General features: G+C 43.9%; 16 protein-coding genes, 2 long non-coding RNA genes, 1 other non-coding gene and 2 pseudogenes across 30 annotated transcripts in view; 18 read left to right on the top strand and 3 right to left on the bottom strand.

The window, feature by feature from the left end:
- The first annotated feature begins 6663 nt into the window (after positions 1-6663).
- LOC106592500 (zinc finger protein 501-like) lies at positions 6664-26760 on the top strand. Of its 2 annotated transcripts, none has more exons than XM_045711145.1 (2): positions 6664-7288; positions 25484-26760. In XM_045711145.1, exons 1-2 carry the CDS (start codon positions 6889-6891, stop codon positions 26305-26307), a joined length of 1224 nt encoding a protein of 407 aa, XP_045567101.1. In that variant the 5' UTR covers positions 6664-6888; the 3' UTR covers positions 26308-26760. The 2 variants fall into 2 exon arrangements, with proteins under 2 accessions (XP_045567101.1, XP_045567096.1); XM_045711140.1 differs by lacking the exon at positions 25484-26760 and adding an exon at positions 17360-18678.
- Positions 26761-45106: 18346 nt separating this feature from the next.
- LOC106594023 (zinc finger protein 883-like) lies at positions 45107-59332 on the top strand. Its single transcript, XM_014185398.2, has 2 exons — positions 45107-45762; positions 55793-59332. The coding sequence occupies exons 1-2, from the start codon at positions 45408-45410 to the stop codon at positions 57136-57138; spliced, it is 1701 nt and encodes a 566-aa protein (XP_014040873.1). The 5' UTR covers positions 45107-45407; the 3' UTR covers positions 57139-59332.
- A 15722-nt stretch (positions 59333-75054) lies between these two features.
- Positions 75055-83225, top strand: LOC106592788 (zinc finger protein 239-like). Its single transcript, XM_014184122.2, has 2 exons — positions 75055-75792; positions 82379-83225. The coding sequence occupies exons 1-2, from the start codon at positions 75474-75476 to the stop codon at positions 83143-83145; spliced, it is 1086 nt and encodes a 361-aa protein (XP_014039597.1). The 5' UTR covers positions 75055-75473; the 3' UTR covers positions 83146-83225.
- A 4709-nt stretch (positions 83226-87934) lies between these two features.
- LOC106592793 (zinc finger protein 670-like) lies at positions 87935-95329 on the top strand. The gene is made up of 2 exons (XM_014184130.2): positions 87935-88463; positions 93928-95329. The coding sequence occupies exons 1-2, from the start codon at positions 88271-88273 to the stop codon at positions 94428-94430; spliced, it is 696 nt and encodes a 231-aa protein (XP_014039605.1). The 5' UTR covers positions 87935-88270; the 3' UTR covers positions 94431-95329.
- A 6794-nt stretch (positions 95330-102123) lies between these two features.
- Positions 102124-107022, top strand: LOC106592797 (piggyBac transposable element-derived protein 4-like). The gene is made up of 4 exons (XM_014184131.2): positions 102124-102769; positions 103489-103527; positions 104175-104289; positions 105014-107022. The coding sequence occupies exons 1-4, from the start codon at positions 102337-102339 to the stop codon at positions 106809-106811; spliced, it is 2385 nt and encodes a 794-aa protein (XP_014039606.1). The 5' UTR covers positions 102124-102336; the 3' UTR covers positions 106812-107022.
- Positions 107023-121676: 14654 nt separating this feature from the next.
- Positions 121677-124804, top strand: LOC106593405 (gastrula zinc finger protein XlCGF17.1-like). The gene is made up of 2 exons (XM_014184739.2): positions 121677-121681; positions 122197-124804. Exons 1-2 carry the CDS (start codon positions 121677-121679, stop codon positions 123359-123361), a joined length of 1170 nt encoding a protein of 389 aa, XP_014040214.2. The 3' UTR covers positions 123362-124804.
- Positions 124805-197805: 73001 nt separating this feature from the next.
- On the top strand, positions 197806-209540 carry LOC106594553 (gastrula zinc finger protein XlCGF17.1-like). Its single transcript, XM_014185922.2, has 2 exons — positions 197806-198378; positions 205775-209540. Exons 1-2 carry the CDS (start codon positions 198000-198002, stop codon positions 206494-206496), a joined length of 1101 nt encoding a protein of 366 aa, XP_014041397.2. The 5' UTR covers positions 197806-197999; the 3' UTR covers positions 206497-209540.
- A 99-nt stretch (positions 209541-209639) lies between these two features.
- Positions 209640-217648, top strand: LOC106594562 (gastrula zinc finger protein XlCGF26.1). Its single transcript, XM_014185930.2, has 2 exons — positions 209640-210167; positions 216191-217648. Exons 1-2 carry the CDS (start codon positions 209894-209896, stop codon positions 217453-217455), a joined length of 1539 nt encoding a protein of 512 aa, XP_014041405.1. The 5' UTR covers positions 209640-209893; the 3' UTR covers positions 217456-217648.
- A 7934-nt stretch (positions 217649-225582) lies between these two features.
- On the top strand, positions 225583-247784 carry LOC106594639 (gastrula zinc finger protein XlCGF26.1-like; annotated as a pseudogene).
- Positions 247785-254251: 6467 nt separating this feature from the next.
- On the top strand, positions 254252-259743 carry gpank1 (G patch domain and ankyrin repeats 1). Of its 3 annotated transcripts, XR_006762841.1 has the most exons (6): positions 254252-254552; positions 254936-255253; positions 255623-255757; positions 257764-258038; positions 259121-259667; positions 259713-259743. XR_006762841.1 is itself a non-coding variant. In XM_014185258.2 (5 exons), the coding sequence occupies exons 2-5, from the start codon at positions 255026-255028 to the stop codon at positions 259614-259616; spliced, it is 1134 nt and encodes a 377-aa protein (XP_014040733.1). In that variant the 5' UTR covers positions 254252-254552; positions 254936-255025; the 3' UTR covers positions 259617-259743. The 3 variants fall into 3 exon arrangements, 2 of the variants coding, with proteins under 2 accessions (XP_014040733.1, XP_014040739.1); XM_014185258.2 differs by having other exon boundaries at positions 259121-259743; XM_014185264.2 differs by lacking the exon at positions 254252-254552 and having other exon boundaries at positions 254562-255253; positions 259121-259743.
- Positions 259744-287828: 28085 nt separating this feature from the next.
- On the top strand, positions 287829-288899 carry LOC123731871 (uncharacterized). The gene is made up of 2 exons (XR_006762894.1): positions 287829-288081; positions 288370-288899. It is a non-coding gene; the product is annotated as an uncharacterized lncRNA (long non-coding RNA).
- Positions 288900-291468: 2569 nt separating this feature from the next.
- On the bottom strand, positions 291469-315236 carry LOC106594163 (cytochrome P450 3A27-like; annotated as a pseudogene).
- A 13269-nt stretch (positions 315237-328505) lies between these two features.
- On the top strand, positions 328506-343274 carry LOC106594168 (cytochrome P450 3A27). Of its 2 annotated transcripts, none has more exons than XM_045711250.1 (13): positions 328506-328813; positions 328981-329074; positions 329384-329436; positions 331841-331940; positions 332165-332278; positions 333596-333684; positions 335820-335968; positions 338122-338249; positions 338596-338674; positions 338834-338994; positions 339683-339909; positions 340316-340478; positions 341825-343274. In XM_045711250.1, exons 1-13 carry the CDS (start codon positions 328740-328742, stop codon positions 341933-341935), a joined length of 1542 nt encoding a protein of 513 aa, XP_045567206.1. In that variant the 5' UTR covers positions 328506-328739; the 3' UTR covers positions 341936-343274. The 2 variants fall into 2 exon arrangements, with proteins under 2 accessions (XP_045567206.1, XP_045567207.1); XM_045711251.1 differs by lacking the exon at positions 341825-343274 and adding an exon at positions 341717-341785.
- Positions 329443-331235, top strand: LOC123731869 (uncharacterized). The gene is made up of 3 exons (XR_006762892.1): positions 329443-330314; positions 330401-330486; positions 330614-331235. It is a non-coding gene; the product is annotated as an uncharacterized lncRNA (long non-coding RNA).
- Positions 343275-345758: 2484 nt separating the features above from the next.
- Positions 345759-368635, top strand: LOC106591782 (cytochrome P450 3A27). The gene is made up of 13 exons (XM_045711245.1): positions 345759-346064; positions 346232-346325; positions 346741-346793; positions 348952-349051; positions 354381-354494; positions 356525-356613; positions 362478-362626; positions 362738-362865; positions 363498-363576; positions 366046-366206; positions 366694-366920; positions 367451-367613; positions 368330-368635. The coding sequence occupies exons 1-13, from the start codon at positions 345991-345993 to the stop codon at positions 368453-368455; spliced, it is 1557 nt and encodes a 518-aa protein (XP_045567201.1). The 5' UTR covers positions 345759-345990; the 3' UTR covers positions 368456-368635.
- Positions 368636-371860: 3225 nt separating this feature from the next.
- On the top strand, positions 371861-403302 carry LOC106593876 (cytochrome P450 3A27). The gene is made up of 13 exons (XM_045711211.1): positions 371861-372163; positions 378404-378497; positions 378906-378958; positions 381182-381281; positions 381566-381682; positions 387359-387447; positions 390479-390627; positions 390843-390970; positions 397221-397299; positions 399881-400041; positions 401223-401449; positions 401621-401783; positions 402213-403302. Exons 1-13 carry the CDS (start codon positions 372090-372092, stop codon positions 402387-402389), a joined length of 1611 nt encoding a protein of 536 aa, XP_045567167.1. The 5' UTR covers positions 371861-372089; the 3' UTR covers positions 402390-403302.
- A 187-nt stretch (positions 403303-403489) lies between these two features.
- On the top strand, positions 403490-437675 carry LOC106593341 (cytochrome P450 3A27). 4 transcript variants are annotated; one of them, XM_045711224.1, is made up of 14 exons: positions 403490-404588; positions 405958-406051; positions 406518-406570; positions 408652-408751; positions 408945-409061; positions 416614-416702; positions 423792-423940; positions 424188-424315; positions 424937-425015; positions 433821-433957; positions 434194-434217; positions 434794-435020; positions 435237-435399; positions 436434-436586. In XM_045711224.1, the coding sequence occupies exons 1-14, from the start codon at positions 404515-404517 to the stop codon at positions 436569-436571; spliced, it is 1572 nt and encodes a 523-aa protein (XP_045567180.1). In that variant the 5' UTR covers positions 403490-404514; the 3' UTR covers positions 436572-436586. The 4 variants fall into 4 exon arrangements, with proteins under 4 accessions (XP_045567180.1, XP_045567174.1, XP_045567191.1 ...); XM_045711218.1 differs by lacking the exon at positions 434194-434217 and having other exon boundaries at positions 403491-404588; positions 433821-433981; XM_045711235.1 differs by lacking the exons at positions 434194-434217; positions 436434-436586 and adding an exon at positions 436331-436399 and having other exon boundaries at positions 403493-404588; positions 433821-433981.
- Positions 412065-412139, bottom strand: trnaa-ugc (transfer RNA alanine (anticodon UGC)). Its single transcript has one exon. It is a non-coding gene; the product is annotated as a tRNA-Ala (tRNA).
- A 1783-nt stretch (positions 437676-439458) lies between the features above and the next one.
- On the top strand, positions 439459-466316 carry LOC106593942 (cytochrome P450 3A27). 2 transcript variants are annotated; one of them, XM_045711247.1, is made up of 14 exons: positions 439460-439757; positions 441256-441349; positions 442080-442132; positions 443783-443818; positions 444852-444915; positions 445171-445284; positions 447890-447978; positions 454379-454527; positions 454930-455057; positions 455360-455438; positions 460710-460870; positions 461830-462056; positions 462691-462853; positions 465259-466316. In XM_045711247.1, the coding sequence occupies exons 1-14, from the start codon at positions 439687-439689 to the stop codon at positions 465382-465384; spliced, it is 1554 nt and encodes a 517-aa protein (XP_045567203.1). In that variant the 5' UTR covers positions 439460-439686; the 3' UTR covers positions 465385-466316. The 2 variants fall into 2 exon arrangements, with proteins under 2 accessions (XP_045567202.1, XP_045567203.1); XM_045711246.1 differs by lacking the exon at positions 443783-443818 and having other exon boundaries at positions 439459-439757; positions 444816-444915.
- A 52422-nt stretch (positions 466317-518738) lies between these two features.
- Positions 518739-545449, top strand: LOC106593434 (forkhead box protein K1). Its single transcript, XM_045711275.1, has 9 exons — positions 518739-519550; positions 522037-522249; positions 537255-537432; positions 537567-537713; positions 538493-538686; positions 539103-539281; positions 539740-540024; positions 541778-541957; positions 542114-545449. Exons 1-9 carry the CDS (start codon positions 519120-519122, stop codon positions 542335-542337), a joined length of 2031 nt encoding a protein of 676 aa, XP_045567231.1. The 5' UTR covers positions 518739-519119; the 3' UTR covers positions 542338-545449.
- A 2631-nt stretch (positions 545450-548080) lies between these two features.
- The window catches only part of radil (Ras association and DIL domains), a 73061-nt gene continuing 44425 nt past the window's right edge, over positions 548081-576716 (bottom strand). The window contains exons 14-20 of one of the 4 annotated variants that reach the window (XM_045711282.1): positions 565179-565351; positions 562959-563109; positions 561806-562173; positions 559724-560003; positions 555603-555733; positions 550334-550473; positions 548081-549823 (exon numbers count right to left, since the gene is read on the bottom strand). In XM_045711282.1, the coding sequence (XP_045567238.1) occupies positions 549724-549823; positions 550334-550473; positions 555603-555733; positions 559724-560003; positions 561806-562173; positions 562959-563109; positions 565179-565351 (1343 nt within the window). In that variant the 3' untranslated portion in view covers positions 548081-549723. The remainder of the gene's footprint in view (positions 549824-550333; positions 550474-555602; positions 555734-559723; positions 560004-561805; positions 562174-562958; positions 563110-565178; positions 565352-576716) is intronic. The other 3 variants (XM_045711285.1, XM_045711289.1, XM_045711294.1) reach the window with 3 other exon arrangements.

Consider the following 576716-nt stretch of genomic DNA (forward strand, 5'->3'; position numbering starts at 1 on the left):
ACAGCTAATTTCTAGAATAAACTGGATTTTTTTCTTCCTGTCACGTATTGGGGGGCGCATTTTCCATTCATAAGCCATGTCGCTTGCTGTTCTAAAACTACTTGCGGGCTGTTAACCATTTTCTTTTACATGTTGTTTAGTCATGTTTGTTACCTCATTATCTAGCTTACCTCATTATCTAGCTTACCTCATTATCTAGCTATTAGTACATTCAAACATTTGGGGGCACAGAAATATTGGAAACGGGATAACTTCTTTGGGAGATCATAGCAGTGAATGACATCTCTTGCATGTGGTCGTCACAAACGTTCTTAAAGAGACCGTGTACAATGTCCCATGCATCTCAATAGGAAAATAGTGCTTTACATCATGTAAAAACCTAATATTACACAAATTACTTATTTGTCTCAATATTTTTTTGTATTTCTAATAAAGTAGTTTCTAGGGCACAGCATGTGCTTCAGAAGTAGCTAGACTTCATATAAGCTATATCTCAATCGATAAAAAAATTCAATAAAATTCTGTAAAACATGCAGTTACATTGGCGTTATTAGTCCTGGACCCTATACTATGAATTAGGTTTGAGGAGTTAGCGAGGTAACTTAGTGGTTAACTCTGAGTTCAACTCGAGATAACAAGCCACACGAATGTGGCTCACCTTTAAACCAGGTAGATTTCTATTGTAAGGAATCCTTCAGAACTAACCTGGTCTGGGGCAGGCTACCTCAGGACTAACTCCAGTTATGCTGAATCAAGTGTCTGAGCTGCGAGTTGAGGACCAATGAAAATCGGATTTCCTCCCTCTCGCAAAGATTGCGTCCTTGTCCCATTTAATTTGAGGAAGACTGATTTAAATATTTTATAGATCAAATTGCTTATTTTTTAAATATTAAAATACTGATCACATTACATGTTTTCACACACAGTAAAACTTTAGTATGAATAAATAACTATTTCATCGATAGGAGTGGTGAAAAAGGTGCTTGTGCATTGATAAGCACACCAAAGATCACATTAATGGCAAGTAACAATGTAATAAAATAAAGATGCCTACTTCACAGCAGCCTGCTGAGTTTGCAAGATAACTTTTCCTTCATTTGGATTGCAGCACAAATTAATATGTGGTACTGCCCTGACAAACAAAGGTTGCAGTTTGGAAACTGCAGTAGTTGGCAGTCCACTGTGTTATTTTGGATGCATTATTTGCTGCATACTGCAGTTATAATGCACTCTTACTGCAATATTTTTTCATAAGGGTGACTCCTCCATGGATTGATGGTTCGGCATTGTCTGTCGGTGTTCCACTAGCCATGTGCGACATAAACACTTACAAGCCTAGCTAGAACAGGCTTGAATAAGCAGCGGGTGCACTATCACTTATAAGCTACAACAGGCTTTATCAGGAATCAAGGTAAGACCCAGATGCAGACTGTCAACGTAACAATGTTTATTGTAACAACAGGGGCAGGCAAAGACAGGTCAAGGCAGGCAGGGGTCGATAATCCAGGGTAAGGTGAAGGTACAGGACGGCAGGCAGACTCAGGGTCAGGGACAGGCAGAGTTCAGTAATCCAGAGGTGGAGCAAAGGTACAGGACGGCAGGCAGGCTCAGGGTCTGGCAGAGAGGTCAGGCAGAGAGGTCAGGCAGAGAGGTCTGGCAGAGAGGTCTGGCAGAGAGGTCTGGCAGAGATGTCTGGCAGAGAGGTCTGGCAGAGAGGTCTGGCAGAGAGGTCAGGCAGAGAGGTCTGGCAGAGAGGTCAGGCAGAGAGGTCAGGCAGAGAGGTCTGGCAGAGAGGTCAGGCAGAGAGGTCAGGCGGGCGGGTACAGGATCAAAAACCAGGAGGATGAGGAAAGGCACAGAGGACAGGAAAACCGCTGGTAAGCTTGAACGAACAAGACAAACTGGCAACAACCAGACAGAGAACACAGGTATAAATACACAGGGGATAACTGGGAAGATGGGCGACACCTGGAGGGGGTGGAGACAAGCACACGTACAGGTGAAACAGATCAGGGCGTGACAGGCTTGAGTAAGCAGCGAGTGCACTATCACTTACAAGCTACAACAGGCTTGAGTAAGAGGCTGGTGCACTATCAATATCCACCTTCATAATACGGATATAGCCTGAGTTAGAATGTGAAGCTAATTGAAGCTAGCTAGTTTTATACAGTAAGCCTGAGTAGATCTAGCTTGCTTCATAGTATACCCCTCAGATCCTGACAAAGGCTTAAGATGGCTTTTGGGGGTATTTAAACTCTGAAGATCCATTCCCCAAGTTCATAAGTAGTTATCTTGAACCTGTTCGTAAAAAAGAAAAAACATATCGGGAAATACAGAAATATTTCCTTCTACCTCGCTAGGATCAGCTTGTCCAAAATGTACGAATACAAACTTGAAAACACTGATTATCATGACAATTTTGTCCACGGAGTTAAACTATCAAACAGTAGGAAGCCTTCATTCCATATTGTCCATTTTACTTTGACCTGTCCTGTTTTTGGTATGTAGTGTCATACATCAAAGCACATATTTATTTGATAGGGCGCTATTTAGGCCAATGGATCGGAGACATGTTATATACATACATATACTAGCCGGCAACCACCTGGTTACTCAACCCTGCACCTTAGAGGCTGCTGCCCTATCTATATACATAGACATGGAATCACTGGTCACATTAATAATGTTAAATACAGGGCCTTCGGAAAGTATTCAGACCCTTTGACTTTTTCCACATTTTGTTAGGTTACAGCCTTATTCAAAAATGTATTAATCCCCCCCCCCCATCAATCTACACTCCATACCATAATGACATAGCAAAAACAGGTTTTTGGAAATGTTTGCTAATTTATTACATTTACATAAGTATTCAGACTCTTTACTCAGTACTTTCAAATCAAATCAAATGTAATTGGTCACATACACATGTTTAGCAGATGTTATTGCGGGTGTAGCGCAGTCTGAGGTCCTGCGCGCTCTGGAGCAGGTTTTCATGAAGGATCTCTCTGTACTTTGCGCCGTTCATCTTTGCCTCGATCTTGACTAGTCTCCCAGTCCCTGCTGCTGAAAACACCCCACAGCATGATGCTGCCACCACCATGCTTCCCCGTAGGGATGGTGCCAGGGTTTCCTCCAGATGTGATGCTTGACCTAGGTAATATTATCTGACATGTTACAGCTACACTGGACTAAACGTTTATAAAGGTAGACCTAGGTAATATTTTACGACATGTTACAGGTACACTGGACTAAACATTTATAAAGGTAGACCTAGGTAATATGATATGTTACAGGTACACTGGACTAAACATTTATAAAGGTAGACCTAGGTAATATGATATGTTACAGGTACACTGGACTAAACATTTATAAAGGTAGACCTAGGTAATATTATACGACATACTGTATGTTGCAGATACATTCATAAATGTACACTGGACCAAACGTGTATGCCTTGCCATCACTCAGCTTTGAATTGAATTTAAATTAATTTATTTTGGTGAAAACCTATACAACAATATGTATTCCTAGAGGATGGCACTTCAAAGTATTAATTAAAGTGTGTAAAGGAAACTGCTTGTGATTTGAAGAAAAGAGAGTACCAGTTCATCACAGATAGTAGTTGATAGTGCCCAACCAGAGCGTCTAACTACATCGTTTTAGATGCCTTCTGGCATGTTTGGAAAGCATATCTGCTTATTTTAAATGGGTCGAATCTACAGCTGAAGTCGGAAGTTTACATACACTTAGGTTGGAGTCATTAAAACTCGTTTTTCAACCACTCCACAAATTTCTTGTTAACAAACTATAGTTTTGTCAAGTTGGTTAGGACATCTACTTTGTGCATGACACAAGTAATTTTTCCAACAATTGTTTACAGACAGATTATTTCACTTATAATTCACTGTATCACAATTCCAGTGGGTCAGAAGTTTACATACACTAAGTTGACTGTGCATTTAAACAGCTTGGAAAATTCCAGAAAATGATGTCATGGCTTTAGAAGCTTCTGATAGGCTAACTGACATAATTTGAGTCAATTGGAGGTGTACCTGTCGATGTATTTGAGGCCTACCTTCAAACTCAGTGCCTCTTTGCTTGACATCATGGGAAAATCTAAAGAAATCACCCAAGACCTCAGAAAAAAATTGTAGACCTCCACAAGTCTGGTTCATTCTTGGGAGCAATTTCCAAACACCTGAAGGTACCACATTCATCTGTACAAACCATAGTACGCAAGTATAAACACCATGGGACCACGCAGCCGTCATACCTCTCAGGAAGGAGACGCGTTTTGTCTCCTAGAGATGAATGTACTTTTGTGTGAAAAGTGCAAATCAACCCCAGAACAACAGCAAAGGACCTTGTGAAGATGCTGGAGGAAACAGGTACAAAAGTATCTATATCCACAGTAAAACGAGTCCTATATTGAGTCCTATATAGACATTTTACTCTGTTCTTCGGCTTGCAAGCCAAAGAACACCATCCCAACCATGAAGCACGGGGGTGGCAGTATCATGTTGTGGGGGTGCCTTGCTGCAGGAGGGACTGGTGCACTTCACAAAATAGACGGCAACATGAGGATGTAAAATTATGTGGATATATTGAAGCAACATCTCAAGACATCAGTAAGGAAGTTAAAGCTTGATTGCAAATGGGTCTTCCACAAATGGACAATGACCCCAAGCATACTTCCAAAGTTGGGGCAAAATGGCTTTAGGACAACAAAGTCAAGGTACTGGAGTGGCCATCACAATGTCCTGACCTCAATCCCATAGAAAATGTGTTGGCAGAACTGAAAAAGCGTGTGCTAGCAAGGAGGCCTACAAACCTGACTCAGTTACACCAGCTCTGTCAGGAGGAATGGGCCAAAATTCACCCAACTTATTGTGGGAAGCTTGTGGAAGGCAACCCGAAATGTTTGAACCAAATTAAACAATTTAAAGGCAATGCTACCAAATGTATGAGTGTATGTAAACTTCTGACCTACTGGGAATGTGATGAAAGAAATACAAGCTGAAATAAATAATTCTCTCTACTATTATTCTGACATTTTACATTCTTAAAATAAAGTGGTGATCCTAACTGACCTAAGACGGAATTTTACTCGGATTAAATGTCAGGAATTGTGAAAAACTGAGTTTAAATGTATTTGGCTAAGGTGTATGTAAACTTCCGACTTCAACTGTATTCCTTAAAGAGGTGGGGTTTCAGGTGTCTCCGGAAGGTGGTGATTGACTCCGCTGTCCTGGCGTCTACATGATGTATTGTTACACCATGTAGGAGCAGTATAGACCTAGTCTGTTCATTATATACACCTACATGATGTATTGTTACACCATGTAGGAGCAGTATAGACCTAGTCTGTTCATTATATACATCTACATGATGTATTGTTACACCATGTAGGAGCAGTATAGAGCTAGTCTGTTCATTATATACACCTACATGATGTACTGTTACACCGTGTAGGAGCAGTTTGGGCATCTTTCTTTTGGTGTTTTCAGAGTCCGTAGAAAGGCCTCTTTAGTGTCCTAAGTTTTCATAACTGTGACCTTAATTGCCTTCCGTCTGTAAGCTGTTAGTGTCTTAACGACCGTTCCACAGGTGCATGTTCATTAATTGTTTATGGTTCATTGAACAAGCATGGGAAACAGTGTTTAAACCCTTTACAATGAAGATCTGTGAAGTTATTTGGATTTTTATGAATTATCTTTGAAAGACAGGGTCCTGAAAAAGGGACATTTCTTTTTTTGCTGAGTTTACATGATGTATTACACCATGTAGGAGCAGTTTGGACCTACTCAGTACTGTTACACCGTGTAGGAGCAGTTTGGACCTACTCAGCACTGTTACACCGTGTAGGAGCAGTTTGGACCTACTGAGTACTGTTACACCGTGTAGGAACAGTTTGGACCTACTCAGTACTGTTACACCGTGTAGGAGCAGTTTGGACCTACTCAGTACTGTTACACCGTGTAGGAGCAGTTTGGACCTACTCAGTACTGTTACACCGTGTAGGAGCAGTTTGGACCTACGCAGTACTGCTACACCGTGTAGGAGCAGTTTGAACCTACTCAGTACTGTTACACCGTGTAGGAGCAGTTTGGACCTACTCAGTACTGTTACACCTTGTAGGAGCAGTTTGGACCCACTCAGTACTGTCACACCGTGTAGGAGCAGTTTGGACCCACTCAGTACTGTTACACCGTGTAGGAGCAGTTTGGACCCACTCAGTACTGTTACACCGTGTAGGAGCAGTTTGGACCCACTCAGTACTGTTACACCGTGTAGGAGCAGTTTGGACCCACTCAGTACTGTTACACCGTGTAGGAGCAGTTTGGACCTACTCAGTACTGTTATACCATTTGGACCTAGCTACCTTATTGGGATATTATCTGTTTGTTTGATTGATTTCCTAAATGCAGATGTACAGTAGTATGGTAGGGTGTTTTACATTCTCACTCATTAAAGATATTCACTAATCAACACATGCTTCTCTTTGTACGTAACAATATAATAATATTATATCATGAAATAAATGAAAACCTGCTTTTTGTCTAAAAATAAAATAAACATTTCCCTTGACTGTTACCCTCCCACCCAGCAGATGGCGATGTGCCTGTTTCAGGCAATGCTGCCAGTGTGACGTATAATCTAATGGACGGGACGCTTCTTCAACAACAACGGCGAGTTATCCACCTCTGTAGCTTTTAGCCAACATAGCCGAAAACATTCAAGCTCTTTATAAGCTTTCGGTGTATATTAGCCACTGTGTTTTAAACACACTTGTCGTATCTACTAGTTAGTTACCCAATTTAATATTTACGTTGTTGTTAGTCAGCTAGCTGGCTGAGTATATTAGCAGTAGTGCTAGTCTAGTCACTAATGCTAACTAGTTATCTAGCTAACATCCCAACCATGAGCTCACTAAACGACGCCACCACTTCCAAAGAGGGGATCTGCTGGTTGGAGAAAGAAACTCTGGGGCTGAACATTGTCGTGAAAGAGGAGAAGGAAGAAGAGGATGTCACAGTAAAACAAGAAGCAGAGGGTGAGGCTGTTACAGTGAAAGAAGAAGAGAAAGAAGTTAAATTGACAGAAGGTGAAGAAGTGTTCAAAGTGAAAGAGGAGGATGTTACAGTAAAAGAAGAGGAGGAAGAGAAAGAGGAGGTGACTGTCACAATGAAAGAAGAGGAAGACATTTTTGGAATGAAGGAAGTGGGGGAGATTACTGTCACATTGGAAGAAGAAGAAGAAGAGGAGACAGGAGATCTGATTAACAACCGTGAGTAATATCTTAAAAACAGGGGTACAAACTCTGCAGTTGTTGAACCGATGTGTGGTTTTAAAGGGGCATTCTACTGAAGTTCTACACTTTAATAGTTCTGTGCAGTAGGAATTGTGAAAGCTACAAAGAGTGGGGGGCGGCCAACAAAACGTTTGTGGATCAAATGCTTCCCGTTATATTTTTCACAACATTTGTTAACATCTGTATATCTCTTTGTTTTGCTCAGTGTCTAAAAAGCGAAAATCTTCTCATGTGTGATTTCAAATGATGAAATGATGAAGAGGACAGAATCAAGACAATGAAGGATCATTTTGATCTGGATGAAAGGTATAAAAAAAATAATTACCACAGGTTATTTAAAATCCTTAATAGTATTTTGATGCACCTGTGCATCAATCTAAGTAACATAATAAAAATAATCCCCATCAGAATCCGTTAGTTTAAACTAGAGATATTGGGACGCAACATGGGCTGAGTCTTAATCCAGCACGTCTGCCTATGTTGGCCTTCCGCAACTGCGATGGAAGATGGCCGAGCTACAAATCACATTTTATTGGTCACATGCGCCGAATACAACAGGTGTAGTAGACCTTACAGTGAAATGCTTACTGACAAGCCCTTAACCAACAATGCAGTTTTAAGAAAAATCCAAGTTAAGAAAAATATTGACTAAATAAACTAAAGTTTAAAAAAAGTAACACAATAAAATAACAATAATGAGGCTATATACAGGGGTACTGGTACTGAGTCAATGTGTGGGGGTACAGGTTAGTAATGAGGCTATATACAGGGGGTACCGGTACCGAGTCAATGTGTGGGGGTACAGGTTAGTCTAGGTAATTGAGGTAATATGGACATTTAGGTAGGGGTAAAATGACTATGCATAGATAATAAACAGTGAGTAGCAGCAATGTAAAAAAAATGGTGTTTGTTAGACTATGAGACATCCTGAAAATCAATATTCTCACGAAAACGTCTGTAGCGTCCGAACTGTTTGGCCTTCAAAACTATAATGACCATTCTATGGAAAAGGTAGACTCTTTTCTTCCGTTTTGCTCTACGACCCATTCATCTGAAGGTAACCCATACAAATGAATGGAAGTATGGAGATATATATAGATATTAAACATTCATCTGAAGGTAACCCATACAAATGAATGGACGTATGGAGATATATATAGATATTAAACATTCATCTGAAGGTAACCCATACAAATGAATGGAAGTATGGAGATATATATAGATATTAAACATTCATCTGAAGGTAACCCATACAAATGAATGGAAGTATGGAGATATATATAGATATTAAACATTCATCTGAAGGTAACCCATACAAATGAATGGAAGTATGGAGATATATATAGATATTAAACATTCATCTGAAGGTAACCCATACAAATGAATGGAAGTATGGAGATATATATAGATATTAAACATTCATCTGAAGGTAACCCATACAAATGAATGGAAGTATGGAGATATATATAGATATTAAACATTCATCTGAAGGTAACCCATACAAATGAATGGAAGTATGGAGATATATATAGATATTAAACCTTCATCTGAAGGTAACCCATACAAATGAATGGACGTATGGAGATATATATATAGATATTAAACATTCATCTGAAGGTAACCCATACAAATGAATGGACGTATGGAGATATATATAGATATTAAACATTCATCTGAAGGTAACCCATACAAATGAATGGACGTATGGAGATATATATAGATATTAAACATTCATCTGAAGGTAACCCATACAAATGAATGGACGTATGGAGATATATATAGATATTAAACATTCATCTGAAGGTAACCCATACAAATGAATGGAAGTATGGAGATATATATAGATATTAAACCTTCATCTGAAGGTAACCCATACAAATGAATGGAAGTATGGAGATATATATATAGATATTAAACATTCATCTGAAGGTAACCCATACAAATGAATGGAAGTATGGAGATATATATAGATATTAAACATTCATCTGAAGGTAACCCATACAAATGAATGGACGTATGGAGATATATATAGATATTAAACATTCATCTGAAGGTAACACATACAAATGAATGGAAGTATGGAGGTAGTTTTGTGCCAACAAAAATAAGTGGTTAAATGTGTGTCCAAAAAAAACGAAATATTTCCTGATCTTGTTTATATCTGCTAGATCAAGGACAGACACTTCAAAACCTTATTCCTTATTAATAAACATTTTGACCGTCTCTTTTTTTGCCATTTATGAATGTGTTATTCAATGCGTTTCTATGGGCTATAGTAATAAAGGCCAAATTCAATATTTAATCAAATAATGTTTAAATATTTTGGGGGGGATACCTAAAGGGGCCCTATAATTATAAATCAAATTGCTAAATGATCCATGGCATAACCATCTTAAAACAAGTCCATATGTTAGCTCAGTCAATTCTTAATCTAATAGCTAAATGATCAACAGCATAACCATCTTAAAACAAGTCCATATGTTAGCTCAGTCAATTCTTAATCTAATAGCTAAATGATCAACAGCATAACCATCTTAAAACAAGTCCATATGTTAGCTCAGTCAATTCTTAATCTAATAGCTAAATGATCAACAGCATAACCATCTTAAAACAAGTCCATATGTTAGCTCAGTCAATTCTTAATCTAATAGCTAAATGATCAACAGCATAACCATCTTAAAACAATTCCATATGTTAGCTCAGTCTAAAAGCACCAACATTCCTAATGTTGGAAATTATGGAGAAATGACCATTTCTGTCTAACAGTTACACTGTTTCTTTTCTTAACCTTTTGTAACACAAGTTGATGTTTTAAATTCCCTTTTTCTGCGAAATTGTATGTTTACAAATATGATTTTGTATGTTTTTCATCTTTTGAAAGTTATTTTGATACATTTCATCCATTCCATGTTATTCATTCAACGTTTTGAGTTTCTGTGATACTCAGACTGAGAAATGGGCCATTTTTGCTCTCAAAATCACCCTTTTTTAAAAATTAAATAAAATTTTATGTTTTAAGTCCACAACGATGCTTACACCACATCAGGAGATCAATTTTGAGGTCTGGGAAAATGTTTTAAATAACATTTTGGGCTGTAGTTACCCTTTAATTAATGCACCTGGCAAGAGGCTATTTATTTAGCTGTGTTTTTGTAGCTCACATGTGATGGTAGAGTTAGTGAAACATATACCCACTGGATTGATGACAATAATCATGATACCATTCTGCCGCGTAAGCAGAGGCTACTTTTGGAGTAAACATTTAATTAAGAAGGTTTTTGGGAAAGCCTTTCCATCTACCAGAAGACGTCAGCATCATCGCAAACGGTTATACAAAGTGGTAGACGTGCGGACCACACACACGTTGCCTCTTTAGAAAGTTACAGGAAATACGAATCACAGATGCATTCTGTTCATGTCTTGTGATCAACTTGGGCAAATGAATACATTTTATATACATTTAGTTGATTCCCTACTGGATTTCAAATCATCATTACCACTTCTATGACATGGGACGTTGAAGCTCTCTCCCTCCTCTGTCTACAGAGCACACAGATTGTACCGGGAGGGGGTACAGACTACGATTCCCTGTCAACATTCACTCTGTGAGGTGCCTCTCCTCTCAATAGATGGCTAGAATATGCATATTGTTCATTCTAGCAGGAGAGGGCTCGACAGACTAGCCAGTTAAAACTGTTAGATGAAAAGTATACCTAGTAATATGAAGTGGGTAAAATAGTGGGCTGAAAATGAGTGTAACTGGCTGATTAGCCGACGGCCAGCGCTGATGGAAAACAGAGTTTAATACAATTGAGCTCAGTACAGTACAATAACGCACATTATAGTGTGTTCAACTCTAGTGTGTAATGAACTCTACTATACTCTACTATACTGAGCGATACTCCACTCTAGTGTGTAATGAACTCTACTATACTCTACTATACTGAGCTATACTCAACTCTAGTGTGTAATGAACTCTACTATACTCTACTATACTGAGCTATACTCAACTCTAGTGTGTAATGAACTCTACTATACTCTACTATACTGAGCTATACTCAACTCTAGTGTGTAATGAACTCTACTATACTCTACTATACTGAGCTATACTCAACTCTAGTGTGTAATGAACTCTACTATACTCTAGTGTACTGAGCTATACTCAACTCTACTATACTGAGCTATACTCAACTCTAGTGTGTAATGAACTCTACTATACTCTACTATACTGAGCTATACTCAACTCTAGTGTACTGAGCTATACTCAACTCTACTATACTGAGCTATACTCAACTCTAGTGTGTAATGAACTCTACTATACTCTACTATACTCTACTATACTGAGCTATACTCAACTCTAGTGTACTGAGCTATACTCAACTCTACTATACTGAGCTATACTCCACTTTTCTGTACTCTACTCTACTGTACTCTGCTCTACTGTACTGTACTGTACTCTACTCTACTGTACTCTACTGTACACTTCTGTACTGTACTCTACTGTACTGTACTGTACTCCACTGTACTGTACTCTCCTCTACTCTACTGTCCAAACTTGTGAACCCAACTGTGGTTTATGAATACTATGATTTCCCATTGTAGGCAATTCAATTGCAGAAATTCCGTTACTGATTTTTCAGAAATGTTGATTTGTATATCTTATCAAAGACTAAACAAAATATAAATGCAACATGTAAAGTGTTGGTCCCATGTTTCATGAGCTAAAATAAAAGATCCCAGAAATGTAATTTCTCTATAATGTGGTGCACAAATTTGTTTACATCCCTGTTAGTGAGCATTTTTCCTTTCCCAAGATAATCCATCCACCTGACAAGTGTGTCTTTGGTTAAACAGCCTGATCATTACACAGGCGCACCTTGTGCTGGGGAAAATAAAAGGCCACTCTAAAGTGTGCAGTTTTGTCACACAACACTCAAGTTTTGAGTTTTGAGTGAGCGTGCAATTGGCTTGTTGACTGCAGGAATATCCACCAGAGCTGTTGCCAGAAAATTGAATGTTCATTTCTCTACCATAAGCCGCCTCCAACTTTGCTTTAGAGAATATGGCAGTACGTCCAACCGGCCTCACACCCGCGGACTACGTGTAACCACGCCAGCCCAGGACCTCCACATCCAGCTTCTTCACCTGTGGGATCGTATGAGACCAGCCACCCGGAAAGCTGATGAAACTGTGGGAAACTGTGCACAACCAAAGAATTTCTGCACAAACTGTCAGAAACCGTCTCAGGGAAGCTCATCTGCATGCTCATCATCCTCACCAGAGTCTTGACCTGACTGCGGTTCGGCATCGTAACCGACTCCAGTGGAATAATGCTCACCTTCATTGGCGACTGGCACGCTGGAGAAGTGTGCTCTTCACTGATAAATTCCAGTTTCAACTGTATCGGGCAGACAGTGTAGCGTTTATGGCGTCGTTTGTGGGCGAGCGGTTTGCTGATGTCAAGGAATTGCATTTTATCGATAGCAATTTGAATGCACAGAGATACCATGACAAGACCTTGAGGCCCATTGTCTTAGGCCCTCCATCGTTAAGACGGTGGATGAATCAAATGACCCTCCATCGTTAAGGTGGTGGATGAATCAAATGACCCTCCATCGTTAAGGTGGTGGATGAATCAAATGACCCTCCATCGTTAAGACGGTGGATGAATCAAATGACCCTCCATCATTAAGAAGGTGGTGGTTGAATCAAATGACCCTCCATCGTTAAGACGGTGGATGAATCAAATGACCCTCCATCGTTAAGACGGTGGATGAATCAAATGACCCTCCATCGTTAAAACGGTGGATGAATCATCGTTAAGATGGTGGATGAATCAAATGACCCTCCATCGTTAAGGTGGTGGATGAATCAAATGACCCTCCATCGTTAAGGTGGTGGATGAATCAAATGACCCTCCATCGTTAAGACGGTGGATGAATCAAATGACCCTCCATCGTTAAGATGGTGGATGAATCAAATGACCCTCCATCGTTAAGACGGTGGATGAATCAAATGACTCTCCATCGTTAAGACGGTGGATGAATCAAATGACTCTCCATTGTTAAGACGGTTGGATGAATCAAATGACCCTCCATCGTTAAGACGGTGGATGAATCAAATGACCCTCCATCATTAAGAAGGTGGTGGTTGAATCAAATGACCCTCCATCGTTAAGACGGTGGATGAATCAAATGACCCTCCATCGTTAAGATGGTGGATGAATCAAATGACCCTCCATCGTTAAGATGGTGGATGAATCAAATGACCCTCCATCGTTAAGACGGTGGATGAATCAAATGACTCTCCATCGTTAAGACGGTGGATGAATCAAATGACTCTCCATTGTTAAGACGGTTGGATGAATCAAATGACCCTCCATCGTTAAGACGGTGGATGAATCAAATGACCCTCCATCGTTAAGACATCGTCATATATACACTACCAGTCAAAGTTTTAGAACACCTACTCATTCAAGGGTTTTTCTTTATTTTTACTATTTTCTACATTGTAGAATAATAGTGAAAACATAAAAACTATGAAATAACATATATGGAATCATGTAGTAACCATGCATTCCAGGTGACTACCTCATGAAGCTGGTTGAGAGAATGCCAAGAGTGTGCAAAGCTGTCAAGGCAAAGGGTGGCTATTTGAAGAATCTCAAATATAAAATCTATTTTGATTTAACAATTTTTTGGGGGTTACTACATGAGGATGATTGAAATGAATAATTATTTATTAACAGCAAGCTGGAGAGGTCACAGTCAAACTGAAATGAATCATTGTTTATTAACAGTAAGCTGGAGAGGTCACAGTCAAACTGAAATGAATCATTGTTTATTAACAGCAAGCTGGAGAGGTCACAGTCAAACTAAAATGAATCATTGTTTATTAACAGCAAGCTGGAGAGGTCACAGTCAACCTGAAATGAATCATTATTTATTAACAGCAAGCTGGAGAGGTCACAGTCAACCTGAAATGAATCATTATTTATTAACAGCAAGCTGGAGAGGTCACAGTCAAACTGAAATGCATAAAGTACCGGTCTGCAGGGAGCTCCTCCGGGGCAGTCCTGTTAGATCTCTTATATACTGCTAACACAGACAAGTTATAGTTGCATGATTTAGCTTATTCGTCATTCACAGTTGATTCATCATTAACCTGTTAGGGCTAGGGGGCAGTATTTGCACGGCTGGATAAAAAAATTTACCCGATTTAATCTGGTTACTAATCCTACCCAGTAACTAGAATATGCATATACTTATTATATATGGATAGAAAACACTCTAAAGTTTCTAAAACTGTTTGAATGGTGTCTGTGAGTATAACAGAACTCATTTGGCAGGCAAAACCCTGAGACATTTTCTGACAGGAAGTGGATACCTGATGTGTTGTATTACCTTTAAACCTATGCCATTGAAAAACACAGGGGCTGAGGAATATTTTGGCACTTCCTATTGCTTCCACTAGATGTCACCAGCCTTTACAAAGTGTTTTGAGTCTTCTGGAGGGAGATCTGACCGAACAAGAGCCATGGAACGATGATGGCCCATTAGACACCTGGCGCGCGAGTTCATGTTGGGTACCCTCGTTCCAATACGTTATAAAAGAGAATGCATTCGTCCACCTTGAATATTATTCATGTTCTGGTTAAAAAAGGCCCTAATGATTTATGCTATACAACGTTTGACATGTTTGAACGAACGGAAATATATTTTTTCCCCTCGTTCATGACGAGAAGTCCGGCTGGCTTAGATCATGTGCTAACAAGACGGAGATTTTTGGACATAAATGATGAGCTTTTTTGAACAAAACTACATTCGTTATGGACCTGTGATACCTGGAAGTGACATCTGATGAAGAGAATCAAAGGTAATGGATTATTTACATAGTATTTTCGATTTTAGATCTCCCCAACATGACGTCTAGTCTGTATCGCAACGCGTATTTTTCTGGGCGCAGTGCTCAGATTATTGCAAAGTGTGATTTCCCAGTAAGGTTATTTTTAAATCTGGCAAGTTGATTGCGTTCAAGAGATGTAAATCTATAATTCTTTAAATGACAATATAATATTTTACCAATGTTTTCTAATTTTAATTATTTAATTTGTGGTGTTGACTTGACTGCCGGTTATTGGAGGGAAACGATTTCCTCAACATCAATGCCATAGTAAAACGCTGTTTTTGGATATAAATATGAACTTGATAGAACTAAAAATGCATGCATTGTCTAACATAATGTCCTAGGAGTGTCATCTGATGGAGATTGTAAAAGGTTAGTGCATCATTTTAGCTGGTTTTATGGTTTTGGTGACCCTGTCTTTGAATTGACAAAACATTACACACAACTCTTGTAAATGTACTGTCCTAACATACTCTAAATTTATGCTTTCGCCGTAAAACCTTTTTGAAATCGTAAAACGTGGTTAGATTAAGGAGATGTTTATCTTTCAAAGGGTGTAAAATAGTTGTATGTTTGAAAAATTTGAATTTTGACATTTATTTGGATTCAAATTTGCCGCTCTTGAAATGCACCTGCTGTTGATGGAGTGCACCACGGGTGGGACGCTTGCGTCCCACCTAGCCCATAGAGGTTAACGTTTGGTTCATGCATGTGACAGACCAATACCTCACGAGGCTTCTTCTCCAAGCTGAGACCTTGAAACTGAGATATCCCTTTCATTCTCAAAACAAGGGTCTGGGCGTATTGCCAAATTGCAGATACTTATAGTGAGGGTTCGTTCAATCAGTCACTTACATGAACACAGACATTGGTTATTAGAAAAGCACAAACATAACATTTTCCATCACAATAGCATCAGAGAGGAAGAAGTGAAGCGAGAGGTTTCACTCTCGTCAAAATATGCCTAATGCATTTCTATCGGCTTATTTTGGACCAGAACTTGTCGCCTGCCTTCACGCCATTGGGACAACTCCCATTGTTAGGGCGGAGACTTGAGAATTTTGTCATAATATACAGATCTCTGATAGTATTTTCTTGTTGTCACATCCTTTTACTGTTTGGGGAAAAAAATGTAACAGTTTGTTGACTGCTTAATAAGGGTGGGTTAGTCGACATCAAAATTAATCGAAATTTGTATCCCTAGACAAAATATCTTTCTGAAACAGAAATGGCTGTAATAATCTTGTTTACATGGACACATCTGAACTCAGTTTACCTGATGGCACTGATAAATGCAGAAATATCGCCTTTTCAAAATATATCTTCTGCCACAGCTATTATGTTATTTTTGTGAAGCATATTTGATTCTGAGTTCAGACATATACTGTATAACGTTATGTGAAAACGACTTCTGAGACGCAAACCTTTAGTTGTTTCCGGACTCACTTCACTCGCGCTAAAGGCTCGCAAACATTTAGTTGTTTCCAGACTCACTTCACTCGTGCTAAAGGCTGGCTCGGGTGGTGCTAGCACATGCACAGCTGGAACGCAGAATAAGGTGTTTACATGATAATTAACTTAACCCCTTATGTACCATTCTAGCCCCATCTTAACTTAACCCCTTATGTACCATTCTAGTAACAACCTAACAATTGGCCACTATCTGTCATTATAGCAAGTAACGGGAGAATACATTTGCATAAATACATATTTTCAAACATTTCTATTGAATAATAAATCACCACAATAAGTTCTATACATATTTTCTGTACAAACAAAATGCAGAGGTCAGAGAGGCGGATAGCAAAGGGTTTGAACAAGTCCCTTCTGTTACAAACCAAATATTTGACTAGAAGCATGGGGTAATAATGTCTAGATGCTTTTTTTCCAGTGGAGATTAGTTGATGAATTTCCTGGCAGGGCTGTGGGACAGTGGATGTGTAGGAATAATTCAAATGGAACTGTTAACAGCCATTACCCGGGCAGTATTGTGAATAACTAACGGCTATTAACCAATCGGCATCAAGGATCCAAATGTACGGTTTATAATGAGTCTAGATTAAACCTCATAGGAAGAGAGTTTTATCATGTGGAGGTTTCATTCAGGTCTCTCTGTTTAACTAAATACTCTGTCTTTGGCAGGAGAGAGACCAGACTCTCACTCTGACAGCAGTAAGAGGGCTTCAGGGGAACCAGACCCAGAGACTCCCAAACCAGTGAGACGACTCAACTGCTCCCAGTGTAATAAGAGTTTTAAGTTGTCACGGTACCTAAAAATACATCAGAGGACACACACAAGGGAGAAACCTTTTCTCTGCTCCCAGTGTGGAAAGAGTTTTACCCAGTTATGGAGCCTGAACAAACATAATAGAATACACACAGGAGAAAAGCCTTACCGCTGTTCCCATTGTGGAAATAATTTTAGGTCGTTAGATAAGCTGAAGGAGCATGAGAGGACACACACAGGGGAGAAACCATACCATTGCTCCTTGTGTGGAAAGAGTTTTACCCAGTTAGGAAGCCTGAAAGAGCATGAAAGGAAACACTCAGGAGAAAAGTCTTTCCAATGTCCCCAGTGTGGAAAGAGATTTTCACGATCACAGCAACTAAAATCACATGAGAGGACACACACAGGGGAGAAACCATACCACTGCTCCCAATGTGAAAAGAGTTTTACCCAGTTAGGGAGCCTGAACAAACATAATAGAATACACACAGGAGAAAAGCCTTATCCCTGTGCCTATTGTCCAAAGAGATTTTCAGGATCACAGGATCTAAAATCACACGAGAGGACACACACAGGGGAGAAACCATACCACTGCTCCCAGTGTGAAAAGAGTTTTGCGCAGTCAGGGAGCCTGAACAAACATAATAGAATACACACAGGAGAAAAGCCTTACCCCTGTGCCCATTGTGGAAAGAGATTCTCACGGTCACAGGACCTAAAATCACATGAGAGGACACACACAGGAGAAAAGCCTTACCCCTGTGCCCATTGTAGAAAGAGATTTTCACGGTCACATGACCTAAAATCACATGAGAGAACACACACAGGAGAGATACCTTACCATTGCTCCCTGTGTGGAAAAGATTTTTTCCATTTAGGAAGTCTGCGCAAACATAAGAAGAGAAAACACTCTGGAGATGTGTGTACCCATGTTCCCATTGTGTAATGAATATCAGGTTGTTAAATAAAAAATACATTTTCCCAGACAGAAGACCTGAAATCACATCATAGCATAGACAGGCAGTGTTCTGACTTGTTAGACTGTTGTTTTATGCCACATTAAATCATATTGTTTATATGAAATCATTCTCTAGAATAGGCCTGTTTTTAGTTTTTGAGACAATTTTGAAATGTATTTTATTTTGATTCTACACTGATATATTGGATACATGTAAGAAACCTTACATGTTCATGATATGATTTGGATATTATAAAATGTAAATTATAAAATGGATGAATATTGTGTGTATTTCTTGATTCTAACCTTAAAACCTCAGGACATTTAGTTGTTTGGTTTACAGCGTGTCAGTCAGAACTTCAGGAGAGGTCTTCTGAGTGGGTGAGTGGATGGCTGGAAGGTAGACAACACAACATGTCAGTCAGAACATCACTAGAGGTCTTCTGAGTGGGTGAATGGATGGCTGGAAGGTAGATAACACAACATGTCAGTCAGAACATCACTAGAGGTCTCTTCTGAGTGGGTGAATGGATGGCTGGAAGGTAGACAACACAACATGTCAGTCAGAACATCACTAGAGGTCTCTTCTGAGTGGGTGAATGGATGGCTGGAAGGTAGATAACACAACATGTCAGTCAGAACATCACTAGAGGTCTCTTCTGAGTGGGTGAATGGATGGCTGGAAGGTAGACAACACAACATGTCAGTCAGAACATCACTAGAGGTCTTCTGAGTGGGTGAATGGATGGCTGGAAGGTAGACAACACAACATATCAGTCAGAACATCACTAGAGGTCTCTTCTGAGTGGGTGAGTGGATGGCTGGAAGGTAGACAACACAACATGTCAGTCAGAACATCACTAGAGGTCTCTTCTGAGTGGGTGAATGGATGGCTGGAAGGTAGACAACACAACATGTCAGTCAGAACATCACTAGAGGTCTCTTCTGAGTGGGTGAGTGGATGGCTGGAAGGTAGACAACACAACATGTCAGTCAGAATACCAATCACTTAGATCAGGGTTTCCCAAACTCGGTCCTGTGCCCCCCCCCCAACTTCGATCAATTAGCTCTTTAAAAAAAGGTATTGAACAGACTTTGAGGAATTGTTGGTTTGCTCCGGTTGGTGGGTGTGGCTTGAAGCAATGAGTGACGCATTAAGGGCAGCAGTACATTTTGAACCCAATGATTTTTCAACTAGTTGCTCAGTACAGCACCTATTTCTGTTAATTGATCGTTCCACTGCTTTTGTTTGTACTGAACGCAGCTCAGTACTGTTACACCGTGTAGGAGCAGTTTGGACCTACTCAGTACTGTTACACCGTGTAGGAGCAGTTTGGACCTACTCAGTACTGTTACACCGTGTAGGAGCAGTTTGGACCTACTCAGTACTGTTACACCGTGTAGGAGCAGTTTGGACCTACTCAGTACTGTTACACCGTGTAGGAGCAGTTTGGACCTACTCAGTACTGTTACACCGTGTAGGAGCAGTTTGGACCTACTCAGTACTGTTACACCGTGTAGGAGCAGTTTGGACCTACTCAGTACTGTTACACCGTGTAGGAGCAGTTTGGACCTACTCAGTACTGTTACACCGTGTAGGAGCAGTTTGGACCTACTCAGTACTGTTACACCGTGTAGGAGCAGTTTGGACCTACTCAGTACTGTTACACCGTGTAGGAGCAGTTTGGACCTACTCAGTACTGTTACACCGTGTAGGAGCAGTTTGGACCTACTCAGTACTGTTACACCATGTAGGAGCAGTTTGGACCTACCCAGTACTGTTACACCGTGTAAGAGCAGTTTGGACCTAGCTGCTTATTGTGATATTATCTGTTTGTTTGACTGATTTCCTAAATGCAGATGTGCAGTAAGTTTTTTTGCATTCTCAATCATTAAACATTTTTGATTTTATTTAACTAGGCAAGTTAGTTAAGAACAAATTCTTATTTACAATGGCGGCCTACCCCTTGCCAAACCCGGACGACACTGGGCCAATTGTGCGCCGCCCTATGGGACTCCCAATCACGGCCGGATGTGATACAGCCTGGATTCGAACCAGGGACTGTAGTGGTGCCTCTTGCACTGAGATGCAGTGCCTTAGACCCGCTGCGCCACTCGGGAGCCCAAATATCTGCACTGATTAACATATGCGTGTCTTTCTACGTTTCCATATAATATGATCATTTATTGATATGAATAAAAACATAACTTTTTGTCATCAATGTCCGTGTCCAAAGGATCCTCCGCTGTCTTCCTCTTCTTGCCATTGGAGGAGCTGGGTCGGGGAGATGTGGTGGAGGTTGATGGAGTTGCAGAGGGCACGGGGGCACCTGGACGTGGGTTGGGTGTTGGTGAGAAGGGACGTTGGGGAGAGGGGCCGGAGAGGTGATGAATCAAGGGGCGATGAACCACCTGTGGATGGGCCCTCAAAACCCCACCCTCCAGCACCTACAAGCATAATCCTATGATAACACAGGCACTGAATATTTCCCGCTCACAATTTCTCCCATCCAGAAAAGAGCTGATTTCACGTGCTGAACGAAAATAAATGCAACACACAACAATTTCAAAGATTTTACTGAGTTACATTTCATATAAGGAAATCAGTCAATTGAAATAAATTCGTTAGGCCCTAATGTATGGATTTCACATGACTGGGAATAGAGATATGCATCTGTTGGTCACAGATACCTTAAATAAAAGGTAGGGGTGTGGGTCAGAAAACCAGTCAGTATCTGGTGTGACCACCATTTGCCTCATGCAGCGCGACACATCTCCTTCACATAGAGTTGATCAGGCTGTTGATTGTGGAATGTTGTCCCACTCCTCTTCATTGCCTGTGTGAAGTTGCTGGATATTGGTGGGAACTAGAACACATACACATCGATCCAGAGCATCCCAAACATGCTCAATGGGTGACATGTCTGGTGAGTATGCAGGCCATGGCGGAACTGGGACATTTTCAGCTTTCAGGAGTTACCGATCTTTGCGACATGGGGCCGTGCATTATCATACTGAAACATGAGGTGATGGCGGCAGATGAATGGCACGACAATGGGCCTCAGGATCTCGTCACGGTATCTCTGTGCATTCAAATTGCCATCGAAAAAAATGCAATTGTTGTCCGTAACTTATGCCTGCCCATACGTACTGCCAAATTCTCTAAAACGATGTTGAAGGTAGCTTATGGTAGAGAAATGGACATTCAATTATCTGGCAAAAGCTCTGGTGGACATTCCTGCAGTTAGCATGCCAATTGCACCCTCCCCCCAGAAATTTGACGTCTGTAGCATTGTGTTGAGTGGCCTTTTATTGTTCCCAGAACAAGGTGCACCTGTGTAATGATCATGCTGTTTAATCAGCTTCTTGATATGCCACACCTGTCAGGTGGATGGATGATCTTGGCAAAGGAAAAGTGCTCACTAACAACATTCTTCAATAGAACATCACAACATTCTTCAATAGAACGTCGCAATATTCTTCAATAGAACGTCACAATATTCTTCAATAGAACATCACAACATTCTTCAATAGAACATCACAACATTCTTCAATAGAACAACACAACATTCTTCAATAGAACATTACGTGTTGTGTTTATATTTTAGTGTCGTGTAGGTTAGCTAAACATCAGATCACAGTGACTGTACAAAAATACCCGGCTGCATGATGATTACTTACCGTATCTGGCATATTGGTGTCTGTCTGACGATGTTTCACGTGAACACGAAGCCTGACAGTCAGTCTCCTTTACCCTTTTCGGATTGCAAACATCACCTTTCTCCATGTTTCTTTGATATCAGTATGGGTGTTCAAATGTCATATCTCCCTCCAGCTGTTGTCTTTTGCTTGTCTGAATACGACCGCATCAAAGGGTTGTAAAGGTTCTCGTATTGTCTCACCAGCGCACACAGACACTCCTCCAAACGGGACGTAATTGCGCTTAGCAAATCACAAAATAAAATGCACAAAAAAGGAAGCTTGCAAGTAGCAGTGGTGTAAAGTACTTAAGTAAAAATACTTTTAAGTACTACTTAAGTCGTTTTTTTGGCTACCTGTACCTTACTTTACTATTGATGTTTTGACAACTTTTACTCCACAACATTCCTAAAGAAAACGATGTACTTTTTACTGCATACATTTTCCCTGGCACCCAAAATAATGTACTTTTTACTGCATACATTTTCCCCAAAAGTACTCGTTACATGACGAATGCTTAGCAGCAGGAACATTTTCCTATTCAAGCACATGAAGAGAACATCCCTGTGATCCCTACTGCCTCTTATCTGGCAGACTCACTAAACACAAATGCTTCGTTTGTAATTTTACCCCTGGCTATCCGTAAATAAAAAAAATACAAAATGAAAATCGTGTTGTCTGGTTTGCTAAATGTTAGGAATGTGAAATGATTTATACTTTTATTTTTGAAATTACATTTACTTTTGATACTTAAGTATATTTAAAACAATTATTTTACTCAAGTAGTATTTTACTGGGCGACGTTCACTTTTTCTTTAGTAAGTTTGACAATTGGGTACTTTTCCCACCACTGGCACGTAGTAGAAGCAAAGTCGCAGAACGTCCATCTGTGTTTATACCAGAAGGGATACCGGAAAAAAATGTGACGTAGACACTGGCGGATCTTCCGTTGCAAAACTCTCTCAATACTGCCCCTCAATCTTCGCAGTGGAACGGTACGTTGGGTATCAATTTCCAGGTAGAAAAAAAACTGCTTTGAATGACAGAGCGTATTACAAGGAGCCGCCCCTTTTGTAACGAAAAACGACATTGCCACACTGCGCTAAGCTCCGTCGGCCCTCTGCGTATTGTCTGCAAACCCTTTTAGTTTACGAACTGAAACCAGAATGATACAACGATGAACCACCAAATGCACATCCCATTTCTGTTAGAAAATTGAGAAAGAGGCGGAGTTGGACAGTTTTTTTGTGTGCCCAAAGCCAACCTTTAAAGCTACACGAGTGGGCGGGCACCAAAAAAAACGTTACTGGATGAAATACTTCCCATTATATTGTTCTGTCGTGCTTTGTTTAGTCTCTATACTCAACATCTCATGAGAGCTAAATGTGATTGTGAATCTCTGTAATTTGTTTTTAAAATTAAAATGGTGTCTTTACGTCCGTCATATTTTAGCTATAAGGTAAGACAGACTCATCTGATTGAAATCTGTATGGTATTGTTAGCTCCTTCATATTTTAGCTATAAGGTAAGACAGACTGATCTGATTGAAATATCTATGGTGTTGTTAGCTCCTTCATATTTTAGCTATAAGGTAAGACAGACTGATCTGATTGAAATCTGTATGGTATTGTTAGCTCCTTCATATTTTAGCTATAAGGTAAGACAGACTGATCTGATTGAAATATCTATGGTGTTGTTAGCTCCTTCATATTTTAGCTATAAGGTAAGACAGACTGATCTGATTTAAAATATCTATGATACCACATCATATAACCTGTTATTACCACCAACTCATGTCTGATTTCGACATGAAGACATGAAGACATGGAAGGATCATTTGGATTAAGTGTTCTATAGACACAGGCCCCACAGGTTATTACAGGTTATATAGACACCGGCCCCACAGGTTATTACAGGTTATATAGACACCGGCCCCACAGGTTATTACAGGTTATATAGACACCGGCCCCACAGGTTATTACAGGTTATATAGACACCGACCCCACAGGTTATTACAGGTTATATAGACACCGACCCCACAGGTTATTACAGGTTATATAGACACCGGCCCCACAGGTTATTACAGGTTATATAGACACCGGCCCCACAGGTTATTACAGGTTATATAGACACCGGCCCCACAGGTTATTACAGGTTATATAGACACCGGCCCCACAGGTTATTACAGGTTATATAGACACCGGCCCCACAGGTTATTACAGGTTATATAGACACCGGCCCCACAGGTTATTACAGGTTATATAGACACCGGCCCCACAGGTTATTGAATCAACAAGGCACGAGAACCTGCGGATTATCCTGAAGTGAAAACACAACTAAGTGCTGCAAGCATTTCGCTACACTCGCATTGACATCTGCTAACCATGTGTATGTGACCAATTAAAATTTGATTTGATTTGTTCTTAGGCATGATACAAAGTGGGGGGAAACAATGGTGTGTTATTCATAATAACTTGGGTTTGACTTCCTTATTGCTTTCATAAAATAATGATTATTATATTATAAAGTTGCAGGAGGTCGGAGAGGCAGATAGCAAGGATTATACAACTCCCCTCTGTTCCAAACCAAATGTTAGGCTAGTGGCCATGGGTTAATGATGTCCCTCTGTTCCAAACCAAATGTTAGGCTTGTACCCTTGGGTTAATGATGTCTCTCTGTTCCAAACCAAATGTTAGGCTAGTAGCCATGGGTTAATGATGTCCCTCTGTTCCAAACCAAATGTTAGGCTAGTAGCCATGGGTTAATGATGTCCCTCTGTTCCAAACCAAATGTTAGGCTAGTAGCCATGGGTTAATGATGTCCCTCTGTTCCAAACCAAATGTTAGGCTAGTAGCCATGGGTTAATGATGTCCCTCTGTTCCAAACCAAATGTTAGGCTAGTAGCCATGGGTTAATGATGTCCCTCTGTTCCAAACCAAATGTTAGGCTAGGAGCCATGGGTTAATGATGTCCCTCTGTTCCAAACCAAATGTTAGGCTAGTAGCCATGGGTTAATGATGTCCGTATGCTGCTATGCTTTTCTTCCAGTGGAGATTGGTTTATAAATGGCCTGGCAGGGCTGTGGGACAGTGGAGATTAGTTTATAAATGGCCTGGCAGGGCTGTGGAGATTAGTTTATAAATGGCCTGGCTGGGCTGTGGGACAGCGGATGTTTAGGGATAATTCAAATGGAACTTAACAGGTATTACCAGTGGATTATCGTGAATACCTAACAGCTACCAACCAATCAGCATCCATGATCCAAACTACCCATTTTATAATAAGGGATCTAGACTGGATTAAAGCTCATAGGGAGACAGATTAAAAATGTGCAGGTTTTATTCAGGTCTCTCTGTTTAACCAAATACTCTGTCTTTGACAGGAGAGAGACCAGACTCTCACTCTGACAGCGAGAAGAGTCCTTCAGGGGAACCAGACCCAGAGACGCCCAAACCAGCAAAACAACATCACTGTTCTCAGTGTGGAAAGAGATTTATCCAGTCATCGCATCTGAAAGATCATAAGAGAATACACACAGGAGAAAAACCTTTCCAATGCTCTCAGTGTGGAAAGAGTTTTACCCATTTAGGGTATCTGAAATCACATGAGAGGAGGCACCCAGGAAAAAAGCCTTTCCACTGCTCCCAGTGTGGAAAGAAGTTCTCCATGTCAAGTAACCTAAAAAAACATGAGGGAATACACTCAGTAGAGAAGCCTTTCCACTGTTCCCAGTGTGAAAAGAGTTTTACACAGTTTGGGCAACTGGAAAAACATAAAAGAATACACACTGGAGAGAAGCCCTACCTCTGCTCCCACTGTGGTAAGAGTTTTACCCAATCAGGTACCTTGAAATCACATGAGAGAACACACTCTGTAGAGAAGCCTTTCCAATGCTCTCAGTGTGGAAAGACGTTTTCCCAATCAGGTACCCTGAAATCACATGAGAGAACACACTCTGTAGAAAAGCCTTTCCAATGCGCTCAGTGTGGAAAGGGTTTTACCCAGATGGGGAGCCTGAAAAAGCATGATAGAACACACACAGGGGAGAAGCCTTTCCAATGCTCTCAGTGTGGAAAAGGTTTTACCCAGATAGGGAGCTTGAAAGGTCATGAAAGAACACAGCACATACAGGGAAGAAGCCTTATCACTGCCCCCAGTGTGAAAATTATTCTAATTTATCTGGTTAGGGGACCTGAAAGAACATAATATAACACACACGGGAGAAGCCTTTCCAATGCTCCCAGTGTGGGAAGGGTTTTACCCAGAGAGGCTTGCTGAAAAGCCATGAAAGAACACATACATGGGAGTAGTGACGGGGAAGCGAAGCGTTTAGGTTTTCCAGCCAATCGTGTCAAAAATAGGTACATTACTCAACGCTTTGATCAACACAGTGTACACTATTGGCACCTGCTGGTCAAAATAATTTAGAGCAGGCATATTATTGTAGAGGACGTCCCACGCCCCATAGCGTGCGCAGTGTTTTTTGTCTTCTACCAAACCAATCAGGTGGAAGCTAAGCTTCCGACTGTTTTTGTTTGTCACATGAAATCAAATAAGTACAATGCAGGACTGAAATATAAATGTTTTATTTCAAAACATGAGCTGAATATGGAGTCAGTTTCAATGTATACACACTGTTATTAAATTGTCATTTTCTAACTCTGGCTCTGTGTTTCCTGTGTGTGTGTCATTCCTCAAAGACTACACAATATTGAGTGCCGTTTCAACATGATGCATTTGCTCCAATCGCTGGTCCTCTGATGATTTATATCTTACAGAGTGGCTTTAAGGCAATAGTCTGGTCACATCTAACAGAGTGGCTTTAATAGTCTGGTCACATCTAACAGAGTGGCTTTAATAGTCTGGTCACATCTAACAGAGTGGCTTTAATAGTCTGGTCACATCTCACAGAGTGGTTTAAGGGAATAGTCTGGTCACATCTGGTTAATGTTGAACATGGATAAGTAGTCATCTAGGCTATATCTAATCTGTATGATATTTTACATGGATAAGAAGTCGTCTAGGCTAAATCTAATCTGTATGATATTTTTCTGGTCTAAATCTAATCTGTATGATATTTTTCTGGTCTAAATCTAATCTGTATCATATTTTACATGGATAAGAAGTTGTTTAGGCTAGATCTAATCTGTAGGATATTTAAAAAAATATGTATTCGTCCTGGCTGAGTTATTGTCTGAGTTAATTTAGTTTTTTCCCCTAAATGAAAATATACTATACCTACAACCTAGGGATTCATATTTTCTCGAAAATCTACCAAGAATCCATTGACATAGCACAAAAATCTACCAAGATTCCCAAGAGTCCAGGGACATACCACAAAAATCACAAGTGCCTGTTTAAAGTGTTTACAACTTTGTGGTGTTGAAAACACAAACCATGTTGAAGCGCCTGAAGTCGGTATCCTTTGCTTATTGGTTGTAAGGTAAATTGGCACAGTAACCTGTTGCTGGAATATTCATTGAAAATATTTTATATAGTTATAAGGAATAGTATGTTCACATCTTACGTAAGTATAAATGTGAAATGTATTCCTATTCAGCATCTACATGGAGATAATTATTATCTGTAAGCAGTGAGGAAAACCCATACTTTGAAATGAATTGTTATGACATTGAATTGTTATACGATTGAAGCCCCTAAGACCATCAAAAACTTTTACAGATGCACCATTGAGAGCATTCCGTTGTGCTGTATCACCACCTGGTATGGCAACTGCACCACCTGCAACCACAGGGCTCTCCAGAGGGTGGTGCACACAGCCCATCACATCACCGGGGGCACACTGCCTACCCCTCAAGACATCTACAGCACCCGGTCACAGGAAGGCCAAGAAGATCATCAAGGACTTCAGCCACCCCGAACCATGGCCTGTTCACCACGACACCATTTAGAAGGCGGAGAATGTACAAGTGCATCAAAGCTGGGGCCGAGAGACTGAAAAGCAGCTTCTATCTCCAGGCCATCAGTCTGTTAAATAGTCACCACTAGCCAGCCTCTACCCAATACCCTGCCCTTAAAACCTCTTAGTTATCCCTTCATGCGGCAATCCCTTTAGCGGGATCGATTTGACAACATCCGGTGAAATTGCAGAGCGCCAAATTCAAACTAGAGAAATATCAATATTCAGCATTCACGAAAATATAAGTGTAATATATCAAAATAAAGCTTCACTTCTTGTTAATTCAGCCGCTGTGTCAGATTTCAAAAAGGCTTTACGGCGAAAGCACACCATGTGATTATCTGAGGACAACGCCCCGCATACAAACACATGAAAATAATTTTTCAACCCAGGCAGGTGTGACCCAAAAGTCAGAAATAACGATATAATAAATGCCTTACCTTTGAAGATCTTCTTCTTTTTGCAATCCCAAATATCTCCGTGACACAATGAATGGTCGTTTTGTTCGATAAATGCCTTCTTTATATCCCCAAAATGTCAATTTATTTGGCGCGTTTGATTCAGAAATACACCGGTTCCAACTCGCCCAACATGACTACAAAGTATCTAATAAGTTACCTGTAAACTTGGTCCAAACATTTCAAACAACGTTCCTAATCCAACCTCAGGTATCCTAAAATGTAAATAATCGATAAAATTTAACACGGGATAATCTGTTTCCAATACTGAAGAAAAATAACACGGAGCGTGCTCCTGTTCACGCGTAACAAAAGATGGGGGACGTTCAGAGTGACACGTACAAAGAACAGCACTACTTCTTCATTTCTCAAAAGAAAAACATCGACTAATTTCTAAGACTGTTGACATCTAGTGGAAGCCATAGGAACTGCAACCAGGTTCCTAATAATTAGGGTATCCCATAGAAAACCATTGGAAAATCCTATGACCTCAATTTTTTTCCCCCTGGATGGTTTGTCCTCATGCTTTCGCCTGCCAAATCAGTTCTGTTATATTCACAGACATTATTTTAACAGTTTTAAAAACTTTAGAGTGTTTTTCTATTCAAATCCTAGCTTCTGGGCCTGAGTAACAGGCAGTTTACTTTGGGCCCGCTTTTCATCCGGACATCAAAATACTGACCCCTAGCCTTAAGAAGTTTTTAAACCTTAGTCACTGTTCTAACCAGCTATCAGCATTACTGTTGGAGCTAGGAACATCAGCATTACTGTTGGAGCTAGAAACATCAGCATTACTGTTGGAGCTAGAAACATCAGCATTACTGTTGGAGCTAGGAACATCAGCATTGCTGTTGGAGCTAGAAACATCAGCATTACTGTTGGAGCTAGAAACATCAGCATTACTGTTGGAGCTAGGAACATCAGCATTACTGTTGGAGCTAGAAACATCAGCATTACTGTTGGAGCTAGAAACATCAGCATTACTGTTGGAGCTAGAAACATCAGCATTACTGTTGGAGCTAGGAACATCAGCATTACTGTTGGAGCTAGAAACATCAGCATTACTGTTGGAGCTAGGAACATCAGCATTACTGTTGGAGCTAGAAACATCAGCATTACTGTTGGAGCTAGGAACATCAGCATTACTGTTGGAGCTAGAAACATCAGCATTACTGTTGAAGCGAGGAACATCAGCATTACTGTTGGAGCGAGGAACATCAGCATTACTGTTGGAGCTAGGAACATCAGCATTACTGTTAGAGTGAGGAACATCAGCATTACTGTTGAAGCGAGGAACATCAGCATTACTGTTGAAGCGAGGAACATCAGCATTACTGTTGGAGCGAGGAACATCAGCATTACTGTTGGAGCTAGGAACATCAGCATTACTGTTAGAGTGAGGAACATCAGCATTACTGTTGGAGCTAGAAACATCAGCATTACTGTTGAAGCGAGGAACATCAGCATTACTGTTGGAGCGAGGAACATCAGCATTACTGTTGGAGCTAGGAACATCAGCATTACTGTTAGAGTGAGGAACATCAGCATTACTGTTGAAGCGAGGAACATCAGCATTACTGTTGAAGCGAGGAACATCAGCATTACTGTTGGAGCGAGGAACATCAGCATTACTGTTGGAGCTAGGAACATCAGCATTACTTTTGGAGCGAGAAACATCAGCATTACTGTTGGAGCGAGGAACATCAGCATTACTGTTGGAGCTAGGAACATCAGCATTACTGTTGGAGCGAGGAACATCAGCATTACTGTTGGAGCGAGGAACATCAGCATTACTGTTGGAGCTAGGAACATCAGCATTACTGTTGGAGCTAGGAACATCAGCATTACTGTTGGAGCTAGAAACATCAGCATTACTGTTGGAGCTAGAAACATCAGCATTACTGTTGGAGCTAGAAACATCAGCATTACTGTTGGAGCTAGAAACATCAGCATTACTGTTGGAGCTAGGAACATCAGCATTACTGTTGGAGCGAGGAACATCAGCATTACTGTTGGAGCTAGAAACATCAGCATTACTGTTGGAGCTAGGAACATCAGCATTACTGTTGGAGCGAGGAACATCAGCATTACTGTTGGAGCTAGAAACATCAGCATTACTGTTGAAGCGAGGAACATCAGCCTTACTGTTGGAGCGAGGAACATCAGGATTACTGTTGGAGCTAGGAACATCAGCATTACTGTTAGAGCGAGGAACATCAGCATTACTGTTGAAGCGAGGAACATCAGCATTACTGTTGAAGCGAGGAACATCAGCATTACTGTTGGAGCGAGGAACATCAGCATTACTGTTGGAGCTAGGAACATCAGCATTACTTTTGGAGCGAGAAACATCAGCATTACTGTTGGAGCGAGGAACATCAGCATTACTGTTGGAGCTAGGAACTTCAGCATTACTGTTGGAGCGAGGAACTTCAGCATTACTGTTGGAGCGAGGAACATCAGCATTACTGTTGGAGCGAGGAACATCAGCATTACTGTTGGAGCTAGGAACATCAGCATTACTGTTGGAGCGAGGAACATCAGCATTACTGTTGGAGCGAGGAACATTAGCATTACTGTTGGAGCTAGAAACATCAGCATTACTGTTGGAGCTAGAAACATCAGCATTACTGTTGGAGTGAGGAACATCAGCATTTACTGCTCTGTTGTGCTAGGAACATCAGCATTTCACTGTGTTGGGTATTACTGTTGGAGCTAGGAACATCAGCATTTCACTGTGTTGGGTATTACTGTTGGAGCTAGGAACATCAGCATTTCACTGTGTTAGGTATTACTGTTGGAGCTAGGAACATCAGCATTTCACTGTGTTAGGTATTACTGTTGGAGCTAGGAACATCAGCATTTCACTGTGTTAGGTATTACTGCTCTGTTGGAACTAGGACCATCATAATTTACTGCACCTGTCAGCATTACTGTTGGAGCTAGGAACATCATCATTTACTGCACCTGTGTTAGGTATTACTGTGGGAGCGAGGAACATCAGCATTACTGTTGGAGCGAGGAACATCAGCATTACTGTTGGAGCTAGGAACATCAGCATTACTGTTGGAGCGAGGAACATCAGCATTACTGTTGGAGCTAGGAACATCAGCATTACTGTTGGAGCTAGGAACATCAGCATTACTTTTGGAGCGAGGAACATCAGCATTACTGTTGGAGCGAGGAACATCAGCATTTACTGCTCTGTTGTGCTAGGAACATCAGCATTTCACTGTGTTGGGTATTACTGTTGGAGCTAGGAACATCAGCATTTCACTGTGTTAGGTATTACTGTTGGAGCTAGAAACATCAGCATTTCATGTGTTGGGTATTACTGTTGGAGCTAGGAACATCAGCATTTCACTGTGTTAGGTATTACTGTTGGAGCTAGAAACATCAGCATTTCACTGTGTTGGGTATTACTGTTGGAGCTAGAAACATCAGCATTTCACTGTGTTGGGTATTACTGTTGGAGCTAGGAACATCAGCATTTCACTGTGTTGGGTATTACTGTTGGAGCTTGGAACATCAGCATTTACTGCTGTGTTGGAGCTAGGAACATCATAATTTACTGCACCTGTGTTAGGTATTACTGTTGGAGCTAGAAACATCAGCATTTCATGTGTTGGGTATTACTGTTGGAGCTAGGAACATCAGCATTTCACTGTGTTAGGTATTACTGTTGGAGCTAGAAACATCAGCATTTCACTGTGTTGGGTATTACTGTTGGAGCTAGAAACATCAGCATTTCACTGTGTTGGGTATTACTGTTGGAGCTAGGAACATCAGCATTTCACTGTGTTGGGTATTACTGTTGGAGCTTGGAACATCAGCATTTACTGCTGTGTTGGAGCTAGGAACATCATAATTTACTGCACCTGTGTTAGGTATTACTGTTGGAGCTAGAAACATCAGCATTTCACTATGTTAGGTATTTGAATGGTGCCAGAGGGGATGGCTGCCGTTTTATGGGCTCCTAACCAATTGTGCTATTTAGTGTTTTTTTTTGCATTGTTTGTAACTTATTTTGTACATAATGTTGATGCTACCGTCTCTTATGAGAGCGATTACTAACCTCAAACTGGACAAAGATTTTTTTCTTTAATGAGTCTGACATGTAGGATATAATGTTGCTCTCAGACAAGGCCCAAATCCCTGCCATTCCCATGAAGAAAATAAGGAAATACAGGGGCGCAGATCAAGGTGCCTTGTGAGAATTAGTCGTAAGTGGGTAACCCACCTCTACGATACGTTCTATTGGCCAACGTGCAATCACTGGAGAATAAACTGGATGAGCTCCGTTCGAGACTATCCTACCAACAGGACATTAGTATAGTATCTTATGTTTTCACCGAGTCGTGGCTGAACAACGACACAGATAATATACAGTTGTCTGGGTTTTCCGTGCATTGGCAGCACAGAACAGCTACATCCGGTAAGATGAAGGGTTGAGGGGTGTTTGTCTATTTGTCAATAACAGCTGGTGCGCGATTTCTAATATTAGCGTAGTCTTGAGGTTTTGCTCGCCTGAGGTAGAGTACCTCATGATAAGCTTGTAGACCACACTATCGACCAAGAGAGTTTATCTATATTCTGTATTAGTCAATACAGGACTAAGATTGAATCCTACTAAACCGGCTCTGACGCTCACCTGATGTGGCAGGCCTTAAAATATTATGGACTACAAACGGAAACACAGCCATGACGAGCTAAATTACTTCTATGCTCGCTTCGAGGCAAGCAACACTGGAGCATGCATGAGACCACCAGCTGTTCAGGACGACTGTGTGATCATGCTCTCTGTAGGCGATGTGAGCAAGACCTTTAAACAGGTCAAAATTCAAAAGGCCGCGGGGCCAGACGGATTACCAGGACTTGTGCGCGCAGACCAACTGGCTTCACTGACATTTTCAACCTCTCCCTGACCAAGTCTGTAATACCTACATGTTTCAAGCAGACCACCATAGTCCCTGTGCCCAAGAAAGTGAAGGTAACCTGCCTAAATGACTACCGCCCCGTAGCACTCACGTCGGTAGCCATGAAGTGCTTTGAAAGGTTGGTCATGGCTCACATCAACACCATCATCCCAGAAACACTAGACCCACTCCAATTCGCATACCGCCCCAATAGATCCACAGATGACGCAATCTCAATCACACTCCACACTGCCCTTTCCCAACTAGACAAAAGGAACACCTATGTGAGAATGCAGACAGGGGCAATATTTCTGGGAATTAATGGGCAGATATTGTTTTAGGTTTGGCCTTTTTAAGACAATAGTGGCTAACCAGGGGTGGGATAATGTCAACGTTGCGTTGATTGCGGTGTCTGATACTTGTGAGATTGCATGTACTTTCAGAATTGTTTGGAGAACTACTCATAGGTGGGCTGCGAGCTACTGGTAGATAACGATCGACCTGTTGGAGGCCCCTGTTGTAGTGACTCCACAGTAATGACCTAAATGACAGAGTGAAAAGAAGAATACAAATATACAGAATGCAAATATTCGAAAACATCCATCTTGTATGCAACAAGGCACTAAAGTAATACTGCAAAAAAAGAGAAAAGGATTACACTTTTTGGGCTAAATGCAAAGCCTTACACAACATCACTGAATAACTGCCTCCTTATTTTCAAGCATGGTGGTGGCTGCGTCATGGTATGGGTATGCTTGACAGCGGCAAATATTGGGGAGTTTTTCAGGATGAAAAGAAATGGGATGGAGCTGAGCACAGACAGAATCCTAGAGAAAAATCTGCTTCAGTCTGCTTTACACCAGACACTGGGAGAGGAATTCACCTTTCAGCAGGACAATTTTTATTTTTTTATTTATTTAACCTTTATTTAACCAGGAAGGGCTCATTGAGATTTAAAATCTTTTTTTCAAGAGCGTCCTGGCCAAGATAGGAAGTATCAAGTCATTACAAAAATGACAGACAAACAACATGAAAAACTACAAGTAATCTAGTAAAAACCATAGAATTCACAAGAGTATAACAAAATCAAAAACAGTAAATTAAAAACATTGACAGGTCAGGTCTCAAGATCATTCATCAGTGATTTAAAAATACCAATCGGGACAAGTTCTTCCAGTATAAAAGTATTTTGTAAGACGTTCCAAGACGATGGCGCAGAGTACATAAAAGCCCTTTTACCAAATTCAGTTCGAACATTTGGAACAGTTAGCAGGATAAAGTCCAGCGAACGAAGAGAGTACCCACCACATTTCTGAACAATAAAAATGCCCAAATAAAAAGGTAGTAAACCCGAAATGGCTTTGTAAATAAAAGTATACCAGTGACTGAGCCTACGTGTGACTAGAGAAGGCCAGCCAATCCTGGTATACAAGGTGCAGTGGTGCGTAAGGGTTTTGCAGTTTAAAATAAATCTCAAAGTGCCATGGTAATGAGTGTCAATTGATCTCAAACACTGAGCGGAAGCATTCATGTATAAAATATCCCTATTGTCTAGTAAAGGCATAAATGTAGCTGATACTAGCCTCCTTCTGGCTTCAAAAGAAAAACAGGCCTTATTCCTAAAATAAAATCCCAATTTCAGCTTCAATTGTTTTGTAAGTTGTTGAATATGCAATTTAAAAGAGAGGCCGTCATCAATTAAAATTACAAGATATTTATATGAGGTTGCAACCTCAATCTCCTTGCCCTGACAGGTAGTAATAGGTGAAAGGTTCAGAGGTCTATTTCTTACTTTAGAAAACACCATTAGTTTAGTTTTGTCAGTATTGAGGAAAAGCTTCAATTGACACAAGGTATCTTGAACAGTATAAAAAGCAGTTTGCAAGTTTTGGAAAGCTTTTGGAAGAGACGAGGCACAACAGTAAATAACAGTATCATCAGCATAAAAATTAAGTTGCGCATTTTGGACATTTTTTTCTAAACCATTTATATAAATAGTGAATAAGAGAGGACCAAGTACAGAGCCTTGGGGCACACCATTAAATACAGACAATTTAACAGACATAAGCCCATCAAATTGAGTGCACTGCGTTCTATCAGACAGATAGCAAACCATGCAACTGCATGCTTTGACCTACACTCGACAATCTCTGCCTTAGTATAGCATGATCAACTGTATCAAAAGCTTTAGAGAGATCAATAAAAAGTGAGACACAGTGCTGTTTTTTGTCAAGGGCTTCAGTGATATCATTTAAAACCTTCATGGCTCCTGTAATTGTGCTATGCTTCTTGCTGAAGCCCGATTGGTACATTGATAAAATAGAGTTAGTAAAGAAAAACTCTTTTAGCTGTTCACTCACAAGGGTTTCAAGTATTTTCACCAGGGGTGACAGCTTTGAGATTGGCCTCTAATTATTTAAAAGAGTTGGATCTCCCCCTTTTAAAAGTGGTAGGACAAATGCTGATTTCCAGATCTTTGGAATTTCATTACATTCCAGGGTTAGATTGAACAGATATGTAAGAGGTCCAGCTATGAAATCAGCTGCCAGATTTAAAAAGCAGGGATCCAAAAGATCGGGACCTGCAGGCTTTCTCTGATCTAAGGATTTCAGGGATTTATGTACCACCTGCACTGAGAATGGCAAAAAGCTAAAAGTTTGACCAGCTCTCACTGGTTCATCCACACAGGGTTGTACAAAGACATAGGACACTGAATCAAACAGCCTACCAGATGATACAAAGTGCTCATTGAAACAATTCAGCATTTCAGTTTTGTCATATACAGCAACAGTAATAACATACAACACAAGGCAAGGCCAAATCTTCACTGGAGTTGCTTACCAAGAAGCCAGTGAATGTTCCTGAGTAGTCGAGTTACAGTTTTGACTTAAAGGAATACCTGGGGATTTTGACAATGAGGCCCTTTATGTACTTCCCCAGAGTCAGATGAACTTGTGGATACCATTTTTTTGTCCAGTATGAAGGAAGTTAAAGGTAGATTCTCAAGCCAATGCTAACTACCATTAGCGGAATGACTGGAAGTCTATTGGTATCTACTAGCATGCTATCGAGAAGATTGAAATACTGCCCGTTTTAAATTATACTGCCTTTTCTGTCAGCATTCTAGGCTATCTAATGCTAAAGCAGCACATTGTATTCCATGAAAATGTGATGCCTAGCATTGGGGTAGCTTACCGGAAATGTTGTGGAATCCAATGTGTTGCTTTAGCATTAGCAAGCCTAGCATGCTAATGAAAAAGCAATGGCTAGTCTAGCATGCTGACGGAAAAAGGGATCTGATTCTGATTAAACCTCATAAAAAGACAGTTTTATCATGTGGATGCTTGATAACTAAATACTCTTTGTCTTTGTCAGGAGAGAGACCAGACTTAGAAACCACAGCCAGAGACGTCCAAACCAGTGAGACCAGAACAGCGTTCCCACTGTGGAATGAGTTTGTCGGTTATATGACCTGAAAATACACGAGAGAACGCACATTGGAGAGACCCCTTACCACTTCTACCAGTGTGGGAAGACTTTTACCCCATTTAGGAAACCAGAAAAAGCACGAGAATACACACAGAAAGGAGGAAGATCTTCCACTGCTCTCAGAGTGGAAAGACATTTACTATGTTATGGTCCCTGAAAATGCATGAGAGAATAAACACAGGAGAGAAGCCTTACCACTGTTCTCGTTGTGACATGAGTTTAATGTGGTTAGGGAGCCTGAAAAAGCATGAGAGGACACACAGACGACAAAAGCCCTACCAATGCTCCCTGTGTGAAAATAGTTTTACACAGTTGGGAAACCTTAACCAGCATGAGAGGACACTAAATGGGTTAGGGTTAAGGGAAGGGTTTAGCTAACCCTTCCCCTAACCCCTTTAGCTAACCCTTCCCCTAACCCCTTTAGCTAACCCTTCCCCTAACCCCTTTAGCTAACCCTTCCCTTAACCCTAAGCCCTTTAGCTAACCCTTCCCCTAACCCCTTTAGCTAACCCTTCCCTTAACCCTAACCCCTTTAGCTAACCCTTCCCCTAACCCCTTTAGCTAACCCTTCCCTATACCCTAACCCCTTTAGCTAACCCTTCCCCTAACCCCTTTAGCTAACCCTTCCCCTAACCCCTTTAGCTAACCCTTCCCCTAACCCCTTTAGCTAACCCTTCCCCTAACCCCTTTAGCTAACCCTTCCCCTAACCCCTTTAGCTAACCCTTCCCTTAACCCCTTTAGCTAACCCTTCCCTTAACCCTAACTGTGTATTTGTATTTATTACGGATCCCCATTAGCTGCTGCCAAAGCTACTCTTCCTGGGGTCCAGCAAAATTAATTAAGGCAGATTAATAAAAAAATGTAAACATTACAATACATTCACAGATTTCGCAACACATTGTGTGCCCTCAGGCCCCTACTCCACCACTACCACATATCCACAGTACTAAATCCATGTGTATATATAGTGTGTATGTTATCGTGTGTGTGTGTGTGTGTGTGTGTGTGTGTGTGTGTGTGTGTGTGTGTGTGTGTGTGTGTGTGTGTGTGTGTGTGTGTGTGTGTGTGTGTGTGTGTGTGTGTGTATGCATGTGTCTGTGCCAATGTTTGTGTTGCTTCACAGTCCCCGCTGTTCCATAAGGTGTTTTTTTAATCTGTTTTTAAAATCAAATTTTACTGCTTGCATCAGTTACTTGATGTGGAATAGAGTTCCATGTAGTCATGGCTCTATGTAGTACTGTGCACCTCCCATAGTCTGTTCTGGACTTGGGGACTGTGAAGAGACCTCTGGTGGCATGTCTTGGGGGGTATGGGTGGGTGTCCGAGCTGTGTGCCACTAGTTTAGACAGACAACTCGGTGCATTCAACAAGTCAATACCTTTCATAAATAAAAGTAGTGATGAAGTCACTCTCCTCCACTTTGAGCCAGGAGAGATTGACATGCATATTATTAATATTAGCTCTCTGTGTACATCCAAGGGCCAGCCGTGCTGCCCTGTTCTGAGCCAATTGCAATTTTCCTAAGTCCCTCTTTGTGCCACCTGACCACACGACTGAACAGTAGTTCAGGTGCTACAAAACTAGGACCTGTAGGACCTGCCTTGTTGAAGCTAACCCTTCCCTTAACCCCTTTAGCTAACCCTTCCCTTAACCCCTTTAGCTAACCCTTCCCTTAACCCCTTTTGCTAACCCTTCCCTTAACCCCTTTTGCTAACCCTTCTCTAAACCCCTTTTGCTAACCCTTCCCTTAACCCCTTTAGCTAACCCTTCCCTTAACCCCTTTAGCTAACCCTTCCCTTAACCCCTTTAGCTAACCCTTCCCTTAACCCCTTTAGCTAACCCTTCCCTTAACCCCTTTAGCTAACCCTTCCCTTAACCCCTTTAGCTAACCCTTCCCTTAACCCCTTTTGCTAACCCTTCCCTTAATAACCCCTTTTGCTAACCCTTCCCCGTTTAGCTAACATGCTAAGTAGTTGCAAAGTAGCTAATTAGCTAAAATGCTAAAGTTGTGCGTGATGAGATTTGAACTCACAACCTCTGGGTTGCTAGACATTCGTGTTATAGGGAAATAAACATGGACAGGTTCTTTGTGAGTATCGACTCTACCAAAAAGGGACATTTTGGCTTGAAATACAGCTTTGCTAAACATCGGTTTCAGACCGAGGTAAAATTTGTTTTATATTGGATATTCGTTTTTCTCTTATCAGTGGCTATTGAACCAAACATGTCATGTATATTCTGAATCAGGGGGTGGATGGAGAAAAATTCCCCACTTTTTCAAAGTTTTTATAATAACATTTCATATTTAAATCTTCAATAGCTCTTAAACAATGCGTGCCATGACTATGAAAATGATATATTCTGAATGGGGGGGGAGGATGGACATTTTTGTTGTTGTTGGGAAATGTTTATTTTTGAGATGCTTTCAATCTTAAAATAGCTCTTACACAAAGCTGACCATACAAAGACATCCAGGTTTATTACAAGTGATGTGATACAGGATTTTATACAGTACAGCATTAAGAATGAAGTACATTACAGTATAAAATGAAACAACAGCATATGAGAAGTACATTACAGTATAAAAGGCAAACTTATATGTCTGTTTACAACAGTTCTTCTGCAGTGACGACCCTTTGGCCTGAGGATAATGAGGGCAGATGGTTGTTGACCTGAGGTGGACCTCTCAGTGACTCCCCAGTAGGGACTGTTGACCTGAGGTGGACCTCTCAGTGACTCCTCGGTAGGGACTGTTGACCTGAGGTGGACTTCTCAGTGACTTCCCGGTAGGGACTGTTGACCTAAGGTGGACCTCTTAGTGACTCCCCAGTAGGAGAAATAATAAATAAGCTTAATAAATCATTTATTAATAAATAATAATTAAACAAGCTTAGTACTGTAAATCCTCAACACCGAAGGCCATGGGGCACCAAACTAATAGCATCTAATGTCTACCCAGACTAATAGCATCTAATGTCTACCCAGACTAATAGCATCTAATGTCTACCCAGACTAATAGCATCTAATGTCTACCCAGACTAATAGCATCTAATGTCTACCCAGACTAATAGCATCTAATGTCTACCCAGACTAATAGCATCTAATGTCTACCCAGACTAATAGCATCTAATGTCTACCCAGACTAATAGCATTGACACCCAATATTTGTTTAGTTTTTTTTACACCGACTCTCTTGCACACTTACTGGACTCTACCCACACATAGTACAACGACACTCCAACACACACACACACACACACACACACACACACACACACACACACACACACACACACACACACACACACACACACACACACACACACACACACACACACACACACACACACACACACACACACACACTCTCTCTTCACAAATGCTGCTGCTACTCTGTTTATTATCTATCCCGATTGCCTAGTCACTTTTACCCCTAACTACATGTACATATTACCTCAATTACCTCAACTACCTTGTACTCCTGCACATTGACTTGGTACCAGTAGTCCCTTGTACCACAGGAGGTTGGTGGCACCTTAATAATAGTGGAATGGTATCAAATACATCAAACTCATGGCATCTATTCACTTCATTGGGGTTATGAAGTGTTTCCTCAGCAACTTCCTGTGACAAAATAACATTTGATTAGAGATAGAGGAAAACAAACCTAACTGTGCATGCCCCAGGCCCAGGCCCATCGTCAGACCACAGACAAAGAGGTGCACTGAAAACTGCACACAAGTTATAATATAACCATCTCATTGCAAATGGGGAGGGAACACCAGAATTATATTTCTGTTTTAAAGAAATTAGTTAAACCCTTCAGATAACTCCTCCTTTACCCACTCCATTGAGCAATGTATGCTTTCTTAACATTGTCCAATCCAAAAATCAAGAGTGTTTACCTCACTGTACAATCTACCCCTTGATTCAGACCTGTCCCTCTGCTTCATACTGAGCCTCCCAGCTGCAGTTTCGCCACATTCTTATTGACAACCCCAACATCTGTCTCTGAAATGGTCAATTATATGAGGTCAACTACCTGCCCCTTGGACCCTGTTCCCACAGTACTCATACAACCCAGCCTCACTCTTCTCAGTCCAACTATAACCACAATCATAAATAACTCTTAATTCAGGCACTGTGCCTTATTCCCTGAAGACTGCCTCCATTAAACCAACCTTGAAAACACCTGGACTAGACCACAACACCCTAAACAACCAATAAAACACCTGGACTAGACCCCAACACCCTAAACAACCAATAAAAAACACCCGGACTGGACCCCAACACAATTACAAACCAACTTACAACCTGCCCTTTATTTTATTTAAGTTGTATTTTCCCAGGCAGGTCAATGACAGCCTGGAACTCCTGTTCTTTATTTATTTATTTATTTTTAATTTAACCTTTACTTAACTAGGCAAGTCAGTTAAGAACAAATTCTTATTTAGGATGACGGCCTACCGGGCAACAGTGGGTTGACTGTCTTGTTCATGGGCAGAGAGAGATTTTAGGTTACTGGCCCAACTCTCTAACCACTAGGCTAACTGCCACGGGGCCCTGTTCCAAGGTCTGCCACAGAGCTCTGTTCTAGGTCCACTCCTGTTCTGTATAATATACATGCTGCCACAGAGCTCTGTTCCAGGTCCACTCCTGTTCTTTATAATAAACATGCTGCCACTTGGTATGCTAATACAACTTTATGCTGATGATGCACAAATGTATGTAAGGACAAAAGGAACAGCACAAACTGTAACAACACAAACTGTAACATCCAAACGGACAGACTGTCTAGATGGGGACACAACCAAACGGACACACTGTCTAGATGGGGACACAGACTAACATCCAAACGGACAGACTGTCTAGATGGGGACACAGACTAACAACCAAACGGACAGACTGTCTAGATGGGGACACAGACTAACAACCAAACGGACAGACTGTCTAGATGGGGACACAGACTAACAACCAAACGGACAGACTGTGAGCAAAATCCAAGCCATGAGGTCGAAGGATTTGTCTGTAAAGCTCCGAGACAGGATTGTGTCGAGGCACAAATCTGGGGAAGGGTACCAAAACATGAAGTCACCCTTTTTTTCCCTTTTTTTTCTCCTACAAATGACGTCACACAGAAATGTGTGTCTTTTCACACGAATTAAGCCACACAAAAACGCATGAAATCTGCCGAAATAAATTTTGTCAACGTTTACACAAATTAATGTGAGATTGTTTTGGTTGGAGTGATGCCGGCTGTGTGAACACATTGCAAATAGGCTCAGAATAACTCCTGATAAAGTTGGGTAGCTGATATTCAGAGCTTAAATAGCGAAACGGATTAGTCACCGGAATCAGGACTAATAAAGCCAATGCAACAGCTTGCTTTACAAACGTTGGACCTAATATGGATGGGCATTCATACAATTCCACTGCAGGCCGACAAGGTAGGCTACACCCCAGTAAGCACACACAGTCCGACACCGACGTCTTTTGGAAGTCTTTTTTTTGTTGTTGTCCTGACCAGCACTCTTTATTTGGTGCAGTCCAGACAGACCTTGATTTCCACATTCCACAGAGGTTGGTTTTTGGTCTGGTTTGGGCCGGGCCTTGATTTTGGTCCAAACATAGACATCTATAGATGACGTCTTTTCAAATTTCATTCAGAACCGAAAATGAACCTGATTTCAACGTCCTGAAAATACTTATTTTCACCTTTCATTTAGAAGTTAAATTGAACCTAACTTCAACATCTGGAAAATATGTAACTTAGATGTCTTTTCAACGTAATTTTGATAATGTGGACTATTCTAGTTTTGCAAGGGAAGCAATATTTTTGTCTCAGAATGTCCAGGACCAGTCCTGAATGCAGGAGTAGCACTACTTTTGTGAGAGAAAAATGTTTTCCTGCACTGCAGACGGCTATATCAGTCCACTAATACAGGTGTCGTAAAGGCCCAGTGCACTAATACAGGTGTCGTAAAGGCCCAGTGCACTAATACAGGTGTCGTAAAGGCCCAGTGCGCTAATACAGGTGCCGTAAAGGCCCAGTGCACTAATACAGGTGTCGTAAAGGCCCAGTGCACTAATACAGGTGTCGTAAAGGCCCAGTGCACTAATACAGGTGTCGTAAAGGCCCAGTGCGCTAATACAGGTGCCGTAAAGGCCCAGTGCGCTAATACAGGTGTCGTAAAGGCCCAGTACACTAATACAGGTGTCGTAAAGGCCCAGTGCACTAATACAGGTGTCGTAAAGGCCCAGTGCACTAATACAGGTGTCGTAAAGGCCCAGTGCACTAATACAGGTGTCGTAAAGGCCCAGTGCACTAATACAGGTGTCGTAAAGGCCCAGTGCGCTAATACAGGTGTCGTAAAGGCCCAGTGCGCTAATACAGGTGTCGTAAAGGCCCAGTGCACTAATACAGGTGTCGTAAAGGCCCAGTGCACTAATACAGGTGTCGTAAAGGCCCAGTGCACTAATACAGGTGTCGTAAAGGCCCAGTGCACTACTTTTGTGATTATGTTTATTTAAATGTTTTCTTAATATTTTTTTATTTTTCAGGTGATGCTGCAACACCCTCAGCACCCAAACTTCCCACGGCTATGAGAGGGAACTCAGATTTCTCTGCAATGTAGGTAAACTAATGACAACACCATCTATATTGCTCCGTTACACTAATATCTCCCAGTGCCTCAAACCGAGGAGAAAATAAAAGTTGATCAACTCAAACAAACCGGCCATAATGTCAACCTGTGCATGAGATGAAGCCAAGCCTGCCAAGTAGCCTACACTAACGTTTCTGCATAATGAAGGCTCTTTCTCATAATAAAGTGCAACTGGATGGGCCTCCTGAGTGGCGCAGCGGTCTAAGGCACTGATCAGTGCTAGAGGCATCACGGGTTTGATCCCGGGCTGTGTCGCAGCCGCCGATACCGGGAGACCCATGAGGTGGTGCACAATTGGCCCAGCATCGTCAGGGTTAGGGGAAGATTTGGCCCGGCTGGGATGTCCTTGTCCCATCACGCTCTAGCGACTCCTTGTGGCGGCCGGGCGTATGCACGCTGGCTTCATTTGCCAGCTGTACTGCGTTTCCTCCGACACATTGGTGTGGTTGGCTTCCAAGTTAAATGATTAGTGTGTCAAGAAGCAGTGCGGCTTGGCGGGTCGTGTTTTGGAGGACGCATGGCTTTCGACCTTCGCTTCTCTCTCTGCACAGGAGTTGCAGCGATGGGACAAGACTGTAACTACCATTTCGAAATAAAAAATAAAAAAGGATAATAAAAAAAAACTGGAACTGAATTATTTTTTGTTATAAGATGATCTTTCTCGTAATAACAACATTTACATTTACATTTACATTTAAGTCATTTAGCAGACGCTCTTATCCAGAGCGACTACAAATTGGTGGATTCACCTTATGATATCCAGTGGAACAACCACTTTACAATAGTGCATCTAAATATTTTAGATTACTTTATCCTATCCTAGGTATTCCTTAAAGAGGTGGGGTTTCAGGTGTCTACGGAAGGTGGTGATTGACTCCGCTGTCCTGGTGTCGTGAAGGAGCTCGTTCCACCATTGGGGTGCCAGAGCAGCGAACAGTTTTGACTGGGCTGAGCGGGAACTGTGCTTCCTCAGAGGTAGGGAGGCGAGCAGGCCAGAGGTGGATGAATGCAGTGCCCTTGTTTGGGTGTAGGGCCTGATCAGAGCCTGAAAGTACGGAGGTGCCGTTCCCCTCACAGCTCCGTAGGCAAGCACCATGGTCTTGTAGCGGATGCGAGCTTCAACTGGAAGCCAGTGGAGTGTGCGGAGGAGCGGGGTGACGTGAGAGAACTTGGGAAGGTTGAACACCAGACGGGCTGCGGCGTTCTGGATGAGTTGTAGGGGTTTAATGGCACAGGCAGGGAGCCTGTGATCTTTCTCGTAATAATGACATATTTCTTGTTATAACATGATCTTTCTCGTAATAACGACATATTTCTTGTTGTAACATGATCTTTCTCATAATAACGAGATCATGGATTATTTCATTATAACAAGTTATTGAACTATTTCCTAATAATGTGATCTTATCTCGTCATTATATATTTTTTTATTGTAGTGGCGGCATACGCCAACGTACTTCTCTTTGTATGTTGCAATATAATAATACTATTTAATAAAAATAAACATTTGTAATTCTCTGAACTGCTTTATCCACTCCAGTCAGCAGATGGCGTTGTGTGTATTTCAGGTGAAGCTACCAGCATGACGTCTAATCTAGTGGACGGGACGATTCTTCAACAACAACAACAGCTGGTCATCCACCTCCGTAGCTTGTTAGCTAACAGCCGAAACACTACAATTATTTAGCCACTGTCGGTGTATATTAGCCAATGTGTTTGAAACACAAGTCTGTCGAATAGCTGGTTGCCGCATTTAATTTTATTTTACGTTGCTAGTAGTTAGCTAGCTGACTGGTTAAATCAGAAGTAGCACTCGGCTAATCATTAATGCTAACCAGCTAACTAACATCCCCGACCATGAGTTCACTAAACTACTCCCTCCCTGCTAAAGAAGAGGAGGTCTGCTGGACAGAGAAAGAATCTCTCGCGAAAGAAGAGAAGGAAGAAGAAGCTGTCACAGTTAAACAAGAAGTAGAGGATGAGGCTGTTACAGTGAAAGAAGAAGAGAAAGACGTTACAGTGAAAGAAGAAGAATCGTTCAGGTTGAAGGAGGAGAAAGAGCAGGATGCAGTGTTTGGAGTGAAAGAGGAGGAGGGGGAGTTGACGGTCACAGTGGAAGAAGTGTTTGGAGTGAAGGAAGAAGGGGAGATTACTGTCACATTGGATGAGGAAGAGGGAGAATTAGAGAAGACTAGAAATCTGATTAACACCAGTGAGTACCATCTTAAAAACAGGGCCACAAATTCTGCAGTTGTTGAACTAATGTCTGGTTTTTAAAAGAGCATTCGACACTTGACTATGTTGTTCTGTATTGTAGGAACTGTTTAAAGGTACAAAGAATGGTGGTCAACCAACCAAACGTTAATGGATTAAAAGGCTTCCCATTATATTACCTATTCATACACAATTCATTAAATCCATATCAACAATCCTTCCCCATTCCTGTAAAAAATGTGTCTAGACAGGACAACCCCATAGATCTAGTCAAGTATATGGTTTCCAATAGAGGGCATTTGTATAAACCTTGCTACAGTGACTAATGAAAGTCTGCATTTTGCTGCCCTAAAATTAAAACGAAAAAAGAGATTACATTTGATATTTGTCCCTACTTACCTACACAATCGGCTCCACATTTTCAAAGTGAAAGAAACATTATATATATAACATTTAATTACAAATTCACCCCAGAGTGAATACTTACAGCTGTGGAATCATTATGAAGACAATTCTACCAACTTTCATAACTCTTAGGTTAATAAACTGTTACAGTGCATTCAGGAAGTACTCTTAGGTTAATAAACTGTTACAGTGCATTCAGGAAGTACTCTTAGGTCAATATACTGTTACAGTGCATTCGGGAAGTACTCTTAGGTCAATATACTGTTACAGTGCATTCGGGAAGTATTCTTAGGTCAATATACTGTTACAGTGCATTCGGGAAGTATTCAGACCCCTTGACTATTTGTACATTTTGTTACATTACAGCCATATTCTAAAATGAATTAAATAAATACAGATTGTCATCAATCTACACGCAATACCCCATAATGACTAAACGAAAACAGGTTTTTAGAAATGTTTGCAAATGTATTAAAAATAAAAAAACACATACCTTATTTATATAAGTATTCAGACCCTTTGCTGTGAGACTCAATTGAGCTCAGGTGCATCCTGTTTCCATTGATCATCCTTGAGATGTTTCTACAACTTGATTGGAGTCCACCTGTGGTAAATTCAATTGAATGGACATGATTTGGAAAGGAACACACCTGTCTACATAAGGTCCCATAGTTGACAGTGCATGTCAGAGTAAAAAAACCAAGCCATGAGGTCGAAGGAATTGTCCATAGAGCTCAGAGACAGGATTGTGTCGAGGCACAGATCTGGAAAAGGGTACCAAAAAATGTCTGCACCCCAAGAACACAGTGGTCTCCATCATTCTTAAATGGAAGAAGTTTGGAACCACCAAGACTCTTCCTAGAGCTGGCTTCCCGGCCAAACTGTGAATCAGGGGAGAAGGGCCTTGGTCAGGGAGGTGACCAAGAACCCGACGTTCACTCTGACAGAGACCCAGAGTTCCTCTTTGGAGATGGGAGAACCTTCCAGAAGGACAATCATCTCTGCAACACTCCACCAATAAGGCCTTTATGGTAGAGTGGCCAGACGGAAGCCACTCTTTAGTTAAAGTGGCACATGACAGCCCGCTTGGAGTTTGCCAAAAGGCACTGAATGATTCTCAGACCATGAGAATCAAGATTCTCTGGTCTGATGAAACCAAGATTGAACTCTTTGGCCTGAATGCCAAGTGTCACGTCTGGAGGAAACCTGGCACCATCCCTACGGTGAAGCGTCATGCAGTGACGCTCCCCATCCAACCTGACAGAGCTTGAGAGGATCTGCAGAGAAGAATGGGAGAAACACCCCAAATACATGTGTGCCAAGCTTGTAGGGTCATTTCCAAGAAGACCAGAGGCTGTAATCGCTGCCAAAGGTGCTTCAACAAAGTACTGTAAAGGGTCTGAATACTCATGTAAATGTGATATTTCAGTTTCTTTGTGCAAAAATGTCTAAAAACCTGTTTTTGCTTTGTCATTATTGGGTATTGTGATGTCATTATGGGATATTGTGATGTCATTATGGGATATTGTGATGTCATTACGGGGTATTGTGTGTAGATTGATGAGGGGAAAAAAACAACAATTTAATCAATTTTAGAATAAAGCTGTAACGTAACAAAAAAGTGAAGGGGTCTGAATACTTTCCGAATGCATTGTGTGTCCGCACTATATCCTCTGCTGGAAAGATGAAATAAAACTAATTTAGGGGAGACCGGGGGCAATTATAAAACTTTGAATTTCTCCAAACAGAAACAAGACAGACTGATGAAACTCATCCAGTACATGTCCATTTAGATTCACTCCCTGCTTGAAAGTTTTAAAATGTTTGTTTTTTAGAGGTGAAAGTCATTTTTCCCCCCGCCGGCTTTATTTTCCTTATACAGTCCTGAACATTAATGTCCAAGAATTCAAACTAGCATGATTGACATGTTCCGCTATTGTTGTCTCTTGCTAGGCACACGAGGTGTTGTCATGACAGCCGGGTTGGTTAACACCTTGTTACAATTGCCCCCAACGCAGTGTTAACATTGCCCTAAGCCAAGCAGCCAAATGATGAAAACAACTAGTGATTTAACTTTAGGATAGTATAAATTATACATGAATGATCATATACTCACTTTAACCAGCCTTGGGGTCCTGAAGAAGCCAAACAAGTTCTAAAGAGATATGGGCACCATGATGGCCATCAGACAGATGTTTTGAGAGGAACTGAATGGCAATGCAAAAACAGGGCTGTTACTGCAAATATTGGTTACGTACATAAAAATACTTATATTTCTAGCAAAATCATTACATACGTCTATGATCATTCATAAACATGAATTGTTTTGAAGTTAAGTAAATTTATTTAGTACAATTTTTCGGTGTTACATTTGACCCCCAGCGACTGTTACAATTGGCCCTGGCACGGGGGGCAAATGTAAAGTCCAGACTTCTCGGATTAAAGTCAATATTGTGATCTGACCATTTTATGCACAGACCTATAAATGGTATGAATGATTATGAGACAGATGTGCGTTTGTTATATAAAACAATGAATTTGCCTAGTTCAAGTGTTTCTGAGAAATTGAGTAAAACACCCCAAAAAAGTACAATTGCCCGTGATCTCCCCTACTCATTAAAATGTTTTTAATGAAAACATGTAGTTAATCTTTTTAAAATGTTTTCTAAATGCAATAAGGCACTCAAACCTGTTGTCACGATTGTCAAAATGAGTAGACCAAGGCGCAGCGTGCGTAGAGTTCCACAACAGTTTTAATAAATGAAACTCTCCAAAACAAATACAGAAGCAAACGAAACGTGAAGTAATGTTGTGCTCACAGGCACAACACAAAAACAAGACCCCACAACTAAAGGTGGAAAAAAAGGGCTGCCTAAGTATGATTCCTAATCAGAGACAACGATAGACAGCTGCCTCTGATTAGGAACCATACTCGGCTCAACACAAAGAAATATAAACCATAGAATGCCCACCCCACACCCTGACCTCTCAACCTAGAGAAATAAACCTTCTCTCTCAGGTCAGGGCGTGACAGTACCCCCCCCCTCCCCCCCTCCAAGGTGCGTACTCCCGGCCGCAAACCTGAACCTATAGGGGAGGGTCCGGGTGGGCATCTATACTTGGCGGCGGCTCTGGTTCCGGGCGTAGCCCCCACACCGCCCGCTGATCCCCCCGCTTCTGTGTCGCCGGAGGAACTAGACTGTGGATCATCGCCAGAGGCTCTGAACTGCCGACCGCCGCTGAAGACTCCGGGCTGCGGGCCGCCTCTGAAGACTCCGGGCTGCGGGCCGCCGCTGAAGACTCCGGGCTGCGGGCCGCCGCTGAAGACTCCGGGCCGTCTCAGGAGGCTCCGGACCGGGGAGCGTCGCTGGAGGCTCCGGACCGGGGAGCGTCGCTGGAGGCTCCGGACCGGGGAGCGTCGCTGGAGGCTCCGGACCGGGGAGCGTCGCTGGAGGCTCCGGACCGGGGAGCGTCGCTGGAGGCTCCGGACCGGGGAGCGTCGCTGAAGGCTCCGGACCATGGATCGTCGCTACAGGTTCTGCGCCATGGATCATCGCTGGAGGCTTTGTGCCATGGATCATCGCTGGAGGCTCCGGGCCATGGATTATCACTGAAGGCTTCGTGCCATGGATTATCCCTACAGGCTCAAGCCATGGATAATCACTGGATGCTTCATGCCATGGATCATCCCTACAGGCTCCGGGCCATGGATCATCACTGGAGGCTTCGTGCCATGGATCATCACTGGAGGCTTCGGACCACAGATCATCACTGGAGGCTTCCTACGTGGAGCTGGAACCGGTCTCACCGGACTGGGGAGACGCACAGGAGACTGGGTGGGCAAAGCAGGCACAGGGTAAACTGGGCCGTGGAGGCGCATTGGAGGTCTGGAGCTTAGGGCTGGCAAACCCCGTCCTGGCTGGATGGTTATTTTAGCCCAGCAAGGGTGGAGCGCTGGCACTGGACGAACTGGGCTGTGCTGGTAAACGGGGGGTACCGTGCGTAGAGCTGGCGCAGGATAACCTGGGCCGAAGAGACGCACTGGAGACCAGGAATGCTGAGCCGGCACACCTCTTCCTGGCTGACGGCCAACTCTAGCACGGCAACGGTGAGGAGCTTGCACCGAGCGCACCGGACTGTGAGTGCACACCGGCGACACAGTGCGCATCACCGCATAACACGGTGCTTGCTCGGTCACTCGCTCCCCACGGCAAGCACGGGGAGCTGGCTCAGGTCTCAACCCCGACTTAGCCAATCTCCCCGTGTGCCCCCCAAAAATGTTTTTGGGGCGCTGCCTCTCGGGCTTCCGTTGTTGGGCTAGCTCCTCATAGCATCGCCGTTCCGCTTGCGCCGTCTCCACCTGCTTCCATGGCAGGGTCTTGTCCCCTGCCATTACCTCCTCCCAGGTCCAGGACGTCCTCCACTCTCTCTTCTCCCTAGCCCAGGATCCCTGCTCCTCCTGGGCACGCTGCTTGGTCCTTTGGTGGTGGGATCTTCTGTCACGATCGTCAAAATGAGTAGACCAAGGCGCAGCGTGCGTAGAGTTCCACGTTTTAATAAATGAAACTCTCCAAAACAAATACAGAAGCAAACGAAACGTGAAGTAATGGTGTGCTCACAGGCACAACACAAAAACAAGACCCCACAACTAAAGGTGGAAAAAAAGGGCTGCCTAAGTATGATTCCTAATCAGAGACAACGATAGACAGCTGCCTCTGATTAGGAACCATACTCGGCTCAACACAAAGAAATATAAACCATAGAATGCCCACCCCACACTAACAGCCCTTGTGTTATTCAGGATAATTCACAAATTCACCTGCCTTATTGTGTAAATTAAATAACCTGAGGCATAGATAGATGACACAACGCCACAGATGTCATAGATAGATGACACAACACAACGCCACAGATGATGTCATAGATAGATGACACAACGCCACAGATGATGTCATAGATAGATGACACAACACAACGCCACAGATGATTTTTTATATATAAAGATATACACTGCTCAAAAAAATAAAGGGAACACTAAAATAACACATCCTAGATCTGAATGAATGAAATAATCTTATTAAATACTTGTATATTTACATAGTTGAATGTGTTGACAACAAAATTACACAAAAATAATCAATGGAAATCCAATTTATCAACCCATGGAGGTCTGGATTTGGAGTTACACTCAAAATGAAAGTGGAAAACCACACTACAGGCTGATCCAACTTTGATGTAATGTCCTTAAAACAAGTCAAAATGAGGCTCAGTATTGTGTGTGGCCTCCACATGCCTGTATGACCTCCCTTCAATGTCTGGGCATGCTCCTGATGAGGTGGCGGATGGTCTCCTGAGGGATCTCCTCCCAGACCTGGACTAAAGCATCCGCCAACTCCTGGACAGTCTGTGGTGCAACGTGGCGTTGGTGGATGGAGCGAGACATGATGTCCCAGATGTGCTCAATTGGATTCAGGTCTGGGGAACGGGCGGGCCAGTCCATAGCATCAATGCCTTCCTCTTGCAGGAACTGCTGACACACTCCAGCCACATGAGGTCTAGCATTGTCTTGCATTAGGAGGAACCCAGGGCCAACCGCACCAGCATATGGTCTCACAAAGGGTCTGAGGATCTCATCTCGGTACCTAATGGCAGTCAGGCTACCTCTGGCGAGCACATGGAGGGCTGTGCGGCCCCCCAAAGAAATGCCACCTCACACCATGACTGACCCACCGCCAAACCGGTCATGCTGGAGGATGTTGCAGGCAGCAGAACGTTCTCCACGGCGTCTCCAGACTGTCACGTCTGTCACATGTGCTCAGTGTGAACCTGCTTTCATCTGTGAAGAGCACAGGGCGGCAGTGGCGAATTTGCCAATCTTGGTGTTCTCTGGCAAATGCCAAACATCCTGCACGGTGTTGGGCTGTAAGCACAGCCCCCACCTGTGGACGTCGGGCCCTCATACCACCCTCATGGAGTCTGTTTCTGACCGTTTGAGCACACATGCACATTTGTGGCCTGGAGGAGGTCATTTTGCAGGGCTCTGGCAGTACTCCTCCTTGCACAAAGGCGGAGGTAGCGGTCCTGCTGCTGGGTTGTTGCCCTCCTACGGCCTCCTCCACGTCTCCTGATGTACTGGCCTGTCTCCTGGTAGCGCCTCCATGTTCTGGACACTACGCTGACAGACACAGCAAACCTTCTTGCCACAGCTCGCATTGATGTGCCATCCTGGATGAGCTGCACTACCTGAGCCACTTGTGTGGGTTGTAGACTCCGTCTCATGCTACCACTAAAGTGAAAGCACCGCCAGCATTCAAAAGTGACCAAAACATCAGCCAGGAAGCATTGGAACTGAGAAGTGGTCTGTGGTTACCACCTGCAGAACCACTCCTTTATTGGGGGTGTCTTGCTAATTGCCTATAATTTCCACCTGTTGTCTATTCCATTTGCACAACAGCATGTGAAATTTATTGTCAATCAGTGTTGCTTCCTAAGTGGACAGTTTGATTTCACAGAAGTGTGATTGACTTGGAGTTACATTGTGTTGTTTAAGTGTTCCCTTTATTTTTTTGAGCAGTATATATATATATATATTTTTTTTTACATTTAATCCAGATCAAAATTATTCTTCCTTGTCTTGGTTCTGTCCTCTTTATAACCTAAACATCTAAGGACTTAAAGACACCATTGAGATTTTAAAAACAAATGATGTAGAGCTTCAAATCACATTTAAAAAATCTATATTTATTTTGCTCTCTAGTGGGATGTTGAGTATAGACTCATTGAGGGGTTGATGATTAGTTGACAAGTAGAATCAGGTGTCCCGGGCCACAACAAAATGTGTGCTGTTGGGGGTACTGGAGGACTGGAGTTGGGAACCACTGTCATAGAGGATGATGTCATGTTCCTGAGAAGGATGATTAGCAGTCCAATCAGCAGTCTACTTGCATGAATATTTTTTATGACCATTATACGCCCACACCATTCCAACACAGAAAAGCTGCTTTTTTTAACAACAATTTTGTTGGAAGGAAAACTATTTAACTCCTATTGTACTTATACAGTGAGCACCATAATTCATTGGACAGTGACCATTTATTTGTTATTTTGGTTCTGTACTCTAGCACTTTGAGTTTGAAAGGATACAATGACAATGAGGGTGAAGTGCAGACTGTCAGCTTTAATTTGAGGGTGTTTTCATACATATCGGATGAACCGTTTAGAAATTATAGAAGCTTTTGTACATAGCCCCCCCCATTTTCGGGCATCAAAAAACATTGAACAGTTTAACATAATGTAGAATGAAGTAATCATTGTTAATATTTGGTCGCATATCCTTTGCATGCAATGACTGCTTGAAGTCTGCGATGCATCGACATCACCAGACGCTGGGTATCTTCCCTGGTGATGCTCTGCCAGGCCTGTACTGCAGCCATCTTCAGTTCCTGCTTGTTTCGGGGACTTATTGCCTTCAGTCTCCTCTTCAGCATGTTAAATGCATGTTCAATTGGATTCAGATCCGGTGATTTGACTCGGCCAGTCAAGGATTTTCCACTTTTTGGCCATCAAAAACCCCTTCGTTGCTCTAGCAGTATGTTTAGGGTCATTGTCTTGTTGCATAATGAAGTTCCGTCCAATGAGTTTGGAGGCATTTGGTTTTATCTGAGCAGATAAAATATTTCTCTAGACTTCAGAATTCATTGTTCTACTTCCGTCTGCAATCACATCATCGATGAAGACAAGTGAGCCTGTTCCACTGTCAGCCATACAGGCCCAAGCCATAACACCCCCTCCACCATGTTTCACGGATGACGTGGTATGCTTTGGATCATGGGCATGTCTTTTTTTTTCTCCACGCTTTCCTCTTTCCATCACTCTTGTACATGTTAATCTTTGTCTCATCTGTCCACAATACTTTTTTCCCCAGAACTCTTGGGGCTCTTTTAGGTGCTTTTTAGCAAACTGTAATCTCGCCTTTCTGTTCTTCAGGCTTATCAGTGGTTTGCATCTTGTAGTGTACCCTCTGTAGTCCTGCTGGTGTAGTCTTCTACGTATGGTAGACTTTGACACATCTACACCTGCATCCAGGAGAGTGTTTTTGATCTGTTGGGCTGTTGTCAGGGATTTTCTTCACCATAGAGAGTATTCTCCGGTCATCCACTACAGTGGTCTTCCTCAGTCTACCGGGTCTTTTGACATAATTGAGTTCACCGGTTGTTTTTTGTCTTGTTAATGATGAACCAAACTGTTGACTTGGGCGTGCCCAGTGTTTTTGCAATGTTCCTGATTGATTGATTGATTGATTTTCATTTCTGAGCCTTATGACGGCCAGCTTCATTTGCATCGACACTGCTGTCTTCCTCATGTTGTCACACCCCAACAACAACCTCCAAAGGCAATAGCAAAGTCTAGAATCAATACTATTCATCAACACCTCTCCTGCATTCACTAACGACACAAATGAATACACCTGCCTAACGACACACATCTGTGAAGCAAATTCAACAAATACTTGTAGTACCTTAAAATGGGGGGAACATGTACAAAAGGTGCTGTCATTTCTAAACGGTTCATCCGATATGTATGAAAACACCCTCAAATTAAAGCTGACAGTCTGCACTTCACCCTTGTTGTCATTGTATCCTTTCAAACTCAAAGTGCTAGAGTACAGAACCAAAATAACAAAAAAATGGTCACTGTCCAATGAATTATTGTGCTCACTGTATATAGGTCATATTTTGTAGAAATCTGGAAACAGTGGACAGTTACTTTAAATAAGATAAGCTAACATTGCTAATAATAAAGTTACCTATCTTATCAAGCTAGCTAAAATCATATTAGTTGAAGAATTGGTCCGACTTAAAAAGCACTTGAACCAGTTTCCCACTTCCAAGGAGTACATGAATGCCCCGTAGTTCCACCATGTCATAGAAACAAACACAGGTGCTGATTGTAAAAATATTTGATAAATGCAACGTATTTTTGTGTGAATATAATTAAAATGTGGAACGGCACTAGTTCATGTTCATTATATACATCTACATGATGTATTGTTACACCATGTAGGAGCAGTATAGACCTAGTCTGTTCATTATATACATCTACATGATGTATTGTTACACCATGTAGGAGCAGTATAGACCTAGTCTGTTCATTATATACACCTACATGATGTATTGTTACATCATGTAGGAGCAGTATAGACCTAGTCTGTTCATTATATACACCTACATGATGTATTGTTACACCATGTAGGAGCAGTATAGACCTAGTCTGTTCATTATATACATCTACATGATGTATTGTTACACCATGTAGGAGCAGTATAGACCTAGTCTGTTCATTATATACATCTACATGATGTATTGTTACACCGTGTAGGAGCAGTATAGACCTAGTCCGTTTTATTTTTTCTGTAGTGAGGCAGCTTGATGTACAGTACACCCCCTAGACAGGACACTAGCTTTTCTCCTGTTTCTGTAGTGAGGCAGCTTGATGTACCAGTACACCCCCTAAACAGGACACTAGTCCAGGGCCTTATTTCCAATCTATCTCCTAAATGCTGAGTGCCAAACACAGATACATTAGTGTTAAACTAAATAGTCTTCTATTTTTGTCTTTGGCAGGAGAGAGACCAGACTCTCACTCTGACAGCAGCAAGACTCCTTCAGGCAAACCAGAGCCAGAGCTGTCCAAACCAGCGAGACAACACCACTGCTCTCAGTGTGGAAAGAAATATACCAGGTTATGGAACCTGAAAAGGCATGAGAGAACACACACAGGAGAAAATCCTTTCCAATGCTGCCAGTGTGGAATGTGTTTTACCCGGTTAGGGTACCTTAAAGACCATAAGAGAACACACACAGGAGAGAAGCCTTACCACTGCTCTCAGTGTGGGAAGAGTTGCTCCCAGTTAGGGAATTTGAGAACGCATGAGAGAATACACATAGGAGAGAAGCTTAACCAATGCACTAAATGTAGAAAGAGATTTTCCTCTTCCGAATACCTGAAAATACATAAGAGAATACACTCAGGCGAGACACCTTATCACTGTTCTCAGTGTGCAAAGAGTTTTACCCGATTAGGGTCCCTGAAACGACATGAGAGAACACACACAGGGAAAAAGTCTTTCCACTGCTCCATGTGTGGAAAGTGTTTTACTGAGTTAGGCAACCTGAAAAAACATGAGAGGACACACTCAGGAGAAATGTCTAGTTTTTCCTCATTGGATTATCTGAAAAAACATAAAATAATTCACTCTGGAGTACCACCTTACCAGTGCTCAGACTGTGGGAAGAGATTTAGCCGATTAAACCACCTGAGACGGCATGAGAGAACACACTCAGGAGAGAAGCCCTACCAATGCTCCCAGTGTGGAAAGAGTTTTACCCAAGCTGCACACTTAAAATACCATAAAAGAACACACACAGGAGAAAAACCTTACCATTGCTCCCAGTGTGGAAAGAATTTCACCATGTCATGTAACCTGAAAAAACATGAGAGAATACACTCAGGAGACAAGCCCTATCAATGCGCCCAGTGTGGAAAAATGTTTACCCAGCTAGGGGACATGAAAAAACATAAGAGAATACACACGGGAGAAAAACCCTACCACTGCTCCCACTGTGGGAAAAGATTTACCTCATCAGGGGACCTGAAAAAGCATAAGAGGACACACACAGGAGAAAAACCTTATCATTGCTCCCAGTGTGGAAAGAGTTTCTCAGAGTCAAGTAACATGAAACAACACGAGAGAATACACTCAGGAGAGAAGCCCTACCACTGTTCCCACTGTGAAAAGAGTTTTACCTCATCAGGGACCCTGAAATATCATGAGCTAACACACTCTGTAATTAAGCGTTTCCAGGGTTCCCATAGTGAAAGGAGTTTTAAGAAGTTAGGGAAACTGAAGCAGCATGAGAAAATACACACTAGGGAGAAGCCTTTTGGAACTGCTCCCACTGTGGAATGATATGTGCCTGGTTAAGGCAACTGAAATTGCATGAAAGAATCCACACCAGAGAGAAACCTTACCAATGCTTTCAGTGTGGAAAGATATTTACCCAGTTAGGGAAAGACCATGAGGTAACACACAAGGGACATTTCTTACCACTGCTCATATTGTGTAAACAAATTCTTCACATCACATGGACTCAAAGTGCATCAGGGAGCACACATACGGCTCCCACACTCTGCTCACAACATTGACACAGATACAATGGCACTGCCTGTACACTGACAGACGCCATAATGAGACTGATACAATGTTGCGATCTCTATGCGACAACGAGACAGAGAATGAGGAAGTGGATAGAATCTCCTTATGATTATCAGTAAAATGAACAACTTCTAAAATATTGATGACTATAAAAGACCACCAAGCTTTACAGTAGTTAGAAGGGAGACATTTTGGGTCTTAGAAGAACTCTCTGCTTCTAAGAGGAGCTGGCTACTGTACCGGAAGACATTTTTTATATTTTTGGCAGAGACATAAAAATGCTTACCGTGAGTTTATGTGACTCTAGGTAAGTAGAAAAATAACAAATCTCAATCTCGCAGTATCCCTTTTTAAGCCATGTCAGTGACTGGAATAATATTCACCATTCTTTCTGCCATGAGTCATTTATAAGCAGTGGTGTACAGTACTTAAGTAAAAATACTTGAAGTACTACTTAAGTTGTATTTGGGGGGGATCTGTACTTTTACTTCACTACATTCCTAAAGAAAATAATGTACTTTTTACTCCATACATGTTCCCTGACACCCGAAAGTACTCGTAACATTTTGAATGCTTAGCAGGACAGGAAAATATTGTAATTCACACACTTATCAAGAGAACATCCCTGGTCATCTCTACCACCTCTGATCTGGTGGACTCACTAAACACATGCTTCGTTTGTAAATGCTGTCTGAGTGTAAATTTAAGAAACAATAAAACCGTGCCGTCTGGTTTGCTTAATATAAGGAATTTGAAATGATTTATACTTTAACTTTTGATACTTAAGAATATTTTAGCAATTACATTTACTGTTGACACTTAAGTATATTTTAAAACCAAATACTTTTACTCAAGTAGAATTTTACTGGGTGACTTTTGCTTGAGTCATTTTCTATTAAAGTATCTTTACTTTTACTCTAGTATAACAATTGGGTACTTTTTCCACCACTGTTTCATAATTCATATTATTTTTATAAACAATATCATGATACCAGCACACAGTTAAATACTAATTTGCCATCGATGAACAAACAAAAACCTACTCAATTTTTCAGGATCCAATCTGTCTTTTATTCTCTCCCTATTTTCTTCTCCATGTTTAGCTTTGAAACCTATAATTGTTCAAAATGAAATAAGTTCAATGTGTCAAATAATTCTCCAAAGTCATAATGACACAGCCAGATATTTAAATGTGAGTTGTGTCTGAAGATGACTCGGGCTTAGCTGTACAACGCTACAAATAATACATACATATACATACTGTACCACAGCCATCGACAAACAGAACGGACATTCCCATCTGAAACAGTACTGTACCACAGCCATCAACAAACAGAACGGACATTTCCATCTGTAACAGGACTCTACCACAGCCATCGACAAACAGAACGGACATTCCCATCTGAAACAGTACTGTACCACAGCCATCAACAAACAGAACGGACATTTCCATCTGTAACAGGACTCTACCACAGCCATCGGAAAAACAGAACGGACATTCCCATCTGTAACAGTACTGTACCACAGCCATCGGAAAAACAGAACGGACATTCCCATCTGAAACAGTACTGTACCACAGCCATCGACAAACAGAACGGACATTCCCATCTGAAACAGTACTGTACCACAGCCATCGGAAAAACAGAACGGACATTCCCATCTGAAACAGCCATCGACAAACAGAACGGACATTCCCATCTGAAAGTGTTGTTTTGGGTGAACAGCAACTAGCCTCTTTTCACAGGCGATGTACATTGCCTTCAGAAAGTATTCACACCACTTGACTTTTTCCACATTTTGTTGTGTTACAGCCTGAATTTAAAATGGTTTAAATGTACTTTTTTTGTGTGTGTCTCTGGCACACAATATCACATAATGTCAAAGTGGAATAATGTTGTTTTTTTTTTTTTTTACAAATTGATTTAAAAATTAAAAGTTAAAGTCTTGACTCAAGTATTCAATCCCTTTATTATGGCAAGCCTAAATAAGTTCAGGAGTAGAAATGTGCCACAGCCATTGACAAGTCACATAAGTTGCATGGACTCTGTGTGCAATAATAGTGTTTATCATGATTTTTGAATGACTGCCTCATCTCTGTACCCCACACATACAATTATCTGTAAGGTCCCTCAGTCGAACAGTGAATTTCAAACAGATTCAACCACAAAGATCTGGGAGGTTTTCCAATGCATCGCAAAGAAGGGTAGATGGGTAAAAATAAAAAAGCAGACATTTAATATCCCTTTGAGCATAGTGAAGTTAATTACACTTTGGATGGTGTATCAATACACCCAGTCACTACAAAAATACAGGTATGCTTCCTAATTCGGTTGCCGGGGAGGAAGGAAACCACTCAGGGATTTCACCATGAGGCCAATTTTATTTTATGTATTTTATTTCACCTTTATTTAAACAGGTAGGCCAGTTGAAAACAAGCTCTCATTTACATGATGGGTTGCCAATGCAGTGGCAACCCATCATTCAGGGCAGGTGGGGCTTGCCTTTAAATAACAAAAAAGTTGGGGGGGCATGCCTGTTTTGCATGTTATTTTTGCATTAATACGTGTCACATATCAGTTTGCAAACAATGTAAAAAAAATAAAAATAATAATAAATTAAATAAATAAAAAAAAAATTAAAAAAAAAAAAATATATATATATATATACAGTTGTCATGACGTTGGCCTGTGGGTAAGGTTTATGACCCCCCCCCATAAATACCTTTCTCCCTTCCCCTCTCTGACCCTACTGAAGGACTTGAATAGCCTGTGTTAAATATAGAGAGTCTGGGAACATCAAACAAATGGGGAAAGGAACCATATTTTGGTAATAAAACCAGTTGGAAATATGCTTGGGAACGTAATGAGTATGTATGTAAGGTTCGGTTGTCATCTGAGACATTATGATGGATGACAGGACGACATAAACTGTACCTGAGAAAGTATACACCCTCTAGTTATCAGAGTAACATGGAGAGATTTGGGTTTTCATAAGGAAAGTGCCCTGCTTGATCAGTGGCCCACCCCTGTGAAGAGGAGGGGTTATAAACGATGAAACACATCCTTCCCCCCCTCTCCACTATATAAGCCTTTGACGAAAAGATAACCACGTTGTTCCAGTACGGGAGGTCTGCAGCCTCTACGTTAGAAGGACACACATGTCAAGTACAGAACTAAGCCAACCTCGGCGTGAGCTTTGGTGGCGAATGGTATGAACTTTGAGCTTATTCACTGCAGAAGTGATACTTCCTAGCCACTGTAGACGTGGGCTAGGAAAGGACGGACGACGGATCCAGTCTAACAGACGGACGAAGATACCACCACGTATCCAATTTACCACCAGAGACATTCTTCCGAGTTTACAGGAAGATCTGTTGGCCAACCCGGCCAGCATCTACGACCAATCTACCGAAGCGCAGCTCAGAGTAAATATTTATTGCATTTTCCTTTTCCAAATGGGCGGTAATTTAGAATGCATAAGATAATGTATTTACGATAGCATAGCTGCTGTTTCTTCGTTCCTAAGTCTTCCCGCTCTTTCATTCAAGCCCAACCCCCTTTCCTTTGTGTAACCAGCCATGATACAGCTTCCGTCCACCAGGACGTTTTCTGTATGACATCATATGTATTCGGTGTATTTGTAATTCTGTGTGATTGTTTAGGTATTTAGTAAATAAATAATTAAACCCAATTTTGTATTGCTGATTCAACTTGTTAGCCAGGGTTCGTGAAGATAGCCAAGAATTTACAACTTTCATTATGAGACTGAAAATAAGATAAGGGTTAATATTGACTGCTATCGATGTAAAATATTACTAAGTATTTTAAGAGTTTATTCGGAAGATAACGGCTCTATAAACGTTCTTCCGTGGTGCCCCGACTTTCTAGTTAATTACATTTACATGATTAGCTTAAATCAGGTAATATTAATTACAGAGAAATCATTTTATAAGTTAGCATGTCATATCACTTAATCCGGCATAGCCAAAGACACGACACAGTCGTGGCCAAAAGTTTTGAGAATGACACATTAATTTCCACAAAGTTTGCTGCTTCAGTGCCTTTAGATATTTTTGTCAGATGTTACTATGGAATACTGAAGTATAATTACAAGCATTTCATAAGTGTCAAAGGCTTTTATTGACAATGACATGAAGTTGATGCAAAGAGTCAATATTTGCAGTGTTGACCCTTCTTTTTCAAGACCTCTGCAATCCACCCTGGCATGCTGTCAATTAACTTCTGGGCCACATCCTGACTGATGACAGCCCATTCTTGCATAATCAGTGCTTGGAGTTTGTCAGAATTTGTGGGTTTTTGTTTGTCCACCCGCCTCTTGAGGATTGACCACAAGTTCTCAATGGGATTAAGGTCTGGGGAGTTTCCTGGCTATGGACCCAAAATATCGATGTTTTGTTCCCCGAGCCACTTAGTTATCACTTTTGCCTTATGGCAAGGTGCTCCATCATGCTGGAAAAGGCATTGTTCGTCACCAAACTGTTCCTGGATGGTTGGGAGAAGTTGCTCTAGGAGGATGTGTTGGTACCATTCTTTATTCATGGCTGTGTTCTTAGGCAAAATCGTGAGTGAGCCCACTCCCTTGGCTGAGAAGCAACCCCACACATGAATGGTCTCAGGATGCTTTACTGTTGGCATGACACAGGACTGACGGTAGCGCTCACCTTGTCTTCTCCGGACAAGCTTTTTTCCGGATGCCCCAAACAATCGGAAAGGGGATTCATCAGAGAAAATGACTTTACCCCAGTCCTCAGCAGTCCAATCCCTGTACCTTTTGCAGAATATTAGTCTGTCCCTGATGTTTTTCCTGGAGAGAAGTGGCTTCTTTGCTGCCCTTCTTGACACCAGGCCATCCTCCAAAAGTCTTCGCCTCACTGTGCGTGCAGATGTACTCACACCTGCCTGCTGCCATTCCTGAGCAAGCTCTGTACTGGTGGTGCCCCGATCCCGCAGCTGAATCAACTTTAGGAGACAGTCCTGGCGCTTGCTGGACTTTCTTGGGCGCCCTGAAGCCTTCTTCACAACAATTGAACCGCTCTCCTTGAAGTTCTTGATGATCCGATAAATGGTTGATTTAGGTGCAATCTTACTGGCAGCAATATCCTTGTACGTGTTTCCTTGCAGGTAACCATGTTTGACAGAGGAAGAACAATGATTCCAAGCACCACCCTCCTTTTGAAGCTTCCAGTCTGTTATTCAAACTCAATCAGCATGACAGGGTGATCTCCAGCCTTGTCCTCGTCAACACTCACACCTGTGTTAACGAAATAATCACTGATATGATGTCAGCTGGTCCTTTTGTGGCAGGGCTGAAATGCAGTGGAAATGTTTTTGGGGGATTCAGTTCATTTGCATGGCAAAGAGGGACGTTGCAATTAATTGCAATTCATTTGATCACTCTTCATAACATTCTGGGGTATATGCAAATTGACATCATACAAACTGAGGCAGCAAACTTTGTGAAAATTAATATTTGTGTCATTCTCAAAACTTTTGGCCACGACTGTGTGTGTGTATATCTCATTGAGTTAATATGATCTCATTTTTTGTTTTCTTGAGTAAGTTAACTCTAAATTGCAGGTGTTTCAACCTAGCTCAGTGCTTTCTGTGGTGGTGGGGCAAGCCAGCAGAAAATATGTAGCGTTGTGCCGTGATTGGCTCAGTTTTCTGTCACTCATGGGGACACTACGTCACCGCCAAGTCTAAGGATAGACATGGAAAATTCAAGCCCCTTGGTTGCTGCCATAGAGTTACATTAGACGTGCCCATCCAAGAAGGCTCATGGTCATTGGCCACAGATAAAATGACATCAAATTACGTTATATCTACAGTATATTCACATCATACCTTCAAAATCTTAGCGAGCAGTCATCATCATGAATCATGTCGACAATCTACTGGCAAATTCTTTTTAATCCTTGTCATATGAAGAGAAATAATGAAGAGAAATTATAGATTAAATGTATTGGTGGCCATTGGACATAAACATTACACAACAATTCGCAAATTCAACAATGAGTGGTGAGTCCAAAAATGTATTGTATGCTGCTGCATAAATGATTTAGTATGCCTGGGAGATATGGATACTGTAGCTAAGAAAGTAATACTAAGTTTATGTTGTGTAGTAAGCTGTTAGTAGCCCATGTGCCTCACCCTAATAATTTGGTCTATTTTCCCCTCTTAATTTCACCTACTATTCTGACTTGGTGGTGCACATGTAGCCTATAGCCTGTTTTAGAGAAATGTAATCATTGAATATTGTAAGAGCTTTCATTGTCTGCTCATATGCCCCCTTATCATACAGTTCTGACTTGGTCTACAGGGAGAATACTGTAAGAATGGCCCATGTTCTGAATTCTGTCACTGTACATTTCAAAAGTGCTGAACAAATAGTTATATTGACAAAGTCTGTCCTAGCTCGCTCATGAATGTCTTAATCGAAATTACAGATTGCCTCTTATCCGCTTGTAGTCTCCTTATGCCATAGTTTGTACATCTCACTTGTCAGTAGAAACCACATTTGTTTAAGCAAGTCAGCCATATCAGCTATGTTTTTTTAAAGGCAGTAAATGAGGCTGAATTAACTGTTTTGCTTAGTGTTGTGTAGTGGCTTTGCTACCATGCATCCCACATTTTCTTTATATTTGCCCCACCAAGATTTACATGCTAAAATCGCCACTGGGCCACTGGAGACTTTAAAACAGTTAGAGTTTAATGGCTGGGATAGGCGTAAACTGATGACGGATCAACATTGTAGTTACTCTGCAATACTAACCTAATTGACAGAGTGAAAATGTGACCGAAAGGCTCGATTCGGTCTTATGTAGCAAAATTTGAAATTGTTTTTTTTTTTTTTACATTGGATAAAAGTAGAGACTCAGAGCTAGAAAATGGTATATAATACACTGCATTTGAGGAACAATGGGAAAGTAATTCTGCTTTGAAAGTTGATAAACTTGTAACCTCACCTTTGAGAAAATGGCCCTTGAATGTTTTGGTACACCTACTGGAGAGCTCTTCTTGGTCTGCACCCATTCAGCATCGTTCACACCCTCTTAAGCCTTAGCCCCACCCATCTCTTTAAGGATTCACATGTGAGGCTATGTACTAAACAACAAAAGATTTCAAGACTAAAGGCTGGCTTATACTACGGGTGTGTTCGTAAATTTAATATGGAGTGCCAGATCTGAGATACGAATAATATTACTACACAGATCATACACGTAACATTAGCTAGCTAGCTAGCCAGCCAGCTAGCGTTAGCTTGCTAGCTAACAGTACACTTTAACTTGAAAACGACTGACAAAATTAGAAACATGTAATATCTGAAAATGTAGCTAGCTAGACTCTCTTACCTGTATACAAGTATGGACGCTTCTCCCTCTCTGTCATGGATGCCATGGTTGCCCTTAGTTTGAAGATGTAATCCGGAAACAGGTGTTTTATACAACAGCCTTCTGTGTGTTCTCTTTTCGACTCCATCTGCATATTTGCAACAAAAGCCAGAATTTTCTCCATCTCCTTAGCTATCATACTCTAATTTCACTGATTTCAAAACTCGGTCCTCCAGAAAGTGGAGAGCAACACTTATGCAGTTCTACTACAACCATGCCACTCATTATCTCAGCCAATCATGGCTAGCAGGAAGGTTTGCTTGTCTTTTTCTGTGGCTAAACCAACTAGGTTCACAATTTAACAATTTTATTTGTATTTACAGATGGCATACAAGTTTGTTATTAAGGCACATGAAAGTTCACATGTACCAGATGGCATTTATGCCACAAAAAAAAACACATTTTGATATTTTGTTTTTAAGTTTACGTTCAAATGGCTCTCCTCTGAAGTATTGATGCTTGACATACGCCTAGTTTCCAGAAACGAGACACAAATAAGGAAGACTGTACAGAATATTCCAAAACATGCATCCTGTTTGCAACAAGGAACAAAAGTAATATTGCAAAAAATGTGGCAAAGCAATTTACATTTTTTTCTGAATACAAAGTATTATGTTTGGGGCAAATCCAATGCAGCACATTACTGAGTACCACTCTCCATATTTTCAAGCATAGTGGTGGCTGCAGCAGGTTATGGGTATGCTTGTAATCGTTATGGACTGGGGAGTTTTCCAGGATAAAAAATAAACGGAATAGAGCTAAGCACAGGCAAAATCCTAAAGGAAAACCTGGTTCAGTCTGCTTTCCACCAGATACTGGGAGATGAATTCACCTTTCAGCAGGATAATAACCTAAAACACAAGGCCAAATATATGTTGGAGTTGCTTACCAAGAAGACAGTGAATGTTCCTGAGAGGCCGAGTTACAGTTTTGACTTAAACCTGCTTGAAAATCTATGGCAAGACCTGAAAATAGTTGTCATGAAATGATCAATAACCAATTTGACAGAGCTTGAAGATTTCTTTAAAAGAATAATGGGCACATGTTGTACAATCCAGTTGTGAGACTCACCCAGAAAGACTCACAGCTGTAATCGCTTTTTCTTTTTCTAATATTCTATTTTTTACAAATTCACTTTAATCCCACTTTTTAACAACAAACTGTAGTAGCAGTATAGACCTAGTCTGTTCATTATATACATCTAACAATGATGTATTGTTAGACTGTGTAGGAGCGGTATCGACCTAGTCTGTTCATTACTGACGCAACATGTAAAATGTTGGTCCCAAGTTTCATGAGCTGAAATATAAGATCCCTGAAATTTTCCATATGCAAAAAGAGCTTATTTCTCTCAAATGTCTCAATGTTTGAGAGAAAATATTTGGCATGGGTCCTCAGATCCTCAAAAGGTTTTACAGCTGCACCATCGAGAGCATCCTGACGGGTTGCATCACTGCCTGGTATGGCAACTGCTCGGCCTCCGACCGCAGGGCACTGCAGAGGGTAGTGTGCACGGCCCAGTACATCACCAGGGTCAAGCTTCCTGCCATCCAAGACCTCTATACCAGGCGGTGTCAGAGGAAGGCCCTAAAAAAGACTCCAGCCACCCTAGTCAAAGACTGTCCTCTCTGCTACCGCACAGCAAGTGGTACCGGAGCACCAAGTCTAGGAACAATAGACTTCCAAACAGCTTTTACCCCCAATCCATAAGACTCCTGAACATCTAATCGAATGGCTACCCAGACTATTTGCATTGCCCCCCTCTTCTACGCTGCTGCTACTCTGTTATTATCTATGCATATGTAGTAGAGTGATGTTGTTCCCCTAGATTATGCACCAAGTTGCACGCAAGGACAGTTCAAGTAGGCCAGGTCAAGAGGGGATGTTAATAAGTTAATAACAATAATAATAATTCAATGTGTTTTCTTTATTTAATTACAGCAGCATAGTTAATGTTATTTTTCGGTGTACAAACATTTTTTGATATCTATATTGTAAATACACCTAATTGTAAAAGTTTGTATATTTTGGTTTGGTCCATCGCGGGTTATCCGTACTTACGGACCCTTTTATCGTTCTCTTTTTGCCGGACCTTCAGCTAGCAAGGTATGTTGTCCTTGGCACCGTAATTTGGCAATATAAAACTGTGGTAAAGTTACATAAAGTGCTGTTACGCAATTATATGTTTTGTTACAATGTGAACAATTATAAAGATTTATGTTAACTTTCACCAAGCTCGCTAATTAGGGTACCTATTGTAACTCGGGAGTATTTGGGACCGTGTTTGAGTGAGTTGCTATGTGCTCACGCAGGTGCCCGAGAGCTGTGACTGCACCGAGGGCTAACATATTGTGTGTTGTCTCTTCGTGTGCAGGTATGTCTTTTATTTTGTTCCGAATATGTTGTATATAATTTTAATTGTATTGTATAGTGTGCTGTTGGGCACTGAATGTATGTATGCAGTTCCCGCTCTTTTGGCCGGACCTTCAGCTAGCAAGGTGCCCGAGAGCTGTGACTGCACCGAGGGCTAACATATTGTGTGTTGTCTCTTCGTGTGCAGGACCAATAAACATGATTCAACCATCATAATTCCAGTTGTGGCAGTGTCCTGATTAAAAGTACACAACGCAGAACGAACCACGCTACAAACTGGTGCCGTGACCTGCCGACTGGTCAGCTCAAGCCCACCCCCGGGAGCTGTGCATGTGGCTGAGGCGCACGACCTGCGCATGCGCATTTGTTGATGGTTTGCTGTAAGCTAATATATACTGTGAACAGTGAATGTGAGTGTAGCATACTCATTAGATACAGGTATTCGTGCTTATTTGTATGTTTTTGATGAATTTGTTTATTGCAATTTTTTTTGTATTTGAATGCAGTAAATTACATTGTATTTTAGTGCTCTGTTGAGCCATGGAAGACTCTCAAGTCCACAAATTTAGTTATGCTGGGGATTTTAGTGTGGGTAGAGGGAGGGGTGTCCTTGCATTTACACCACTTGTACAGTCAGCTCCTGGGAGTAGAGCGTTTGCTAGTCCTGAGTTTGCAAGCGCTGGGAGGGGTGGGCTGTTTGTTCCACCTGACCAGGGTATCCCACCTCTGTCTTTTGATGTACCGTCATCCACAGTCCTCAGTGATAATGGGACGCCTCCGAGTCAGCTTAGTGACATTATTAAGCAGATTGGTTCAGAGATAGGTGAATCTATCAGAGCGAGTTTACTGCAGTCTGGGGTTTCAAGTCTTGCTCCTGCCTGTCCCCCTCACCAACCCCAGCAGTTTCCCCTGCCTGAGCAGTGTGGGTCAACCTTTATTGATGCGTCCAAGCTGAATCTGGTTGTGAAGTCCGATGTTAGTCCTCCACCTTTCTTTAGGGGTGATGGCTCAGATAAGTACTCTGTCCTGGAGTGGGAGGAGTTAATGGGAGTCTACTTAGAGAAGAGGGGTTACACTGGGTCTGAGAATGTTGGGGAGGTGATGTCTAGGCTCATGGGGAGGGCACGGGATGTGACCAAAGTCTGGATGCGTAACAACCCTGTTGTCACAGATGTTAAGACGGTGTTCAGTGTACACTTTGGGGATACTGTCTGCTCAGGTATGCCATTAGCTGATTTCTATTCAATCAAACCATATGCTAATGAGGGTCCAATAGATTTCTGGATTAGGCTTAACAAAGCTGCAGAGGCAGCCAAACAGTACCTTGTGAGTGAGGGCAGGACCCTACCCAATGAGTGCTCAGAGTTGGCAGTCATGTTTGTACGCAACTGTCCTGATAAAGAGTTGGCCCAAGTGTTCAAGAGCAAACCCCTTCGTGACTGGACAGCCAGTGAGGTACAGAATCAGTTGGATGAACTGTTAAGGGAACGTAAAGCATGTAGAACACAACTTTCACAGCAGGTGGCTGCCGTCTTTGACTCCCCCCAGGAGGGAGTGGGTCCTGTGAACAGACCTAAGGTGTCATCCTTTTCTCAATGTGGCCGTGAACCAGACCAGGCACCATCTATATCTGAGGGTGAGACATTAGAGAAGGTTTTGACTTTGTTAGAGAAGGCTCTGGTCAGCAATACTCAGTCTGTGAACAGAGGGCCCCGTAAACAGTTCCACAAACGTCAGCGTGAGTGCGCCGTCTGTGGAAGCACTAATCACTGGACCAAAGCTCACTGTCAGATGCACCAGCTGTGCTTCAAGTGCTTCTCTCCGGGCCACATTAGCTTTGACTGTAGTGAGGCTGGGCAGCGACAGAGCCCTGGATGTGGACAGACTGGCAGGTCTCAGGAAAACTAGAATGCCTCCATTCTGAGGAGGGCAATGTGGGGCAGTCTTATTTTTCCTCCACTGATGATGATATCCAATCTGTTTATTCTTACTTTTGTGAGTCAGTACCCAAGAACAACAGTCATTTTTCAGAACACAATGAGAATTACGCAGAATGACAGTTTGTTTTACACCTCCGTGCTAGTACAGGATAAAGTTGAGCTGAAGGGGATGTTAGATAGTGGGTCCATGGCTACTACTCTGCGCGCAGATATTGTACCTCGGTTGAGGGAGGCAGGAGTGGTAGAGGGGAACTTTCTTGCTCCTTCAGACATCATCCTGGTGGGTTGTGGTGGGAAGCAAACTAGCCCAGTGGGCATGTGTGATTTAAAAATTCAGCTTTATGGTTTCAGCTATGTAGTCCCAGTGCTTATTGTAGATGGGCAGGTTGATGAACTCATTGTGGGCACTAATGTGTTGAAGTCTTTGATTAGACAGTTCAAATCAAATGACAGCTACTGGCGGGTGGTGGGTACACCAGGTTCCTCTAGCCAGTGCGATGACAGCCACTTCCTGCGTCTTCTGTCAAATCTAGAGAGATGGAGAGGAGACTCTATCCCAGATAAAGTAGGCACCATTAAGTTGAAGAGAGCAGTAACGCTCCAACCCATGAGTGAGCATCTGGTGTGGGGCCGCCTACCCCCAAAGACAAAACTTTCTGTGGGCAGTACTGTTGTTGTCGAGCCCAGCACGTCTCGTTGTGTGAATCGACACATACTAGTGGGGAGAGTAGTTACGCCTCTGTGGGGGGATGGATGGCTACCTGTGAAGATAGTGAATCCAACAACATCACCAGTTACCCTGAGACGAAATGCTAAAGTGGCGGATGTGTATCCTTGCATTGCATTAGAGGATTTTGATGATGTCAAGCAGCAAGCAGCTTACCAGAACGTGGCTAAAGTTCAATGTGACAGCTCACACGGCAGTCTGACAGCTAAGAGTTCAGTTGGTGGCAGTGTAGTTCATGGCAACAGTACACTGAGCAATCTTGGACTTCAAGGTCTGTCTGTTGAGGAGTGTCCAGTTTCACAGTTCTGGAAGGATAAACTTGTCAATTTAATTGGGAAGTATGACACAGTGTTCTCTAGACATAGCCTAGATTGTGGTGAGGCAAAGGGGTTCTGCCATCGCATACGGCTGACTGATGACCGCCCATTTCGATTACCTTATCGTAGGCTTTCTCCAGCTCATTACCAAAAACTCAGGGAAACACTGGATGATATGGAGGAAAAGGAAATCGTCAGAAAATCCAGCAGTGAGTATGCCTCACCTTTGGTGCTGGTATGGAAAAAGAATGGGGACTTGCGCCTATGTACTGACTTTAGGTGGTTAAATGCACGCACTGTAAAGGACGCTCATCCCCTGCCTCATCAGGCTGATGTACTGGCCGCGCTGGGAGGTAATGCCTTCTTCAGCACAATGGACTTGACGTCAGGGTATTATAACGTGCCACTGCATGAAGAGGATAAGAAATACACTGCCTTTTCCTCTCCTTTAGGTCTACACGAGTACAATCGGTTGCCTCAGGGCCTATGCAACAGCCCGGCTACGTTTATGAGAATGATGCTGACCATCTTTGGTGACCAAAACTTTCTGTCTCCTTTGTTATTTGGATGATCTGATGGTTTTTGCTAAGACTGAGGAAGAGAGTCTGCAGAGACTTGAGATGGTTTTTCAGCGGTTGCAGGAGCACAATCTTAAACTGTCTCCGTCTAAGTGCAAGTTTTTGAGGAGGTCTGTTAAGTTTTTGGGTCACATCATTTCTCAGGAGGGTGTAGCCACTGACCCTGCTAAAGTTCAAACTATTTTGAACGTGACTGAGAGCGAGATGATGGAAGCTGATGGTGTCACTCCGTCTCCTAGCAAAATCCGTTCTTTTCTTGGTATGGTAGAAAACTATCAACACTACATTGAGAATTGTTCCATGGTTGCTAGGCCGTTGTTTCAGCTAACTACAGGTCAGAAGAAGCCTAGGAGAGGCAAGGGTAGGAGGAGGCCTGGTCCCTCTCGCAGGCTCACTGCTGCAGACTGGACTGCCGAATGTCAACTCGCTTTTGAAGCTTTGAAATCAGCACTAGTTGACCAGGCACTGCTGGCTCATCCAGATTTTTCTCAGCCATTTTTACTTTCTGTGGATGCATCTACTAGTGGTTTGGGAGCTGTACTATCCCAAGTGCAAGATGGGATGGTAATAGCCAGGCCAATAGCTTTTGCTAGTAAATCTCTTAATCATGCACAATCCAAGTATCCTGCTCACCGGCTGGAATTTCTAGCCATGAAATGGGCCATTCATGATAAATTCAGCCATTGGCTGCGAGGGCATAAGTTTACTGTGTGGACCGACAACAATCCACTCAAATATATTCTTACAAAGCCGAGACTTGATGCATGCGAGCAGAGATGGGTCGCAAAGCTGGCACCCTTTGACTTTGATATCCAGTACATACCAGGTCCCAAGAATGTCATTGCTGATGCCTTGAGCAGAGAGCCATTTGTTCGCTCCACAGTTTTGCACCGACTGACAAGAATCCCATATGATGTCCTGCTGGAGGAAGCCAGAGGTCTTCGAGTGGGTGATGTTCAAGACATGTTCCGCCTCTTCTGTGAACAGCCCGAGGCTGGCTGTGGAACGTCTATGGCTCCTGGGAGTGAGTTAAGTAGAGCTGGAGACGATGTCAGTGGGTTGGTTTCCTGTGAAGAGGTGTCTGCTGTCCTCCATGCTCACCGCCGATGGGATGATGGTGCCACGGTGAGGGCCATTTCACATGCGCAGCACCTTGAGAAGTTGATGTCCATGGGTCAGAGCCCTTTACCTGTCTTTACACACAAGGAGCTGTATGATAACCAGTCACTGGATCCTGTCATCAGCAGAGTCATGTTCTTTGTAGATAGAGGCCGGCGCCCATCTAGGAGAGAGCGAGTCCTTGAAGCTAATGAAACAGTTTATACTCTAAGACAGTGGGGAAAACTCACCACACGGTTAGGGATTCTGTATCGTGTCTCAAAACACCCAGTGAGTAAGAAGAAAATATTCCAGTATGTTGTACCTGTGTCTTTGAGAGGCCTTGTGTTGAAGGGAGTTCATGATGATGCTGGTCATCAGGGTCAGCAGCGCACATTGTGGCTTACGAGACAGCGGTTTTACTGGGACTCTATGGAAAAGGATGTCAAGGAATACGTGGCCCACTGTAAGAGATGCGTGTTGAGTAAAGCACCTGAGCCTGAAGCAAGAGCTCCACTTGTCTCCATTGTGACAACGGCACCTTTGGAACTTGTGTGTATTGATTTAGAAGATTCAAACAACAAGTCTATTGATGTGTTAGTAGTGACTGATCACTTTACTAAGCTGGCATGTGCGTATCCGTGTCCAAACCAGTCTGCTAAGACTGTGGCTCGTGTTCTCTGGAATAATTTCTTCTGCGTTTATGGGTTCGCTGATTGTATCCATTCTGACAGGGGTGCTAACTTTGAAAGTTCACTTATTGCAGAATTACTTCAGTTATCTGGTGTTGGAAAGTCCCACACCACACCTTATCATCCCATGGGGAACGGTCAAGCAGAACGTCTAAATCGCACGCTGGGTGGGATGATTAGAGCTCTGCCAGCTAGGTCCAAGGCTAAATGGCCTCAGATGTTGAACACATTGACATTCTCCTATAACTGCACTGTTCACGAGACTACTGGGTTTCCGCCCTTCTTCTTGATGTTTGGACGCACCCCTAGGCTGCCAGTAGATGTTATGTTTGAAAGTGTGCTGTTGGATGGGGACACGGTCGATGTGGATAAGTATGTCCAGTCTTTGGGTGAGGATCTGAGAGAAGCCATGACATTGGCTCAGCAGCATGCAAGTAAGCAACAAAAGAGACAAGCCGAGGTCTACAACAGACGGTCGAAGGGTCATTCGGTAGAGAAGGGAGACAGAGTTCTACTTGCTAACAAGGGAGAGAGGGGCAAGAAGAAACTGGCTGATCGCTGGGACAGTGCGGTGTACATAGTTGTTGCGAAGAACAGCTCATTGAACACATATCGTATACAGCACCCTACCACTGGACGCATCAAGACGGTGCATAGGAACCTGATTATGCCAGTCAACTTTCTGCCTTTGCCTTCTTGGGAGGAACCTGAGAGTCACGGATATCTATCGAGTGGTGACGTGTTCTCTGAGATGTCTGCAGCGTCCAGCAAAATGGATGGGAGTGACGCAAGGACTGTCCACTGGGTAGCAAGCCTTCCTGAGTCTTCTGGGAGGATATTCCAAGAGGATGGTGTAGTCCCAGTTGATGGAAGTGAAGTGGAACGGCCATATGACGTCCCCTTGAGTGAGGTGTGCTCAGTAGAAGTGGACCAGAGAGAGATCCCCAAAGCCTACAAGAGTTCTGATGGCGAAACTCCATTCAGTGGGGATGGTGCTGTAACAGATGTTGTTAACTTGGTTGAAGATGCTTTGTCAGTGTGGTCTGTGGCAATCTACCAGGATTCTGATCAGTCGTCTGACACTACTAGTGTTGAGTCTGTAACTGAAAGTGTGCTGGCTCCGGATAGGCCGAGTTGTAGTATTCCCCAACCTGAGGTTAGACCTCTGAGCACGGTTAGTGCTGTCCGTGACATTCCTGCTAGGTTTTTGGGTGAGGGTGTTCGGACTAGACTAGGTAGATTTATTAAGCCAGTGAATAGGTTAATCCAAACTATGTCTACACAGGAAATGAAACCGTTCTTGGTTTCTCAGTGACGGTAGGATATTGCCTACCTTTTCATTTTTTTGGGTGTATATGGTAATCTAACTGGGTCTTAGAGTGATTTGTGGGTTGGTCTAATATTTTGGACAATTCATGTAACTTTGTGTGTAGTTCATCAGCATAAAATGTATTTGGCATTTTTTGTATACGGTTGAATAAGGGATTAGCTACCTCTTATTTTTCCTAATCCTTCGCGGGATAGCTTTCCAGCTGATCGACCATTTGTGGGTCTAGATTTAAGGGACTACACTGGGTTACTCCGTCGCTCTGTGGGTGTGAATTTTTTTTTTCTTTCTTTGCTTTGTTACCTTCGAGGTAATGTGTTTTGTTTTGTGCCTATAATCTAGTGTAAAACAGTGGGGGTGAATGTAGTAGAGTGATGTTGTTCCCCTAGATTATGCACCAAGTTGCACGCAAGGACAGTTCAAGTAGGCCAGGTCAAGAGGGGATGTTAATAAGTTAATAACAATAATAATAATTCAATGTGTTTTCTTTATTTAATTACAGCAGCATAGTTAATGTTATTTTTCGGTGTACAAACATTTTTTGATATCTATATTGTAAATACACCTAATTGTAAAAGTTTGTATATTTTGGTTTGGTCCATCGCGGGTTATCCGTACTTACGGACCCTTTTATCGTTCTCTTTTGGCCGGACCTTCAGCTAGCAAGGTGCCCGAGAGCTGTGACTGCACCGAGGGCTAACATATTGTGTGTTGTCTCTTCGTGTGCAGGACCAATAAACATGATTCAACCATCATAATTCCAGTTGTGGCAGTGTCCTGATTAAAAGTACACAACGCAGAACGAACCACGCTACACATAGTCACTTTGATAACTCTACCTACATGTAAATATTACCTCAATTACTTCGACACCAGTGCCCCCACACATTGACTCTATACCCCCTGTATATAGCCTCGCAATTGTTGTTTTACTGCTGCTCTTTAATTATTTGTTACTTCTATCTCTTACTTTTTTTTGTATTTTCTTAAAACTGCATTGTTGGTTAAGGGCTTGTAAGTATGCATTTCACTGTAAGGTTGTATTCTGACAAATACAATTTGATTTGATTTGTTGTGCACAAATTTGTTTACATCCCTGCATCCCTGTTAGTGAGAAAGTGGGTGGGCCTATGCCAGATCCACTATCCCAGGTCCACCCATGGATGAGCCCCTGCTCAGTCACGTGAAATCCATAGATTTGGGCCTAATGAATTTATTTCAATTGACTGATTTCCTTATATGAACTGTTTTTTTGCATGTTGCGTTTAAATACAACATGCAAATATAAAAATATACGTTTTTCTCAACTGCGTTAACCACTCCAGTCAGCAGTTGGCGATGTGTCTTTCAGGCGATGCTTTCAGTGTGACGCGTAATCTAGTGGACGGGACGCTTCCTCTATAACAACAGCTAGTTATCCACCTCGTTATCTTGCTAGCCCAAATACCCGAAACAGTCAAGCTCTTTAGACACTTTCAGTGCATCAAACACTCTGCTTTGAATACACTTCTGTCGTATCTAGTTGCCCAATTTAATTTCATATTTACGTTGTTAGTCAGCTGGCTGGTTAAATTAGGCTAATCGCTCATGCGAACTAGTTACGTTAGCTAGCTAACATCTCGGACCATGAGTTCACTAAGCTACTCTGCTCCTGCAAAAGGAGAGGAGATCTGCTGGACGGAGAAAGAAGGCATGTGGCTGAACATTGTCGTGAAAGAGGAGAAGGAAGAAGAGGATGTCACAGTAAAAGTAGAGGGTGAGGCTGTTACAGTGAAAGAAGTGACAGTGAAAGAAGAGGAAGACACGTTCAGAGTGAAAGAGGAGGAGGATGTTACAGTAAAAGAAGAGGAGAAAGAGGAGGATGCCGTTTTTGGAGGAATGAACGAGGGAGAGATAAATGGCACATCGAAAGAGGAGAAAGAGACGGGAGAGCTGATTAACGCCAGTGAGTAGGACTATTTTAGAAACGGGCTGAACTCTGCAGTTGTTGAACTAATGTGTGGTTTTCAAAGGGCGTTCTACTGACGTTTTATACTTGAATATGTTGTTCTTTACTGTAGGAATTGTTAAAGCTACAATGTAAGGTTTGTATACAATTAAAGAGCGGGCCACCAACAAAACGTTAATGATGGATCAAATGCATTAAAATTCATGACATGGATTTAAATACTGTAGTCCTCATGATCTATTATGGAGCTCTGCTCAGTCTGTAAACATGACATTATCTATTATTATAGAGCTCTGCTCAGCCTAAACATGACATTATCTATTATTATAGAACTCTATTCAGCCTGTAAACATGACATTATCTATCTATAATAGAGCTCTGCTCAGCCTATAAACATGACATTATCTATTATTATAGAGCTCTGCTCAGCCTGTAAACATGACATTATTTATCTATAATAGAGCTCTGCTCAGCCTATAAACATGACATTATCTATTATTATAGAGCTTTGCTCAGTAATAGTCTGTTAATCATGTCTGTCTCTAGTAGTAGTAAACTCAGCAAAAAAAGAAACGTCCCTTTTTCAGGACCCTGTCTTTCAAAGATACTTGGTAAAAATCCAAATAACTTCACAGATTTTCATTGTAAAGGGTTTAAACACTGTTTCCCATGTTTGTTCAATGAACCATAAACAATTAATGAACATGCACCTGTGGAACGGTCGTTAAGACACTAACAGCTTACAGACGGTAGGCAATTAAGGTCACAGTTATGAAAACGTAGGACACTAAAGAGGCCTTTCTACTGACTCTGGAAAAACACCAAAAGAAAGATGCCCAGGGTCCCTGCTCATCTGCGTGAACATGCCTTAGGCATGCTGCAAGGAGGCATGAGGACTGCAGATGTGGCCAGGGCAATAAATTGCAATGGCCGTACTCTGAGACGCCTAAGACGGCGCTACAGGGAGACAGGACGGACAGCTGATCATCCTCACAGTCGCAGACCACGTGTAACAACACCTGCACAGGATTGGTACATCCGAACATCACACCTGCGGGACAGGTACAGGATGGCAACAACAAGTGCCCGAGTTACACCAGGAACGCACAATCCCTCCATCAGTGCTCAGACTGTCCGCAATAGGCTGAGAAAGGCTGGACTGAGGGCTTGTAGGCCTTTTGTAAGGAAGGTCCTCACCCCAGACATCACCGGCAACAACGTCGCCTATGGGCACAAACCCACCGTCGCTGGACCAAGGAGGACTGGCAAAAAGTGCTCTTCGCTGATGAGTTGCGGTTTTGTCTCACCAGGGGTGATGGTTGGATTCGTGTTCATTGTCGAAGGAATGAGCGTTACACCGAGGCCTGTACTCTGGAGCGGGATCGATTTGGAGGTGGAGGGTCCGTCATGGTCTGGGGCGGTGTGTCACAGCATCATCGGACTGAGCTTGCTGTCATTGCAGGCAATCTCAATGCTGTGCGTTTCAGGGTAGACATCCTCCTCCCTCTTGTGGTACCCTTCCTGCAGGCTCATCCTGACATGACCCTCCAGCATGACAATGCCACCAGCCATACTGCTCTTTCTGTGCGTGAGTTCCTGCAAGACAGGAATGTCAGTGTTTTGCCATGGCCAACGAAAAGCCCGGATCTCAATCCCATTGAGCACGTCTGGGACCTGTTGGATCGGAGTGAGGGCTAGGGCCATTTTTCCTAGAAATCTCCGGGAACTTGCAGGTGCCTTGGTGGAAGAGTGGGGTAACATCTCACAGCAAGAACTGGCAAATCTGGTGCAGTCCATGAGGAGGAGATGCACTGCAGTACTTAATGCAGCTGATGGCCACACCAGATACTGACTGTTACTTTTGACTTTGACCCCCCCTTTGTTCAGGGACACATTATTCAATTTCTGTTAGTCACATGTCTGTGGAACTTGTTCAGTTTATGTCTCAGTTGTTGAATCTTGTTATGTTCATACAAATATTTACACATGTTATGTTTGCTGAAAATGAACGCAGTTGACAGTGAGAGGACGTTTATTTTTGGTGGTGGTAGTAGTCTGTTAATCATATGTCTGTGGTAGTAGTAGTAGTGGTAGTAGTAGTAGTAGTGGTAGCAGTAGTAGTGGTAGTAGCAGTAGTGGTAGTAGCAGCAGTGGTAGTAGCAGCAGCAGCAGCAGTAGTAGTAGTGGTAGTAGTAGTGCACCATCATTAAGTTTGCAGATGACAACAGGGGTAGGCCTGATCAACGATGAGACAGCCTATAGGGAGGAGGTCAGTGACCTGACCGTGTGGTGCAAGGACAACGACCTCTCTCTCAACGTGATCAAGACAAAGGAGATTATTGTGGACTACTGGAAAAGGAGGACCGAGCAAGCCACCATTCTCATCGACGGGGCTGTAGTGGAGCAGGTTGAGAGCTTCAAGTTCTTTGGCGTCCACATCACCAACAAACTAACATGGTCCAAGCTAACCAAGACAGTCGTGAGGAGGGCACGACAAAACCTATTCACTCTCAAGAGACTGGAAAGATTTGGCATGGGTCCTCAGATCCTCAAAAGGTATTACAGTTGCACCATCGAGAGCATCCTGATGGGTTGCATCACTACCTGGTATGGCAACTGCTCAGCCTCCGACCGCAAGGCACTACAGAGGGTAGTGCGTACGGCCCAGTAGTAGTGGTAGCAGTAGTAGTTGTAGTAGTGGTAGCGGTAGCAGTGGTAGCAGTAGTAGTGGTAGCAGTGGTAGCAGCTGCAGTAGTAGTAGTGGTGGTGGTAGTAGTAGGTGTAGTAGTAGTAGTAGCAGTAGTGGTGGTAGTAGTAGTACTGGTAGGGGTAGTATTGGTAGGGGTAGCAGTAGTACTGGTAGCGGTAGCAGTAGTACTGGTAGCGGTAGCAGTAGTACTGGTAGCGGTAGTAGTAGTACTGGTAGTGGTAGCAGTGGTAGCGATAGTAGTAGTGGTAGCGGTAGCAGTAGTAGTGGTAGCAGTGGTAGCAGTAGTAATGGTAGTAGCGGTAGTAGTGGTACTGGTAGTGGTAGCAGTGGTAGCAGCTGCAGTAGTAGTAGTAGTAGTATTAGTAGTGGTAGGGGTAGTACTGGTAGGGGTAGTAGTAGTACTGGTAGGGTAGCAGTAGTACTGGTAGGGGTAGCAGTAGTACTGGTAGCGGTAGCAGTAGTACTGGTAGCAGTGGTAGCAGCTGCAGTTGTAGTAGTGGTAGCAGTAGGTGTAGTAGTAGCAGTAGTAGTAGCAGCAGTAGTAGTAGTAGTGGTAGTAGTAGCAGCAATAGTAGTAGCATTAGCGGCAGCAGTAGCGGTAGTAGTGGTAGCAGCAGTAATGGTGGTAGTAGTAGTGGTAGTAATAGTAGCAGCAGTAACGGTAGGTGCGGTGGTAGTAGCGGTGGTAGTAGCAGTAGCGGTGGTAGTAGCGGTGGTAGTATTAGTAGCGGTGGTAGTATTAGTAGCAGTGGTAGTATTCGTAGTAGTAGGAGCAGCATTAGTAGTAGTATTAGCGGTGGTAGTAGTAGTATTAGCGGCGGTAGTAGTAGTAGTAGCGGCAGCAGTAGTGGTAGTAGCAGCAGTAGTGGTAGTAGTAGCAGCGATAGCGGTTGTAGTAGTAGTAGTACTAATAGTGGTGGTAGTAGTAGTAGCAGCAGTAATAGTAGTAGCAATAGTAGTAGTAGTGTTGGTAGTAGCGGTGGTAGTAGTAGTAGCAATAGTGGTAGTAGTAGTAGCAGCAGTAATGGTGGTAGTAGTAGTGGTAGTAATAGTAGCAGCAGTAACGGTAGGAGCGGTGGTAGTAGCAGTAGCGGTGGTAGCAGTAGTTGTGGTAGCAGCAGTAGTGGTAGTAGTAGCAGTAGTAGTGTTGGTGGTAGTAGTAGTAGCAGCAATAACGGTAGTAGCAGCAGTAATAGTAGTAGCAATAGTAGTAGTAGTGTTGGTAGTAGCGGTGGTAGTAGTAGTAGCAATAGTGGTAGTAGTAGTAGCAGCAGTAATGGTGGTAGTAGTAGTGGTAGTAATAGTAGCAGCAGTAACGGTAGGAGCGGTGGTAGTAGCGGTGGTAGCAGTAGTTGTGGTAGCAGCAGTAGTGGTAGTAGTAGCAGTAGTAGTTTTGGTGGTAGTAGTAGTAGCAGCAATAACGGTAGTAGCAGCAGTAATAGTAGTAGCAATAGTAGTTGTAGTGTTGGTAGTAGCGGTGGTAGTAGTAGTAACAATAGTGGTAGTAGTAGTAGCAGCAGTAATGGTGGTAGTAGTAGTGGTAGTAATAGTAGCAGCAGTAACGGTAGGAGCGGTGGTAGTAGCAGTAGCGGTGGTAGCAGTAGTTGTGGTAGCAGCAGTAGTGGTAGTAGTAGCAGTAGTAGTGTTGGTGGTAGTAGTAGTAGCAGCAATAACGGTAGTAGCAGCAGTAATAGTAGTAGCAATAGTAGTTGTAGTGTTGGTAGTAGTAGTAGCGGTGGTATTAGTGGCATTAGTAGTAGTAGTGGTAGTAGCAATAGTGGTAGTAGTTGTAGCGGTAGTAGTAGCAGCAGTAATGGTGGTAGTAGTAGTGGTAGTAATAGTAGCAGCAGTAACGGTAGGAGCGGTGGTAGTAGCAGTAGCGGTGGTAGCAGTAGTTGTGGTAGTATTGGTAGCAGCAGTAGTGGTAGTAGTAGCAGTAGTAGTGTTGGTAGTAGTAGTAGCAGCAATAACGGTAGTAGCAGTAGCGGTAGTAGTAGCATTTGTAGTAGTTTTAGTGGTAGTAGCAGATGTTGTAGTAGCAACGATAGCGGTTGTAGTAGTAGTAGTGGTAGTAGCAGCAGTAATGGTAGTAGCAGCAGTAGTGGTAGTAGCAGTAGTAGTAGTTGTAGTAGCAGTAGTGGTAGCAGTAATGGTAGTAGCAGTAGTAGTGTTGGTGGTAGTAGTAGTAGCAGCGGTAGTAGTAGTAGCAGCAGTAATGGTGGTAGTAGTAGTGGTAGTAATAGTAGCAGCAGTAACGGTAGGAGCGGTGGTAGTAGCAGTAGTAGTAGCAGCAATAACGGTAGTAGCAGTAGCGGTAGTAGTAGCATTTGTAGTAGTTTTAGTGGTAGTAGCAGATGTAGTAGTAGTAGCAACGATAGCGGTTGTAGTAGTAGTAGTGGTAGTAGCAGCAGTAATGGTAGTAGCAGCAGTAGTGGTAGTAGCAGTAGTAGTAGTTGCAGTAGTGGTAGCAGTAATGGTAGTAGCAGTAGTAGTGTTTGTGGTAGTAGTAGTAGCAGTAGTGGTAGCAGTAATGGTAGTAGCAGTAGTAGTGTTTGTGGTAGTAGTAGTAGCAGTAATGGTGGTAGTAGTAGTGGTAGTAATAGTAGCAGCAGTAACGGTAGGAGCGGTAGCAGTAGCAGTGGTAGCAGTAGTTGTGGTAGCAGCAGTAGTGGTAGTAGTAGCAGTAGTGTTGGTAGTAGTAGTAGCAGCAATAACGGTAGTAGCAGTAGCGGTAGTAGTAGCATTTGTAGTAGTTTTAGTGGTAGTAATAGTAGCAGTTGTAGTAGTAGTAGCAGCGATAGCGGTTGTAGTAGTAGTGGTAGTAGCAGCAGTAATGGTAGTAGCAGCAGTAGTGGTAGTAGCAGTAGTAGTAGTTGCAGTAATGGTAGTAGCAGTAGTAGTGTTGGTGGTAGTAGTAGTAGCAGCAATAATGGTAGTAGCCATAGTGGTAGTAGTGGCATAAGTAGTGGTAGTAGTAGTAGCAGCAGTAATGGTGGTAGTAGTAGTAGTAGCAGCAGCAATAGTGGTAGTAGTAGCAATAGTGGTAGTAGTAGTAGTAGCAATAGTGGTGGTAGTAGTAGTAGTTGTAGTAGTAATGGTAGTAGTAGTGGTAGTAATAGTAGCAGCAGTAACGGTAGGAGCGGTGGTAGTAAGAGTAGCGGTGGTAGTATTAGTAGCAGTAATAGTAGTAGTAGGAGCAGCAGCAGTAGTATTAGCAGTGGTAGTTGTGGTAGTAGTAGCGGTTGTAGTCGAGGTAGAGGTAGTAGTATCAGAGGTAGTGGTTGTAGCAATAGTACTGGTAGTAGTAGTGGTAGTAGTAGTAGTATTAGCAGTGGTAGCAGTAGTAGCGGTGGTGGTGGTAGTAAAACATAAAAAGTGTTTTCTATTAAACCCTAATAACTCCACTTCTCTTCTCTTAATCAACTTGAACCTTGACCCATTTAAGTGTTTTGAATTGTTAGGAGTCCACAAGGGAGGATGTTTAATGCTTCCATGCAACGGTCTCTTTCAGCCCGCTCATAAGACAGCATCCTGTTACAATGCTGCTTGCAGCTATATTTATTATGACGGAAATTGGAAATGTTCTGAAAACCTGACCTCAAATGTTCTGACCTTTTAGGTTATTGAGGGATCTAGTCTGGATTAAACCTCATAGGCAGTAGGATTATAAATATCTGGTCACTTTCCCCAATTTTCCTGGTTTTCCAAGATGCCCAGAATCATTAGCGAATAAGCAGGAAATCTGAAATCCACCAAACCAGGATTTCTGAAAAGCCTGGGAATTCTGGGAACTCAACCCTAATAGGAAGACAGTTTTACCATGTGGAGGTATCATTCAGGTCTCTGTTTAACTACATACCTTGTCTTTGGCAGGAGAGAGACCAGACTCTCACTCTGACAGCGGGAAGAGTCCTTCAGGGGAACCAGACCCAGAGACGCCCAAACCAGCAAGACCGCATCACTCTTCCCACTGTGGAAAGAGTTTTACCTGGTTAGGGTACCTAAAACAGCATGAGAGAACACACACAGGAGAAAAGCCTTTCCAATGTTCCCAGTGTGGAAAGAGTTTTAATGTGTTAGTCAACCTGAAAAGGCATGAGAAACTACACTCTGGAGAAAAGCCATTCCAATGTTCCCAGTGTGGAACAAGTTTTACCCGGTTAGGGCACTTAAAAGAGCATGAGAGGACACACACAGGAGAAAAGCCTTACCACTGCTCCCAATGTGAAAAGAGATTTTCAAGATCAGGGGACCTAAAAAGTCATGAGAGGACACACACAGGAGAAAAGCCTTACCAATGTTCTCAGTGTGAGAAGAGTTTCACCCAGGTAGGGAACCTGAAAATACATAATAGAATACACTCTGGAGAGAAGCCTTACCATTGCTCCCAATGTGGAAAGAGTTTTACATGGTTAGGGAGTCTGAATTCGCATGAGTGGACACACAGAGGAGAGATTCCTTACCACTGCTCCCAATGTGAAAAGTGTTTCAACCAGTTGGAGCACCTGAAATCACATGAAAGAACACATTCAGGAGAGAAGCCTTTCCGCTGCTCTTATTGTGGAAAAACGTTTTCCCAGTCAGAAGACCTGAAATCACATGAGAGAATAGAGAGGCTGTGCTCTGACTTATGTTTTTGATCGGAAATGTGTGTGTTTTGAAATCATATTGTTTATATGAAACCTGACTCACAAATATAAAATATATTGTTTATATTAAACCTGACTGACATTGTTTATATGAAACCAAATAGGTCTACCCTTGTTTTTTTCATCCCGAGACGGTCAATTATAAATATCTCTAAGTCTGGGTAGGCTGGGTGGGAGGTAACCCAATGGGTATGTCTGGGTAGCCTTTTGACCTTTTATTAAAACAGGTTTGGCTTCATTGGTGGATAGATGATTGTAGATGCAAGGATGGCTTTCCTAGGTTATCGAAAGGAAACTGAAACAGTGTCAAACAAGGCATATCTACATGGGCAGTAAATGAAATACACTTCAACAAAGTTCCAACTCTACAGTCTTGGCCAAAAGTTTTGAGAATGACACAAATATTAATTTTCAAAGTCTGCTGCTTCGGTTTGTATGATGGCAATTTGCATGTACTCCAGAATGTTATGAAGAGTGATCAGATGAATTGCAATTAATTGCAAAGTCCCTCTTAGCCATGCAAATGAACTGAATCCCCAAAAAACATTTCCACTGCATTTCAGCCCTGCCACAAAAGGAACAGCTGACATCATGTCAGTGATTCTCTCGTTAACACAGGTGTGAGTGTTGATGAGGACAAGGCTGGAAATCACTCTGTCATGCTGATTGAGTTCGAATAACAGACTGGAAACTTCAAAAGGAGGGTGGTGCTTGGAATCATTGTTCTTCCTCTGTCAAACATGGTTACCTGCAAGGAAACACGTGCCGTCATCATTGCTTTGCACAAAAAGGGCTTCAAAGTCATGGATATTGCTTCCAGTAAGATTGCACCTAAATCAACCATTTATTGGATCATCAAGAACTTCAAGGAGAGTGGTTCAATTGTTGTGAAGAAGGCTTCAGGGCGCCCAAGAAAGTCCAGCAAGCGCCAGGACCGTCTCCTAAAGTTGATTCAGCTGTGGGATCGGGGCACCACCAGTACAGAGCTTGCTCAGGAATGGCAGCAGGCAGGTGTGAGTGCATCTGCAAGCACAGTGAGGCGAAGACTTTTGGAGGATGGCCTGGTGTCAAGAAGGGCAGCAAAGAAGCCACTTCTCTCCAGGAAAAACATCAGGGACGGACTGATATTCTGCAAAAGGTACAGGGATTGGACTGCTGAGGACTGGGGTAAAGTCATTTTCTCTGATGAATCCCCTTTCCGATTGTTTGGGGCATCTGGAAAAGAGCTTGTCAGGAGAAGACAAGGTGAGCACTACCATCAGTCCTGTGTCATGCCAACAGTAAAGCATCCTGAGACTATTCATGTGTGGGGTTGCTTCTCAGCCAAGGAAGTGGGCTCACTCACGATTTTGCCTAAGAACACAGCCATGAATAAAGAATGGTACCAACACATCCTCCTAGAGCAACTTCTCCCAACCATCCAGGAACAGTTTGGTGACAAACAATTCATTTTCCAGCATGATGGAGCACCTTGCCATAAGGCAAAAGTGATAACTAAGTGGCTCGGGGAACAAAACATCAATATTTTGGGTCCATGGCCAGGAAACTCCCCAGACCTTAATCCCATTGAGAACTTGTGGTCAATCCTCAAGAGGCGGGTGGACAAACAAATCCACAAATTCTGACAGACTCCAAGCATTGATTATGCAAGAATGGGCTGCCATCAGTCAGGATGTGGCCCAGAAGTTAATTGGCAGCATGCCAGGGCAGATTGCAGAGGTCATGAAAAAGAAGGGTCAACACTGCAAATATTGACTCTTTGCATCAACTTCATGTAATTGTCAATAAAAGTCTTTGACACTTATGAAATGCCTGTAATTATACTTCAGTATTCCATAGTAACATCTGACAAAAATATCTAAAGACACTGAAGCAGCAGACTTTGTGAAAATTAATATTTGTGTCATTCTCAAAACTTTTGGCCACGACTGTATATATACAATATGAATCAACACTTGGTAAGGTTTCTAGCAGTAAACAGGCTTTGAATATTATGTAGAACTCTTAGTCAGAGGTGATAACAACAATACTAAAGAGTTACACTACATGACCAAAAGTATGTGGACACCTGTTGTCAAAGAGCTTATTCCAAAATCATGGGCATTAATATGGAGTTAGTACCCCCCTTTTGCTGCTATAACAGCCTCCACTCTTCTGGGAATGCTTTCCACTAGATGTTGGAACATTGCTGCAGGGACTTGCTTCCATTCAGCCACAAGAGCAGTCGGCGTTTCAATCCATCCCAACGGTATTCAATGGGGTTGAGGTCAGGGCTCTGTGCAGGCCAGTCAAGTTTTCCCACACCGATCTCGACAAACCATTTCTGTATGCTTTGTGCACCAAGCATTGTCATGCTGAAACAGGAAAGGGCCTTCCCCAAACTGTTGCTACAAAGGTGGAAGCATAGAATCATCTAGAATGTCATTGCATGCTGTAGTGTTAAGATTTCCCTTCACTGGAACTAAGGGGCCCAGCCCGAACCATGAAAAACAGCCCCAGACCATTATTCCTCCTCCACCAAACTTTGGCTCTATGCTTTGGGACAGGTAGCGTTCTCCTGGCATCCGCCAAACCCAGACTCATCCGTCGGTCTGCCAGATGTTGAAGCATGATTCATCACTCCAGAGAAAGTGTTCCCACTGCTCCAGAGTCCAATGGAGGCGAGCTTTACAGCACTCCAGCCGATGCTTGGCATTGCGCATGGTGATTTTAGGCTTGTGTGCGGCTACTCGTCCAAGGAAACCCATTTCATGAAACTCCCGAAGAACAGTTCTTGTGTTGACGTTGCAGACGATTTTTACGCGCTACGTGCTTCAGTACTCTCCTACTACTTCGCGGCTGAGCCGTTGTTGATACAAGAAGTTTCCACTTCACAATAACAGCACTTACGGTTGACCGGGGCAGAAATTTGACAAACTGACTTGATGGAAAGGTGGCATCCTATGACGGTGCCACATTGAAAGTCACTGAGCTCTTCAGTAAGGGCCAATGTTCGTCTATGGAGATTGCAAGGCTGTGTGCTTGATTTTATACACCTGTCAGCAGCGGGTCTGGCTGAAAATAGCAGAATCCACTAATTTGAAGGGGTGTCCACATACTTTTTTTAATATATAGTGTACCTTGGCCACCACACACCACATTCATGTGATACACACAGTCAATAACACATCTCTAGGGTTCCATGCTGGTCCATACTCACAGTCAATAACACATCTCTAGGGTTCCATGCTGGTCCATACTCACAGTCAATAACACATCTCTAGGGTTCTGTGCTGGTCCATACTCACAGTCAATAACACATCTCTAGGGTTCCATGCTGGTCCATACTCACAGTCAATAACACATCTCTAGGATTCCATGCTGGTCCATAGTCACAGTCAATAACACATCTCTAGGGTTCCATGCTGGTCCATACTCACAGTCAATAACACATCTCTAGGGTTCCGTGCTGGTCCATACTCAGTCAATAACACATCTCTAGGGTTTCATGCTGGTCCATACTCACAGTCAATAACACATCTCTAGGGTTCCATGCTGGTCCATACTCACAGTCCATAACACATCTCTAGGGTTCCATGCTGGTCCATACTCACAGTCAATAACACATCTCTAGGGTTCCATGCTGGTCCATACTTAGTCAATAACACATCTCTAGGGTTCCGTGCTGGTCCATACTCACAGTCAATAACACATCTCTAGGGTTCCATGCTGGTTTGGTTGAGAGAGGACTGATGACTGCAGGTGGGGGCATTTAAAGGTTTAGCCCCACCCCTTTCAGGTTGATGAGGTGTCATTGCAGTGTGTTAAAAAAAAAAAATCTGTCATCAAGGCGAAGGGTGGCCACTTTGAAGAATCTCCAATAAAAAATATATTTTGATTTGTTTAACACTTTTTTTGGTTACTACATGATTCCATATGTGTTATTTTATAGTTTTGATGTCTTCACTATTTTTATACAATGTATAAAATAGTAAAAAGAAAGAAACATCCTTGAATGAGTAGGTGCGTCCAAACGTTTGACTGGTAGTGTACTGGATGTATTGTTACACCATGTAGGAGCAGTATAGACCTAGTCTGTTCATTATATACATCTACATGATGTATTGTTACACCATGTAGGAGCAGTATAGACCTAGTCTGTTCATTATATACACCTACATGATGTATTGTTACACCATGTAGGAGCAGTATAGACCTAGTCTGTTCATTATATACACCTACATGATGTATTGTTACACCATGTAGGAGCAGTATAGACCTAGTCTGTTCATTATATACACCTACATGATGTATTGTTACACCATGTAGGAGCAGTATAGACCTAGTCTGTTCATTATATACACCTACATGATGTATTGTTACACCATGTAGGAGCAGTATAGACCTAGTCTGTTCATTATATACATCTACATGATGTATTGTTACACCATGTAGGAGCCGTATAGACCTAGTCTGTTCATTATATACATCTACATTATGTATTGTTACACCATGTAGGAGCAGTATAGACCTTGTTGTTAATTGTAATATATGTTTAGGTGAATAAATATGAAATTATCTTAAATGTAGATGTATTGCATTTAAATTCTCACTCAATAAAAATCTCCACCAATGGATCAAAAAATGCTTCTCTTTGTACGTTTCCATATAATATTGACTTCTATAATAAACTTTTTGTCTGAAAATAAAATATTTTCCTTAACTGCGTTACCCACTCTAGTCAGCAGTTAGCGATGTTCGTATTTCTCGCGATACTACTGGCGTGACGTATAATCTAGTGGACGGGACACTTCAACAACAACAGTTAGCCACCTCGCCGAAATGTTCAAGGTCTTTATAATGTTTCGGTGTATATTAGCCATTGAGTTTTAAACACACGTCTACCAGTTTAATTTTATATTTACGTTGTTGGCTAGCTAGCTGGTTAAATTAGCCTATCACTAGTCTAATCGCTAATGCTAACTAGCTAATTAGCTCACTAAGATACTGCCCCCATACTAAAGAAGAGATCTGGTGGACGGAGAAAGAAACTCTCGTGAAAGAGGAGAAGGAAGAGGATGATGTTGCAGTTAAAAAAGAAATAGAGGGCAAGGCTGTTACTGTGAAAGAAGAAGAGATGGACGTTAGAGTGAATGAAGACAAAGGAGAGTTCAGAGTGAAAGAGGAGGGAGATGTTACCAAAGAGTTTTATGTCTGTGATGTAAAAAAAGAGGAGGAAGAGGAGGAGGATGCAGTTTTTGGAGTGGAGGGAGAGATAACTGTCACATTGGAAGAAGAAGAAGAAGAGACAGGAGATCTGATTAACAACAGTAAGTAACCGAAGTACCGTTGTTTTTATATCCAACATTAAAATATGTTCAAATTATATTAAATTATTCAAAATAAGCCTTGCCTACTTTTACAACCTATGATTTGCATCGAAGTGTTGATTTGATAGAAACACATCAAGACATAAAAAAATGCATTTAAATCTCTGATCTGCAATAACGTTTTTCATGGATTGTCATAGAAACATCAAGCTAAAAATACGAATTATTCTAAAAACATCTGGCCTATTTTTAAAATCTTTGATTTGTATCAAAAGTAAAGTGTTGATTAGAAATGATCAAATCAAACTGCGTCCTCTTCCTCCTTTTTCTTTTTACATCACAGATATAAACATCTTTGGTAACACCTCCCTCCTCTTTCACTCTGAACTCTCCTTTGTCTTCATTCACTCTAACATCCATCTCTTCTTTCACAGTAACAGCCTCACCCTCTTCTTCTCTTTTAACAGTCTCTTCTTCTTTCACAGTAACAGCCTCACCCTCTACTTCTCTTTTAACAGTCTCTTCTTCTTTCACAGTAACAGCCTCACCCTCTTCTTCTCTTTTAACAGTCTCTTCTGCTTTCACAGTAACAGCCTCACCCTCTACTTCTCTTTTAACAGTCTCTTCTTCTTTCACAGTAACAGCCTCACCCTCTACTTCTCTTTTAACAGTCTCTTCTTCTTTCACTGTAACAGCCTCTGCATTTAAATATATCTTGTTCGTAATAACTTTTTTCATTGGTTGTCATAGAAACATTAGAACCAGTGCTAAATATTCTAAACTGGTCTGGACTACTAGTCATCCAGTTATAAGAGTTGTAGCCCTTTCCATCACTCACAGCCCATATGTCATCCAGTTTACGGGTTGAAAATGGCAGATTTTGTCACGCTATACATGACGTCAGAGCTCAGTGACTGTACAGTAACATGCTATACATGACGTCAGAGCTCAGTGGCTGTACAGTAACATGCTATACATGAGGTCAGAGCTCAGTGGCTGTACATTAACATGCTATACATGAGGTCAGAGCTCAGTGGCTGTACAGTAACATGCTATACATGAGGTCAGAGCTCAGTGGCTGTACAGTAACATGCTATACATGACGTCAGAGCTCAGTGGCTGTACATTAACATGATATACATGAGGTCAGAGCTCAGTGGCTGTACAGTAACATGCTATACATGACGTCAGAGCTCAGTGGCTGTACATTAACATGCTATACATGACGTCAGAGCTCACTTTCTCTGCTTCACAGCGCTGTGTGGGGTTCGACTGACAGCCGTTATAAACTGGAGCGCGGCCCTCCCTCCCTCCCACTAATGGGGCTACTTCTGCACATTAGTGGTTGTCTGAGTGGAACGCTGTAAATCAAGAGGAGTTGATGTTGTCTGAAAGATGAGATGTTGAGGATTGTAAGAAATACCGCTTTGATGTCATAGAAACAAACGACACAGCAGAATGAGTCCAAATTGTTCACTTCACATCATTTACAATATCAAGGTTTATGATCCGTATGTTGGATCCACAGTTACAAGGATGGCATGCATTATAATCAAATCAAATTGTATTGGTCACATACACATGGTTAGCAGATGTTATTGGTCACATACACATGGTTAGCACATGTTATTGGTCACATACACATGGTTAGCAGATGTTATTGTCACATACACATGGTTAGCAGATGTTATTGGTCACATACACATGGTTAGCAGATGTTATTGGTCACATACACATGGTTAGCAGATGTTATTGGTCACATACACATGGTTAGCAGATGTTATTGGTCACATACACATGGTTAGCAGATGTTATTGGTCACATACACATGTTAGTAGATGTTATTGTTACATACACATGGTTAGCAGATGTTGTTGGTGACATACACATGGTTAGCAGATGTTATTGTTACATACACATGGTTAGCAGATGTTATTGTGAGTGTAGTGAAATGCTTGTGCTTCTAGATCCTACAGTGCAGCAGTATCTAACAGGTAATATCTAACAATTCCACAACAAAACCTAATATACACAATCTAGTAAAGGAATGGGATGAGAATATATACATATAAATATATGGTTGAGCAGTGACAGAGTGACTAAGATGCAATAGATAGTAAAGAATAGATAGTGAAGGATTCAGTATACAGTATATACTTAAGAGATAAGTAATGCGAGATATGTAAACATTCTTAAAGTGCAATTATTAAAGTGACTAGTGTTCCATTTATTAAAGTGGCCAATGATATCAAGTTTGTAGGTAGGCAGCCACCTCTCTGTGCTAGTGATGGCTGTTTAACAGTCTGATGGCCTTGAGATAGAAGCTGTTTTTCAGTCTCTCGGTCCCAGCTTTGATGCACCTGTACTGACCTCGCCTTCTGGATGATAACGGGGTGAACAGGCAGTGGCTCGGGTGGTTGTTGTCCTTGATGATCTTTTTTGCCTTCCTGTGACATTGGTTGTTGTAGGTGTCCTGGAGGGCAGGTAGTTAGCCCCCGGTGATGCGTTGTGCAGACCGCACCACCCTCTGGAGAGCCCTGCGGTTGTGGGCGGTGCAGTTGCCGTACCAGGCGGTGATACTGCCCGACAGGATGCTCTCAATTGTGCATCTGTAAAAGTTAGTGAGGGTTTTCGGTGACAAGCCACATTTTTTCAGCTTCCTGAGGTTCAGCCTTCACCACACTTGTCTGTGTGTGTGGACCATTTCAGTTTGTCGGTGATATGTACACAGAAGAACTTGAAACTTTCCACTTTCTCCACTGCTGTCCTGTCGATGTGGATAGGGGGGTGCTCCCTTTGCTGTTTCCTGAAGTCCACGATCATCTCTTTTGTTTTGCTGACATTGAGTGAGAGGTTATTTTCCTGACACCACACCCTGATGGCCCTCACTTCCTCCCTGTAGACAGTCTCGTCATTGTTGGTAATCAAGCCTACCACTGTTGTGTCATCTGCAAACTTGATGATTGAGTTGGCCATGCAGTCGTGGGTGAACAGGGAGTACAGGAGCGGGCTGAGCATGCACCCTTGTGGGGCCCCAGTGTTGAGGATCAGCGGAGTGGAGATGTTGTTTCCTACCTTCACCACCTGGGGGTGGCCCGTCAGGAAGTCCAGGACCCAGTTGCACAGGAAAGGGTCAAGACCCAGGGGCTCCAGCTTAATGATGAGTTTGGAGGGTACTATGGTGTTGAATGCTGAGCTGTAGTCAATGAACAGCATTCTACATAGGTATTCCTCTGGTCTAGATGGAATAGGGCAGTGTGATGGCGATTGCATCGTCTATGGACCCGGTAAGCAAATTGGAGTGGGTGTAGGGTGACAGGTTGGGTGGAGGCGATATGCTCCTTGACTAGTCTCTCAAAGCACTTCATGATGACAGAAGTGAGTGCTACGGGGCGATTGTTATTTAGTTCAGTTACCTTGGCTTTCTTGGGAACAGGAACAATGGTGGCCATCTTGAAGCATGTGGGGACAGCAGACTGGAATAGGGAGAGATTGAATATGTCCGTAAACACACCCTGGGTTGTCCTGAACAGAATGAGCCTATGTTCGTTGTATTGTGAAGAAAAATGACAATCTGTTTGTCTGAAGTGCCTTGTGAAAGCCTAACACTGTAAAATCGTAGTTTATAGCTTATCCAGTTTGGCAATATAATAAGCATTCAAATGACGCCCACCTGACCCAGATTCTGATTTCTATTGGAATGTTTTGTGGATTGTGTAAACAACAACAGTAATTGTGTGTTGGTGGGGAAGCAGGGCTGTGTTCCAAACAAAAAATGACAATTGGGCTTCAGTTCCTCAACTGCAAAGCTAGGAGAGCTCAAAAAGAGCACCTTATAGTTGAAGGCTCTTCTCTTGAATCATAAAAGTGCATTGAAATTACACTATATATGCAAAATTATGTGGACACCCCTTCAAATGAGTGGATTCGGCTATTTCAGGTACACCCGTTGCTGACAGGTGTATAAAATCGAGCACACAGCCATGTAATCTCCATAGACAACCATTGGTAGTAGAATGGCCTTACTGAAGAGCTCAGTGACTTTCAACGTGACTCAGTCATAGGATGCCACCTTTCCAACAAATCAGCTTGTAAAATTTCTGCCCTGCTAGAGCTGCCCCGGTCAACTGTAAGTTTTGTTATTGTGATGTGGAAATGTATAGGATCAACAACGGCTTAGCCGTAAAGTGGTAGGCCACACAAGCACACAGAACGGGACCGCCAAGTGCTGACGCGCTTAGCGTGTAAAAATCATCTGTCCTTGGTTGCAACACTCACTACCGAGTTCCAAACTGCCTCTGGAAGCTTCATGAAATGGTTTTCCATGGCTGAGCAGCCACACACAAGCCTAAGATCACCATGCTCAATGCCAAGCGTCGCCTGGAGTGGTGTAAAGCTCATCACCATTTGACTCTGGGGTAGTGGAAACGCGTTCTCTGGAGTGATGATTCACGCGTCACCATCTGGAAGTCCGACGGAAGATTCTGGGTTTGGCGGATTCCAGGAGAACGTTACCTGCCCCAATGCATAGTGCCAACTGTAAAGTTTGGTGGAGGAGGAATAATGGTCTCGGGCTGTTTTTCATGGTTCAGGCTAGGCCCCTTATCTTATCTAGGCGATTCTGTGCTTCCATCTTTGTGGCAACAGTTATGGGAAGGCCCTTTCCTGTTTCAGCATGAACATGCCCCCAAGTGCACAAAGCCAGGTCCATAAAGAAATGGTTTGTCGAGATCGGTGTGATAATATGAAAATGAATCCAACTAAATGAATCCAACTAAATGATTCACTCGATTCCAGATGATGTTCAGGAGATGTCTGATTAAGTTTGGATGCTGCAGGGTTTACAGGTCCTGCGTGTTATATCTCAGCATAGCACTCTGGCTGAGCTCCTGGGATTCTCTCAGCTGACTGTTCTGGAGCTCTGTTGTAGTTCTGTTGGATGGGACCTGTGTGTGTTCCCCTGGATGCTACTGCAGCCTAACGGTCGCTCTGGGTAGACGGTTGGGCTATCGGTTATCTTGGCCAAAGGCTGTGCAACCAAATACTAGCTCCAGGGTTCCAATAGTTTTATCTATGCCATTTGTCATTTTTTATAATAAAAAAAATACTATTATAAAACTTCAGTTTAGATGATACAGACATGATGTCGTTATGCTCCTTAATACTATTATAAAACTTCAGTTTAGATGATACAGATATGATGTCGTTATGCTCCTTATAGCTCTAACATATGGAGTATTTCACATTAATTTATAGATTAGATTAATATAAAGATTAAATATTAAAATAAAATAAGATTATAAATTACAATTATTATTATAAATATCTCTTTCTAAATTACCCTTCATTGGGGGGGGGGGGATCTAGTCTAGATTAAACCTTATAGGAAGATAGTTTTACCATGTGGAGGTCTTATTCAGGTCTCTGTTTAGTATTTAGCTAAATAATCTGTTGTCTTTGACAGGAGAAAGACCACACTCTCACAACGGGAAGAGCCCATCAGGGGAACCAGACCCAGAGATGCCCAATCCAGCCAGACGACACCACTGCTCCCAGTGTGGAAAGCATTTTACCAAGTTACAGAACCTAAAACAGCATGAGAGGACACACAAAGGAGAAAAGCCTTTTCAATGCTTCCAGTGTGAAAAAGGATTTTCATGTTCACAGGATTTTAAAAAGCACGAGAGGACACACGCAGGAGAAAAGCCCTTCCAATGCTCCCAGTGTGGAAAGGGTTTTACCCAGTTAGGTAACCTAAAAGTTCATGGGAGGACACACTCAGGAGAAAAGCCTTTCCAATGTTCCCAGTGTGGAAAGAGTTTTACTGTGTTAGGGAGCCTAAAAGAGCACAAGAGAATACACACCGGAGAGAAGCCCTACCAATGCTCCCACTGTGGAAAGAGTTTTAGGGGGTTAGGGAACCCGAAAAAACATGAGAGGACACACACCGGAGAAAAGCCTTACTAATGTTCTCAATGTGGAAAGAGTTTTAACCAGTTAAGCACCTGAAATCACATGAAATAAAACATTTAGGAGAGAAGCCTTTCCACTGCTCTCATTGCGTAAAGACATTTTAGTTCCAGGGCTATGATTTCCGCATATTTACAATTTCGGACATTTGGCCTCTAGACTTGCCTGTAACTTGGAGAAGGGTGGAGCTTTTGGTTCCGGTTCCAATCCCAGTTCTATCTCGTCTCTTAGCACGTATGGATCCAGAACTTCATCAAGTGTTACCAACCCAGTAACTAACCCACGGATGTTGTTGCACTCACTTTGTGTAGGGGTGCTAAGCCTAGTTACATGGTCTGTAACCTGAATGAATGTATGCATTTATGTGACAAATCAGTTCATGGACCTAGGTGTTGAATTCCCAGGGAGACGGCAACGTTACCTTGATCCAGGGCCAGCTCGCTTGACCTCTTGGTCGGCCAATCCAAGCGGACTATTATTTGTTTAGATGGTGACGAAACATAAATATGCTGACCAAAATCATCATCAGTAAAGTCTTCACCACCATCAACCTCACATTACCATCATCATCCCCATGTTATGACAACCAAGGACAATGATAGCAGTTCCAGTTCAGACTAGCCTACCTCCTCCTCTTCCCTGTATTCAAAGGGCAATGGCCGTAAGGTTAAAGAAGTGTTTGTACCAGTTGGTCTGGACAGTGGGAAGTCCATCCTGTCTGACTGTGCCCACCCTTTACACCAGGGGTTCAGCATAGCCGGTTGTTCTTAGCATAGCACCCCGTTTATTGCAAAATGTGATTTCCCAGTAAAGTTATTTTGAGATCTGGCCATTCGGTAGCAATTACGAGATGATAATCTATTATTCTTTGAATGACAATATTATAATTTACCAATGTTTTCGAATAGTAATTTTGTTATGTTCACCGGAAGCATTTCAGAGAAGAAAAAAATCTGAATTTCACGCTACTGTAAAATGCTGTTTTTGGATATAAATATGAACTTGATGGAACAAAAAATGCATGTATTGTATAACATAATGTCCTAGGAGAGTCATCTGATGGAGATTGACAAAAGTTAGTGCATAATTCAAGCTGGTTTCTGCTTTTGGTGACGCCTGACCTTGAATTGAAAATGGATGTTTGTACTTTTGTGGCTATGTACTGTCCTAACATAATCTAACTTTATGCTTTTGCCGTAAAGCCTCTTTGAAAATCGAACAATGTGGTTAGATTAAGGAGATGTTTATCATTTCAATTGTGTAAAATAGTTGATTGTTTGAGAAATTGAAATTATTAGATTTTTGATGTTTTGAATTTCCAGCCTTGTTAGCAATCCCGGCTCGGGGTTCATTGCTAACCTGTAGCCCCAACAGGTTAAACCTTTTTCAGCCTGGGACCCAAATTAAAAATGTGGTGTTTTCCTGGGACCCAAGCTTATTAAAATATGCAACTTTGTGTAAATATTGGTTGATTTCATTGCCCTTATGCCTAAAACAAATGCAATATAAACAAAAACAAATAACAATGAAATTAAATGAAATACCCATATAAAGCCTATTCATGTTTATTTTTCCCCATAAAAAAACTGTTGCTGTTAAAATACAATAAATAATTTTCATTCTGAACTGGAATAAACTGATTGATCACATCACACAGATGTATAACAGAACACACACACACAGGCTCAGTTTTTGATAGTGCAACCCTAAGTAACAGTACAGATGAAAAATGGTCAGGCCTACTGTACATCTTACTGTAGAAAGTATTGTTGAATAAAAGTCTAAGTAGGAACTCTTTCTGTTAAAATACAATAACTATTTGTATTATTCTGAACTGGAATAAATTGATCAAACCACATAGGTTGAAGTTTTCAACAAGCATGTCTATTCTGGACTCCGGTTTTGACAGGGCAACACGGGAGGTCATGCTCAGCATTGAGTCTGTTTCTGTACTTGTTTTTTTTTTTTTAAGTATGCCAGAGTTGAGAACCCTGACTCGCATAGGTATGTAGTGCCAAACTGTGTCAGAACATCTCCTGATTTCTCAGTCAGGCAGGAGACCACTTCCTGCTGTAGACGAGCAACCCGGGAAACTATGCGAGGGTGTTTGCATCAAAAAGCATCTAGCTTCAATCAGTTTATTCCAGTTCAGAATAAAAAGTATTACTTGTATTTTAACAGCAACAGTTCCAATCTAGATTTGTTTCCAATCTATGTACAGTAGTTCTATACAGTCGTTCTGATCATTTTTCATCTTCATCTGTATTTACTGTCACTTACGGTTGCACTATCAGTAGCTAGCTAGCTTGCTTTAGCTAACGTTAGCTATTAGCTGTGTACAAGGCCAGGGGACTGTTTAAAAGAGAAACTCACATCTACTACTATGAGAGATAGTACTTATTTCTGCTTATCATCACCTGTTATAAAATGACAATAATGCCTTGCTAGCTGACTTACTTTTCCACTGTCGAAGAACTGTTTCCTGAAGCATTCTGCCCTGTTCTGAACTAACTCCCTCGGTTCACCGTCATGCTCTGGATGTTTGGTCAGGACGTGTCATTATATTCATTTGTTCGTGTTGAGAGACTCGTTACTAAGCACTTCCCCGCACAAAACGCATTGTGGGCGCTCCTCGTTATTTCTCAAAGTTTGTGTGAAACCAAGAGAGAGAAACTCATCGCTGTATGTGCGTTTCGTGATGATTGAGCTCAGTCAGAACGTGTGGCTAGCTTGACACCGTTTAATACAGCGGCGAGTGGGAATGACATGTCAGTGGCTGACAGCGCATCATCTGCTGCGGAACGACCGCGCTGCAGCGTGTGGGTCGAGAAGTGATCTTCAAGAAAACTGAAGAAAAAAAGATCAGGTTAACCGCGAAGAACACGGGCATCTCCCTTTCGCGAAGCTGCCAAACTGAGCAGAGAGCGCTGCTAAGCATCGAGTGCCGATGCATTTGGCCAAATCAATTCCAGTAATCAATTAAATAATTATGAATTTACAATGACACGTTGCGACCAACCATTAACATGTCCGACCCATACTTTAAGAAAGGCTGCTTTACACAATGAGAAAAACATCCCTGAAACCACACTATTGACATCTTACCTTATTCTTTAGGTCAGCGTTTCCAAAACTCGGATCTGAAGACACCAAGGGGTGCATATTTAGTTGTTTTTTTAACTTCATTACACAGCCGATTCAAATAAACAAAGCTTGATTATGAGTTAAATTCAGTACTGGCTTAACTGTTTAAATAACAGAGACAGAATGCAATATGTAATTTAGTTAAATCGTTTAGGGTATGGCCTTGTCTGCGAGGAATGCTCCTCGAAGTCAGATGCTGATGACAAGTAGCACTTTGCTGTGCAGATGACATCGAAACCGCCCTGCTGGGGGAAAGGCGTTCCAAATGACGGGCCTTAAGGTTATTATAGATGGTGGTGGTGGTGGTGGGGAGGTGGATGGTTGTCGACAACTGTTGCTGAAAAACATGGGTAAGTTGACATATAAATACATCCCAGGGGGCTCTCTAAGGATAGGAGTGGGTCAGTGTCTGACAGGAGGCTCCCTAAGGATAGGAGTGTCTGGCAGGGGGCTCTCTAAGGATAGGAGTGGGTCAGTGTCTGACAGGAGGCTCCCTAAGGATAGGAGTGTCTGGCAGGGGGCTCTCTAAGGATAGGATTGGGTCAGTGTCTGACAGGGGTCTCCCTAAGGATAGGAGTGTCTGACAGGGGGCTCTCTAAGGATAGGAGTGGGTTAATGTCTGACAGGGGGCTCTCTAAGGATATGAGTGTCTGGCAGGGGGCTCTCTAAGGATAGGAGTGTCTGGCAGGGGGCTCTCTAAGGATAGAAGTGTCTGGCAGGGGGCTCTCTAAGGATAGGAGTGTCTGGCAGGGGGCTCCTTAAGGATAGGAGTGTCTGGCAGGGGGCTCTCTAAGGATAGGAGTGGGTCAGTGTCTGACAGGGGGCTCCCTAAGGATAGGAGTGTCTGGCAGGGGGCTCCCTAAGGATAGGAGTGTCTGGCAGGGGGCTCCCTAAGGATAGGAGTGTCTGACAGGGGGCTCTCTAAGGATAGGAGTGGTCAGTGTCTGGCAGGGGGCTCCCTAAGGATAGGAGTGTCTGGCAGGGGGCTCTCTAAGGATAGGAGTGTCTGGCAGGGGGCTCTCTAAGGATAGGAGTGGTCAGTGTCTGGCAGGGGGCTCCCTAAGGATAGGAGTGTCTGGCAGGGGGCTCTCTAAGGATAGGAGTGGTCAGTGTCTGGCAGGGGGCTCCCTAAGGATAGGAGTGTCTGGCAGGGGGCTCCCTAAGGATAGGAGTGTCTGGCAGGGGGCTCCCTAAGGAAAGGAGTGTCTGACAGGGGGCTCCCTAAGGATAGAAGTGTCTGGCAGGGGGCTCTCTAAGGATAGGAGTGTCTGGCAGGGGGCTCCCTAAGGATAGCAGTGTCTGACAGGGGGCTCTCTAAGGATAGGAGTGTCTGGCAGGGGGCTCTCTAAGGATAGGAGTGTCTGGCAGGGGGCTCCCTAAGGATAGGAGTGTCTGGCAGGGGGCTCTCTAAGGATAGGAGTGGTCAGTGTCTGGCAGGGGGCTCCCTAAGGATAGGAGTGTCTGGCAGGGGGCTCCCTAAGGATAGGAGTGTCTGACAGGGGGCTCCCTAAGGATAGAAGTGTCTGGCAGGGGGCTCTCTAAGGATAGGAGTGTCTGGCAGGGGGCTCCCTAAGGATAGGAGTGTCTGGCAGGGGGCTCTCTAAGGATAGGAGTGGGTCAGTGTCTGACAGGGGGCTCCCTAAGGATAGGAGTGTCTGGCAGGTGGCTCCCTAAGGATAGGAGTGTCTTTCAGGGGGCTCCCTAAGGATAGGTGTGTCTGACAGGGGGCTCTCTAAGGATAGGAGTGGTCAGTGTCTGGCAGGGAGCTCCCTAAGGATAGGAGTGTCTGGCAGGGGGCTCTCTAAGGATAGGAGTGGTCAGTGTCTGGCAGGGGGCTCCCTAAGGATAGGAGTGTCTGGCAGGGGGCTCTCTAAGGATAGGAGTGGTCAGTGTCTGGCAGGGGGCTCCCTAAGGATAGGAGTGTCTGGCAGGGGGCTCCCTAAGGATAGGAGTGTCTGACAGGGGGCTCCCTAAGGATAGAAGTGTCTGGCAGGGGGCTCTCTAAGGATAGGAGTGTCTGGCAGGGGGCTCCCTAAGGATAGGAGTGTCTGGCAGGGGGCTCCCTAAGGATAGGAGTGTCTGACAGGGGGCTCTCTAAGGATAGGAGTGGTCAGTGTCTGGCAGGGAGCTCCCTAAGGATAGGAGTGTCTGGCAGGGGGCTCTCTAAGGATAGGAGTGTCTGGCAGGGGCTCCTTAAGGATAGGAGTGTCTGACCAAATTCTGTGAACACACAGTCAATGTTATAAAACTCAATTTGGTCAAAACTAAGTCTGAAATATCGACGGCGGAGTGAAGAAAAACAGCTGGAACAGTGACGCATCATCTCTCTGCGACTTCTTCAACATTTCAATAACCGCCAAGGAGATTTCTCAATTGGTACGGACTGGGACACCTACCGAGCAGAATTCTGGACAAAATATGTTTCTGGGGACATGAAAACGACTCCCATCCCTTCCCATCTAAAATATTAATCTCAAGTATAACATTTCCCCAACATCTGCCAGGCTGTTGGCAATTTGGCCCACTTGACGCAACTAGACGCTTATCGTTCCTTCACTCAACTGAGTTCGGCCCTATCCCTGGTGCCAGCTGGGAAGCCTACCTGTAAAAACTATTTTTCGCTAAATCCTGAGAAATTACGGACCATGTAAAAAACTGTTGGTCACTATATCCGGCTAGAAGGACCACGTAAAAACGGTTGGCTGTGAATGCCCTCACCCGTCTGAGCGGTCGGCTGTGAATGCCCTCACCTGTCTGAGCGGTCGGCTGTGAATGCCCTCGCCCGTCTGAGCGGTCGGCTGTGAATGCCCTCGCCCGTCTGAGCGGTCGGCTGGAAATGCCCTCACCTGTCTGAGCGGTCGGCTGTGAATACCCTCGCCCGTCTGAGCGGTCGGCTGTGAATGCCCTCACCCGTCTGAGCGGTTGGCTGTGAATGCCCTCACCCGTCTGAGCGGTCGGCTGTGAATGCCCTCGCCCGTCTGAGCGGTCGGCTGGGAATGCCCTCACCCAATTACCAGTTGGCTCACCAATAGGATATTATTTACCAGTTGGCTCACCAATAGGATATTATTTACCAGTTGGCTCACCAATAGGATATTATTTACCAGTTGGCTCACCAATAGGATATTATTTACCAGTTGGCTCACCAATAGGATATTATTTACCAGTTGGCTCACCAATGGGATATTATTTACCAGTTGGCTCACCAATAGGATATTATTTACCAGTTGGCTCACCAATGGGATATTATTTACCAGTTGGCTCACCAATAGGATATTATTTACCAGTTGGCTCACCAATAGGATATTATTTACCAGTTGGCTCACCAATAGGATATTATTTACCAGTTGGCTCACCAATAGGATATTATTTACCAGTTGGCTCACCAATAGGATATTATTTACCAGTTGGCTCACCAATAGGATATTATTTACCAGTTGGCTCACCAATCGGATATTATTTACCAGTTGGCTCACCAATAGGATATTATTTACCAGTTGGCTCACCAATAGGATATTATTTACCAGTTGGCTCACCAATAGGATATTATTTACCAGTTGGCTCACCAATAGGATATTATTTACCAGTTGGCTCACCAATAGGATATTATTTACCAGTTGGCTCACCAATAGGATATTATTTACCAGTTGGCTCACCAATAGGATATTATTTACCAGTTGGCTCACCAATAGGATATTATTTACCAGTTGGCTCACCAATATGATATTATTTACCAGTTGGCTCACCAATAGGATATTATTTAGGAAACAATATTCTAAAAACCAAGAAGTATTTTTATATAATATGTCCCGATTATTCCATATATAATATATGTGTGGAGAAAAATGATGCTTATAAATGAAGGAGCACGAAAAGAAAAGCTGCTGATATAAAGCAGAGAGTTTCTATTCTCTACTTGCATATCATCATCTGCACATCTATCACTCCAGTGTTTATGCTAAATTGTAATTATTTCGCCTCTATGGCCTATTTATTGCCTTACCTCCCTAATCTTACTACATTTGCACACACTGTACATAGATTTTTCTATTGTGTTATTGACTGTAGGTTTGTTTATCCCATGTGTACCTCTGTGTTGCTGTTTTTGTCGCAATGCTTTGCTTTATCTTGGCCAGGTCGCAGTTGTAAATGAGAACTTGTTCTCAACTGGCCTACCTGGTTAAATAAATAAAGGTGAAATTAAAAAGAAATAAAATAATATGACGTTGCGAAATATTGCATTGTGGGTAGTTTAGAATATAGCCGAAAATAAGTTAATAAATATGTAATAACGCAAAAACATAACCGTTTGTACTTATAGGTAACCAGATCGTGACTACAACTCCGTTACTAAGTCTTTAACCACACTGTGTTGTTACACTGGTGAGTAAAAACTCATGCTTCCTACCCTTTAACTGAAAATAAAATACACATTTTACTCAACTGCGTTACCCACTCCAGTCAACAGATGGCGATGTGAGGGTTTAAGGTAACGCTGCTAGTGTGACGTAATATGTAGTGGACGGAACTCTTCTTTCAACAGCAGCAACAGTTAGTAAGACACCTCGGTAGCTTGCAAAATAGCCGAACCAATAAAGCTCTTTAGACGCTTTCGTGTATATTAGCAACTGTGTTCTAAACACACTTCTGTCGTCTAGTTAGTTATCCCACTTACTTTCATATTTGCGTTGTTGCTGTTATTAGTCAGCTAGCTGGCTGGTTAAGTTAGCATTAGCCTAGCTAGCTAACACCCCCGACCATGAGTTCACTAAGCTACTCTCCTCCTGCTAAAGAAGAGGTCTGCTGGACGGAGAAAGAGGGTCTGTGGCTGAACATTGCCGTAAAAGAGGAGAAGGAAGAGGAGGATGTCACTATACAAAAACAAGTAGAGGTTGATGCTGTTATTGTGGAAGAAGAAGAGAAAGACATTACAGTGAAAGAAGAGGAAGACTCGTTCAGAGTGAAAGAGGAGGAGGATGTTACTATAAAAGAAGAGAAAGAGGAGGATGCAGTTTTTCGAATGAAAGAGGAGGAGGGGGAGATGATTGTTACAACGAAAAAGGAGGAGGAAGAAGAGGAGGAAACTGGATATCTGGGCCCTGTTTCCCAAACGCATCTTAATGCGTCCAATGGTTCTAATGATGAACTTAGCAGTAAGATGGTTTTGGGAAACCGTTCCCTGATTAACACTAGTAAGTACTGTCTTAAAAACAGACGCACAAACTCTGCAGTTGTTGAACTGATGTGTGTTAAAGGCGAAATCTGCAGTTGTTGAACTGATGTTTGGTGTTAAAGGGGAAATCTGCAGTTGCTACATTCATAATTTGACTTTTAAATGATTTCTATATAACCATTAACCCTGAATGCTGATAGCCATGGCATATCAGACTGTATACCACACGGGTATGGCAAAACATTTATTTTTACAGCTCCAATTATGTTGGTAACCAGTTTATAATAGCAATAAGGCACCTCCGGGGTTTGTAGTAAATGGCCAATTTACCACGGCTAAGGGCTTTGTCCGCGATGTTGCGTGCCTAAGAACAGCCCTTAGCAGTGGTATATTGGCCATATACCACACCCCCTCCTACCTTATTGCTTAAATATAACACATGCCTATAACACATGTCTCATGAGTTAAACTGTCAGAATCCAAAATAAGCTTTTTTACTCCAATGTTTAGAAACAATCTAAATGTAAACCAACACAGTATAGCCTCAACATGGTTAAAACTGTAATGTTGATATCATGGATGGTCAGTCCTTGCATCCATAGGTCTGTCTATGAATTTGAGAGTAGTTACATTTCTCCAGCCCCATCCATCATCTTATTACCAAAACAGTGGTGTTTTGTTATTGTTTGAACTGCAGATTGGTTGGTTGATTGATGTGCCATTTCTTTACTTCTACAGGATCAGTGTCTCGAAATCTGGACAGTTGCTACTCTGACGGTAAATAATGTACTTACATTCATTAATCTTGCTCTGATTTGTCATCCTGAGGGTCTTGTTTTGTTTGATAAAATCCATTTTTATATCCTAACCGTTCCATGTTGTATACAGCATTTTGCATGAATTCCAACTCTTTGAACTTGCAACAAAACAATTTATGAAATCTAATCAGCAAAACGTTGTTTAACCCGGTCAAGTTCGGTTCCTGTGCAATCCTCAGACACTCAAGAAGACAACCAAACTTGTTTCATCATTCTACATTACGTATTGGCTACACAACACGTCAATTATCCCATGAAGGTCAGCCATCATTACGCACCAATGACACGATCATTGTTCACTTGATTGACAGTGTCTTGGTCCAATGACCACCTATCATTTTGAAACCTAGCTAGACAGCCAATGAGCTGGGCTTTCCAGCAGTATGTGAACGCCGTTTGTAGGACAAACAGCCATCATGCTAGAGCTGTGCGCAACAGAGTTCATTCTCTGGTGAAAGGAAACAGGACGCACGGTAGTTTACGTTACCCAGCGGTTCGTTCTCTTCTTCAAACTTTTCTCAAAGTTGAAAAAGTTAAACATGGCTACTAAGAGTGGAAAAACTAAATGGAAATCCAAGTATACACATTTTGATGATATTATTGCAGAAATTGACCGGGAGAGTGACACAGATGGAATGGATGACGAATCTGTGAGTGACCACAGTTTTGATTCCAGCGCAGAAGAAATGTTTTTGGAAGGAAAAGATCCACTTTTAGATCAGTAAGTAAAATAGGTTTTTGCTTCTCATGCTAATGCAGTTGTTTAAATGGTTGCATATTCATTTCAGATATTTTTTATTTGATTTATATATATCTATACACACAGAGTACCAGTCAAAAGTTTCGACACACCTACTCATTCCATGGTTTTTCTGTATTTGTACTATTTTCTACATTGTAGAAAAATTGTGAAGACATCAAAATTATGAAATAACACATATGGAAGTATGTAGTAACCAAACAAAAAGTGCTAAACAAAATAGATTTCATATTTGAGATTCTTCAAAGTAGTCACCTTTGCCTTGATGAGAGCTTTGCACACTCTTGGCATTCTCTCAACCAGCTTCATGAGGTAGTCACCCAGAATGCATTTCAATTAACAGGTGTACCTTGTTCAACCTTGTTGAGGTATACACATAGGCTATGCTAATACATTGTGTGTTTAGTTGGCTATGACATGTTGTGGCTTTTTGACTGTCTTATTGATCCACATATTTCATTATAGTGATTGTGTTCCTTATACTCTATATAATATATATGTTTATAGATATGTGTAGTTCCTTATACTCTATATAATATATATGTTTATAGATATGTGTATTTGATGTATTGATGCAGAGCTCACACGTAATGTATTGATGCAGGGCTCACCTCTACTAAAATAAAGGTTAAATAAAATAACAGTAAACTTGAGATCTAACTGAATGTGTTTTAATCCTCAATAGTGGTAGAGACTCTGACTCTGATGACCTCTGGGTGCCACTCCAAAGAGACCACAGTCCTCCATCCCCAACTCATTCAAACGTAGGAACTGGTTCCTCCAGTATGACCCCTGCTGCTGCTGTCTCTGGCTCCACACCCACCCCGGCCCGGCCATCTAGAGGTGTGATGAGGTCAGCCCAGAAGCGGAGGAGGGCCAGTGAACCAGCGGTAACTACCAGCGAGGCAGAGGACCGCTGGCACACTGTGCTAGAGGATGACGTGGAGCCACTTCCACCATCATTTCAACCTAAAAGGCAGCCAGGACCTCAGCTGGACATGACTGCAAAGTACAGCCCCCTTCATCTTTTCCAGATGTTTTTCTCCTTGTCAGTTCTGGATTCGCTGGTGTCTAACACCAACAAGTATGGGGCTAAGAAACAAGCAGGCAAGAAAGAGGCATGGAAGCCCATTTCCATCCAAGACCTATACTGTTACATCTCACTGGTCATTTACATGGAGCTTGTGAAGTTGAAAAACCTGAAGGACTACTGGAGATCGTCAACACTCTACCAACTGCCTTTCCCCACCACTGTCATGTCTTGTAAAAGGTTTCTGGCTATCTCGCGGGCGCTTCATATCAGTGACCCACAAGTTGATGAGGACAATGACAAGAAGAGAGGCACATCAAGCTTTGATAGGCTCTGCAAAATCAAACCTCTCTACCCCAGCATGGTTGAGGCCTGCCAGACCCATTTTCAGCCCAACCAGAACCTGTCCATAGATGAGAGGATGGTAGCCTCAAAGGCTAGAATTGGTCTCAAACAATATATGCGTAACAAGCCAACAAAATGGGCTTACAAACTGTTTGTTTTGGCCGATTCTGTGTGTGCCTACACTTGGAATTTTTTTGTTTATGAGGGTAAATCCATCTCAGCCACTGGTAAGGGACTTAGTTATGATTCCGTTATGGAATTATTGGATTTTCCATTGCTTGGGACGGGCTACAAACTGTTTGTGGACAACTTTTACACAAGCCCTACCCTGTTTACAGACCTGAAGAAGCTGAATGTATGGTCTTGTGGCACCATTTGTCCCAACAGAGTAGGTTTTCCCAAAACAAAAGTAAATGACATGCCTAAGAGGGCTGATAGGGGTACCATGCGATGGATTCGTAAAGATGACCTGCTCTTTGTAAAGTGGATGGATACCAGACAGGTGGTCATGTGCTCCAGTATCCACAAATCGTACAGTGGCGATCACATCAGCAGGCGTGTGAAGGACGCTAATGGGGCATGGACCAAGAAAAATGTCCCCATTCCTGCTGCTGTAAAGGACTACAACAAGAGCATGGGAGGTGTGGACCTGTCAGACACTCTGATAGGCTACAACAATGTTCTCCACAAGACAAGGAAATGGTACAGGACATTGTTCTATCACTTCGTTGACATTGCTGTGGTGAATGCATTCATCCTTCATAAGGAAATGGCTAAGAGCTCTGGACAGACCTCCATGACACAGCTAGCCTTCAGAGAGCTGCTCATCCAGGAGCTTGCTGACTATGGCACAAAGTCCACAGCAGCACCTTCTGTCTGCTCTACATCTGTCCCCTCTACTCCTGTCACCAGAGGTGTTCACCTGCCAAAACACATCACTGCAGACCTGAATGTGCCTCTGGGCAAAAAGAGCACAGCAGGGAGGCGTCGTTGTATTCTGTGCCACAAGAAATCTCCCATCACCTGCACTACTTGTGCTGTTACCCTCTGCTTCACACCAAAAAGAGACTGCTATGGGACTTGGCATCAGGAGCACAATCTGGTGTAGAGGACTGTGGGTGTTCTAAATCCTCTAATTGTAAATTAAACATGTTTTTCACTTTGTGTGTGGTTTGCCTCACAAGTCCTCAATTGGCAGTTTCATTAAATAGTACCCACAAAACACCAGTCTCAACGTCAACAGTGAAAAGGCGACTCCGGGATGCTGGCCATCTAGCCAGAGTTGCAAAGAAAAAGCCATATCTCAGACTGGCCAATAAAAATAAAAGATTAAGATTGGCAAAAGAACACAGACACTGGACAGAGGAACTCAGCCTAAAAGGCCAGCATCCCAGAGCTAATAAATGTACTGTCAGAGCAAATATTTTTCATTGTTTTTATGAATTTTTTTTGTGTATTTCATTTTTTACTTTAGTTTATTTTGTAAATATTTTTTTAACTATATTTTCTTAACTGCATTGTTGGTTAATTGCTGTAAGTAAGCATTTCACGGTAAGCTCTACACCTGTTTGTATTCGGCGCATTTAACAAATAAAATTGGATTTGATTTAGCTATACAGCCTGATAATACCAGTAATGGTGTATACCTAAATCAGCATGTTGTTTGTGCAACAGTATCTTCTAAATCAAAGAGGAATACGCGAAGCAAGAATATGTTAGCTACATGAAGTAGCTAAGAGAAAATATGTAGCCAAAGATTAAACGGTGCTTTAGGAAACACTTATCAACACCTTGGTTCCTACCCTTTACATACACCTTAGCCAAATACATTTAAACTCAGTTTTTCACAATTCCTGACATTTAATCCTAGTAAAATTCTCTGTCTTAGGTCAGTTAGGATCACCACCAGGAAATGTAGAAGTTGATGATAATGCAGAATATTATTTTAGGTTGGAGTTGAACAGTATAAAACAATTAGAATGGAGAAAGACCCATTGAAATCACTTCGAATGTATGTGTTGTCATTCCAGGGTCACAATACTACTCGTAAAGAACATTTAGAATGTATGTGTTGTCACCTCAGGGTCACACACTACTCATAAAGACCATTTAGAATTTAGAATGTATGTGTTGTCACCCCAGGGTCACAATACTAATCATAAAGAACATTTAGAATTTGTATTATTCAAAAACATCAAATACCATCTTTTTGTTTTCTACGGTTCTATGATATTTTGGCCATATTGCCCAGCCCGACTTGGGATTTGGTGTAGAATGCTCCGCCTTTTGAACCTCTCTGGAGTCTGTGGATCTGAAGATCCTCTCCTATAAAATCTCCTTGCTTGTGGCTTTGTCCTCAGGTAAATGTGCTGGGGACCTCCACATGTTATCCATACACCCTTCCTGCACTCAGTTCGCCTCGGGCATCTCTTAAGGTCACATTTTCGTCCAAATGCGGCCTTTGCCCACGAAAGTCATGGCTAAATCAAATCAAAAATTGTATTGGTCACATACACGTGTTTAGTAGATGTTATTGCGGGTGTAGCGAAATGCTTGTGCTTCTAGCTCCAACAGTGCAGTAATATCTAAAAGTAATATCTAACAATTACACAACATATACCCAATACACACATCTAGTTGTCACGTCCTGACCATAGAGAGCTCTTATTTTCTATGGTAGAGTAGGTCAGGGCGTGACTGGGGGGGTTTATTTAGTTCTATGTTGTTTGGTTCTAGTTTCTGTTTTTCTATGTTGGGTTTTTTGGATGATCCCCATTTAGAGGCCATCGTTGTCTCTAATTGGGGATCATATTTAAGTAGTTGTTTTTCCCACCTCTGTTTGTGGGAGATTATTTTGGAATTAGTGCATGTTGCACCTCTGTCGTCACGGTTTGTTTATAGTTTATTGTTTTGTCTTGCAAAGTTTCACATTCAAATAAAAGATGTGGAACGATACTCATGCTGCGCCTTGGTCCGTTCCTACACACAAGCGTGACACTAGTAAAGGAGTGGAATTAAGAATATAAAATTATATGGACGAGCAATGTCAGAGAGGCAAAGAATAAGATGCAGTAGAATAGGATAAAATACAGTATATAAATATGAGTAATGCGAGATATGTAAACATTATTAAAGTGACATTATTAAAGTGACTAGTGATCCATTTATTAAAGTGGCCATTGATTTCAAGTCTATGTAGACAGCCGCTTCTCTGTGTTAGTGATGGCTATTTAACAGTCTGATGGCTTGAGAAACTATTTTTCAGTCTCTCGGTCCCAGCTTTGATGCACCTGTACTGACCTCGCCTTCTGGATGATAGCGAGGAGAACAGGCAGTGGCTCAGGTGGTTGTTGTCCTTAATGATATTTTTGGCCTTCCCGTGACATCGGGTGCTGTAGGTGTCCTGGAGGGCAGGTAGTTTGCCCCCGGTGATGCGTTGGGCAGACCGCACCACTCTATGGAGAGCCCTGCGGTTGCGGACTGTGCAGTTGCCGTGCCAAGCTGCAAACTTGATGGTTAAGTTGGAGGTGTGCTTGGCCACGCAGTCATGGGTGAACAAGGAGTACAGGAGGGGACTGAGTACGCAGCTCTGAGGGGCTTCTGTGTTGAGGATCAGTGAAGTGGTGTTGTTTCCTACCTTTGCTTACTTGGGTACAGGAACAATGGTGGACATCTTGAAGCATGTGGGGACAGCAGACTGGCATAGGGAGAGATTGGAAATGTCTGTAAACCCACCAGCCAGCTGGTCTGCTCATGCTCTGAGGACGCGGCTAGGGATGCCTAGTGGGCCGGGAGCCTTGCAAGGGTTAACACTCTTAAATGTCTTACTCACATCGGCCACGGAGAAGGAGAGCCCACAGTCCTTGGTAGCGGGCCGCATCGGTTGCTCTGTGTTATCCTCAAAGTGGCAGAGAAGGTTTAGCTTGTCTGGAAGCAAGACGTCGGTATCCGCAACATGGCTGGTTTTCCTTTTGTAGTCCGTGATTGTCTGTAGACCCTGCCACGTATGTCTTGTGTCTGAGCCGTTGAATTGCAACTCCACTTTGTCTCTATACTGACGCTTTGCTTGTTTGATTGCCTTGCGGAGGGAATAACTACACTGTTTGTATTCGGCCATATTCCCAGTCACCTTGCCATGGTTAAATGCGGTGGTTCACACTTTCAGTTTTGCGTGAATGCTGCCATCTATTCAATGTTTCTGGTTAGGGTAGATTTTAATAGTCACAGTGGGTACAACATCGTCTATACACTTCCTGATAAACTCAGTCACGGAATCAGTGTATTCGTCAATGTTATTCTTGGAAGCTACCTGGAACAGTCCGCGTGATCAAAACAATCTTGAAACGTGGATTCCGATTGGTCAGACCAGCGTTGAATAGGACTTAGAGCCTATAGGAAGGGAGGAGCCAAATGGAGTCGTGGTCAGATTTGCCGAAGGAGGGCGGGGGATGGTCTTATAGGCATCCCGGAAATTGGAGTAACAGTGGTTGAGTGTTTTGGCAGCGCGAGTACTAGAGTCAATATGTTGATAGAACTTCAGCATTCCTTTTCTCAAATTTGCTTTGTTAAAATTCCCGAGTACAATAAATGCAGCCTTAGGATATGTGGTTTCCAGTTTGCATAAAGTCCAGTGGAGTTCTTTGAGGACCGTCCGGGTATCAGCTTGAGGGCTGTCGTGGTATCAGCTTGAGGGCCGTCGTGGTATCAGTTTGAGGGCCATTGTGGTATCAGTTTGAGGGTCGTTGTGGTATCAGTTTGAGGGCCGTTGTGGTATCAGTTTGAGGGTCGTTGTATCAGTTTGAGGGCCGTTGTGGTATCAGTTTGAGGGCCGTCGTGGTATCAGCTTGAAGGGGGATATACACGGCCGTGGCTATAACCGATGAGAATTCTCTCTGCAGATAATACGGTCGGCATTTGATTGTGTCCTTAGCTTTTCAGCAAATTTCCTTTTTGCCTCTCTTTTTTTGGGGGGGGGGGGCGGCTTCTGAAGCGCAACAGAGGTCACATGCCCTGTATCCGATCCGAGCTTTTCGAACCCGCGATATCCGGTTATGTGACCAGCTTTTTGCAGCGTCTCTCCCACTGGCATATAGCAGCAAGGGGCAAAGGTTAACTAGAGGTGTACACGCCCACTCCACCAGGGGTCTGGCAGCGTCTTGGGCAATATTTAAAGGTTTGACTGTAGGAGATATTTGTGCTGCGGTGAGTTGGGCATCACCACCCATTTGTGTGAGGTTTTATTACTTAGCTGTGCTTACAGCCGGGAAAGGGGAACATCACTAGGCAGCGCACCATGTGCGCAATACCCAGACTGCCACATCTTGTGGGGCCGTTTCATTTAGTGTCCGTTGGGGTTGGCTTGGGATGGGATTCTATTCCCCCATAGTATGTTGTACCGATGTTGACCGACTGAAACGGAACGTAATGTCATGACTTTAACTACTGTTCCCTGAAGGAGGTAAACGAGGAACAACACCTGTTTGGCCTCGCACCACCCATTTCTGAGCTCAATAAAGAGTGGTATTAAATTGAAGGAATGAATCCGAGCCTCACACTTATCACCGGTGGAAGGCTGGACAGCCAGCCAGGCGCAGATTTAATAGTATGTTGTGCCTCGTTTCCCTCCTTCAGGGAACAGTAGTTATAGTCATAATGTTACGCTTGTCATATGATGTATTAAGCGCTTAAGAGTTAAATTAGGCCTCGGCATTGAACTTCAACTTAAATACTGGATCTTGCTTTCGGACAGTTTTTTGTATTCATATCTCTGAAATGGACTCAAACTACGTAACATTTAGTGTCTCCTTACATTACGCTGGGAAAAACAGTTTTCATGTGCACAGAAATCCTACATTATTTCAGAGTTTGAAAAATCCAATGGTTGATATAAGTTGACAAATGACCAGTGGTGGAAGAAGTACTCAATTGTCATAATTGAGTAAAAGTAAAGATACCTTAATAGAAAATGAATCAAGTAAAACTGAAAGTCACCCAGTAAAATAGTTATTGAGTTGAAGTCGAAAAGTATTTTGGTTTTAAAATACTTAAGTATCAAAAGTAATTAGATTTGGTAAAACATACTTACGTATCAAAAGTAAAAATAATTTCATTCTTTATATCAAGCAATCCCGACGGCACAATTTAATATTTTTGTTTTATTGACGGATAGCCAGGGGCACACTCCCAACACTCAGACATAATTTACAAATGAAGCATTTTATGTTTAGTGAGTCTGCCAGATCAGAGGCAGTAGGGATGACTTGGGATGTTATCTTGATAGGTGTGTGAATTGGACCATTTTCCTGTCAAAATGTAACAAGTACTTTTGGGTGTCAGGAGTAAAAAGTACATTATTTTCTTTGGGAATGTAGTGGAGTAGAAGTTGTAAAAAAAATTATAAATAGTAAAGTACAGATAACCCCAAAAACCAACTTTAGTAGTACTTTAAAGTATTTTTACTTAAGTACTTTACACCACTGCAAATGACAAACTGCATGCGAGGCAACAGCCAAAGTGCGGGGAAAACGTTCAGAAGGAATGTCTACAATATCTATCAGGGAACAATACTGTTCTCCACATTGGATTCAATATCCCTAACAAATGTATGTTCATAAGATTTACAGTAGGTTCTAGTCTGATTGATTCACAGCACAGTTTGATTGATTTACAATAGAGTCTAGTCTGATTGATTTACAGCAGAGTTTGATTGATTTACAGTAGAGAGTCTAGTCTGATTTACAGTAGGTTCTAGTCTGATTGATTTACAGTATGGTCTGATTAGATCTAACAGAAAGCATCAAGGTAATGTGATAAGGTTTTATGTATTTCTGTGTGTCAGTTTGGACACGGAGATAGTTTCCACATAATGTGTAGAGAACTGTTCCTTGATGGATAGGCTATTGTACAACACACAGAGCTATTTTCCTTTATTCAGGACATTTAGAATGACAACTCATTACAGAGTAGCCTAGTGGGATTATTCACGAAGTATTATTGGGTCCTACAGTAGGTCATTGTTATTATTAGGTGAAGTTATAGGTCCTACAGTAGGTCATTGTTATTGTTAGGTGAAATTATGGGTCCTAGGCCTATGTTAAACATTAGGAACACCCTCCTAATATTGAGTTGAACAGCATCAATTCGTCGGTACATGGACTCTACAAGGTGTCGAAAGCGTACCACAGGGGGTTTGGCCCATGTTGAATCCAATGCTTCCCACAGCTGTGTCAAGTTTGCTGGATGTCCTTTGGGGGGTGGACCATTCTTGATACACCCCGGGAAACTGTTGATCATGAAAACCCAGCAGCGTTGGCGGTTCTACTAAGCTAACATATGGAATTGTTTTAAGGTGGATCATTTAGCTATTTCGAATTTTAGGACCTCTTTTAGGTTTCAAAATATATATATAAAAAAAAATATTTGATGAAACATTGAATTTTGCCTCACTGCTATGAGCCCACAGAAATGCATTGAATAACAGATCCATACATGGAATAACAGATCCATACATGGAATAACAGATCCATACATGGAATAACAGATCCATACATGGAATAACAGATCCATACATGGAATAACAGATCCATACATTGAATAACAGATCCATACATGGAATAACAGATAGAAAAAAAAACGAATCTAATCTAAAAACAAATTGAATTAACACATGTTATACCCCTTTTTTTTGCCACCAAATTATATACTGTAGACTAACATTCCTTTATTAAACTGGTACCAGACTACGTTCAGACCAGTCTTGTCAGGCTTCTGCGTGTACACATGTATGTGTTTGTGAGGGACTTACCTTTCCACAGAGGGATCATATTATTGTGTTGCCAAAAACTGTTCAGATGTTTTTGTGAGAAGACTGATTTTCGGAATGTCTCATGGTCTGACAAACACCGATGTATCTCTACCACCTTTCACCGCATCTTAAACAGACAGATTTTTATGGCATTGGTTTGTATTATGCTAATTAGATTACAGTGGAGGTGACCACATCAACTCGAGGGGGTTAACCTGTCTCCTCCCATTCATCTACACTGATTGAAGTGGATTTAACAAGTGACATCAATAAGGATCATATCTTTCACCTGGATTCACCTGGTCAGTCTGTCGTGGAAAGAGCAGGTGTTCATAATGTTTTGTACACTCAGTGTATAAAGTCTTCTGTCCCTGTAAGTTCACATGTGGAACTGCATGAAATGTGTTTTAGTTTCCAGTCATTTAGAAATGTGATCCCAATGTCCCACATTGTCCTCTTTATTAATAGAAAGACTCATATACAGTATAGTATTAGTTTAAAACTAAAATGGACCAATCCTGGATCGCTCCCTGTATTATCAGCCACTGAAATAGGAGAGACTTTGTCGCCTCTCTGTTTGTCTACTCAACCCAGAGTGAAACCAAAACATCCCATGCAGCCCATGTCAACCTGATGACTCAGAGTCACGTCATAAACAAGTAGAATGACCACCGTGGGGGAAAACAACTGATGTTCACCATCTGGGACCATTCAACAGCCTAGATTTACCAGGTTATTACTAAATAAACTGTTCACCATCTGGGACCATTCAATAGCCTAGATTTACCAGGTTATTACTAAATAAACTGTTCACCATCTGGGACCATTCAACAGTCTAGATTTACCAGGTTATAACTAAATAAACTGTTCACCATCTGGGACCATTCAACAGTCTAGATTTACCAGGTTATTACTAAATAAACTGTTCACCATCTGGGACCATTCAACAGTCTAGATTTACCAGGTTATTACTAAATAAACTGTTCACCATCTGGGACCATTCAACAGTCTAGATTTACCAGGTTATTACTAAATAAACTGTTCACCATCTGGGACCATTCAACAGCCTAGATTTACCAGGTTATTACTAAATAAACTGTTCACCATCTGGGACCATTCAACAGTCTAGATTTACCAGATTATTACTAAATAAACTGTTCACCATCTGGGACCATTCAACAGCCTAGATTTACCAGGTTATTACTAAATAAACTGTTCACCATCTGGGACCATTCAACAGCCTAGATTTACCAGGTTATTACTAAATAAACTGTTCACCATCTGGGACCATTCAACAGTCTAGATTTACCAGGTTATTACTTCTAAATAAAGTGTTCACCATCTGGGACCATTCAACAGCCTAGATTTACCAGGTTATTACTAAATAAACTGTTCACCATCTGGGACCATTCAACAGTCTAGATTTACCAGGTTATTACTTCTAAATAAACTGTTCACCATCTGGGACCATTCAACAGTCTAGATTTACCAGGTTATTACTAAATAAACTGTTCACCGTCTGGGACCATTCAACAGTCTAGATTTACCAGGTTATTACAAAATAAACTGTTCACCGTTTGGGACCATTCAACAGCCTAGATTTACCAGGTTATTACTAAATAAACTGTTCACCATCTGGGACCATTCAACAGTCTAGATTTACCAGGTTATTACTAAATAAACTGTTCACCATCTGGGACCATTCAACAGTCTAGATTTACCAGGTTATTACTTCTAAATAAAGTGTTCACCATCTGGGACCATTCAACAGCCTAGATTTACCAGGTTATTACTTCTAAATAAACTGTTCACCATCTGGGACCATTCAACAGCCTAGATTTACCAGGTTATTACTAAATAAACTGTTCACCATCTGGGACCATTCAACAGTCTAGATTTACCAGGTTATTACTAAATAAACTGTTCACCATCTGGGACCATTCAACAGTCTAGATTTACCAGGTTATTACTAAATAAACTGTTCACCATCTGGGACCATTCAACAGTCTAGATTTACCAGGTTATTACTAAATAAACTGTTCACCATCTGGGACCATTCAACAGTCTAGATTTACCAGGTTATTACTAAATAAACTGTTCACCATCTGGGACCATTCAACAGCCTAGATTTACCAGGTTATTACTAAATAAACTGTTCACCATCTGGGACCATTCAACAGTCTAGATTTACCAGATTATTACTAAATAAACTGTTCACCATCTGGGACCATTCAACAGCCTAGATTTACCAGGTTATTACTAAATAAACTGTTCACCATCTGGGACCATTCAACAGCCTAGATTTACCAGGTTATTACTAAATAAACTGTTCACCATCTGGGACCATTCAACAGTCTAGATTTACCAGGTTATTACTTCTAAATAAAGTGTTCACCATCTGGGACCATTCAACAGCCTAGATTTACCAGGTTATTACTAAATAAACTGTTCACCATCTGGGACCATTCAACAGTCTAGATTTACCAGGTTATTACTTCTAAATAAACTGTTCACCATCTGGGACCATTCAACAGTCTAGATTTACCAGGTTATTACTAAATAAACTGTTCACCGTCTGGGACCATTCAACAGTCTAGATTTACCAGGTTATTACAAAATAAACTGTTCACCGTTTGGGACCATTCAACAGCCTAGATTTACCAGGTTATTACTAAATAAACTGTTCACCATCTGGGACCATTCAACAGTCTAGATTTACCAGGTTATTACTAAATAAACTGTTCACCATCTGGGACCATTCAACAGTCTAGATTTACCAGGTTATTACTTCTAAATAAAGTGTTCACCATCTGGGACCATTCAACAGCCTAGATTTACCAGGTTATTACTTCTAAATAAACTGTTCACCATCTGGGACCATTCAACAGCCTAGATTTACCAGGTTATTACTAAATAAACTGTTCACCATCTGGGACCATTCAACAGTCTAGATTTACCAGGTTATTACTAAATAAACTGTTCACCATCTGGGACCATTCAACAGTCTAGATTTACCAGGTTATTACTAAATAAACTGTTCACCATCTGGGACCATTCAACAGTCTAGATTTACCAGGTTATTACTAAATAAACTGTTCACCATCTGGGACCATTCAACAGTCTAGATTTACCAGGTTATTACTAAATAAACTGTTCACCATCTGGGACCATTCAACAGCCTAGATTTACCAGGTTATTACTAAATAAACTGTTCACCATCTGAGACCATTCAACAGCCTAGATTTACCAGGTTATTACTAAATAAACTGTTCACCATCTGGGACCATTCAACAGTCTAGATTTACCAGGTTATTACTAAATAAACTGTTCACCGTCTGGGACCATTCAACAGCCTAGATTTACCAGGTTATTACTAAATAAACTGTTCACCATCTGGGACCATTCAACAGTCTAGATTTACCTGGTTATTACTAAATAAAGTGTTCACCATCTGGGACCATTCAACAGTGTAGATTTACCAGGTTATTACTAAATAAACTGCTCACCATCTGGGACCATTCAACAGTCTAGATTTACCAGGTTATAACTTCTAAATAAACTGTTCACCTTCTGGGACCATTCAACAGTCTAGATTTACCAGGTTATTACTAAATAATCTGTTCACCATCTGGGACCATTCAACAGTCTAGATTTACCAGGTTATTACTAAATAAACTGTTCACCATCTGGGACCATTCAACAGTCTAGATTTACCAGGTTATTACTTCTAAATAAACTGTTCACCATCTGGGACCATTCAACAGCCTAGATTTACCAGGTTATTACTATATAAACTGTTCACCATCTGGGACCATTCAACAGTCTAGATTTACCAGGGTATTACTTCTAAATAAACTGTTCACCATCTGGGACCATTCAACAGCCTAGATTTACCAGGTTATTACTAAATAAACTGTTCACCATCTGGGACCATTCAACAGTCTAGATTTACCTGGTTATTACTAAATAAACTGTTCACCATCTGGGACCATTCAACAGTGTAGATTTACCAGGTTATTACTAAATAAACTGCTCACCATCTGGGACCATTCAACAGTCTAGATTTACCAGGTTATAACTTCTAAATAAACTGTTCACCTTCTGGGACCATTCAACAGTCTAGATTTACCAGGTTATTACTAAATAAACTGTTCACCATCTGGGACCATTCAACAGTCTAGATTTACCAGGTTATTACTAAATAAACTGTTCACCATCTGGGACCATTCAACAGTCTAGATTTACCAGGTTATTACTTCTAAATAAACTGTTCACCATCTGGGACCATTCAACAGCCTAGATTTACCAGGTTATTACTATATAAACTGTTCACCATCTGGGACCATTCAACAGTCTAGATTTACCAGGGTATTACTTCTAAATAAACTGTTCACCATCTGGGACCATTCAACAGCCTAGATTTACCAGGTTATTACTAAATAAACTGTTCACCATCTGGGACCATTCAACAGTCTAGATTTACCAGGTTATTACTAAATAAACTGTTCACCATCTGGGACCATTCAACAGTCTAGATTTACCAGGTTATTACTAAATAAACTGTTCACCATCTGGGACCATTCAACAGTCTAGATTTACCAGGTTATTACTAAATAAACTGTTCACCATCTGGGACCATTCAACAGTCTAGATTTACCAGGTTATTACTAAATAAACTGTTCACCATCTGGGACCATTCAACAGTCTAGATTTACCAGGTTATTACTAAATAAACTGTTCACCATCTGGGACCATTCAACAGTCTAGATTTACCAGGTTATTACTAAATAAACTGTTCACCATCTGGGACCATTCAACAGTCTAGATTTACCAGGTTATTACTAAATAACCTGTTCACCATCTGGGACCATTCAACAGCCTAGATTTACCAGGCTATTACTTCTAAATAAACTGTTCACCATCTGGGACCATTCAACAGCCTAGATTTACCAGGTTATTACTAAATAAACTGTTCACCATCTGGGACCATTCAACAGTCTAGATTTACCAGGTTATTACTAAATAAACTGTTCACCATCTGGGACCATTCAACAGTCTAGATTTACCAGGTTATTACTAAATAAACTGTTCACCATCTGGGACCATTCAACAGTCTAGATTTACCAGGTTATTACTAAATAAACTGTTCACCATCTGGGACCATTCAACAGTCTAGATTTACCAGGTTATTACTAAATAAACTGTTCACCATCTGGGACCATTCAACAGCCTAGATTTACCAGGTTATTACTAAATAAACTGTTCACCATCTGAGACCATTCAACAGCCTAGATTTACCAGGTTATTACTAAATAAACTGTTCACCATCTGGGACCATTCAACAGTCTAGATTTACCAGGTTATTACTAAATAAACTGTTCACCGTCTGGGACCATTCAACAGCCTAGATTTACCAGGTTATTACTAAATAAACTGTTCACCATCTGGGACCATTCAACAGTCTAGATTTACCAGGTTATTACTAAATAAACTGCTCACCATCTGGGACCATTCAACAGTCTAGATTTACCAGGTTATAACTTCTAAATAAACTGTTCACCTTCTGGGACCATTCAACAGTCTAGATTTACCAGGTTATTACTAAATAATCTGTTCACCATCTGGGACCATTCAACAGTCTAGATTTACCAGGTTATTACTAAATAAACTGTTCACCATCTGGGACCATTCAACAGTCTAGATTTACCAGGTTATTACTTCTAAATAAACTGTTCACCATATGGGACCATTCAACAGCCTAGATTTACCAGGTTATTACTATATAAACTGTTCACCATCTGGGACCATTCAACAGTCTAGATTTACCAGGGTATTACTTCTAAATAAACTGTTCACCATCTGGGACCATTCAACAGCCTAGATTTACCAGGTTATTACTAAATAAACTGTTCACCATCTGGGACCATTCAACAGTCTAGATTTACCAGGTTATTACTAAATAAACTGTTCACCATCTGGGACCATTCAACAGCCTAGATTTACCAGGTTATTACTAAATAAACTGTTCACCATCTGGGACCATTCAACAGTCTAGATTTACCAGGTTATTACTAAATAAACTGTTCACCATCTGGGACCATTCAACAGTCTAGATTTACCAGGTTATTACTAAATAAACTGTTCACCATCTGGGACCATTCAACAGTCTAGATTTACCAGGTTATTACTAAATAAACTGTTCACCATCTGGGACCATTCAACAGTCTAGATTTACCAGGTTATTACTAAATAAACTGTTCACCATCTGGGACCATTCAACAGTCTAGATTTACCAGGTTATTACTTCTAAATAAACTGTTCATCATCTGGGACCATTCAACAGTCTAGATTTACCAGGTTATTACTAAATAAACTGTTCACCATCTGGGACCATTCAACAGTCTAGATTTACCAGGTTATTACTAAATAAACTGTTCACCATCTGGGACCATTCAACAGTCTAGATTTACCAGGTTATTACTTCTAAATAAACTGTTCATCATCTGGGACCATTCAACAGTCTAGATTTACCAGGTTATTACTAAATTAACTGTTCACCATCTGGGACCATTCAACAGTCTAGATTTACCAGGTTATTACTAAATAAACTGTTCACCATCTGGGACCATTCAACAGTCTAGATTTACCAGATTATTACTAAATAAACTGTTCACCATCTGGGACCATTCAACAGTCTAGAGTTACCAGGTTATTACTAAATAAACTGTTCACCATCTGGGACCATTCAACAGTGTTACGGATACAGGTATCCTGTGTATGTATCCGGTGTGTGCTTCTTTTCTCTCCTTCTCCTCCTCACAGGTGACAATCATCACTCCCCAATCAGTCCCCAATCAGAAGACACCTGTTCCTTTTCCCTCAACCTATCACAGCCCCTTTCCCTTGGTTTAAAAACCCAGTCAGTTGTTTTCTCCCCAGATCAATCTTTGTGTTCATTCTCTCAATTGCTCTGTGTCCCTTTCTCTATCTCTGTATTGATCTCTTTTGTTTTTGCAACTACATGTCACATTTGTCTGGTAATCCTGTGAGTATTGTTTTGTTGTTTGACTGTTTGTTTGGTGGGAAAAAGGGGTACCAAGACAAGTCGCCCATGGGCATACATTACCCGCAGGAATACTGTGTCTAAGTACCCTAGTTAGAACTGGGCGGACCACCCTCTGTATTTTTGGTTTGGTAGCTAGCTGTTGTGGAAATAGGCTAGTCTAGCTTAGGGTTTTTTTTTATTATTGTTTCTTTGCTGGGGTCCAGCTCAGCCCCTTTTCTCACACCCCTTTACCGTGTGTTTAAAATAAACCTTTTGAGTTTGACGGTAGATTTCAGTTGTTTTTGGTTCTCACTGTTACTTGTCACGATTATAATTTGCATGATTTATGTTACGGGTCTCGTATCCATCCCCCCTAGACCACTGGGCCAAAGGGATTCGTAACAAACAGTCTAGATTTACCAGGTTATTACTAAATAAACTGTTCACCATCTGGGACCATTCAACAGCCTAGATTTACCAGGTTATTACTTCTAAATAAAAACACTTTTTAGGGTTCTCATGATTTCACAATTGTTGTTTTGATTATTGCTTGAACAGTCGCTAAGATAATATGTGATCTGTTACAGAAAACTGTGTGTGTGTCGCACATCACCACTTCACAAGAGAGGCATTTGAACGAAACCATTCTTTTTTCAGAAATGCCTTCTGGAACATGTGATCTTTCATGTGCCTTAATAACAAACTTGTATGCCATCTATAAATCCCAATAAAATTGTTACAATTTAGTTGGTTTAGCCACGGAAAAAGTCAGGAACCTTCCCTCTAGCCACGATTGGCTGAGATAATTGATGGGCTGGACATGCCGAGAGATGAGTTTGGATTGGTCTGCCATGTAGCATGCTTCTGTCTATAACATGAGCTGCTCAGTATCTTTCTAATGTTTCCTCTTTTCTCTCATGTTATTCCATTGATACCAGGCACCTGCAACAAAAAGATCAGCTCAGATGTGCGAGTGCCTTTTTTGAAGTTGTGATGGTGGCAAAATACCTAATTTTGGATGCAGCGGTTGTTAGCTTGAATGCTAACGCTCATTGACATAGGCTGGTAGCAAAGGTAGCCAAAGAGCAAGTGTTTTTTAAGTATAAAGCAATTGATTTGTGACGATGACGCAAACATTATACTTTCAAATGAGCCTTACAATTGTAATTCAAAAGTAGTGTGAAAGGGACTCATAAGCAACCTGTAAATGGATGCTATTTTTGCTGTCAGCCTATGAGAACTCCCCTGAGTTTGCCCCCAATGAGAGTGAATTAGTGAATAGCGACACAGATCTTTAATGCAGCAATTTTTGTAATCACAAGAAAGGGGCCTATATTGGAGGGGCCTATATTGGTGACCAAGAGTCGTCTGGCACACTGCTTAGGGTTTCAGCAACTTTAACACAGAATATGGATGTTGTTGCTCACTTGACTGTTTTATTAATACTATTTTCAAATAAGTTTATAAAACCATTTAAACATTCATCATACAGATGTAAGTTGTTGTACAACATCATGGGCATCACCTTTTAGCTCAATCAACTGTAGATTTCTACTGTAGATTTCTACTTAACCATCTGTCTGACTTTGTTGTTCACACAGGAGAGAGACGTGACTATTGTGGATCCTCTGGGGAGCCTCAACATCATGAAGCTGATGAGGCAGAGAAGAGTCTCTCCACATCAGAACGTCTCAAACACCAGCAGAGACCCAGAGGGAAGAAACCTCACCACTGCTCTGACTGTGGGAAGAGTTACTCAAGATTAGATTCACTAAAGGTACACCAGAGAATTCACACTGGAGAAAAAACGAATAGCTGTTATCAATGTGGGAAGAGTTTCACTACATCTAGCCAGCTGACTATACACCAGAGAAAACACACAGGAGAGAAGCCTTACCATTGCTCTGACTGTGGAAAGAGTTTTGCTGTCTCAGGATATTTACAATCACACCAGAGAACACACACAGGAGAGAAGCCTTATAGCTGTCATCAATGTGGGAAGAGCTTTTCTCACTCAAACACACTGATATCACACTTGAGAATACACACTGGAGAGAAATCTCACAGCTGCTCTCATTGTGGGAAGAGATGCACATCTCTAGCAACCCTTAAAATACATCAGAGAATCCATACAGGAGAGAAACCTTATAGCTGTGCTGACTGTGGGAAGTGTTTTGGTTTGTCAGGACATTTAAAATTACACCAGAGAACACACACAGGAGATAAACCTTATAGGTGTGATCAATGTGGGAAGAGTTTTAGTCACTCAGGCGGCCTGATAGTACATCAGAGAATCCATACAGGAGAGAAACCTTATAGCTGTGATCAATGTGGGAAGAGATTTGTTACATCTAATAGTCGTAATATACACCAGAGAACACACACAGGAGAGAAACCTTACCACTGCTCTGACTGCGGAAAGAATTTTGTTTCGACAGGACATTTAAAAGTACACCAGACAACACACACAGGAGAGAAGCCTTATAGCTGTAATCATTGCGGGAATAGTTTTGTTACATCTGGCAGCCTGAAAAGACACCAGAGAACACACACAGGAGAGAAGCCTTATAGCTGTGATCAATGTGGGAAGAGTTTTGTTACATCTAGCTGTTGTACTATACACAAAAGAACACACACAGGAGAGAAACCTTATCACTGCTCTGACTGTGGGAAGAGTTTTGTTTCATCAGGATGTTTAAAATCACACCAGAGAACCCACACAGGAGACAAATTGCATAGCTGTGATCAATGTGACAAGAGATACTCTGATAAAAGATCTCTGATTAAACATCAGAAAATTCATACATGAAGGAGTTTATCAATGAAATAATGTCACAATGTAGAATGTTTAACATTGTAGTATGAGTATGTTAATTAATAATGTCACAATGTAGAACCCTAAACGTTTTCCCCCTTTTCTATTGATTTCAGCGTGATATTAGCCTCATCTGGGGAAAAATCCAGGCTCTGAATTAACAAAAAGTACTATTTATGTCATTAACAAAAAGTGATTGACAAATAAAGTGTTGCGTTACACTTACGTTGGCAACCCACTTAAATCAAAATGCATCACTTCAAACTTTAGCTGGCTGTTTTCTACTAATTGTCCTCTAACCAGTGATGTACACGTTATTCCCAGACTCCATGTGTTTTTTTAACTGTTCTAACCGTACGTGCAATCTCATCTCCCCCTTTCGCGCAATTGATTTCATATCGATATGAGTGATGACAAATAAGTGTTGCGTTTCTCTTCGTTCTGGGGACCCCCACATTTAAATGCCTCACTCCAAAATGTAGCTGACTGTCTTCTACAGGTTGTCCTCTAACCAGTGAGGCAAAAGATATCTCCCATCTCCTTGTGTTTTTTTTTGTTGTGTTAGTTTCAACAGCACGTACAACCTGATTTCCCCCCTAATCATTATCAGTTGTTAAAACAGTGTTTTTGGTGCATGTGCAGTTTAGTAGGTGCTCGTTTACATTTTTTTTTTTAAGTAATATGATTACTATTGTGTTTGTGTAGATAGTACATTTCATGTTTAGGTTGTCAATATATCACAAACTGTTTCTGCATATTGGTTATTGATTAGGACACGTTAAAACTGTTTTGACATTGGGCTCTCCCACCTAGCAAAATGACATTGAAAAGACAAGAAGTCTATGCCCGAGGTCCAAACTACGTTCGGTTTTGGTTGAAAGTTGAAAATATGTATTTTTCAGGTCCTTGTTTCAACGACTTGAAAACAACTTAATTCAACGTACTTGCAGCCTATACACATGGACGCAGTATTAAAAAAAAATGGATCTATGAACAATCCATCATCACTCCAGTATTTCTTTACAACATTCAGGTTGTAGTTGTCTTCTTTCCACTGAAGAAGTATGACTCAAATCACCTACTATATTTTATTCATATAATATAATATATAATATAAATATTATTTCTATTTCAAACATTCAGCCTGAAAAAATATAAATGTTTAATAATTCCATTCCTCACCATTAATTAAGTGAATTATTGCCAATACATATTAACATTCTGTTTTGATATTTCATCATATTTGCATTTCATGTAACATTTAGTAATCTTAATTATTTATGCAACCAACTGACAATTTTGGGGTTCAAATTATATTGTTTACAAAGAATGGAATAAAACAAGTTTTTCCTTAGAATGCTCATTAGTCTTTCAGTTTTTATTGTTATTCTTTAGTTTTTTTATCCTTATGATTGTTTTGTAGTAAATATTTATGTTTTTATTATTATTGCTTTTATTCGTCCATGTCTGAAATGTGCTGTATAAATAAAGCTTGATTTGAACATATTGTAAAACAAACGAACCCAATGACCGACCAATCAACAGACTCTTGCAAAACCAATGAACAAATATGTGCAAAAGCAACACGTATCTTGGTCCATTCTAGTATGAAAAACAGATTAAATTCAGTATATTTTCCACTGTCAAAATAGTACATTGTATGTAAGCTTAGTATCTTTTTTCAACCAATCCAGTACATTTTTTTTGTTGAAAAATATATTTTTTTAAATAAAGAAATATGTCAAAGGATTCAACTACTGAAAACTCAAACAAACAAATGGATCAAACAGATCAATCCCACGTTTCCAGCCTGCTGAAGGTGTGGTGGAGTGGTAAACACCACCCCCGGCTCTACCAGGGGCTTGAGGTGGTCTCCCACAGCTCTGCTTATGTCATGTTCTGTGGCCTTGCTGTTCCATTTCTTGACTGCCCCTGCAACACAGAAACACATTTAGTCATATTATATAAAACACTCAAAGTAATGGATATGGAGCATCTACGGCCTCAGTTACACCTGGCACCTAAATGTGACTTCCGTCATCCGATGAAGCTGGTCTGGATTCACAAAAGTCACAATGTGCTCGCATTAGATTTAGATTTGCCGGGATGGGCATTGTGTCCGGAATTTGACAGTCTGGACGCAATCAGGCCACCGAATATGCATAAGAAATGTAAAGAGACGGGGTGAATGAGTGGGAAAAGTACATTCTACACTGAACAAAAATATAAACGTAACATGTAAAGTGATGGTCCCATGTTTCATGAGCTGAAATAAAAGATCACAGACATTTTCCAGAAGCACAAAAACCTTATTTCCCTCACATTTTGTGCACAAATTTGTTACATCCCTGTTAGTGAGCATTTCTCCTTTACCAAGATAATCCATCCACCTGACAGGCGTGGCATATCAAGAAGCTGATTAAACAGCATGATCAACAGATATCTGTATTCCCAGTCATGTGAAGTCCATAGATTAGGGCCCAATTTATTTATTTCAATTGACTGATTTCCTTATATGAACTTTAACTCAGTAAAATCTTTGAAATTGTTGCATTTATATTTTTGTTCAGTATAGACAAATTACATTCATACTAACAAAGAACAAACGTGTGTGCCTGAGGGGAAATGAACTTACATACAGACAAAAGGGTGAGAAATTACACCAATATCAGTGGACAATTTGCACTAATGTAAATAAACATAGATGGAACATACTCCCTTTTGCTGACGTGATGAACCGCTAAGGGGACATAAATATTTACCGTCTAAACCATGTGTGACCTCTCACCTCTCTGGCTGTAGAAGTGTTCTTCCTAACCACTCCCTCAACAGCTCTCTGACTGAGCTCCACCCTCACCGGGTCTTCAGAGAAGAGGAATGCTGAGGAGGGATGGAAGGATGAATGGATCAATCAGTCAACAAGTCAGTAATATAAAGAGAGTGTTGATCATCTTAAATGTCCATCTCCCACCCATGGAGAGACCTATATACTGTGTCCAGGGTTGGGTAGGTTACTTTCTAAATGTAATCCGTTAGTTACTAGTTCCTGTCTGAAAGTGCCATCAGTAACGTAACTGTTGGATTCCCCAAACTGAGTTACATAATCTGATTACTTTGTTACTTTTAGATTACTTTCCCCTTAAGAGGCAAAGGTTAGTACCACAGTAATAAAATCTGATTTGAAACCTAACTTTAACCCTAATGCCTAACCCTTACTTTAATCACACTGATACCACTAATGCCTAAACCTTACCTTAAATAACTCCAACCTTTTCCACACTGCTAACCCTAACACCATGCCCAAACCTGACACATCGCATGTGCGAGCGTTGCAAAATAAATTTACACATACATGTTATTCAATCGTTGCACCCACACTGCTCACGTGCGCCGACGAGCGTCTGCGTTGCCAAGCGCTAAAATAGAAGTTGATTCTATTTGTGATGCAGAATGCGCTGCAAGTCCTGCCTCTCCCATCTCCTCATTGGTTTTTAGAAGCATATACCCACGTGCCATCTCCTCATTGGTTTTTAGGAACATATACCCACGTGCCATCTCCTCATTGGTTTTTAGGAACATATACCCACGTGCCATCTCCTCATTGGTTTTTAGAAGCATATACCCACGTGCCATCTCCTCATTGGTTTTTAGGAACATATACTCATGTGGGTGATTGAAAGATGAGCTGAGATCGGTCGTGGTAATGCATTTCATTATGAAAGTTAGTTTCCAAATTGCCGTAAAAAGTCCAAAAAAAGAAAAAGAAGCCTGGAAGGAGGTGAGATGAATAGAAAGGATTTGGTTTGATCGTTTTATGTGTGGATTAATTTCGGAGTAGAGGACCTTGTTTATATCCTATGACAAATTAGCTAGCAACTGCAGGTTAGCTAGCTAAATAAAGAATCCAAGCAGTACATCTCTCCACAATAGTGTAAGATCTTCATAAATGTGTTCAATTAAAAGTTTACTGATGTCTTGCCACAGATTCCTTACATGAATACAATGCCAAAAAAGATGCAACGCTGTTTCTGGGTGGTCATTACAAAAGGTACAATTTGAGTTTGTTTTCCTACTTCTTCATATAGTGGTTTGCAGGATAATATTTATGAATAATTTTAAAGGAAACTCCCTTAATTTTGTTAACAAGAAGGTATGTGTGTGGCAACATCCAAACTTTTTTCCAACAGATGTTATCAATAAATCCATTCCAATAAGACATGACATAAGATACAACATCCTGTTGAAACAAGGTTCCTATAGATCTATTGTTGTTGAATTGACCAACATGACTTAAGGAATAGACACAACATCCTGTTGAAACAAGGCATGTATAGCTCTATTGTTGTTGAATGGACTAAAAGAAAAACAAATCTTTCCTACTGATGAGTCAACAGGGGTAATCGTAGGTATGTTCTGAGGGTCAGGTCTTGACATGTTCCTGAATAATAAAACAACACCCGAGGGAATGGCAGCTAAAACAATGGCAAAATCTTTAGTTGTTACAGGGACCTTGTAAAGTGATAAGAATTCCTTATAACTGAGTAAAAGACCCTCTGCATTTACCAGTTGGCTCACCAATAGGATATTATTTACCAGTTGGCTCACCAATAGGATATTATTTACCAGTTGGCTCACCAATAGGATATTATTTACCAGTTGGCTCACCAATAGGATATTATTTACCAGTTGGCTCACCAATAGGATATTATTTACCAGTTGGCTCACCAATAGGATATTATTTACCAGTTGGCTCACCAATAGGATATTATTTACCAGTTGGCTCACCAATAGGATATTATTTACCAGTTGGCTCACCAATAGGATATTATTTACCAGTTGGCTCACCAATAGGATATTATTTACCAGTTGGCTCACCAATAGGATATTATTTACCAGTTGGCTCACCAATAGGATATTATTTCGGAACCAATATTATAAAAACAAATAAGTATTTTCATACAATATGTCCCGATTATTCCATATATAATCTGTGTGGAGAAAAATTATGCTTATAAATGAAGGACCATGACAAGAAAACCTGCCGATGAAAAGCAGAAAGTTTCACTGGAACTTTGTCAATATTATAATTGCAAACCAACATGAAGTTAAGGCCACCAAAAGTAGAGAAGACATGATGAGGAATAAAATTCCACATAGAAGTGGGTCTTCTAAGGAATTGTTTTATCCATTTGATCTTAAAAGTATTATTTAAGGTAGTAAAGTCCAGAAAATTCAGCCCACCATTCTCATAAGTGTTCATTACAACAGTTGCCCTAACGTAATGGATACGGTTTCTCCACAGAAAGTTGAAAAGTTTCTGGTCTATCTCCTTGCTTATTTTACTGTCAAGATATAAAGATAGAGTATGAAGCATACGAACTTGGTAGAACAGAGTAGATCAATATGACGTTGCGAAATATTGCATTATCAGTAGTTTAGAAGATAGCCGGAAACAAGTTAATAAATATGTAATAACGCAAAAACATAGCTGTTTGTACTTATAGGTATCCAGATCGTGACTGCAACTACGTTTCTAAGTCTTTAACCACACTGTGTTGTTACATTGGTGAGTAAAAACGAATGCCTCCTAACCGAAGGCCCCCGAACCGTTAACTTGTTGTCTGAAAATAAAATATACATTTTACTCAACTGCGTTACCCACTCCAGTCAGCAGATGGCGGTATGGGAATTTAAGGCAATGCTGTTAGTGAGACGTATAATGTAGTGGACGGAACTCTTCTTTCAACAGCAGCAACAGTTAGTAAGACACCTCGGTAGCTTGCTAGACAAAATAGCCCATCCAATAAGGCTCTTTAGACGCTTTCGTGTATATCAGCCACTGTGTTTTAAACCCACTTCTTTCGTCTTGTTTGTTACCCCATTTATTTTAAATTGTTACGTTGTTATTAGTCAGCTAGCGGGCTGGTTAAGTTAGCACTAGCCTAGCTAGCTAACATTCCCGACCATGAGTTCACTAAGCTACTCTCCTCCTGCTGAAGAAGAGGAGGCCTGCTGGACGGAGAAAGAAGCCTTCGTAAAAGAGGAGGAGGAAGAGGAGGATGTCACAATACAAAAACAAGTAGAGGGTGAGGCTGTTACCGTGAAAGAAGAAGAGAAAGACGTTACAGTGAAAGAAGAAGACGCGTTCAGAGTGAAAGAAGAGGATGTTACTGTAAAAGAAGAGGATGTTACTGTAAAAGAAGAGGAGGAAGAGAACGTTTTTGGAGTGAAAGAGGAGGGGGAGATGACTGTCACATCGAAAAAGGAGGAGGAAGAAGAGGAGGAAACTGGATATCTGGGCCCTGTTTCCCAAACGCATCTAAAGGCATCCAGTGGTTCTAATGATGAACTTAGCAGTAAGATGGTTTTGAGAAACCGTTCCCTGATTAACACTAGTAAGTACGGTCTTAAAAACAGACGCACAAACTCTGCAGTTGTTGAACTGATGTTTGGTGTTAAAGGGGAAATCTGCAGTTGTTGAACTGATGTGTGGTGTTAAAGGGGAAATCTGCAGTTGTTGAACTGATGTGTGTTAAAAGGGAAATCTGCAGTTGTTGAACTGATGTGTGTTAAAGGGGAAATCTGCCGTTGCTACATCCATAGTCAGACTATTTATTTATAGCCATTGATTCTTGAAGAATATAACACATGCCTCATGAGCTTAGTTCAACTGTTGTACCCCATCAGAACCTCAAATAAGCTTGTTTACTCCAATGTTTAGAAACAATGTAAATCAACACTGTATAGCCTCAACATTGTTAAAACTATAATGTTGATATCATGGATGTTCAGTCCTTGCGTCCATAGGTCTGTCTATGAATTTGAGAGTAGTTACATTTCTCCAGACCCATCCATCATCTTACTACCTAAACAGTGGTGGAATGACAGCTTTGTTATTGTTTGGACTGCAGATTAGTTGATTGATGTGTGGCTTTTTTAAAGGGGCAACCTAGGATTTAAACAGCAACAAAATGGCTGCCTGAGACTTGGTTTGGTAAACGGTTTAGGAATGGGGGCTGGAGAAATATAACCACTCTCAAATTCATAGAGAAAGCAATTGTAGCAACCTTAACCCAAAACCTAGTGACCTCGTTAAGAAGTTCAGACATCTTGGTGTAACAGTTATAAGGTGTTGGCTTGACAGTCGCTGGACCCAGGTTTGAGTTCAGCTCAGGGCTTCCCCCTGAATTCACTACACTATGAATACAAGGACTGGCCATCCATAAGGTCAAAATGATAGTTTTCACCAGATTTTGATGCTCTACAGTGTTTGTTTACACAAGTTTATGTTTTGGTTTCTGTTGGGGTTATACAAGCTTATGTTTTGGTTTCTGATGGGGTTATACAAGCTTATGTTTTGGTTTCTGTTGGGGTTACACAAGTTTATGTTTTGGTTTCTGTTGGGGTTATACAAGTTTATGTTTTGGTTTCTGTTGGGGTTATACAAGCTTATGTTTTGGTTTCTGTTGGGGTTATACAAGCTTATGTTTTGGTTTCTGTTGGGGTTATACAAGTTTATGTTTTGGTTTCTGTTGGGGTTATACAAGCCTATGTTTTGGTTTCTGATGGGGTTATACAAGCTTATGTTTTGGTTTCTGTTGGGGTTATACAAGCTTATGTTTTGGTTTCTGTTGGGGTTATACAAGTTTATGTTTTGGTTTCTGTTGGGGTTATACAAGCTTATGTTTTGGTTTCTGATGGGGTTATACAAGTTTATGTTTTGGTTTCTGTTGGGGTTATACAAGCTTATGTTTTGGTTTCTGATGGGGTTATACAAGCTTATGTTTTGGTTTCTGATGGGGTTATACAAGCTTATGTTTTGGTTTCTGTTGGGGTTATACAAGCTTATGTTTTGGTTTCTGTTGGGGTTATACAAGCTTATGTTTTGGTTTCTGTTGGGGTTATACAAGTTTATGTTTTGGTTTCTGTTGGGGTTATACAAGCTTATGTTTTGGTTTCTGATGGGGTTCAAAACAGCTGAAACATTTGAGTCATTTCTAAGTTATATTCTTCAAGAATCAATAGCTATTATGGCTGACCCTATTTAGTCGTTTGTTCGGTCAGATTGTTTTAGTCAAACTGTCGCAAATATATACTTATGTACGTACAGTCACTGTGGCGTCGATGCACTTATTAATGAAGCCGTTGACTGATGTGGTAAACTCCTCAATGCCACCGGATGAATCCCTGAACATATTCCAGTCTGTTTTAGTGAAACAGTCCTGTAGCTGAGCATCCGCTTCATCGGACCACCTCCTTATTGAGCTGGTACTTCCTGTTTCAGGGTTTGCTTGTAGCAGGAATCAGTAGGATAGAGTTATGTTCATATTTACCAGATGGAGGGTGAGGGAGAGCTTTGTATGTGTCCCTATGTGTGGAGTAAAAGTGATCTAGAGTTTCTTTTCCCTCTAGTCCCCCCTGATCTTACCAGACTCTGCTGTTCTGATCTAGTTTTTCCCTCTAGTCCCCCTGATCTTACCAGACTCTGCTGTTCTGATCTAGTTTTTCTCTCTAGTCCCCCCTGATCTTACCAGACTCTGCTGTTCTGATCTAGTTTTTCCCTCTAGTCCCCCTGATCTTACCAGACTCTGCTGTTCTGATCTAGTTTTTCCCTCTAGTCCCCCCTGATCTTACCAGACTCTGCTGTTGTGATCTAGTTTTCCCCTCTAGTCCCCCCTGATCTTACCAGACTCTGCTGTTCTGATCTAGTTGTCCCTCTAGTCCCCCTGATCTTACCAGATTCTGCTGTTCTGATCTAGTTTTTCCCTCTAGTCCCCCTGATCTTACCAGACTCTGCTGTTCTGATCTAGTTTTCCCCTCTAGTCCCCCCTGATCTTACCAGACTCTGCTGTTCTGATCTAGTTTTTCCCTCTAGTCCCCCCTGATCTTACCAGACTCTGCTGTTCTCATCTAGTTTTCCCCTCTAGTCCCCCCTGATCTTACCAGACTCTGCTGTTCTGATCTAGTTTTTCCCTCTAGTCCCCCCTGATCTTACCAGACTCTGCTGTTCTGATCTAGTTTTTCCCTCTAGTCCCCCCTGATCTTACCAGACTCTGCTGTTCTGATCTAGTTTTTCCCTCTAGTCCCCCCTGATCTTACCAGACTCTGCTGTTCTGATCTAGTTTTCCCTCTAGTCCCCCCTGATCTTACCAGACTCTGCTGTTCTGATCTAGTTTTTCCCTCTAGTCCCCCCTGATCTTACCAGACTCTGCTGTTCTGATCTAGTTTTTCCCTCTAGTCCCCCCTGATCTTACCAGACTCTGCTGTTCTGATCTAGTTTTCCCCTCTAGTCCCCCTGATCTTACCAGACTCTGCTGTTCTGATCTAGTTTTCCCCTCTAGTCCCCCCTGATCTTACCAGACTCTGCTGTTCTGATCTAGTTTTCCCCTCTAGTCCCCCTGATCTTACCAGACTCTGCTGTTCTGATCTAGTTTTCCCCTCTAGTCCCCCTGATCTTACCAGACTCTGCTGTTCTGATCTAGTTTTCCCCTCTAGTCCCCCCTGATCTTACCAGACTCTGCTGTTCTGATCTAGTTTTCCCTCTAGTCCCCCTGATCTTACCAGACTCTGCTGTTCTGATCTAGTTTTCCCTCTAGTCCCCCTGATCTTACCAGACTCTGCTGTTCTGATCTAGTTTTTCCCTCTAGTCCCCCTGATCTTACCAGACTCTGCTGTTCTGATCTAGTTTTCCCTCTAGTCCCCCCTGATCTTACCAGACTCTGCTGTTCTGATCTAGTTTTCCCTCTAGTCCCCCCTGATCTTACCAGACTCTGCTGTTCTGATCTAGTTTTTCCCTCTAGTCCCCCCTGATCTTACCAGACTCTGCTGTTCTGATCTAGTTTTTCCCTCTAGTCCCCCCTGATCTTACCAGACTCTGCTGTTCTGATCTAGTTTTCCCCTCTAGTCCCCCCTGATCTTACCAGACTCTGCTGTTCTGATCTAGTTTTCCCTCTAGTCCCCCCTGATCTTACCAGACTCTGCTGTTCTGATCTAGTTTTCCCCTCTAGTCCCCCCTGATCTTACCAGACTCTGCTGTTCTGATCTAGTTTTCCCTCTAGTCCCCCTGATCTTACCAGACTCTGCTGTTCTGATCTAGTTTTCCCTCTAGTCCCCCTGATCTTACCAGACTCTGCTGTTCTGATCTAGTTTTTCCCTCTAGTCCCCCCTGATCTTACCAGACTCTGCTGTTCTGATCTAGTTTTTCCCTCTAGTCCCCCTGATCTTACCAGACTCTGCTGTTCTGATCTAGTTTTCCCTCTAGTCCCCCCTGATCTTACCAGATTCTGCTGTTCTGATCTAGTTTTCCCTCTAGTCCCCCTGATCTTACCAGACTCTGCTGTTCTGATCTAGTTTTTCCCTCTAGTCCCCCCTGATCTTACCAGACTCTGCTGTTCTGATCTAGTTTTTCCCTCTAGTCCCCCCTGATCTTACCAGACTCTGCTGTTCTGATCTAGTTTTTCCCTCTAGTCCCCCTGATCTTACCAGACTCTGCTGTTCTGATCTAGTTTTTCCCTCTAGTCCCCCCTGATCTTACCAGACTCTGCTGTTCTGATCTAGTTTTTCCCTCTAGTCCCCCCTGATCTTACCAGACTCTGCTGTTCTGATCTAGTTTTTCCCTCTAGTCCCCCCTGATCTTACCAGACTCTGCTGTTCTGATCTAGTTTTTCCCTCTAGTCCCCCCTGATCTTACCAGACTCTGCTGTTCTGATCTAGTTTTCCCTCTAGTCCCCCCTGATCTTACCAGACTCTGCTGTTCTGATCTAGTTTTTCCCTCTAGTCCCCCCTGATCTTACCAGACTCTGCTGTTCTGATCTAGTTTTTCCCTCTAGTCCCCCCTGATCTTACCAGACTCTGCTGTTCTGATCTAGTTTTTCCCTCTAGTCCCCCTGATCTTACCAGACTCTGCTGTTCTGATCTAGTTTTTCCCTCTAGTCCCCCTGATCTTACCAGACTCTGCTGTTCTGATCTAGTTTTTCCCTCTAGTCCCCCCTGATCTTACCAGACTCTGCTGTTCTGATCTAGTTTTCCCCTCTAGTCCCCCTGATCTTACCAGACTCTGCTGTTCTGATCTAGTTTTCCCCTCTAGTCCCCCCTGATCTTACCAGACTCTGCTGTTCTGATCTAGTTTTTCCCTCTAGTCCCCCTGATCTTACCAGACTCTGCTGTTCTGATCTAGTTTTCCCTCTAGTCCCCCTGATCTTACCAGACTCTGCTGTTCTGATCTAGTTTTCCCTCTAGTCCCCCCTGATCTTACCAGACTCTGCTGTTCTGATCTAGTTTTCCCTCTAGTCCCCCCTGATCTTACCAGACTCTGCTGTTCTGATCTAGTTTTTCCCTCTAGTCCCCCCTGATCTTACCAGACTCTGCTGTTCTGATCTAGTTTTTCCCTCTAGTCCCCCCTGATCTTACCAGACTCTGCTGTTCTGATCTAGTTTTTCCCTCTAGTCCCCCCTGATCTTACCAGACTCTGCTGTTCTGATCTAGTTTTTCCCTCTAGTCCCCCCTGATCTTACCAGACTCTGCTGTTCTGATCTAGTTTTTCCCTCTAGTCCCCCCTGATCTTACCAGACTCTGCTGTTCTGATCTAGTTTTTCCCTCTAGTCCCCCCTGATCTTACCAGACTCTGCTGTTCTGATCTAGTTTTTCCCTCTAGTCCCCCCTGATCTTACCAGACTCTGCTGTTCTGATCTAGTTTTTCCCTCTAGTCCCCCTGATCTTACCAGACTCTGCTGTTCTGATCTAGTTTTTCCCTCTAGTCCCCCCTGATCTTACCAGACTCTGCTGTTCTGATCTAGTTTTTCCCTCTAGTCCCCCCTGATCTTACCAGACTCTGCTGTTCTGATCTAGTTTTCCCTCTAGTCCCCCCTGATCTTACCAGACTCTGCTGTTCTGATCTAGTTTTTCCCTCTAGTCCCCCCTGATCTTACCAGACTCTGCTGTTCTGATCTAGTTTTTCCCTCTAGTCCCCCCTGATCTTACCAGACTCTGCTGTTCTGATCTAGTTTTTCCCTCTAGTCCCCCTGATCTTACCAGACTCTGCTGTTCTGATCTAGTTTTTCCCTCTAGTCCCCCCTGATCTTACCAGACTCTGCTGTTCTGATCTAGTTTTTCCCTCTAGTCCCCCCTGATCTTACCAGACTCTGCTGTTCTGATCTAGTTTTCCCCTCTAGTCCCCCCTGATCTTACCAGACTCTGCTGTTCTGATCTAGTTTTTCCCTCTAGTCCCCCCTGATCTTACCAGACTCTGCTGTTCTGATCTAGTTTTTCCCTCTAGTCCCCCTGATCTTACCAGACTCTGCTGTTCTGATCTAGTTTTCCCTCTAGTCCCCCTGATCTTACCAGACTCTGCTGTTCTGATCTAGTTTTTCCCTCTAGTCCCCCCTGATCTTACCAGACTCTGCTGTTCTGATCTAGTTTTCCCTCTAGTCCCCCTGATCTTACCAGACTCTGCTGTTCTGATCTAGTTTTCCCTCTAGTCCCCCCTGATCTTACCAGACTCTGCTGTTCTGATCTAGTTTTTCCCTCTAGTCCCCCCTGATCTTACCAGACTCTGCTGTTCTGATCTAGTTTTTCCCTCTAGTCCCCCCTGATCTTACCAGACTCTGCTGTTCTGATCTAGTTTTTCCCTCTAGTCCCCCCTGATCTTACCAGACTCTGCTGTTCTGATCTAGTTTTTCCCTCTAGTCCCCCCTGATCTTACCAGACTCTGCTGTTCTGATCTAGTTTTCCCCTCTAGTCCCCCCTGATCTTACCAGACTCTGCTGTTCTGATCTAGTTTTTCCCTCTAGTCCCCCTGATCTTACCAGACTCTGCTGTTCTGATCTAGTTTTTCCCTCTAGTCCCCCCTGATCTTACCAGACTCTGCTGTTCTGATCTAGTTTTTCCCCTCTAGTCCCCCCTGATCTTACCAGACTCTGCTGTTCTGATCTAGTTTTCCCTCTAGTCCCCCCTGATCTTACCAGACTCTGCTGTTCTGATCTAGTTTTCCCCTCTAGTCCCCCCTGATCTTACCAGACTCTGCTGTTCTGATCTAGTTTTTCCCTCTAGTCCCCCCTGATCTTACCAGACTCTGCTGTTCTGATCTAGTTTTCCCTCTAGTCCCCCCTGATCTTACCAGACTCTGCTGTTCTGATCTAGTTTTTCCCTCTAGTCCCCCCTGATCTTACCAGACTCTGCTGTTCTGATCTAGTTTTCCCTCTAGTCCCCCTGATCTTACCAGACTCTGCTGTTCTGATCTAGTTTTCCCTCTAGTCCCCCCTGATCTTACCAGACTCTGCTGTTCTGATCTAGTTTTCCCTCTAGTCCCCCTGATCTTACCAGACTCTGCTGTTCTGATCTAGTTTTCCCTCTAGTCCCCCCTGATCTTACCAGACTCTGCTGTTCTGATCTAGTTTTTCCCTCTAGTCCCCCCTGATCTTACCAGACTCTGCTGTTCTGATCTAGTTTTCCCTCTAGTCCCCCCTGATCTTACCAGACTCTGCTGTTCTGATCTAGTTTTCCCTCTAGTCCCCCCTGATCTTACCAGACTCTGCTGTTCTGATCTAGTTTTTCCCTCTAGTCCCCCCTGATCTTACCAGACTCTGCTGTTCTGATCTAGTTTTCCCTCTAGTCCCCCCTGATCTTACCAGACTCTGCTGTTCTGATCTAGTTTTTCCCTCTAGTCCCCCCTGATCTTACCAGACTCTGCTGTTCTGATCTAGTTTTCCCTCTAGTCCCCCCTGATCTTACCAGACTCTGCTGTTCTGATCTAGTTTTTCCCTCTAGTCCCCCTGATCTTACCAGACTCTGCTGTTCTGATCTAGTTTTTCCCTCTAGTCCCCCTGATCTTACCAGACTCTGCTGTTCTGATCTAGTTTTCCCTCTAGTCCCCCCTGATCTTACCAGACTCTGCTGTTCTGATCTAGTTTTCCCTCTAGTCCCCCCTGATCTTACCAGACTCTGCTGTTCTGATCTAGTTTTTCCCTCTAGTCCCCCCTGATCTTACCAGACTCTGCTGTTCTGATCTAGTTTTCCCCTCTAGTCCCCCCTGATCTTACCAGACTCTGCTGTTCTGATCTAGTTTTCCCCTCTAGTCCCCCCTGATCTTACCAGACTCTGCTGTTCTGATCTAGTTTTTCCCTCTAGTCCCCCTGATCTTACCAGACTCTGCTGTTCTGATCTAGTTTTTCCCTCTAGTCCCCCCTGATCTTACCAGACTCTGCTGTTCTGATCTAGTTTTCCCCTCTAGTCCCCCCTGATCTTACCAGACTCTGCTGTTCTGATCTAGTTTTTCCCTCTAGTCCCCCCTGATCTTACCAGACTCTGCTGTTCTGATCTAGTTTTTCCCTCTAGTCCCCCCTGATCTTACCAGACTCTGCTGTTCTGATCTAGTTTTTCCCTCTAGTCCCCCCTGATCTTACCAGACTCTGCTGTTCTGATCTAGTTTTTCCCTCTAGTCCCCCCTGATCTTACCAGACTCTGCTGTTCTGATCTAGTTTTCCCTCTAGTCCCCCCTGATCTTACCAGACTCTGCTGTTCTGATCTAGTTTTCCCTCTAGTCCCCCCTGATCTTACCAGACTCTGCTGTTCTGATCTAGTTTTCCCTCTAGTCCCCCCTGATCTTACCAGACTCTGCTGTTCTGATCTAGTTTTTCCCTCTAGTCCCCCCTGATCTTACCAGACTCTGCTGTTCTGATCTAGTTTTCCCTCTAGTCCCCCCTGATCTTACCAGACTCTGCTGTTCTGATCTAGTTTTTCCCTCTAGTCCCCCCTGATCTTACCAGACTCTGCTGTTCTGATCTAGTTTTCCCTCTAGTCCCCCTGATCTTACCAGACTCTGCTGTTCTGATCTAGTTTTTCCCTCTAGTCCCCCCTGATCTTACCAGACTCTGCTGTTCTGATCTAGTTTTTCCCTCTAGTCCCCCCTGATCTTACCAGACTCTGCTGTTCTGATCTAGTTTTTCCCTCTAGTCCCCCCTGATCTTACCAGACTCTGCTGTTCTGATCTAGTTTTCCCTCTAGTCCCCCTGATCTTACCAGACTCTGCTGTTCTGATCTAGTTTTCCCCTCTAGTCCCCCCTGATCTCACCAGACTCTGCTGTTCTGATCTAGTTTTTCCCTCTAGTCCCCCCTGATCTTACCAGACTCTGCTGTTCTGATCTAGTTTTCCCTCTAGTCCCCCTGATCTTACCAGACTCTGCTGTTCTGATCTAGTTTTTCCCTCTAGTCCCCCCTGATCTTACCAGACTCTGCTGTTCTGATCTAGTTTTCCCTCTAGTCCCCCCTGATCTTACCAGACTCTGCTGTTCTGATCTAGTTTTCCCTCTAGTCCCCCCTGATCTTACCAGACTCTGCTGTTCTGATCTAGTTTTCCCTCTAGTCCCCCTGATCTTACCAGACTCTGCTGTTCTGATCTAGTTTTTCCCTCTAGTCCCCCCTGATCTTACCAGACTCTGCTGTTCTGATCTAGTTTTTCCCTCTAGTCCCCCCTGATCTTACCAGACTCTGCTGTTCTGATCTAGTTTTTCCCTCTAGTCCCCCCTGATCTTACCAGACTCTGCTGTTCTGATCTAGTTTTCCCTCTAGTCCCCCCTGATCTTACCAGACTCTGCTGTTCTGATCTAGTTTTTCCCTCTAGTCCCCCCTGATCTTACCAGACTCTGCTGTTCTGATCTAGTTTTTCCCTCTAGTCCCCCCTGATCTTACCAGACTCTGCTGTTCTGATCTAGTTTTCCCTCTAGTCCCCCCTGATCTTACCAGACTCTGCTGTTCTGATCTAGTTTTTCCCTCTAGTCCCCCCTGATCTTACCAGACTCTGCTGTTCTGATCTAGTTTTCCCTCTAGTCCCCCTGATCTTACCAGACTCTGCTGTTCTGATCTAGTTTTCCCTCTAGTCCCCCCTGATCTTACCAGACTCTGCTGTTCTGATCTAGTTTTCCCTCTAGTCCCCCCTGATCTTACCAGACTCTGCTGTTCTGATCTAGTTTTCCCCTCTAGTCCCCCCTGATCTTACCAGACTCTGCTGTTCTGATCTAGTTTTTCCCTCTAGTCCCCCCTGATCTTACCAGACTCTGCTGTTCTGATCTAGTTTTTCCCTCTAGTCCCCCCTGATCTTACCAGACTCTGCTGTTCTGATCTAGTTTTCCCTCTAGTCCCCCCTGATCTTACCAGACTCTGCTGTTCTGATCTAGTTTTCCCCTCTAGTCCCCCCTGATCTTACCAGACTCTGCTGTTCTGATCTAGTTTTCCCTCTAGTCCCCCTGATCTTACCAGACTCTGCTGTTCTGATCTAGTTTTCCCTCTAGTCCCCCTGATCTTACCAGACTCTGCTGTTCTGATCTAGTTTTCCCTCTAGTCCCCCCTGATCTTACCAGACTCTGCTGTTCTGATCTAGTTTTCCCTCTAGTCCCCCCTGATCTTACCAGACTCTGCTGTTCTGATCTAGTTTTTCCCTCTAGTCCCCCTGATCTTACCAGACTCTGCTGTTCTGATCTAGTTTTCCCTCTAGTCCCCCCTGATCTTACCAGACTCTGCTGTTCTGATCTAGTTTTCCCTCTAGTCCCCCTGATCTTACCAGACTCTGCTGTTCTGATCTAGTTTTCCCCTCTAGTCCCCCCTGATCTTACCAGACTCTGCTGTTCTGATCTAGTTTTCCCTCTAGTCCCCCCTGATCTTACCAGACTCTGCTGTTCTGATCTAGTTTTCCCTCTAGTCCCCCCTGATCTTACCAGACTCTGCTGTTCTGATCTAGTTTTCCCCTCTAGTCCCCCCTGATCTTACCAGACTCTGCTGTTCTGATCTAGTTTTCCCTCTAGTCCCCCCTGATCTTACCAGACTCTGCTGTTCTGATCTAGTTTTTCCCTCTAGTCCCCCTGATCTTACCAGACTCTGCTGTTCTGATCTAGTTTTCCCTCTAGTCCCCCCTGATCTTACCAGACTCTGCTGTTCTGATCTAGTTTTCCCCTCTAGTCCCCCTGATCTTACCAGACTCTGCTGTTCTGATCTAGTTTTCCCTCTAGTCCCCCCTGATCTTACCAGACTCTGCTGTTCTGATCTAGTTTTCCCCTCTAGTCCCCCTGATCTTACCAGACTCTGCTGTTCTGATCTAGTTTTTCCCTCTAGTCCCCCCCTGATCTTACCAGACTCTGCTGTTCTGATCTAGTTTTTCCCTCTAGTCCCCCTGATCTTACCAGACTCTGCTGTTCTGATCTAGTTTTCCCTCTAGTCCCCCCTGATCTTACCAGACTCTGCTGTTCTGATCTAGTTTTTCCCTCTAGTCCCCCCTGATCTTACCAGACTCTGCTGTTCTGATCTAGTTTTCCCTCTAGTCCCCCCTGATCTTACCAGACTCTGCTGTTCTGATCTAGTTTTCCCTCTAGTCCCCCTGATCTTACCAGACTCTGCTGTTCTGATCTAGTTTTCCCTCTAGTCCCCCCTGATCTTACCAGACTCTGCTGTTCTGATCTAGTTTTCCCCTCTAGTCCCCCCTGATCTTACCAGACTCTGCTGTTCTGATCTAGTTTTCCCTCTAGTCCCCCCTGATCTTACCAGACTCTGCTGTTCTGATCTAGTTTTCCCCTCTAGTCCCCCCTGATCTTACCAGACTCTGCTGTTCTGATCTAGTTTTTCCCTCTAGTCCCCCTGATCTTACCAGACTCTGCTGTTCTGATCTAGTTTTCCCTCTAGTCCCCCCTGATCTTACCAGACTCTGCTGTTCTGATCTAGTTTTCCCTCTAGTCCCCCCTGATCTTACCAGACTCTGCTGTTCTGATCTAGTTTTTCCCTCTAGTCCCCCCTGATCTTACCAGACTCTGCTGTTCTGATCTAGTTTTCCCTCTAGTCCCCCCTGATCTTACCAGACTCTGCTGTTCTGATCTAGTTTTTCCCTCTAGTCCCCCCTGATCTTACCAGACTCTGCTGTTCTGATCTAGTTTTCCCTCTAGTCCCCCCTGATCTTACCAGACTCTGCTGTTCTGATCTAGTTTTTCCCTCTAGTCCCCCTGATCTTACCAGACTCTGCTGTTCTGATCTAGTTTTCCCCTCTAGTCCCCCTGATCTTACCAGACTCTGCTGTTCTGATCTAGTTTTCCCCTCTAGTCCCCCCTGATCTTACCAGACTCTGCTGTTCTGATCTAGTTTTTCCCTCTAGTCCCCCCTGATCTTACCAGACTCTGCTGTTCTGATCTAGTTTTCCCTCTAGTCCCCCTGATCTTACCAGACTCTGCTGTTCTGATCTAGTTTTCCCTCTAGTCCCCCCTGATCTTACCAGACTCTGCTGTTCTGATCTAGTTTTCCCTCTAGTCCCCCTGATCTTACCAGACTCTGCTGTTCTGATCTAGTTTTCCCCTCTAGTCCCCCCTGATCTCACCAGACTCTGCTGTTCTGATCTAGTTTTTCCCTCTAGTCCCCCCTGATCTTACCAGACTCTGCTGTTCTGATCTAGTTTTTCCCTCTAGTCCCCCCTGATCTTACCAGACTCTGCTGTTCTGATCTAGTTTTCCCTCTAGTCCCCCCTGATCTTACCAGACTCTGCTGTTCTGATCTAGTTTTTCCCTCTAGTCCCCCCTGATCTTACCAGACTCTGCTGTTCTGATCTAGTTTTCCCTCTAGTCCCCCCTGATCTTACCAGACTCTGCTGTTCTGATCTAGTTTTCCCCTCTAGTCCCCCCTGATCTTACCAGACTCTGCTGTTCTGATCTAGTTTTCCCCTCTAGTCCCCCCTGATCTTACCAGACTCTGCTGTTCTGATCTAGTTTTCCCTCTAGTCCCCCTGATCTTACCAGACTCTGCTGTTCTGATCTAGTTTTCCCCTCTAGTCCCCCCTGATCTTACCAGACTCTGCTGTTCTGATCTAGTTTTCCCTCTAGTCCCCCCTGATCTTACCAGACTCTGCTGTTCTGATCTAGTTTTTCCCTCTAGTCCCCCCTGATCTTACCAGACTCTGCTGTTCTGATCTAGTTTTTCCCCTCTAGTCCCCCTGATCTTACCAGACTCTGCTGTTCTGATCTAGTTTTTCCCTCTAGTCCCCCCTGATCTTACCAGACTCTGCTGTTCTGATCTAGTTTTCCCTCTAGTCCCCCCTGATCTTACCAGACTCTGCTGTTCTGATCTAGTTTTTCCCTCTAGTCCCCCCTGATCTTACCAGACTCTGCTGTTCTGATCTAGTTTTTCCCCTCTAGTCCCCCCTGATCTTACCAGACTCTGCTGTTCTGATCTAGTTTTCCCTCTAGTCCCCCCTGATCTTACCAGACTCTGCTGTTCTGATCTAGTTTTTCCCTCTAGTCCCCCCTGATCTTACCAGACTCTGCTGTTCTGATCTAGTTTTCCCTCTAGTCCCCCCTGATCTTACCAGACTCTGCTGTTCTGATCTAGTTTTTCCCTCTAGTCCCCCCTGATCTTACCAGACTCTGCTGTTCTGATCTAGTTTTCCCTCTAGTCCCCCTGATCTTACCAGACTCTGCTGTTCTGATCTAGTTTTCCCTCTAGTCCCCCTGATCTTACCAGACTCTGCTGTTCTGATCTAGTTTTCCCTCTAGTCCCCCCTGATCTTACCAGACTCTGCTGTTCTGATCTAGTTTTCCCCTCTAGTCCCCCCTGATCTTACCAGACTCTGCTGTTCTGATCTAGTTTTTCCCTCTAGTCCCCCCTGATCTTACCAGACTCTGCTGTTCTGATCTAGTTTTCCCTCTAGTCCCCCCTGATCTTACCAGACTCTGCTGTTCTGATCTAGTTTTCCCTCTAGTCCCCCCTGATCTTACCAGACTCTGCTGTTCTGATCTAGTTTTTCCCTCTAGTCCCCCCTGATCTTACCAGACTCTGCTGTTCTGATCTAGTTTTCCCCTCTAGTCCCCCCTGATCTTACCAGACTCTGCTGTTCTGATCTAGTTTTTCCCTCTAGTCCCCCCTGATCTTACCAGACTCTGCTGTTCTGATCTAGTTTTTCCCTCTAGTCCCCCCTGATCTTACCAGACTCTGCTGTTCTGATCTAGTTTTTCCCTCTAGTCCCCCCTGATCTTACCAGACTCTGCTGTTCTGATCTAGTTTTCCCTCTAGTCCCCCTGATCTTACCAGACTCTGCTGTTCTGATCTAGTTTTCCCCTCTAGTCCCCCTGATCTTACCAGACTCTGCTGTTCTGATCTAGTTTTCCCTCTAGTCCCCCTGATCTTACCAGACTCTGCTGTTCTGATCTAGTTTTCCCCTCTAGTCCCCCCTGATCTTACCAGACTCTGCTGTTCTGATCTAGTTTTCCCTCTAGTCCCCCCTGATCTTACCAGACTCTGCTGTTCTGATCTAGTTTTTCCCTCTAGTCCCCCTGATCTTACCAGACTCTGCTGTTCTGATCTAGTTTTTCCCTCTAGTCCCCCTGATCTTACCAGACTCTGCTGTTCTGATCTAGTTTTCCCTCTAGTCCCCCCTGATCTTACCAGACTCTGCTGTTCTGATCTAGTTTTTCCCTCTAGTCCCCCCTGATCTTACCAGACTCTGCTGTTCTGATCTAGTTTTCCCCTCTAGTCCCCCCTGATCTTACCAGACTCTGCTGTTCTGATCTAGTTTTTCCCCTCTAGTCCCCCCTGATCTTACCAGACTCTGCTGTTCTGATCTAGTTTTTCCCTCTAGTCCCCCCTGATCTTACCAGACTCTGCTGTTCTGATCTAGTTTTCCCCTCTAGTCCCCCCTGATCTTACCAGACTCTGCTGTTCTGATCTAGTTTTTCCCTCTAGTCCCCCTGATCTTACCAGACTCTGCTGTTCTGATCTAGTTTTCCCTCTAGTCCCCCCTGATCTTACCAGACTCTGCTGTTCTGATCTAGTTTTTCCCTCTAGTCCCCCCTGATCTTACCAGACTCTGCTGTTCTGATCTAGTTTTCCCTCTAGTCCCCCCTGATCTTACCAGACTCTGCTGTTCTGATCTAGTTTTCCCCTCTAGTCCCCCCTGATCTTACCAGACTCTGCTGTTCTGATCTAGTTTTCCCTCTAGTCCCCCTGATCTTACCAGATTCTGCTGTTCTGATCTAGTTTTTCCCTCTAGTCCCCCTGATCTTACCAGACTCTGCTGTTCTGATCTAGTTTTCCCCTCTAGTCCCCCTGATCTTACCAGACTCTGCTGTTCTGATCTAGTTTTCCCTCTAGTCCCCCTGATCTTACCAGACTCTGCTGTTCTGATCTAGTTTTTCCCTCTAGTCCCCCCTGATCTTACCAGACTCTGCTGTTCTGATCTAGTTTTCCCTCTAGTCCCCCCTGATCTTACCAGACTCTGCTGTTCTGATCTAGTTTTCCCCTCTAGTCCCCCTGATCTTACCAGACTCTGCTGTTCTGATCTAGTTTTCCCTCTAGTCCCCCCTGATCTTACCAGACTCTGCTGTTCTGATCTAGTTTTCCCTCTAGTCCCCCCTGATCTTACCAGACTCTGCTGTTCTGATCTAGTTTTTCCCTCTAGTCCCCCCTGATCTTACCAGACTCTGCTGTTCTGATCTAGATTTCCCCTCTAGTCCCCCCTGATCTTACCAGACTCTGCTGTTCTGATCTAGTTTTTCCCTCTAGTCCCCCCTGATCTTACCAGACTCTGCTGTTCTGATCTAGTTTTCCCTCTAGTCCCCCCTGATCTTACCAGACTCTGCTGTTCTGATCTAGTTTTCCCCTCTAGTCCCCCTGATCTTACCAGACTCTGCTGTTCTGATCTAGTTTTCCCTCTAGTCCCCCCTGATCTTACCAGACTCTGCTGTTCTGATCTAGTTTTCCCTCTAGTCCCCCCTGATCTTACCAGACTCTGCTGTTCTGATCTAGTTTTTCCCTCTAGTCCCCCTGATCTTACCAGACTCTGCTGTTCTGATCTAGTTTTCCCTCTAGTCCCCCCTGATCTTACCAGACTCTGCTGTTCTGATCTAGTTTTTCCCTCTAGTCCCCCCTGATCTTACCAGACTCTGCTGTTCTGATCTAGTTTTCCCTCTAGTCCCCCCTGATCTTACCAGACTCTGCTGTTCTGATCTAGTTTTTCCCTCTAGTCCCCCCTGATCTTACCAGACTCTGCTGTTCTGATCTAGTTTTTCCCTCTAGTCCCCCTGATCTTACCAGACTCTGCTGTTCTGATCTAGTTTTCCCCTCTAGTCCCCCTGATCTTACCAGACTCTGCTGTTCTGATCTAGTTTTCCCCTCTAGTCCCCCCTGATCTTACCAGACTCTGCTGTTCTGATCTAGTTTTCCCTCTAGTCCCCCTGATCTTACCAGACTCTGCTGTTCTGATCTAGTTTTTCCCTCTAGTCCCCCCTGATCTTACCAGACTCTGCTGTTCTGATCTAGTTTTCCCTCTAGTCCCCCCTGATCTTACCAGACTCTGCTGTTCTGATCTAGTTTTTCCCTCTAGTCCCCCCTGATCTTACCAGACTCTGCTGTTCTGATCTAGTTTTCCCTCTAGTCCCCCCTGATCTTACCAGACTCTGCTGTTCTGATCTAGTTTTTCCCTCTAGTCCCCCCTGATCTTACCAGACTCTGCTGTTCTGATCTAGTTTTCCCTCTAGTCCCCCCTGATCTTACCAGACTCTGCTGTTCTGATCTAGTTTTCCCTCTAGTCCCCCTGATCTTACCAGACTCTGCTGTTCTGATCTAGTTTTCCCTCTAGTCCCCCTGATCTTACCAGACTCTGCTGTTCTGATCTAGTTTTCCCCTCTAGTCCCCCTGATCTTACCAGACTCTGCTGTTCTGATCTAGTTTTCCCTCTAGTCCCCCCTGATCTTACCAGACTCTGCTGTTCTGATCTAGTTTTTCCCTCTAGTCCCCCTGATCTTACCAGACTCTGCTGTTCTGATCTAGTTTTTCCCCTCTAGTCCCCCTGATCTTACCAGACTCTGCTGTTCTGATCTAGTTTTTCCCTCTAGTCCCCCCTGATCTTACCAGACTCTGCTGTTCTGATCTAGTTTTTCCCTCTAGTCCCCCCTGATCTTACCAGACTCTGCTGTTCTGATCTAGTTTTCCCTCTAGTCCCCCTGATCTTACCAGACTCTGCTGTTCTGATCTAGTTTTTCCCTCTAGTCCCCCCTGATCTTACCAGACTCTGCTGTTCTGATCTAGTTTTTCCCTCTAGTCCCCCTGATCTTACCAGACTCTGCTGTTCTGATCTAGTTTTTCCCTCTAGTCCCCCTGATCTTACCAGACTCTGCTGTTCTGATCTAGTTTTTCCCTCTAGTCCCCCTGATCTTACCAGACTCTGCTGTTCTGATCTAGTTTTCCCCTCTAGTCCCCCCTGATCTTACCAGACTCTGCTGTTCTGATCTAGTTTTCCCTCTAGTCCCCCTGATCTTACCAGACTCTGCTGTTCTGATCTAGTTTTTCCCTCTAGTCCCCCTGATCTTACCAGACTCTGCTGTTCTGATCTAGTTTTCCCTCTAGTCCCCCCTGAACTTACCAGACTCTGCTGTTCTGATCTAGTTTTCCCCTCTAGTCCCCCCTGATCTTACCAGACTCTGCTGTTCTGATCTAGTTTTTCCCTCTAGTCCCCCCTGATCTTACCAGACTCTGCTGTTCTGATCTAGTTTTTCCCTCTAGTCCCCCTGATCTTACCAGACTCTGCTGTTCTGATCTAGTTTTCCCTCTAGTCCCCCTGATCTTACCAGACTCTGCTGTTCTGATCTAGTTTTTCCCTCTAGTCCCCCCTGATCTTACCAGACTCTGCTGTTCTGATCTAGTTTTCCCTCTAGTCCCCCCTGATCTTACCAGACTCTGCTGTTCTGATCTAGTTTTCCCTCTAGTCCCCCCTGATCTTACCAGACTCTGCTGTTCTGATCTAGTTTTCCCTCTAGTCCCCCTGATCTTACCAGACTCTGCTGTTCTGATCTAGTTTTTCCCTCTAGTCCCCCTGATCTTACCAGACTCTGCTGTTCTGATCTAGTTTTCCCTCTAGTCCCCCTGATCTTACCAGACTCTGCTGTTCTGATCTAGTTTTCCCTCTAGTCCCCCCTGATCTTACCAGACTCTGCTGTTCTGATCTAGTTTTTCCCCTCTAGTCCCCCCTGATCTTACCAGACTCTGCTGTTCTGATCTAGTTTTCCCTCTAGTCCCCCCTGATCTTACCAGACTCTGCTGTTCTGATCTAGTTTTCCCCTCTAGTCCCCCCTGATCTTACCAGACTCTGCTGTTCTGATCTAGTTTTTCCCTCTAGTCCCCCCTGATCTTACCAGACTCTGCTGTTCTGATCTAGTTTTCCCTCTAGTCCCCCTGATCTTACCAGACTCTGCTGTTCTGATCTAGTTTTCCCTCTAGTCCCCCTGATCTTACCAGACTCTGCTGTTCTGATCTAGTTTTCCCTCTAGTCCCCCCTGATCTTACCAGACTCTGCTGTTCTGATCTAGTTTTCCCTCTAGTCCCCCCTGATCTTACCAGACTCTGCTGTTCTGATCTAGTTTTTCCCTCTAGTCCCCCCTGATCTTACCAGACTCTGCTGTTCTGATCTAGTTTTCCCTCTAGTCCCCCCTGATCTTACCAGACTCTGCTGTTCTGATCTAGTTTTCCCTCTAGTCCCCCCTGATCTTACCAGACTCTGCTGTTCTGATCTAGTTTTCCCTCTAGTCCCCCCTGATCTTACCAGACTCTGCTGTTCTGATCTAGTTTTCCCCTCTAGTCCCCCCTGATCTTACCAGACTCTGCTGTTCTGATCTAGTTTTCCCTCTAGTCCCCCTGATCTTACCAGACTCTGCTGTTCTGATCTAGTTTTCCCCTCTAGTCCCCCTGATCTTACCAGACTCTGCTGTTCTGATCTAGTTTTTCCCTCTAGTCCCCCTGATCTTACCAGACTCTGCTGTTCTGATCTAGTTTTCCCTCTAGTCCCCCTGATCTTACCAGACTCTGCTGTTCTGATCTAGTTTTCCCTCTAGTCCCCCCTGATCTTACCAGACTCTGCTGTTCTGATCTAGTTTTTCCCTCTAGTCCCCCTGATCTTACCAGACTCTGCTGTTCTGATCTAGTTTTCCCTCTAGTCCCCCCTGATCTTACCAGACTCTGCTGTTCTGATCTAGTTTTCCCCTCTAGTCCCCCTGATCTTACCAGACTCTGCTGTTCTGATCTAGTTTTTCCCTCTAGTTCCCCCTGATCTTACCAGACTCTGCTGTTCTGATCTAGTTTTTCCCTCTAGTCCCCCTGATCTTACCAGACTCTGCTGTTCTGATCTAGTTTTTCCCTCTAGTCCCCCTGATCTTACCAGACTCTGCTGTTCTGATCTAGTTTTTCCCTCTAGTCCCCCTGATCTTACCAGACTCTGCTGTTCTGATCTAGTTTTCCCTCTAGTCCCCCCTGATCTTACCAGACTCTGCTGTTCTGATCTAGTTTTTCCCTCTAGTCCCCCTGATCTTACCAGACTCTGCTGTTCTGATCTAGTTTTCCCTCTAGTCCCCCTGATCTTACCAGACTCTGCTGTTCTGATCTAGTTTTCCCCTCTAGTCCCCCCTGATCTTACCAGACTCTGCTGTTCTGATCTAGTTTTTCCCTCTAGTCCCCCCTGATCTTACCAGACTCTGCTGTTCTGATCTAGTTTTCCCCTCTAGTCCCCCCTGATCTTACCAGACTCTGCTGTTCTGATCTAGTTTTCCCTCTAGTCCCCCCTGATCTTACCAGACTCTGCTGTTCTGATCTAGTTTTTCCCTCTAGTCCCCCTGATCTTACCAGACTCTGCTGTTCTGATCTAGTTTTCCCTCTAGTCCCCCCTGATCTTACCAGACTCTGCTGTTCTGATCTAGTTTTTCCCTCTAGTCCCCCTGATCTTACCAGACTCTGCTGTTCTGATCTAGTTTTCCCTCTAGTCCCCCCTGATCTTACCAGACTCTGCTGTTCTGATCTAGTTTTCCCTCTAGTCCCCCTGATCTTACCAGACTCTGCTGTTCTGATCTAGTTTTTCCCTCTAGTCCCCCTGATCTTACCAGACTCTGCTGTTCTGATCTAGTTTTCCCCTCTAGTCCCCCCTGATCTTACCAGACTCTGCTGTTCTGATCTAGTTTTCCCTCTAGTCCCCCCCTGATCTTACCAGATTCTGCTGTTCTGATCTAGTTTTTCCCTCTAGTCCCCCTGATCTTACCAGACTCTGCTGTTCTGATCTAGTTTTCCCTCTAGTCCCCCTGATCTTACCAGACTCTGCTGTTCTGATCTAGTTTTCCCCTCTAGTCCCCCCTGATCTTACCAGACTCTGCTGTTCTGATCTAGTTTTTCCCTCTAGTCCCCCTGATCTTACCAGACTCTGCTGTTCTGATCTAGTTTTCCCCTCTAGTCCCCCTGATCTTACCAGACTCTGCTGTTCTGATCTAGTTTTCCCTCTAGTCCCCCCTGATCTTACCAGACTCTGCTGTTCTGATCTAGTTTTCCCTCTAGTCCCCCTGATCTTACCAGACTCTGCTGTTCTGATCTAGTTTTCCCTCTAGTCCCCCTGATCTTACCAGACTCTGCTGTTCTGATCTAGTTTTCCCTCTAGTCCCCCCTGATCTTACCAGACTCTGCTGTTCTGATCTAGTTTTCCCTCTAGTCCCCCTGATCTTACCAGACTCTGCTGTTCTGATCTAGTTTTTCCCTCTAGTCCCCCCTGATCTTACCAGACTCTGCTGTTCTGATCTAGTTTTCCCTCTAGTCCCCCCTGATCTTACCAGACTCTGCTGTTCTGATCTAGTTTTCCCTCTAGTCCCCCCTGATCTTACCAGACTCTGCTGTTCTGATCTAGTTTTCCCTCTAGTCCCCCCTGATCTTACCAGACTCTGCTGTTCTGATCTAGTTTTCCCTCTAGTCCCCCCTGATCTTACCAGACTCTGCTGTTCTGATCTAGTTTTTCCCTCTAGTCCCCCCTGATCTTACCAGACTCTGCTGTTCTGATCTAGTTTTCCCTCTAGTCCCCCCTGATCTTACCAGACTCTGCTGTTCTGATCTAGTTTTTCCCTCTAGTCCCCCCTGATCTTACCAGACTCTGCTGTTCTGATCTAGTTTTCCCTCTAGTCCCCCTGATCTTACCAGACTCTGCTGTTCTGATCTAGTTTTTCCCTCTAGTCCCCCCTGATCTTACCAGACTCTGCTGTTCTGATCTAGTTTTCCCTCTAGTCCCCCTGATCTTACCAGACTCTGCTGTTCTGATCTAGTTTTCCCCTCTAGTCCCCCCTGATCTTACCAGACTCTGCTGTTCTGATCTAGTTTTTCCCTCTTGTCCCCCCTGATCTTACCAGACTCTGCTGTTCTGATCTAGTTTTCCCTCTAGTCCCCCCTGATCTTACCAGACTCTGCTGTTCTGATCTAGTTTTTCCCTCTAGTCCCCCTGATCTTACCAGACTCTGCTGTTCTGATCTAGTTTTCCCCTCTAGTCCCCCTGATCTTACCAGACTCTGCTGTTCTGATCTAGTTTTTCCCTCTAGTCCCCCCTGATCTTACCAGACTCTGCTGTTCTGATCTAGTTTTTCCCTCTAGTCCCCCCTGATCTTACCAGACTCTGCTGTTCTGATCTAGTTTTCCCTCTAGTCCCCCTGATCTTACCAGACTCTGCTGTTCTGATCTAGTTTTCCCTCTAGTCCCCCTGATCTTACCAGACTCTGCTGTTCTGATCTAGTTTTCCCTCTAGTCCCCCCTGATCTTACCAGACTCTGCTGTTCTGATCTAGTTTTTCCCTCTAGTCCCCCCTGATCTTACCAGACTCTGCTGTTCTGATCTAGTTTTCCCTCTAGTCCCCCCTGATCTTACCAGACTCTGCTGTTCTGATCTAGTTTTTCCCTCTAGTCCCCCTGATCTTACCAGATTCTGCTGTTCTGATCTAGTTTTTCCCTCTAGTCCCCCTGATCTTACCAGACTCTGCTGTTCTGATCTAGTTTTCCCCTCTAGTCCCCCTGATCTTACCAGACTCTGCTGTTCTGATCTAGTTTTTCCCTCTAGTCCCCCCTGATCTTACCAGACTCTGCTGTTCTGATCTAGTTTTTCCCTCTAGTCCCCCCTGATCTTACCAGACTCTGCTGTTCTGATCTAGTTTTCCCTCTAGTCCCCCCTGATCTTACCAGACTCTGCTGTTCTGATCTAGTTTTCCCTCTAGTCCCCCCTGATCTTACCAGACTCTGCTGTTCTGATCTAGTTTTCCCTCTAGTCCCCCCTGATCTTACCAGACTCTGCTGTTCTGATCTAGTTTTCCCTCTAGTCCCCCTGATCTTACCAGACTCTGCTGTTCTGATCTAGTTTTTCCCTCTAGTCCCCCCTGATCTTACCAGACTCTGCTGTTCTGATCTAGTTTTCCCTCTAGTCCCCCCTGATCTTACCAGACTCTGCTGTTCTGATCTAGTTTTTCCCTCTAGTCCCCCTGATCTTACCAGACTCTGCTGTTCTGATCTAGTTTTCCCTCTAGTCCCCCCTGATCTTACCAGACTCTGCTGTTCTGATCTAGTTTTTCCCTCTAGTCCCCCTGATCTTACCAGACTCTGCTGTTCTGATCTAGTTTTCCCTCTAGTCCCCCCTGATCTTACCAGACTCTGCTGTTCTGATCTAGTTTTCCCTCTAGTCCCCCCTGATCTTACCAGACTCTGCTGTTCTGATCTAGTTTTTCCCTCTAGTCCCCCCTGATCTTACCAGACTCTGCTGTTCTGATCTAGTTTTCCCTCTAGTCCCCCTGATCTTACCAGACTCTGCTGTTCTGATCTAGTTTTCCCCTCTAGTCCCCCCTGATCTTACCAGACTCTGCTGTTCTGATCTAGTTTTCCCTCTAGTCCCCCCTGATCTTACCAGACTCTGCTGTTCTGATCTAGTTTTCCCCTCTAGTCCCCCCTGATCTTACCAGACTCTGCTGTTCTGATCTAGTTTTTCCCTCTAGTCCCCCTGATCTTACCAGACTCTGCTGTTCTGATCTAGTTTTCCCTCTAGTCCCCCTGATCTTACCAGACTCTGCTGTTCTGATCTAGTTTTTCCCTCTAGTCCCCCCTGATCTTACCAGACTCTGCTGTTCTGATCTAGATTTCCCCTCTAGTCCCCCCTGATCTTACCAGACTCTGCTGTTCTGATCTAGTTTTTCCCTCTAGTCCCCCCTGATCTTACCAGACTCTGCTGTTCTGATCTAGTTTTCCCTCTAGTCCCCCCTGATCTTACCAGACTCTGCTGTTCTGATCTAGTTTTCCCTCTAGTCCCCCTGATCTTACCAGATTCTGCTGTTCTGATCTAGTTTTTCCCTCTAGTCCCCCTGATCTTACCAGACTCTGCTGTTCTGATCTAGTTTTCCCCTCTAGTCCCCCCTGATCTTACCAGACTCTGCTGTTCTGATCTAGTTTTTCCCTCTAGTCCCCCCTGATCTTACCAGACTCTGCTGTTCTGATCTAGTTTTCCCCTCTAGTCCCCCCTGATCTTACCAGACTCTGCTGTTCTGATCTAGTTTTCCCTCTAGTCCCCCCTGATCTTACCAGACTCTGCTGTTCTGATCTAGTTTTCCCTCTAGTCCCCCTGATCTTACCAGACTCTGCTGTTCTGATCTAGTTTTCCCTCTAGTCCCCCCTGATCTTACCAGACTCTGCTGTTCTGATCTAGTTTTTCCCTCTTGTCCCCCCTGATCTTACCAGACTCTGCTGTTCTGATCTAGTTTTTCCCTCTAGTCCCCCCTGATCTTACCAGACTCTGCTGTTCTGATCTAGTTTTTCCCTCTAGTCCCCCTGATCTTACCAGACTCTGCTGTTCTGATCTAGTTTTCCCTCTAGTCCCCCCTGATCTTACCAGACTCTGCTGTTCTGATCTAGTTTTTCCCTCTAGTCCCCCCTGATCTTACCAGACTCTGCTGTTCTGATCTAGTTTTTCCCTCTAGTCCCCCTGATCTTACCAGACTCTGCTGTTCTGATCTAGTTTTCCCTCTAGTCCCCCTGATCTTACCAGACTCTGCTGTTCTGGTCTAGTTTTTCCCTCTAGTCCCCCCTGATCTTACCAGACTCTGCTGTTCTGATCTAGTTTTCCCTCTAGTCCCCCTGATCTTACCAGACTCTGCTGTTCTGATCTAGTTTTTCCCTCTAGTCCCCCTGATCTTACCAGACTCTGCTGTTCTGATCTAGTTTTTCCCTCTAGTCCCCCCTGATCTTACCAGACTCTGCTGTTCTGATCTAGTTTTTCCCTCTAGTCCCCCTGATCTTACCAGACTCTGCTGTTCTGATCTAGTTTTTCCTCTAGTCCCCCCTGATCTTACCAGACTCTGCTGTTCTGATCTAGTTTTCCCTCTAGTCCCCCCTGATCTTACCAGACTCTGCTGTTCTGATCTAGTTTTCCCTCTAGTCCCCCTGATCTTACCAGACTCTGCTGTTCTGATCTAGTTTTCCCTCTAGTCCCCCTGATCTTACCAGACTCTGCTGTTCTGATCTAGTTTTCCCTCTAGTCCCCCTGATCTTACCAGACTCTGCTGTTCTGATCTAGTTTTTCCCTCTAGTCCCCCTGATCTTACCAGACTCTGCTGTTCTGATCTAGTTTTCCCCTCTAGTCCCCCCTGATCTTACCAGACTCTGCTGTTCTGATCTAGTTTTCCCTCTAGTCCCCCTGATCTTACCAGACTCTGCTGTTCTGATCTAGTTTTCCCCTCTAGTCCCCCCTGATCTTACCAGACTCTGCTGTTCTGATCTAGTTTTTCCCTCTAGTCCCCCCTGATCTTACCAGACTCTGCTGTTCTGATCTAGTTTTCCCTCTAGTCCCCCTGATCTTACCAGACTCTGCTGTTCTGATCTAGTTTTTCCCTCTAGTCCCCCTGATCTTACCAGACTCTGCTGTTCTGATCTAGTTTTCCCTCTAGTCCCCCCTGATCTTACCAGACTCTGCTGTTCTGATCTAGTTTTCCCTCTAGTCCCCCTGATCTTACCAGACTCTGCTGTTCTGATCTAGTTTTCCCTCTAGTCCCCCCTGATCTTACCAGACTCTGCTGTTCTGATCTAGTTTTCCCTCTAGTCCCCCCTGATCTTACCAGACTCTGCTGTTCTGATCTAGTTTTTCCCTCTAGTCCCCCCTGATCTTACCAGACTCTGCTGTTCTGATCTAGTTTTCCCCTCTAGTCCCCCCTGATCTTACCAGACTCTGCTGTTCTGATCTAGTTTTCCCTCTAGTCCCCCTGATCTTACCAGACTCTGCTGTTCTGATCTAGTTTTTCCCTCTAGTCCCCCTGATCTTACCAGACTCTGCTGTTCTGATCTAGTTTTTCCCTCTAGTCCCCCCTGATCTTACCAGACTCTGCTGTTCTGATCTAGTTTTTCCCTCTAGTCCCCCCTGATCTTACCAGACTCTGCTGTTCTGATCTAGTTTTTCCCTCTAGTCCCCCCTGATCTTACCAGACTCTGCTGTTCTGATCTAGTTTTCCCCTCTAGTCCCCCCTGATCTTACCAGACTCTGCTGTTCTGATCTAGTTTTCCCTCTAGTCCCCCCTGATCTTACCAGACTCTGCTGTTCTGATCTAGTTTTTCCCCTCTAGTCCCCCCTGATCTTACCAGACTCTGCTGTTCTGATCTAGTTTTCCCTCTAGTCCCCCCTGATCTTACCAGACTCTGCTGTTCTGATCTAGTTTTTCCCTCTAGTCCCCCCTGATCTTACCAGACTCTGCTGTTCTGATCTAGTTTTTCCCTCTAGTCCCCCCTGATCTTACCAGACTCTGCTGTTCTGATCTAGTTTTCCCTCTAGTCCCCCCTGATCTTACCAGACTCTGCTGTTCTGATCTAGTTTTCCCTCTAGTCCCCCCTGATCTTACCAGACTCTGCTGTTCTGATCTAGTTTTCCCTCTAGTCCCCCCTGATCTTACCAGACTCTGCTGTTCTGATCTAGTTTTCCCTCTAGTCCCCCCTGATCTTACCAGACTCTGCTGTTCTGATCTAGTTTTTCCCTCTAGTCCCCCTGATCTTACCAGACTCTGCTGTTCTGATCTAGTTTTTCCCTCTAGTCCCCCTGATCTTACCAGACTCTGCTGTTCTGATCTAGTTTTCCCTCTAGTCCCCCCTGATCTTACCAGACTCTGCTGTTCTGATCTAGTTTTCCCCTCTAGTCCCCCTGATCTTACCAGACTCTGCTGTTCTGATCTAGTTTTCCCTCTAGTCCCCCCTGATCTTACCAGACTCTGCTGTTCTGATCTAGTTTTTCCCTCTAGTCCCCCTGATCTTACCAGACTCTGCTGTTCTGATCTAGTTTTTCCCTCTAGTCCCCCCTGATCTTACCAGACTCTGCTGTTCTGATCTAGTTTTTCCCTCTAGTCCCCCCTGATCTTACCAGACTCTGCTGTTCTGATCTAGTTTTTCCCTCTAGTCCCCCCTGATCTTACCAGACTCTGCTGTTCTGATCTAGTTTTCCCTCTAGTCCCCCCTGATCTTACCAGACTCTGCTGTTCTGATCTAGTTTTTCCCTCTAGTCCCCCCTGATCTTACCAGACTCTGCTGTTCTGATCTAGTTTTCCCCTCTAGTCCCCCTGATCTTACCAGACTCTGCTGTTCTGATCTAGTTTTTCCCTCTAGTCCCCCCTGATCTTACCAGACTCTGCTGTTCTGATCTAGTTTTTCCCTCTAGTCCCCCCTGATCTTACCAGACTCTGCTGTTCTGATCTAGTTTTTCCCTCTAGTCCCCCCTGATCTTACCAGACTCTGCTGTTCTGATCTAGTTTTCCCTCTAGTCCCCCCTGATCTTACCAGACTCTGCTGTTCTGATCTAGTTTTCCCTCTAGTCCCCCCTGATCTTACCAGACTCTGCTGTTCTGATCTAGTTTTCCCTCTAGTCCCCCCTGATCTTACCAGACTCTGCTGTTCTGATCTAGTTTTTCCCTCTAGTCCCCCTGATCTTACCAGACTCTGCTGTTCTGATCTAGTTTTCCCTCTAGTCCCCCCTGATCTTACCAGACTCTGCTGTTCTGATCTAGTTTTCCCTCTAGTCCCCCCTGATCTTACCAGACTCTGCTGTTCTGATCTAGTTTTTCCCTCTAGTCCCCCCTGATCTTACCAGACTCTGCTGTTCTGATCTAGTTTTCCCCTCTAGTCCCCCCTGATCTTACCAGACTCTGCTGTTCTGATCTAGTTTTTCCCTCTAGTCCCCCTGATCTTACCAGACTCTGCTGTTCTGATCTAGTTTTTCCCTCTAGTCCCCCCTGATCTTACCAGACTCTGCTGTTCTGATCTAGTTTTTCCCTCTAGTCCCCCTGATCTTACCAGACTCTGCTGTTCTGATCTAGTTTTCCCTCTAGTCCCCCTGATCTTACCAGACTCTGCTGTTCTGATCTAGTTTTTCCCCTCTAGTCCCCCTGATCTTACCAGACTCTGCTGTTCTGATCTAGTTTTTCCCTCTAGTCCCCCTGATCTTACCAGACTCTGCTGTTCTGATCTAGTTTTCCCTCTAGTCCCCCCTGATCTTACCAGACTCTGCTGTTCTGATCTAGTTTTCCCTCTAGTCCCCCCTGATCTTACCAGACTCTGCTGTTCTGATCTAGTTTTTCCCTCTAGTCCCCCTGATCTTACCAGACTCTGCTGTTCTGATCTAGTTTTCCCTCTAGTCCCCCCTGATCTTACCAGACTCTGCTGTTCTGATCTAGTTTTCCCTCTAGTCCCCCTGATCTTACCAGACTCTGCTGTTCTGATCTAGTTTTTCCCTCTAGTCCCCCTGATCTTACCAGACTCTGCTGTTCTGATCTAGTTTTTCCCTCTAGTCCCCCCTGATCTTACCAGACTCTGCTGTTCTGATCTAGTTTTTCCCTCTAGTCCCCCTGATCTTACCAGACTCTGCTGTTCTGATCTAGTTTTTCCCTCTAGTCCCCCCTGATCTTACCAGACTCTGCTGTTCTGATCTAGTTTTTCCCTCTAGTCCCCCCTGATCTTACCAGACTCTGCTGTTCTGATCTAGTTTTCCCTCTAGTCCCCCTGATCTTACCAGACTCTGCTGTTCTGATCTAGTTTTTCCCTCTAGTCCCCCCTGATCTTACCAGACTCTGCTGTTCTGATCTAGTTTTCCCTCTAGTCCCCCCTGATCTTACCAGACTCTGCTGTTCTGATCTAGTTTTCCCTCTAGTCCCCCCTGATCTTACCAGACTCTGCTGTTCTGATCTAGTTTTTCCCTCTAGTCCCCCCTGATCTTACCAGACTCTGCTGTTCTGATCTAGTTTTCCCTCTAGTCCCCCCTGATCTTACCAGACTCTGCTGTTCTGATCTAGTTTTTCCCTCTAGTCCCCCCTGATCTTACCAGACTCTGCTGTTCTGATCTAGTTTTCCCTCTAGTCCCCCCTGATCTTACCAGACTCTGCTGTTCTGATCTAGTTTTTCCCTCTAGTCCCCCCTGATCTTACCAGACTCTGCTGTTCTGATCTAGTTTTCCCCTCTAGTCCCCCTGATCTTACCAGACTCTGCTGTTCTGATCTAGTTTTCCCTCTAGTCCCCCCTGATCTTACCAGACTCTGCTGTTCTGATCTAGTTTTTCCCTCTAGTCCCCCCTGATCTTACCAGACTCTGCTGTTCTGATCTAGTTTTCCCTCTAGTCCCCCCTGATCTTACCAGACTCTGCTGTTCTGATCTAGTTTTTCCCTCTAGTCCCCCCTGATCTTACCAGACTCTGCTGTTCTGATCTAGTTTTCCCTCTAGTCCCCCTGATCTTACCAGACTCTGCTGTTCTGATCTAGTTTTTCCCTCTAGTCCCCCCTGATCTTACCAGACTCTGCTGTTCTGATCTAGTTTTTCCCTCTAGTCCCCCCTGATCTTACCAGACTCTGCTGTTCTGATCTAGTTTTTCCCTCTAGTCCCCCCTGATCTTACCAGACTCTGCTGTTCTGATCTAGTTTTCCCCTCTAGTCCCCCTGATCTTACCAGACTCTGCTGTTCTGATCTAGTTTTCCCCTCTAGTCCCCCCTGATCTTACCAGACTCTGCTGTTCTGATCTAGTTTTCCCCTCTAGTCCCCCCTGATCTCACCAGACTCTGCTGTTCTGATCTAGTTTTTCCCTCTAGTCCCCCTGATCTTACCAGACTCTGCTGTTCTGATCTAGTTTTCCCTCTAGTCCCCCCTGATCTTACCAGACTCTGCTGTTCTGATCTAGTTTTCCCTCTAGTCCCCCCTGATCTTACCAGACTCTGCTGTTCTGATCTAGTTTTCCCCTCTAGTCCCCCTGATCTTACCAGACTCTGCTGTTCTGATCTAGTTTTCCCCTCTAGTCCCCCTGATCTTACCAGACTCTGCTGTTCTGATCTAGTTTTTCCCTCTAGTTCCCCCTGATCTTACCAGACTCTGCTGTTCTGATCTAGTTTTCCCTCTAGTCCCCCCTGATCTTACCAGACTCTGCTGTTCTGATCTAGTTTTTCCCTCTAGTCCCCCCTGATCTTACCAGACTCTGCTGTTCTGATCTAGTTTTCCCCTCTAGTCCCCCCTGATCTTACCAGACTCTGCTGTTCTGATCTAGTTTTCCCTCTAGTCCCCCCTGATCTTACCAGACTCTGCTGTTCTGATCTAGTTTTTCCCTCTAGTCCCCCTGATCTTACCAGACTCTGCTGTTCTGATCTAGTTTTTCCCTCTAGTCCCCCTGATCTTACCAGACTCTGCTGTTCTGATCTAGTTTTTCCCTCTAGTCCCCCCTGATCTTACCAGACTCTGCTGTTCTGATCTAGTTTTTCCCTCTAGTCCCCCCTGATCTTACCAGACTCTGCTGTTCTGATCTAGTTTTCCCTCTAGTCCCCCCTGATCTTACCAGACTCTGCTGTTCTGATCTAGTTTTCCCTCTAGTCCCCCCTGATCTTACCAGACTCTGCTGTTCTGATCTAGTTTTTCCCTCTAGTCCCCCCTGATCTTACCAGACTCTGCTGTTCTGATCTAGTTTTCCCTCTAGTCCCCCTGATCTTACCAGACTCTGCTGTTCTGATCTAGTTTTTCCCTCTAGTCCCCCTGATCTTACCAGACTCTGCTGTTCTGATCTAGTTTTTCCCTCTAGTCCCCCCTGATCTTACCAGACTCTGCTGTTCTGATCTAGTTTTTCCCTCTAGTCCCCCCTGATCTTACCAGACTCTGCTGTTCTGATCTAGTTTTCCCTCTAGTCCCCCCTGATCTTACCAGACTCTGCTGTTCTGATCTAGTTTTCCCTCTAGTCCCCCCTGATCTTACCAGACTCTGCTGTTCTGATCTAGTTTTCCCCTCTAGTCCCCCCTGATCTTACCAGACTCTGCTGTTCTGATCTAGTTTTTCCCTCTAGTCCCCCCTGATCTTACCAGACTCTGCTGTTCTGATCTAGTTTTCCCCTCTAGTCCCCCCTGATCTTACCAGACTCTGCTGTTCTGATCTAGTTTTTCCCTCTAGTCCCCCTGATCTTACCAGACTCTGCTGTTCTGATCTAGTTTTCCCCTCTAGTCCCCCCTGATCTTACCAGACTCTGCTGTTCTGATCTAGTTTTTCCCTCTTGTCCCCCCTGATCTTACCAGACTCTGCTGTTCTGATCTAGTTTTCCCCTCTAGTCCCCCTGATCTTACCAGATTCTGCTGTTCTGATCTAGTTTTCCCCTCTAGTCCCCCCTGATCTTACCAGACTCTGCTGTTCTGATCTAGTTTTTCCCTCTAGTCCCCCCTGATCTTACCAGACTCTGCTGTTCTGATCTAGTTTTTCCCTCTAGTCCCCCCTGATCTTACCAGACTCTGCTGTTCTGATCTAGTTTTCCCCTCTAGTCCCCCCTGATCTTACCAGACTCTGCTGTTCTGATCTAGTTTTCCCCTCTAGTCCCCCTGATCTTACCAGACTCTGCTGTTCTGATCTAGTTTTCCCTCTAGTCCCCCCTGATCTTACCAGACTCTGCTGTTCTGATCTAGTTTTTCCCTCTAGTCCCCCCTGATCTTACCAGACTCTGCTGTTCTGATCTAGTTTTTCCCTCTAGTCCCCCCTGATCTTACCAGACTCTGCTGTTCTGATCTAGTTTTTCCCTCTAGTCCCCCCTGATCTTACCAGACTCTGCTGTTCTGATCTAGTTTTTCCCTCTAGTCCCCCTGATCTTACCAGACTCTGCTGTTCTGATCTAGTTTTTCCCTCTAGTCCCCCTGATCTTACCAGACTCTGCTGTTCTGATCTAGTTTTTCCCTCTAGTCCCCCTGATCTTACCAGACTCTGCTGTTCTGATCTAGTTTTTCCCCTCTAGTCCCCCCTGATCTTACCAGACTCTGCTGTTCTGATCTAGTTTTTCCCTCTAGTCCCCCCTGATCTTACCAGACTCTGCTGTTCTGATCTAGTTTTCCCTCTAGTCCCCCCTGATCTTACCAGACTCTGCTGTTCTGATCTAGTTTTCCCTCTAGTCCCCCCTGATCTTACCAGACTCTGCTGTTCTGATCTAGTTTTTCCCTCTTGTCCCCCCTGATCTTACCAGACTCTGCTGTTCTGATCTAGTTTTTCCCTCTAGTCCCCCTGATCTTACCAGACTCTGCTGTTCTGATCTAGTTTTTCCCTCTAGTCCCCCCTGATCTTACCAGACTCTGCTGTTCTGATCTAGTTTTCCCTCTAGTCCCCCCTGATCTTACCAGACTCTGCTGTTCTGATCTAGTTTTTCCCTCTAGTCCCCCCCTGATCTTACCAGACTCTGCTGTTCTGATCTAGTTTTCCCTCTAGTCCCCCTGATCTTACCAGACTCTGCTGTTCTGATCTAGTTTTCCCTCTAGTCCCCCCTGATCTTACCAGACTCTGCTGTTCTGATCTAGTTTTCCCTCTAGTCCCCCCTGATCTTACCAGACTCTGCTGTTCTGATCTAGTTTTTCCCTCTAGTCCCCCCTGATCTTACCAGACTCTGCTGTTCTGATCTAGTTTTCCCCTCTAGTCCCCCCTGATCTTACCAGACTCTGCTGTTCTGATCTAGTTTTCCCTCTAGTCCCCCTGATCTTACCAGACTCTGCTGTTCTGATCTAGTTTTTCCCTCTAGTCCCCCCTGATCTTACCAGACTCTGCTGTTCTGATCTAGTTTTTCCCTCTAGTCCCCCTGATCTTACCAGACTCTGCTGTTCTGATCTAGTTTTTCCCTCTAGTCCCCCCTGATCTTACCAGACTCTGCTGTTCTGATCTAGTTTTTCCCCTCTAGTCCCCCCTGATCTTACCAGACTCTGCTGTTCTGATCTAGTTTTTCCCTCTAGTCCCCCTGATCTTACCAGACTCTGCTGTTCTGATCTAGTTTTTCCCTCTAGTCCCCCTGATCTTACCAGACTCTGCTGTTCTGATCTAGTTTTCCCCTCTAGTCCCCCCTGATCTTACCAGACTCTGCTGTTCTGATCTAGTTTTTCCCTCTAGTCCCCCTGATCTTACCAGACTCTGCTGTTCTGATCTAGTTTTTCCCTCTAGTCCCCCCTGATCTTACCAGACTCTGCTGTTCTGATCTAGTTTTCCCCTCTAGTCCCCCCTGATCTTACCAGACTCTGCTGTTCTGATCTAGTTTTTCCCTCTAGTCCCCCTGATCTTACCAGATTCTGCTGTTCTGATCTAGTTTTCCCTCTAGTCCCCCCTGATCTTACCAGACTCTGCTGTTCTGATCTAGTTTTTCCCTCTAGTCCCCCCTGATCTTACCAGACTCTGCTGTTCTGATCTAGTTTTCCCCTCTAGTCCCCCCTGATCTTACCAGACTCTGCTGTTCTGATCTAGTTTTTCCCTCTAGTCCCCCTGATCTTACCAGACTCTGCTGTTCTGATCTAGTTTTCCCCTCTAGTCCCCCTGATCTTACCAGACTCTGCTGTTCTGATCTAGTTTTTCCCTCTAGTCCCCCCCTGATCTTACCAGACTCTGCTGTTCTGATCTAGTTTTTCCCTCTAGTCCCCCCTGATCTTACCAGACTCTGCTGTTCTGATCTAGTTTTTCCCTCTAGTTCCCCCTGATCTTACCAGACTCTGCTGTTCTGATCTAGTTTTCCCTCTAGTCCCCCCTGATCTTACCAGACTCTGCTGTTCTGATCTAGTTTTTCCCTCTAGTCCCCCTGATCTTACCAGACTCTGCTGTTCTGATCTAGTTTTTCCCTCTAGTCCCCCCTGATCTTACCAGACTCTGCTGTTCTGATCTAGTTTTCCCTCTAGTCCCCCCTGATCTTACCAGACTCTGCTGTTCTGATCTAGTTTTCCCCTCTAGTCCCCCCTGATCTTACCAGACTCTGCTGTTCTGATCTAGTTTTTCCCTCTAGTCCCCCCTGATCTTACCAGACTCTGCTGTTCTGATCTAGTTTTCCCTCTAGTCCCCCCTGATCTTACCAGACTCTGCTGTTCTGATCTAGTTTTTCCCTCTAGTCCCCCTGATCTTACCAGACTCTGCTGTTCTGATCTAGTTTTCCCCTCTAGTCCCCCCTGATCTTACCAGACTCTGCTGTTCTGATCTAGTTTTTCCCTCTAGTCCCCCCTGATCTTACCAGACTCTGCTGTTCTGATCTAGTTTTCCCTCTAGTCCCCCCTGATCTTACCAGACTCTGCTGTTCTGATCTAGATTTCCCCTCTAGTCCCCCTGATCTTACCAGACTCTGCTGTTCTGATCTAGTTTTTCCCTCTAGTCCCCCCTGATCTTACCAGACTCTGCTGTTCTGATCTAGTTTTCCCCTCTAGTCCCCCCTGATCTTACCAGACTCTGCTGTTCTGATCTAGTTTTTCCCTCTAGTCCCCCTGATCTTACCAGACTCTGCTGTTCTGATCTAGTTTTTCCCTCTAGTCCCCCCTGATCTTACCAGACTCTGCTGTTCTGATCTAGTTTTCCCCTCTAGTCCCCCCTGATCTTACCAGACTCTGCTGTTCTGATCTAGTTTTTCCCTCTAGTCCCCCCTGATCTTACCAGACTCTGCTGTTCTGATCTAGTTTTTCCCTCTAGTCCCCCCTGATCTTACCAGACTCTGCTGTTCTGATCTAGTTTTTCCCTCTAGTCCCCCCTGATCTTACCAGACTCTGCTGTTCTGATCTAGTTTTCCCTCTAGTCCCCCTGATCTTACCAGACTCTGCTGTTCTGATCTAGTTTTTCCCTCTAGTCCCCCCTGATCTTACCAGACTCTGCTGTTCTGATCTAGTTTTTCCCTCTAGTCCCCCCTGATCTTACCAGACTCTGCTGTTCTGATCTAGTTTTCCCTCTAGTCCCCCCTGATCTTACCAGACTCTGCTGTTCTGATCTAGTTTTCCCTCTAGTCCCCCCTGATCTTACCAGACTCTGCTGTTCTGATCTAGTTTTTCCCTCTAGTCCCCCCTGATCTTACCAGACTCTGCTGTTCTGATCTAGTTTTCCCCTCTAGTCCCCCCTGATCTTACCAGACTCTGCTGTTCTGATCTAGTTTTTCCCTCTAGTCCCCCCTGATCTTACCAGACTCTGCTGTTCTGATCTAGTTTTCCCCTCTAGTCCCCCCTGATCTTACCAGACTCTGCTGTTCTGATCTAGTTTTCCCCTCTAGTCCCCCCTGATCTTACCAGACTCTGCTGTTCTGATCTAGTTTTCCCTCTAGTCCCCCCTGATCTTACCAGATTCTGCTGTTCTGATCTAGTTTTTCCCTCTAGTCCCCCTGATCTTACCAGACTCTGCTGTTCTGATCTAGTTTTCCCTCTAGTCCCCCTGATCTTACCAGACTCTGCTGTTCTGATCTAGTTTTCCCCTCTAGTCCCCCCTGATCTTACCAGACTCTGCTGTTCTGATCTAGTTTTCCCTCTAGTCCCCCCTGATCTTACCAGACTCTGCTGTTCTGATCTAGTTTTCCCCTCTAGTCCCCCTGATCTTACCAGACTCTGCTGTTCTGATCTAGTTTTCCCCTCTAGTCCCCCCTGATCTTACCAGACTCTGCTGTTCTGATCTAGTTTTCCCCTCTAGTCCCCCCTGATCTTACCAGACTCTGCTGTTCTGATCTAGTTTTCCCCTCTAGTCCCCCCTGATCTTACCAGACTCTGCTGTTCTGATCTAGTTTTTCCCTCTAGTCCCCCCTGATCTTACCAGACTCTGCTGTTCTGATCTAGTTTTCCCTCTAGTCCCCCCTGATCTTACCAGACTCTGCTGTTCTGATCTAGTTTTTCCCTCTAGTCCCCCTGATCTTACCAGACTCTGCTGTTCTGATCTAGTTTTTCCCTCTAGTCCCCCTGATCTTACCAGACTCTGCTGTTCTGATCTAGTTTTTCCCTCTAGTCCCCCCTGATCTTACCAGACTCTGCTGTTCTGATCTAGTTTTTCCCTCTAGTCCCCCCTGATCTTACCAGACTCTGCTGTTCTGATCTAGTTTTCCCTCTAGTCCCCCTGATCTTACCAGACTCTGCTGTTCTGATCTAGTTTTTCCCTCTAGTCCCCCCTGATCTTACCAGACTCTGCTGTTCTGATCTAGTTTTCCCTCTAGTCCCCCCTGATCTTACCAGACTCTGCTGTTCTGATCTAGTTTTTCCCTCTAGTCCCCCCTGATCTTACCAGACTCTGCTGTTCTGATCTAGTTTTTCCCTCTAGTCCCCCTGATCTTACCAGACTCTGCTGTTCTGATCTAGTTTTTCCCTCTAGTCCCCCTGATCTTACCAGACTCTGCTGTTCTGATCTAGTTTTCCCTCTAGTCCCCCTGATCTTACCAGACTCTGCTGTTCTGATCTAGTTTTCCCTCTAGTCCCCCCTGATCTTACCAGACTCTGCTGTTCTGATCTAGTTTTCCCCTCTAGTCCCCCTGATCTTACCAGACTCTGCTGTTCTGATCTAGTTTTTCCCCTCTAGTCCCCCCTGATCTTACCAGACTCTGCTGTTCTGATCTAGTTTTCCCCTCTAGTCCCCCCTGATCTTACCAGACTCTGCTGTTCTGATCTAGTTTTTCCCTCTAGTCCCCCTGATCTTACCAGACTCTGCTGTTCTGATCTAGTTTTCCCTCTAGTCCCCCTGATCTTACCAGACTCTGCTGTTCTGATCTAGTTTTTCCCTCTAGTCCCCCCTGATCTTACCAGACTCTGCTGTTCTGATCTAGTTTTCCCTCTAGTCCCCCCTGATCTTACCAGACTCTGCTGTTCTGATCTAGTTTTTCCCCTCTAGTCCCCCCTGATCTTACCAGACTCTGCTGTTCTGATCTAGTTTTCCCTCTAGTCCCCCCTGATCTTACCAGACTCTGCTGTTCTGATCTAGTTTTTCCCTCTAGTCCCCCTGATCTTACCAGACTCTGCTGTTCTGATCTAGTTTTCCCCTCTAGTCCCCCCTGATCTTACCAGACTCTGCTGTTCTGATCTAGTTTTTCCCTCTAGTCCCCCCTGATCTTACCAGACTCTGCTGTTCTGATCTAGTTTTTCCCTCTAGTCCCCCCTGATCTTACCAGACTCTGCTGTTCTGATCTAGTTTTCCCCTCTAGTCCCCCCTGATCTTACCAGACTCTGCTGTTCTGATCTAGTTTTTCCCTCTAGTCCCCCCTGATCTTACCAGACTCTGCTGTTCTGATCTAGTTTTTCCCTCTAGTCCCCCCTGATCTTACCAGACTCTGCTGTTCTGATCTAGTTTTTCCCTCTAGTCCCCCTGATCTTACCAGACTCTGCTGTTCTGATCTAGTTTTCCCCTCTAGTCCCCCCTGATCTCACCAGACTCTGCTGTTCTGATCTAGTTTTCCCTCTAGTCCCCCCTGATCTTACCAGACTCTGCTGTTCTGATCTAGTTTTTCCCTCTAGTCCCCCTGATCTTACCAGACTCTGCTGTTCTGATCTAGTTTTTCCCTCTAGTCCCCCCTGATCTTACCAGACTCTGCTGTTCTGATCTAGTTTTTCCCTCTAGTCCCCCCTGATCTTACCAGACTCTGCTGTTCTGATCTAGTTTTCCCCTCTAGTCCCCCCTGATCTTACCAGACTCTGCTGTTCTGATCTAGTTTTTCCCTCTAGTCCCCCCTGATCTTACCAGACTCTGCTGTTCTGATCTAGTTTTTCCCCTCTAGTCCCCCCTGATCTTACCAGACTCTGCTGTTCTGATCTAGTTTTTCCCTCTAGTCCCCCCTGATCTTACCAGACTCTGCTGTTCTGATCTAGTTTTTCCCCTCTAGTCCCCCCTGATCTTACCAGACTCTGCTGTTCTGATCTAGTTTTTCCCTCTAGTCCCCCTGATCTTACCAGACTCTGCTGTTCTGATCTAGTTTTCCCTCTAGTCCCCCTGATCTTACCAGACTCTGCTGTTCTGATCTAGTTTTTCCCTCTAGTCCCCCCTGATCTTACCAGACTCTGCTGTTCTGATCTAGTTTTTCCCTCTAGTCCCCCCTGATCTTACCAGACTCTGCTGTTCTGATCTAGTTTTCCCTCTAGTCCCCCCTGATCTTACCAGACTCTGCTGTTCTGATCTAGTTTTTCCCTCTAGTCCCCCCTGATCTTACCAGACTCTGCTGTTCTGATCTAGTTTTTCCCTCTAGTCCCCCCTGATCTTACCAGACTCTGCTGTTCTGATCTAGTTTTCCCTCTAGTCCCCCCTGATCTTACCAGACTCTGCTGTTCTGATCTAGTTTTTCCCTCTAGTCCCCCCTGATCTTACCAGACTCTGCTGTTCTGATCTAGTTTTTCCCTCTAGTCCCCCTGATCTTACCAGACTCTGCTGTTCTGATCTAGTTTTCCCTCTAGTCCCCCCTGATCTTACCAGACTCTGCTGTTCTGATCTAGTTTTTCCCTCTAGTCCCCCCTGATCTTACCAGACTCTGCTGTTCTGATCTAGTTTTCCCTCTAGTCCCCCTGATCTTACCAGACTCTGCTGTTCTGATCTAGTTTTCCCCTCTAGTCCCCCCTGATCTTACCAGACTCTGCTGTTCTGATCTAGTTTTTCCCTCTAGTCCCCCCTGATCTTACCAGACTCTGCTGTTCTGATCTAGTTTTCCCCTCTAGTCCCCCCTGATCTTACCAGACTCTGCTGTTCTGATCTAGTTTTCCCTCTAGTCCCCCCCTGATCTTACCAGACTCTGCTGTTCTGATCTAGTTTTCCCTCTAGTCCCCCTGATCTTACCAGACTCTGCTGTTCTGATCTAGTTTTCCCCTCTAGTCCCCCCTGATCTTACCAGACTCTGCTGTTCTGATCTAGTTTTTCCCTCTAGTCCCCCCTGATCTTACCAGACTCTGCTGTTCTGATCTAGTTTTTCCCTCTAGTCCCCCCTGATCTTACCAGACTCTGCTGTTCTGATCTAGTTTTTCCCTCTAGTCCCCCCTGATCTTACCAGACTCTGCTGTTCTGATCTAGTTTTCCCCTCTAGTCCCCCCTGATCTTACCAGACTCTGCTGTTCTGATCTAGTTTTCCCTCTAGTCCCCCCTGATCTTACCAGACTCTGCTGTTCTGATCTAGTTTTCCCCTCTAGTCCCCCTGATCTTACCAGATTCTGCTGTTCTGATCTAGTTTTTCCCTCTAGTCCCCCCTGATCTTACCAGACTCTGCTGTTCTGATCTAGTTTTCCCCTCTAGTCCCCCTGATCTTACCAGATTCTGCTGTTCTGATCTAGTTTTTCCCTCTAGTCCCCCTGATCTTACCAGACTCTGCTGTTCTGATCTAGTTTTCCCCTCTAGTCCCCCCTGATCTTACCAGACTCTGCTGTTCTGATCTAGTTTTTCCCTCTAGTCCCCCCTGATCTTACCAGACTCTGCTGTTCTGATCTAGTTTTTCCCTCTAGTCCCCCCTGATCTTACCAGACTCTGCTGTTCTGATCTAGTTTTCCCTCTAGTCCCCCCTGATCTTACCAGACTCTGCTGTTCTGATCTAGTTTTTCCCTCTAGTCCCCCTGATCTTACCAGATTCTGCTGTTCTGATCTAGTTTTCCCTCTAGTCCCCCCTGATCTTACCAGACTCTGCTGTTCTGATCTAGTTTTCCCTCTAGTCCCCCCTGATCTTACCAGACTCTGCTGTTCTGATCTAGTTTTTCCCTCTAGTCCCCCTGATCTTACCAGACTCTGCTGTTCTGATCTAGTTTTCCCCTCTAGTCCCCCCTGATCTTACCAGACTCTGCTGTTCTGATCTAGTTTTTCCCTCTAGTCCCCCCTGATCTTACCAGACTCTGCTGTTCTGATCTAGTTTTCCCTCTAGTCCCCCCTGATCTTACCAGACTCTGCTGTTCTGATCTAGTTTTCCCCTCTAGTCCCCCCTGATCTTACCAGACTCTGCTGTTCTGATCTAGTTTTCCCCTCTAGTCCCCCCTGATCTTACCAGACTCTGCTGTTCTGATCTAGTTTTCCCTCTAGTCCCCCCTGATCTTACCAGACTCTGCTGTTCTGATCTAGTTTTTCCCTCTAGTCCCCCCTGATCTTACCAGACTCTGCTGTTCTGATCTAGTTTTCCCTCTAGTCCCCCCTGATCTTACCAGACTCTGCTGTTCTGATCTAGTTTTTCCCTCTAGTCCCCCCTGATCTTACCAGACTCTGCTGTTCTGATCTAGTTTTCCCCTCTAGTCCCCCCTGATCTTACCAGACTCTGCTGTTCTGATCTAGTTTTTCCCTCTAGTCCCCCTGATCTTACCAGACTCTGCTGTTCTGATCTAGTTTTTCCCTCTAGTCCCCCTGATCTTACCAGACTCTGCTGTTCTGATCTAGTTTTCCCTCTAGTCCCCCCTGATCTTACCAGACTCTGCTGTTCTGATCTAGTTTTTCCCTCTTGTCCCCCCTGATCTTACCAGACTCTGCTGTTCTGATCTAGTTTTCCCCTCTAGTCCCCCTGATCTTACCAGATTCTGCTGTTCTGATCTAGTTTTTCCCTCTAGTCCCCCCTGATCTTACCAGACTCTGCTGTTCTGATCTAGTTTTTCCCTCTAGTCCCCCCTGATCTTACCAGACTCTGCTGTTCTGATCTAGTTTTTCCCTCTAGTCCCCCCTGATCTTACCAGACTCTGCTGTTCTGATCTAGTTTTTCCCTCTAGTCCCCCCTGATCTTACCAGACTCTGCTGTTCTGATCTAGTTTTCCCCTCTAGTCCCCCCTGATCTTACCAGACTCTGCTGTTCTGATCTAGTTTTCCCTCTAGTCCCCCCTGATCTTACCAGACTCTGCTGTTCTGATCTAGTTTTCCCTCTAGTCCCCCCTGATCTTACCAGACTCTGCTGTTCTGATCTAGTTTTCCCTCTAGTCCCCCCTGATCTTACCAGACTCTGCTGTTCTGATCTAGTTTTTCCCTCTAGTCCCCCCTGATCTTACCAGACTCTGCTGTTCTGATCTAGTTTTCCCTCTAGTCCCCCCTGATCTTACCAGACTCTGCTGTTCTGGTCTAGTTTTTCCCTCTAGTCCCCCCTGATCTTACCAGACTCTGCTGTTCTGATCTAGTTTTTCCCTCTAGTCCCCCCTGATCTTACCAGACTCTGCTGTTCTGATCTAGTTTTTCCCTCTAGTCCCCCCTGATCTTACCAGACTCTGCTGTTCTGATCTAGTTTTTCCCTCTAGTCCCCCCTGATCTTACCAGACTCTGCTGTTCTGATCTAGTTTTTCCCTCTAGTCCCCCCTGATCTTACCAGACTCTGCTGTTCTGATCTAGTTTTTCCCTCTAGTCCCCCCTGATCTTACCAGACTCTGCTGTTCTGATCTAGTTTTTCCCTCTAGTCCCCCCTGATCTTACCAGACTCTGCTGTTCTGATCTAGTTTTTCCCTCTAGTCCCCCCTGATCTTACCAGACTCTGCTGTTCTGATCTAGTTTTTCCCTCTAGTCCCCCCTGATCTTACCAGACTCTGCTGTTCTGATCTAGTTTTTCCCTCTAGTCCCCCCTGATCTTACCAGACTCTGCTGTTCTGATCTAGTTTTCCCCTCTAGTCCCCCCTGATCTTACCAGACTCTGCTGTTCTGATCTAGTTTTCCCCTCTAGTCCCCCCTGATCTTACCAGACTCTGCTGTTCTGATCTAGTTTTTCCCTCTAGTCCCCCCTGATCATACCAGACTCTGCTGTTCTGATCTAGTTTTTCCCCTCTAGTCCCCCTGATCTTACCAGACTCTGCTGTTCTGATCTAGTTTTTCCCTCTAGTCCCCCCTGATCTTACCAGACTCTGCTGTTCTGATCTAGTTTTTCCCTCTAGTCCCCCCTGATCTTACCAGACTCTGCTGTTCTGATCTAGTTTTTCCCTCTAGTCCCCCCTGATCTTACCAGACTCTGCTGTTCTGATCTAGTTTTCCCCTCTAGTCCCCCTGATCTTACCAGACTCTGCTGTTCTGATCTAGTTTTCCCCTCTAGTCCCCCCTGATCTCACCAGACTCTGCTGTTCTGATCTAGTTTTTCCCTCTAGTCCCCCTGATCTTACCAGACTCTGCTGTTCTGATCTAGTTTTCCCCTCTAGTCCCCCCTGATCTTACCAGACTCTGCTGTTCTGATCTAGTTTTCCCCTCTAGTCCCCCCTGATCTTACCAGACTCTGCTGTTCTGATCTAGTTTTTCCCTCTAGTCCCCCCTGATCTTACCAGACTCTGCTGTTCTGATCTAGTTTTTCCCTCTAGTCCCCCTGATCTTACCAGACTCTGCTGTTCTGATCTAGTTTTTCCCTCTAGTCCCCCCTGATCTTACCAGACTCTGCTGTTCTGATCTAGTTTTCCCTCTAGTCCCCCCTGATCTTACCAGACTCTGCTGTTCTGATCTAGTTTTCCCTCTAGTCCCCCCTGATCTTACCAGACTCTGCTGTTCTGATCTAGTTTTTCCCTCTAGTCCCCCTGATCTTACCAGACTCTGCTGTTCTGATCTAGTTTTTCCCTCTAGTCCCCCCTGATCTTACCAGACTCTGCTGTTCTGATCTAGTTTTTCCCTCTAGTCCCCCCTGATCTTACCAGACTCTGCTGTTCTGATCTAGTTTTTCCCCTCTAGTCCCCCCTGATCTTACCAGACTCTGCTGTTCTGATCTAGTTTTTCCCTCTAGTCCCCCCTGATCTTACCAGACTCTGCTGTTCTGATCTAGTTTTTCCCTCTAGTCCCCCTGATCTTACCAGACTCTGCTGTTCTGATCTAGTTTTTCCCTCTAGTCCCCCTGATCTTACCAGACTCTGCTGTTCTGATCTAGTTTTCCCTCTAGTCCCCCCTGATCTTACCAGACTCTGCTGTTCTGATCTAGTTTTTCCCTCTAGTCCCCCCTGATCTTACCAGACTCTGCTGTTCTGATCTAGTTTTTCCCTCTAGTCCCCCCTGATCTTACCAGACTCTGCTGTTCTGATCTAGTTTTTCCCTCTAGTCCCCCCTGATCTTACCAGATTCTGCTGTTCTGATCTAGTTTTTCCCTCTAGTCCCCCCTGATCTTACCAGACTCTGCTGTTCTGATCTAGTTTTTCCCTCTAGTCCCCCCTGATCTTACCAGACTCTGCTGTTCTGATCTAGTTTTTCCCTCTAGTCCCCCCTGATCTTACCAGACTCTGCTGTTCTGATCTAGTTTTTCCCTCTAGTCCCCCCTGATCTTACCAGACTCTGCTGTTCTGATCTAGTTTTCCCTCTAGTCCCCCTGATCTTACCAGACTCTGCTGTTCTGATCTAGTTTTTCCCTCTAGTCCCCCTGATCTTACCAGATTCTGCTGTTCTGATCTAGTTTTTCCCTCTAGTCCCCCCTGATCTTACCAGACTCTGCTGTTCTGATCTAGTTTTCCCCTCTAGTCCCCCCTGATCTTACCAGACTCTGCTGTTCTGATCTAGTTTTTCCCTCTAGTCCCCCCTGATCTTACCAGATTCTGCTGTTCTGATCTAGTTTTTCCCCTCTAGTCCCCCCGATCTTACCAGACTCTGCTGTTCTGATCTAGTTTTTCCCTCTAGTCCCCCTGATCTTACCAGACTCTGCTGTTCTGATCTAGTTTTTCCCTCTAGTCCCCCCTGATCTTACCAGATTCTGCTGTTCTGATCTAGTTTTTCCCTCTAGTCCCCCCTGATCTTACCAGACTCTGCTGTTCTGATCTAGTTTTTCCCTCTAGTCCCCCCTGATCTTACCAGACTCTGCTGTTCTGATCTAGTTTTTCCCTCTAGTCCCCCCTGATCTTACCAGACTCTGCTGTTCTGATCTAGTTTTCCCTCTAGTCCCCCTGATCTTACCAGACTCTGCTGTTCTGATCTAGTTTTCCCCTCTAGTCCCCCCTGATCTTACCAGACTCTGCTGTTCTGATCTAGATTTTCCCTCTAGTCCCCCTGATCTTACCAGATTCTGCTGTTCTGATCTAGTTTTTCCCTCTAGTCCCCCCTGATCTTACCAGACTCTGCTGTTCTGATCTAGTTTTTCCCTCTAGTCCCCCCTGATCTTACCAGACTCTGCTGTTCTGATCTAGTTTTTCCCTCTAGTCCCCCCTGATCTTACCAGACTCTGCTGTTCTGATCTAGTTTTCCCTCTAGTCCCCCCTGATCTTACCAGACTCTGCTGTTCTGATCTAGTTTTCCCTCTAGTCCCCCCTGATCTTACCAGACTCTGCTGTTCTGATCTAGTTTTTCCCTCTAGTTCCCCCTGATCTTCCCAGACTCTGCTGTTCTGATCTAGTTTTTCCCTCTTGTCCCCCTGATCTTACCAGACTCTGCTGTTCTGATCTAGATTTTCCCTCTAGTCCCCCTGATCTTACCAGATTCTGCTGTTCTGATCTAGTTTTTCCCTCTAGTCCCCCCTGATCTTACCAGACTCTGCTGTTCTGATCTAGTTTTTCCCTCTAGTCCCCCCTGATCTTACCAGACTCTGCTGTTCTGATCTAGTTTTCCCTCTAGTCCCCCCTGATCTTACCAGACTCTGCTGTTCTGATCTAGTTTTTCCCTCTAGTCCCCCCTGATCTTACCAGATTCTGCTGTTCTGATCTAGTTTTTCCCTCTAGTCCCCCCTGATCTTACCAGACTCTGCTGTTCTGATCTAGTTTTTCCCTCTAGTCCCCCCTGATCTTACCAGACTCTGCTGTTCTGATCTAGTTTTCCCTCTAGTCCCCCCTGATCTTACCAGACTCTGCTGTTCTGATCTAGTTTTCCCTCTAGTCCCCCCTGATCTTACCAGACTCTGCTGTTCTGATCTAGTTTTTCCCTCTAGTTCCCCCTGATCTTCCCAGACTCTGCTGTTCTGATCTAGTTTTTCCCTCTAGTCCCCCTGATCTTACCAGACTCTGCTGTTCTGATCTAGTTTTTCCCTCTAGTCCCCCTGATCTTACCAGACTCTGCTGTTCTGATCTAGTTTTTCCCTCTAGTCCCCCCTGATCTTACCAGACTCTGCTGTTCTGATCTAGTTTTTCCCTCTAGTCCCCCTGATCTTACCAGACTCTGCTGTTCTGATCTAGTTTTTCCCTCTAGTCCCCCTGATCTTACCAGACTCTGCTGTTCTGATCTAGTTTTTCCCTCTAGTCCCCCCTGATCTTACCAGATTCTGCTGTTCTGATCTAGTTTTTCCCTCTAGTCCCCCCTGATCTTACCAGACTCTGCCGTTCAATCCTGTCGATGCATAGAAAAACCAGCTAGATGTATATTGTCCTTTTTCAGCCATGACTCTGAGAAGCAGCTATATTATATTAGTATATTACAGTTCTTAATGTTCCGTTGATAGGAGAGTCTCAAACAGACCTCGTCCAGTTTATTCTCCAGTGATTGCACATTCGCCAATAGAACTGAGGGTAGAGGAGATTTATTCACTCTAGTCTCATCAGGGTGCCCCCTGCGCCGGCCTCTATAGAACCTTCTTCAAGTGTCGGGGATTTGGGCCTGATCCCGGACAATCAATATGTCTTTCTCCTCTGACTTATTGAAGTAAAAGTCCTCGTCCAAGTCAAGGTCAGTGAAAAGTGTTCTGATATCCAGAAGCTCTTTTCGGTCATAGGAAACAATGGTGGAAACATTATGTTTAAAACAAGTTATGATCATCATAAAAAACCTCACAAAATACCACAATTGGTCAGGAGCCAATAAAACGTCCGCTTTCCAATGCAGCACCATTCTAAATACAATTTTCACGAATTAGACTACGTGAACAAGAAGCACAATATATTTTAATGGATGTGAGATAATTACCTTCTCTGTAATATAGTATAGCTTTGAAATCGTGACATTATGTACTTTCGAGGAAAATAGGCAGGTTTCTTGACTGGTTTTTAGAAGGGGTTTCGTAACTATTAGCTTAGCAAGCACGTGACGCAGCATGACAACGTGAACTCGATTGGTCGACAGTCTGTTGGACGGGCGTTAATGTTTGGAAACTTTTAAAACTTTTCCAGAAAGTTTTTCCTTTAAAACATTTTGGTTTACTAGCCTGTTAAATTTGAATCCAATGACGCGTTTGCTCTCAGTTAATCATGTGCTTGTGGATATTTCAATTCCTGCTGTTTTGTTGTGATTGGCTTTATGAGCTGTGCTGGTTGGAATTTCGTGGAGTACCAGCGTTAGCCTACGTTGCTACCATCATGCCGCCCAAAGTTAAAGAAGGTTGGAGTAATGGAGAGAACAGTGTTTAACTATGACAGGTATGTGATCTTTTACATCAACACAAATATGTCCACAAGCAATCGTTACAGCAACAGGAAAATAGCTTCAACAGCCTTGTCCAAATACTGGTGGACTCAACTAACAAAAGAAAGGACGATCTGACCAGAGAGGTGCAAGACCTTAAGAACAGTTTACAGGTCTCCCAGGGAGAGGTTCATGTCCTGAAAGAGACTTGCAGCAAGATGGCAACAAACTGTATGTCCCCGTGAGATGACATCATCACTGTCTGTGAATTATTATTACAGATGACATCATCACTGTCTGGGAATTATTATTACAGATGACATCATCACTGTCTGAGAATTATTATTACAGATGACATCATCACTGTCTGAGAATTATTATTACAGATGACTGGGGAAACAGACTATCTAGAGCACGTGTCAAACACAAGGACCACCGGTCCGTGACACATTTCTATATGACCCGCGCCGTTATTTGGGTTGTCAATTCAGTTTGGCCTGCTTCCATACCGCTCGTGATGCGCTGCACTACAAGTCCCAGAAAGCACTGCCAACGTGCTGCACGCCTAACGTCAGTGGATTACCACAGACACACCCCTCTTCCCAGATCCACACACAGACCCACACACGAGCCAGCCAGTGTGCTGTATCATAACACTAATGGTATCTACCAGACTGAAAGATTAAACATGTTGTAGGCTTAACAATGAATAACCTAAAAACGAAACTATTTTATTTAACACATATTAAACCCCTTTTTTAGGCACCAAACAACTTCTATACGCTGTAGACTTCCATTCATTTATTAGACTGGTACCGAACTACCTTCAGACCAGTCTTGTCAGGTTTCTGGGCCTCCTAAAGCAAAACAATGTAGGTGATCATATTAGTGTTGGAGCCCAAACTTTTTGGACGCTACAAACGTTGTTTTTTTTCCCGTGAGAAGACTGATTTTTACAACATCACTGTAGCTCTGCCACCTTTCGGCGCTGATGAGGAAGGCTGATATCGGCAGATGCAGTGGATTGAGATGCAGCCTATATACAGATACAGATATCTGTAGCTTAAACAGACAGGTTCTTATGGTGATTTTAGTATTATATACGAATTACGTTTCAGTGGGTGTGAACACATCAACTCTAAGGGGTTAACCTGTCTCCTCCCCCCTCATCTACACTGATTTGGACTGGATTTAACAAGTGACATCAATAAGGATGATGTTTTTCACCTGGATTCACCTGGTCAGTCTGTCGTGGAAAGAGCAGGTGTTCATAATGTTTTGTACACTCAGTGTATATAGTCATTTATTCCTGTAAGTTCACATGTGGAACTGCATGAAATGTGTTTTTGTTTCCAGTCATTTAGAAATGTGATCCCAATGTCCCACATTGTCCTCTTTATTAATAGAAAGACTCATATACAGTATAGTATTAGTTTAAAACTTAAATGGACCAATCCTGGATCGCCCCCTGTATTATCAGCCACTGAAATAGGACAGACTTTGTCCTCTCTCTGTTTGTCTACTGAACCCAGAGTGAAACCAAAACATCCCATGCAGCCCATGTTAACCTGATGACTCAGAGTCACGTCATAAACAAGTAGAATGACCACCGTGGGGGGAAAAAACTGATGTTCACCATCTGGGACCATTCAACAGTCTAGATTTACCAGGTTATTACTGAATAAACTGTTCACCATCTGGGACCATTCAACAGTCTAGATTTACCAGGTTATTACTAAATAAACTGTTCACCATCTGGGACCATTCAACAGTCTCGATTTACCAGGTTATTACTAAATAAACTGTTCACCATCTGGGACCATTCAACAGCCTAGATTTACCAGGTTATTACTAAATAAACTGTTCACCATCTGGGACCATTCAACAGTCTAGATTTACCAGGTTATTACTAAATAAACTGTTCACCATCTGGGACCATTCAACAGTCTAGATTTACCAGGTTATTACTAAATAAACTGTTCACCATCTGGGACCATTCAACAGTCTAGATTTACCAGGTTATTACTAAATAAGCTGTTCACCATCTGGGACCATTCAACAGTCTAGATTTACCAGGTTATTACTAAATAAACTGTTCACCATCTGGGACCATTCAACAGTCTAGATTTACCAGGTTATTACTAAATAAACTGTTCACCATCTGGGACCATTCAACAGTCTAGATTTACCAGGTTATTACTAAATAAACTGTTCACCATCTGGGACCATTCAACAGTCTAGATTTACCAGGTTATTACTAAATAAACTGTTCACCATCTGGGACCATTCAACAGTCTAGATTTACCAGGTTATTACTAAATAAACTGTTCACTATCTGGGACCATTCAACAGCCTAGATTTACCAGATTATTACTAAATAAACTGTTCACCATCTGGGACCATTCAACAGTCTAGATTTACCAGGTTATTACTAAATAAACTGTTCACCATCTGGGACCATTCAACAGTCTAGATTTACCAGGTTATTACTAAATAAACTGTTCACCATCTGGGACCATTCAACAGCCTAGATTTACCAGGTTATTACTAAATAAACTGTTCACCTGTAAGGACTGTCATCAGGAATGGACCAAGGCGCAGCGGAATGTGGATACTCATATTTTTAATAAACACGAGTAAAGCATCCACAGGACAAAAAACAATAAACACGACAGGAACAGTTTTGCAGGCACACAAAACGCAATGCAAAAACAACTACCCACAACCCCAAAGAAAAACACACACCTGTTTATAGGACTCCCAATCAGAGGCAACTAGAACCACCTGCCTCCAATTGAGAGTCCAACAACCAATCTACCCATAACACAAAAACCTCTGCCACGTCCTGACCAAAACTAATACAATTGCTCCCTCTGCTGGTCAGGACGTGACAGTACCCCCCCCCCCCCCCAAAGGTGCAGACCCCGGAATGCACCTTAAAAAAGAAAACACAAAAAATCCCCAATACCCCAACAAAACCAATAAACAATACCCCGTAAACAATAAGGGAGGGAAGGGAGGGTGGCTGTCGTCAACGACGGCACTGTGCTACACCCTCCCTCCCCAACCCACCTATCCTGGAGGTGGCTCAGGTGAGTGACGTGGACCTCGCTCCACCTTCCGCGTTGCCCACTTCGGTGGCACCGATGGCTGCACCGGGCAGACGGGCCACTCGGGCTGACCCGGGCAGACGGACCACTCTGGCTGGGCCGGAGGACAGGCGGGCCACTCTGGCTGGGCCGGAGGACAGGCGGGTCACTCGGGCTGGGCCGGAGGACAGGCGGGCCACTCGGGCTGGGCCGGAGGACAGGCGGGCCACTCGGGCTGGGCCGGAGGACAGGCGGGCCACTCGGGCTGGCCCGGAGGACAGGCGGGCTGGACCGGAGGACAGGCGGGGCACCCTGGCAGATCCGGGCAGGCGGGCCACTCTGGCTGATCCGGGCAGGCGGGCCACTCTGGCTGATCCGGGCAGGCGGGCCACTCTGGCTGATCCGGGCAGGCGGGCCACTCTGGCTGATCCGGGCAGGCGGGCCACTCTGGCTGATCCGGGCAGGCGGGCCACTGGCTGATCCGGGCAGGCGGGCCACTGGCTGATCCGGGCAGTCGGGCCACTCTGGCAGCTCCGGGCAGTCGGGCCACTCTGGCAGCTTCGGGCAGTCGGGCCACTCTGGCAGCTCCGGGCAGTCGGGCCACTCTGGCAGCTCCGGGCAGTCGGGCCACTCTGGCATCTCCTGACTAGCGGGCCACTCTGGCTGATCCGGGAAGACGGGCCGCTCTGGCATCTCCTGACTAGCGGGCGGCTCTGGCGGCTCCTGACAGGCGGGCGGCTCTGGCGGCTCCTGACAGGCGGCGGCTCTGGCGGCTCCTGACAGGCGGGCGGCTCTGGCGGCTCCTGACAGGCGGGCGGCTCTGGCGGCTCCTGACAGGCGGGCGGCTCTGGCGGCTCCTGACTGGCGGGCGGCTCTGGCGACTCCTGACTGGCGGTCGGCTCTGGCAGCTCCTGACTGGCAAGGCTGGGCTGACGCACTAGACGCCTGATGCGTGGGGCTGGTACTGGACATGCCAGCCTGGAGACACGCACCACAATGCTAGTGTGTATAGCGGGAAACACCGGACCGTAGAGGCGCACTGGCGGTCTTGAGCGCAGGGTTGGCATCACCCCTTCAGGCTTGATGCTCACTCCTCCCTGGCATATGCGGGGCGCTGGTACTGTGCGTGCCGGCCTGAAAATCCCAGGCCTCACCACAGCCCCTACCACAAAGCACGGGACCTGTCCAGTCTGTCTCTGCCCCACAAGGGTACGGGGAGCTGGCCTGGGGCTCCAATCTCGCCCCGCCAAACAGCCCTTGTGCCCCCCCAAAAAAATTTATTGGGGCTGCCTTTCGGGTTCCCTTAGCTCCCTTCGTTTGTCCTCCCAGAATCGTCGTTCACTCTGCCAAGTCCATTCATCAACCCGATGCTCCTTCCTCCTCCGCTGCTTGGTCCTTATGTGGTGGGTAGTTCTGTAAGGACTGTCGTCAGGAATGGACCAAGGCGCAGCGGGAATGTGGATACTCATATTTTTTATAAACACGAGTAAAGCATCCACAGGACAAAAAACAATAAACACGACAGATTTACCAGGTTATTACTAAATAAACTGTTCACCATCTGGGACCATTCAACAGTCTAGATTTACCAGGTTATTACTAAATAAACTGTTCACCATCTGGGACCATTCAACAGTCTAGATTTTCCAGGTTATTACTTCTTTTTGGGGTTCTCATAGGCTTACAATTGTTGTTTTGATTATTTCTTGAGTCGCTAAAATATTTGTTTTTGATCGTTGCAAAATACCTATTTTGGATGCAGCAATTGTTAGCCTGAATGGTAATGCTCATTGGCGTGCTGGTAGCAAAGGTAGCCAAAGAGCATTTTACTTATTGAAGATGGCACAAACATTATATTAAGCAGGAGATTCAAGCGAGCCTTGCAATTATAATCCAAAAGTAGTGTGAAATGCACTCATTAGCAACCTGGAAATGGAGGCTATTTTTGCTGTCAGCCTATGAGAACTCCCCTGAGTTTTCCCCCACGGTGGTGAATTAGTGAATAGCAACACAGAGCTTAATGTGAGTTTCCTTGAGTAGCACTCCTGGTCTTGCTCAGATAATGTGTGGTAATATGTAGAATACATTGTGAAAAACTAAAATCTTCGCTCACCATTTTTGCTCCATGCAGATATACTACATCCATAACTAGTGGTTTCTGTATTAGCAGGGAGGAGTTTCTGCAACATATTGCATGTGCTTCGCCCTCGTGCGGCAATTTCAGCACAGAAAGGGGACTATATTCTAGCCTAGAGTCATCAATGTTACTACTCAAGTGAAAAAAATAAGACAAAATATGACTGTTGTTGATCACTTACTGTCATATTAAGACAATTGTCAAATAAGTTTATAAAAGCATTTAAATATTCATTACAGATGTAAATTGTTGTACAACATCATGGGGATCACCTTTCAGCTAAAATAAACAGTGGGTTTCTGCTGTTATGGGCCTTTAACCATCTGTCTGACTTTGTTGTTCACACAGGAGAGAGACGGGACTATCGTGGATCCTCTGGGGAGCCTCAACAACATCATGAAGCTGACGAGGCAGAGAAGAGTCTTTCTACATCAGAACACCACAAGAAACACCAGCGGAAACCCACAGGGAAGAAATCTCATTACTGCTCTGACTGTGGGAAGAGTTACTCAAGATTAGATTCACTAAAAGTACACCAGAGAATTCACACAGGCGATACAGCTCATTGCTCTGATTGTGGGAAGAGATTCACCTCTTCAGCAGACCTAAAAAGACATGAGAGAATCCATACAGGAGAGAAGCCTTATAGCTGTGATCAATGTGGGAAGAGATTTACTCACTCAAGCTGTCTGAAGGTACATCAGAGAACACACACTGGAGAGAAACCTTATAGCTGTGATCAATGTGAGAAGAGATTTATTTGTTACATCTAGCCGTCTGACTATACACCAGAGAACACACACAGGAGAGAAACCTTATAGCTGTGATCAATGTGGGAAAGGTTTTAATGTTCGAAGCGGCCTGAAAACACACCAAACAACACACACAGGGGAGAAATCTTTTAGTTGCTCTGACTGTGGGAAGACCTTTTCAAAATTATATACATTACAATTACACCAGACAATTCACACTGGGGAGAAACTTTATAGCTGTAATCAATGTAGGAAGAGTTTTAATCACTCAAGCTTGCTGAAGGTACATCAGAGAACACACACAGGAGAGAAATCTTTTATAGCTGTGATCAATGTGGGAAGCGATGTGTTACATCTAGCAGACTGACTATACACCAGCGGACACACGAGAGAACCCTTGTAGCTGTAATCGATGTGGGAAGAGTTTTACTCAGCCAAACATCCTGATATCACACCAGAGAACACACATAGGAGAGACACCTCATAGCTGTGATCGATGTGGGAAGAGATACGCTGGTAAAAGATCTCTGATTAAACATCAGAGAAAATACATATATGAAGGAGTTGTTTCATGACATCAATACGATAATGTCACAGTGTAGAATGTTTTAACATTGTAGTAGGAGTATTTTAATGATGTCACAATGTAGAACCCTAAACGTTTACTTTTTTTTTTTTTTACATTTTAGTCATTTAGCAGACGCTCTTATCCAGAGCGACTTACAGTAGTGAATGCATACATTTCATACATTTTTTCCCCGTACTGGTCCCCCGTGGGAATCACAACCCTGGCGTTGCAAACACCATGCTCTACCAACTGAGCCACACGTTTGCCCCCTGTTCTATTGATTCCAGCATGATATGGATATTAGCCTCAGGGGGAAAATCCAGGCTCTGAATTGAAAGAGTCCTATTGATGTGACACAACAAGAGTTGTGTTACACTTACCACGTTGGCGACCCACTTGAATCAAAATGCAACACTTCAAAATGTAGCTAGCTATTTTCTACAAATTGTCCTCTAACCATTGATGTACACATTATTCCCATATTCCATGTTGTCCATTAAGTAATGGTTTTAAAACAATGATGATCATATTTAAAAAACTATGGCACTTATATACCAAGTCCTAGACTGTTTTCTAATGAGAATCATGAACGTCGAGTTGATAAACGAGATCCTTTGAGCTGTTAGTTTTAACGGGACGTGCAACCTCATCTCCCTCCTCTCGCGCAATTGATTTCAACGTGATATCGATATGAGTGATGAGAAAAACGTGTTGCGTTTCTCTTAGTTTTGGGGACCCCTACATTTAAATGCATCACTCCAAAATGTAGCTGACTGTTTTCTGCAGGTTGTCCTCCAGCCAGTGAGGTAAAATATATCTCCCGTTTCCATGTGTTTTTTTTAGTTGTGTTAGTTTCAACAGCACATACAACCTGATTTCCCCCCTATCAGGGATTTATTGTTACAGCAGTGTTTTTGGTGGTTGTGCAGTTTTATAAGGTGGTTGTTTAAAAAAATACAAGTAATATGATTACTATTGTGTTTGTGTAGATAGTACATTTTATGTTTAGGTTGTCAATATATCACAAACTGCCTCTTCATGTTGGTTATTGATTTGGACACGTTAAAACTGTGTTTTGACATTGGGCTCCTCCCACATAGCAAAATGTAGTTGAAAAGAAGACTGCCCTGACATCCAATCTACGTTTTTTTTTAAACATTTATTTAAAGACGTATTTTTTCAACGATTACATTTTTTATTATTCCATGCCTCACCATTAAGTGAATTACTGCCAATAGATATTAACAAAGGGGTGTACATTTTGTTTTGATATTTCGTCATATTTACATTTCATGTAACATTAATCATAATTATTATTTATGCAACCAACTGACCATTTTTTGGTACAATTATATTGTTTACAAAGAATGGAATAAAACAAGCTTATATTTTTGGTTGGATATTACGTCCTATTCTTACTATTTTAATCAATGACATTTCCTTAGAATGCTCATTAGTATATCAGTTTTTATTGCTATTCTTGAGTTTTTATCCTCTTATGTTTGTTGTGGTGCAAATATTTAGTGTAGTTTTTATTTTTATTCGTTTTTATTACTTTTTTCCCTGTGAAGCGCATTGCGTTGCATCCATGTCTGAAATGTGCTGTATAAATAAAGCTTGATTTGATTTGAACATATTGTAAAACAAATGAACCCAACCACCGACCAATCAACAGACTCTATCAAAACCAATGATGAAATATGTGCTAAAGCAACACAAATCTTGGTCCATCTCAGTATATATTCAGTGTATCTTCCACTATGTCTAAATAGTGCATAGTATGTAAGTTCCTTATCACTTTTCAACCAATCCAGTACATTTTTGTTGAACATTTTGAAATTGTAGTGTAATATAGAAATACTCATCAACTGGCTGAGTCACCATTTAGTTTGGAAATGATCCAACCATTATGTAGGTTGGTGGAAATGATCCAACCATTATGTAGGTTGGTGGAAATGATCCAACCATTATGTAGCTTGGTGGAAATGATCCAACCATTATGTAGGTTGGTGGAAATGATCCAACCATTATGTAGGTTGGTGGAAATGATCCAACCATTATGTAGGTTGGTGGAAATGATCCATCCATTATGTAGCTTGGTGGACATGATCCAACAATTATGTAGGTTGGTGGACATGATCCAACCATTATGTAGGTTGGTGGACATGATCCAACCATTATGTAGGTTGGTGGAAATGATCCATCCATTATGTAGGTTGGTGGACATGATCCAACCATTATGTAGTTTGGTGGAAATTATCCATCCATTATGTAGGTTGGTGGAAATCCCCATCGACTGGATGAGTCCCATCGACTGGATGAGGGGTCTACATTACACTCAGTGCCCTCCACTAATATTGGCACTCTTGGTAAATATGAGCAAAACGTTTATCCTCTTGGTCTTTCATTCAAAATATTCACAAAAATCTAACCTTTAATTAAAGTCACATAATTAAAAGAAGAAAAACATTCTTATCAAATATATGTGTGGCACAATTATTGGCGCCCCTTCCTTCAATACTTTGTGCAACTTCCCTTTGCCAAGATAACATCTCTGACTGAGTCTTCTCCTATAATGCGTAATGAGGTTGGAGAACACATGGCAAGGGATCTGAGACCATTCCTCCATACAGAATCTCTGATGCTGAGGTCCACACTTGTTAACTCTCCTCTTCAGCTCATCCCACAGGTTTTCTATGGGGTTTAGGTCAGGGGACTGGGATGGCCATGGCAAAACCTTGATTCTGTGGTCAGTGAACCATTTTTGGGTTGATTTTGAGGTGTTCTTTGGATCATTGTCCTGCTGGAAGATCCAACCACGGCCCAGTTTAAGCTTCCTAGCAGAGGCAGTCAGGTTTTGGTTTAATATCTGCTGGTACTTGATGGAGTCCATGATAATATGTTTCCTAACAAGTTGTCCAGGGCCTTTGGAAGAAAAACAGCCCCACAACATCAAAGATCCACCACCATAGTTCACAGTGGGGATGAGGTACTTTTCTGCATGGATATCTTTCTGTCTACGCCAAACCCACCTCTGGTGTTTGTCTCCAAAAAGCTATATTTTGGTCTCATCTGAACATAGAACCCAGTCCCATTGAAAGTTCCAGTAACGTTTGGCAAACTGTAGGCGCTTGAGTTTGTTGTTTGATGACAGCAAAGGATTTTTTCATGTCTACCATCCCAAACAACTTGTGGTTACGTAGGTGGCGTCTGATCGTAGTTTTGGAGACTTTCTGACGCCAAGACCCAACTAACGTCTGCAATTGTCCAGCTGTGATCCTTAGAGATTGTTTTGGCCACTCTAACCATCCTCCTCACTGTGTGTGGGGTCAATATAGACACGTCTTCTTTCAAGCCGATTGTTAACATCTTCAGTTGCTTTAAACTTCTTAATTATTGCCCTGATTGTGGAAATGGGCATTTTCAACCGTTACGCTATGGGAACTTGGCCTGTGTCAGCTTATATTTATACCCCAGTGAAACAGGAAGTCATGGCTTACCACGTAAGTGTTCCTAATCACTCAGGTGAATTTAAAAAAACGTAAAATATGAATTTTAATATACATCTGTTAGATTTTACTAATAAGAATTTCTAGGGGTGCCAATAATTGTGGCACACATGTTTCGGAGAATTTCTTTTTCAACCATTTTACTTCAATTAAAGGCTCAATTTGTGTGAATATTTTTCTGTGAAACACAAAGAGGATAAACAGCAAATACATTGTTTTCACAGCCCGATTTTGCTCATATTTACCAAGAGTGCCAATATTAGTGGAGGGCACTGTAGATGTGTAATAATGATGTTGAATAATAATAATAAACTACATTAATCAATCTGACTCCATTACCATGTGAATGCTATAGGGCCCATAATAGAATCCAGTGGATATAGCCAAGGTTGTGAGCCTTGCATCAACACTCAGAATATTTTAAGATGCAAGTGTCTAGGTTTACCATTATGCAATTATTATTAAGTTGAGGAACAAGGAGCTAATATCTTGCAATTGATGTATTAGCATTAAATGATTGAGCAGAGATGCACAGTTAGAGACCGAGCATATATGCTATGAGAGATGTTAGAGACCGTGCATATATGCTTATACAGTGCCTTCAGAAAGTATTTAGACCCCTTGACTTTTTCCACATTTTGTAACGTTACAGCCTTATTCTAAAATTCTCAATACCCCATAATGACAAAGCAAAAACAGATTTGAGATATTTTGCAAATTAAAAAAATTAAAAAATAAAAGTAAAAATCACAATTACATTATTCGGACCATTTAAGTATTCAAGTATTCAGACCATTTACTCAGTACTTTGTTGAAGCACCTTTGGCAGCGATTACAGCCTTGAGTCTTCTTTGGTATGATGCTACAAGCTTTGCACACCTGTATTTGGGAAGTTTCTCCCATTTTTCTCTGCAGAGCCTCTCAAGCTCTGTCAGGTTGGATGGGGAGCGTCGTTGTACAGCTATTTTCAGGTCTCCAGAGATGTTCGATTGGGTTCAAGTCCGGGCTCTGGCTGGGCAACTCAAGGACATTCAGAGAAATCCTGAGACACCTTTGATAATTGTCTCCGTACTCAATAAATGGTGAAACACTATTTATTTATTTATTTTTTAAACCTTTATTTAACTAGGCAAGTCAGTTAAGAGCAAATTCTTATTTACAATGACAGCCTACCCCGGCCAAACCCGGACAACACTGGGCCAAATTGTGCGCCGCCCTATGGGACTCTCAATCACGGCCGGATGTGATACAGCCTGGAATGGAACCAGGGACTGTAGTGACGCCTCTTGCACTGAGATGCAGTGCCTTAGAACACTCGGGAGCCCCACTATTTGTGATGGTGTCCTTTGTTCCAATGTATCTGTATGAATCGTCCATTTCTCTCAGTCATAGTTAGTAGAATAATGAATGGATTGGTAAGATTTTAGAAGATTAGTAGGAAAGTGAATCATGTAAACCATTTACATGTACTCACATTCATGTGAACATTTAGTATTTGAAACTCAAACATTCATTTCCCAAACGGCTTTTTCTATAATCCTACAGGCTCTTTATCAGTTTCCATACCTTATATTCCAATGCATCCAACATTATGCATGCCCACCATGGTATTGGGCAGCTGCTATTTGAGAACTCATCTGGTTTAGAAATCAAACTCTGGGTATTTTATTGCACAGCACATTGTACAACTGTTTTTAGAGAAGATTGTACTGCAAGGTGTGCTATATGTGTAGGCTATGCCGTATGTGTAGGATATGCTATATGTGTAGGATATGCTATATGTGTAGGATATGCTATATGTGTAGGCTATGCTATATGTGTAGGCTATGCAATATGTGTAAGCTATGCTATATGTGTAGGCTATGCTATATGTGTAGTCTATGCTATATGTGTAGGCTATGCTATATGTGTAGTCTATGCTATATTTGTAGGCTATGCTGTATGTGTAGGCTATGCTGTATCTGTAGGCTATGCCATATGTATTGGCTAATATGCAGCTGGCCTCATTAAACCTCCATTCTAGACACAAACACATATTTCTATATACATTACTGTTCAAAAGTTTGGGGTCACAATTTCCTTGTTTTTGAAAGAAAATCAAAAACATTTGTCCATTAATATAACATCAAATTGATCAGAAATACAGTGTAGACATTGTTAATGTTGTAAATGACTATTGTAGTTGGAAACAGCTGATTTTGAATGGAATATCTACATATGCGTACAGAGGCCCATTATCAGCAACCATCACTCCTGTGTTCCAAAGGCACGTTGTATCAGCTAATCCAAATGTATAATTTTAAAAGGCTAATTGATCATTAGAAAACCCTTTTGCAATTATGTTAGCACAGCTGAAAACTGTTGTTCTGATTAACCTGAAGCAATAAAACTGGCCTTCTTTAGACTAGTTGAGTATCTGGAGCATCAGCATTTGTGGGTTCGATTACAGGCTCAAAATGTCCAGAAACAAATAGCTTTCTTCTGAAACTCGTCAGTATATTCTTGTTCTGCGAAATGAAGGCTATTCCATGCGAGAAATTCCCAAGAAACTGAAGATCTCGTACAACGCGGTGTACTACTCCCTTCACAGAGCAGCGCAAACTGGCTCTAGCCAGAATAGAAAGAGGAGTGGGAGGCCCCGGTACACAACTGAGCAGATGCTTCACAAGTCCTCAACTGGCAGCTTCATTAAATAGTACCCGCAAAACACTAGTCTCAACGTCAACAGTGAAGAGGCGACTGCTATGCAGAGTTGCAAAGAAAAAGCCATATCTCAGACTGGCCAATAAAAAAATAAGATTAAGATTGGCAAAAGAACACAGACACTGGACAGAGGAAGATTGGAAAAAAGTGTTATGGGCAGACAAATCTAAGTTCGGATCACAAAGACGAACATTCGTGAGACGCAGAAAAAGTGAAAAGATGCTGGAGTGCTTGACGCCATCTGTCAAGCATGGTGGAGGCAATGTGATTGTCTGTGGGTGCTTTGGTGGTGGGAGATTTGTACAGGGTAAAAGGGATTTTGAAGAAGGAAGGCTATCTACTATTATTCTGACAGGGACAGGCTATCACTCCATTTTGCAACACTTAATTGGACCCAATTTCCTCCTACACCAGGACAATGACCCAAAGCACAGCTCCAAACTACATAATATCTATTTAGGGAAGAAGCAGTCAGCTGGTTTTCTGTCTATAATGGAGTGGCCAGCACAGTCACCGGATCTCAACCCTATTGATATGTTGTGGGAGCAGCTTGACCGTATGGTATGTAAGAAGTGCCCATCAAGCCAATCACACTTGTGGGAGGTGCTTCAGGAAGCATGGAGTGAAATCTCTTCAGATTACCTCAGCAATTGACAACTAGAATGCCAAAGGTCTGCAAGGCTGTAATTGCTGCAAATGGAGGATTCTTTGACGGACGCAAAGTTTGAAGGACACAATTATTATTTCAATTAAAAATCTTTATTTATAACCTTGTCAACGTCTTGACTATATTTCCTATTCATTTTGCAACACATTTCATGCATGTTTTCATGGAATACAAGGACATTTCTAAGTGACCCCAAACTTTTGAACGGTAATGTACATGCTATTCCGCATTTATTTTTGGTTATAATCATGTTACAATGCTGAATGTACAAAACATTAGGAACACCTGCTCTTTCCATGACATAGACTGACTGGTGAATCCAGTTGAAAGCTATTGATGTCACTTGTTAAATCCACTTCACACAGTGTATATGAAGGGGAGGAGACAGGTTAAAACCTCTATGGGCTAGGTGGGACGCTTGCGTCCCACCTACTCAACAGCCACTTTAAGCCTGTGGCGCGATTTTCAAAACCTTAAAAATCCTATTACTTCAATTTCTCAAACATATGACTATTTTACAGCTATTTAAAGACAAGACTCTCGTTAATCTAACCACACTGTCCGATTTCAAAAAGGCTTTACAACGAAAGCAAAACATTAGATTATGTCAGCAGAGTACCAAGCCAGAAATAATCAGACACCCATTTTTCAAGCCGGCATATAATGTCACCAAAACCCAGAAGACAGCTAAATGCAGCACTCACCTTTGATGATCTTCATCAGATGACAACCCTAGGACATTATGTTATACAATACATGCATGTTTTGTTCAATCAAGTTCATATTTATATCAAAAACCAGCTTTTTACATTAGCATGTGACGTTCAGAACTAGCATACTTCCGGGGAATTCGCTAACATTTTACTAAATTACTCACGATAAACGTTCACAAAAAGCATAACAATTATTTTAAGAATTATAGATACAGACCTCCTCTATGCACTCGATATGTCCGATTTTAAAATAGCTTTTTGGTGAAAGCACATTTTGCAATATTCTAAGTACATAGCCCAGGCATCACGGGCTCGCTATTTAGACACCCGGCAAGTTTAGCACTCACCATAATCATATTTACTATTATAAAAGTTTGATTACCTTTTGTTGTCTTCGTCAGAATGCACTCCCAGGACTGCTACTTCAATAACAAATGTTGGTTTGGTCCAAAATAATCCATCGTTATATCCGAATAGCGGCGTTTTGTTCGTGCGTTCCAGACACTATCCGAAATGGTAAAGAAGTGTCGCGCGCATGGCGCAATTCGTGACAATAAAATTCTAAATATTCCATTACCGTACTTCGAAGCATGTCAACCGCTGTTTAAAATCAATTTTTACGCAATTTTTCTCGTAGAAAAGCGATAATATTCCGACAGGGAATCTCCTTTTCGGCAAACAGAGGAAAAAATCACAAAGGCGGGGGCGGTCGGGTCACGCGCATAAGCCCAGAGTCCCTTGATCGGCCACTTGAGAAAGGCGATAATGTGTTTCAGCCTGGGGCTGGAATGACGACATTCTGTTTTTTCCCGGGCTCTGAGAGCCTATGGAAGACGTGGGAAGTGTCACGTTAGAGCAGAGATCCTTAGTAAAAGATAGAGATGGAAAAGAAGTTCAAGAAATGGTCAGACAGGCCACTTCCTGTAAAGGAATCTCTCAGGTTTTGACCTGCCATTTGAGTTCTGTTATACTCACAGACACCATTCAAACAGTTTTAGAAAATTTAGGGTGTTTTCTATCCATATGTAATAAGTATATGCATATTCTAGTTACTGGGAGGAGTGGTAACCAGATTAAATCGGGTATGTTTTTTATCCAGCTGTGTCAATACTGCCCCCTAGCCCTAACAGGTTTAAAGAAGTATTTTTAAGCCTTGAGGCAGTTGAGGCAGTGTGTATGTGTGCCATTCAGAGGGTGAATGGGCAAGACAAAAAATGTAAGTGCCTTTGAATGGGATATGGTAGTAGGTGCCAGGCTCACCGGTTTGAGTGTGTCAAGAACCATCCAAAGGACATCCAGCCAACTTGACACAACTGTAGGAAGCATTGGAGTCAACATGTGCCAGCATCCCTGTGGAATACATTTGACACCTTGTAGAGTCCATGCCCAGATGAATTGAGGCTGTAAAAGGGGGTGCTACTCAATATTAGGAAGGTGTTCTTAATGTTTTGTATATTCAGTGTAAAGTTGAAGTCGGAAGTTTACATACACTTAGGTTGGAGTCATTAAAACTCATTTTTCAACCACTCCACAAATTCCTTGTTAACAAACTATAGTTTTGGCAAGTCGGTTAGGACATTTACTTCGTGCATGACACAAGTATTTTTTCCAACAATAGTTTACAGACAGATTATTTCACTTATAATTCACTGTATCACAATTCCAGTGGGTCAGAAGTTTACATACACTAAGTTGACTGTGCCTTTAAACAGCTTGGAAAATTCCAGAAAAGGATGTCATGGCTTTAAAAGCTTCTGTTAGGCTAATTGACATCATTTGAGTCAATTGGAGGTGTAGCTGTGGATGTATTTCAAGGCTTACCTTCAAACTCAGTGCCTCTTTGCTTGACATCATGGGAAAATCAAAAGAAATCAGCCAAGACCTCATAAAAAAATTGTAGACCTCCACAAGTCTGGATCATCCTTGGGAGCAATTTCCAAATGACTGAAGGTACCACGCTCATCTGTACAAACAATAGTACGGAAGTATAAACACCATGGGACCATGCAGCCGTCATACCGCTCAGGAAGGAAACGCGTTTTGTCTCCTAGAGATGAACGTACTTTGGTGCGAATTGTGCAAATCAATCCCAGAACAACAGCAAAGGACCTTGTGAAGATGCTGGAGGAAACAGGTACAAAAGTATCTATATCCACAGTAAAACGAGTCCTATATCGACATAACCTGAAAGGCTACTCAGCAAGGAAGAAGCCACTGCTCCAAAACCGCCATAAAAAAGCCAGACAACGGTATGCAACTGCACATGGGGACAAAGATTGTAATTTTTGGAGAAATATCCTCTGGTCTGATAAAACAAAAATAGAACAGTTTGGCCATAATGACCATCATGATGTTTGGAGGAAAAAGGGGGAGGCTTGCAAGCTGAAGAACACCATCCCAACCGTGTAGCACAGGGGTGGCAGCATCATGTTGTGGGGGTGCTTTGCTGCAGGAGGGACTGGTGCACTTCACAAATAGATGGCATCATGAGGTAGGAAGATTATGTGTATATATTGAAGCAACATCTCAACACATCAGTCAGGAAGTTAAAGCTTGGTCGCAAATGGGTCTTCCAAATGGACAATGACCCCAAACATACATCCAAAGTCGTGGCAAAATGGCCTAAGGACAACCAAGTCAAGGTACTGGAGTGGCCATCACAAAGCCCTGACCTCAATCCTATAGAACATATTTGGGCAGAACTGAAAAAGCGTGTGCGAGCAAGGAGACCTACAAACCTGATTCAGTTACACCAGCTCTGTCAGGAGGAATGGTTCAAAATTCACCCAACTTATTGTCGGAAGCTTGTGGAAGGCTGCCCGAAATGTTTGACCCAAGTTAAACAATTTAAAGGCGATGCTACCAAATACTAATTGAGCGTATGTAAACTTCTGACCCACTGGGAATGTGATGAAAGAAATAAAAGCTGAAATATATCATTCTCTCTGCTATTATTCTGACAGGGACAGGGAATTTTTACTAGGATTAAATGTCTGGAATTGTGAAAAACTTAGTTTAAATGTATTTGGCTAAGGTGTATGTAAACTTCCGACTTCAACTGTATGTTCAAACTATTGTCACCAATCAACTGCATCACACTCAAAATAATTCAATTTCAGATGCTAATCTGGTCGACGACATTAGCTAGCTAAATTGGTTAGCTAACAAAACCCATTATGATGGTAAGCTAGCATGCTAGCTAGCCTGACTGCTACTTCAGTAATAATTGTTTGCAACAATAACAGCTGAGTTTAATGTCTTAAACAGTCCAAAACAACATATACTGTAAGCATGTTAGAAAAAAAAACAAGTATTATGAAATGTACATGCAAAATGCAAATCAGAACAATGTTCCTTGTTCTGTACAGTGACTTTCCTTGTTCCTTGTTCTGTACAGTGGCTTTCCTTGTTCCTTGTTCTGTACAGTGACTTTCCTTGTTCCTTGTTCTGTACAGTGGCTTTCCTTGTTCCTTGTTCTGTACAGTGGCTTTCCTTGTTCCTTGTTCTGTACAGTGGCTTTCCTTGTTCCTTGTTCTGTACAGTGGCTTTCCTTGTTCCTTGTTCTGTACAGTGGCTTTCCTTGTTCCTTGTTCTGTACAGGGGCTTTCCTTGTTCTGTACAGTGACTTTCCTTGTTCCTTGTTCTGTACAGTGACTTTCCTTGTTCCTTGTTCTGTACAGTGACTTTCCTTGTTCCTTGTTCTGTACAGTGACTTTCCTTGTTCCTTGTTCTGTACAGTGGCTTTCCTTGTTCCTTGTTCTGTACAGTGACTTTCCTTGTTCCTTGTTCTGTACAGTGGCTTTCATTGTTCCTTGTTCTGTACAGTGGCTTTCCTTGTTCCTTGTTCTGTACAGTGACTTTCCTTGTTCCTTGTTCTGTACAGTGGCTTTCATTGTTCCTTGTTCTGTACAGTGACTTTCCTTGTTCCTTGTTCTGTACGGTGGCTTTCCTTGACAGAGATGTCCTTGCATCCAGAAAACTAGACATCCCTCTCTCCCCAAGATGTTTCGCTCTTTCAACAGGATGTCCCTTTCAACATCCCCCATAGGGCTCCCCTAGTGGTCAATGATAACAGTACAAACCCCTCTCTCCCCTTTCAACGGGATGTCCCTTTGAACATCCCCTCTAGGGCTCCCCTAGTGGTCAATGATAACAGTACAAACCCCTCTCTCCCCTTTCAACGGGATGTCCCTTTGAACATCCCCTCTAGGGCTCCCCTAGTGGTCAATGATAACAGTACAAACCCCTCTCTCCCCTTTCAACGGGATGTCCCTTTGAACATCCCCTCTAGGGCTCCCCTAGTGGTCAATGATAACAGTACAAACCCCTCTCTCCCCTTTCAACAGGATGTCCCTTTGAACATCCCCTCTAGGGCTCCCCTAGTGGTCAATGATAGCAGTACAAACCCCTCTCTCCCCTTTCAATAGTGATGTCCAGCTCAACATCCATTCAACGGCTCTCCTAGTGGTCAAAGCTGAGCGGTACACATCCCCTCACTCAGAGAAGTCTCGCTCTTTCAGCAGGATGTCCAGGTGCTCAGTACGGAAGGTCTTTGTCTTCCTCAGAGTTATAGCTGCCCCTCTGTCTGCAGATGGAAGGAGCCGAGATTTGGGACGTACGGAGAGGATTACTTTGATGGACTTTATAGCAGAAATGAATGAAGTGTTGATGAAGAGTCTAATAAAAACCATGAGCTGGGCTTCCCCCCCCCCCCCCAAAACGTTGGTAGAGGTTCTGACTAATGGTGAGTAAACTGAGGGCTATAAAAATTAAATAAATATAATTTATTGGGTAAACCACCAACGTTTCGGCATCACCCTGAAGAAGGCACAGTGATGTGCCTTACAGTGAAATGCTTGCTTACAAGCCCTTAATTAACCAACAATGCAGTTTTAAGAAAATACAAAAAAAGTAAGATAACAAATAATTAAAGAGCAGCAGTAAATAACAATAGCGGGGCTATATACAGGGGGTGTCATGCCTGCTCCCGCTCTCCCCACCGGCGTTTGAGGGCGCCATGCTCCCCAGCATTGCACACTCCTGCCACCATCATTACGCACACCTGCCTTCCCCCCGTCACGCGCATCAGCGATTATTGGATTCACTTGGACTCTATCACCTCTGTCATTACCTTCCCTATATATGTCTGGTTCCCCGCTCTGTTCCCTGCTTCAGCACTGATTGTCGTATGTCGTTGTTTACCCGTGTGCTGACGCTTTGCCTGTCTTGTTACATGTTTGTTCCTGATTAAATGTTGACTCCCCGTACCTGCTTCTCATCTCCAGCGTTGGTCCTTACAGGGGGTGAATCAATGTACAGAGTCAATGTGCGGGGGCACCGGTGTCGAGGTAATTGAGGTAAGATGTACATGTAGGTAGAGTTATTAAAGTGACTATAAATAGATAGTAACAGAGAGTAGCAGCAGCGTAGAAGAAGGGGCTGGGGGATGGGGCAATGCCAATAGTCTGGGTGGTCATTTGATTAGGTGTTCAGGAGTCTTATGGCTTGAGGGATGAAGCTGTTTAGAAGCCTCTTGGACCTAGACTTGGCTCTGCGGTACTGCTTTCCGTGCGGTAGCAGAGAGAACAGTCTATGACTAGGGTGGCTGGAGTCTTTGACAATTTTTAGGGCCTTCCTCTGACACCGCTTGGTATAGAGGTCCTGGATGGCAGGAAGCTTGGCCCTGGTGATGTACTGGGCCATACGCACTACCCTCTGTAATGCCATGCGGTCGGAGGCCGAGCAGTTGCCATACCAGACAGGGATGCAACCCGTCAGGATGCTCTCGTTGGTGCAGCTGTAAAACCATCTGAGGATCTGAGGACCCATGCCAAATCTTTTCAGTCTCCTCAAGGAGGAATAGGTTTTGTCGTGTCCTCTTCATGTCTGTCTTGGTGTGCTTGGACCATGTTAGTTTGTTGGTGATGGGACGCCAAAGAACTTGAAGCTTTCAACTTGCTCCACTACAGCCCCATCAATGAGAATGGGGCCGTGCTCGGTCCTCCTTTTACTGTAGTTCATAATCAGCTCCTTTGTCTTGATCACGTTGAGCTGTAGTCAATGAATAGCATTCTCACATAGGTGTTTCTTTTGTCCAGGTGTGAAAGGGCAGTGTGGAGTTCAATAGAGATTGCATCATCTGTGGATCTGTTGGTGCAGTATGCAAATTAGAGTGGGTCTAGAGTTTCTGGGATAATGTTGTCGATGTGAGCCATGACCAGCCTTTCAAAGCATTTCATGATTACAGACATGAGTGCTACGGGTTGGTAGTCATTTAGGCAGGTTACTTTAGTGTTCTTGGGCACAAGGACTATGGTGGTCGGCTTGAAACATGTTGGTATTACAGACTCCGACAGGAAGAGGTTGTAAATGTCAGTGAAGACACTTACCAGTTGGTCAGTGACTGATGTGGTGTACTCATCAATGACATCGGAGGAATCCCGTAACATATTCCAGTCTGTGCTAGCAAAACTGTCCTGTCCTGTAGCTTAGCATCTGCTTCTTTTGACCACTTTTTTATTGATCAAGTCACTTGTGCTTCCTGCTTTAATTTTTGCTTCTAAGCAGGAATCAGGAGGATAGAATTATGGTCAGATTTGCCAAATGGAGGGCGAGGGAGCCCTTTGAATGCATCTCTGTGTGGAGTAAAGGTGGTCCAGAGTTTTTTCCCCTCTGGTTGCACATTTAACATGCTGATAGAAATGAGGTAAAACTGATTTAAGTTTCCCTGCATTAAAGTCCCCAGCCACTAGGAGCGCCGCCGCTGGATGACAATTTTTCTGTTTGCTCATGGCGGTATACAGCTCATTGAGCGAGGTTTTAGTGCCAGCATCAGTCTGTGGTGGTATGTAGACAATTACGAATAATACAGATGAGAACTCTCTAGGTAGATAGTGTGGTCTACAGCGTATCATGAGATACTCTACCTCAGGCAAGCAAAACCGCAAGACTTCCTTAGATATCGTGCACCAGCTGTTGTTTAGAAATATACAGTCATGGCCAAAAGTTTTGAGAATGACACAAATATTAATTTCCACAAAGTTTGCTGCTTCTGTGTCTTAAGATATTTTTGTCAGAAGTATAATTACAAGCATTTCATATGTGTCAAATGCTTTTATTGACAATTACATGAAGTTGATGCAGAGTCAATATTTGCAATGTTGACCCTGCTTTTTCAAGACCTCTGCAATCCGCCCTAGCATGCTGTCAATTAACTTCTGGGCCACATCCTGACTGATGGCAGCCCATTCTTGCATAATCAATGCTTGGAGTTTGACAGAATTTGTGGGGATTAAGGTCTGGGGACTTTCCTGTCCATGGACCCAAAATATCAATGTTTTGTTCCCCGAACCACTTAGCTATCACTTTTGCCTTATGGCAAGGTGCTCCATCATGCTGGAAAAGGCATTGTTCATCACCAAACTGTTCCTGGATGGAGAAGTTGCTCTCGGAGGATGTGTTGGTACCCTTCTTTATTCATGGCTGTGTTCTTAGGCAAAATTGTGAGTGAGCTCACTCCCTTGGCTGGTAGCGCTCACCTTGTCTTCTCCGGACAAGCTTTTTTCCGGATGCCCCAAACAATCGGAAAGGGGATTCATCAGAGAAAATGACTTTACCCCAGTCCTCAGCAGTCCAATCCCTGTACCTTTTGCAGAATATCAGTCTGTCCCTAATGTTTTTCCTGGAGAGAAGTGGCTTCTTTGCTGCCCTTCTTGACACCAGGCCATCCTCCAAAAGTCTTTGCCTCACTGTGAGCGCAGATGCGCTCACACCTGCCTGCTGCCATTCCTGAGCAAGCTCTGTACTGGTGGTGCCCCGATCCCGCAGCTGAATCAACTTTAGGAGATGGTCCTGGCTCTTGCTGGACTTTCTTGGGCACCCTGAAGCCTTCTTCACAACAATTGAACCGCTCTCCTTGAAGTTGTTGATGATCCGATAAAGGGTTTAGGCTCAATCTTACTGGCAGAAATATCCTTGCCTGTGAAGCCCTTTTGTGCAAAGCAATGATGACGGCACGTGTTTCCTTGCAGTTAACCATGATTGACAGAGGAAGAACAATGATTCCAAGCATCACCCTCCGTTTGAAGCTTCCAGTCTGTTATTCGAACTCAATCAGCATGACAGAGTGATCTCCAGCCTTGTCCTCGTCAACACTCACACCTGTGGGTTAGAAAGAATCACTGACATGATGTCAGCTGGTCTTTTTGTGGCAGGGCTGAAATGCAGTGGAAATGTTAGTTGGGGATTCAGTTCATTTGCATGGCAAAGAGGGACTTTGCAATTAATTGCAATTCATCTGATCACTCTTCATAACATTCTGGAGAATATGCAAATTGCCATCATACAAACTGAGGCAGCAGACTTTGTGAAAATGTATATTTGTGTCATTCTCAAAACTTTTGGCCATGACTGTACACAGGCCCTCGCCCTGTGTCTTACCAGAGGCTGCTGTTCTATCCTGCCAATAGTGTATAACCCACCAGCTGTATGTTATTGATGTCGTCGTTCAGCCACGAGTCGGTGAAACATAGGATATTACAGTTTTTAATGTCCGGTTGGAAGGATATAAGTGTTTTCCGTTTGTCCCATTTATTTTCCAGCGATTGAACGTTAACTAGCATTACGGAGGGCAAAGGCAGGTTAGCCACTCGTGGCCTGATCCTCACAAGGCACCCTGATCTCTTTCCGCGAAATCTCAGTCTCCTTCTCAAACGAATGACTGTGATGAGGGCCTGTTTTGGTGTTTGGAGTATATCCTTCCCATCCGACTCATTAAATTAAAATGATTCGTCCAATTTGAGGTGAGTAATCGCTGTTCTGATGTCCAGAAGCTCTTTTCGGTCATAAGAGACGGTTGCAGCAACATTATGTATAAAACAAGTTACGAACAACGTGAAAAAACAAACAAAATACAACGGTTGGTTAAGAGACAATAAAACAGCAGCCATCTCCTCCGATGCCATCTTCCAATTTATAGCAATGGTTATCAACTGTACTGCAGGGATGGAACGCAAGTATAATTGAGTTCTACTCCAGTCTAGTAGGTGGCGGTAATGCAACATTGCACGCCAACTGCCGTTAAACCTAATCGAAGAAGAAGAATCTAGTGGCCCACGTGACACGGGACGCTTCTTCAACAACAACACGGCTACTGATACATTCAGTCGCCACTCGGTAGCTAGCCAACGTAAAACCAAAACATTGAAGCTCTTTAGACCATTTTTGTGTGTATTGATCTCGGTGTAATTTGCTTGTTAAGTTTACACATTTGTTAAGGTTGATTATACTGAGCCTAGCACTAGGCTAATGCTAATTTTAGGTAGCCCAACCATGAACTCACAAAGACACTCAACCATTAACTCACAAAGATACTTCACCCCTGTTAAAGAAGAGGAGATCTGCTGGACGGAGAAAGAAGCTCTGGGTCTGAACATTGTCGTAAAAGAGGAAGAGGAGAATATTACAGTGAAAGAAGAGGAAGAAGCTTTCAGAATAAAACAGGAGGACGAGGAGGCTTTCACGTTGAAAGAAGAGGAGGATGTTACAGTGAAAGAAGAGAAAGAACCTTTTGGAGTGAAAGAGGAAAAGGAGGCTATCTCAATAAAAGAGGAGGAAAATGTTTTGGGAGTGAAAAAGGAGGAGGTTGAAGGAGAGGAAGTGGAGACTGGAGATCTGATTGACACTAGTGAGTATTGTCTTAAACACGGACACACAACTCAGTTGTTGATTTAATGTATGGCTTTAAAGCCAAAGGGGCATTCCACCATAGTTTTACAATTAAATATGTTGTTCAGTACCGTAGGAATTGTTAAATGGGAAATCTGCGATTGGTACCTACATGTTTGGACTTTTAAATGAATGATACAGAGGCCTAGCCATAGATTCTTAGAGAATATAACTTAGAAATACCCAATGAGCTTAGTTCAACTGTCCTACCTCACCAGAACCCAAACCTGGTGTACTCCATTGTGTGTAAACGATGTAATTGTAAACAAATACTCTATAGCCTCAAAACGTGGTTGAAATGGTCATTTTGATCTCAGGCATGGTCAGTCCTTGCATCCATAGCTCTGTCTATGAATTTGAGAGTGGTTACCTTTCTCCAAACTCATCCATCAGTGACAGTGGTGGGAAAAAGTACCCAATTGTCATACTTGAGTAAAAGTAAAGATACCTTATTAGAAAATTACTCAAGTGAAAGTAACCCAGTAAAACACTACTTGAGTAAGTCTTAGGTATATTTAAAACCAAATATTTTAACTATCAAAAGTAAATGTCATTGCTAAAATATACTGAAGTATTAAAAGTAAAAGTTTAAATAATTTCACATTCCTTATATTAAGCAAACCAAACGGCACAATTGTCAATTTAATTAATACATTTTTTGATAACCAGGGGCACACTCCAACACTCAGACATAATTTACAAACAAATCATTTTTGTTTTAGTGAGTCTGCCAGATCAGAGGCAGTATGATAAGTGCGTGAATTGAATCAGTTTCCTGTCCTGTTAAGCATTCGAAATGTAACAAGTACTTTTGGGTGTCAGGAGTAAAAAGTACATTATTTTCTTTGGGAATGTAGTGGAGTAAAAGTTGTAAAAAAAATTATAAATAGTAAAGTACAGATAACCCCAAAAAATGACTTAAGTAGTACTTTAAAGTATTTTTACTTAAGTACTTTTCACTACTGCAAGGTGACGCTAAAACTTTTAATTTAGCCTCTATACTCCAACGTTTTGGATTTGAGCTCAAATGTTTCATGAGGCCACAGTACAGAATACCCTCCAACCTTTTGTTGGAGGGTAAACAAGAATATAATATGTTTCTACATGCTACCAGGATTATGGATTATCATAAATGAATTGTGAATATTGATGACTAAGAAAGTTAGAGGCATAAACCTCAGACCCCCTAAGACATGCTAACCTCTCACCATTACAGAGGCATAAACCTCAGACCCCCTAAGACATGCTAACCTTTCACCATTACCAATAACAGGGTAGGTTAGAATGTTTTTGTGGTATGATATTCATGCCTCTAACTTTCTCACTAATCATTATTCATGATTCATTCATGATTATCTGTAACCATAGTAGCATCCACATGAATATAGAAGTGTTCAGAAACATGTACTATTCTTGTTTACAATAAAAGTGACTCCAAAATGACATAATACATTATTTAACATTCATTTATATTAGGCACAACATAATCTAAAACACAACCAAAACAAATTGCAAATTGCATCCGACAAGTTTGAGTCACAAACTTGATGAGGTCATTGCGTGCTATGAATATGGGACCAAATTCTACACGTTTGACTACTTTAATACACATACAGGCCTAAGTGAATTTGTCCAAGTACTTTTGACACCTTTTAAATGGGGAGACTAGATGCATATAGTGATTTCATTTCTAAATGGTCATTTCCATGTAAAAAGGACCAATGAGCACCAATGAGAAGTTCATGTGAAATTGGGTATCAAATGAAAGCTAAGAGATTGTATATATATTTTTTAAAATTAAGGCATATGTACATTTGAACCATTTTCCATCCCTATAAATTAGGAATAAGTAAAGGCTTTGATTTATTGTCAAACAGATGAAAAGGGGAACCTTAGAGAACCTCTAAGACCCCAGAGAAGGTATCAGAAATACATCAAAACACAATGTTGGAGTAAAGGCCCCGCCAACTAATATCAACACTTATATTTAGTTGTGGATTTTTTTTTTTCTGCCACTTTCAAATGGAACTGGTAGTGTTTTTAACTATTTTGCAGACATGAAGGAAACAGTCAATCATAATATCAGTCAAATTCCCAGTTTATGCTACAAAACCAACTCTATATGAGGTTTTTAAAATAGGTTCTACTTGATTCAACGTTCCATGATGTACACTAAGGCATTGTTGGTAGAATAGATGGATGCAGTTCAATGGATAATTAATATAATTCACCAATACATTTACATTTACATTTAAGTCATTTAGCAGACGCTCTTATCCAGAGCGACTTACAAATTGGTGGATTCACCTTATGATATCCAGTGGAACAACCACTTTACAATAGTACATCTAAATCTTTTAAGGGGGGGAGGGGGGGGGGGTTAGAAGGATTACTTTATCCTATCCTAGGTATTTCTTAAAGAGGTGGGGTTTCAGGTGTCTCCGGAAGGTGGTGATTGACTCCGCTGTCCTGGCGTCGTGAGGGAGCTTGTTCCACCATTGGGGTGCCAGAGCAGCGAACAGTTTTGACTGGGCTGAGCGGGAACTGTGCTTCCTCAGAGGTAGGGAGGCGAGCAGGCCAGAGGTGGATGAACGCAGTGCCCTTGTTTGGGTGTAGGGCCTGATCAGAGCCTGAAGGTACGGAGGTGCCGTTCCCCTCACAGCTCCGTAGGCAAGCACCATGGTCTTGTAGCGGATGCGAGCTTCAACAGGAAGCCAGTGGAGAGAGCGGAGGAGCGGGGTGACGTGAGAGAACTTGGGAAGGTTGAACACCAGACGGGCTGCGGCGTTCTGGATGAGTTGTAGGGGTTTAATGGCACAGGCAGGGAGCCCAGCCAACAGCGAGTTGCAGTAATCCAGACGGGAGATGACAAGTGCCTGGATTAGGACCTGCGCCGCTTCCTGTGTGAGGCAGGGTCGTACTCTGCGAATGTTGTAGAGCATGAACCTACAGGATCGGGTCACCACCTTGATGTTAGTAGAGAACGACAGGGTGTTGTCCAGGGTCACGCCAAGGTTCTTAGCACTCTGGGAGGAGGACACAATGGAGTTGTCAACCGTGATGGCGAGATCATGGAACGGGCAGTCCTTCCCCGGGAGGAAGAGCAGCTCAGTCTTGCCGAGGTTCAGCTTGAGGTGGTGATCCGTCATCCACACTGATATGTCTGCCAGACATGCAGAGATGCGATTCGCCACCTGGTTATCAGAAGGGGGAAAGGAGAAGATTAATTGTGTGTCGTCTGCATAGCAATGATAGGAGAGACCATGTGAGGATATGACAGAGCCAAGTGACTTGGTGTATAGCGAGAATAGGAGAGGGCCTAGAACAGAGCCCTGGGGGACACCAGTGGTGAGAGCACGTGGTGCGGAGACAGATTCTCGCCACGCCACCTGGTAGGAGCGACCTGTCAGGTAGGACGCAATCCAAGCGTGGGCCGTGCCGGAGATGCCCAACTCGGAGAAGGTGGAGAGGAGGATCTGATGGTTCACCGTATCAAAGGCAGCAGATAGGTCTAGGAGGATGAGAGCAGAGGAGAGAGAGTTAGCTTTAGCAGTGCGGAGAGCCTCCGTGACACAGAGAAGAGCAGTCTCAGTTGAATGACCAGTCTTGAAACCTGACTGATTTGGATCAAGAAGGTCATTCTGAGAGAGATAGCAGGAGAGCTGGCCAAGGACGGCACGCTCAAAGAGTTTTGGAGAGAAAAGAAAGAAGGGATACTGGTCTGTAGTTGTTGACATCGGAGGGATCAAGTGTAGGTTTTTTGAGAAGGGGTGCAACTCTCGCTCTCTTGAAGACGGAAGGGACGTAGCCAGCGGTCAAGGATGAGTTGATGAGCGAGGTGAGGTAAGGAAGAAGGTCTCCGGAAATGGTCTGGAAAAGAGAGGAGGGGATAGGGTCAAGCGGGCAGGTTGTTGGGCGGCCGGCCGTCACAAGACGCGAGATTTCATCTGGAGAGAGAGGGGAGAAAGAGGTCAAAGCACATTTCTTGATAGGCCAAAACATATTGCTATCAGGTTGTAAATTACAGCTGGCCTGGTACATTGTTTGCTGCCTCCATTCGGGATGTACTGTTTCAGTTTCAATGACTCAATATTTTGGACAAAAACAGACGAATGTAATGAAGGCTGGGAATGTCAATACAATCAGATTAGCAAGGCAAATGATCACAAGTCAGTGGCTAATAGGCTAGCGTATCTATGTATGTAGCTCTTTATTTAGCATGCTAAAAACATGGAGCCTAACCTTAGCTAGCTAGGTGCTGGGAGGATGTCATGTCATTGGAGGAGTCGGTGAGTGACTGACCTTTTCGAATCTGGTATCAGAACAGAATTTAACACTAGGCTACTAAATATATTTTCAGCTGTTTATTAATAGAATTAGTCAGGCAGAATAAATGGTAAATGCAATTTTCGTATATACGGGTTCACTGTAACACCTCGCAGGGCAAACAGAGAACTAACTGTTCAAACACAAAGTTATTTTTTAATGCTCTGACAGATAGTTCCCGCTCAGAGCGGGCCTGTCAGAGTAGAGGCTGAGCTTGGCACATCACTGTTGCCAGGCGTAGTTGTCTTCCAGCTTATCTTTGTGTTTTTCACCCAAAAGTCAGTAACCCCAAGGACAGTCTTTTTATTATGCTACAGTTATTCTCCCCTCTATCAGTTCCTCACGAACACATGTCCTTGAGCAGCTTCACAACCAGGCATTGTGTGTGTGTGTGTCACGAGTCTACTCAGCCTACACCCTAGCTGCCCAGCAACCCTCCAGTTAGTCACGTCTGTTCTATGTTAATGCAATACAAACCTGTTATGTTTAACATTAATGTATTCATATGCTATGCAACACATCTAGTTTAATGAAATATAACCCAACACTATGCTAGCTAGCTATGCTGAACATGAACGACTGTTGTCCAGTTAGCATATCTCTTCAGAAATTCACTCTGGCTAGCTACTCTGATTTCAGAGCACTCTCGTCTGAGTGTGCCAGAGCACAGAATAACTGATGATTTTACGAACACGCCAACACCCGTTGAATATGGCCGGTGACAGTAAACGTTGGCAAAAAAAGTAAGTTAGTCACGAACCGGCTAGATAACATGTAAACAGCTTAACCTGCTCTGCTAGGATGAGGAAAAGGTTCCGAGTGAGGTGTTCTCTCATTTGTATATGGAAGTAGCTAGCTAGCAAGCTAGCCAACTTTAGCCAGTTAGCTTGGGTGCTTGGTTGGGACAAGCATACATTGGCAGACAAGTACAGAAGGACAAACAGGCTGGTTACTATTGCATACCCATCGTTTATCAGTGCAATTTTGACATTTGAGAGGGTTTTATCTAATGTTCCTTTGTTAGATTTTAGCTCATCCTTGGTCTGGCTAGCATTAGTTGTTGTTGTGCATATAGGGAAATATAGCCTACCTTTTCATGGCTGTTTGATCAATAGGACTGTAAAGTTCCCAAATGTAAAGAGGACTCCCGTGGTGTTTCCATAGTTACAGAAATCCATCCAGGTGCATTTTGAGGCTTTTTGCCAAATGTGTTCTAATGATCTACAGTTGTAAACACACAGATCTACTGTAGCTCTGATTGGCTATAGCGCACCGGGTAGACTGTGGGTCCTGCCTGTAAACACACAGTCCAGTTCAAAGTGAATGATGTCAGGGCCCGTGTAGCAAATGGCTCGTTTGTATAAAGAGCTACTGTAGCTCTGATTGGCTATGGCGCACCGTGTAGACTCTGGTCCTGGACGAGACAGATGTTTTATTAGGTTGTATTTACTACAGAGTCTATTAATTCTCCAAACACACGACCACTTTCCCATTCTGTTTTGCTATAGAATATTCACAAATGCCTCAGTATAGGTCATTCCCAAACATTCTAAGAATTTATAAAAACGTGACAATGACCATATCTAAGTGCTCGCTTGTCAGAAATTGTAAAACAAAAAGTGTCATATTCTTCCTGGGGGTGTATATGAACAACTTTCAATGCAATGTAACGAAACAAAACTAATTATGCAAGACTTAGTATGCAAAACTAACTATGCGAGATATTTTGTTGTAGGCAGAACGCTATTGTATTGATAGGCATGACTCAGGCCCATACTCTACACAGACCTGTGCGCCATAACCAGTCAGAGCTGCAGTAGGCCTATATGCAAATAAACAATTGCCATATATGGATCTATGCTGTTCATTTTGAACTGGACTGTGTTTACAGCATGAGCGGTCGTGAGTAGATGCGCTTGTTTTGAGATCAAAGCGAGAGCTGCATGTAGCCACGTGGGCACATTTGTGCATTTGTTCATATCGTTTGCTAATTAGTGAGTTATTAGCCCAGTTATAGGTCATTTGTAGTCAGCAATAGGGGAGGGATTGTTTCCTACAAGAGCACAAAATGTGTACATTTCTAGCCATCTTTGAAAAGAGAGTCAGGTAAAGAGCTTTTTTTTGTCTTAAAGGGGCAGTGAGTAGCTAAGTAGCCAATAGGCAGAGGGTAGCATAATGTGTCTGATTCTCTGTAATAATGGTATGGGAATAATTATGTATTTTATTATAAATTGCACAGAATTTTCACAACATTCAAGTTTGCACTCACACACCTTTTGCTCAGTTATAAAAAAATATATATTAGATGTAACATTTGTGTCCTCCACCAACTGCTGTTTTCAGCTCTCACCATAGGTTTTTAATGTTTCTGATCTGGACTCTTGCCTGGTGACTCCAGAACAGTCCCGCGTCTCTTCTTAACCATTCCTGGGTGCATTTTCATGTGTGTTTGGGGTCGTTGTCCTGCTGGAAGAGCCACAACCTTCAATGGAGACCCAGTTTTTGGCCACTCTGATAATCTGCTGATTTCATGATGTCTTGCGCACGTTCAAGGCCCGCAGTACCAGAGGCAGCAAAGCAACCTAGTACATAATTTTTATAAAACAAATCAAGAAATAATCAAATGGTTTGACAACACTGTATGGAAGGTTTTAAATTATATCAAACTCAAACTGTTTATCTTTTCCTGTGATGAAGACATGAATGTCTCATGGTATGGTGGGGTATGCAAAATGGGTCAACTTTGAGCACCTTTATCTCCTGTATGTTTTGGCATTGAAGTCCAAAAAGTCACTTTCTGAGCACTACTTCCATTGGCAAACATGTATGGAAATTTCTTTTTTTTTTTAATATATCAAAAGGGATGCTTTCAAAAATGTATTGGATTTACCCTACATCCACTTTGTCAGAACAAGCTCTCTTTTATTGAGGGATCTAGTCTGGATTAAACCTCATAGGAAGACTGTTTTATCATGTGGAGGTTTCATTCAGGTCTCTGTTTAACTAGATACTCTGTCTGTTTTTGGTAGGAGAGAGACCAGACTCTCACTCTGACAGCGGGAAGAGTCCTTCAGGGGAACCAGACTTGGAGACGCCAAAACCAGCAAGACAACATCACTGCTCCCACTGTGGAAAGAGTTTTAGCTGGTTAGGGTACCTAAAACGGCATGAGAGGACACACACAGGAGAAAAGCCTTTCCAATGTTCTCAGTGTGGAAAGAATTTTACCGTGTTAGTTAACCTGAAAAGGCATGAGAAAATACACTCTGGAGAAAAACCTTATCACTGTTCCCACTGTGGAAAGAGTTTTACTCAGTTAGGGAACCTAAAACAGCATGAGTGGACACACACAGGAGAAAAGCCTTACCACTGCTTCCAATGTGAAAATAGATTTTCACGATCAGTGGACCTCAAAGCTCATGAGCGAACACACACAGGAGAAAAGCCTTTCCAATGTTCCCAGTGTGGAAAGAGTTTTACCGTGGTAGCTAACCTGAAAAGGCATGAGAGAATACACACTGGAGAAAAGCCATTCCAATGTTCCCATTGTGGAAAGAGTTTTACTCAGTTAGGGCACCTAAAAAAGCACGAGTGGACACACACAGGAGAAAAGCCTTATCACTGTTCCCACTGTGGAAAGAGATTTTCACGATCAGGGGACCTAAAAACTCATGAGACAACACACACACAGGAGAAAAGCCTTTCCAATGTTCCCAGTGTGGAAAGAGTTATATTAAGTCACGCTACCTAAAAGAGCATAAGAGAATACACACAGGGGAAAAGCTTATCCAATGTTCTTAGTGTGGTGAAGGGTTCTCTCAAATAGATGGTATGAAGATAGTTGAGAACAAAGCCTTATGTCCCTACAGTGGAGAATGTTTTACCATGTTAGTTAACCTGAAAATACATAAAAGAATACACTCTGGAGAAAAGCCTTTCCACTGCTCCTAATATGGAAATACTTTTACCAGGTTAGGGAGTCTGGGTTTACATGAGGGGACACACAGAGAAGAGAAGCACTACCACTGGTCCCACTGTGGAACAAGTTTTAACCAGTTAGAGAAGATGAAATCACACAAGGTGATAGAGGCTGTGTTCTGTTTTTGACTGATAATTTGGGTTTTTCTTTATGCCACCTGAAATCAAATAGTTTATATGAAATCTTCCTATAAAAATAGGCCTACTTAAAAAAAAAAATCATCTTGAGAAAATAGCTCAAAGGCTGGGTGGGCGGTAACCCAATGGGTATGTCTGGGTAGAACGGTGGGAGGTAACACAATGGGTATCTCTGGGTAGAACGGTGGGAGGTAACACAATGGGTATCTCTGGGTAGCCTTTTGACCTTCTATTAAAACAGGTTTTGCTCTTTGGTCTTCTGTGGGTGAATAGAGGATTGTACTGTAGATGTAAGGATGGAGAAATTATTGCATATTTAAGGATGGTTTCACTAGGGTGGATAGAGGATTGTAGAGATAAGGATGGTTTCACTATGATGTATAGATGATTATAGATGTAAGGATGGTTTCACTAGGGTGGATAGATGATTGTAGAGATAAGGATGGTTTCACTAGGATGTATAGATGATTATAGATGTAAGGATGGTTTCACTAGGGTGGATAGATGATTGTAGATGTAAGGATGGTTTCACTAGGATATTGAATGGAAACCGAAACAGGGTCAAACAAGGAATATCCACATGGGCACTAAATGAAATACACTTCAACAAAGTTCTAAAACTATATACAATACACTTGGTAATGTTTCTAGCTATAAACAGGCTTTGAATATCACTTAGCACTCTTAACCAGAGGTAACTACAAACAATATACATCTACTATAACAATACTAAAGAGATACCTTGGCCACCACACACCACATTCATGCCATACTCAGTCAATAACACATCTCTAGGGTTCCATGCTGGTCCATACTCACAGTCAATAACACATCTCTAGGGTTCCATGCTGGTCCATAGTCAGTCAATAACACATCTCTAGGGTTCCATGCTGGTCCATACTCACAGTCAATAACACATCTCTAGGGTTCCATGCTGGTCCATACTCATGGTCAATAACACATCTCTAGGGTTCCATGCTGGTCCATACTCACAGTCAATAACACATCTCTAGGGTTCCATGCTGGTCCATACTCACAGTCAATAACACATCTCTAGGGTTCCATGCTGGTCCATACTCACAGTCAATAACACATCTCTAGGGTTCCATGCTGGTCCATACTCACGGTCAATAACACATCTCTAGGGTTCCATGCTGGTCCATACTCACAGTCAATAACACATCTCTAGGGTTCCATGCTGGTCCATAGTCAGTCAATAACACATCTCTAGGGTTCCATGCTGGTCCATACTCACAGTCAATAACACATCTCTAGGGTTCCATGCTGGTCCATACTCACAGTCAATAACACATCTCTAGGGTTCCATGCTGGTCCATAGTCAGTCAATAACACATCTCTAGGGTTCCATGCTGGTCCATACTCACAGTCAATAACACATCTCTAGGGTTCCATGCTGGTCCATACTCGCAGTCAATAACACATCTCTAGGGTTCCATGCTGGTCCATAGTCACAGTCAATAACACATCTCTAGGGTTCCATGCTGGTTTGGTTGAGAGAGGACTGATGACTGCAGATGGGGGCATTTGAAGAGGTATCATAGCAGTGTGTTTCTTTAATTGATTGATATCATAGCAGTGTGTTTCTTTAATTGATGGATATCATAGCAGTGTGTTTCTTTAATTGATGGATATCATAGCAGTGTGTTTCTTTAATTGATGGATATCATAGCAGTGTGTTTCTTTAATTGATGGATATCATAGCAGTGTGTTTCTTTAATTGATGGATATCATAGCAGTGTGTTTCTTTAATTGATGGATATCATAGCAGTGTGTTTCTTTAATTGATGGATATCATAGGAGTGTATTTCTTTAATTGATGGATATCATAGGAGTGTATTTCTTTAATTGAACAGGATTACACTACATGTACATCAGTTCACATTAGTTACATTTTACATTTACATTTTAGTCATTTAGCAGACGCTCTTATCCAGAGCGACTTACAGTAGTGAATGCATACATTTCATACAATTTCGTATATTTTTTTCTGTGCTGGGTTAACTGGTTGAACATGTCTAGCACGTTAACGCGGCATCCGACAATTTGATTTCCATGTGTTCTGACAACACTGATAAGATGTTGTCATGAAAAACATTCACTACCTCGTGCATGTTCCCATCAGTATTATTCCACCATGTCAGAGAAAACACAGGTGCTGATTGTTAAAAGGATTTGATTAATGCAACATATTTTCCTGAATACAAAAAGTACTCATATTGTTTAATAGTGTTAGCCACTAGTGGAGGGTCATTATATACATGTATAAATTGTTACACTATGTAGGAGGAGTATAGATCTAGCTGTTCATCTGTTTAAGTGAATGAATATGAAATTGTCTTAAATGCTTTTATATATATATATTATTTATTTTTTTGTCTATTAGCAGACGCTTTTATTTAGAGAGACTTACAGTAGTGAGTTCATACATTTTCATTCGTACTGGTCCTCCGTGGGAATCGAACCCACAATCTTGGCATTACTGTTCGATTCCCACGGGGGGACCAGTACGAAAGAAAATGCTCTACCAACTGAGCCATGCTCTACCAATAGTATATCAATTCTCACTCTTTAAAAATCTGCACAAGTCAATCATCACATGTTTGTTTTTGTACGTTTCCATATAACATCACACTTCAATTAAATAAAAAATAAACGTTTTGTCTGAAAATATTTTCCTTAACGGCGTTACCCACTCCAGTCAGCAGATGGCGACGTGCGTCTTTCAGGTGATGCTTCCAGAGTGTGACGTATAATCTAGTGGACAAGAGAACGCTTCTTCAACAATAACAAGTAGTCAGCTACCTTCATAGCCGACATAGGCAAAAACATTACATCTCTTTAGTCTGTTTTTGTATATATTATACCGTGTGTTTTAAACATACTTCTGTCGTATCTAGTTGTTGGCCCATTTAATGTAATATTTACGTTGTTTGTCGGGTAGGTGGCTAGCTAAGTTAGCATTAGCAACTAACCTAAGATTAATGCTATCTGGCTAGTTAACATCCCCGACCATGAGCTCACTATGCTACTCTCCCCCTACTAAAGAAGAGGACTGCTGGACAGAGAAAGAAGCTGTCGTGAAAGAGGAGAAGGAAGAGGAGGCTGTCACAGTAAAACAGGAAGTTGAGGCTGTTACAGTGAAAGAAGAGAAAGATGTTACTTTGAAAGTGGAGGATGTTACTGTGAAAGAAGAGGGAGAGATTACTGTCACGTTGAAAGAGGAGGGACAAGAGGAGGAGAAGGAGGGACAAGAAGAGGAAGATACGGGAGATCTGATTAATACTAGTAAGTCATGTTACTGTCTTAAAACAGGGGCACAAACTCTTCAATCATTGAAGATTGCAAGGTCACATGGTTGAAGAGCTATAGAAAGTTTCAAGTATTTATAGAAAAATGTGTACTTTATGGGAAAACCATAGGGTGCGCAATGTGTGTCCCGACCCTGTGAATAATTGAACGTTGGGTTGGGGTGTCTAGGTTACATGGCCAAGGACCTATTGAAAACGGAAGTGCTTTTTAAAAACATGTTCATTTTCTTAAAAAGTTTCTATTTTTTTTTACAAATATAGAGTGTGCAACATCCCTCTATGTTAGGAATAATGGACAGTTGTAATTATGTTTCTAAATCACGTGGTGAAAGAGCTTTTTAAATTGTTTTTAAAAATCGAATATTTAGATACATTTGTATAAGTGCTTCATGAGAAAACCAAAGGGTTTGCAATGGGTGTCCCTATTGTGTGAACAATCCTAAATTGGTTCAAGGTGTCTATGCAGAAGCAGATTGGTCATCTGGCAATTCTGAAATATGCCAGATGGGATGGACCCTTTTTTGTTGGGTGGGCTGGTCAAAATTGACACATACAAAAATATATTTTGTATATTAAAATGGTGACATGGCCGGCAGCCCCTGTGGCCTGTTAAGATCAGTGGGTAATGGTGACGTGGCCGGCGGCCCCTGGGCCTGTTAAGATCAGTGGGTAATGGCTGGCCCCCCTACCAAAATGGGCCGGCCCGGTTTTCTAATAGGTTGAGCTGAGGTCATGCAAACTCACATTCAAAGTCAAACGTATCATCAGCATAGACAGCCAAGGTCATGGACCGTCAAAATTGGAAAGGGTGCCTAAATGTAAAAAATACATTTTTTACGTAGTTATTAGACATTGATTACACTATCACTTGTATTTCATGCCACAACGATTCATCGATGCTGGTAAAATTGTCTTGCGCACCTACAATGCTGGTTATAAAAGAAAAGCTAGCTAGCTCTGTAGCTAGCTAACTATATAGCTAGGTGTCATCATCTAAAATAACCCTACATTTATAAGACAGTTTTTATTTGATTAATGGTGGTGGGACCCATCTACGTGAAGCTAGCCACAATAAGGATTAGCCACAATGGTGAACTTTGTGGTTAGCCTTCAAAATAAAAGTCTGGGATAATTCTACTATTTGTATTCATTTGCTTCACTGTCAATGACACTTTTACTTTGAAGGCACACCGCAATTTCACTATTGTGACTAATCCTTATTGTGGCTAGCTTTACAACACATAACCAAGTCCGGTCGAGCGTCACTAGTCAGATGAAGCTAGCTGGCTGCTTATAACGTTAGCTTTGGGCAACAGGGTTAAGTAGCTGACTAGCTAACATTATTTATTTTCATGAACTAAAGTTCAATTTCAATAGGCGAACAACAAGTGGCAACCAAGCTAATACTTACTCACAAGGATTCCTAAATCATTGCTAAGAATACTGAAAATGACTGCAGTTTCTACTAGAGGTCGACCGATTAATTGGAATGGCTGATTTATTAGGGTTGATTTAAAGTTTTCATAACAATCGGTAATCGATATTTTTGGACACCGATTTGTCGATTAAAAATAAATAAATTATATACAAAAATTAGATATATATATTTATTTTTTAAATTATTTTTTTACACCTTTTATTTAACTAGGCAAGTCAGTTAAGAACACATTCTTATTTTCAATGACGGCCTAGGAACGGTGGGTTAACTGCCTTGTTCAGGGGCAGAACGACAGATTTATACCTTGTCAGATTGGGTATTCAATCTTGCAACCTTACGGTTAACTAGTCCAACGCTCTAACCACCTGCTTTACATTGCACTCCACGAGGAGCCTGCCTGTTACGCAAATGCAGTAAGAAGCCAAGGTAAGTTGCTAGCTAGCATTAAACTTATCTTATAAAAAACAATCAATCAATCAATCATAATCACTAGTTAACTACACATGGTTGATGATATTACTAGTTTATCTAGCCTGTCCTGCGTTGCATATAATCGATGCGCATTCGCGAAAAAGGACTGTCATTGCTCCAACGTGTACCTAACCATAAACATCAACGTCTTTCTTAAAATCAATACACAAGTATATATTTTTAAACCTGCATATTTAGCTAAAATAAATCCAGGTTAGCAGGCAATATTAACCAGGTGAAATTGTGTCTCTTCTCTTACGTTCATTGCACGCAGAGTCAGGGTATATTCAACAGTTTGGGCCACCTGGCTCGTTGCGAACTAATTTGCCAGAATTTTACATAATTATGACATGACATTGAAGGTTGTGCAATGTAACAGGAATATTTAGACTTAGGGATGCCACCCGTTAGATAAAATACGGAACGGTTCTGTATTTCACTGAAAGAAAAAAACGTTTTGTTTTCGAGATGATAGTTTCCGGATTCGACCATATTAATGACCTAAGGCTCATATTTCTGTGTGTTTATTATATTATAATTAAGTCTATGATTTGATAGAGCAGTCTGACTGAGCGGTGGTAGGCACCAGCAGGCTCGTAAGCATTCATTCAAACAGCACTTTCGTGCGTTTTGCCAGCAGCTCTTCGCGCTGTTTATGACTTCAAGCCTATCAACTCTCAAGATTAGGCTGGTGTAACCGATGTGAAATGGCTAGCTAGTTAGCGGGGTGCGCGCTAATAGCGTTTCAAACGTCACTCGCTCTGAGACTTGGAGTAGTTGTTCCCCTTGCTCTGCATGGGTAACGCTGCTTCGAGGGTGGCTGTTGTCGATGTGTTCCTGGTTCGAGCCCAGGTAGGAGCGAGGAGAGGGACAGAAGCTATACTGTTACACTGGCAATACTAAAGTGCCTATTAGAACATCCAATAGTCAAATGTATATGAAATACAAATGGTATAGAGAGAAATAGTCCTATAATTCCTATAATAAATACAACCTAAAACTTCTTACCTGGGAATATTGAAGACTCATGTTAAAAGGAACCACCAGCTTTCATATGTTCTAATGTTCTGAGCAAGGAACTTAAACGTTAGCTTTTTTACACATATTGGCACATATTGCACTTTTACTTTCTTCTCCAACACTTTGTTTTTGTAATTATTTATTTGAGGCTAAATTGTTTTGATAGATGTATTCTATTAAGTTAAAATAAGTGTTCATTCAGTATTGTTGTAATTGTCATTTTTACAAATAAATAAATCCATTTTTAAAAAATCGGCCGATTAATCGGCATCGGCGTTGAAAAATCATAATCGGTCGACCTCTAGTTAGGATACTGCCGCCTTCGAAGTGAGTTAGGGTTAGGACACTGCAGTCCATCGGAGTGGGTTAGGTGTTAGGACACTGCCGTCCATCGGAGTGGGTTAGGATACTGCCATCCATCGGAGTGAGTTAGGACACTGCCGTCCATCGGAGTGGGTTAGGTGTTAGGACATTGCCGTCCATCGGAGTGGGTTAGGTGTTAGGACACTGCCGTCCATTGGAGTGGGTTAGGTGTTAGGACACTGCCGTCCATCGGAGTGGGTTAGGTGTTAGGACATTGCCGTCCATCGGAGTGGGTTAGGGTTAGGACACTGCCATCCATCGGAGTGGGTTAGGACACTGCCACCATCGAAGTGATTTAGGGTTAGGACACTGCCGTCCATCGGAGTGGGTTAGGTGTTAGGACATTGCAGTCCATCGGAGTGGGTCAGGTGTTAAGACACTACCGTCCATTGGAGTGGGTTAGGGTTTGGACACTGCCATCCATCGGAGTGGGTTAGGGCACTGCCACCATTGAAGTGAGTTAGGGTTAGGACACTGCCGTCCATCGGAGTGGGTTAGGTGTTAGGACACTGCCGTCCATTGGAGTGGGTAAGGTGTTAGGACACTGCCGTCCATTGGAGCGGGTTAGGTGTTAGTACACTGCCGTCCATTGGAGTGGGCTAGGGTTAGGACACTGCAGCCATCGATGTGAGTTAAGGTTAGGACACTGCCGTCCATCGGAGTGGGTTAGGGTTAGGACACTGCCGTCCATCGGAGTGAGTTAGGTGTTAGGACACTGCCGTCCATCGGAGTGGGTTAGGTGTTAGGACACTGCCGTCCATTGGAGTGGGTTAGGTGTTAGGACACTGCCGTCCATTGGAGTGAGTTAGGGTTAGGACACTGCCGTCCATCGGAGTGGGTTAGGGTTAGGACACTGCCGTCCATCTGGGTTAGGTGTTAGGACACTGCCGTCCATTGGAGTGGGTTAGGTGTTAGGACATTGCCGTCCATCGGAGTGGGTTAGGATACTGCCGCCATCGAAGTGAGTTAGGGTTAGGACACTGCTGCCCATTGGAGTGAGTTAGGACCCTGCAGCCATCGAAGTGAGTTAGGGTTAGGACACTGCCGTCCATTGGAGTGGGTTAGGACACTGCCGCCATCCAAGTGAGTTAGGGTTAGGACACTGCCGTCCATTGGAGTGAGTTAGGACCCTGCCGTCCATCGTAGTGGGTTAGGGTTAGGACACTGCCATCCATTGGAGTGGGTTAGGCCCTGCGCCTCAATTTCCTGTTAGTTAGACACTCCATCTATCGGAGTTGGTTAGGACACTGCCACCATCGAAGTGAGTTAGGCTTAGGACACTGCCGTCCATCGGAGTGGGTTAGGTGTTATGACACTGCCGTCCATTGGAGTGGGTTAGGTGTTAGGACACTGCCGTCCATTGGAGTGGGCTAGGGTTAAGACACTGCCGCCATCGATGTGAGTTATGGTTAGGACACTGCCGTCCATCGGAGTGGGTTAGGGTTAGGACACTGCCATCCATCGGAGTGGGTTAGGACACTGCCGTCCATCGGAGTGAGTTAGGGTTTGGACACTGCCGTCCATCGGAGTGGGTTAGGTGTTAGGACACTGCCGTCCATTGGAGTGGGTTAGGTGTTAGGACACTGCCGTCCATTGGAGTGGGTTAGGTGTTAGGACACTGCTGTCCATTGGAGTGGGTTAGGACACTGCCGTCTATCGGAGTGAGTTAGGGTTAGGACACTGCCGTCCATCGGAGTGGGTTAGATGTTATGACACTGCCGTCCATTGGAGTGGGTTAGGTGTTAGGACACTGCCGTCCATTGGAGTGAGTTAGGACACTGCCGCCATCGATGTGAGTTATGGTTAGGACACTGCCGTCCGTCGGAGTGGGTTAGGGTTAGGACACTGCCATCCATCTGAGTGGGTTAGGACACTGCCGTCCATCGGAGTGAGTTAGGGTTTGGACACTGCCGTCCATCGGAGTGGGTTAGGTGTTAGGACACTGCCGTCCATTGGAGTGGGTTAGGTGTTAGGACACTGCCGTCCATTGGAGTGGGTTAGGTGTTAGGACACTGCTGTCCATTGGAGTGGGTTAGGACACTGCCGTCTATCGGAGTGAGTTAGGGTTAGGACACTGCTGTCCATTGGAGTGGGTTAGGTGTTAGGACACTGCCGTCCATCGGAGTGGGTTAGGACATTGCCGTCCATTGGAGTGGGTTAGGTGTTAGGACACTGCCGTCCATTGGAGTGTTATGTTAATGCCGTCCATTGGAGTGGGTTAGGTGTTAGGACATTCCCGTCCATCGGAGTGGGTTAGGACATTGCCGTCCATTGGAGTGGGTTAGGATACTGCCGCCATCGAAGTGAGTTAGGGTTAGGACATTGCTGCCAATTGGAATGAATTAGGACCCTGCAGCCATCGAAGTGAGTTAGGGTTAGGACATTGCCGTCCATTGGAGTGGGTTAGGACCCTGCCGCCATCGAAGTGAGTTTTGGTTAGGACACTGCCGTCCAACGGAATGGGTTAGGGTTACGACGTTTATTCCACAGAGAGGCATCTGAACCGTCTGGAAAAATATATAAAAAAACAGTAATAAACGATAACATTTATAATTCTCGTTGTTGATTTCAGGGAATGTCAGCTTAAATGTTGATGGATGCACTCTGAATAAAATGATCTTATAAATGACTAACATGTCAAAGTAAAATGTATGTGGAGGTTTTATTCAGGTCTTTATTTAACTAAATACCCTGTTTGTCTTTGGCAGGAGAGAGACCAGATTCTGACAGCGGGAAGAGTCCCTCAGAGGAGCCAGGCACAGAGACGTCCAAACCAGCGAGACGACGCCACTGCTCCCACTGTGGAAAAAGTTTTACTAAGTTACGGAACCTAAAAGAGCATGAGAGGACACACACAGGAGAAAAGCCTTTCCAATGTTCCCAGTGTGGAAAGAGTTTTACCCGGTTAAGGACCTTGAAAAGGCATCAAGGTATACACAAAAAAGGAAGGAAGCCATACCACTGCTCTCACTGTGGAAAGGGTTTTACCAGGTTAGGGAGCCTGAAAATACATAAGAAAATACACCCTGGAGAGAATCCCTGCCACTGCTCTCAGAGTGGAAAGGTTTTTACTCCATTAGGGAGCCTGAAAATACACAAGAAAATACACTCTGGAGAGAAAGCTTACCACTGCTCCCAATGTGGAAAGAGTTTTACCCAGTTAGGGAGCCTGAAAATCCATCAGAGAATACACTCTGGAGATAAGCCTTACCACTGCTCCCACTGTGGAATGACTTTTACCAGGTTAGGGAGCCTGAAAACGCATGAGAGAATACACACAGGAGAGAAGCCTTTCCAATGCTCTCAGTGTGGAAAGTGTTTTACCCAGATAGGGAGCCTTAAAGATCACGAGAGAATACACACAGGAGAAAAGCCTTTCCAATGCTCCCAGTGTGGAAAGAGTTTTACCACGTTAGGGAACCTAAAAGATCATGAGAGAATACACACAAGAGAGAAGCCTTTCCACTGCTCCCAGTGTGGAAAGAGTTTTACCCACATACGGTATCTGAAAAAACATGAGAAAACACACACAGGAGAGAAGCCTCACCTCTGCTCCCAGTGTGGAAATAGTTTTACCCAGTTAGGGGACCTGAAAAGGCATGAGAGGACACACACAGGAGAAAAGCCTTTCCAATGTTCCCAGTGTGACAAGAATTTTACTCGGTTAGGGAACTTAAAAGAGCATGAGCGAATACACACAGGAGAGAAGCCTCACCTCTGCTCCCAGTGTGGAAAGAGTTTTACAAAGTTAGGGGCCCTGAATAGGCATAACAGGACACACACTGTAGGGGATAAGCCCTACCACTGCTCCCAGTGTGGAAAGAGATTTAACTGGTTAAGGCATCTGAATAAGAATGAAATAATACATACACAGGAGGAGAAGACATACCACTGCTCTCATTGTAGAAAGACATGTTCACAGTCAGGGGACCTGACAAGACATGGGAGAATTGAGGAGCTATGTTCTGTCTGATTTTTTTTCGACTGAGAATTTGTCTTTTTGGTTTATGCCACATTAAATAAAATTGTATATGTGGGTGATTCACATGAGACCAGTTTTAAACATGTCTGTAGCAATATACAGCTCCAGTCAAAGGTTTGGACACACCTACTCTTTCCAGGGTTTTTCTTTATTTGTACTCTTTTCTATATTGTAGAATAATAGTGAAGACATCAAAACTATGGAATAACACATATGGAATCATGTAGTAACCAAAAAAGTGTTAATCAAATCAAAATATATTTTATATTTGAGTTTCTTCAAAGTAGCCACCCTTTGCCTTGATGATAGCTTTGCACACTCTTGCCATTCTCTCAACCAGCTTCACCTGGAATGCTTTTCCAACAGTCTTGAAGGAGTTCCCATATTTGCTGAGTACTTGTTGGTTGCTTTTTCTTCACTCTGCGGTCCAACTCATCCCAAACCATCTCAATTGGGTTGAGGTCGGGTGATTGTGGAGGTCAGGTCATCTGATGAGGCACTCCATCACTCTCCTTCTTGGTAAAATAGCCTTTACACAGCCTGGAGGTGTATTTTGGGTTATTCTCCTGTTGAAAAACAAATGATAGTCCCACTAGGTGCAAATCAGATGGGATGGCGTATCGCTGCAGAATGCTGTGGTAGCCTTGCTGGTTAAGTGTGCCTTAAATTCTAAATAAATCACAGACAATGTCACCAGCAAAGCACCATCACACCACCACCTCCATGCTTCATGGTGGGAACGACACATACGGAGATCATCCGTTCACCTACTCTGCGTCTCACAAAGACATGGCGCTTGGAACCAAAAATCCCACATGTGGATCATCAGACCAAAGGACAGATTTCCACCGGCCTAATGTCCATTGCTCTTGTTTCTTGACCCAAGCAAATCTCTTATTCTTATTGGTGTCCTTTAGTAGTGGCTTCTTTGCAGCAATTTGACCATGAAGGCCTGATTCACACAGTCTCCTATGAACAGTTGATTTTGAGATGTCTGTTACTTGAACTCTGTGAAGCATTTATTTGGGCTGCAATCTGAGGTGCAGTTAACTCTAATCAACTTATCCTCTGCAGCAGAGGTAACTCTGGGTCTTCCTTTCCTGTGGTGGTTCTCATGAGAGCCAGTTTTTTTTGTGACTGCACATGAAGAAACTTTAGAAGTTCTTGAAAGTTTCCGTATTGACTGACCTTCGTGTTTTAAAGTAATGATGGACTGTCATTTCTCTTTGCTTATTTGAGCTGTTCTTGCTATAATATGGACCATAATAATTGGCCCGACCAACCAGTGCTTCTGCACTGGTTGGTCGGGCCAATTATTATGGTCCATATTATAGCAAGAACAGCTCAAATAAGCAAAGAGATTATTATGGTCCACCGGGCTATCTGCATTGTGTCCCACCACCCGCCAACCCCTCCTTTACGCTACTGCTACTCTGTTCATCATATATGCATAGTCACTTTAACCATATCTACATGTACATACTACCTCAATCAGCCTGACTAAGTCTGTATGTAGCCTCGCTACTTTTATAGCCTCACTACTGTATATAGCCTCGCTACAGTTATTTTTCACTGTCTTTTTACTGTTGTTTTATTTCTTTACTTACCTACAGTGGGGGAAAAAAAGTATTTGATCCCCTGCTGATTTTGTACATTTGCCCACTGACAAAGAAAGGATCAGTCTATCATTTTAATGGTAAGTTTATTTGAACAGTGAGAGACAGAATAACAACAGAAATTTCCAGAAAAACGCATGTCAGAAATGTTATAAATTGATTTGCATTTTAATGAGGGAAATAAGTATTTGACCCCCTCTCAATCAGAAAGATTTCTGGCTCCCAGGTGTCTTTTATACAGGTAACGAGCTGAGATTAGGAGCACACTCTTAAAGGGAGTGCTCCTAACCGCAGCTTGTTACCTGTAAAAACGACACCTGTCCACAGAAGCAATCAATCAATCAGATTCCAAACTCTCCACCATGGCCAAGACCAAAGAGCTCTCCAAGGATGTCAGGGACAAGTTTGTAGACCTACACAAGGCTGGAATGGGCTACAAGACCATCGCCAAGCAGCTTGGTGAGAAGGTGACAACATTTGGTGCGATTATTCGCAAATGGAAGAAACACAAAATAACTGTCAATATCCCTCGGCCGGGGGCTCCATGCAAGATCTCACCTCGTGGAGTCGCAATGATCATGAGAACGGTGAGGAATCAGCCCAGAACTACACGGGAGGATCTTGTCAATGATCTCAAGGCAGCTGGGACCATAGTCACCAAGAAAACAATTTGTAACACACTTCGCCGTGAAGGACTGAAATCCTGCAGAGCCCGCAAGGTCCCCCTGCTCAAGAATACATATACATGCCCGTCTGAAGTTTGCCAATGAACATCTGAATGACTCAGAGGACAACTGGTGAAAGTGTTGTGGTCAGATGAGACCAAAATGGAGCTCTTTGACATCAACTCAACTCGCCGTGTTTGGAAGAGGAGGAATGCTGCCTATGACCCCAAGAACACCATCTCCACCGTCAAACATGGAGGTGGAAACATTATGCTTGGGGGTGTTTTTCTGCTAAGGGGACAGGACAACTTCACCGCATCAAAGGGACGATGGACGGGGCCATGTACCGTCAAATCTTGGGTGAGAACCTCCTTCCCTCAGCCAGGGCATTGAAAATGGGTCGTGGATGGGTATTCCAGCATGACAATGACCCAAAACACATGGCCGAGGCAACAAAGGAGTGGCTCAAGAAGAAGCACATTAAGGTCCTGGAGTGGCCTTGCCAGTCTCCAGACCTTAATCCCATAGAAAATCTGTGGAGGGAGCTGAAGGTTCGAGTTGCCAAAAGTCAGCCTCGAAACCTTAATGACTTGGAGAAGATCTGCAAAGAGGAGTGGGATAAAATCCCTCTTGAGATGTGTGCAAACCTGGTGGCCAACTACAAGAAACGTCTGACCTCTGTGATTGCCAACAAGGGTTTTGCCACCAAGTACTAAGTCAAGTTTTGCAGAGGGATCAAATACTTATTTCCCTCATTAAAATGCAAATAATTTTATAACATTTTTTACATGCGTTTTTCTGGATTTATTTGTTGTTGTTCTGTCTCCCACTGTTCAAATAAACCTGCTATTAAAATTATAGACTGATCATTTCCTTGTAAGTGGGCAAACGTACAAAATCAGCAGGGGGTCAAATACTTTTTCCCCCACTGTATTGTTCACATATTGGTTAGAGCCTGTAAGTAAACATTTCACTGTAAGGTCTACACCTGTTGTATTCGGCGCACGTGACAAATAAACTTTGATTTGATTTGGTCTTTTACCAAATAGGGCTATCTTCTGTATACCACCCCTTGTGTACTACCTTGTCGCAACACAACTGATTGGAAACCACTTACTGGCGCTGACAGGGATGGTCGCCTCGCTTCGAGTCCTTAGGAAACTATGCAGTATTTTGTTTTTTTATGCATTTACAATAATTTCGCTACACTCGCATTAACATCTGCTAACCATGTGTATGTGACCAATACAATTTGATTTGATTTAAGAAGGAAAGCTATTCAACAAATTAACTTTTATCAAGGCACACCTGTTAATTGAAATGCAGTCCAGGTGACTACCTCCTGAAGCTGGTTGAGAGAATGCCAAGAGTGTGCAAAGTTGTCATCAAGACAAAGGGTGGCTACTTTGAAGAATCTCAAATATAAAATATATTTTGATTTGTTTAACACTTTTTTTGGTTACTACATGATTCCATATGTGTTATTCCATAGTTTTGATGTCTTCACTATTATTCTACAATGTAGAATTTTTTTTTTTTTTTTATAAAGTAAACCCTTGAATGAGTAGGTGTGAACGAGTGAGTAGGTGTGTCCAAACTTTGGACTGGTACTTTGTGTGAATGAATGCTTTAAATTATATACAGTGGGGAGAACAAGTATTTGCTACACTGCCGATTTTGCAGGTTTTCCTACTTACAAAGCATGTAGAGGTCTGTAATTTTTATTATAGGTACACTTCAACTGTGAGAGACGGAATCTAAAACAAAAATCCAGAAAATCACATTGTATGATTTTTAAGTAATTAATTAGCATTTTATTGCATGACATAAGTATTTGATCACCTACCAACCAGTAAGAATTCCGGCTCTCACAGACCTGTTAGTTTTTCTTTAAAAAGCCCTCCTGTTCTCCACTCATTACCTGTATTAACTGCACCTGTTTGAACTCGTTATCTGTATAAAAGACACCTGTCCACACACTCAATCAAACAGACTCCAACCTCTCCACAATGGCCAAGACCAGAGAGCTGTGTAAGGACATCAGGGATACAATTTTAGACCTGCACAGGGCTGGGATGGGATACAGGACAATAGGCAAGCAGCTTGGTGAGAAGGCAACAACTGTTGGCGCAATTATTAGAAAATGGAAGAATTTCAAGATGACGGTCAATCACCCTCGGTCTGGGGCTCCATGCAAGATCTCACCTCGTGGGGCATCAATGATCATGAGGAATGTGAGGGATCAGCCCAGAACTACACGGCAGGACCTGGTCAATGATCTGAAGAGAGCTGGGAGCACAGTCTCAAAGAAAACCATTAGTAACACACTATGCCGTCATGGATTAAAATCCTACAGCGCACGCAAGGTCCCCCTGCGCAAGCCAGCGCATGTCCAGGCCCGTCTGAAGTTTGCCAATGACCATCTGGATGATCCAGAGGAGGAATGGGAGAAGGTCATGTGGTCTGATGAGACAAAAATAGAGCTTTTTGGTCTAAACTCCACTCACCGTGTTTGGAGGAAGAAGAAGGATGAGTACAACCCCAAGAACACCATCCCAACCGTGAAGCATGGAGGTGGAAACATCATTCTTTGGGGATGCTTTTCTGCAAAGGGGACAGGACGACTGCTCCGTATTGAGGGGAGGATGGATGGGGCCATGTATCGCGAGATCTTGGCCAACAACCTCCTTCCCTCAGTAAGCGCATTGAAGATGGGTCGTGGCTGAGTCTTCCAGCATGACAACGACCCGAAACACACAGCCAGGGCAACTAAGGAGTGGCTCCGTAAGAAGCATCTCAAGGTCCTGGAGTGGCCTAGCCAGTCTCCAGACCTGAACCCAATAGAAAATCTTTGGAGGGAGCTGAAAGTCAATATTGCCCAGCGACAGCCCCGAAACCTGAAGGATCTGGAGAAGGTCTGTATGGAGGAGTGGGCCAAAATCCCTGCTGCAGTGTGTGCAAACCTGGTCAAGAACTACAGGAAACGTATGATCTCTGTAATTGCAAACAAAGGTTTCTGTACCAAATATTAAGTTCTGCTTTTCTGATGTATCAAATACTTATGTCATGCAATAAAATGCGAATTAATTACTTAAAAATCATACAATGTGATTTTCTGGATTTTTGTTTTAGATTCCGTCTCTCACAGTTGAAGTGTACCTATAATAAAAATTACAGACCTCTACATGCTTTGTAAGTAGGAAACACTGCCGATTTTGCAGGTTATGTAATGTTACAGCAAAGAGAGCTGTGGTCAGTCTTGTCCTGCGTGTTAGAGCTGAACATTACAGCTCACGGAGGTTAACCACTACCTACAGGCAATAATATTAAGGAAGCAATAGCTAATATATCATTTTGATTAAATATCTGTATTGATTATTATTACACTTGTGGTAATTGGATAACACACTGGTAATAAAAACCAAATGTATATTGTGTTAAGCAATAACATAGGGATATATTCAATCTCTCTTCCCCCTATAACCAGTGCTAGTATGATTGGATTATATAGATTCCAGGAGCTGATGGTCATAAATGACATCATAATGTAATGCGTCGTAAATCACAGAACATCTAGGATTCTTCCAGGAGCTGGCAGCAATTATAATATTTCTGTCTTTTGTTTACATCCCTCCCTCCTCCTAAAATATGTTTCTGAAAATGTTTTTATTTATTTTTTAAATAATTAAACCACACACGGACAAGATTAATGGTAGACCAGGGATGCCCAATATTAGTCCTTGGAGGGCTTAAACACATCCTGGTTTTGTGTTTCTACCTGGTAGTCAATTGCACTCACCTGGTGTCCCAGGTCTGAATTAGTCCGTGATTAGACGGAAACAAATAGGCTCTTCTAGTCACTCCCAAAACTGCCTATAAAATTCAACTTACAGGCCGTCAGGGCCAGGGGATTTCCTTTGTTTCATTGAATTCAAAGCCTCTTTAGTGATTTACAAAACTGAGTGGAATTCAAATTTCAATATAATTTATTTATAAAGCCCTTCTTACATCAGCTGATGTCACAAAGTGCTGTACAGAAACTCAGCCTAAAACGCGAAACAGTAAGCAGTGCAGGTGTAGAAGCACGGTGGCTAGGAAAAACTCTCTAGAAAGGCCGTAACCTAAGAAGAAACCTAGAGAGGAACCAGGCTATGAGGGGTGGCCAGTTCTCTTCTGGCTGTGCCGGGTGGAGATTATAACAGAACATGGCCAAGATGTTCATAGATGACCAGCAGGGTCAGATAATAACGGATGTAAACAAATTTGTGCACAAAATGTGAGAAAAATAAGGTTTTTGTGCATATGGAACATTTCTGGTATCTTTTATTTCAGCTCATGAAATATGGGACCAGCACCTTACATGTTACGTTTACATTTTTCTTCAGTGTAGAATGTACTTTCCCCACTCATTCACCCTGTCTCTTTACATTGCTTATGCATTTTCGGTGGCCTGATTGCGTCCAGACTACGTCAAATTCCGAACACATCCTGGCAGATCTAAGTCTAATGCGAGAACCTCTTCAGTGATTTACAAAACGGAGTGGAATTCACCCTCAATCACAGGGACATGCTGTAGAAAATGGAGTATAATTCACCCTCAAACACAGTGACATACTGTAGAAAATGGAGTGGAATTCACCCTCAATCAGAGGGACATACTGTAGAAAACGGAGTGGAATTCACCCTCAATCACAGGGACATACTGTAGAAAACGGAGTAGAATTCACCCTCAATCACAGGGACATACTGTAGAAAACGGAGTAGAATTCACTCTCAATTACAGGGACATACTGTAGAAAACGGAGTGGAATTCACCCTCAATCACATACTGTAGAAAACGGAGTGGAATTCACCCTCAATCACAGGGACTGTAGTTCTGAATGTAGTTCTGTAGTTCTGAATGTGGCAAATGTAGCTTTTTTGCAACCGTCTTCCTAAAATTGTGAGTTTTAAACGTTTTCCATAAAAGGAGTTGACAAACGTTGATATTTCTATGGGATCTTTGCATAATACATCGTTCATTTTGAGTGCCGTTTATAGATTTTCTTTTTGTAGTTTCTCTTTTCAAAGGGTTTCTTTTCCCCCAATTTCTTCAATCCATTTTGCTCTGAAACACCCTTTGTAAAACTGTTTCTCTAGTTGTAAAGATTTCAGTTCAGACAGGAAATGGGGTTCCATTTGGGATTTGGACATAGACCTGGATGTGTCAGAAACCATAGAAACCACAGCTGTTGGTTGTAATTACAACACCTTTATCAGAAATAACACGGGGATGGGTTAGATTAGGCATCTGGAGCTCTGTCTGCAACAAGCTCTCAGTCTCACTGCAGAATTAGACCTTTTCCCACTTTTCTCGAAATGTCACATTTTGATGCGTTTGGGATGAAATGTAACATTTTGAAGTTGCAAAAAAATAAAAACAAGTGCCTACCACTGGGATTGAAAATGTGACCCTCTGAGCCAGAGCTCTCAGATTATGTCCTAGCAAAACCCAAGCCTATTTGATGGTAATAGCGTTCACTGATACCTCTAGTGGCGACGTCCTGTATTGAGGCACACAGCTCCCTCAAGAGAAAAATACAACATGAAAATACAACATGTTTGGTTATGGAAAATATATTTCACAGCGGTTAAGATGGTACAATTATTATCTACAAGTGTACTTGTTTGTTTTGTTACAAACTGAAATAAGGCAACATATTTTAATTTTAGCAACCAGTTAATGGAAGAGCATAAGTGCATCTTTAATAAACAATATAGTGAATATTTTTCTATACTGCGTTACCCACTCCAGTCAGCAGATGGCGATATGCTTCGTTTAGATGGGCTTCTTGCACGCCACAAAAAGCTTCAACAACAAGACTGCTTCAGACTCCAAAATAACCAACATAAAACTGAAACAATTAAGCTCTTTAGACCATTTTTATGTATATTGATCTCAGTGTTTTTAAACACAATCCTGTATCTACTAGTTAACTTTAACGTAATTTGCTTGTTCAATATACACATTTGTTAAGATTGATAATACTGAACCTAGCACTAGGCTAATCGCTAATGCTAACATCCCGACCATGAGCTCACAAATATACTCCCCCGCTTCTAAAGAACAGGAGGTCTGCTGGATGGAGAACGACTCTGAGGGGCTGAACATTGTCGTAAAAGAAGAAGAAGAAGAAGAGAAGCCTATTACAGTGAAAGGAGAGGAAGAAGCTTTCAGAATGAAAAGGGAGGAAGAGGAGGCTATCACATTGAAAGAAGAGGAGGATGTTACAGTGAAAGAACCTTTTGGAGTGAAAGAGGAAGAGGAGATAGAGGCTGTCACAGTGGAAGAAGAGGAGGTAGAAGCTTTCAGAATGAAAAAGGAGGAAGAGGAGGCTATCACATTGAAAGAGAAGGAGGAAGACGTTTTAGGAGAGGAGGAGGAGCCTGAAGATCTGATTAACACCAGTGAGTATTATCTTTAGAACAGGGGCACAAACTCTGCAGTTGTTGAACTTATGTGTGGTTTTAAAGCCAAAGGGGCCATTCCACTGAATTTCTGGACTCAAATGGATACTTTGGGATTTTGGCAACGAGGCCCTTTTTTTACTAACCCCAGAGTCCGATGAGCTCATGGATACTGTTTTTATGTCTCTGTGTCCAGTATGAAGGACGTTAGATGTAGTTTTTGTTGGCCAATGATAATTAGCATTAGCGCAATAACTGGAAGTCTATGGGTATCTGTTAGCATGACTTTCTATAGACATCCAGTCATTGAGCTAATTCTAGTTAGCAACTTTTTTTTCAAACTGCACACAGAGATTAAAAAGTTATCCTTAAATTCCTCTGACTCTGGGGGAGATAAAGGGCAAAGTATCCCTTTAAAAAATATGTTGTTCAGTGCTGTAGGAATTGTTAAAGGGGCAAGCTGCGATTTGTACATACATTTTGGGACTTTTGAATTAATGATATAGAGCCTTAGCCATCATTTATTGGAGAAAATAACTTATAAATCCCGAATGAGTTTAGTTCAACTGTCCTACCTCCACCAGGAACCAAAAATATAAGCTTGTTTTACTCCATTGTGTGTAAACGATGTAATTGTTGTTAAAGTTGCGTCAATTCGATCTGGTATCGGAACAAAATAGTCAGCACATAGTAACTTCTGATTTCTTTGTACTTTAATTAATGCAAACACTTGAATAGTAAATATGTGGCTCGTATATACGGGGTCGCTGTCTCACCACGCAGGGCAAAACAGAGAACTGGAATAACATCACAAGTTTGACTTTAAATACTTCTTGACAGACTTAGTTCCCTCTCCCTGAGGGCCTGTCATAGTAGAGGCTTGGGTGTGGTTTAGACTTACTCCAGCCTATCGTTGGCGTGCAGGCTGGTCCCAGCCTCTAGACGCATCTTTGTTGCCAGGCATAGTTGTCTTCTAGCTTATCTTCGTGTGTGTAACCGAGAGTCAGACACTCAAGGACAGTGCCTGTTTTTATGCTACAGCTATCTTCCATTCTACCAGCCCCTCCCGTACACCTGTCCTTGAGCGGCCCCACAACCAGGCAGTGTGTGTGTGTGTCACGAGTCTACTCAGCCTACACTCCTACTAGCCAGCAACCCTCCAGTTAGTCATGTCTATTATATGTTGCTCAATCTATGTTAATACAATATAAACCTCTTAGTGCATTACAGTCCATTCATACTTAGGCCTACATCTACTGTAAATGGTAATGCATCACATCTAATAAGTGAAATAAAACCCAACATTGTCAAAAAGATGGTTAAAACTATAATGTTTATATCATGGATGGTCAGTTCTTGGCTTCATCGCTCTGTCTATGAATTTGAGTCGTTCCATTTCTTCAAACCCATCCTTCAGTGACAATACCCTATCTATTACGACAGTGAAGCTAAACCGTTTAATTTGGCTCTATACTCCAGCATTTTGGATTTGAGCTGAAATGTTTTATGAGGTGACAGAACAGAATGTTTTTTTGGGGGGGGGGGTATTTTCATATCTGTTTAACTGTTTAGCAATGAAAGTCCTTTTATGTATCTAGTCCCGTCCATTTTGAAGGTGTCATAAGCAGGGCTGTTGCTGTGGTGACCGTATTGCCACCACACCGGCAGTTATGAGTCATGACCATATTCAAATTCCACATGACTGCTGAGTCACTGGTAAACACCTCTTATGCACTCTGGACATGCATTGGTAGTATTCAACTTGCTAACTACCATCAGGTCTCTTGTCCCTCCATTAGGTCTCTAATGGTCTGGTACTCAGAGCTGTATTGTCCCTCCATCAGGTCCTAATGGCCTGGTACTCAGGGCTCTATTGTCCCTCCATCAGGTTGCTAATGGTCTGGTACTCAGGGCTCTATTGTCCCTCCATCAGGTCGCTAATAGTCTGGAACTCAGGGCTCTATTGTCTCTCCATCAGGTCCTAATGGCCTGGTACTCAGGGCTCTATTGTCCCTCCATCAGGTTGCTAATGGTCTGGTACTCAGGGCTCTATTATCCCTCCATCAGGTCGCTAATGGTCAGGTAATCAGGCTTTCCTCCATCAGGTCCTAATGGCCTGGTACTCAGGGCTCTTTGTCCCTCAATCAGGCTATCCTACTTTTCCTCCATCAGGTCCTAATGGCCTGGTACTCAGCTCTTTGTCCCTCCATCAGGTCCTATCTCGTAGCTCTATTTCCCTCCATCAGGTCCTAATGGCCTATCTCAGGGCTCTATTGACCCTCCATCAGGTCCTAATGGCCTGCTACTCAGGGCTCTATTGACCCTCCATCAGGTCCTAATGGCCTGGTACTCAGGGCTCTATTGTCCCTCTAACCACTGAATGAAAATGCAATTGAAAATCACATCAAAACCATATCATCAAAACAGTATCATGCTTTTGAAACTCACCGTTAAGCTACATGGACACTCTTACTGACAGTTGTGGCTGCTTTGTGTGATGTATTGTTGTCTCTACCTTCTTGCCCTTTGTGCTGTTGTCTGTGTCCAATAATGTTTGTACCATGTTTTGTGCTGCTACCATGTTGTGTTGTTGTTATGTTGTGTTGCTACTAGAGTTGCACATTTTGGGGAATATTCAGAGGTGGAAACTTTCCGTGAGAATTAACGTGAATATATGGGAATTAACGTGAATATATTTAATGGAATTATATGCAAATTAATATTAATACCATTTAAATGTAGATGTTTTTTGCGTTGGATATTTACCATATATGGAGACAGAAACATAAACATTTTACCTTATCATAAGTAGACATAATTGCAAATTATTAAATCCTTCAAATAGAAATAAAAAAACAACTTAGTTACGAATTGAACTTTAATTAAATGAGTTGACTCTTCACATTTCAATGAACAACAAAAGAAAGGGAATATTGAATGATCCCCAATGATCCATCGCATCTCCCAAAAACGTTTTCAACATACATCTAAAATGATAGTCTAGAGACTAAAGCTTTGGTTGTCTTCTTCTCGGGCTTCCGTGTCTTCTCCCTGGACCTCCTCAATGTCCACCTCTTGAACATCAGACTCTGAGGCCTCATCTTCACTGTCACTTTCCAACCTTGTTGAGGATGGCTCGTTGTCTGGCTCAAAAAGCCTCATATTTGCCCGGATGGCCACCAATTTTTAAACCCTTGTATTGGTCAGCCTGTTGCATGCTTTGGTGTGTGTTCCCAAACAAGGACCAGTTGCGCTCTGAGGCGGCTGATGTTGGTGGGATTTGGAGGATGATGGAGGCAACAGGGGAAAGAGCCTCAGATCCACAAAGTCCCTTCCACATGGCACGACTGCCATATTGCATCTCCATCCCAAGCCCTTGCTTAGAAGTGTACTTCGCCAGACTGATAAGAACCTTGCCCTCATCCAGGCCAAGGTGGCGAGACATGGTAGTGATGACACCATAGGCCTTGTTGATCTCAGCACCCGACAGGATACTCTTGCCAGCATACTTGGGGTCTAACATGTACGCTGCGGCGTGTATGGGCTTCAGGCAGAAGTCTTCGTTTTTTAATGTATTTCAGAACTGCAGTTTCCTCTGCTTGGAGCAACAGTGAAGTGGGCAGGGCAGTACCGATTTCTTACATCTGCAAGCAGAGTCTGAACATCAGACAGGATGGCATTGTCTCCCTCAATCCGTGCAATGGCTACTGCTATAGGTTTCAGGAGTTTCAGGCTGCTTACCACTCTCTCCCAAAATACATCATCCAGGAGGATCCTCTTGATGGGGCTGTCCATATTGGCAGACTGTGATATGGCCATTTCTTGGAGAGACTCCTTCCCCTCCAGGAGACTGTCAAACATGATGACAACACCAACCCAACGGGTGTTGCTAGGCAGCTTCAATGTGGTGCTCTTATTCTTCCCACTTTGCTTGTTGAGGTAGATTGCTGCTATAACTTGATGACACGTCACATACCTAACCATTTCCTTGGCTCTCTTGCAGAGTGTATCCATTGTTTTCAGTGCCATGATGTCTTTGAGGAGCAGATTCAATGCATGAGCAGCACAGCCAATGGGTGTGATGTGAGGTTAGGACTCCTCCACTTCAGACCAAGCAGCCTTCATGTTCGCAGCATTGTCTGTCACCAGTACAAATACCTTCTGTGGTCCAAGGTCATTGATGACTGCCTTCAGCTCATCTGCAATGTAGAGACCGGTGTGTCTGTTGTCCCTTGTGTCTGTGCTCTTGTAGAATACTGGTTGAGGGGTTGAGATGTAGTTAATTATTCCTTGCCCACGAACATTCGACCACCCATCAGAGCTGATTGCAATACAGTCTGCTTTCTCTATGATTTGCTTGACCTTCACTTGAACTCTGTTGAACTCTGCATCCAGCAAATGAGTAGATAAAGCATGTCTGGTTGGAGGGGTGTATGCTGGGTGAAGAACATTCAGAAATCTCTTTCAAATCACATTGCCTGTGAGCATCAGAAGGCACCTGTTGGTAGATGGGAGGTTTTCCAATGCCTCGCAAAGAAGGGCACCTGTTGGTAAAAGGGTATACATTATTTTAAGAATTATAATTATTTTGAATTAGGGCTGACCCCAATTAGTATTTTGGTCGATAGGCTATTAATCACTCAGTAGCAAATATATCAGTTTATTTTTATGGCACACGCCCATCTCAGTGGACTAATCCGTGGCAACGGGGATGGCACAGTCCAATAATAATATATATAGATTTTTAAAAATGTTATTTAACCTTTTATTTAACTAGGCAAGTCAGTTAAGAACAAATTCTTATTTACAATGACGGCCTACCCAGGCCAAACCCGGACGACGCTGGATGTGATACAGCCTGGAAGGGGAGTGTGGCTAAGACGCACTTCTCTCTCCAGAATGCGCTCTCTCCCGCCAATTTGTGCACATTTATTGTTTCATGACTTCATTGTGTGAATTGTTTGTTTGATTGTTAGTGTCTATCAATTCCCCATTACATACAGAGCCTTCAGAAAGTATTTAGACCCCTTGACCTTTTTCCACATTTTGTTACGTTACAGCCTTATTCTAAAATGGATTAAAATTGTTATTTTCCTTAATCACTAGGGTAGGGGGCAGCATTTGGAATTTTGGATGAAAAGCGTGTCCAAATTAAACTGCCTGCTACTCAGGCTCAGAAGGTAGGATATGCATATTATTAGTATTTGGATAGAAAACACTCTGAAGTTTCTAAAACTGTTTGAATGATGTCTGTGAGTATAACAGAACTCATATGGCAGGCAAAAACCTGAGAAAAATCCAACCAGGAAGTGTGGAAATCTGAGGCTTGTAGTTTTTCAATTGATTGCCTATCCAAGCAACAGTGACTTAGGGTTCATTTTGCACTTCCTAAGGCTTCCACTACATGTAAACAGTCTTTAGAACGTTGTTTCATGCTTCTACCGTGAGTAGAGAGCGAACAAGAGGGCCTGGAAGTTGATGACTGAGAGAATTACATGAGCTTAGTGGCGCGCGGTCCCGTGAGAGTCAGCTCTGTTCCTTTTCTTTTTTGAAGACAAAGTAATTGTCCGGTTGGAATGTTATGGAAGATTTATGTTAAAAACATCCTAAAGATTGATTCTATACATCGTTTGACATGTTTCTACAAACTAATATAACGTTTTTGACTTTTCATCTGACCTTGTGTGCTTTCGCTGTAAAGTTTTTTTGAAATCTGACACAGTGGTTGCATTAAAGAGAAGTGTATCTATAATTCTTTGAATAACAGTTTAATATTTTATCAACGTTGATGATGAGTATTTCTGTAAATTGATGTGCATTTCTGTAAATTGATGTGCTCATTCACCGGAAGTTTTGGGAGGCAAAACATTTCTGAACATTACACGCCAATGTAAAATGGGTTTTTTGGATATAAATATGAACTTTATCGAGCAAAACATACATGTATTTTGTAACATGACGTAATATTAGTGCCATCTGATGAAGATCATCAAAGGTTAGTGATTAATTTTAGCTGTATTTCTGGTTTTTGTGATACCTCTCCTTGCTTGGAAAATGGCTGTGTGGTTTTTCTTGTCTAGGTGGTGTCCTAACATAATCTAATGCTATGCTTTTGCCGTAAAGCCTTTTTGAAATCGGACAATGTGGTTGGATTAACGAGAAGTGTATCTTTAAAATGGGATATAATAGTTGTATCTTTGAGAAATTTGAATTATGAGATTTTTGTTGTTTTGAATTTGTCGCCCTGCTATTTCACTGGCTGTTGAATAGTGTGTGGACGGTAGCGTCCCACATACCACAGAGAGGTTAATCAATCTAAACACAATAACCCCTTAATGACAAAGCAAAAACAGATGTTTTTAGATATACAAGTTTTACGATTGGTCGAAAGAACAGAGGACTTTCGGTCGACCAAGATATTTTCTTTTAGTCGGACAGCCCAAAAATAAATGACATTGAATACCCCTTTGAGCATGGTGAAGTTATTAATTACACTTTGGATGGTGTATCAATACACCCAGCCACTACAAAGATACAGGCGTCCTTCCTAACGCCGTTGCCAGAGAGGAAGGAAACCACTCAGTGATTTCACCATGAGGCCAATGGTGACTTTCAAACAGTTCCAGAGTTTAATGGCTGTGATATGAGAACTGAGGATGGATCAACAACATTGTAGTTACTCTACAATACTAAACTAATTGACAGAGTGAAAAGAAAAATAATCCAAAACAATCATCCTGTTTGCAACAATGCACTAAAGTAAAAATGCAAAACATTTGGCAAAGCAAGTCACTTTTTATCCTGAATACAAAGTGTTATGTTTCATTCAAATCCAATACAACACATTACTGAGTACAACTGTCCATATTTTCAAGCATAGTAGTGGCTGTATAATGTTGTGGGTATGCTTCTCATCTTTAAGGACTGGGGAGTTTTTCAGGATAAATATCTTCGAGGAAAACCTGGTTTCCACCAGACACTGGGAGATGAATTCACCTTTCAGCAGGACAATAACCTACAACACAAGGCCAAATCTACAATAGAGTTTCTTACCAAGAAAGACAGTGAATATTCCCAAGTGGCCAAGTTACAGTTTTGACTTAAATCTGCTTGAAAATCTATAGCAAGACCTGAAAGTGGTTGTCTAGTAATGATCAACAACCAATTTGACAGAGCTTGAAGAATTTCGAAAATAATAATGGGCAAATGTTGTACAATCCAGGTGTGGAAAGCTCTTAGAGACTCACAACTGTAATCACTACCAAAGGTGATTCTGACATGTATTTACACAGGGGGCGAACAAAACTCAACTGCACTTGACTTTTGGATGTATACCATCTGCTCTTTTATTGAGGGATCTAGTCTGGATTAAACCTCATAAGAAGACCATTTTATCATGTGGAGGTTTCATTCAGGTCTCTGTTTTAGTATTTAACTAAATACTCTGTCTTTGGCAGGAGAGAGACCAGATTCTCACTCCGTCTGCGGGAAGAGTTCTTCAGCGAAACCAGAACCAGAGACGCCCAAACCAGCCAAACGACATCACAGCTCCCACTGTGGAAAGAGTTTTAGCTGGTTAGGGTACCTAAAACGGCATGAGAGGACACACACAGGAGAAAAGCCTTTCCAATGTTCTCAGTGTGGAAAGAGTTTTAGCTGGTTAGTTAACCTGAAGAGTCATGAGAAACTACACTCTGGAGAAAAGCCTTATCACTGTTCCCACTGTGGAAAGAGTTTTACCCGGTTAGGGAACTTAAAAGAGCATGAGTGGACACACACGGGAGAAAAGCCTTATCACTGCTCCCAATGTGAAAAGAGATTTTCACGATCAGGGGACCTCAAAGCTCACGAGAGAACACACACAGGAGAAAAACCTTTCCAATGCTCCCAAGTTACGGTACCTAAAAGAGCATAAGAGAATACACACAGGAGAAAAGCTTTTCCAATGTTCTTAGTGTGGTGAAGGGTTCTCTCAAATAGATGGTATGAAGATAGTTGAGAACAAAGCCTTATCTCCCTACAGTGGAGAGTGTTTTACTATGTTAGTTAACCTGAAAATACATAAAAGAATACACTCTGGAGAAAAGCCTTTCCACAGCTCCCAATGTGGAAAGACTTTTACCTGGTTAGGGAGTCTGGGTTCACATGAGTGGACACACAGATAGGGGCCTATAAAATCTGCGATACAGAGAAAACGGATGAAATCACAGAATCCAGAAAATAAAACGGAATTCAACAATATTCTAAAATGTTTTGAGCTTAGTAGGGAATCAACTAAATGTATTGAAAATGTATTAATTTGCCCACGTTCATCATGACATGAACAGAATGGTTCAGCAAATCATATTTCCTGCAACTTTCTGAAGAGTGTCATGACTGTCCACGAGAATCCAAATAGGTCAGATCAGGTTTGCAATTAATAACTTCAATCAGACCCCCTTTCACCTGCAGAAAGGGGATAGGAAAGAACTATTGGGGATCAACAACTCACATCCTGTTGTAAATCAAGGGGAGAAGATTCAGGTCTCCCTCTCCCAGATTCACCAAAGGAATGTCCTTTGTTTCAATAGACTTTTCCCGCCGATTCTCTAACATGTTAAAAAGTGAATATGGGAACAATATTTATAACATAGAACGTGGGGAATGGTCAGAGGCGATCTAAAGAAAACTAATGTAATTGTTATTTTGTGATGTCATTAAAAATGTTATAAAGGAAATACTTTAACTTGGAAAGTATACCCACTATATGTGTGAAGTGTCTGTGCATGAAATATGAAAATTATGAAAGTGTTTTTGTTTAGAGAGGGGTGTGATTTGAGAAGCTATAAGAGATAATTGTTTTACGTAACTTCGCACAAGTGGGGCCGGAGGGCGGGCTGCCTTCTGAGAATTCGTAGGTGATTGAATAAACCCTTACTTCCTTCCATTCTGCTAGCAAACGTGCAATCTTTGGACAATAAAATAGATGACCTACGCGGAAGATTAAACTACCAACGGGACATTCAAAACTGTAATAGCTTATGCTTCACGGAGTCGTGGCTGAACGACGACACTATCAACATACAGCTGGCTGGTTATATGCTGCACCATCAGGATAAAACAGTGGCGTCTGGTAAGACAAGGGGCGGCGACTATGTATTTTTGTAAATAACAGCTGGTGCACAAAATCTAAGGAAGTCTCGAGCTATTGCTTGCCTGAGGTAGATCATCTCATGATAAGCTGTAGACCACACTAGCTACCTAGAAAGTTTTCATCTGTATTTTTCATAGCTGTTTACCTGCCACCACAGTCAGAGGCTGGCACTAAGACAGCAGTGAATGAGCTGTATTCCGCCATAAGCAAACAAGAAAACACTCACCCAGAGGCGGCGTTCCTAGTACCCGGGGACTTAAATCAGTTTTACCTAATTTCTATCAGCATGTTAAATGTGCAACCAGAGGGGAAAAAAACACCTTTACTCCACACACAGAGACGCATACAAAGCTCTCCCTCACCCTCCATTTGGCAAATCTGACCGTAATTCTATCCTCCTGATTCCTGCTTACAAGCAAAAATTAAAGCAGGAAGCACAAGTGACTTGATCAATAAAAAAGTGGTCAAAAGAAGCAGATGCTAAGCTACAGGACAGTTTTGCTAGCACAGACTGGAATATGTTACGGGATTCCTCCGATGTCATTGATGAGTACACCACATCAGTCACTGGCTTCATCAATAAGTGCATTGATGATGTTGTACCCAGAGTGACCGTACGTACATACCAGAAGCCATGGATTACAGGCAACACTGAGCTAAAGGCTAGAGCTGCCGCTTTCAGGGAGTGGGACTCTAACCCGGAAGCTTATAAGAAATCCCGCTATGCACTCCGACGAACCATCAAATCCAATTTATTTATATAGCCCTTCTTACATCAGCTGATATCTCAAAGTGCTGTACAGAAACCCAGCCTAAAACCCCAAACAGCAAGTAATGCAGGTGTAGAAGCATGGTGGCTAGGAAAAACTCCCTAGAAAGGCCGAAACCTAGAGAGGAACCAGGCTATGAGGGGTGGCCAGTCCTCTTCTGGCTGTGCCGGGTGGAGATTATAACAGAACATGGCCAAGATGTTCAAATGTTCATAAATGACCAGCATGGTCAAATAACAATAATCACAGTAGTTGTCGAGGGTGCAACAAGTCAGCACCTCAAGAGTAAATGTCAGTTGGCTTTTCATAGCCGATCATTGAGAGTATCTCTACCGCTGCTGCTGTCTCTAGAGAGTTGAAAACAGCAGGTCTGGGACAGGTAGCACGTCCGGTGAACAGGTCAGGGTTCCATAGCCGCAGGCAGAAGAGTTGAAACTGGAGCAGCAGCACGGCCAGGTGGACTGGGGACAGCAAGGAGTCATCATGCCAGGTAGTCCTGAGGCATGGTCCTAAGGCTCAGGTCCTCCGAGAGAGAGAGAGAGAGAGAGAGAGAGAAAGAAAGAAAGAAATAAATAATATACTTAAATTCACACAGGACACCGGATAAGACGGGAGAAATACTCCAGATATAACAGACTGACCCTAGCCCCTCGACACATAAACTACTGCAGCATAAATACTGGAGGCTGAGACAGGAGGGGTCAGGAGACACTGTGGCCCCATCCGATGATACCCCCGGACAGGGCCAAACAAGCAGGATATAACCCCAGGCAAAGCGTCAATACTATGATCGAATCGTGCTACACCGCCTCTGACACTCTTTGGATGTGGCAGTGCTTGCAAACCATTACAGACTACAAAGGGAACCACAGCCGAGAGCTGCCCTGTGACACAAGCCTACTAGATGAGCTAAACTACTTCTATGCTCGCTTCGAGGCAAATAACACTGAAACATGCATGAGAGCACCAGCTGTTCCGGAAGACTGTGTGATCACACTCTCCCCAACCGATGTAAGACCTTTAAACAGGTTAACATTCACAAGGTTGCAGGGCCAGACGGATTACCAGGACGTGTACTGCGACCATGCACTGACCAACTGGCAAGTGTCTTCACTGACATTTTCAACCTCTGCCTGTCCGAGTCTGTAATACCAACATGTTTTAAGCAGACCACCATATTGCCTGTGCCCAAGAAAACTAAGGTAACTTGCCTAAATGACTACCGACCAAAGCACTCACGTCTGTAGCCATGAAGTACGTGGAAAGGCTGGTCATGGCTCACATCAACACCATTATCCCAGAAACCCTAGACCCACTCCAATTTGCATACAGCCCCACAGATGATGCAATCTCCATTGCACTCCACACTGCCCTTTCCTACTTGGACAAAAGGAACAACTATGCGAGAATGCTATTCATTAACTACAGCTCAGCGTTCAACACCATAGTGCCCTCAAAGCTCATCACTAAGCTAAGGACCTTGGGAATAAACACCTCCCTCTGCAACTGGATCCTGGACTTCCTGATGGGCCTCCCCAGGTGGTAAGGGTAGGTAACAACACATCTGCCACGCTGATCCTCAACACCCCTTTGGAACAAACTTTATAAATGATGGGTTAGAAATTAACATACCAGACCAGAAAAACGTGAAGCTCCATCTGTACGTTTAAAGTGGTTTAAACTTTGAATCTCAACATGAGGATTAGAGACGATGAACTCACCATTACGGACAATCACTGGTATGGCTGATTAGCTGTCCTAACTAAAGTATCTTCGAAAGCGAATCTAAGTAGGACCCTTCTACTACTCTGCTCAAACCATCTGTATTACGCTACGCTCATCGCCCCACTGGGGAACCATCGACACGGCTGGCTAGCCTATATTCAAAGAAGCATCTTCAAGAGCGAATGGAAGGAAAATAAACTCTGTAGTTCTGTTCAGGACGACCCAACAAGCCACTGGACCCCAGGACAACTACAAAGAAGGACAACAGCATAAGGCTTGTCAGAACCATTTTGGACAATCAGATTCTTACAAGAGTGCCCTGAAAAGGCCCAACTCTCTTTCCAAGGTGGAAAGAACAGCCACTTGCTATGGGTGCACTGAAATGGAATTTTCTCTTACTTTTTCCAGACCTCAAAAGTGTTCTCCTAATGTGGTTTACCTATTGTTGTGGACTTAGAACATCCAATGTTGCTGGTTATCTATTAAAGAAAGCATGATTTTTGAGAGAAAAAACCTGAAAGAATACGGGAAACCTGGAAAAACAAAACGGAGAAAACGGAATTTGGGGGAAAAACTCAACAGAATCAGGCAAAAAGAATAACAGATTTTATAGGGCCCTACACCGAGAAGAGAAGCCCTACCACTGTTCCCACTGTAGAAAGAGTTTTAATCAGTTAGAGAACCTGAATTCACATGAAATAACACTTTCTGTAGGGAATCCTTTCTACTTTTCTCATTGTGGAAATGTTCCTGATCAGAGGACCTGACATCACATGAGAATAGAGAGGCTGTGTTGTAACTTATGTTTTGACTGGTAATTTGTGTTTTTGTTCATGAAATCAAATTATTTATATGAAATCATACAAAAAAATTATAATAAAATACAAATGTTTTTGTTTTTCTCGTCTTGAAACATGATCATTAACAAATAGTTTAAAGACTTGGTTGGGAGGTAACCCAATGGGTATGTCTGGCCAGGATGGTTGGGAGGTAACCCAATGGGTATGTCTGGCCAGGATGGTTGGGAGGTAACCCAATGGGTATGTCTGGCCAGGATGGTTGGGTGGTAACACAATGGGTATGTCTGGCCAGGATGGTTGGGAGCTAACACAATGGGTATGTCTGGCCTGGATGGTTGGGAGGTAACACAATGGGTATGTATGGCCAGGATGGTTGGGAGGTAACACAATGGGTATATCTGGCCTGGATGGTTGGGAGGTAACCCAATGTGTATGTCTGGCCAGGATGGTTGGGAGGTAACCCAATGGGTATACCTGGCCTGGATGGTTGGGAGCTAACACAATAGAGCCCCACAATGGAGGTGTCATAAAACCTAGTGGTCAAACAGGGAAATGGTTCCAATAATTTTTTCCACCATTCATTTGTGTGTTTATTTATGCCACCTGAAATCAAATAGTTTATATGAAATCTTCCTCAGAAATAGGCCTACTTTAGTTTTTTTCATCTTGATACATGATCATAAAAAAAGCTAAAAGTCTGGGTAGAATGGTGGGAGGTAACACAATGGGTATGTCTGTGTAGAATGGTAGAAGGTAACCCAATGGGTATGTCTGGGTAAACAATATGACCCAGTGTACAGAACAGGATTACACTACATGTACATCAGTTCACATTAGTTACTGGGTAAACAATATGACCCAGTGTACAGAACAGGATTACACTACATGTACATCAGTTCACATTAGTTACTGGGTAAACAATATGACCCATGTACAGAACAGGATTACACTACATGTACATCAGTTCACATTAGTTACTGGGTAAACAATATGACCCAGTGTACAGAACAGGATTACACTACATGTACATCAGTTCACATTAGTTACTGGGTAAACAATATGACCCAGTGTACAGAACAGGATTACACTACATGTACATCAGTTCACATTAGTTACTGGGTAAACAATATGACCCAGTGTACAGAACAGGATTACACTACATGTACATCAGTTCACATTAGTTACTGGGTTAACAATATGACAAGCAGTCAAATGTGTTTTTTACTGGACACTGATTAAGCGTTGTCTTGGATTTAAAAGCAAACTTAATGGAAATTCTACATAGAACAGGCTTTTTAGTCTGGACAGGGCTCTGTGTCCTGGAAACTGGCCCTTAATGTTTTATATCTGAGTGAAATGACTAATTTAAAGGACATTTCATTTAACATCAGTGAACTTAAGTAAATATACGTTAAAATTCTACTTAAGGAGTTTTTTGGGGGGTATCTGTACTTTACTTTACTATTGATATTTTGGACAACTTTTACTTGTACATCACTACATTCCTAAAGAAAATAATGTACTTTTTACTCCATACATTTTCCCTGACACCCAAAAGTACTCATTACATTTTGAATACTTAACAGGACAGGAAAATGGTCCAATTCACACACTTATCAAGAGAACATCCCTGGTCGTCTCTAATGCCTCTGATCTGGCGGACTCACTAAACACATTCTTTTGTAAATTATGTCTGAGTGTTCCCCTGGCTATCCGTAAATGTAAAAAAACAAGAAAATGGTGCTGTCTGGTTTGCTTAATATAAGGATTTTTAAATTATTTCTACTTTTAATTTGACTTAGTTGAGCAATTACATTTACTTTTGATACTTAAGTATATTTAAAAACCAAATACTTTAGACTTTTACTCAAGTAGTATTTTAATGGGTAACTTTCACTTTTACTTGAGTCATTTTCTATTAAGGTATCTTTACTTTTACTCAATTATGACATTTGGGTACTTTTTCCACTACTGTTTAACATTGAACTCTAGAATCCAATTTTACTACATAAACCTATTGACTCTATAATTGGCAGTGTAGAAATCCCCTACCATAACAATGGTTGAATTTGTTTGGCTACAACAATGTTACAGACAATAAACATTGTAGTCTTTAACATGGAGCACAACATTACAGCCAGATAAATACATTAGCTATATTATTGCAAGTAGGATATTTCATTTATTTATGTTCGAAATTTGGGAAAAATGTGTATACCCATAATGCTTTGAAGGCGGTGATGTTAGTCAATGTCTTGACAAAAGTGATCCGTTCGAACGCGCCCAGTGATAACTAACCCAAGATGTATCATTGCTGTTGTTTCTAATGGCAGCAAATGAAGCACAGTGGACAGAACAGAGGAGGTGGGCAGAGCCAAGCACGAACTAGCACGAACTACTCACACTTCAATTAAATCAATAAAAAATAAACATTTTGTCTGAAAATATTTTCCTCAACGGCGTTACCCACTCCAGTCAGCAGATGGCGATGTGCGTCTTTCAGGTGACGCTGCCAGAGTGTGACGTATAATCTAGTGGACAAGAGAACGCTTCTTCAACAATAACAAGTAGTCAGCTACCTTCATAGCCGACATAGGCAAAAACATGAAATCTCTTTAGTCTGTTTTTGTATATATTATTCACTGTGTTTTAAACATACTTCTGTCGTATCTAGTTGTTGGCCCATTTAATGTAATATTTACGTTGTTTGTTGGGTAGCTGGCTTGCTAAGTTAGCAGTAGCATTAGGCTATTTGCTAATGCTAACTATCTAGCTAGTTAACTATCCTCGACCATGAACTCACTAAACTACTTCCCCCGTGCTAAAGAAGAGGAGGTCTGCTGGACGGAGAAAGAGAGTCTTGTGAAAGAGGAAAAGGAAGAGGAGGCTGTCACAGTAAAACAAGAAGTAGAGGGTGAGGCTGTCAAAGTTAAAGAAGAGGAAGAAGTTACAGTGAAAGAGGAAGTTATAGTGAAAGAAGAGGAAGAAGTTACAGTGAAAGAAGAGGAAGAAGTTACAGTGAAAGAAGAGGAAGAAGTTACAGTGAAAGAAGAAGAAGCTTTCAGAGTGAAAGAGGAGGATGCTGTTTTTGGAGTGGAAGAGGGGGAGATTACTGTGACGTTGAAAGAGGAGGAGGAAGAAGAAGAGGAGGAGGAGGAGGATACGGGAGATCTGATTAATACTAGTAAGTAATGTTACTGTCTTTAAGCAGGGGCACAAACTCTTCAATCATTGAAGATTGCTAGGTCACATGGTTGAAGAGCTATAGAAAGTTTCAAATATTTATCTAAAAACATGAAAGTGCTTTATGGGAAAACCTACCCTTAAGTTGGTTTGAGGTGTTTCGGTCACTTTGTGAAGGAGCTATTGAATTTTAAGTAATTTTTTAAGTATATTTTAGTATATATATATATAATCACTTAAATATATATTCTACAAATGTTGCTAAAATGCTATGAGAAAACCAAAGGGTGTGCAACTTGTCTACTTATATAAGGAATAATGGACAGTTGAAATAAGGCTGGTAGGTCACATGGTTGAAGAGCTATAGACTTATTGTAAATATTTATATAAATTCTGTAAGTTCTTTATAGGAAAACCAAAGGGTGTGCAATATGTGTCCCTACCCTGTGATCAATCCAACGTTGGTCTGGGGTGTCTTGGTCACATGGTCAAGTAGAGACCCAGAGCAGGAAAATGGTATATCATACACTGCAGGTGAGGAACAATGGGAAATTAATTTTGCTTTGAAAGTTGATAAACTTGTAACCTCACTTCAGAGAAATTGGCCCATTGAATGTTTTTGTACAACTACTGGAGAGCTCGTCTTTGTCCATACTCATTCAGCATCGTTCACACCCTCTTAAGCCTTTAGCTCCACCCATCTCTTTAAGGATTCACATGTGAGGCCATGTGCTAAACAGAGTGAGTGTGGTAGTGTAGTAAACAACCAAAGATGTCAAGACTAAAGGCTGGTTTCTACTACGTCTATCGACATGTCTAGACCGTTGTCGCAGGGACATCATGAACATTCTATTGTCGTCTGACATCAAACTTGTTGTCGTTTAAAAAAAAGTATAAACACAAAAATGACAGGCTGCATGACATAATCAGTCTGGTGGTCCAAAATAGCATAACTGGTGTATTTTAACACCAACACCATCTGTTTAAAAATGAATTTAGTATATTTCAATCTGTCAAACCAGGCGACTAAAACAAACTTTCTAAACAATGTTTTGGTTTGTTTCTAGTTTGTTAGCTAGCTATCTAACAATAAGTTAGCCAGCTAACTTATTGTTAGATAGCCAGCTAACTTATTGTTAGATAGCCAGCTATCTAACAATAAGTTAGCTGGCTAGCCAGTTCAAATAATGACCATATCATATAGCTGACAACGTCTTAACTTTAGCTCATTTGTATTAATTATTACAGGAAAATAAACTCGAAACAAGATCATTATTTGCAAGTTATTTAGAAGTTAATAGCATATGACTGAGTATGACGAAATAAAAGCAGAGCATTCTACCGGAGAATTTTAGAACTTGGACACTGTCTTGTTGGCCTAATGTTATATCCTAATTTGACTTTGGTGCAGGTCATGTTGTTGTTCGTGTTACCGCATCTGGTAAACACACGCTATATAAAATAAAATAAAAGTGTATTTGTCACATGCACAGGATACAGAAGGTGTAATTGCTACAGTGATATGGTTACTTGCATAGTGGAGTCATTTGTTTTAGATTGTGAACCATAATCCCAACTCATAACGTTACTACCCTGCATGAATCTACAAGTAACTAAAGTGTACCAACTAACTAGGTTCAATCTTAGTTAGCGGCTCTGAGATACGAATAATATTTCTACACAGATCATACACGTAACATTAGCTAGCGAGCCAGCTAACAGTGTGCTTTAACTTGCAATGAAAACAACTTTCAGACAAAATTAGAAACGCATAATATCTGAAAATGTAGCTAGCTACATGGATGAAGGCTTCTCCCTCTCTGTCACAGATGCCATGGTTGCCCTTAGTTTGAAGTTGTAATCCGGAGGTGTTTTATACATCAGTCTTCTGTGTTCTCTTTTTGACTCCTTCCGCATTTACAATCAAACGTCTGAATTTTCTCCATCTCCTTTGTTATGATTATCTGCTTCCACCGGGCATTCCGCTGATTTCAAAACTCGGCCTCTGTAATATTTTTCAAAAAGCGGCATTAGAAAGGATTAGCTACACATACTAAGCAGCTCATGTTATAGACAGAAGCGTGCAAGATGGCAGACCAATCCGAACTCATCTCTCGGCATGTCCAGCCCATCCATTCTCAGCCAATCATGGCTAGCGGGAAGCTTCATTACTTTTTCTATTGGCTAAACCAACTAGGATCGTAATTTAACAATTTTATTCGTATTTACAGATGGCATACAAATTTGTTATTAAGGCACATGAAAGTTCACATGTTCCAGAAGGCATTTCTGCCTAAAAACTCATTTTGAATATAAAAATATTTACAGTATGTTTACGTTCAAATGCCTCTCCTGTGAAGTAGTGACGAGCGACATACGCCTAGTTTCCTGAAACAAGTCACATATTTAAGTCGTTTTTTTTTTCATAGAGCTCTACTTATTTTTATTCAGGTCAGTTTGTCTTTGTTCAACGCCCTGTTCTTATTTAGTTTTTTTGGGGTAAATACAGTCACCGGAATTATTCCTCCACTTGCAAATAAAAAAACTCTCTTGGCAAGAAAAGTCAAGATCTGTTGTTGCCTCTTGTTAAAATCCAACCGCATAGCCAACATCACACCACCAGTCTTTATTAAGAGGGCGCAACAGCGCCTCTGATTCTTAAGGCATCTGAAGAAAATTCGGCATTCACCCGGGTCTTCTCCAAAATACTATGGTTGTACCGTCGAGAGCGTCCTGACCTGGCTGCATCACAGCCTGGTATGGGAATTGCTCCGCCACATGACCACAAGGCCCTTTAAATCCACATTAGCATTCCAAAATACTTTAATACACTCTCACAGCTGTGATACGCTGACTGCACAAGCAGGCAGGACTTCTGCTTTCTCATTTTCCTGAATAAATTATCCACTTTTCACTACGTTCAGCCCCCATAATAGGGAAACAATATGATTATACAAATCATGATATTTCACATTGTTCATCAGCATAATTTAAATCTGACCTTCATTTGCATGAGACAAAGTCCACTTGATCAATAGTTATTGCTCCTATGGTGTCACTGGTGCCAATGACATCTATAGTGCCACCAACTGGTCTGGTGCAGCCATCTTAAGGTTGCAGCAACTTTATAGTCACACAGCTACATAACTTTAAAGTCACACAACTTTATAGTCACACAGCTACATAAAGTGTACATAGCAAATATATTAAATTCCTATAGCCCTAGTGTGATATGGTGCCATCTAGTGTAGCGTGGCCGACTTTGAATGCAGCAACTAATCATTCTCAAATTCATTAGAGGCTAATTAATTGAGTGTATATATATACCAAATCTGGAGTCAATCTGACTTGTGGTTCATGAGAAGAAGATTTTTCAAGTATTTTTAGCATCAGCATATGTGGTAACGTGCATCTATAGCTGGTTCGTGAGAAGATTTTTCAAGTATTTTTAGCATTAGCTTTAATTAGCATTAGCAAATTGTGGTAACGTGCATCTATAGCTGGTTCATGAGAAGAAGATTTTAAGTATTTTTAGCATTAGCATTAATTAGCATTATCATTAGCATATGTGATAACGTGCATCTATAGCTACAGTGCGGCCATATTTAAATGCAGCAACCAATTTTTTCTCAAAACCTTTAAAGACTGATGTAATGAGTCCAAAGACCGAATTTGGAGTGAATCTGACTTTGTTTATGAGAAGTTTATTTGTTTAATGATTTATTTTAAATCATTAGCATTAAATAAAAGTAAATTGTTAATAGTTTTCTTATTTTTTAAAGATGTCAATGCCAACTTAACATGGTTCATCATGGTAATGGATTTGATGACCCTAAAATATTTTAAATTGATAGGCCCTTGTAGAGTGGATTTATGAAGGATTTAAATGGGAACGTTCAAAAAGAAGAAGAAAGAGAATAACAATGGGTTTTCGGAGCTTCGCTGTGAACCCCTAATTAGTCATTCTAGGCATATCATAACTGTTGATGGATTTTTTTCAAGTATTTTTAGCATCATTAATTAGCATTAGCAGTGTCTTCTAAACGACTATGATGTCAAAGTAAAATGTATGTGTAGGTTTCATTCAGGTCTCTCTCTTTAACTAAATACTCTGTTGAACTAAATATTCTGTTAAACTAAATACTCTGTTTGTCTTTGGCAGGAGAGAGACCAGACTCTCACTCTGACAGCAGCAAGAGTCCCTCAGAGGAACCAGACACAGAGACGTCCAAACCAGCGAGACGACGCCACTGTTTCAACTGTGGAAAGAGTTTTACTAAGTTACGGAACCTAAAAAAGCACGAGAGGACACACACAGGAGAAGAGCCTTTCCAATGTTCCCAGTGTGGAAAGAATTTTATTCAGTTAGCGAGCCTGAAAAGACACAAGAAAATACACACAGGAGAAAAGCCTTACCACTGTTCCCAATGTGGAAAGAGTTTTAGGTTGTTAGGGAGCCTTAAGGAGCATGAGAGAATACACACAGGAGAGAAGCCTTTCCAATGCTCTCAGTGTGAAAAGCGTTTTACCCAGTTAGGGAGCCTAAAAGATCATGAGAGAATACACACAGGAGAGAAGCCTTTCCAATGCTCTCAATGTGGAAAGCGTTTTACCCAGTTAGGGAACCTAAAAGATCATGAGAAAATACACACAGGACAGAAGCCTTTCCACTGCTCCCAGTGTGGAAAGACTTTTACCTACTTAGCTCATCTGAAAAACCACGAGAAAGCACACACGGGAGAGAAGCCTCACCTCTGCTCCCAGTGTGGAAAGAGTTTTACCCAGTTAGGGGACCTGAATAGGCATGAGAGGACACACACAGGAGAAAAGCCTTTCCAATGTTCCCAGTGTGGAAAGAATTTCACCCGGTTAGGGAACCTAAAAGAGCATGAGAGGACACACACACGAGAAAAGCCCTACCCATGCTCCCTGTGTGGAAAGAGTTTTACCCAATTAGGGTATCTGAAAAAACATGAGACAACACACACAGGAGAGAAGCCTCACCTCTGCTCCCAGTGTGGAAAGAGTTTTACCCAGTTAGGGGACCTGAATAGGCATGCAAGGACACACACAGGAGAAAAACCTTTCAAATGTTCTCAGTGTGGAAAGAATTTTACCCGGTTAGAGAATCTAAAAGAGCATGAGAGGACACACACACAAGAAAAGCCTTTCCAATGTTCCCAGTGTGGAAAGAGTTTTACCCGATCAGGGAACCTAAAAGAGCATGAGAGGACGCACACCCGGGAAAAGCCCTACCAATGCTCCCTGTGTGGAAAGAGTTTTACCCACTTTGGGTATCTGAAAAAACATGGGAGAACACACACACAGGAGAGAAGCCTCACCTCTGCTTCCTGTGTGGAAAGAGTTTTACTAAGTTAGGGGCCCTGAATAGGCATGACATGACACACAGGAGAGAATAAGACTTTTCACTGCTCCCAGTTGGGAAAGCGATTTAACCGGTTAAGACACCTGAATAAGCATGAAAGAAGACATACCACTGCTGTCATTGTGCAAAGGCATTTTCTCGATCAGGGGAAAACACACCAGATAACTTTTCTTGCCCAGAGAGAGTTTTTTTTTTATTTGCAAGTAGCCACATAATACCGGCGACTACCGTAATTTCCGGACTATAAGCCTCTTCTTTTTTCCCACGCTTTGAACCTCGCGGCTTAAACAATGACGCGGTTAATATGGATTTTTCACGCTTTCAAAAAAAAAAACATTCTGTGACGTGCTCAGTTTTTTGGCGGCATGAAGCTTTCATTAGACCAATGAAATTGCCTAACGGGTCAAGGTCCAACAACTTGTTTACTGTTTAGATTAAATCGAGCGCGCTCAAACTTCCCATCATTCTGATTACGGTAGTCATTTTGTCACCCTCATCATGGCAAAGACACGGAGAAATGCATATGATGCAGCTTTCAAGTTGAAGGCGATTGATCTGGCTGTTGGAAAAGGAAATAGAGCTGCTGCACGGGTGCTTGGTCTGGAGCAATGACTTTCTTGGTAGGCTACTGTTTACTGCTAATTTTTTATTTTTTGTTACAAGCCGTGTTTCGTTAAAGCCTATTTATTTTTGTTACAAGCCGTGTTTCGTTAACCTGTTAGGGATAGGGGGCAGTATTGACACGGCCGGATAAAAAACGTACCCGATTTAATCTGGTTACTACTCCTGCCCAGTAACTAGAATATGCATATAATTATTGGCCTTGGATAGAAAACACCCTAAAGTTTCTAAAACTGTTTGAATGGTGTCTGTGAGTATAACAGAACTCATATGGCAGGCCAAAACCTGAGAAGATTCCATGCAGGAAGTGGCCTGTCTGACAAGTTGTTTCATCTTGGCTCTTTTTATTGAAGACTGAGGATCTTTGCTATAACGTGACACTTCCTACGGCTCCCATAGGCTCTCAGAGCCCGGGAAAAAGCTGAACGATATCGAGGCAGCCTCTGGCTGAAACACTTTATCGCCTTTGGCAAGTGGCCGATCAGAGTACTATGGGCTTAGGCGCCTGCCCGAGTTGACCCCATGCTTTATTTTCTTTCGTCTGTTTACCTAAACGCAGATTCCCGGTCGGAATATTATCGTTTTTTTATGAGAAAAATGGCATAAAAAATGATTTTAAACAGCGGTTGACATGCTTCGAAGTACGCTAATGGAATATTTAGACATTTTTTGTCACGAATTGCGCCATGCTCGTCACCCTTATTTACCCTTTCGGATAGTGTCTTGAACGCACGAACAAAACGCCGCTATTTGGATATAACAATGGATTCTTTTGAACCAAACCAACATTTGTTATTGAAGTAGAAGTCCTGGGTGTGCATTCTGACGAAGACCGCAAAGGTAATAACATTTTTCTTATAGTAAATCTGACTTTGATGAGTGCTAAACTTGCTGGGTGTCTAAATAGCTAGCCCTGTGATGCTGGGCTATCTACTGAGAATATTGCAAAATGTGCTTTCACCGAAAAGCTATTTTAAAATCGGACATATCGAGTGCATAGAGGAGTTCTGTATCTATAATTCTTAAAATAATTGTTATGCCTTTTGTGAACGTTTATCGTGAGTAATTTAGTAAATTCACTGGCAGTGTTCGGTGGGAATGCTAGTCACATGCTAGTCACATGCTAATGTAAAAAGCTGGTTTTTGATATAAATATGAACTTGATTGAACAAAACATGCATGTATTGTATAACATAATGTCCTAGGTTGTCATCTGATGAAGATCATCAAAGGTCAGTGCTACATTTAGCTGTGGTTTGGGTTTATGTGACATTATATGCTAGCTTGAAAAATGGGTGTCTGATTATTTCTGGCTGGGTACTCTGCTGACATAATCTAATGTTTTGCTTTCGTTGTAAAGCCTTTTTGAAATCGTACAGTGTGGTTAGATTAACGAGAGTCTTGTCTTTAAAATGGTGTAAAATAGTCATATGTTTGAAAAATTGAAGTTTTTGCATTTTTGAGGAATTTGAATAACGCGCCACGGGATTACACTGGCTGTTACGTAGGTGGGACGATTTGGTGCCACCTATCCAAGAGAGGTTAAAGCCTATTTATTTTTGTTACAAGCCGTGTTTCGTTAAAGCCTATTTATTTTTGTTACAAGCCGTGTTTCGTTAAAGCCTGTGTAAAGTTAATTTGTTTCAATGTACCGGTAGGCACCTGCGGCTTATAGACATGTGCGGCTTATTTATGTTCAAATATACATCTTTTTTAAATTCAGTGGGTGCGGCTTATATTCAGGTGCGCTTAATAGTCCGGAAATTATGGTATATAAATATTTACAACAAAAAAAGAAATAAAACAGGCCGTTGATCAAGACCAAACTGTACTGACACAAGAGAAGACACGAGAGAATTGAGGAGCTATGTTCTGTCTGATGTTTTTGACTGAGAATTTGTGTTTTTGTTTAAGTCACATGAAATCAAATTCTTTATATGGGTGATTCTCATGAAACCAGTTTTAAACATGTCTGGAGAAAATGTAGTTACATAACCATGATGCATCTGCAAAAATCAACTATCATTCTGAGGACTAAGTTTAGGCAAAGTGTCTTATTTTCAATACATTTTATTTTCGCCTGAATTTTGTACATTTTCAACCCTAATTCTCCAAAATGCATCTGGATTAAATTCTTGGGTCATTTTATACTATTTTACTTTAGAAAAACCTAACTTATTTAAAATAAAACCCAAAGTATGTTGCTGTAGTTTGTCCATAAATCATAAAAATTGTATATTGGTTGAAGTTTACATTATACTATAATATTTATTATGTACAAACACAGTGTCTGTGGACATGTTGGGAAAAAAGTCTGATTTAATAAAAATACAAAATATTTTCAGTGTTATTTAACTCAGACCTTTACATTACAAGAGCAATGTATTTTTTTTTATTAGAAATGGATTAGTTTTTAACTGTTATGGACTGTTATGGTAATTAAAATGCATAATATCAGATACATTTTTTTAAATAATTATAATTATGAAATAGATAAGTACAGATCCTAATCTCAGCGATCCAAGAGGACATTTCATGACAAATGACACGAGGAATTTTGTGGTAAAATATGACCTTATTCTAAGATGGAGAGAGCTACTGTGGTGTTTTCATCTCGAGATATAATCATGTCTAAAATCAGATTTTAATAAAAAAGGAAAAATAGGTATTTTGTTTAGATTATGAGTGTTGATTGTGTGAATACAAGTATAAAACCTCTCTTTCATTGTATGATTTGGATATTTTTAAATGTAAATTATTATATAATTCAAAGGAAGTACAGTGCATTCAGAAAGTATTCAGACCCTTTGTCTTTTTCCACATTTTGTTACATTACAGCCTTATTCTAATATGTATTTTTCCCCTCATCAATCTACACACAATGAAAATGAATATTGAAATCAGACCTTCTTGTTGAGTGATAATCTACCATTTATATAGAAGTGGTTAAAACATGCTAATAATGGTCCTCTGAGTACATCAAAAAAGTGTGGTATACTTCCACTGGTATGCCATCCAGCCCTGGAGATTTCCCAGCCTTTAAGGCTTTAATTGCATCAAGAAGTTCCTCCTCTGTAATTTGGCCTTCACATGAGTCTTTCTGTACAGATGTTAATTTTACATTATTAATAGGGAAAAAATCCATACAATTAGCTTTGGTTAGAGGAGTTGGAAATGAAAACATATGCTTAAAGTACTTTGCTTCCGCTACATTTTTCCCCAATAACATTTGTTATTGTTACCCATCACTGCCCTTCTTAATGAGAACTTCGAAAAGCTCCCTGTTCTTTGTAGTTGAATCGGTGCTTGAAATTCAATACTTGACTGAGAGACCTTACAGATTCTGTATGTATGGGGGACTGAGGAAGAGTTAGTCATTCAAAGATCATGTCAACCTCTATTATTTCACACAGAGTGAGTCCATGTAACTTATTATGGGATTTGTTAAGACACATTTTTATAGATTTTTTTATTTAACTAGGCAAGTCAGTTACGAAGAAATTCTTATTTACAATGACGGCCTACCCTAGCCAAACCCGGACAACGCTGGGCCAATTGTGCGCCGCCCTATTGGACTCCCGATCACGGCCGGATGTGATGCAGCTTGGATTCGAACCAGGGACTGTGGTGACGCCTCTCACGCTGAGATGCAGTGCCTCCGACCACTGCTTCACTCGGTAACTTTCACTCCTGAACTAATTTAGGCATGCTGAATACTTATGCAACAAAATGTGAAATAAGTTCATTCTGAAGGCACTGTATTTTATACAAGTCTTGTCTGTTAAACGTTGGTTACTATGATGACAATCCTATAGTTGAAATTTCACTGTCACAACAATAGTTTACGTTGATGACTTTTTGGAAATCCAATGTATTTTCCACGTCAATTCCATGTCACAATTTGTTGACAAATTACGTTGAAACAACATTGATTCAACCAGTTTGTGCCTAGTTTAATATTTTCCTCTAGCTACTAGCTCAACAGCCACATCCTTTATTACCAGATTCAGCTGAGGTCTTGTACTTAAGGAATGATTTGTACCAAATACAACGCTCTTAGTTATGATAACATTGATAAGTTGTTGACTTGAAAAACATTCACAACCTCATGAATGTTTCCGTCAATGTTATTCCACCATGTCAGAGAAAACACAGGCGCTGATTGTGTACTGAACAAAAATATAAACGCAACGTGTAGTGTTGGTCCCATGTTTCATGAGCTGAAATAAAAGAGTCCAGAAATGTTCCATACGCACAAAAAGCTTATTTCTCTTTAATGTTGTGCACAAATTTATTTACATCCCTGTTAGTGATTATTTCTACTTTGCTAAAATAATCCATCCACCTGACAGGTGTGGCATATTAATTAAGAAGCTGATTAAACAGCATGATCATTACACAGGTGCACCCTGTGCTGGGGACAATAACAGGCCACTCTAAAATGTGCAGTTTGTTCACACAACACAATGCTACAGATGTGTCAACTTTTGAAGGAGCGTGTAATTGGCATGATGACTGCAGGAGTGTCCACCAGAGCTGTTGCCAGAGAATTTAATATTCATTTCTCTGCCATAAGCCTCCTCCGACGTCATTTTAGAGAATTTGGCAGTACATCCAACTGGCCTCACACCCGTAGACCACGTGTAACCATGCCAGCCCAGGATCTCCACATACGGCTTCTTCACCTGCGGGATCGTCAGAGACCAGTCACCCGGACAATTGATGAAATTGAGGACTATTTCTGCCTATAATAAATCCCTTTTGTGGGGAAAAACTCATTCTGATTGGATGGGCCTGGCTCCCCAGTGGGTGGGCCTATGCCCACCCTAATCTATGTGAAATCCATAGATTAGGACCTAATGAATTTATTTCAATTGACTGATTTCCTTATATGAACTGTAACTCAGTAAAATCGTTGACATGTTTGCATGTTGCATTTATACACTGCTCAAAAAAATAAAGGGAACACTAAAATAACATCCTAGATCTGAATAAATGAAATAATCTTATTAAATCCTTTTTTCTTTACATAGTTGAATGTGCTGAAAACAAAATCACACAAAAAGAATCAATGGAAATCCAATTTATCAACCCATGGAGGTCTGGATTTGGAGTCACACTCAAAATTAAAGTGGAAAACCACACTACAGGCTGATCCAACTTTGATGTAATGTCCTTAAAACAAGTCAAAATGAGGCTCAGTAGTGTGTGTGGCCTCCACGTGCCTGTATGACCTCCCTACAACGCCTGGGCATGCTCCTGATGAGGTGGCAGGCACGCCTGGGCATGCTCCCTACAACTCCTGGACAGTCTGTGGTGCAACGTGGCGTTGGTGGATGGAGCGAGACATGATGTCCCAGATGTGCTCAATTGGATTCAGGTCTGGAGAACGGGCGGGCCAGTCCATAGCATCAATGCCTTCCTCTTGCAGGAACTGCTGACACACTCCAGCCACATGAGGTCTAGCATTGTCTTGCATTAGGAGGAACCCAGGGCCAACCGCACCAGCATATGGTCTCACAAGGGGTCTGAGGATCTCATCTCGGTACCTAATGGCAGTCAGGCTACCTCTGGCGAGCACATGGAGGGCTGTGCGGCCCCCCAAAGAAATGCCACCCCACACTGGAGGATGTTGCAGGCAGCAGAACGTTCTCCACGTCGTCTCCAGACTCTGTCACGTCTGTCACATGTGCTCAGTGTGACCCTGCTTTCATCTGTGAAGAGCACAGGGCGCCAGTGGCGAATTTGCCAATCTTGGTGTTCTCTGGCAAATGCCAAACGTCCTGCACGGTGTTGGGCTGTAAGCACAACCCCCACCTGTGGACGTCGGGCCCTCATACCACCCTCATGAAGTCTGTTTCTGACCGTTTGAGCAGACACATGCACATTTGTGGCCTGCTGGAGGTCATTTTGCAGGGCTCTGGCAGTGCTCCTCCTGCTCCTCCTTGCACAAAGGCGGAGGTAGCGGTCCTGCTGCTGGGTTGTTGCCCTCCTACGGCCTCCTCCACGTCTCCTGATGTACTGGCCTGTCTCCTGGTAGCGCCTCCATGCTCTGGACACTACGCTGACAGACACAGCAAACCTTCTTGACACAGCTCGCATTGATGTGCCATCCTGGATGAGCTGCACTACCTGAGCCATTTGTGTGGGTTGTAGACTCCGTCTCATGCTACCACTAGAGTGAAAGCACCGCCAGCATTCAAAAGTGACCAAAACATCAGCCAGGAAGCATAGGAACTGAGAAGTGGTCTGTGGTCACCACCTGCAGAACCACTCCTTTATTGGGGGTGTCTTGCTAATTGCCTATAATTTCCACCTGTTGTCTATTCCATTTGCACAGCAGCATGTGAAATGTATTGTCAATCAGTGTTGCTTCCTAAGTGGACAGTTTGATTTCACAGAAGTGTGGAGTTACATTGTGTTGTTTAAGTGTTCCCTTTATTTTTTTGAGCAGTGTATTTTTGTTCAGTATAAACATTAGTTGATTAATGCAACATATTTTGTTCTGAATATCAATAAAATGTGGAACACCAATATTTCATATCGACTGGTACACCATAGACCTATGTGCTTATTTTGTTTGACTGAAGTAATGTAAAATTGTGTCCTAAAATGATTTTGCTGCGTTACCAACTCCAGTCAGCAGAAGGGTGATGTGGGCTATTTGCGTGACGTAGAAAATAGTGGACATGACGCCGCAATCCAACAACAACAAAGATGGAGGCACGCTACTTTACATCAGGTAGTGAACTAACTATTTTGCTAGCATTTTTTTTAATTTACATTTGAGAACTCTTTATTATATATATAACTTTTTGTTAAATATCCAGGGACCTAACGTTAAATTCAGTGTGCTAGCTTGCTAGCTGCCCATAGCTAATTCTGTTTGATAAGTCCCAGCCAGCTAGCTAACGTTAGCTACCTATTAGCCTTTACGACCGAGCGTTGAGGCACAGACAATATATTCGGTTGAGCTAACTACCCTTAGCTACTAACTAAAAGTAACAATATTGTGGAGGAATTAGACTAAAATAACCTAGACCGACATTTCCAGACTCCAGAAAAGTGATTAACGAACGTCAGTTACCTCGTTTACACAAATCTAATCACTATTCGACTGGTCAGCTGTGTTTTAGGTGACTGTAACGTTAGTGTCGCCTAGCCTGTCTAGCGGTCAGCTAGCTATTCCAGCGCCGCGGACCAACTGGCCCAGCCATGAGCTCGCTAAGCTACTTCACCCCGGCCCGAGAGGAAGAGCTGCTGTGGTCGGGGAACGCAGGCGCAGCCACCGGACCTCAACCCAGCACCCTCGGAGGAGAGGAGGCACGGCGCTTCTATCAAAGCCTCATAGAAGAGGGGGATGGAGGGGAGAGACGAGGAATGGAGCAGAGGGGAAGAGAGGGAGCGAGAGAGAGGAGGGGAAGAGCAGGGCAGCACGTCCAGGTACCACAAACACAACAAATATAGCCTAGTAGCTACATCATCTATGATCATGACATGTATAATTTAACAATAAAGTATTTCATCAGTATATATACACAGTACCAGTCAAAAGTTGACACCTACTCATTCCAGGGTTTTTGTTAATTTGTACTATTCTCTACATTGTAGAATACTATTGAATACATCAACACTATGAAATAAGACACATGGAATCATCACCAAAGAAGTGTTAAACAAATATATATATATTTTATATTTGAGTTTCTTCAAAGTAGCCACCCTTTGCCTTGACAGCTTTGCACACTCCAGATGCATCAGTCAAGCATCTGCTGATTGACCGAAATGTAACTAAAGTACTCTTTCCCACAGGCTAGCAGGCAGCAGGCTAGCACCACCAGTGCTACCACGGAGCTGGAGGGGCTAAGACTGCTGCGTTGTGCCCAGGAAGGTGACCTGTCTGGGGTGAGAGGCCTGCTGTCCCGGGGGGTGGATGTCAACTTCCAGGTAGGTAACAGGAGGGATCTGAACCTGGGTCTCCCATGGGGAGAAACCAAGTAGGAGATTAGATTACTAGACTGGGTGACGGAGTGAAAAGTGATTTTCGTTTTTATCACCGGGCTGCTTCCCGGGTGTGAGCCAGGTGCCCCGTTCAAAGCCCACGGAGAAGATGGCTCAAAACAAAAGTGACCTAGGTGAAGCATGTAGACTAGACTAATGAGTAAAGTGGGGCTTTTGATAAAAATGGTTTATTTGCTTGAAAATTGAGTATTCTTACCTCAGGAAGTTGGCTCCTTAATTAGGGAGAATGGGCTTGTGGTAAAGGCTGGAGTGGAATCAGTGGAATGTTAGAAAATACATCAAACACATGGTTTCCATGTGTTGGATGCCATTCCATTTGCTCCATTCCGGCCATTATTATGAGCCGTTCTCTCCTCGGCAGCCTCCTAAGTGTCTTACATATATTTTAAGATTACTGTTCTATTTGAGCAGGGCACACCTCCCTCACTGGTTTCAGTGAGGTTTAATCAAATCACCTCAGTGTCCTGACCATTAGACCATAGCCCGGGTCAACCTGGGGCAGTTTAATCAAATCACCTCAGTGTCCTGACCATTAGACCATAGCCCGGTTCAACCTGGGGCAGTTTAATCAAATCACCTCAGTGTCCTGACCATTAGACCATAGCCCGGTTCAACCTGGGGCAGTTTAATCAAATCACCTCAGTGTCCTGACCATTAGACCATAGCCCGGTTCAACCTGGGGCAGTTTAATCAAATCACCTCAGTGTCCTGACCATTAGAACATAACCCGGTTCAACCTGGGGCAGTTTAATCAAATCACCTCAGTGTCCTGACCATTAGACCATAGCCCGGTTCAACCTGGGGCAGTTTAATCAAATCACCTCAGTGTCCTGACCATTAGACCATAGCCCGGTTCAACCTGGGGCAGTTTAATCAAATCACCTCAGTGTCCTGACCATTAGACCATAGCCCGGTTCAACCTGGGGCAGTTTAATCAAATCACCTCAGTGTCCTGACCATTAGACCATAACCCGGTTCAACCTGGGGCAGTTTAATCAAATCACCTCAGTGTTCTGACCATTTGAACAAGAGGAACTTCCCTCTTTGGCCCGAGGGTGACCCTGATTATTTTTGAAGTCCCAGGCAGGACTACCTCATCAGGAGGAGCCAAACTCACTACATAAGGATGCCGGTAGTACAAGTACTGGATTCATGGTTTGTATTCAATTTTAATAATAATCAAATGCATTGTTCTAAATGCATCTGTTTGCCAGGTTCAATTTAAAAGCTCTATGACAACATTTTCAAAACTCTTAAGATGTGTTTATTGTTTGGTGGAGTATGTCAAGTGAAAATATCAGGTTTCAAGTTTTTATTTTATTTATTGGAACAACCTACCGCAAACTTTTTGCCTTCAGTCCCGTTTCCACTTTAAAACGCTAACATGCCCCCAACAAACCTCCTTCCCATTGCCCTCGAACCAACCTCCTTCCCATTGCCCTCGAACCAACCTCCTTCCCGTTGCCCTCGAACCAACCTCCTTCCCGTTGCCCTCGAACCAACCTCCTTCCCGTTGCCCTCGAACCAACCTCCTTCCCGTTGCCCTCGAACCAACCTCCTTCCCGTTGCCCTCGAACCAACCTCCTTCCCGTTGCCCTCGAACCAACCTCCTTCCCGTTGCCCTCGAACCAACCTCCTTCCCGTTGCCCTCGAACCAACCTCCTTCCCGTTGCCCTCGAACCAACCTCCTTCCCGTTGCGCTAGTCTTTAACACCGGTTGTCTTCTCTTACTAAAACTGCTTTACTGAGGAGTGTCTACTACATGACCAAAATGTTCTCTACACATTCTTCTTAATGTCTTTCTCTCCATCGCCTCTCTCTCATCTCCTCTTTCTCTCCCCCTCTCTCTCTCTCCATCTCCTCTTTCTCTCCATCTCCTCTTCCCCCTCTCTCTCTCCATCTCCTCTTTCTCTCCCTGACTCTCTCTCCAGGACAGCTGGTGGTGGACAGGTGTGATGTGTGCAGCGGCGGCAGGGCAGCGGGGTATCGTTAGGCTCCTCCTCCAGCAGGGGGCGGCGTGGGTGGGCGTGGTGGACACGCAGGGCCGGGACGCCAGGGAGCTGGCTAGGATGGCAGGGCATAGCGGGGTCCTAGAGGAACTGGACCACTACGGGTCTCAGCAGGACTGTGACCATGAGACGGGTGACCGGCATGGGAGACAGAGGGGTCAACACAGCCATTACAGGAGAGAGACACAGGACCACAGGTTAGTGACCGACTGACTAACTGACCACAGGTTACTGACTGACTGACTGACTGACTGACTGACTGACTGACTGACTGACTGACTGACTGACTGACTGACTGACTGACTGACTGACTGACTGACTGACTGACCACATTACACTGACTGACTGACTGACTGACTGACTGACTGACTGACCGACGCCGACCACAGGTTAGTGACTGACTGACTGACCACAGGTTAGTGACTGACTGACTGACTGACTGACTGACTGACTGACTGACTGACTGACTGACTGACTGACTGACCGACCGACCACAGGTTAGTGACTGACTGACTGACTGACCGACCGACCACAGGTTACTGACTGACTGACTGACTGACTGACTGACTGACCACAGGTTACTGACTGACTGACTGACTGACTGACTGACTGACTGACTGACTGACTGACCGACCACAGGTTAGTGACTGACTGACTGACCACAGGTTAGTGACTGACTGACTGACTGACCACAGGTTAGTGACTGACTGACTGACTGACTGACCACAGGTTAGTGACTGACTGACTGACCACAGGTTAGTGACTGACTGACTGACTGACTGACCACAGGTTAGTGACTGACTGACTGACTGACTGACTGACCACAGGTTAGTGACTGACTGACTGACTGACTGACCACAGGTTAGTGACTGACTGACTGACTGACTGACCACAGGTTAGTGACTGACTGACCACAGGTTAGCGAACACAGACAGCCAGGGACCGTACTGTCATGTGGTCGACCATACTAGACTGACGCAGCCACTTCATGTTTGATTTAACCCACCTGGAAGACCAGGTGTGGTGAATATAGGCAATCCCTGAACTGATCAGTTGGTCAGGTGTGGTGAATATAGACAGTCCCTGAACTGATCAGTTGGTCAGGTGTGGTACCTAGTTGGAACACCATCCTGCAGTATCTGAGGCTCTCCAGGAACAGGCTCTCCTACCTCTGTCCTAGTGTAGAAATAAGACCTGTGATTGAAGGTTTGTTGTCAAGGAGATACTCATTTTTCTCCTCCCTTGTTGCTCCTCTCTCTCTCTGCTCCCTCCCCCCCAGTTCTCCCCCAGCGGTAGCAGCAGTCCAGACCCATCAGAACCAGTCCACCCAGAATCAGACCCAGTGGTGTCCAGTCTGCAGTGTCCACTACTCCTCTCCTCCAGAGACGCACATCTCCTCCACCCTCCACCTGTTCTCTCTCTCCCGCCCTGCCCCCCCTCCCCACTACTGTCTCCCCCCCTCCACCCCCGCCTACCAGATGATGCTGCGCTCCGGATGGACCCCTGGGGGGGGGCTGGGGCCCGCGGGGGAGGGTCACAAACAGCCGGTCCGGACCGTCCTGAAGAGGGACAGTAGAGGCCTGGGGTACGGACCCACACCCCGACCTAAGGTCACACACTTCCAACCTAAAGACCCACAGGCAGTCAGACGGACGGGGAAGGAGGGTCGGGGAGAGCGGGGGAGGAGGGGGATAAAGGAGGAGAGTAGGAGGGAGGAGAAGGACAGGAACTGGGAGAGGGACTTCCGCTCTTCCTTTAACACCTTTGACCCCTGACCTCTAAATGCTGGCTCAGGGAACACATGTGATCACCTGTTGTAGCCAGTTTCTCTCTCTCTTCTCTCTCTCTCTCTCTCTCTCTCTCTCTCTCTCTCTCTCTCTCTCTCTCTCTCTCTCTCTCTCTCTCTCTCTCTCTCTGTAGTGTACACTCTGCTCTCTTATGTTGCATAGCAAATGCACCAGGAAGAGTAGCTTTTGCAACAGCTAATGGGTACCCTAATCAAATACCAAAGGGTCTGAATACTTATGTAAATAAGGTATTTCAGTTTTTTATTTGTAATAAATTTGCAAGCATTTCTAAAAAGCAGTTTTTGCTTTGTCATTATGGGGTATTTGCTCCACTCTACCTGTTCCACAGGGCCAAGGGCCCATTTATGGCTTGATAATGAAGTGTTACTCTACTGAGGAGTTACACTGGGGCTTGATAATGAAGCGTTACTCTACTGAGGAGTTACACTGGGGCTTGATAATGAAGTGTTACTCTCCTGAGGAGTTACACTGGGGCTTGATAATGAAGTGTTACTCTACTGAGGAGTTACACTGGGGCTTGATAATGAAGAGTTACTCTACTGAGGAGTTACACTGGGGCTTGATAATGAAGCGTTACTCTACTGAGGAGTTACACTGGGGCTTGATAATGAAGCGTTACTCTACTGAGGAGTTACACTGGGGCTTGATAATGAAGTTTTACTCTGTTACCGAGGAGCTCCACTTGGGCTTGATAATTAAGTGTACAGGATGGCAACAACAACTGCCCGAGTTACACCAGGAACACACAAGCCCTCCATCAGTGCTCCGACTGTCCGCAATAGGCTGAGAGAGGCTGGACTGAGGGCTTGTAGGCCTTTTGTAAGGAAGGTCCTCACCCCAGACATCACCGGAAACAACGTCGCCTACAGGCACAAACCCACCGTCGCTGGACCAGACAGGACTGGCAAAAAGTGCTCTTCGCTGACGAGTTGCGGTTTTGTCTCACCAGGGGTGATGGTTTCGGATTTGTGTTTATCGTCGAACGAATGAGCGTTACACCGAGGCCTGTACTCTGGAGCGGGATCGATTTGGAGGTGGAGGGTCCGTCATGGTCTGGGGTGGTGTGTCACAGCATCATTGGACTGAGCTTGTTGTCATTGCAGGCAATCTCAATGCTGTGCGTTACAGGGAAGACATCATCCTCCCTCTTGTGGTACCCTTCCTGCAGGCTCATCCTGACATGACCCTCCAGCATGACAATGCCACCAGCCATACTGCTCGTTCTGTGCGTGATTTCCTGCAAGACAGGAATGTCAGTGTTCTGCCATGGCCAACGAAAAGCCCGGATCTCAATCCCATTGAGCACGTCTGGGACCTGTTGGTTCGGAGGGTGAGGGCTAGGGCCATTCCCCCCAGAAATCTCTGGGAACTTGCAGGTGCTTTGGTGGAAGAGTGGGGTAACATCTCACAGCAAGAACTGGCAAATCTGGTGCAGTCCATGAGGAGGAGATGCACTGCAGTACTTATTGCAGCTGGTGGCCACAGCAGATACTGACTGTTACTTTTGGTTTTGACCCCCTTTTTGTTCACGGACACATTATTCCATTTCTGTTAGTCACATGTCCGTGGAACTTGTTCAGTTTATGTTTCAGTTGTTGAATCTTATGTTCATACAAATATTTACACATTGTCATGACGTTGGCCTCTTTTGGTACAGGGAGGACAGTTGACCCCCTCCCTTTTGCACCACCACCCAACCTACCTTCCCCCCCAATCCACCCTGTGTGTAAAGGGTTGTAAAAACTCTAAAATTCCAGTAGAGTCTCTGGCCACATGGCCCATAGAGAGACACAGGAAATTCTTCCAACTCATAGAATTGGAGAGCCAAGCGACATTTTGTGTTCTGGAGAAGGTATGGAAGATTGGTGAAGAATCCAGCTACGAACTGATCCGCTTGGTACAATTTTGTGATACTCAGAAGAGACAATATAGCCATATTACCATAAAACTGTTTATATAATAGCATCAGCTTGAGACTTGCATCATAATGGTTGTATAGAATGTATTAATAAGGATAAAGCTTTTATAATACATTGAGATGCTATTGTACTGATGTTAATGTGATAGAATTGTATTTCTGTAACCAAGTCTAGCTCAGTCATAGGCACGCCCCAGGGACACATACAGGACCAGGCGTCATTTGACAAGCCTGTTCGATGGGCACTATAAAACACCCCCTGATTTACATTTCTTCAGACCAGGCCCCCACTCCATGGCCAATAGGTTTTACCATCCAATTCCTCTACTGAAAGTGAACCATACCACGTGGTTAACTTTTAGACTATTGATACCGACAGAATAAGAACAAGTCTTTGATATTAATTATTAGTCTGCAGCTAAGTAAATTATATCATTGAACGCGAAGACCAACGAAACAACCATTCTATGACGACATTAATGAATGTCGCTCTGAAAGAACCATTCTAACCGAGAGAGAGAGAGAGAGAGAACGCGGACCAAACTCCCCAACAGAACCGAACTCTCCAACCAGAATCAGAACGACACACTGAGCGTAAATATATATTGATTGCAATTGTTCCCGAATGAGTGAGCCTTCAATTGTTAATATTAATGAACTCTGTAGGTGTGCATTCTCAGCTGAACGTTTATGACCCATTGTCTAACAGACCAGCCATGCCTGTTAGCCATTAGCGCACATTACTATACCAATCCTTTGTGACGATAATTACTGTTTGTATGTTTTCTGTTAATTACTTAGTGTAGTAAATAAATGATTTTAAGACAATTGATGTATGGATGATTTTAGTAAAGACTGGGTTCGTGCAGATACAACAATTTACGACGTTTGGAATGAGACTGGACTCGAGGTAAAATACACCATTTAAACCAGAAGATAATCGGCCTATACTATAATAGAATATAATATTATAGTACAGGAAAGTTATATTAGGAAAATTATAGCTTTGTAATCTGAATATTCTCCTTGGTGCCCCTATCTCCTAGTTAATTACAATTAAACGATTAATCAGTTTAATCGCGTGATAATAATTACAGGGAGCTAATTGATAATCATATCTTCAGTTTAATGGTACCACCAAAGACACGACAACATGTTAAGTTTGCTGAAAATAAAACGCAGTTGACATTGAGAGGACGTTTCTTTTGCTGAGTTTAATTAGCTCGTGTGCTTTTCTCATCAAGGAGGGTATTCTATATGCATTATGTTGTTGGGGTCTGTAACCATGGTTACCAGTAACAGTTTCTTCCCATTCAACAGACAGTTCAGTAATAGATCCATGTAATTTCATTTGATTTGTCTGCCTGCCTGTCTGCCCCTCTGTCTGTCTGCCCCTCTGTCTGTCTGCCTGTTTGTCTGTCCGTCCGTCCGTCTGTCTGTGCATTGGTATATTGGATTGTGTATAAAAGTGGATCCTCCTGATTGTATTTTCCTTCCTTTTTAGACTATATAGGCCTAATAATATTGTTACAATGGTAGGCAACTCTTTCTCTCCTCTGTCTGTCTGTCTGTCTGTCTGTCTGTCTGTATGGTGACTTAAAGAAAAGTAAAGTTAATGCCTCAACATGCCGAATTTATCTGAACTATGTGAATTTCTGTCGGTGTCCATTTTGAAAGTGCTGAACGAATAGGTCTACTTAGTCACAGCTCATTTGCTTATGCTTAATGATATAAGAACAAATATTATGAGTTTACTGAACCTAAATGTAATAATGTTTGTCTATGGTTCAAAAGTCTAAACTCATTGCAGCGTTTGTTGTTATTGAAGGAGAATGCGGTTCTTATTGAGTTACACAAATCCACAAGGAGTCAGTAGAAGCCATGTTTATTTAAGCAAGTCAGCCATATCAGCTATGTTTTTTTTTAAAAGCAGTAAATGAGGCTGAATGAACTGTTTAGCTGCCAGACAAGGCTCAGCTGATAGCCAGGTGTAGCAGTGGTAAGGATTCACTCCATGGTGCTGAAAAGAAAGCTCTGCTGTTGGGACAGCTTTATGTAGGCCATAACAGTTTGTGGGCACCGTTTGTCACTGTTATAGCTCAATTAATATATTGTTTAGTGTTGTGTAGTGGCTTTTCTGGCATGCATCTACAACAAAAATGTTTGCCTCACCAAGATTTACATGCTAACACCGGCCCTGGCCAAGGTAGAGTACATGATCAGTGAATATATTAAATGTACAGGCTACAATGTGGGGATCTCATGCATGGTAATAACTACCTGTATATACGACGATAAAGTTATATTATATTCTACTCAATTCATAGGCTTCATTGATGCCTTTCAGAGTGTCTTGAATTCAATACAACCGGCTATGATAGCTGAGGTTCATAGCTGGTTCATAGCTGAGGTTCATAACTAGCTAGCAAATATTGACGTTATAATATTGACATTTAACAGTCGTGTGTAACAGTCATTTTGTCAAATTTCTTTGGGTGATTAATGATTAACTGGTGGAAACAATTAAAAACAACTGTTGTGAACTCATATTTATACCAACCGTTGTAGGGTCCGTACACAGATCGGCATCAAAGCTACACATCCCATAGGCATACAGTTATTTTTATCCTCCACTACACAATAAGCAATAAAATAGCTAGCTACGTTACGTCAGCTGCATTGTATGGCAAATATCACCAAGGCATATTTGCTGGCAGCATTGTGGTAAAGTCATCTCTGGTAGGTAGAATGGTGAAACTAATTTTAGTGTTTGTTTGTAATTTGCACAGCCAGGCACAGAACACCACACAGCCAGGCACAGAACACCACACAGAAAGGCACACAACACCACACAGAACACCACACAGCCAGGCACAGAACACCACACAGCCAGGCACAGAACACCACACAGCCAGGCACAGAACACCACACAGAACACCACACAGCCAGGCACAGAACACCACACAGCCAGGCACAGAACACCACACAGCCAGGCACAGAACACAGCCAGGCACAGAATTCCACACAGAACACCACACAGCCAGGCACAGAACACCACACAGCCAGGCACAGAACACAGCCAGGCACAGAACACCACACAGAACACCACACAGCCAGGCACAGAACACAGCCAGGCACAGAACACCACACAGCCAGGCACAGAACACCACACAGCCAGGCACAGAACACAGCCAGGCACAGAACACCACACAGAACACCACACAGCCAGGCACAGAACACAGCCAGGCACAGAACACCACACAGAACACCACACAGGCATGACGTTAGTGAAAAAAAAAAACATTGCCAAACAAAATCTTTCGCAACAATGGTTAGGTTATAATTTAATTGTGCAGCATACCAATATACCTACTCAATTATTTCTGGTCTAAGGATTTATCTGTAGAGTTCTATGTCAGTTATTCTGATCCTGTCAGAAAGAGCCAGAGGAAGAAACACACAACCTCAGACTAGTTATTACCTCAACTACCGGTGCCCCCTGTATATAGCCTCCACATTGACTCTGTACCAGTACCCCCTGTATATAGTCTCCACATTGACTCTGTACCAGTACCCCCTGTATATAGTCTCCACATTGACTCTGTACCGGTACCCCCTGTATATAGCCTCACTATTGTTATTTTACTGCTGCTCTTTAATTGCTTGTTACTTTTATTTCTTATTCTTATTTGTAATATATATATATATTTCTCTTTATTTATTTTAAACTGCATTGTTGGTTAAGGGCTTGTAAGTAAGCATTTCACTGTAAGGTCTACACCTGTTGTATTCGGCGCATGTGACTAATAAAATTTGTATTTGATTAGACAGAAATCACATTATGTTAAAACATTTTATAAAGCCTGAAAAGCTAAGCACATGTATACAGCTGTGACTAAAGACCTTAATTTGAAGAAGTTCTGAGATCGCTGTGTGTTGTTCATTCAAAGTCTACAAAGCCATCAAGCACGTTTTGTGAGCACGCCCCCATCTACTTTAGCGGGTGTTATTTGCATTCGCTATGAACGCCGGACATTTAGTGGCTTACTACTAGCAGACAAACACACAGGAACCAGTGAAATGAAAAATTCTAACTTGTGGATTGGATAATTGTGATGTTTATGATAAAAATGTAATGTGGTTAATATAGTAAGGGGTATATTATATATATATGGTAAGGAGTATATTATATATATTATATATATGGTAAGGAGTATATTATATATATGGTTAGGAGCATATTATATATATTATATATATGGTAAGGAGTATATTATATATATTATATAGGTAAGGAGTATATTATATATATTATATATACGGTAAGGAGTATATCATATATATGGTTAGGAGCATATTATATATATATATGGTAAGGAGTATATTATATATATTATATATATGGTAAGGAGTATATGCCATGGCAGAGCCAGAGTGAAATTCCCCTTTATATCCAGAGGAACACTTTTTACACATGTCACTTTGGCTACATCGATTTCTAGCAATCAAAGTGCTCTCATCTCTCTGTAGATCATTCACCACCAGCTCTCCCTGCTCACCTCTCACACAATCTCCCTTCTCTCGCTCTCTCTCTCTCTCTCTCTCTCTCTCTCTCTCTCCCCTCTATCTCTCTGTCTCTGTCTCTCTATTGCTGGCTCTCTGTCTCTCTCTCTCTCTCGCTCTCTCACTCTCTCTGGTATCATGAATCAGCACTCTTCTACCCTGCTGAACGGAATAAAGAAGCAGGCAGATAAAGACAAGGCCATCGAACTGAAGGAGAGAGTCCTGACCTCTGACCTCTGAACCCTAACCTCTGAACCCTGACTTTTCACCTTACACCTCTGAGTCTTGATTGTAATACACACACACACATATACATATACTGCTCAAAAAAATAAAGGGAACACTTAAACAACACATCCTAGATCTGAATGAAAGAAATAATCTTATTAAATACTTTTTTCTTTTCTCCCTACAACGCCTGGGCATGCTTCTGATGAGGTGGCGGATGGTCTCCTGAGGGATCTCCTCCCAGACCTGGACTAAAGCATCCGCCAACTCCTGGTCAGTCTGTGGTGCAACGTGGCGTTGGTGGATGGAGCGAGACATGATGTCCCAGATGTGCTCAATTGGATTCAGGTCTGGGGAACGGGCGGGCCAGTCCATAGTATCAATGCCTTCCTCTTGCAGGAACTGCTGACACACTCCAGCCACATGAGGTCTAGCATTGTCGTCCATTAGGAGGAACCCAGGGCCAACCGCACCAGCATATGGTCTCAGAAGGGGTCTGAGGATCTCATCTCGGTACCTAATGGCAGTCAGGCTACCTCTGGCGAGCACATGGAGGGCTGTGCGGCCCCCCAAAGAAATGCCACCCCACACCATGACTGACCCACCGCCAAACCGGAGGATGTTGCAGGCAGCAGAACGTTCTCCACGGCGTCTCCAGAGTCTGTCACGTCTGTCACGTGCTCAGTGTGAACCTGCTTTCATCTGTGAAGAGCACAGGGCGCCAGTGGCGAATTTGCCAATCTTGGTGTTCTCTGGCAAATGCCAAACGTCCTGCACGGTGTTGGACAACCCCCACCTGTGGACGGCGGGCCCTCATACCACCCTCATGGAGTCTGTTTCTGACCGTTTGAGCAGACACATGCACATTTGTGGCCTGCTGGAGGTCATTTTGCAGGGCTCTGGCAGTGCTTCTCCTACTCCTCCTTGCACAAAGGCGGAGGTAGCGGTCCTGCTGCTGGGTTGTTGCCCTCCTACGGCCTCCTCCACGTCTCCTGATGTACTGGCCTGTCTCCTGGTAGCGCCTCCATGCTCTGGACACTACGCTGACAGACACAGCAAACCTTCTTGCCACAGCTCGCATTGATGTGCCATCCTGGATGAGCTGCACTACCTGAGCCACTTGTGTGGGTTGTAGACTCCGTCTCATGCTACCACTAGAGTGAAAGCACCGCCAGCATTCAAAAGTGACCAAAACATCAGCCAGGAAGCATAGGAACTGAGAAGTGGTCTGTGGTCCCCACCTGCAGAACCACTCCTTTATTGGGGGTGTCTTGCTAATTGCCTATAATTTCCACCTGTTGTCTATTCCATTTGTACAACAGCATGTGAAATGTATTGTCAATCAGTGTTGCTTCCGAAGTGGACAGTTTGATTTCACAGAAGTGTGATTGACTTGGAGTGACATTGTATTGTTTAAGTGTTCCCTTAATTTTTTTGAGCAGTGTATATATACAGTATTCACACCCCTTGACTTATTCCACATTTTGTGTTAAAAAATATCTAATTTACATAAGTATTCACACCCTTGAGTCAAAACATGTTAGAATCACCTTTGGCAGTGATTACAGCTGTGAGTTTTTCTGGGTAAGTCTCTAAGAGCTTTGCACACCTGGATGGTACAATATTTGCCCATGATTGTTTTCGAAATTCTTCAAGCTCTGTCAAATTGGTTGTTGATCAGCCATTTTCAAGGCTTGCCATAGATTTTCAAGCTGATTTAAATCAAAACTGTAACTCACTTGGCCACTCAGGAAGATTCAATGTCTTCTTGGTAAGCTACTCCGGTGTATATTTAACCTTTTATGTTATTGTCCTGCTGAAAGGTGAATTTGTCGTCTGGAAAGCAAACTGAACCACGTTTTTGTCTAGGATTTTGCCTGTGCTTAATTCTATTCCATTTCTTTTTATCCTTAAAAAATTCCCTAGTCCTTGCCAGTGAAGCACACCCATAACATGATGCAGCAACCACCATGCTTGAACATATGAGAGTGGTACTCAGTGCTGTGTTGTGTTGGATTTGCCACAAACATAAGGTTTTGTATTCAGGATATAAAGTTAATTTCTTTGCCATATTTTTTGCATTATTACTTTAGTGCCTTGTTGCAAACAGGATGCATATTTTGGAATATTTGTATTCTGTACAGGCTTCCTTCTTTTCACTCTGTCATGTATGTTAGTATTGTGGAGTAACTATAATGTTGTTGATCCATCCTCAGTTTTCTTCTATCAGAATCATTAAACTCTGTAACTGTTTTAAAGTCACCATTGGCCTCATGGTGAAATCCCTGAGCGGTTTCCTTCCTCTCTGGCAACTGAGTTAGGAAAGACGCCTGTGTCTTTGTAGTGACTGGGTGTATTGATACACTATCCAAAGTGTAATTAATAACTTCACCATGCTCAAAGGGGTATTCAATGTCTGCTTTTTTGTACCCATCTACCAACAGGTTCCCTTCTTTGCGAGGCATTAGAAAACCTCTATGGTTGAATCTGTGTTTGAAATTCACTGCTCGACTGAGAGACCTTACAGATCATTGTATGTGTGGAGTACAGAGATGAGGTAGTCATAAAATAATCATGCTAAACACGATTATTGCACACAGAGTGAGTCCATGCAACTTATGTGACTTGTTAAGCAAATCTTTACTTCTGAACTTATTTAGGCTTGCCATAACAAAGGGGTTGAATACTTATTCACTCAAGACATTTCAGATTTTCATTTTTTATTATTTTGTAAAAGTCTCTAAAAAACATAATTCCACTTTGACACACTTCACTTTGTGTGAAGGCCAGTGACACTAAATCTCAATTGAATACATTTTCATTTCAGGCTATAACAATAACAAAATGTGGAAAAAGTCAAATGGTGTGAATACTTTCTGAAGGCACCATGTATAGTATAATATATAGTATAATATAATATAATATTCCACTTAACAGACACTTTGATATTTTTTAAGGCTATACCTGCTTGGAGTCAGTAGTTGTGGTCAGTAGTTGTGGTCAGTAGATGTGTGGTCAGTAGTTGTGGTCAGTAGTTGTAGCCACTAGTTGTGGTCAGTAGATGTGTGGTCAGTAGATGTGGTCAGTAGTTTTGGTCAGTAATTGCGGCCAATAATTGTGGTCAGTAATTGTGGTCAGTAGATGTGTGGTCAATAGATGTGTGGTCAGTAGATGTGGTCAGTAGTTGTGCGGTCAGTAGTTGTGTGGACAGTAGTTGTGGTCAGTAATTGTGGTCACTAGATGTGTGGTAACCAGTTGTGGTCAGTAGTTATGGTCAGTAGTGGTGTGGTCAGTAGTTGTGGTCAGTGGTTGTGGTCAGTAGTTGTGTGGACAGTAGTTGTGTGGTCAGTGGTTGTGTGGTCAGTAGTTGTGGTCAGTAATTGTGGTCACTAGATGTGTGGTCACCAGTTGTGGTCAGTAGTTATGGTCAGTGGTTGTGTGGTCATTGGTTGTGGTCAGTAGTTATGTGGACAGTAGTTGTGTGGTCAGTGGTTGTGTGGTCAGAAGTTGTGTGGCTGTGGTGAGTAGTTGTGGTCAGTAGTTGTGCAGCAAGTAATTTTGGTCAGTAGTTGTGTGGTTGTGGTGAGTAGTTGTGGTCAGTAGTTGTGTGGTTGTGGTGAGTAGTTGTGGTCAGTAGTTGTGTGGCTGTGGTGAGTAGTTGTGGTCAGTAGTTGTGCGATCAGTAGTTGTGTGGTCAGCAGTTGTGGTCAGTAGTTGTGTGGTCAGTAGTTGTGTGGTCAGTAGTTGTGCGGTTGTGGTCAGTAGTTGTGTGGTCAGTAGTTGTCTGGTTGTGGTCAGTAGTTGTGTGGTCTGTAGTTGTGTGGTTGTGGTCAGTAGTAATGCGGTCAGTAGTTGTGGTCAATAGTTTTGTGTTTGTGGTCTGTATGTGGTCAGTATGTGTGGGAGTAGGTGTTGTCAGCAGTTGTGTAATTGTGGTTGTGGTCAGCAGTTGTGTAATTGTGGTTGTGGTCAGTTCTTTGTGTTGCAGGTTCTTTGGGCCCTACAGTATGGACGTGGTCACCAGCACAGCCTTCAGTGTGGACATTGACTCTCTGAATACCCCTCAGTAGTTTTGTGGTTGTGGTCAGTTATTGTGTCATCAGTGATTTTGGTCAGTAGTTGTGTGGACAGTTATTGTGTGGTCAGTGGTTGTGGTCAGTGGTTGTGGTCAGTAGTTGTGGTTGTGCGGTCAGGTGTTGTGGTCAGTTATTGTGTGGTTGTGGTCAGTAGTAGTTGTTGTTGTGTGGTCAGTAGTTGTGCTCAGTAGTTGTGTGGTCAGTAGTTGTGGTCAGTGGTTGTGCGGTCAGTAGTTGTGTGGTTGTGGTCAGTAGTTGTGTTCAGTGGTTGTGTGGTCAGTAGTTATGGTCAGTAATTGTGTGGTTGTGGTCAGTAGATGTGTGGTCAGTAGATGCGGTCAGTAGTTGTGGTCAGTAGTTGTGTGGTCGGCAGTTGTGGTCAGTAGATGTGGTCAGTAATTGTGGTCAGTAGCTGTGTGGTCACTAGTTGTGGTTAGTAGTTATGGTCAGTAGTGTTGTGGTCAGTAGTTGTGTGGTCAGTAGTTGTGGTTGTGCGGTCAGGTGTTGTGGTCAGTTATTGTGTGGTTGTGGTCAGTAGTTGTTGTTGTTGTGTGGTCAGTAGTTGTGTGGTCAGTAGTTGTGGTCAGTGGTTGCGCGGTCAGTAGTTGTGTGGTTGTGATCAGTAGTTGTGTTCAGTGGTTGTGTGGTCAGTAGCTGTGGTCAGTAATTGTGTGGTTGTGGTCAGTAGTTGTGGTTACGTGGTCAGTAGTTGCGGTCAGTAGTTGTGGTCTGTGGTTGTGTGGTCAGTAGTTGTGTGGTCGGTGGGTGTAGTCAGTAGTTGTGGTCAGTAGTTGTGGCCAGTGGTTGTGCGGTCAATAGTTGTGTGGTTGTAGTCAGCAGTTGTGTGGTCAGTAGTTGTTGTCTTTAGTTGTGGTCAGTGGTTGTGTGGTTGGTGGTTGTGGTCAGTAATTGTGTGGTTGTGGTCAGTAGTTGTGGTCAGTGATTTTGTAGTCAGTTATTGTGTGGTCAGTAGTTGTGTGGTTGTGGTCAGTAGTTGTGGTCAGTGGTTGTGGTCAGTGGTTGTGGTTGTGTGGTCAGTAGTTGTGGTCAGTAGTTGTGGTTGTGTGGTCAGTAGTTGTGTGGTCAGTAGTTGTGTGGTCAGAAGTTGTGTTGTCAGTTGCTGTGGCCTGTAATTGTGTGGTTGTGGTCAGTAGTTGTGGTTGTATGGTCAGTAGTTGCGGTCAGTAGTTGTTGTCTGTGGTTGTGTAGTCAGTAGGTGTGTGGTCAGTAGCTGTGGTCAGTAATTGTGTGGTTGTGGTCAGTAGTTGTGGTTACGTGGTCAGTAGTTGCGGTCAGTAGTTGTGGCCAGTGGTTGTGCGGTCAGTAGTTGTGTGGTTGTAGTTGTGTGGTCAGTAGTTGTTGTCTTTAGTTGTGGTCAGTAATTGTGTGTTCAGTGGTTGTGGTCAGTAATTGTGTGGTCAGTAGTTGTGGTCAGTAGTTTTGTAGTCAGTTATTGTGTGGTCAGTAGTTGTGTGGCTGTGGTCAGTAGCTGTGGTCAGTTGTTGTGGTCAGTGGTTGTGGTTGTGTGGTCAGTAGTTGTGTGGTCAGTAGTTCTGGTTTGTGGTTGTGGTCGGTAGTTGTGTGGTCAGTAGTTGTGATCAGTGGTTGTGCGGTCAGTAGTTGTGTGGTCAGAAGTTGTGTTGTCAGTAGCTGTGGTCAGTAGTTGTGGTTGTATGGTCAGTAGTTGCGGTCAGTAGTTGTTGTCTGTGGTTGTGTGGTCAGTAGTTATGTTTTAGCATGGTCTGTGCCATCGTTGCTAATATAGATTAATAAAGAAGAATCTCAACTGTATTTCCTTGATTCCTGGCGTCCTCTATCCCTATCTCCTTCTCAAAACCCGTTGGATGAGAAGGACTGCGATGAATCATGGAAATGCAATTGAGATTTTCCCTTGCCCTGTATTCAACTCTATCTCTGTTGACACTTCACACTTCAAGACACTGGGGGATGCTCTAGATCAGTGGTTACGTTAGTATCTAATGGTTCAGGTTAGGACTGGGTCAGGGGAATCTGGTCCTAGATCAGTGGTTAGGTTAGTATCTAATGGTTCAGGTTAGGACTGGGTCAGGGGAATCTGGTCCTAGATCAGTAGCAAAAGGTTCAAGTTAGGACTGGGTCAGGGGAATCTGGTCCTAGATCAGTGGTTAGGTTAGTATCTAATGGTTCAGGTTAGGACTGGGGCAGGGGAATCTGGTCCTAGATCAGTGATTAGGTTAGTATCTAATGGTTCAGGTTAGGACTGGGGCAGGGGAATCTGGTCCTAGATCAGTGATTAGGTTAGTATCTAACGGTTCCGGTTAAGAATGGGGTCTATGGGATCTGGTCCTAGATCAGTGGTTAGGTTAGTATTTAACGGTTCCGGTTAGGAATGGGGGCTATGGGATCTGGTCCTATATCAGTGGTTAGGTTAGTATCTAACGGTTCCGGTCAGGAATGGGGGCTATGGGATCTGGTCCTATATCAGTGGTTAAGTTAGTATCTAACGGTTCCGGTTAGGAATGGGGGCTATGGGATCTGGTCCTATATCAGTGGTTAGGTTAGTATCTAACGGTTCCGGTCAGGAATGGGGGCTATGGGATCTGGTCCTATATCAGTGGTTAAGTTAGTATCTAACGGTTCCGGTTAGGAATGGGGGCTATGGGATCTGGTCCTATATCAGTGGTTAAGTTAGTATCTAACGGTTCCGGTTAGGAATGGGGGCTATGGGATCTGGTCCTATATCAGTGGTTAAGTTAGTATCTAACGGTTCCGGTTAGGAATGGGGGCTATGGGATCTGGTCCTAGATCTGGGCTGGGGAGGGTTATGTAACAGGAGTTATCAGATGAGATTGTAGCTGACCTGACAGGAAGTCGAAAGATCACCCCCACGCAACACACACACACGCCCACACACGCACACACATACAGCTGACCCAGCAGTTTCGAACCAGCTAGTTGGAAATCATGGATACAATATTAAACCTAGTCCTGGACTAAAACACACTTACAATGGACATTACCCATAATGCAAGTTGAGTCCTGGGCCTGTATTAGTTAGAGATTGACATCCAGTGTTATTTCATTTAATATGTTTATTTGAACAGGGACAAGATAAAATCAAATCAAATCAAGTTTATTTGTCACGTGCGCCGAATACAACAGGTGTAGACCTTAGTGAAATGCTTACTTACAGGCTCTAACCAATAGTGCAAAAATGGTATTAAGTGAACAATAGGTAAGTATAGAAATAAAAAGAACAGTAAAAAGACCATCTACAGTTGCGAGGCTATAAAATTAGCGAGGCTACATACAGGCACCGGTTAGCCAGGCTGATTGAGGTAGTATGTAGATATGGTTAAAGTGACTATGCATATATGATGAACAGAGAGTAGCAGTAGCGTAAAAGCGGGGTATACTATATATAACACAAGTGTCGGAAGCGGGAAGTGATGCGTTGCACCAGATTTAGCCAACTGCTCATTTACATCTGCAGTCCTCGAAATACATTGATATATGCTATGTCATGTCATGTTATGTCATGTCATGTTATTCTCTATAGATCCCTTTGGAGATGGACAACAAGCATATTCTGATGCCCAAACAACCAATCAAACTGAGGCTGGAGCCCCATAGCAACACCCCTAGCAACACCACTGCTGATTTTCTGAAGAGTCCACTAACAACATGACATTTACATTACATTTAAGTCATTTAGCAGACACTCTTATCCAGAGCGACTTACAAATTGGTGCATTCACCTTATGATATCCAGTGGAACAACCACTTTACAATAGTGCATCTAAATCTTTTAAGGGGGGGGTTAGAAGGATTACTTTATCCTATCCTAGGTATTCCTTAAAGAGGTGGGGTTTCAGGTGTCTCCGGAAGGTGGTGATTGACTCCGCTGTCCTGGCGTCGTGAGGGAGTTTGTTCGACCATTGGGGTGCCAGAGCAGCGAACAGTTTTGACTGGGCTGAGCGGGAACTGTACTTCCTCAGAGGTAGGGAGGCGAGCAGGCCAGAGGTGGATGAACGCAGTGCCCTTGTTTGGGTGTAGGGCCTGATCAGAGCATGAAGGTACGGAGGTGCCGTTCCCCTCACAGCTCCATAGGCAAGCACCATGGTCTTGTAGCGGATGCGAGCTTCAACTGGAAGCCAGTGGAGAGAGTGGAGGAGCGGGGTGACGTGAGAGAACTTGGGAAGGTTGAACACCAGACGGGCTGCGGCGTTCTGGATGAGTTGTAGGGGTTTAATGGCACAGGCAGGGAGCCCAGCCAACAGCGAGTTGCAGTAATCCAGACGGGAGATGACAAGTGCCTGGATTAGGACCTGCGCCGCTTCCTGTGTGAGGCAGGGTCGTACTCTGCGAATGTTGCAGAGCATGAACCTACAGGAACGGGTCACCGCCTTGATGTTAGTTGAGAACGACAGGGTGTTGTCCAGGATCACGCCAAGGTTCTTAGCACTCTGGGAGGAGGACACAATGGAGTTGTCAACCGTGATGGCGAGATCATGGAACGGGCAGTCCTTCCCCGGGAGGAAGAGCAGCTCCGTCTTGCCGAGGTTCAGCTTGAGGTGGTGATCTGTCATCCACACTGATATGTCTGCCAGACATGCAGAGATGCGATTCACCACCTGGTTATCAGAAGGGGGAAAGGAGAAGATTAATTGTGTGTCGTCTGCATAGCAATGATAGGAGAGACCATGTGAGGATATGACAGAGCCAAGTGACTTGGTATATAGCGAGAATAGGAGAGGGCCTAGAACAGAGCCCTGGGGGACACCAGTGGTGAGTGCACGTGGTGCGGAGACAGATTCTCGCCACGCCTCCTGGTAGGAGCGACCTGTCAGGTAGGACGCAATCCAAGCGTGGGCCGCGCCGGAGATGCCCAACTCGGAGAGGGTGGAGAGGAGGATCTGATGGTTCACAGTATCAAAGGCAGCCGATAGGTCTAGAAGGATGAGAGCAGAGGAGAGAGAGTTAGCTTTAGCAGTGCGGAGTGCCTCCGTGACACAGAGAAGAGCAGTCTCAGTTGAATGACTAGTCTTGAAACCTGACTGATTTGGATCAAGAAGGTCATTCTGAGAGAGATAGCAGGAGAGCTGGCCAAGGACGGCACGTTCAAGAGTTTTGGAGAGAAAAGAAAGAAGGGATACTGGTCTGTAGTTGTTGACATCAGAGGGATCGAGTGTAGGTTTTTTCAGAAGGGGTGCAACTCTCGCTCTCTTGAAGACGGAAGGGACGTAGCCAGCGGTCAAGGATGAGTTGATGAGCGAGGTGAGGTAAGGGAGAAGGTCTCCGGGAAATGGTCTGGAGAAGAGAGGAGGGGATAGGGTCAAGCGGGCAGGTTGTTGGGCGGCCGGCCGTCACAAGATGCAAGATTTCATCTGGAGAGAGAGGGGAGAAATAGGTCAAAGCACAGGGTAGGGTAGTGTGAGCAGGACCAGCGGTGTCGTTTGACTTAGCAAACGAGGATCGGATGTCGTCGACCTTCTTTTCAAAATGGTTGACGAAGTCATCCGCAGAGAGGGAGGAGGGAGGGGGAGGGGGAGGAGGATTCAGGAGGGAGGAGAAGGTGGCAAAGAGCTTCCTAGGCGTAGAGGCAGATGCTTGGAATTTAGAGTGGTAGAAAGTGGCTTTAGCAGCAGAGACAGAAGAGGAAAATATAGAGAGGAGGGAGTGAAAGGATGCCAGGTCCGCAGGGAGGCGAGTTTTCCTCCATTTCTGCTCGGCTGCCCGGAGCCCTGTTCTGTGAGCTCGCAATGAGTCGTCGAGCCACGGAGCAGGAGGGGAGGCCCGAGCCGGCCTGGAGGATAGGGGACATAGAGAGTCAAAGGATGCAGAAAGGGAGGAGAGGAGGGTTGAGGAGGCAGAATCAGAAGATAGGTTGGAGAAGGTTTGAGCAGAGGGAAGAGATGATAGGATGGAAGAGGAGAGAGTAGCGGGGGAGAGAGAGCGAAGGTTGGGACGGCGCGATACCATCCGAGTAGGGGCAGAGTGAGAAGTGTTGGATGAGAGCGAGAGGGAAAAGGATACAAGGTAGTGGTCGGAGACTTGGAGGGGAGTTGCAATGAGATTAGTGGAAGAACAGCATCTAGTAAAGATGAGGTCAAGCGTATTGCCTGCCTTGTGAGTAGGGGGGAAGGTGAGACGGTGAGGTCAAAAGAGGAGAGGAGTGGAAAGGAGGCAGAGAGGAATGAGTCAAAGGTAGACGTGGGGAGGTTAAAGTCACCCAGAACTGTGAGAGGTGAGCCATCCTCAGGAAAGGAACTTATCAAGGCGTCAAGCTCATTGATGAACTCTCCAAGGGAACCTGGAGGGCGATAAATTATAAGGATGTTAAGCTTGAAAGGGCTGGTAACTGTGACAGCATGGAATTCAAAGGAGGCGATAGACAGATGGGTCAGGGGAGAAAGAGAGAATGTCCACTTGGGAGAGATGAGGATCCCAGTGCCACCACCCCGCTGACCAGAAGCGCTCGGGGTGTGCGAGAACACGTGGGCAGACGAGGAGAGAGCAGTAGGAGTAGCAGTGTTATCTGTGGTAATCCCTGTTTCTGTCAGTACCAAGAAGTCGAGGGACTGGAGGGAAGCATAGGCTGAGATGAACTCTGCCTTGTTGGCCGCAGATCGGCAGTTCCAGAGGCTGCCGGAGACCTGGAACTCCACGTGGGTCGTGCACGCTGGGACCACCAGGTTAGAGTGGCAGCGGCCACGCGGTGTGACGCGTTTGTATGCCCTGTGCAGAGTGGAGAGAACAGGGATAGACAGACACATAGTTGACAGGCTACAGAAGAGGCTACGCTAATGCAAAGGAGATTGGAATGACAAGTGGACTACACGTCTCGAATGTTCAGAAAGTTAAGCTTACGTTGCAAAAATCTTATTGACTAAAATGATTAAAATGATTCAGTACTGCTGGCTGGTGAAGTAGGCTAGCTAGCAGTGCCTGCGTTGTTGACTTTGTTTGAAAGTGTAGCTGGCTAGGTAACCTCGATAATTACTCTAAACTACACAATTATCTTAGATACAAAGACAGCAAAGACAACTATGTAGCTAGCTAAAACTACACTATTCAAATCGTTCCGTTGTAATGTATTATTAGTTTCTACAGTGCTGCTAGTCGGTAGAAGTTGACTAGCTAGCTAGCAGTTGTTGACTAGGTAGGAGAACGGTGGTGCGGCGCGGCGGACGAAAATAGCTGGCAAATGACCAAATGCAGAAGTAACCAACCCTACCCCACAGTACCCTACTCAACCCTAGAAGTAACCTACCCTAAATACCCTACCCTACCCTAGAGTACCCTACTCTACCCTAAAACACCCTACCCTACAGTACCCTACATACCCTACCCTAGAGCACCCTACCTTACCCTAGAGTTTCAACCCTACCCTGGAGCACCCTACCCTACCCTAGAGTTTACCGCATTACCCTGGAGTATACCATTATACCTTGGAGCATCCTACCCTCAAGTTTTTTATTATTTTATCACCTTTATCTAACCAGGTTGGCCAGTTGAGAACAGGTTCTCATTTACAACTGCGACCTGGCCAAGATAAAACAAAGCAGTGTGACATAATCGACACATAGTTACACATAAACAAACGTAGGACACCCTACCCTACAACACCCTACCCTACCTAGGAGCACTCTACCCTAGAGAACCCTACCCTACCCTAGATTACCCTACCCTACCCTGGAGCATTAACCCTACCCTGGAGTACCCTACCCTAGAGCACCCTACCCTACCCTCAAGTATCCAACCCTACCCTGGAGATTGATAACCCAAGGGTACACCACCCTACCCTGGAATACCCTACCCTAGAATACCCTACCTTACCCTAGAGTGCTCTACCCTGGAATACCCTACCCTCGAGTACCCCACCCTACCCTTGAGTATCCTACCCAACCCTACCCTGGATTACCCTATCCTACCCTACCCTAGAGGACCCTACCCTGCCCTAGAATACCTTACCCTGGAGTATTTAACCCTACCCTGGAGTATCCTACCCTACCCCACCCTACCCTGGAGCACCCTACCCTAGAGTACCCTATCCTACCCCAGAGTACCCTACCCTACCCTGGAGGACCCTACCCTAGTGTACCGTACTATCTATCTATCTATCTATCTATCTATCTATCTATCTATCTATCTATCTATCTATCTATCTATCTATCTATCTATCTATCTATCTATCTATCTATCTATCTATCTATCTATCTATCTATCTATCTATCTATCTATCTATCTATCTATCTATCTATCTATCTATCTATCTATCTATCTATCTATCTATCTATCTATCTATCTATCTATCTATCTATCTATCTATCTATCTATCTATTAATTCTCTGGGTTGTGCTACTACACGGTAACATTCTCATGTCTGTTTATTCTCTGGGTTGTTCTCCTACACTGTAAGAGTCTCATGTCTGTTTATTCTCTGGGTTGTTCTCCTACACTGTAAGAGTCTCATGCTATCTGTCTACGAAGACATTACTGTGTATCCATTTTAAAAGATTGTACAGACATTAGGCTTAATTATGTTCAGTGATCACCAAGTTCACAAATATATGTTGTATGTGAGTGCTTTTTTTTTATTACAATATACTTGCAACATATTGGATTGAGACCAACATGACTCCTAACCCTTACAATAACCCTGCTATAGGCTACTGAATATTCAGGCTGTGATTCAATCCGATTGCACCACGTCAGCACTGCACTTAAAGGCAATGTTCCCACATTTGCGGAGACTGCATACACGGAGACTGCATTCACAGCTCAATCGGAAATTACATTTAAATGGCACATAGCTGACAAAGTGCTGGGATTGAATCCTGGTCTCAGTCTCATGCTTGGTTTGAGTAGGACTTAGAAACCCATTTCCACCAGATAAAAGAAAGATAGTAATACTATGGATGCATTAGGGGTACATGTCTTGTTAAAGTTAGACACCAGGAGGTATTAAATCCATGGCATGATGTCATGTCTGGATCCTGCACACTACTGGCTGGTGGCTGGAATTCTCCTAGAATGTAGAACTCTAGCTGGTGTTCTCTAGAACTGTACTCTCATTCTGTTCCTCTGGGTGTTCTGCTGTCCAGTCATTCCAAAATAGCATCTTTACTGTCTGTTGAAATGATCCCTGCAGCTGCTTTGCTTTAACTTTAATCATCACAAACCAATAAAAATCATCACACTAAAAAACAAGGTTGTCTGTGTATTTATTAGCATCCATAAAACAAAACACATAATCATGAGAACAATCAATATACACTCAGCAAAAAAAGAAACATCCCTTTTTCAGGACCCTGTCTTTCAAAGATAATTCGTAAAAATCCAAAATAACTTCATAGATCTTCATTGTAAAGGGTTTAAACACTGTTTCCCATGCTTGTTCAATAAACAATTAATGAACATGCACCTGTGGAACGGTCGTTAAGACACTAACAGCTTACAGACGGTAGGCAATTAAGGTCACAGTTATGAAAACTTAGGACACTAAATAGGCCTTTCTTCTAACTCTGAAAAACACCAAAAGAAAGATTCCCAGGGTCCCTGCTCATCTGCGTGAACGTGCCTTAGGCATGCTGCAAGGAGGCATGAGGACTGCAGATGTGGCCAGGGCAATAAATTGCAATGTCCGTGCTGTGAGATGCCTAAGACAACGCTACAGGGAGACAGGATGGACAGCTGATCGTCCTCGCAGTGGCAGACCACGTGTAACAACACCTGCACAGGATCGGTACATCCGAACATCACACCTGTGGGACAGGTACAGGATGGCAACAACAACTGCCCGAGTTACACCAGCAGCAAAGAATCCCTCCATCAGTGCTCAGACTGTCCGCAATAGGCTGAGCAAGGCTGGACTGAGGGCTTGTAGGCCTGTTGTAAGGCAGGTCCTCACCAGACATCACCGGCAACAACAACAACTCCTATGGGCACAAACCCACCGTCGCTGGACCAGACAGGACTGGCAAAAACTGCTCTTCACTGACGAGTCACGGTTTTGTCTCACCAGGGGTGATGGTCGGATTCTCATTTATCATCGAAGTAATGAGCGTTACACCGAGGCCTGTACTCTGGACTGGGATCAATTTGGAGGTGGAGGGTCCGTCATGGTCTAGGGAGGTGTGTCACAACATCATTGGACTGAGCTTGTTGTCATTGCAGGCAATCTCAATGCTGTGCGTTACAGGGAAGACATCATCCTCCCTCTTGTGGTACCCTTCCTGCAGGCTCATTGAAATGACCCTCCAGCATGACAATGCCACCAGCCATACTGCTCGTTCTGTGCGTGAGTTCCTGCAAGACAGGAATGTCAGTGTTCTGCCATGGCCAGCAAAGAGCCCGGATCTCAATCCCATTGAGCACGGCTGGGACCTGTTGAATCGGAGGGTGAGGGCTAGGGCCATTCCCCCCAGAAATGTCCGGGAACTTGCAAGTGCCTTAGTCGAAGAGTGGGGTAACATCTCACAGCAAGAACTGGCATATCTGGTGCAGTCCATGAGGATATGCACTGCAGTACTTAATGCAGCTGGTGGCCACAGCAGATACTGACTGTTACTTTGATTTTGACCCCCCCCTTTGTTCAGGGACACATTATTCAATTTCTGTTAGTCACATGTCTGTGGAACTTGTTCAGTTTATGTCTCAGTTGTTGAATCTTATGTTCATACAAATATTTACACATGTTAAGTTTGCTGAAAATAAACACAGTTGACAGTGAGAGGACGTTTCGTTATGTATTGATATATTGATTGATGTTATTTATCAAGACATATTCACAATTTCATTCAACTAGGCTCCCGAGTGGCGCAGCAGTCTAAGACACTGCATCTCAGTGCCAGAGGCATCACTACAGACCCTGGTTTGATTCCAGGCTGTATCACAGCATTGTTCGGGTTAGGGTTTGGTCAGGGTAGGCCATCATTGTAATTAAGAATTTGTTCTTAACTGACTTGCCTAGTTAAAGGTTAAATAAATAAAATAAATATCCACACGTGTGTTTCTTTTCCGATCTTAATACTGCCCTGTGTGACAATTGGATGTAAATACACAGTCCTGGTAGCTTGCCTGGTCCCATTCCAAAGTACCGATCAACTCTCCACACTTTCCAGTTCTCTTGTACTTTCCGTATTTATAGGCACAGTGCAGAGAATCTCTTGTCACTAAGTTCACCTCCTTCACACAGAGCAAAGTTCACCTTCATATCCCGATACAAAACAAACAGTCGAAGATAGCAGCGACCAAACAAGTAATCAGAAAACATTTCTCAATCTGGCCCGGAACCAATTCCATATGTCAAGCAGGTGTCCTCCGGTTCCTGGAACCGAACCCTTTGCCTTGCAAAGGCATAGTCTGTTAAGTGTTTACATTTTAGTAAAAAAAAATATATATATATATATTTTTTTAAATCTGAAGATAATATTTTAACTTACAATTATTTGGAATTGCAGGCTCACACCTTAGATCTTTAGATAGCTTCCCTTTTCACCTAATTTAATATGTATATATACAGAACCAGTCAAAAGTTTGGACACACCTACTCATTCAAGGGTTTGTCTTTATTTTTACTATTTTCTACATTGTAGAATAATAGTGAAGACATCACAACTATGAAATTACACATATGGAATCATGTAGTAACCAAAAAAGTGTTAAACAAATCCAAGTATATTTGAGATTCTTCAAAGTAGCCATTTCCTTGCCTTGATAACCGCTTTCCTCACTCTTCACATTCTCTCAACCAGCTTCATGAGGTAGTCACCTGGAATGCTTAACAGATGTGCCTTGTTAAAAGTTAATTTGTGGAATTTATTTCCTGCGTTTGAGCCAATCAGTTGTGTTGTGACAAGGTAGGGGTTGTATACAGAAGATAGCTCTATTTGGTAAAATACCAAGTCCATATTATGGCAAGAACAGCCCAAATAAGCAAAGAAAACGACAGTCCATCATTACTTTAAGATTTGAAGGTAAGTCAATGTGGAACATTTCAAGAACTTTGAAAGTTTCTTCAAGTGCAGTCGCAAAAACCATCAAGCGCTATGATGAAACTGGCTCTCATGAGGACCGCCACAGGAAAGGAAGACCCAGAGTTTCCTCTGCTGCAGAGAAATTGCACTAAATCAAATCTAATTTAATTTGTGATGTACTGGGCTGTATTCACTACCCTCTGTTGCTGTAACGGTTGTCATCGGGAATGGAGGACCAAAACGCAGCAGGAATGTGGATGCTCATCTTGAATTTATTTGAAAATAAAGTGAACACCAAAATAACAAAAAAACTCACAAACAACAAAACAGTCTTGTCAAGCACACTCAGCAAAACAAGAAACAATCTCCCACAAACACTAAACCAAACACATACCCATATATAGGACTCCCAATCAGAGGCAGTGAGAAAACACCTGCCTCCAATTGAGAGTCCAACCCCAATAAACCAGACATAGAAATACAAAAGACCAGAGACCACATAGAAATACAAACATAGAACATTACCCAAAAACCCGGAAATAATAAATCAAACACCCTACTAAATAAACCACCAACCCGAACCACATGAAACAAATACCCTCTTCCATGTCCTGACCAAACTACAATAACAAATAACCCTTATACTGGTCAGGACGTGACAGTACACCCCCCCCCCCCCCCTAAAAAATCCCCCTAAACTAAAGGGAGGGAAGGGAGGGTGGCTGCCGTCACTGACGGCACTTGTCCTACACCCCCCCCTCCCCAACCCACCTATACAGGTGGTGGTTCAGGCTCCGGCCTACTGTCCTCCAGAATGCAGACAGACTTGATCAGTTTCGGGCCGTAGGCAGACTCCTCTCGTTCCGGATCGTAGGCAGACCTCTTCCGTTCCACACTGTAGGCAGACTCATTTGAAACACAGTTACTTATATTTAGTTCCGGATCGTCAATAGACTTACTCAGTTCCGGGTTGCTGATAGACTCCCTTGGTTCCGGGTCGCAGGCAGACTCCCTCGGTTCCGGGTCGCAGGCAGACTCCCTCGGTTCCGGGTCGCAGGCAGACTCCCTCAGTTCCGGGTCGCAGTCAGACTCCCTCGATTCCGGGTCGCAGGCAGTCTCCCTCGATTCCGGATCGCAGGCAGGCTCCCTCGGTTCCGGACTAGACACTGTTGCCGGATACTCTGGACTGCACACTGGTGCCAGATACTCTGGACTGCACACTGGTGCCGGATACTCTGGACTGCACACTGGTGCCGGATACTCTGGACTGCACACTGGTGCCGGATACTCTGGACTGCACACTGGTGCCGGATACTCTGGACTGCACACTGGTGCCGGATACTCTGAACTGCACACTGGTGCCGGATACTCTGGACTGCACACTATTGCCGAACTCTCGAGGCTGGGCTGACACACTGGAAGCCTGATGCGTGGTGCTGGTACTGGAGGTATCAGCCTGGGGACACGCACCTCAGGGCTAGTGCGGGGAGCGGGAACAGGCCGAGTCGGACTGGGCTGACGCACTGAAAGCCTGATGCGTGGTGCTGGTACTGGAGGTATCAGCCTGGGAACACGCACCTCAGGGCTAGTGCGGGGAGCGGGAACAGGACGGGTCGGACAGGGCTGACGCACTGGACCGTAGAGGCGTACTGGCGGTCTCGAGTGCAGAACTGGCATCGCTATTACTGGCTGGATGCCCACTTCCCCCTGGCAAATGCGGGGCACTGGTATTGCGCGTACTGGCCTTAAAAAACTTGGCCTCGCCACAGTACCCATTACCCCGTAGCACAGGACCTGTCCATTCACTGGTTGCCCAGAAAAGGTACAGGATTTGGCCTGGGGCTCACTCCTTGCCCAGCCAAACTACCCATGTGCCCCCCCCAAAAAAAATTATTGGGGCTGCTCCCGGTCCTCACTAGACTTCCTCCATGGGCCCTCTCCGGCCAGAATCTGCTCCCACGTCCATTTCTCTCGTTGGTCCAACTCAAATTCCCTTTGCTCCTCAAAGTCCACCTGTTGCTCCTTCCTCCGCTGCTTGGTCTGTTTGTGGTGGGAGATTCTGTAACGGTTGTCATCGGGAATGGAGGACCAAAACGCAGCAGGAATGTGGATGCTCATCTTGAATTTATTTGAAAATAAAGTGAACACCAAAATAACAAAAAAACTCACAAACAACAAAACAGTCTTGTCAAGCACACTCAGCAAAACAAGAAACAATCTCCCACAAACACTAAACCAAACACATACCCATATATAGGACTCCCAATCAGAGGCAACGAGAAAACACCTGCCTCCAATTGAGAGTCCAACCCCAATAAACCAGACATAGAAATACAAAAGACCAGAGACCACATAGAAATACAAACATAGAACATTACCCAAAAACCCGGAAATAATAAATCAAACGCCCTACTAAATAAACCACCACCCCGAACCACATGAAACAAATACCCTCTGCCACGTCCTGACCAAACTACAATAACAAATAACCCTTTTACTGGTCAGGACGTGACAGTTGCCATACCAGGCAGTGATGCAACCAGTCAAGATGCTCTCGATGGTGCAGCTGTAGAACCTTTTGAGGATCTGAGGACCCATGCCAAATCTTTTCCGTCTCCTGAGGGAGAATAGGATTTGTCGTGCCCTCTCCATGACTGTCTTGGTGTGTGTGCTTGGACCATGTTAGTTTGTTGGTGATGTGGACACCAAGGAACTTGAAGCTCTCAACCTGCAGCCCCATCGATGAGAATGGGGCGTGATCGGTCATCCTTTTTCTGTAGTCCACAATCATCTCCTTTGTGTTGATCACGTTGAGGGAGAGGTTGTTCTCCTGGCACCACATGGCCAGGTCTCTGACCTCCTCCCTATAGGCTGTCTTGTCATTGTCATTGATCAGGCCTACCACTGTTGTGTCATCAGAAAACTTAATGATGGTGTTAGAGTCATGCATGGATGTGCATTCATGAGTGAACAGGGAGTACAGGAGGGGACTGAGCACGCACCCCTGAGTGGCCCCCGTGTTGAGGATCAGCGTGACGGATGTGTAGTTACCTACCCTTACAACCTGGGGGAGGCCCGTCAGGAAGTCCAGGATCCATTTGCAGAGGGAGGTGTTTAGTCCCAGCAAACTTATTGATGAGCTTTGAGGTCACTATGGTGTTGAATGCTGAGCTGAGGTCAATGAATAGCATTTTCACATAGGTGTTCCTTTTGTCCAGGTTTGAAAGGGCAGTGTGGAGTGCAATAAATATTGCATCATCTGTGGATATGTTGAGGCGGTATGCAAATCGGAGTGGGTCTAGGGTTTCTGGGATAATTGTATTGATGTGAGCCATGAAGTAGCCTTTCAAAGCACTTCATGGCTACAGATGTGAGTGCTACGGGTCGGTAGTCATTTAGGCAGGTTACCTTAGTGTTGTTGGGCACAGGGCATATGGTGGTCTGCTTGAAACATGTTGGTATTACAGACTCAGACAGGGAGAGGTTGTAAATGTCAGTGAAGAAACTTACCATTTGGTCAGTGCATGCTCATAGTACACATTCTTTTAATCCCTGGGCCTGCGGCCTTGTGAATGTTGACCTGTTTAAAGGTCTTACTCACATCGGATGCAGAGAGCGTGATCACACAGTCGTCCAGAACAGCTGATGCTCTCATGCATGTGTCAGTGTTACTTGCCTCGAAGAGAGCATAGAAGTAATTTAGATTGTCTGGTAGGCTTGTGTCAGTGGGCAGCTCTTGGCTCTGCTTCTCTTTGTAGTCTGTAATAGTTTGCAAGCCCTGCCACATCTGACCAGCTCATTCAATGCGGTTTTAGTGCCAGCCTCTGACTGTGGTGGTATGTAAACAGCTATAAAGAATACAGATGAAAACTATCTCAGTAGGTAGTGTGGTCTACAGCTTATCATGAGATACTCTACCTCAGGCAAGCAATAGCTCGAGACTTCCTTAGATATCGTGCACCAGCTGTTGTTTACAAAAATACATACCTGACGCCGCTCTTCTGTCCTGCCAATACATTGTTTAACCAGCCAGCTGTATGTTGATGTTGTCGTCGTTCAGCCACTACTCCGTATAGAATAAGATGTTACAGTTTTTAATGACAAGGTTAGAATGTTGTTATACGAATTAAACAAAATAAAATACGTTCATTTGACACAAAAAAATAGTTAAAGTCGCACGGTGGCTGTATTACACTTCAGAATTGCATTGGGGCATACTTCTATTTTACTGTACAGCGTTCCTCTGTATCTTGGGTCCATTAAATGTGAAGAGTTTACACAAGTATTAGCATCGTAGCTCTTATTGCAGGACTTTAACTATGGGAAATCACTTCACAATTCCATAGGTAAGGCTGTACATTAAAATATGAATGTTCAATAGGCACTTTAGTCTGAATTGTGAGGTGATTTCCCACAGTTAAAGTCCTGCAAAAAGAGCTGTGACGCTAATATTTGTGTAAACTCTTTAGAATTGTAATCTGTGGGAAATCCCCTCACAATTCCATAAGTTTCTTTAAAAATATAGATATTTAAACAGGCAAGTCAGTTAAGAACAAATTCTTATTTTCAATGACAGCCTACCCCGGCCAAACCTGACAACACTGGGCCAATTGTGCACCGCCCTATGGGACTCCCAATCATGTCCGGATGTGATACAGCCTGCATTTGAACCAGGGACTTTAGTGACGCCTCTTGCACTGAGATGCAGTGCCTTAGACCGCTGCGCCACTCTGGAGCCCTGTACATTGCAATATGAACGTTCAATAGGCACTATAGGCTGAATTGTGAGGTGATTTCCCACAGTTAAAGTCCCGCAATAAGAGCTACGATGCTAATATTTGTGTAAGCGCTTTAGAATTGTAATCTGTGGGTGTCAATAACTAGGCTTGTACCCCATGTCATGAATCCAAGATCCATAAGGCTGTACATTGAAGGTATGTTGCAGTCCTGAAGACTATATATCCGCAGTGCAATTTCAACAGATTTTTTTGTAGTGTCCAATTAACAAATTATTGTCTTTTGTTGAATTTATTTAACATATTCCAAACTTGTTTAGCATTATACAGTCCCTCCAGGATTTCGCAGCAGTTTTTGTGATTTCTGTGGTCAAAAAAGGTTGATTTTGCGGCAACTTTTCCAAAATTCTGAGATACATTTTGGATGTTTCTTTTCACGTTAATTTCATATAAATCAATAAAAAGTCATATGTGCTCAGTTTTTACATATGTGCTCAGTTTTACAAATTACAACAAATTTTGATTGGACCCTTTTATGCACTAAAAGTGCGGGGATTGGTCAAAATTGCGAGCTCTTGCATAATATGCGCTGATTGGTTGATTTTGCGTTGAATTATGCGATCTCGGAAAGCTGGAGGGACTGATTATATTGTCCAATTGTGGCATGATTCCACAATTTATATCCGTTTGCATCAGTTTCAATGGGTAACTCTTCTTTGGAATCCGAACCGCCGATTCTACTATTGTTGCTCAGAAAAATATTGTTCACGATACACACGCAATAAAGAGATAGGAGGGAGACTGTGTGAGAGGTGAAAGCAAAGCAGGGAGGGATGGTGAATGATTCACAGAGAGAGCAGGGGCATATTCATTACGGAAACCGTTTAACGTTTAAGAACTAAATGGAAGAACACAGTTCAAAAATGAGAGTTTCTATTGGGATAAATTCAGGTATGTCCCTCCACGTTTTGTTCTGTTTGCTTCCGTTTTAAAGGCACACTATTTCCAAAATAGTTTTATGTGAAACCACACTGTTATTCTAATCATTTGTTTTATTTAGTATAGTAGAAGCTTGTCTTAAGGATCCTAAATAATGCCATAGATTACATAAAAAATATATTAAACTAGATGGCAAAAAAGTATGACGTAAGATGTGAACCTGGTATTCCAACTGATTATAAGCTGCAATATTATCTTCTGATTCAAAATGTTTTTCTTATTTTTTTCTTTCCTAAAAAGGTACTAAACAGACTATGCCCTTGGAAGGGAGAGGGCTAATACTCGGTTCCAGGAACCTGAAGACATGTACGTGACATATGGCATTGGTTCTGGGTCAGAACGAGAAATGTTTTTAATTTGAGCTGATCACTGTTTGTTTTGTATTGGAATATGAAGGTGAACTTTGCTCTATGTGAAGGAGGTGAACTTCGCGACCAGAGATTCTCTGCACTGTGTTTATAAATGCAGAAAGTACAAGAGCTGGAAAATGTGGAAAGTGGATTAATAGTTTGTAATGGGACCTGGCGAGCTACCAGGGCTGTGTATTTACATCCAACGGCTACACAAGGGTGGTATTGGGATCTGAAAAGAAACGTGTGGATGACCAAGTCGTAACACTACAATTAGACCTACCTGAATGAAAATAGAAATACAGTATGTCTTGATAAATAACACAAATCAATCTATACTGATTGTTCTCATGTATATTTGTGTGTGTTTGTGTCTTAAGTTTTGTTTTATGAACGTTAATAAATACACAGACGACCTTGTTCATTAGTGTGATGATTTAATTGGTTTGATATCATTAAAGTTAAAGCAAAGCAGCTACAGGGATCATCTCAACAGACAGTAAAGATGCTATTTTGGAATGACTGGACAGCAGAACACACAGAGGAACAGAATGAGAGTACAGTTCTAGAGAACACCAGCTAGAGTTCTACATTCTAGGAGAATTCCAGCCACCAGCCAGTAGTGTGCAGGATCCAGACATGACATCATGCCATGGATTTAATACCTCCTGGTGTCTAACTTTAACAAGACATGTACCCCTAATGCATCCATAGTATTACTATCTTTCTTTTATCTGGTGGAAATGGGTTTCTGAGTCCTACTCAAACCAAGCATGAGACTGAGACCAGGATTCAATCCCAGCACTTTGTCAGCTATGTGCCATTTTAAAGGTAACTTATGATTGAACTGAACATTCATTGTGAATGCAGTCTTATTATCATATTATATTAAGTAGCCTATTGAATCCCAGCCTGAATATTCAGTAGCCTATACCAGGTTTAGGATAATGACTAGATAGATAGATTGTGATATAATTATCAAAAAACGTTTAATGAGCTGAAATAAAATATCCCAGTAAATGTTCCATACGCACAAAAAGCCTATTTCTCTCAAATGTTGTCCACAAATGTTTCCATCCCTGTTAGTGAGCATTTTATCCTTTGTCAAGATTGTCCAGTCACCTGACAGGTGTGGCATATCAAGAAGCTGATTAAACAGCATGGTCATTACACAGGTGCACCTTGTGCTGGGGGCAATAACAGGCCACTAAAATGTGCAGTTTTGTCACACAACACATAAAGAAATGCCACAGTCAGCATGCTGACTGCGGGAATGTCCACCAGAGCTGTTGCCAGATAATTGAATGTTCATTTCTCTACCATATGCCGCCTCCAAAGTTGTTTTAGAGAATTTGGCAGTACATCCCAACCGGCCTCACAACCGCAGACCACGTGTAACCACGCCAGTCCAGGATCTCCTCAGCCGGCTTCTTCACCTGCGGATCTTCAGCGGGGGAGGGGGCGTGCGGAAAAGTATTTATACAGTGGGGGAAAAAAGTATTTGATCCCCTGCTGATTTTGTACGTTTGCCCACTGACAAAGAAATTATCAGTCCATAATTTTAATGATAGGTTTATTTGAACAGTGAGAGACAGAATAACAACAAAAAAGTCCATAAAAACGCATGTCAAAAATGTTATAAAATGATTTGCATTTTAATGAGGGAAATAAGTATTTGACTCCTCTGCCAAACATGACTTAGCACTTGGTGGCAAAACCCTTGTTGGCAATCACAGAGGTCAGACGTTTCTTGTAGTTGGCCACCATGTTTGCACACAACTCAGGAGGGATTTTGTCCCACTCCTCTTTGCAGATCTTCTCCAAGTCATTAAGGTTTCGAAGCTGACGTTTGGCAACTCGAACCTTCAGCTCCCTCCACAGATTTTCTATGGGATTAAGGTCTGGAGACTTAAGAAGAAGACTTAATGTGCTTCTTCTTGAGCCACTCCTTTGTTGCCTTGGCGGTGTGTTTTGGGTCATTGTCATGCTGGAATACCCCTCCACGACCCATTTTCAATGCCCTGGCTGAGGGAAGGATGTTCTCAGCCAAGATTTGACGGTCCATGGCCCTGTCAATTGTCCCTTTGATGCGGTGAAGTTGTCCTGTCCCCTTAGCAGAAAAACACCCTCAAAGCATAATGTTTCCACCTCCATGTTTGACGGTGGAGATGTTGTTCTTGGGCTCATAGGCAGCATTCCTCCTCCTCCAAACACGGCGAGTTGAGTTGATGCCAAATTTTGGTCTCATCTGACCACAACACTTTCACCAGTTGTCCTTTGAATCATTCAGATGTTCATTGGCAAACTTCAGACGGGCATGTATATGTATTCTTGAGTAGGGGGACCTTGCGGGCAATGCAGGATTTCAGTCCTTCACGGCGTAGTGTGTTACCAATTGTTTTCTTGGTGACTATGGTCCCAGCTGCCTTGAGATCATTGACAAGATACTCCTGTGTAGTTTTGGGCTGATTCCTCACCGTTCTCATGATCATTGCAACTCCACGAGGTGAGATCTTGCATGGAGCCCCAGGCCGAGGGATATTGACAGTTCTTTTGTGTTTCTTCCATTTGCGAATAATCGCACCAAATGTTGTCACCTTCTCACCAAGCTGCTTGGCGATGGTCTTGTAGCCCATTCCAGCCTTGTGTAGGTCTACAATCTTGTCCCTGACATCCTTGGAGAGGTCTTTGGTCTTGGCCATGGTGGAGAGTTTGGAATCTAATTGATTGATTGCTTCTGTGGACAGGTGTCTTTTTTACAGGTAACAAGCTGCGGTTAGGAGCACTCCCTTTAAGAGTGTGCTCCTTATCTCAGCTTGTTACCTGTATAAAAGACACTTGGGTGCCAGAAATCTTTCTGATAGAGGGGGTCAAATACTTATTTCCCTCATTAAAATGCAAATCAATTTATAACATTTTTGACATGCATTTTTCAGGATTTTTTTTTTGTTATTCTGTCTCTCACTGTTCAAATAAACCTACCATTAAAATTATAGACTGATCCTTTCTTTATCAGTGGGCAAATGTACAAAATCAGCAGGGGATCAAATACTTTTTCCCCCTACTGTATCTGTAATAAAGCCCTTTTGTGTGAAAAACTCATTCTGAGTGGCTGAGCCTAGCTCCCCAGTGGGTCGGCTTGGCTCCCAAGTGGGTGGACCTATGCCTTCCTAGGCCCAGCCATGGCTGCGTCCCTGGCCAGTCATGTGAAATCTGTAGATTAGGGCCTAATTCATTTATTTCAATTGATTAATTTCCTTAAGTGAACTGTAGCAGAGCCAAATCTTTTAAATTGTTCCATGTTGTGTTTAGATTTTTGTTCAGTATAGTTAGAAAGAATGATAGGTAGGTAGATAGATCTATCTATCGATCACGCCATCTATCTATCTATGGTATGGTACTCCAGGGTAGGGTACGGTACTCCTGCATTTGGTCATGTTGTTGGACTGTTCAGAGTGGTGGCGGTGGTGTTGCTAGAAGTGTTGCTACGGGGCTCCAGCCTCATTTTGATTGGTCGTTTTGGCATCAGCAGAACCTGCTTGTCCATCTCCAACGGGATCTATAGAGAATAACAGAACAGAACATAACCTTGGTTGTCCATCTCTAACAGGTTCTATAGAGAACAACAGAACAGAACATAACCTTGGTTGTCCATCTCCAACAGGCTCTATAGAGAATAACAGACCATGTTAAAAAAGGTGCTGACCATGTTAAAAAAAGTCACTGACCATGTTAAAACAGTCACTGACCATGTTAAAACAGGTGCTGACCATGCAACAAATGGTGGTGAGCATGTTAAAACAGGTGGTGACCATGTAACAGGGGCTGACCATGTTAAAACAGGTGCTGTCCATGCAACAAATGGCTAAAACAGGTGGTGACCATGTAACAGGGGCTGACCATGTTAAAACAGTCACTGACCACGTTAAAACAGTCGCTGACCAAGTTAAACAGGTGGTGATCATGCTACAACAAGTGGTGACTTGGCTAAAACAGGTGGTGACCATGTAATAGGTGCTGCCCATGTTAAAACAGTCGCAGACCATATTAAAACAGGTGGTGACCATGTTAAAACAGGTCCATGTTAAAATAGGTGGTGACCATGTTAAAACAGATGGTGACAATTATAAAACAGGTGCGGACCAATTTACAACAGGTGCTGACCATGTTAAAACAGTTGCCGACCATGTTTAAACAGTCGGTTACCATGCTAAACAGGTGCTGACCATGCTAAAACAGGTGCTGACCATGCTACAACAGGTGCTGACCATGCTACAACAGGTGCTGACCATGCTACAACAGGTGCTGACCATGCTACAACAGGTGCTGACCATGCTACAACAGGTGCTGACCATGCTACAACAGGTGGTGACCATGCTACAACAGGTGCTGAACATGCAAAAAAAATGTGCTGACTATCATAAAACAGGTGCTGACCTTGTTAATACAGGTGGTGCCCATGTTAAAACAGGTCCAACATGCTAAACATGCAAAAAACAAATGTGCTGACCATCATAAAACAAGTGCTGACCTTGTTAATACAAGTGGTGCCCATGTTAAAACAGGTCCATGTTAAAACAGGTGGTGAGCATGCTAAAATAGGTGGTGACCATGCTAAAATAGGTGCTTACCATGTTAAAACAGGCGCTGACCATGCTAAAATAGGTGGTGACCATGTTAAACCAGATGGTGACCATGTTAAACCAGGTGGTGACCAAGCTAAAACAGGTGGTGACCATGCTAAATAAAACTAAACCATGTTGAAACAGGTGGTGGCCATGTTAAAACAGGTGGTGACCATGTTAAAACAGGTGGTGACCATGTTAAAACAGGTGGTGACCATGTTAAAACAGGTGGTGACCATGTTAAAACAGGTGCTGACCATGTTAAAACAGGTGCTGACAATATTAAAACATATGGTCAAAAGTTAAAACAGATGGTGACCATGCTAAAACAGGTGGTGACCATGTTAAAACAGGTGGTGACCATGTTAAACCAGATGCTGACCATGTTAAACCAGATGCTGACCATGTTAGAACAGGTGGTGAACATGCTAAAACAGGTGGTGAACATGCTAAAACAGGTGGTGAACATGCTAAAACAGGTGCTGACCATGCTCAAACAGACACTGACCATGTTAAAACAGTCGCTGACCATGTTACAACAGGTGCTGCCCATGTTACAACAGGTGCTGACCATGTTACAACAGGTGCTGACCATGCTAAAATCAAATCAAATCATATCAAAGTTTACTTGTCATGTGCGCCGAATACAACAGGTGTAGGTAGACCTTACAGTGAAATGCTTACTTTAACCAACAGTGCAAAAATGGTATTATGTGAACAACAGTGAAGTAAAGAAATAAAAACAACAGTAAAAAGACAGTGAAAAATAACAGTAGCGAGGCTATAACAGTAGCGAGTCTACATACAGGCACCGGTTAGTCAGGCTGATTGAGGTAGTATGTACATGTAGATATGGTTAAAGTGACTATGCATATATGATGAACAGAGAGTAGCAGTAGCGTGAAAGAGGAGTTGGCGGGTGGTGGGTGGCAGGACACAATGCAGATAGCCCGGTTAGCCAATGTGCGGGGGCACTGGTTGATCAAAGCAATTGAGGTAGTATGTACATGAGGCGGCAAGTGCAGCCTCTATCTATGAATGCTACTGATGTTTGATGATGTCATATTCTGTCTGCTCAGGTGAGCATCTCACCTCGGTCTCGTCACAGACGGAGAAAGTGAAACTCTGGAGGATCTCGACCATGGCCAGTTTGATCATGATCAGGGCGAAACGCATCCCGATACAGTTCCTGGGCCCTGCCCCAAACGGCATGTACGTGTACGGATCAATAGACTCCTTGTTCTCCTTACTGAACCTGTACAGGGAGAGGGCAGACATATTACACATTGTATTGTAGTTGATTTGTGGTTGTGTTTCGGTCATTTTACACGTTGTATTATAGTTGATTTGTGGTTGTGGTTCAGACACATAACACATTGTATTGCAGTATTATAATGCACTGTAGTTTTGGTTAGCAAAATGAACTAATGCTCTTGTGTTTGTATTGTGGTTGTGTTATGGTTGAATTGTGGTTGTGTTATGGTTGAATTGTGGTTGTGTTATGGTTGAATTGTGGTTGTGTTATGGTTGAATTGTGGTTGTGTTATGGTTGAATTGTGTTTGTATTGTGGTTGTGTTATGGTTGAATTGTGTTTGTATTGTGGTTGTGTTATGGTTGAATAGTGGTTGTGTTATGGTTGAATAGTGGTTGTATTGTGGTTGTGTTATGGTTGAATTTAGTTTGTATTGTGGTTGTGTTATGGTTGTGTTATGGTTGAATTGTGGTTGTATTGTGGTTGTGTTATGGTTGAATTGTGGTTGTATTGTGGTTGTGTTATGGTTGAATTGTGGTTGTATTGTGGTTGTGTTATGGTTGTATTGTGGTTGTGTTATGGTTGTACTGTGGTTGTATTAAGGTTGTGTTATGGTTGGATTGTGGTCACGGTGCAGTCCAGTACCTCTCTGGTTTGAACTCCTCAGGGTCTGACCAGATCTCTGGGTCTCGGTGGAGGGTCCACGTGGGAACCAGGACAACGCAGTCTTTGGGGATGACGATGCCGTTGATCTCCACCGTCTTCTTGGCGACCCTCTCCAGTCGTGGGGAGATGGGGTACAGTCTCAGAGACTCATTCAACACACAGTCCAAATAGTCCATCTGCATCAGAGCTTCGTACTGGATTGGAGCCTGCACCAGGGTTACATACAAATCAGTACCTCACCACATCTGGCACCAGGGTTACATACAAATCAGAACCTCACCACATCTGACACCGGGGTTACACACACATCAGTACCTCACCACATCTGACACCGGGGATACACACACATCAGTACCTCACCACATCTGACACCGGGGATACACACACATCAGTACCTCACCACATCTGTTGGGGAATACAGTATCTATCTCCTCCTGCAGTTTGGCCATGACATGGGGGTTACCTTGTTGGGGAACACAGTATCTACCTCCTCCTGCAGTTTGGTCATGGTGTGGGGGTTACCTTGTTGGGGAACACAGTATCTATCTCCTCCTGCAGTTTGGTCATGGTGTGGGGGTTACCTTGTTGGGGAATACAGTATCTATCTCCTCCTGCAGTTTGGTCATGGTGTGGGGGTTACCTTGTTGGGGAACACAGTATCTATCTCCTCCTGCAGTTTGGCCATGACATGGGGGTTACCTTGTTGGGGAACACAGTATCTATCTCCTCCTGCAGTTTGGTCATAGTGTGGGGGTTACCTTGTTGGGGAATACAGTATCTATCTCCTCCTGCAGTTTGGTCAGGGTGTGGGGGTTACCTTGTTGGGGAATACAGTATCTATCTCCTCCTGCAGTTTGGTCAGGGTGTGGGGGTTACCTTGTTGGGGAACACAGTATCTATCTCCTCCTGCAGTTTGGTCATGGTGTGGGGGTTACCTTGTTGGGGAACACAGTATCTATCTCCTCCTGCAGTTTGGCCATGACATGGGGGTTACCTTGTTGGGGAACACAGTATCTATCTCCTCCTGCAGTTTGGCCATGACATGGGGGTTACCTTGTTGGGGAATACAGTATCTATCTCCTCCTGCAGTTTGGTCAGGGTGTGGAGGTTACCTTGTTGGGGAACACAGTATCTATCTCCTCCTGCAGTTTGGTCAGGGTGTGGGGGTTACCTTGTTGGGGAACACAGTATCTATCTCCTCCTGCAGTTTGGCCATGACATGGGGGTTGGTTGCCAGGTTATAGGCCAGGAAACTCATAGTACTGCTGCTGGTCTCGTAGCCGGCGAAGATGAAGAGCATGGCCTGAGACAAGATCTCATGATCAGTCAGTCCTGGTGGGTGGGGGGGGCGAGAGAGAGAGAGAGAGAATAGTTTCCAGGTGTGTGTTTGTAACAGTAGTTTACAGGTGTGTGTTTGTAACAGTAGTTTACAGGTGTTTGTTCGGCAGGTACCTTTAGTCTGCTCCTCTCCTGTCTTTGTGTCGTTGCCTTTCTGAGAGTCGATCATCAGCTGTAAGAAATCCACCCGACTCTGGAAGCAGATAGACATGAGGTCAAATCCGTCCAATCACAACCAACACAAACAGATTTTAATGGATCTGGTCCAATCACAACCATCACAAACATATACTAGATCTCGTCCAATCACGACACAAACAGATTCTAAAAGGAAATATCAACATAACAATCAAATATAAATATAAAACATGTTTACAGTTGAGTTCCCAGTGTCACGTCCAGATTTGATCTTAGCCAGCGAGGCGTAAAAGAAGTCTGTCACCTCAGACGGGAAGAAAGAAAACTTCATCTTCTCCAAGATAGGACCTGTGAAGGGAAACAAAGCTGGAGAAGGAGAGTAACATTTTATAGAAAGGTTTACAACTTCATATGATTAAAAAGTACAAGTCTGCATGTGTGTGTGTGGTCTCACCGACTAAGAGGAACAGTGGGTTGAACAGGTCAAACTTGATCATTTTCTTGACATTGTAGACGAATGGGTCTGAAGGGTTGTTCAGAGAGTCAATGTCCACACTGAAGGCTGTGCTGGTGACCACGTCCATACTTTAGGGCCCAAAGAACCTGCAACACAACCACAATTACACAACTACTGACCACAACCACGGACCACATCTACACAACTACTGACCACAACTACTGACCACAGCCACACGACTACTGACCACAACCACACCACTACTAACAACTACCACACAACTACTGATCACAACCACACAACTACTGACCACACAACTTCTGACTGCACAACTACTGACCACAACCACACAGCTACTGACCAAACAACTACTGACCACAACCACACAACTACTGACCACACCTACTGACCACAACCACACAACTACTGACCACACAACTACTGACCACAACCACACAACTACTGACCACAACCACACAACTACTGACCACAACCACACAACTACTGACCACAACCACACAACTACTGACCACACTGCCTGCCTGGTACGGCAATTGCTCGGTCTCTGATTTGATTTGAACCACACAACTACTGACCACACAACTACTGTTAGCAATATGTTATTCTTCAATAACACAAACGTCAAAGCAAATCAGCGGGAGAGAAATAGGTTTATTCAGAGAGGACAAATCAAGATGTTATGCTGGGAGGCAGATATTCAGTCTCCCCCTGTCCTTAGCTTTCCCCTCCAGAACAAAGGACAAGATGCCACTTATAACCCCCCACCCTAGCCTGACCAATCAGAAGTCCTTGCAGGACAACTTGGCTAATGGCCAAATAACAAGTATCCCACTACAGACTCATTGTACAGACCAATGAAAATGTGGCCCACGTAGAACACGTTGCTCTGACTTCAGGAGTGACATTCCACAGATTTTAAACAGATGTTGAACTGAAACCCAACTCCTATTTACAATTCGCTATTGACCATTAGAACTCAAGTTTTTTTTCTCAAACTCTCGAACTCTGCATTGTGTATTTAGCTTCAATATAATCTTACAATACAACTACTGACCATACAACTACTGACCACACAGCCACTGACCACAACCACTGACCACAACCAAACATTTACTGCCCACACAACTACTGACCACAACCACCTGATCTCAACTGCCGACCACACAATTACTGACCACAAAGCTACTGACCACAAACACTGACCACAGCCACACAACTACTGACCACAACCAAACATTTACTGCCCACACAACTACTGACCACAAACACCTGATCTCAACTGCCGACCACAATTACTGACCACAAAGCTACTGACCACCCCGCTATTGACCACAACCACTGACCACAGCCACACAACTACTGACCACAACTACTGACCACAACCAAACAATTACTGCCCACACAACTACTGACAACAACCACCTGATCACAACTACCGACCACACAATTACTGACCACACAGCTACTGACCACACAGCTACTGACCACACAGCTACTGACCACACAGCTACTGACCACACAGCTACTGACCACAACTACTGACCACAACTACTGACCACACAGCTACTGACCACAACCACACCACTACTGACCACAACTACTGACCACAACCACACAACTACCAACCACAACTACTGACCACACAACTACAGTAGCAAGAAAAAGTATGTGAACCCTTTGGAATTACCTGGATTTCTGCATAAATTAGTTTTAAAATTTGATCTGATCATAAAGGCACAGCACACCAACATAAAAATCTCTTCCCAACTGTAAAGTATGGTGGAGGGAGCATCATGGTTTAGGGCTGCTTTGCTGTCTCAGGGCCTGGACAACTTGCTGTCATCAACGGAAAAATAAATTCCCAAGGTAATCAAGACATTTTGCAGGAGAATGTAAGGCTATCTGTCTGCAAATTGAAGCTCAACAGAAGTTGGGTGATGCAACAAGACAACAACCCAAAACACAGAAGTAAATCAACAACAGAATGGCTTCAAGAGAAGAAAATATGCCTTCTGGAGTGGCCCAGTCAGTCAGAGTCCTGACCTCAAACCAATTTAAAATGCTGTGGCATGACCTCGAAAGCGGTTCACACTAGACATACTAAGAATATTGCTGAACTGAAACAGTTTTGTAAAGATGAATGGTCCGAAATTCCTCCTGACCGTTGTGCAGGTCTGATCCGCAACTACAGAAAACGTTTGGTTGAGGTTATTGCTGCCAAAGGAGGGTCAATCAGTTATTAAATCTAAGGGTTCACATACTTTTCCCACCCTGCACTGTGAATGTTTACACAGTGTGTTCAATAATGACACGAAAACGTATAATTGTTTGTGTGTTATTAGTTTAAGCACACTTTGTCTTGTTGTGACTTAGATGGAGATCAGATCAAATTTGATGACCATTTATGCAGAAATCCAGGTAATTCCAAAGGGTTCACATACTTTTTCTATGTACAGTGAGGGAAAAAAGTATTTGATCCCCTGCTGATTTTGTACATTTGCCCACTGACAAAGAAATGATCAGTCTATAATTTTAATGGTAGGTTTATTTGAACAGCGAGAGACAGAATAACAACAAAATAATTCAGAAAAACGCATGTTAAAAATGTTATGAATTGATTTGCATTTTAATGAGGGAAATAAGTATTTGACCCCCTCTCAATCAGAAAGATTTCCGGCTCCCAAATGTCTGTTATACAGGTAACGAGCTGAGATTATGAGCACACTCTTAAAGGGAGTGCTCCTAATCTCAGCTTGTTATCTGTATAAAAGACACCTGTCCACAGAAGCAATCAATCAGATTCCAAACTCTCCACCATGGCCAAGACCAAAGAGCTCTCCAAGGATGTCAGGGACAAGATTGTAGACCTACACAAGGCTGGAATGGGCTACAAGACCATCGCCAAGCAGCTTGGAGAGATGCGCAAATGGAAGAAACACAAAAGAACTGTCAATCTCCCTCAGCCGGGGGGCTCCATGCAAGATCTCACCTCGTAAGTTGCAATGATCATGACAACGGTGAGGAATCAGCCCAGAACTACACGGGAGGATCTTGTCAATGATCTCAAGGCAGCTGGAACCATAGTCATCAAGAAAACAATTGGTAACACACTACACCGTGAAGGACTGAAATCTGAAGGTTCGAGTTGCCAAACGTCAGCCTCGAAACCTTAATGACTTGGAGAAGATCTGCAAAGAGGAGTGGGACAAAATCCCTCCTGAGATGTGTGCAAACCTGGTGGCCAACTACAAGAAACGTCTGACCTCTGTGATTGACAACAAGGGTTTTGCCACCAAGTACTAAGTCATGTTTTGCAGAGGGGTCAAATACTTTTTTCCCTCATTAAAATGCAAATCAATTTATAAAATTTTTGACATGCGTTTTTCTGGATTTTTTTGTTGTTATTCTGTCTCTTACTGTTCAAAGAAACCTACCATTAAAATTATAGACTGATCATTTCTTTGTCAGTGGGCAAACGTACAAAATCAGCAGGGGATCAAATACTTTTTCCCCCTCACTGTACCTACCACACAACTACTGACCACACAACTACCGACCACAATCACTGACCACAACTACTGACCCCACAACCACTGACATACAACCACTGACTGCACAACCACTGACCACACACCCACTGACCACACACCCACTGACCACACACCCACTGACCACACACCCACTGACCACAACTACTAACCACACAACTACTGACCACAACTACTGACCACACAACTATTGACCACAACCACACAATTACTCACAACACAACCACTGACCACACAACCACACAACTAGTGACCACAGCTACTGACCACACAAGTATTGACCACACAAGTATTGACCACACATGTACTGACCACACATGTACTGACCACACATGTACTGACCACACATGTACTGACCACACTAGAGGTCGACCGATTATGATTTTTTTCAACACCGATACCGATACTGATTATTGGAGGACCAAAAAAAGCTGATACCGATTAATTGGCCGATTTTTATATATTTGTATTAAATGAGAATTACAACAATACTGAATGAACAATGAACACTTTTATTTTAACTTAATACAATACATAAATAAATCTATTTAGTCTCAAATAAATAATGAAACATGTTCAATTTGGTTTAAATAAAGCAAAAACACAGTTGGAGAAGAAAGTAAAAATCCAATATGTGCCATGTAAAAAAGCTAACGTTTAGCCTCTATGGGCTAGGTGGGACGCTAGCGTGCCACCCGTGGTGCACTCCATCAACAGCAGGTGCATTTCAAGAGCGGCAAATTTGAATCCAAATAAATGTCAAAATTCAAATTTTTCAAACATACAACTATTTTACACCCTTTGAAAGATAAACATCTCCTTAATCTAACCACGTTTTACGATTTCAAAAAGGTTTTACGGCGAAAGCATAAATTTAGAGTATGTTAGGACAGTACATTTACAAGAGTTGTGTGTAATGTTTTGTCAATTCAAAGACAGGGTCACCAAAACCATAAAACCAGCTAAAATGATGCACTAACCTTTTACAATCTCCATCAGATGACACTCCTAGGACATTATGTTAGACAATGCATGCATTTTTAGTTCTATCAAGTTCATATTTATATCCAAAAACAGCGTTTTACTATGGCATTGATGTTGAGGAAATCGTTTCCCTCCAATAACCGGCAGTCAAGTCAGCGTCACAAATTAAATAATTAAAATTAGAAAACATTGGTAAAATATTATATTGTCATTTAAAGAATTATAGATTTACATCTCTTGAACGCAATCAACTTGCCAGATTTAAAAATAACCTTACTGGGAAATCACACTTTGCAATAATCTGAGCACTGCGCCCAGAAAAATACGCGTTGCGATACAGACTAGACGTCATGTTGGGGAGATCTAAAATCGAAAATACTATGTAAATAATCCATTACCTTTGATTCTCTTCATCAGATGTCACTTCCAGGTATCACAGGTCCATAACGAATGTAGTTTTGTTCAAAAAAGCTCATCATTTATGTCCAAAAATCTCCGTCGAGTTAGCACATGATCTAAGCCAGCCGGACTTCTCGTCATGAACGAGGGGAAAAATATATTTCCGTTCGTTCAAACATGTCAAACGTTGTATAGCATAAATCATTAGGGCCTTTTTAACCAGAACATGAATAATATTCAAGGTGGACGAATGCATACTCTTTTATAACGTATTGGAACGAGGGTACCCAACATGAACTCGCGCGCCAGGTGTCTAATGGGCCATCATCGTTCCATGGCTCTTGTTCGGTCAGATCTCCCTCCAGAAGACTCAAAACACTTTGTAAAGGCTGGTGACATCTAGTGGAAGCAATAGGAAGTGCCAAAATATTCCTCAGCCCCTGTGTTTTTCAATGGGATAGGTTTAAAGGTAATACAACACATCAGGTATCCACTTCCTGTCAGAAAATGTCTCAGGGTTTTGCCTGCCAAATGAGTTCTGTTATACTCACAGACACCATTCAAACAGTTTTAGAAAATTTAGGGTGTTTTCTATCCATATGTAATAAGTATATGCATATTCTAGTTACTGGGTAGGAGTGGTAACCAGATTAAATCGGGTATGTTTTTTTATCCAGCCGTGTCAATACTGCCCCCTAGCCCTAACAGTTCCTTGCTCAGAACATGAGAACATATGAAAGCTGGTGGTTCCTTTTAACATGAGTCTTCAATATTCCCAGGTAAGATGTTTTAGGTTGTAGTTATTATATGACTATTTCTCTCTATACTATTTGTATTTCATAGACCTTTGACTATTGGATGTTCTTATAAGCACTTTAGTATTGCCAGCCTAATCTCGGGAGTTGACAGGCTTGAAGTCATAAACAGCACTGTGCATCCCAGCATTGCTAAGAGCTGCTGTTTGAATGAATGCTTACGAGCCTGCTGCTGCCTACCACCGCTCAGTCAGACTGCTCTATCAAATATCAAATCATATACTTAATCATAATATAATAAACACACAGAAATACGAGCCTTTGGTCATTAATATGGTCAAATCTGGAACCTCTCATTTCGAAAACAAAACGTTTATTCTTTCAGTGAAATACGGAAACGTTCCGTATTGTATGGAACGGGTGGAAACCCTAAGTCTAAATATTACTGTTACATTGCACAACCTTCAATCTTATGTCATAGTTATTTAATATTCTTGCAAATTAATTACGGACTTTGTTCTTAATAAATGGCCTTTCAACAGTTCGCAACGAGCCCGGTGGCCCAAACTGCTGCATATACTCTGACTCTGATTGCACTGAACGCAAGAGAAGTGACACAATTTCCCTAGTTAATATTGCCTGCTAACATGATTTTTTTTTAACTACATATGCAGGTTTAAATAAATATACTTGTGTATTGATTTTAAGAAAGGCACTGATGCTTATGGTTAGGTACGTTATTGCAACGATTGTGCTTTTTTTTCGCGAAAGCGCATTTGTTAAATCATCAAGTTGAAGTAGGCTGTGACTCGATGATAAATTAACAGGCACCACATTGATTATATGCAATGCAGAACAAGCTAGTTAACCTAGTAATATCATCAACCATGTGTAGTTAACTAGTGATTATGTGAAGATTGATTGTTTTTTATAAGTTAAGTTTAATGCTAGCTAGCAACTTACCTTGGCTCCTTGCAGCCACAAGGTCCTTTTGATGCTGCACTCGCGTAACAGGTGGTCAGCCTGTCTCCTCGTGGATTGCAATGTAATCGGCCATAATCTGCTTCCAAGAAGGCCGATCACCGATTGTTATGAAATCTTGAAATCGGCCTTAATTAATCGGCCATGTAATCGGTCGACCTCTAGACCACACAACTACTGACAAAGACTACTGACCAGGTGGCAGCTTCATTAAATAGTACCCGCAAAACACCAGTCTCAATGTCAACAGTGAAGAGGCGACTCCGGGATTCTGGCCTTCTAGGCAGAGTTCCCCTGTCCAGTGTCTGTGTTCTTTGCCCATTTTAGTCTTTCCTTTTATTGGCCAGTCTGAGATATGTTTTTTTTCTTTGAAACTCTGCCTAGAAGGCCAGCATCCCAGAGTTGCCTCTTCACTGTTGACGTTGAGACTGTTGTTTTGCAGGTACTATTTAATGAAGCTGCCAGTTGAGGACTTGTGAGGCGTCTGTTTCTCAAACTAGACACTCTAATGTACTTGTCCTCTTGCTCAGTTGTGCACCGGGGCCTCCCACTCCTCTTTCTATTCTGGTTAGAGCCAGTTTGCGCTGTTCTGTGAAGGGAGTAGTACACAGCATTGTACGAGATCTTCAGTTTCTTGGCAATTTCTCGCATGGAATAGCCTTCATTTCTCAGAACAAGAATAGACTGACGAGTTTCAGAAGAAAGTTCTTTGTTTCTGGGCATTTTGAGCCTGCAATTGAACCCACAAATGCTGATGCTCCAGATACTCAACTAGTCTAAAGAAGGACAGTTTTATTGCTTCTTTAATCAGAACAACAGTTTTCAGCTGTGCTAACATAATTGCAAAAGCGTTTTCTAAGGATCAATTAGCCATTTAAAATGATAATCTTGGATTAGCTAACACAGCGTGCCATTGGAACACAGGAGTGATAGTTGCTGATAATGCGCCTCTGTACGCCTCTGTAGATATTCCATAAAAAATACACTTTGACGTTATTTAAATGATAAAAAATAGCTTTTCTTTAAAAAACAAGGACATTTCTAAGTGACCCCAAACTTTTGAACGGTAGTATATATGATATATATATATATTTATATGTTTTAATATATATATGTATGTATGTGTATTACAATTAAGACTCAGGGGTGTAAGGTGAAAAGTCAGAGGTTAGAGGTCAGGACTCACTCCTTCACTTCGATGGCCTGGTCTTTATCTGCTTGCTTCTTCATTCCGTTCAGCAGGTTAGCTGAGTGCTGCTTCATGATACCAAACATCTATGTATATATATATATAGAGAGAGAGACAGAGACAGAGAGAAAGACAGAGAGAGAGACAGAGAGAGAGGTTAGCAGAGTGCTGTTCCATGATTAGGGTTGAATGGCCATAACTCGGTTACCGAGATTTACCGCACAAAACCATTCCCTTTTCCTGGGATAAATAACTAAGAGACACCAGTAAATTATGCTCCTTAGCTCTTGGATTCCCATTCAGGAAAAGCTAGACTAGAATAGCTTGCTGGACATTGTTGTTGTTGTTGCATTTCCTATACAAATAGACTAATCGAAGAGGGATGCAAGCTCTTGTTTGCTGAATGTTAAATAGAGCAGCCAATAGAAATCGGTAGTTTGAAAGAAGAGCGAACGCACAATGGTGGTAAGCTGTAGCAGTTATTTATTCAGACCCATAACCATTCACATGGCGGTAAACTATAGCAGTTATTTATTCAGACCCATAACCATAAAATCTTTGCGAAGAGAAGTGAAATCCATCTGCATCTAATTCTAGTCCTATATATGAATGAAGAAGATAGGGGTCCTGGGTGGTGCAGCGGTCAAAAGCACTGCACCGCCTGGTGTTCGATCCCAGGCTATGTCACAACCGACCGTGACCGTGAACCCCATAGGATGGCACACAATTGGCCCAGCGCCATCCGGGACCTTGGCTTATCCTGCTCTAGTGACTCTAGGTGACAGGGCTGGTCACCTGCAAGCTGACATCCGGTGAAACAGGAAGTAGGTGGTCAGGCGGGTCATGTTTCAGAGGACGCATGACTCCACCTTTGAATACTTATGTTAATATGGTATCTGTTTTTGATTTTTAATAAATTTGCAAACATTTCTTAAAAACGGTTTTCGCTTTGTCATTATGGGGTATTGTGTGTAGGTAGAGGATTTTTAAAAATGTAATACATTTTAGAATAATGCTTTAATGTAACAATATGTGGAAAAAGTCAATGGGTCTGAATACTTTCTGAATGCATGTATATATTGTTTCTAGTCAAGGCTCATCCTATTTAGCTATTGCTGTATATATACTATTCTATCCATGTATTCCACAGATATGCTATAAATTCTATCCACATACTGTCCATAATGTCTATACATCACATCACATATATACATATATATAGAGTTGAAGTCGGATGCACCTTATCCAAATACATTTAAACTCAGTTTTTCAAAATTCCTGACATTTAATCCGAGTAAAAATTCCCTGTTTTACGTCAGTTAGAATCACAACTTTATTTTAAGAATATGAAATGTGTCACGTCCTGACCAGCAGAGGGAGTAGTTGTTTAGTGTTTTGGTCAGGACGTGGCAGAGGGATGTTTGTTTTGTATGGTGGGGGTTTTGTGTGTGTTGTAGAGGGGTGTTTGATTTATGTGTTCCTGGGTTTTGGGTGTATGTTCTAGGTTAGTATGTTCTAGGTTGTATTTCTGCATTCTGTCTAGTTTAGGTTTTCTATGGTTACGTTTGGGGGCTGGACTCTCAATTGGAGGCAGGTGTTTCTCGTTACCTCTGATTGAGAGTCCTATATATGGGTAATTGTTTGGTGTAGTGTTTGTGGGAGATTGTTTCTTGTTTTGCGTGTGTGAGCGTTACAAGACTGTTTTGTTGATCGTTCGGTCTTCGTTTTGTTATTTTGGTGTTTTCTTGGTTCAAATAAATATCAAGATGAGCATCCACATTCCTGCTGCGTTTTGGTCCTCCATTCCAGACGACAACCGTGACTAAATGTCAGAATAATAGTAGAGAGAATGGTTTATTTCAGCTTGTATTTCTTTCATCGCATTCCCAGTGGGTCAGAAGTTTACATACGCTCAATTAGTATTTGGTAGCATTGCCTTTAAATTGTTTAACTTGGGTCAAACGTTCCGGGTAGTCTTCCACAAGCTTCCCACAATAAGTTGGGTGAATTTTGGCCCATTCCTCCTGACAGAGCGGGTGTAACTGAGTCAGGTTTGTAGGCCTCCTTGCTCGCACACGCTTTTTCAGTTCTGCCCACACATTTTCTATAGGATTGAGGTCAGGGCTTTGTGATGGCCACTCCAATACCTTGACTTTGTTGTTCTTAAGCCATTTTGCCACAACTTTGGAAGTATGCTTGGGGTCATTGTCCATTTGGAAGACCCATTTGTGGGTCAAGATTTAACTTCCTGTCTGATGTCTTGAGATGTTGCTTCAATATATCCACGTCATTTTCCTCCCTCATGATGCCATCTATTTTGTGAAGTGCACCAGTCCCTCCTGCAGCAAAGCACCCCCACAACATGATGCTGCCACCCTCGTGCTTCACAGTTGGGATGGGCCTTCCCTGTAGCTCAGTTGGTAGATCATGGTGTTTGCAACGCCAGGGTTGTGGGTTTGATTCCCACGGGGGGCCAGCACAGAAGAAAAAAAAATGAATGAAATGTATGCATTTGTAACGCCCTGGCCATAGAGAGGGGTTTTTTGTTCTTTATTTTGGTTAGGCCAGGGTGTTACATTGGGTGGGCATTCTATGTTCCTTTTTCTATGTTTTGGTATTTCTTTGTTTTGGGCCATGTGTGTGGCTCCCAATCAGGCACAGCTGAAGCTCGTTGCTGCTGATTGGGAGTCACACATAAGGAGCATGTTTTTCCTTTGGGTTTTGTGGGTAATTGTTTCTGTTTAGAGTATTTTCCTAACAGGACTGTTTGCTGTCGTTTTTGTTCATTTTGTAGTGTTCTCTTGCTTTTTTGAATTAAAATTCTAATGATGAACACATCCTCTGCTGCACCTTGGTTCCCTCTTACAGACAGCCGTTACAGAATTACCCACCGAAAACGGACCAAGCAGCAGAGGAAGGAGAGGCACCAGGAGAAGGACTCATGGACTTTGGAGAAGATGGAGAGGATCGTTCAGGATTCCTGGAGATGGGAGGAATTACTGGACGAAGGTGAACCATGGGCTCAAGCTGGGGAGTATCGCCGCCCGCAGTGGGAGATCGAGGCGGCGAGAGCTGAGATGCGCTGGTACGAGGCAAGCGAGCGCAACGGACACGGGAGGCGGGGCACACGGGGAGATTGGCGGAGTCAGGTGGTAGACCTAAGCCAACTCCCCGTGCTTACCGGAAGCAGCGTGGTACTGGTAAGACACCGTGTTATGCTGTGGATCGCACGGTGTCCCCAGTGCGCGTTCAAAGCCCGGTGCGCTACATACCAGCCCCCCGCAAGTGCCATGCGAGTGCAGGCATCGAGCCAGGGCGGATGGTGCCAGCTCAGCGCGTCTGGTCTCCAGTGCGCCTCCTTGGTCCAGGTTATCCTGCGCCGGCGTTGCGCACTGTGTCTCCAGAGCGCTGGGAGGGTCCAGTTCGCCCAATGCCTGCTCTCCGCCCGTGCCGGGCCAAAGTCGGCATTCAGCCTGGAGTATGGATAAAGAGTGTCCGTACCAGAACTCCAGTGCTCCCCCACAGCCCGGTTTATCCTGTGCCTCCTCCTCGGACCAGGCCTCCAGTGGGTCTCCCCATCCTGGTCCATCCTGTGCCACCTCCCAGGACCAGGCCTCCAGTGGGTCTCCCCATCCTGGTCCGTCCTGTGCCACCTCCCAGGACTAGGCCTCCAGTGGGTCTCACCTGTCCAGAGCTGCCCGCCAGTCAACAGTCGTCAGAGCTGCCCGCCAGTCAACAGTCGTCAGAGCTGCCCGCCAGTCAACAGTCGTCAGAGCTGCCCGCCAGTCAACAGTCGTCAGAGCTGCCCGCCAGTCAACAGTCGTCAGAGCTGCCCGCCAGTCAACAGTCGCCAGAGAGGTCAGACTGCGCTGAACTGCCGGAGTGGCCAGACTGCGCTGAACTGCCGGAGTGGCCAGACTGCGCTGAACTGCCGGAGTGGCCAGACTGCCCTGAACTGCCGGAGTGGCCAGACTGCCCTGAACTGCCGGAGTGGCCAGACTGCCCTGAACTGCCAGAGTGGCCAGACTGCCCTGAACTGCCAGAGTGGCCAGACTGCCCTGAACTGCCAGAGTGGCCAGACTGCCCTGAACTGCCAGAGTGGCCAGGGACGCCCGCCAGCCCGGTGAGTCCTGTGCCTACGCCTAGGGCCAGGCCTCTGTCATGTCTCCCCAGCCTGGTGAGTCCTGTGCCTGTGCCCAGGGCCAGGCATCCATCATGTCTCCGCAGCCTGGTGAATCCTGGGTCAGTGCCGTCGGCGCAGCCAGGGTCGCCTGCCAGCCGGGCGCAGCCAGGGTCGCCCGCCAGCCGGGCGCAGCCAGGGTCGCCCACCAGCCGGGCGCAACCATCGCCGCCCGCCAGCCGGGCGCAACCAGGGTCGCCCGCCAGTCGGGCGCAACCATCGCCGCCCGCCAGTCAGGCGCAACCAGGGTCGCCCGCCAGCCGGGCGCAACCATCGCCGGTCGCCAGCCGGGCGCAACCATCGCCGGTCGCCAGCCGGGCGCAACCAGGGTCGCCCGCCAACTGGGCGCAGCCATCGCCGCCAGCCGGGCGCAGTCAGCGTCGCCCACCAGACCTTCGGCGCGGCCAGGTGCGCCACAGAAGAGGGCGACGTCAAGGGTGGAGCAGAGGCCACGTCCCGCACCTGAGCCGCCACCGTAAGAAGGCCCACCCGGACCCTCCCCTTCAGAGTCAGGTTTTGCGGCCGGAGTCCGCACCTTTGGGAGGGGTACTGTAACGCCCTGGCCATAGAGAGGGGTTTTTTGTTCTTTATTTTGGTTAGGCCAGGGTGTTACATTGGGTGGGCGTTCTATGTTCCTTTTTCTATGTTTTGGTATTTCTTTGTTTTGGGCCATGTGTGTGGCTCCCAATCAGGCACAGCTGAAGCTCGTTGCTGCTGATTGGGAGTCACACATAAGGAGCATGTTTTTCCTTTGGGTTTTGTGGGTAATTGTTTCTGTTTAGAGTATTTTCCTAACAGGACTGTTTGCTGTCGTTTTTCTTCATTTTGTAGTGTTCTCTTGCTTTTTTGAATTAAAATTCTAATGATGAACACATCCTCTGCTGCACCTTGGTTCCCTCTTACAGACAGCCGTTACAGCATTCACTACTGTAAGTCGCTCTGGATAAAAGCGTCTGCTAAATGACTGAAATGTAAATGTAATGTTCTTCGGCTTACAAGCCTCCCCTTTTTCCTCCAAACATAACGATGGTCATTATGGCCAAACTGTTCTATTTCTGTTTCATCAGACCAGAGGACATTTCTCCAAAAAGTACAATCTTTGTCCCCATGTGCAGTTGCAAACCGTAGTCTGGCTTTTTTATGGCGGTTTTTGAGCAGTGGCTTCTTCCTTGCTGAGCGGCCTTTTAGGTTATGTCGACATAGGACTCGTTTTACTGTGGATATAGATACTTTTGTACCTGTTTCCTCCAGCATCTTCACAAGGTCCTTTGCTGTTGTTTTGGGATTGATTTGCACTTTTCGCACCAAAGCACGTACACCTCTAGGAGACAGAACGCGTCGCCTTCCTGAGCAGTGTGACAGCTGCGGGGTCCCATGGTGCTTATACTTGCGTACTATTGTTTGTACAGATGAACGTGGCACCTTCAGGTGATTGGAAATTGCTCCCAAGTATGAACCAGACTTCTACAATAATTTTTCTGAGTTATTGGCTGATTTCTTTTGATTTTCCCATGATGTCAAGCAAAGAGGCTCTGAGTTTGAAGGTAGGCCTTGAAATACATCCACAGGTACACCTCCAATTGATTCAAATGATATCAATTAGCCTATCAGAAGCTTCTAAAGCCATGACATCCTTTTCTGGAATTTTCCAAGCGGTTTAAAGACACAGTCAACTTAGTGTATGTAAACTTCTGACCCACTGGAATTGTGATACTGTGAATTATAAGTGAAATCTGTCTGTAAACAATTGTTGGAAAAATTACGTGAGTCATGCACAAAGTAGATGTCCTAACCGACTTGCCAAAACTATAGTTTGTTAACAAGAAATTTGTGGAGTGGTTGAAAAACTAGTTTAATGGACTCCAACCTAAGTGTATGTAAACTTCCGACTTCAACTGTAATTTTATACTCCAGACTTCTACATTGCTCATCCTAATATTTCTATATTTCTTAATTTTACTTTTAGACTTGTGTGTATTGTTGTGTATTGTTAGATATTACTGCACTGTTGGAGCTAGGAACACAAGCATTTCACTACACCCGCATCTGCTAAATATGTGTTTGCGACTAATACAATTTGATTTGATTTAGTAAAGAGTTTCTAACAAGCGTTAATGAGTTAGTAAAGAGTTTCTAACAAGATATAATGAGTTAGTAAAGAGTTTCTAAATAGCTATAATGAGTTAGTAAATAGTTTATAACAAGTTATAAAGCGTTTATAACAAGTTGATAAAACATAGAAAGGGAGAGATGGAGGGATGGTTCTACCTCTTTTAGTCGTCCAGAGGTAAAGGAAGGTGAGAGGATACTGCGGATCCGTCTCCATGTGTCGTCCTCGGCAACGGACAACGCATCAAACATCTCACCGTTCAGATGGAAGTCCTAAAACATGGAGGACAGTTGTATTAATGATCAAACAGCTCGCCGTTCAGACAGAATTCTAAAACATGGAGGACAGTTGTAACAATGATATGATTTATTAATATTGATCATAATATTTACATAATATTCAGCTACTTTAAAACCTGTTATGGCTTGATCCCGTTAGCGGGATCGATATGATGACAGCCAGTGAAAGTGCAGGGCGGCAAATTCAAAACAACAAAAATCTCATAATTAAAATTCCTCAAACATACAAGTATTATTCACCATTTTAAGGCTTTACTTCTTGTTAATCCAGCCACAGTGTCTGATTTCAAAAAGGCGAAAACAAACCATATGATTATGTTAGGTCAGCGCCAACACACACAAAAACACAGCCATTTTCCAGACAAAGAGAGGAGTCACAAAAAGCAGAAATAGAGGGAAGATTAATCACTAACCTTTGATGATCTTCATCAGATGACACTCATATGACTTCATGTTACACAATACATGTATGTTTTGTTCGATAAAGTTCATATTTATATCCAAAAATCTCAGTTTACATTGGCGCGTTATGTTCAGTAATCTTTTGCCTCCAAAACATCCGGTGATTTTGCAGAGAGCCACATCAATTTACAGAAATACTCAGCATAAATGTTCATGGAAATACAAGTGTTATACATGGAACTTTAGATAAACTTCTCCTTAATGCAACCGCTGTGTCAGATTTCAAAAAAGCTTTACCGAAAAAGCAATAATCTGAGTACGGCGCTCAGACACAAAAACATGCATGAAATATATCCGCCATGTTGGAGTCAACAATAGTCAGAAATAGCATTATAAATATTCACTTACCTTTGATGATCTTCATCAGAATGCACTCCCAGGAATCCCAGGTCCACAATAAATGTTGGTTTTGTTCGATAAAGTCCATCCTTTATGTCCAAGTACCTCCTTTTTGTTCGCGGCTTCAGTTCACAAATCCAAATTCAGGATGCGCATGTCAGACGAAAACTCAACAATTTCCATTACAGTTCGTTGAAACATGTCAAACGATGTATAGAATCAATCTTTAGGATGTTTTTATCGTAAATCCACAATAAAGTTTCAACCGGAGAAATCCTTTGTCTTCAGAAATGCAATGGAACTGAGGTACCTCTCACGTGAGCGCGCAATGCCTGAGGCTCATGCCCTGCTGGCAGTGTTCTGACACCAGTAGCTCTTATTCTTCATCGCTTTACAGTAGAAGCCTCAAACAAGGTTCTAAAGACTGTTGACATCTAGTGGAAGCCTTAGGAAGTGCAACATGACCCCACAGACACTGTAGTTTGAATAGGGAATTAATTGAAGTCCTACAGACCACTTCCTGTTTGGATTTGTTCTCAGGTTTTTACCTGCCATATGAGTTCTGTTACACTCACAGACATCATTCAAACAGTTTTAGAAACTTCAGAGTGTTTTCTATCCAAATCTACTAATAATATGCATATCATAGTTTCTGGGAGTGAGTAGCAGGCAGTTTACTCTGGGCATGTCAGTCATCCAAGCTACTCAATACTGCCACCATCCATAAGAAGTTAAAATGTATGAATAATGAATGCCACAAATAATGTATTAATAATATCAGTAATAATGTTAGGATTATTATTATTCAGATTATTATTAGGGGGATGTGTGTGTGTGTGTGTGTGTGTGTGTGTGTGTGTGTCTCACCCTGCGGTTGATGAAAATGTTGTAACACTCTAATCAGGATGGTCTTGATCATGCTTTTGTCCATGATACACAAAACAGGCTGCCTCCCATCATAGATCCTTCACAGAGGAGAAACATACCTGGCTTTAACCACTATATATACACCTACATGATACACAGAACAGGCTGCCTCCCATCATAGATCCTTCACAGAGGAGAAACACACCTGGCTTTAACCACTATATATACACCTACATGGTACACAGAACAGACTGCCTCCCATCATAGATCCTTCACAGAGGAGAAACACACAGGGTTGTATTGGCTGTATTGGCTGTTCAGATGTGTAGGAGGAGACTCAGCGTAGGAGAAAGGGTTAAATATCAGTGCTTATGTGAATATGTCTTTTGTCTGATGCAGCTGTATTGACCTTAACGGGCGAATAAACTTGATTTAAGCTTTACTAATCATCCGTGACTTTTACTAGGTTCATTTAGAACCTAACAGTAGAAAGCGATGGGTTAGAAGAAGCCTACATAACCAACCCAGGAAGTAAAATGTATTGCCTCTTAAAGGGAAAGTCATCTAAAGTAACCGAATGTAATCAGATTACGTTACTGAGTTTGGGGTAATGTTGGACAGGTAAAACTAGGTACTGAATGTAATCCGATTACGTTACTGAGTTTGGGGTAATGTTGGACAGGTAAAACTAGGTACTGAATGTAATCCGATTACGTTACTGAGTTTGGGGTAATGTTGGACAGGTAAAACTAGTAACTGTAACGGATTACATTTAGAAAGTAACCTACCCAACACTGGAAACCCACACATTTATTAACCACCTCTTAGAAAATTACATAGAAAACATTATTCTGGTTTTGGTTGACATTACTAATACTATTCCTCATGGTCACATGACAGCTCGAGCAGGTGATTCATTGAAAGAACATAGTACAGTTGTGAGTCATCCTAGTACGGTACAGCCAACTGAACTCACCCCCAGATTCTCCCATACTTCTGAAAGCACTCTGTGTCAAAGTTTGTCATGCCCTGTAGCGAGAAAGACAGAGAGAGAGAGAGAGAGAGAGAGAGAGAGAGAGAGAGAGAGAGAGAGAGAGAGAGAGAGAGAGAGAGAGAAAGAGAGATAGAAAATGAGAAACAGCTGATTCATGCCTGGCCATGCCCTAGGAGGTCATGTAGGTGTGTCTTACACCTGAACAGAGAACACACCTGAAACAGGTGAGGGTTGAGGAGGGTTTGTTATTTTCTATGGTACCCGGGGTCAAGCAACACAACTTCCTTGTAACCCCCCCCCCCCTTAAAAGTTTTAGATGCACTATTGTAAAGTGGTTGTTCCACTGGATATCATAAAGTGAATACACCAATTTGTAAGTCCCTCTGGATAAGAGCGTCTGCTAAATTACTTAAATGTAAATGTAAATGTTCTAGACTGATCATGTCTCATATTACCTTTTATTTATCTATTGTTCAAACAACCGGCTAGTCCTCTTTTTCCTTCTCAGTGTATTATTTTATATGGGGGGAAAATACACAATTGTTTAAAATATGAGAGAGATGTTTATTCTGAATGGGTACTAACCTTTTTATACTCCATCATTGTGCCAAAGTAAGGTAGGGGTTTGGGACCAGGGATACCCATCTTAGTGAAAACACCATAGGGCCAGTACCCGCACCTGTACACACAAGTTAACTAGTAATATGTTCTAGAGAAGTATACAAAATATATATCTTATCTTGCATTGTTGGAAAAGGACCCCTAAATAAGCATTTCACTGCTAGTCTACACCGGTTAACTACGATAAATGTGACAAATAACATTTGATTTGATGTAAGTCCTTACACTATTATTAGGGTGATGAGGAGGGCCAGGAGGGTCCAGGTCTCAGCAGAGAGGTATGGCAGAAAACTCATAATCTTTCCTCCGGTTTGGCTCACTGCCGCTTCTGAAAACAAAGGCTCCGTTTTCTCTCAGGCTCGTTTGAGTTCACTTGTCTGACAGGTTTTGAGTTGTTTTCTCTGTCCGGTTCTAGTGTGGTTCTTCTGTGAACGCGGCAGATCTCAACTACCGACCGTTGCTCTTCTCCGTACTCTGTTTGAGACCGTGCAGGTTACAAGTTATTATTGTATTCCGTCGGAAAAGCACATCTGTGATGGTAGCTAGAATAATGATGAGCCACAATGGAATTTGCGGTTCGACTTCAAAATAAGAATCCCATACTAAAACTGATGCAAACGGATAAAAATAATGTAATAATGCCATATTTGGACAAGATAATGCTAAATAAGGTAAGAATGTTGTTATATGAATTTAAAAAAAGACAATAAGTAGTTAATTTAACACAAAAAATAGTTGAAGTCGCACTGTGGCTGTATTATAATTGATTTGGGACATACTTCTATTTTACTGTACAGCGTTACCTCTGGATCTTGGGTCCATGAAATGTGAAGAGTTTACACAAGTATTAGCATCGTAGCTCTTATTGCAGGACTTTAACTGTGGGAAATCACCTCACAATTCCATAAGTTTATTTAAAAAATAATAACATTTAACCTTTACTTAATTAGGCATGTCAGTTAAGAACAAATTCTTATTTACAATTACAGCCTACTCCAGCCAAACCCAGACGATGCTGGGCCAATTGTGCGCCGCCCTATGGGACTCCCAATCACAACCTGATGTGATATAGCCTGCATTCGAACCAGGGCCTGTAGTGACACCTCTTGCATAGAGATGCAGTGCCTTAGACCGCTGTGCCACTCGGGAGCCCTGTACATTGCAATTTGAATGTTCAATAGGCATTATAGGCTGAATTGTGAGGTGATTTCCCACAGTTAAAGTGCCGCAATAAGAGCTGCGATTGTAATATTTGTGTAAGCGCTTTAGAATTGTAATCTGTGGGTGTCAATAACTAGGCTGGTACCCCTTGTCATGAACTCAAGATCCATAAGGCTGTACCCCATGTCATGAACCCCAGATCCATAAGGCTGTACATTGAAGGTATGTTGCAGTCCTGAAGAGTAACACCCACAGCGCAATTTCAACAGATTTTTGGGGGGGCATCAAATTATCAAATTATTGTCTTTTTTTAAATGTATATAACATTATTCCAACCTTGTTTCGAATTATCTCGTCCAATTGTAGCATGATTCCATTTGTATCCGTTTGCATCAGTTTCAATGGGTAACTTTTATATTGAAAACCGAACCACCGATTCTAGTATTGTTGCTCAGGCAAATGTTGTTCACGACACACGCAATAAAGAGATAGGAGGGAGACTGTGTGAGAGGTGAAAGCGAAGCAGGGAGATTGATTTTCCCTTTTGTACTTTAACTATTTGCACTTCATTACAACACTGTGTAGACATAATATGACATTTGAAATGTTTGTATTGTTGATTTCACTTGTGTTTATTATCTATTTCACTTGCTTTGGCAATGTAAAAATATGTTTCCCATGCCAATAAAGCCCCTTAAATTTAATTTAAATTGGTGAATGATCGACAAGAGAGAGCAGGGGCACATTCATTATGGAAACCGTGTAACGTTTAAGAACTTAATGGAAGCAAACGGAGCAAAATTTGAGTTAATATTGGATAAATACAGGTAGGTCCCTCCACGTTTTGTTCAGTTTGCTTCCGTTTATTAAATGTTTTGCAACTAGGCCCCTGGCAGAGAGATGAGATAACTTTGATTACAAGAGAGTTATGAGGTCATTTCTTTATTGCCTGAAGATGGAAGCCATGTGGAAAAGTGTTCATATGGATATTTACTTTGGTCGAAAGGACGGTTAAAATAAAAAACACAATAACTAGCCAACTCACTTCCTCGTTACATTATGAGACTCACCGCAGCGAATGCACTCTTTCTTTCTCAATCTCGTGCGCACACACACACACGTTAACTCCGCCTGACCCTCACAGCCACTCAGCTGTAATCGTCAGTCCTGGTGCCGTGCCAACAGTAACAACACAGCATTTTCCACTCACAAGAGTCAATCACAGATCGAACAATGAGCCAGATGTTTCACCGGATGGTGTGTGGTCAGTAGTTGCGGTCAGTGGTTGCGGTCAGTAGTTGTGTGGTCGGTGGTTGTGTGGTCGGTAGTTGCGGTCAGTCCTTGCGGTCAGTAGTTGCGGTTGGTAGTTGTGTGTTTGCAGTCAGTAGTTGTGTGGTCAGTAGTTGCGGTCAGTAGTTGTGTAGTCGGTAGTTGTGTGGTCAGTAGTTGTGCAGTCAGTAGTTGTGGTCAGTAGTTGTGTGATTGTGGTCAGTAGTTGTGTGATCAGTAGTTGTGTGGTCAGTAGTTGCGGTCAGTAATTGTGGACAGTAGTTGTGTGATTGTGGTCAGTGGTTCTGTGATCAGTAGTTGAGGTCAGTAGTTGTGGTCAGTAGCTGTGTGATTGTGGTCAGTGGTTGTGTGATCAGTAGTTTAGGTCAGTAGTTGTGGTCAGTAGTTGTGTAGTCAGTAGTTGTGTGGTCAGTAGTTGTGCGGTCAGTAGTTGAGGTCAGTAGTTGTGGACAGTAGTTGTGTGATTGTGGTCAGTGGTTGTGTGATCAGTAGTTGTGTGGTCAGTAGTTGTGTGGTCGGTAGTTGTGGTCGGTAGTTGTGGTCAGTAGTTGTGTGGGCAGTAGTTGTGTGGTCAGTAGTTGTGGTCGGTAGTTGTGGTCGGTAGTTGTGGTTGGTAGTTGTGTGGTCGGTAGTTGTGGTTGGTAGTTGTGTGGTCGGTGGTTGCGGTCAGTGGTTGCAGTCAGTGGTTGTGGGCAGTAGTTGTGTGGTCAGTAGTTGCGGTCGGTAGTTGTGGTCGGTAGTTGTGTGTTTGTGGTTGGTAGTTGTGTGTTTGTGGTCAGTGGTTGTGTGATCAGTAGTTGTGTGGTCAGTAGTTGTGCGGTCAGTAGTTGTGGACAGTGGTTGTGTGGTCAGTAGTTCTGGTCAGTAGTTGTGGTCGGTAAGTGTGGTCGGTAGTTGCATAGTCAGTAGTTGTTTAGCCAGCGGTTGTGTGGTTAGTTGTTGCGCGGTCAGTAGTTGAGGCCAGTAGTTGTGGTCAGTAGTTGCGTTATTGTGGTCGGTAGTTTTTGGTCCGTAGTTGTGGTCCGTAGTTGTGGTCAGTAGTTGTGTGGTCAGTAGTTGCATGGTCAGTAGTTGCAGTCAGTGGTTGTGTGGTCAGTAGTTGCTGTCAGTCGTTGTGGTCAGTTGTTGTGCTCGGTAATTGTGGCCGGCAGTTGTTTGGTCAGTAGTTGTGTGGTCAGTTGTTGTGGTCAGTAGTTGAGTGGTTGTGTGATTGTGGTCAGTAGTTGTGTGGTCACTAGATGTTTGGTCAGTAGTTGAGTGGTTGTAGTCAGTAGGTGTGGTCGGTAGGTGTGATCAGTAGGTGTGGTCTGTGGGTGTTTTCAGTAGGTGTGGTCAGTAGGTGTGGGCAGTTGGTGTGCTCGGTAATTGTGGCCGGCAGTTGTTTGGTCGGTAGTTGTGTGGTTAGTAGTTGATGTCAGTAGTTGTGGTCGGTAGTTTTGTAGTCGGCAGGTGTGGTCAGTAGGTGTGATCAGTGGTTGTGTGATTGTGGTCAATGGTTGTATGATCGGTGGTTGTGCGGTCAGTAGTTGTGGTCAGTAGTTGTGGTCGGTAGCTGCGTGGTTGCGGTCGGTAGTTGTATGTTTGCGGTCGGTAGTTGTGTGTTTGCGGCCAGTAGTTGCTCGGTCAGTAGTTGTGTGGTCAGTAGATGTGTGTTTGTCAGCGGTAGTTGTGTGTTTGCGGTCTGTAGTCAGTAGTTATGTGGTTGGTAGTTGCGTAGTCAGTAGTTGTGAGGCCAGCAGTCACTTTACTTTTGGTCAGGTAGTGTACCATGGACAAAGACTGACACTTGTGTCGTTGAATGTTGATCCCGACTCCCGAGTATTCTGTTTTTCATGAAAACCTTTTCTTCTAATGACAGAAGACGTGTTCGTTTCCGTTGCCGTTTCAACACCAGGGCTGCCGTGTCAACGCCAGGGGTGTTTTCATCTCGTTCATCTCCCCGTACTTCCCCTGAATGAATAGATAGACAGCTGAGTGGAGGGCCACACTAATGGATTTGGGGCCCCGGGTACCTACATCCAGGGTGGTTTCCGTTTCTCTTCCTTGTATTCCAGGTCCTTAGTTTCTCCTTCTACCCTGAAAAGACGACAGACTTCTTCAGATCTACAACAAGATCAGGGCTGAACGCCCTGACACCACTCTCACGGTATGTTCACAGAGTGTAGAAAAAATGAAAGCGAAGATGAATAAATAACATCTATAACCAATACACAACCTATGTAAATACAATGTAAATGCCATTTTGGCACTTAATGGCACTCAAATATTCATATATATATATATAAACGCTAAATCTTTTGGTCAGACAGACTGCATCCCGTAGAACTTGTTTGTGTTGGTTGTGATAGGAACAGATCCAGTAGAATCTGATTGTGTTGGTTGTGATTGGACCAGATCCAGTAGAATCTGTTTATGTTGGTTGTGATTGGACGTAATTGACCGAATTTCCTTCTGCTTCCAGAGTCGGGGGATTCCTTAAAGCTGATGATCGACTCTCAGAAAGGCAGCAACACAAAGACAGGATAGGAGCAGACTAAAGGTAACTGCAATACACACCTGTAAACTACTGTTACAAACACACACCTGTAAACTACTGTTACAAACAAACACCAGGAAACTACTGTTACAAACACACACCTGTAAATTACTGATACAAACACACACCTGTGAATTACTGATACAAACACACACCTGTGAATTACTGATACAAACACACACCTGTGAATTACTGATACAAACACACACCTGGAAACTACTGTTACCAACACACATCTATAAACTACTATTACAAACACACACCTGTTAACTACTGTTACAAACACACACCTGGAAACTACTGTTACCAACACACATCTATAAACTACTATTACAAACACACACCTGTTAACTACTGTTACAAACACACACCTGTTACAAACACACCTGTTAACTACTGTTACAAACACACACCAATAAACTACTGTTACAAACACACACCTGTTACAAACACACCTGTTAACTACTGTTACAAACACACCTGTTAACTACTGTTACAAACACACACTGTCACGTCCTGACCAGCAGATGGAGCTGTTGTTGTAGTTTTGGGGTCAGGACGTGGCAGTCTTGTGTGTGTGATTGTTCTGTGTTGGTCTTGTGACTCCTGATCAGGAACAGCTGGGGATCGTTGTTCCTGATTGGGAGTCATATATGTAGGAGTATGTTTGTCACTTGGTTTTGTGGGTAGTTGTTTTTGCACTGCGTGTTGTGTGCCTGCAAAACTGTTCCTGTCTTATATATTGTTTGAAAATTGTTAAGTGGATGCTCTACTCCTTTATTTTAATTAAAGATGAGTATTCACATACCTGCTGCGCCTTGGTCCATTTTTACAGAAGACAGCCGTTACAGAACTACCCACCACCAAAGGACCAAGCAGCAGAAGAGGAGGAAGCCACAGGAGAGAAAAAGGGAACAATGGACATGGGAGGACGTCCTGGACGGCAAGGGAGCCTACACCTGGGAAGAGATCCTGGCCGGAAGGGATCGCCTCCCATGGGAACAGGTGGAGGCACTCAGGAGAGTGGAGGCAGCTGGACAGAGGAACCATCGGGAAAGTTACGCTGGAACACGGTTGGCTAGGAAACCCGAGAGGCAGCCCCAAGATTTTTTTTGGGGGGGGCACACGGGTAGCTTGGCCAGGCCAGGGAAGAGCCATAAGCCAGCTACCCGTGACTACAGGGAGGTGCGTACGAGGTGGAGGGCGCCATGTTACGCTGAGGTGCGCACCATCTCGCCTATACGGACGCACAGCCCAGTGCGCCCAGTACCAGCGCCCCGCAGGTGCCAGGGCAAGGGGAGCATCGAGCCGGAAGGGGTGATGCCAACCCTGCACTCAAGACCGCCAGTGCACCCTTTCGGTCCGGTGTTTCCCGCTAGACACACTAGCATGGAGGTGCGTGTCTCCAGGCTGGTACGTCCAATACCTGCCCCACGCATCAGGAGTCAACAGTCGTCATCAGAGCTGCCCGCCAGTCAACAGTCACCAGAGCTGCCCGCCAGTCAACAGTCACCAGAGCTGCCCGCCAGTCAACAGTCGTCAGAGCTGCCCGCCAGTCAACAGTCGTCGGAGCTGCCCGCCAGTCAACAGTCGTCGGAGCTGCCCGCCAGTCAACAGTCGTCGGAGCTGCCCGCCAGTCAACAGTCGTCGGAGCTGCCCGCCAGTCAACAGTCGTCGGAGCTGCCCGCCAGTCAACAGTCGTCGGAGCTGCCCGCCAGTCAACAGTCGTCGGAGCTGCCCGCCAGTCAACAGTCGTCGGAGCTGCCCGGACTGCGCTGAACTGCCGGAGTGGCCGGACTGCGCTGAACTGCCGGAGTGGCCGGACTGCGCTGAACTGCCGGAGTGGCCGGACTGCGCTGAACTGCCGGAGTGGCCGGACTGCGCTGAACTGCCGGAGTGGCCGGACTGCCCTGAACTGCCGGAGTGGCCGGACTGCCCTGAACTGCCGGAGTGGCCGGACTGCCCTGTTCTGCCGGAGTGGCCGGACTGCCCGGTTCTGCCAGAGGTGCCCGCCTGCCCTGATCTGCCAGGGTGCCCGGCCTGTCAGGATCAGCCCGAGTGGTCCTCCTGCCCTCCGGTCCAGCCCGAGTGGTCCTCCTGCCCTCCGGTCCAGCCCGAGTGGTCCTCCTGCCCTCCGGTCCAGCCCGAGTGGTCCTCCTGCCCTCCGGCCCAGCCCGAGTGGCCCGCATGCCTTCCGGCCCAGCCCGAGTGGCCCGCATGCCTTCCGGCCCAGCCCGAGTGGCCCGCATGCCTTCCGGCCCAGCCCGAGTGGCCCGCATGCCTTCCGGCCCAGCCCGAGTGGCCCGCATGCCTTCCGGCCCAGCCCGAGTGGCCCGCATGCCTTCCGGCCCAGCCCGAGTGGCCCGCATGCTTTCCGGCCCAGCCCGAGGGGCCCTCCTGCTCTCCGGCCCAGCCCGAGGGGCCCTCCTGCTCCCCGGCCCAGCCCGAGGGGCCCTCCTGCTCCCCGGCCCAGCCCGAGGGGCCCTCCTGCCCCCCGGCCCAGCCCGAGGGGCCCTCCTGTCCCCCGGCCCACCCCGAGGGGCCCTCCTGTCCTCCGGCCCGGCTCGAGGGGTCCGTATGCCTGGCGCAGCTATCGGCTCCACCGAAGTGGGCGACGCCGAGGGTGGAGCAGGGTCCACGTCCTGCACCGGAGCCACCTCCAGGATAGGTGGGTTGGGGAGGGAGGGTGTAGCACAGTGCCGTCGTTGACGGCAGCCACCCTCCCATCCCTCCCTTATTGTTTAGGGGTTATTGTTTATGGGTTTTGTTGGGGATTTTGTTTGTTGGTGTTTTTTCGTTGTTAGGTGCATTCCGGGGTCTGCACCTTGAGGGGGGGGGTACTGTCACGTCCTGACCAACAGATGGAGCTGTTGTTGTAGTTTTGGGGTCAGGACGTGGCAGTCTTGTGTGTGTGATTGTTCTGTGTTGGTCTTGTGACTCCTGATCAGGAACAGCTGGGGATCGTTGTTCCTGATTGGGAGTCATATATGTAGGAGTATGTTTGTCACTTGGTTTTGTGGGTAGTTGTTTTTGCACTGCGTGTTGTGTGCCTGCAAAACTGTTCCTGTCTTATATATTGTTTGAAAATTGTTAAGTGGATGCTCTACTCCTTTATTTTAATTAAAGATGAGTATTCACATACCTGCTGCGCCTTGGTCCATTTTTACAGAAGACAGCCGTTACACACACCAATAAACTACTGTTACAAACACACACCTGTAAACTACTGTTACAAACACACACCTATAAAGTCCTGCCTCAAACACACACCTGTTAACTACTGTTCCAAACACACACGTTACAAACACACACCTTTAAACTACTCTCACAAACACACACCTGTCAAATACTGTTACAAACACTATAAACACCTGTTGCAAACACACACCTGTAAATACTGTTACAAACATAAACCTGTTACAAACTATTGTTACAAACTGCATGAGGAGATAGATACTGTGTTCCCCAACAAGGTAACCCCCACACCATGAGATTAATTTTGAGAAAAGTAAGCTAACTAGGTATATCTAACTAGCTAGGTATAACTAACTAGCTAGCTACTAGTACTAGCTATGTGATGATGGCTCCGGAGAGTATGGCTGCCGTTTTATGGGCTCTTAACCAACCGTGCTATTTCACGTTGTTTTGTAACTTATAATGTCGCTGCTACCGTCTCTTATGACCGAAAAGAGCCTCTGGACATCAGGATTACTCACCTTGAACTGGATGAATAATTTTTCTTTAATAAGTTGGACGAGAGGGATTTACTTACTCCAGACACTTGAACAGACCCTCATCCCCATCATTCGTAGGAGACAAATACGGAGGTATCGCGAAAGGAGATCGGGGTGCCTTGTGAGGATTCGGCGACGAGTGGCTAATTTGCCTTTGCCATCGGTATGATTTGCAAATGTATAATTGCCGGATATTAAAGTGGACAAACTACAAGCATGTATATCCTACCAATAGGACATTCAAAACTGTAATGTCTTATGTTTAACCGAGTTGTGGCTGAACGATGACAATAACATACAGCTGGTGGGTTATACACTGTATTGACAGGATAGAACAGGAGCCTCTGGTAAGACAAGGGGTAGTGGTCTATGTATATTTGTAAACAACAGCTGGTGCATGATATCTAAGGAAGTCTTGAGGTTTTGCTCGCCTGAGGTAGAGTATCTCATGATAAGCTGTAGACCACACTATTTACCAAGAGAGTTTTCATCTATATTCTTCGTAGCTGTCTATTTACTAGCACAAACCGATGCTGGCACACTAAGACTGCACTCAATGAGCTGTATACTGCCATAAGCAAACAGGAAAACGCTCATCCAGAGGCGGCGCTCCTAGTGGCTGGGGACTTTAATGCAGGAAAACTTACAGCAGGAAGCACCAGTGAATCGGTCAATAGAAAAGTTGTCGGATGAAGCAAATGCCAAGCTACAGGACTGTTTTGCTAGCACAGACTGGAATATGTTCCGGGATTCTTCCGATGGCATTAGGAGGACACCACATCAGTCACTGGCTTCATCAATCAGTGCATCGATGACGTCGTCCCCACAGTGACCGTAAGTACATAACCCAACCAGAAAACATGGATTACAGTCAGCATCCGCACTGAGCTAAAGGCTAGAGTTGACGCTTTCAGGGAGTGGGACTCTAACCCGGAAGATAATTGGAAATCCCGCTATGCCCTCCGAGGAACCATCAAACAGGCAAAGCATCAATACAGGACTAAGATCAAATCGTACTACACCATCTCTGACGCTCGTCGGATGTGGCAGGGCTTGCAAACCATTAAAGACTACAAGGGGATGCACAGCTGAGAGCTGCCCAGTGACACAAGCCTACCAGACGAGCTAAACTACTTCTATGCTCGCGTCGAGGCAAATAACACTGAAACATGCATGAGAGCACCAGCTGTTCCACAAGACTGTGTGATCACGCTCTCCACAGCCGATGTGAGTAAGACCTTCACAAGGCCGCTGGGCCAAACAGATTACTAGAACGTGTACTACGAGCTGACCAACTGGCAAGTGTCTTCACTGACATTTTCAACCTCTCCCTGTCCTAGTCTGTAATACCAACATGTTTAAGCAGACCACCATAGTCCCTGTGCCCAAGAACACTAAGGTAACCTCCCTAAACGACTACTGACCCATAGCACTCACGTCTGTTGCCATGAAGTGCTTTGAAAGGCTGGTCATGGCTCACATCAACACCATCATCCCAGAAACCCTAGACCCACTCCAATTCGCATACCGCCCCAACAGATCAACAGATGATGCAAATTCCATTGCACTCCACACCGTCCTTTCCCACCTGGACAAAAGGAACACCTACGTGAGAGTGCTATTCATTGACTACAGCTCAGGGTTCAACACCATAGCGCCCTCAAATCAATAAGCTAAGGACCCTGGGACGAAACACCTCCCTCTGCAACTGGATCCTGGACTTGCTGACGAGCCACCCCCTGGTGGTAAGGGTAGGTAACAACACATGCGCCATGCTGATCCTTAACACTTGGGCCCCTCAGGGGTGCGTGCTCAGTCCCCTCCTGTACTCCCTGTTCACTCAAGGCTGCATGGCCAGGCATGACTTCAACACCATCATTACATTTGCTGATGACACAACAGTGGTAGGCCTGATCAACGACGAGACAGCCTAAAGGGAGGAGGTCAGAGACATGGCCGTGTGGTGCCAGGACAACAACCTCTCCCTCAACGTGATCAAGACAAAGGAGATGTTTGTGGACTACAGGAAAAAGAGGACCGAGCACGCCCCCATTCTTATCGCCGGTGTCACGTCCTGACCAGTAAAGGGGTTATTTGTTATTATAGTTTGGTCAGGACGTGGCAGGGGGTATTTGTTTTATATGGTTTTGAGTGTGTGTTTATGTAGAGGGGCGTTTTATTTATGTTTCCAGGGTTTTTGGTTTAGTTCTATGTTGTACTTTTCTATGTCTGTTTCTAGGGTGTTTATTTCTATGTTTAGTATTTGGGATTGGGGCCTTCAATTGGAGGCAGCTGGTTATTGTTGCCTCTGATTGAAGGTCCTATAATTAGGAGTTTGTTTGTTTTGGGGATTGTGGGAGATTGTTCTTTGTACTGCTGTGTGAGCCTACAAGGCTGTTTGTCGTCCGTTCATCGTTTTCTTGTTTTGTTTCGTGTTAAATAAAATGAGCATTCACATACCCGCTGCGCCTTGGTCCATCCATTACGACGACCGTGACACCCGGCGCTGCAGTGGAGCAGTTTGAGAGCTTCAAACTCCTTGGTGTCCACATCATCAACAAACTAACATGGTCCAAGCACACCAAGACAGTCGTGAAGGGGGCACGACAAAACCTATTCCCCCTCAGGACACTGAAAAGATTTGGCATGGGTCCTCAGATCCTCAAAAGGTTCTACAGCTGCACCATCGAGAGCATCCTGACTGGTTGCATCACTGCCTTTTATGGCAACTGCTCAGCCTCTGACCGCAAGGCAGTACAGAGGGTAGTGCAAATGGCCCAGTACATCACTGGGGCCAAGCTTCCTGCCATCCAGGACCTCTATACCAGGCGGTGTCAGAGGAAGGCCCTAAAAATTGTCAAAGACTCCAGCCACCCTAGTCATAGACTGTTCTCTCTGCTACCACATGGCAAGCGGTACCGGAGCGCCAAGTCTAGGTCCAAGAGGCTTCTAAACAGCTTCTAACCCTAAGCCATAAGACTCCTGAACATCTAGTCAAATGGCTCTCACCCCTCTTTACACCACTGCTACTCTCTGTTATCATCTATGCATAGTCACTTGAATAACTCTACCGTCATGTACATACCACCTCAAATAACCGGTGCCCCCGCACATTGACTCTGTATAGGTAACCCCCTGTATATAGTCTCACTATTGTTATTTCACTGCTGCTCTTTAATTACTTGTTACTTTTATCTCTTATTCTTATCTGTGTATTTTGAAACTGCATTGTTGGTTAGGGGCTCGTAAGTAAGCATTTCACTGTAAGGTCTAACCCTGTTGTATTGGGCGCATGTGACTAATACAATTTGATTTGATTTCCGTTAGGGAACACCTACTCTGTGAGGTTAATTAATATGTGCATTGACTCAATTCGCCCTTGCACTCATCCTAAACAACCCCATTTTTTTGTAACTTTGGCAAAGGCTAAACTCGACAACAGATTCTAGTTTGGGAAACAGAAAACCAACTGAGATAAAATGTTTCATCAATGAGAATCTCGCTCCGTCTTCTCCCACTGACGGCCATGGACTTCCTCTCATCACCATATTTGGCGGGAGTGGAAATACCAACCGGATGCTTCAGATTTATTTATCCGGTGAAACATCTGGCTCGTTGTTCTATCTGTGATTTACTTTTGTGTATGGAAAATGCTGTGTTGTTACTGTTGGCACGGCACCAGGACTGACGATTACAGCTGAGTGGCTGTGAGGGTCAAGCGGAGTTAACGTGCGTGTGTGTGTGTGTGTGCGCGCACGCGAGTCTCCTAATGTAACAAGGAAGTGAGTTAGCTTGTTATTGTGTTTTTGATTTTAACCATCCTTTCGAACAAAGTAAATATCCAGATGAACACTTTTCCACATCCAGATTTCAAATGTCATATTATGTCTACACACAGTGGTGTAATGATGTGCAAATAGTTGAAGTACAAAAGGGAGAATAAATATCCCTACTTCGCATTGACCTCTCACACAGTGTCCCTCCTATCTCCTTATTGCGTGTTTGTCGTGAACAACATTTGCCTGCCTGAGCAACAATAGTAGAATCGGTGGTTTGGTTTTCAAAATAAAAGTTACCAATTGAAACTGATGCAAACGGATACAAATGGAATCACGCTACATTTGGACGAGATAATTTGAAAACAAGGTTGGAATAATGTTATATAAGTTCAACAAAAGATAATAATTAGTTAATTTGACACCAAATAAAATCTGATAAAATTGCACTGTAGATGTATAGTCTTCAGGACTGCAACATACCTTCAATGTACAGCCTTATGGATCTTGGGTTCATGACATGGGGTACAGCCTTATGGATCTTGGGTTCATGACATGGGGAACCAACCTAGTAATTGACACCGACGGATTACAATTATGAAGAGTTTACACAAAAATTAGCATTGTAGCTCTTATTGAGGGACTTTAACTGTGGGAAATCACCTCACAATTCAGCCTATAGTGCCTATTGAACATTTATATTGCAATGTACAGGGCTCCCGAGTGGCACAGTGGTCTATGGCACTGCATCTCAGTGCAAAAGGCGTCACTAAAGTCCCTGATTTGAATGTGGGCTGTCCCATAGGGTGGCACACAATTGGCCCAGCATCGTCTGGGTTTGGCCGGGGTAGGCCGTCATTGTAAATAAGAATTTGTTCTTAACTGACTTACCTAGGTAAATAAAGGTTAAATGTTATTCTTTTTTAAATAAACTTATGGAATTGTGAGGTGATTTCCTACAGTTAAAGTCCTGCAATAAGAGCTACGATGCTAATACTTGTGTAAACTCTTCACATTTCATGGACCCAAGATCCAGAGGTAACGCTGTAAAGTAAAATAGATGTCCCAAAGCAATTATAATACAGCCACAGTGCGACTTCAACTATTTTTTGCGTCAAATGAACTACTTATTGTCTTTTTTAATTCATATAACAACATTCTAACCCTGTTCAGCATTATCTTGTCCAAATATGGCATTATATCCACTATTTTTATCCGTTTGCATCAGTTACAGTATGGGACTTTTATTTTGAAGTCGAACCGCAAATTCCATTGTGGCTCATACTTATTCTAGCTACCATCACAGATGTGCTTTTCCGACGGGATACAATAACCACTTGTAACCTGCACGGTCTCAAACAGAGTACGGAGAAGAGCAACGGTCGGTAGTTGAGATCTGCCGCGTGCACAGAAGAACCACACTAGAACCGGACAGACTCAAAACTTGTCAGACCATTAGACAAGTGAACTCAAACGAACCTGAGAGAAAACGGAGCCTTTGTTTTCAGAAGCGGCAGTGAGCCAAACCGGAGGAAAGATGATGAGTTTTCTGCCATACTTCTCCGCTGAGACGTGGACCCTCCTAGCCCTCCTCATCACCCTAATAGTAGTGTAAGGACTTACATCAAATCAAATGTTATTTGTCACATTTATCGTAGTTAACCGGTGTAGACTAGCAGTGAAATGCTTAGTTAGTGGTCCTTTTCCAACAATGCAAGATAATATATATATGTTGTATACTTCTGTAGAACATATTACTAGTTAACTTGTGTGTACAGGTACGGGTACTGGCCCTATGGTGTTTTCACTAAGATGGGTGTCCCTGGTCCCAAACCCCTACCTTACTTTGGCACAATGATGGAGTATAAAAAGGTTAGTACCCATACAGAATAAACATCTCTCTCATATTTTAAACAATAGTGTTATTTTTCTCCCATGTAAAACAAAACATTGAGAAAGAAAAAGAGGACTAGCCGGTTGTTTGAACAATAGATAAATAAAAGGTGAAATGAGACATGATCAGTCTAGAAGTTGTGTTGCTTGACTCTGAGGACCATAGAAAATAACAAACCCTCCTCAACCCTCACCTGTTTCAGGTGTGTTCTCTGTTCAGGTGTAAGACACACCTACATGACCAGGCATGAATCAGCAGTTTCTTTTTTTCTATCTCTCTGTGTGCAGGGTTTCACTAACTTTGACACAGAGTGCTTTCAGAAGTACGGGAGAATCTGGGGGTGAGTTCAGTTGGCTGTACCGTACTAGGATGACTCACAACTGTACTATGTTCTTTCAATGAATCACCTGCTCGAGCTGTCATGTGACCATGAGGAATAGTATTAGTAATGTCAACCAAAACCAGAATAATGTTTTCTATGTAATTTTCTAAGAGGTGGTTAATAAATGTGTGGGTTTCCAGTGTTGGGTAGGTTACTTTCTAAATGTAATCCGTTACAGTTACTAGTTTTACCTGTCCAACATTACCCCAAACTCAGTAACGTAATCGGATTACATTCAGTTACTTTAGATGACTTTCCCTTTAACCCTTTCTCCTATGCTGAGTCTGCTCCTACACACCTGGACAGCCAATACAGAACCTTAGTGATTCCTGTTCTTCCTCACTTCATCTGACCTGACCTCTGCCCCAAAGTGCTCACTCCTCCCCAACTCACGGCTGTTATGTTGTCTTGTACCAGACGGGTGTCTATCCTCCTCTCATAGGATCCATGACAAAAACATATCCTGACATAATGTAATCATGATAAATTCCCCTCTCTCCCTCAGTGACAGGAATAAGTATATTTCATGATTTCATAAGTCAAGAAATCAGAACCTAACACTACTATATATAATAATAGGATTAAACAAACTTAAACTTGTGGCTCTTTTCAATGCTGATTTGAATGTCATTGAGAAAACAGAAGTGTCAAAGATATTTTTTCACAAACATCTTTTCTGAATTTAAAGTAATCCTCAAAGTAATAGTTTAAAAAAAATCTAGTTTAAAAAAAATATCTGTAATCTGATTACAATATTTTTTTGCTGGTAATGTAACAGATTACAGTTACCGTTTAAAAAAAGATCCCTTACATGTAATCCGTTACTCCCCAACCATGTGTGTTTCTCCTCTGTGAAGGATCTATGATGGGAGGCAGCCTGTTCTGTGTACCATGTAGGTGTATATATAGTGGTTAAAGCCAGGTGTGTTTCTCCTCTGTGAAGGATCTATGATGGGAGGCAGCCTGTTCTGTGTACCATGTAGGTGTATATATAGTGGTTAAAGCCAGGTCCTCTGTGAAGTCTATGTACAGTTGTTGTGTACCATGGCCAGTGTTTCTCCTCTGTTAAGGATCTATGATGTGAGGCAGCCTGTTCTGTGTATCATGTAGGTGTATATATAGTGGTTAAAGCCAGGTATGTTTCTCCTCTGTGAAGGATCTATGATGGGAGGCAGTCTGTTCTGTGTACCATGTAGATGTATATATAGTGGTTAAACCAGGTATGTTTCTCCTCTGTGAAGGATCTATGATGGGAGGCAGTCTGTTCTGTGTACCATGTAGGTGTATATAGTGCATTCGGAAAGTATTCAGACCCCTTCACTTTTTCCACATTTTGTTATGTTACAGCCTTATTCTAAAATGGATTAAATCGTTTTCCCCTCTCATCAATCTACTCACAATACCCCATAATGACAAAGCAAAAACAGATTTTTATACATTTTTGCAAATGTATAAAAACCCCCCCAGAAATATCACATTTACACTATTAGTATTCAGACCCTTTACGCAGCACTTTGTTGATGCACTTTTGACAGCAATTACAGCCTCAAGTCTTCTTGGGTATGATGCTACAAGCTTGGCACACCTGTATTTGGGGAGTTTCTCCCATTCTTCTCTGCAGATCCTCTCAAGCCCTGTCAGGTTGAATGGGGAGCGTCGCTGCACAGCTATTTTCAGGTCTCTCCAGAGATGTTCGATTGGCCACTCTACCATTAAAGGCCTGATGGATGGTGGGCTGCAGAGATGGTTGTCCTTCTTGAAGGTTCTCCCATCTCCACAGAGGGACCCTAGAACTCTGTCAGAGTGACCATCGGGTTCTTGGTTACCTCCCTGACTAAAGCCCTTCTCCCCCGATTGCTCAGTTTGGCTGGACGGCCAGCTCTAGGAAGAGTCTTGGTGGTTCCAAACTTATTTTATTTAAGAATGATGGAGGCCACTGTGTTCTCGGGGACCTTCAATGCTGCAGACATGTTTTGGTACCATTCCCCAGATCTTTGCCTCGACACAATCCTGTCTCGGAGCTCTACAGACAATTCCTTCAACCTCATCACTTGGTTTTTGCTCTGACGTGCGCTGTCAACTGCGGGACCTTATATAGACAGGTGTGTGCCTTTCCAAATCATGTCCAATCAATTGAATTTACCACAGGTGGACTCCAATCAAGTTGTAGATCAATGGAAACAGAATGCACTTGAGCTCAATTTGGAGTCGCATAGCAAAGGGTCTGAATACTTATGTAAATAAGGTTAAAAGCCGTTTTCGCTTCTCGTTATGCGGTATTGTGTGTAGATTTATGAGTTTTTAAAATGTATTTAATCAATATTAGAATAGGGCTGTAATTTAACAAAATGCCTCTGTGAAGGATCTATGATGGGAGGCAGCCTGTTCTGTGTATCATGGACAAAAGCATGATCAAGACCATCCTGATTAAAGAGTGTTACAACATCTTCACCAACCGCAGGGTGAGACACACACACACACACACACACACACACACACACACACACACACACACACACACACACACACACACACACACACACACATACACATCCCCTAATAATAATCTCAATAATAATAATCTTAACATTATTACTGATATTATTAATACATTATTTGTGTTTCAGAAATTAATTCTGAATGGCGAGCTGTTTGATAATTATTACAACTGTCCTCCATGATTTAGAACTTCCATCTGAACGGCGAGCTGTTTGATGCGGTGTCCGTTGCCGAGGACGATACATGGAGACGGATCCGCAGTGTCCTCTCACCTTCCTTTACCTCTGGACGACTAAAAGAGGTAGAACCATCCCTCCATCTCTCCCTTTCTATGCTTTATCAACTTGTTATAAACTCTTTATAGCTTGTTATAAACTCTTCATAAACTCATTATAGCTTGTTATAAACTCTATATAAACTCATTATAGCTTGTTAGAAACTCTATATAAACTCATTATAGCTTGTTAGAAACTCTTTACTAACTCATTATAGCTTGTTAGAAACTCTTTATAAACTCTTTATATCTTGTTATAAACTCTTTATAAACTCTTTATAGCTTGTTATAAACTCTATATAAACTCATTATAGCTTGTTATAAACTCTATATAAACTCATTATAGCTTGTTATAAACTCTATATAAACTCATTATAGCTTGTTAGAATCTCTGTAAACTCATTATAGCTTGTTATAAACTCTTTATAAAGTTATTATAGATACCTTATTTACATTATTATTCAAAGGTGGAGTCATGCGTCCTCTGAAACATGACCCGCCTGACCACCTACTTCCTGTTTTACCTGGATGTCAGCATCACTAATGTGAAACATCGTTCGACTGATAACCCAAGTCAGTTTGCAGGCGCCCGGCCTTGTCACAAGAAGTCGCTAGAGCACGATAGGCTAATTGTGTGCCATCCTATGGGGTTCACGGTCACGGTCGGTTGTGACACAGCCTGGGATCGAACACCAGGCTGTGCAGTGCTTTTCACCGCTGCACCACCCAGGACCCCTATCTTCTTCATTCTAATGAAATGCTTGAATCATAATATAGGACTAGAATTAGATGCAGATGGCTTTCACTTCTCTTCACGAAGATTTAATGGTTATATGGGTCTGAATAAATAACTGCTATAGTCTACCACCATCTGAATGGTTATGGGTCTGAATAAATAACTGCTATAGTCTACCACCATCTGAATGGTTATGGGTCTGAATAAATAACTGCTATAGTCTACCACCATCTGAATGGTTATGGGTCTGAATAAATAACTGCTATAGTCTACCACCATTGTGCGTTCACTCTTTCAAACTACCCGTGATTTCTATTGGCTGCTCTATTTAGCATTCAGCAAACAAGAGCTTGCATCCCTCTTCGATTAGTCTATTTGTATAGGAAATGCAACAACAACAACAATGTCCAGCAAGCTATTCTAGTCTAGATTTTCCTGAATGGGAATCCAAGAGCTAAGGAGCATAATTTACTGGTGTCTCTTAGTTATTTATCCCAGGAAAAGGGAGTGGTTTTGTGCGGTAACTCTCGGCCATTCAACCCTAATCATGAAGCAGCACTCTGTATCTCTCTCTCTCTTTCTCTCTCTCTCTCTCTATATATATATAGATGTTTGGTATCATGAAGCGGCACTCTGCTAACCTGCTGAACGGAATGAAGAAGCAGGCAGATAAAGACCAGACCATCGAAGTGAAGGAGTGAGTCCTGACCTCTAACCTCTTACCTCTGACATTTCACCTTACAGCTCTGAGTCTTAATTGTAATACACATACATACAGTGGCAAGAATAAGTATGTGAACCCTTTGAAATTCCCTGGATTTCTGCATAAATGGTCATCAAATTTGATCTGATCTCCATCTAAGTCACAACAAGACAAAGTGTGCTTAAACTAATAACACACAAACAATTATACGTTTTCATGTCTTTATTGAACACACCGTGTAAACATTCACAGTGCAGAGTGGGAAAAGTATGTGAACCCTTAGATTTAATAACTGATTGACCCTCCTTTTGCAGCAATAACCTCAACCAAACGTTTTCTGTAGTTGTGGATCAGACCTGCACAATGATCAGGAGGAATTTTGGACCATTCCTCTTTACAAAACTGTTTCAGTTCAGCAATATTCTTGTGAAGTCTGGTGTGAACCACTCTCTTGAGGTCCTGCCACAGCATCTTAATCGGGTTGAGGTCAGGACTCTGACTGGGCCACTCCAGAAGGCGTATTTTCTTCTCTTGAAGCCATTCTGTTGTTGATTTACTTCTGCGTTTTGTGTCGTTGTCCTGTTGCATCACGCAACTTCTGTTGAGCTTCAATTGGCGGACAGATAGCCTTCCATTCTCCTGCAAAAAGTATTGATGAACTTGGAAATATATTTTTCCGTTGATGATAGCAAGCTGTCAAGGCCCTGAGGCAGGAAAGCAGCCCCAAACAATGATGCTCCCTCCACCATACTTTACAGTTGGGAAGAGATTTTTATGTTGGTGTGCTGTGCCTTTATTTCTCCGCACATAGTGTTGTGTGTTCCTTCCAAACAACTCAACTGTAGTTTCATCTGTCCACAAGAAGCATTGGCTTCTTCTGTGGTGTCCTCCCATGAACATTATTCTTGTTTATTGTTTTACGTATTGTAGACTCATCAACAGAGATGTTAGCATGTTCCAGAGGTTTCTGTAAGTCTTTAGCTGACACTCTAGGATTCTTCTTAACATCATTGAGCATTCTGCACTGTGCTCTTGCAGTCATCTTTGCAGGATGGCCACTCCTAGGGAGAGTAGCAACAGTGCTGAACTTTCTCCATTTATAGACAATTTGTCTTACCGTGGACTGATGAACATCAAGGCTTTTAGAGATACTTTTGTAACCCTTTCCAGCTTTATGCAAGTCAACAATTCTTCATCTTAGGTCTTCTGAGATCTCTTCTGTTCGAGGCATGGTTCACGTAAGGCAATGCTTCTTGTGAATAGCAAAGTCAAATTTTGTGAGTGTTTTTTATAGGGCAGGGCAGCTCAAACCAACATCTCCAATCTCGTCTCATTGATTGGACTACAGGTTAGCTGACTCCTGATTCCAATTAGTTTTTGGAAAAGTCATTAGCCTAGGGGTTCACATACTTTTTCCAAACTACACTGTGAATGTTTAAATGATGTATTCAATATAGACAAGAAAAATACAATACTTTGTGTTATTAGTTTAAGCACACTGTGTTTGTCTACTGTTGTGACTAAGATGAAAATCAGATCAAATTTTATAACAAATTTATTCAGAAATACAGGTAATTCCAAAGGGTTCACATACTTTGTCTCTGCCACTGTTGTTGTGTGGTCAGTAGATGTGTGGTCAGTAGATGTGTGGTTGTGGTCAGTAGTTGTGTGGTTGTGGTCAGTAGTTGTGGTCAATAATTGTGTGGTCAGTAGTTGTGTGGGCAGTAGTTGTGTTCAGTAGTTGAGGTCAATAGTTGTGTGATCAGTAGTTGTGTTCAGTAGTTGAGGTCAGTAGTTGTGGTCAATAGTTGTGTGATCAGTAGTTGTGTTCAGTAGTTGAGGTCAGTAGTTGTGGTCAGTAACTGTGTGGTTGTGGTCTATAGTTGTGTGGTTGTGGTCAATAGTTTTGTGGTTGTGGTCAGTTGTTGTGTGGTCAGTAGTTGTGTGATTGTGGTCAATAGTTGTGTGGTTGTGGTCAATAGTTGTGTGGTCAGTAGTTGTGTGGTCAGTAGTTGTGTGGTTGTGGTCAGTAGTTGTGGTCAGTAGTTGTGTGGTTGTGGTCAGTATTTGGGTGGTCAGTAGTTGTGAGGTCAGTAGCTGTGTGGTGTGTAATTGTGGTTGTCTTGCAGGTTCTTCGGGCCCTACAGTATGGACGTGGTCACCAGCACAGCCTTCAGTGTGGACATTGACTCTCTGAACAACCCTTCAGACCCCTTCGTTTCCAACGTCAAGAAGATGCTCAAGTTTGACCTGTTCAACCCACTGTTCCTCCTAGTCGGTGAGACCGTACACGCACACATGCGCAGACACACAGGACGCAAAGTTGTAGTTTTTAATCCTATAAAGTTATATACCTCTGTATAAGAAGGATATAAAGTCTGACCCTGGGAATTATAGGCCTGTATCTATCCTCTGTGTAACATCAAAGATCCTGGAGAGAGTTGTACATGAGCAAATGTGTGAATATTTTAACAAAAAAAGGTATGATCTTCTGTTGGGTTTTAGAAAAACATACTCCACTGATTCATGTCTACTTTACTTGACTGACTTCATCAGGAAAGAGATTGATGAGGGAAATCTGTGTGGAATGGTACTGCTTGACCTACAGAAGGACTTTGATATAGTTAACCACTGTCTCCTAATCTCCAAACTGGAGGCACTGGGGTTAAGCAGTATCCCTCTAGGCTTGGTAAAGTCCTATTTATCAGGAAGGGAGCAAGTAGTAGAGGTTAATGGTTCACTGTCTCAGGCAAAACCAATGAGTTGTGGCGTTCCGCAGGGGAGCATGCTTGGGCCTCTGCTGTTTTAATTGTATATTAATGATATGAAAGATGCTTGTTCTTGCCGTCTTTTTCTTTATGCGGATGACTACACTTCTGGTGTCTCACAAAAGTAAAACTATGTTGGAGAGCATATTTAGCACAGAGCTTACTAACATTAGAAAATGGCTTGGAGATATTAAGCTATTTCTGCGCTTAGGGAAAACTGAAGCAAATATTTTTGGATCCAGACCTAAATTGAGTAGGTCCTCTAAAATCAGAGTGGAGTTAGGGGGTCAGGTGCTGACTACTAAAACCTCTGTTAGCTACTTGGGATGTATCCTTGATGGAAGCTTGGGAGGTGTGAGCATGGCCAATAAAGTGCTAGGGAAGGTTAATGCCAGGACTAAGTTTTTGGCTAGAAAGTCTAAGCTGCTTGATAAGGACTCCATGAAAGTGCTAGCTACTGCCCTCATTCAATGCCATTTTGACTATGCTAGTACTTCCTGGTTTGGGGGCTTATCCAAACTTATGAAGGGGAAGCTCCAGATAGCCCAGAATAAGCTGATTAGGGTAGTATTGAAGGTGAGCACTTACTCACATAGTCAGGAGCTGCTTTCAGGAACTCAACTGGCTGCCTGTTTAGGCTAGGGTGTCCCAGATTAGACTAGGTTTGGTTTACAGGAGTATTTATGGTCCTGCGCCCAGATATCTAACTGATTACTTTCCTCGTGTTAGGGATGCACACAATCACAGCACCAGATCAGGTGTTGCTGATGTGTGCTTATACAGGTTCAGGAGTAATGCTGGGAAAGGTACTTTCTTGTGTACTGGAGCCTCAGAATGGAATGAGTTGCCTCTGCCCATAAAAACAACATCCTCTCTGGGCAGCTTTAAAAATAAAAATATGTTTGATGTCCTCTGTGCCCATATGAATAACCCCTATGATGTAACTGGAATGATGAGATAGATGCTCTTCTTCTCTGTTTTTGTATTAAAATATCACTGCCATACTGTGCTTAACTGTGTTCGATCTTGTCTAGCCATCATGTCTCAAGAGGACCACAATGGAAATAAGTCCCAGACTTTGCCTGTTATTCTCCATGATTTAACAATGGAAATAAGACCCAGAATTTATTGTCTGTTATCCTCCATGATTTAACAATGGAAATAAGTCCCAGACTTTAGTGTGTGTTATCCTCCATGATCTAACAATGGAAATAAGTCCCAGACTTTATTGTGTGTTATCCTCCATGATCTAACAATGGAAATAAGTCCCACAATTTATTGTGTGTTATCCTCCATGATCTAACAATGGAAATAAGTCCCAGACTTTATTGTGTGTTATCCTCCATGATTTAACAATGGAAATAAGTCCCAGAATTTATTGTGTGTTATCCTCCATGATCTAACAATGGAAATAAGTCCCAGACTTTATTGTGTGTTATCCTCCATGATTTAACAATGGAAATAAGTCCCAGACTTTATTGTGTGTTATCCTCCATGATCTAACAATGGAAATAAGTCCCAGAATTTATTGTGTGTTAATCTCCATGATTTAACTCATGTTCATGTATGGCTTTTTAAAGTTTTATATGTGCTTGTTTTTTTAAATGGTCAAATTAGTAAACTAAAACTTTCTGTAAAACGTTCCTCTCCTCTCCTTCTCCAGCTTTGTTTCCGGTCACAGGTCCTATCTTGGAGAAGATGAAGTTTTCTTTCTTCCCGACTGCGGTGACAGACTTCTTTTATGCCTCGCTGGCTAAGATCAAATCTGGACGTGACACTGGGAACTCAACTGTAAACATGTTTTATATTTGATTGTTATGTTGATATTTTCATCTGAACATTTGTATTTGTATTGTAATATTCTGTATTTATTTATTATATAACTATGTAACTATGTAATATAACTAGTGATGGGGACCAATATGGAACGTCCATATCGATATCATGTTGGAATTTAAAAACACTATTATTGGGACCCAAATATCTACATTCATATTAGAATCTGTTTGTCTTGGTTGTGATTGGACGAAATCCATTAGAATCTGTTTGTGTTGGTTGTGATTGGTCCAGATACAGTGGAATCTGTTTGTATTGGTTGTGACTGGACGAATTTGACCTCATGTCTATCTGCTTCCAGAGTCGGGTGGATTTCTTACAGCTGATGATCGACTCTCAGAAAGGCAACGACACAAAGACAGGAGAGGAGCAGACTAAAGGTACCTGCCGAACAAACACCTGTAAACTACTGTTACAAACACACACCTGTAAACTACTGTTACAAACACACACCTGGAAACTATTCTCTCTCTCTCTCTCTCTCTCTCTCTCTCTCTCTCTCTCTTCTCCCTTCCTCTCCTCTCTCTCTCCCTCCACAGGACTGACTGATCATGAGATCTTGTCTCAGGCCATGATCTTCATCTTCGCCGGCTACGAGACCAGCAGCAGTACTATGAGTTTCCTGGCCTATAACCTGGCAACCAACCCCCATGTCATGGCCAAACTGCAGGAGGAGATAGATACTGTATTCCCCAACAAGGTAACCCCCATGTCATGACCAAACTGCAGGAGGAGATAGATACTGTATTCCCCAACAAGGTAACCCCCACACCATGACCAAACTGCAGGAGGAGATAGATACTGTGTTCCCCAACAAGGTAACCCCCATGTCATGACCAAACTGCAGGAGGAGATAGATACTGTATTCCCCAACAAGGTAACCCCCACACCATGACCAAACTGCAGGAGGAGATAGATACTGTATTCCCCAACAAGGTAACCCCCACACCATGACCAAACTGCAGGAGGAGATAGATACTGTGTTCCCCAACAAGGTAACCCCCACACCATGACCAAACTGCAGGAGGAGATAGATACTGTGTTCCCCAACAACGTAGCCCCCACACCATGACCAAACTGCAGGAGGAGATAGATACTGTGTTCCCCAACAAGGTAACCCCCACACCATGACCAAACTGCAGGAGGAGATAGATACTGTGTTCCCCAACAAGGTGACCCCCACACCATGACCAAACTGCCGGAGGAGGTAGATACTGTGTGGGTGCCAGATGTGGTGAGGTACTGATCTGTGTGTAACCCCGGTGCCAGATGTGGTAAGGAACTGATGTGTGTGTAACCCCGGTGCCAGATGTGGTGAGGTACTGATGTGTGTGTAACCCTGGTGCCAGATGTGGTGAGGTACTGATTTATATGTAACCCTGGTGCAGGCTCCAATCCAGTACGAAGCTCTGATGCAGATGGACTATTTGGACTGTGTGTTGAATGAGTCTCTGAGACTGTACCCCATCGCCCCACGACTGGAGAGGGTCGCCAAGAAGACGGTGGAGATTAACGGCATCGTCATCCCCAAAGACTGCATTGTCCTGGTTCCCACGTGGACCCTCCACCGTGACCCAGAGATCTGGTCAGACCCTGAGGAGTTCAAACCAGAGAGGTACTCGACCACACCGTAACACAACCTTAATACAACCACAGTACAACCATAACACAACCACAATACAACCATGACACAACCTTAATACAACCACAGTACAACCACAATACAACCATAACACAGCCACAATACAACCACAATGCAACCACAATCCAACCATAACACAACCTTAATACAACCACAGTACAACCACAGCACAACCATAACACAACCACAATACAAACACAAGAGCATTACTACATTTTGCTACAACGTACTACAGTGCTTCATAGTACTGCAGTGCAATGTATTATGTGTCTGAAACACAACCACAAATCAACTACAATACAACGTGTAATGTGTCTGAACCACAACCACAAATCAACAACAATACAATGTGTAATATGTCTGCCCTCTCCCTGTACAGGTTCAGTAAGGAGAACAAGGAGTCTATTGATCCGTACACGTACATGCCGTTTGGGGCAGGGCCCAGGAACTGTATCGGGATGCGTTTCGCCCTGATCATGATCAAACTGGCCATGGTCGAGATCCTCCAGAGTTTCACTTTCTCCGTCTGCGACGAGACCGAGGTGAGACGCTCACCTGAGCAGACAGAATATGACATCATCAAACATCAGTAGCATTCATAGATAGAGGCCGCAATTACCGAAGTACCTATTTTAACATGGTCACCACCTGTTTTACATTATCACCACCTGTTTTAACATGGTCACCACCTGTTTGAACATGGTCACCACCTGTTTTAACATGGTAAGTAGCTGTTTTACATGGTCAGCACCTGTTTTACATGGTCAACATCTGTTTTACATGGTCAACATCTGTTTTGACATGTTCAGCACCTGTTTTAACATGGTTAGCATCATTTTTAACATGGTCAGCACCTATTACATGGTCACCACCTGTTGTAACATGGTCAGCACCTGTTGTAACATGGTCACCACCTGTTTTAGCATGGTCAGCACCTTTTTTTAACATGGACCTGTTTTAACATGGTCACAATTTGTTTTAGCATGGTCATCACCCTTTTTTAACATGGTCACTGCCTGTTTCAACATGGTCACCACCTGTTTTAACATGGTCACCGCCGGTTTTAACATGGTCACCGCCTGTTTTATCATGGTCACCGCCTGTTTTAGCATGGTCACCGCCTGTTTTATCATGGTCACCGCCTGTTTTATCATGGTCACCGTCTGTTTTAACATGGTCACCACCTGTTTTAACATGGTCACCACCTGTTTTAACATGGTCACCTCCTGTTTTATCATGGTCACCTCCTGTTTTATCATGGTCACCACCTGTTTTAACATGGTCACCACCTGTTTTAACATGGTCACCTCCTGTTTTATCATGGTCACCTCCTGTTTTATCATGGTCACCACCTGTTTTAACATGGTCACCACCTGTTTTATCATGGTCACCTCCTGTTTTATCATGGTCACCTCCTGTTTTATCATGGTCACCTCCTGTTTTATCATGGTCACCTCCTGTTTTATCATGGTCAGCTCCTGTTTTAACATGGTCACCGCCTGTTTTAACATGGTCTCTGCCTGTTTAATAACATGGTCAGCACCTGTTTTATAACATGGTCAGTTCCTTTTTTAACATGGTCACCACCTGTTGTAACATGGTTTGTTATTCTCTATAGATCCTTTTGGAGATGGACAACCAGGGTTCTGTTCTGTTTAGTTATTCTCTGTAGATCATGTAGGAGATGGACAACCAGGGTTCTGTTCTGTTTAGTTATTCTCTGTAGATCATGTTGGAGATGGACAACCAGGGTTCTGTTCTGTTATTTTATTCTCTATAGATCCCATTGGAGGTGGACAACCAGGGTTCTGTTCTGTTTAGTTATTCTCTGTAGATCATATTGGAGATGGGCAACCAGGGTTCTGTTCTGTTCTGTTATTCTCTATAGATCCCATTGGAGATGGACAACCAGGGTCTGCTGATGCCAAAACGACCAATCAAACTGAGGCTGGAGCCCCGTAGCAACACGCCTAGCAACACCACCGTCACCTCTCTTTAGTGTCCAACAACTTGACCGTATGCAGGAGCACCCTACCCTGGAGTACCCTTCTCTCTCTCTCTCTCTCTCTCTCTCTCTCTCTCTCTCTCTCTCTCTCTCTCCCCCCTCTCCCCCCCACACACAAAAGGGCTATACTACAGACAGAAATACTTTTCTGCATGCCCCCTCACCCCGCTAATGATCCTGGGCTGGTGTGGTTACATGTGGTCTACGGTTGTGAGGCCGGTTGGACGTACTGCCAAATTCTCTAAAACAACGTTGGAAGTGGCATATGGTAGAGAAATGAACATTAAATTAGCTCTGGTTGACATTCCTGCAGTCAGCATGCCAATTGCTGATTGTGGCATTGCAATATGTGTTGTGTAACAAAACTGCACATTTTAGAGTGGCCTTTGATTGTCCCCAGCACAAGGTGCACCTGTGTAATGATCATGCTGTTTAATCAGCTTCTTGATATGTCACACCTGTCAGGTGGATGGATTATCTTGACAAAGGATAAAATGCTCACTAACAGGGATGGAAACATTTGTGGACAAAATTTGAGAGTAATTGGCTTTTTGTGCGTATGGAACATTTCTGGGATCTTTTATTTCAGCTCCTGAAACATTTTTGTTCAAAAGCCTCCTATCTATCTATTGATCGATCGATCGATTGATCGGCTACTGAATATTCAGTCCTTATCCTAACCCTGCTATAGGCTACTGAATATTCAGTCCTTACCCTGCTTTAGGCTACTGAATATTCAGTCCTTATCCTAACCCTGCTATAGGCTACTGAATACTCAGTCCTAACCCTGCTATAGGCTACTGAATACTCAGTCCTGACCCTGCTATAGGCTACTGAATATTCAGGCTGGGATTCAATAGGCTACTTAATATGATAATTAGACTGCATTCACAATGAATGTTCAGTTCAATCATAAATTACCTTTAAAATGGCACATAGCTGACAAAGTGCTGGGATTGAATCCTGGTCTTAGTCTCATGCTTGGTTTGAGTAGGACTCAGAAACCCATTTCCACCAGATAAAAGAAAGATAGTAATACTATGGATGCATTAGGGGTACATGTCTTGTTAAAGTTAGACACCAGGAGGTATTAAATCCATGGCATGATGTCATGTCTGGATCCTGCACACTACTGGCTGGTGGCTGGAATTCTCCTAGAATGTAGAACTCTAGCTGGTGTTCTCTAGAACTGTACTCTCATTCTGTTCCTCTGGGTGTTCTGCTGTCCAGTCATTCCAAAATAGAATCTTTACTGTCTGTTGAAATGATCCCTGCAGCTGCTTTGCTTTAACTTTAATCATCACAAACCAATAAAAATCATCACACTAATGAACAAGGTCGTCTGTGTATTTATTAACGTTCATAAAACAAAACTTAAGACACAAACACAAACGAATATACATGAGAACAATCAGTATAGATTGATTTGTGTCATTTATCAAGACATACTGTATTTGTATTTTCATTCAGCTAGGCCTAAATGTAGTGTTACAACTTGGTCACCCACACACGTTTCTTTTCAGATCCCAATACCACCCTTGTGTAGCCGTTGGATGTAAATACACAGCCCTGGTAGCTCGCCAGGTCCCATTACAAACTATTAACCCACTTTCCACATTTTCCAGCTCTTGTACTTTCTGCATTTATAAACACAGTGCAGAGAATCTCTGGTCGCGAAGTTCACCTCCTTCACATAGAGCAAAGTTCACCTTCATATTCCAATACAAAACAAACAGTGATCAGCTCAAATTAAAAACATTTCTCGTTCTGACCCAGAACCAACGCCATATGTCACGTACATGTCTTCAGGTTCCTGGAACCGAGTATTAGCCCTCTCCCTTCCAAGGGCATAGTCTGTTTAGTACCTTTTTAGGAAAGAAAAAAATAAGAAAAACATTTTGAATCAGAAGATAATATTGCAGCTTATAATCAGTTGGAATACCAGGTTCACATCTTACGTCATACTTTTTTGCCATCTAGTTTAATATATTTTTAATGTAATCTATGGCATTATTTAGGATCCTTAAGACATAAGCTTCTACTATACTAAATAAAACAAATGATTAGAATAACAGTGTGGTTTCACATAAAACTATTTTGGAAATAGTGTGCCTTTAAAACGGAAGCAAACAGAACAAAACGTGGAGGGACATACCTGAATTTATCCCAATAGAAACTCTCATTTTTGAACTGTGTTCTTCCATTTAGTTCTTAAACGTTAAACGGTTTCCGTAATGAATATGCCCCTGCTCTCTCTGTGAATCATTCACCATCCCTCCCTGCTTTGCTTTCACCTCTCACACAGTCTCCCTCCTATCTCCTTATTGTGTGTGTGTTGTGAACAACATTTGCCTGATCATCAATAGTTGAATAAGCTGTTCGGGTTCAAAATAAAAGTTACCCATTGAAACTGATGCAAACGGATATAAATTGTGGAATCATGCCACAATTGGACAACATAATCAGTCTCTCCAGGTTTCCGAGATCGCATAATTCAATGCAAAATCAACCAATCAGTGCATATTATGTGAGAGCTCGCAATTTTGACCAAACCCGCACTTTTAGTGCATAAAAGGGTCCAATCATAAGCAGCTTCGTAATTGTGACCAATTGCTGCACTGTTACCGTGGAAAATGGCCCAATTTATTTTGTATTATGTATTCTGCTTAAAATCGTCCTAAAACTGAACACATATGACTTTTTATTGCTTTATATGAAATTACCGTGAAAAGAAACATCAGAAAATGTATCTCAGAATTTCAGAAAAGCTCTGCAAAATCAACCATTTTTGGCCACAAAAATCACATATAAATACTGCGAAATCCTGGAGGGACTGTATAATGATAAACATGTTTGGAATATGTTATATAAATTCATAAAAAATACAATATTTAGTTAATTTGACACCACAAAACATATGTTAAAATTGCACTGTAGATGTATAGTCTTCAGGACTGCAACATACCTTCAATGTACAGCCTTATGGATCTTGGGTTCATGACACGGGGTACAGCCTTATGGATCTGGGGATCATGACGTGGGGTACAGCCTTATGGATCTTGGGTTCATGACATGGGGTACCAACCTACTCATTGACACCCACGGATTACAATTATGAGTTCACACAAATATTAGCATCGTAGCTCTTTTTGCGGGACTTTAACTGTGGGAAATCACCTCACAATTCAGCCTATAGTGCCTATTGAACATTCATATTGCAATGTACAGGGCTCCCGAGTGGCACAGCGGTCTAAGGCACTGCATCTCAGTGCAAGAGGCGTCACTAAAGTCCCTGTTTCGAATGCAGGCTGTATCACATCCGGCCATGATTGGGAGTCCCATAGGGCGGTGCACAGTTGGCCCAGCGTCGTCGGGTTTGGCCGGGGTAGGCTGTCATTTTAAATAAGATTTTGCCTAGTTAAATAAAGGTTATGGAATTGTGAGGTGATTGCCCACAGTTAAAGTCCTGCAATAAGAGCTACGATGCTAATATTTGTGCAAACTCTTCACATTTCATGGACCCAAGATCCAGAGGTAACGCTGTACAGTAAAATAGAAGTATGTCCCAAATCAATTATAATACAGCCACAGTGCGACTTCAACACATTTTTGTTGTGTGTCAAATTACCTACTTATTGTCTTTTGTTTAATTCATATAACAACATTCTAACCTTGTTTAGCATGATCTAATCCAAATATGGCATTATTCCACTATATGTATCTGTTTGCATCAGTTTCAGTATGGAACTCTTATTTTGAAAGCAAACCCCAAATTCCATTGTGACATCATTATTCTAGCTACCATCACACATGTGCTTTTCCCACCTGATACAATAATAACTTGTAACCTGCACGGTCTCAGACAGAGTAGGGAGAAGAGCAACGGTCGGTAGTTGAGATCTGCCGCGTGCACAGAAGAACCACACTAGAACCTGACAGAGAAAACAACTCAAAACCTGTCAGACCATTAGACAAGTGAACCTGAACGAACCTGAGAGAAAACGGAGCCTTTGTTTTCAGAAGCGGCAGTGAGCCAAACCGGAGGAAAGATGATGAGTTTTCTGCCATACTTCTCCGCTGAGACGTGGACCCTCCTAGCCCTCCTCATCACCCTAATAGTAGTGTAAGGACTTACATCAAATCAAATGTTATTTGTCACATTTATCGTAGTTAACCGGTGTAGACTAGCAGTGAAATGCTTAGTTAGGGGTCCTCTTCCAACAATGCAAGATAAGATATATATTTTTTATACTTCTGTAGAACATATTACTAGTTAACTTGTGTGTACAGGTACGGGTACTGGCCCTATGGTGTTTTCACTAAGATGGGTGTCCCTGGTCCCAAACCCCTACCTTACATTGGCACAATGATGGAGTATAAAAAGGTTAGTACACATTCAGGATAAACATCTCTTTCATATTTTAAACAATTGTGTATTTTCCCCCCATGTAAAACAATACATTGAGAAGGAAAAAGAGGACTAGCCAGTTGTTTGAAAAATAGATAAATAAAAGGTGAAATGAGATATGATCAGTGTAGCATTTGTGTTGCTTGACCCTGGGTACCATAGAAAATAACAAACCCTCCTCAACCCTCACCTGTTTCAGGTGTGTTCTCTGTTCAGGAGTAAGACACACCTACATGACCAGGCATGAATCAGCTGTTTTGTTTCTTTCTCTCTTTGTCTCTCTCGCTCTCTCTCTCTACCTCTCTCTATCTCTCTCTCTCTCTCTCTCTACCTCTCTGTCTCTCTATCGCTCTCTCTCTCTCTCTCTACCTCTCTGTCTCTCTGTGTGCAGGGTTTCACTAACTTTGACACAGAGTGCTTTCAGAAGTACGGGAGAATCTGGGGGTGAGTTCAGTTGGCTGTACCGTACTATTATGACTCACAACTGTACTAGGTTCTTTCAATGAATCACCTGCTCGAGCTGTCATGTGACCATGAGGAATAGTATTAATTATATCAGCAACCAGAATAATGTTTTCTTTGTAGTTTTATATGAGGTGGTTAAATGTGTGTCTGTGTTTCTCCTCTGTGAAGGATCTATGATGGGAGGGAGTCTGTTCTGTGTATCATGTAGGATTGTAGGTGTACTCAGACCTCTTCACCTTTTCCACATTTTGTTACATTACAGCCTTATTCTAAAATGGATTTAATTGTTTTTTCCCTCATCAATCTACACACACAATACCCCATAATGACAAATCAAAAACTGATTTTTAGATTTTTTTGCAAATATATAAAAAATGTCAAACTGAAATATTATATTTACATAAGTATTCAGTCCCTTTACTCTGTACTTTGTTGAAGCACTTTTGGCAGAAATTACAGCCTCGCGTCTTCTTGTGTATAATGGTACAAGCTTGGCACACCAATATTTGGGGAGTTTCTCCAATTCTTCTTTGCAGATCCGGTCTCTGGCTGGGCCACTCAAGGACATTCAGAGACTTGTCCCAAAGCCACTCCTGCGTTGTCTTGGCTGTGTGCTTAGGGTTGTTGTCATGCTGGAAGGTGAACCTTCACCCCAGTCTGAGGTCCTGAGAGCTCTTGAGCAAGTTTTCATCAAGGATCTCTCTGTACTTTTCTCCGTTCATCTGTCCCTCAATCCTGACTAGTCTGCCAGTCCCTGGCACTGAAAAACATCCCCACATCATGATGCTGCCACCACCATGCTTCACCGTAGGGATGGTGCCAGGTTTCCTCCAGTTTAATCTTGGTTTCGTCAGACCAGAGAACCTTGTTTCTCATGGTCTGAGAGTCTTTATGTACCTTTTGGCAAACTCCATGCGGGCTGTCATTTACCACTTTACAGAGGAGTGGCTTCCGTCTGGCCACTACCATAAATGCCTGATTGGTGGAGTGCTGTAGAGATGTTTCTCCTCCTGGAAGGTTCTCCCATCTCCACAGAGGAACTCTGGAGCTCTGTCAGAGTGACCATCGGGTTCTTGGTCACCTCCCTGACCAAGGCCCTTCTCCCCTGATTGCTCAGTTTGGCTTGGTGGCCAGCTCTAGGAAGAGTCTTGGTGGTTCCAGATTTCTTTGATTAAAGAATGATGGAGGCCACTGTGTTCTTAGGGACCTTCAATGCTCCAGAAATGTTCCCCAGATCTGTGGCTCGACACAATCCTGTCTCTGAGCTCTATGGATGATTCCTTTGACCTCATGGCTTGGTTTTTGCTCTGACATGCACTGTCAAGTGTGGGACCTTATATCGACAGGTGTGTGCTTTTCCAAATAAGGTTCAATCAGTGGAATTTACCACAAGTGGACTCCAATCAAGTTGTAGACACATCTCAAGCATGATCAATGGAAACAGGATGCACCTGAGCTCAATTTGGAGTCTCATAGCAAAGGGTCTGAATACTTATGTAAATAAGGTTTTTCTGTTTTTCGCTTCTCATTATGGGGTATTGTGTGAAGATTTATGTGGGGTTTTATTTATTTAATCAATTTTAGAATGAGGCTGTGACTAACAAATTGCCTCTGTGAAAGATCTATGATGGCAGGCAGTCTGTTCTGTGTATCATGTAGGTGTATATATAGTGGTTAAAGCCAGGTGTGTGCTTCTCCTCTGTGAAGGATCTATGATGGGAGGCAGTCTGTTCTGTGTACCATGTAGGTGTATATATAGTGGTTAAAGCCAGGTGTGTTTCTCCTCTGTGAAGGATCTATGATGGGAGGCAGCCTGTTCTGTGTACCATGTAGGTGTATATATAGTGGTTAAAGCCAGGTGTGTTTCTCCTCTGTGAAGGATCTATGATGGGAGGCAGCCTGTTCTGTGTACCATGTAGGTGTATATATAGTGGTTAAAGCCAGGTGTGTTTCTCCTCTGTGAAGGATCTATGATGGGAGGCAGCCTGTTCTGTGTACCATGTAGGTGTATATATAGTGGTTAAAGCCAGGTGTGTTTCTCCTCTGTGAAGGATCTATGATGGGAGGCAGCCTGTTCTGTGTACCATGTAGGTGTATATATAGTGGTTAAAGCCAGGTATGTTTCTCCTCTGTGAAGGATCTATGATGGGAGGCAGCCTGTTCTGTGTACCATGGACAAAAGCATGATCAAGACCGTCCTGATTAAAGAGTGTTTCAACATCTTCACCAACCGCATGGTGAGACACACACACACACACACACACACACACACACACACACACACACACACACACACACACACACACACACACACACACACACACACACACACACACACACCCCTAATGATAATCGGAAAAATAATAACCCTAAAATTATTACTGATATTATTAATGCATTATTTGTGGCATTCATTATTCATACATTTTAAAGTAGTGTGAATATTATGTAAAGTTGTATTTATTTTATTTTATTTCACCTTTATTTAACCAGGTAGGCAAGTTGAGAACAAGTTCTCATTTACAGTTGCGACCTGGCCAAGATAAAGCACAGCAGTTTGACACATACAACAACACAGAGTTACACATGGAGTAAAACAAACATACAGTCAATAATACAGTAGAAAAATAAGTCTATATACAATGTGAGCAAATGAGGTGAGATAAGGGAGGTAAAGGCAAAAAAAGGCCATGGTGGTGAATTAAATACAATATAGCAAGTAAAACACTGGAATGGTAGACTTGCAGTGGAAGAATGTGCAAAGTAGAAATAGAAATAATGGGGTGCAAAGGAGCAAAATAAATAAATACAGTAGGGGAAGAGGTAGTTGTTTGGGCTAAATTATAGATGGGCTATGTACAGGTGCAGTAATCTGTGAGCTGCTCTGACAGCTGGTGCTTAAAGCTAGTGAGGGAGATCAGTGTTTCCAGTTTCAGAGATTTTTGTAGTTCATTCCAGTCATTGGCAGCAGAGAACTGGAAGGAGAGGCGGCCAAAGGAGGAATTTGCTTTGGGGGTGACTAGAGACATATACCTGCTGGAGCGCGTGCTACAGGTGGGTGCTGCTATGGTGACCAGCAAGCTGAGATAAGTGGGGACTTTACCTAGCAGGGTCTTGTAGATGACCTGGACGAGTATGAAGCGAGGGCCAGCCAACGAGAGCGTACAGGTCGCAGTGGTGTGTAGTATATGGGGCTTTGGTGACAAAACGGATGGCACTGTGATAGACTGCATCCAATTTATTGAGTAGGGTATTGGAGGCTATTTTGTAAATGACATTGCCGAAGTCGAGGATCGGTAGGATGGTCAGTTTTACAAGGGTATGTTTGGCAGCATGAGTGAAGGATGCTTTGTTGCGAAATAGGAAGCCAATTCTAGATTTCACTTTGAATTGGAGATGTTTGATGTGAGTCTGGAAAGAGAGTTTACAGTCTAACCAGACACCTAGGTATTTGTAGTTGTCCAAGTCGGAACCGTCCAGAGTAGTGATGCTGGACGGGCGGGCAAGTGCAGGCAGCGATCGGTTGAAGAGCATGCATTTAGTTTTACTTTTATTTAAGAGCAGTTGGAGACCACGGAAGGAGAGTTGTAGGGCATTGAAGCTCGTCTGGAGGGTTGGTAACACAGTGTCCAAAGATGGGCCAGTAGTATACATAATGGTGTCGTCTGCGTAGAGGTGGATCAAAGACTCACCAGCAGCAAGAGCGACATCATTGATGTATACAGAGAAAAGAGTCGGCCCAAGAATTGAACCCTGTGGCACCTCCATAGAGACTGCCAGAGGCCTGGACAACAGGCCATCCGATTTGACACACTGAACTCTATCAGAGAAGTAGTTGGTGAACCAGGCGAGGCAATCATTTGAGAAACCAAGGCTATTGAGTCTGCCGATGAGGATGTGGTGATTGACAGAGTCGAAAGCCTTGGCCAGGTCAATGAATACGGCTGCACAGTATTGTTTCTTATCGATGGCGGTTAAGATATCGTTTAGGACCTTGAGCGTGGCTTAGGTGCACCCATGACCAGCTCTGAAACCAGATTGCATAGCAGAGAAGGTGCGGTGGGATTCTAAATGGTCGGTAATCTGTTTGTTGACTTGGCTTTCGAAGACCTTAGAAAGGCAGGGTAGGATAGATATAGCTCTGTAGCAGTTTGGGTCAAGAGTGTCCCCCCCTTTGAAGAGGGGGATGACCGCAGCTGCTTTCCGATCTTTGGGAATCTCAGACGACACGAAAGAGAGGTTGAACAGGTTAGTAATAGGGGTTGCAACAATTTCGGCAGATCATTTTAGAAAGAAAGGGTCCAGATTGTCTAGACCTGCTGATTTGTAGGGGTCCAGATTTTGCAGCTCTTTCAGAACATCAGTTGACTGGATTTGGGAGAAGGAGAAATGGGGAAGGCTTGGGCGAGTTGCTGTGGGGGGTGCAGTGCTGTTGACCGGGGTAGGGGTAGCCAGGTGGAAAGCATGGCCAGCCGTAGAAAAATGCTTCTTGAAATTCTCAATTGTAGTGGATTTATCGGTGGTGACAGAGTTTCCTATCCTCAGTGCAGTGGGCAGCTGGGAGGAGGTGTTCTTATTCTCCATGGACTTTACAGTGTCCCAGAACTTTTTTGAGTTTGTGTTGCAGGAAGCAAATTTCTACTTGAAAAAGCTAGCCTTGGGTTTTCTAACTGCCTGTGTATATTGGTTTCTAACTTCCCTTAAAAGTTGCATATCACGGGGGCTGTTCGATGCTAATGCAGAATGCCACAGGATGTTTTTGTGTTGGTTAAGGTCGGTCAGGTCTGGAGAGAACCAAGGGCTATATCTGTTCCTGGTTCTACATTTCTTGAATGGGGCATTCTTATTTAAGATGGTGAGGAAGGCATTTAAAAAAAATAACCAGGCATCCTCTACTGACGGGATGAGGTCAATATCCTTCCAGGATACCCGGGACAGGTCGATTAGAAAGGCCTGCTCGCTGAAGTCTTTCAGGGAGCATTTGACATTGATGAGTGGAGGTCGTTTGACCCATTACGGATGCAGGCAATGAGGCAGTGATCGCTGAGATCTTGGTTGAAAACAGCAGAGGTGTATTTAGAGTAGAGGTTTACCGATTAATCGGAATGGCCGATTAATTAGGGCCTATTTCAAGTTTTCATAACAATCGGAAATCTGTATTTTTGGACGCCGATTTGACCGATTAAATTATTTTTTTTTTTAAATGTGCCATTTTTTTTAAAGACCTTTATTTAACTAGGCAAGTCAGTTAAGAACACATTCTTACTTTCAATGACGGCCTAGGAACGGTGGGTTAACTGCCTTGTTCAGGGGCAGAACGACAGATTTTTACCTAGTCAGCTCAGGTATTCAATCTTGTAACCTTACGGTTAACTAGTCCAACACTCTAACCACCTGCTTTACATTGCACTCCACGCGAATGCAGTAAGAAGCCAATGTAAGTTGCTAGTTAGCATTAAACTTATCTTATAAAAACAATCAATCAATCATAATCACTAGTTAACTACACATGGTTGATGATATTACTAGTTTATCTAGCCTGTCCTGCGTTGCATATAACCTCTTAGGTACACGTTGCTCCAACCATAAACATCAACGCCTTTCTTAAAATCAATACACAAGTATATATTTTTAAACCTGCATATTTAGTTAATATTGCCTGCTAACATGAATTTCTTTTAACTAGGGAAAATGTGTCACTTCTCTTGCAAACAGAATCAGGGTATATGCAGCAGTTTGGGCCGCCTGGCTCGTTGCGAACTGTGAAGACTATATCTTCCTAATAAAGACAGCCGACTTCGCCAAACGGGGGATGATTTAACAAAAGCGGATTTGTGAAAAAAAGCACAATCGTTGCACGACTGTACCTAACCATAAACATCAATGCCTTTCTTAAAATCAATACACAGAAGTATATATTTTTAAACCTGCATATTTAGCTAAAAGAAATCCAGGTTAGCAGGCAATATTAACCAGGTGAAATTGTGTAATTTTGCGTTCATTGCACGCAGTCAGGGTATATGCAACAGTTTGGGCCGCCTGGCTCGTTGCGAACTAATTTGCCAGAATTCTACGTAATTATGACATAACATTGAAGGTTGTGCAATGTAACAGGAATAACTTTTTGTTTTCGAGATTATAGTTTCCAGATTCGACCATATTAATGACCTAAGGCTCGTATTTCTGTGTGTTATTATGTTATAATTAAGTCTATGATTTGATAGAGCAGTCTGACTGAGCGATGGTAGGCAGCAGCAGGCTCCTAAGCATTCATTCAAAATAGCACTTTCGTGCGTTTTGCCAGCAGCCCTTCGCAATGCATTGCGCTGTTTATGACTTCAAGCTTCTCAACTCCCAAGATTAGGCTGGTGTAACTGATGTGAAATGGCCAGCTAGTTAGCCGGGTGTGCGCTAATAGCGTTTCAAACGTCACTCGCTCTGAGACTTGGAGTAGTTGTTTCCCCTTGCTCAGCATGGGTAACGCTGCTTCGAGGGTGGCTGTTGTCGATGTGTTCCTGGTTCGAGCCCAGGTAGGAGCGAGGAGAGGGACGGAAGCTATACTGTTACACTGGCAATACTAAAGTGCCTGTAAGAACATCCAATAGTCAAAGGTATATGAAATACAAATCGTATAGAGAGAAATAGTCCTATAATTCCTATAATAACTACAACCTAAAACATCTTACCTGGGAATATTGAAGACTCATGTTAAAAGGAACCACCAGCTTTCATATGTTCTGAGCAAGGAACTTAAACGTTAGCTTTGTTACATGGCACATATTGCACTTTTACTTTCTTCTCCAACACTTTGTTTTTGCATTATTTAAACCAAATTGAACATGTTTCATTATTTGTTTGAGGCTAAATTGATTTTATTGATGTATTATATTAAGATAAAATAAGTGTTCATTCAGTATTGTTGTAATTGTCATTATTACATATAAATTAATTTAAAAAACGGGCGATTAATCGGTATCGCCTTTTTTGGGCCCTCCAATAATCGGTATCGGCGTTGAAAAATCATAATCGGTCGACCTCTAATTTAGAGGGCAAGTTGGTTAGGATGATATCTTTGAGGGTGCCCGTGTTTACGGCTTTGGGGTGGTACCTTGTAGGTTCATTGATAATATTTGTAAAATTGAGGGCATCAAGCTTAGATTGTAGGATGACTGGGGTGTTAAGCATGTGCCAGTTTAGGTCACCTAGCAGCACGAGCTCAGAAGATAGAAACAAATAAAGAAATACTATGATCATTATTAAATCATATAATTGTTATAACTGTCTGAATGGTGAGCTGTTTGATAATTAATACAACTGTCCTCCGTGTTTTAGGACTTCTGTCTGAACAGTGAGCTGTTTGATCATTAATACAACTGTCCTCCGTGTTTTAGGACTTCTGTCTGAACAGTGAGCTGTTTGATCATTAATACAACTGTCCTCCATGTTTTAGAATTCTGTCTGAATGGTGAGCTGTTTGATAATTAATACAACTGTCCTCCATGTTTTAGAATTCTGTCTGAATGGTGAGCTGTTTGATAATTAATACAACTGCCCTCCATGTATTAGAAGTTCCATCTGAACGGCGAGCTGTTTGATGCGGTGTCCTTTGCCGAGGACGATACATGGAGACGGATCCGCAGTGTCCTCTCACCTTCCTTTACCTCTGGACGACTAAAAGAGGTAGAACCATCCCTCCATCTCTCCCTTTCTATGTTTTATCAACATGTTATAAACGCTTTATAGCTTGTTATAAACTCTTTATTATCTCATTTTAGCTTGTTATAAACTCTTCATAAACTCATTATAGCTTGTTATAAACTCTTAACCTCATTATAGCTTGTTATAAACTCTTTATCTCATTATAGTTTGTTATAAACTCTATTATGTCATTGTAGCTCGTTAGAAACTCTTTATAAACTCATTATAGCTCATTATAAACTCTTTATAAACTCATTATAGTTTGTTATAAACTCTTTACAAACTCATTATAGCTTGTTATAAACTCTTTATAAACTCATTATAGCTTGTTATAAACTCTTTATAAACTCATTATAGCTTGTTATAAACGTGTTATAAACTCTTTATAAGTGCTTTATTATAGCTTGTAATTAACTTGTTATAAACTCATTATAGTTTGTTGTAAACTCTATATAAACTCATTATAGCTTGTTATAAACTCTTTAACTTATTATAGCTTGTTATAAACTCTTTATAAACTCATTATAGCTTGTTATAAACTATTAACTCTTTATAGCTTGTTATAAACTCTTTATAAACTCATTATAGCTAGTTATAAACTCTTTATAAACTCATTATGACTTGTTATAAACTCTTTATAAACTCATTATAGCTTGTTATAAACTCTTTATAAACTCATCGCTTGTTATGAACTCAAACCTAAATCAAATCAAATTGTATTTGTAGAAAACACATATTTAGCAGATGCGGGGGTAGTGAAATGCGCTAATATTTAACAATACACAACAATACACAATAGTCTAAAAGAAAAATAATGGAATTAAGAAATATAGAAATATTAGGATGAGCAATGTCGAAGTCTGGAGTATAAAATTATATATATGTATATATGTGATGGGATGTACAGACATTATGGACAGTATGTAGACAGATTATATAGCAAATCTGTAGAATACATCGATAGAATAGTATTTATACAGCAATAGCTAAATAGGATGAGCCTTTACTAGAAACAGTATATACAGTGCATTCGGAAAGTATTCAGACCCTTTTTCCACATTTTGTTACGTTACAGCCTTATTCTAAAATGTATTAAATACATATTTTCCCTCATCAATCTACTACACACAATGACAAAGTGAAAACCGTTTTTTTGACATTTTTGCAAATTTATTAAATATAATAAACAGATACCTTATTTAGATTATTGTTCAAAGGTGGAGTCATGCGTCCTCTGAAACATGACCCGTTTGACCACCTACTTCCAGTTTCACCGGATGTCAGCAGCACTAATGTGAAACACATGACCACCTACTTCTTGCTTGACCCAGATGTCAGCATCACTAATGTGAAACACCGTTCGACTGACAACCAGAGTCAGTTTGCAGGCGCCCGGCCCTGTCACACAGAGTCGCTAAAGCACGATAAGCCAAGGTCCCGGATGGCTCTGGGCCAATTATGTGCAATCCTTTGGGGTTCACGGTCAAGGTCGGTTGTGACACAGCCTGGGATCGAACACCAGGCTGTGCAGGGCTTTTGACCACTGCGATACCCAGGACCCCTATCTTCTTCATTCTAATGACATGCTTGAATCATAATATAGGACTAGAATTAGATGCAGATGGCTTTCACTTCTCTTCACAAAGATTTAATTGTTATATGAGTCTGAGTAAATAACTGCTATAGCTTACCGCCATTGCACGTTCGCTCTTAACATTCAGCAAACAAGAGCTTGCATCCCTCTTCGATTAGTCTATTTGTATAGGAAATGCAACAACAACAACAATGTCCAGCAAGCTATTCTAGTCTAGCTTTTCCTGAATGGGAATCCAAGAGCTAAGGAGCATAATTTACTGGTGTCTCTTAGTTATTTATCCCAGGAAAAGGGAGTGGTTTTGTGCGGTAACTCTCGGTAACCGAGTTATGGCCATTCAACCCTAATCATGGAACAGCACTCTGCTAACCTCTCTCTCTGTCTCTCTCTCTCTCTCTCTCTCTATATATATATATAGATGTTTTGTATCATGAAGCAGCACTCTTCTAACCTGCTGAGCGGAATGAAGAAGCAGGCAGATAAAGACCAGGCCATCGAACTGAAGGAGTGAGTCCTGACCTCTGACCTCTAACCTCGAATCTCTGGCTTGACACTTAGAAAACCCTTTCGCAATTATGTTAGCACAGCTGAAAACTGTCGTTCTGAGTAAAGAAGTAATACAACTGGCCTTCTTTAGACTAGTTGAGTATCTGGAGCATCAGCATTTGTGGGATTGATTAAAGGCTCGAAATGTCCAGAAACAAAGACTTTCTTCTGAAACTCGTCAGTCTATTCTTGTTCTGAGAAATGAAGGCTATTCCATGCGAGAAATTGCCAAGAAACTGAAGATCTCGTACAACGCTGTGTACTAGTTCCTTCACAGAACAGCGCAAACTGGTATGCTGGCCTTCTAGGCAGAGTTAAAAAAAAGCTATATCTCAGACTGGCCAAAAAAAAGAAAAGATTAAAATGGGCAAAAGAACACAGACACTGGACAGAGGAACTCTGCCTAGAAGGCCAGAATCCCGGAGTCGCCTCTTCACTGTTGACGTTGAGACTGGTGTTTTGCGGGAACTATTTAAAGAAGCTGCTAGCTGGTCAGTAGTTTTAGTCAGTAGTTGTGTGGTCAAGATATCAAGATTTCATAACAATCGGTGATCGGCCTTTTTGGACGCCGTTTATGGCCGATTATATTGCAATCCACGAGGAGACTGCGTGGCAGTCTGACCACCTGTTATGCGATTGCAGCATCAAAAGGACCTTGTAGCTGCAAGGAGCCAAGGTAAGTTGCTAGCTAGCATTAAACGTATCTTATAAAAACAATCAATCTTCACATAATCACTAGTTTACTACACATGGTTGATAATATTACTAGGTTAACTAGCTTGTTCTGCGTTGCATATAATCAATGTGGTGCCTGTTAATTTATCATCGAGTCACAGCCTACTTCAACTTGATGATTTAACAAATGCGCATTCACGAAAAAAAGCACAATCGTTGCAATAACGTACCTAACCATAAACATCAATGCCTTTCTTGAAATCAGTACACAAGTATATTTATTAACCTACATATGTAGTTAAAATAAATTCATGTTAGCAGACAGTATTAACTAGGGAAATTATGTCACTTCTCTTGCGTTCAGTGCAATCAGAGTCAGGGTATATGCAGCAGTTTGGGCCGCCGGGCTCGTTGCGAACTGTTGAAAGGCCATTTATTCCGAACAAAGTCCGTAATTAATTTGCAAGAATATTAAATAACTATGACATAACATTGAAGGTTGTGCAATGTAACAGTAATATTTAGACTTAGGGTTGCCACCCATTTGATAAAATACGGAACGGATCTGTATTTCACTGAAAGAATAAACGTTTTATTTTCGTAATGAGAGGTTCTGGATTTGACCATATTAATTACCAAAGGCTCGTATTTCTGTGTGTTTATTATATTATGATTAAGTATATGATTTGATATTTGATAGAGCAGTCTGACTGAGCAGTGGTAGGCAGCAGCAGGCTCGTAAGTATTCATTCAAACAGCAGCTCTTAGTAATGCTTGGATGCACAGCGCTGTTTATGACTTCAAGCCTGTCACCTCCCAAGATTAGGCTGGCAATACTAAAGTGCTTTTAAGAACATCCAATAGTCAAAGGTATATGAAATACAAATAACATAGAGAGAAATAGTCCTATAATTCCTATAATAGCTACAACCTAAAACTTCTCAACTGGGAATATTGAAGACTCATGTTAAAAGGAATCACTACTTTCATATGTTCTCATGTTCTGAGCAAAGAACTTAAGGCTGGTGTGACCGATGTGAAATGGCTAGCTAGTTAGCCGGGTGCGCGCTAATAGCGTTTCAAACGCACTCGCTCTGAGACTTGGAGTAGTTGTTTCCCCTTGCTCTGCATGGCTAACGCTGCTTCGAGGGTGGCTGTTGTCGATGTGTTCCTGGTTCGAGCCCAGGTAGGAGCGAGGAGAGGGACGGAAGCTATACTGTTACACTGGCAATACTAAAGTGCCTATAAGAACATCCAATAGTCAAAGGTATATGAAATACAAATCGTATAGAGAGAAATAGTCCTATAATTCCTATATTAACTACAACCTAAAACATCTTACCTGGGAATATTGAAGACTCATGTTAAAAGGAACCACCAGCTTTCATATGTTCTGATGTTCTGAGCAAGGGACTTAAACGTTAGCTTTGTTACAAGGCACATGTTGCACTTTTACTTTCTTCTCCAACACTTAGTTTTTGCATTATTTAAACCAAATTGAACATGTTTCATTATTTATTTGAGACTAAATAGATTTTATTTATGTATTATATTAAGTTACAATAAAAGTGTTCATTGTTCATTCAGTATTGTTGTAATTGTCATTTATTACAAATATATATATCTATATATATCTATAATCGGCTTCGAAAAATCATAATCGGTCGACCTCTAGTGTGGTCAGTAGTTGTGTGGTCAGTAGTTGTGTGGTTGGGGTCAATAGTTGTGTGGTCAGTAGTTGTGTGGTCAGTAGTTGTGTGGTCAGTAGTTGTGTGGTCAATAGTTGTGTGGTCAATAGTTGTGTGGTCAGTAGTTGTGTGGTCAGTAGTTGTGTGGTCTGTGTTTGTGTGGTCAGTAGTTGTGTGGTCAGTAGTTGTGTGGTCAATAGTTGTGTGGTCAGTAGTTGTGTGGTCAATAGTTGTGTGGTCAGTAGTTGTGTGGTCAGTAGTTGTGTGGTCTGTGTTTGTGTGGTCAGTAGTTGTGTGGTTGCGGACAGTACTTGTGTGGTTGTCATCAGTAGTTGTGCGGTCAGTAGTTGTGATCAGTAGTTGGGTGGTTGTGGTCAGTAGTTGTGGTCAGTAGTTGTGTGGTTGTGGTCCATAGTTGTGTGGTCAGTAGTTGTGCGGCTGTGGTCAGTAGTTGTGGTCAGTAGGTTTGTGGTCAGTAGTTGTGTTGTCAGTAGTTGTGGTCGGTAGTTGTGTGGTCCGTAGTTGTGTTGTCAGTAGTTGTGTGGCCAGTAGTTGTGTGGTCAATAGTTGTGTGGTCAGTAGTTGTGTGGTTGCGGACAGTACTTGTGTGGTTGTCATCAGTAGTTGTGCGGTCAGTAGTTGTGATCAGTAGTTGGGTGGTTGTGGTCAGTAGTTGTGGTCAGTAGTTGTGTGGTTGTGGTCCATAGTTGTGTGGTCAGTAGTTGTGCGGCTGTGGTCAGTAGTTGTGGTCAGTAGGTTTGTGGTCAGTAGTTGTGTTGTCAGTAGTTGTGGTCGGTAGTTGTGTGGTCCGTAGTTGTGTTGTCAGTAGTTGTGTGGCCAGTAGTTGTGTGGCCAGTAGTTGTGTGGCCAGTAGTTGTGTGGTCAGTAATTGTGTGGTCAGTAGTTGTGTGGTCAGTAATTGTGTGGTCGGTAGTTGTGTGGTCAGTAGTTGCGGTCAGTCGTTGTGTGGTCAGTAGTTGTGGTCAGTAGTTGTGCGGTGGCAAGAAAAAGTATGTGAACACTATGGAATTACCTGGATTTCGGCATAAATTGGTCATAAACTTTGATCTGATCTTCAAGTCACAACTATAGACAAACATGGTATGCTTAAACTAATAACACACAAACAATTATATGTTTTTATGTCTTTATTGAATACACCGTGAACACCTTAAACATTCACAGTGCAGGGTGGAAGAAGTATGTGAACCCTTAGATTTAATAACTGATTGACCCTCCTTTGGCAGCAATAACCTCAACCAAACGTTTTCTGTAGTTGTGGATCAGACCTGCACAACGGTCAGGAGGAATTTCGGACCATTCATCTTTACAAAACTGTTTCAGTTCCACAATATTCTTAGGATGTCTGGTGTGAACCACTCTCGAGGTCATGCCACAGCATTTTAAATCGTTTTGAGGTCAGGACCCTGACTGGGCTACTCCAGAAGGCGTTTTTTATTCTCTTGAAGCCATTCTGTTGATGATTTACTTCTGTGTTTTGGGTCGTTGTCCTGTTACATCACCCAACTTCTGTTGAGCTTCAACTAGCAGACAGATAGCCTTACAATCTCCTGCAAAATGTCTTGATTAACTTGGGAATTTATTTTTCCGTTGATGATAGCAAGCTGTCAAGGCCCAGAGGCAGCAAAGCATCCCCAAACAATGATGCTCCCTCCACCATACTTTACAGTTGGGAAGAGGTTTTATGTTGGTGTGCTGTGCCTTTTTTTGTCCACACATAGTGTTGGGTGTTCCTTCCAAACAACTCAACTGTAGTTTCATCTGTCCACAGACAATTTTTCCAGTAGCGCTGTGGAACATCCAGGTGCTCTTTTGTGAACTTCAGATGTGCAGAAATGTTTGTTTTTTTGATAGCAGTGGCTTCTTCCGTGGTGTCCTCCCATGAGCACCATTCTTGTTTATTGTTTTACGTATCGTAGACTCGTCAACAGAGATGTTAGCATGTTCCAGAGATTTCTGTAAGTCTTTAGCTGACACTCTAGGATTCTTCTTAACCTCATTGAGCATTCTGCACTGTGCTCTTGCAGTCATCTTTGCAGGACGGCCACTGCTAGGGAGAGTAGCAACAATGCTGAACTTTCTCCATTTATAGACAATTTGTCTTACCGTGGACTGTTGAACATCAAGGCTTTTAGACATACTTTTGTAACCCTTTCCAGCTTTATACAAGTTAACAATTCTTAATCTTAGGTCTTCTGGGATCTCTTTTGTTCCAGGCATGGTTCACATCAGGCAATGCTTCTTGTGAATAGCAAAGTCAAGTTTTGTGAGTGTTTTTTATAGGGCAGGGCAGCTCAAACCAACATCTCCAATCTCGTCTCATTGATTGGACTCCAGGTTAGCTGACTCCTGACTCCAATTCGAAAAGACCTCAGTGTAGGTGTTCACATACTTTTTCCAACCTACTGAATGTTAAAATGATGAATTCAATATAGACAAGAAAAATACAATAATTTGTGTTATTAGTTTAAGCAGACTGTGTGTCTATTGTTGTGACTAAGATGAAGATAAGATCAAATTTTATAACAAATTTATGCAGAAATCCAGGTAATTCCAAACGGTTCACATACTTTTTCTTGCCATTGTAGTTATGTGGTCAGTAGATGTGTGGTTGTAGTCAGTAGTTGTGTGGTCAGTAGTTGTGTGATTGTGGTCAGTAGTTGTGTGGTCAGGAGTTGTGGTCGGTAGTTGTGTGGTTGTGGTGAGTAATTGTGGTGAGAAATTGTGGTCGGTAGTTGTGTGTTCAGTAGTTGTGTGGTTGTGGTCAGTAGTTGTGTGGTTATGGTCAGTTGTTGTGTGGTCAGTAGTTGTGGTCGGTAGTTTATGGTTGCAGTCAGTAGTTGTGCGGTCAGTACTTGTGTGGTTGTGGTCAGTAGTTGTGGTCAGTAGTTGTGTGGCCAGTAGATGTTTGGTTGTGGTCAGTAGTTGTGTGGTCAGTAGTTGTGTGGTCAGTAGTTGTGGGGTTGTGGTCAGTATTTGTGTGGTCAGTAGTTGTGTGGTCAGTAGTTGTGTGATCAGTAGTTTTGTGGTTGTGGTCAGTAGTGGTGTGGTCAGTAGTTGTGTGGTCAGTAGTTGTGTGGTCAGTTGTTTTGTGGTCGTGGTCAATAGTTGTGTGGCCAGTAGTTGTATGGTCAGCAATTGTGCGGTCTGTAGTTGTGGTCTGTAGTTGTGCGGTCACCAGTTGTGGTCAGTAGTTGTGGTCTGTAGTTGTGTGGTCAGTAGTTGTGTGGTGAGTAGTGGTGTGTCAGTAGTTGTGTGGTTGTTGTCAGTTGTTGTGGTTAGTAGTTGTGTAGTTGTGGTCAGTAGATGTGTAGATGTGGTCCGTGGTTGTGGTCAGTAGTTGTGTAGTTGTGGTCAGTAGTTGTGTAGATGTGGTCCGTGGTTGTGGTCAGTAGTTGTGTAGTTGTGGTCAGTAGTTGTGTAATTGTGGTTGTGTTGCAGGTTCTTTGGGCCCTACAGTATGGACGTGGTCACCAGCACAGCCTTCAGTGTGGACATTGACTCTCTGAACAACCCTTCAGACCCCTTCGTCTCCAATGTTAAGAAAATGATCAAGTTTGACCTGTTCAACCCACTGTTCCTCCTAATCGGTGAGACCGCACATGCACACACACCCAGACACACAGACACAAAGTTGAACTTTTTAATCATATGAAGTTGTATACCTTTCTGTAAAACGTTCCTCTCCTCTCCTTCTCCAGCTTTGTTTCCGTTCACAGGTCCTATCTTGGAGAAGATGAAGTTTTCTTTCTTCCCGTCTGCGGTGACAGACTTCTTTTACGCCTCGCTGGCTAAGATCAAATCTGGACGTGACACTGGGAACTCAACTGTAAACATGTTTTATGTTCATATTTGATTGTTATATTGATATTTTCATCTGTACAATTGTATTTGTATTGTAATATTCTGTATTTATTTATTACGTAACAATGTAACTATGTAATCTAACTAGTGATGGACACCAATATGGAATGTCTATATCAATATCATGTCGGAATTCAAAAAACTATTATTGGGACCCAAATATCTACATTCATATTAGAATCTGTTTGTGTTGGTTGTGATTGGACGAGATCCATTAGAATCAGTTTGTGTTGGTTGTGATTGGACCAGATACATTAGAATCTGTTTATGTTGGTTGTGATTGGACCAGATCCATTGGAATCTGTTTGTGTTGGTTGTGACTGGACCAGATCAATTAGAATCTGTTTGTGTTGGTTGTGATTGGACCAGATCCATTAGAATCTGTTTGTGTTGGTTGTGACTGGACCAGATCAATTAGAATCTGTTTGTGTTGGTTGTGACTGGACCAGATCAATTAGAATCTGTTTGTGTTGGTTGTGACTGGACAAGATCCAGTAGAATATGTTTTGTGTTAGTTGTGACTGGACCAGATCCAATAGAATCTGTTTGTATTGGTTGTGACTGGACGAATTTGACCTCATGTCTATCTGCTTCCAGAGTCGGGTGGATTTCTTACAGCTGATGATCGACTCTCAGAAAGGCAGCGACACAAAGACAGGAGAGGACCAGACTAAAGGTACCTGCCGAACAAACACCTTGTCATGTGCGTCGTAAGGATTGGACCAAGGCACAGCGGGTAAAGTGCTCATCTTGTTAATTAATTTAAAGGAAACACTTAAACAAAATAAACAAACGACGATAACAGTTCCATAAGGCTCACAGGCTATACAGAAAATAACCACCCACAAAACACAAGTGAAAACAAACCCAACTAAATATGGCCTCCAATTAGAGACAACAACAACCAGCTGCCTCTAATTGGAGGTCATTGCCAAAAACCCAACATAGAAAAAGAAAACTAGATATACACATAGAAATAGAAAATATAGAACATAAACCAAAAACACCGAAACACACAAAACAAACACCCCCTGCCACGCCCTGACCAAACTACAATAACAAATAACCCCTTTTACTGGTCAGGACGTGACAGTACCCCCCCCCCCAAGGTGCAGACCCCGAATGCACCTCAAAAACAAAAACCCCAGAAAAATAACTCAAAACTTATAGGGAGGGAAGGGAGGGTGGCCACCGTCAACAACGGTCCCTGTGCTACACCCCCCTTCCCAATCCTCCCACTATGGAGGTGGCTCTGGCTCTGGGCGTAGCTCCCGTTCAGAAGACCCTAGGCTGGGGAGCGTGGCTGGAGACTCCGGGCTGAGGATCGTGGCTGGAGACTCCGGGCTGAGGAGCGTGGCTGAAGACTCCGGGCTGAGGAGCGTGGCTGGAGACTCCGGGCTGGGGAGCGTCGCTGGAGGCTCCTGGCTGAGGAGCGTCGTTGGAGGCTCATGGCTGAGGAGCGTTGCTGGAGGCTCAGGGCTGAGGAGCGTCGCTGGAGGCTCAGGGCTGAAGAGTGTCGCTGGAGGCTCAGGGCTGTGGAGCGTTGCTGGAGGCTCAGGGCTGTGGAGCGTCGCTGGAGGCTCAGGGCTGAGGAGCACCGCTGGAGGCTCAGGGCTGAGGAGCGCCGCTGGAGGCTCAGGGCTGAGGAGAGTCGCTGGAGGCTGAGTGCTCACAGCAGGCACTTGCTGTACCGGGTTATGGAGGCGCACTGGAGGATGAGTGCAGGGAACAGGAACAGGAACAGGACGTACTGGACTGGGCAGACTCACTGGAAGCCTGGTGCGTGGGGCTGGTTTAGGAGGCGCCAGACTAGTAACACACACCTCAGGGCTAGTGTGAGGAGCAGGAACAGGGTAAACTGGACCGAGGAGATGCACTGGTGGCCAGATGCGCTGCGCCGGCGCACTTCTCCCTGGCTGCCGGCCAACTCTCGCCTGGCAACGCTGCGGAGCCCTTATTGACCGCACCAGACTGTGCACGCGTATGGGCGACACAGTGCATATCTCCGCATAACAAGGTATTTGCTTAATCCGTCGCTCCCCATAATAAGCACGGGGAGTTGGCTCAGGTCTCCATCCTGACTCTGCCCAACTCCCCGTGTGCCCCCCCCCCATTTCTTTGGGGGGGGGGTTGCCTCTCGGCCTCATGTTGCTCCCTTACTTTCCTCTCCCAGAAATGTCATTCTGCCTTCGCTGCCTCCAGTTCCTCCTTCGGTCGCCGGTACTCCCCTGCCTGCCTCCAGGGTCCCTTTCCATCTAAAATCTCCTCCCAAGTCCACGACTCCAAATATCTCTCCTGCTGCTCCTTCTTCCGCTGCTTGGTCCTTTTTTGGTGGGTGGTTCTGTCATGTGCGTCGTAAGGATTGGACCAAGGCACAGCGGGTAAAGTGCTCATCTTGTTAATTTATTTAAAGGAAACACTTAAACAAAATAAACAAATGACGATAACAGTTCCATAAGGCTCCCAGGCGATACAGAAAATAACCACCCACAAAACACAAGTGAAAACAAACCCAACTAAATATGGCCTCCAATTAGAGACAACAACAACCAGCTGCCTCTAATTGGAGGTCATTGCCAAAAACCCAACATAGAAAAACAAAACTAGATATACACATAGAAATAGAAAATATAGAACATAAACCAAAAACACCGAAACACACAAAACAAACACCCCCTGCCACACCCTGACCAAACTACAATAACAAATAACCCCTTTTACTGGTCAGGATGTGACACACCTGTAAACTGCTGTCACCAACACACACCTGTAAACTGCTGTTACCAACACACACCTGTAAACTACTGTTACAAACAAACATCTGTAAACTACTGTTACAAACACACGCATGTAAACTACTGTTACCAACACACACCTGTAAACTACTGTTACAAACACACGCATGTAAACTACTGTTACCAACACACACCTGTAAACTACTGTTACCAACACACACCTGTAAACTACTGTTACAAACACACACCTGTACATTACTGTTACAAACACACACCTGTTACAAACACACACCTGTTAAAAACACATACCTGTACACAAGACACACCTGTAAACTACTGTTACAAACACAGACCTGTTACAAACTATTCTCTTCATCTCTCTCTTTCTCTCTCTCTCTCTCCCTTCACAGGACTGACTGATCATGAGATCTTGTCTCAGGCCATGATCTTCATCTTCGCCGGCTACGAGACCAGCAGCAGTACTATGAGTTTCCTGGCCTATAACCTGGCAACCAACCCCCATGTCATGGCCAAACTGCAGGAGGAGATAGATACTGTGTTCCCCAACAAGGTAATCCCCATGTCATGACCAAACTGCAGGAGGAGGTAGATACTGTGTTCCCCAACAAGGTAACCCCCACACCATGACCAAACTGCAGGAGAAGATAGATACTGTATTCCCCAACAAGGTAACCCCCACACCATGACCAAACTGCAGGAGGAGATAGATACTGTGTTCCCCAACAAGGTAACCCCCACACCATGACCAAACTGCAGGAGGAGATAGATACTGTGTTCCCCAACAAGGTAACCCCCACACCATGACCAAACTGCAGGAGGAGATAGATACTGTGTTCCCCAACAAGGTAACCCCCACACCATGACCAAACTGCAGGAGGAGATAGATACTGTGTTCCCCAACAAGGTTTTCAATGTCAGATGTGTTGAGGTACTGATGTGTGTGTATCCCCTGTGCCAGATGTGGGGAGGTACTGATGTGTGTGTAACCCTGGTGTCAAATGTGGTGAGGTTCTGATTTGTATGTAACCCTGGTGCAGGCTCCAATCCAGTACGAAGCTCTGATGCAGATGGACTATTTGGACTGTGTGTTGAACGAGTCTCTGAGACTGTACCCCATCGCCCCGCGACTGGAGAGGGTCGCCAAGAAGACGGTGGAGATTAACGGCATCGTCATCCCCAAAGACTGCGTTGTCCTGGTTCCCACGTGGACCCTCCACCGTGACCCAGAGATCTGGTCAGACCCTGAGGAGTTCAAACCAGAGAGGTACTGGACCGCACCGTAACCACAATCTAACCATAACACAACCTTAATACAACCACAGTACAACCATTACACAACCACAATACAACCATAACACAACCTTAATACAACCACTGTACAACCATTACACAACCACAGCACAACCACAAAATAACCACAAGTCAACCATTACACAACTATAACACAACCACAAAACAATCTTAAGTCAACCATAACACAACCACAAGTCAACCTTAACACAACCACAAGTCAACCATAACATAACCACAAGTCAACCATAACACAACCACAAGTCAACCATAACACAACCACAAGTCAACCATAACACAACCACAAGTCAACCATAACACAACCACAATTCAACCACAAAACAACCACAATACCACAATACAAGATCATTATTTAATTTTGCTACAACGTAACCACAACTACAGGGCATTATAATACTGCAGTGCAATGTATTATGTGTCTGAAACACAACCACAAATCAACTACAATACAATGTGTAATGTGTCTGCCCTCTCCCTGTCCAGGTTCAGTAAGGAGAACAAGGAGTCTATTGATCCGTACACATACATGCCGTTTGGGGCGGGGCCCAGGAACTGTATCGGGATGCGTTTCGCCCTGATCATGATCAAACTGGCCATGGTCGAGATCCTCCAGAGTTTCACTTTCTCCGTTTGCGACGAGACCGAGGTGAGACGCTCACCTGAGCAGACAGAATATGACATCATCAAAACATCAGTATCATTCATAGATTTGGATAGAGGCTGCACTTGCCGCAGCACCTGTTTTAACATGGTCACCACCTGTTTCAACATGGTCACCACCTGTTTCAACATGATCACCACCTGTTTCAACATGATCACCACCTGTTTTAACATAGTCACCACCTGTTTTAACATGATCACCACCTGTTTTAACATGATCACCGCCTGTTTTAACAAGTTCACCACCTGTTTTAACATGGTCACCACCTGTCTTAACATGGTCATCACCTGTTTTAAAATGGTCACCACCTGTTTTAACATGGTCACCACCTGCTTAAGAAGTTCACCACCTGTTTTAAAATGGTCAACCCAAAATATGGTCAGTACCTATTTTATCACTGTCCGCACCCATTTTAGCAAGGTCAGCACCCATTTAACATGGTCACCTCCTATTTTAAGAAGTTCACCACCTGTTTTAACATGGTCAGCACCTGTTTTAACAAGTTTACCACCTGTTTTAACATGGTCACGACCTTTTTTAGCGTTGTCAACACCTGTTTTAACATGGTCACCACCTGTTTTAACATTGTCACCACCGGTTTTAACATGGTCAGCACCTGTTTCAACATGGTCTGTTATTCTCTATAGATCCTGTTGGAGATGGACAACCAAGGTTATGTTCTGTTCTGTTATTCTCTATAGATCCCATTGGAGATGGACAAGCAGTTTCTGCTGATGCCAAAACGACCAATCAAACTGAGGCTGGAGCCCCGTATCATCACCTCTAGCAACACCACCGCCATTTCTCTGAAGAGTCCAGCAACATGACCAAATGCCGGAGTACTGTACCCTACCCTGGAGTACCATAACATCTATCCATCTATCTATCTATCTATCTATCTATCTATCTATCTATCTATCTATCTATCTATCTATCTATCTATCTATCTATCTATCTATCTATCTATCTATCTATCTATCTATCTATCTATCTATCTATCTATCTATCTATCTATCTATCTATCTATCTATCTATCTATCTATCTATCTATCTATCTATCTATCTATCTATCTATCTATCTATCTATCTATCTATCTATCTATCTATCTATCTATCTATCTATCTATCTATCTATCTATCTATCTATCTATCTATCTATCTACCTACCTACCTACCTACCTATCACTCTTTCTATCTATCTTGAACAAAAATCTAAAGGCAACATGAAACAATTTCAAAGATTTTGCTGTGCTACAGCTCACATAAGGAAATCAATCAATTGAAATGAGGCCCTAATCTATGGATTTCACATGACGTACTGCCAAATTCTCTAAAACAATGTTGGAGGTGGCATATGGTAGAGAACTGAACATTCAATTATCTGGCAAATACTCTGGTGGACATTCCTGCAGTCAGGATGCTGACTGTGGCATTGGGTTGTGTTGTGTGACAAAACTGCACATTTTAGAGTGGCCTGTTATTGCCCCCAGCACTAGGTGCACCTGTGTAATAATCATGCTGTTAAATCAGCTTCTTGATATGCCACACCTGTCAGGTGGATGGACTATCTTAACAAAGGATAAAATGCTCACTTACAGGTATGTTAACAAATTTGTTGACAACATTTGAGAGAAATAGGCTTTTTGTGCGTATGGAACATTTCTGGGATCTTTTATTTCAGCTCATGAAACGTTATTGTTAAGTATATCACAATCTATCATCTATCTATCTGTCTATCTATCTATCGGCTACTGAATATTCAGTCCTTACCCTGCTATATACTACTGAATATTCAGGCTGGGATTCAATAGGCTACTTAATATAATATACTCAGCCCTTACCCTGCTATAGGATACTGAATATTCAGTTCTTACCCTAACCCTGCTATAGGCTACTGAATACTCAGCCCTTACCCTGACCCTGCTATAGGCTACTGAATATTCAGTCCTTATCCTAACCCTGCTATAGGCTACTGAATACTCAGTCCTGACCCAGCTATAGGCTACTGAATATTCAGGCTGGGATTCAATAGGCTACTTAATATAATATGATAATCAGACTGCATTCACAATGAATGTAGGATATGTCAGTTCAATCAGAAATGACCTTTAAAATGGCACATAACTGACAAAGTGCTGGGATTGAATCCTGGTCTCAGTCTCATGCTTGGTTTGAGTAGGACTTAGAAACCCATTTCCACCAGATAAAAGAAAGATAGTAATACTATGGATGCATTAGGGGTACATGTCTTGTTAAAGTTAGACACCAGGAGGTATTAAATCCATGGCATGATGTCATGTCTGGATCCTGCACACTACTGGCTGGTGGCTGGAATTCTCCTAGAATGTAGAACTCTAGCTGGTGTTCTCTAGAACTGTACTCTAATTCTGTTCCTCTGGGTGTTCTGCTGTCCAGTCATTCCAAAATAGAATCTTTACTGTCTGTTGAAATGATCCCTGCAGCTGCTTTGCTTTAACTTTAATCATCACAAACCAATAAAAATCATCACACTAATGAACAAGGTCGTCTGTGTATTTATTAACGTTCATAAAACAAAACTTAAGACACAAACACACACAAATATACATGAGAACAATCAGTATAGATTGATTTGTGTCATTTATCAAGACATACTGTATTTGTATTTTCATTCAGCTAGGCCTAAATGTAGTGTTACAACTTGGTCATCCACACACGTTTCTTTTCAGATCCCAATACCACCCTTGTGTAGTCGTTGGATGTAAATACACAGCCCTGGTAGCTCCCAGGTCCCATTACAAACTATTAATTCACTTTCTACATTTTCCAGCTCTTGTACTTTCTGCATTGATAAACACAGAGCTGATCATCTCTGGTCGCAAAATTCACCTCCTTCACAAAGAGCAACGTTTTTTGAATCAGAAGATAATATTGCAGCTTATAATCAGTTGGAATACCAGGTTCACATCTTACGTCATACTTTTTTGCCATCTAGTTTAATATATTTTTAATGTAATCTATGGCATTATTTAGGATCCTTAAGACATAAGCTTCTACTATACTAAATAAAACAAATGATTAGAATAACAGTGTGGTTTCACATAAAACTATTTTGGAAATAGTGTGCCTTTAAAACGGAAGCAAACAGAGCAAAACGTGGAGGGACATACCTGAATTTATCCCAATAGAAACTCTCATTTTGCTCTGTGTGCTTCCATTTAGTTCTTAAACGTTAAACGGTTTCCGTAATGAATATGCCCCTGCTCTCTCTGTGAATCATTCACTTTCCCTCCCTGCTTCGCTTTCACCTCTCACACAGTCTCCCTCCTATCTCCTTATTGGGTGTGTGTTGTGAACAACATTTGCCTAAGCAACAATAGTAGAATCTGCGGTTCGGATTCAAAATAAAAGTTACCCATTGAAACTGATGCAAACGGATATAAATTGTGGAATCATGCAAAAATCCTGGAGGGAATTTATGATGCTAAACATATATAATACATTCAACAAAAGAAAATAATTTGTTAATTTGACCAAATAAAATGTTTTTCAAATTGCGCTGTAGATGTACCTTCAGTGTACAGCCTTATGGATCTTGGGTTCATGACATGGGGTACAGCCTTATGGATCTTGGGTTCATGACATGGGGTACAGCCTTATGGATCTTGGGTTCATGACATGGGGTACAGCCTTATGGATCTTGGGTTCATGACACGGGGTACAGCCTTATGGATCTTGAGTTCATGACAAGGGGTACAGCCTACTCATTGACACCCACGGATTACAATTATGAGTTCACACAAATATTAGCATCGTAGCTCTTATTGCGGGACTTTAACTGTGGGAAATCACCTCACAATTCAGCCTATAGTGCCTATTGAACATTCATATTTTAATGTACAGCCTTACTTATGGAATTGGAAAGTGATTTCCCATAGTTACAGTCCTGCAATAAGAGCTATGACGCTAATATTTGCGTAAACTCTTCACCTTTCATGGACCCAAGATCCAGAGGTAACGCTGTACAGTAAAATAGAAGTTTGCCCCAATGCAAACCTACTTATTGTCTTTTGTTTAATTCATATACCAAACATTCCAACCTTGCTTAGCATTATCTAAACCAAAAATGGCATTATATCCACTGTTTGCGTCTGTTTGCATCAGTTTCAATATTGGACCCTTATTTTGAAGGTGAACTGCAAATTCCATTGTGACTCATCCTTATTCTAGCTACCATCACAGATGTGTTTTTCCGACGGGATACAATAATCACTTGCAACCTGCACGGTCTCAAACAGAGTATGGAGAAGAGCAACGGTCGGTAGTTGAGATCTGCCGAATGCACAGAAGAACCACACTAGAACCGGACAGAGAAAACAACTCAAAACCTGTCAGACCATTGGACAAGTGAACTCAAACGAGCCTGAGAGAAAACGGAACCTTTGTTTTCAGAAGCAGCAGGGAGCCGAACCGGAGGAAAAGATGATGAGTTTTCTGCCATACCTCTCTGCTGAGACCTGGACCCTCCTGGCCCTCCTCATCACCTTCATTGTAGTGTAAGGTCTTCAAATCAAATAGTATTACATCAAATCAAATGTTATTTGACACATGCATCGTAGTTTATGTCGTGGAAATATTCAGTCAATAATATTTCACAAATACCGGAGCCTGTGAGTTCAAATAGACTTTTATCACGACATAATAAAAGCAGAGCTAGTTCATGAAAACAACTACTATTCCAGTCTTGGCAAACACTTCTTATACAGCTGTCCTCCTTACGTCACCCCCGTAGTAACTCCTCTAAATGAGTCATCCCCTCTGGCATTTAAACCACTGTTATCTTATTGCCTTGCACTCATTTTAGATTGGTTTCACTTTAGGGCATGGAAACTTTAGAGCCACAGCAATAGTTCAAACATACAGACATGTTCTCGACTAAGACAGGTGCATGCATGTAGGACCATAGCAACAGTCCATAGAAATAACCAGACATGTTATCCTGCTAGCTCCTCTGAAAGGAACACCCATGTTCTGGTAAAATCCCAAAAGGTGTAACCATAGCAACAGTATATATTAGACCATACCACTGATACAAAAATAAGCAGTCATGTACAATCCTCAGACAGGTGCATATCTAATGGTGTCTAATGACCCAAACCCATATATAGAGTGCACTCATCTTGCGGACTATCCTGAAATGTATCATGACCACACATGTTCTGGAAAATTCTCAATATTAACTGTTGTAGACTATTAGTGAAATGCTTACTTACGGGTCCTTTTCCAACAACGTATCATAACTCAAGGCGAGACCCAGATGCAGACACAGGAGGCAGATGGTTGGACTCTCAGATGTTAAATAATCCAAAAAGGAGTAGGCAAGAGAATGGTCGTGGACAGGCAAAAGGTCAAAACAAGATTAGAGTCCAGGAGGTATAGAGTGGCAGACAGGCTCGAGGTCAAGGCAGGCAGAATGGTCAGGCAGGTGGGTACAGAGTCCAGAAACAGGCAAGGGTCAAAATCGGGAGGACTAGAAAAAGAAGAAAAAGCAAAGGCAGGAGAATGGGTAAAACCACAGGTTGACTTGGACATACAAGACGAACAGGCACAGAGAGACAGGAAACACAGGGATGAATACACTGGGGAAAACAAGCGACAACTGGAGGGGGTGGAGAAAACAACTAGGACAGGTGAAACAGATAAGGGTGTGACAAAATGATAACATGGTTATATGCAGAAAAACATGGTTATATACAGAATAACATGGCTATATACAGAATAAAATGACAATGTAGAGAATAACCAGGCTATACACATAATAACATGGCTATGTATAGAATAACATGGCTATATGCAGAATAACATGGCTACATACAGAATAACATGGCAATATACAGAATTAACATGGCAATATACAGAATTAACATGGCTATATACAGAACAACATGGCTATATACGGAAAATCATGGCTATATACAGAATAACATGGCTATATACAGAATAACATGTCCATATACAGAATAACATGGTTACATACAGAATAACATGGTTATATAGAGAATAACATGGTTATATACAGATTAACATGGCTATAAACAGAAAAACATGGCTATATACAGAATTACATGGTTATATACGTAAAAACATGGTTATATACCGAATAACATGGTTATATAAAGAATAACATGGCTAAATACAGATTAACATAATCAAATACAGAATAAAATGGCAATAAACATAGAAACATGGCTATATGCAGAATAACATGGTTATATACAGAATAACATGGTTATATACAGATTAACATGGCTATATACAGATTAACTTAGTTATAAAAAGAATAACATGATTATGTACTTAGTAAAATGGTTATACACATAATAGCATGGTTATATACAGAATAACATGGTTGTTTACAGAATAACGTGGTTATATACAGAGTAACATGGCTATATACAGAATAACATGGTTATATACAGAAAAACATGGTTATACACAGAATTGCATGGATATACACAATCGCATGGCTATATACAGAATAACATGGTTGTTTACAGAATAACATGTTATATACAGAGTAACATGGCTATATACAGAATAACATGGTTATATGCAGAATAACATGGTTATATACAGATTAACATGGCTATATACAGAATAACATGGCTATATACAGATTTACATGGTTATATATAGACTTAACATGGTTATACACAGAACAACATGGTTATGTACACATTAACATGGTTATAAAAAGAATAACATGGCAATATACAGAATAACATGGTTAGATACATAATAACATGTCTATATACAGAATAACATGGTTACATACAGCAAAACATGGCTATATACAGAATAACATGGCTATATACAGAGTAACATGGTTATATACAGACAAACATGGTTATATACAGAATAACATGTTTATATAGAGATTCACATGGCTATATACAGAAAAACATGGCTATATACAGATTTACACAGCTATATACAGACTTAACATGGTTAAATACAAAAGTTCATGGTTATGTACAGATTAACATGGCTTAATACTGAATAACATGGCTATATCGCCAGGTCGCAATTGTAAATGAGAACTTGTTCTCAACTTGCCTACCTGGATAAAGAAAGGTGAAATAAATAAATAAAAAATACAGAATTACATGGTTATACACAAAATAACATTGCTATATACAGAATAACACGGTAATATACAGAATAACATGGTCATGTACAGAATAACATGGATACATACTGAATAACATGGGTATATATATAATAACATGGTTATATACAGAATAGCATATACAGATTAACATGGCTATATACATATTAACATGGCTATATACAGATTAACATAGTTCTTTACAGAATAACATGGCTTTATACAGAATAACATGGATATATACAGAAAACCATGGTTATATACAGATTAACATGGTTATGTACAGATTAACATGGCTATAAACAGATTAACATAGTTATTTACAGAATAACATGGTTATGTACTTAATAAAATGGTTATACACAGAATAGCATTGTTATATACAGAATAACATGGTTATATACAGAATAACATGGTTGATTACACAATAACATGGTTATATGCAGAGTAACATGACTATGTACAGAATAACACGGTTATATTCAGAATAACATGGCTATATAGAGGAAACACAGGGATGAATGGTTATGTACACATTAACAAGGCTATTTAAAGAATAACATGGCTATATACAGAATAAAATGGTTATATACATAATAACATGTCTATATACAGAATAACATGGTTATATACAGAATAACATGGTTATATACGTAATAACATGTCTATATACAGAATAACATGATTATATACGTAATAACATGTCTATATACAGAATAACATGGTTATATACAGAATAACATGGTTATATACAGAATAACATGGCTATATACAGAATAACATGGTTAGATACAGAATAACATTGTTATTTACCGATTAACATGGCTATATACAGAATAACATGGCTATATAGAGAATAACATGCCTATATACAGAATAACATGGCTAAATACAGAATTACATGGCTATATACAGACTTAACATGGTTATATACAAAATGACATTGTTATTTACCGATTAACATGGCTATATACAGAATAACATGGCTATATAGAGAATAACATGATTATAAATATAATAACATGGTTACATACAGAAAAACATGGCTAAATACAGAATAACATGGCTATACACAGAAGACATTGGTTATATACAGAATAACATGGTCATGTACAGAATAACATGGATATATACTGAAAAAATTGGATATATACCGAAAAACATGGTTATATACAGAATAACATGGATAAATGCAGATTAACATGGCTATATACAGAATAACATGGTTATATACAGAATAACATGGCTGTACACAGAAGAACATGGTTATGTACAGAATAACATGGCTATGTACAGAATAACACGGTTATACACTGAATAACATGGCTACATACAGAATAAAATGGTTATATACGTAATAAAATGTCAATATATAGAATTACATGGCTGTATACAGAATAACATGGTTATATATGTAATAACGTGTTATATACAGGATAACATGGCTAAATACAGAATGACATGGCTATATACGGAATAACATGGCTATGTACAGAATAACATGGTTATATACAGAATAACATGGCTGTACACAGAAGAACATGGTTATGTACAGAATAACATGGCTATGTACAGAATAACACGGTTATACACTGAATAACATGGCTACATACAGAATCAAATGGTTATATACGTAATAAAATGTCTATATATAGAATTACATGGCTGTATACAGAATAACATGGTTATATATGTAATAACGTGTTATATACAGGATAACATGGCTAAATACAGAATGACATGGCTATATACGGAATAACATGGCTATGTACAGAATAACATGGTTATATACAGAATAACCTGGCTATATACAGAATAGAATGGATGTGTACAGAATAACATGGTTAAATACAGAATAACATGGCTATATACAGAATAACATGGTTATACACAGAATAACATGTTTATATACAGAATAACATGGTTATATACAGTGTCGTGTCTTTGGCTATGCCGGATTAAGTGATATGACAGGCTAATTTATAAAATGATTTCTCTGTAATTAATATTACCTGATTAAGCTAATCATGTAAATGTAATTAACTAGAAAGTCGGGGCACCACGGAAGAACGTTTATAGAGCTGTTATCTTCCGAATAAACTCTTAAAATACTTAGTAATATTTTACATCGATAGCCGTCATCTCAATCCTCACCTTATTTTCAGTCTCATAATGAAAGTTGTAAATTCTTGGCTATCTTCACGAACCCTGGCTAACAAGTTGAATCAGCAATACAAAATTGGGTTTAATTATTTATTTACTAAATACCTAACTAATCACACAGAATTACAAATACACAGAATACAATGACGTCATACAGAAAACGTCCTGGTGGACGGAACCTGTATCATGGCTGGTTACACAAAGGAAAGGGGGTTGGGCTTGAATGAAAGAGCGGGAAGATTTAGGAACAAAGAAACAGCAGCTATGCTATCGTAAATACATTATCTTATGCATTCTAAATTACCGCCCATTTGGAAAAGGAAAATGCAATAAATATTTACTCTGAGCAGCGCTTCGGTAGATTGGTCGTAGATGCTGGCCGGGTTGGCCAACAGATCTTCCTGTACTCGGAACAATGTCTCTGGTGGTAAATTGGATACGTGGTGGTATCTTCGTCCGTCTGTTAGACTGGTTCCGTCGTCCGTCCTTTCCTAGCCCACGTCGACAGCGGCAGCTGCTAACTCAACGGCTAGGAAGTATCACTTCTGTAGTGAATAAGCTCAAAGTTCATACCATTCGCCATCAAAGCTCACGCCGAGGTTGGCATAGTTCTGTCCTTGATATGTGTGTCTCCTTCTAACGTGGAGGCTGCAGCCCTCCCGTACTGGAACTACCTGGTTATCTTTTCGTCAAAGGATTATATAGTGGAGAGGGGGAGGGAGGTGTTTCATCGTTTATAACCCCTGTCTCTTCACAGGGTTGGGTTACTGATCGAGCAGGGCACTTTCCTTATGAAAACCCAAATCTCTCATTCGGAAGCTAAAATTACATTTCATCTCCTAACAAACATTTTCAATATCAAACATTTCCATTGCATAACAATTCCATGTGACTCTGATAACTAGAGGGTGTATACTTTCTCAGATACAGTTTATGTCGTCCTGTCATCAGTCATAATGTCTCAGATGACAACCGAACTGACATACATACTCATTACGTTCCCAAGCATATTTCCAACTGGTTTTATTAACAAAATATGTGGTACCTTTCCCCATTTGTTTGATGTTCCCAGACTCTCTATATTTAACAGGACAGCAGTCCTTCAGTAGGGTCAGTAAGAGAGGGGAAGGGGGAAAGGTATTTATGGGGGGGGGTCATAAACCTTACCCACAGGCCAACGTCATGACAACAGAATAATATGGTTATATACAGATTAACATGGCTATATACAGAATAACATGGGTATGTACAGATTAACATGTTTATATACAGAATAACGTGCGTATATACAGGGATAGTATACTTACTCTGACTTCTCTAGAACATATTACTAGTTACTGTGTGTGTGTGTGTGTGTGTGTGTGTGTGTGTGTGTGTGTGTGTGTGTGTGTGTGTGTGTGTGTGTGTGTGTGTGTGTGTGTGTGTGTGTGTGTGTGTGTGTGTGTGTGTGTGTGTGTGTGTACAGGTACGGGTACTGGCCCTATGGTGTATTCACTAAGATGGGTGTCCCTGGTCCCAAACCCCTACCTTACTTTGGCACAATGATGGAGTATAGAAAGGTTAGTACCCATTCAGAATAAACATCTCTCTCATATTTTAAACAGTAGTGTTATTTTTCTCCCATATGAAATAATACATTGAGAAGAAAAAGAGCACTAGCCGGTTGTTTGAACAATAGATAAATAAAAGGTAAAATGAGACATGATCAGTCTAGAAGTGTTGCTTGACCCTGAGGACCATAGAAAATAACAAACCCTCCTCAACCCTCACCTGTTTCAGGTGTGTTCTCTGTTCATGTTTAGGACACACCTACATGACCTAGGGCATGGCCAGGCATGAATCAGCTGTTTTCTCTCTCTCTTTCTCTCTCTCTCTCATTCACTCTCTCTCTCTCTTGCTCTCTCATTCTCTCTCTCATTCTCTCTCTCTCTCTACCTCTCTACCTCTCTCTGCCTCTCTGTGTGCAGGGTTTCACTAACTTTGACACAGAGTGCTTTCAGAAGTACGGGAGAATCTGGGGGTGAGTTCAGTTGGCTGTACCGTACTAGGATGACTCACAACTGTACTATGCTTTTTCCTTACAATTAATCACCTGCTCGAGCTGTCATGTGACCATGAGGAATAGTATTAATAATATCAACAACCAGAATAATGTTTTCTTTGTAGTTTTATATGAGGTGGTTAAATGTGTGTCTGTGTTTCTCCTCTGTGAAGGATCTATGATGGGAGGGAGTCTGTTCTGTGTATCATGTAGGATTGTAGGTGTACTCAGACCTCTTCACCTTTTCCACATTTTGTTACATTACAGCCTTATTCTAAAATTGATTTAATTGTTTTTTCCCTCATCAATCTACTCACACAATACCCCATAATGACAAAGCAAGAACTGTTTTTTAGAATTTTTTGCAAATGTATAAAAACAAAAAAACAAATTAAATATCACATTTACGTAAGTATTCAGTCCATTTTCTCAGTACTTTGCTGAAGCACTTTTGGCAGAAATTACAGCCTCGTGTCTTCTTGGGTATAATGGTACAAGCTTGGCACACCAATATTTGGGGAGTTTCTCCAATTCTTCTCTGCAGGTCCGGTCTCTGGCTGGGCCACTCAAGGACATTCAGAGACTTGTCCCAAAGCCACTCCTGCGTTGTCTTGGCTGTGTGCTTAGGGTTGTTGTCCTGTTGGAAGGTGAACCTTCACTCCAGTCTGAGGTCCTGAGCGCTCTTGAGCAGGTTTTCATCAATGATCTCTCTGTACTTTTCTCCGTTCATCTTTCCCTTGATCCTGACTAGTCTCCCAGTCCCTGCCGCTGATAAACATCCCCACATCATGATGCTGCCACCACCATGCTTCACCGTAGAGCTGATGCCAGGTTTTCTCCAGACGTGACACTTTTCATTCAGGCCAAAGAGTTTAATCTTGATTCTCATGGTCTGAGAGTCTTTAAGTACCTTTTGGCAAACTCCAAGTCGGCTGTTATGTGCCTTTTAATGAGGAGTGGCTTCCGTCTGGCCACTCTACCATAAAGGCCTGATTAGTGGAGTGTTGCAGAGATGCTTGTCCTCCTGGAATGTTCTCCCATCTCCACAGAGGAACTCTGGAGCTCTGTCAGAGTGACCATAAGGTTCTTGGTCACGTCCCTGACCAAGGCCCTTCTCCCCCGATTGCTCAGTTTGGCCGAGTGGCCCGCTCTAGGAAGAGTCTTGGTGGTTCTTTGATTAAAGAATGTTGGAGGCCACTGTGTTTTTGGGGACTTTCAATGCTGCAGAAATATTCCCCAGATCTGTGGCTCAACACAATCCTGTCCTGGAGCCCTACGGACAATTCTTTCGACCTCATGGCTTGGTTTTTGCTCTGACATGCAATGTCAACTGTGGAACTTATATATCATGTCCAATCAATGGAATTTACCACAGGTGGACTCCAATCAAGTTGTAGACACATCTCAAGCATGATGGAAACAGAATGCACCTGAGCTCAATTTGGAGTCTCATAGCAAAGGGTCAGAAAACGTATGTAAATAAAGTATTTCTGTTTTTCGCTTTCTCGTTATGGGGTGTTGTGTGTAGATTTATGAGCGTTTTTTATTTATTAAATACATTTTAGAATAAGGCTGTAACTCAACAAAATGCCATAGTGAAGGATGTACAATGAGAGGCAGTCTGTTCTGTGTACCATGTAGGTGTATATATATTGGTTAAAGCCAGGTGTGTTTCTCCTCTGTGAAGGATCTATGATGGGAGGCAGTCTGTTCTGTGTACCATGAGGTGTATATATAGTGGTTAAAGCCAGGTGTGTTTCTCCTCTGTGAAGGATCTATGATGGGAGGCAGTCTGTTCTGTGTATCATGTAGGTGTATATATAGTGGTTAAAGCCAGGTGTGTTTCTCCTCTGTGAAGGATCTATGATGGGAGGCAGTCTGTTCAGTGTACCATGTAGGTGAATATATAGTGGTTAAAGCCAGGTGTGTTTCTCCTCTGTGAAGGATCTATGATGGGAGGCAGCCTGTTCTGTGTACCATGTAGGTGTATATATAGTGGTTAAAGCCAGGTGTGTTTCTCCTCTGTGAAGGATCTATGATGGGAGGCAGTCTGTTCTGTGTACCATGTAAGTGAATATATAGTGGTTAAAGCCAGGTGTGTTTCTCCTCTGTGAAGGATCTATGATGGGAGGCAGCCTGTTCTGTGTACCATGTAGGTGTATATATAGTGGTTAAAGCCAGGTATGTTTCTCCTCTGTGAAGGATCTATGATGGGAGGCAGCCTGTTCTGTGTACCATGGACAAAAGCATGATCAAGACCATCCTGATTAAAGAGTGTTACAACATCTTCACCAACCGCAGGGTGAGACACACACACACACACACACACACACACACACACACACACACACACACACACACACACACACACACGCACACACACACACACACACACACACACACACACACACACACACACACGTTCTGAATAATAATAACCCAAAAAGTTTTGCTGATATTATTAATACATTATTTGTGGTATTCATTCAAAGTAGTGTGAATATTATGTAAATAGAATGATCAATATTAATTATTAATGATCATTATTAAATCATATATTTGTTTTAACTGCCCTCCATGTTTTAGAACTTCATGTTTCTGAACGGCGAGCTGTTTGATGCATTGTCCTTTGCCGAGGACGATACATGGAGACGGATCCGCAGTGTCCTCTCACCTTCCTTTACCTCTGGACGACTAAAAGAGGTAGAACCATCCCTCCATCTCTCCCTTTCTATGTTTTATCAACTTGTTATAAACACTTTATAACTTGTTATAACTCTTCATTAACTCATTATAGCTTGTTATAAACTCTTTATAAACTCTTTATATCTTGTTATAACCTCTTTATAAATGCTTTATAGCTTGTTATAAACTCTTTATAAACTCATTATAGCTTGTTATAGACTCGTTATAAATTCTTTATAGCTTGTTATAACCTCTTTATAAATGCTTTAAAGCTTGATAGAAACTCATTACTAACTCATTATAGCTTGTTAGAAACTCTTCATAAACTCATTATAGCTTGTTATAAACTCTTTATTAACTCATTATAGCTTGTTATAAACGCTTTATAAACTCATTATAGCTTGTTAAAAACTCTTTATAAACTCATTATCGCTTGTTATAAACTCTTTATAAAGTCTTTATAGCTTGATAGAAACTCTTTACTATCTCATTATAGCTTGTTATAAACTCTTTATAAACTCATTATAGCTTGTTATGAACTCAAAACTAAATGAAATCAAATTTCAGTTGTCGATACACATATTTAGCAGATGTTATTACAGGTGCAGTGAAATGCTTGTGCTCCAACAGTGCAGTGATATCTAACAATACCCAAGTCTAAAAGTAAAATAATGGAATTAAGAGATATAGAAATATTAAGACAAGACAAGACAAGTCTGGAGTATAAAATTAAATATATACATATAGTACATTTTTGATACAGTTGAAGTCGGAAGTTTACAAAAACCCGAGCCAAATACATTTACAGTTTACAGTTTTTTACAATTCCTGACATTTAATCTGAGTAACAATTCCCTGTCTTAGGTCAGTTAGGATCACCACTTTATTTTAAGAATGTGAAATGTCAGAATAATAGTAGAGAGAATGATTTACTTCAGCTTTTATTTCTTTCATCACCTTCCCAGTAGGTCAGAAGTTTACATACGCTCAATTCGTATTTGGTAGCATTGCCTTTAAATTGTTTAACTTGGGTCAAATGTTTTGGGTAGCCTTCCACAAGCTTTCCACAATAAGTTGGGTGAATTTTGGCCCATTCCTCCTGACAGAGCTGGTGTAACTGAGTCCGGATTGTAGGCCTCCTTGCCCGCATACACTTTTTCAGTTCAGCCCACATATTTTCTATAGGATTAAGACCAGGGCTTTGTGATGGCCACTCCAATACCTTGACTTTGTTGTCCTTAAGCCATTTTGCCACAACTTTGGAAGTATGCTTGGGGTCATTGTCCATTTGGAAGACCCATTTGCGACCAAGCTTTAACTTCCTGACTGATGTCTTGAGATGTTGCTTCAGTATATCCACATCATTTTTGCTCCTCATGATGCCATCTATTTTGTGAAGTGCACCAGTCCCTCCTGCAGCAAAGCACCCCCACAACATGATGCTGCCACCCCCATGCTTCACGGTTGGGATGGTGTTCTTCGACTTGCAAGCCTCCCCCCTTTTTCTCCAAACATAACGATGGTCATTATGGCCAAACAGTTCTATTTTTGTTTCATCAGACCAGAGGACATTTCTCCAAAAAGTACGATCTTTGTCTCCGTGTACAGTTACAAACCGTAGTCTTGCTTTTTTTATGGCGCCTTTGGAGCAGTGGCTTTTTCCTTGCTGAGCGGCCTTTCAGGTTATGTCGATATAGGACTCGTTTTACTGTGGATATAGATACTTTGTACCTGTTTCCTCCAGCATCTTCACAAGGTCCTTTGCTGTTGTTCTGGGATTGATTTGCTCTTTTCGCACCAAAGTACGTTCATCTCTAGGAGACAGAACGCGTCTCCTTCCTGAGCGGTATGACGGCTGCGTGGTCTCATCGTCTTTATACTTGCGTACTATTGTTTGTACAGATGAACGTGGTACCTTGAGACGTTTGGAAATTGCTCCCGGAGGACCTAAGCCCTAGGATTATGCCTCAGGACTACCTGGCCTGATGACTCCTTTCTGTCCCCTGTCCACCTGGCCATGCTGCTGCTCCAGTTTCAACTGTTGTGCCTGCGGCTATGGAACCCTGACCTGTTCACAAGACGTGCTACCTGTCCCAGACCTGCTGTTTTCAACTTTCTAGAGACAGCAGGAGCGGTAGAGATACTCTGAATGATCGGCTATGAAAAGCCAACTGACATTTACTCCTGAGGTGCTGACCTGTTGCACCCTCGACAACCAATGTGATTATTATTATTTGACCCTGCTGGTCATCTATGAACATTTGAACGTCTTGGCCATGTTCTGTTATAATCTCCACCCGGTACAGCCAGAAGAGGACTCACCACCCCTCATAGCCTGGTTCCTCTCTAGGTTTCTTCCTAGGTTCTGGCCTTTCCAGGGAGTTTTTCTTAGCCACTGTGCTTCTACACCTGCATTGCTTGCTGTTTGGGGTTTTAGGCTGGGTTTCTGTATAGCACTTTGAGATATCAGCTGATGTAAGAAGGGCTATATAAATACATTTGATTTGATTTTGATTTGCTCCCAAGGATGAACCAGACTTGTGGAGGTCTACAATGTTTTTTCTGATGTCTTGGCTGATTTCATTTGATTTTTCCCATGATGTCAAGCAAAGAGGAACTGGGTTTGAAGGTAGGCTTTGAAATACATCCACAGATACAACTCCAATTGACTCGAATGATGTCAATTAGCCAATCAGAAGCTTCTAAAGCCATAACGTAATTTTCTGGAATTTTCCAAGCTGTTTAAAGGCACAGTCAACTTAGTGGGTCAGAGCTGTAGCTTGAAGTTTGAGACAGTTTGCACAATGAGCTGGTTTCGGGTCCAGGCGTTATAATTGAACCAACCGCAGAGCTGATGAATCTGGCAGCAGCAGCATCAAGACGGGTTGTAGGAAACACTTTCACTTTCAGTCTGATCATTAGAAAACCCTTTTCGCAATTATGTTAGCACAGCTGAAAACTGTCGTTCTGATTAAAGAAGCAATAAAACTGGCCTTCTTTAGACTAGTTGAGTATCTGGAGCATCAGCATTTGTGTGTTTGATTACAGACTCAAAATGTCCAGAAACAAAGAACCTTCTCCTGAAACTCGTCAGTCTATTCTTGTTCTGAGAAATGAAGGCTATTCACTGCCAAGAAGCTGAAGATCTCGTACAACGCTGTGTACTACTCCCTTCCAAGAACAGCGCAAACTGGCTCTAACCAGACTAGAAAGAGGAGTGGGAGACCCTGGTGCACAACTGAGCAAGAGGGCAGGTACAATAGAGTGTCTAGTGTGAGAAACAGACGCCTCACAAGTCCTCAACTGGCAGCTTCATTAAATAGTACCAGCAAAACACCAGTCTCAACGTCAACAGTGAAGTGGCGACTCCGGGATGCTGGGCAGAGTTGCAAAGAAAAAGCCATATCTCAGACTGGCCAATAAAAAGAATAAAAAGAAAAGATTAAGATGGGCAAAAGAACACAGACACTGGACAGAGATATCGATTTTTCTTTAGTTGTTATAGCCAATGTCTTGGCTGTATTACTTTTTTATAACTAAGTTATTTTTCTTGAGTTGTTATAGCAAATGTCTTGGCTGTATTACTTTTTTAAAACTAAGTTATTTTTCTTTAGTTGTTATAGCCAGTGTCTTGGCTGCATTACTTTTTTTATATAACTAAGTTATTTTTCTTTGCAACTCAGCCTTCTTGACTTCTTGTAACCCGGATGTGAAACAGGATATAACAGTATAACAGGATATACAGAGGAAACTTATTAAAGGCTCCAAGATTAATTTCTTTAGCATTATGGCATGTTGTTCTAGATTCCAGAACATACAGTGCATTCAGAAGAGTATTCAGACCCCTTGACTTTTCCCACATTTTGTTATGCTACAGCCGTATTCTGAAATGTATTCAATTATCATTTTTCCTCATCAATCTACTACACACAATACCCCATAATGACAAAGCGAAAACCGTTTTTAGAAATCTTTGCAAATTAATAAAAAATAAAAAACAGATACCTTATTTAAGTTATTATTCAAAGGTGGAGTCATGCGTTCTCTGAAACATGACCCGCCTGACCACCTACTTCCTGCTTGACCTGGATGTCAGCAGCACTAATGTGAAACCCAGTTCGACTTACAACCCGAGTCAGCTTGCAGGTGCACGGCCCTGTCAGAAGGAGTTGCTAGAGTACGATAAGCCAAGGTCCCGGACGGCGCTGGGCCAATTGTGTGCCATCCTATGGGGTTCACGGCCACAGTCGGTTGTGACACAGCCTGGGATTGAACACCAGTGCTTTTGACCGCTGCACCACCCAGGACCCCTATCTTCTTCGTTCTAATGACATGCTTGAATCACAATATAGGACTATAATTAGATGCAGATGGCTTTCACTTCTCTTCACAAAGATCTAATGGTTTAACGCTAAGGAGCTTTTTTTAAGGACACGTCATGTTTATATAAATAATTTACCAGTTTCTCTCTTATCCTGGGAAAGGGGAGTGGTTATTGGCGGTAAATCTCGGTAACCGGGTTATTAGCATTCAACTCTCATCATGAAGCATCACTCTGCTAACCACCCTCTCTCTCTCGCTCTCTCTCTGTCTCTCTCGCTCTCTCTACCTCTCTCTCTCCCTCTCTACGTCTCTCTACCTCTCTGTCTCTCTCTACCTCTCTCTCTGTCTCTCTCTACCTCTCTCTTGCTCTCTTTCTACCTCTCTCTCTCTACCTCTCTTTTTCTACCTCTCTCTACCTCTCTCTACCTCTCTCTACTTCTCTCTCTGTCTCTCTCTACCTCTCTCTCTTTCTACCTCTCTCTCTCTACCTCTCTCTCTCTCACTCTACATCTCTACCTCTCTCTACATCTCAATTCAATTCAATTCTAGGGGCTTTATTGGCGTCGGAAAGATATGTTAACATTGCCAAAGCAAGTGAGGTCGATAATATACAAAAGTGAAACAAACAATAAAAATGTACATTAAACATTACACTCACAGAAGTTCCAAAATAATAAAGACATTGCAAATGTCATATTATGTATATATACAGTGTTGTAACGATGTACAAATTGTTAATGTACAAAAGGGAAAATAAATAAGCATAAATATGGGTTGTATTTACAATGGTGATTGTTCTTCACTGGTTGACCTTTTCTTGTGGCAACAGATCACAAATATTGCTGCTGGGATGGCACACTGTGGTATTTCACCCAGTAGATATGGGAGTTTATCAAAATCAGGTTTGTTTTTGAATTCTTTGTGGATCTGTGTAATCTGAAGGAAATATGTGTCTCTAATATGGTCATACATTGGGCAGGAGGTTAGGAAGTGCAGCTCAGTTTCCACCTCATTTTGTGGGTAGGGTGCACATAGCCTGTCTTCTCTTGGGAGCAAGGTCTTCCTACGGCGGCCTTTCTCAATAGTAAGGCTATGCTCACTGAGTCTGTACATAGTCAAAGCTTTCCTTAAGTTTGGGTCAGTCACAGTGGTCAGGTGTTCTGCCACTGTGTACTCTCTGTTTAGGGCGAAATAGCATTCCAGTTTGCTCTGTTTTTTTTGTAAATTCTTTCCATCTCTACCTCTCTACCTCTCTCTCTACCTCTCTCTCTCTCTACCGCTACCTCTCTTTCTCTACATCTATACCTCTCTACCTCTCTCTACCTCTCTCTACCTCTCTCTACCTCTCCTCTCTCTCTCTCTCTCCTCTAGATGTTTGGTATCATGAAGCGGCACTCTGCTAACCTGCTGAACGGAATGAAGAAGCAGGCAGATAAAGACCAGACCATCGAAGTGAAGGAGTGAGTCCTGCTTCCTAACCTCTGGCTTTTCACCTTACACCTCTGAGTCTTGATTATAATACACACACACACACACACACATATAGCCACCCATTGCCTTGATGACAACTTTGCACACTCTTGGCCTGAGGTAGAGTACTTCATGATAAGCTGTAGACAACACTATCTACCAAGATTTCATCTGTATTTTTCGTAGCCATCTATTTACCACGACATACCGATGCTGGCACTAAGATCACACTCAACGAGCTGTATAAGGGACGATAGCCGTCATTGAAAATAAGAGTTTGTTCTTAACTGACTTGCCTAGTTAAATTAAGATAAAATAAAAAAATAAAAAATAAGTCCATAAGCAAACAAGAAAATTCTGATCCAGAAGCAGCGCTCCAAGTGGCTGGGGACTTTAATGCAGGCAAACTTAAATCCGTTTGATCTAATATCTACCAGCATATTACATGTGCAACCGCAGGGCAGGACAAATTACCACGACGTGTACTCAGAGGATGCGTGGAGCAACTGGAAAGTGTCTTTACTGACATTTTCAACCTCTCCCTGACCAAGTCTGTAATACCTAAATGTTTCAAGCAAACCATCATAGTCCCTGTGCCCAAGAAAGCAAAGGTAACCTGCTTACATGACTAGCATACCGCCCCAACAGATCCATAGCACTCACGTCGGTAACCATGAAGTGCTTTGAAAGGCTGGTCATGGCTCACATCAACACCATCATCCCGGAAACCCTACACCCACTCCAATTCACATACCGCCCCAACAGATCCACAGATGATGCAATCTCTATTCCACTCCACACTGCCCTTTCCCACCTGGACAACAGGAACAGGTGTGAAAATGCTGTTCATTGACTACTACTCAGCGTTCAACACCATAGTGCCCACAAAGCTCATCACTAAGCTAAGGACCCTGGGACTAAACACCTCCCTCTGCAACTGGATCCTGGACTTTCTGACGGGCCGCCCCCAAGTCTGCCATGCTGATCCTCAACACTGGGGCCCCTTATGGGTTTGTGCTTAGTCCCCTCCTGTACTCCCAGTTCACCCACGACTGCATGGCCAAGCACGACACCGACACCATCATTAAGTTTGCTGACGACATAACAGTGGTCGGCCTGATCACTGACAACGATGAGACAGCCTATAGGGAGGAGGTCAGAGACCTGTCAGTGTGGTGCCAAGACAACAACCTCTCCCTCAATGTGAGCAAGACAAAGTAGCTGATCATGAGCAAGACAAAGTAGCTGATCGTGGACTACAGGTAAAGGAGGACCTAACATGCCCCCATTCACATTGACGGGGCTGTAGTGAAGTGTGTCGAGAGTTTCAAGTTCCTTGGCGTCCAAATGACCAACAAACTAACATGGTCCAAACACACCAAGACAGTCGTGAAGAGGGCACGACAACGCCTTTTGCACCTAAGGAAACTGAAAAGATTTGGTATGGGTCCCCAGATCCTCAAAAGGTTCTACAGCTGCACCATCTAGAGCATCCTGACCGGTTGCATCACCACCTGCTATGGCAACTGCTCATTATCTGACAGTAAGGAGCTACAGAGCGTAGTGTGTACGGCCTAGTACATCACCGGGGCCAAGCTTCCTGCCATCCAGGACCTATATACAAGGCGGTGTCAGAGTGGGGCAATTGTCTAAGGCACTGCATCACAGTGCTAGCTGTGCCACTCGAGATCCTGGTTTGAGTCCAGGCTCTGGCGCAAGCCAAATTACTGCTGAACAATTAATCAAATGGCCACCCAAACTTTTAACATATTTTTTGCTTTAGTTTATTTAGTAAATATTTTCTTAACTCTGTTTCTTGAATTGCATTCTTGGTTAAGGGCTTGTAAGTAAGCATTTCACAGTAAGTTCTACACCTGCTGTATTCGGCACATGTGACAAATACATTTGATTTGATTTAGTTGTGGTGAGTAGTTGTGGTCAGTAGTTGTGGTCAGTAGTTGTGTGGTCGTGGTCAGTAGATGTGTGGTCAGTAGTTTTGTGGTCAGTAGTTGTGTGGTTGTGGTCAGTAGGTGTGTGGTCAGTAGGTGTTTATTTAAGCTTTATTTAACAAGGCAAGTCAGTTAAAAACAAATTGTTATTTACAATGACAGCCTAGGAACAGTGGGTTAACTTGTTCAGGGGCAGAACAACATATGTTTACCTTGTAAGCTTGGGGATTCAATCTAGCAACCTTTCAGTTACTGGCCCAATGCTCTAACCACTAGGCTACCTGGTTGGTGGTCAGTAGTTGTGGTCAGTAGGTGTGGTCAGTGGTTGTGGTCAGTAGTTGTGGTCTGTGGTTGGTGGTCAGTAGTTGTGTGGTTGTGGTCATTAGGTGTGGTCAGTAGTTGTGTGGTCAGTAGGTGTGGTCATTATGTGTGGTTGTGGTCAGTAGTTGTGGTCAGTAGTTGTGTGGTCAGTAGGTGTGGTCATTATGTGTGGTTGTGGTCAGTAGTTGTGGTCAGTAGTTGTGTGGTCAGTAGGTGTGGTCATTATGTGTGGTTGTGGTCAGTAGTTGTGTGGTCAGTAGGTGTGGTCATTATGTGTGGTTGTGGTCAGTAGTTGTGGTCAGTAGTTGTGTGGTCAGTAGGTGTGGTCATTATGTGTGGTTGTGGTCAGTAGGTGTGGTCAGTAGTTGTGTGGTCAGTAGGTGTGGTCATTATGTGTGGTTGTGGTCAGTAGTTGTGGTCAGTAGGTGTGTGGCCAGTAGATGTGTGGTCAGTAGTTGTGTGGCCAGTATTTGTGGTCAGTAGGTATGGTCAGTAGGTGTGGTCAGTAGGTGTGTGGTCAGTCGTTGTGTGGTCAGTAGTTGTGGTTGGCGGTTGGCGGTTGCTGGTCAGTAGGAGTGGTCAGTAGGTGTGGTCAGTATGTGTGTGGTCAGTAGTTGTTTGGTCAGTTGTTGTTTGGTCAGTAGTTGTGGTCACTAGTTGTGGTCAGTCGTTGTGTGGTCAGTAGTTGTTTGGTCAGTAGTTGTGCTCAGTAGTTGTGGTCAGTAGTTGTGTAATTGTGTTTGTGTTGCAGGTTCTTTGGGCCCTACAGTATGGACGTGGTCACCAGCACAGCCTTCAGTGTGGACATTGACTCTCTGAACAACCCTTCAGACCCCTTCGTCTCCAATGTTAAGAAAATGATCAAGTTTGACATGTTCAACCCACTGTTGCTCCTATTCGGTGAGACCACACATGCACACACACCCAGACACACAGACACAAAGTTGAACTGTTTAATCATATGCAGTTGAACACCTTTCTATAAAACGTTCCTCTCAACCTCTCCTCTCCTCTTCTCCTCTCCTGTTCTCCCCTCCTCCCCTCCTCTCCCCTCCTCTCCCCTCCTCTCCTATTCTCCCCTCCTCCCCTCCTCCTCCCCTCCTCTCCTTCTCCAGTGTTGTTTCCCTTCATAGGTCCTATCTTGGAGAAGATGAAGTTTTCTTTCTTCCCGTCTGCGGTGACTGACTTCTTTTATGCCTCGCTGGCTAAGATCAAATCTGGACGTGACACTGGGAACTCAACTGTAATCATGTTTTATATTTATATTTGATTGTTATATTGATATTTTCATCTGAACGTTTGTATTTATATTTTAATATTCTGTATTTACTTATTATGTAACTATGAAACTATATAATGTAACTAGTGATGGTGACCAATATGGAACGTCCATATCGATATCATGTCGTAATTTTAAAAAACTATGATGGGGACCCAAATATCTACGTTCATATTAGAATCTGTTTGTGTTGGTTGTGATTGGACCAGATCAATTAGAATCGGTTTGTGTTTTGCATTTTTTGTATTTTGTATTTTTATTAAGATCCCCATGGGGAGGCAGGTAGCCTAGTGGTTAGAGTGTTGGACAAGAAACTAAAAGGTTGCAAGTTTGAATCCCTGAGCTGACAAGGCAAAAATCTTTCATTCTGCCCCTGAACAAGGCAGTTAACCCAATGTTCCAAGGCCATCATTGAAAATTAGAATTTGTTCTTAACCTGTCTGGGCTAGGGGGCAGTATTTTCATTGCCAGATGAAAAACGTACCCAATTTAAACAGGTTACTACTCTGGCCCAGAAACTAGAATATGCATATTATTAGTAGATTTGGATAGAAAACACTGAAGTTTCTAAAACTGTTTGAATGGTGTCTGTGAGTAAAGCGGAACTCATATGGCAGGCAAAAACCTGAGAAAATTCCAAGCAGGAAGTGGAAAGTCTGAGAATTGTAGTTCTTCTTTTGATTCTCTATCGAAGCTACAGTGTCTGTGGGGTGACGTTGCACTTCCTAAGGCTTCCATTGGCTGTCTAAAGCCTTCAGAAAGTGGTTTGAGCATTTTCCTGTCACTGGGCAGATAATAGGAGCTCAGTTTCTGAATGGTCTGCCTGGCAACAAAGGGATTGCATATGCTCGGTCCCGTGAGCGTGCCCCTCCTTCTTTTTCTTCTTGAAGTAATATGCTATTGTCCGGTTGGAATATTATCTCAATTTTACGTTAAAAATTGATTTTAAACAGCGTTTGACATGCTTCTAAGTACGGTAATGGAACATTTTGACTTTTTGTCTCTCGTTCCGCGCTCGCGCGTTACCCTTTGGATAGTGACCTGAACGCACGAACAAAACGGAGGTATTTGTACATAAATATGGATTATTTCAAACAAAAACAACATTTCTTGTGGAAGTAGCAGTCCTGGGAGTGCATTCTGACGAAGATCAGCAAAGGTAAGAGAATATTTCTAATACTAATTCTGAGTTTAGGTTGCCCCGAACTTGGCGGGTGTCTGAATAGCTCACCGTGATGGCTGAGCTATGTACTCAGAATATTGAAAAATGTGCTTTCTCCGTAAAGCTATTTTAAAATCTGACACAGCAGTTGCATCCAGGGGTAGTCTATCTAGAATTCTTAAAATAATTGTTGTATATTTTGTCAACGTTTATGATGAGTATTTTTGTAAATTGATGTGCACATTCACTGGACGTTTTGGTGGGAATACATTTTCTGAACATCACGCGCCAATGTAAAATGCTGTTTTTGGATATAAATATGAACTTTATCGAACAAAACATACATGTATTGTGTAATATAATGTCCTAGGAGTGTCATCTGATGAAGATCAACAAAGGTTAGTGCTTCATTTAGCTGTGTTTTGGGTTTTATTGACACATGTCCTTGCTAGGAAAATGGCTGTGTGATTATATTTGTCTATGTACTCTCCTAACATAATCTAATGTTTTGCTTTCGCTGTAAAGCCTTTTTGAAATCGGACAATGTGGTTAGATTAACGAGAAGTTTATCTTTAAAATGGTGGAAAATAGTTGTATGTTTGAGAAAGTTGAATTATGAAATTTTGTTGTTTTTTAATTTTCCGCCATGATATTTCACTGGCTGTGTTCCGCAGATGGGACTCTAGCGTCCCACCTAGCCCATAGAAGTTAACTGACTTGCCTAATAAATAAAATAATTAGCTGTTGCGAAAGCAGCAGCTACTCTTCCTGGGGTCCACACAAAACATGAAACATAATACAGAACATCATGAGTCAAGGACAGAACTACATACATTTTAAAAAGGCACACGTAGCCTACATATCAATGCATGCACACAAACTATCTAGGTCAAATAGGGGAGAGGTGTTGCTTTATCTGTTTTTTTAAACCAGGTTTGCTGTTTATTTGAGCAATATATAATACTGTACGTTTTCTTGAATTTGTTTTGGATTCGGGGACTATGAAAAGACCCCTGGTGGCATGTCTGGTGGGATAAGTGTGTGTCAGAGCTGTGTGTAAGTTGACTATGCTAACAATTTGGGATTTTCAACACAATGTTTCTAATAAAAAGTGATGCAGTCTCCTCAACTCTTAGCCAAGAGAGACTGGCATGCATAGTATTAATATTAGCCATCTGATTAAAATTAGAGCAAAACGTGTCGCTCTGTTCTGGGCCAGCTGCAGCTTACTAGGTTTTTCCTTGCAGCACTGGACCACACGACTGGACCATAATCAAGATTAGACAAAACTAGAACATGCAGAACTTGCTTTTTGGAGTGTGGTGTCAAAAAAGCAGAGCATCTCTTTATTACGGGTAGACCTCTCCCCATCTTTTTATTTTTATTTTTTATTTCACCTTTATTTAAAACCAGGTAAGCTAGTTGAGAACAAGTTCTCATTTACAACTGCGACCTGGCCAACATAAAGCAAAGCAGTGCGACAGAAACAACAACACAGAGTTACACATGGGATAAACAAGCGTACAGTCAATAACACAATAGAAAAAAAGAAAGTCTATATACAATGTGTGCAAATGGCATGAGGAGGTAAGGCAATAAATAGGCCAGAGTAGCAAAGTAATTACAATTTAGCAGATTAACACTGGAGTGATAGATGTGCAGATGATGATGAGCAGATGATGGTGTATAAGTAGTGATACTGGTGTGCAAAAGAGCAGCAAAGTAAATTAAAACAATACGGGGATGTGGTAGGTAGATTGGGTGGGCTATTTACAGATGGACTATGTACAGCTGCAGCGATTGGTTAGCTGCTCAAATAGCTGATGTTTAAAGTTAGTAAGGGAAATGTAAGTCTCCAGCTTCAGCGATTTTTGCAATTCGTTCCAGTCACTGGCAGCAGAGAACTGGAAGGAAAGGTGGCTAACGTTGGTGTTGGCTTTGGTGATGACGAGTGAGATATACTGTCACGTCTTTCAAGGAGCAGGAAACGGGTGAGTCAGGCGCAGGAGACAAAAGGTCTGTAGAAAAATATTTAATTAAGTCCAGAGTGAATACAACGATTAGGCAGGGTGCAAAACACAAGCAGGATGTAGAACAGCTCCAAAACTCAAAATACACGGGACGCAGCCCGGCAACCCTAATGCCTAATATCAGCGTCGTGTAAATCAAACACATAGGAAAAATAAATCCAGCCCTAAACCCAAATGTAACACGAAACAATCCCGCACAACTCCAAACAAGAAACTGACAAACTAAATACCCTCCCACTAATTACAAACAAGAAACAGGTGCGCACTAAACAGACATAACTAACAGACACATGAAACATGGATCGGTGGCAGGTAGTAGGCCGGTGACGACAACCGCTGAGCGCCGCACGACCGGGGACTGGCGCCACCTTCTGTGGACGTTGTGACATATACCTGCTGGAGCGCGTGCTACGGGTGGGTGTTGTTATTGTGACCAGTGAGCTGAGATAATGCGGAGCTTTACCTAGCATAGACTTATAGATAACCTGGAGCCAGTGGGTCTGGCGACGAATATGTAGCGAGGGCCAGCCGACTAGTGCATACACGTCGCAGTGGTGAGTGGTACAAGGGGCTTTGGTAACAAAACGGATGGCACTGTGATAGACTACATACAATTTGCTGAGTAGAGCATTGAAAGCTATTTTGTAGATGACATCGCCGAAGACGAGGATCGGTAGGATAGTCAGTTTTACTAGGGTAAGTTTGGCGGCGTGAGTGAAGGATGCTTTGTTGAGAAATAGACAGCCGATTCTAGATTTGATTTTGGATTGGAGATGTTTGATATGAGTTTGGAAGGAGAGTTTACAGTCTAGCCAGATACTTAGGTATTTGTAGTTGTCCACGTATTTTAGGTCAGAACCGTCCAGAGCAGTGATGCTAGTCTGGCAGGCGGGTGCAGGCAGCAAACGGTTGAAAAGCATATATTTGGTATTACTAGCGTTTAAGAGCAGTTGGAGGCCACGGAAGGAGTGTTGTATGGCATTGAAGCTCGTTTGGGGATAGAATCCCACTGACGGGATTGCTAGCATGGCGAGAAATTCAAAACATCAAAAATCTAATAATTTCAATTTCTCAAACAATCAACTATTTTACACCATTTAAAAGATAAACATCTCCTTAATCGAACCACATTGTCCGATTTCAAAGAGGCTTTACGGCGAAAGCATAAAGTTAGATTTTGTTAGGAGAGTACATAGCCAAAAAAGTACACACATCCATTTTCAATTCAAGGACAGGCATCATCAAAAGCAGAAAACCAGCTAAAATTATGCACTAACCTTTGACAATCTTCATCAGATGACACTCCTAGGACATTATGTTAGACAATACATGCATTTTTGTTCTATCAAGTTCATATTTATATCCAAAAACAGCATTTTACATCGGCGTGTGTCGTTGAGAAAATGTGTCTCCCCCAAAACTGCCAGTGAATTTACAAAAAATACTCATTATAAAACGTGGTTAAAGTATTAAACTGTTATTCAAAGAATTATAGATTAACATCTCCTGAATGCAACCGCATTGACAGATTTCAAAATAACTTTACTGGGAAAGCATACTTTGCAATAATCTGAGTACTCTGGTCAGAAAAATACACTACGCAATACAGATAGCTGCCATGTTGGAATCATCTAAAATCATAAATAGCATTAGAAATATTCCCTTACCTTTAATAATCTTCATCAGAAGGCACTTCCAGGAATCTCAGGTACACAACAAATGTTTTTTTTTTTTATGAAGTTCATAATTTATGTCCAAATAACTCCATGTTGTTCCGTGTTGTTAGCGCGTTTGGTAGGCTACTCAAAATGTAGGGCGCGGGAGGGAAAAGTCACGACGAAAAGTAAAAAAAAAAATCTATTTACGTTCGTTCAAACATGTCAAACGTTGTTTAGCATCAATCTTTTGGGCCATTTTTAACGTGAAACATCAGTTATATTTCAACCGGACCTCTCCTGTGTCTTGAAAGACGTTTTGAAAAAGGTCTCACCTCACATGAACGCGCATGAGTGCGCAATAATGAAGTGACGACATCCCAGGGACATCAACTTCCCTTCCTTCTCATCCGGTCTCTGTTCATCACAGACACTTCAAACAACTTTATAAAGATTGTTGACACCTAGTGGAAGTCATAGGAAGTGCAAATCCTTTGTCACTGTGTGTTTTATTGGCAATGACTTGAAAATAGTACAGCCACAACATTTTCATTTCCTGCTTGTATTTTTTCTCAGGTTTTTGCCTGCCATATGAGTTCTGTTATACTTAGAGACACCATTCAAACAGTTTTAGAAACTTCAGAGTGTTTTCTATCCAAATCTACTAATAATATGCATATTCTCTTTGAAAATACTGCCCCCTAGCCCCAACAGGTTTTAACACAGTGTCCAAAGAAGGGCCAGATGTATACAGAATGGTGTCGTCTGCGTGGAGGTGGATCAGGGAATCACCCGCAGCAAGAGCGACATCGTTGATATATACAGAGAAAAGAGTCAGCCAGAGATCTGAACCCTGTGGTACCCCCATAGAGACTGCCAGAGGTCCGGACAACAGGCCCTCCGATTTGACAAACAACTCTGTCTGAGAAGTAGTTTGTGAACCAGATCCATTAGAATCTGTTTGTGTTGGTTGTGATTGGAACAGATCCATTAGAATCTGTTTGTGTTGGTTGTGATTGGAACAGATCCAATAGAATTTGTTTGTGTTGGTTGTGATTGGACCAGATCCATTAGAATCTGTTTGTGTTGGTTGTGATTGGAACAGACCCATTAGAATATGTTTGTGTTGGTTGTGATAGGAACAGATCCATTAGAATCTGTTTGTGTTGGTTGTGATTGGACCAGATCCAGAATAATCTGTTCATGTTGGTTGTGATTGGACCAGATCCAGAAGAATCTGTTCATGTTGGCTGTGATTGGACCAGATCCGGTAGAATCTGTTCATGTTGGTTGTGATTGGACCAGATCCAGTAGAATCTGTTTGTGTTGGCTGTGATTGGACATATTTGACCTAATTTAATTCGCAGAGTCAGGTGGATTTCTTACAACTGATGATCGACTCTCAAAAAGGCAACGACACAAAGACAGGGCAGGAACAGACAAAAGGTACCTGCCGAACAAACATCTAGAAACTATTGTTACAAACACACACCTGGAAACTATTTTTACAAACACACACCTGTAAACTACTGTTACAAACACACACCTGTAAACTACTGTTACAAACACACACATGTAAACTACTGTTACCAACACACCTGTAAACTACTGTTAAAAACACACATGTTACAAACACACACCTGTTACCAACACACACCTGTAAACTACTGTTGCTAACACACACCTGTTACAAACACACACCTGTAAACTACTGTTACAAACACACACCTGTAATCTACTGTTACAAACACACACCTGTAAACTACTGTTTCAAACACACACCTGTTACTAACACACACCTGTAAACTACTGCTACCATCACACACCTGTTACAAACACACACCTTTCCAACTTAATTGAGGAAAATAAGAACAATCCTGTCACGTCCTGACCAATATAAGTTGTTATTTTCTATGGTAGAGTGGTCAGGGCATGACAGGGGATGTTTATGTGTTTGTTCTGTCTTCTATTTCTATGTTTGATTTCTAGTTTGTCTATTTCTAGATGGGGTTTATTGGGTTGACCTTCAATTGGAGGCAGCTGTTCCTCGTTGCCTCTAATTGAAGGTCATATTTAGTAGGGGTGTTTTTTTCCTGTGGTTTGTGGGTAGTTGTTTCCTGTTTAATGTATGTTCACCTGACAGAACTGTTGACGGTCGTTTTTGTTATTTTGTTATAGTGTTTCATTGAAGTTAAATATGAGCACTTCACACGCCCCTTTGGTCCCCTTTACAACCCACGTTACAAATCCTAAATGTATTTTGATACTGTCGCAAAGCTAACTAAAAAGCAGCATTCCCCAAGAGAGGATGGCTTTCAATTCAGCAGTAATAAATTCATGAACTTCTTTGAGGAAAATATCATGATCATTACAAAGGAAATGACGGACTCCTCTCTAAATCTGTGTATTCCTCCAAAGCTCAGTTGTCCTTAGTCTGCACAACTCTGCCAGGACCTAGAATCAAGGGAGACACTCAACTGTTTCACTACTATATCTCTTGACACAATGATGAAAATAATCATGGCCTCTAAACCTTCAAGCTGCATCCTGGACCCTATTCCAACTGAACTACTGAAAGAGCTGCTTCCTGTGCTTGGCCCTCCTATGTTGAACATAATAAACGGCTCTCTATCCACCGGATGTGTACCAAACTCACCAAAAGTGGCAGTAATAAAGCCTCTGTTGAAAAAGCCAAACCTTGACCCAGAAAATATAAAAAACTATCGGCCTATATCAAATCTCCCATTCCTCTCAAAAAAAAATGAAAAAGCTGTTGCGCAGCAACTCACTGCCTTCCTGAAGACAAACAATGTATACGAAATGCTTCAGTCTGGTTTTAGACCCGATCATAGCACTGAGATTGCACTTGTGAAGGTGGTAAATTACCTTTTAATGGCGTCAGACCGAGGCTCTGGATCTGTCCTCGTGCTCTTAGACCTTAGTGCTGCTTTGACACCATCGATCACCACATTCTTTTGGAGAGATTGGAAACCCAAATTGGTCTACATGGAAAAGTTCTGGCCTGGTTTAGATCTTATCTGTCGGAAAGATGTCAGTTTGTCTCTGTGAATGGTTTGTCCTCTGACAAATCAACTGTAAATGTTGGTGTTCCTCAAGGTTCCGTTTTAGGACCACTATTGTTTTCACTATATATTTTACCTCTTGGGGATGTCATTCAAAAACATAATGTTAACCTTCACTGCTATGCGGATGACACACAGCTGTACATTTCAATGAAACAAGGTGAAGCCCCAAAATTGCCCTCGCTGGAAGCCTGTGTTTCAGACATAAGGAAGTGGATGGCTGCAAACTTTCTACTTCTAAACTCGGACAAAACAGAGATGCTTGTTCTAGGTCCCAAGAAACAAAGAGATCTTCTGTTGAATCTGACAATTAATCCCCCATAGCCTGGTTCCTCTCTAGGTTTCTTCCTAGGTTTTGGCCTTTCTAGGGAGTTTTTCCTAGCCACCCTGCTTCTACACCTGCATTGTTGTTGTTTGGGGTTTTAGGCTGGGTTTCTGTACAGCACTTTGATATATCAGCTGATGTAAGAAGGGCTATATTAATACATTTGACCTACAAACTACTGTTACAAACAAACACCTGTTACCAACACACACCTGTAAATTACTGTTACCAACACACACCTGTAAACTACTGTTACCAACACACACCTGTAAACTACAGTTACAAACACACACCTCTTAACTACTGTTACTAACACACATCTGATACAAACACACACCTGTTACTAACACACACCTGTCAACTACTGTTACAAACACACACCTTTTAAAAACACACACCTGTAAACTACTGATACAAACACACACCTGTTACATTTACCTGTTACCAACACACACCTGTAAACTACTGTCACAAAAACACAACTGTTATATACACAAACTTGTTACAAACACACACCTGTAAACTACTGTAACAAATACACAACTGTTACAAACTATTCTCTCTCTCTTTTTCTCTTCTCTTCTCCTCTCCTCTACTCTCCTCTCCTCTCCCTCCACAGGACTGACTGATCATGAGATCTTGTCTCAGGCCATGATCTTCATCTTCGGTGGCTACGAGACCAGCAGCACTACTATGAGTTTCCTGGCCTATAACCTGGCATCCAATCCCCACACCATGACCAAACTGCAGGAGGAGATAGATGCTGTATTCCCCAACAAGGTAACCCCCACACCATGACCAAACTGCAGGAGGAGATAGATACTGTGTTCCCCAACAAGGTAACCCCCACACCATGACCAAACTGCAGGAGGAGGTAGATACTGTGTTCCCCAACAAGGTAACCCCCACACCATGACTAAACTGCAGGAGGAGATAGATACTGTGTACCCCAACAAGGTAACCCCCACACCATGACCAAACTGCAGGAGGAGATAGGTACTGTGTTCCCCAACAAGGTAACCCCCACACCATGACCAAACTGCAGGAGGAGGTAGATACTGTGTGGGTGCCAGTTATGTCAGATGTGGTGAGGTACTGATTTGTGTGTAACCCTGGTGTCAGATGTGGTGAGGTACTGATGTGTGTGTAACCCCGGTGCCAGATGTGGTGAGGTACTGATGTGTATGTAACCCTGGTGCCAGATGTGGTGAGGTACTGATTTGTGTGTAACCCCGGTGCCAGATGTGGGGAGGTACTAATTTGTGTGTAACCCCGGTGTCAGATGTGGTGAGGTACTGATGTGTGTGTAACCCCGGTGCCAGATGTGGTGAGGTACTGATGTGTATGTAACCCTGGTGCCAGATGTGGTGAGGTACTGATTTGTGTGTAACCCCGGTGCCAGATGTGGTGAGGTACTAATTTGTGTGTAACCCCGGTGCCAGATGTGGTGAGGTACTGATTTGTGTGTAACCCCGGTGTCAGATGTGGTGAGGTACTGATGTGTGTGTAACCCTGGTGCCAGATGTGGTGAGGTACTGATGTGTATGTAACCCTGGTGCAAGATGTGGGGAGGTACTGATTTGTATGTAACCCTGGTGCCAGATGTGGTGGGGTACTGATTTGTATGTAACCCTGGTGCCAGATGTGGTGAGGTACTGATGTGTGTGTAACCCCGGTGCCAGATGTGGTGAGGTACTAATTTGTGTGTAACCACGGTGCCAGATGTGGTGAGGTACTGATGTGTGTGTAACCCTGGTGCCAGATGTGGTGAGGTACTGATGTGTGTGTATCCCCTGTGCCAGATGTGGTGAGGTTCTGATTTGTATGTAACCCTGGTGCCAGATGTGGTGAGGTACTGATTTGTATGTAACCCTGGTGCCAGATGTGGTGAGGTACTGATGTGTATGTAACCCTGGTGCCAGATGTGGTGAGGTACTGATTTGTATGTAACCCTGGTGCAGGCTCCAATCCTGTACGAAGCTCTGATGCAGATGGACTATTTGGACTGTGTGTTGAACGAGTCTCTGAGACTGTATCCCGTCATGCTACGACTGGAGAGGGTCGCCAAGAAGACGGTGGAGATTAACGGCATCGTCATCCCCAAAGACTGCATTGTCCTGGTTCCCACGTGGACCCTCCACCGAGACCCAGAGATCTGGTCAGACCCTGAGGAGTTCAAACCAGAGAGGTACTGGACCGCACCGTAACCACAATCCAACCATAACACAACCTTAATACAACCACAGTACAACCATAACACAACCACAATCCAACCATACCACAACCTTAATACAACCACAGCACAACCACAAATCAACTACAATACAATGTGTAATATGTCTGCCCTCTCCCTGTCCAGGTTCAGTAAGGAGAACAAGGAGTCCATTGATCCGTACACGTACATGCCGTTTGGGGCGGGGCCCAGGAACTGTATCGGGATGCGTTTCGCCCTGATCATGATCAAACTGGCCATGGTCGAGATCCTCCAGAGTTTCACTTTCTCCGTCTGCGACGAGACCGAGGTGAGACGCTCACCTGAGCAGACAGAATATGACATCATCAAACATCAGTAGCATTCATAGAAAGAGGCTGTGGTTAAGGCCGGGGAGGGTTATGTAACAGGAGTTATCAGATGAAATTGTAGCTGACCTGACAGGAAGTCCAAAGATCACCCCAACGCAACACACACAATACACACAACGCACACACCCACATAGCATGCACGCACACACACACACGCACACACACACACACGCACACACACACACACACACACACACACACACACACACACACACACACACACACACACACACACACACACACACACACACACACACACACACACACACTGTTGGAGATGGATAACCAGGGTTATGTCATGTTATTTTCTATATATCCTGTTGGAGATGGGCAACCAGGGTTCTGTTCTGTTCTGTTATTCTCGATAGATCCCTTTGGAGATGGACATCCAGGGTCTGCTGATGCCCAAACGACCAATAAAACTGAGGCTGGAGCCCCGTAGCAAAACCCTTAGCAACACCACCGCCACCTCTCTGAAGAATCCAACATCGTTATCAAATGCAGGAGCACCCTATCCAACCCTAGAGCCCCCCACCCTACCCTAGAGCACCCCACCCTACCCTGGAGTACCCCACACTACCCTAGAGTACCCTACCCTACCCTTGAGGACCCTACCCTGGAGGTCTCTACCCTAGAGGACCCTACCCTGGAGCACCCTATCCTACCCTAGACTACCATAATCTACCCTACAGCACCCTACCCTACCATAGAGGACCCTACCCTGGAGCAACCTACCCTACCCTAGAGCACACTTCTCTACCCTACAGCACACTACCCTTCCCTAGAGTACCCTACTCTACCCTGGAGAACCCTACCCTGGAGGACCCCACCCTACCCTAGAGTAACAACCCTACCCTGGAGTACCCTAACCTAGAGTACCGTAACCTAGAGCACCCCACCCTAGAGTACCCTACCCTAACATACAGCACTCTACCCTAGAGTACCCTACCCTGGAGGACCCTACCCTAGAGCACCCACCCTACCCTAGAGTACCCTACCCTAGAGGACCCTACCCTACCCTACAGTACCCTACCCTACCCTGGAGGACCCTACCCTAGAGTACCCTACCTTATCCTTGAGTACCTTACCCGAGAGCACCCTACCCTACCCTAGAGTACCCTACCCTACCCTAGAATACCCTACCCTAGAGTACCCTACACTACCCTACAGTACCCAACCCTACCCTGGAGTACCCTACCCTAGAGCACCCTACCCTACCCTGGATAACCCTACCCTAGAACACCTTACCCTACCATAGACTACCATACCCTAGAACACCCTACCTACCCTAGAACACCCTACCCCACCCTGTATTTCTAATTTCATCCAGGTAGGCCTAAATGTAGTGTTACTGTCACGTTCGTCGTAAAGATGGGACCAAGGCGCAACGGGAATGTGTAAAATCATCTTCTTTTATTATGAAGAAAAACCAAAACAAACACTTAATCAAGACAACGACGAAGAAGAAACAGTCCTGTGAGGCACACAGCTACACAATACGGAACAACTACCCACAAAAACCCATGAAAAAAAAACCCCTACTAAATAGGACCTTCAATTAGAGGCAATGAAAAAAAGCTGCCTCCAATTGAAGGTCAATCCAATAAACTAAGCATAGAAATAGATAAACTAGACACAGACATAGAAATAGACTAACATAGAACATTGCCCAACAAACCCCGAAACACATTAAACAAACACACCCTGCCATGTCCTGACCAAACTGCAATAACAAATAACCTCTTTACTGGTCAGGACGTGACAGTTACGATCTGGTCATCCACACATTTCTTTTCAGATCCCAATACCACCCTTGTGTAGCCGTTGGATGTAAATACACAGCCCTGGTAGCTCGCCAGGTCCCATTACAAAACTATTAATTCACTTTCTACATTTTCCAGCTCTTGTACTTTCTGCATTTATAAACACAGTGCAGAGAATAGAGCAAAGTTCACATAGAGCAAAGTTCACATACAGTTACGATCTACCATTACTGCATTGTGAGGTGATTTCCCACAGTTAAAGTCCTGCAATAACAGCTATGACACTAATAATTGTGTAATCTCTTCACAGTAAGTCACTCTGGATAAGAGCGTCTTCTAAATGACGTAAATGTAAATGTAAATGTACATTTCATGGACCCAATATCCAGAGGTAACGCTGTACAGTAAAATAGAAGTATGTCCCAAATCAATTATAATACAGCCACAGTGCGACTTCAACTATATTTTGTGTGTCAAATTAACTACTTATTGTCTTTTGTTTAATTCATATAACAACATTCTAACCTTGTTTAGCATGATCTAATCCAAAAATGGCATTATATCCACTATTTGTATCTGTTTGCATCAGTTCAATATTGGACACTTATTTTGAAGGCGAACCGCAAATTCCATTGTGGCTCATCCTTATTCTAGCTACCATCACACAGGTGCTTTTCCGACTTGATACAATAACCACTTGCAACCTGCACGGTCTCAGACAGAGTACGGAGAAGAGCAACGGTCGGTAGTTGAGATCTGCCGCGTGCACAGAAGAACCACACTAGAACCGGACAGAAAAAAAACTACTCAAAACCTGTCAGGCCATTGGAGAACTGAACTCGAACGTGCCTGAGAGAAAACGAAGCCTTTGTTTTCAGAAGCAGCAGGGAACCGAACCAGAGGAAAGATGATGAGTTTTCTGCCATACTTCTCCGCTGAGACGTGGACCCTCCTGGCCCTCCTCATCACCCTAATAGTAGTGTAAGGACTTACATCAAATCAAATGTTATTTGTCACATTTATCTTTGTCACGTCCTGGCCAGTATAAGGGTTAATTGTCATTGTAGTTTGGTCAGGACGTGGCAGAGGGTATTCGTTTTATGTGGTTCGGGGTGGTGTGTTTGTTGAAGGGGCATTTGATTTAAGTATTCCGGGGTGTTTGGGCACTGTTTGATATTCATGTATTCTATGTTTAGTCTAGTGAGTCTGTTTCTATGTTTGGTTAATTGGGGTTGGGACTCTCAGTTGAAGGCAGGTGTTGTCTATTTGCCTTTGAGAGTCCCATATATTAGGGTGTGTTTGTCATTTGTGGGAGATTGTTCTGTGTTTAGCCTTGTGCCTTGCCAGACTGTTTTGTTGATCGGTCGTTCTTTTGTTATTTTGGTGTTCATTTTGAATTTATTAAACGTCAAGATGAGCATACACATACCTGCTGCATTTTGGTCCTCCTTTACCAACGACAACCGTGACAATCGTAGTTTGCCGGTGTAGACTAACAGTGAAATGCTTACTTACGGGTCCTTTTCCAACAATGATAACATTGACTTACATCAAATCAAATGTTATTTGTCACATTTATCGTAGTTTGCCGGTGTAGACTAACAGTGAAATGCTTACTTACGGGTCCTTTTCCAACAATGATAACATTGTTGGTGCAAATGCATTGCAAGTGCATGAAAAGGTCAACTGTACAAAAATCATATGCCTGTTTGTTGAAACTATACTTTCAGTTCCTGTTGATACTATGTTCCTGTCTTACTTCTGCTTAACACATGATAGCAATAAGAGGAAGAAGGATTGGGAAACTAACTGCAAATAACAATAAACTTAACTCCGCCTAGCAGAGACATCTTTGTATTAGCAACTATTAATTATGAGCTTATATGGTATTAAAGTTAAGGGACATCACCTTGAGCTGGGTGATCCTCAGTAGGGGATAAAAAGGGAAAACGAATCAAATCAAATTTATTCATAAAGCCCTTCTGACGTCAGCTGATGTCACAAAGTGCTGTACAGAAACCGAGCCTAAAACCCCAAACAGCAAGCAATGCATGTGTAGAAGCACGGTGGCTAGGAAAAACACCATCTTGAGAACTGAGTGTGTTACTTGCAAATTACTGTAATTGTACTGTAATTACTCCGGGTTGCAATCCTTATTAAACAAACTAACTTCTGATCAAATAAGTATGAACTTAGGGCAGAAATCCCTTACACTATATGCACAATAACATGGTTAGATACAGAATAACATGGCTATATACAGGGATACTATACTTAATCTGACTTCTCTAGAACATATTACTAGTTACTGTCTCTCTCTCTGTGTGTGTGTGTGTGTGTGTGTGTACAGGTACGGGTACTGGCCCTATGGTGTTTTCACTAAGATGGGTATCCCTGGTCCCAAACCCCTACCTTACATTGGCACAATGATGGAGTATAAAAAGGTTAGTACCCATTCAGAATAAACATCTCTCTCATATTTTTAACACTTGTGTTATTTTTCTCCCCATGTAAAATAATACATTGAGAAGGAAAAGAGCACTAGCCGGTTGTTTGAACAATAGATAAATAAAAGGTGAAATGAGACATGATCAGTGTAGAAGTTGTGTTGCTTGACCCTGAGGACCATAGAAAATAACAAACCCTCCTCAACCCTCACCTGTTTCAGGTGTGTTCTCTGTTCAGGTGTAAGACACACCTACATGACCTCCTAGGGCATGGCCAGGCATGAATCAGCTGTTTTTTTTCTTTCTCTCATTGTCTCTCTCTCTCTCTCTCTCTCTCTCTCTCTTTCATTGTCTCTCTCTCTTCTTTCTCTCTCTCTCTCATTGTCTCTCTCTCTCTCTCTCTCTCTCTCTCATTGTCTCTCTCTCTCTCTCTCTCTCTACCTCTCTGTCTCTCTGTGTGCAGGGTTTCACTAACTTTGACACAGAGTGCTTTCAGAAGTACGGGAGAATCTGGGGGTGAGTTCAGTTGGCTGTACCGTACTAGGATGACTCACAACTGTACTATGTTCTTTCAATTAATCACCTGCTCGAGCTGTCATGTGACCATGAGGAATAGTATTAATAATATCAGCAACCAGAATAATATTTCCTTTGTAGTTTTATATGTGGTGGTTAAATGTGTGTCTCTGATTCTCCTCTGTGAAGGATCTATGATGGGAGGGAGTCTGTTCTGTGTACCATGTAGGATTGCAGGTGTACTCAGACCTCTTCACCTTTTCCACATTTTGTTACATTACAGCCTTATTCTAAAATGGATTTAATAGTTTTTTTCCCTCATCAATCTACTCACACAATACCCCATAATGACAAAGCAAAAACTGTTTATTTTAATTTTTTTGCAAATGTATAACTACAAAAAAACTAATTTAATATCACATTTACGTAAGTATTCAGTCCCTTTACTCAGTACTTTGCTGAAGCACTTTTGCCAGAAATTACAGCCTCGCGTCTTCTTGGGTATAATGGTACAAGCTTGGCACACCAATATTTGGGGAGTTTCTCCAATTCTTCTCTGCAGGTCCGGTCTCTGGCTGGGCCACTCAAGGACATTCAGAGACTTGTCCCAAAGCCACTCCTGCATTGTCTTGTCTGTGTGCTTAGGGTTGTTGTCCTGTTGGAAGGTGAACCTTCACTCCAGTCTGAGGTCCTGAGCACTATTGAGCAGGTTTTCATCAAGGATCTCTCTGTACTTTTCTCCGTTCATCTTTCCCTTGATCCTGACTAGTCTCCCAGTCCCTGCCGCTGATAAACATCCCCACAGCATGATGCTGCCACCACCGTACCTCACCGTAGGGATGATGCCAGGTTTTCTCCAGACGTGAAACTTTTCATTCAGGCCAAAGAGTTTAATCTTGGTTTCATCAGACCAGAGAATCTTGAGAGTCTTTAGGTACCTTTTGGCAAACTCCAAGTGGGCTGTCATGTGCCTTTTACTGAGGAGTGGTTTCCGTCTGGCCACTCTACCATAGAGGCCTGATTGGTGGATTGCTGCAAAGATGCTTGTCCTCCTGGAAGGTTCTCCCATCTCCACAGAGGAACTCTGGAGCTCTGTCAGAGTGACCATAAGGTTCTTGGTCACCTCCCTGACCAAGGCCCTTCTCCCCCAATTGCTCAGTTCGGCCGAGTGGCCCGCTCTAGGAAGAGTCTTGGTGGTTCTTTGATTAAAGAATGATGAAGGCCACTGTGTTTTTGGGGACTTTCAATGCTGCAGAAATGTTCCCCAGATCTGTGGCTCAACACAATCCTGTCTCAGAGGTCTACGGACAATTCTTTTGACCTCATGGCTTGGTTTTTGCTCTGACATGCATTGTCAACTGTGGACCTTATATAGACAGGTGTGTGCCTTTCCAAATCATGTCCAATCAATGGAATTTACCACAGGTGGACTCTAATCAAGTTGTAGACACATCTCAAGCATGATGGAAACAGGATGCACCTGAGCTCAATTTGGAGTCTCATAGCAAAGGGTCAGAAAACGTATGTAAATAAAGTATTTATGTTTTTCGCTTTCTCGTTATGGGGTATTGTGTGTAGATTTATGAGCGTTTTTTTATTTATTAAATCAATTTTGGAATAAGGCTGTAACTCAACAAAATGCCATAGTGAAGGATATACAATGAGAGGCAGTCTGTTCTGTGTACCATGTAGGTGTATATATAGTGGTTAAAGCCAGGTGTGTTTCTCCTCTGTGAAGGATCTATGATGTGAGGCAGCCTGTTCTGTGTATCATGTAGGTGTATATATAGTGGTTAAAGCCAGGTATGTTTCTCCTCTGTGAAGGATCTATGATGGGAGGCAGTCTGTTCTGTGTACCATGTAGGTGTATATATAGTGGTTAAAGCCAGGTATGTTTCTCCTCTGTGAAGGATCTATGATGGGAGGCAGTCTGTTCTGTGTACCATGTAGTTGTATATATAGTGGTTAAACCAGGTGTGTTTCTCCTCTGTGAAGGATCTATGATGGGAGGCAGTCTGTTCTGTGTACCATGTAGGTGTATATATAGTGGTTAAAGCCAGGTGTGTTTCTCCTCTGTGAAGGATCTATGATGGGAGGCAGCCTGTTCTGTGTATCATGGACAAAAGCATGATCAAGACCATCCTGATTAAAGAGTGTTACAACATCTTCACCAACCGCAGGGTGAGACACACACACACACACACACACACACACACACACACACACACCCCAAAAAGTATTGCTGATATTATTAATACATTATTTGTAGCATTCATTTCGTAGTGTGAATATTATGTAAATAGAATGATCAATATTAATTATGAATGATCTTTATTAAATCATATATTTGTTATAACTGTCCTCCATGTTTTAGAACTTCACGTTTCTGAGCGGCGAGCTGTTTGATGCGGTGACCATTGCCGAGGACGATACATGGAGACGGATCCGCAGTGTCCTCTCACCTTCCTTTACCTCTGGACGACTAAAAGAGGTAGAACCATCCCTCCATCTCTCCCTTTCTATGCTTTATCAACATGTTATAAACGCTTTATAGCTTGTTATAACTCTTTATTAACTCATTATAGTTGTCAAACTCTTTATAAAGTCATTATGGCTTGTTATAAACTCTTTATAAACGCTTTATAGCTTGTTATGAACTCAAAACTAAATCAAATCAAATTTCATTAGTTGATACACATATTTAGCAGATGTTATTGCAGGTGTAGTGAAATGCTTAGAGCTGTTGTCGATGAACAGCATTCTTACATAGGGATTCCTCTTGTCCAGATGGGTTAGGGCAGTGTGTAGTGTGATTGCAATTAACTCATTATAGCTTGTTATAAATTCTTCATAAACTTGTTATAGCTTGTTATGAACTCAAAACTAAATCAAATCAAATTTTATTAGTTGATACACATATTTAGCACATTGCGGGTGTAATGAAAATCTTCGGCTCCAGCAGTGCTGTGATATCTAACAATACACAAGTCTAAAAGTAAAATAATGAAATTAAGAGATATAGAAATATTAAGACAAGGAATGTCGAAGTCTGGAGTATAAAATTAAATATATTTTTTATTTAACCTTTATTTAACTAGGCAAGTCAGTTAAGAACAAATTTTTTTTTTCAATGACGGCCAAGGAACAGTGGGTTAACTGCCTTGTTCAGGGGCAGAATGACAGATTTGTACCTTAACAGCTCAGGGATTTGAACTTGCAACCTTTCGGGTACTAGTCCAACGCTCTAACCACTAGGCTACGCTCCCGCCCCGTGGGATATACATTATAATAGTACATTTTTTATACAGTTCAAGTCAGAAGTTTACATAAACCCGAGCCAAATACATTTACAGTTTACAGTTTTTTACAATTCCTGACATTTAATCCGAGTAAATATTCCCTGTCTTAGGTCAGTTTGTCACGGTTGTCGTAGGTTAAAGTGGACCAAGACGCAGCGGGGAAATGTGCACTCATCTTCTTTTTATTTAAACAGACAAGAAGGTGAACCAAAACAGACACGTACACAAAAAAACACAACGACTAATAACAGGCCGGTAAGGCAACAAAGCTTTACCAAGCACATAATCTCCCACAAAACACTAAAACAAAGACATACCTATATATAGGACTCTCAATCAGAGGCAACTAGAAAACACCTGCCTCCAATTGAGAGTCCAATCCCCAATAAACTAAACATAGAAATATAAAGAACTAGACTAAAAATATAAATACATTAACATAGACCAGTGCCCAAAACCCAGAATAATAAATCAAATACACCACTAAACACACAACCACCCCGAACCACATAAAACAAATACCCTTTGCCACATCCTGACCAAACTACAATAACAAAATAACCCCTATTACTGGTCAGGACGTGACATTAACCCCCCCCCCCCCCAAAGGTGCAGACCCCGTATGCACCTCAAAAAAAACAACATTAAACCCTTAACTAAAGGGAGGGAAGGGAGGGTGGCTGCCGTCAACGACGGCTCCTGTGCTACACCCCCCCCCTCCCCAACCCACCTATACTGGAGGTGGCTCAGGCTCAGGTCTACAACCCCCACCCAACCTGTCCACCCCTGCTGAATGCTCAGGGCTGTAGAGCGTCTCTGGGAGCTCCGGACTGTAGGCCAACTCTGGAAGCTCCAGACTGTAGGCAGACTCACTCGGTTCCGGACTGCAGGCCGACTCACTCGGTTCCGGACTATACACTGTTGCCGGATACTCTGGACGGGGTACTGTTGCCGGATACTCTGGACGGGCTACTGTTGCCGGATACTCTGGACGGGGTACTGTTGCCGGATACTCTGGACGGGGTACTGTTGCAGGATACTCTGGACGGGGTACTGTTGCTGGATACTCAGGACTGAGCTGACGCACTGGAAGCCTAATGCGTGGGGCTGGTATTGGAGGTACCAGACTGGAGACATGCACTTTAAGGCTAGTGCGAGGAGCGGGAACAGGCTGAGTTGGACTGGGCTGACTTACTGGAGGCCTGGTGCTGGTACTGGATATACCGGGCCGTGGAGACGCACTGGCGGTCTCAATCGCACCACCTGCACAACCCATCCTGGCTGGATGGAACTAGTAGCCCTGCACAAGCGAAGTGCTGGCACAGGGCGAACTGGGCTGTGCAGGGGCCTGATGGTTGCCGTGCGTAGAGCGGGCGTAGGGTAGCCTGGACCTAGGAGGCGCACCGATGGCCAGATGCGCTGCTCAGGCATCCTCCTACCAGGCTGGATGCCCACTCTAGCACGGCATTTGCGAAGGGCTGGGATCACTCGCACCGGACTGTGCGTGCCTATGGGCGAGATCGTGCGCAATTCCGCATACCTCGGCGCTCTCCACTCCACCTGTTCCCCATAAAAAGCACGGGGAGCTGGCTTAGGTCCACTGCCTGGCCTAGCCAACCTACCTGTGTGACCCCCCCCCAAAAAAATTATTGGGGGTGCCTCCCGTGCTTCTCCATCGGCGCGTACAAAGCCTCATACCGACGCCTCTCCGCCTTGGCTGCCACTATTTCCTCCGGACGGTGACGGTAGTCCCCAGCCTGATGCCAAGGTCCAGCCCCGTCCAGAATTTCCTCCCATGTCCAATTCCCCAGATAGTCCATATAATTATCCCTTTGCTCCTTACCCCGCTGCTTGGTCCTTGGTTGGTGGGAGATTCTGTCACGGTTGTCGTAGGTTAAAGTGGACCAAGACGCAGCGGGGAAATGTGCACTCATCTTCTTTTATTTATTTGGACAAGAAGGTGAACCAAAACAAACACGTACACAACAAAAACGCAACGACTAATAACAGGCCGGTAAGGCAAGCAAGCTATACCTAGCACATAATCTCCCACAAAACACTAAAACAAACACATACCTATATATAGGACTCTCAATTACATTTACATTTACATTTTAGTCATTTAGCAGACGCTCTTATCCAGAGCGACTTACAGTAGTGAATGCATACATTTCATACATTTTTTTTCCTGTGCTGGCCCCCCGTGGGAATCGAACCCACAACCCTGGCGTTGCAAACACCATGCTCTACCAACTGAGCTACAGGGAGGCAACTAGAAAACACCTGCCTCCAATTGAGAGTCCAATCCCCAATAAACTAAACATAGAAATATAAAGAACTAGACTAAACATAGAAATACATTAACATAGACCAGTGCCCAAAACCCGGAATAATAAATCAAATACACCACTAAACACACAACCACCCCGAACCATTTAAAACAAATACCCTCTGCCACGTCCTGACCAAACTACAATAACAAAATAACCCCTATTACTGGTCAGGACGTGACAGTAGGCCTTGAAATACATCCACAGATACAACTCCAATTGACTCAAATGATGTCAATTAGCCTATCAGAAGCTTATAAAGCCATTTCGTAATTTTCTGGTATTTTCCAAGCTGTTTAAAGGCACAGTCAAGTTAGTGTATGTAAACTTCTGACCCACTGGAATTGTGATACAGTGAAATAATCTGTCTGTAAACAATTGTTGGAAAAATTACTTGTTTCATGCACAAAGTAGATGTCCTAACCGACTTGCCAAAACTATAGTTGTTAACAAGAAATTTGTGGAGTGGTTGACTCCAACCTAAGTATATGTAAACTTCCAACTTCAACTGTGTGTATACACACACTACCGTTCAACATTTTCGGGTCACTTAGAAATGTCCTTGTTTTTGAAAGAAAAGCAAATTGTTCAGAAATACAGTGTAGACATTGTTAATGTTGCAAATGACTATTGTAGCAGGAAACAGCTGATTTTTTTTTTAATGGAATATCTATATAGGCATACAGAGGCCCATTTTCAGCAACCATCACTCCTATGTTCCAATGCCATGTTGTGTTAGCTAATCCAAGTTTATCATTTTAAAAGGCTAGTTAATCATTAGAAAACCCTTTTTGCAATTATGTTAGCACAGCTGAAAACTGTCGTTCTGATTAAAGAAGCAATAAAACTGGCCTCCTTTAGACTAGTCGAGTATCTGGAGCATCAGCATTTGTGTGTTCGATTACAGACTCAAAATGTCCAGAAACAAAGAACTTTCTTCTGAAACTCGTCAGTCTATTCTTGTTCTGAGAAATTAAGGCTATTCATTGCCAAGAAGCTGAAGATCTCGTACAACGCTGTGTACTACTCCCTTCCAAGAACAGCGCAAACTGGCGCTAACCAGACTAGAAAGAGGAGTGGGAGACCCTGGTGCACAACTGAGCAAGAGGACAAGTACATTAGAGTGTCTAGTGTGAGAAACAGACGCCTCACAAGTCCTCAACTGGCAGCTTCATTAAATAGTACCCGCAAAACACCAGTCTCAACGTCAAACAGTGAAGAGGCGACTCCGGGATGCTGGCCTTCTAGGCAGAGTTGCAAGGAAAAAGCCATATCTCAGACTGGCCAATAAAAAGAATAAAAAGAAAAGATTAAGATGGGCAAAAGAACACAGACACTGGACAGAGATATGGATTTTTCTTTAGTTGTTATAGCCAATGTCTTGGCTGTATTACTTTTTCATAACTAAGTTATTCTTCTTCAGTTGTTATAGCGTGTCTTGGCTGTATTACTTTTTTTATATAACTAAGTTATTTTTCTTTGCAACTCTGCTTTCTTGACTTCTTGTAACAAGGTATAACAGGATATACAGAGGAAACTTATTAAAGGCTTCAAGATTAATTTCTTTAGCATTGTGGCATGTTTTTCTAGATTCTAGAATATACAGTGCATTCAGAAAAGTATTCAGACCCCTTGACTTTTTCCACATTTTGTTATGCTACAGCCGTATTCTAAAATGTATTCAATTATCATTTTTCCTCATCAATCTACTACACACAATACCCCATAATGACAAAGCGAAAACCGTTTTTAGAAATCTTTGCAAATTAATAAAAATCAAAAACAGATACCTTATTTACATTATTATTCAAAGGTGGAGTCATGCGTCCTCTGAAACATGACCCGCCTGACCACCTACTTCCTGCATGACCTGGATGTCAGCAGCACTAATGTGAAACCCAGTTCGACTGACAACCCGAGTCAGCTTGCAGGTGCACGGCTCTGTCACAAGGAGTTGCTAGAGTACGATAAGCCAACGTCCCGGATGGCGCTGGGCCAATTGTGTGCCATCCTATAGGGTTCACGGTCACAGTCGGTTGTGACACACCCTGGGATTGAACACCAGGCGGTGCAGTGCTTTTGACCGCTGCACCACCCAGGACCCCTATCTTCTTCGTTCTAATGACATGCTTGAATCATAATATAGGACTAGAATTAGATGCAGATGGCTTTCACTTCTCTTCACGAAGATTGAATGGTTTAACGCTAAGGAGCTTTTTTTAAGGACACATCATGCTGTTTATATAAATAATTTACCAGTTTCTTTCTTATCCTGGGAAAGGGGAGTGGTTATTGGCGGTAAATCTTGGTAACCGGGTTATTAGCATTCAACTCTTATCATGAAGCAGCACTCTGCTAACCTCTCTCTCTCTCTGTCTCTCTCTCTCTGACTCTCTCTCTCTCTGACTCTCTCTCTCTCTCTGTCTGTCTGTCTCTCTCTCTGTCTGTCTCTCTCTCTGTCTGTCTGTCTGCTCTCTCTCTCTCTCTCTCTGTCTGTCTCTCTCTCTGTGTCTCTCTCTACCTCTCTTTCTACCTCTCTCTCTCTACCTCTCTCTCTCTCTCACTCTACTCTCTACCTCTCTCTACATCTCAATTCAATTCTAGGGGCTTTATTGGCGTCGGAAAGATATGTTTACATTGCCAAAGCAAGTGAGGTAGATAATATACAAAAGTGAAACAAACAATAAAAATGAACATTAAACATTACACTCAAAGAAGTTCCAAAATAATAAAGACATTACAAATGTCATATTATGTATATATACAGTGTTGTAACGATGTACAAATGGTTAAAGTACAAAAGGGAAAATAAATAATCATAAATCTGGGTTGTATTTACAATGGTGATTGATCTTCACTGGTTGACCTTTTATTGTGGCAACAGATCACAAATCTTGCTGCTGGGATGGCACACTGTGGTATTTCATCCAGTAGATATGGGAGTATATCAAAATCGGTTTTGTTTTCGAATTCTTTGTGGATCTGTGTAATCTGAGGGAAAAATGTGTCTCTAATACTGCTGAGGGAATATTCTAAACCCTGGGTCAACAGTCACCTTCTACTGCTGAGGGAATACTCTAAACCCTGGGTCAACAGTCACCTTCTACTGCTGAGGGAATACTCTAAACCCTGGGTCAACAGTCACCTTCTACTGCTGAGGGAATACTCTAAACCCTGGGTCAACAGTCACCTTCTACTGCTGAGGGAATACTCTAAACCCTGGGTCAACAGTCACCTTCTACTGCTGAGGGAATACTCTAAACCCTGGGTCAACAGTCACCTTCTACTGCTGAGGGAATACTCTAAACCCTGGGTCAACAGTCACCTTCTACTGCTGAGGGAATACTCTAAACCCTGGGTCAACAGTCACCTTCTACTGCTGAGGGAATACTCTAAACCCTGGGTCAACAGTCACCTTCTACTGCTGAGGGAATACTCTAAACCCTGGGTCAACAGTCACCTTCTACTGCTGAGGGAATACTCTAAACCCTGGGTCAACAGTCACCTTCTACTGCTGAGGGAATACTCTACACCCTGGGTCAACAGTCACCTTCTGGAAATGCTGGAGTCTTTGTTTAAAGCTGAAGGGGAGATTTTCAATAACACTGTTTTTATTTTGGGGTTTCAATATAGTAAGCAACAGAAAATAAAATGTCAACTGTTTAATTTTTTGGGGGGGACAAGCTAAGATGCCCATTTTTCTGAGTAGGAAACATAAGATAGAAACGGGATATGGGCAGGATGTAAGATGTGTTTTTAAAGGATTAGTGAAAATAAGAATAAAAGTGGATTTTGAGTTCTACTCAGCTGTAAAAGATCTCCCATTGTTTGAGGAGAACTGGGCATACGAAGGAGCGCTTTGTTTTGTAGAGGAGGGGAAACTATTTTTTGTAAATGAAATAAGTTGAATGTATATGTTCTTTTGTATTTTTTTTTTGTATTTTTTGTATTTTTTTAGGAATTACATTTGTTGTTTCATTTCTGAAAAGGCAGTGTGCCATTGTTTATGTTAACTTGAGTATAAAATAAAGGTTTTGTAAAAACTCAAAATTCTCTCTCTCTCTCTCTCTCTCTCTCTACCTCTACCTCTCTCTGTCTCTCTACCTCTCTCTGTCTCTCTACCTCTCTCTCTGTCTCTCTACCTCTCTCTCTGTCTCTCTACATCTCTACCTCTCTAACTCTCTCTCTCTACCTCTCTCTCTACCTCTCTCTCTACCTCTCTCTCCACCTCTCTCTCCACCTCTCTACCTCTCTACCTCTACTTCTCTCTCTCTCTACCTCTCTCTCTACCTCTCACTCTACCTCTCTCTCTCTCTCTCTCTCTCTCTCTCTCTCTACCTCTCCACATCTCTCTCTCTCTGTATCTCGCTCTCGCTACCTCTCTACCTCTCCTCTCTCTCTCTCTCTCCTCTAGATGTTTGGTATCATGAAGCGGCACTCTGCTAACCTGCTGAACGGAATGAAGAAGCAGGCAGATAAAGACCAGGCCATCGAAGTGAAGGAGTGAGTCCTGATTCCTAACCTCTGGCTTTTCACCTTACACCTATGAGTCTTGATTATAATTCACACACACATATAGCCACCCTTTGCCTTGATGACAGTGTCGTGTCTTTGGGGCTACCATTAAACTTTAGATATGTTTATCAATGTAATTATTATCACGCGATTAAATTGATTAATTGTTTAATTGTAATTAACTAGGAGATCGGGGCACCAAGGAGAATATTCAGATTACAAAGCTAAAATTTTCCTAATATAAACTTTCCTGTACTATAATATTATATTCTATTATAGTATAGGCCGATTATCTTCTGGTTTAAATGGTGTATTTTACCTCTAGTCCAGTCTCATTCCAAACGTCGTAAATTGTTGTATCTGCACGAACCCAGTCTTTACTAAAATCATCCATACATCAATTGTCTTAAAATCATTTATTTACTACACTAAGTAATTAACAGAAAAACATACAAACAGTAATTATCAGCCTTCCCTGTAGCTCAGTTGGTAGAGCATGGTGTTTGCAACGCCAGGGTTGTGGGTTCGATTCCCACGGGGGGGCCAGCACAGAAAAAAAAAAAATGTATGAAATGTATGCATTCACTACTGTAAGTCGCTCTGGATAAGAGCGTCTGCTAAATGACTAAAATGTAAATGTAAAATGTTATCGTCACAAAAGATTGGTAGAGGAATGTGCCCTTGTGGGCTAAACAGGCAGGTCGGCCTGTTGAACAATGGGTCATAAACGGTCAGCTGAGAAGTTGCACAGAGTTCATTAATATTGACAATTGACAATTGAAGGCTCACTCATTCGGGAACAATTGCAATCAATATATATTTACGCTCAGTGTGTCGTCGTGATCCTTGTTCGAGAGTTCTGTTCTGTTGGGGAGTTTTGTCCGCGTTCTCTCTCTCTCGGTTAGAATGGATCTTTCAGAGCGACATTCATTCATGTCGTCATAGAATGGTTGTTTCGTTGGTCTTCGCGTTCGATGATATAATTTACTTAGCTGCAGACTAATAATTAATATCAAAGACTTGTTCTTATTCTGTCGGTCTCGATAGTCTAAAAGTTAACCACGTGGTATAGTTCACTTTCAGTAGAGTACTTGGATGGTCAAACCTCTGGCCATAGAGTGTAGGCCTGGTCTGAAGAAATGTAAATCAGGGGGTGTTTTATAGTGCCCATAGAACAGGCTTGTCAAATGACGCCTGGTCCTGTATGGGTCCCTGGGGGCGTGCCTATGACTGAGTTAGATTTGGTTACAGAAACCAAATCTATCACATTACATCAGTACAATAGCATCTCAATGTCTTACAAAAGCTTTATCCTTATTAATACATTCTATACAAACATTATGATGCTATTATATAAACAGTTTTATGGTAATATGGCTATATTGTCTCTTCTGAGTATCACAAAATTGTACCAAGCGGATCAGTTCGTAGCTGGATTCTTCACCAATCTTCCATACCTTCTCCAGAACACAAAATGTCGCTTGGCTCTCCAATTCTATGAGTTGGAAGAATTTCCTGTGTCTCTCTATGGGCCATGTGGACAGAGACTCTCCTGGAATTTTAGAGTTTTTATGACCCTTTACACACAGGGTGGATTGGGGGGAAGGTAGGGGGTGGTGGTGCAAAAGGGAGGGGGGGTCAACTGTCCTCCCTGTACCAAAAGAGGCCAACGTCATGACAACAGCTTTGCACTCTTGGCCTGAGGTAGAGTACCTCATGATAAGCTGTAGACCAAACTATCTACCAAGAGAGTTTTCAACTATATTTTTCGTAGCCGTCTATTTACCACCACAAGCTGATGCTGGCACTAAGATCACACTCAACGAGCTGTATAAGGCCATAAGCAAACAATAAAATGCTCATCCAGAAGCAGCGCTCCAAGTGGCTGGGGACTTTAATGCAGGGAATCTTAAATTCGTTTGATCTAATATCTACCAGCATGTCACATGTGCAACCGCAGGACAGATTACCAGGACGTGTACTCAGAGGATGTGCGGACCAACTGGCAAGTGTCTTCACTGACATTTTCAACCTCTCCCTGACCGAGTCTGTAATACCTACATGTTTCAAGCAGACCACCATAGTCCCTGTGCCCAAGAAAGCGAAGGTAACCTGCCTACATGACTAGCATACCACCACAACAGATCCATAGCACTCACGTCGGTAGCCATGAAGTGCTTTGAAAGGCTGGTCATGGCTCACATCAACACTATCATCCCGGAAACCCTACACCCACTCCAATTCACATATTGCCCCAACAGATCCACAGATGATGCAATCTCTATTGCACTCCACACTGCCCTATCCCACCTGGACATAAGGAACACATGCATGAAAATGCTGTTCATTGACTACTGCTCAGCGTTCAACACCATAGTGCCCACAAAGCTCATCACTAAGCTAAGGACCCTGGGACTAAACACCTCGCTCTGCAACTGGACCCTGGATGTCCTGACGGGCCGCCCCCAGGTCTGCCACATTGATCCTCAACACAGGGGACTCTTGTGGGTTTGTGCTTAGTCCCCTCCTGTACTCCCTGTTCACCCACGACTGCATGGCCAAGCATGACACCAACACCATCATTAAGTTTGCTGATGACAAAACAGTAGTAGGCCTGATCACCGACAACGATGAGACAGCCTATAGGGAGGAGGTTAGAGACCTGGCCGTGTGGTTCCAAGACAACAACCTCTCCCTCAATGTGAGCAAGACAAATTAGCTAATCGTGGACTACAGGTAAAGGAGGACCGAACACGTCCCCATTCACATCGACGGGGCACAAGTTCCTTGGTGTCCACATCACCAACAAACTAACATGGTCCAAAACACACCAAGATAGTCGTGAAGAGGGCACGACAATGCCTTTTCCCCCTAAGGAGACTGAAAAGATTTGGCATGGGTCCCCAGATGCTCAAAAAGTTCTACAGCTGCACCATTGAGAGCATCCTGATCAGTTGCATCATTGCCTTTAATGGCAACTGCTCGGCATCTGACCATAAGGCGCTACTGAGGGTAGTGCGTACGGACCAGTACATCACTGGGACCAAGCTTTCTGCCATCCAGGACCTACAGTTGAAGTCGGAGGTTTACATACACATAGGTTGGAGTCATTAAAACTAGTTTTTCAACCACTCCACACATTTCTTGTTAACAAACTATAGTTTTGGCAAGTCGGTTAGGACATCTACTTTGTGCATGACACAAGTGATTTTTCCAACAATTGTTTACCGACAGATTATTTAACTTATAATTCACTGTATCACAATTCCAGTGGGTCAGAAGTTTACATACACCAAGTTGACTGTGCCTTTAAAAAGCTTGGAAAATACCAGAAAATTATTTCATGGCTTTTGAAGCTTCTGATAGGCTAATTGACATCATTTGAATCAGGTAGAGGTTTACCTGTAGATGTATTTCAAGGCCTACCTTCAAACTCAGTGCCTCTTTGCTTGACATTATGGGAAAATCAAAAGAAATCAGCCAAGACCTCAGAAAAATAATTGTAGACCTCCACATGTCTGGTTCATCCTTGGGAGCAATTTCCAAACGCCTGAAGGTACCACGTTCGTCTGTACAAACAATAGTACGCAGGTATAAACACCATGGGACCACGCATCCGTCATACCGCTCAGGAAAGAGACGCGTTCTGTCTCCTAGAGATGAACGTACTTTGGTGCGAAAAGTGCAAATCAATCCCAGAACAACTGTCACGTCCTGACCAGTAAATGGGGTTGTTTGTTATTGTAGTTTGGTCAGGGCGTGGCAGGGGGTCTTTGTTTAGTGTGTTTCGGGGTTTTTGGTTTATGTTCTATATTTTCTATTTCTATGTTGGGGTTTTGGAATGACCTCCAATTAGAAGCCGCTGGTTGTCGTTGCCTCTAATTGGAGGCCATATTTAAGTGGGTTAGTTTTCTCTTGTGTTTGTGGGTGGTTGTTTCCTGTTTAGTCTGAGCACCTTACTGGACTGTTTTCGTCGTTTGTTTGTGTAAGTGTTTTGGTTTTCCTTCAATAAAAGAAGATGATAAATATACCCGCTGCATTTTGGTCTACCTACAACGACGCTTGTGACAGAACCACCCACCAAAGAGGGACCAAGCAGCAGCGGAAGGAGCAACAGAGGAGCTATTTGGAGTCATGGACATGGGAGGAGATCCTCGACGGTAAGGGTCCATGGAGCCAGGCTGGGGAGTACCAGCGCCCGAAGGAGGAGCTGGAGGCAGCAAAGGCAGAGCGACGGAGGTATGAGGCCTTATATCCTCCATTTCAGGAGGAGAGGAGGCAGCCCCCCCAAAACATTTGGGGGGGGGGCACACGGGTAGTTTGGCTGGGCCAAGGGTGAGTCCTAAGCCAACTCCCCGTGCTTATTATGGGGAGCGTTTGGCGTGGAGAGCACCGTGCTATGCGGAAGTGCGCACGGTCTCGCCCATCCGCACGCACAGTCCGGTGCAGTCGATACCAGCCCCCCGCAAGTGCCGTGCTAGAGTGGGCATCCAGCCAGGAAGGAGTATGCCTGCTCAGTACATCTGGCCATCAGTGCGTTTCCTAGGCCCAGGCTACCCTGCGCCTGCTCTACGCACAGCAGCCATCATGCCTCAGCACAGCCCTGTTCGCCCTGTGCCAGCACTCCGCCCGTGCAGGGCTACAGTGACAATCCAGCCAGGACGGGTTGTGCAGGATGTGCGCTCCAGACCTCCAGTGCGGATTCATGGCCCAGTGTATCCTGTTCCTGCTCCTCACACTAGCCTTGAGGTGCGTGTTACTAGGCTGGCGCCTCCTAAGCCAGCCCCACGCATCAGGCCTATAGTGCACCTGCCCAGTCCAGTACGTCCTGTTCCTGCTCCTCGCACTAGCCCTGTGGTGTGTGTCACTAGTCTGGCGCCTCCAAAGCCAGCCCCACGCATCAGGCCTACAGTGCGCAGTCCCCGTCCAGAGCTTCCGGCGACAGTGCCCCGTCCAGAGCTTCCGGCGACAGTTCCCCGTCCAGAGCTTCCGGCGACAGTTCCCCGTCCAGAACTACCGGCGACAGTTCCCCGTCCAGAGCTTCCGGCGACAGTTCCCCGTCCAGAGCTTCCGGCGACAGTTCCCCGTCCAGTGCTTCCGGCGACAGTTCCCCGTCCAGTGCTACCGGCAACGTCCCACAGTCCGGAGCCGGCAGAGACGTCCCACAGTCCGAAGCCGGCAGAGACGTCCCACAGTCCGGAGCCGGCAGAGACGTCCCACAGTCCGGAGCCGGCAGAGACGTCCCACAGTCCGGAGCCGGCAGAGACGTCCCACAGTCCGGAGCCGGCAGAGACGTCCCACAGTCCGGAGCCGGCAGAGACGTCCCACAGTCCGGAGCCGGCAGAGACGTCCCACAGTCCGGAGCCGGCAGAGATGCTCCTCAGCCCGAGGTCTCCAGCGACGCACCTCAGCCCGAGGTCTCTAGCGACGCACCTCAGCCCGAGGTCTCCAGCAATGGTCTACAGCCCTGAGCCTTCATTGGGGGTGGGCAGAGTAGAATGGGGACTAAGGCCGGAGCCTGAGCCACCTCCGTAGTTGGAGGATTAGGGAGGGGGGGTGGTGACGGCTCCCGTGCCGTCACAAGCGTCGTTGTCTACCTACAACAACGCTTGTGACAACAACAGCAAAGGACCTTGTGAAGATGCTGGAGGAATCAGGTACAACAGTTTCTATATCCACAGTAAAACGAGTCCTATATCGACATAATGGAAAGGCCGCTCAGCAAGGAAGAAGCCACTGCTCCAAAACCACCATAAAAAAGCCAGACTACGGTTTGCAACTGCACAAAGATCGTACTTTTTGGAGAAATGTCCTCTGGTCTGATGAAACAAAAAATAACTGTTTGGCCATAATGACTATCATTATATTTGGAGGAAAAAGGGGGAGGCTTGCAAGCCGAAGAACACCATCCCAACCGTGAAGCACGGGGGTGGCAGCATCATGTTGTGGGGGTGCTTTGCTGCAGGAGGAACTGGTGCACTTTACAAAATAGATGGCATCTTGAATAAAAATTATGTGGATATAGTGAAGCAACATCTCAAGACATCAGTCAGGAAGTAGTTGTGTAGTCTGTAGTGGTCAGTAGTGGTGTTGTCGGTAGCTGTGTGGTCTGCGGTTGTGTGGTCAGTAGTTGTAGTCGGTAGTTGTGGTCAGTAGTTGTGTAGTTGTGGTCAGTGGTTGTGTGGTCAGTAGGTGTGTGTGGTCAGTAGGTGTGTTTGGTCAGTTTTATTGTGGTCAGTAGTTGTGGTCGGTAGTTGTGGTGAGTGGTTGTGTGGTCAGTAGGTGTGTAGTTCTGGTTAGTGGCGGTGTGGTCAGTGGTTGTGGTCGGTAGTTGTGCGGTTGTGGTCTGTTGTTGTTTGGCCAGTAGTTGTGGTCACTAGTTGTGTAGTTGTGGTCAGTGGTTGTGTGGTCAGCGGTTGTGGTCAGTAGTTGTGTAGTTGTGGTCAGTAGTTGTGTGGTACATTGTGGTCAGTAGCTGTGTAGTTGTGGTCAGTAGCTGTGTAGTTGTGGTTGTGTGGTCAGTGGTTGTGTGGCCAGTAGTTGTGGTCGGTAGTTGTGGTCAATAGTTGTGTGGTCAGTGGTTGTGGTCAGTAGTTGTGTTGTCAGTAGTTGTGTGGTCAGTAGTTGTGGTCAGCAGTTGTGTAGTTGTGGTCAGTAGTTGTGCTCAGTGGTTGTGTAGTTGTGGTCGGTGGTTGTGTGGTCAGTAGTTGTGTGTTCAGCAGTTGTGGCCAGTAGTTGTGTGGTCAGTAGTTGTGGTCGGTAGTTGTGGTCAGCAGTTGTAGGTGTGTGGTCCGAAGTTGTGGTCAGTGGTTGTGTAGTTCTGGTCAGTTGTTGTGTAGTTTTGGTCAGTAGTTTTTGGCCAGTAGTTTGGGTCAGTAGTTGTGGTCACAAGTTGTGTAGTTGTGGTCAGTTGGTGGCTGTGGTACGTAGTTGTGGTCGGTTGCTGTGTAGTTGTGGTCAGTTGTTGTGTGGTCAGTGGTTGTGGTCAATGGTTGTAGCCAGTAGTTTTGTGGTTGTGGTCAGAAATCATGGTCAGTAGTTGTGGTCAGTAGTTGTGTAATTGTGGTTGTGTTGCAGGTTCTTCGGGCCCTACAGTATGGACGTGGTCACCAGCACAGCCTTCAGTGTGGACATTGACTCTCTGAACAACCCTTCAGACCCCTTCGTCTACAACATCAAGAAGATGCTCAAGTTTGACATGTTCAACCCACTGTTGCTCCTAATCGGTGAGACCGTACACGCACACACGCACACACACACACACAGACAAAGTTGTACTTTTTAATCATATGAAGTTGTATACTTTTTTATAAAACTTCCCTCTCCACTCCTCCTCTCCTCCTCTCCTGTCATCCCCTCCTCTCCTGCCTTCCTCTCCTCTTCTCCTCTCCTCCTCTCCCCTCCCCTCCTCCTCTCATCTTCTCCTCTCCCGTCCTCCCTTCCTCTCCTGTCCTCCCCTCCTCCCCCCTCCAGTGTTATTTCCCTTCATAGGTCCTATCTTGGACAAGATGAAGTTTACTTTCGTCCCGACTGAGGTGACAGACTTCTTTTACGCCTCGCTGGCTAAGATCAAATCTGGACGTGACACTGGGAACTCAACTGTAAACATGTTTTATATTTGATTGTTATGTTGATATTTTCATCTGAACATTTGTATTTGTATTGTAATATTCTGCATTTATTTTTTATATAACTATGTAAATATGTAATGTAACTAGTGATGGTGACCAATATGGAACGTCCATATCGATATCATGTCGGAATTGAAAAACACTATTATTGGGACCCAAATATCTACATTCATATTTGAATCTGTTTGTGTTGGTTGTGATTGGACGAGATCCATTAGAATCTGTTTGTGTTGGTTGTGATTGGACGAGATCTATTAGAATCTGTTTGTGATGGTTGTGATTGGACGAGATCCATTAGAATCTGTTTGTGTTGGTTGTGATTGGACCAGATCAATAAGAATCGGTTTGTGTTGGTTGTGATTGGACGAGATCCAGCAGAATATGTTTGTGTTGGTTGTGATTGGACCAGATCAATTAGAATCCATTTGTGTTGGTTGTGATTGGACGAGATCCAGCAGAATATGTTTGTGCTGGTTATGATTGGACAAGATCCAGTAGAATCTGTTCTTGTTGGTTGTGATTGGATGAGATCCAGTAGAATCTGTTTGTGTTGGTTGTGATTGGACGTATTTGACCTAATTTCATTCGCAGAGTCAGGTGGATTTCTTACAACTGATGATCGACTCTCAGAAAGGCAACGACACAAAGACAGGACAGGAACAGACAAAAGGTACCTGCCGAACAAACACCTGGAAACTATTTTTACAAACGCACACCTGTAAGTACTGTTACAATCACACACCTATAAACTACTGTTACAAACACACACCTGTTACAAACACACACCTGTAAACTACCGTTACAAATACACACCTGTAAACTACATGTCACGTCCTGACCAGTATAAAGGTTATTTGTTATTGTAGTTTGGTCAGGACGTGGCAGAGGGTATTTGTTTTATGTGGTTCGGGATGGTGTTTTATGTAGTACGGTGTTTGATTTATTATTTCCGGGTTTTTGGTCTATGTTCTTTCGGGTTTGTTGTATTTCTATGTTTAGGTTAATGGGGGGGTTGGACTCTCAATTGGAGGCAGGTGCTTTCTCGTTGCCTCTGATTGAGAGTCCTATATATGGGTAATTGTTTGGGTTAGTGTTTGTGAGAGATTGTTTCTGGTTTTGCCTGTGTGAGCCTTACAAGACTGTTTTGTTGTTCGTGAGTTTGTTGTTTTGGTGTTCACTTTGATTTCAAATAAATATCAAGATGAGCATCCACATTCCTGCTGCGTTTTGGTCCTCCATTCCAGACGACAACCGTTACACTACAGTTACAAATACACACCTGTAAACTACTGTTACAAACACACACACCTGTTGCAAAAACACACCTGTAAACTACTGTTACAAACACACAACTCAAACCGACTGCTACAAACACACACCTGTTTGTAACGGTTATCGGACCAAAACGCAGCAGGAATGTGGATGCTCATCTTGTATTTATTTGAAATCAAAGTGAACACCAAAATAACAACAACGAAGAACTCACGAACAACAAAACATTCTTGTCATGCTCACACAGGCAAAACAAGAAACAATCTCCCACAAACACCTAACCAAACACATACCCATATATAGGACTCTCAATCAGAGGCAACTAGAAAACACCTGCCTCCAATTGAGTCCAACCCCAATAAACTAGACATAGAAATACAAAAGACTAGAGACCACATAGAAAATACAAACCTAGAACATAACCCGGAAATAATAAATCAAACACCCTACTACATAAAACACCACCCCGAACCACATAAAACAAATACCCTCTGCCACGTCCTGACCAAACTACCATAACAAATAACCCTTATACTGGTCAGGACATGACACTGTTGCAAACACACACCTATAAACTAATAAACTACTATTACAAACACACGCCTTTAAACTACTGTTACGAACACACCTGTTACAAACACACACCTATAAACTACTGTTACAAACACACATGTAACTACTGTTAAAAACACACACCTGTTACAAAACACACACCTGTAAGCTTCTGTTACAAACACATACCTGTAAACTACTGTTACAAACAAACACACCTGTTACACAAACGCACCTGTAAACTACTGTTAAACACACAACTGTAACCGACTGCTACAAATACACACCTGTTGCAAACACACACCTATAAACTAATAAACTACTGTTACAAACACACCTTTTACAAACACACACCTTTAAACTACTGTTACAAACACACCTTTTACAAACACACACCTATAAACTACTGTTACAAACTGTTACGAATCCCTTTGGCCCAGCGGTCTAGGGGGGATGGATACGAGACCCGTAACATAAATCATGCAAATTATAATCGTGACATGTAACAGTGAGAACCAAAAACCACAGACAACTGAAATCTACCGTCAAACTCAAAAGGTTTATTTTAAACACACGGTAAAGGGGTGTGAGAAAAGGGGCTGAGCTGGACCCAAGCAAAGAAACAATAATCAAAAACACCCCTAAGCTAGACTAGCCTATTTCCACAACAGCTAGCTAACTAACCAAAAATACAGAGGGTGGTCCGCCCAGTTCTAACTAGGGTACATAGACACAGTATTCCTACGGGTAATGTATGCCCATGGGCGACTTGTCTTGGTACCCCCTTTTCCCACCAAACAAACAAACAGTCAAACAACAAAACAATACTCACAGGATTACCAGACAAATGTGTCATGTAGTTGCAAAAACAAAAGAGATCAATACAGAGATAGGGAGAGAGACACAGGGAGATAGAGATTGGACACGAGCGATTGAGGGAATGAACACAAAGATTGATCTGGGGAGAAAACAACTGACTGGGTTTTTAAACCAAGGGAAAGGGGCTGTGATAGGTTGAGGGAAAAGGAACAAAAAGGTGTCTTCTGATTGATGACTGATTGGGGAGTGATGATTGTCACCTGTGAGGAGGAGAAGGAGAGAAAAGAAATACAAATACAGGATACACACTACCTGTATCCGTAACACAAACACACACATGTAACTACTGTTAAAACCACACAGCTGTTACAAACACAAACCTGTAAACTACTGTTACAAACACACACCTGTAAACTACTGTTACAATCATACACCTGTAAAATACTGTTACAAACAAACTTGTTACCAACACACACCTGTTACAAACTCACATCTGCTACAAACACACACCTGTAAACTACTGTTACAATCACACACCTATAAACTACTATTACAAACACACACCTGTAAACTACTGTTACAAACACACACCTGCTACAAACACACACCTGCTACAAACACACACCTGTTACAAAAACACACCTGCTACAAACACACACCTGTTACAAAAACACACCTGCTACAAACACACACCTGTAAACTGCTGTTACAAATGCACAACTGTTACAAACACACACCTGTTACAAACACACACCTGTAAACGACTGTTACAAACACACACCTGTTACAATCAAACATCTGTAACGGACTGCTTCAAACACAGACCTGTACTACTATTGCAAACACACACCTGTTGCAAAAACACACCTGTAAACTACTGTTACAAACACACACCTTGAAACTACTGTTACACACACCCCAGTTACAAACACACACCTAAGAACTACTGTTACAAACACACACCTGTTACAAACACACACCTGTAAACTACTGTTACAATCACACACCTGTAAACTACTGTTACAAACACAACTGTAACCGACTGCTACAAATACACACCTGTTACAAACACACACCTATAAACTGCTGTTACAATCACACACCTGTAAAATACTGATACAAACACACACCTGTAAGCTATTGTTACAAACACACCTGTTACCAACACACACTTGTAAACTACTGTTACAAACTCACACCTGTTACAAACACACACCTGTATTCTACTGTAACAAATATATACCTGTTACAACACACCCTGTACTCTGTTGCAACACACACCTGTTCTATTTTACAAACACACCTGTTACCAACACACACTTGTAAACTACTGTTACAAACTCACACCTGTTACAAACACACACCTGTATTCTACTGTAACAAATATATACCTGTTACAAACACACACCTATAAACTACTGTTCCAAACAGACACCTGTAAACTACTGTTACAAACACACACCTGTTGTCACGTCCTGACCAGTATAAGGGTTATTTGTTATCGTAGTTTGGTCAGGACGTGGCAGAGGGTATTTTGTTTATGTGGTTCGGGGTGGTGATTTTTGTAGTAGGGTGTTTGATTTATTATTTCCACAACAAGACCAAGCAGCGGAAGAAGGAGAGGAGGAACGCTGAGAAAATGGACTTTGATATGGACGATCGTGAGAAGTGGACGTGGGATGAGATTATGTCCGGAGAAGGTCCATGGAGGAAGTGGAGCGAAGACAGGGAACGCTACAGGGGAACACGACTGGCATTTAAGCCCGAGAGGCAGCCCCAATAATTATTTTGGGGGGGGCACACGGGTAGTTTGGCTGGGCGAGGATTGAGCCCCAGGCCAAAGCCCCGTATCGTTTCTGGGCAATCAGTGACTGGACAGGTTCCGTGCTTCGGGGTAATGGGTACTGTGGCGAGGCCAAGTATTTTTAGGCCGGTACGCGCAGTACCAGCGCCCCGCATTTGCCAGGGGGAAGTGAGCATCCAGCCAGTAAGAGCGATGCCAGTTCTGCGCTCGAGACCGCCAGTACGCCTCTACGGTCCAGTACGTCAACGCTGTCCGACTCGTCCTGTTCCCGCTCCCCGCACTAGCCCTGAGGTGTGTGTTCCCAGGCTGATACCTCCACCACACATCAGGCCGTGCTCCCTCCCGCACTAGCCCTGAGGTGCGTGTTCCCAGGCTGATACCTCCAGTACCAGCACCACGCATCAGGCTTCCAGTGCGTCAACCCAGTCCGACTCGGCCTGTTTCCGCTCCCCGCACTAGCCCTGAGGTGCGTGTCCCCAGACTGGCACATCCAGTACCAGTACCACGCATCAGGCTTCCAGTGCGTCAGCCCAGCCTCGAGAGTTCGGCACCAGTGTGCAGTCCAGAGTATCCGGCACCAGTGTGCAGTCCAGAGTATCCGGCACCAGTGTGCAGTCCAGAGTATCCGGCACCAGTGTGCAGTCCAGAGTATCCGGCAACAGTGTGCAGTCCAGAGTATCCGGCAACAGTGTCTAGTCCGGAACCGAGGGAGACTGCCTGTGATCCGGAACCGAGGGAGACTGCCTGTGACTCGGAACCGAGGGAGTCGGCCTGCGACCCAGGACCGAGGGAATCTGCCTGCGACCCGGAACCGAAGGGGTCTGCCTGCGACCCGGAACCGAAGGGGTCTGCCTGTGACCCAGAACCGGGTGAGTCTGCCTATGACCCGGAACCAAGGGAGTCTATCAGCAACCCGGAACTGAGTAAGTCTAATATGATTAACTGTGTATCAAATGAGTCTGCCTACAGTGTGGAACGGAAGAAGTCTGCCTACGATCCGGAACGATGGGAGTCTGCCTACGGCCCGAAACTGAGCAAGTCTGTCTGCATTCTGGAGGACAGTAGGCCGGAGCCAGAACCACCTCCTGTATAGGTGGGTTGGGGAGGGGGGGTGTAGCACAAGTGCCGTCGGTGACGGCAGCCACCCTCCCTTCCCTCCCTTTAGTTTAGGGGGATTTTTTGTTGTTGTGGTTGTTGTTTTTTTTTTTTATTTTTTTTATGAGGTGCATCCGGGGTCTGCACCTTTGGGGGGGTACTGTCACGTCCTGACCAGTATAAGGGTTATTTGTTATCGTAGTTTGGTCAGGACGTGGCAGAGGGTATTTTGTTTATGTGGTTCGGGATGGTGATTTTTGTAGCAGGGTATTTGATTTATTATTTCCGGGTTTTGGTCTATGTTCTAGGTTTTGTATTTCTATGTTCTTTCTGGTTTGTGGTATTTCTATGTGAAGGTTAATGGGGGGTTGGACTCTCAATTGGAGGCAGGTGCTTTCTCGTTGCCTCTGATATGCCTATATATGGGTAATTGTTTGGTGTAGTGTTGTGGGAGATTGTTTCTTGTTTTGCCTGTGTGAGTGACAAGACTGTTTTGTTGTTCGTGCGTTCTTCATTTTTGTTATTTTGGTGTTCTCTTGATTTAAAATAAATAACAAGATGAGCATCCACATTCCTGCTGCGTTTTGGTCCTCTATTCCCGAAAACATCCGTTACACCTGTAAACTACTGTTACAAACACACACCTGCTACAAACACACACCTGTAAACTGCTGTTACAAATGCACAGCTGTTACAAACACACACCTGTTACAAACACACACCTGTAAACTACTGTTACAAACACACACCTGTTACAATCACACGTCTGTAACCGACTGCTTCAAACACAGACCTGTACTACTGCTGCAAACACACACCTGTTGCAAAAACACACCTGTAAACTACTGTTACAAACACAACTCTTACAAACAAACACCTTGAAACTACTGTTACAAAAAACAGCAGTTACAAACACACACCTAAGAACTACTGTTACAAACACACACCTGTTACAAACACACACCTGTAAACTACTGTTACAATCACACACCTTTAACCTGTTAGGGCTAGGGGGCAGTATTGACACGGCTGGATAAAAAACGTACCCGATTTAATCTGGTTACTACTCCTGCCCAGTAACTAGAATATGCATATAATTATTGGCTTTGGATAGAAAACACCCTAAAGTTTCTAAAACTGTTTGAATGGTGTCTGTGACTATAACAGAACTCATATGGCAGGCCAAAACCTGAGAAGATTTCATGCAGGAAGTGGCCTGTCTGACAATTTCTTGCCCTTCTTGATTATCTCTATCCATTACAGAGGATCTCTGCTGTTACGTGACACTTCCATGGGCTCTCAGAAGGCGGCAAAAAGCTGAATCGTGGCTTTGCAGGCTCTGGTTGAAACAAAGTACCGCGTTTGGGTAGTGGCTGGTTACAGTACTGTGAGACTCAGGCGCGTGCCCGAGTCGACCTCATGCTTTGTTTTCTTTTGTCTGTTTACCTAAACGCAGATTCCCGGTCGGAATATTATCGCTTTTTTACGAGAAAAATGGCATAAAAATGGATTTTAAACAGCGGTTGACATGCTTCGAAGTACGGTAATGGAATATTTAGAATTTTTTTGTCACGAATTGCGCCATGCTCGTGACCCTTATTTACACTTCGGATAGTGTCTTGAACGCACGAACAAAACGCTGCTATTTGGATATAACGATGGATTATTTTGGACCAAACCAACATTTGTTATTGAAGTAGCAGTCCTGGGAGTGCATTCTGACGAAGAACATCAAAGGTAATCAAACTTTTGTAATAGTAAATCGGAGTTTGGTCAGGGCTAAACTTGGTGGGTGTCTAAATAGCTAGCCGTGATGGCTGGGCTATGTACTCAGAATATTGCAAAATGTGCTTTCACCGAAAACCTATTTTAAAATCGGACACCTCGATTGCACAAAGGAGTTCTGTATCTATAATTCTTAAAATAATTATGTTTTTTGTGAACGTTTATCGTGAGTAATTTAGTAAATTCACCGGAGGTTTGCAGGGGGTATGCTAGTTTTGAACGTCACATGCTAATGTAAAAAGCTGGTTTTTGATATAAATATGAACTTGATTGAACAAAACATGCATGTATTGTATAACATAATGTCCTAGGTGTGTCATCTGATGAAGATCATCAAAGGTTAGTGCTGCATTTAGCTGTCTTCTGTGTTTTTGTGACATTATATGCTAGCTTGAAAAATGGGTGTCTGATTATTTCTGTCTGGGTACTCTGCTGACATAATCTAATGTTTTGCTTTCGTTGTAAAGCCTTTTTGAAATCGGACAGTGTGGTTAGATTAACGAGAGTCGTGTCTTTAAAATGGTGTAAAATAGTCATATGTTTGAGAAATTGAAGTAATAGCATTTCTAAGGTATTTGAAAATCGCGCCACGGGATTACACTGGCTGTTGCGTAGGTGGGACGATTTCGTCCCGCCTAGCCCAGAGAGGATAAACTACTGTTACAAAGACACAACTGTAACCGACTGCTACAAATACACACCTGTTGAAAACACACACCTATAAACTAATAAACTGCTGTTACAATCACACGCCTTTAAACTACTGTTATGAACACACCTGTTACAAACACACACCTATAAACTACTGTTACAAACACACACATGTAACTACTGTTAAAAACACACACCTGTTACAAACACACACCTGTTACAAACACGCACCTGTAAACTACTGTTACAAACACACACCTGTTACCATCACACACCTGTAAATACTGATACAAACACACACCTGTTACAAACACAAACCTGTAAACTACTGTTACAAACACACACCTGTAAACTACTGTTACAAACACACCTGTTACCAACACACATCTGCTACAAACACACACCTGTAAACTACTGTTACAATCACACACCTATAAACTACTATTACAAACACACACCTGTTACAAACACACACCTGTAAACTACTGTTACAAACACACACCTGTAAACTACAGTTACAAATACACACCTGTAAACTACTGTTACAAACACACATCTGTAAACTACAGTTACAAATACACACCTGTAAACTACTGTTACAAACAAACACCTGCTACAAACACACACCTCTTACAAACACACACCTGTTACCAACACACACCTGTAAACTACTGTTACAATCACACACCTGTAAGCTATTGTTACAAACACACCTGTTACCAACACACACCTGTAAACTACTGTTACAAACACACACCTGTTACAAACACACACCTGTAAACTAATAAACTACTGTTACAAACACACACCTTTAAACTACTGTTACAAACACACCTCCTACAAACACAGACCTTGAAATTACTGTTACAAACACACACCAGTTACAAACACACACCTATAAACTACTGTTACAAACACACACCTGTTACAATCACACACCTGTAAACTACTGTTACAAACACACAACTTTAACCGACTGCTACAAATACACATGTTGCAAACACACACCTATAAACTAATAAACTACTGTTACAAACACACCTGTTACAAACACACACATATAAACTACTGAACAAACACACACATGTAACTACTGTTAAAACCACACAGCTGTTACAAACACACACCTGTTACAAAACACAAACCTGTAAACTTCTGTTACAAACACATACCTGTAAACTACTGCTACAAACAAACAAACACACCTGTTACAAACACGCACCTGTAAACTACTGTTCCAAACACACACCTGTTACCAAATTCACACCTGTAAATACTGATACAAACACACACCTGTTACAAACACAAACCTGTAAACTACTGTTACAAACACACACCTGTAAACTGCTGTTACAAACACACACCTGTTACAAACACACACCTGTAAACTACTGTTACAAGTACACACCTGTTACAAACACGCACCTGTTACAAACACACAGCTGTTACAAACTATTCTCTTGAACTCTCACTCTCTTTCTCTCTCTCCTTCCACAGGACTGACTGATCATGAGATCTTGTCTCAGGCCATGGTCTTCATCTTCGCCGGCTACGAGACCAGCAGCAGTACTATGAGTTTCCTGGCCTATAACCTGGCAACCAACCCCCACACCATGACCAAACTGCAGGAGGAGATAGATACTGTGTTCCCCAACAAGGTAACCCCCACACCATGACCAAACTGCAGGAGGAGATAGATACTGTGTTCCCCAACAAGGTAACCCCCACACCATGACCAAACTGCAGGAGGAGATAGATACTGTGTTCCCCAACAAGGTAACCCCCACACCATGACCAAACTGCAGGAGGAGATAGATACTGTGTTCCCCAACAAGGTAACCCCCACACCATGACCAAACTGCAGGAGGAGATAGATACTGTGTTCCCCAACAAGGTAACCCCCACATCATGACCAATCTGCAGGAGGAGATAGGTACTGTGTGGGTGCCAGATGTGGTGAGGTACTGATGTGTGTGGAACCCTGGTGTCAGATGTGGTGAGGTACTGATGTGTAGGTAACCCCGGTGCCAGATGTGGGGAGGTACTGATGTGTGTGTAACCACGGTGCCAGATGTGGGGAGGTACTGATGTGTGTGTAACCCCGTTGCCAGATGTGGGGAGGTTCTGATTTGTATGTAACCCTGGTGCCAGATGTGGGGAGGTACTGATGTGTATGTAACCCTGGTGCCAGATGTGGTGAGGTTCTGATTTGTATGTAACCCTGGTGCCAGATGTGGTGAGGTACTGATGTGTGTGTAACCCCGGTGCCAGATGTGGTGAGGAACTGATGTGTGTGTAACCCCGGTGCCAGATGTGGTGAGGAACTGATTTGTATGTAACCCTGGTGCCAGATGTGGTGAGGTTCTGATTTGTATGTAACCCTGGTGCCAGATGTGGTGAGGTTCTGATTTGTATGTAACCCTGGTGCCAGATGTGGTGAGGTTCTGATTTGTATGTAACCCTGGTGCAGGCTCCAATCCAGTACGAAGCTCTGATGCAGATGGACTATTTGGACTGTGTGTTGAATGAGTCTCTGAGACTGTTCCCCGTCTCCCCGCGACTGGAGAGGGTCGCCAAGAAGACGGTGGAGATCAACGGCATCGTCATCCCCAAAGACTGCGTTGTCCTGGTTCCCACGTGGACCCTCCACCGTGACCCAGAGATCTGGTCAGACCCTGAGGAGTTCAAACCAGAGAGGTACTGGACCACACTGTAACCACAATCTAACCATAACACAACCTTAATACAACTACAGTACAACCATAACACAACCACAATCCAACCATACCACAACCTTAACACAACCACAGCACAACCACAAATCAACTACAATACAATGTGTAATATGACTGAAACACAACCACAAATCAACTACAATACAATGTGTAATATGTCTGCCCTCTCCCTGTCCAGGTTTAGTAAGGAGAACAAGGAGTCTATTGATCCGTACACGTACATGCCGTTTGGGGCGGGGCCCAGGAACTGTATCGGGATGCGTTTCGCCCTGATCATGATCAAACTGGCCATGGTCGAGATCCTCCAGAGTTTCACTTTCTCCGTCTGCGACGAGACCGAGGTGAGACGCTCACCTGAGCAGACAGAATATGACACCGTCAAACATCAGTATCATTCAATGATAGAGGCTGCACTCGCCGCAGCACCTGTTTTACATAGTCACCACCTGTTTTAACATGGTCAGTGACTGTTTTACAAGATCACCACCTGTTTTAACATGGTCACCACCTGTTTTAACATGGTCAGCTACTGTTTTACAAGATCACCACCTGTTTTAACATGGTCACCACCTGTTGTAACATGGTCAGTAGCTGTTTTACCTGGTCAGCACCTGTTTTAACATGGTTAGCATCATTTTTAACATGGTCAGCACCTGTTTTAGCATGGTCAGCACCTATTACATGGTCTCCGCCTGTTGTAACATGGTCAGCACCTGTTGTAACATGGTCAGCACCTGTTGTAACATGGTCAGCACCTGTTGTAACATGGTCACCAGCTGTTGTAACATGGTCACCACCTGTTTTAGCATGGCTAGCACCTTTTTTTAAACATGGACCTGTTTTAACATGGTCACAATCTGTTTTAGCATGGTCATCACCCTTTTTTAACATGGTCACCGCCTGTTTTAACATTGTCACCGCCTGTTTTAACATGGTCACTGCCTGTTTTAACATGGTCACCACCTGTTTTATCATGGTCACTGCCTGTTTTAACATTGTCACCGCCTGTTTTAACATGGTCAGCTCCTGTTTTAACATTGTCACCGCCTGTTTTAACATGGTCTCTGCCTGTTTAATAACATGGTCACTGCCTGTTTTAACATGGTCAGTTCCTTTTTTAACATGGTCACCACCTGTTTTAACATGGTCTGTTATTCTCTATAGATCCTTTTGGAGGTGGACAACCAGGGTTCTGTTCTGTTTAGTTATTCTCTGTAGATCATGTTGGAGATGGACAACCAGGGTTCTGTTCTGTTATTTTATTCTCTATAGATCCCATTGGAGGTGGACAACCAGGGTTCTGTTCTGTTTAGTTATTCTCTGTAGATCATGTTGGAGATGGACAACCAGGGTTCTGTTCTGTTATTCTCTATAGATCCCATTGGAGATGGACAACCAGGGTCTGCTGATGCCACACACACACACACACACACACACACACACACACACACACACACACACACACACACACACACACACACACAACCACACACACACTGTTGGAGATGGATAACCAGGGTTATGTCATGTTATTTTCTATATATCCTGTTGGAGATGGACAACCAAGGTTATGTTCTGTTCTGTTATTCTCTATAGAACCTGTTGGAGATGGACAACCAAGGTTATGTTCTGTTCTGTTATTCTCTATAGATCCTGTTGGAGATGGACAACCAAGGTTATGTTCTGTTCTGTTGTTCTCTATAGAACCTGTTGGAGATGGATAACCAGGGTTATGTCATGTTATTTTCTATATATCCTTTTGGAGATGGACAACCAAGGTTATGTTCTGTTCTGTTATTCTCTATAGATCCCGTTGGAGATGGACAAGCAGGGTCTGCTGATGCCAAAACGACCAATCAAACTGAGGCTGGAGCCCCGTAGCAACACCCCTAGCAACACCACCGCCATCTCTTTTTAGTGTCCAACAACGTGACCGTATGCAGGAGCACCCTACCCTGGAGTACCCTTCGCTCTCTCTCTCTCTCTCTCCCCCCACACACACAAAAGGGCTATACGACAGACAGAAATACTTCTCTGCACGCCCCCTCACCCCTGACCCTGCTATATGCTACTGAATACTCAGTCCTGACCCTGCTATAGGCTACTGAATATTCAGGCTGGGATTCAATAGGCTACTTAATATAATATGATAATCAGACTGCATTCACAATGAATGTAGGATATGTCAGTTCAATCAGAAATGACCTTTAAAATGGCACATAGCTGACAAAGTGCTGGGATTGAATCCTGGTCTCAGTCTCATGCTTGGTTTGAGTAGGACTCAGAAACCCATTTCCACCAGATAAAAGAAAGATAGTAATACTATGGATGCATTAGGGGTACATGTCTTGTTAAAGTTAGACACCAGGAGGTATTAAATCCATGGCATGATGTCATGTCTGGATCCTGCACACTACTGGCTGGTGGCTGGAATTCTCCTAGAATGTAGAACTCTAGCTGGTGTTCTCTAGAACTGTACTCTAATTCTGTTCCTCTGGGTGTTCTGCTGTCCAGTCATTCCAAAATAGAATCTTTACTGTCTGTTGAAATGATCACTGCAGCTGCTTTGCTTTAACTTTAATCATCACAAACCAATAAAAATCATCACACTAATGAACAAGGTCGTCTGTGTATTTATTAACATTCATAAGACAAAACTTAAGACACAAACACACAGAAATATACATGAGAACAATCAGTATAGATTGATTTGTGTTATTTATCAAGACATACTGTATTTGTATTTTCATTCAGCTAATCCTAAATGTAGTGTTACGACTTGGTCATCCACATACGTTTCTTTTCAGATCCCAATACCACCCTTGTGTAGTCGTTGGATGTAAATACACAGCCCTGGTAGCTCGCCAGGTCCCATTACAAACTATTAATCCACTTTCCACATTTTCCTGCTCTTGTACTTTCTGCATTTATAAACACAGTGCAGAGAATCTCTTCACCTCCTTCACATAGAGCAAAGTTCACCTTCATATTCCGATACAAAACAAACAGCTCAAATTAAAAACATTTCTTGTTCTGACCCAGAACCAGTGCCATATGTCCATAATGAATATGCCCCTGCTCTCTCTGTGAATCATTCACCATCCCCCCCTGCTTTCACCTCTCACACAGTCTCCCCCCCCATCTCCTTATTGCGTGTGTGTCGTGAACAATATTTGCCTGCGCAACAATAGTAGAATCGGCTGTCTGGTTCAAAATAAGAGTTACCCATTGAAACTGATGCAAACGGATATAAATTGTGGAATCATGCCACAATTGGACAACATAATCAGTCTCTCCAGGTTTCCCGAGATCGCATAATTCAATGCAAATTCAACTAATCAGCGCATATTATGCGAGAGCTCGCAATTTTGACCAATCCCGCACTTTTAGTGCATAAAAGGGTCCAATCAAAGCGGCTTGTAAATTTTGACCAATTACTGCACTGTTACCGTGGAAAATGGCCCAATTGTTTTTGTATTATGTATTCTGCTTAAAATCGTCCTAAAACTGAGCACAGATTACTTTTTATTGCTTTATATGAAATTAACGTGAAAAGAAACATGTATCTGAGAATTTCGGAAAAGTTGCCGCAAAATCAACCATTTTTGGTCGCAGAAATCACAACAAAATGCTACAAAATCCTGGAGGGACTGTATATTGCTAAACAAGTTTGGAATATATAATATAAATTCAACAAAAGACAATAATTAGTTTATTTGACAGCCACATTTTTTTGTTGAAATTGCACTGTAGATGTATAGTCTTCAGGACTGCAACATACCTTCAATGTACAGCCTTATGGATCTTGGGTTCATGACGTGGGGTACAGCCTTATGGATCTGGGGTTCATGACATGGGGTACCAACCTACTCATTGACACCCACGGATTACAATTCTAAAGAGTTTACACAAATATTAGCATCACAGGTCTTATTGCGGGACTTTAACTGTGGGGAAAAAACTCACAATTCAGCCTGTAGTGCCTATTAAACATTCATATTTTAATGTACAGCCTTACCTATGGAATTGTGAGGTGATTTCCCACAGTTAAAGTTCTGCAATAAGAGCTATTACACTATTATTTGTGTAAACTCTTCACATTTCATGGACCCAAGATCCAGAGGTAACGCTGTACAGTAAAATAGAAGTTTGCCCCAATGCAATTATAATACAGCCACAGTGCAACTTCAACTATTTTGTGTCAAATGACCTACTTATTGTCTTTTGTTTAATTCATATGACATTCCAACCTTGTTTAGCATTATATTGTCCAAATATGGCATTATTACATTATTTGTATCTGTTTGCATCAGTTTCAATATTAGACCCTTATTCTGAAGGCGAACCGCAAATTCCATTGTGACTCATCATTATTCTAGCTAGCATCACAGGTGCTATTCCGATGGGATAAAATAATAACTTGTAACCTGCACGGTCTCAGAGTACGGAGAAGAGCAACGGTCGGTAGTTGTGATCTGCCGCGTGCACAGAAGAACCACACTAGAACCAGACAGAGAAAACAACTCAAAACCTGTCAGACCATTGGACAAGTGAACTCGAACGAACCTGAGAGAAAACGGAACCTTTGTTTTCAGAAGCAGCAGGGAGCCGAACCGGAGGAAAAGATTATGAGTTTTCTGCCATACTTCTCTGCTGAGACCTGGACCCTCCTGGCCCTCCTCATCACCTTCATTGTAGTGTAAGGTCTTGAAATCAAATTGTATTAGATCAAATCAAATGTTATTTGACACATGCATCGTAGTTTATATCGTGGAAATATTCAGTGAATAATATTTCACAAATACCGGAGCCTGTGAGTTCAAATAGACTTTTATTACGACATAATAAAAGCAGAGCTGGTTCATGAAAACCACTACTTTTCCAGTCTTGGCAAACACTTCTTATACAGCTGTCCTCCTTACGTCACCCCCAGTAGTAACTCCTCTAAATGACTCATCCCCTCTGGCATTTAGCCACCACTGTCTTATTGGCTTGCACTAATTTTAGATTGGTTTCACTTTAGGGCATGGAAACTTTAGAGCCAAAGCAATAGTTCAAACATACAGACATGTTCTCGACTAATACAGGTGCATGCATGTAGGACCATAGCAACAGTCCATAGAAATAACCAGACATGTTATCCTGCTAGCTCCTCTGAAAGGAACACCCATGTTCTGGTAAAATCCCAAAAGGTGTAACCATAGCAACAGTATATATTAGACCATACCACTGTTACAAAAATAAACAGTCATGTCCAATCCCCAGACAGGTGCATGTCTAGTGGTGTCTAATGACCCAAACCCACATATAGAGTGCACTCATCTTGCGGACTATCCTGAAATGTATCATGGCCACACATGTTCTGGAAAATTCTCAATATTAACTGTTGTAGACTATTAGTGAAATGCTTACTTACGGGTCCTTTTCCAACAATGTTTCATAACTCAAGGCGAGACCCAGATGCAGACACAGGAGGAAGATGGTTGGAGTCTCAGATGTTAAATAATCCAAAATGGAGTAGGCAAGAGAATGGTCGTGGACAGGCAAAAGGTCAAAACCAGATCAGAGTCCAGGAGGTACAGAGTGGCAGGCAGGCTCGAGGTCAAGGTAGGCAGAATGGTCAGGCAGGCGGGTACAGAGTCCAGAAACAGGCAAGGGTCAAAATCAGGAGGACTAGAAAATGGAGAAATAGAAAAAGCAGGAGAATGGGAAAAAATGCTGGTTGACTTGGACATACAAGACGAACTGGAACAGAGAGACAGGAAACACAGGGATAAATACACTGGGGAAAACAAGCGACACCTGGAGGGAGGTGGAGAAACAACAAGGACAGGTGAAACAGATCAGGGTGTGACACAATGATAACATGGCAATATACATAATAACATGGTTAAATAGAGAATAACATGGCTATATACAGAATAACATGGTTATATACAGAATAACATGGCTATATACAGAATAACATGTCTATATACTGAATAGCATGGTTATATACAGAATAACATGGCTATATACAGAATAACATGGTTATATACAGAATTACATGGCTATATACAGAATAACATGGTAATATACAGGGATACTATACTTAATCTGACTTCTCTAGAACAAATTACTAGTTACTGTGTGTGTGTGTGTGTGTGTGTGTGTGTGTGTGTGTGTGTGTGTGTGTGTGTGTGTGTGTGTGTGTACAGGTACGGGTACTGGCCCTATGGTGTTTTCACTAAGATGGGTATCTCTGGTCCCAAACCCCTACCTTACTTTGGCACAATGATGGAGTATAAAAAGGTTAGTACCCATTCAGAATAAACATCTCTCTCATATTTTAAACAACAGTGTTATTTTTCCCCCCATGTAAAACAATACATTGAGAAGGAAAAAGAGTACTTGCCGGTTGTTTTAACAATAGATAAATAAAAGGTAATATGAGACATGATCAGTCTAGAAGTTGTGTTGCTTGACCCTGAGGACCATAGAAAATAACAAACCCTCCTCAACCCTCACCTGTTTCAGGTGTGTTCTCTGTTCAGGTGTAAGACACACCTACATGACCAGGCATGAATCATCTGTTTCTTTTCTTTCTCTCTTTATCTCTCTTTATCTCTCTTTATCTGTTTTGTTTTGTTTTGTTTCTTTCTTTCTTTCTTTCTTTCTCTCATTCACTCTCTCTCTCTCATTCACTCTCTCTCTCTCATTCACTCTCTCTGTCTCTCATTCACTCTCTCTCTCTCATTCATTCTTTCTCTCTCATTCACTCTCTCTCTCTCTCTCTCTCTTTCTCTCTCTCTCTCATTGTCATTCTCATTCTCTCTCTCTCATCCACTCTCTCTCTCTCATTCACTCTCTCTCTCTCATTCATTCTCTCTCTCTCATTCACCCTGTCTCTCATTCTCTCTCTCTCTCTCTCATTCTCATTCTCATTCTCTCTCTCTCTCTCTCTCTCTCTCATTCTCTCTCTCTCTCTCTCTCTCTCTCTCTCTCTCTCTCTCTCTCTCTCTCTCTGTCTCTCTCTGTGCAGGGTTTCACTAACTTTGACACAGAGTGCTTTCAGAAGTACGGGAGAATCTGGGGGTGAGTTCAGTTGGCTGTACCGTACTTGGATGACTCACAACTGTACTATGTTCTTTCAATTCATCACCTGCTCGAGCTGTCATGTGACCATGAGGAATAGTATTAATAATATCAGCAACCAGAATAATGTTTCCATTGTAGTTTTATATGAGGTGGTTAAATGTGTGTCTCTGATTCTCCTCTGTGAAGGATCTATGATGTGAGGGAGTCTGTTCTGTGTATCATGTAGAATTGTAGGTGTATTCAGACCCCTTCACTTTTTCCATATTTTGTTATATTACAGCCTTATTCTAAAATGGATGTAATCGTTTTTTCCCTCATCAATCTACACACACAATACCCCATAATGACAAAGCAAAAACAGGTTTTTAGAATATTTTGCAAATTTCAAAAAAATAAAAAATATCACATTTACTTAAGTATTCAGTCCCTTTACTCAGTACTTTGCTGAAGCACTTTTGGCAGCAATTACAGCCTTGCGTTTTCTTGGGTATAATGCTACAAGTTTGGCACACCTATATTTGGGTAGTTTCTCCAATTCTCCTCTGCAGACCCTGTCTCTGGCTGGGCCACTCAAGGACATTCAGAGACTTGTCCCAAAGCCACTCCTGCATTGTCTTGTCTGTGTGCTTACGGTTGTTGTCCTGTGTGAAGGTGAACCTTCACCCCAGTCTGAGGACCTGAGCGCTCTTGAGCAGGTTTTCATCAAGGATCTCTCTGTACTATTCTCCGTTCATCTTTCCCTTGATCCTGACTAGTCTCCCAGTCCCTGCCGCTGATAAACATCCTCACAGCATGATGCTGCCACCACCATGCTTCACCGTAGGGATGGTTCCATGTTTCCTCCAGACGTGACACTTTTCATTCAGGCCAAAGATTTTAATCTTGGTTTCATCAGACCAGAGAATCTTGATTCTCATGGTCTGAGTCTTTAGGTACATTTTCGCAAACTCCAAGCGGGCTGTCATGTTCCTTTTACTGAGGTGTGGCTTCCGTCTGGCCACTCTACCATAAAGGCCTGATTGGTGGAGTGCTGCAGAGATGCTTGTCCTCCTGGAAGGTTCTCCCATCTCCACAGAGGAACTCTGGAGCTCTGTCAGAGTGACCATAAGGTTCTTGGTCACCTCCCTGACCAAGGCCCTTCTCCCCCGATTGCTCAGCCAGCTCTAGTAAGAGTCTTGGTGGTTCCAGATGTCTTTATTTAAAGAATGATGGAGGCCACTGTGTTCTTGGGGACCTTCAGTGCTCCAGAAATGTTCCCCAGATCTGTGGCTGGACACAATCCTGTCTCTGAGCTCTATGGACAATTCTTTCGACCTCATGGCTTGGTTTTTGCTCTGACATGCACTGTCAACTGTGGGACCTTATATAGACAGGTGTGTGCCTTTCCAAATCATGTCCAATCAATGGAATTTACCACAGGTGGACTCCAATCAAGTTGTAGAAACATCTCAAGCATGATCAATGGAAACAGGATGCACCTGAGCTCAAGTTGGAGTCTCATAGCAGAGGGTCTGAATACTTATGTTTAAGGTATTTCTGTTTTTTGCTTTCTCGTTATGGGGTATTGTGCGTAGATTTATGAGGGTTTTTTATTTATTTAATCAATTTTAGAATAAGGCTGTAACTTAACAAAATGCCTCTGTGAAGGATCTATGATGGGAGGCAGCCTGTTCTGTGTACCATGTAGGTGTATATATAGTGGTTAAACCCAGGTGTGTGCTTCTCCTCTGTTAAGGATCTATGATGGGAGGCAGTCTGTTCTGTGTACCATGTAGGTGTATATATAGTGGTTAAAGCCAGGTGTGTTTCTCCTCTGTGAAGGATCTATGATGGGAGACAGTCTGTTCTGTGTACCATGTAGGTGTATATATAGTGGTTAAAGCCAGGTATGTTTCTCCTCTGTGAAGGATCTATGATGGGAGGCAGCCTGTTCTGTGTACCAAGTAGGTGTATATATAGTGGTTAAAGCCAGGTATGTTTCTCCTCTGTGAAGGATCTATGATGGGAGACAGTCTGTTCTGTGTACCATGTAGGTGTATATATAGTGGTTAAAGCCAGGTGTGTTTCTCCTCTGTGAAGGATCTATGATGGGAGGCAGCCTGTTCTGTGTACCATGTAGGTGAATATATAGTGGTTAAAGCCAGGTGTGTTTCTCCTCTGTGAAGGATCTATAATGGGAGGCAGCCTGTTCTGTGTACCATGTAGGTGAATATATAGTGGTTAAAGCCAGGTGTGTTTCTCCTCTGTGAAGGATCTATGATGGGAGGCAGTCTGTTCTGTGTACCATGTAGGTGTATATATAGTGGTTAAACCAGGTGTGTTTCTCCTCTGTGAAGGATCTATGATGGGAGGCAGTCTGTTCTGTGTACCATGTAGGTGTATATATAGTGGTTAAAGCCAGGTGTGTTTCTCCTCTGTGAAGGATCTATGATGGGAGGCAGCCTGTTCTGTGTATCATGTAGGTGTATATATAGTGGTTAAAGCCAGGTATGTTTCTCCTCTGTGAAGGATCTATGATGGGAGGCAGTCTGTTCTGTGTACCATGTAGGTGTATATATAGTGGTTAAAGCCAGGTATGTTTCTCCTCTGTGAAGGATCTATGATGGGAGGCAGTCTGTTCTGTGTACCATGTAGGTGTATATATAGTGGTTAAAGCCAGGTGTGTTTCTCCTCTGTGAAGGATCTATGATGGGAGGCAGCCTGTTTTGTGTATCATGGACAAAAGCATGATCAAGACCATCCTGATTAAAGAGTGTTACAACATCTTCACCAACCGCAGGGTGAGACACACACACACACACACACACACACACACACACACACACACACACACACACACACACACACACACACACACACACACACACACCCTAATAAGCATCAGAATAATAATATTTATAAAATTATTACTGATATTATTAATACATTATTTGTGGCATTCATTAATCATTCATTTTAAAGTTGTGTGACTATTATGTAAATACTATGATCAATATTAAATCATATCATTGTTATAACTGTCCTCCATGTTTAAGAAATTCATTCTGAGCGGCGAGCTGTTTGATGCGGTGTCCGTTGCCGAGGACGATACATGGAGACGGATCCGCAGTGTCCTCTCACCTTCATTTACCTCTGGACGACTAAAAGAGGTAGAACCATCCCTCCATCTCTCCCTTTCTATGTTTTATCAACTTGTTATAAATGCTTTATAGCTTGTTATAAACTCTATATAAACTCACTATGAGTTTTTATAAACTCTTTATAAACTTATTATAGCTTCTTATAAACTCTTTATAAACTCTTTATAGCTTGTTAGAAACTCTTTATAAACTCATTGTAGCTTGTTATAAACTCTTTATAAACGTTTTATAGTTTGTTATAAACTCTTTATAAACTCATTATAGCTTGTTATAAACTCTTTAAAAACTCATTATAGCTTGTTATAAACTTGTTATAAACTCTTTATAGCTTCTTATAAACTCTTTATAGATGCTTTATAGCTTGTAATTAACTTGTTATAAACTCTTTATAGCTTGTTATAAACTCTTTATTAGCTCAGTATAGCTTGTTATAAACTCCTTATAAACTCTTTATAGCTTGTTATAAACTCTTTATAAACTCATTATAGTTTGTTATAAACTCTATATAAACTCATTATAGCTTGTTATAAACTCTTTACTAACTCATTATAGCTTGTTATAACCTCTTTATAAACTCATTATAGCTTGTTATAAACTATTAACTCTTTATAGTTTGTCATAAACTCTTTATAGATGAGAAATGACAAAAGTACATTTTCCAACAATTGATTACAGACAGATTATTTCACTTATAATTCTCTGTATCACAATTCCAGTGGGTCAGAAGTTTACATACACTAAGTTGACTGTGCCTTTAAACAGCTTGTAAAATTCCAGAAAATTATTTCATGGCTTTAAAAGCTTCTGATAGGCTAATTGACATCTTTTGAGTCAATTGGAGGTGTACCTGTGTATGTATTTCAAGGCCTACCTTCAAACTCAGTGCCTCTTTGCTTGACATCATGGAAAATCAACAGCAAAGGACCTTGTGTAGATGCTGGAGGAAACAGGTACAAAAGTATCTATATCCACAGTAAAACGAGTCCTATATCGACATAACCTGAAAGGCCGCTCAGCAATGAAGAAGCCACTGCTCCAAAACCGCCATAAAAAGACAGACTACGGATTGCAACTGCACATGGGGACAAAGATCGTACTATTTGGAGAAATGTCCTCTGGTCTGATGAAACAACAATAGAACTGTTTGGCCATAATGGCCATTGTTATGTTTGGAGGAAAAAGGGGGAGGCTTGCAGGCCGAAGAACACCATCCCAACCGTGAAGCACGGGGTTGGCAGCATCATGTTGTGGGGGTGCTTTGCTGCAGGAGTGACTGGTGCTTTTCACAAAATAGATGGCAACATGAGGCAGGACAATTATGTGGATATATTGAAGCAACATCTCAAGACTTCAGTCAGGAAGTTAAAGCTTGGTCGCAAATGGGTCTTCCAAATGGACAATGACCCCAAGCATACTTCCAAAGTTGTGGCAAAATGACTTAAGGACAACAAAGTCAAGGTATTGGAGTGGCCATCACAAAGCCCTGACCTCAAGCCTACAGAACATTTGTGGGCAGAATTGAAAAAGCATGTGCGAGCAAGTTGGCCTACAAACCTGACTCAGTTACACCAGCTCTGTCAGGAGGAAGCTTGTGGAAGGCTACCCGAAACGTTTGACCCAAGTTAAACAATTTAAAGGCGTATGTAAACTTCCGACTTCAACTGTATAGTTAGTAATAGCTAGCCTTGACTAGAAACAGTATATACAGTGCATTCGGAATGTATTCAGACCCCTTGACTTTTTCCACATTTATTTTACAATACAGCCTAATTCTAAAATTGATAAAATAATTTATTCCCTCATCAATCTACTACACACCATAATGACAAAGCAAAAACCGTTTTTTTTACATTTTTGCAAATGTATTAAAAATAGAAAACAGATACCTTATTTACATAAGTATTCAAAGGTGGAGTCATGCGTCCTCTGAAACATGACCACCCGCCTGACCAACTACTTCCTGTTTCACCCGGATGTCAGCAGCACTAATGTGAAAGACATGACCACCCACTTCCTGCTTGACCCGGATGTCAGCAGCACTCTGGTAACAACTCTCTCTCTCTCTCTCTCTCTCTCTCTCTCTCTTCTGTCTCAAATCTTGCTGCTGTATTGGCACACTGTGGTATTTCACCCAGTAGATATGGGAGTTTATCAAAATCGGTTTGTTTTCAAATTCTTTGTGGATCTGTAATCTGAGGGAAATATGTGTCTCTAATATGGTCATACATTGGGCAGGAGGTTAGGAAGTGCAGCTCAGTTCCCACCTCATTTTGTGGGCAGTGTGCACATAGCCTCTCTTCTCTTGAGAGCAAGGTCTGACTACGGCGGACTTTCTCAATAGCAAGGCTATGCTCACTGAGTATGTACATAGTCAAAGCTTTCCTTAAGTTTGGGTCAGTCACAGTGGTCAGGTATTCTGCCACTGTGCACTCTCTGTTTAGGGCCAAATAGCATTCTCGTTTTCTCTGTATTTTATGAATTATTTCCATCTCTACCTCTCTACCTCTCTCTCTCCCTCTCTCGCTCTGTCTCTCTACCTCTCCACATCTCTCTCTCTCTCTCTCTCTCTCTCTCTCTCTCTCTACCTCTCTCTCTACCTCTCTCTCTCCTCTAGATGTTTGGTATCATGAAGCGGCACTCTGCTAACCTGCTGAACGGAATGAAGAAGCAGGCAGATAAAGACCAGGCCATCGAAGTGAAGGAGTAAGTTGTCACGTCCTGACCAGCAGATGGAGCTGTTGTTGTAGTTTTGGGCTCAGGACGTGGCAGTCTTGTGTGTGTGATTGTTCTGTGTTGGTCTTGTGACTCCTGATCAGGAACAGCTGGGGATCGTTGTTCCTGATTGGGAGTCATATATGTAGGAGTATGTTTGTCACTTGGTTTTGTGGGTAGTTGTTTTTGCACTGCGTGTTGTGTGCCTGCAAAACTGTTCCTGTCTTATATATTGTTTGAATTATTAAGTGGATGCTCTACTCCTTTATTTTAATTAAAGATGAGTATTCACATACCTGCTGCGCCTTGGTCCATTTCTACAGAAGACAGCCGTTACAGAACTACCCACCACCAAAGGACCAAGCAGCAGAAGAGGAGGAGGCCACAGGAGAGAAAAAGGGAACAATGGACATGGGAGGACGTCCTGGACGGCAAGGGAGCCTACACCTGGGAAGAGATCCTGGCCGGAAGGGATCGCCTCCCATGGGAACAGGTGGAGGCACTCAGGAGAGTGGAGGCAGCTGGACAGAGGAACCATCGGGAAAGTTACGCTGGAACACGGTTGGCTAGGAAACCCAAGAGGCAGCCCCAAGATTTTTTTTGGGGGGGGCACACGGGTAGCTTGGCCAGGCCAGGGAAGAGCCGTAAGCCAGCTACCCGTGACTACAGGGAGGTGCGTACGAGGTGGAGGGCGCCATGTTACGCTGAGGTGCGCACCATCTCGCCTATACGGACGCACAGCCCAGTGCGCCCAGTACCAGCGCCCGCAGGTGCCAGGGCAAGGGGAGCATCGAGCCGGAAGGGGTGATGCCAACCCTGCACTCAAGACCGCCAGTGCGCCCTTTCGGTCCGGTGTTTCCCGCTAGACACACTAGCATGGAGGTGCGTGTCTCCAGGCTGGTACGTCCAATACCTGCCCCACGCATCAGGAGTCAACAGTCGTCATCAGAGCTGCCCGCCAGTCAACAGTCACCAGAGCTGCCCGCCAGTCAACAGTCACCAGAGTTGCCCGCCAGTCAACAGTCGTCAGAGCTGCCCGCCAGTCAACAGTCGTCGGAGCTGCCCGCCAGTCAACAGTCGTCGGAGCTGCCCGCCAGTCAACAGTCGCCGGAGTGGCCGGACTGCGCTGAACTGCCGGAGTGGCCGGACTGCGCTGAACTGCCGGAGTGGCCGGACTGCGCTGAACTGCCGGAGTGGCCGGACTGCGCTGAACTGCCGGAGTGGCCGGACTGCCCTGAACTGCCGGAGTGGCCGGACTGCCCTGAACTGCCGGAGTGGCCGGACTGCCCTGAACTGCCGGAGTGGCCGGACTGCCCTGAACTGCCGGAGTGGCCGGACTGCCCTGAACTGCCGGAGTGGCCGGACTGCCCTGAACTGCCGGAGTGGCCGGACTGCCCTGAACTGCCGGAGTGGCCGGACTGCCCTGAACTGCCGGAGTGGCCGGACTGCCCTGAACTGCCGGAGTGGCCGGACTGCCCTGAACTGCCGGAGTGGCCGGACTGCCCTGTTCTGCCGGAGTGGCCGGACTGCCCTGTTCTGCCGGAGTGGCCGGACTGCCCTGTTCTGCCGGAGTGGCCGGACTGCCCTGTTCTGCCAGAGTGGCCGGACTGCCCTGTTCTGCCAGAGTGGCCGGACTGCCCTGTTCTGCCAGAGTGGCCGGACTGCCCTGTTCTGCCAGAGTGGCCGGACTGCCCTGTTCTGCCAGAGTGGCCGGACTGCCCGGTTCTGCCAGAGGTGCCCGCCTGCCCTGATCTGCCAGGGTGCCCGGCCTGTCAGGATCAGCCCGAGTGGTCCTCCTGCCCTCCGGTCCAGCCCGAGTGGTCCTCCTGCCCTCCGGTCCAGCCCGAGTGGTCCTCCTGCCCTCCGGTCCAGCCCGAGTGGCCCTCCTGCCTTCCGGCCCAGCCCGAGTGGCCCGCATGCCTTCCGGCCCAGCCCGAGTGGCCCTCCTGCCTTCCGGCCCAGCCCGAGTGGCCCGCATGCCTTCCGGCCCAGCCCGAGTGGCCCGCATGCCTTCCGGCCCAGCCCGAGTGGCCCGCATGCCTTCCGGCCCAGCCCGAGTGGCCCGCATGCCTTCCGGCCCAGCCCGAGGGGCCCGCCTGCTCCCCGGCCCAGCCCGAGGGGCCCTCCTGCCCCCGGCCCAGCCCGAGGGGCCCTCCTGTCCCCCGGCCCAGCCCGAGGGGCCCTCCTGTCCCCCGGCCCAGCCCGAGGGGCCCTCTTGTCCTCCGGCCCGGCTCGAGGGGTCCGTCTGCCTGGCGCAGCTATCGGCTCCACCGAAGTGGGCGACGCCGAGGGTGGAGCAGGGTCCACGTCCTGCACCGGAGCCACCTCCAGGATAGGTGGGTTGGGGAGGGAGGGTGTAGCACAGTGCCGTCGTTGACGGCAGCCACCCTCCCTTCCCTCCCTTATTGTTTATGGGTTTTGTTGGGGATTTTGTTTGTTGGTGTTTTTTCGTTGTTAGGTGCATTCCGGGGTCTGCACCTTGAGGGGGGGGTACTGTCACGTCCTGACCAGCAGATGGAGCTGTTGTTGTAGTTTTGGGGTCAGGACGTGGCAGTCTTGTGTGTGTGATTGTTCTGTGTTGGTCTTGTGACTCCTGATCAGGAACAGCTGGGGATCGTTGTTCCTGATTGGGAGTCATATATGTAGGAGTATGTTTGTCACTTGGTTTTGTGGGTAGTTGTTTTTGCACTGCGTGTTGTGTGCCTGCAAAACTGTTCCTGTCTTATATATTGTTTGAATTATTAAGTGGATGCTCTACTCCTTTATTTTAATTAAAGATGAGTATTCACATACCTGCTGCGCCTTGGTCCATTTCTACAGAAGACAGCCGTTACATAAGTCCTGATTCATAACCTCTGGCTTTTCATCTTACACCTCTGAGTCTTGATATAGCCACCATTTGCCTTGATGACAGCTTCGCACACTCTTGGCCTGAGGTAGAATACCTCATGATAAGCTGTAGAATCTACCAAGAGAGATTTCATCTATATTTTTCGTAGCCATCTATGTACCACCACAAACCGATGCTGGCACTAAGATCACACTCAACGAGCTACATAAGTACACCACCTGAGTCATCAGCTTCATCAATAAGTGCATCGATGACGTCGTCCCCACAGTAACTGTACGTACATATCCCAACCAGAAGCCATGGATTACAGGCAACATCCGCACCGAGCTATAGGCTGCCGCTTTCAAGGAGCGGGACACTAATCCGTACGCTTATAAGAAATCCCGCTATGCCCTCAGATAACATCAAACAGGCAAAGCGTCAAAACAGGACTAAGATTTAATTCTACTACACCGGCTCTGACGCTCGCTGGATGTGGCAGGGCTTGCAAACTATTACAGACTACAAAGGGAAGCACAGCCACGAGCTTCCCAGTGACACGAGCCTACCAGATGGGCTAAATGCCTTTCATGCTCACTTCGAGGCAAGCAACACTGAAGCATGCATGAGAGCCCCAGCTGTTCCGGGTGACTGTGTGATCATGCTCTCCATAGCCGATGTGAGAAAGACCTTCAAACAGGTCAACATTCACAATGCCGCAGGACTGGACAGATTACAAGCATGTGTAATCAGAGCATGTGCGGACCAACTGGCAAGTGTCTTCACTGACATTTTCATCCTCTCCCTGACTGAGTCTGTAATACCTACATGTCTCAAGCAGACCACCATAGTCCCTGCGAAGGTAACCTGCCTACATGACTAGCATACCGCCCCAACAGATCCATAGCACTCATGTTGATAGCCATGAAGTGCTTTGAAAGGCTGGTCATAGCTCACATCAACACCATCATCCCGGAAACCCTACACCCACTCCAATTCACATATTGCCCCAACAGATCCAGAGATGATGCAATCTCTATTGCACTCCACACTGCCCTTTACCACCTGGACAAAAGAAACACATGCATAAAAATGATGTTCATTGACTACTGCGCAGAGTTCAACACCATAGTGCACACAAAGCTCATCACTAAGCTAAGGACCCTGGGACTAAAGACCTCCCTCTGCAACTGGATCCTGGACTTCCTGACGGGCCGCCCCCAGGTCTGCCACGCTGATCCTCAACACGAGGGACCCTCATGGGTTTGTGCTTAGTCCCCTCCTGTACTCCCTTGTTCACTCACGACTGCATGGCCAAGCACCACACCAACACCATCATTAAGTTTGCTGATGACAAAATAGTGGTAGGCCTGATCACCGACAATGATGAGACAGCCTATAGGGAGGAGGTCAGAGACCTGCCAGTGTGGTGCCAAGACAACAACCTCTCCCTCAATGTGAGCAAGACAAAGTAGCTGATCGTGGACTAGAGGAAAAGGAGGACTGAAAACGTCCCCATTCACATCGCCGGGGCTGTAGTGAAGTTGATCGATAGTTTCAAGATCCTTGGTGTCCACATCACCAACAAACTAACATGGTCCAAACACACCAAGACAGTCGTGAAGAGGGCACGACAACACCTTTTCTCCCTAAGGAGACTGAAAAGATTTGGCATGGGTCCCCAGATCCTCAAAAGGTTCTAGAGCTGCACCATCGAGAGCAGCCTGACCGGTTGCATCACTGCCTTGTATGGCAACTGCTCAGCATCTGACCATAAGGCGCTAATGACGGTAGTGCGTACGGCCCAGTACATCACTGGCACCAAGCTTCCTGCCATCTAGGACCTATATACTAGGTGGTGTCAGAGGAAGGCCCAAAAAATGGTCAAAGACTCCAGTCACACAGGGCCTCCCGAGTGGCGCAATGTGCCACTAGAGATCCTGGTTCAAGTCCAGGCTCTGTCGCAGCCGCAAGCCATAAGACTGCTGAACAATTAATCAAATGGCCACCCAAACTGTTTACATATTTTTTACTTTAGTTCATTTAGTAAATATTTCTGAACTCTATTTCTTTAACTGCATTCTTGGTTAAGGGCTTGTAAGTAAGCATTTCACGGTAAGTTCTACACCAGTTGTATTCGGCGCATGTGACAAATACATTGGATTTGATTTAGTTGTGTCGTTGTGGTCAGTAGTTGTGTGGTCAATAGTTGTGTGGTGAGTAGTTGCGTGGTCAGTAGTTTGTGGTCAGTAGTTGGTGGTCAGTAGTTGTGTGGTCAGAAGTGTTGGTTAGTAGTTGCGGTCAGTAGGTGTGTGGTCAATAGTTGTGTGGTCAGTAGTTGCCTGGTCAGTAGTTGGTGGTCAGTAGTTGTGTGGTCAGAAGTGTTGGTAAGTAGTTGCGGTCAGTAGTTGTGTAGTCAATAGTTGTGTGGTCAGTGGTTGTGTGGTCAGCAGTTGTGTGGTCAGTAGTCGTGTGGTCATGTGTTGTGTGGTCAGAAGATGTGGTCAGTTGTTGAGGTCAGCCGTTGTGTGGTCAGTAGTTGTGGTCAGTAGCTGTAATCGGTAGTTGTGATCAATAGTTGTGTGGTCAGTAGTTGTGTGGTCAGTAGTTGTGGTCAGTAGGTGTTGCCAGCGGTTGTATGGTCAGTGGTTGTGTATAGTAGGTGCGTGGTAGGTGGTTGTGTGGTCAGTTGTTCTGTGGTCAGTAGTTGTGTGGTTGTGGTCAGTAGTAGTGGTCAGTAGTTCTGTGGTCAGTAGTTGTGGTCAGTAGTTGTGTGGTCAGTAGTTCTGTGGTCAGTAGTTGCGGTCAGTAGTTGTGTGCTCAGTAGTTGTGGTCAGTAGTTGTGTGGTCAGTAGTTGCGTGGTCAGTGGTTGTGTGGTCAGTAGTCGTGTGGTCAGTAGTTGCGTGGTCAGTGGTTGTGTGGTCAGTAGTCGTGTGGTCAGTAGTTGTGGTCAGTAGTTGTGGTCAGTAGTCGTGTGGTCAGTAGTTGCGTGGTCAGTGGTTGTGTTGTCAGTAGTCGTGTGGTCAGTAGTCGTGTGGTCAGTAGTTGCGTGGTCAGTGGTTGTGTGGTCAGTAGTCGTGTGGTCAGTAGTCGTGGTCAGTAGTTGCGTGGTCAGTGGTTGTGTGGTCAGTAGTCGTGTGGTCATTAGTTGTGGTCAGTAGTTGTGGTCAGTTGCTGTAATCGGTAGTTGTGTGGTCAGTCGTTGTGGTCAGTTGCTGTAATCGGTAGTTGTGGTCAGTAGTTGTGGTCAGTAGCTGTGGTCAGTAGTCGTGTGGTCAGTAGTCCTGTGGCCAGTAATTGTGTGGCCAGTAGTTGTGATGTGTAGGTGTGGTCAGTTGTGTGGTCAGTAGCTGTGTGGTCAGTAGTTGTGGTCAGTGGTTGTGTGTTCAGAGGTTGTGGTCAGTAGTTGTGGTCAGTAGTTGTGGTCAGTAGCTGTGTGGTCAGTAGCTGTGTGGTCAGTAGATCTGTGGTCAGTAGATCTGTGGTCAGTAGGTATGTGGTCAGTAGGTGTGGTCAGAGACTGTGTTGTCAGTAGCTGTGTAATTGTATTTGTGTTGCAGGTTCTTTGGGCCCTACAGTATGGACGTGGTCACCAGCACAGCCTTCAGTGTGGACATTGACTCTCTGAACAACCCTTCAGACCCCTTGGTCTACAATGTCAAGAAGATTCTCAAGTTTGACCTGTTCAACCCACTGTTCCTCCTAATCTGTGAGACCGTACACGCACATACACACACAGACACACAGACGCAAAGTTGTACTTTTTAATCATGTGAAGTTGTATATCTTTCTATAAAACTTTCCTCTCCACCTCTCCTCTCTACTTCTCCTGTCCTCCCCTCCTCTCTTCTTCTCCCTTCCTCCCCTCTTCTCCTCTCCTCTTCTCCTCTTCTCCTCTCCCATCCTCCCCTCCTCTCCTCTTCTCTTCTCCTCTCCCGTCCTCTCCTCCTCTCCTCTCCCCTCCTCCTCTCCTCTCCTCTTCTCCTCTCCCTTTCTCCACGCCTCTCCTCCTGTCCTCTCCCCTCCTCTCCCCTCCTCCTCTCCTCTTCTCCTCTCCCATCCTCCCTTCCTCTCCTGTCCTCCCCTCCTTCCCCCTCCTCTCCTTCTCCAGTGTTGTTTCCCTTCATAGGTCCTATCTTGGATAAGATGAAGTTTACTTTCGTCCCGACTGAGGTGACAGACTTCTTTTACGCCTCGCTGGCTAAGATCAAATCTGGACGTGACACTGGGAACTCAACTGTAAACATGTTTTATATTTATATTTGATTGTTATATTGATATTTTCATCTGTACATTTATATTTGTATTGTAATATTCTGTATTTATTTATTTTGTTTAGGAAACCTATGTAACTAGTGATGGGCACCAATATGAAACGTCCATATCGATATCATGATGGAATTTAAAAACACTATTATTGGGACCCAAATATCTACATATTAGAATCTGTTTGTGTTGGTTGTGATTGGACGAGATCCATTAGAATCTGTTTGTGTTGGTTGTGATTGGACGTATTTGACCAAAATTCATTCTGCTCGCAGAATCGGGTGGATTTCTTACAACTGATGATTGACTCTCAGAAGGGCAACGACACGAAGATAGGAGAGGAGCAGACTAAAGGTACCTGCCAAACACACTTGTAAACTACTGGTACAAACACACACCTGTAAACTACTGTTACAAACACACACTTGTAAACTACTGTTAAAAACACACACCTGTAACTGTCACGTCCTGACCATAGAGAATTCTTATTTTCTATGGTGGAGTAGGTCAGGGCGTGACTGGGGGGTTAGTCTAGTTTATATTTTCTATGTGGGGTTCTAGTTTCTTTTTTCTATGTTGGTGTTTTTGTATGATTCCCAATTAGAGGCAGCTGGTCATCGTTGTCTCTAATTGGGGATCATATTTAAGTAGTTGTTTTTCCCACCTGGGTTTGTGGGATATTGTTTATGTGTAGTTGCATGTTAGCACTCCATTGTCGTCACGTTTCATTTGTTCTTTATTGTTTTTTGTATTTTGCTAGTTTCACTTTATAATAAAGATGTGGAACGCTACTCACGCTGCGCCTTGGTCCGACATTTATTCCAGGAAACATGACAGAATATCCCACCAAACAAGGACCAAGCAGCGTGTTCACCAGGTGAAACATTTCTGGACATCGGAAGGAAATAATGGAGGACAGCGACGACGACAGAGTTCGAGGCTACAGAAAGCCCAAGGACAACCCCAAGTTTTTTTTTGGGGGGGGCACATGGAGCTGGCGACTGAACAGAGGGAAGAGCCAGAGACTGTCAGGGAGGCAATGGCGAAGTTGGGAGAGAGTGAGATGAGAGAGATGTTGTGCAAGTGTGTTCTGCTCAACATCCGGTTAGCCGTCTGGTGCAACCTGTGCCGGTTCCACGCTTCTGGCCTCAAGTGCGCCTCTCCAGTCCGGTACGTCGTGTTTCTCCTCCTCGCACTATCCCTGAAGTGCGTGTCCCCAGTCCGGTGCGTCCTGTGCCTGTTCCTCGCACTCTCCCTGAAGTGCGTGTCCCCAGTCGGGTGCATCATGTGCTGCTCCTCGCACTCTCATTCAAGTGCGCCTTCCCAGTCAGGTACGTCCTGTGCCTGTGCCTGCTCCTCGCACTCTCCTTCAAGTGTGCCTTCCCAGTCAGGTACGTCCTGTCCCTGCTCCCCGCACTCGCCCTGAAGTGTGTGTCACCAGTCTGGCGCCACCTGTGCCAGTTCAACGCACCAAGTCTCCAGTGCGCCTCCACAGCCCAGTACGTCTTGTGCCAGCTCCTCGCACTCACCGTACGAAGTGTGTCATCGAACTGGTACCAGGCCTCCTGTGCGCGTTCACAGTCCAGAGCTTCCGGCGACAGTTCCCAGTCCAGAGCTTCTGGCGACAGTTCCCAGTTCAGAGCTTCCGATGACGGTTCCCGGTCCGGAGCTTCCGGCGACGGTTCCCGGTCCGGAGCCTCCGGCGACGGCCAACGGTCCGGAACCTCCTGAGACGGCCCACGGTCCGGGACCTCCTGAGACAGCCCACGGTCCGGGACCTCCAGATCCAAGGCCAGAGTCTTCTTCTACATTGGTGCCCAGTCCAGGCACAGCATCCAGTCCCGCTCCATGGCCGGAGCCTTCCCCTGTGCCGATGCCCAGTCTAAGCACGGCGTCCAGTCCAGCTCCAGGGCCAGAGTCTTCTCCTGCACCGGTGCTCAGTACAGATACGGCGTCCAGTCCTGCTCCATGGCAGGAGTCTTCCTCTGCACCGATGTCCAGGCCAGGGCCGGTGTCCAGTCCCGCTCCATGGCAGGAGACTTCCTCAGCATCTAGGTCCAGTCCAGGCACAGTTTTCAGCCTGGGTCCATGGCTGGATCTGTGGGATGAGCGGGTTCTTCGGCCCGCACCAGAGCCACCACCAAGGATGGTGGATCCGCGAGCTGAGTGGGTTCTTCGTCCTGCACCAGAGCCGACACTAGACACACCCCGTACCCTCCCTTTTGGTTTCAGGTTTTGCGGCAGGAGTCCACGCCCTTGGGGGAGGGGGTACTGTCATGTCCTGAGAGCCTTTTCATTCTCTATGGTGGAGTAGGTCAGGGCTTACGTTGAGGGATAGGTTGTTATTCTGGCACCACCCGGCAAGGTCTCTGACCTCCTCCCTATAGGCTGTCTCATCGTTGTCGGTGACTTAATAATGACGGTGTTGGAGTCGTGCCTGGCCAAGCAGTCGTGGGTGAACAAGGAGTACAGGAGGGGACTAAGCATGCACCCCTGGGGAGCTCCAGTGTTGAGGATCAGCGTGGCAGATGTGTTGCTACCTACCCTTACCACCTGGGGGCGGCCCGTCAGGAAGTCCAAGATCCAGTTGCAGAGGGAGGTGTTTAGTCCCAGGTTCCTTAGCTTAGGGATGAGCTTTGAGGGTACTATGGTGTTGAACACTGAGCTGTAGTCAATGAATAGCATTCTCACATAGGTGTTCCTTTTGTCCAGGTGGGAAAGGGCAGTGTTGAGTGCAATAGAGATTGCATCATCTGTTGATATGTTTGGGCGGTATGCAAATTGGAGTGGGTCTAGGGTTTCTGGGATAATGGTATTGATGTGAGCCATTACCAGCCTTTCAAATTACTTCATGGCTACGGACGTCAGTGCTACGGGTCTGTAGTTATTTAGGCAGGTTACCTTAGTGTTCTTGGGCACAGGCACTATGGTGGTCTGCTTGAAACATGTTAGTATTACAGACTCAATCAGGGACATGTTGAAAATGTCAGTGAAGACACCTGCCAGTTTGTCAGCACATGCCCGGAGCACACATCCTGGTAATCCGTCTGGCCCCGCAGCCGCTTGTGTATGTTGACCTGTTTAAAGGTCTTACTCACGTCGGCTACGGAGAGCGTGATCACACAGTCGTCCGGAACAGCTGATGCTCTCATGCATGCCTCAGTGTTGCTTGCCTCGAAGCGAGCATAGAAGTGATTTAGCTCGTCTGGTAGGCTCGTGTCACTGGGCAGCTCGTGGCTGTGCTTCCCTTTGTAGTCTGTAATAGTTTGCAAGCCCTGCCACATCCGACGAGCGTCGGAGCCGGTGTAGTATGATTCAATCTTAGCCCTGTATTGACGCTTTGCTTGTTTGATGGTTCGTCGCAGGGCATGGCAGGATTTCTTGTAAGCTTCCGGGTTAGAGTCCCGCACCTTGAAAGCGGCAGCTCTACCCTTTAGCTCAGTGTGAATGTTGCCTGTAATCCATGGCTTCTGGTTGGGGTACGTACAGTCACTGTGGGGACGACGTCCTCAATGCACTTATTGATAAAGCCAGTGACTGATGTGGTGTATTCCTCAATGTCATCGGAAGAATCCCGGAACATGTTCCAGTCTGTGATAGTAAAACAGTCCTGTAGTTTAGCATCTGCTTCATCTGACCACGTTTTTATAGACCGAGTCACTGGTGCTTCCTGCTTTAATTTTTGCTTGTAAGCAGGAATCAGGAGTATAGAGTTGTGGTCGGATTTACCAAATGGAGGGCGAGGGAGAGCCTTGTACGTGTCTCTGTGTGTGGAGTACAGGTGATCTAGAATTTTTTTCCTCTAGTTGCACATTTAACAAGTTGATAGAGATTTGGTAGAACTGATTTAAGTTTCCCTGCATTAAAGTCTCCGGCCACTAGGAGCGCCGCTTCTGGGTGAGTGGTTTCCTGTTTGCTTATTTCCTTATACAGCTGACTGAGTGCGGTCTTAGTGCCAGCATCTGTTTGTGGTGGTAAATAAACAGCCACGAAAAGTATAGCTGAGAACTCTCTAGGCAAGTAGCGTGGCCTGCAATTTATCACAATATACTCTACTTCAGGCGAGCAACATCTAGAGACTTCCTTAGATTTCATGCACCAGCTGTTGTTTACAAATATGCACAGACCGCCCCCCTCGTCGTACCGGAGTGTGCTGTTCTATCCTGCCGGTGCAGCGTATATCCCGCTATCTGAATGTCCATGTCGTCATTCAGCCACAATTCCATGAAACATAGGATATTACAGTTTTTGATGTCCCGTTGGTAGGATATTCATGATCATACCTCATCTAGTTTATTGCCCAATGATTGCACGTTGGCGAGTAATATTGATGGTAATGGCAGCTTTCCTACTCGCTGTAAGGGGTGCGTACTGGCGGTAGAGAAGTAAGGCGCAGGAGAGCAAACTTTGGGTTTACAACGGAGTAGTTTAATAATGAAAACCACCAGAATCAGAATAAACAAATGGAGAAAAAAAACGTCGCACACCAGAATAAACGTGCATATGCACTTACAATAAACAATTCCGGACAAGGCCATGGGGGGAACAGAGGGTTAAATACACAACATGTAATGATGGAATTGAAACCAGGTGTGTGGGACGATAGGTCAAAACAAATGGAAAATGAAAAGTGGATCAATGATGGCTAGAAGACCGGCGACGCCAACCGCCTAACGCCGCCCGAACAAGGAGAGGAACACTCGCCTTCTGCGGGTCCGGGCGAGGCATCCGGCTCTTCTTCCTCTGCATCGCTTCGTTTTGTGAATAATTGGGATGTCTGCCCTGTGGGGTGTTTGGAGAATATCATGTGAGTCCTGCTTGTTGTTGAAAAAATCTTTGTCTAATCCGAGGTGAGTGATCGCTGTCCTGATATCCAGAAGCTCTTTTCTGCAGTAAGATACGGTTGCAGAAACATTATATACAAAATAAGTTACAAATATCGCGAAAAAAAACACATAATAGCACAATTGGTTAGGAGACCGTAAAACGGCAGCCATCTCCTCCGGCGTCATCTTGGTTGTAAACCGTAGTCTGGCTTTTTTTATTTATTTAGATACTTTTGTACCTGTTTCCTCCAGCATCTTCACAAGGTCCTTTGTTGTTGTTCTGGGATTGTTTTGCACTTTTCACACCAAAGTACGTTAATCTCTAGGAGACAGAATGCGTCTACTTCCTGAGCGGTATGACGGCTGCGTGGTCCCATGGTGTTATTACTTGCGTTCTGTGGTTTGTACAGACGAATGTGGTACCTTCAGGCGTTTGGAAATTGCTCCCAAGGATGAACCAAACTTGTGGAGGTCTACACATTTTTTCTGAGGTCTTGGCGGATTTCTTTTGATTTTCCCATGATGTCAAGCAAAGAGGCACTGGGTTTGAAGGTAGGCCTTGAAATACATCCACAGGTGATGTCAATTAGCCTTTCAGAAGCTTCTAAAGCAATGACATCATTTTCTGGAATTTTCCAAATTATTTAAAGGCACAGTCAACTTAGTGTATGTAAACTTCTGACCCACTGGAATTGTGATACAGTGAATTATCAGTTAAATAATCTGTCTGTAAACAACTGCTGAAAAAATTACTTGTGTCATCCTCTCCTCTCCTCTCCTCTCCTCTCTCCCTCCACAGGACTGACTGATCATGAGATCTTGTCTCAGGCCATGATCTTCATCTTCGCCGGCTACGAGACCAGCAGCAGTACTATGAGTTTCCTGGCCTATAACCTGGCAACCAACCCCCACACCATGACCAAACTGCAGGAGGAGATAGATACTGTATTCCCCAACAAGGTAACCCCCACACCCTGACCAAACTGCAGGAGGAGATAGATACTGTGTTCCCCAACAAGGTATCCCCCACACCATGACCAAACTGCAGGAGGAGATAGATACTGTGTTCCCCAACAAGGTAACCCCCACACCATGACCAAACTGCAGGAGGAGATATATACTGTGTTCCCCAACAAGGTAACCCCCACACCATGACCAAACTGCAGGAGGAGATAGATACTGTGTTCCCCAACAAGGTAACCCCCACACCATGACCAAACTGCAGGAGGAGATAGATACTGTGTTCCCCAACAAGGTAACCCCCACACCATGACCAAACTGCAGGAGGAGATAGATACTGTGTTCCCCAACAAGGTAACCCCCACACCATGACCAAACTGCAGGAGGAGAAAGATACTGTGTTCCCCAACAAGGTAACCCCCACACCATGACCAAACTGCAGGAGGAGATAGATACTGTGTTCCCCAACAAGGTAACCCCCACACCACCACCAAACTGCAGGAGGAGATAGATACTGTGTTCCCCAACAAGGTAACCCCCACACCACCACCAAACTGCAGGAGGAGATAGATACTGTGTTCCCCAACAAGGTAACCCCCACACCATGACCAAACTGCAGGAGGAGATAGATACTGTGTTCCCCAACAAGGTAACCCCCACACCATGACCAAACTGCAGGAGGAGATAGATTCTGTGTTTCCCAACAAGGTAACCCCCCACACTATGACCAAACTGCAGGAGGAGATAGATTCTGTGTTTCCCAACAAGGTAACCCCCCACACTATGACCAAACTGCAGGAGGAGATAGATATTGTGATTTGTGTGTAACCCCGGTGCCAGATGTGGGGAGGTACTAATTTGTGTGTAACCCCGGTGTCAGATGTGGTGAGGTACTGATGTGTGTGTATCCCCTGTGCCAGATGTGGTGAGGTTCTGATTTGTATGTAACCCTGGTGCAGGCTCCAATCCAGTACGAAGCTCTGATGCAGATGGACTATTTGGACTGTGTGTTGAACGAGTCTCTGAGACTGTACCCCATCGCCCCGCGACTGGAGAGGGTCGCCAAGAAGACGGTGGAGATCAACGGCATCGTCATCCCCAAAGACTGCGTTGTCCTGGTTCCCACGTGGACCCTCCACCGTGACCCAGAGATCTGGTCAGACCCTGAGGAGTTCAAACCAGAGAGGTACTGGACCACACCGTAACCACAATCTAACCATAACACAACCTTAATACAACCACAGTACAACCATAACACAACCACAGCTCAACCAAAACACAACCATAACACAACCATAGCACAACCACAATACAACCAAAATACAACCACAATTCAACCACAGCACAACCATAACACAACCATAATACAACCATAACACAACCTTAATACAACCACAGTACAACCACAATACAACCACAATCCAACCATAACGCATCCTTAATACAACCACAATACAACCACAGTACAACCACAATTCATCCACAGCACAACCATAACACAGCCTTTATACAACCATAACACAACCATAATACAACCACAGTACAACCACAATACAACCACAATTCAACCATATCACAATATAAACACAAGAGCATTTCAACATTTTGCTACAATGTAACCACAACTACAGTGCATCATAGTACTTCGGTGCAATGTGCTATGTGTCTGAAAGAGATCCACAAATCAACTACAATACAATGTATTATGTGTCTGAAACACAACCACAAATCAACTACAATACAACGTGTAATGTGTCTGAACCACAACCACAAATCAACAACAATACAATGTGTAATATGTCTGCCCTCTCCCTGTACAGGTTCAGTAAGGAGAACAAGGAGTCTATTGATCCGTACACGTACATGCCGTTTGGGGCAGGGCCCAGGAACTGTATCGGGATGCGTTTCGCCCTGATCATGATCAAACTGGCCATGGTCGAGATCCTCCAGAGTTTCACTTTCTCCGTCTGCGACGAGACCGAGGTGAGACGCTCACCTGAGCAGACAGAATATGACATCATCAAACATCAGTAGCATTCATAGATAGAGGCCGCAATTACCGAAGTACCTATTTTAACATGGTCACCACCTGTTTTAACATGGTCAGCGCCTGATTTATCATGGTCAGCTCCTGTTTTAACATGGTCAGCACCGTTTTTAACATGATCAGCACCTATTACATGGTCACCACCTGTTTTAACATGGTCATCGCCTGTTTTAGCATGGTCAGCGCCTGTTTTAACATGGTCACCACCTGTTTATAACATGGCCACTGCCTGTTTTAACATGGTCAGTGTCTGTTTTAGCATGGGCACCGCCTGTTTTAGCATGGGCACCGCCTGTTTTATCATGGTCACTGCCTGTTTTAACATGGTCAGCACCTGTTTTAACATGGGCAGCACCTGTTTTAATATGGTCACCACCTGTTGTAACATGGTCACCACCTGTTTTAACATGGTCATCGCCTGTTTTAGCATGGTCAGCGCCTGTTTTAACACGGTCACCACCTGTTTATAACATGGCCACTGCCTGTTTTAGCATGGTCACTGCCTGTTTTAACATGGTCACCACCTGTTTTAACATGGTCACCACCTGTTGTAACAGGTCACCACCTGTTTTAACATGGTCATCGCCTGTTTTAGCATGGTCAGCGCCTGTTTTAACATGGTCACCACCTGTTTATAACATGGCCACTGCCTGTTTTAACATGGTCACCACCTGTTTTAACATGGTCAGTGCCTGTTTTAGCATGGTCACCGCCTGTTTTATCATGGTCACTGCCTGTTTTAACATGGTTAGCACCTGTTTTAACATGGTCACCGCCTGTTTTAACATGGTCACCACCTGTTTATAACATGGCCACTGCCTGTTTTAACATGGTCACCACCTGTTTTAACATGGTCAGTGTCTGTTTTAGCATGGGCACCGCCTGTTTTAGCATGGGCACCGCCTGTTTTATCATGGTCACTGCCTGTTTTAACATGGTTAGCACCTGTTTTAACATGGTCACCACCTGTTTTAACATGGTCACCACCTGTTGTAACATGGTCCTCGCCTGTTTTAGCATGGTCAGCGCCTGTTTTAACACGGTCACCACCTGTTTATAACATGGCCACTGCCTGTTTTAGCATGGTCACTGCCTGTTTTAACATGGTCACCACCTGTTTTAACATGGTCACCACCTGTTGTAACATGGTCAGTAGCTGTTTTACATGGTCAGCACCTGTTTTAACACGGTTAGCATCATTTTTAACATGATCAGCACCTGTTTTAGCATGGTCAGCACCTATTACATGGTCTCCACCTGTTGTAACATGGTCAGCACCTGTTGTAACATGGTCACCAGCTGTTGTAACATGGTCACCACCTGTTTTAGCATGGCTAGCACCTTTTTTTAAACATGGACCTGTTTTAACATGGTCACAATCTGTTTTAACAAGGTCATCTGCCTGTTTTAACATGGTCACCGCCTGTTTTAACATGGTCACCTCCTGTTTTATCATGGTCACCTCCTGTTTTATCATGGTCACCTCCTGTTTTATCATGGTCACCGCCTGTTTTATCATGGTCACCGTCTGTTTTAACATGGTCACCACCTGTTTTAACATGGTCACCTCCTGTTTTATCATGGTCACCGCCTGTTTTATCATGGTCACCTCCTGTTTTATCATGGTCACCGCCTGTTTTATCATGGTCACCGTCTGTTTTAACATGGTCACCACCTGTTTTAACATGGTCAGCACCTGTTTTAACATGGTCACCTCCTGTTTTATCATGGTCACCGCCTGTTTTATCATGGTCACCGTCTGTTTTAACATGGTCACCGCCTGTTTTAACATGGTCACCACCTGTTTTAACATGGTCACCTCCTATTTTATCATGGTCACCTCCTGTTTTATCATGGTCACCTCCTGTTTTATCATGGTCACCGCCTGTTTTATCATGGTCACCGTCTGTTTTAACATGGTTAGCACCTGTTTTAACATGGTCAGCTCCTGTTTTAACATGGTCACCACCTGTTTTAACATGGTCAGCACCTGTTTTATAACATGGTCAGCACCTGTTTTATAACATGGTCAGTGCCTTTTTTAACATGGTCACCGTTTGTTTTAACATGGTCAGTACCTGTTTTGACATGGTCACCATCTGTTTTAACATGGTCTGTTATTCTCTATAGATCCTTTTGGAGATGGACAACCAGGGTTCTGTTCTGTTTAGTTATTCTCTGTAGATCATGTTGGAGATGGACAACCAGGGTTCTGTTCTGTTATTTTATTCTCTATAGATCCCATTGGAGATGGACAACCAGGGTTCTGTTCTGTTTAGTTATTCTCTGTAGATCATGTTGGAGATGGACAACCAGGGTTCTGTTCTGTTATTCTTTATAGATCCCATTGGAGATGGACAACCAGGGTCTGCTGATGCCAAAACGACCAATCAAACTGAGGCTGGAGCCCCGTAGCAACACCCCTAGCAACACCACCGCCACCTCTCTGAAGAGTCCAACAACGTGACCGAATGCAGGAGCACCCTACCCTACCCTAGAGCCCCCCACCCTAACCTAGAGCACCCTACCCTACCCTGGAGTACCCTACCATCTATCTATCTATCTATCTATCTATCTATCTATCTATTATCTATCTATCTATCTATCTATCTATCTATCTATCTGCTACTGAATATTCAGTTCTTACCCTAAACCATCACACTAATGAACAAGGTCGTCTGTGTAATCATTAACATTCATAAGACAAAACTTTATAGATGATAGTTTACTGTAGGTATAAGCTACTGAATATTCAGTCCTGACCCTGCTATTGCCTACTGAATATTCAGTCCTTACCCTGCTCTAGACTACTGAATATTCAGTCCTTACCCTAACCCTGCTATAGGCTACTGAATACTCAGTCCTGACCCTGTTATAGGCTACTGAATATTCAGGCTGGGATTCAATAGGCTAGTTAATATAATATGATAATCAGACTGCATTCACAATGAATGTTCAGTTCAGTCAGTTCAATCATAAATTACCTTTAAAATGGCACATAGCTGACAAAGTGCTGGGATTGAATCCTGGTCTCAGTCTCATGCTTGGTTTGAGTAGGACTCAGAAACCCATTTCCACCAGATAAAAGAAAGATAGTAATACTATGGATGCATTAGGGGTACATGTCTTGTTAAAGTTAGACACCAGGAGGTATTAAATCCATGGCATAATGTCATGTCTGGATCCTGTACACTACTGGCTGGTGGCAGGAATTCTCCTAGAATGTAGAACTCTAGCTGGTGTTCTCTAGAACTGTACTCTAATTCTGTTCCTCTGTGTGTTCTGCTGTCCAGTCATTCCAAAATAGAATCTTTACTGTCTGTTGAAATGATCACTGCAGCTGCTTTGTTTTAGCTTTATTAATCATCGCAAACCAATAAAAGTCATCACACTAATGAACAAAGTCGTCTGTGTATTCATTAACATTCATAAGACAAAACTTTATAGATGATAGTTTACTGTAGATATATTGGTTGAAGCTCAGTGTTAAATTCAAATCTCTTTACCATCATAATCTAAACCAATCTCTATGAAAATTCACAAGTCAACTTGATTGGAGGCACACAACAAACTCACACTTTTTTGTTTACTACATGAGTCCATATGTGTTATTTCATAGTTTTGATGTCTTCGCTATTATTCTGCAATGTAGAAAATAGTAAAGATAAAGAAAACCTCTGGAATGAGTAGGTGTGTCCAAACTTTTGACTGGTACAGTACAGTTGAAGTCGGAAGTTTACATACACTTAGGTTGGAGTCAATAAAACTTGATTTATTTAGGCTAATTGACATCATTTGAGTCAATTGGAGGTGTACCTGTGGATGTATTTCAAGGCCTACCTTCAAACCCAGTGCCTCTTTGCTTGACATCATGGGAAAATCAAAAGAAATCCGCCAAGACCTCAGACAAATAAATGTAGACCTCCACAAGTCTGGTTCATCCTTGGGAGCAATTTCCAAACGCCTGAAGGTACCACGTTCATCTGTACAAAAGTTTTACGCAAGTATAAACACCATGGGACCACGCATCCGTCATACTGCTCAGGAAAGAGACGCATTCTGTCTGGTGCAAAGAGTGCAAATCAATCCCAGAACAAGAGCAAAGGACCTTGTGAAGATGCTGGAGGAAACAGGTACAAAAGTATCTATATCCACAGTAAAACGAGTCCTATATTGACATAACCTAAAAGGCCGCTCAGCAAGGAAGAAGCCACTGCTCCAAAACCGCCATAAAAAATCCAGACTATGATTTGCAAGTGCACATGGGGACAAAGATCGTACTTTTTGGAGAAATGTCCTCTGGTCTGATGAAACAAAAATAGAACTGTTTGGCCATAATCACCATTGTTATGTTTGGAGGAAAAAGGGGGAGGCTTGCAAGCCGAAGAACACCATCCCAACCATGAAGCACAGGGGTGGCAGCATCATGTTGTGGGGGTGCTTTGCTGCAGGAGGGACTGATGCACTGCACAAAATAGATGGAATCATGAGGCAGGACAATTATGTGGATATATTGAAGCAACATCTCAAGACATCAGTCAGGAAGTTAAATCTTGTTCGCAAATGGGTCTTCCAAATGGACAATGACCCCAAGCATACTTCCAAAGTTGTGGCAAAATGGCTTAAGGACAACAAAGTCAAGGTATTGGAGTGGCCATCACCAAGCCCTGACCTCAATCCTATAGAAAGTTTGTGGGCAGAACTGAAAAAGCATGTGCAAGCAAGGAGGCCTACAAACCGGACTCAGTTACACCAGCTCTGTCATGAGGAATGGGCCAAAATTCATCCAACTTATTGTGGGAAGCTTGTGGAAGGCTACCCGAAACGTTTGTCCCAAGTTAAACAATTTAAAGGCAATGCTACCAAATACTAATTGAGTGTATGTAAACTTCTGACCCACTGGGAATGTGATGAAAGAAATACAAGCTGAAATAAATAATTCTCTCTAGTATTATTCTGACATTTCACATTCTTAAAATAAAGTGGAGATCCTAATTGACCTAAAACAGGGAATTTTTACTAGGATTAAATGTCAGGAATGATTAAAAACGGAGTTTAAATGTATTTGGCTCAGGTGTATGTAAACTTCCGACTTCAACTGTATATAAGGCTCAAATATTCATGTTTCAGGTGAGATCTATGCACAGCATCGTTTACTACCTAAAATATTGGGATCATCTGGTTATCATCAGTGTTTGGAATACTTTAAGCTGAAAACAGACCACTGGATGCCTTTTCAGGTGGATATTTATTTGTCAAAGGTGCGCGGTGAGATCAGTGTAAACTATGTGATTAAATTGGAGACAGGTTTATAGCAGTGAATGTCTTTTATTCATTTACCTGTTATAGTGTTTCTAAGTTGCAGCCATATAACATCCAGGGAAACGAATTGTTCTCACTTTATGATAGAACATTCACAATGTTCTGCCTTGACTGTGACGATCTTTACCTGTATTGTTAGGATTTTATTGTGATCACAAGAAAGCGACTTATTTTGCTCAAATAGAGATTTAAATAAATGGTGTTTTATTTTCAAAGAGATGGGCCTGGCTAAGAATAGAACATTCCATTTTCTGCCTGAGTGTGGCGCTGTCTACTGCAATTTTCTGGATTATCTTGTGACCGGAACAAAACAACTTATTTTACTCAACTAGAGATTGAAATAAATTGTGTTTCTTCAAAAAGATGCACCTAGTTGACATGGAATGATTCCTCACCTTATTCTCCTTGTGGTTATCTATGGTTGTTGGTTATTTACCAGGTAACAAAAAGTGAAAACGGAACAAGATTGAAATAAATTGTGTTTCTTTGAAAAGATGGACCTGGGTTGACATGAGCATTACATTTAGGGGAAAGGATCCACAGACACAGAGGCTGATTATCGTTTTGTACATCTCCTTATTTACATTGCTGGTTGCCATGGTAAACACAAACACAGGACATTGAATGCTTCCTGAATTGACCCAGTAAAGTAACATAAGTAGTCCTACAGTATCACAGCCAGGTCAAACAGGTGCAGTAGTCCTACAGTATCACAGCCAGGTCAAACAGGTGCAGTAGTCCTACAGTATCACAGCCAGGTCAAACAGGTGGAGTAGTCCTACAGTATCACAGCCTGGTCCAACAGGTGGAGTAGTCCTACAGTATCACAGCCAGGTCAAACAGGTGCAGTAGTCCTACAGTATCACAGCCTGGTCCAACAGGTGGAGTAGTCCTACAGTATCACAGCCAGGTCAAACAGGTGTATGTTAGTCAGATTATCCAGTGTCCACAGCAAAACTATTGATTATCCTCTACCTCCAGTGTACTATGGTCTTAGCCATGTTCTCACTAAGCCTTATCCTCTACCTCCAGTGTACTATGGTCTTAACCATGCTCTCACTAAGCCTTATCCTCTACCTCCAGTGTACTATGGTCTTAGCCATGTTCTCACTAAGCCTTATCATCTACCTCCAGTGTACTATGGTCTTAGCCATGTTCTCACTAAGCCTTATCATCTACCTCCAGTGTACAATGGTCTTAGCCATTTTCTCACTAAGCCTTATCATCTACCTCCAGTGTACTATGGTCTTAACCATGTTCTCACTAAGCCTTATCATCTACCTCCAGTGTACTATGGTCTTAGCCATGTTCTCACTAAGCCTTATCATCTACCTCCAGTGTATGTGGTCTACTATGGTCTTTAACCATGCTCTCACTAAGCCTTATCCTCTACCTCCAGTGTACTATGGTCTTCACCATGCTCTCACTAAGCCTTATCCTCTACCTCCAGTGTATGTGGAGTACTATGGTCTTCACCATGCTCTCACTAAGCCTTATCCTCTACCTCCAGTGTACTATGGTCTTAACCATGCTCTCACTAAGCCTTATCCTCTACCTCCAGTGTACTATGGTCTTCACCATGCTCTCACTAAGCCTTATCCTCTACCTCCAGTGTATGTGGAGTACTATGGTCTTAACCATGCTCTCACTAAGCCTTATCCTCTACCTCCAGTGTATGTGGAGTACTATGGTCTTAACCATGTTCTCACTAAGCCTTATCCTCTACCTCCAGTGTACTATGGTCTTAACCATGCTCTCACTAAGCCTAATCTTTTCTCTTTCTCTGTCTCTCCTTCCGGATGGCCTGAGGGTCTTGGATCGCGACTGAGGACAACCTGGTCTGACACATGGATGTGCCCCAATCCCACCTGGACCCCCCCCTCCCATCTACCAGCCTGTTTACTGCCTCCATTGGTTCTTTCTCCTTCCTCAAGTCATCTGACCCCCTTGATGTGGTGTGATCACTCCCCACACACCCAGAAACCTGGATTCCATTACTTACTGTGACATCTTTATGAAAAGTCATCTGACCATAGGGTCTTGAAGTGTTAGTACTCTGTATATAGTCATTATGGATATTGTCTGAGCCTGCTGGCCATTAATACTGGTATTGCTACTTCCTTATTGGAATGGTGAATAAAATAAGACTATGCTTTCAATTAAGACACAATGAAACACTCAACTGGAGGAATGGGATGGAGAAATGGTTTACAGTAGGCAGGCTGGGACTCAGCTGGGGGAATGGGATGGAGAAATGGTTTACAGTCGGCAGGCTGGGGCTCAACTGGAGGAATGGGATGGAGAAATGTTTTACAGTAGGCAGGCTGGGACTCAACTGGAGGAATGGGATGGAGAAATGGTTTACAGTCGGCAGGCTGGGGCTCAAATGGAGGAATGGGATGGAGAAATGGTTTACAGTAGGCAGGCTGGGGCTCAACTGGAGGAATGGGATGGAGAAATGGTTTACAGTAGGCAGGCTGGGGCTCAACTGGAGGAATGGGATGGAGAAATGGTTTACAGTAGACAGGCTGGGGCTCAGCTGGGGGAATGGGATGGGGAAATGATTTACAGTAGGCAGGCTGGGGCTCAGCTGGAGGAATGGGATGGAGAAATGATTTACAGTAGGCAGGCTGGGGCTCAGCTGGAGGAATGGGATGGAGAAATGGTTTATAGTAGGCAGGCTGGGGCTCAACTGGGGGAATGAGTCCCAAAGGTCACCCTAATGGATCCAGAGTTGGTTCATTATGGTTTCACTACTACTTACCACTGCAACAACTTGGGTCAATTATTTACCCTTTTATTGAATAATTTACTTCTGACCATTAACATTGACTGCGTATCCATTGAACTTCTACCAAAGTGTGGACTTGCACATTTCTCATCTCAGGGACTTAACCATGGTGTAAAGTAACTCAATCCAATGCTTACACCTTTACACCTATTCAATGCTTACACCTATTCAATGCTTCCACTTATCCAAAGCTTACACACTGATGTTGTGCGTAATGTCACTTTCTCCAGAGTCCATAGAATAGGTAAGGCCTCTGGAAATAGGCCACGGGCTATTATTGCATGTTTTGACAAATTTAAGCAAAAGGAAATGACGAAGAACATGGGCAGAGAACTCAGAAACACTGATTTTGGAATGAATGATCACTTCCCCACCGAGATCAATGAAAGGAGGAAAAAACTATATCCCATCATGAAGGAAAAACGTTGTCTGAATCAACGAGTCTCCATGGTGATGGATAAACTTTATATCAACGGGCAATTGTATCGGGACTCTAGAGTAACTCCCTGGCTATTTTAATTTAATGTTCAAATTTGAGTTTGTATGTTGTAGTGTATCATGACAACTTCAACTATAACGAATACATGCTCTATTGATCTTCACTTGACAAGGAAAGGGTTGCATATAGCTCAGGTTAATGTATGTAGCCTTCCTAACAAAATACATGAGGTTTTTAACTTGGTCAACATAAATAATATTCATATTTTGGCCTTGACCGAAACGCATTTAGATGCATCTGTAAATGATGGGCAAATTAACATTCATGGATATAGTCTACTGAGAAGGGACAGGAATAGGAATGGTGGGGGTGTAGCACTGTATATTCAGAATCAGATACCTTTTAAGAGGAGGGATGACCTTAATGTATGTCAAGTAGAGGCACTATGGGCTCAAGTACATCTGCCTCACCAGGCAGCCATATTGGTAGGATGTGTGTATAGACCTCCTAGCTCTAAGGTGTCCTATTTGGATGACTTATGTACTGGCTTTGACCAGGCCACAGATAGCAACAGAGATGTATTTATCTTGGGGGATTTTAATATAAATTAGAAGGATCACAATAATTTGAATAGAACAAAATTGATGAGATATGCGGAGAACTGTGGTTTGAAACAAATGGTTAATGATACTACTAGATCATCAATTAAGTTGGGTCATCGTTCAGACACATGCATTGATCTGATTTTCTGTAATATACCATCGCAATGCTTAAAAGCCAGATCAATGCCAGTGGGCTGGACAGACCATAATATTGTGACCATAACCATGAACACCAAGGTTCCAAAGAAACCCCATAGGATTGGGGTCAAGAGAAATTTTAAAACATTTAATTATGAGCTATTTCTAAATTATTTGGCTGCTGTACCCTGGGAGCTGATTTATCTAGAGGATGATTTAAATCACGCTACAGAATGTTTTATGGCTTTGCTCATTGAGGTTATGGACCATCATGCCCCTATAAGAAAGAGTACAGTTGGTGCTCGTCCATCTCCATGGATTGATGATGAACTGGGTGAGGCTTTTTCTCAAAGAAATATGTTAAAAGTCTTAGCAGCCAAATCAAAATCAGAAATTGATGAACAGAATTATAGAACATTGCGTAATTATGCAGTTAAATTGAATCGAAGGAAAAAAAAGTTATTTTTCAACAATGCTTTTATTGATTGTAAAAATGATTCTAAAAAGGTATGGAATACAGTTAAGGGTTTACTTGGTACATCTATCTCATCATGCCCATCTAGTGTGGAGGTTGATGGGAGAATAATAACAAAACCATTTGATATTGCTAATCATTTTGCAGATTTTTTCACAAAGAAAATTAATTTACTGAGCAACAATGTAAACTAAACAAGCGATTGTCCAATGGATTGATGATCATATTATGAGCAACAAGATCTGCTCTTTTAGTCTGCAAACGGTGTCAGTGGAGGAGGTGTTAAACCTTTTGAAGTCATTACCTGATGGGAAATCTACAGGTTATGATCTTATGGACAATTTTTTGCTTCGCTGTGCTGCTCCCCAGATTGCAGTTCCACTGAGATACATATTTAATTGGTCACTGGAAAAGGGGATGTTTGCAAATGTATGGAAGCATGCTAAACTTTGTCCTATTCCAAAAGACTGCAAAGAACCCGCTACTCCTGCCAATAGTCGACCAATTAGTCTACTCCTGTAACGGCTGTCTACGGAAGAAGTGGACCAACTGGCGGGCAGCTCCGACGACTGTTGACTGGCGGGCAGCTCCGACGACTGTTGACTGGCGGGCAGCTCCGACGACTGTTGACTGGCGGGCAGCTCCGACGACTGTTGACTGGCGGGCAGCTCCGACGACTGTTGACTGGCGGGCAGCTCCGACGACTGTTGACTGGCGGGCAGCTCCGACGACTGTTGACTGGCGGGCAGCTCCGACGACTGTTGACTGGCGGGCAGCTCCGACGACTGTTGACTGGCGGGCAGCTCCGACGACTGTTGACTGGCGGGCAGCTCCGACTCAGGATTCACCAGGCTGGGGAGACATAACGGAGGCCTGGCTTGAGGAGGTGGCACAGGAGAGACCAGGGTGGAGAGACCCACTGGAGGACCGGTCCGTGGAGGAGACACGGGCTTGACCAGGATAGGGAGACCCACTGGAGGACCGGTCCGTGGAGGAGACACGGGCTTGACCAGGATAGGGAGATCCACTGGAGTACTGGTCCGTGGAGGAGGCACGGGCTTGACCAGGATAGGGAGACCCACTGGAGTACTGGTCCGTGGAGGAGACACGGGCTTGACCAGGATAGGGAGATCCATTGGAGGACTGGTCCGTGGAGGAGACACGGGCTTGACCAGGATAGAGAGACCCACTGGAGTACTGGTCCGTGGAGGAGGCACGGGCTTGACCAGGATAGGGAGACCCACTGGAGTACTGGTCCGTGGAGGAGGCACGGGCTTGACCAGGATAGGAAGACATGCAGGAGGCTTGGTTCTGGGCGTAGGTACAGGATGTGCAGGGCTGGGAAGACATGGAGGAGGCCTGTTTCTGGGCGCAGGCACAGTCTTTACCAGACAACCAGCACGCACCTCAGGACGAGTATGGAGAGCTGCCTCAGGTGACATCATACCCACGACACGCTCATTAGGGCGAATGCCGTACTTTATGCACCACACTAGCAGCTCTCTCATCTCTCTCTCTCCTAATTTTCCCATTAACCCCGTCACAGTCTCTGTCTCATAGCCCTCGCTCACCTCCAATGTCATCCCGACTGGCTCTGGTTCCGACCTCAGCTCCACCGACTGTCCCGTGTGCCCCCCCCCCAAAAAAATATTGGGGCTGCCTCTCGCGCTCGTTGCGCTCTCTCTCCTCGTAGTATCGCCTCTCCGCTCTCGCCGCTTCAATCTCCCACTGCGGGAGGCGATAATCCCCAGCCTGAGTCCATGGTCCCTCTCCGTCCAGGATCTGTTCCCAAGTCCATTTGTCCATAACGCAGTAGTCCTGCTGCTCCTTCCTCTTCCGCCGCTTGGTCCTGGTTTGGTGGGTAATTCTGTAACGGCTGTCTACGGAAGAAGTGGACCAAAATGCGGCGGAGTTAGGGTTCGTCATTTTTAATGTTACGAACACTATGCAATTAACAAAAACAACAAAACTGACAGCCAACACAGTCCTGTCAGGTGCAACGACAGTGACAAGCACAATTACCCACACCACACAACGGAAACGTAGGCAACTTATGTGTGACTCCCAATCAACCACAACCCTCTACAGCTGTGCTTGATTGGAAGTCACACGGCCAAAATTAAATGAAACAATAAAACACTTACTCCCTTCTGCCACGTCCTGACCCAACTACACCCTCTACTGGTCAGGACGTGACAACTCCCTACACTCAGTAAGATATTGGAGGGTATTGTGAGTAGACAAATATGGGAGTACATGGAAAATAATGATTTGATTACAGCCAATCAGCATGCTTATCGCAAAAATCATTCCACTACCACTGCACTGGTTGACATGACTGACCAGTGGCTCAATGCTATGGATAATGGCAAGTTTGTGGGGGTACTATTTTTAGATTTCAGTGCAGCATTTGATTTAGTGGATCATGAGATAATTTTGACAAAATTAATGCATTATGGTTTTAAGGAGGTAGCATTGAATTGGGTACAGTCATATCTAACTGACAGGAAACAGTCCACCTATATCAATGGTTCATTTTCTTCCCCTCATGCTTTAAACTGTGGAATACCGCAGGGCAGCTGCCTTGGGCCACTTCTTTATTTAATATATACCAACGACCTTTCCTATGCCCTAGCTGAAACTCAAGCTACTATATTTGCAGATGATACTACAATTTATGCAGCAGGACAATCGGTCCAACAGGTACAGCAAGCTTTACAAGGAGATTTGGAGAATATTAGGGAGTGGGTTTGCCAGAATAAACTTGTTTTAAACACCAAGAAAACCAAAGTTATGTTGGTCTGTTCCATTAGGAAAAGGCCAAAACAGCATGGGATACAATTAAGTATGGGAGGAGTACAAATTGAAGAAGTGGCAGAAACCAAACTATTAGGAGTGCAGCTAGACAACTGCTTATCATGGTCATCTCAAATAACTAATCTATGTAAAAAAAATATTAAAACAGCATGCATAATCAGAAGGATAGCTAAATATTTACCAGGAAAAATTCTTAAGCAAATAACACAAGCTTTAATTGAGAGTCAAGTGAACTACTGTTCTGTGGTCTGGGGAAATGCATCATCAAGTGAAGTTAGGAGGCTGCAGATTGCACAGAACAAAGCAGCAAGGATTGTTTTACGGTGGAGATATGGTTTTTCTGTTGCAGTCATACGCAATGTTCTTGGTTGGTCATCAATCGACAAGATAATTGAAAAAAACATGCTTATTTTATTTCATAATATACATCATTTAAAACGGCCAAGTTCTATTCACAACGGTAATCAGTTGGTAAGAGACAGACATTCCGTAAATACTAGGAATAGATTGTCCACCATCTATGCGTTACCCAGACAGAAAAGAGAAATAGGCAAAAGAACATTTCGATTTAGAGCAATAAAGAAATGGAATAAATTAACTGAGCAAATCAGAAACCTTTCAATATATAAATGTAAACATTATTTTAAAACAATTTAAATATAATACACAGAAATGTTGTGGGATTACAGTAGATGAAGAATTCATATTTTTTAGATTGATTACTTATTGGTTTATTACGTTAGTATATTATGTATGTTTGTAATAGTGTGTTATATGTGAAATTGTGTTCGTATATAAATTGTATTTTAATATTTAAGGACTCTTGGAAGATTAGTCCAAATGGGGACTAAAAGAGATCCAAATAAAATCTAATCAAATCAAATCCAATGCTTACACCTTTACATGTATCCAATGCTTGCACCTTTACACGTATCCTTTACAAGTTGCCTCAACAACAGGTGGCCTCATCAACAAGTGGCCTCAACAACAGGTGGCCTCAACAACAGGTGGCATCATCAACAGGTGGCTTCAACAACAGGTGGTTTCAACAACAAGTGGCCTCATCAACAGGTGACCTCATTAACAGGTGGCCTCATCAACAAGTGGCCTCAACAACAGGTGGCCTCAACTACAGGTGGCATCATCAACAGGTGGCTTCAACAACAGGTGGCTTCAACAACAGGTGGTTTCAACAACAGGTGGCCACATCAACAGGTGGCTTTATCAACAGGTGGCCTCAACAACAGGTGGCCTCATCAACAGATGGCTTCAACAACAGGTGGCTTCATCAACAAGCGGCAGGTAGCCTAGTGGTTAGAGTGTTGGGCCAGTAAGCGAAAGGTTGCTGGATTGACTCGCTGATCTGACAAGGTAAAAATCTGTTGTTCTGCCCCTGAAAAAGGCAGTTAACCCACAGTTCCCTGGTAGGCCGTGTTGTAAATAAGAATTGGTTCTTAACTGATTTCCCTAATTAAAAAAAGGTTTTAAAAAATCAACATGCGGCTTCATCAACAGGTGGCTCCATCAAAAGATCAACAGGTGGCTTCATCAACAGGTGGCTTCATCAACAGGTGGCTCCATCAAAAGATCAACAGGTGGCTTCATCAACAGGTGGCTTCATCAACAGGTGGCTCCATCAAAAGATCAACAGGTGGCTTCATCAACAGGTAGCTTCATCAACAGGTGGCTCCATCAAAAGATCAACAGGTGGCTTCATCAACAGGTGGCTCCATAAAAAAGATCAACAGGTGGCTTCATCAACAGGTGGCTCCATCAAAAGATCAACAGGTGGCTCCATCAAAAGATCAACAGGTGGCTTCATCAACAGGTGGCACCATCAAAAGATCAACAGGTGGCTTCATCAACAGGTGGCTCCATCAAAAGATCAACAGGTGGCTTCATCAACAGGTGGCTCCATCAAAAGATCAACAGGTGGCTCCATCAAAAGATCAACAGGTGGCTTCATCAACAGGTGGCTCCATCAAAAGATCAACAGGTGGCTTCATCAACAGGTGGCTCCATCAAAAGATAAACAGGTGGCTCCATCAAAACATCAACAGGTGGCTTCATAAACAGGTGGCTCCATCAAAAGATCAACAGGAGGCTCCATCAAAATATCAACAGGTGGCACCATCAACAGGTGGCTCCATCAAAAGATCAACAGGTCGGTTATCAAAAGATCAACAGGTGGCTTCATCAACAGGTGGCTCCATCAAAAGAGCAACAGGTGGCTCCATCAAAAGATCAACAGGTGGCTTCATCAACAGGGGGCTCCATCAAAAGATCAACAGGTGGCTCCTTCATCAGGTGGCTTTATCAACATGTGATCTCCATCAAAAGATCAACAGGTGGCTCCATCAAAAGATCAACAAGTGGCACCATCAACAGGTGGCTCCATCAAAAAGTGACAACATCAAAAGATCAACAGGTGGCTTCATCAAAAGATCAACAGGTGGCTCCATCAACAGGTGGCTTCATCAACAGGTGGCTCCATCAAAAGATCAACAGGTGGCACCATCAAAAGATCAACAGGTGGCTTCATCAACAGGTGGCTCCATCAAAAGATCAACAGGTGGCTCCATCAAAAGATCAAAATGTGGCTCCATCAACAGGTGGTTCCATCAAAAGATCAAGAGGAGGCTCCATCAAAAGATAAACAGGTGGCACCATCAACAGGTGGCTCCATCAAAAGATCAACAGGTGGCTCCATCAAAAGATCAACAGGTGGCTTCATCAACAGGTGGCTCCATCAAAAGATCAACAGGTGGCTCCATCAAAAGATCAACAGGAGGCTCAATTAAAAGATCAAAAGGTAGCACCATAAACAGGTGTCTCCATCAAAGATCAACAGGTGGCTTCATCAAAAGATCAACAGGTGGCTCTATCAAAAGATCAACAGGTGGCTTCATCAACAGGTGGCTCCATAAAAAGATCAACAGGTGGCTCCATCAACAGGTGGCTTCATCTACGTGTGGCTCCATCAAAAGATCAACAGGTGGCTCCATCAAAAGATCAACAGGAGGCTCCATCAAAATATCAACAGGTGGCACCATCATCAGGTGGGTCCATCAAAAGATCAACAGGTCGGTTTATCAAAAGACCAACAGGTGGCTTCATCAACAGGTGGCTCCGTCAAAAGATCAACAGGTGGCTTCATCAACAGGGGGCTCCATCAAAAGATCAACAGGTGGTTCCTTCATCAGGTGCCTTCATCAACATGTGCTCTCCATCAAAAGAGCAACAGGTGGCTCCATCAAAAGATCAACAGGTGGCTCCATCAAAAGATCAACAGGTGGCACCATCAACAGGTGGCTCCATCAAAAGATCAACAGGTGGCTTCATCAACAGGTGGCTCCGTCAAAAGATCAACAGGTGGCTTCATCAACAGGGGGCTCCATCAAAAGATCAACAGGTGGCTCCATTAACAGGTGGCTTCATCAACAGGTGGCTCCATCAAAAGATCAACAGGTGGCACCATCAAAAGATCAACAGGTGGCTTAATCAACAGGTGGCTCCATCAACAGATCAACAGGTGGCTCCATCAAAAGACCAACAGGTGGCTCCATCAACAGGTGGCTTCATCAACAGGTGACTCCATCAAAAGATCAACAGGTGGCACCATCAAAAGATCAACAGGTGGCTTCATCAACAGGTGGCTCCATCAAAAGATCAACAGGTGGCACCATCAACAGGTGGCTCCATCAAAAGATCAACAGGTGGCTCCACCAAAAGATCAACAGGTGGCTTCATCAACAGTTGGCTCCATCAAAAGATCAACAGGTGGCTCCATCAAAAGATCAACAGGAGGCTCCATCAAAAGATCAACAGGTAGCACCATCAACAGGTGGCTCCATCAAAGATCAACAGGTGGCTTCATCAAAAGATCAACAGGTGGCTCTATCAAAAGATCAACAGGTGGCTTCATCAACAGGTGCTCCATCAAAAGATCAACAGGTGGCTCCATCAAAAGGTGGCTTCATCTACGTGTGGCTCCATGAAAAGTTCAACAGGTGGCTCCATGAAAAGATCAACAGGGGGCTCCATCAAAAGATCAAAATGTGGCTCCATCAACAGGTGGCTTCATCAAAAGATCAACAGGTGGCTTCATCAACAGGTGGCTCCATCAAGAGATCAACAGGTGGCTCCATCAAAACATCAACAGGTGGCTCCATCAAAAGATCAACAAGTGGCTCCATCAAACAGGTGGCTCCATCAAAAAGTGGCACCATCAAAAGATCAACAGGTGGCTCCATCAAAAGATCAACAGGTGGCTCCATCAACAGGTGGCTTCATCAACAGGTGGCTCCATCAAAAGATCAACAGGTGGCTCCATCAAAAGATCAACAGGTGGCTTCATCAACAGGTGGCTCCATCAAAAGATCAACAGGTGGCTCCATCAAAAGATCAACATGTGGCTCCATCAACAGGTGGTTCCATCAAAAGATCAACAGGAGGCTCCATCAAAAGATCAACAGGTGGCACCATCAACAGGTGGCTCCATCAAAAGATCAACAGGTGGCTCCATCAAAAGATCAACAGGTGGCTTCATCAACAGGTGGCTCCATCAAAAGATCAACAGGTCGGCTCCATCAAAAGATCAACAGGAGGCTCCATTAAAAGATCAACAGGTAGCACCATCACAACAGGTGTCTCCATCAAAGATCAACAGGTGGCTTCATCAAAAGATCAACAGGTGGCTCTATCAAAAGATCAACAGGTGGCTTCATCAACAGGTGGCTCCATAAAAAGATCAACAGGTGGCTCCATCAACAGGTGGCTTCATCTACGTGTGGCTCCATCAAAAGATCAACAGGTGGCTCCATCAAAAGATCAACAGGAGGCTCCATCAAAATATCAACAGGTGGCACCATCATCAGGTGGGTCCATCAAAAGATCAACAGGTCGGTTTATCAAAAGACCAACAGGTGGCTTCATCAACAGGTGGCTCCGTCAAAAGATCAACAGGTGGCTTCATCAACAGGGGGCTCCATCAAAAGATCAACAGGTGGTTCCTTCATCAGGTGCCTTCATCAACATGTGCTCTCCATCAAAAGAGCAACAGGTGGCTCCATCAAAAGATCAACAGGTGGCTCCATCAAAAGATCAACAGGTGGCACCATCAACAGGTGGCTCCATCAAAAGATCAACAGGTGGCTTCATCAACAGGTGGCTCGGTCAAAAGATCAACAGGTGGCTTCATCAACAGGGGGCTCCATCAAAAGATCAACAGGTGGCTCCATTAACAGGTGGCTTCATCAACAGATCAACAGGTGGCTCCATCAAAAGACCAACAGGTGGCTCCATCAAAAGATCAACAGGTGGCTTCATCAACAGGTGGCTCCATCAACAGATCAACAGGTGGCTCCATCAAAAGACCAACAGGTGGCTCCATCAACATGTGGCTTCATCAACAGGTGACTCCATCAAAAGATCAACAGGTGGCACCATCAAAAGATCAACAGGTGGCTTCATCAACAGGTGGCTCCATCAAAAGATCAACAGGTGGTTCCATCAAAAGATCAAGAGGAGGCTCCATCAAAAGATCAACAGGTGGCACCATCAACAGGTGGCTCCATCAAAAGATCAACAGGTGGCTCCATCAAAAGATCAACAGGAGGCTCCATCAAAAGATCAACAGGTAGCACCATCAACAGGTGGCTCCATCAAATATCAACAGGTGGCTTCATCAAAAGATCAACAGGTGGCTCTATCAAAAGATCAACAGGTGGCTTCATCAACAGGTGCTCCATCAAAAGATCAACAGGTGGCTCCATCAAAAGGTGGCTTCATCTACGTGTGGCTCCATGAAAAGTTCAACAGGTGGCTCCATGAAAAGATCAACAGGGGGCTCCATCAAAAGATCAAAATGTGGCTCCATCAACAGGTGGCTTCATCAAAAGATCAACAGGTGGCTCCATCAAAAGACCAACAGGTGGCTTCATCAACAGGTGGCTCCATCAAGAGATCAACAGGTGGCTCCATCAAAACATCAACAGGTGGCTTCATAAACAGGTTGCTCCATCAAAAGATCAACAGGAGGCTCCATCAAAATATCAACAGGTGGCACCATCAACAGGTGGGTCCATCAAAAGATCAACAGGTCGGTTATCAAAAGATCAACAGGTGGCTTCATCAACAGGTGGCTCCATCAAAAGATCAACAGGTAGCTTCATCAACAGGGGGCTCCATCAAAAGATCAACAGGTGGCTCCTTCATCAGGTGGCTTCATCAACATGTGATCTCCATCAAAAGAGCAACAGGTGGCTCCATCAAAAGATCAACAGGTGGCTCCATCAAAAGATCAACAAGTGGCACCATCAACAGGTGGCTCCATCAACAAGTGACAACATCAAAAGATCAACAGGTGGCTTCATCAAAAGATCAACAGGTGCCTCCATCAAAAGATCAACAGGTGGCTCCATCAAAAGATCAACAGGTGGCACCATCAACAGGTGGCTCCATCAAAAGATCAAAATGTGGCTCCATCAACAGGTGGCTTCATCAAAACGTGGCTCCATAAAAAGATCAACAGGTGGCTCCATCAATAGATCAACAGGTGGCTTCATCAAAAGATCAACAGGTGGCTCCATCAAAAGATCAACAGGTGGCTCCATCAAAAGATCAACAGGTGGCACCATCAACAGGTGGCTCCATCAAAAGATCAAAATGTGGCTCCATCAACAGGTGGCTTCATCAAAAGGTGGCTCCATCAAAAGATCAACAGGTGGCTCCATCAAAAGACCAACAGGTGGCTTCATCAACAGGTGGCTCCATTAAAAGATCAACAGGTGGCTTCATCAACAGGAGGCTCCATCAAAAGACCAACAGGTGGCTCCATCAAAAGACCAACAGGTGGCTCATCATCAACAGGTTGCTCCATCAAAAGATCAACAGGTGGCTTCATCAACACGTGCCTCCATCAAAAGAACAACAGGTGGCTCCATCAAAAGATCAACAGGTTGCTCCATCAAGCCATCAAAAGATCAACAGGTGGCTCCATCAAAAGATCAACAGGTGGCTCCATCAAAAGATCAACAGGTGGCTCCATCAAAAGATCAACAGGTGGCTCCATCAAAAGATCAACAGGTGGCTCCATCAACAGGTGGCTCCATCAAAAGATCAACAGGTGGCTTCATCAAAAGATCAACAGGTGGCTCCATCAAAAGACCAACAGGTGGCTTCATCAACAGGTGGCTTCAAAAGATCAACAGGTGGCTCCATCAAAAGACCAACAGGTAGCTCCATCAAAAGACCAACAGGTGGCTTCATCAACAGGTGGCTCCATTAAAAGATCAACAGGTGGCTTCATCAACAGGTGCCTATATCAAAAGAACAACAGGTGACTCCATCAAAAGATCAACAAGTTGCTCCTTCATAAGATCAACAGGTGGCTTATGGTCCATCAAAACATCAACAGGTGGCTCCATCAAAACATCAACAGGTGGCTTCATCAACAGGTGGCTCCATCAAAAGATCAACAGGAGGCTCCATCAAAAGATCAACAGGTGGCACCATCAACAGGTGGCTCCATCAAAGATCAACAGGTGGCTCCATCAAAAGATCAACAGGTGGCTCTACCAACAGGTGGCTTCATCTACGTGTGGCTCCATCAAAAGATCAACAGGTGGCTCCATCAAAAGATCAACAGGTGGCTCCATCAAAAGATCAACAGGTGGCACCATCATCAGGTGGCTCCATCAACAGGTGACACCATCAAAAGATCAACAGGTGGCTTCATCAAAAGATCAACAGGTGGCTCCATCAAAAGATCAACAGGTGGCTCCATCAACAGGTGGCTTCATCAAAAGATCAACAGGTGGCTCCATCAAAAGATCAACAGGTGGCTTCATCAAAAGACCAACAGGTGGCTCCATCAACAGGTGGCTCCATCAAAGATCAACAGGTGGCTTCATCAACAGGTGGCTCCATCAACAGGTGACACCATCAAAAGATCAAAAGGTGGCTCCATCAAAAGATCAACAGGTGGCTCCATCAAAAGATCAACAGGTGGCTTCATCAACAGGTGGCTCCGTCAAAAGATCAACAGGTGGCTCTATCAAAAGATCAACAGGTGGCTCCATCAACAGGTGGCTTCATCAACAGGTGGCTCCATCAAAAGATCAACAAGTGGCTTCATCAACAGGTGGCCCCATCAAAAGATCAACAGGTGGCTCCATCAAAAGACCAACAGGTGGCTCCATCAAAAGATCAACAAGTGGCTTCATCAACAGGTGGCTCCATCAAAGATCAACAGGTGGCTCCATCAAAAGACCAACAGGTGGCTTCATCAACAGGTGGCTCCATCAAAAGATAAACAGGTGGCTCCATCAACAGGTGGCTTCATCAACAGGTGGCTCCATCAAAGATCAACAGGTGGCTTCATCAAAAGATCAACAGGTGGCTCTATCAGAAGATCAACAGGTGGCTTCATCAACAGGTGCTCCATCAAAAGATCAACAGGTGGCTCCATCAAAAGGTGGCTTCATCTACGTGTGGCTCCATGAAAAGATCAACAGGTGGCTCCATGAAAAGATCAACAGGTGGCTCCATCAATAGATCAAAATGTGGCTCCATCAACAGGTGGCTTCATCAAAAGGTGGCTCCATCAAAAGATCAACAGGTGGCTCCATCAAAAGACCAACAGGTGGCTTCATCAACAGGTGGCTCCATCAAGAGATCAACAGGTGGCTCCATCAAAACATCAACAGGTGGCTTCATAAACAGGTTGCTCCATCAAAAGATCAACAGGAGGCTCCATCAAAATATCAACAGGTGGCACCATCAACAGGTGGGTCCATCAAAAGATCAACAGGTCGGTTATCAAAAGATCAACAGGTGGCTTCATCAACAGGTGGCTCCATCAAAAGATCAACAGGTAGCTTCATCAACAAGGGGCTCCATCAAAAGATCAACAGGTGGCTCCTTCATCAGGTGGCTTCATCAACATGTGATCTCCATCAAAAGAGCAACAGGTGGCTCCATCAAAAGATCAACAGGTGGCTCCATCAAAAGATCAACAAGTGGCACCATCAACAGGTGGCTCCATCAACAAGTGACAACATCAAAAGATCAACAGGTGGCTTCATCAAAAGATCAACAGGTGCCTCCATCAAAAGATCAACAGGTGGCTCCATCAAAAGATCAACAGGTGGCACCATCAACAGGTGGCTCCATCAAAAGATCAAAATGTGGCTCCATCAACAGGTGGCTTCATCAAAACGTGGCTCCATAAAAAGATCAACAGGTGGCTCCATCAATAGATCAACAGGTGGCTCCATCAAAAGATCAACAGGTGGCTCCATCAAAAGATCAACAAGTGGCACCAGCAACAGGTGGCTCCATCAACAAGTGACATCATCAAAAGATCAACAGGTGGCTTCATCAAAAGATCAACAGGTGGCTCTATCAAAAGATCAACAGGTGGCTCCATCGAAAGGTGGCTTCATCAACAGGTGGCTTCATCAAAAGATCAACAGGTGGCTTCATCAAAAGATCAACAGGTGGCTCTATCAAAAGATCAACAGGTGGCTCCATCGAAAGGTGGCTTCATCAACAGGTGGCTTCATCAAAAGATCAACAGGTGGCACCATCAAAAGATCAACAGGTGGCTTCATCAACAGGTGGCTCCATCAAAAGATCAACAGGTGGCTCCATCAAAAGACCAACAGGTCGCTCCATCAAAAAGATCAACAGGTGGCTCCATCAAAAGATCAACAGGTGGCTTCATCAAAAGATCAACAGGTGGCACCATCAAAAGATCAACAGGTGGCTTCATCAACAGGTGGCTCCATCAAAAGATAAACAGGTGGCTCCATCAAAAGACCAACAGGTAGCTCCATCAAAAGATCAACAGGTGGCTCCATCAAAAGATCAATAGGTGGCTTCATCAATAGGTGGCTCCATCAAAAGATAAACAGGTGGCTCCATCAAAAGACCAACAGGTGGCTTCATCAACAGGTGGCTCCATCAAAAGATCAACAGGTGGCTTCATCAACAGGTGCCTCCATCAAAAGAACAACAGGTGACTCCATCAAAAGATCAACAAGTTGCTCCTTCGTAAGATCAACAGGTGGCTTCATACACACGTGGCTCCATCAAAACATCAACAGGTGGCTCCATCAAAACATCAACAGGTGGCTTCATCAACAGGTGGCTCCATCAAAAGATCAACAGGAGGCTCCATCAAAAGATCAACAGGTGGCACCATCAACAGGTGGCTCCATCAAAGATCAACAGGTGGCTCCATCAAAAGATCAACAGGTGGCTCTACCAACAGGTGGCTTCATCTACGTGTGGCTCCATCAAAAGATCAACAGGTGGCTCCATCAAAAGATCAACAGGTGGCTCCATCAAAAGATCAACAGGTGGCACCATCATCAGGTGGCTCCATCAACAGGTGACACCATCAAAAGATCAACAGGTGGCTTCATCAAAAGATCAACAGGTGGCTCCATCAAAAGATCAACAGGTGGCTCCATCAACAGGTGGCTTCATCAAAAGATCAACAGGTGGCTCCATCAAAAGATCAACAGGTGGCTTCATCAAAAGACCAACAGGTGGCTCCATCAACAGGTGGCTCCATCAAAGATCAACAGGTGGCTTCATCAACAGGTGGCTCCATCAACAGGTGACACCATCAAAAGATCAAAAGGTGGCTCCATCAAAAGATCAACAGGTGGCTCCATCAAAAGATCAACAGGTGGCTTCATCAACAGGTGGCTCCGTCAAAAGATCAACAGGTGGCTCTATCAAAAGATCAACAGGTGGCTCCATCAACAGGTGGCTTCATCAACAGGTGGCTCCATCAAAAGATCAACAAGTGGCTTCATCAACAGGTGGCCCCATCAAAAGATCAACAGGTGGCTCCATCAAAAGACCAACAGGTGGCTCCATCAAAAGATCAACAAGTGGCTTCATCAACAGGTGGCTCCATCAAAGATCAACAGGTGGCTCCATCAAAAGACCAACAGGTGGCTTCATCAACAGGTGGCTCCATCAAAAGATAAACAGGTGGCTCCATCAACAGGTGGCTTCATCAACAGGTGGCTCCATCAAAGATCAACAGGTGGCTTCATCAAAAGATCAACAGGTGGCTCTATCAGAAGATCAACAGGTGGCTTCATCAACAGGTGCTCCATCAAAAGATCAACAGGTGGCTCCATCAAAAGGTGGCTTCATCTACGTGTGGCTCCATGAAAAGATCAACAGGTGGCTCCATGAAAAGATCAACAGGTGGCTCCATCAATAGATCAAAATGTGGCTCCATCAACAGGTGGCTTCATCAAAAGGTGGCTCCATCAAAAGATCAACAGGTGGCTCCATCAAAAGACCAACAGGTGGCTTCATCAACAGGTGGCTCCATCAAGAGATCAACAGGTGGCTCCATCAAAACATCAACAGGTGTTTTCATAAACAGGTTGCTCCATCAAAAGATCAACAGGAGGCTCCATCAAAATATCAACAGGTGGCACCATCAACAGGTGGGTCCATCAAAAGATCAACAGGTCGGTTATCAAAAGATCAACAGGTGGCTTCATCAACAGGTGGCTCCATCAAAAGATCAACAGGTAGCTTCATCAACAAGGGGCTCCATCAAAAGATCAACAGGTGGCTCCTTCATCAGGTGGCTTCATCAACATGTGATCTCCATCAAAAGAGCAACAGGTGGCTCCATCAAAAGATCAACAGGTGGCTCCATCAAAAGATCAACAAGTGGCACCATCAACAGGTGGCTCCATCAACAAGTGACAACATCAAAAGATCAACAGGTGGCTTCATCAAAAGATCAACAGGTGCCTCCATCAAAAGATCAACAGGTGGCTCCATCAAAAGATCAACAGGTGGCACCATCAACAGGTGGCTCCATCAAAAGCTCAAAATGTGGCTCCATCAACAGGTGGCTTCATCAAAACGTGGCTCCATAAAAAGATCAACAGGTGGCTCCATCAATAGATCAACAGGTGGCTCCATCAAAAGATCAACAGGTGGCTCCATCAAAAGATCAACAAGTGGCACCAGCAACAGGTGGCTCCATCAACAAGTGACATCATCAAAAGATCAACAGGTGGCTTCATCAAAAGATCAACAGGTGGCTCTATCAAAAGATCAACAGGTGGCTCCATCGAAAGGTGGCTTCATCAACAGGTGGCTTCATCAAAAGATCAACAGGTGGCTTCATCAAAAGATCAACAGGTGGCTCTATCAAAAGATCAACAGGAGGCTCCATCGAAAGGTGGCTTCATCAACAGGTGGCTTCATCAAAAGATCAACAGGTGGCACCATCAAAAGATCAACAGGTGGCTTCATCAACAGGTGGCTCCATCAAAAGATAAACAGGTGGCTCCATCAAAAGACCAACAGGTCGCTCCATCAAAAGATCAACAGGTGGCTCCATCAAAAGATCAACAGGTGGCTTCATCAAAAGATCAACAGGTGGCACCATCAAAAGATCAACAGGTGGCTTCATCAACAGGTGGCTCCATCAAAAGATAAACAGGTGGCTCCATCAAAAGACCAACAGGTAGCTCCATCAAAAGATCAACAGGTGGCACCATCAAAAGATCAATAGGTGGCTTCATCAACAGGTGGCTCCATCAAAAGATAAACAGGTGGCTCCATCAAAAGACCAACAGGTAGCTCCATCAAAAGACCAACAGGTGGCTTCATCAACAGGTGGCTCCATCAAAAGATCAACAGGTGGCTTCATCAACAGGTGCCTCCATCAAAAGAACAACAGGTGACTCCATCAAAAGATCAACAAGTTGCTCCTTCAAAAGATCAACAGGTGGCTTCATACACACGTGGCTCCATCAAAACATCAACAGGTGGCTCCATCAAAACATCAACAGGTGGCTTCATCAACAGGTGGCTCCATCAAAAGATCAACAGGAGGCTCCATCAAAAGATCAACAGGTGGCACCATCAACAGGTGGCTCCATCAAAGATCAACAGGTGGCTCCATCAAAAGATCAACAGGTGGCTCTACCAACAGGTGGCTTCATCTACGTGTGGCTCCATCAAAAGATCAACAGGTGGCTCCATCAAAAGATCAACAGGTGGCACCATCAACAGGTGGGTCCATCAAAAGATCAACAGGTCGGTTATCAAAAGATCAACAGGTGGCTTCATCAACAGGTGGCTCCATCAAAAGATCAACAGGTAGCTTCATCAACAAGGGGCTCCATCAAAAGATCAACAGGTGGCTCCTTCATCAGGTGGCTTCATCAACATGTGATCTCCATCAAAAGAGCAACAGGTGGCTCCATCAAAAGATCAACAGGTGGCTCCATCAAAAGATCAACAAGTGGCACCATCAACAGGTGGCTCCATCAACAAGTGACAACATCAAAAGATCAACAGGTGCCTCCATCAAAAGATCAACAGGTGGCTCCATCAAAAGATCAACAGGTGGCACCATCAACAGGTGGCTCCATCAAAAGCTCAAAATGTGGCTCCATCAACAGGTGGCTTCATCAAAACGTGGCTCCATAAAAAGATCAACAGGTGGCTCCATCAATAGATCAACAGGTGGCTCCATCAAAAGATCAACAGGTGGCTCCATCAAAAGATCAACAAGTGGCACCAGCAACAGGTGGCTCCATCAACAAGTGACATCATCAAAAGATCAACAGGTGGCTTCATCAAAAGATCAACAGGTGGCTCTATCAAAAGATCAACAGGTGGCTCCATCGAAAGGTGGCTTCATCAACAGGTGGCTTCATCAAAAGATCAACAGGTGGCTTCATCAAAAGATCAACAGGTGGCTCTATCAAAAGATCAACAGGTGGCTCCATCGAAAGGTGGCTTCATCAACAGGTGGCTTCATCAAAAGATCAACAGGTGGCACCATCAAAAGATCAACAGGTGGCTTCATCAACAGGTGGCTCCATCAAAAGATAAACAGGTGGCTCCATCAAAAGACCAACAGGTCGCTCCATCAAAAGATCAACAGGTGGCTCCATCAAAAGATCAACAGGTGGCTTCATCAAAAGATCAACAGGTGGCACCATCAAAAGATCAACAGGTGGCTTCATCAACAGGTGGCTCCATCAAAAGATAAACAGGTGGCTCCATCAAAAGACCAACAGGTAGCTCCATCAAAAGATCAACAGGTGGCACCATCAAAAGATCAATAGGTGGCTTCATCAATAGGTGGCTCCATCAAAAGATAAACAGGTGGCTCCATCAAAAGACCAACAGGTAGCTCCATCAAAAGACCAACAGGTGGCTTCATCAACAGGTGGCTCCATCAAAAGATCAACAGGTGGCTTCATCAACAGGTGCCTCCATCAAAAGAACAACAGGTGACTCCATCAAAAGATCAACAAGTTGCTCCTTCAAAAGATCAACAGGTGGCTTCATACACACGTGGCTCCATCAAAACATCAACAGGTGGCTCCATCAAAACATCAACAGGTGGCTTCATCAACAGGTGGCTCCATCAAAAGATCAACAGGAGGCTCCATCAAAAGATCAACAGGTGGCACCATCAACAGGTGGCTCCATCAAAGATCAACAGGTGGCTCCATCAAAAGATCAACAGGTGGCTCTACCAACAGGTGGCTTCATCTACGTGTGGCTCCATCAAAAGATCAACAGGTGGCTCCATCAAAAGATCAACAGGTGGCTCCATCAAAAGATCAACAGGTGGCACCATCATCAGGTGGCTCCATCAACAGGTGACACCATCAAAAGATCAACAGGTGGCTTCATCAAAAGATCAACAGGTGGCTCCATCAAAAGATCAACAGGTGGCTCCATCAACAGGTGGCTTCATCAAAAGATCAACAGGTGGCTCCATCAAAAGATCAACAGGTGGCTTCATCAAAAGACCAACAGGTGGCTCCATCAACAGGTGGCTCCATCAAAGATCAACAGGTGGCTTCATCAACAGGTGGCTCCATCAACAGGTGACACCATCAAAAGATCAAAAGGTGGCTCCATCAAAAGATCAACAGGTGGCTCCATCAAAAGATCAACAGGTGGCTTCATCAACAGGTGGCTCCGTCAAAAGATCAACAGGTGGCTCTATCAAAAGATCAACAGGTGGCTCCATCAACAGGTGGCTTCATCAACAGGTGGCCCCATCAAAAGATCAACAGGTGGCTCCATCAAAAGACCAACAGGTGGCTCCATCAAAAGATCAACAAGTGGCTTCATCAACAGGTGGCTCCATCAAAGATCAACAGGTGGCTCCATCAAAAGACCAACAGGTGGCTTCATCAACAGGTGGCTCCATCAAAAGATAAACAGGTGGCTCCATCAACAGGTGGCTTCATCAACAGGTGGCTCCATCAAAGATCAACAGGTGGCTTCATCAAAAGATCAACAGGTGGCTCTATCAGAAGATCAACAGGTGGCTTCATCAACAGGTGCTCCATCAAAAGATCAACAGGTGGCTCCATCAAAAGGTGGCTTCATCTACGTGTGGCTCCATGAAAAGATCAACAGGTGGCTCCATGAAAAGATCAACAGGTGGCTCCATCAATAGATCAAAATGTGGCTCCATCAACAGGTGGCTTCATCAAAAGGTGGCTCCATCAAAAGATCAACAGGTGGCTCCATCAAAAGACCAACAGGTGGCTTCATCAACAGGTGGCTCCATCAAGAGATCAACAGGTGGCTCCATCAAAACATCAACAGGTGGCTTCATAAACAGGTTGCTCCATCAAAAGATCAACAGGAGGCTCCATCAAAATATCAACAGGTGGCACCATCAACAGGTGGGTCCTTCAAAAGATCAACAGGTCGGTTATCAAAAGATCAACAGGTGGCTTCATCAACAGGTGGCTCCATCAAAAGATCAACAGGTAGCTTCATCAACAGGTGGCTCCATCAAAAGATCAACAGGTGGCTCCATCAAAAGATCAACAAGTGGCACCAGCAACAGGTGGCTCCATCAACAAGTGACATCATCAAAAGATCAACAGGTGGCTTCATCAAAAGATCAACAGGTGGCTCCATCAAAAGATCAACAGGTGGCTCCATCAAAAGATCAACAGGTGGCACCATCAACAGGTGGCTTCATCTACGTGTGGCTCCATCAAAAGATCAACAGGTGGCTCCATCAAAAGATCAACAGGTGGCTCCATCAAAAGATCAACAGGTGGCACCATCATCAGGTGGCTCCATCAACAGGTGACACCATCAAAAGATCAACAGGTGGCTTCATCAAAAGATCAACAGGTGGCTCCATCAAAAGATCAACAGGTGGCTCCATCAACAGGTGGCTTCATCAAAAGATCAATAGGTGGCTCCATCAAAGATCAACAGGTGGCTTCATCAACAGGTGGCTCCATCAACAGGTGACACCATCAAAAGATCAAAAGGTGGCTCCATCAAAAGATCAACAGGTGGCTCCATCAAAAGATCAACAGGTGGCTTCATCAACAGGTGGCTCCGTCAAAAGATCAACAGGTGGCTCTATCAAAAGATCAACAGGTGGCTCCATCAACAGGTGGCTTCATCAACAGGTGGCCCCATCAAAAGATCAACAGGTGGCTCCATCAAAAGACCAACAGGTGGCTCCATCAAAAGATCAACAAGTGGCTTCATCAAAAGACCAATAGGTGGCTTCATCAACAGGTGGCTCCATCAAAAGATAAACAGGTGGCTCCATCAACAGGTGGCTTCATCAACAGGTGGCTCCATCAAAGATCAACAGGTGGCTTCATCAAAAGATCAACAGGTGGCTCTATCAGAAGATCAAAAGGTGGCTTCATCAACAGGTGCTCCATCAAAAGATCAACAGGTGGCTCCATCAAAAGGTGGCTTCATCTACGTGTGGCTCCATGAAAAGATCAACAGGTGGCTCCATGAAAAGATCAACAGGTGGCTCCATCAATAGATCAAAATGTGGCTCCATCAACAGGTGGCTACATCAAAAGGTGGCTCCATCAAAAGATCAACAGGTGGCTCCATCAAAACATCAACAGGTGGCTTCATAAACAGGTTGCTCCATCAAAAGATCAACAGGAGGCTCCATCAAAATATCAACAGGTGGCACCATCAACAGGTGGGTCCTTCAAAAGATCAACAGGTAGCTTCATCAACAGGTGGCTCCATCAAAAGATCAACAGGTGGCTCCATCAAAAGATCAACAAGTGGCACCAGCAACAGGTGGCTCCATCAACAAGTGACATCATCAAAAGATCAACAGGTGGCTTCATCAAAAGATCAACAGGTGGCTCCATCAAAAGATCAACAGGTGGCTCCATCAAAAGATCAACAGGTGGCACCATCAACAGGTGGCTCCATCAAAAGATCAAAATGTGGCTCCATCAACAGGTGGCTTAATCAAAAGGTGGCTCCATCAAAAGATCAACAGGTGGCTCCATCAAAAGATCAACAGGTGGCTTCATCAAAAGATCAACAGGTGGCTCCATCAAAAGATCAACAGGTGGCTCCATCAAAAGATCAACAGGTGGCACCATCAACAGGTGGCTCCATCAAAAGATCAAAATGTGGCTCCATCAACAGGTGGCTTCATCAAAAGGTGGCTCCATCAAAAGATCAACAGGTGGCTCCATCAAAAGACCAACAGGTGGCTTCATCAACAGGTGGCTCCATCAAAAGATCAACAGGTGGTTCCATCAAAAGATCAAGAGCAGGCTCCATCAAAAGATCAACAGGTGGCTCCATCAAAAGATCAAGAGGTGGCTCCATCAAAAGATCAACAGGTGGCTTCATCAACAGGTGGCTCCATCAAAAGATCAACAGGTGGCTTCATCAAAAGGTCAACAGGTGGCTCCATCAAAGATCAACAGGTGGATCCAACTAAAATCAACAGGTGGCTTCATCAACAGGTGACTCCATCAACAGGTGACACCATCAAAAGATCAACAGGTGGCTCCATCAAAAGATCAACAGGTGGCTCCATCAACATGTGGCTTCATCAAAAGGTGGCTCCATCAAAAGATCAACAGGTGGCACCATCAAAAGATCAACAGGTGGCTTCATCAACAGGTGGCTCCATCAAAAGATCAACAGGTGGCTCTATCAAAAGATCAACAGGTGGCTCCATCGAAAGGTGGCTTCATCAACAGGTGGCTTCATCAAAAGATCAACAGGTGGCACCATCAAAAGATCAACAGGTGGCTTCATCAACAGGTGGCTCCATCAAAAGATCAAAATGTGGCTCCATCAACAGGTGGCTTCATCAAAAGGTGGCTCCATCAAAAGATCAACAGGTGGCTCCATCAAAAGACCAACAGGTGGCTTCATCAACAGGTGGCTCCATCAAAAGATCAACAGGTGGCTCCATCAAAAGACCAACAGGTAGCTCCATCAAAAGACCAACAGGTGGCTTCATCAACAGGTGGCTCCATTAAAAGATCAACAGGTGGCTTCATCAACAGGTGCCTATATCAAAAGAACAACAGGTGACTCCATCAAAAGATCAACAAGTTGCTCCTCATCAACAGGTGGCTTCATACACAGTGGCTCCATCAAAACATCAACAGGTGGCTCCATCAAAACATCAACAGGTGGCTTCATCAACAGGTGGCTCCATCAAAAGATCAACAGGAGGCTCCATCAAAAGATCAACAGGTGGCACCATCAACAGGTGGCTCCATCAAAGATCAACAGGTGGCTCCATCAAAAGATCAACAGGTGGCTCTACCAACAGGTGGCTTCATCTACGTGTGGCTCCATCAAAAGATCAACAGGTGGCTCCATCAAAAGATCAACAGGTGGCTCCATCAAAAGATCAACAGGTGGCACCATCATCAGGTGGCTCCATCAACAGGTGACACCATCAAAAGATCAACAGGTGGCTTCATCAAAAGATCAACAGGTGGCTCCATCAAAAGATCAACAGGTGGCTCCATCAACAGGTGGCTTCATCAAAAGATCAACAGGTGGCTCCATCAAAAGATCAACAGGTGGCTCCATCAAAAGACCAACAGGTGGCTCCATCAACAGGTGGCTCCATCAAAGATCAACAGGTGGCTTCATCAACAGGTGGCTCCATCAACAGGTGACACCATCAAAAGATCAACAGGTGGCTCCATCAAAAGATCAACAGGTGGCTCCATCAAAAGATCAACAGGTGGCTTCATCAACAGGTGGCTCCGTCAAAAGATCAACAGGTGGCTCCATCAAAAGATCAACAGGTGGCTCCATCAACAGGTGGCTTCATCAACAGGTGGCTCCATCAAAAGATCAACAAGTGGCTTCATCAACAGGTGGCCCCATCAAAAGATCAACAGGTGGCTCCATCAAAAGACCAACAGGTGGCTCCATCAAAAGATCAACAAGTGGCTTCATCAACAGGTGGCTCCATCAAAGATCAACAGGTGGCTCCATCAAAAGACCAACAGGTGGCTTCATCAACAGGTGGCTCCATCAAAAGATAAACAGGTGGCTCCATCAACAGTTGGCTTCATCAACAGGTGGCTCCATCAAAAGATCAACAGGTGGCTTCATCAAAAGATCAACAGGTGGCTCTATCAGAAGATCAACAGGTGGCTTCATCAACAGGTGCTCCATCAAAAGATCAACAGGTGGCTCCATCAAAAGGTGGCTTCATCTACGTGTGGCTCCATCAAAAGATCAACAGGTGGCTCCATGAAAAGATCAACAGGTGGCTCCATCAATAGATCAAAATGTGGCTCCATCAACAGGTGGCTTCATCAAAAGGTGGCTCCATCAAAAGATCAACAGGTGGCTCCATCAAAAGACCAACAGGTGGCTTCATCAACAGGTGGCTCCATCAAGAGATCAACAGGTGGCTCCATCAAAACATCAACAGGTGGCTTCATAAACAGGTTGCTCCATCAAAAGATCAACAGGAGGCTCCATCAAAATATCAACAGGTGGCACCATCAACAGGTGGGTCCATCAAAAGATCAACAGGTCGGTTATCAAAAGATCAACAGGTGGCTTCATCAACAGGTGGCTCCATCAAAAGATCAACAGGTAGCTTCATCAACAAGGGGCTCCATCAAAAGATCAACAGGTGGCTCCTTCATCAGGTGGCTTCATCAACATGTGATCTCCATCAAAAGAGCAACAGGTGGCTCCATCAAAAGATCAACAGGTGGCTCCATCAAAAGATCAACAAGTGGCACCATCAACAGGTGGCTCCATCAACAAGTGACAACATCAAAAGATCAACAGGTGGCTTCATCAAAAGATCAACAGGTGCCTCCATCAAAAGATCAACAGGTGGCTCCATCAAAAGATCAACAGGTGGCACCATCAACAGGTGGCTCCATCAAAAGATCAAAATGTGGCTCCATCAACAGGTGGCTTCATCAAAACGTGGCTCCATAAAAAGATCAACAGGTGGCTCCATCAAAAGATCAACAGGTGGCTCCATCAAAAGATCAACAGGTGGCTCCATCAAAAGATCAACAAGTGGCACCAGCAACAGGTGGCTCCATCAACAAGTGACACCATCAAAAGATCAACAGGTGGCTCCATCAAAAGATCAACAGGTGGCTCCATCAAAAGATCAACAGGTGGCTCCATCGAAAGGTGGCTTCATCAACAGGTGGCTTCATCAAAAGATCAACAGGTGGCTTCATCAAAAGATCAACAGGTGGCTCCATCAAAAGATCAACAGGTGGCTCCATCGAAAGGTGGCTTCATCAACAGGTGGCTTCATCAAAAGATCAACAGGTGGCTCCATCAAAAGATCAACAGGTGGCTTCATCAACAGGTGGCTCCATCAAAAGATAAACAGGTGGCTCCATCAAAAGACCAACAGGTCGCTCCATCAAAAGATCAACAGGTGGCTCCATCAAAAGATCAACAGGTGGCTCCATCAAAAGATCAACAGGTGGCTCCATCAAAAGATCAACAGGTGGCTTCATCAACAGGTGGCTCCATCAAAAGATAAACAGGTGGCTCCATCAAAAGACCAACAGGTAGCTCCATCAAAAGATCAACAGGTGGCTCCATCAAAAGACCAACAGGTGGCTTCATCAACAGGTGGCTCCATCAAAAGATCAACAGGTGGCTCCATCAAAAGACCAACAGGTAGCTCCATCAAAAGACCAACAGGTGGCTTCATCAACAGGTGGCTCCATTAAAAGATCAACAGGTGGCTTCATCAACAGGTGCCTCCATCAAAAGAACAACAGGTGACTCCATCAAAAGATCAACAAGTTGCTCCTTCATAAGATCAACAGGTGGCTTCATACACACGTGGCTCCATCAAAACATCAACAGGTGGCTCCATCAAAACATCAACAGGTGGCTTCATCAACAGGTGGCTCCATCAAAAGATCAACAGGAGGCTCCATCAAAAGATCAACAGGTGGCACCATCAACAGGTGGCTCCATCAAAGATCAACAGGTGGCTCCATCAAAAGACCAACAGGTGGCTCTACCAACAGGTGGCTTCATCTACGTGTGGCTCCATCAAAAGATCAACAGGTGGCTCCATCAAAAGATCAACAGGTGGCTCCATCAAAAGATCAACAGGTGGCACCATCATCAGGTGGCTCCATCAACAGGTGACACCATCAAAAGATCAACAGGTGGCTTCATCAAAAGATCAACAGGTGGCTCCATCAAAAGATCAACAGGTGGCTCCATCAACAGGTGGCGGTTCATCAAAAGATCAACAGGTGGCTCCATCAAAAGATCAACAGGTGGCTTCATCAAAAGACCAACAGGTGGCTCCATCAACAGGTGGCTCCATCAAAGATCAACAGGTGGCTTCATCAACAGGTGGCTCCATCAACAGGTGACACCATCAAAAGATCAAAAGGTGGCTCCATCAAAAGATCAACAGGTGGCTCCATCAAAAGATCAACAGGTGGCTTCATCAACAGGTGGCTCCGTCAAAAGATCAACAGGTGGCTCTATCAAAAGATCAACAGGTGGCTCCATCAACAGGTGGCTTCATCAACAGGTGGCTCCATCAAAAGATCAACAAGTGGCTTCATCAACAGGTGGCCCCATCAAAAGATCAACAGGTGGCTCCATCAAAAGACCAACAGGTGGCTCCATCAAAAGATCAACAAGTGGCTTCATCAACAGGTGGCTCCATCAAAGATCAACAGGTGGCTCCATCAAAAGACCAACAGGTGGCTTCATCAACAGGTGGCTCCATCAAAAGATAAACAGGTGGCTCCATCAACAGGTGGCTTCATCAACAGGTGGCTCCATCAAAAGATCAACAGGTGGCTTCATCAACAGGTGGCATCAACAGGTGGCTCCATCAGAAGATCAACAGGTGGCTTCATCAACAGGTGCTCCATCAAAAGATCAACAGGTGGCTCCATCAAAAGTTGGCTTCATCAACGTGTGGCTCCATGAAAAGATCAACAAGTGGCTCCATGATCAACAGGTGGCCCCATCAATAGATCAACATGTGGCTCCATCAACAGGTGGCTTCATCAAAAGGTGGCTCCATCAAAAGATCAACAGGTGGCTCCATCAAAAGACCAACAGGTGGCTTCATCAACAGGTGGCTCCATCAAGAGATCAACAGGTGGCTCCATCAAAACATCAACAGGTGGCTTCATAAACAGGTTGCTCCATCAAAAGATCAACAGGAGGCTCCATCAAAATATCAACAGGTGGCACCATCAACAGGTGGGTCCATCAAAAGATCAACAGGTCGGTTCTCAAAAGATCAACAGGTGGCTTCATCAACAGGTGGCTCCATCAAAAGATCAACAGGTAGCTTCATCAACAAGTGGCTCCATCAAAAGATCAACAGGTGGCTCCTTCAACAAGTGGCTTCATCAACATGTGATCTCCATCAAAAGAGCAACAGGTGGCTCCATCAAAAGATCAACAGGTGGCTCCATCAAAAGATCAACAAGTGGCTCCATCAACAGGTGGCTCCATCAACAAGTGACACCATCAAAAGATCAACAGGTGGCTTCATCAAAAGACCAACAGGTGCCTCCATCAAAAGATCAACAGGTGGCTCCATCAAAAGACCAACAGGTGGCACCATCAACAGGTGGCTCCATCAAAAGCTCAAAATGTGGCTCCATCAACAGGTGGCTTCATCAAAACGTGGCTCCATCAAAAGATCAACAGGTGGCTCCATCAAAAGACCAACAGGTGGCTCCATCAAAAGATCAACAGGTGGCTCCATCAAAAGACCAACAGGTGGCTCCATCAACAGGTGGCTCCATCAACAAGTGACACCATCAAAAGATCAACAGGTGGCTTCATCAAAAGATCAACAGGTGGCTCCATCAAAAGATCAACAGGTGGCTCCATCGAAAGGTGGCTTCATCAACAGGTGGCTTCATCAAAAGATCAACAGGTGGCTCCATCAAAAGGTGGCTTCATCAACAGGTGGCTCCATCAAAAGATCAACAGGTGGCTCCATCAACCAGGTGGCTCCATCAAAAGATCAACAGGTGGCTCCATCAAAAGATCAACAGGTGGCTTCATCAACAGGTGGCTCCATCAAAAGATCAACAGGTGGCTCCATCAAAAGACCAACAGGTGGCTCCATCAAAAGATCAACAGGTGGCTCCATCAAAAGATCAACAGGTGGCTCCATCAAAAGATCAACAGGTGGCTCCATCAAAAGATCAACAGGTGGCTTCATCAACAGGTGGCTCCATCAAAAGATCAACAGGTGGCTCCATCAAAAGACCAACAGGTGGCTCCATCAAACACAACAGTGGCTTCATCAACAGGTGGCTCCATCAAAAGATCAACAGGTGGCTTCATCAACACGTGGCTTCATCAAACAGGTGGCTCCATCAAAAGATCAACAAGTGGCTCTCAATCAACAGGTGGCCCCATCAAAAGATCAACAGGTGGCTCCATCAAAAGACCAACAGGTGGCTGCCATCAAAAGATCAACAGGTGGCTCCATCAAAAGATCAACAGGTGGCTCCATCAACAGGTGGCTCCATCAAAAGATCAACAGGTGGCTCCATCAAAAGATCAACAGGTGGCTCCATCAAAAGATCAACAGGTGGCTCCATCAAAAGATCAACAGGTGGCACCATCATCAGGTGGCTCCATCAACAGGTGACACCATCAAAAGATCAACAGGTGGCTTCATCAAAAGATCAACAGGTGGCTCCATCAAAAGATCAACAGGTGGCTCCATCAACAGGTGGCCATCAACAGGTGGCTCCATCAAAAGATCAACAGGTGGCTCCATCAAAAGATCAACAGGTGGCTTCATCAAAAGACCAACAGGTGGCTCCATCAACAGGTGGCTCCTTCAAAGATCAACAGGTGGCTTCATCAACAGGTGGCTCCATCAACAGGTGACACCATCAAAAGATCAAAAGGTGGCTCCATCAAAAGATCAACAGGTGGCTCCATCAAAAGATCAACAGGTGGCTTCATCAACAGGTGGCTCCATCAAAAGATCAACAGGTGGCTCTATCAAAAGATCAACAGGTGGCTCCATCAACAGGTGGCTTCATCAACAGGTGGCTCCATCAAAAGATCAACAAGTGGCTTCATCAACAGGTGGCCCCATCAAAAGATCAACAGGTGGCTCCATCAAAAGACCAACAGGTGGCTCCATCAAAAGATCAACAAGTGGCTTCATCAACAGGTGGCTCCATCAAAGATCAACAGGTGGCTCCATCAAAAGACCAACAGGTGGCTTCATCAACAGGTGGCTCCATCAAAAGATAAACAGGTGGCTCCATCAACAGGTGGCTTCATCAACAGGTGGCTCCATCAAAAGATCAACAGGTGGCTTCATCAACAGGTATCAACAGGTGGCTCCATCAGAAGATCAACAAGTGGCTTCATCAACAGGTGGCTCCATCAAAAGATCAACAGGTGGCTCCATCAAAAGGTGGCTTCATCAACGGGTGGCTCCATGAAAAGATCAACAAATGGCTCCATGAAAGACAACAGGTGGCCCCATCAAAAGATCAACAGGTGGCTCCATCAAAAGCACCAACAGGTGGCTCCATCAAAAGATCAACAGGTGGCTCCATCAAAAGACCAACAGGTGGCTTCATCAACAGGTGGCTCCATCAAAAGATCAACAGGTGGCTCCATCAAAAAACAGGTGGCTTCATCAACAGGTGGCTCCATCAAAAGACCAACAGGTGGCTTCATCAACAGGTGGCTCCATCAAAAGATCAACAGGTGGCTCCATCAACAGGTGGCTTCATCAACAGGTGGCTCCATCAAAAGATCAACAGGTGGCTCCATCAACAGGTGGCTTCATCAACAGGTGGCTCCATCAAAAGATCAACAGGTGGCTCCATCAACAGGTGGCTTCATCAACAGGTGGCTCCATCAAAAGATCAACAGGTGGCTCCATCAAAAGATCAACAGGTGGCTCCATCAAAAGATCAACAGGTGGCACCATCATCAGGTGGCTCCATCAACAGGTGACACCATCAAAAGATCAACAGGTGGCTTCATCAAAAGATCAACAGGTGGCTCCATCAAAAGATCAACAGGTGCCTCCATCAACAGGTGGCTTCATCAACAGGTGGCTCCATCAAAAGCTCAACAGGTGGCTCCATCAAAAGATCAACAGGTGGCTCCATCAAAAGACCAACAGGTGGCTCCATCAACAGGTGGCTCCATCAAAGATCAACAGGTGGCTTCATCAACAGGTGGCTCCATCAACAGGTGACACCATCAAAAGATCAACAGGTGGCTCCATCAAAAGATCAACAGGTGGCTCCATCAAAAGATCAACAGGTGGCTCTATCAAAATCAACAGGTGGCTCCATCAACAGGTGGCTTCATCAACAGGTGGCTCCATCAAAAGATCAACAGGTAGCTTCATCAACAGGTGGCTCCATCAAAAGATCAACAGGTGGCTCCATCAACAGGTGCTTCATCAACAGGTGGCTCCATCAAAAGATCAACAAGTGGCTTCATCAACAGGTGGCCCCATCAAAAGATCAACAGGTGGCTCCATCAAAAGATCAACAGGTGGCTCCATCAAAAGATCAACAGGTGGCTCCATCAAAAGATCAACAGGTGGCTCCATCAACAGGTGGCTCCATCAACAGGTGGCACCATCAAAAGATCAACAGGTGGCTTCATCAAAAGATCAACAGGTGGCTCCATCAAAAGACCAACAGGTGGCTCCATCAAAAGATCAACAAGTGGCTTCATCAACAGGTGGCTCCATCAAAGATCAACAGGTGGCTCCATCAAAAGACCAACAGGTGGCTTCATCAACAGGTGGCTCCATCAAAAGATAAACAGGTGGCTCCATCAACAGGTGGCTTCATCAACAGGTGGCTCCATCAAAAGATCAACAGGTGGCTCCATCAACAGGTGGCTTCATCAACAGGTGGCTCCAACAAAAGATCAACAAGTGGCTTCATCAACAGGTGGCCCCATCAAAAGATCAACAGGTGGCTCCATCAACACTTGGCTTCATCAACAGGTGGCTCCATCAAAAGATCAACAAGTGGCTTCATCAACAGGTGGCCCCATCAAAAGATCAACAGGTGGCTCCATCAAAAGACCAACAGGTGGCTCCATCAAAAGATCAACAGGTGGCTCCATCAAAAGACCAACAGGTGGCTTCATCAACAGGTGGCCCCATCAAAAGATCAACAGGTGGCTCCATCAAAAGATCAACAGGTGGCTCCATCAAAAGATCAACAGGTGGCTCCATCAAAAGATCAACAGGTGGCACCATCATCAGGTGGCTCCATCAACAGGTGACACCATCAAAAGATCAACAGGTGGCTTCATCAAAAGATCAACAGGTGGCTCCATCAAAAGATCAACAGGTGGCTCCATCAACAGGTGGCCATCAACAGGTGGCTCCATCAAAAGATCAACAGGTGGCTCCATCAAAAGATCAACAGGTGGCTCCATCAAAAGACCAACAGGTGGCTCCATCAACAGGTGGCTCCATCAAAAGATCAACAGGTGGCTCCATCAACAGGTGGCTCCATCAACAGGTGGCACCATCAAAAGATCAAAAGGTGGCTCCATCAAAAGATCAACAGGTGGCTCCATCAAAAGATCAACAGGTGGCTTCATCAACAGGTGGCTCCATCAAAAGATCAACAGGTGGCTCCATCAAAAGATCAACAAGTGGCTCCATCAACAGGTGGCTTCATCAACAGGTGGCTCCATCAAAAGATCAACAAGTGGCTTCATCAACAGGTGGCCCCATCAAAAGATCAACAGGTGGCTCCATCAAAAGACCAACAGGTGGCTCCATCAAAAGATCAACAAGTGGCTTCATCAACAGGTGGCTCCATCAAAGATCAACAGGTGGCTCCATCAAAAGACCAACAGGTGGCTTCATCAACAGGTGGCTCCATCAAAAGATAAACAGGTGGCTCCATCAACAGGTGGCTTCATCAACAGGTGGCTCCATCAAAAGATCAACAGGTGGCTCCATCAACAGGTGGCTTCATCAACAGGTGGCTCCATCAAAAGATCAACAAGTGGCTTCATCAACAGGTGGCCCCATCAAAAGATCAACAGGTGGCTCCATCAACACGTGGCTTCATCAACAGGTGGCTCCATCAAAAGATCAACAAATGGCTTCAATCAACAGGTGGCCCCATCAAAAGATCAACAGGTGGCTCCATCAAAAGACCAACAGGTGGCTCCATCAAAGATCAACAGGTGGCTCCATCAAAAGACCAACAGGTGGCTTCATCAACAGGTGGCTCCATCAAAAGATCAACAGGTGGCTCCATCAACAGGTGGCTTCATCAACAGGTGGCTCCATCAAAAGACCAACAGGTGGCTTCATAGCAACAGGTGGCTCCATCAAAAGATCAACAGGTGGCTCCATCAACAGGTGGCTTCATCAACAGGTGGCTCCATCAAAAGATCAACAGGTGGCTCCATCAAACAGGTGGCTTCATCAACAGGTGGCTCCATCAAAAGATCAACAGGTGGCTCCATCAACAGGTGGCTTCATCAACAGGTGGCTCCATCAAAAGATCAACAGGTGGCTCCATCAAAAGATCAACAGGTGGCTCCATCAAAAGATCAACAGGTGGCACCATCAACAGGTGGCTCCATCAACAGGTGACACCATCAAAAGATCAACAGGTGGCTTCATCAAAAGATCAACAGGTGGCTCCATCAAAAGATCAACAGGTGCCTCCATCAACAGGTGGCTTCATCAACAGGTGGCTCCATCAAAAGCTCAACAGGTGGCTCCATCAAAAGATCAACAGGTGGCTTCATCAAAAGACCAACAGGTGGCTCCATCAACAGGTGGCCCCATCAAAGATCAACAGGTGGCTTCATCAACAGGTGGCTCCATCAACAGGTGACACCATCAAAAGATCAAAAGGTGGCTCCATCAAAAGATCAACAGGTGGCTCCATCAAAAGATCAACAGGTGGCTCTATCAAAAGATCAACAGGTGGCTCCATCAACAGGTGGCTTCATCAACAGGTGGCTCCATCAAAAGATCAACAAGTAGCTTCATCAACAGGTGGCTCCATCAAAAGATCAACAGGTGGCTCCATCAACAGGTGGCTTCATCAACAGGTGGTTCCATCAAAAGATCAACAAGTGGCTTCATCAACAGGTGGCTCCATCAAAAGATCAACAGGTGGCTCCATCAAAAGATCAACAGGTGGCTCCATCAAAAGATCAACAGGTGGCTCCATCAAAAGATCAACAGGTGGCACCATCATCAGGTGGCTCCATCAACAGGTGACACCATCAAAAGATCAACAGGTGGCTTCATCAAAAGATCAACAGGTGGCTCCATCAAAAGATCAACAGGTGGCTCCATCAACAGGTGGCTTCATCAACAGGTGACTCCATCAAAAGATCAACAGGTGGCACCATCAAAAGATCAACAGGTGGCTTCATCAAAAGACCAACAGGTGGCTCCATCAACAGGTGGCTCCATCAAAGATCAACAGGTGGCTTCATCAACAGGTGGCTCCATCAACAGGTGACACCATCAAAAGATCAACAGGTGGCTCCATCAAAAGATCAACAGGTGGCTCCATCAAAAGATCAACAGGTGGCTTCATCAACAGGTGGCTCCATCAAAAGATCAACAGGTGGCTCCATCAAAAGATCAACAGGTGGCACCATCAACAGGTGGCTTCATCAACAGGTGGCTCCATCAAAAGATCAACAGGTGGCTTCATCAACAGGTGGCCCCATCAAAAGATCAACAGGTGGCTCCATCAAAAGACCAACAGGTGGCTCCATCAAAAGATCAACAAGTGGCTTCATCAACAGGTGGCTCCATCAAAGATCAACAGGTGGCTCCATCAAAAGACCAACAGGTGGCTTCATCAACAGGTGGCTCCATCAAAAGATAAACAGGTGGCTCCATCAACAGGTGGCTTCATCAACAGGTGGCTCCATCAAAAGATCAACAGGTGGCTCCATCAACAGGTGGCTTCATCAACAGGTGGCTCCATCAAAAGATCAACAAGTGGCTTCACAACAGGTGGCCCCATCAAAAGACCAACAGGTGGCTCCATCAACAGGTGGCTTATCAACAGGTGGCTCCATCAAAAGATCAACAAGTGGCTTCATCAACAGGTGGCCTCATCAAAATTAACAGGTGGCTCCATCAAAAGATCAACATGCTCCATCAACAGGTGGCTTCATCAACAGGTGGCCCCATCAAAAGATCAACAGGTGGCTCCATCAAAAGACCAACAGGTGGCTCCATCAAAAGATCAACAAGTGGCTTCATCAACAGGTGGCTCCATCAAAGATCAACAGGTGGCTCCATCAAAAGACCAACAGGTGGCTTCATCAACAGGTGGCTCCATCAAAAGATAAACAGGTGGCTCCATCAACAGGTGGCTTCATCAACAGGTGGCTCCATCAAAGATCAACAGGTGGCTTCATCAAAAGATCAACAGGTGGCTCTATCAGAAGATCAACAGGTGGCTTCATCAACAGGTGCTCCATCAAAAGATCAACAGGTGGCTCCATCAAAAGGTGGCTTCATCTACGTGTGGCTCCATGAAAAGATCAACAGGTGGCTCCATGAAAAGATCAACAGGTGGCTCCATCAATAGATCAAAATGTGGCTCCATCAACAGGTGGCTTCATCAAAAGGTGGCTCCATCAAAAGATCAACAGGTGGCTCCATCAAAAGACCAACAGGTGGCTTCATCAACAGGTGGCTCCATCAAGAGATCAACAGGTGGCTCCATCAAAACATCAACAGGTGGCTTCATAAACAGGTTGCTCCATCAAAAGATCAACAGGAGGCTCCATCAAAATATCAACAGGTGGCACCATCAACAGGTGGGTCCATCAAAAGATCAACAGGTCGGTTATCAAAAGATCAACAGGTGGCTTCATCAACAGGTGGCTCCATCAAAAGATCAACAGGTAGCTTCATCAACAAGTGGCTCCATCAAAAGATCAACAGGTGGCTCCTTCAAAAAACAAGTGCACCAGCCAGGTGGCTCCATCAACATGTGATCAAAAGATCACAGTGGCCATCAAAAGAGCAACAGGTGGCTCCATCAAAAGATCAACAGGTGGCTCCATCAAAAGATCAACAAGTGGCACCATCAACAGGTGGCTCCATCAAAAGATCAAAATGTGGCTCCATCAACAGGTGCTATCAAAGGTGGCTCATCAAAAGATCAACAGGTGGCTCCATCAAAAGATCAACAGGTGGCTTCATCAAAAGATCAACAGGTGCCTCCATCAAAAGATCAACAGGTGGCTCCATCAAAAGATCAACAGGTGGCACCATCAACAGGTGGCTCCATCAAAAGCTCAAAATGTGGCTCCATCAACAGGTGGCTTCATCAAAAGGTGGCTCCATAAAAAGATCAACAGGTGGCTCCATCAATAGACCAACGGTGGCTCATCAACAGGTGGCTCCATCAAAAGATCAACAGGTGGCTCCATCAAAAGATCAACAAGTGGCTCCAGACAACAGGTGGCTCCATCAAACAAGAGGTGGCTCCATCAAAAGATCAACAGGTGGCTTCATCAACAGGTGGCTAAAAGATCAACAGGTGGCTTCATCAAAAGATCAACAGGTGGCTCCATCAAAGATCCAGGTGGCTCCAACAAATCAACAGGTGGCTTCATCAACAGGTGACTCATCAACAGGTGACTCCATCAAAAGATCAACAGGTGGCTCCATCAAAAGATCAACAGGTGGCTCCATCAACATGTGGCTTCATCAAAAGGTGGCTCCATCAAAAGATCAACAGGTGGCACCATCAAAAGATCAACAGGTGGCTTCATCAACAGGTGGCTCCATCAAAAGATCAACAGGTGGCTCTATCAAAAGATCAACAGGTGGCTCCATCGAAAGGTGGCTTCATCAACAGGTGGCTTCATCAAAAGATCAACAGGTGGCACCATCAAAAGATCAACAGGTGGCTTCATCAACAGGTGGCTCCATCAAAAGATAAACAGGTGGCTCCATCAAAAGACCAACAGGTAGCTCCATCAAAAGATCAACAGGTGGCTCCATCAAAAGATCAACAAGTGGCTTTATCAACAGGTGGCTCCATCAAAAGATCAACAGGTGACTCCATCAAAAGACCAACAGGTGGCTTCATCAACAGGTGGCTCCATCAAAAGATCAACAGGTGGCTTCATCAACAGGTGCCTCCATCAAAAGAACAACAGGTGACTCCATCAAAAGATCAACAAGTTGCTCCATCAAAACATCAACAGGTGGCTTCATCAACAGGTGGATCCATCAAAAGATCAACAGGAGGCTCCATCAAAAGATCAACAGGTGGCACCATCAACAGGTGGCTCCATCAAAGATCAACAGGTGGCTCCATCAAAAGATCAACAGGTGGCTCTACCAACAGGTGGCTTCATCTACGTGTGGCTCCATCAAAAGATCAACAGGTGGCTCCATCAAAAGATCAACAGGTGGCTCCATCAAAAGATCAACAGGTGGCACCATCTTCAGGTGGCTCCATCAACAGGTGACACCATCAAAAGATCAACAGGTGGCTTCATCAAAAGATCAACAGGTGGCTCCATCAAAAGATCAACAGGTGGCTCCATCAACAGGTGGCTTCATCAACAGGTGGCTCCATCAAAAGATAAACAGGTGGCTCCATCAACAGGTGGCTTCATCAACAGGTGGCTCCATCAAAAGATCAACAGGTGGCTCCATCAACAGGTGGCTTCATCAACAGGTGGCTCCATCAAAAGATCAACAAGTGGCTTCATCAACAGGTGGCCCCATCAAAAGATCAACAGGTGGCTCCATCAAAAGACCAACAGGTGGCTCCATCAAAAGATCAACAGGTGGCTTCATCAACAGGTGGCTCCATCAAAGATCAACAGGTGGCTCCATCAAAAGACCAACAGGTGGCTTCATCAACAGGTGGCTCCATCAAAAGATAAACAGGTGGCTCCATCAACAGGTGGCTTCATCAACAGGTGGCTCCATCAAAAGATCAACAGGTGGCTCCATCGACAGGTGGCTTCATCAACAGGTGGCTCCATCAAAAGATCAACAAGTCGCTTCATCAACAGGTGGCCCCATCAAAAGATCAACAGGTGGCTCCATCAAAAGATCAACCGGTGGCTCCATCAAAAGATCAACAGGTGGCTCCATCAAAAGATCAACAGGTGGCACCATCATCAGGTGGCTCCATCAACAGGTGACACCATCAAAAGATCAACAGGTGGCTTCATCAAAAGATCAACAGGTGGCTCCATCAAAAGATCAACAGGTGGCTCCATCAACAGGTGGCCATCAACAGGTGGCTCCATCAAAAGATCAACAGGTGGCTCCATCAAAAGATCAACAGGTGGCTTCATCAAAAGACCAACAGGTGGCTCCATCAACAGGTGGCTCCTTTAAAGATCAACAGGTGGCTTCATCAACAGGTGGCTCCATCAACAGGTGACACCATCAAAAGATCAAAAGGTGGCTCCATCAAAAGATCAACAGGTGGCTCCATCAAAAGATCAACAGGTGGCTTCATCAACAGGTGGCTCCATCAAAAGATCAACAGGTGGCTCTATCAAAAGATCAACAGGTGGCTCCATCAACAGGTGGCTTCATCAACAGGTGGCTCCATCAAAAGATCAACAAGGGCTTTCAACAGGTGGCCCCATCAAAAGATCAAAAGGTGGCTCCATCAAAAGACCAACAGGTGGCTCCATCAAAAGATCAACAAGTGGCTTCATCAACAGGTGGCTCCATCAAAGATCAACAGGTGGCTCCATCAAAAGACCAACAGGTGGCTTCATCAACAGGTGGCTCCATCAAAAGATAAACAGGTGGCTCCATCAACAGGTGGCTTCATCAACAGGTGGCTCCATCAAAAGATCAACAGGTGGCTCCATCAACAGGTGGCTTCATCAACAGGTGGCTCCATCAGAAGATCAACAAGTGGCTTCATCAACAGGTGGCCCCATCAAAAGATCAACAGGTGGCTCCATCAACACTTGGCTTCATCAACGGGTGGCTCCATCAAAAGATCAACAAATGGCTTCATGAAAACAACAGGTGGCCCCATCAAAAGATCAACAGGTGGCTCCATCAAAAGACCAACAGGTGGCTCCATCAAAGATCAACAGGTGGCTCCATCAAAAGACCAACAGGTGGCTTCATCAACAGGTGGCTCCATCAAGAGATCAACAGGTGGCTCCATCAACAGGTGGCTTCAAATCAACAGGTGGCTCCATCAAAAGACCAACAGGTGGCTTCATCAACAGGTGGCTCCATCAAAAGATCAACAGGTGGCTCCAATCAACAGGTGGCTTCATCAACAGGTGGCTCCATCAAAAGATCAACAGGTGGCTCCATCAACAGGTGGCTCTCATCAACAGGTGGCTCCATCAAAAGATCAACAGGTGGCTCCATCAACAGGTGGCTTCATCAACAGGTGGCTCCATCAAAAGATCAACAGGTGGCTCCATCAAAAGATCAACAGGTGGCTCCATCAAAAGATCAACAGGTGGCACCATCATCAGGTGGCTCCATCAACAGGTGACTCCATCAAAAGATCAACAGGTGGCTTCATCAAAAGATCAACAGGTGGCTCCATCAAAAGATCAACAGGTGCCTCCATCATCAGGTGGCTCCATCAACAGGTGGCTCCATCAAAAGCTCAACAGGTGGCTCCATCAAAAGATCAACAGGTGGCTCCATCAAAAGACCAACAGGTGGCTCCATCAACAGGTGGCTCCATCAAAGATCAACAGGTGGCTTCATCAACAGGTGGCTCCATCAACAGGTGACACCATCAAAAGATCAAAAGGTGGCTCCATCAAAAGATCAACAGGTGGCTCCATCAAAAGATCAACAGGTGGCTCTATCAAAAGATCAACAGGTGGCTCCATCAACAGGTGGCTTCATCAACAGGTGGCTCCATCAAAAGATCAACAAGTAGCTTCATCAACAGGTGGCTCCATCAAAAGATCAACAGGTGGCTCCATCAACAGGTGGCTTCATCAACAGGTGGTTCCATCAAAAGATCAACAAGTGGCTTCATCAACAGGTGGCCCCATCAAAAGATCAACAGGTGGCTCCATCAAAAGATCAACAGGTGGCTCCATCAAAAGATCAACAGGTGGCTCCATCAAAAGATCAACAGGTGGCACCATCATCAGGTGGCTCCATCAACAGGTGACACCATCAAAAGATCAACATGTGGCTTCATCAAAAGATCAACAGGTGGCTCCATCAAAAGATCAACAGGTGGCTCCATCAACAGGTGGCTTCATCAACAGGTGGCTCCATCAAAAGATCAACAGGTGGCTCCATCAAAAGATCAACAGGTGGCTTCATCAAAAGACCAACAGGTGGCTCCATCAACAGGTGGCTCCATCAAAGATCAACAGGTGGCTTCATCAACAGGTGGCTCCATCAACAGGTGACACCATCAAAAGATCAAAAGGTGGCTCCATCAAAAGATCAACAGGTGGCTCTATCAAAAGATCAACAGGTGGCTTCATCAACAGGTGGCTCCATCAAAAGATCAACAGGTGGCTCTATCAAAAGATCAACAGGTGGCTCCATCAACAGGTGGCTTCATCAACAGGTGGCTCCATCAAAAGATCAACAAGTGGCTTCATCAACAGGTGGCCCCATCAAAAGATCAACAGGTGGCTCCATCAAAAGACCAACAGGTGGCTCCATCAAAAGATCAACAAGTGGCTTCATCAACAGGTGGCTCCATCAAAGATCAACAGGTGGCTCCATCAAAAGACCAACAGGTGGCTTCATCAACAGGTGGCTCCATCAAAAGATAAACAGGTGGCTCCATCAACAGGTGGCTTCATCAACAGGTGGCTCCATCAAAAGATCAACAGGTGGCTCCATCATCAGGTGGCTTCATCAACAGGTGGCTCCATCAAAAGATCAACAAGTGGCTTCATCAACAGGTGGCCCCATCAAAAGATCAACAGGTGGCTCCATCAACAGGTGGCTTCATCAACAGGTGGCTCCATCAAAAGATCAACAAGTGGCTTCATCAACAGGTGGCCCCATCAAAAGATCAACAGGTGGCTCCATCAAAAGATCAACAAGTGGCTTCATCAACAGGTGGCTCCATCAAAGATCAACAGGTGGCTCCATCAAAAGACCAACAGGTGGCTTCATCAACAGGTGGCTCCATCAAAAGATAAACAGGTGGCTCCATCAACAGGTGGCTTCATCAACAGGTGGCTCCATCAAAAGATCAACAGGTGGCTCCATCAACAGGTGGCTTCATCAACAGGTGGCTCCATCAAAAGATCAACAGGTGGCTCCATCAACAGGTGGCTTCATCAACAGGTGGCTCCATCAAAAGATCAACAAGTGGCTTCATCAACAGGTGGCTCCATCAAAGATCAACAGGTGGCTCCATCAAAAGACCAACAGGTGGCTTCATCAACAGGTGGCTCCATCAAAAGATAAACAGGTGGCTCCATCAACAGGTGGCTTCATCAACAGGTGGCTCCATCAAAAGATCAACAGGTGGCTCCATCAACAGGTGGCTCATCAAAGAAACAGGTGGCTCCATCAACAGGTGGCTCCATCAACAGGTGGCTCCATCAAAAGATCAACAGGTGGCTCCATCAACAGGTGGCTTCATCAACAGGTGGCTCCATCAAAAGATCAACAGGTGGCTCCATCAACAGGTGGCTTCATCAACAGGTGGCTCCATCAAAAGATCAACAGGTGGCTCCATCAAAAGATCAACAGGTGGCTCCATCAAAAGATCAACAGGTGGCACCATCATCAGGTGGCTCCATCAACAGGTGACACCATCAAAAGATCAACAGGTGGCTTTATCAAAAGATCAACAGGTGGCTCCATCAAAAGATCAACAGGTGCCTCCATCAACAGGTGGCTTCATCAACAGGTGGCTCCATCAAAAGATCAACAGGTGGCTCCATCAAAAGATCAACAGGTGGCTTCATCAAAAGACCAACAGGTGGCTCCATCAACAGGTGGCTCCATCAAAGATCAACAGGTGGCTTCATCAACAGGTGGCTCCATCAACAGGTGACACCATCAAAAGATCAAAAGGTGGCTCCATCAAAAGATCAACAGGTGGCTCCATCAAAAGATCAACAGGTGGCTTCATCAACAGGTGGCTCCATCAAAAGATCAACAGGCGGCTCTATCAAAAGATCAACAGGTGGCTCCATCAACAGGTGGCTTCATCAACAGGTGGCTCCATCAAAAGATCAACAAGTGGCTTCATCAACAGGTGGCCCCATCAAAAGATCAACAGGTGGCTCCATCAAAAGACCAACAGGTGGCTCCATCAAAAGATCAACAGGTGGCTTCATCAACAGGTGGCTCCATCAAAGATCAACAGGTGGCTCCATCAAAAGACCAACAGGTGGCTTCATCAACAGGTGGCTCCATCAAAAGATAAACAGGTGGCTCCATCAACAGGTGGCTTCATCAACAGGTGGCTCCATCAAAAGATCAACAGGTGGCTCCATCAACAGGTGGCTTCATCAACAGGTGGCTCCATCAAAAGATTAACAAGTGGCTTCATCAACAGGTGGCCCCATCAAAAGATCAACAGGTGGCTCCATCAAAAGACCAACAGGTGGCTCCATCAAAAGATCAACAGGTGGCTTCATCAACAGGTGGCTCCATCAAAGATCAACAGGTGGCTCCATCAAAAGACCAACAGGTGGCTTCATCAACAGGTGGCTCCATCAAAAGATAAACAGGTGGCTCCATCAACAGGTGGCTTCATCAACAGGTGGCTCCATCAAAAGATCAACAGGTGGCTCCATCAACAGGTGGCTTCATCAACAGGTGGCTCCATCAAAAGATCAACAGGTGGCTCCATCAAAAGATCAACAGGTGGCTCCATCAAAAGATCAACAGGTGGCTTCATCAACATGTGGCTCCATCAAAAGATCAACAGGTGACACCATCAAAAGATCAACAGGTGGCTTCATCAACATGTGGCTCCATCAAAAGGTCAACAGGTGGCTCCATCAAAAAATCAACAGGTGGCTTCATCAACAGGTGGCTCCATCAAAAGATCAACAGGTGGCTTCATCAACATGTGGCTCCATCAAGAGATCAACAGGTGGCTCCATCAAAAGATCAACAGGTGGCTTCATCAACAGATCAACAGATGGCTTGCATCCCAATTGGCCCCCTATTCTCTTTACATAGTCCACTGCTTTAGACCAGGGCCCATAGGGCAATAAATATAGTTTTGGGGCAGATTTATGTAATCTTGTCATCAGGAGATTTCATCAGCTATTTACTTTATTTAGTCTGATCAGTGGAAAAAAAATCAAATTCTTAACAATGGGCTAAAATATAGGGTAGTTGCTGTGCTTGCCAGTAAGAACACTACTGTTATTCCCCACAGAACACTACTGTTATTCCCAACAGAACACTACTGTTATTCCCCACAGAACACTACTGTTATTCCCCACAGAACACTAATGTTATTCCCCACAGAACACTACTGTTATTCCCAACAGAACACTACTGTTATTCCCCACAGAACACTACTGTTATTCCCCACAGAACACTACTGTTATTCTCCACAGAACATTACTGTTATTCCCCACAGAACACTACTGTTATTCCCAACAGAACACTACTGTTATTCCCCACAGAACACTACTGTTATTCCCAACAGAACACTACTGTTATTCCCCACAGAACACTACTGTTATTCCCCACAGAACACTACTGTTATTCCCCACAGAACACTACTGTTATTCCCCACAGAACACTACTGTTATTCCCCACAGAACACTACTGTTATTCCCCACAGAACACTACTGTTATTCCCCACAGAACACTACTGTTATTCCCCACAGAACACTACTGTTATTCCCCACAGAACACTACTGTTATTCCCCACAGAACACTACTGTTATTCCCAACAGAACACTACTGTTATTCCCAACAGAACACTACTGTTATTCCCCACAGAACACTACTGTTATTCCCCACAGAACATTACTGTTATTCCCAACAGAACACTACTGTTATTCCCCACAGAACACTACTGTTATTCCCCACAGAACACTACTGTTATTCCCAACAGAACACTACTGTTATTCCCCACAGAACACTACTGTTATTCCCAACAGAACACTACTGTTATTCCCCACAGAACACTACTGTTATTCCCAACAGAACACTACTGTTATTCCCAACAGAACACTACTGTTATTCCCAACAGAACACTACTGTTATTCCCCACAGAACACTACTGTTATTCCCAACAGAACACTACTGTTATTCCCAACAGAACACTACTGTTATTCCCAACAGAACACTACTGTTATTCCACTTCTTCACTGTTTTGCCAGTGTAATCACATATTACAAATCTGATATGCCTACTAGTGTGTTTGACAGTGAATTATATGAGGCTTCGTATTTTTACAGCCATTCATGGACTGTTTTGAATAAGTCATACAAATTAAGCATTGGATATGAAATACTCCAAGAAACAAATATAATTTATTGACATGTTATTATTGTGCACATGCTAGGAAGAGATGGTAGGGGGACTCACAACTCATAAACACGTCATATTTTCTCTATGTGGAGTAAGATGATGTCATGGATTTTCAACTAGTAGGCATAAACCACCTGAATATTGATATTCAACTAGTAGGCATAAACCACCTGAATATTGATATTCAACTAGTAGGCATAAACCACCTGAATATTGATATTCAACTAGTAGACATAAACCACCTGAATATTGATATTCAACTAGTAGACATAAACCACCTGAATATTGATATTCAACTAGTAGGCATAAACCACCTGAATATTGATATTCAACTAGTAGACATAAACCACCTGAATATTGATATTCAACTAGTAGACATAAACCACCTGAATATTGATATTCAACTAGTAGACATAAACCACCTGAATATTGATATTCAACTAGTAGGCATAAAACACCTGAATATTGATATTCAACTAGTAGGTAGAAACCACCTGAATATTGATATTCAACTAGTAGACATAAACCACCTGAATATTGATATTCAACTAGTAGACATAAACCACCTGAATATTGATATTCAACTAGTAGGTAGAAACCACCTGAATATTGATATTCAACTAGTAGGCATAAACCACCTGAATATTGATATTCATTTAGATTTTTCTTGAAAGTTGGGTGATTTTGAGAAATTAATCGTTATAACAAGAACATTTTCAAACACCCAGTACTTGGGAAACTTAGATTAAGGGATGTCCAACCCACCTGGAGAGTTTCTTCCAGACCTATTTTAAAGAGATAGTTCACCAAAATTACAAAATGTTTTGCGTCCTTACCTTGAAAGCAGTCTATGGACAAGCAGACTGCGATCTATGATTTGATCCCCTCTGCCATCAACCATTAATATAACATCATTCCTGTGCAGAGCCTTGGTGTAGTGGTAAAACTCCCTGGCACGTGTCACATACAACTTTCCACCTGAAAACAGGGCTCAATCCCTGCATCCACCATTTCTAGCATTTGCAGGTCTCCCTTTCTCATTTCATTACTGTCTGAATAAACAACCAATTTGTTCTCCCCCCCAAAAAATATTAGCATACTTTCCATTTCATTCCCCACAAATCTCAAAGCAAAAAAGTAGTCAAATTTTTGGTGTTCATTTCATGTTTAAAGCATCCTGAATACACCACCCTGGTCATAGACATGTCAAAATACATAGAATTGCAGGAAATTAGCTTTAAAACAGTAAAATATTTCTGGGGGAGGACCCCCAGTCCCCGATCTAGGGATTGTGCCAGGGGGCAATGAAAATCACATAGTAAATCTCACTCCAAGCTTTCTTAAATAATTGGCAGCCCTGAGAAAATGACATGATTGCTAACTTGTTTAGCTACTTGATTAAATTAATCTGTTTTCAACAAATCAACTGTTTTAGACTAATTGTATTTTAACCAAGCAAGAGGAATAAACAAACGAAATCCTTTTTAAACAAACACTTCAGGACTGTGCATTTAAATGGTCTGTCGAAATCAGTGTTTTAAGAACAAGGTTTGTATTGTAGGGCTAGAGGTACCGCCTGTGTATCTGAACATTGTGGGGTCGCCTCCTGGAGGACACATTTTGACAATTCTTAATTTACTGTTTTGACATCCCCCTTCCCCTTCCCCAACACACACACACTTATTTCCATGTATTAAGTGACTCTTAAAAAGAGTCTTTAGGTTTGTGGAGTGGCAGGCAAATGTCAGTGAGTGTGGTGTGTGTACTACTGTGCGTGTCTTGCTAGAACGGAGGAGAGACCAGCTCTCAGATTCTCGAGGAAGAGATCTTTGCCCTCATCTGTGAGATGCAGCAGCCATCACTACGGTACTGCCTAGGGACACAGTGCTTTATGGCAGAGTGGGGGATTGTGGGAATGCGCTTGTCATGGAGAAATTCCAACGACTTATGCCAATTCAAACGCACACAGTAAACACACTACTTCGCACACTATCAATACTTAAAATGTATGTTCTGTTTCCAAATCTGTGAGTTCTCCCACCTGTTTTCCTATTTATACTACCATTTATAAATGAGGACGTGTGTGATCTTTTACTGGAGCTGTGTACTGCATTACTTAGGACATTTGCAGCGGAAGTTTTGTATTCAAGGGTTTAGAGCACCTATCCACTTTCAGATTTGTAAATATGTCTATAATTTTCTCTCATGAGTGTTGTACTTGTCTAATGACTTTGTATTTTGTAGATGTTTCTCAGCAGTTTGTAATTTGTTACAGTGTTTGTATCAGGAGTTATGAAAATATCTCTTGACAATCTACAAGGTCATGCAGGTGAACAGAGTACCCTACGGTGGTGGTGTGGTTATGGAATGGGCAGGCACACGCTACACAATCGCATATTATCGATGGAATTTTGAATGCACAGAGATACCATGACGAGATCCTGAGGCCCATTGTCACGCCATTCATCCGCCGCCATCACCTCATGTTTCGGCATGATAATGTGTAACCAATGTGAAATGGCTAGTTAGTTAGCGGTGGTGCGCGCTAATAGCATTTCAATCAGTGACGTTACTCGCTCTGAGACTTGAAGTAGGGTTTCCCCTTGCGTTGCAAGGGCTGCGGCTTTTGTGGCGCGATGGGTAACGATGCTTCGTGGGGTGTCAGTTGTTGATGTGTGCAAGGGTCCCTGGTTTGAGCCCAGGTTGGGGCGAAGAGAGGGACGGAACCTACACCGTTACAAATGCACGGCCCCATGTTGCAAGGATCTGTACACAATTCCTGGAAACTGTCCCAGTTCTTCCATGGCCTGCATACTCACCAGACATGTCACCCATTGAGCATGTTTGTGATGCTCTGGATCGATGTGTACGACAGCGTGTTCCAGTTCCCGGCAATATCCAGAAACTTCGCAAAGCCATTGAAGAGGAGCGGGACAACATTCCACAGGCCACCATCAACAGCCTGATTAACTCTATTCGAAGGAGATGTGTTGTGTTACATGAGGCAAACGGTGGTCACACCAGATACTGACTGGTTTTCTGATCCACGCGCCTACTTAAAAAAAAAAAAAATATGTATTCCCAGTCATGTGAAATCCCTTGATAAGGGCCTAATTTATTTATTTCAATTGATTGATTTCCTGTAACTCAGTAAAATCTTAGAAATTGTTACATAATGCGTTTATATTTTTGTTCAGAGTAAGTATAAAAGCAAAACTTGCTTTCATTGAATTTCAAAAAAAGCATGAAAAGGTAACATAATGGGATAATATCTTACTGTACAAATCACACTATTGTGGAAGCACCTCCACTAAGAGTATGAATTAGGCTGTTTGAGAAGGTTTTGAATCCTAAGCAACCTGCCTACACATTGTTTTAAAGTAGAAAACATTTTTTACATTTTAGCAGACGCTCTTTTCCAGAGCGACTTACAGTAGTGAATGCATACATTCCATGCATTTCTTTTTGTGCTGGCCCCCCATGGGAATTGAACCCACAACCCTGGTGTTGCAAAGACCATGCTCTACCAACTGAGGCACAGGGAAGGCCAACATAGTATGTACTATGTCAAAGCTGTTGTGCTGGAAAACCCTTGGTAGAGCATGGGTGGAAGAGGCATTGTGATGCTCATGTTAATTTCCTATCTTTTTTGGGGCTTCAGACCAATGTCCATTCTCACTTAACATTGTTTAAAAAATATATAACACACACACACACACACACACACATCAATATATATATTGATTGATTAATACATATTTGTAATTTCTTCAGTTAAGCCTCATTGTAGTGTCAAGACTTGGTCATCCACGTACGTTTCGTTTCCGATCCCAATACCGCCCTCGTGTGGATGTAAATACACAGCGCTGCCCTTACAACAACAACAAATATTAGTTTGAAACTGCAGTAAAAGTGCAGTAACATCAGTCAACTGTGGTATTTTGTATGCAGTAAAATTACTGTATTTAACAGTGTTATTTTGTACGCAGTATTTGCAACATACTGCAGTTAGACTTCACTTTAACTACAGTTATACTGCACTGACTGCAATCTTTTTTTCGTCAGGGTGGTAGCTCGCCTGGTCCCATTCCAAACTACTGATCCACTCTCCACACTTTCCAGTTCTCTTGTACTTTCCGCGTTTATAAACACAGTGTTGAGAATCTCTGGTCACGAAGTTCATCTCCTTCACACAGTGAAAAGTGCACCTTCATATTACGAACAAACAGTCGGGGATAGCAGTGACCAAACAAGTAATCCGCTCAAATTAAAAACATTTCTCATTCTGGCCCGGAACCAGTGCCATATGTCACGCACGTGTCGTCCGGTTCCTGGAAACGAGCATTAACCCTCTCTCGTCCAAAGCTTCCTTTTCCTGTTTAGAAACAAATAGACAAAAAAAACGATTTTTGAATCTTAAAATAATATTGATAAATATGATTATAATATGCCAAACATCTTCAATATACCATACTATTGGCCTAGTCCGGTAATTCTGGTCTTGAACAATGCTACAAATAAATAGCCCTAGTGGGTTATAGGATGGGGGTTTATTTATTAAGCAGCAACAGTGTGATGTTTACAGCTTCTCTTATCGGTGTTATTGGACCGAGGGGTCGAGACAACTTTTCCGAACTAACTCCATTTCCGGATCACACTCCTCATTCGCCCCGGGTCTTCGCCGCGGCCAGAATCCATGTTGTTTCTGTCTCTCTCCCACAGCGACAGAGCTAGTGAGCGGCCTGTCCAATAACCCTTCATGTTACTGGGACCTGTGTGTCTGAGAGTCGAGAGTGTGTTTGTATTCACCCCCCACCCCCCGAAAAGAAGATGGCAGACTTTCGGGACGACACCGGAGCTCGAGCCCTACTGGCCTTGCAATCTGCCCCGTGCAGCCCTGTTCGAGTCGGGGTGACCTCACCCGCATACCCTCCCAATTTCACCTTCTCGGGCTCTTCGGTGCTGAGCCGGGGCTGCGCAATGCCTCCTCGCCTCGCGTCTCCTCCTCGGGCCCTGGCCAGGCTCGAAGGCCGGGACTTTGATTTCGTCATGCGGCAGCGGACAGTGACTGTAGGCCGTAACTCGTCGCACGGCTCCGTGGACATAAACATGGGCCACTCCAGCTTCATCTCTCGGCGGCACCTCCAGATCACCTTCGAGGAGCCGTGCGGGTTTTCGTTGCGCTGTCTCGGCAAGAACGGGGTATTCGTGGACGGCGTGTTCCAAAGGAGAGGCGCGCCACCCCTGCAACTGCCCCGAGAGTAAGTTAGCAACATTAGCATGCTAGTTATGTTAAGCTAACTACATAAACAAACACCTGCCACATTCACATCTAGCTGGCTACTGTACGTTAGCAAGCTAACTTGTTGTCTACTCAATACATTCGCATTGAGAACCGACATTGAAAAATATAGCCAGAGTCTCCTAACTTGTTACCTACATTGGGAAGATACGAGCTAACTAATTGTTAGCTAAAGTGAATCCATTGCAGACGTGAACAGTCTTATGGAAGGTCTTTAGGAGACTGCACAGTGTAACTAAACTGAAACATTAGCCACATTTAGAATTAACTTGTGTTAGCTAGCTACTCACTGTATCTTAGTGGTTTGACGGACGGTGGTGGCGACATTGCGTCCCGTAAACACAGAATGTAAACAGTCACTCAAGTCAGCATGACGGCTATTTGCTATCCTATCAAATAAAAGTTTATTGGTCGGGTATACAGATTCGCAGGTGCAGCAAAATACGTGTTTCTAGCTCCAACAGGGCACTAATACATAGCAAGTAATAAAAAATAAAAAAACACATTATCCCCCCCAAAAAATATCTATGAAGGGGTTAATATATAAATTAATAATACATGGCCAAAAGTATGTGGACACCCCCTCAAATTAGTGGATTCGTTTATTTCAGCCACACCCGTTGCTGACAGGTGTGTAATAATCGAACACACAGCCATGCAATCTCCATAGACAAACATTACAGTAGAATGACCTTAGTGAAGAGCTTAGTGACTTTCAATGTGGCACCGTCATAGGATGCACCCTTTCCAACAAGTCAGTTTGTAAAATTTCTGCCCTGCTAGAGCTGCCCCAGTCAAATATAAGTGCTGTTATTGGGAAGTGGAAACGTCTAAGAGCAACAACGGCTCAGCCTCGAAGTGGTAGGACACAATTTTTAAATGTTATTCATTTCATCATTATTTAACTAGGCAAGTCAATTAAGAACAAATTCTAATTTACAATGACTGCCAAACCCTAACCTGGACAACTCTGGGCCAATTGTGCACCGTCCTATTGGACTCCCAATCACAGCTGGTTGTGATACAGCATGGAATCGAACCAGGGTCTGTAGTGACGCCTCCAGCACTGAGATGCAGTGCCTTAGACCACTGCGCCACTCGGGAGCCCAAGCTCACAGGAAGGGACCACTGAAGCGCACAGCGCTTACATTGTTTGTTGTTGTCTGTCCTCCGTTGCAACACTCACTACCGAGTTCCAAACTGCCTCTGGAAGCAATGTCACAAGAACTGTTCATCAGGAGCTTCATGAAGGGTTTCCATGGCTGAGCAGCCGCACACAAGCCTAAGATCACCGTGCCGCAGTGCCAAGCGTCAGCTGATCACACAGATGACAATACTGTTTTGTTTTTGTAATGAGGAATAGGATTCTTAATTTTGATGTCATCTAAAATCATTCAATGAATCGCATCAATTAGAGATGTATCTCGTCCTTTCCAATCACACACACATTTTGAAAGGAGAACAGGAATAGCTGCTATTCTTACCCAGGTATGTGTGTTTTAAAAAATTAGGTGTGAGGCAGGTACAGCTGCCAACGGAACTATTTGTCTGTCTGTGTGTGTGCAAAAGTCTGCCTGCCTGTCTCTGTCTATATAATAACCTGGTGCCACCAACTGAAGAACTTAGAGGCACCAGTACCACCAGGGGAAAATGTTAGTCTGGAGTCCTGTAACCAGGTGTGTTAAAAGGATCCGCCCCTCTTTTCTTTTTCTTTTTTTTCTTCTTCAATTTTCGCCTAAAATGACATTCCCAAATCTAACTGCCTGTCGCTCAGGACCTGAAGCAAGGATATGCATATTCTTCATACCATTTGAAAGGAAACACTTTGAAGTTTGTGGAAATGTGAAATGAATGTAGAAGAATATAACACATTAGTTGTTTTTTCTGTACCATATTTGAAATACAAGAGAGAGGCCATTTATCTAACTTAGGACTTTAAGCGCAATTTAGATTTTGGCCACTAAATGGCAGAAGGCCATGTGCACAGTTTTAGACTGATCCAATGAACCATGGCATTTCTGTTCAAGATGTTGTATCAAGACTGCCCAAATGTGCCTAATTGGTTTAATACATTTTGAAGTTCATAACTTTGCATTCTCCTCAAACAATAGCATGGCATTCTTTCACTGTAACAGCTACTGTAAATTGGACAGTGCAGTTAGATAAACACAAATTTAAGCTTTCTGACAATATCAGATATGTCTATGTCCTGGGAAATGTTCTTCTTACTTACAACCTCATGCTAATCACATTAGCCTACGTTAGCTCAACCGTCCCATGGGGGACCCACCGATTCTGTAGAGGTTAACTTATTGCTGGGTTGGAACCTAAGCCTGCACTAGCAGGAGTAGGAAGTGTTCTAATGAAGGGATGTCTAGTAACTGTAACATATAGTGAATTAAACAACACCATCTGTCTTCTTCCCTCTCTCCTCTCCTCTCCTAGATGTGTGTTCAGGTTCCCCAGTACAGTGATAAAAATCCAGTTCTCCTCTCTGTTGTCTGGGGAGGAGTTGAGAGAGGAGGAGCAGCGGTCTCCCCCGCCCCGCCTCACCCTCCTCCCCCACATCTCCCCCCTCAAGATCAGCATTCCCACAATGCACCATGATGACCTGCGACACCTGGTCAGCCCGCTGCCCTCTCCGACGGGGACCCTCAGGTGAGGAGACGCACCAACACGTCTGCTCACACACACACACGTTCAGAATCTCTGCATTGGCTTTAGTGGAGGCTCATGCCATGACACCGTAATTCGGGGAATTTCAGATTCTCCCTGATTGTCTAGTTTTATTTTGGTGATTGTTAGTTCTCAAACATGATCTTATTTCAATATATAGCTCTATCTTTTCTACGTACTTTATATCTGGTTTTAGTCGTTTAATTTTACAATGAAAACATTTCTCCGTTCTGAAAAATTATATATATTTATTATTATTTTCTTTACTGTTTGGACATAGGCACATGAAAACACTCGCCCAATACTATTTGAGTCAGAAAAAACCCCTGGAAAGAGAGGAAGTATTCCAGCATATTCCCTGTGTGTCTGTCTCCCCCTGGTGGTGTGTGTGTTGTCCTGCACCACGTGGGCCCTCTGGTGTCATAGTATGTGTACACAAGCCATATATGGCACGGCAGCCGCTAGTAGGCTCCTGATTGGTCCAACCTCAGGTTTTTTTCCGCCTGGGCCTGTGTGTTTTTCCTCCTGCTCTCCACTCACTGGTTTCCTTTTCAGAGCTCCCCCTTAGGCCCCCCCACACACACACACTCACTCACTCTCCCATACACACACTCACACACTCCCCCATACACACACACACCATACACACACCCCTTCCCTCGCTCCTATCGCACTGTGGCCTTTTTCAGGCTTGCTACTTTAGCTACTGTAACACCACCCCACAACAAGTAACACATACACACACACACACACACACACAACATACACACACTCTCAAAACAACACCATTGGACCTTCACATGGTAATAGGAGCCACTGATCTAGTTGGACAGGTTTATACTGTGTTTTTATATTCTCCCCTAACCTCCCCCTCTCCTTGGCAGTTCTCATGCTGACACTGTTGGGGGGGAGAGGAGGGGGGAGAGAGACGGAGAAGAGGAGGGATGTGTAGTGAGAGAAGGGGGCGGGGTGTGTGTGTGCTGTCGTTTTGTAGCAAAGATAAGGTTCTGAAAAAAGACATTGATTTATTAAAGAAAATGCATGAGTGAAGAAAAGGTTGAGAGGTTAGCTGTCAGGGGTTACAACCCTGTTAATTACCACTCTCTAGTTCTACAGTTGTGTAGTTTGGAGATTCCACAGTTCTAAACCTATTTACATAGTTCTACAGTTGTGTAGTTTGGAGGTTCCACAGTTCTAAACCTATTTACATAGTTCTACAGTTGTGTAGTTTGGAGGTTCCACAGTTCTAAACCTGTTTACATAGTTCTACAGTTTTTCTGTTCCAGTTAGTTCTAAGGTTGTTTGATTGGAGTTTTAACTGTTCTCTAGTTCAGTGTTTCCCATCCAGGGGTACTAGGACCTCTGGTGGTACTTGGCCTATCCACAGGAGGTACTTGAGAAGACTCATGGGACCATGGGCCTAAAATCTCAGGGCAGAGCAAAAATCAGTTGGTGGAACAGTTAAAAGATCTGGAACCACTGCTCTAGTTGTAGAGCTGTACTGCTCCAGTTAGTTCTACGGTTGTTTTGATTATAGTTCCAGTTAGTTCTACGGTTGTTTTGATTATAGCTCTATAGTTCCATTTAGTTCTACCGTTGTTTTGATTATAGCTCTATAGTTCCAGTTAGTTCTACCGTTGTTTTGATTATAGCTCTATAGTTCCAGTTAGTTCTACCGTTGTTTTGATTATAGCTCTATAGTTCCAGTTAGTTCTACCGTTGTTTTGATTATAGCTCTATAGTTCCAGTTAGTTCTACCGTTGTTTTGATTATAGCTCTATAGTTCCAGTTAGTTTTACGGTTGTTTGATTATAGTTCCAGTTAGTTTTAGGGTTGTTTGATTATAGCTCTATAGTTCCAGTTAGTTCTACGGTTGTTTGAATATAGTTCTATAGTTCCAGTTAGTTCTACGGTTGTTTTGATTATAGCTCTATAGCTCCAGTTAGTTCTACCGTTGTTTTGATTATAGCTCTATAGTTCCAGTTAGTTCTACCGTTGTTTTGATTATAGCTCTATAGTTCCAGTTAGTTCTACCGTTGTTTTGATTATAGCTCTATAGTTCCAGTTAGTTCTACCGCTGTTTTGATTATAGCTCTATAGTTCCAGTTAGTTCTACCGTTGTTTTGATTATAGCTCTATAGTTCCAGTTAGTTCTACCGCTGTTTTGATTATAGCTCTATAGTTCCAGTTAGTTCTACCGTTGTTTTGATTATAGCTCTATAGTTCCAGTTAGTTCTACCATTGTTTTGACTATAGCTCTATAGTTCCAGTTAGTTTTACGGTTGTTTGATTATAGTTCCAGTTAGTTTTAGGGTTGTTTGAATATAGTTCTATAGTTCCAGTTAGTTCTACCGTTGTTTTGAATATAGCTCTATAGTTCCAGTTAGTTCTACCGTTGTTTTGATTATAGCTCTATAGTTCCAGTTAGTTCTACAGTTGTTTTGATTATAGCTCTATAGTTCCAGTTAGTTTTACGGTTGTTTGATTATAGTTCCAGTTAGTTTTAGGGTTGTTTGAATATAGTTCTATAGTTCCAGTTAGTTCTACCGTTGTTTTGAATATAGCTCTATAGTTCCAGTTAGTTCTACCGTTGTTTTGAATATAGCTCTATAGTTCCAGTTAGTTCTACCGTTGTTTTGATTATAGCTCTATAGTTCCAGTTAGTTCTACAGTTGTTTTGATTATAGCTCTATAGTTCCAGTTAGTTCTACGGTTGTTTGATTGGAGTTCTATAGTTGTACAGTTTGATTTGAGTTTTATCTAACTTTTCCTGTCTATTTTCTTTCTCTCTCCTTTCATACGTCTTTCACTCTTCTTCTTCATCTCTCCTTCCTCTTCTTTTGTTTGAACCACCTGCAAACGCACATACACACTACAGCTTCTGAGCCAAAACAAACACACTCTCTCCCCTGGAAACCAGTGTTTACTTTACTGCCCAGAGGAGGGGCCTGTGTGTGTGTGGTCTTGGGATCTTTCCACTGTAAAGTAGGGATATACAGTGCCTTCAGAAAGTATTCAAACCACTTGACCTTTTACACATTTTGTTAACGTTAAAGCCTTATTCTAAATCGGATTAAATCATTTTTTTCCATCAATCTACACACAATACCCCATAATGACAAAGGGAAAACAGGTTTTTAGAAATGCTTGCAAAAAAAAAAAAACATTTACGTAAGTATTCAGACCCTTTCCTCAGTACTTTGTTGAAGCAGCTTTGGCATCGATGACAGCCTCAAGTCTTCTTGGTATGACTCTACAAGCTTGGCACACCTGTATTTGGGGAGTTTCTCTCATTCTTCTCTGCAGATCCTCTCAACCCCTGTCAGGTTGGATGGGGAGCGTCGCTGCACAGCTATTTTCAGGTCTCTCCAGAGATGTTTGATCCGGTTCAAGTCCGGGCTCTGGCTGGGCCACTCACAGTATTTGGTTATAAATGTAATGTTGCAGGGTGGCCAACCATTCTCCAGGAGATTCCAGCTGCTGGGGGTGCAGGCTTTTACTCCAGCCCTGCTCTAACACAATCACGTTGTAAAATATCAGCTGCTCAACAGGAACCTTGATAAGCTGACTGGTGTGTTTGAGCAGGGTTGGACCAAAAGCCTGCACACCCAGTATCTCTCCAGATGGAGGGTTGACGGACCACATGCGTTTTATACAGCAGCCAATCAGAGCAGTGTTTAACTCTGGGGCGGGGTGTTGTTAAGTGCCTTGCTCAAGGCCCCAATGGCAGGAGGTGGTGTATAATACATGAGATCAGACAGCAGCAGGAGATGGTGTATAATACATGGGATCAGACAGCAGCAGGAGATGGTGTCTAATACATGAGATCAGACAGCAGCAGGAAGATGGGGTCTAATACATGGGATCAGACAGCAGCAGAAGATGGTGTCTAATACATGAGATCAGACAGCAGCAGGAGGTGGTGTCTAATACATGAGATCAGACAGCAGCAGAAGATGGTGTCTAATACATGAGATCAGACAGCAGCAGAAGATGGGGTCTAATACATGGGATCAGACAGCAGCAGGAGGTGGTGTCTAATACATGGGATCAGACAGCAGTAGGAGATGGTGTCTAATACATGGGATCAGACAGCAGTAGGAGATGGTGTGTAATACATGGGATCAGACAGCAGCAGTAGGAGATGGTGTCTAATACATGTGATCAGACAGCAGTAGGAGATGGTGTATAATACATGGGATCAGACAGCAGCAGGAGATGGTGTCTAATACATGTGATCAGACAGCAGTAGGAGATGGTGTATAATACATGTGATCAGACAGCAGTAGGAGATGGTGTATAATACATGGGATCAGACAGCAGCAGGAGATGGTGTCTAATACATGTGATCAGACAGCAGTAGGAGATGGTGTATAATACATGGGATCAGACAGCAGCAGAAGATGGTGTATAATACATGGGATCAGACAGCAGTAGGAGATGGTGTATAATACATGGGATCAGACAGCAGCAGGAGATGGTGTCTAATACATGGGACCAGACAGCAGCAGCCTTCCATTGTCAACACCAGTGATAATATTGCAGGTTATTTAGTGAAGTGGTTCCTTGCATCATACAACACCATTTACAGGCTCCTTTTTGGCCCATGCTGTTACATACCTCTTTTTGGGGGGAAGTAAAAAAGTGATGTGTAAAAAATAAAGTCCTACTGTCTGAAGGAGAGGTGGATAACAAGTTAATTTCAAGCTCAGTGTTATAGTGGTGGTGGTGTCACCATGTGGTGGTAGTATAGTGGTGGTATTGGCACGGTGTGGGGTTATTGGCACGGTGTAGTGGGGGCGGGTAGTCTAGTGGTGTTATTGGCACTGGGGTAGTCTAGTGGTGGGTAGTCTAGTGGGGCGGGTAGTCTAGTGGTGGGTAGTCTAGTGGTGTTATTGGCACTGGGGTAGTCTAGTGGGGCGGGGTAGTCTAGTGGGGCGGGGTAGTCTAGTGGGGCGGGGTAGTCTAGTGGGCGGGGTAGTCTAGTGGTGTTATTGGTACTGGGGTAGTCTAGTGGGGCGGGTAGTCTAGTGGGGGCGGGTAGTCTAGTGGGGCGGGTAGTCTAGTGGGGCCGGTAGTCTAGTGGTGTTATTGGCACTGGGGTAGTCTAGTGGGGCGGGTAGTCTGGTGGGGCGGGTAGTCTAGTGGTGTTATTGGTACTGGGGTAGTCTAGTGGGGGCGGGTAGTCTGGTGGGGCGGGTAGTCTAGTGGTGTTATTGGTACTGGGGTAGTCTAGTGGGGCCGGGTAGTCTAGTGGGGCCGGGTAGTCTAGTGGGGCCGGGTAGTCTAGTGGGGCCGGGTAGTCTAGTGGGGCCGGGTAGTCTAGTGGTGTTATTGGCACTGGGGTAGTCTAGTGGGGCGGGTAGTCTAGTGGGGCGGGTAGTCTAGTGGTGTTATTGGTACTGGGGTAGTCTAGTGGGGCCGGGTAGTCTAGTGGGGCCGGGTAGTCTAGTGGGGCGGGTAGTCTAGTGGTGTTATTGGTACTGGGGTAGTCTAGTGGGGCGGGTAGTCTAGTGGGGCGGGTAGTCTAGTGGTGGGTAGTCTAGTGGTGTTATTGGTACTGGGGTAGTCTAGTGGGGCGGGTAGTCTAGTGGGGCGGGTAGTCTAGTGGGGCGGGTAGTCTAGTGGTGTTATTGACACTGGGGTAGTCTAGTGGGGCGGGGTAGTCTAGTGGGGCGGGTAGTCTAGTGGGGCGGGTAGTCTAGTGGTGTTATTGGTACTGGGGTAGTCTAGTGGGGCGGGTAGTCTAGTGGGGCGGGTAGTCTAGTGGGGCGGGTAGTCTAGTGGTGTTATTGGCACAGTGTGGGGTTATTTTAGTGGCGATAGTATGGTGGTGTTTTCATATTGTGGGGTTATGGTGACACCCAGAGGCCTCTTTCAGTATTACATATCACCAAGGTCCAAATAAATGAATCGGTAACACAGTGTAGGGCAGCGTACAGTAAATCTGCACAGTTCTTCCAGTACATGTGTTTTGTAAAATGTTCAGTGTAAAATGTTCAATGTAAAATGGTTAAAAGTAGTCCTAGGATTGTAATGGTTTGTTTAACTTTGAACTTTGAACTGGTGGTGGTATTGGCACGGTGTGGGGTTATTGGCACGGTGTAGGGGTTATTGGCACTGGGGTAGTCTAGTGGTGGGTAGTCTAGTGGGGCCGGGGTAGTCTAGTGGTGGGTAGTCTAGTGGGGCGGGTAGTCTAGTGGTGGGTAGTCTAGTGGTGTTATTGGTACTGGGGTAGTCTAGTGGGGGCGGGTAGTCTAGTGGGGCGGGTAGTCTAGTGGGTTATTGGCCGGGTAGTCTAGTGGGGCGGGTAGTCTAGTGGTGTTATTGGCACTGGGGTAGTCTAGTGGTGGGTAGTCTAGTGGTGGGTAGTCTAGTGGGGCGGGTAGTCTAGTGGTGGGTAGTCTAGTGGTGTTATTGGCACTGGGGTAGTCTCGTGGGGCGGGTAGTCTCGTGGGGCGGGTAGTCTCGTGGGGCGGGTAGTCTAGTGGGGCGGGTAGTCTAGTGGTGGGTAGTCTAGTGGTGTTATTGGCACTGGGGTAGTCTAGTGGGGCGGGTAGTCTAGTGGGGCGGGTTGTCTAGTGGGGCGGGTAGTATAGTGGTGGGTAGTCTAGTGGTGTTATTGGCACTGGGGTAGTCTAGTGGGGCGGGTAGTCTAGTGGGGCGGGTAGTCTAGTGGGGCGGGTAGTCTAGTGGTGTTATTGGTACTGGGGTAGTCTAGTGGGGCGGGTAGTCTAGTGGGGGCGGGTAGTCTAGTGGGGCGGGGTAGTCTAGTAGGGCGGGGTAGTCTAGTGGGGCGGGGTAGTCTAGTGGGGCGGGTAGTCTAGTGGTGTTATTGGCACTGGGGTAGTCTAGTGGTGGGTAGTCTAGTGGTGGGTAGTCTAGTGGGGCGGGTAGTCTAGTGGTGGGTAGTCTAGTGGTGTTATTGGCACTGGGGTAGTCTAGTGGGGCGGGTAGTCTAGTGGGGCGGGTAGTATAGTGGTGGGTAGTCTAGTGGTGTTATTGGTACTGGGGTAGTCTAGTGGGGCGGGTAGTCTAGTGGGGCGGGTAGTCTAGTGGGGCGGGTAGTCTAGTGGTGTTATTGGCACTGGGGTAGTCTAGTGGGGCGGGTAGTCTAGTGGGGCCGGGTAGTCTAGTGGGGCGGGTAGTCTAGTGGTGGGTAGTCTAGTGGTGTTATTGGTACTGGGGTAGTCTAGTGGGGACGGGTAGTCTAGTGGGGCGGGTAGTCTAGTGGGGGCTGGTAGTCTAGTGGGGCCGGGTAGTCTAGTGGTGTTATTGGCACTGGGGTAGTCTAGTGGGGCGGGTAGTCTAGTGGTGTTATTGGCACTGGGGTAGTCTAGTGGGGCGGGTAGTCTAGTGGGGCGGGTAGTCTAGTGGGGCGGGTAGTCTAGTGGTGGGTAGTCTAGTGGTGTTATTGGTACTGGGGTAGTCTAGTGGGGACGGGTAGTCTAGTGGGGGCGGGTAGTCTAGTGGGGGCTGGTAGTCTAGTGGGGCCGGGTAGTCTAGTGGTGTTATTGGCACTGGGGTAGTCTAGTGGGGCGGGTAGTCTAGTGGGGCGGGTAGTCTAGTGGGGCGGGTAGTCTAGTGGTGTTATTGGTACTGGGGTAGTCTAGTGGGGCGGGTAGTCTAGTGGGGCGGGGTAGTCTAGTGGGGCGGGGTAGTCTAGTGGGGCGGGGTAGTCTAGTGGGGCGGGGTAGTCTAGTGGGGCGGGTAGTCTAGTGGGGCGGGTAGTCTAGTGGTGTTATTGGCACTGGGGTAGTCTAGTGGGCGGGTAGTCTAGTGGGGCGGGTAGTCTAGTGGTGGGTAGTCTAGTGGTGTTATTGGCACTGGGGTAGTCTAGTGGGGCGGGTAGTCTAGTGGTGGGTAGTCTAGTGGTGTTATTGGCACTGGGGTAGTCTAGTGGGGCCGGGTAGTCTAGTGGTGTTATTGGCACTGGGGTAGTCTAGTGGGGCGGGTAGTCTAGTGGGGCGGGTAGTCTAGTGGTGTTATTGGTACTGGGGTAGTCTAGTGGGGCCGGTAGTCTAGTGGGGCGGGTTGTCTAGTGGTGTTATTGGCACGGTGTGGTGTTATTGACACGGGTAGTCTAGTGGGGCGGGGTAGTCTAGTGGGGCGGGGTAGTCTAGTGGGGCGGGGTAGTCTAGTAGGGCGGGTAGTCTAGTGGGGCGGGTAGTCTAGTGGTGTTATTGGTACTGGGGTAGTCTAGTGGGGCGGGTAGTCTAGTGGGGCGGGTAGTCTAGTGGGGCGGGTAGTCTAGTGGTGTTATTGGTACTGGGGTAGTCTAGTGGGGCGGGTAGTCTAGTGGGGCCGGGTAGTCTAGTGGGGCCGGGTAGTCTAGTGGGGCGGGTAGTCTAGTGGGGCGGGTAGTCTAGTGGTGTTATTGGTACTGGGGTAGTCTAGTGGGGCGGGGTAGTCTAGTGGGGCGGGGTAGTCTAGTGGGGCGGGTAGTCTAGTGGGGCGGGTAGTCTAGTGGTGGGTAGTCTAGTGGTGTTATTGGCACTGGGGTAGTCTAGTGGGGCGGGGTAGTCTAGTGGGGCGGGGTAGTCTAGTGGGGCGGGTAGTCTAGTGGGGCGGGTAGTCTAGTGGGGCGGGTAGTCTAGTGGGGCGGGTAGTCTAGTGGGGCGGGTAGTCTAGTGGTGTTATTGGCACTGGGGTAGTCTAGTGGGGCGGGGTAGTCTAGTGGGGCGGGTAGTCTAGTGGGGCGGGTAGTCTAGTGGTGTTATTGGTACTGGGGTAGTCTAGTGGGGCGGGTAGTCTAGTGGGGCGGGTAGTCTAGTGGTGTTATTGGTACTGGGGTAGTCTAGTGGGGGCGGGTAATCGAGTGGGGCCGGGTAGTCTAGTGGGGCCGGGTAGTCTAGTGGGGCGGGTAGTCTAGTGGGGCGGGTAGTCTAGTGGTGTTATTGGTACTGGGGTAGTCTAGTGGGGCGGGTAGTCTAGTGGGGCCGGGTAGTCTAGTGGGGCGGGTAGTCTAGTGGGGCCGGGTAGTCTAGTGGGGCCTGGTAGTCTAGTGGGGCGGGTAGTCTAGTGGGGCGGGTAGTCTAGTGGTGTTATTGGTACTGGGGTAGTCTAGTGGGGCGGGGTAGTCTAGTGGGGCGGGTAGTCTAGTGGGGCGGGTAGTCTAGTGGTGGGTAGTCTAGTGGTGTTTTTGGTACTGGGGTAGTCTAGTGGGGCGGGTAGTCTAGTGGGGCGGGTAGTCTAGTGGGGCGGGTAGTCTAGTGGTGTTATTGGTACTGGGGTAGTCTAGTGGGGCGGGTAGTCTAGTGGGGCGGGTAGTCTAGTGGGGCGGGTAGTCTAGTGGTGTTATTGACACTGGGGTAGTCTAGTGGGGCGGGGTAGTCTAGTGGGGCGGGGTAGTCTAGTGGGGCGGGGTAGTCTAGTGGTGTTATTGGTACTGGGGTAGTCTAGTGGGGCGGGTAGTCTAGTGGTGTTATTGGTCTGGGGTAGTCTAGTGGGGCGGGTAGTCTAGTGGGGCGGGTAGTCTAGTGGGGCGGGTAGTCTAGTGGTGTTATTGGCACAGTGTGGGGTTATTTTAGTGGCGATAGTATGGTTGTGTTTTCATATTGTGGGGTTATGGTGACACCCAGAGGCCTCTTTCAGTATTACATATCACCAAGGTCCAAATAAATGAATCGGTAACACAGTGTAGGGCAGCGTACAGTAAATCTGCACAGTTCTTCCAGTACATGTGTTTTGTAAAATGTTCAGTGTAAAATGTTCAATGTAAAATGGTTAAAAGTAGTCCTAGGATTGTAATGGTTTGTTTAACTTTGAACTTTGAACTGGTGGTGGTATTGGCACGGTGTGGGGTTATTGGCACTGTATAGGGGTTATTGGCACTGGGGTAGTCTAGTGGTGGGTAGTCTAGTGGGGCCGGGGTAGTCTAGTGGTGGGTAGTCTAGTTGGGCGGGTAGTCTAGTGGTGGGTAGTCTAGTGGTGTTATTGGTACTGGGGTAGTCTAGTGGGGGCGGGTAGTCTAGTGGGGGCGGGTAGTCTAGTGGTGTTATTGGCACTGGGGTAGTCTAGTGGTGGGTAGTCTAGTGGTGGGTAGTCTAGTGGGGCGGGTAGTCTAGTGGTGGGTAGTCTAGTGGTGTTATTGGCACTGGGGTAGTCTAGTGGGACGGGTAGTCTAGTGGGGCGGGTAGTCTAGTGGGGCGGGTAGTCTAGTGGGGCGGGTAGTATAGTGGTGGGTAGTCTAGTGGTGTTATTGGTACTGGGGTAGTCTAGTGGGGGCGGGTAGTCTAGTGGGGCGGGTAGTCTAGTGGGGCGGGTAGTCTAGTGGGGCCGGGTAGTCTAGTGGTGTTATTGGCACTGGGGTAGTCTAGTGGGGCGGGTAGTCTAGTGGGGCGGGTAGTCTAGTGGTGTTATTGGTACTGGGGTAGTCTAGTGGGGCGGGTAGTCTAGTGGGGGTGGGTAGTCTAGTGGGGCGGGGTAGTCTAGTGGGGCGGCGTAGTCTAGTGGTGTTATTGGCACTGGGGTAGTCTAGTGGGGCGGGTAGTCTAGTGGGGCGGGTAGTCTAGTGGGGCGGGTAGTCTAGTGGTGTTATTGGTACTGGGGTAGTCTAGTGGGGCGGGTAGTCTAGTGGGGCGGGTAGTCTAGTGGGGCGGGGTAGTCTAGTGGGGCGGGTAGTCTAGTGGTGTTATTGGCACTGGGGTAGTCTAGTGGGGCGGGTAGTCTAGTGGGGCGGGTAGTCTAGTGGGGCGGGTAGTCTAGTGGTGTTATTGGTACTGGGGTAGTCTAGTGGGCGGGTAGTCTAGTGGGGCGGGTAGTCTAGTGGGGCGGGTAGTCTAGTGGGGCGGGTAGTCTAGTGGTGTTATTGGCACGGTAGTGGTGTTATTGACACTGGGGTAGTCTAGTGGGGCGGGGTAGTCTAGTGGGGCGGGGTAGTCTAGTGGGGCGGGGTAGTCTAGTGGGGCGGGTAGTCTAGTGGGGCGGGTAGTCTAGTGGTGTTATTGGTACTGGGGTAGTCTAGTGGTGCGGTAGTCTAGTGGGGCGGGTAGTCTAGTGGTGTTTTGGTCTGGGGTAGTCTAGTGGGGCGGGTAGTCTAGTGGGGCACTGGGGTAGTCTAGTGGGGCGGGTAGTCTAGTGGGGCGGGTAGTCTAGTGGTGTTATTGGTACTGGGGTAGTCTAGTGGGGCGGGTAGTCTAGTGGGGCGGGTAGTCTAGTGGGGCGGGTAGTCTAGTGGGGCGGGTAGTCTAGTGGGGCGGGTAGTCTAGTGGGGCGTGGTAGTCTAGTGGGGCGGGTAGTCTAGTGGGCGGGTGTGTGGTGTTATTGATACTGGGGTAGTCTAGTGGGGCGGGGTAGTCTAGTGGGGCGGGGTAGTCTAGTGGGGCGGGGTAGTCTAGTGGGGCGGGGTAGTCTAGTGGGCGGGTAGTCTAGTGGTGTTATTGGTACTGGGGTAGTCTAGTGGGGCGGGTAGTCTAGTGGGGCGGGTAGTCTAGTGGTGTTATTGGTACTGGGGTAGTCTAGTGGGGCGGGTAGTCTAGTGGGGCGGGTAGTCTAGTGGGGCGGGTAGTCTAGTGGTGTTAGCGGGGTAGTCTAGTGGGCGGGGTAGTCTAGTGGGGCGGGTAGTCTAGTGGTGTTTGGTACTGGGGTAGTCTAGTGGGGCGGGTAGTCTAGTGGGGCGGGTAGTCTAGTGGTGTTATTGGTACTGGGGTAGTCTAGTGGGGCGGGTAGTCTAGTGGGGCGGGTAGTCTAGTGGGGCGGGTAGTCTAGTGGGGCGGGTAGTCTAGTGGGGCGGGTAGTCTAGTGGTGTTGTGATTGACACTGGGGTAGTCTAGTGGGGCGGGGTAGTCTAGTGGGGCGGGGTAGTCTAGTGGGGCGGGGTAGTCTAGTGGTGTTATTGGTACTGGGGTAGTCTAGTGGGGCGGGTAGTCTAGTGGGCGGGTAGTCTAGTGGGGCGGGTAGTCTAGTGGGGCCGGGTAGTCTAGTGGTGTTATTGGCACAGTGTGGGGTTATTTTTGTGGCGATAGTATGGTTGTGTTTTCATATTGTGGGGTTATGGTGACACCCAGAGGCCTCTTTCAGTATTACATATCACCAAGGTCCAAATGAATGAATCGGTAACACAGTGTAGGGCAGCGTACAGTAAATCTGCACAGTTCTTCCAGTACATGTGTTTTGTAAAATGTTCAGTGTAAAATGTTCAATGTAAAATGGTTAAAAGTAGTCCTAGGATTGTAATGGTTTGTTTAACTTTGAACTTTGAACTGGTGGTGGTATTGGCACGGTGTGGGGTTATTGGCACTGTGTAGAGGTTATTGGCACTGGGGTAGTCTAGTGGTGGGTAGTCTAGTGGGGCCGGGGTAGTCTAGTGGTGGGTAGTCTAGTTGGGCGGGTAGTCTAGTGGTGGGTAGTCTAGTGGTGTCATTGGAACTGGGGTAGTCTAGTGGGGGCGGAGTCTAGTGGGGCGGGTAGTCTAGTGGGGCGGGTAGTCTAGTGGTGTTATTGGCACTGGGGTAGTCTAGTGGTGGGTAGTCTAGTGGTGGGTAGTCTAGTGGGGCGGGTAGTCTAGTGGTGGGTAGTCTAGTGGTGTTATTGGCACTGGGGTAGTCTCGTGGGGCGGGTAGTCTCGTGGGGCGGGTAGTCTAGTGGTGGGTAGTCTAGTGGTGGGTAGTCTAGTGGGGCGGGTAGTCTAGTGGTGGGTAGTCTAGTGGTGGGTAGTCTAGTGGTGTTATTGGCACTGGGGTAGTCTAGTGGGGCGGGTAGTCTAGTGGGGCGGGTAGTCTAGTGGGGCGGGTAGTATAGTGGTGGGTAGTCTAGTGGTGTTATTGGTACTGGGGTAGTCTAGTGGGGGCGGGTAGTCTAGTGGGGGCGGGTAGTCTAGTGGGGGCGGGTAGTCTAGTGGGGCCGGGTAGTCTAGTGGTGTTATTGGCACTGGGGTAGTCTAGTGGGGCGGGTAGTCTAGTGGGGCGGGTAGTCTAGTGGTGTTATTGGTACTGGGGTAGTCTAGTGGGGCGGGTAGTCTAGTGGGGCGGGTAGTCTAGTGGGGCGGGTAGTCTAGTGGTGTTATTGGCACTGGGGTAGTCTAGTGGGGCGGGTAGTCTAGTGGGGCGGGTAGTCTAGTGGTGTTATTGGTACTGGGGTAGTCTAGTGGGGCGGGTAGTCTAGTGGGGCGGGTAGTCTAGTGGGCGGGTAGTCTAGTGGGGCGGGTAGTCTAGTGGGGCGGGTAGTCTAGTGGGGCGGGTAGTCTAGTGGGGCGGGTAGTCTAGTGGTGTTATTGGAACTGGGGTAGTCTAGTGGGGCGGGTAGTCTAGTGGGGCGGGTAGTCTAGTGGTGGGTAGTCTAGTGGTGTTATTGGCACTGGGGTAGTCTAGTGGGGCGGGTAGTCTAGTGGGGCGGGTAGTCTAGTGGGGGGTAGTCTAGTGGTGTTATTGGTACTGGGGTAGTCTAGTTGGGGCGGGTAGTCTAGTGGGGCGGGTAGTCTAGTGGGGCGGGTAGTCTAGTGGGGCGGGTAGTCTAGTGGTGTTATTGGCACTGGGGTAGTCTAGTGGGGCGGGTAGTCTAGTGGGGCGGGTAGTCTAGTGGTGTTATTGGTACTGGGGTAGTCTAGTGGGTGGTTAGTCTAGTGGGGCGGGGTAGTCTAGTGGGGCGGGTAGTCTAGTGGGGCGGGTAGTCTAGTGGTGTTATTGGCACGGTGTGGTGTTATTGACACTGGGGTAGTCTAGTGGGGCGGGGTAGTCTAGTGGGGCGGGGTAGTCTAGTGGGGCGGGTAGTCTGGTGGGGCGGGTAGTCTAGTGGTGTTATTGGTACTGGGGTAGTCTAGTGGTGGGTAGTCTAGTGGTGGGTAGTCTAGTGGTGGGTGTCTAGTGGGGCGGGTAGTCTAGTGGTGGGTAGTCTAGTGGTGTTATTGGCACTGGGGTAGTCTAGTGGGGCGGGTAGTCTAGTGGGGCGGGTAGTAAGTGGGGTAGTCTAGTGGTGTTATTGGTACTGGGGTAGTCTAGTGGGGCCGGGTAGTCTAGTGGGGCGGGTAGTCTAGTGGGGCGGGTAGTCTAGTGGTGTTATTGGCACTGGGGTAGTCTAGTGGGGCGGGTAGTCTAGTGGGGCGGGTAGTCTAGTGGGCGGGTAGTCTAGTGGTGTTATTGGTACTGGGGTAGTCTAGTGGGGCGGGTAGTCTAGTGGGGCGGGTAGTCTAGTGGGGCGGGGTAGTCTAGTGGGCGGGGTAGTCTAGTGGGGCGGGTAGTCTAGTGGTGTTATTGGCACGTGTGGTGTTTACTGGGGTAGTCTAGTGGGGCGGGGTAGTCTAGTGGGGCGGGGTAGTCTAGTGGGGCGGGGTAGTCTAGTGGGGCGGGGTAGTCTAGTGGGGCGGGGTAGTCTAGTGTGGCGGGGTAGTCTAGTGGGGCGGGTAGTCTAGTGGTGTTATTGGTACTGGGGTAGTCTAGTGGGGCGGGTAGTCTAGTGGGGCGGGTAGTCTAGTGGTGTTATTGGTACTGGGGTAGTCTAGTGGGGCGGGGTAGTCTAGTGGGGCGGGGTAGTCTAGTGGGGCGGGGTAGTCTAGTGGGGCGGGGTAGTCTAGTGGGCGGGTAGTCTAGTGGTGTTATTGGTACTGGGGTAGTCTAGTGGGGCGGGTAGTCTAGTGGGGCGGGTAGTCTAGTGGGGCGGGTAGTCTAGTGGTGTTATTGGCACAGTGTGGGGTTATTTTAGTGGCGATAGTATGGTGGTGTTTTCATATTGTGGGGTTATGGTGACACCCAGAGGCCTCTTTCAGTATTACATATCACCAAGGTCCAAATAAATGAATCGGTAACACAGTGTAGGGCTGCGTACAGTAAATCTGCACAGTTCTTCCAGTACATGTGTTTTGTAAAATGTTCAGTGTAAAATGTTCAGTGTAAAATGGTTAAAAGTAGTCCTAGGATTGTAATGGTTTGTTTAACTTTGAACTCAATGGTTTCTGTTTGACATTTTTAAGTAAAAAAAATGATGGGTCTATCCGTTAGGTGGAATTCAATTCTAGATCTTACTCTCTTTCCTCCTCTCATCCTCCTCTCCAGTGTTCCTAACTCGTGCCCGGCCAGTCCAAGGGGTGCGGGGTCATCAGGTTATCGCTACGGACGCAACGTGACCTCTGACCTCCAGCTGGCTGCGGAGTTCGCTGCCAAGGCTGTCTCCGAGCAACAGAGGGGCATTGCCGAGCAACATGGAGAGTCCGGCGGAGGAGACAGCCCCAAGGTATACCTCACTCTGTGTGTGTGTGTGTGTGTGTGTGTGTGTGTGTGTGTGTGTGTGTGTGTGTGTGTGTGTGTGTGTGTGTGTGTGTGTGTGTGTGTGTGTCTATATTAACCCCTCTCTCCTGTCTTATCCAGGATGAATCTAAGCCTCCCTACTCGTACGCCCAGTTGATAGTCCAGGCCATCTCTTCAGCACCAGACAGACAGCTGACCCTGTCTGGAATCTACACACACATCACCAAACACTATCCCTACTATCGCACTGCTGACAAGGGCTGGCAGGTAACTAGACACATCACCTACCCCTACTACCAGGTAACTAGACACATCACCTACCCCCACTACCGGGTAACTAGACACATCACCTACCCCTACTACCAGGTAACTAGACACATCACCTACCCCCACTACCGGGTAACTAGACACATCACCTACCCCTACTACCAGGTAACTAGACACATCACCTACCACTACTACCAGGTAACTAGACACATCACCTACCCCCACTACCGGGTAACTAGACACATCACCTACCCCTACTACCGGGTAACTAGACACATCACCTACCCCTACTACCGGGTAACTAGACACATCACCTACCCCTACTACCGGGTAACTAGACACATCACCTACCCCTTCTACCAGGTAACTAGACACATCACCTACCACTACTACCAGGTAACTAGACACATCACCTACCCCTACTACCGGGTAACTAGACACATCACCTACCCCTACTACCGGGTAACTAGACACATCACCTACCCCCACTACCGGGTAACTAGACACATCACCTACCCCCACTACCGGGTAACTAGACACATCACCTACCCCCACTACCGGGTAACTAGACACATCTCCTACCCCCACTACCGGGTAACTAGACACATCACCTACCCCCACTACCGGGTAACTAGACACATCACCTACCCCCACTACCGGGTAACTAGACACATCACCTACCCCCACTACCGGGTAACTAGACACATCACCTACCCCCACTACCGGGTAACTAGACACATCACCTACCCCCAACTATCCCCCCTTTCCTCTGTTCCCAGAACTCGATCCGCCACAACCTTTCTCTGAACCGTTACTTCCTGAAGGTGGCTCGTAGCCAGGAGGAGCCTGGGAAAGGTAGTTTCTGGCGTGTGGACTCGGCCTCAGAGGGCAAGCTGGTGGAACAAGCCTTCAGGAAGAGACGGCAGAGGGGCGTGGCCTGCTTCCGCACGCCGTTCGGACCGCTCTCATCCAGGTACGACCCCTGACATCAGACCCCTCACCTTTAGCTAATCAAGGTCGTGAAGAGGAAATGGTTAGTAGAACCAGGTGTGTTAGTGCAGGGTTGTTGTAAAAGCCTGCTTATACAGTAGCCTCTCTTCAGACCCTCCTCCTTGATGTAGTGACTTGTAAACCCTCAGTTAAACAGTTATAATCTGTCTGTTTCTGTTTAACTCTCTCTCTCTCGCTCTCGCTCTCGTTTGATTGGATAGAACAAAGTAAGTCTATCTAGCTCGCAATAAGGTGTGTCTCAAACAATCCTGGAGTGCGTGTTTGCTCTTCGCTCTCACCTTTTGAAAAGTCTCAGTCTGAGAGGAGTGTGTTTTACTGGGAGGGCGGTGTGTTTACAGTGTGTTAATGCCCTAACCATCTCCCCCTCCCCCCCTCTAGGAGTGCCCCAGCCTCCCCCACCCACCAGGGTCTCCTCTCCCCTCCCTCCAGTGGTCTTCAGACCCCAGAGTGTCTCTCTAGAGAGGGGTCTCCTCTGTCTCACGACCACCCTCACCATCACGACCTGGCTCACAAACTGGCCTCCGTACCAGAGTACAGATATACACAGAGCGCCCCAGGTAGGAACACATCTACACCATAAACTATCCTCCTCACCAGATACAGAGCTCCCCAGGTAGGAACACATCTACACCATAAACTATCCTCCTCACCAGATACAGAGCTCCCCAGGTAGGAACACATCTACACCATAAACTATCCTCCTCACCAGATACAGAGCTCCCCAGGTAGGAACACATCTACACCATAAACTATCCTCCTCACCAGATACAGAGCTCCCCAGGTAGGAACACATCTACACCATAAACTATCCTCCTCACCAGATACAGAGCTCCCCAGGTAGGAACACATCTACACCATAAACTATCATCCTCACCAGATACAGAGCTCCCCAGGTAGGAACACATCTACACCATAAACTATCCTCCTCACCAGATACAGAGCTCCCCAGGTAGGAACACATGTACAGATGCTCAGACAACTAAAGACCGTGTTTGTGTTCTCACACCCCCCCCAGGTTCTCCAGTACATGGCCAGCCTGTGATCATGGCCGCCCCGCCCCACCCCCTGCCCTCAGGGATGGGTAAACCCCTAACCTTGTTCTCAGGCCCCGGAGTCGCTGGGGGACAGACCCTCCACATGCTGCAGAGCCCCCCCAACACCCTCACCATGCTCCGTCTGGTCACCACGGCTACGGCCTCCCACCCCCCAAACGGGTACATCCTCACCCCCGGCGGGGGGCAGAGTCATGGTAATACCGGCGCTGGCCAGCAGGGAGCAGAGGGCACCAGCGAGCAGAGAGGTACGGCTAGATTGTGACCCAATTCCAAATGGACCCCTAGACCCTTCAATCTGAGAGGATTTGACCGGTGCTGGTAATATGGCAATAGTTCTACCTTGCCCTCTGATAGGCTAGGTAGAAATTTAAACCATATTGCTTACACCAATCAAATCCTTTGAAATCTCCACAAGTGTATTTTGCTGAAGGTCAAGGGTTCCTTATGTGTCTGATGCATAAAGTGACATAACCGGTGCCTTTGGGAAGTATTCAGACCCCTTGACTTTTTCCACATTTTATTATGTTACAGCCTTATTCTAAAATGGATTAAAAAAATACTCTGTCTTCACACAATACCCCATAATGACATCACAATACCCCATAATGACATCGCAATACCCCATAATGACATCACAATACCCCATAATGACATCACAATACCCATAATGAGAAAGCGAAAACCGTTTTTAGCATTTGTGCAAATGTGAATATATATGGTCTGAGTACTTTCACTGTATGTCCTACATATTTCTCCCCCAGACATGAGAGATATATATTTACATTGTCTTGTACTTTCTTTTCTTTTTTCACATTTTGTTTTCCAGCTGCTGTTTGTTTTTATGAGGTCAATATGGTCGGTACTGGATTATTTTATACACCTATTTATGTCCCCTTTATTTTGGTGGCAAGGAAAAAGTCAATTTTGATTTTATTCAAAATCGGGCTTTTCGTTGCCACCAAAATAAAAGGGGACGTAAATAGGTGTATAAAATAATCCAGTACCTACTTTTTCCTATTTATATATGCAACAATTTCAAAGATTTTACTGAGTTACAGTTCATATGAGGAAATTAGTCATTTGAAATAAAATCCTGGATTTCACATGACTGGGAATACAGATATGCATCTGTTGGTCACAGATACCAGACATTTTTTTTAAGGTAAGTATGCAGGCCATGGAAGAACTGGGACATTTTCATCTTCCAGGAATTGTGTATAGATCCTTGTAACATGGGGCCGTACATTATCATGCTGAAACAACATGAGGTGATGGCTTCTCCAGCATACCAGTGGCCATTGAAGGTCAGCATTTGCCCACTGAAGTCGGTTACGACGCCTAACTGCACTCAGGTCAAGACCCTGGTGTGGACGACGACCACGCAGATGAGCTTCTCTGAGACCGTTTCGGACAGTTTGTGCAGAAATTCTTTGGCTGTGCAAACCTACAGTTCCATCAGCTGTCCGGGTGGCTGGTCTCAGACGATCCCGCAGGTGAAGAGGTCCTGGGCTGGCGTGGTTACACGTGGCCTGTAGTTGTGAGGCTGGCTTCCTCACATTGGAGGTGGCTTATGATAGAGAAATTAACATTCAATTCTCTGGCAACAGCTCTGGCGGACATTCCTGCCGTCAGCATGCCAATTGCATGCACCCTCAACTTGACTTCTGTGGCATTGTGATGTAACAAAACAGCACATTTTAGTGTCCTTTTATTGTCCCCAGCACAAGGTGCACCTGTGTAATGATCATGCTGTTTAATCAGCTTCTTGATATGCCACACCTGTCAGGTGGATGGATTATCTTGACAAAGGAGAAATGCTCAATAACAGCGACGAAAACAAATTTGTGCACAACATTTTATAGCTTTTTTTGTACGTATGAAACATTTCTGGAATCTTCTTTATTTCAGCTTCATGAAACGTGGGACCAACACTTTACATGTTGCTTTATATTGGTGTTCAGTGTATATTAATATATATGTGTTATATTTGTCCCCCAGATGCGCAGCAGCAGAATAGGGAGCGAGTGATCCAGTCGTTGGAGGGAGCTCAGCAGGGGGGTCAGGGGTCAGAGGGGCATGGCCTATCTCTGGGGCTGCACCAACTTCCTGTCCGCCCTGTCACTCAGAACGGCAAACACACTGCCGTCGCCACGGCTACCAGCGTTGCCAACCCTTACGGTACGGCTACCTTAGCAACCAGTGTTATTGTTTTTGTTGACATGGTTGATATGTTAATATCATTGATGTATGGTAAGTTATGTTTCATTATGGTGATGTATTGACTCTGTCCTTCCTTTCTCCTCTTCCTCCCCTTCCTCCCACCCCCACCCCCAGCTCTGACCAGTCCTCTCCAGATCCTGGCAGCCCAGGCCTCCAGCTCCCCCCCAGCCCTGGTGAGCAGACAGCCCAGCGCGGGGCCTGATGTTGGGCCGGAGGTGCCAGGCGACCCCCAGGCTAAGAGGCCTAAGATGGAGGAGGACGGGGCGGCTCCTCCCATTCAGCAGCAGCAGCCAGTCATCGTGGCCATGAGTTCTCAGCCACACGACAACAGGAAGTAGAACTGCTGAACTCTAACCCCTGACCTGGTGTCTAGAGGAGGAGCCTCTCTGGGTGAACCATCTCACCAGTCTGACCCCTGGGTCCCAGTGTCTGCTGGTTCACCCTCTGATCCCTCACCTCTAACCTCCTACTGATAGCTGTCACTGAACTCTCACTGATCAGTCATCCATAATTGGTATTGATTAATAACTGCCAGTGATCAATAAGCCTGTCCCTGACCTTTAACCCCTGACGCCAGATCTCCCTCTGTAGTGCCATTTGAGACGCACGCCCCCAAGGTGTCACCAGGTAGATAAAGGCTTGCATCCCAAATGGCACCCTATTCCCTACATAGTGTACTGCTTTAGACCAGGACCCTATTCCCTACATAGTGTACTGCTTCAGAGACCAGAGCCCTATTCCCTACATAGTGTACTGCTTCAGACCAGAGCCCTATTCCCTACATAGTGTACTGCTTCAGACCAAGGTTTGAGGTAAGGACCAGCAGGCACTGTGGCCCAGGAGAGGAGGGGCCCTGCAGAACCTGTTGTGTGTGTGTTCTCCTGCTCTGTAGCGGAGGGAGGAGAGGAGAGGGGCCCTGCAGGACCCGTTGTGTGTGTTCTCCTGCTCTGTAGCGGAGGAGGGAGGAGAGGAGAGGGGCCCTGCAGGATCCAGTGTGTGTTCTCCTGCTCTGTAGCGGAGGAGATGAGAGGGGCCCTGCAGGATCCAGTGTGTGTTCTCCTGCTCTGTAGCGGAGGAGAGGAGGGAGGAGAGGAGAGGGGCCCTGCAGGACCCGGTATGTGTTCTCCTGCTCTGTAGCGGAGGGAGGAGAGGAGGCTAACCTAATTTAGACGGTCTGATTGTGTTTCTTTAATTTCATCATTAGAAGGTGCTGAGTTCTAACCTGGGTCAACTACACACACTGCAAATACTCTGTACTATACTATAATACTCTGTACTATAATACTCTGTACTATACTATAATACTCTGTGCTATAATACTCTGTACTATACTATAATGCTCTGGACCATACTATAATACTCTGTACTACTCTGTAGTATACTATAATGCTATAATACACTGTACTATGCTATAATACTCTACTATAATACTCTGTTGTGCTCTACCGACTGAGCCCCACAGAACACAGCACACCTGATTCAACTAATTATCAAGGCTCTGATTGTGTGAATCAGGTGAGCTATCTCAGAGCTACAACAACATGGTGAAATGGCTCGGGTCCACGAGGAGAGGTTGGAGAACCACTGCTATAGTGTGTGACCCAGCTGTGGGTCCCAGCTGTGTGTGTGTGTGACCCAGCTGTGGGTCCCAGCTGTGTGTGTGTGTGACCCAACTGTGGGTCCCAGGTGTGGATCTCAGCTGTGTGTGTGTGACCCAGGTGTGGATCTCAGCTGTGTGACCCAGGTGTGGATCTCAGCTGTGTGTGTGACCCAGGTGTGGATCTCAGCTGTATGTGTGTGACCCAGGTGTGGATCTCAGCTGTATGTGTGTACAGTAATTTTTTTTAGCATTTTCATGATCATTTTATCCCTTAAAAAGCCTTAAATGTTTCTATTGTTTTTTTGTTGTTTATCTAGGGAGCTTTTACTTTTTGACATTAAAGAATGTTTTTAATGTTAAAGAGGAAGACTTTTATTTTGTAACATTGCAAACTGCTTCACAACAGGACTTTTATTTTGTAACGTTGCAGACTGCTTCAGAACAGGACTTTTTTATTTTGTAACGTTGCAGAGAGAAGCGCGTTTCAGATCAGGACATGGTGTTTGACTGCAGGGAAGGAGGTAGAACCTTCTGGAAGTCTGCTTCCCTAATGGCATCCTGTTCCCTACATAATGCACTACTTCAGACCTCCAGGAGGTTATAACTTCTACCTCCCTTCCCTGCAGTTACAAACACCATGTCCTGATCTGAAACGCGCTTCTATCTGCAACGTTACAAAATAAAAAGACTGTGATACTCTGTAAACAGGAAGAACCTTTTTGTCAGGGGAATTGAAGGGTGGGACCAACTCAACATAACTACACAGCTACAATTATAACTTAAAAAAATAAAAAATAATAATCTAACTCTCCCTTTCTTTCTCTAACTCTGTCCTGTTTTACTCCTCACCCTCTGTTTCTAACCTTCTCTCTGACTCTTTAGTCTATAGTGTCTGCTGTAGCCTAGTAGTTGTCCCCTTGTCCCTCCCTAGTGTTCTAGTCTCAGCAGTAGAGTGCTGGTCCAGAGGTGGTTCTACTAATGGAATTAGAATGTACTCGATTCTATTCCTCAGCTTTAGCCTGTCTGTTCTAACTAATCAGGACACCATTTTTGTAACACTTCACAATGTTTTTTTTTTGGTTTTCTCATCTGCTGATCACAAGTCTTTATATAAAATCTATGATTGTTGCACAAAAACCAACATTAAAAAAAAAACTAAAAAAACTGCTAAACGAAAGCTATTTCAAGGTGGGTTGAAACCATGGTGTTTAAAAGGTGGGTTGAAACCATGGTGTTTAAAAGGTGGGTTGAAACCATGGTGTTTAAAAGGTGGGTTGAAACCATGGTGTTTAAAAGGTGGGTTGAAACCATGGTGTTTAAAAGGTGGGTTGAGACCATGGTGTTTAAAAGGTGGGTTGAGACCATGGTGTTTAAAAGGTGGGTTGAAACCATGGTGTTTAAAAGGTGGGTTGAGACCATGGTGTTTAAAAGGTGGGTTGAAACCATGGTGTTTAAAAGGTGGGTTGAAACCATGGTGTTTAAAAGGTGGGTTGAAACCATGGTGTTTAAAAGGTGGGTTGAAACCATGGTGTTTAAAAGGTGGGTTGAAACCATGGTGTTTAAAAGGTGGGTTGAGACCATGGTGTTTAAAAGGTGGGTTGAGACCATGGTGTTTAAAAGGTGGGTTGAGCCCATGGTGTTTAAAAGGTGGGTTGAGACCATGGTGTTTAAAAGGTGGGTTGAGACCATGGTGTTTAAAAGGTGGGTTGAAACCATGTTATGTTTTTTGCTGAAAGTATTTTGCTATTCTATTAAATCCTACTTTTTGGGGGGGGAGAAGAAAAGTATATGTATTTTAAAATGTTTGATCTGTTTTAAAATTTGTAGCACAAATAAAATTCTCTCATTGATCTGCTGTGTCCAGCAGTCTTTTTACATTTTTATTTTATTTACATTAACTATAGCGCAAATCACTATACAGCTGAAAACACAGCTTTTAAAAGCATTTTCCTAGATGTCTGCGGAGATGGCATTCATGTTAACAGCTGTACATGGCAGCTGTACAAGTGACCCTTCAAAGTGCATTATCGTGAGCCGTGCGTCTAGAACCATAGCTGGCATTGAATCCCGACCTTCTAGTTTACTTTTTTTTTTCGAAAATAATGCAGACAAAGAGACGTTGTCACTTCCTGTCAACAGTTTATTAATATTCAATAATCCTGTGGTGCTAAGAGTATAACTATTGAAAAGTCATCAGACATGCTGCATGTATGAAACATGGACTGGTACAAACCATTACACTACGAAGTACAAATACAAGGTTAAATAATGGCATTTATGTGTAGACAGATGCACATGAGGATATTGGCTTTATCTGCAAAACACTGAATCTTCTTCAGTACCCGTTTTATACCTGCTGCTGATCTTGTCCACATTCTGATTGTTCCTACGTCATTTTTTTTCTTCTCCCAGGTATGGACGATTTTAAAAGAGGTGATTGTGATCCGATCTTTCTGACCAGCTGCTGAGGTAGTCAGGGAGACGTATCTTTACGTTAAGAGTGTAAACAGATCTGGATTATCAAACTTTTAAATCATTGGCAGGTGGCACCATTGACTCTAGGTATCGCTTTACGCTGAAATAAACAAAAGCCATTGGTAAGATTAGAACCTGTGACCTTCTGGTCCCTATTCCAATGCCTTGTCCACTGGGCCAGCAGGGGGGGGGGGGGCCTTGTCTACTGGGCCAGCAGAGGGGAGGGCCTTGTCCACTGGGCCAGCAGGGGGGGGGGGCCTTGTCCACTGGGCCAGCAGAGGGGAGGGCCTTGTCTACTGGGCCAGCAGAGGGGGGGCCTTGTCCACTGGGCCAGCAGAGGGGAGGGCCTTGTCTACTGGGCCAGCAGAGGGGAGGGCCTTGTCCACTGGGCCAGCAGAGGGGGGGCCTTGTCTACTGGGCCAGCAGACGGGAGTGCCTTGTCCACTGGGCCAGCAGTGGACAGCACTGCCCATACCTGCCCGCCCGTCCAGCATCACTACTCTGGACGGTTCTGACTTAGAATATGTGGACAACTACAAATACCTGGGTGTCTGGTTAGACTGTGAACTCTCCTTCCAGACTCACATTAAGCATCTCCAATCCAAAATTAAATCTAGAATCGGCTTCCTATTTCTCAACAAAGCATTCTTCACTCATGCTGCCAAACATACCCTTGTAAAACTGACTATCCTACCGATCCTTGACTTCGGCTGTCATTTACAAAATAGCCTCCAACATTCTACTCAGCAAATTGTATGTAGTCTATCACAGTGCCATCCGCTTTGTCACCAAAGCCCCATATACTACCCACCACTGAGACCTGTATACTCTCGTTGGCTGGCCCTCGCTTCATATTCGTCGCCAAACCCACTGGCTCCAGGTCATCTATAAGTCTTTGCTAGGTAAAGCCCCGCCTTATCTCAGCTCACTGGTCACCATAGCAGCACCCACCCGTAGCATGCGCTCCAGCAGGTATATCTCACTGGTCACCCCCAAAGCCAATTCCTCCTTTGGCTGCCTTTCCTTCCAGTTCTCTGCTGCCAATGACTGGAACGAACTGCAAAAATCACTGAAGCTGGAGACTCATATCTCCTTCACTAACTTTAAGCACCAGCTGTCAGAGCAGCTCACAGATCACTGCACCTGTACATAGCCCATCTGTAAATAGCCAATCCAACTACCTCCTCACCATACTGTATTTATTTGATTTATTTTGCTCCTTTACACCCCAGTATCTCTACTTGCACACTCATCTTCTGCACATCTATCACTCCAGTGTTTAATTGCTATATTGTTATTATTTATCCTACCTCAGTTGCACACACTGTATATAGACTTTTTCTATTGTATTATTGACTGCATGTTTGTTTATTCCATGTGTAACTCTGTGTTGTTTGTGTCGCACTGCTTTGCTTTATCTTGGCCAGGTTGCAGTTGAAAATGAGAACTTGTTCTCAACTAGCCTACCTGGTTAAATAAAGGTGAAAAAAAAGGGGGGAGGGCCTTGTAGTGTGTGATGAATTGGAACGTCGACTGCGAGCCAGGCCTAATCGCCCAACATCAGTGACCGACCTCACTAATGCTCTTGTGGCTGAATGGAAGCAAGTCCCCAACATCTAGTAGAAATCCTTCCCAGAAGAGTGGAGGCTGTTATAGCAGCAAAGGGGGGACCAACTCCATATTAATGCCCATGATTTTGGAATGAGATGTTCGAACGAGCAGGTGTTCACATACTTTTGGTCATGTAGTGTATCTCTATGTGGGGGAAATAGTGTTGGGCTGGTCTGGTTACATGTGGTCTGCGGGTATGAGGCCGGTTGGATGTACTGCCAAATTCTCTAAAACGACGTTGGAGGCGGCTTATGGTAGAGAAATTAACATTCAATTCTCTGGCGGACATTCCTGCAGTCACCATGCCAATTGCACGCTCCCTCAACTTGAGACTTCTGTGGCATTGTGTTGTGTAACAAAACGGCACATTTTAGAGTGGCCTTTTGTTCCCAGCACAAGGTGCACCAGTGTAAAGATCATGCTGTTTAATCAGTTTCTTAATATGCCACACCTGCCAGGTGGATGGATTATCTTGGCAAAGGAAAAATGCTCACTAACAGGGATGTAAACAAATTTGTGCACCAAATTTGAGAAGCTTTTTGTGCGTATGGAACATTTCTGGGATCTTTTATTTCAGCTCATGAAACATGGGACCAACACTTTACATGTTGTGTTTATATTTTTGTTCAGTATAGTTAAAGATGTTGAGTAAGGTGGGAAAACAAAAGTCTCAACTGGGATTCGAACTGGCAACCTCGTAGGTGGCAACCTACCACCCAAGGCCTTTTCTTATTTGACTCTCGCCTGTAAACCCTGCCCACTGACATGTCACTGAGTTTTCATCCAACCAATGGCTTTGTTCTGCCAGTTCCCTGGAGGCGGAGCTGCCCTCAGAACAACCTCTGGAGGCGGTCAGAAAGTTCTGATCACTATAAGTTCTTTTAATGGTAGAAATGTGGACGAGACCAGGACACAGGCTAGCATCAGCTATAAACAGGGTTCATGATGACATTCTTCCAGAACAATAGAACGTCACAACATTCTTCAATAGAACGTCACAATATTCTTCAATAGAACAACACAACATTCTTCAATAGAACATCACAATATTCTTCAATAGAACAACAGAACATTCTTCAATAGAGCATGTCACTCCAACAGTCCTCCATACTGAGTGTAGTGTGGAAGTGCACATTGATATGTACATATAGCCATGCAGTTAGTACATACCACGTGTATATATAGTCAATGAGAGGCCAACATCATCATTTTGGACATTTTCCATTGAATCTCAATGGTTTGGTCAGCAGATTGGTTAACAGTGGGCCCCAGTTGAAGAACAGATCAGAAAGCTACATCTCTGGGTTATAATATTAATAAAGACGTGTTCACACACATCAACCTGCTTCTGACTCTATTCCCCACAACGTGTTTGATTGAAAGCATTGTATTGTTGACTTCAGGGGAGAAGGGTGGAGAATCGGACCGCAGCCCCTAACGAACTCCACTGTGCTTTAAAAGAACCCCAGCTGGAAGGGGTTAACGCTCGAGACTGATTGGTTAGACTTAGCTTCAAACCACTAACTATTCGCAGGTGATTGGTCGAACTGCCTTGGCAGTCATACTCAGAGACAATGGGAGTCGGGGTGGGGGTGACTCGGTACCTCCGACAATCCAGGCAGGGCATGTGTTACCGTAGTAACAGTGCAGTAACGAACATTAGAATGTCTGTCTGGTTTTTAAGTGTCTGTTGTCATCACAAACTCCTGATCAATTCCTGAGTCTTCCCAGTGTTTGGTGCTTTTCATCGATTCATTTGGGATTTCAGTTTTTTTCCGACCATCATCGTCTGAGTTCTGAGGATGAGGCTGATGTGTGTGTCTGTGCATGTGATACTAGGGATTGAAGGAAAGCTCTTTCTCACTCCCAGGAGTATCTCCTCATTCCAGGATCTGTCCGTCTTCCTAGAATCCATCTCCTCTCTACCGCTCAGCGTATCTTTCTCTTTGTCATCTACCACTTTCCTTCCTCTCTTCCTCCTCTCTCCTGGTGGAGCTGAGGGCAGCGTTCCCGTGGAGATTCCCGCCGTTCCCACCAGTCAGCAGGACGAAGCGCTGATCTTCTCTGAGACCTCCAGGTCTGACTTGGCCACCAGGAAACGCAGGCGCCCTCCGCCTAGCCGGATCAGATCCACAGCACTGGAGAGGGGGAGGAGCGGAGGAAAGAGAGAAGGAAAGAGAGAGAGGAAAGGTAGAAGGAGACAGGCAGAGTTGTATTACATAGTGATCACCAGAGATTCAATATTAATGATAGATAGGAGAGAGGTAGTCTGCTCCCATCAGGCTGGTCCCTCTAGTATCCTCACCTCTGGTAGTCTGCTTCTATCAGGCTGGTCCTGGTAACCTCTAGTATCCTCACCTCTGGTAGTCTGCTTCTATCAGGCTGGTCCCTCTAGTATCCTCACCTCTGGTAGTCTGCTTCTATCAGGCTGGTCCTGGTAACCTCTAGTATCCTCACCTCTGGTAGTCTGCTTCTATCAGGCTGGTCCCTCTAGTATCCTCACCTCTGGTAGTCTGCTCCTATCAGGCTGGTCCCTCTAGTATCCTCACCTCTGGTAGTCTGCTTCTATCAGGCTGGTCCTGGTAACCTCTAGTATCCTCAAATCTGGTAGTCTGCTCCTATCAGGCTGGTCCCTCTAGTATCCTCACCTCTGGTAGTCTGCTCCTATCAGGCTGGTCCCGTTAACCGCTAGTATCCGGTCTCCAATCCTCAGCCTCCCGTCAGACGCCGCCGGACCGTCTGGAATCAGAGTTCTGATATAGATCCCTGGAGCATTCAGAGGCGTGTGCTGGAGGAGGAGGGTGGAGATAAGTTTAGCTGTTTAAATGTTACCACCAGCTATGTTCAGCCAAACACTATCGCTGGGTGTACATTTGGTCTTTGAATAAGTGTGTGTGTGTGTAAATGAGTGTGTAAGGCCGGGATTCAATGGGATGGTGGATTTAGACAATGCAGCATTTAAAGGTAATTTCCCATTGTGTCGACATATGCAGCATTTAAAGGTAATTTCCTATTGTGCCGACATATGCAGCATTTAAAGGTAATTTCCCATTGTGTCGACATATACAGTATTTAAAGGTAATTTCCCATTGTGCCGACATACGCAGCATTTACCTTGAATATGGTCTCCGCGAACTCCGAACATTACCTTTAAAAAGTGCGTTGCAGACTTTTACATTTTATTTAACCTTTATTTACAGACAACGTGAGATCGGATTGAATCCTGGCCTCAATGTGTGTATACCTCCATGTGTATCTCTTTAAGAAACCTTGTGCACGATCTCTAATGTTAAGAAACGTTGTGAGTGATCTCTAGCGTTAAGAAACGTTGTGCACGATCTCTAATGTTAAGAAACGTTGTGAGTGATCTCTAACGTTAACATTGTGCACGATCTCTAATGTTAAGAAACGCTGTAAGCGATCTCTAATGTTAAAGAAGTCTCGAGTTTTTGCTCGCCTGAGTTAGAATACCTCATTATAAGCTGTAGACCACACTATTTACCAAGAGAGTTTATCTATATTTTTCCAAGCTGTCTATTTACCACCACAAACCGATGCTAGCACTAAGACCACACTCAATGAGCTATTTATGGCCATAAACAAACAAGAAAATGCACAGACAGAGGCAGCGTTTCTTGTGGCTGGTGATTTTAATGCAGCGAAACCGAAATCTGTTTTAGCTCATTTTTACCAGCATGTCACCTGTGCAACTCGAGGTGACAAACTCTAGATCACCTTTATTCCACACACAGAAATGCATACAAGGCCGAGCCTTGCCCTGCCTTTGGCAAATCAGACCATCCTCCTGCTTCCAAGCAAAAACACAAACAGGATGTACGGAAGTGTTTCGATGAAGCGGATGCTAAGCTACAGGACTGTTTCGCTAGCACAGATCGGAATATGTTCCGGGATTCATCCGATAACATTGAGGGCTCTCCTTCTCTGCAGCGAGTGAGTAAAACATTTAAACGTGTTAACCTTCACAAGGCTGCCGGCCCAGACGTCATCCCTAGCCGCGTCCTCAGAGCATGCGCAGACCAGCTGGCAGGTGTGTTTACGGACATATTCAATCAATCCTTATCCCAGTCTGCTGTTCCCACATGCTTCAAGAGGGCCACCATTGTTCCTGTTCCCAAGAAAGCTAAGGTAACTGAGCAAAATGACTACCGCCCTGTAGCACTCACTTCTGTCATCATGAAGTGCTTTGAGAGACTAGTCAAGGACCATATCACCTCCACCCTACCTGACACCCTAGACCCACTCCAATTTGCTTACCACCCCAATAGGTCCACAGACGACGCAATCGCAATCATACTGCACACTGCCCTAACCCATCTGGACAAGAGGAATACCTATGTAAGAATGATGTTCATCGACTACAACTCAGCATTCAACACCATAGTATCCTCCAAACTTGTCATTAAGCTCGAGACCCTGGGTCTCGACTCGGCCCTGTGCAACTGGGTCCTGGACTTCCTGACGGGCGGCCCCCAGGTGGTGAGGGTAGGTAACAACATTTCCACCCCGCTGATCCTCAACACTGGGGCCCCACAAGGGTGCATTCTCAGCCCTCTCCTGTACTCCCTGTTCACCCATGACTGCGTGGCCATGCACGCCTCCAACTCAATCATCAAGTTTGCAGATGACACAACAGTGGTAGGCTTGATTACCACAACAATGACGAGACGGCCTACAGGGAGGAGGTGAAGGCCCTCGGAGTGTGGTGTCAGGAAAATAACCTCACACTCAATGTCAACAGAACAAAGGAGATGATCGTGGACTTCAGGAAACAGCAGAGGGAGCAGCCCCCCTATCCACATTGAGGGGACCATAGTGGAGAAGGTGGAAAGTACTTTGGCGTAGTTCTTCTGCGTACACATCACGGACAAACTGAAATGGTCCACCCACACAGACAGCGTGGTGAAGAAGGCGCAGCAGCGCCTCTTCAACCTCAGGAGGCTGAAGAAATTCGGCTTGTCACCAAAAACACTCACTAACTTTTACAGATGCACAATCGAGAGCATCCTGTCGGGCTGTATCACCGCCTGGTACGGCAACTGCTCCACCCACAACCGTAAGGCTCTCCAGAGGGTAGTGAGGTCAGCACAACGCATCACCGGGGGCAAACTACCTGCCCTCCAGGACACCTACAGCACCCGCTGTCACAGGAAGGCCAAAAAGATCATTAAGGACAACAACCACCCGAGCCACTGCTTGTTCACCCCGCTATCATCCAGAAGGCGAGGTCACTACAGGTGCATCAAAGCTGGGACCGAGAGACTGAAAAACGTCTTCTATCTCAAGGCCATCAGACTGTTAAACAGCCATCACTAACATTGAGTGGCTGCTGCCAACATACTGACTCATCTCTAGCCACTAATAATGAAAAAATGGATGGAATAAATGTATCACTGGTCACTTTAAACAAGGCCACGTTATATAATGTTTACATACCCTACATTACTCATCTCATATGTATATACTGTACTCTACACCATCTACTGCACCTTGCCTATGCCATTCGGCCATTGCTCATCCATATATTCATTTGTACATATTCCTATTCATTCCTTTACACTTGTGTGTATAAGGTAGTTGTGAAATTGTTAGATTACTTGTTAGATATTACTGCATGGTCGGAACTAGAAGCACAAGCATTTCGCTACACTCGCATTAACATCTGCTAACCATGTGTATGTGACAAATAAAATTTGATTTGATTATGATTTGAGGAGTTTACAACATCAGTCACCGGTTTCATTAACAAGTGCATTGATGATGTCATCCCCACAGTGACAGACAAAGCATCAATACAGGACTAAGATCGAATCCTACTATGCAGGCTCTGACACTCGACGGATGTGGCAGGGCTTGCAAACTATCACAGATAGCAAAGAGAAACCCAGCCGCGAGCTGCCCAGCGACGCGAGCCTACCAGACGAGCTAAATGCCTTTTATGCTCGCTTCAAAACAAGCAACACTGAACCACGCATGAGAGCACCAGTTGTTCCGGATGACTGTGTGATCTCGCGCTCCGTAGCCGATGTGAGCAAGACCTTTAAACAGGTTAACATTCTCAAGGCCGCCAGACAGAATACCAGGGACCATGCTCAGAGCATGCGCTGACAACTTGGCAAATTTTTTCACTGACATTTTCAACCTATCCCTGACCCAGTCTGTAATACCAACTTGTTTCAAGCAGACCACAGTTCCCGTGCCCAAGGACGCCAAGGCAACTAAATTACTATCGCCCTGTAGCACTCACATCTGTAGCCATGAAAGGCTTCGAAAGGCTGGTCATGGCTCATATCAATACCATCATCCCATACTGCCCCGAAAGATCCACAGATGTCGCAATCTCAGTTGCAGTCCACAATGCCCACACAAAAAGAACACCTATGTAAGAATGCTGTTCATTGCATACAGCTCAGCATTCAACACCATAGTCCCCTCCAAGCTCATCACCAAGTTCAGGACCCTGGGACTGAACACCACCCTCTGCAACTGGATCCTGGACTTCCTGACGGGTCGCTCCCCCACTAGGCGGTGAGGGTATTCGCCACACTGACCATCAATATGGGGACCCCTCAGAGGTGTGTGCTTAGTCCCCTCCTGTATTCCTTGTTCACCCATGACTGTATGGCCACCGCACGACTCCAACACCATCATCAAGTTTGTTGATAACAAAATGGTGGTAGGACTGATCGCCGACGACGATGAGGCAGCCTTTAGGGAGGAGGTCAGTGACTTGGCAGTGGGGTGTCAGGACAACAAACTCTCCCTCAATATCAGCAAGAAACAGGAACTGATTGTGGACTACAGGAAAAGGAGGAGCGAGCACGTCCCCATCCAAATAGATGGGGCTGTAGGGGAGTGGGTCGAGAGCTTCAAGTTCCTCGGTGTCTTCAAATGGTCAACACACACACCCACACAGTTGTAAAGAGGGCACAACAGCACCTCTTCAACCTCAGGAGGCTGAAAAGTTTTGGCATGGGCCCTCAGATCCTCAAAATGTTCTACAGCTGCACCATTGAGAGCATCTTGACTGGCTACATCAACACTTCGTACATAAACTGCAAGGCACCTGACCGCAAAGCGCTACAGAGGGTGGTGAGTACGGTCCAGTACATCACTGCTGCTGAGCTCCATGCCATCCAGGACCAGTACACCAGGCGGTGTCAGAGGAAGGCCCTCCCTGTATATAGCCATGTTACTACCTGGTACTCCCTGTATATAACCATGTTATTACCTGGTACTCCCTGTATATAGCCATGTTGTTACCTGGTACTCCCTGTATATAGCCATGTTGTTACCTGGTACTCCCTGTATATAGCCATGTTATTACCTGGTACTCCCTGTATATAGAAAAGTTATTACCAGGTACTCCCTGTATATAGCCATGTTATTACCTGGTACAACCTATATATAACCATGTTATTACCTGGTACTCCCTGTATATAGCCATGTTATTACCTTGTACTCCCTGTATATAACCATGTTATTACCTGGTACTCCCTGTATATAACCATGTTATTACCTGGTACTCCCTGTATATAACCATGTTATTACCTGGTACTCCCTGTATATAACCATGTTATTACCTGGTACTCCCTGTATATAACCATGTTATTACCTGGTACTCCCTGTATATAACCATGTTATTACCTGGTACTCCCTATATATAACCATGTTATTACCTGGTACTCCCTGTATATAGCAGTTATTTTTTACCTGTTATTGTTATTCGTTATTCACTGTGTATTTAATCCTTGTCACTATTTATATTTTTAGTTTATATATTTTTATCTTTAACTCTGCATGGTTGGAAAATAACCCATCAGTAAACATGTCACTGTTAGTCTACACCTGTTGTTTCCAAAGCATGTGGAAAAAGACCATTTGATTTGATTTACTCACCAGTCCATCTATGAGTCCCATGCCCAGTCCGTAGGGTCCCTTGTTCAGCTCCACTACAAACACCAGACAACACTCATCATCAGGTAACAGGGCCCCGGGAGGCACGGGGAAGGGGACCTCACATAAACTACCTGTAGAGAGGACACACACTACAGCTATACACACACACTACAGCTATACACACACTACAGCTATACACACACACTACAGCTATACACACTTCAGCTATACACACACTACAGCTATACACACACACTACAGCTATACACACTACAGCTATACACACACTACAGCTATACACACACTACAGCTATACACACTACAGCTATACACACTACAGCTAGACACACACTACAGCTAGACACACACTACAGCTATACACACACACTACAGCTAGACACACACTACAGCTAGACACACACACTACAGCTAGACACACACTACACAGAACAACTAACACACAGCTACAAGGCAGTCCCACAAACACAGAACAACTAACACACACAGTGAACGACTAAACAACTAAACAGACAGCTTAGACTACGGGGCGGCAGGTAGCCTAGCGGTTAAGAGCGTTGGCCCGGTAACCGAAAGGTCGCTGGTTCTAATCCCTGAGCCGACTAGGTGCAAAATCTTGAGCAAGGCACTTACTTAACCCTAATTGCTCCTGTCTGCTAAATTACAAAACTGTCAAAAATACATGTAAAGACATGCAGTACTGAACACTGTCACCAGGGGGGAGACATGCAGTACTGAACACTATCACCAGGGGGGAGACATGCAGTACTGAACACTGTCACCAGGGGGGAGACATGCAGTACTGAACACTGTCACCAGGGGGGAGACATGCAGTACTGAACACTGTCACCAGGGGGGAGACATGCAGTACTGAACACTGTCACCAGGGGGGAGACATGCAGTACTGAACACTGTCACCAGGGGGGAGACATGCAGTACTGAACACTGTCACCAGGGGGAGACATGTAGTACTGAACACTGTCACCAGGGGGGAGACATGCAGTACTGAACACTGTCACCAGGGGGGAGACATGCAGTACTGAACACTGTCACCAGGGGGAGACATGCAGTACTGAACACTGTCACCAGGGGGGAGACATGCAGTACTGAACACTGTCACCAGGGGGGAGACATGCAGTACTGAACACTGTCACCAGGGGGAGACATGCAGTACTGAACACTGTCACCAGGGGGAGACATGCAGTACTGAACACTATCACCAGGGGGGAGACATGCAGTACTGAACACTGTCACCAGGGGGGAGACATGCAGTACTGAACACTGTCACCAGGGGGGAGACATGCAGTACTGAACACTGTCACCAGGGGGGAGACATGCAGTACTGAACACTGTCACCAGGGGGGAGACATGTAGTACTGAACACTGTCACCAGGGGGGAGACATGCAGTACTGAACACTGTCACCAGGGGGGAGACATGCAGTACTGAACACTGTCACCAGGGGGAGACATGCAGTACTGAACACTGTCACCAGGGGGAGACATGCAGTACTGAACACTGTCACCAGGGGGGAGACATGCAGTACTGAACACTGTCACCAGGGGGGAGACATGCAGTACTGAACACTGTCACCAGGGGGGAGACATGCAGTACTGAACACTGTCACCAGGGGGGAGACATGCAGTACTGAACACTGTCACCAGGGGAGACATGCAGTACTGAACACTGTCACCAGGGGGGAGACATGCAGTACTGAACACTGTCACCAGGGGGGAGACATGCAGTACTGAACACTGTCACCAGGGGGGAGACATGCAGTACTGAACACTGTCACCAGGGGGGAGACATGCAGTACTGAACACTGTCACCAGGGGGGAGACATGCAGTACTGAACACTGTCACCAGGGGGGAGACATGCAGTACTGAACACTGTCACCAGGGGGGAGACATGCAGTACTGAACACTGTCACCAGGGGGGAGACATGCAGTACTGAACACTGTCACCAGGGGGAGACAGCCAGAGTTTATCAGGGAACAACAGCAGTCCACTCAGTTATGTTGCCAGTCAGTTCTCATGTTATGGTGTATTTCATATAGATTACGTCAAAAAGTATTATATTTCCTTATATGTTGCTGTACATGAGTTTATATCCTCAAGTCCATTGCTGATGCTATTGCTTTATTTATTACATACTGTAAAAAACTATATCGCTGTATATATATATATATATATATATATATATATGTCAGTCAGGTCCATAATTATTGGCACCCTTGATAAAGATTAATATAATACAAAGATATAATACAAATAAATATTATCGGCATCCCTGATGAGGATTAGTACAATACAAACACTGAGCTATATTGCAAGCTCCAAATAATGGGACCATTAGATTATTTTATAATTACAGAAAGAGATTTTGTTTAACAACTAATTTTTTTTTTAAATCCATAAAAAATTATTGGCACCCCTGTTTTCAATACTCTAGCACCATCTGCTTGCCAGGATAATGACACAGCCTTTTTGTAAAGTGTTTTATGAGTTCTAGAACACACTAGGAGGTATCTTAGACCATTCCTCCATACAGAATCCTACCAGATCATTGATATCCTTCAGTCTGCACTTCAGGACTATCCTCTTCAATTCAAACCACAGGTTCTCAATGTGGTTCAAGTCAGGAGACTTTGACTCTTTAATTCAAACCACAGGTTCTCAATGTGGTTCAAGTCAGGAGACTTTGACTCTTTAATTCAAACCACAGGTTCTCAATGTGGTTCAAGTCAGGAGACTTTGACTCTTCAATTCAAACCACAGGTTCTCAATGGGGTTCAAGACCGGAGACTTTGACTCTTTAATTCAAACCACAGGTTCTCAATGGGGTTCAAGACCGGAGACTTTGACTCTTTAATTCAAACCACAGGTTCTCAATGGGGTTCAAGACCGGAGACTTTGACTCTTCAATTCAAACCACAGGTTCTCAATGGGGTTCAAGTCAGGAGACTTTGTGGTCCTTTGTAGCTAAGTTGGTAATTCATGGTGCTTGTAACGCTCGGGGTCGTGGGTTCAATACCCAGGACCACTCATAAGTAAAATGTATGCACGCATAACTATGTCGCTTTGGATAAATAGCATATTAAAATGTTCCCATGTTTCATGAGCTGAAATAAAAGATCCCATTAATGTTCCATACGCACAAAAAAAAGCTTATTTCTCTCAAATTTTGTGCACAATTTTGTTTACATCCCTGTTAGTGAGCATTTCTCATTTGCCAAGATAATCTATCCACCTGACTGACAGGTGTGGCATATCAAGAAGCTGATTAAACAGCATGATCATTACACAGGTGCACCTTCTGCTGGGGACAATAAAAGGCCACTCTAAAATGTGCAGTTTTGTCACACAATTCCACAGATGTCTCAAGTTTTGAGGAAGCGTGCAAATGGCATGCTGACTACAGTGATGTTCACCAGATCTGTTGCCAGATAATTTAATGTTAATTTCTCTACCATAAGCTGCCTTCAGCGTAGTTTTAGAGAATTTGGCAGTACGTCCAACCGGCCTCACAACCGAAGACCATGTGTAACCAGGCCAGCCCAGGACCTCCACATCCGGCTTCTATACCTGCAGTATTGTCTTAAATTAGCCACCCAGACAGCTGATGAAACTGAGGAGTATTTATGTCGGTAATAAAGCCCTTTTGTGGGGAAAAAACTAATTCTGTTTGGCTGGGCCTGGCTCCTCAGTGGGTAGGTCTATGCCCTCCCAGGCCCACCCAAGGCTGCGCCCCTGCCCAGTCATGTGTAATCCATAGATTAGCACCAAATGAATTTATTTAAATTGACTGCTTTCCTTCTATGACCTGTGACTCAGTAAAATCGTTGAAATTGTTGCATGGTGCGTTTATATTTTTGTGCAGATTTTAAAACAAAATATACACTGAGAGTACAAAACATTAAGGAGATCTGCTATTTCCATGACATAGACTGACCAGGTGAAAGCTATGGGGGGAGTGATGCTCATGTTTGCTATACTCAGTTTATACATTAAACAAAAGTATTTTCTGCTCAACTTTATCAAGGGTGCCAATAATTCTGGACCTGACTGTATGTCTATATATATGTCAGTAGAGGAGTCTTTACCCTCTAGTCCGTTGCTTTTCTTCCCGTCCGTTGAAGGTCTGCTATTACTGCAGCCGTTGACCTGGGGGGCGTGTCCAACCAGGTCAGCCCCACCCCCCTCGGGGTTCCGGGGCGTGTTGGGCGAAGTCAGGAGGCACGAAGGGTCCTGGTTGGTCGGCCGGAGGTGGGGGGCGGTGCCATTCCTCCTCACACTGCTGTGAGATTGGCCTGGGGGTCTATCCCTCACCCACTCCTCCCCCACTCCTGACCGAGGACTGTTGTGGGACGGAGGGCAGTCCCTCTGGAGGTTGTGGGGGAGGGGGGATAAAACAACACACAGTTACAATACTGTTAAAGGCAGGTGTGTGTGTGTGTGTGTGTGTGTGTGTGTGTGTGTGTGTGTGTGTGTGTGTGTGTGTGTGTGTGTGTGTGTGTGTGTGTGTGTGTGTGTTGCCTGCAGTGGGCCTCTCTCAGTAACACCAAAGTATAATCCAGCCAGCCGTCCTGACTGACTACTTACTGGTCCTAAAGCCTTAATCTGATTACCATGGCTGTCATGTCTGGGACTTGGCACCGCCTGGTTGGATGTCATGTCTGGGACTTGGCACCGCCAGGGTGGCTGTCATGTCTAGGACTTGGCACCGCCAGGGTGGCTATCATGTCTAGGACTAGGCACCGCCAGGGTAAATGTCATGCCTAGGACTTGGCACCGCCAGGGTGGGTGTCATGTCTAGGACTTGGCACCGCCAGGGTGGATGTCATGTCTAGGACTTGGCACCGCCAGGGTGGCTGTCATGTCTAGGACTCGGCACCGCCAGGGTGGATGTCATGTCTAGGACAAGGCACCGCCAGGGTGAATGTCATGTCTAGGACTTGGCACCGCCAGGGTGGATGTCATGTCTGGGACTTGGCACCGCCTGGTTGGATGTCATGTCTAGGACTTGGCACCGCCAGGGTGGATGTCATGTCTGGGACTTGGCACCGCCAGGGTAGATGTCATGTCTGGGACTTGGCACCGCCAGGGTGGATGTCATGTCTAGGACTTGGCACCGCCAGGGTGGCTGTCATGTCTAGGACTTGGCACCGCCAGGGTGGATGTCATGTCTAGGACTTGGCACCGCCTGGTTGGATGTCATGTCTAGGACTTGGCACCGCCAGGGTGGATGTCATGTCTGGGACTTGGGACCGCCTGGTTGGCTGTCATGTCTAGGACTTGGCACCGCCAGGGTGGCTGTCATGTCTAGGACTTGGCACCGCCAGGGTGGATGTCATGTCTAGGACTTGGCACCGCCAGGGTGGCTGTCATGTCTAGGACTTGGCACCGCCAGGGTGGATGTCATGTCTAGGACTTGGCACCGCCTGGTTGGCTGTCATGTCTAGGACTTGGCACCGCCAGGGTGGATGTCATGTCTAGGACTTGGGACCGCCAGGGTGGCTGTCATGTCTAGGACTTGGCACCGCCAGGGTGGATGTCATGTCTAGGACTTGGCACCGCCAGGGTGGCTGTCATGTCTAGGACTTGGCACCGCCAGGGTGGATGTCATGTCTAGGACTTGGCACCGCCAGGGTGGATGTGTGATCAACATATGCGGCAAGTCTGAGTTCTTGCAGAGGGGGGGCAGTATTGTCTGTGTGCACATCCATGTGTGTGTGTGTGTGTTTGTATGTGAGTGAGTGTGTGTGAGTGAGTGTGAGTGTGTGTGAGTACGTGTGTGTGAGTACGTGTGTGTGAGTAAGTGTGTGTGTGTGTGTGTGTGTGTGTGTGTGTGTGTGTGTGTGTGTGTGTGTGTGTGTGTGTGTGTGTGTGTGTGTGTGAGAGAGAGGATGCCTTAGAGGGCTTTTGTATTTCATGTAACAGATTACTGGTAACTGCTAAAGAACCACAGCTGCTGAGGCACATGGCCCAGATTACTGCAAGGAGTGTGTGTGTGTGTGTGTGTGTGTGTGTGTGTGTGTGTGTGTGTGTGTGTGTGTGTGTGTGTGTGTGTGTGTGTGTGTGTGTGTGTGGAGCGTGTGTGTGTGAGTGTGTGTGTCAGTGTGTGTGAGTGAGCGTGTGTGAGAGAGTGTGGGTGTGTGAGTGTGAGTGTCCATCACGTGACCTACCTGTGCTTGCTGCCAGTCTGCGGCGGTGGTACTAGTCCCGGTGCTCGTGCTCGTTCCAGTCCCGTTAACCGCGGTGTGATTGTGAGTGTGTGAGCTGTTGACAGTGGGGTGTGTGTGAGTGTGTGTGTTGTTGACAGTGGGGTGTGTGTGAGTGTGTGTGTTGTTGACAGTAGGGTGTGTGTGAGTGTGTGTGTTGTTGACAGTGGGGTGTGTGTGAGTCTTTGTGCGTAACCCCCAGAGGAAGTGTTTGACGTAGAGCAGCTGTCTATAGATGCTGTCCTCTATACAGTCACTGTCCAGGTCCACTCTGAACCCCCCGCTGGGGAGGATGATGGGGGGGTGGTTCTCAAAACTCTCCAACAAGTCCACTGGGGGAGGGACACAGCAGACCCGGGGTTAGAATCCACACAGACACAGCAGAGCAGGGGTTAGAATCCACACAGACACAGCAGAGCAGGGGTTAGAATCCACACAGACACAGCAGGAGTTAGAATCCACATAGACACAGCAGACCAGGGGTTAGAATCCACACAGACACAGCAGAGCAGGGGTTAGAATCCACACAGACACAGCAGAACAGGGGTTAGAATCTACATAGACACAGCAGGGGTTAGAATCCACACAGACACAGCAGACCAGGGGTTAGAATCCACACAGACACAGCAGACCAGGGGTTAGAATCCACACAGACACAGCAGACCAGGGGTTAGAATCTACATAGACACAGCAGGGGTTAGAATCCACACAGACACAGCAGACCAGGGGTTAGAATCCACACAGACACAGCAGACCAGGGGTTAGAATCCACACAGACACAGCAGACCAGGGGTTAGAATCCACACAGACACAGCAGACCAGGGGTTAGAATCCACACAGACACAGCAGACCAGGGGTTAGAATCCACATAGACACAGCAGACCAGGGGTTAGAATCCACACAGACACAGCAGACCAGGGGTTAGAATCCACACAGACACAGCAGACCAGGGGTTAGAATCTACACAGACACAGCAGACCAGGGGTTAGAATCCACACAGACACAGCAGACCAGGGGTTAGAATCCACACAGACACCGCAGGGGTTAGATGAACACAGACATGTTAACACATACAGGTATAAACTGATATGTGCTAACCCCCCCCCCCAACAGGTACCTGTCCTGTATATGTATGCCTCATCCTCACTGCTGGGCTGCCAGATAGGAACAGGCCCCATCTCAGCTGTCAACTGGTACTGAGTCAATAGGCCATGCAGCTGAACCGGCTTCAGACTGGGGTGGTCCGCACACAGCACCTTCCAACTCATCTAGAAATATATAGAGAAATATATCAGAATATATAGACCGGCATCAGACTGGGGTGGTCCGCACACAGCACCTTCCAACTCATCTAGAAATATATAGAGAAATATATCAGAATATATAGACCGGCATCAGACTGGGGTGGTCTGCACACAGCCCCTTCCAACTCATCTAGAAATATATAGAGAAATATATACATAAATATATAAGAATATATAGGCTAGCTTCAGACTGGGGTGGGTCTGCACACAGCCCCTTCCAACTCATCTAGAAATATATAGAGAAATATATCAGAATATATAGACCGGCATCAGACTGGGGTGGTCCGCACACAGCCCCTTCCAACTCATCTAGAAATATATAGAGAAATATATCAGAATATATAGACCGGCATCAGACTGGGGTGGTCCGCACACAGCACCTTCCAACTCATCTAGAAATATATAGAGAAATATATACATAAATATATAAGAATATATAGGCTAGCTTCAGACTGGGGTGGGTCTGCACACAGCCCCTTCCAACTCATCTAGAAATATATAGAGAAATATATCAGAATATATAGACCGGCATCAGACTGGGGTGGTCCGCACACAGCACCTTCCAACTCATCTAGAAATATATAGAGAAATATATCAGAATATATAGACCGGCATCAGACTGGGGTGGTCTGCACACAGCCCCTTCCAACTCATCTAGACAGAAATACATACTGAACAAGGGGGGTGCTGAGGAGTATTTCTGTCTGTAATAAAGCCCCTTTGTGGGGAAAACGACTTCTGATTAGCTGAGCCTGGCTCCACAGTGGGTGGGCCTGGCTCCACAGTGGGTGGGCCTGGCTCCACAGTGGGTGGGCCTGGCTCCACAGTGGGTGGGCCTGGCTCCACAGTGGGTGGTCTTATGCCCTCTCAGGCCCACCCGTGGCTGTGCTGTTGCCCAGTCATGTGAAATCCATATATTAGAGCCTAATGAATTTATTTCAATTGACTGATTTCCTTATATGAACTGTAACTCAGTAAAATCTTTGAAATTGTTCCATGTTGCATTTATATTTGTGTTCAGTGTATAAAGACATACAGTATATAAATAAATATATAAGAAAATATAGACACTGGGGTGGTCCACACACAGCACCTTCCAACTAATCAAGAAGTATAGAGAGATAACTATATCAGAATACATAGAGAGATAAATATATCAGAATATATAGAGAGATAAATATCAGAATATATAGAGAGATAAATATATCAGAATATATGGAGAAATAAATATATCAGAATATATGGAGAAATAAATATATCAGAATATATAGAGAGATAAATATATCAGAATATATAGAGAGATAAATATATCAGAATATATAGAGAGATGAATATATGGAGAAATAAATATATCAGAATGTATAGCCACTGGGGTGGTCCACACACAGCACCTTCAAACTCATCTAGACACATATAGAGATAAATATATCAGAATATATAGAGAGATAAATATATCAGAATATATAGAGTGATAAATATGTCAGAATATATAGAGTGATAAATATATCAGAATATATAGAAAAATACACATTTCTTAACCTTTAGGATTATTAAGAGTTGGGGTGAGTTAAAGGCCCAGTGCAAAAAAATAGATTTTTCTGTATTTTATATTTATTTCCACACTGTAAGCTTGGAATAATACTGTGCAAATCAGTAGGATGGAGTTTTGGTCTTCCTGATGATTTAGTTAAGAGACCAATAAGACAGACAGTTCCAAACCTCTCAGCCAATAACAGCTAGTTTTCCGTTTTCCCCTCCCCACTCAGACCACTCCCAGACAGTCCCAAATTCTTGCTTGAGAAACTCCTCTTTGCTAAGAAACTATTTTTTTGTTGACCAATCACAGTAAGGTACTTCATTGTTACCCAGAAATTATTTTATATTGATATAAAAATGGCTGCATTGGACCTTTAAGGTGAGAAAAGGTTAGAGGTCAGGGGTCAGGTGTGTGATGTTACCTGTGTTAGCTTTTGAGGGGGTGTGGCCAGGATGCTGACAGGGTTAGAGGGCAGAGGTCAGGTGTGTGATGTTACCTGTGTTAGCTGCTGAGGGGGTGTGGCCAGGATGCTGACAGCGCTGTTGAACTTGTTGAAGAACTTGTCTGCCAGGTAACTAAGCCCCGCCTTCCTAGTCCACTCTAGAACCATCCTGACACAGGCCTGTACCTGGAGAACCTTAGAGCGCTGGAACCAGCCCCGCGACGGACCTACAGACGCACGCACGCACGCACGCACGCACGCACGCACGCACGCACGCACGCACGCACGCACACACACACACACACACACACACACACACACACACACACACACACACACACACACACACACACACACACACACACACACACACACACAAATAAAAATGCCGTTATTTCCACAGTTATACCAGAACACATTCCACACCTGTCTGGTTAGTCTGTTGTAGAACACATTCCACACCTGTCTGGTTAGTCTGTTGTAGAACACATTCCACACCTGTCTGGTTAGTCTGTTGTAGAACACATTCCACACCTGTCTGGTTAGTCTGTTGTAGAACACATTCCACACCTGTCTGGTTAGTTTGTTGTAGAACACATTCCACACCTGTCTGGTTAGTCTGTTGTAGAACACATTCCACACCTGTCTGGTTAGTCTGTTGTAGAACACATTCCACACCTGTCTGGTTAGTCTGTTGTAGAACACATTCCACACCTGTCTGGTTAGTCTGTTGTAGAACACATTCCACACCTGTCTGGTTAGTTTGTTGTAGAACACATTCCACACCTGTCTGGTTAGTTTGTTGTAGAACACATTCCACACCTGTCTGGTTAGTCTGTTGTAGAACACATTCCACACCTGTCTAGTTAGTCTGTTGTAGAACACATTCCACACCTGTCTGGTTAGTTTGTTGTAGAACACATTCCACACCTGTCTGGTTAGTCTGTTGTAGAACACATTCCACACCTGTCTGGTTAGTCTGTTGTAGAACACATTCCACACCTGTCTGGTTAGTCTGTTGTAGAACACATTCCACACCTGTCTGGTTAGTCTGTTGTAGAACACATTCCACACCTGTCTGGTTAGTCTGTTGTAGAACACATTCCACACCTGTCTGGTTAGTTTGTTGTAGAACACATTCCACACCTGTCTGGTTAGTCTGTTGTAGAACACATTCCACACCTGTCTGGTTAGTCTGTTGTAGAACACATTCCACACCTGTCTGGTTAGTCTGTTGTAGAACACATTCCACACCTGTCTGGTTAGTCTGTTGTAGAACACATTCCACACCTGTCTGGTTAGTCTGTTGTAGAACACATTCCACACCTGTCTGGTTAGTCTGTTGTAGAACACATTCCACACCTGTCTGGTTAGTCTGTTGTAGAACACATTCCACACCTGTCTGGTTAGTCTGTTGTAGAACACATTCCACACCTGTCTGGTTAGTCTGTTGTAGAACACATTCCACACCTGTCTGGTTAGTCTGTTGTAGAACACATTCCACACCTGTCTGGTTAGTCTGTTGTAGAACACATTCCACACCTGTCTGGTTAGTCTGTTGTAGAACACATTCCACACCTGTCTGGTTAGTCTGTTGTAGAACACATTCCACACCTGTCTGGTTAGTCTGTTGTAGAACACATTCCACACCTGTCTGGTTAGTCTGTTGTAGAACACATTCCACACCTGTCTGGTTAGTTTGTTGTAGAACACATTTCCTGACGGAATATTTGTGATCAACTTTTCTCCAGAATTGCGGAGTTCCTAGGGCAGAGAGGGGCTCAGAATCTCTCTCTCTCTCTCTCTCTCTCTCTCTCTCTCTCTCTCTCTCTCCCCCCTGGGAGCACCATCTAGTAGCTAACCAGAACTACATGCACACAGACACACGCACACAGAATTCTGTGCAGAGTTTGGTGTTACTATGGAGACAGAGACCGCAGTCTACCAATCATTACTCTCTATCAGCCTGCTGTACATGTTTGGTGAGGGGTGGGTGAGGTAGTACTCTCTCTCCCCCTCTCAAGTTTTGAGTTAAAAACTTAAAGGAGCTGGTCTGAGGGGAATCTGTGATGTCATTAGCCCCCCCCCCCTTGCTTGAGGAACAATAGCCCCACCCCACTTGTGCCATGTCATGACTAACCTGGACCACCTATTGAGAAAGGAGACTGGAGTAGTCATTAGTGCCACTTTAAGAGGTCCAGCAGCTAATCCCCGTCCAGCCCTCCTCCTCCTCCTCCTCCTTCACCCCCTCCTACCCCACCCCAGGGGTACAGCTCCATCCCCCTTCCGCCCCCCATCCACCCCCTAATAGGCTTATAGTCTGGGAATATGATCATCTGTCCTCACTTCTCTGAGAGACATGACTGAACCTTAACCCCTCAGACACTACAAATACAACACACAAAACCTAGACGTAGTCCTCAGCAGAAATGGTCTTCTGATATAATCTGCTTACAGGTCACAGTTTGTCACAGCAAACACTAACACACAATACCACTCAGCTCTCTCTCTCTGCCTCTCTCTGCCTCTCTCTGCTGCTCTCTGCCTCTCTCTGCCTCTCTCTACCTCTCTCTGCCTCTCTCTGCCTCTACCTCTCTCTGCCTCTCTCTGCCTCTGCCTCTCTCTGCCTCTCTCTGCCTCTCTCTGCCCTGGTTGCTATGGCATCTGACATTGGCTCTACCTGCTGTTACCATGGATACCGTCGCCAGAGAAACATCAATGAACAGAGAGAGAAACAGATACACTACATGGCCAGCAGTATGTGGACTAACTACACTATATATGTGTACACCCCTTCAAGTGTATACAGGTGTATAACATCGAGCACACAGCCATGCAATCTCCATAGACAAACATTTATGGCCTTACTGAAGAGCTCAGTGACGTTCAACGTGGCACCGTCATAGGATGCCAACTTTCCAACAAGTCAGTTGGTCAAATTTCTGCCCTGCTAGAGCTGCCCCGTAGTGACCATGTAGTCTATATATACATTCATACATCTAGTGCTTTCAAACACAGAGAGAGAGACAGAGAGAGAAAAAGGGGGGAGAGAGAGAGAAAGGGGGAGAGAGAAAGAGAGAGAGCGAGAAAGGGGGAGAGAGAAAGAGAGAGATTGAGAGAAAGAGAGAGAGAGAGAGAGAGAGAGAGAGAGAAAGGGGAGAGAGAAAGAGAGGGGGAGAAAGAAAGAGAGAGAGAGAGAGAGAAAGGGGGAGAGAGAAAGAGAGAGAAATAGAGAGAGCGAGAGAGACAGTGAAAGATCTATGTTAGGAAGGTCATCAGCTCTCACCCTACATTGCTTTTAGCTCCCCCATCTTACCCTCCATCCCAGACATCTCTCTTCCTCCCCCATCCCCCCACCCATTAATAAAGACCATCAGAGGAAAAGAGGAGGTGGGAAGGGGAGTGGGAGGTTGTCAAGGACAAATCTAAAGCACGAGTTGCTTTCCTCTCCGCCATCAAAATGCTGACACACACACACACACACACACACACACACACACACACACACACACACACACACACACACACACACACACACACACACACACACACACACACACACACACACACACACACACACACACACACACACACAATTCCTCGTCTAGGGATTTACCCTGACGCAGTCTAATGGGAGTGTGCCTGTCTGTCTGTGTGTTTCTCTCTGTGTGGTAATGGGATAAAAAAAACATTCTGTGGCACCTACAATATCCTTTTGAATGTATTCAGTGGTAATGACCTCCATCTCATCTGATCCATGCTGCAAACCATCTATTCCTCTGACAAACCTTTAGATTAAATAGGGTTTATTTGGACTATTTTTCATTGTTCCTTATTCATGAGGATTCATTTGTTCTCTGTTTCTAAGGTTGAAATCCAAATGTATTTTCCACCTAGATGTCACGTCACAATACTTCGACAAATTACATTGAAACGACATTGATTCAACCAGTTTATGCCGAATGGAATTGTATTTAAGTTGAAGTTTAACCCAAATTTCAATGTTTGGTTGAAATGAGATGGAAACAACACTGGTTGATTACTTTTCGCAAATCCCAAATGTGCTCTACACCTACACTTCACGTCACAAATACATTGACAAATTATGTTGAAACAGCATTGATTCAACCAGTTTGTGCCTAGTTGAATAGTTTCCTCTAGCTACTTGCTCAACTGCCACATCATTCATTACCAGACTGAGGTCTAGTACTTAGAGAATGATCATTCATTACCGGACTGAGGTCTAGTACTTAGAGAATGATCATTCATTACCAGACTGAGGTCTAGTACTTAGAGAATGATCATTCATTACCAGACTGAGGTCTAGAGAATGATCGTTAATTACCAGACTGAGGTCTAGTACTTAGAGAATGATCATTCATTAGCAGACTGAGGTCTAGAAAATGATCGTTAATTACCAGGCTGAGGTCTAGAGAATAATCGTTAATTACCAGACTGAGGTCTAGAGAATGATCATTCATTACCAGACTTGGGTCTAGAGAATGATCGTTAATGCCTATGACCCCAAGAACACAATCTCCACCGTCAAACATGGAGGTGGAAACATTATGCTTTGGGGGTGTTTTTCTGCTAAGGGGACTGGACAACTTCACCGCATCAAACGGACGATGGACTGGGCCATGTACCGTCAAATCTTGGGTGAGAACCTCCTTCCCTCAGCCAGGGCATTGAAAATGGGTTGTGAATGGGTATTCCAGCATGACAATGACCCCAAACACACGGCCAAGGCAACAAAGGAGTGGCTCAAGAAGAAGCACATTAAGGTCCTGGAGTGGCCTAGCCAGTCTCCAGACCTTAATCCCATAGAAAATCAGTGGAGGGAGCTCAAGGTTTGAGTTGCCAAACGTCAGCCTCGAAGCCTTAATGACTTGGAGAAGATCTGCAAAGAGGAGTGGGACAAAATCCCTCCTGAGATGTGTACAAACCTGGTGGCCAACTACAAGAAACGTTTGACCTCTGTGATTGCCAACAAGGGTTTTTCCACCAAGTACTAAGTCATGTTTTGCAGAGGGGTCAAATACTTATTTCCCTCATTAAAATGCAAATCATTTTATAACATTTTTGACATGCGTTTTTCTGGATTTTTTTGTTATTTTGTTATTCTGTCTCACACTGTTCAAATAAACCTACCATTAAAATTATAGACTGATCATTTCTTTGTAAGTGGGCAAACATACAAAATCAGCAGGGGATCAAATACTTTTTTCCCCCACTGTACGTCAAGGCTGAGAAGTGTGTGCTCTCCAAACGAGCCGTCTCCTTCCTGGGTTATCGCATTTCCACCACGGGGGTGTGGATAGAGTGTGACCGCGTTAAGGCCGTGCACAATTGGCTGTCTCTAACCACGGTGAAGGAGGTGCAGCGGTTCTTAGGGTTTGCCAATTACTACCGGAGGTTTATCCGAGGTTTTAGCCAGGTAGCGGCTCTCATTACCTCACTGCTGAAGGGGGGGCCTGTGCGTTTGCGGTGGTCGCCTGAGGCGGACAGCTCCTTCAACAGGTTGAAGGTGCTGTTCACCGAGGCACCCGTGTTGGCGCACCCGGACCCCTCTCTAGCATTCATAGTGGAGGTGGAGGCTGGGGTGGGTGCCGTGCTATCACAGCGCTCAGGTGTGCCGCTGAAACTCCGCCCCTGCGCTTTCTTTTCGAAGAAGCTCAGTTCGGCGGAGCGCAACTATGATGTGGGGGACAGGGAGTTGTTAGCGATGGTAATAGCCTTGAGGGTGTGGAGACACTGGCTTGAGGGGGCTAAGCACCCCTTTCTCATCTGGACCGATCACCGGAATCTGGAGTATATCCGGGCAGCTAGGAGACTGAATCCGCGTCAGGCAAGGTGGGCCATGTTCTTCACCCGGTTTAGGTTCACCATTTCCTATAGACCAGGCTCCCTTAACACGAGGGCCGACACGCTGTCACGTCTCTATGACACGGAGGATCGGCCCATCGATCCTACTCCCATCATTCCGGCTTCTAGGTTGGTGGCACTGGTGGTATGGGAGTTGGACTCGGACATCAAGCGGGCCTTAAGGGAGGAGCCCGCGCCGTCACAGTGTCCCGCGGGCCGCATGTACGTGCTGCTTGGTGTCCGTGATCAATTGATTCGGTGGGCCCACACTCTACCCTCTTCGGGTCATCCTGGTGTAGCGAGGACAGTGCGAGGTCTTAGGGGGAAGTACTGGTGGCCCACCTTGGCTAAGGACGTGAGGTTCTACGTCTCTTCCTGTTCGGTGTGCGCTCAGAGTAAGGCTCCTAGGCATCTCCCGAGAGGGAAGTTACAGCCCCTCCCCGTTCCACAATGGCCATGGTCTCACCTGTCAGTGGACTTCCTGACTGATCTCCCTCCATCTCAGGGGAACACTATGGTTCTGGTCGTTGTGGATCAGTTTTCAAAGTCCTGCCGTCTCCTCCCGTTGCCCGGTCTCCCTACGGCCCTGCAGACTGCCGAGGCCGTATTTACCCACGTCTTCCGGCACTATGGGGTGCCGGAGGACATTGTCTCTGATCGAGGTCCCCAGTTCACGTCCAGGGTATGGAAGGCGTTTATGGTGCGTCTGGGGGTCTCGGTTAGCTTGCCTCCGGTTATCACCCCGAGAGTAATGGGCAGGCGGAGAGGGAGAACCAGGAGGTGGGCAGGTTTCTGCGGTCGTATTACCAGGACCGGCCAGGGGAGTGGGCGAGGTACATTCCATGGGCTGAGTTGGCCCAGAACTCACTTCGTCACTCCTCCACTAACCTGTCACCTTTTCAGTGTGTGTTGGGTTACCAGCCGGTCCTGGCACCATGGCACCAGAGCCAGACCGAGGCTCCTGCAGTGGAGGACTGGTTGCAGTGCTCCAAGGAGACCTGGAGAGCCGTCCAGGAATCTCTGAAGCAAGCCAGTGGACGGCAGAAGAGGAGTGCTGACCGCCTCCGCAGTGTGGCCCCCGTGTTCGTACCGGGGGACAGGGTCTGGCTCTCGACCTGGAACCTGCCCCTCCGCTTGCCCTGCTGGAAGCTGGGGCCGCAGTGTGTGGGGCCCTTCAAAGTCCTGAAGAGGATAAACGAGGTGTGTTATAGGTTACAACTCCCTTCCTATTACCGTATTAACCCCTCTTTTCATGTGTCTCTCTTCAGGCCGGTGGTAGCTGGTTCCCTGCAGGAAAGTGAGGTGCCGGAGGTCCCTCCGCCCCCTCTGGACATCGGGGGCTCCCCGGCGTACAGCTTAAGGGCCATTCTGGACTCGAGACGCCGGGTGAGGGGCCTGCAGTACCTCGTGGACTGGGAGTGGTGCGGCCCGGAAGAGAGGTGCTGGGTACCGGTGGAGGACGTCTTGGACCCGTCCCTGTTGAGGGATTTTCATCGCCTCCACCCGGAGCGCCCTGCGCCTCGCCCTCCGCGTCGCCCTCAAGGCCGGTGTCGGCGCGCTGCGGGAGCCGCGCGTCGGGAGGGGTACTGTCACGACTCCTACCGAAGGTGGCCCCCCTCCTGCTCAGGTGGCGCTCGGCGGTCGTCGTCACCGGCCTACTAGCTGCCACTGATTCCCTTTTTGTTTTCCCCCCTTTTCGTTATTAGGTGCACCTGTTCCTAGTTGGGCTGATTAGCGGGCTTTATTAGCCAGCAGGCCCGCCTGCTCTTTGTGTGGGATTGTTTCTCTGTTTGCTTTGCTTGGTGACACTCTGATTTTGTATTTTGCAGTAGTGCGTGTGTTTGCGCCAACAGTGTTTTGTCCCCTGTGTTTGGGGCACCTTGTTTTGTTGTGCGCTTTGATCGCTGTTTTGGGAAGGCTTGTGTTTTAGCCGTTGTGCTTATTAAAGCCACTACCCTGTATTGCTGCTTCCTGCATTTGATTCCTCCTGTACGACATCCAAGCCTTACAGTATTATTCCACTATGTCAGAGAACACAGTATTATTCCACCATGTCAGAGAACACAGTATTATTCCACCATGTCAGAGAACACAGTATTATTCCACCATGTCAGAGAACACAGTATTATTCCACCATGTCAGAGAACACAGTATTATTCCACCATGTCAGAGAACACAGTATTATTCCACTATGTCAGAGAACACAGTATTATTATTCCACCATGTCAGAGAACACAGTATTATTCCACCATGTCAGAGAACACAGTATTATTCCACCATGTCAGAGAACACAGTATTATTCCACCATGTCAGAGAACACAGTATTATTCCACCATGTCAGAGATGGTAAAAAAAGATTTGATTGATGGATTACTGAACAAAACACACCAACAAAATGGAGGTTTTGAATATAAAGAGGGACTTTATCGAACAAAACGAACATTTATTGTGTAACATGGAGTCTTGGGAGTGCAACCATATGAAGAGCATCAAAGGTAAGTGATTCATTTTATCGCTATTTCTGACTTTTGTTACTCCTCTACTTGGCTGGTTACTGTTTGTAATGATTTGTCTGCTGGGCGATGTTCTCAGATAATCGCATGGTTTGCTTCGCCGTAAAGTCTTTTTGAAATCTGACACCGTGGTTGGATTAACAAGAAGTTAATCTTTAAACCGATGTGTAACACTTGTATGTTTTACACATTTTTATAATGAGTATTTCTGTTTTTGAATTTGGCACTCTGCAATTTCTCTGGATGTTGGCCAGGTGGGACGGTAGCGTCCCACACCCTCTAGAGAGGTTAAGAGATAGATCAAATCTAATTTTATTGGTCACATACACATGGTTAGCAGATGTTAATGCGAGTGTAGCGAAATGCTTGATGGGAGGGGTTGAGTGGGTGGGACTAATAACAACAAGATAACTAATGTAAAATATACTGTGTCTGTAAAATGTATATAGGTTCTGAACTTTAGTGAAACAGCACAGGTAAAAATATATGGGCAAATAGAAATCAAACTGGATGGCGTTCAGAGATAGATGGGAGAGGTTGAGGGTAACTGAAGGATATGATTTAAAAACAAACAAAATATAACTATTGGATCGGATCCCAGCCGGCGACCCAAAACAACAGCGCCGCAGATGGGGCAGACGGAGCGGTCTTCTGGTCAGGCTCCGTAGACAGGCACATCGCGCACCACTCCCGAGCATACTACTCGCCAATGTCCAGTCTCTTGACAACAAGGTAGACGAAATCCGAGCAAGGGTAGCCTTCCAGAGAGACATCAGAGACTGTAACGTTCTTTGTTTCACGGAAACATGGCTCACTCGAGACACGCTATCTGAGTCGGTACAGCCACCTGGTTTCTTCACGCATCGCGCAGACAGAAACAAGCATCTCTCTGGTAAGAAGAAGTGCGGGGGGTGTATGACTTATGATTAACGAGACGTGGTGTGATCATAACAACATACAGGAACTCAAGTCCTTTTGTTCACCTGACTTAGAATTCCTCACAATCAAATGCCAACTGCATTATCTACCAAGAGAATTCTCTTTGATCATAATCACAGTCGTGTATATTCCCCCCCAAGCAGACACATCGACGGCCCTCAAAGAGCTTCATTTGACTTGACTCTATGTAAGCTGGAAACCACATATCCTGAGGCTGCATTTATTGTAGCTGGGAATTTTAACAAGGCTAATCTGAAAACAAGGCTCCCTAAATTCTATCAGCATATCGATTGCGCGACCCGGGCTGGCAAAACCCTGGATCATTGTTATTCTAACTTCCGCGACGCATATAAGACCCTCCCCCGCCCTCCTTTCGGAAAAGCTGACCACGACTCCATTTTGTTGCTCCCAGCCTATAGACAGAAACTAAAACAGGAAGCACCCGCGCTCAGGTCTGTTCAACGCTGGTCCAGACAATCGGATTCCACGCTTCAAGATTGCTTCGATCACACGGACTGGGATATGTTCCGCATAGCGTCGAACAACAACATTGATGAAAACGCTGATTCGGTGAGCAACTTTATTAGCAAGTGCATCGGTGATGTTGTACCCACACAGGGGTGGCAGCATCATGTTGTGGGGGTGCTTTGCTGCAGGAGGGACTGGTGCACTTCACAAAATAGATGGCATCATGAGGTTGGAAAATAATGTGGATATATTGAAGCAACATCTCAAGACATCAGTCAGAAAGTTAAAGCTTGGTCGCAAATGGGTCTTCCAAATGGACAATGATCCCAAGCATACTTCCAAAGTTGTGGCAAAATGGCTTAAGGACAGCAAAGTCAAGATAGTCAAGTAAAATTTGTGGGCAGAACTGAAAAAGCGTGTGCGAGCAAGGAGGCCTACAAACCTGACTCAGTTACACCAGCTCTGTCAGGAGGAATAGGCCAAAATTCACCCAATTTATTGTGGGAAGCTTGTGGAAGGCTACCTGAAACGTTTGACCCAAGTTAAACAATTTAAAGGCAATGCTACCAAATACTAATTGATTGTATGTAAACTTCTGACCCACTGGGAATGTGATTAAGGAAATAGAATCTTAAATAAATCATTCTCTCTACTATTATTATGACATTTCACGTTCTTAAAATAAAGTGGTGATCCTAACTGACCTAAGTCAGGGAATTATTATTCGGATTAAATGTCAGGAATTGTGAAAAACTGATGTATTTGGCTAAGGTGTATGTAAACTTCCGACTTCAACTGTATGTATGTATGTATGTATGTATGTATGTGTGTGTATATATATATATATATATATATATATATATATATATATATATGTATATATATGTATATATATATATATATATATATATATATATAGATATATATACACAGGACCAATCAAAAGTTTGGACACACCGACTCAAGAGGTTTTCTTTATTTTTACTATTTTCTACATTGTAGAATAATAGTGATGTCACGTCCTGACCAGTAAAAGGGGTTATTTGTTATTGTAGTTTGGTCAGGATGTGGTAGGGGGTGTTTGTTACGGGTTTTTTGGTTAATGTTCTATGTTAGTATATTTCTATGTTCGTTCTAGTTTTCCTTTTCTATGTTTAGTTTATAGGGTTGATCTTTAATTGGAGGCAGCTGTTCCTCGTTGCCTCTAATTGAAGGTCCTATTTAGTAGGGGTGTTTTTTCATGGGTTTTTGTGGGTAGTTGTTCCGTAAGTGTAGCTGTTCTTTCGTCGTTGTTTTGATTAAGTGTTTGTTTTGGTTTTCTTCATAATAAAGAAGATGAGTTTATACATTCCCGCTGCGCCTTGGTCCCATCTTTACAACGAATGTGAAAGAACTACCCACCACCAACGGACCAAGCATCGGAGGAAGGAGCAGCAGAGGGATTTGCAGTCATGGACATGGGAGGAAATTTTGGACGGGGCAGGACCTTGGCACCAGGCTGGGGAGTACCGGCGACCTAAGGAGGAGCTGGAGGCAGCCAAGGCGGAGCAACGTCATTAGAAGGCATTATACGCGCAGATTGGCAAGTGTGAGAGGCAGCCCCAATAAAAAAAAATTGGGGGGCACACGGGAAGAGTGGCTAGGTCAAGAAATAGACCTAAGCCAACTCCCCGTGCTTATTATGGGGAGCAGCGGATAATGAGAGAAGTCTATGCGGAAGTGCGCACAATCTCACCCATGCGCACGCACAGTCCGGTGCGAGCGATTCCAGCCCCTCGCAAGTGCCGTGCTAGAGTGGGCATCCAGC

The sequence above is a fragment of the Salmo salar genome, chromosome ssa02, assembly GCF_905237065.1.
Source record: "Salmo salar chromosome ssa02, Ssal_v3.1, whole genome shotgun sequence".
Lineage (NCBI taxonomy): Eukaryota > Metazoa > Chordata > Actinopteri > Salmoniformes > Salmonidae > Salmo > Salmo salar.

Coding starts and splice junctions, on each gene's coding strand:
- LOC106592500 (XM_045711140.1), top strand. CDS start 6,889: ATGCTAACTAGTTATCTAGCTAACATCCCAACCATGAGCTCACTAAAC. Junction 7,289..17,359: donor AGGAGATCTGATTAACAACC/GTGAGTAATATC, acceptor TGTCTTTGGCAG/GAGAGAGACCAGACTCTCAC.
- LOC106594023 (XM_014185398.2), top strand. CDS start 45,408: ATGAGTTCACTAAACTACTCCCTCCCTGCTAAAGAAGAGGAGGTCTGC. Junction 45,763..55,792: donor TAGAAATCTGATTAACACCA/GTGAGTACCATC, acceptor TGTCTTTGGCAG/GAGAGAGACCAGACTCTCAC.
- LOC106592788 (XM_014184122.2), top strand. CDS start 75,474: ATGAGTTCACTAAGCTACTCTGCTCCTGCAAAAGGAGAGGAGATCTGC. Junction 75,793..82,378: donor GGGAGAGCTGATTAACGCCA/GTGAGTAGGACT, acceptor TGTCTTTGGCAG/GAGAGAGACCAGACTCTCAC.
- LOC106592793 (XM_014184130.2), top strand. CDS start 88,271: ATGGACGTTAGAGTGAATGAAGACAAAGGAGAGTTCAGAGTGAAAGAG. Junction 88,464..93,927: donor AGGAGATCTGATTAACAACA/GTAAGTAACCGA, acceptor TGTCTTTGACAG/GAGAAAGACCACACTCTCAC.
- LOC106592797 (XM_014184131.2), top strand. CDS start 102,337: ATGAGTTCACTAAGCTACTCTCCTCCTGCTAAAGAAGAGGTCTGCTGG. Junction 103,528..104,174: donor GGACAGTTGCTACTCTGACG/GTAAATAATGTA, acceptor ATATTATTGCAG/AAATTGACCGGGAGAGTGAC. Junction 104,290..105,013: donor AAAGATCCACTTTTAGATCA/GTAAGTAAAATA, acceptor AATCCTCAATAG/TGGTAGAGACTCTGACTCTG.
- LOC106594553 (XM_014185922.2), top strand. CDS start 198,000: ATGCTAATTTTAGGTAGCCCAACCATGAACTCACAAAGACACTCAACC. Junction 198,379..205,774: donor TGGAGATCTGATTGACACTA/GTGAGTATTGTC, acceptor TGTTTTTGGTAG/GAGAGAGACCAGACTCTCAC.
- LOC106594562 (XM_014185930.2), top strand. CDS start 209,894: ATGAGCTCACTATGCTACTCTCCCCCTACTAAAGAAGAGGACTGCTGG. Junction 210,168..216,190: donor GGGAGATCTGATTAATACTA/GTAAGTCATGTT, acceptor TGTCTTTGGCAG/GAGAGAGACCAGATTCTGAC.
- gpank1 (XM_014185258.2), top strand. CDS start 255,026: ATGAGCTCGCTAAGCTACTTCACCCCGGCCCGAGAGGAAGAGCTGCTG. Junction 255,758..257,763: donor GGGTGGATGTCAACTTCCAG/GTAGGTAACAGG, acceptor CTCTCTCTCCAG/GACAGCTGGTGGTGGACAGG. Junction 258,039..259,120: donor AGAGAGACACAGGACCACAG/GTTAGTGACCGA, acceptor CCTCCCCCCCAG/TTCTCCCCCAGCGGTAGCAG.
- LOC106594168 (XM_045711250.1), top strand. CDS start 328,740: ATGATGAGTTTTCTGCCATACTTCTCCGCTGAGACGTGGACCCTCCTA. Junction 333,685..335,819: donor CAGACCATCGAAGTGAAGGA/GTGAGTCCTGAC, acceptor GTTGTCTTGCAG/GTTCTTCGGGCCCTACAGTA. Junction 339,910..340,315: donor GAGGAGTTCAAACCAGAGAG/GTACTCGACCAC, acceptor CTCCCTGTACAG/GTTCAGTAAGGAGAACAAGG.
- LOC106591782 (XM_045711245.1), top strand. CDS start 345,991: ATGATGAGTTTTCTGCCATACTTCTCCGCTGAGACGTGGACCCTCCTA. Junction 346,065..346,231: donor CTCATCACCCTAATAGTAGT/GTAAGGACTTAC, acceptor TTGTGTGTACAG/GTACGGGTACTGGCCCTATG. Junction 362,866..363,497: donor GTGACACTGGGAACTCAACT/GTAAACATGTTT, acceptor ATCTGCTTCCAG/AGTCGGGTGGATTTCTTACA.
- LOC106593876 (XM_045711211.1), top strand. CDS start 372,090: ATGATGAGTTTTCTGCCATACCTCTCTGCTGAGACCTGGACCCTCCTG. Junction 378,498..378,905: donor CAATGATGGAGTATAGAAAG/GTTAGTACCCAT, acceptor CTCTGTGTGCAG/GGTTTCACTAACTTTGACAC. Junction 381,282..381,565: donor ACATCTTCACCAACCGCAGG/GTGAGACACACA, acceptor TCCATGTTTTAG/AACTTCATGTTTCTGAACGG.
- LOC106593341 (XM_045711224.1), top strand. CDS start 404,515: ATGATGAGTTTTCTGCCATACTTCTCCGCTGAGACGTGGACCCTCCTG. Junction 406,571..408,651: donor AAGTACGGGAGAATCTGGGG/GTGAGTTCAGTT, acceptor TCCTCTGTGAAG/GATCTATGATGGGAGGCAGC. Junction 416,703..423,791: donor CAGGCCATCGAAGTGAAGGA/GTGAGTCCTGAT, acceptor GTTGTGTTGCAG/GTTCTTCGGGCCCTACAGTA.
- LOC106593942 (XM_045711246.1), top strand. CDS start 439,687: ATGAGTTTTCTGCCATACTTCTCTGCTGAGACCTGGACCCTCCTGGCC. Junction 447,979..454,378: donor CAGGCCATCGAAGTGAAGGA/GTAAGTTGTCAC, acceptor TTTGTGTTGCAG/GTTCTTTGGGCCCTACAGTA. Junction 454,528..454,929: donor CCCACTGTTCCTCCTAATCT/GTGAGACCGTAC, acceptor CTCCTTCTCCAG/TGTTGTTTCCCTTCATAGGT.
- LOC106593434 (XM_045711275.1), top strand. CDS start 519,120: ATGGCAGACTTTCGGGACGACACCGGAGCTCGAGCCCTACTGGCCTTG. Junction 539,282..539,739: donor ATATACACAGAGCGCCCCAG/GTAGGAACACAT, acceptor CACCCCCCCCAG/GTTCTCCAGTACATGGCCAG. Junction 541,958..542,113: donor CAGCGTTGCCAACCCTTACG/GTACGGCTACCT, acceptor CCCCACCCCCAG/CTCTGACCAGTCCTCTCCAG.